This window comes from Aythya ferina (genome assembly GCF_964211825.1).
Source record: "Aythya ferina genome assembly, chromosome: 3".
NCBI classification, from domain to species: domain Eukaryota; kingdom Metazoa; phylum Chordata; class Aves; order Anseriformes; family Anatidae; genus Aythya; species Aythya ferina.
Window position 1 is genome coordinate 26,687,314 of NC_140298.1, and position 461,451 is coordinate 27,148,764.

General features: G+C 38.4%; 1 protein-coding gene and 4 long non-coding RNA genes across 14 annotated transcripts; 2 read left to right on the forward strand and 3 right to left on the reverse strand.

Annotated features, from left to right (window-relative positions):
• Positions 1-50,745: 50,745 nt before the first annotated feature.
• LOC311434835 lies at positions 50,746-91,313 on the reverse strand. Its single transcript, XR_014691760.1, has 3 exons — positions 91,233-91,313; positions 83,329-83,447; positions 50,746-50,844 (listed from the first exon to the last, which is right to left on the reverse strand). It is a non-coding gene; the product is annotated as an uncharacterized lncRNA (long non-coding RNA).
• A 34,309-nt stretch (positions 91,314-125,622) lies between these two features.
• LOC311434834 lies at positions 125,623-139,187 on the reverse strand. The gene is made up of 4 exons (XR_014691759.1): positions 138,725-139,187; positions 133,716-134,355; positions 132,314-132,445; positions 125,623-126,278 (listed from the first exon to the last, which is right to left on the reverse strand). It is a non-coding gene; the product is annotated as an uncharacterized lncRNA (long non-coding RNA).
• A 303-nt stretch (positions 139,188-139,490) lies between these two features.
• CHRM3 (cholinergic receptor muscarinic 3) lies at positions 139,491-418,179 on the forward strand. Of its 9 annotated transcripts, XM_084515896.1 has the most exons (5): positions 139,491-139,756; positions 219,230-219,314; positions 223,392-223,501; positions 287,881-287,983; positions 413,780-418,179. In XM_084515896.1, exons 4-5 carry the CDS (start codon positions 287,886-287,888, stop codon positions 415,599-415,601), a joined length of 1,920 nt encoding a protein of 639 aa, XP_084372022.1. In that variant the 5' UTR covers positions 139,491-139,756; positions 219,230-219,314; positions 223,392-223,501; positions 287,881-287,885; the 3' UTR covers positions 415,602-418,179. The 9 variants fall into 9 exon arrangements, with proteins under 9 accessions (XP_084372022.1, XP_084372021.1, XP_084372028.1 ...); XM_084515895.1 differs by lacking the exon at positions 219,230-219,314; XM_084515902.1 differs by lacking the exons at positions 219,230-219,314; positions 223,392-223,501 and having other exon boundaries at positions 287,881-287,987.
• Positions 417,253-426,525, reverse strand: LOC311435186. Its single transcript, XR_014691981.1, has 2 exons — positions 422,898-426,525; positions 417,253-419,268 (listed from the first exon to the last, which is right to left on the reverse strand). It is a non-coding gene; the product is annotated as an uncharacterized lncRNA (long non-coding RNA).
• Positions 426,526-440,763: 14,238 nt separating this feature from the next.
• Positions 440,764-446,614, forward strand: LOC311433480. Of its 2 annotated transcripts, none has more exons than XR_014690769.1 (3): positions 440,764-440,839; positions 441,955-442,051; positions 446,444-446,614. It is a non-coding gene; the product is annotated as an uncharacterized lncRNA (long non-coding RNA). The 2 variants fall into 2 exon arrangements; XR_014690770.1 differs by lacking the exon at positions 440,764-440,839 and adding an exon at positions 441,040-441,141.
• Positions 446,615-461,451: the final 14,837 nt, after the last annotated feature.

Sequence of the window (461,451 nt, forward strand, 5' to 3'; positions counted from 1 at the left end):
GACAATGTCAACTCACAGGGTTGCAGTGATGCTTTATACAGTAGACTGGAGGAGTATATGAAGTTGCATGTGAAAGTAGGAGTAACCTTGAAACTTTTAAAGCAAAAAATGAGCAGGAGAAAAAGGTCAAGATTTGTTAGAATCATGGAATTATAGAATGGTTTGAGTTGGAAGGGACCTTCCAACTCAAGGGACCTAGGTTGGACCCAATTCCAACCCCCTGCCATGGGCAAGGACACCTCCCACCAGACCAGGTTGCCCAAAGCCCCATCCAACCTGGCCTTGAACACTTCCAGGGATGGGGCATCCATAGCTTATATGGGCCACCTGTTCCAGTGCCTCACCACCCTCTTAGTGAAGGATTTCTTACAAAAGTCTAATCTAAACCTTCCCTTTTTCAGTTTAAAGCCATTGTTCCTTGTCCTATCACTACACTCTCTGATAGAGTCCCTCCTCATCTTTCCTGTAGGCCCCCTTTAAGTACTGGAAGTATGCTATAAGGTCTCCCTGGAGCTTTCTTTTCTTTAAACTGAACAACCCCTACTCTTTCATTTGTGGAAGTACAAGTGCTTCCTTTTAGAAAACAAGACAGTTTTGTTGTTAACAAGGCCATACAGAAAATTCACTTCATCTAACTTTAAGAAACCATTTTAAAAACACTAAATTTATTAGATTTAAGTTCCCAGGCTGATGTAGATTTTTGTTACAACAGCAAACCTCTGAAGTTACAACAGCTTGAGATCTGGTGTTTACATTTTTATTCTGTGTTTTACCACATAAATAGAAATGGATATGACAAGGGCTCTCTTCACAGGACTTTACAGGTAGGGTCACCAATAATAGGAACTCACTGAAATTGTTTGCTATGTTCATTCCCCACCCTCACCCCCCCCCCCAAAAAAAAAAAAAAAAAAAAAAAAAGCCATAATACAGTCCCAAAGATGGCAGAATATGTGCTATCCATGACGCTTGAAGACTACTGAGACAGCTATGTACTGTCCTGACCACCTACTCCTCCTCCCAGGGGGGTCTCCTCTCTCCAGCAGGTACAAAAGCAGTTTGAATGTCCTATAGGAGAGGATCAATCCTAACACTTAGTTTGCGTTCCAAATGTTTGGAAGTAGGTCATGTAATGTAAGAAAGGGACCAAATAATGGTATGTATGTAACTCTGGGCCCAGGAAAGCAGCTGTTCTGACTAAACTTGTTGTTAAAACAATACTGTTGTGGGACTTGAGATCAGCCTAAGAAAACAGATAAAGTGTTAGAAAGTGCTGGAGCTAGAGACACTCAATGATTAGGAGGTCAGGCAGCTGCTGGCTCTGTAAATTACCAACTCAAGGATTCTGTATAAAAACCTTGTCAAGATAAATCTAACAAACAAACAAACAAAAAGGTAAAAAAGGTTAAAAAAAATGCCAAAAGGGAATCAAATGAGGGTAATTCAACAAGACCAAGTCTCAGCCTGCTCAGGGCTGCAGGGGAGGCTCATCCATTCTGACTGACAGCTACTTGCAGAAGTCTTTTGTAAGGCCTGAGGAACATATTAGTGCTTAGTATGGCACTGTGTCGGTCCTGGCCACCTGTTGTTTGTGTTACCCAATAACTTCTGCACTCACTTTGTGCTTGCAAAGTATCTTTACATATGGTAACGGGTGCCTGAACCAAGGTGACTCAAGGGAGAGTAGTGCTATTGGTTTAAAGATGCCTGTTGACTTTACTTCAGTGTTTGCGCTTCACTATAAATATTTTAATTATTGATAAAAGCATGATAAGGAGGGAATGGAAAGGGACAATTAATGGGAAGGGACAAAGAAATGGAGAGGAAGGTAGAAAAGCAGAGCAGAAATATTTCCTCTGAACTTCTCTTGAGGCACAGGTCAGTGATATAATTTTGTACTCAAGCCAGAGAGGACATCCACGCCTGAGCAGAAGGTTGCTGAGTCTTCAGTGGTGCTCTATAGACAGTCCTGCACCCCTACTAATCTGGGCTGCAATTCAGCCCCTTCCTCATGGGGGGTGCGCTGGCTCCTTCAGACTCAGTCTCTTCTGATATGCTTGTCAGGGTTGTGAATGAAGGAAGAAAAACAGGAAAACAGAAGGGTGTGAAGTATGAAGTATCTTTTGTTTCCTAGAAATGTGTCACAGATGAAACATTTAATTATACACTGACATAAATCCCCCATGCAATGAATGTGAGTGCATTTTCTTTTATGCTGAAGAAAATTCTGTGTGCAATATGTCACAAAACAAATCATTCAGTGTCTTCTACTAAAGCCTCCATGGAGCATGGAAAATCTCAGATACCTCTCATTAACTTTTCTGCATGTGTGCCTCTCATTATGAAGTGCTATAATTGATCATTTTTATTTACAAATTAATTTATGACATAGGAAGATTTGATTGAGGAAATGTACAAAGGGAATGTTTTGGTTTGACCTTATAACTTGTTCCAGCTCTTTGGCTGATGTCCATCAGGATCATTAAAATCAATTAAGGAGTTAAGTACAGGACATCCATTGTTCTGTCAGAGAATCAATAGACTCTTTCAAATCTCCTGTAAATTTAGGGATAGCAGCAGACAGTTTAAAGAATTACTCTTTTGTAGAATCATAGGTTCTAATATTGCATACAATGACTTTGCTGAGTTTATTTGCCTCTTTAAAGGCAAACACATATGCTTTTGGGAATTGCAAATTTAGCACGGTCTCTAAGAGAGACATTCCATACACACTCCATGTCCAGTATCATGAATAAGCTGTGTGAAACCTGAGGTATAGCTGATTTCCTTGCTCCAATCAATTTCATTGAAACTGCTAAATATTCAGTCCACTAATATTTGGTCATTTGTAGCTATATGTAGGGAAAAAAAAAGGGGGGGGGGAAGGGGGGGGAGTTATTTGTATCCAGGCAACAAGGAGTTTTCAGGAGTTGGACTTGATCCTTATGGGTCCCTTCCAACTTGGGATATTCTATGATTCTATAACAAAGATATGGCCCATATCATACCTACATGGCTGAGTCAGACAGTGGCAGCCATTGCAGCACCCAAAGCAGGAACTTTGGGGAAGGACAGACTAAGACAATCCTTAGGGCCCAGAAACAACACTGTTGCAATAATAATTTAGAGTCAGAGGTAGGTTTAACCCTTTTGGTGAAATAGTTATTTTACATGAAATAATGATCCATTCAAACACTGTAAACTCAAAACTCAGAGTATGGGCAAAGTTTGTTCATATTTGTATACTACCTCACAAATGGGACTAATAGTGCCTATGGTCATCAGCAGTAATGCTTGGTAAGTATTAAATGATTCTTTTGCTTTTTATAATCTAACCATTATGGCTGAGCTGTGGAGGATCTAGTGCTAAAAATAATCAGTTTCAACCACAGTGAAATATTACAGACCAGATAGTCATGCTGGAAACAAAGGATGACTAGAGAATAATACCTCACAGCTTATTTAAGACCAAATTTATGAAGCAGAAAAGAATGTGGAAAGGAAATTCCTCGAATTCAGTGTCTACAGTTGTGTTCAAATCTAATCTAGGGTCAAGTAGGAAGCATACTTTATATACAGGAAGAAACAAGTATAGTTGAAACTGAAAAAGTTTTAGTCCACATTTAACTCTTGCAGAAGAGTTAGAAATGTCCTACACACACATCTTAGTTGCTAGTCCTTTCCTTTGGGTTGCTTTCCCTATTTCAGTTGTGGGTGGGTGTTATGGTGAGCCATCAACACCTGGAGTCTTTCACTAAGACACACTGTGTTCATATTGATGTGGGGTTGCACCTTACTTGGATTCCATCTTATAAGTTTGCTAAAATATTTCTATACCTTGGTCTTTCTTCATTGGTCTGAAGCTCCATGTCACATCCGTATCAATTATATGGGGTGTTCTTTATATATGTTAGATGCAATTTGTCATGATGTTTAGCTCAACATTAATATGTTTACCTGCAGTGAGAAATAATTACTCATTTTTTCTACTGAAAAGCCAAAATAAATGTGTTTCCATTTCCAGATACAGGTATTTCATGTGACCTGAAATATACTGTCAAAGAAGGTATCTACATTAAAATAACAAGTAAAATATCAGTAATGTAATTTCACTTGTATAAACTAACTTCTAGCTTACTTAAGAGTAAGACTAAACATAAGCATAATGCATTTCATAGTCCATAATGCCATACATATTTATGTATTATGTTATCATTTAATATATAAGGGTAATTGGAAAGCACTTTATTTATTAATTTGGGAAGCGCTAAATTTCTATAATTCTTACCCTTCTTTTCCACTCAAGTTCTTAAGCCCAACCAGGCTGCAGTTATCCCTGTCTGAGCAGCAGCACCCCCACCACTCCCAGCATGCAGAAGCAGGGACAGAGACACTTCGTCCCTTGTGCTGTGCCTCCAGGCCTGACTGCTGGCATGCCCTGTGATAACTTTCCCATCCTTTCCTGATGAGTAGCTTTAATCCTCTTCTTAAATAAGAATGGACCAGGTACATATCTGAAAATAGCATGGGACTGTCAAAATGAGAGGTAGGAGTTGAACACACTGGCACTGCTTGGCTTGTCCTAAAAGATAGCTGCGAAGATTCAAAATCCTGACAGCTGAAAATCCATTAAGAAGATCTTCAACGTCAGCCTTTCTTTACACTATTAACTTGATGCAAGCCCCCAACATCAAGACAAGTAGGGTGACCCTGAAACACAGCTGACTATTGGCCATGCTATCAGGTTTCACTACTGCTGCCTTCTGTCTTAGCAGAGGTATTCCTAATTATGAGTCAAGTATGTCCTGCCTCAGAAGGTAATAATCTGTATCAGTAAAGAAATAAAAAACCTAAACTTAAACTGTTGTCCTGTGCCTTTCTCCCCTAGCTCGGCACCCTACTTGAGGGCTCAGAACCCTACTTTGGGTGACATATGGGCAACTCCTAAATCCATGAAATAGAAGGGAATCAGAAAAAGGAAAAACAGCACTTGCCAAAAGGCTTAAATACTTCAGAGTCATCAGGAACTACAGGGCTCCTCATACAGCCATTCCTTGAAACACTTGAAACCAGAAAGGGCAGGATATGAGAAAACTTTCCTGGGGAGCAGAGGAGCTTTGGCAAGAAAATGCTCTCTTAGTACTCATGAATTAAGAACATTTATGTGTTGTGTGAAATGCAGCACTGCAGAAAAATAAAACGCTGCATGTGTTCCTTTTTGTCTGTGGAACAATTATTAAAAAGGAAGTTTTGCAGTTTGTAATAAACTGCCTGATGTTTTTTCAACTCTAATATTTTGATATTTTAAATTGTTCCATATTTTCTTCATGAAACCCATGGAAAAAACTTTTTCAAGTAGAAGCCCATGTTGAGAGAAGAAACACCACACATGTCTGTTCTATTAATACATTTCTAACAGAACAAAAAGGAAGCTCTTGAACGACAATGACAAGCCCAGGATCCTGGTTTCTTATATTGCAGTTGCCACACCTGAACTACTTATTCTGAAATTTTCACTGGATAACAGTTTGCTGTTTATACCTGGAAGATACAAACTTTTGTAGATGTAAGTGGCCATTGTTTTCAGTGTTACAGAATGGGTATTCTGCTTCCTCGTTATATTCTAAGCTTTAATTTCTTCCAGAACGATCTCTTTTCTTTCTAAATTAGACATATAACATATTATGTTACTATTACAGATCATAAATTTTACTCTTAATTTTATTTTTCAAACAGTTTGCTCTATGTAAATATTGGGTTTTCCTAATTCTACATATATCTTAACACTATCTTAACAGCTGTTTATTGTTTTAATTAACCATCTGCTGGAACAAACATATTCAATTTTATTTTATATTACTTAGATAATCTGGGAAAAAAAAAATCTATCAGGCATTATTATTATTAAGAATTGAACAATATAAATTTAATGTGGTATACATATCTGTCTGTATATTACATGTATTGCAGTTAAAAGGGATAGTATGCAAATTACTTATTTTTCAATTAATATAGCTACATTCATAAGAAAATAATTAAACATACCAGAAATGAAGTAGAAGAGGTCTCCACATTTAACTCCAGTTCCTCTGCTTTTTTTTTTTTTTCCTGAAAAAAATTCTATATAGTTACATAGAAAGAATGGTTCAAATTTCATTTTTTTCTCTTTTATATGCAACTGCCTCCTAAATGAAATCTGGAGATCTGTATATTACAGACTCTCAGCCTGTTTGTTAAGAAAAGGTCCATTGCATATTTAATTCTGTATAAGAAGAAAACCTGCCTTTCAAATGATCTTGAACTGGAACTTTGAATGCAAATTAGCTTCCCACACAAACTGAAAAGAAACAAGCAAACAAAAAGAAACAGCTGTAATTGCTCATTAGCTCAAAGTCAAAAGGATTAAATAATTTTCATTGTTTTTACCCAAAGCCAATATCAACAAAAGATTTGTTGATTTTTATAACCATTTCAAACAAGGCACTCCTTCCTTACCCTGTTTGCCTGATAATGTTCAGTTAAAGCAACAGGCTTTGTTGCTGCATGGAGCAAAGCAGAAGTGCAGCAGGCTTTATGAATAGAAGCAACTCTCTTGGACTTTGTCAGTGTGTTTGTATTTGCAGTTTCTTTTGCATGGGAACAGTTAATTTACATTTTTGCCATCTCCAGTTTTCTTGTTCTACTTTTACATTACTACCGGCTCTGAGTGCAGACAAACCTAGTATATAGCTCAGGCAGTGCAAATGGATGTTTGTGGTTTTTTTTGCATTATACTGTCATCAGTATGATTTATCACAACCACTCCCGAAATAAGACATTAAATTTACTGTATTGTCCCTCAAGGACCAAGTTTTAGACCTTATAGTAGAGAGCAGAGTAGATGAAAGCTGTAAGCATTCCCACAGTCACCAGATTGATTTTTATATCCGTGTGGTGCTCAGCGATGGATTCATAAAATTAGGTTGAAAGGAAGGTTTTCATGAGAACATTTTACAAGCTCTGGTACACAGTGATATGTCCTCCTTTGTAAAACATGAAAATGCCAAATGCCAAGTACTTGCCACCCCAACTACTGGTACCCTGCTGATCCAGTAACACAGGAGCTCTGTTAACTCTTCCTTTCCTTGCCACAACTGCTAATCAACTCAGAGTCAGAATATTACTGTATTACGCTAATGAGGCCAAACAAGGCCAACTACACAAGGAAAGGCTTCTTTTAAATATTTCTGGGTTACCTTTACTTTCTCACGGAAAGCATTGACTTTATCCTCATGTGTAACCAGGTATCTGTCATCTGCCTCGTGAAACTGCAGTCTGCTGAGATATTCCTGCCTGCTAGTGGGAGAAGTAAGTGACTGAGTCAGAAAGAGGCAGCCACCTACATCTACACGTAACAGAGAATTATTTTTATCTGAAGAAAACAACATGAGATTATCCAAGAAACAAAGTGATGGTTCTCGGCCTTTTAACACATGGAGACATGACAGTTCCCTGTGACTCACTTGCAATTTTTTTTTGCTTTGTGTGTTCATTTCATCATACAGGAGTTACATTTACGCTCCCCTCTCCCTCCTCCCCCCTCCTCCCCTTCCAGGAGGTATACAATAAAACTGTGAACTAGAAGAGATGTTTATGCACAAAGCACAACACTACAGAAGCAAGCAGATGAAACACAAAAACACTCAGAAAAATCTACAGTTCTATTCTCTGCTCTTCTTTTGTGTTATCTGTGCCCTTAGCTGAATGCCTTTTCCAGCTGAGAAGTCAAATGATTTACTCTGCTCTGCTTAGATTTTTTATGATACTTTCCATCTAACTACAACCCCAGACCAATGGTCCTACAAGTTAAGTATGTTTTGGAGTTGGATACATCTGACCCAGTGAACCTGCAAACCAAGCCAAACCTCAGAATGTAGTGTATGTTACAGGAATGCAAAAATGCCTTTTTGCTGTGGGTGGGTTTTTCTGACACAATTGGGTTGCTTTGAGTAATGATAGCACCTTATGAATTTAATAAAGAGTAAACTAAAATTTCTTACCATCTTCATTTTAATAAATAAATGTTCTAAGGACAGTAAAATTAAAATGTGAGCAAGTAAATTTGTGAATATTCATGTTTTAGAGATTTGCACTTTAATTTTTGGTTATAAAAAGATTTTATATGCTTTTATATACCTCTTCAGAAGTGTTTTATATATAGACTGGAAAATGTCAAAAGTTACAGAAGAACAAAAGAGATGGATGTGCTGTAGGTTTTGGCAAAGAGGAACCAGTTTAGGAACAGGTGACTAAATTTTGTATTTGTGGCCACAAAAAAAAACTTATAATAAAACTTATAATATAAAACTTGATAATCATAAACTTAGATTCAAAAAAGAAGAAAAATAAATAAAGATAGGAAAGATAAAGACATTGAGCATGAAGTACAATGGTACAAATTAATGAAAAGCGATTTCAGAAAATCAGTAGTTCAGGAAACTCATCTTACAGAGGCATTCATGTAATGCTAGCCCATCCCTATGTTTTCCAGTTTGACATACAAGAAGAACAAACTTTCTGCAGCACTTTATACAAGAGCTTTTAACTCACCGAGTCTATTAGCAACCTTTTAGACGTCAGTGCTGCACAAAGGCAAACACAATGGATTCCTTTCAGTATTGATAAAGATGCATCCTCCTGAAAAGCAGCAGAAGTACTCTATCACCTAACTACAAGTACCAAGGCATGAAGCACAGAGCAAGAAAATTTGGGCTGAAGATCCAATCAGGCAGGAAAAGACTAATCCTGCTCTTAGATAACAGGCCACATTGTTTTGGTTACATCACCTGAACTCAGCATCTCAGTTGCACGTGCCATCTGAGGCAAGGTGTCACCTCTAGTCAGTAGGATGTTGTTTCTTTGCCATCACTCTTGTGTTAGATACCTTCATTTCTGGGTCAGCTTCAACAGGAGGGCATCTGATGCTCCATAGAAAAGCTCCTTTAGGCATGTTTCTGCCATGATGTTAGGGAGTCTAAGCGGAAAACTAGAGAAATGGATGTTCAGAGATCACCAAGAGCAAATAAGAAAAGTGGTAAAATGGGTTTATCTGGTTCTGAGTTGTTTGAAGGGGATATGCAGTCCCTGGAAAACATGTAATGGTGAAGAATTTAAATAATGCAGAAAAATAGCAAACCAACAATTGAAAGGAACTCAGCAAGGAGCCTTTTTTAGGTGTTAAGCCTAAAAAATATCCAGCTTAATGTGTTTTATGCATATGCTCTGTGTGATGTTTCAGGCAATAGCCTGAAAGAGAAAAGTTCATCACACAGTTGGAAGACAAGAGAATACAGCATTGCAAACAGCCCAGATATCCAACATTATGACTGGAGATATGTATAGGTGGATTCAAGATATTTCAAGATTAATTCTATTTATGTGAAAGCTGTCCTGTATTCCTCAACACATAAATAGCAGGCTAATTTCCAAAAATACAGTCAGAATTCTAGAAAGCAGGAATTTCAGAGGAAATTCTTTAAAGTAAGGTCTTTTTAGGTGTTAACCATCTAAATTTGGCCATTCGTCCATAGCAGTCGACACAATAATTTTATCTGCCTTATGAAGTCCTGATTTCTCCCACTACATAGCTGGACAGCCTGCGCTAATTTCAATATTTTTATTAACCAGAAAACTTCTGCTTAAAAAAATAAATAGGCATACATTCTCATGAAAGACTGTATATTTTATAATAGAAATGCCTTTCTGACTCATGTTTGAACTGAATAAGGGAAAGCTTTTCTCTTCCCCATGAGACTGTGTATTAAATCTTGTGTATTACAATATTTGCACTGAATGGTAAGTCAAAATAGAGACCTTTAAACATTTTTTACACATTTTTCAAATTATTTGTTTGTGGTTTTTTTTTTTTTTTTGTACTTCTGCCTTCTTCCAAATCTGTATAATATATGAAAATAATCGTTTTGATACTCTCTAGTTTATTTTGTAATTTCTCATTCACTGTCTTTCATACATCTGGATGCAAAATATTCTTTAATGTGTGTCTTTAACTTGTTTCAGAACATCTTATTTCCCTAAACAATTATGGTGATTAAAATCATATCTAACACTAATGGGGATAAATAATTTTAAAGATAGAATAAAATGAGAGATGACAGAATGGATTCTCCCCTAAGATCTTTTATATCTTGACTTATTAATAATATTGTATAGCTTAACTTATTAATAATATTTGATTTCAAAACTACACATCATGATGAATTAAAAAGAAAGCCAGACACTGCACACATATAACTGCACTGCTAGTCTGAAAAACAAACATAGAAACACATGAAACAGAAATCAGAATCCCGTAAACATTCAAGTCTGTGGTGCTACATACAAAGGAAATATTTACCCTTCAAATGAAACATAAGCAAATTAGTTCCATAGAATGATGCTCAAAAATTCCTCTGCACCTCTACACCTTCAGCCTAACTAGTGGAGGTACTGTATTCTTATAGTATAACTCTATAACTGTTCTTAAGAATACCCTCTAATAGCAGACTGCTCTGAACTATATTTCCCCAACCAAGTGAGAGGACACAAAAATTCATTTTGAAATATTTTCATATCTAAATATTGAGATAATACCCATTTCTCATGGGGCCAAGCTGTTCCTTGTTCAAAACCACTTCTAAAAAAGGTTAATAAATCCAGTAAATGTCATAAATGTCTTGTTGATGTTCTTTGTTTTCATATTTCAAAAGTTTGCGGCATCCAGTTAAGAAATATAAACAGTACCATGTGGCAGTGGAAGCATTCATGTCCTACACCTCACAGATTTTAAATTCTCTATATCACCAATGTGTTTGGACTATTCATTAATACACCCATAAACTGCAAAGTGGTTCTCACACATGGTTTGAGCCTTAAAGGCTTCCTACTCAGCACAGCCTAGTATTACATGTGCAGGCATGGGATTTGCTTACCCAAAGTGGACTGAGGCAAATACTTGCACTCTTTGCCAAATTCAGGTCTTTGTTAGTGTTAATAAATTCATGAGTATGTTAGCTCAGATGAAGGCTGTGTAACTACAAAAGTGGGCAATTGCACGAACACAAGAATGATGAAATTCCTAGATAATGCTCACAGAGTGCTGCCAAAAAAATGTCTTCAAGAAGAATGAAGGAATTAATCAAGATTGCTCTATTAACAACCTACATGTATTCCACTTCCAGTGCTCGGATATTCCTCTTTGGGACTTTCTGTCCCCAAGCTCATCATGCAGCACTCACAAAGAACAACAAAAATGCACTTGCTTCTAGATTTAGCAATTTATGACTTACATAAAGACACACTGATAGATGGATGTCTGGACTCAGTAAATGAACTGGACACCACTTTATAGGAAGTGGCAGCTGGTCTTAAATAGCTGCTTTGAAAAAGATTGCTGTGCCTTTGTTAGCAAGCAGCTCATACATTATTGTAGACAGGAACCATGCTTACATTAACATATTAGGTAAGACACAGTTCTACCAGTAGTTGCCATATTTGTGTTTGCTTATGTTATAATAAATCACTATTTAGATCAGGATAAAAATGAACACCAAAACATCTTTATGAGTCTATCTATTTGAAATTGGCAGGCAACCCTCAAGTAGTTCTACAGTATCTCTACGGAAGGGAACCAGTGATCTGGAAACTCATGAAGAACCTCACATTGGTGTTTTCACAGGGATACTAGCTGAGACAAAACAAGGGACAACTGCTTCTTTGAAAAACAAATATATGGATCATGCAGAGGCAATAATATTTGCAAGTCAGAATTGGGAATAAAATTGAATTTACTTGTCCCTGTTCTATTTTACTCCTGTGCCCTGACAGAGAAGCAACAGAAAATTTCTATCATAGAATCATATAGCTGTAGAATGGTTGGAAGGTCCCTATAGCTTGGAAGGGACCCTAATGACCATCTAATTTCCCATCTCCCCCACCCCCATGATCAGGGACCACTTCCACCAGACCATGTTGCCCAAAGCCCCATCCAGCCTTGAACACTTCCAGGGATGGAGCTTCTCTGGGCAGTCTGTTCCAGTGCCTCACTACACTCATAGTGAAGAATTTCTTCCTTATATCTGATCTAAATCTACGCTTTTTTAGTTTAAAACCATTACCCCTTGTCCTACCACTACCCTGGCAAAAAGTCCCTCCCCAGCTTTCCTAAGACCCCCTTTATATACTAGAAAGATGCTATAAGGGCTCCCTGGAGACTTCTCTTCTCACACAGCCATAACTTTGGAAGAAAAAATTGGAGGAGAGCTGTGAAGAGGCAGCTCTGCCCAGAGTTAATTTACAGACCTTCAATGAGAGACAGAGATAAAATTTGATTACAATGTATAGACAGATCATTAGCATGTTCAGCCAACTTTTATTTTCCTAAATGAATACTAACTTTTAACACTGTAGAAAAATAATAATAATAATAATAATAAAGATTTCACTCTGATTTTAAATTTTACTCAAATTTCCCTGAGAATTTTCAGCAATTGCTCATTTTTACCTGTGAACATTTGATACATGATTATATAATGAATACTTTGGAATATATAGACAACTGACAAGAAACAGCTGTTCTAAAAATATTCCCTGTCTTTCTCCCTGTCCAAGGAACATTTACATACTGTCTGTAAATATTTACAGATAAATATGTAAAACAAAACAAAAACAAATGAAAGCCTGTCACAACAAATTAGGAATGTCATGTCATTTGGACTGAATGTTTCTGCCATGCTATATGCATTCGACACATCAGCACTAGGTGTAAAATAAAAAATCTCACATTTCAATATAGCCTTTTATTTCAAAGTTCCTCAGTTCACACAAATAGACTCCAAGTCATGTTCCTCTTCTGTGACACCCAACAGGCCCTTACAACTATATGAGTATCTCAAACTTTTGTATGTATTTCTAAAGGTTTCTACACAGGAAGAATGTGGAGAATGAAGGCTAATTTGAATGAATTTTAAATCAAACCTAGGGAAAGAATACAAAATATTATACCTACTTTTGTTTGTTTGTTTGTTTGTTTGTTTTTGTTTTTGTTTTAAACCAGAAGTGAGAGCTATGTCACTTTTGGTGAAATCAGACTGCTCAATGCAGATCTCTTGAGCACGGTTTTAGTATTACATACATCTAGCTATATTATAAGGACTAGGCTAAACTGTCTAAACTAAAGGCTAAACTATCTAACTAAGGCTAAACTATCACAGCTACTTCATATACATCCAAGCCACAGACACAGGCATAATAGAACCTTCAAATTAAGAAATTTTAAAAATATAAGAAATAATGTATTCTGTGTATTACTTAGGACAGATTTCAGTGAATGTGTCTTTCCCATCCAGGTGTAAATATCCTCACTTAAGTCACATATCAGCAGGCTCTTCTTAGAAGGAAAAAAAATGAGATGGGTGTAAGCTAAGGATTCATATGAAATAGTAAGTACAAGATCAACATAACTGAGCAGATCTGAGTCAAGAACCAGTCTGGAGCTGAAGGGCATGGTGGCTAAAATCAAAATTATCGTTGACCTCTCTTACAGTGGTGAATAGCAAATAACTGAAGAAGACTTATAGGAACAATTTTTATGCATCACTGCAGTAACAATACGAAGCATTTCTTGAAATTTCCTTTTACTTTTCAGATTGTTGTTTTACCTCAGGTAGCATGAGACTCAATGATTGCTCTCAAAGAGTTTGTTGAAAATAAGCAAAAATGTCATGATAATTTCTGCTTGACAATTTTATAAAGCCACCTTGAGTTCATGAAAATTACAACTTCCATAGCCTGCTGACTCTACATTTTAGGCAGATTCTAGCATTTGTATATATTCCCAAATGATCTCTGACAGGTTGTCATCATTTCCTGAAATGTCTGTTAGCATTATGGTAAATTACACATTTTAATTATAATTTGCTCCTGCCTGCTCTCAAATTTGTTATTAGTGTTTCAGGTAAGATTGTTATCTTGTTTTTGAAAAGGTAAAAATATTTTTTGTAGTTGATTTTAAAGTCATTCTTGCTTGATATCTAAATGGCATATCCACTGATGAGTTCTAAGGATGACATAAAGAATGACATTTCTTAAATAAGATCCATATATGCATCATCAGTTAATCAAATACTTCAATACTAAAAATATTTCTTTCAATATTAATTTTAAGAATGCCAGAAACTGACCACATAAAAAAAGCAGAAAGGTTCTTTATTAAGCTAAAACAGGAACTCTCAGTTATGAATTGTAATATGATTGCCAAGGATTTCCTACAGAAGTAGGAGCTATTCTCTGTTGGGAGGACCTGAAACAGTTTCCCTGAAGACAAATTAATCTCTTACTAAAGGCTGGTTACATTGCTGACACATACCAAAAACTGACCTGGATTACTTTCCTCAGTACTGCGTCTTGTATTTCTAACTCTTCTTACATTTATTGTCAGTAACTGTAGTGCATACAATGATGCTTTGACATACACACAGTGCTGCAAACAGAACTGTAATCAGAAATAAGGTTCCTGTGTGGAAGAACAGCTGGTGCAGATGGTGACCCTGTGGATGGCACTGCAAACAGATCATCCATCTGGGAGCAGAGCTGGATAAATGTAGCATAATGGGAATTCTGAATATTTTTTGTGAAACCTGATGGATTTCACACCAGTGTCATCTAAGGTCCCCCTACTCCTTTGTTCACTGAACATCATAAGTGGAAGATTTTTTCATTATTCATGCAAAAGAACTACAGTTACAATAGTTCAGGTGTAATCCAAAGGAAATAAAAGAGCCTTGATCTACAAACAAATACAGAAATATTTGTTGATCACATAGTATGTTATGAATACAAAATGGTCATTGCAATCAGTAACAGACAATTTACTTGTCTAAGCTGATGGCGTCAGTAGTTCCCCAAATAATTATGAATAGTGCATACACAAGTGTATTTGTGGTTTGAGAAAAGATTATTCATACACAGATATAATAATTATATCTAGTAATTGGATGAAAGTCCAAATTCAGTTCATCCTTAGGTTGGCTTCAATGCCGATGATGGGCTTCGGGACCCAGGGTGCCCTGAGCTGGAGGACCGGGACGGTGGGGATGACAAACTCCCAACTGACCCTGAACGTGTGCGGGATTTGCTACTCCACCTGGATCCCTACAAGTCCATGGGTCCGGATGGGATTCATCCCCGGGTGCTGAAAGAGCTGGCGGATGTCATCGCGGAACCTCTATCAATTATTTTTCAACGATCCTGGGAATTTGGAGAGGTCCCAGTAGACTGGAAGCTGGCAAATGTTGTGCCAATTTTCAAGAAGGGTCAGAAAGAAGACCCTAGCAATTACAGGCCTGTCAGTCTCACGTCAGTGCCTGGTAAAATCATGGAGAAGTTGGTTCTCGGACTTATTGAGGCGCACCTGGGGGACAAAGCAGTCATTGGTCCCAGCCAGCATGGGTTTGTGAAGGGTAGGTCCTGCCTAACTAACCTGATTTCCTTTTATGATAAAATCACCCGTATGGTGGACCAAGGGAAACCAGCTGATGTGATTTTTTTGGACTTCAGCAAGGCTTTTGACACGGTTTCCCATAGGATCCTACTGGACAAAATGTCCACCATACAGCTAAATAAAAACATCATACGATGGGTGAGCAATTGGCTAACGGGCAGGGCCCACAGGGTTATGGTAAATGGAGCTGCGTCAGGCTGGCGGGCGGTCACCAGTGGGGTCCCTCAAGGCTCCATTTCAGGGCCGGTACTTTTTAATATTTTTATAAACGATCTGGATGTAGGAATAGAAGGTATTTTGAGCAAGTTTGCTGATGACACCAAACTTGGAGGAGTTGTGGACTCGAATGAGGGCGTAAAGGCCTTGCAGAGGGATCTGGACAGGTTGGAGAGCTGGGCGATCACCAACCGCATGAAGTTCAATAAGAGCAAGTGCCGGGTCCTGCACCTGGGACGGGGAAACCCTGGCTGCATGTACAGACTGGGCGATGAGACGCTGGAGAGCAGCCTAGAAGAGAGGGATCTGGGGGTCGTGGTAGACAGCAAGTTGAATATGAGCCAGCAGTGTGCCCTGGCAGCCAGGAGTGCCAATCGTATCCTGGGGTCCATCAAGAACGGCATCGCTAGTAGGTCAAGGGAGGTGATTGTCCCACTCTACTCTGCGCTGGTGCGGCCTCACCTCGAGTACTGTGTGCAGTTCTGGGCACCACAGTATAAAAAGGACATGAAACTGTTGGAAAGTGTCCAGAGGAGGGCTACGAAGATGGTGAAAGGCCTGGAGGGGAAGACGTACGAGGAACGGCTGAGGTCACTGGGCCTGTTCAGCCTGGAGAAGAGGAGGCTGAGGGGAGACCTCATCGCAGTCTACAACTTCCTCGTAAGGGGTTGTCAAGAGGCAGGAGACCTTTTCTCCATTAACACTAGTGACAGGACCCGCGGGAACGGGGTTAAGCTGAGGCAGGGGAAATTTAGGCTGGACGTCAGGAGGGGGTTCTTCACAGAGAGGGTGGTTGCACACTGGAACAGGCTCCCCAGGGAAGTGGTCACTGCACCGAGCCTGTCTGAATTTAAGAAGAGATTGGACTGTGAACTTAGGCACATGGTCTGAACTTTTGGGTAGACCTGTGCGGTGTCAAGAGTTGGACTTGATGATCCTTAAGGGTCCCTTCCAACTCAGGATATTCTATGATTCTATGATTCTATCCCTGGCTTTGGAGCCTGTGATCTGTGAAGACCACAACTCCTATGTAGACCTCATAGACATAACCTGTTAGTCAACTGCACAAAAATGCCCAGAGAGGACAGACCTTCAAATAACTTTATTCTCTCTGTTTGCCGGTTACGAGATATCATTAGGCCAACTCACCTTCCAAAATTCAGCAAGGAAATGTCATATATCTTCAGTAACAGTTGATATCTTTTCCCTTGAAAATTATAAACATACAGTGGAAAAGAAAGCCAGTAGGTGGAAAAGTGTTAAAGGAGGGTTGCTACTGGGGCATCATCAAAGTAGAAGGCTGTGTTCTTTGGTGTGTTTATTGTCAAGACTTTCATTCATTATGTTGGACATACAACAATCATATTTATTTGCATATTATTTAAAACAGGAGCAATGTGGAGGACATGACAAATGCAACGTCTTAGACACCATTTTCCTAACGTGTCTATACGCTTCAGCTTTGTTCATACCTGGTTATTATTAATTATTATATAATTATATAATAATTATTATATAATATATAATTATATTTATTAATAATACATAATTATATTATATTAATAATAATTATTATATATTATATATAATATAAATATAAATATATTATATATAAATTATATAAATATATAAATATATTATATAATATATTTATATTATAATATATTATAATATAAATATTTATATTATAATATATTATAATATAAATATATACTTATATATATTTATATATAATTTATATATAAATATATATTTATATGATTGTATTATAATATGTTATAATATATTATATAAATATATATAAATATATTATATATATAAATAATATAAATAATATATATTAATAATAATAATTATTATATGATATATAATTATATAATAATAATAATATTAATTAGCAACACCTTGATGGAAAGGATTTCAATTCAAAATATATTTAGACTACTTTTAATCAGATTTTATTTTGATAGAAATAAATGTAAATTATTACATTTTAGACTAAGGAACTGACTGACTGCAAGCTCTGCAAGTGACTATGCAGATCATAGTGGTTCATAAACTAAGCGTGTATCAAGTGAGGCATGATCTGAAAACAAAACCAAAGCATCTCACTGGAATGTGTAAGTAAGATATGAAATAATCTTCTGGCTTTATTCAATTGTACTTCAAGGGCTATTTTTAACCCCCCCCCTTTTAAAAATTTTTCTGAGCAGCCAGGATTGTATCAAAAGGAAGGCACAAAATGTGGTTAGAAGTTTAGAAAAAAAAAAAAAAAAAAACCTTCAAAGAAGGAAATGCAGCATATCAAACAAAACTCTAGCTATTCTAACAACTAAATCTAACCAATTAAAATCTAATTAAAACTATTTCAACATGTAAAAAAAAAAAAAAAAAAAAAAAGTACCAAGAGGAAGGAAATGAACTCTTTCTGACCAGTCATAAGCAAAGAATTTATAGGCTTGAATTACACCAAGCTGAGGGTGGTCTGGGAAAAACATTCCCAGAAAAACATAGTATTGGTGCTGAAGTCCTAGAATGGAAAGGGAATGCTGTAGAATCTCCTCCTGAGTGAGAAGTTTATAATAACAAATAAATTAAACAAGAATCTGGCAGAAATGATTGGGGCACCATCTGAAAAATAGAATAGATTGGTTCTAACTCAACCTTGTTTCTGTGTTCTTACACTCCTTCTGCTGCAGAAACAAATAAGCCTATTTATTTTATTAATTTAAAAGAAAATAAAATTAAAAAACAACATGATGTTTACCAAAACACATGGAAACATGTATATTTATGATAATGGAGAAACATGATGCCAATAATGTTCTTCAGTACTATTTCTAGGTATATTGACTTTAAGGCAGAACCTGTTTTGACTCATCCTGATGACTGACAGAGTGGAAGTAATTTAAACCTGGTGGAAGCAATTTTACTTTATTGACGTCAGTAGATCCAGATATGTACCTTGGATCTAAAATGGGTACTGAGAACATGAGTGACTTGACTTTCTTAATTAGAAAAAAAAATAAAAATTATTATTATTCATTATCAATTCCATTGGGACAAGCCCACCCATTCATTGTTCTAAGGGTTAACCCACCCATCCATTCTCTTTTCTGATTTCATTTGTTCTATTTTAACATCCTTATCTTCTGTATTTCCTTCTTGGATTTATAATATTTATTTTAAACTATAAAAGCTAATAAGATATGCCAGAAAGTTAAAATTCAAAACTAGAGATTACAGGTGATTATAATGTTATCTGAGTTGTTATCTAATAGTTAGCAGAGTACCTAGCAGAGTAATCATTAGTTAGCAGTTACTCCTAAAAGCTTCCGTGACTGAAATTATTAAGCCAATAGTAAACAAAATCAGTAGGTTTAAAATGAAAACATTAACCATTTTTACAGTAAGAAATGAATTAATATTGATATTTTAATAAGATACAGAATAAAAGTTATTTTTCCATTCTGGAATAACTTTTCTTCATTACATAGAAATAATTTGTTATTTATGTACTTAAGTATTTTTAAATGTAGTAAATACAAAATAAATAAAAACCCTGACATTGTTGATAACTGGGTCATTGCATATTAAAATAATAAAACACTTATTCACTGGATTTCAGTTGCATCAGTGTATTCCGTCTACTGTGGCTTGAAAACTAAGTTGCAACTGAGGTACGCTGACCAAACTGGCTGTATTGTGTTGCTGCACTTATAGTGTGCCATGCCTCTGGTGAGTAAACTATTTTTTTGATATAAGCAAACACATTTTATTCTGTACTTGTAAAGGGCTAACATCATGCATATGGTCAGATTTGATGGCTTATCTAGCAAGTGATATCATGATTGCTTGCAGCTATTCCTTTTATCCTAAGATAAATATTAGGTATATTAGTTTTTACATCACAGGCTGGAGTTGTAGACAATGATAGATTTATGACTAACAGAATTTGATACACACCCACTGAATTGAAAAAAGGGATTTTACTAGTGTAGAACAACAACCAACAAATGCTGAGGTGTGACTGAGGTGGAACTTGTTGCAAAGACAGATCTGAACTTCTTTGTGACACCGTTATTACAGGGGTTGCAACCACTAAAGTCTGACCACAATGCTGCAGAGCCCAACAGACTTCTATTCTCTATGCCTTGGTCAGAGAGCTTGGTCAGCTTCCTCTGGTGACAGTAGTTTGCTATTTTGGACAATAATAAACAATACCAGCATCTTTTAAAGGAAGCATCAGCATGATATCAATAAAGACGACTGTCACTTGAAAACAGATTTTAAAAGAATCCCTATATGTAATGGTGGATGACATCAAGTTTTAAACTTATGTTTGCAAATCTAGCTTTTCTGAAGTCTAAGGTTTCTGTCCTTTGAATCAGCATAAGTAATATTTAGTGCATCACATTTCTTCTTGTTTTCTATATCTCTCATAGTACCTGAGGAACCGTTTACTCTAAATACAGGGAAATGTCATGAACAATGTCCTTTAAGACCAATTAGGAAAATTTGAGATTTCCTAATGGCAAACACTATCCTTTTGTTACTGATGATTAGAGAGTCTAAATATGATCACATGTTGTTATAAAGTGTCATGGTATAGTTATTGAAATTAACATACCAGGTGTGCAAATAAACTCTTAAAGCAATGCCACTAAAATCCATCCATGCCGCATCAGTTTGTCTTGCTCACTTTTTCATTCAAGTGCTATGGTGACACCTCGCACAATGGTGAAGGTTTTAAATAGGAGAGAGATTATTTCACAAAGAATTCCTACTGCTGCTGAGGACTATAAGGCTATTTATTTATTTATTTTATGAAGCATCAGATTAGCAGAGCAGGCTGAGTTTGAAAATGGACGTGTGAATTTTGCGCCCAGATCATAGAATCATAGAATCATAGAATATTCCGGGTTGGAAGGGACCCATAAGGATCATCAAGTCCAACTCCTGGCACCACAACGGTTTGCCCAAAAGTTTAGAAGACCATGTGATTAAGTGTACAGTCCAATAGCTTTTTAAATTCAGACAGGCTTGGTGCAGTGACTACGACCCTGGGGAGCCTGTTCCAGTGTGCCATTTCAGAATTTTTTTTGGAGGAAGCATCTGAAGTGTGTGTGAGAAATTAAATGCTTTCTACCAAACACTCAGGGTTTCTGACACACACTTATGCCACAGGAACTGTAATTTGGAAGGTATGCTCCAATTCATATCTAGTTACCTAGAAAGAAAATAATAAGAAAATAAGAATAATAAGAAAAAGAGACAGAAAGACAGAAAGTCATCTAACTATTTCCAACAGCAAATATTGAGAGAAATTTACTCTGAAGAGAACAACAGCTTTCTAACTGCAAAATTCACTGGGATGTGAAAGAATTAAATTAAAGCCCCTGGTTTGAATTATTAAGTTAGATTTTTCTTATTTCACTATTCTAACTGAAACCTTAGCCTCCTGTTTTGCACAGGAGCTGAGCTTTTGTCAAAAATAATATAGATCTATATAGTCTAATGAAATGCTGTTTTATTTGAACACCCGTAGAAATACAAAGGCTAAAGCTTAACTTTTCTTCTCAAAACTTGTATAACGTTTAAGACCAGAATACAGAGATGTCTTTACCCTTGACTGGCTTGATTGGATATAGAGGTTACTGAGAAGCTTTTAGTTTAATGAATGTTTGTCCACCTTTTCGTTCAAAATTTCTGAGGCTTCTCTTTCAGATTCCATCCCTTGAAAAAGCATTTTCTAATCAGTGCCAGCCTGTCCCACTTTGCTAAAGCTGTTGATTTTCCTGATTCTGTTACAGCAACTTCTGGAACTTTGATGAAGTTTAACTTCTTCCATTTTCTATTTTCTGTCCTTGTAGTGGAATAACTTTTATCTTTTGCTGTCCTGAAATTTTACTGTTCAATCATCTTTGTGCACAGGAAAATTCCAAATGACAAGTATGACTATGCCATCATAGGTTTTTCAATTTTAACAATCGTATTAATTGTGGGACAACTTATTTCATTACATTTACTGTTGGATGGGAATTCCCTGCTCTTTCTGTGTTCTGCACAGCTGTCCATCAAAGCTGCCAACAGATCATGCTAAAAGGGAAAAAGCGTAAGGAAGAGGACTTATTCTCCATTGACAGCAAATCCATTAAGAAACTGGAAAAGCTTCTAGACTGCTTAATAAATACCGAAGTCATGTTCTGGCCCTAAGTACAAAGAAATTGTAGCAGGCTTCCTGAAATGCATTTATTCACTTCAGATTGCCCTAGCTCAAAAAAGGAGATCACAGTCTGTCTTGAAATCTTTGCAATCTGGTCCTGATTGTTTTATTACACAGAAGCTAAAGGGTATGTGAGACATTCATAAGGAATTCTGTTCAGTCTTCTTCAGCAATGATATACACTACTTCTATTCATCTCATGGAAGCACATTTAGAACATCCTGTAACAGAAGAGAATATGTACAGCAGTAAAAATATAAAAATATGAAGCTAGTAAGTGATTGTCCTCTCAGTGGCACTGACTCACCAAGTTGTCATTTCTCAGAAGTGTCCATATCCTATCTCAAAAATGATGGAGGGTCTTGAGAGCCAGGACCTTGTTGCACATTACAACTAAGTCACTTCATACCTTGCTAAAATGCTATTCTGTATGTGTGAGTAGCATATTGCCACCCCTTTCAACCAGTTCATCAAAATGAGTTTATTTGTGTTCCTTCTGTATGAGAGAACTTGATAGTGGGGCCAGGTATTTCTTTGCACACATTCTTTGTAAATAAAAAGGATTACGTCAAAGTCTGATTTCTCTGAATGCAGCAGGAATCAAACAAGAAAGGAAAGTGTTTACTCCCTCCTATTCCAGTATTCTATAATACATACTATTGAAAGACTTTGTCTGAGACTCCTTTCAGGTCACCTTATAATTTCTTTTTTTGACTATCCTCTGCTTTTTGCTGCTTTTTTTGGTTGTTTCTCTCAGACATAAATATGCTGCTGTAATCCAATCAATATCTCATCCCAACTCTGTTAACAGAACCTCAGGATCTCATTATGGTATGTCTTAAGTCTTGCTACATACTATCATACATAATCCAATTATATTGTTTTGTATTCCACAGAAAATATAAATTCCTAATTTCACTAAGTTAGTAGCTGCCAAACCCAGTTTTCATGAGGTTTTCTCATACATTATGTGTGAGTTTTTTTAATGGAGTCAGCGTAAACCTCCTCCCCTAAAAGATACTTAAGACTCTATCTGCCTTTAACATTTAATGAAGAACAGAAGAACAGAATATTGGCTGATTACAAATTACAAATTACAAAAAATTACAAATTACTACACACTTCTCTTTCAAGAAAGTGCTCTGTAACACATCCCATCAGTGATAGCTCAACTTGCTGGTTGACTGAAATTATCTACTTTATCTCCTTGAAAGATTGGCTGTCCATTCACAGCAGAAGGCAGTGAGAGAGATCCCAGCCACACTGAAAGTCTGTTCATTTCTGCTGAAATAAATGAAGAAGTCTGAATATCTGAAAGCCAGAACAGGAGTAAGGTTTTTGTATTTCCCTGACTGGGTGAATGATATTCACCTCCAGAAGTGCTACACATGGTAGGGTTTTCCCTATTGATAACCAAAGTTGTATAAAGAGTGACACAACTACCTCTTCCTGAAACATCTCAGGAATTTATAACTTGAAAAGGACTAAGTTGAGTAAAAAATAGAAACAAAAGATCCATTCACATTCAATGCCAGCAAAACTCAAATCTTAACTAATACGGAAATATATTGACCTTGAAAGAACATATTGCATGACACACTGAGAAAAGATCAGATAAATATGTGATGAAAGTTATACTGACATTTAGACTTAAACTCCATTTAAGCAATTACTTAGAAGTGCTGCTTCTAAATAGGTAATTTATATGTGTCAAATGTATCTGCCTGTCTCTGGCTTAGTATAATCAAAAGTATGATTTTTCAAGCCAGAAGAGAAATAACCGCACAACACATGTGGTAAGAGAATATGAGGACGAGTGGAATTGGAAAATATAGCTTTTATACCTGTTTCTTCTTCATTTTGATTTGGGTTTAGGAAAAGCTAATATTTATTTTCAGATTATTTCCTCGGGAGACTTGAACAAATAAAGACCATATTCTTTTTCTGTGCCTTTCACATGTGCCAAATTAACATCAAAATTAACAGAAATAGTTTATAACAGCAAATAACTTTACCCCAAATAATTTGTTCAAAATCATCTTATGAGTAGTTCACAACGTAGCTTACTCCATAGCAGCAAATTTGCAGTAAGTCAGTAAGTCTTACCCTGCAAATAAGATGACTCCCACAAAAGTAATTCTCTCTTTTTAAAACAATGACCTTTTTCAGACTGTTCCTCATCTTGCTGGCAAGAGATGTATAAATTCCAGCTCATTAACTCTTCCATTGTCCATGTGGATAATTCTGGAATGAATTTATTCTTTCTGTCAAGGGTATAACTTCTATTGTGCCACTCCAGACATAGCACAGTATCCGCCAAACTGGGGATTTGTTCCAATTTTGTGAGAATCCTGCCACTCCCCCTCTAACAGCACCTTTTTAAAACCATAGTTTTAAAAAGTAGTGCTTATGAAAAGATTATGCATTAGTGGCGTTTCCAAGACATGTATGTGGTGGTATTAATAAATCAGGACCAAAGCTTTAATAATGCTTTTTTCATTCCCAGTTATTGAAGTCTCTTCAATTAAATTGAAGTCTCTTCAATTTAAATTTACATTTAAATCTTGCAAAAACTGTTGTTTAAAAAATGAAGTGAGGTAATTCATACTTGAATTCTGTATGAAATAAGTACCCTAAAAACCCATGATGGGAATTGGTATTTCATGTACTTAAGATACATACGCTATGTTAAGCACTGAATGCAGGTTGGTAGCTTGGTGTTAGTCTCATATGGAAGACTGCCAGTGAGACTGAAACTAGCTTTTTGACACATCAAGAATTGCAGTAATCCTCTTAATGAATAATTATTTCTGCAGAATTGTTTACATACAGAAGTTTTAACCAAATCTAGTGCTGGCCTAGTGCAGTTAAGTAGAACAACATTCATCTTAACTTGCTGTTAAAGTGCATATAAATCCTAATTTACCTTTGCTGTGTAACCTAATGCGATCTATTAAGGAAATAGTTCTTTTAATAACAAGACTCCAGGAAACAGAGAGCCCAATCACACATAAAGAGACAATAAGATTACTATTAATACACTTTTAACCTCTTAATAGCTCCCTCTGATTAGCACACAGAGCTGAAGGGTCAGTGTGGGTCCTAAGCACGTACCTCTGAGCAGCTCTAGGGCAGGCAGATCGGAGACACCAAGCACTACAGAGCTCACCTGAGCAGAGGTGTTTGACTTTGCTATAGGGACAGCTGTAGACAGGTTGCATGGTTCAATCCATTTTCAGTAACTCAGTAGCTCCCATAATTCAACACTTCTGCCTGAAATACCATCCCCTAAGACTTCTTCTTTTGCCTTTATCTACACCTGATGTAAAATGAATACATTTCTTCCATGCCCATCCCCCACATCTTTATTAAATGTCTCAATTTTTCTGAGAATATTGACATTCATAAACATTATTTTTCTAATTAGTAGAAACATTTTTGTAAAGAAAAACATGCTATTCCAATGTTTATTCCAATATTTTTCTGTGGTCCAAAACATTAAAAACATCTATTAGTGTAATCAGGTAGGTGCTAAGCAAATATAGATATATAATGTGATGAGGCTATTTTTGAAGTTCTTATTTGGTCTTTTAGTTGAAAAGAGACATTGTACGTAGCTAAGCAAATAATTCCCTCCTAAACTCTGATCTTAAGTTGTTCAGTCCTAAAGAGCTGTAAGAGATTGAAAGTTTACAAACAAAATATTGATTTGCTTTACTAGGCAGGTTTACAATGTGCTACTGGCAAACACAAAACTGTTCAAAGTTTAAATGATGGATCAATATAGGAAAATATTGATAATTTGTAGTGTTGAGACCTCTGGCATGTGTAAATCTCAGGAAGAAACTTCCTGTTAAGACTGACATCATCTTTCTCTTCTGGTCTCGAGTTGAAGTGCCAAACAAGTAATTTCTCTAAGGTCTCCTTCAAAAAGTCTCAGTGACAGTTGAACGTGAAAGCTGCGTGCATTTATTCCCAGCTGCCAGAATGTTTGGTCCAATTTTCATTCTAGAAATGTCCATGGGTAGCAGGAAGCTGTTGTTTTTCAGATGACTTTTTTAGATTCAGATGAAGTACAAGTCAGCTTTCACAGTGCTTCAGTCTTCCTTTTTATTTTGTTTCTTCTATCAAGTAACCTGCTTAAACCACTGGTAGCTCACAGGAAACCCTGAAGTTTGTTTCAGAACAGAAAACAATTTTTTAATCTCTCTCTGATTTATTATCTGTCTGGCTGCTGGCTGCTGAATAGCCAGGAAACACACAGTTTACAATCTCACTAACAAAATACAAACAAAAACATATTTGCCATCTAAGAGAAGCATATACAGTTTTTATTTTTATTTTTATTTTTTTTAATTTTTTTTTTTATTTATTTTTGATGTACCTGCACAACTTGGGTCTTTGAATTTCCTTCCAGGAAAAGGATGCATTTATCAAATGTACTCAGGGACGTCGTGCAGTCACAGACTGAATACTGGAAGGATTGCACTTTGTTCTGGCTTATTGTGTGTTCCTCCAACATATTGCTGAAGGCTTTTGCATTTAGCTAGCTCTGGTTCTACAAGCTACATTTGACTGGTGGTTTCCTCAGTGTGTCTTTTAGGTAATAAAGCTCAAGAAACATTATAGGTTGCAGTTAAATTGAAAAGTAGGACTTAACAGTCAGTTTCTGGCTTCCTGCTATTATAATGACTATCAAGAGGACTGCAGATTTTGAAGTTGCTTATTCAAAATATAGACACCTTTGTAGCTGCATCCTGGGTAGCTGTGCAGGACATGGGGAGCATTTAAGACCATTTCACAGGACTCTCCATGGATTACCTGTGTTGCCAGATGAGGCAATCTGAATAAAGCCTTAGAAGACCTTAAGGAAGCCTGCCATTAGCTAAAATACATTTTTAGGAAGAAGTTTGGGGGAAGGTAACCTTTTTTTAAAAGGATGGACTTGAGCCATTAGTATTGCACCACAGTCTCCAGGAACAGTGCCAGCAAACTCCTGCAACTGATCTTTTCAAGGTGTCATACAGACTCTGGGAGCCTCAGGTTTATGACAAACACGGACTGCCTCTGTATCCACAACAAATGGCAAAAGCCAATCTTGTGCTGTTTGCATGACCAAAATGGATAGATAAGACCAAAAGCACATACAAAAACAACAAAGTAATATTAAGCTTGGGTTAAAAATTAAATAGCTATATATACGTGTTAAAAACATGTGAACAAACATATATATTATATGATAAAATCTCTAGGTAAGCAGAAAAAGCCTAGACTAAAAAAAAAAAAAAAAAAAAATTAAATTTGTCTTACAACAAATTTAACAACTTGCTTCTGTATCACAGTAACAGGTCTCATTACAACTTTCTCCTGGGGTATTATCAAATCAAGTGAAGAGTAGATTAAAAAAATTTTGCAGAAGTATTCATGTTGTAGTGGTCCCATACTCTTCATGTAAGAGAAATGCATAAATATGGTTACCATTACCCAACACCATAAAAATAGCAAATTGCTACAAAATTGTTTCCAGTGATTGTCTACACATTTTGCAAAATGTATTTATTAAACACTAGAACTAAATTGCATTTTGCTCAGTGATACTGCACAAGCAGTAAGCATTTAAGCGAACTGAATATGTAGATTAAATAACCCATTCAGTTTTTCTTCTCAAATATTGGCAGGCAGAGCTCTGAAACAGTGGATTTAGACTTCCTTTCCCCTTCAGTGGACTATTAAAAAAAAAAAAAAAAAAAAAAAAAGCAAGCAAACAAACAAAACAAAGTTTTTAATACCAGAGTATTTGTAGTCCTACGGCATTTCATTCATCAGGCTTGAACATCTATCACACCAGGGAGAATTGATGCTGCTGCTACAGGCTGAGAGTTGTCTGGGTTTTATATATATATATATATTTTACATTTTATGTCTGGAATTGCTGAATTCTCCAATCTGAACGTTTTGTTCAGGAACATACCAGTTTAACTTTGACTCTGCCATGAAATTGCTGACCAATATGGAAGCAATGGATATCAGAATAAAAGTAGGTAGGTGGTTGTTTGGAGACTTGGAATGTGACAAGCTGAGATGTGAATACAGGCTGCAGGTAACTAGACACCTGAAAAGGTTTTTCCTTTGTTCCAAGTGAGTATCCTACCTGATATGCATTTTGTTAGCTGAGGCTGTTTCTGTGTCTAAAAAGGTTCCATGGAAAACTTTAGTTTTATCTCTACATGCAATTTTTGAAGTCTTGAACTTCTGAAAACTTTTGGAGATGCTGAAAATGACAGATGCTCATACTGTTGTCCCGCTCCCGTGCAAAGAACCAAAGTCTGCTTTTTTTACAAAACTGAGCAAAAAAACCTCTCTATCTTTGGAGGTACTCCACAACTTCTAAAAAGTAGTTGCCATTTCATGGCTATTAAAAAAAAAAAAAAAAAAAAAAAAAAAAAGGAAGAAAAGGAAGTTCTTTTTTCTTTCATTCTTTCAAGCTTGGATGAGTAACCCTTGTACTCGTCTCTTTACCATCTGTAGCCTTTCAGGAACCCTTTGTTTATTTCCAGAATGTCCTTCTTTGAAGGATATATTTTCTTTCTTATGTATTCACTGCATACTAAATGTTTGCCATTTAAAGACGCATTTTTTCTTAACAGAGAATACAATCTCAATATATATGGTAATATTGAATAATAAATGTAAAGCTTAAGGATGATAAAATGGTTATAAAAACACTGAAAAGTTTACTTTCTTGTATTTAACTGAAAGGTGCTTTGGAACATTTTGGTTCACTTGTTCTCTTAGTAAAGCTGATTTCATTTCACTTAAGGGAGGAAGACAAATCCTGTTTTCTCCACTTTCAGCTTGGCTTCTCTGGTTTGGGTTAATGTGTTTTGGTTATAGGAGAATATGACGACTGTGCTTGGATGTATTTTCCAATTTATTAAGATGATATACTGAATGTTAGTGTAGTCTTCATTCTTAGTCTATAGACCAGACATAGCAAACAGAAATATGCACATTTTCTGAACTGTGGTTTCTGGCTCAGCTAAACTTCATATGGTCATGATTATCTGGTGTGCTATATAAGCAAGATACCATCAGACAAACCATACCAGAGTAATATAGATAATATAGATTATATACTATATAGCATGGCAAGGACAGAAAGAATACCTCTAGGTGGCATAACCCGATGACTTTTCCTGACATGCAAAGCCAATGTATGTAATCAAAGACATTACCATGCAAAGGAAATTCACAGGATAACACAGAAAAAGTGTAATAAAGTAGTATAGTAGTAAAGTGTAGTAAAGTAGTAAAAAACTCTATATACACCACAGTATGTTAAGTTCATTCCATATCACTAAAAATATTATTTAGTAGGGTGATTATTCATGTTTTCGTTAATGGCTTTTTGCTGAAGCTGGAAGACAGCAATTGGGAACAGATACTATGGTCTATATCAATTAGAAAACTGTCTGTACAAACTGTGAATTCTCTCCCATCCCAGGAATTCATTGTGATGCACCATCAAGGTCTGTGGTTTCTTCCAAGGAAAACAGCCAGGAATTAGATGGATCCTCTGTGCTCAAGTTCTGTGCAGAAAGCAGAATTTCCATGCGCACACTTATAAGATTCCTCATTATATAGTTACTTTCCTGGCCTTCTTTTAAGGTGTTCTATAGTTTTCCCATGCCCCATGTTGGTCTCAAGCCATGGTTTTATTAATATGGTGCTAAGCCAATGTTAACATTCTTTACCACTCCAGCAGGTTTTATTAGATTGGGCCAACCTTAGTTACACAGCTTCCGATTCAAATCCAGCTCACATCTGGGTGGTTTAGAAAGAGGATAAAGTCCCTTCCTAGCTCCCCTCCTGCAAAATTTCATGCAAAATTTCACTGTAGCTTCCATTGAAACACCAGGTAACAATATTTTACTGGCTCTAATGTTACATTTTTTGACTGAAATCAGATAATTGCAATTTGAAAGCAGAAAATTTTCACAATTACTATCATTTTAAGTAAGAGATCAAAACCCTATTTTAGGAATTTTTGAGGCAGAACTAGCTGACTGTTCACAAAAGAGAACTTCCTGCTCAGCATTTCTTTAAGTTGATAATATATAAAAACATCTTCCTTTTTCATAAATAAACAAACAAACAAATAAATAAATAAAGGGAGACAATTCTTGCCTATTTTTCACTCTTTTCTTTTAAATGAGCAAGTTTATATTGTAATTGTAGTGTTTTGTTTTGTTCTATTTATGAATCTATTCTATTGAATTTAACTGAAATATTGAAGATTGTGACATATAGGGGATTACTGATATGAAAATAAAATATCAGCATTAAGAAATAAAATGGACAACAGGTGTTCATCATATAAGAAACAATCTATAAAGCCAATACAGATGGTAAAAAAAATGTTTATGCTTCTGCACACACATCATACTAAAGTCTGACAGTGAGAAACTGGAGATTATCACATAATACCAGTTGTATTAACTATATGCAGTGTCCTGTGAGCCTGTGCAACTGAAAGGAAAATTGCAACTCTTCTGTAGAGCAAGGCTCCTCAGGTATGGTTTACAGTTTAGCTGAGGTTTGTGAAACCATTATATGAAAACTCAGAGGTGACACTTCTGTTATGGCCATCCTTGACAGAACTGGCTCACTGTCAAGTCTCTAGTCTTCAACCCTGTATTTCCCACTGTGTTGAGACACAGATAAACATGTGGCTGTGCCAGGGACAAAGGCTGTGAAACACTGCTTCTGCAAATGCAAAACTACAACCTGCCCCTGGCAACAACACAGATGTGGGCCAGAACAACTAGAGCCTATTATGCAGCTACCAACATCAGGAGCTTCACGGAACAGCACAGTAAATGGGAAAAGCCCTCCACCTTGGGTTCTCATTACTGTTAAAAATAAATAAATAGATAGATAGATAGATAGATAGATAGATAGATAGATAAATAGATAAATAAAATATGATGACATTATATACAGCAGAACTATTTCCTTTAGATTGTTGAAATGTTTCTTCACTTTATAAAGGCAGAATATTTTACTTTCCTAAACACAACAGATGTTGACAGTAGAAAGGAGGGCTGTGTCATTACACACTCCTCACTGCTACACTCCAGGTTCACAATAGCTCACAGAGAAGCAAATCCTCTCCCTTCTCTGATGGTTAGTGTGTATGCACAGGTAAAAGTTCTGGAGCTCAGAGGGGAGCTCACCACAGGGAGAGACAGCATGCAGTGAAATTGTCAGCATAAGGGAAAACTGGGAGAATCCTCAGGGGAGCTGGGGTAGGGGGAGTGCCTGCTAGCAAGGTACAGTCATAACTGTGCCCCCACAGGATGGAGACCAGGGAATCAAGCAGGTTGACCAACCAAGCAGGGGTGTTGTGGTGTTTACACAACTTTGGAAACTAAAGAAAGAGCTTGAGGGAAGGGTCTGCTGTGCAAGAACACAGTGAGAAACTGCAAGGGATTTTTTTTTTTTTTTTTTTATCAGTCACCTCCTTTAACAGCCTCCCTGACAGGGGAGGGGTTTCTCTTCCTTCCAGTTTGTTATTCAGTTCAGTTCAAAACTGTCCTTAAAGACAGGGAACCTCTTAGCATGCTCATCTTAAATGAAATTCTTCTGCCAGTTCAGGATGCTGTCACAAATTGTTGCCCCTTCAATTTTTATTCCAAAAAATACTTTCCTCAACTGAATTCCAGAACTTTTTTGAAGCTATGGAGCCAGTTTCTCAGCATAACAGTTTGGAGCCAGTTACTCAGCATAAACTCCCATTGTCTTTACACACAGGTAAACACTTTGAGTAGTCAAGGTCAGCCTCCTCAGAGCTGGCCCGGCTGCACAGCCTGCAGTGCCTGCCCATGAGTTACGGAGGGAGCTCAGGCCCTTGCTTTGCCAGGGGTGGCCCAGGACAGTGGTGCGACCAGGCCGCACCTGCCAGCTCTCAGGAGAGGCTGACAGGGAGTGAGCGTTCTAGGGCAACGGCGACTGTGCCCATGGCCTCTGCCTAGAAACAGCCTCCAGGAGGGTGACAACACCTCGTTGCCCACCACAAGCAGGGAGGGGCAAACAGTGCATGTACACCACCCACAGCCTGCTGCAGTGGTGGGTGTGGGAGCTCGTGTGGCGTGAAACAAGGATTCTGCCCCTCCGCCCTTTCTAGTCCATCCTACCTACTGAGACCACCTGTGACCACAGTTTTTACCATGATCTCCACCAGGCAGACAGCTTGCCCCAGAAAAACTGTGGTGGTCCAAAGGGAGGGCCTTTCCCGGACTGTGGCTGTACAGGTGTACGTGGCTTCAGGGAGTGCCAGAGCCCGCTGCTGCCGGGGAATGGGGACAGGTATTCCACCTGTGTGAGGTGTGAGCAGGTGGAAGGTCTGGTCAGCACGGCAACAGAGCTGAAAGAGCAGGTTGAGAGACTGAGGGCCATCAGGGATTGTGAGGGGGAGATCAACGGGTGGAGTAGCTCCCCGGCGTGCCAGAGGGAAAGGTGCCAGGGATATACCCCACAGTTGGTGGTGGACCCCCTGCCCTGTCCCTGTAGGGCAGAGGAGGGGGACCTAAGGGATGGGGAGGGTTGGGAGAGGGTCCCTGCTCAGCATTGTGGGTGAACCCCTCCTCTGCTTCCCTTGCATCCCAAGGTCCCACTAAGCATTAGGTATGTAGCATTGGACATTGAAGAGGAGTAAGTGTGGAGGCATGGGAAGGTTCCCCACAGAAGTCACCAAGGAAGAGGCAGCTGACTCCACACATTCAGACTGTCTCTGCCAGGAAAGAAAGAAGGGTGGTTGTGATAGGCGACTCCCTTCTCAGAGGAACAGTGGGCCCCATTTGCAGACCAGACCCAAGCCATAGGGAAGTGTGCTGCCTCCCTGTGGCCCGGGTCAGGGATATAACTAAAAAACTCCAGGAGCTGTTTCACCCCATGTATTATTACCCGTTACTCATAGTTCAAGCGGGAAGTGATAAAATCTCTCAGAGAAGCCTGAAGAAGAGAGATCTCTCTATGAAGAGAGATTTCAGGCGGTTAGGGCAAATAGTTCAAGGAGTGGGAGCACAAGTTGTATTTTGTTCTATTCCTTCTGGGGAGGTGAATGACACGGAACAGGCTAGGAAAACACAGGTAATGAATAACTGGCTGAGGCTGGTGTTGAGACAGGAGCTTCGGGTTCTTTGACCATGGGGCATTTTACTCAAGCCCTGGCCTGTTGTTGATGGATGGAACTCACCTCTCTCAAAGGGGGGAAACAAATCCTAGTGCAGGAGCTAGCAGGACTTGTGGAGAGAGTTTTAAACTAGCTATCATCATAGGTATATGATGAAGGGAAGGGGATGAAATGGGGCTCACCAGAGAAGTGCCTAGGGGAACAAAGCAGAAGCTGGGGGTGAGGCAGATGCCCCATCTGAAGTGCATCTACACCAATGCACGCAGCATGGGCAACAAACAGGAGGAGCTAGAAACGATTGTGAGACAGGCTAACTACATCCCCCTGTACTCTGCTCTGGTGAGGCTGCACCTCAAGTACTGTGTTCAGTTTTGGGCCCCTCACTACAAGAAGGACATCAAGGCCCTGGAGCGTATCCAGAGAAGGGCAACAAAACTGGTGAGGGGTCTGGAACACAAGTCTTATGAGGAGTGGCTGAAGGAACTGGAGTTGTTTAGTCTGGAGAATAGGAGGTTCAGGGGAGACCTCATTGCACTCGACAACTTCCTGAAGGGAGGTTGTGATGAGGAGGGGGTTGGCCTCTTCTCTCAAATAACTAATGATAGGACTCAAGGAAATGGCCACAAGGTGCACCTAGAGAGATTTAGATTAGATATCAGGAAAACTTTTTCTCTCAAAGAGTGGTCAGGTGTTGAAATGGCCTGCCCAGGGGGGTGGTGGAGTCACCATCCCTAGCGGTGTTCAAGTGCCTGGACAAGGTGCTACGAGATATGATTTAGTAGCTTAATGGGTAGTATTGGTGATAGGAGGATGGCTGGACTAGATGATCTTGTAGGTCCTTTCCAACCTCATGTTTCTATGATTCTATGACAAGGTGTTGGCAGCAGGTAGGGAGAGGGCACTGCAGGGGTGGTCTGTGTGAGAAAAGGCAAGGGGTTATCCCAAGCCCTGAGATGGTTCCGACAGACCTACAGGTTTCTTGAAGATTTCATGGGATAGTGACTAAACCACTTCCCTGGGTGCCCTGTTCCAGTGCTGCACAACCCTTTCAGTAAATAAATTTCTCTTAATATGTAACCTAAACCTCCCCTGGTGCAACTTGAGGCCTTTTCCCTTGTCACCTGGTGCTTGGGAAAAGAGTCCAACCCCACCTTTCTTTCCAACCTCCTTTAAGTTAATTGTAAAGTACTATAAAGTCTCCCCTGAGCTTTATTTTACTCAAGCTAAAAAAAACCAGCTCCCTCAGCTGTTCCTCACAAGACTTGTGCTCTGGAACATAAAATGGTTTGGGTTGGAAGGGACTTTAAAGATCACCTGGTTCCAACCCCCTGCCACTTTCCACCAGACCAGGTAGCTCAAAAACTCATCCAACTTAGTCTTGAACATTTCCAGGGATCCACAGTTTCTCTGGGCAGACATATTTGAGAAAGTCTGGAAAAACACTACACAGAAACAGTGAGAGAGAGGACTGGGAAAAAATGTGAGAAACGCAACCCTGCAGACAACGTCAGTGAAGAATGATGGGAAGGAGGTGCTTGAGAGGAGATTCCCTGCACTTGTGGAGAAGACCTGGTGAAGGAGGTTGCCCCCCTGCAGCCCATGGAAAACCCATGCGAGAGCAGGTTGTCTGGTGCGAGCTTCAGCCTGTGAGGGACCCATGATGTCCATTCCTGAAGGACTGCCCCTCACATTATATTCCCACACTGGAGTAGATCTTGAAGAGCTGTTGTCTGTGGGAAGCCCATGTTGGATCACTTTGTGAAGGACAGCATCCCATGGAAGGGACCCTGTGCTGGAGCAGAGGAATAGAATGACTGTGAAGAGTGGCAGAGACAGTTGTGAATTAGCCTGACCACAACGTCCGTTCCCCCTTCCCCTGTGCTGCTCACATGGGAAGGAGGTTAGAAGAGCCAGTAATGAAGCAGTAAATTTGAGCCTGGGAAGATGAGGGGGGGTGTGGGAGAAATTGTTTTAATTTCTTTGTTTCTTGCCATTCCACTCTATTTTTAACAGGTAATTTATTGGCATGTCATCTCCTTGTCTTTATTGTAGCCCACAAGCTTTCCCATTTATTTTCTCCCCCTCTCCTGTTGAGGAGTGGGAGCGAGAGCATCTGGGTATGAATGTGGCAGCCAGCCAAGGTCATACCACAGCAGGTACAAACGACACCTATATTTAACTGATGAAATAGCCTATTAATATGAGAAACTGATGAAGGCCACCCCTGCTACTTAAAAAAAAATAAAAAAATAAATCCAAAAATAATTCCCCAGTTTTGAAATATAACTTTGCCAAATTCAGCCATCAAAAACTCGTAAATCCACCATGGTGACTAACTGCTTTCTTTGGCTCTTAATTTTTCAGCCTTTGAGAATCACTCAAATTCTGGATGAAATGTATTCCTCTTTTAAATTAAATATCTGACTCATTTTATTTCCTTGGGGACTAAGCTGAAGTGATAAAAGCTTCAACAAAAGTCGCATGAGCAATACTATTATTATTTTTGCAGCCATGATGCTAGATTCAAGCAAGTTTTCTTAAATATTATTCTCTATAGCAAATTGCTTATTATGTTTAAAAAAAAAAAAAATCTATTTCTTTGGTCTCAGTATTTGTGTTGCATAAAGATGGAGCAAAACTGAGCTATGTAATATCTGCTCAGAAAATACTATGAAATTCCTTTATGTGTGTTACTAAGGAAGAAGGGAAATTCCACAATCCCATAGCATAAAAATAAATCTTCCATTGGTTGTATACCCAGCTAAGACTAATCATAGAATCATAGAATCATCAGGGTTGGAAAAGACCTCCATGGTCATCTGGTCTAACCATCACCCTACTACCAATGTCACCCACTAAACCATGTCCCTACGCACCAGATCCAACCTCTCCTTGAACACCCCCAAGGATGCTGACTCCACCACCTCCCTGGGCAACCCATCCCAGTGCCTGACTGCTCTTCCTGAGAAGAAATGTCTCCTAATTTCCAAACTAAACCTCCCTTGGAACAACTTGAGGCCATTCCCTCTAGTCCTATCACTAATTATACATATAAATAAATATTTCTGTATACATAAAAGGTTTCAGAATTATTTTTTGTTGTTTATTTTTTCTAACCATGTTCACTACTATGTGGTCTAATGGTTGTAATAAAGTTTAATATCCCACTCAGAACAGAATTAAAGTCCCGCATACTTGTATCCATCTTTCCCATACCTAATGTATTTTCTCATGAGCTACAACGTATACTACAATTTAATGTACTTCATAACTGCATCTACTTAAAAACTGCTTCTGTTGCTTCTGCTTTCCCTGCATGTGCTGTAGAAATTTATATAACTTACCCTAAGGCAGTTAAATATGTATATAGAAGTTAGCCGTGTTGGATTTAGATCACAGTCTTGAAGGTGACTTTAAGTGAAGGAAGAGCTTTGATGGTTCTTTGAAAGCCCAGTTCCTAAGAGTTTTATCATGAAATCTGATCAACATGAGGGTTCCCCTAGTGACTGCAATAAACACCTCTCCATAGACAGTGGTTTAAATATTTCCACTCATTAATTTGTTGTTTCTGTTTTAAAGTGTTATTACTTTTCACCCGTCATCTTTTTTTTTTTTCTCTCTCACATTTTAAGTTCTAATTTTCTAAACTCTAGTTACTTATTAAAGTTTAGTGAATGTTCTAGAGTTAATCATTTCTTGCCCATGATTTCTAGAATCCCCATCTCCTAAATCTGGTTTTGTTCTAAGTCATTTATTTTATCCTTCAGGTACTTAAATTGGTTTGACTTGATTTATTAATTCCTTGACATGTCATGTCTGTTAAATTATCCTTTCCAAATGTATCTGAATGTATTATTATGTTCAACATGTATTCACTTAACATGTATCCACTCAACAAATATCTTAGTGTAGTAATCAGATTTTTTTTTTGGTGTATAATTTCTGCAGCATGTTTTTAGATTTTGTCTTTAATAATGGTGTTTTATTTGTGTTTTTTTTTTTTTTTTTTTTTTTTTTCCAGATAAATTGAAACTTGTGTTACATTAAAAGATTATGTTAAATTAACAAGAGCAGAATTCTCTTTTCTTCAGTCTCATTGAAGTTAAATTCATCCACTTGCAGAGTCTTTGGTTAACTCAAAAGGAAGACATTTTAAACATTCAACAGCTCTAGCTAAGAAACCCCTCAGAATACAGATCATCAGAAAAATTAGCCAAGTTCTGGTCACTTTAGTTTAGTCCAATGCCTCCTAAAGTAATGAAAAATTCCCATTGACCTCAAAAGATCAGGTTCTCTTTGCATGCAGGCTGATGTTATAGCTAATTTACATGTAGAATGGGATGTTGGGGCCAAATCTGACACTGACTGATGCAACTTAATTCTATCTAGTTCTTGAAGACCTACTTACATCCTTACTAACAGATGAACAAGGGCAACATTTTGTGTAGGAGCAGTCTATTTTGATGTGTAAACTCCAACACCCATCAGAGCAGGCAAGGGACATCAAACTAACTTAATTGTGCTGTTTATACCACAGTGAGGTGATGTGTAAAAAGGTATGTAAGTAACATAAGTTAAGTAAGTGTGGGAATGAGCTTAAGCCTAATTAGTATATAGAGATTATTATAAAGATACATATGCATGAATGCCCACAACGGCAACCTGGCATCTTTGTCTTCAAAGTGCTTATTTAGTAGTAGGAAAATGACAGGTGATTTTTCCATCATTAGCAAAGGAATCACGGTGTATTTTTATATATTCAATGGAAATCTAGCAGAAGGGAATGCTAAATATTGAAATTTTTATTCCAAAGACTGAAGTCATTCATCAGTGGAGGAAGACAGTTATATGCAGAGGTGAAGAATCTCCTCTTGGCTAAGTCTTTGGAGGAACCTTTCAGTTTTTAAATCAGTAACCAATCCATCTTGATACTTGAAAACCTTTCAGGTCTGAGTGTTCCCTACAGTGTACAAGATGTAATTGAAACTCTGTTTGTCTGAGATCAAACCTGAGGGAAATTGCCTGAAGTTGAGGGCAGTAGTCAGTTCAATTTAAAATAACCTTCTGAAGACAGCATGGGCTTTGTTTCTTTGCTTGTTTATTTTTTGACCTGGCATCTTCCTACCAATTTTGGGGTAGAATTCTTTAATTAAACGTGGGTGTTATTTTGAATAGACAGATTTGTTTTATGAAGAAACAGAATTTCTAGGAAAGATCTACTGTGATCAGAGTAGAAGGAAGCAGCACATTTGTTTTGTGTCCGTCATATTTTTTCCTTACCAATAAACTAGTGGGGTTTCAAAGCCAGACACTGCAGCTTGAGGAAAGAAATGTCAGCCACATTTTGCATCACAAATGCATGGCAAGTAATTGCAACTGCCTTTCAAAAAAGCCTAACAGGACATCTGCCTATATGTGAAGAGTAGGCGTATATCTAACAGCACGCAGATATACTGCTTGCAACTTTTCAGGACACTCTATGTAACTTTCATGTGTTGCAGAAAGTTAAGAAAAGCATGAAATGATAGTAGGAACAATTCTCTAACATTTACACTACCCAGCACAGGACAAAGGACTCTACAGGCTGGAAATCAGTTGATTCAAGGCCTGCTTATCCAGTAGCAGGAAAAACAATGCCCTTAATGTTTTTTTTTCCTCATGTTTGGGTCACCACAATTCTATCCTAGCTACATTTACTGGCAAACTTACTAAACAAACAAGGCTGTCCAAACTCTCCATCTCATATGGCTGGAAGTGGAAGTTTGATTACACACACCCTTGTTATGGACTGATCATTATCTCTTTGTATATGATTTGTGGGGTGCTATTTTTGTGAGACAAAAAGGGCCAACAGAACTGCATGCAAGTATGGTTTGTAGGTTTTCTGTCCTCTGCCAACTAATTGTTAGCAATCTATCTAGTGGAGAATATATTGCTTCGTTTTAATTGTTGGGAAAACAACGTTTAAGCAATGCGCAACTTTCTATGGAGAAAAGCAAAAGAGCCAGAAGCAGACAACAAAATAGTTCTTCCACTTCTTTTAGCCACTCACAAGAATTATAGATGAAACCATACACAAAAATGCATTGGGGTCAAATTTGCCAAAGCTGAGATGCAGCAATACTGGTTAATATGCCTGCAGTACCCATGCATCTGCTTCTAAGTAGACCACCAAAATGACAGAGAAATCTGAAGAGACCAAGTTAGGCAGAGCTAATGCATTCCAGTTTGGTCACTTATGTCACATAAATGATAATACTTGAACAGAATTTCTCTTTGGAGCAAATAATGAAAATACAGGATATGGAGGGGTGCCTTTCTTGCTCTATAGAACAGCTCTTCAAGTGAATTATTCCACATACTTTACCATAAAGCATATTTTTAAATGAGGATATTAATTTCAGTGATTTTTTATTTTTTTTTACTCTGTGAAAACTTGCCATCATGAAACTACAGATAAGATTGAAGTTAATACTGGAAAAGAATTTGAAAACAGAATTGCTGACTATGATTATGAGTCTGACAAAGAACCATGAAGAACAGCAGCTGCCACAGAGGTCAAAAGTTTCTCAAAAAATTATTTAAGCACTTGAAAAAATTTGTTGGTGCCTTCAGCAAGATTTTAAAATTATATTTTGTATAATTTGTCTGCCTCAGATTTTAGAAGACTTTCACGGTCATTGTAAGTATAGCGTTGATTATTTTTTATACCATAATACTGCACCTTATCCTAATCTGTTTAGTTTCCCAATATATAGTTTCTAGGAGAAAGCTATGGGAAAGCTATCCAGTGAAAGCTATGGGAGACCTCCACATATTTCTTGACGTATATAACTAGGTCAGAAGGAACATATAATCTGAGTAATAGCCTATAGATGGGATTCAAAGCCACTCTAAGGTATTAGAGTAGAACAGTCACAACTGTTCTGCCAAAGCAGCTATATTGTGCCCATATTTAGGGAGAAAATCAAACAGAGCCAAGAACTAGTCACTTACATTTTGCATCTGACAAAACCATTTCATGACAATATGGCCAAAAAGACCATGGCTTTGGGAAAAACTCCTGTTTGAACTCATTCCAGAAAAACAATGTGAGGACCATTTCCCAAGCAGATAATGGCTTAGGGGCATTTCAAACATGGACAAAAATCCACTCTGGAGTGGGAGTACAGCTGAGATTTATATTTGTTTGCCTTTGGGACATGAGCAGATGATTAAGAAACCATGGCAGTATCTTTGTAACCATTGCCATAAATTGGACCAGGAAGGGGAGGCTGAGCATCCTCCCATTTTAGGATCCTGTCTGAGCTGGGTGACATCCCAGCTATGGTCCCCAGACTTCTGTGAACCCAGCAGGCTTTGAGTGTGTTTGGTCAAGATAGACTGTCACCCCAGGGATTTGCTTCTCTCTGATACAGCTTGTTCCCTCAAGCTCCATCATCAAGCTTGTTCCCTCAAGCTCCATCCATTGCTCCCTCCTCTAGGATGTTTACCAATGGTAAAAAAAAAAAAAAAAAAAAAAAAAAAAAAAAAAAAAAAAAAAACAGGAAGATAATTTTATAGATTAGACATCCCAACTTTTATATACTCACGCAGCTCAACTGTTGTTCTCTCCTGAAAAGACCATGATATAACTTTGATTAGAAATAGCAATTTTAATGTTAAAATGACAAGCTTTGCATTTCATCAAGCATAGTCCTAAATGCGAACCTGAAAAAGAAGGCATATGAATAAATAAATAAATAAATAAGGCACTATGAAAGTAAGATGTGAAAGGTATACTTTATTCTACAAATATAGAATAGAAAATATTTAAAAGACAGTTTAATCATAAAGTATATTCAAAAAAAAACAGTGACGTTTTTCACAAAATAGCAATATTGGCTAATGCATGCACTTTCTCTTTTATGTCATAAACTTGTAGAAAACAGAGGGGAAAATATTAAACTTCACACTGAATTATTCTGCTCAACCATGAACTTTTAACTATTTCTGTATAATTTCAGAAGATGTTAAACAATGTAATTCAAACATTGCTGTGTAGAAATAACCAAAAATTCCCTGACTTTGCATAGTTTATGCAAATGGACTTGATGACACTAAACCCTTGGCTGCCACTAGCAAACTGCACAGCCTCTGTCTGTAATTGGTGCAGAGAGACATTGGTGGCAATAGGTACAATAGAATTACTGAAAATTGTTCTAAAATTATTACAAAATAATGGTGATCCCAATGGTTTTAAGGTATTAATATGACTGCTTTTTTGCAACAAAAAGAAAGCAGACACAAGAGGAAAATGTTCACATGTTGGTATATTTTGTATGGTTTCTGTAAAATACCTTTCTAGCCCATCTGCCTGATGGCTGAATAATTTGCCAAGTTGCCTACATCATTTGAAGTGGGAGGGGATGAGGTGTTCAGGAACCTGAACTGGAAAAATCTTCAGCATCTTCCTGGTGTGGATGCTTGGGACATCACCCAAAAGCAGCAGCCCAAAGAGCTGGTGGAGCCTGCAGCATGGCCACTCAGGAGAAGACTGTGCCATATCAGAAAGCGATGACTTTGTTTTTTTCCCAAATAAAGTCCTTTAATAAATTCCCTTTCCACGGAAAATGTAAATGTTGTTAGTCCTCCTTCCCACTGAAAATAAAGGCTTCAAAATATTGGAATCCACCTAGGATGGCAAGTCCAAGCTTTACAAAGCAGGTTCTTTTGTAAGGTGTTTTTGTTTGTTTGTTTGTTTGTTTGTTTTAAATCTCAGCTTTGTTTTGGATTTCTTTTTATACTGTGTAATACAAGCACACAAGCTGGACTGTTTCTTGGGAAGCTTGGCAGAGTGGTTCTGCATAATAATTTCATTATTTATCAGCTGAATTTTCAAAGCATTGGATACTATTAGCTTGACATAGAAGAAACATTCATAACAAGTAAAATATATTTTAAGTGTCTGAGTGTATTCTAAAATATTAACTAGGAAAAAAAATGATGTTGGTTGTTTTGCTTTGTTTTGTTTTGTTTTTAAGTTTATAAGTTTATTTTCTATTTAACAGCTTGTTGTCCGAAGTTTACATTTGCTCATAGTGTTTGATTACACAAAAAGTTAGACTCTTCAGACATCAAGAACAGTACATGTGATGAGACTAGCACGCCTTGTGCACATTCCTTTCCCAAAATGGGTAGCTGTCATCTTAGCACCAGTTAGATCTCTGTCTGACACACAACGGTGTTGGGAAACAAAAAGTAAATACATTTTTGGTTTGCAACTTGCTCTGGCTGCCTCACTGCTCCTATTAATGAAAACAGACATAGTGATGCTGCAGTCACACAGGGGAGTTAGCCCTGCTTGGGCTTTAGCCCTCAACACTAGCCATGGTCTCTTTCCCTTACACAAATATTTCCATCACTACAAAATCTTTGCTGCAAATCAAGAGTGCAGAAACAAAAATGTAAAAGGTTGTTCCATCAGCAAACACCATATCTAGTGCTATGACATTTAAATCTTCATCAAAGCTGCCACGGGCCAAACTGACCTTTTGTTAACAACAGCTTGTCCTTAGTGTTGTTCAAATAAAAATTTGCTTTAACAATTTACTCTTCAAGTGTAAAACACTTCATGTTTGCTTCTTAAAAATTACTTTCTCATTACATTTCAAAGTTATTACTGATAACAAAACCTACAAACCTCAAAGTAAACAAAAGGCAAAGAGAAAGAAAAAAGCATTTCTGAAAAGGCAAATAGCTGTAAGAATTGTTAAAGACTTTTTTGTTGTTGTTTTTGAGTAAGAAGAATTAAATTTGCTTTGCATTCGTAGGCCAATAAAGCATAACACCAAAGGATTTTAAAGGTAGTTTTAAAGCAGGTAACTGTGATATGCTGCATTAAAAGTTTTATGTGCTGCTGGATTTTCCACAGCCCACAGCGGCCATTTTAAGCAGGCAAGAAATCTTTGAACCTCAACATCATGGCTTTCGAGAAAAAGTAAAAATCAGCTATTTTTCCTTTAAATATTGATGTATGTCTATATCCTCAGTCCCAAGGTCTTCTCATCAGCAGAATCCCATTCCAGACATCTGTTGGGCTTCTCCTTCTCCTTTTCTGCTGCTGCTGCTGAGGATTTTCTCAGAGAGCCACAGAGGTGCCCTCACTTATCCCTGCTTTCTGTTGCATGGGGGCTACACAAGGCACATGTCCCCAGGGGTCACGGGGGACATGGGGGAGGGTACCCACAGCCTCTTCTTCATCATCTCATGTAGGAACTTACTCCTCTCTATCCTTTTTTCCTTTACTTAGGTTACAGTTAGATGTCCTGCACTGAGATTGCATATGTGTCAAGTGGATAAGCAGGCATTTGAGTCCAACATGAAACAGCATGTTGGTGACAAGTTTATACTACAGCTATGTGCTTTGTAAATTCTCTATTCTGTCTTTTTATTTTATTTTATTTTATTTTATTTTATTTTATTTTATTTTATTTTATTTTATTTTATTTTATTTATATTTTATTTTATTTTATTTATATTTTATTTTTTAATTTTGCCTTCAAGGCCACTTGAGCACTCAGAGTTTTGTATCAGTCCCCTTCAAGCTGATTAGATTTTCCTCTTTCATTTTCATTCCTGCAGTTTAACCCATTTTTCTTCACTAATAAAATCACTCTGGCAGCCTCATCATGTACTTCCATTTCATTTGTGACAATCCCAGCTGCTGTTTGTTTGTTTGTTCTTAATTCCATTATTAGGTTTAAATAATTCCTTTCAAGGAGTCCGTTGTTCCCTTTAAATGCCCTTTGGTCACTCATGACCTTGGTTTGCATTTTGATACTCTCCTTCCCTCTTTCTCCAAGTTCAGAAGCTAAATTCTCTTTCTTTCCCATTCTTTTGACACAGTCATCTGAGGACCCGTTAGTACACTCTGGATTTCTTTTGGCCAGTCCCTCGTGTGGCTCTTTCAAAATTTCCTTCATAAAAGCCAACTCCTTATCCTTTTCTCATAATTGCCTTCCTAGTTCTCCCTGTAATGTTGCTACACTTCCTTTTGACTTAGAGTTTCACTTGAACACATGGCCCAGCTGCTAAAACAATAGCCTGCAACTGATTGTTGTACTTTAAACCAATAAAGCAGGTAATAGTTGCCAGCACTAGATAAACAGCACATTGAAGTTCATGTTTTGCACAGAACACACTGGATTATTATTATTATTATTTATTCCCACACTTCTTCATAACTGAATCACTGATTTCAAACTTTCTGGTGCATGGTATGCATAGTGGTGTCCTGGGGCACAGTTGCACATACGGTGCAGAGGGGAAGATGCAAGGAAGGAGTCTAGCAAAAAATTTAGGTTATGTTTAGGTTAGCTTTGATATTGTTTGCTCTTTGAGTAGGAGCATGCATCTGATGCTTCCACGCTGAATGGGCAAAGCTGGTTGTTTCAGAGCAGGTATGGAGGCAGCCAGGATGGGGGCATGTCGTGGTTCCGCTCGAGTGGGCAGCCGAGCTCCACCACAGCCGCTCTCTCACTCCCCCTCCTCAAAGAGGAATGGGGAGAAAACGTGTGAAAAGGGCTCAGAGGTTGAGATAAGGATGGGAAGGTCACGCAGTAATTATTGTAATGGGCAAAACAGACTCGGCATAAGGAGATAGTAAGATTTATTGTTTATTACTAACAAGCTAGAGAAGTGAGAAACAAAGGAAAGAAATCAAAAGCACCTTCCCCCCCATCCACCCTCTTCCACCTCCTCCCCCCAAGCGGCACAGGGGAATGGGGGAATGGGGGTTATGGTCAGTCTACAGCGCTTCTCTGCCACTCCTTCTCAGTCACTCATCCCCTGTGCTGTGGAGTCCCACCCACAGGATGCAGTCCTTGATGAACTGATCCGGCGTGGGCTTCCCACAGGCAGCAGCTCTTCAAGAACTGCTCCAGATATGGGTCCATACCATGGGGTCCATCCCTCAGGAGAAAACTGCTCCAACCTGGCTCCCCCACAGGCAGCAGCTCCTGCCATGTCACCTGCTCCTGCGTGGGCTCCTCTCCACGGGCTACAGGTTTGGCCCAGAATCTACTCCAGCAGGGGTCTTCCACAGGCCACAGCCTCCGTCGGTGCAGGGCCACGTGCTCCACTGTGGTCTCCTCCACGGGCTGCAGCGTGGAACCCTGCTCCACCGTGGTACTCCATGGACTGCAGGGGGACATCCTGCTTCACCATGGTCCTCACCACAGGCCGCAGGGGACTTCTGCTCCAGCACCTGGAGCACCTCTCCCCCTCCTTCTTCACTTCTTCACTCCTCTCACTCTCTCAGCTGCTGTGTGGTGCAGCATTTTTTTCCCTGTCTTGAATATGCTCTCACAGAGGTGCAAAACTACATCGCTTATTGGCTTGGCTCTGGTCAGCAGCGGGGCCCTCACCAAACATGGGGCAGCTTCTAGATCCTTCTCACAGAAACCACCCCTATGGCCCCCTGCTACCAAAACCTTGCCACATAAACCCACTACGGCCATATGTACAGCCAGGAGGCATCCCATTCCATACACCGTGCTGAGCGCAAGCCAGGAGGGAAACGCCTCAGTTCTTCCCTTCAAGAGAGAGGTTTATTTTAACCAACACAAGCAGTGAGGGAGGCATGCCACGGTCTTTCTCTCACCAGGGCTGGGCAGGAGCCAGAGTCCATCAGCCAAGGTCCCCAACATGCCCAGTGCCACCTCAGCAGTGCCACAGAAGTACCGCAGCCACCCAAGTGGCTAACTGGGCTGGGCCTATCCGTGTTGAAGGGCCTGGCTTCCACATCAGCTGCCAAAATACTGTTTACAGCTGTTTCTGAGGGTCCCTGTCCTTAAGTATCCACACTCTCAAGAATGTAGTTCTAACAGAATTAAAATCCTTTGGAACATAGCAGACATTTGGAGCCCTAGATGTACACGTATGTCAAAGTGAGGACAAACTCTTCGTTATCCTGGACAGCCAAAAAGACAGGCTTGAGGGGAGAGGATTGTGGGTTTTCTCTCACCTTTCTCTCTTTCTTTCTTTCTTTTTCTTTCTTTCTTTCTTTCTTTCTTTCTTTCTTTCTTTCTTTCTTTCTTTCTTTCTTTCTTTCTTTCTTTCTTTCTTTCTTTCTTTCTTTCTCTCTCTCTCTCTTTCTTTCTTTCTTTCTTTCTTTCTTTCTTTCTTTCTTCTTTCTCTCTTTCTCTCTTTCTCTCTTTCTCTCTCTCTTTCTCTCTTCTCTTTCTCTCTTTCTCTCTTTCTCTCTTTCTTTTTCTTTTCTTTGAGATTTTGGACTTTTCTTTGTGCTTTTCTTTTCTTTTTTCTTTTTTTTTTTTTTTTAAATCTCTATCTCTGAAAAATATTTTCACTCAGAAAAGTACAGCCAATAACACCGACAACAATACACACATAGAAAAATGAAAATAACCAAAGTAAAAAATAATAATAATAATAGTAAAAAAAAAAAAAAAAAACTCTAACCACAAGTATTGAAAATAACCTTAAGCAAGAAAGAAAAAAGATAGTTGAAGATAAGAAAAATATGAAAACTTGTGTCAACACAGTACTTACTACAAATCAGGGATGTCTCTAATACAGTCAGAATAAACCCCTATGGTATTGCAGCAATAAGCCAGTTACTTCTTATATAAATCAAATTATTTGTTAACAACCCCTTGGGGTTTTTCCAAACCAAGTTTGAAAAGAAAAACTCATTTTCAAAAGTAGAAGATATCCAGGATGTGTGTTAACCTCAGGGCTCCTGGCTAGTATTTCAAATTCAGCTGTGTTCATTTTAACGTAATAAAGACACCAATATGGCAAGAGATTGATAATCATGTTGTGGTGCAACATCCAGCGATTTCTTTGAAGTGTGAGCACACGTACCTCCACTCAACACCCAGATCTGTGACAGCTGTCAACAAGCCTCCTCTCTTATTCAAGCATACAGAAAAATAAAGGGGATTAAAAAAAAAGTGTAAACACCAGTAATTGTTGCAATCCATTTTTTCACTGCCTTTTAAAGCCTGGGGGCAGTCCTGATGACAAAGCAGGCAGAGTGCAGGCTGGAGTGGCTGCAGCGGGCATGGGGCCTGGCAGGCCTCACCCCCTCTGGAGAAGCCATATTAAACAATGGCAAACAAGAGAAGAAATGAGAAGAAAATGAGAAGAAAATGAGAAGACAATGAGAAGAAAAACAAGTGTAAGAAAATGAAAGAGAAAGAAGAAAGATGGCTGTCATGCACTGGGGGCTCATGCTCTTGCCATCAGCCCAATGCAGTGCAAGAGTTCTGTTTTGCCATGTGCTCAGAAGAGGACTGCTGCCACCCCTGCCAGTGCTGCTGTGTCCCCTTTGTCCTTTGGCCCAGCCAAACAGAGATGCAGTACCGTCTCAGCAACATGTGCTTAAACAGTGGAGGATTCTCCTTTTAATTATCTCCTGCCCTTCCAGCTAGTGTGAAAGACTCACCATGGCTTTTCAGGATTGTCTGATACCACGAGTAACAAATTGCTCATGGTAAACAAAACCAAAAGCTGACATTTTGTGGAAAGAACATGGTTTAAGGAACTTGGAGTTTAGAAAAATAGCAAATATTGCAAGTTTAATGAAAACTCTGTGAATTTTTTTAGGACTATGTGATGGATGGAGTAGTTAGGTAGTTATCCAAAGATTTTACACACTTGTAATAGAGCATGTTATTGGCTGCTGTCCAAGAACAGCCATCAGTGCTGGCCAGAAGATGGAGGAGGTGGTGGATGAAGCGACTTTTCTCTAGATGTGACAGGAGTTGCTCTCACTGAAAATCATAGTTGCTGTGGGGATAGGGCACATGTGTTGTTTTGTTGTGTGACATAGCTTTCAGTGGATGATAAGCTCTGTCCATCTCCATCCTGTTGGAAGGATCTTTATGAAACCACCTTATAAGCTCTGATATACAGCTTACAGTTCTCACATGATGTTTTTCATATGCCGGTCCACAAGCACTTAAGAGGGCTAGCTTTACAGTTCCTGGGAATCAGCTGAAAGCATTTTTCTTCAGTCCAAAAGGATCAAAATGAAAGCACACAGTGCAAGGATATTTGGCTGCTCTAGTCATTCTCCTTTATTCTGCCCAGGCATTTGCACCAGACTCCTCGCTGTTCTCCACTGTGTTTCTCACTGTGTGCGATATAATTTTTCCATAAAAATTAAAAATGAAAGTATTGAGTAACTTTGATCTATGAAAACACTTTTGTAAAACAGCGTAAACCTTTTGTTTGAAATCTTTTTGACATAGTGTTGGCTGGTGGCAGTAGCCCTTTTTTCTATAAACAGAAAGGGCTTGTTCCAGCAAGCCACGAACAGACCTTGAACATAAGTCCCTCAAAATTTTCTTGATTCTTTGGCACATTGCCTCCTGCCAGCCTCCTCAATTTGCCTTTCACAGGGTGGCCAGGAGCTGAACCCTGCACCTTGTGACTGCAGGTAAGGCTCCACATGGACAGGTGTGGAAAGTCTTACCTACCTGTGCTTCTTGCATAGGAGTGAATGGGAGCAGGGTAGCACAGAGTCAGGTCAGTCTCATCCAATATGAGACTTCAAGGGAGAATTTCTGTTCACAGACCTAGGCTTTTGCTTGCAATAGTGTTACAACAGTGGTGAGAAATTGTCTTTTTAATTCAGTGTCTAAGGTCACAGTCCATAGAGAGTCCACTGAGAGAGTTTTCTGATTTTCTTTAAATGAATATAAATGTCAGTGAGAGAGAACTGACAACGATTTCTTTAAGGTCATATTCATACATGTAAGCAAAAACAGGCTCCCAGAGAAAAAAAAAAAATATATATATATATATATATTTATATATATATATGTACACACACATATAATATCATACCTAATAATATATAATATAATAGTATAATAATATAAATATATAATAATGTGTAATAATGTGATATATTATATTATATATATGTAATATATAGGATACATATATATAATTGCATACTTTTTTCTTTTTCTTTTTCTTTTCACCAAGGATCAGTCTTTTGAAAATTGAAAATGGCACTTTTTTGCACACTTATACCCACATACTAGCATTATTACATTTAGTTAAAAAAATAAAAAATAAGAATAAATAACCTACATATTTCAGAAGCAAAATTCTGACAATATTAAAATTGATTCTGCATTGATTTCCTAATTGAGGAAATAAGTCTAATGTATAGGTAACAAAAGGAGCTAACAGACCATGAGTACAGTTACTTGGAAAAGTGGTGGGTTAGGGAACCTGAAATTCTTGGTGGACATTTGCACAACACATTGACAGTTTCTGTTGCAATAACCTTTAGAAAGTCCCCTGCCCACATACATTTCAAAAACAGCTGATTTCTCTAGTTAGCTTCCTTACTGTTCTCAATGCACTTTCCCATCCTGAGAGAGCCCTCAAGGGAGAGATTTTGTGAGAAGATACATGTCCCTCAGTCTTTTCCAAAGCCCACCCACCTGGCAAGCCCAAGGGTTTTGATTCTTCTTCTGACCCCAACACACGTCCTCAGCATTGTGTTTTATAGACACCCTCCCACTAGATACATGAAGAATTTTTATTTTTTTTTAATGCAATTTATGGTGTAATTATCAGAAGTGACTCTTTTACGAAATACTTGGCTTGGAAGTACCACAATGTGAACAATGAGTCTTCAGATGCCTGGAATGTAGTAAAGAAGGAACACAGCTTTTTGGAATGAAAAACATATAGTAAAATGTTCTCCATAGCAGAAAAAAAAATGTGTTTTTTTTTTTTTCAGCACCTATGGCAATACAGTTAACAATAGTATTTGAAGCCATACCTGGAGACACAGGTTTTTTTTTACCTCTGAAAGAAAACCTATCATAAATAAATAAACATAAAATAATTATCCCAAAATACAGTAATATATTTTGTTTTTCTTCCAAGCCAAAATTGTTTTTTTACAGTTGATTTTGCCCTGTTTCAAAACTGTGCAGTTAATTCCTAGCAAACTGCTATCTAAGGCAATCAAATTGAGGAGATAATATGTATATAAACTATCTTTCTGAAAAGATTGTCTGTGTTTTCAGCTGTAATTAAACGGAATGAACAGGGTGTGTTTCTCCAATATGGTGACAATTTAATTTTTTTTTTCTGTTAAATGTTTTGATTAATTTTATTCTGCTGAGAAATCTATTGTGTTGTTTCTAAAACATGCTATACATTTTCATTACTGCTGTTCTAGAGGAGTTTATAATATTGCAGAAAATGTTATTTCCTTGAAATACAGATGTATTTATTTTTTTTCAGAGGAACCTAGGCCCTGAATGTTTCCATGCCTGACACTTGAGCACAGGAGCCTAGTACAAAGCCAGACTCCTCAGGCTTCCTACAGACTCCTTGGAGTAGGAGCTTCAAAATCAGCTTGCTTAACCATACGCTGAGCTTGAAGCCAAAGAGCTGAGCTGTCCATTTTCTGAATTCAGTCTCAGGTGACGCAATGCTCACATATTTGAGTTCCTGGAAGCACATCCTATGAACCACCTTCGCAGCTTGGCTTTTGCTAAGTTATGTAGCAGAAAGGTCAGCATAGGTGAGAAGCCCTGAACTTCAACCAGGCCAGTGAAGTATCCACAGAGAGCTAGCTCAGCACAGTCACTGGGTGTTCAACCACAGCTGGATGTCTCCGCCTTCGGTCCTTGTCTAGAGAAGGAAGATAGGTATTTTAGTCCTTTATCTTGAAAAACACTGTGTAGTAAAAGACAATAATGATTTAGGTCAGCCTGGGAAAACAGGGAATGCAAGAGATAATTAAGAACTTTTAAATTGTATCTTCTTCCTATTCCTGAAATAAATATAGTTGAACAAAGTTATTTCCTTCCTAAAAAGAGAGTTTTCTTCTATATCTGTATTGTAATTGATTGTGCCTATAATCTAATTCTTACATTTGAGTTTCTTATATTTTAGAGATACTTTCATTGGTGTTTGTTCTCTTATTCTGCTAAATAAGAGAAGTAGAAGCTAGTATCAGGCTGTTAAGAAGCACTCATGGTCTGAAGCTAACTTTTTGCAGGGCAGAATGGATTCCTGGATTTGTTCTTGTGCTCTGTGATCCTAAAACAGAAATGTCATTTTTGTTTGTAAGATGTCTGAAGTGTTGTTGAAGCCTACCAAATTATTGTTTCCAGAGCAGGCACCTGCGGCTTTGTTTTCCATGCCTTGAGGCCTGGCATAAAGTAGGCTCCAAAGCTTTGTCAGAAGTATTGCAGGACCCTAGGAAACCAAACCTAGAGTTCAGCCTTGGGAACACTGGCATTTGGTATCCATCCTTGGGGGGAACTACCTTAAGACTGTCCTTGGAGAGAGCAAACTGATGTGACCTCACAGGAGAAATGGGGAATAAGCTAACATGGAGTTTGGACAAGCAGGGGTCCAATGCAAAAGGTCTCCCCAGCCATCTTTTATTTTGCAGCACAAACACACTGGAGTAATTTGAATGAATAGTTTCATTATAATTATCCATGACAGCCATGAAGTAGACAGCTATGACTGCATTCAGGAGTTTTAGTCGCACTGAGACTTGATACATACAGTAAAAATTTCTCCTCTTGCAAATTCCAAGTACAACACCTATATACATTTTACATCCCAGTCACATTTCATTCTGACATGAATGCAAGCGAGATATACCTTGTATTACAAGGGTAAGTTTTTAGCTCAATAATTAACATAAATTCTAGAGTCAATCTGTATCTTAGGATGGAGAAGTTCTGAGGCTTCTGATAAGAATCTATCTGACAATGGGAAGTATAGAATGAGCTCTTCACCTGACCCTCTCTGCTCCTCATCAACGATGCTAAAAGTTGATGAGTCTTTTTTTTTTTAAAGACTGTTGAGCTTCTTGCTTTTGAAGTCAGAGCTATGACTCCTCACCAGAAGCACAGCTCCTGAGAGTTAACTGAGGTATCTCAAGGAATACCTCTGCTGCAGAATGTTACATGTCACGACGTTAACAGTGGCTAATGGTTTTGCTATTACTTATTTTATTTTGGGATGACAATGATAGATCTTTGTTTTAAATATAGATGTACTCATTCCAGTTAGCTTGTATGTAATGTCTAAACTGCTTGGAAGTATCTCTTTAAACACATATGTAAGGACAAAAGACTCCTGCATAGTGAAGCAGAAAAGTTTATTAAGTGAGAGGAAACAAAAGGCAAAGAAAATATATTTAATGTTATAGAAATGCAAAAGGACTCTGATACTGCAGAAGACCAATATTTTTTCGCTACTGCTCTATAAATCTCTTAATTATCTCTTAAAAGAGGAATGTGATTCTGGATTTTGGATGATGGCACATTCATTCACACATTCACATTTGGTCCTTGGTAGTTGAATCTCAGTCAAAACTCACACCCATATTGCCATCCACAGGTGTCTTTCCAGTCTTTGTCTTTCCCTGAGGTTCAAGGGTGACATTCAGCAGAAAAGGAGTGGGGGGGAAGTCTGGTGCTTTGGAGACCTTACCCTCACCATCCTCTCTGCCCACCTTCCTGCCTTATTTAAATCACCCTGGCTCTGGGTAGTTTCTAAGCCTCTGTCATGGATTGCTTTGTATGGAGTGCTGTCATTTAATCTTGAGGAAAACATTGGTGACTGGGTGCAGAGCAGGTATTCTCAATAACACATGTCGGGCCTCAGCCTGCTTTCTGCTGTTACACAGTTAATTTATATAGGATATGGAGGAAAAGAGTATTTTACAAAACACATTTTTATTGAAATCTCAAGGATAAAGAATTGCCATCAATATGAACAGATGCAGAGTAATCGGGTAGTAAATGTACAACATAATGACTTCCGCTAAAAATGTGGCTTTGAAGGATACTTGCAGATATCTTCTTCTTATATAGAAAATGGTTTGCAGATTATGAATAAATAAAACAGAGAGAATTGAACCTTTAAAAAAAAAGTTCACTAGCATAAAATGTCTTTGAGAACAGGGAGTAACTATATGAATAAAGACCATGATTTAAGATACTTTCTTTTAAGGATTTGTTAAATTATACACCAAATGCATGTTAAATAAAAATATATATAATGCTTAAAGTTAGGGCCATGCTACCATAGGCCCTGCAAGAAGACAGATGAAGGACATTAGACAGAAAATATTTGTGAGATGGTGGAAACCACTGGGGTTGCTTTTCTTTGAGCACACATCAGTCAGCCAACATGCTGACATGACAGCAAGGAGAGTTGTGGGGAGACCCCAGCCTATCTCCCTGCTCTCATGTCTGGTCAGGCACAGGCCAGCTATGGCCCATAAGCTGCAGAGCTGAGATAGGGTGCTGCTGAGCATGGGGTTTGCTCACCCAGGCAGCTGCCCTTCACAACAGACCTGGCTCAAGTTCAAGTAATTTAAAGTACAGAAAAGTTCATGTCTGTCATCTGACATCTGTGCAGAAATGCCTGTGGTGCCCTTCTCTGACTGGTTAGTAAAATCCTTTGACTGCCTTTTTCAGTAGATGTAAATCCACTCCTGTTTCTTTGTATTTTGGAAATGTTGAAAGAAAAAATTGTGGCATGTCCCTCAGAATGTGTTTTTCTGCAGGTTGCAATTATGCACATTGTTTGGGGTCTTTAGATTTTCAGAGATGGAACATCTAACTATAAGGCAAGTCTCCACTATATAACCAGAAAACAGATCATTTAGTGGCATATATTCTTTAGTTGATCCTACTAGTACCAGAATGGCATATATTCTTTAGTTGATCCTACTACTAGCTGCAAGCTTCACCTAGAAGTAACAACAACAATAACAAAAGGCTATATAAAAATGAAAATTCAATTAATGTAAATTCAACACAGACTTTTTTTTTTTTTCCAAAATGATTCATATTTTATTATTTTTTTTGGTTAACAGAATGAATAAATTACTATCACCATTTAAACTGGAATATCACTGCTAATATTTTCATTGCACATAGTGAGATTTTATGTTTAAAAGTTAATATGACATTTACAGTAGTGTTGAAGGAAAAATCCAAATGACCTTTGTTATAGTGCTATACCATGAAGGCCAAAACTGTCCAGTAAAGCTGCTTAGGATTTTATTAAATTATTTATTAATCCAAAACTTCTCCTGGAAAATGTCCAGTTTGGAATTATAAAATAAAAGTAATGAACAAGGCGTGTAGAAAATAGACAAGGAGTAGGCAGTCATGGCAGTCATCAGGACAAAATAAATTCTGGTTCATGTTCTTCCTGTATTCCAAAGCCCAGTTATCAATAAAGTTGTAATAATAATTTCTTAAAAAAAATTGAATAGTAATAAGAAAAAAGAATTTCAAATACTGTCATTGTGTAAGATGGGGAAATTATCTGCTCTTCAGCCTCAGTAGCTACAACCACCTGAAGCACTGATAGTGTAGTCACATAACACACATGTAGATGTGCACACATTTCTTTTTGCTGAATAAATGCAAACATCATGCAGAACAAACCCCGATCGATTAGAGCTTTGTTAATTTTAACTTTATTTCTTTCTAGAGCTGCTTTTCCACAGCAACCAATAACACTGTAGCATATATGGTAGCATATATTCATTTCAAATGCATAACTCCAGATAGAAACATACAGCAACAGCTAAGCAAATTATGTTAGCACAATAGTGACAGAGTGGTTAATGCCACTTTATACACCGTGTCCTTAGAAGATTATATGCAAGAAAAGATGACTTTCATTATTTGTAGCTTCCAAAGGAGTCACAAGATAAATACACAGCTATATCCAAAGTGTTGAATACTTCATTTAGGGTCACATCCCTCTCTAGAAATCAGAAACCTACTATTTACCTAAATGCAATAGCAAATATGCAACAAAAATGTGTCTGATGATTAGATAAAATGATTATCAGCATGGGCACAACTTGTATGATTATATGACTTCAAAAAAAAAAAAAAAAAAATCTAATGGAAATATGCATTTCCAAAGTCTGCACTCATTTGAAAAATAGCACCCTTACCTGTGAGAAGCAGACTTTGCTATAGCAACTCAGATTTATTTATTTATTTTTTTTCCCAGCTTAGATCAGTCCTCAGGATAAATTACTCTAAGCTGTCTGCAGACACCACTGATCACTACCGGGGTACATCTCTGACCACTTCCAACACAGCATAAAAGGGCAAGAACAAAGTGCATGTGTGCTTCAGGGAGCATTGCTCAGAAGAGCCACTTGAGATGTAAATAATTTGGGCAAGAGATATTCCAGAGAACTCATCCTCTCAAGTTGTTAGTGCCAAGAAGCTATGTCCTTAAAAATTCAAAGCTGCTGTTCATTTGCTTCAGCTCAATCATATCAAGGGGCAAGGTAGATGACACAATGTGTCTCAGAAGCTCAGCAAGACAAAAGAAATTTAAAAAGCCTAACACCCTTTTGGTGGCATCATGCAGGATAGAGTATCCCATCACCTGCTGCTGTTGACAAATGAACTGAAGACAGTGCCTGTATTCTATAAGTGCTATGAAAGCATGGATGTTTCACAGAAACAAAAAATATAGAAAATACAGTTGGCAGGAGTGGAAGTGAAACATTATCCCATCTACATGTTGCAGGGAAGTGTAAACTATACCTAAACTATTGCTGGTGGAGAAATATCTATCAAATCAAAGACAAATAGACTGCCCTTCAATGAAGGTCCCACAGACTTAGTGGCCAGCCTGTTTCATGCCCAGTTCAGGGCATACCTACCAGCAGCTGGGGTAGGAAGCTGTTGGCTTTGTCTGTGCCCAGAGACAGGGAGAGGAAGAGAGTTGTTCTGCAAGTCTTTTCTTCTTGGGGCTGAAGGACAAGCAAGGAGAGAAGGACAGAAACAGCTCCTGCTGTGCAGGCAGTGTCCCCTGCCTTTTGTGTCCCCCTCTGGTCTCCTTCATCCCAACCTTTTCTCTTCCTACGGTATCAGGACAAGATTCTGACTCTGTTTTTGGCATTGCTCTCTTGGGCAGCACAAAAGGGGGCATTTGCCAAAGCAGTAAGGGAGAGAATGGAGGACAAGGATGATCACCTCACTTCCAAGGGTGAAAATCATCTACAGCAACTCCTACAGCACTGTAGAACACCCCTGGGTTCCTCTGCCATCAGGTTGCCCCCCAAAACTACCACATAATTATTTTCCCCTTGCAGCCTTCAAGTGAAATCCTTCCTACAGCTGCCCAACTCTCACAAATGTTTGTCTGTCTCACTACAGTGATACCTAGTCCTCACCCAGCAAGGTCTTTTGCCTGACTGTGTCACATATTTGTATCAGCACTCCACACTGATTGCATTTATTTCCCTCTCAGACTTGTACAAAAAGCCCATTAACAAAGACATTTGTCTGCACTTCCATAACACCTTACCTAATGAAGACAATCTTTTCTCTTAATAAAGTGCAAATGACACAGCCATTAATAGTGAAGACTCTACAGCACCACTATTTGTTTTCAGAATGAGTTAAAACTTACTTTTACATTTTCAATGTTTACTCCTCTATCCACTCAAACTTGTGTTTGAGCTTTGGCTGCTCACAGAAAGCAGATCAAATAATCATCTATTTGGACAATAATGGGTAACCTCTCCATAGTTACAGCCCAAATCAGTCTGTCACATTTTACACTTCTATAATTTTGATTCTACAAAATGAGTTTAACATAGAATTTTAATCCAATATTACCTCCATATTCAGAGAGAAGCAATTAAACTGTCTTTAATCTAAATTTAAATAGCACAAAGGAAAAGGCAGTAAAAACCAGTTCAACATTTGCATTTTCCAGTAACATTTCTTTGTCTACCTCGAGCTTCTTAAAAATTCATGCTCAACGTATACTTGGCAGCTGTTTTATAATTATAAAGCTATTAAGCTTTTGTAGGCAAAAGTAAAACTGTTTTTTTTCCTATTAACTAATCACATTTTTTTTTTTCAGGGAAATAGTCTTCTAGAAAACAGTGATGTGAAGACAGAAAGTCTTGAGCAGGAGTATGTTGATTTTAATATACTATCTTACAAAAATCAGTCACATCTCCCCGGTTAATTAAGTCTGTCCTTTGGTAGCAAGTCCACCTCTCTGTCTGGATAACTCACGTTCTTTCTCCCATGGCTTCCTTTATAGATGCTATACAGTGAAGTGCCAGGAAATCAGGCAACTAAAAATGCTCATGGCCTCATCAATTCTGTTTTTAAATGTTGAGAGAAACTTCTGTATCATTATTTCTCAATGACATTTCTGAATCTAGCAGAAAATATTTATGTTTGCAAGATAATTTTTAGAAATTTGGAGAAATTCTTATGAATATAAGCATATATATATATATATGCATATATATAGTCTAATATCATTGTAGCTTGGACTTGTAATGCATTTCCCCAAGCATCAGGTAGGTACTGTCAATATTGGATGTCTATTACAAATACAAGAATGCCAAAACTGAGAACATATTTCCAGCTCTTCATTACAAAAGAGATACTCATACCTGAACTCATAATTACACTGTTATGTTAGAAAGCGCAAAAAATTCATTAACATAGTGATAAAGTAACTTATTACCTAACAATGAACAAATCAGTGGGTATGTTTTCCTCAACATCAACACAAACAAGCCATACTTTCTATTCTCAAAATCCATTTTAAAGACATATAAAGATTTTTCTTAGGTCATTTTACAAATCTAAACAACATGGATATATTCCAGGTGGGTTTTAGACATTATGAGGAAAAAAAGGGGGGTGGGGGGTGAAGGGGCTTAACAAAAAGAACAAAGCAGCTGTATTGGATGCACAGAACAAACAAAAACCCTTCTACACCCATTCAGTCACACATACCCATACACAAATGTATTAGAAGCACCCGAATTTTCTGTCATGAGGAGTTTCTACCTTCTTTTAAAGCTGTAATGAGAATTCTTATTTTAAACTTATGTTTGATACCTGATATCAAGCTGGCTAAAGGCTTCTCCAGCTTTTAGGCTCCAAGCAAAACCCTGGTGAAGACAGAGTCAGCACAACTGCATATCTAAAATGACTTAGAGATCTTATTAGCAATAACTTGAGTGATTCTTGAATACCTGAAGAGCAGTAATAGCTATATTTTTTCACTGATATCTAAGCCCAAAGTATGATATGCAGGGAGAGAAAAGGGACTAAGACGGGAATTTGGTGATGCTCCGGTGGGAATATTTTTATTGGTAAGGAGAGTGAGAAACTAACAAATAGCAAGTGAAAACAGGAGACCTCGTAAGAAAAGATTATTGTCTCTTTCTTCAGTAGGTACAGTACTTTTTCCATCTTTCCCTGTCCACTGAACAGGGGAATAATCCCACTTATTAAGGATTATGGTCCAAGCTGTCTCCACACACAAATTCTTTCCACATGTTCCTGAAATAAAAAGGTACTTCCTTTCCCTTGCTTAGCATCACTAAAAAAAAAAAAAAAAAAAAAAAAAAAAAAAAAAAAAAAGGAGCTGTTTCAAAAAAAGAAAGTGTTTCATTATAGAGGTCCATTGTTCCTCTAGAGGTCCATTGTTCCTCTATCCTAATTATATATTTTCCATTGCTTCTCAGTGGCTTTGTCTGGAGGGTGTGAAAATAACCTGGGTAGTATAGAATGAAAACTGAAATAGAAAATTAGCTATGTGCCCAATTTTAGCACACTGCTCATTTAGTGTCAGACTGAGGGCATTCTTGAGGACCTAAGCTATCAGTAAAGCCTCCCCGTTACTGACATTATGTTTTTTTATGCCCCATTACTACAGCACCAGACCTCCCAGAGATGGACAGGATTTGCAGTCCTAAATTTTTACACCTCTCCAGTTCCCTTTTTGTCACAGGCACCTTGTGTTGTTGAGGTGCTTCATGACACAAGAAGGACACATTCAAAGGGAACAACTATCTTGGATTTTGCAGGGGAACAGTCCTCTGCTTGCTTTACTGTGTGCGAGTGTGGGAGTCGTTTTTGCAGTTAAAGGCATGTCTCATTGAGATGATGATCCACCATAGGCTGGAAGAAAGAAGACTCTTTGGACAGTGTTTCAATACAGAATAGACAGGTAATTTCTCCCCAAAGGAGCTGTGAGTCAGATGGGACTCACAGGGTTGCACAAAGTAAGCCTGTTGCTCAGGAGACTCCTGTTCTAGCAGAGAGTGAACAGCTTTGTACCACCAGCTGTCTTTCTATTTCTTACCGGTTTTCCTACTGCACATTCTTTCTCCAGGCATCTCCTAACAGAGTAGCAAGCAGGTGCACTTCTGCGACCCACATATGCTCACCTACATGTAAGTGCCTCCTGGTATTCCCCTAAATAGCTATTTTTACTCAGGCCTATGAGGACAGGAGTTCAAATCAGAAAGACAAAACAGTACAGAGAATAAAGATGTGTACTTCCAAATGGAAGGAGTAGGAATGGCGGGTTTATCATCATCATCATCATCATAGAATCATAGAATGGCTTAGGTTCAAGGGACTTTAAATATCATCTAGTTCCAACCCACCTGCCATAAGCAGGGATGCCACCCACTAGATCAGGTTGGCCAAGGCCCCATCCGGCCTGGCCATGAACATCTCCAGGGAGGGGGCATCCACAGCTTCTCTGGGCAACCTGTTCCAGTGCCTCACCACCCTTACAGTGAAGAATTTCCTCCTAATGTCTAGTCTAAATCTATCCTCTTTTAGTTTAAGGTCATTCCCCCTTGTACTATCATTATCTACCCGAGTAACAAGTTCTTCTCTATCTTTTTTATAAGACCCCTTTCAGTATTGAAAGCCCACAATGAGGTCTTCCCAGAACCTTCTCTTTAGGCTGAACATCCCCAGCTCTTTCAGCCTTTCTTCATAGGAGAGGTCCTCCAGCCCTTTGATCATCTTTGTAGCTTTCCTCTGGGACTTACTCTAACAGGTCCATGACTTTCCTGTACTGGGGACCCCAAACTGACTCCTGACAGTCCTGAGCTGACTCCTTCAAAACAGATGAGAAATATTTGGGGATGTAGTTCAATCCTTTCAGATCTTCATGGAGAAAAGCATCCAGAAGTTACAAAGAGATGCCCCCAGGTTCAAGTGAAAAAACTCAGCAACTGTGACAAGGAAAAAGCAAGTGCCTAAGGAAAAATAGCCATGGGATGGATAAGGTTATGTCATGTTCTGTCATGTTCATTAGGAAGAGTCTTACTCAGTGAAGGTTGTGAGGGTTATAGGAAATTCCGGTTGGGTGAGTAAATTCAAGATTGTGAGAAGAAGCTTTCTTCAATAATGTTGCAGAAAACTCCTTTTCCTTAGTTAGGAGAAGACAAAACTCAGGAGAACTTACAGATTCCTTTCCTTGGGGAATAATAAGAGAGGAAAAACAGTTCTGCAGGAAAATATTTGTCACTTGTATATCAGTATTGTTCTTATTATAGATTATATAAATAATTTATTATGTTAAAAACTATTTAAACTAAGTGACAATCTTTGTAATTTATTATGAAAACTATGTGTGTAACCATAGATGCACTGACAGTTTGACTCTCATAGAATAATCAAAGCCTGAATTAATAAACAATGGTGAGAGATATTGTTGACTGACATGTCTTCCATTTTAGAGTATAGGGTTAGCCAATATGGCCATAAATAAAAAAGAAATCATTTTCGATATACATATCAGTTCTGTTTTGTTAGCAGATTGTCTAGTTTTGTTTGCAGATCGGCATGAGTTCCTGATGACAGCTGACTCACACATACTGTAAACCAAGAAATATCAAGTAAAATGATGTTTGACAGCAAAGTAACTAAAACATATAACCACTTAAATATTGACACAACTTTTGTCATATGAGCAGCAGCATATATTTATGGGTCTTTTTCTTTTAATGATGAATCTAGAATGCTTAATATCTAGTTGGTGCACAAGATTCTGTCTACTGTAGAAATATCTCTAACATTTTGGATGTCAAAAATGGTGTGGAGGTGACACAGACATTTTTTGACAAACTTGTTGAAAGAAAAGTAGAACAGTCCCTTGCTGTGTGCACAGCAGTGATATTTCTGGGCTTCTTCAAGCTCTGCTAGAGGTTATAGACAGAAGGTGGGCATTTGCTGGAGACTGAAGAGAGTTGTAGGTGCTCTAGAGGTGTGGCATCCCACAATGGCAAACAAGGTGCCAGGTCATTCACTAGAGGTATAAACTGTCTGATTTCTATTCTGACCAAAGCAGCCCAGTATCACAAAGTTGTTAAGGTTTTCTTTTGCTTGCCCATCACTTCTGCTGAGTACCCTGTGATGTACCAGGTTTTCAAAAGCCTGATTGCATAATGGTCACAGCAGCAGCCAAGTTAGTGGGAGTTGAGGGGGGGAATGCAGAAGATTGTACCAGCCACCAAAACAGTGGGATTCTCTAACAGCTGATTCAGTATCACTTCAAAAATGGAACAGATATGCAGAAAGAATAAAGTATAACAAACCTAGTGCTTCATAATTCAATAGGACCTGTTATTTAGATGCAGCTAATGTATTCAAAGCATTGTGGAGAATAAAGACTAGTGGAATCTGTATTCTCATTTATTATGGATAAGGTGTCATTTTTAAAAGGAAAAATGCTCTTAAATATCTATAATAGCTTTCTTCTTTCAGAGATTGTATTTATTATTAAATCTTGCTATTTTACTGGCATTATTACATAGAAATTAATAAAGAGAGTTTTATACAGAGTTTTGTAATTTGGTACAACACTTCAGTTTTCTGAACTAATTATTTTCAGTTCATAAACAGTGAAAGAGGACATAGAGAGATGAAGAGCCAAGCCTTTTAATATGCCTAAGGAATTATTTATCACTTTTATTTCTCACTTGGAACTGTTATAGGCAAATTATTTCAACTAATCTTTTTTTTTTTTTTTTTTTTTTTTTTTTAATGGGAATTAGATTCAGTGGCATGGAAAATTAGTTAAATTATTATTTATTTTAGTTTTACCAGATTATTAATTTTAGCATTTTAATATTTATTTCTGACATTCCAAAAGAGATTTTTTGTCTTACCAAACACAATCTCTTGTTCTGAAGTTTCTTTCAATTTTAATGTAAAGAATTTCAATAAAAATAATGCCCAAATGACAATTAATATTTGTAATTTGTCAAAAAGTTGACTTTTCTGTTTGTTTTTGAGTCTATTAGAGATGAAATGTCATCAGCTAAACAATCAGTCAACCAACTAAAGAAAACAATTAGTTTCACATGCTTAATTTGGAACTGTTGCAGGGAAGACATTTGGTATGTAGCTCAGTGGTATAGTAAAAAATAAATGGTAGTAAGTATAACAAAGTTTAGTCTCTTCTCACATGCTTCAGACATGATTGATTATTCTTCTCTTTTCTGTTACACCACTGCCATGTTCCTCTGTTACAGCAATTATATGGCATAATACACCATTGTAATTGTACTTCAGTTGAGCATCACAAACTTCTCTTCCAAATTTACTTTTTTTTTTTCTTTTTCTTTTTCTTTTTTTTCAGTAAAATGTCATTGTGCCTGTATAAGTCTGCAATCACAACAGACAAAATGATGTCAGATTAAGTTAGTCTTGAATCTAGGAAAGTTGTCTAGAAAGACAGAGACTTTGAAGAAATCTGTTGTTCAGAGCCAGGACTAATGTTGTTTCATTTCCTAAAGGGATTCAGTATTAACTATTCTGATGAAATGGATCTTAAAAATCACAACTTTATTAACGATGGTTCAAAGTGCTTTACTGGATGTGAAGGTCAACCAGGAAAACTTACAGTAAAAAAATGTATTCAACAATTTTCCTAAGTGCTTAAGATTCTAGGCTACTGCATATTTAAGTAAAAAATAATAATAAAAAATAATAATAACAAAAATTCAAGTACACTGTTGACTTTCAGAACCCTAAAATAAAAGTGGGCTTTCTATGCTCTGGTCATTTTTGCTGTTCTTAGTCTGTGTAAGGGCTTTATATAGAAGGATTTTGTTTAAGTTTAAAAATATCAGGCCTTTCTAAAATATTTGTGGGGATATCAAGCTTTTCTGGTTGTCATTAATATTGCCCACAGCAGATTTTCTCACATTTAACAGCTATACAGTGCTTCTGGCCTGTTACAAGAAGCCAACTATACACGTCCTTGAGGAAGATCACTGGTGTGTCTCAAATATGTGCTATTATTCATCTTACTTCCTGTTTATGCTCAGAGATGGAAGATGGCAGTGTCCTGTTGACCAGGCAGTACTGCTCTGCCTGGACTGTGAGCAAGTAGGCCACCAACTGCTGCATGCTGTAGAAGCTTGTGCTTCTACAACTGTGCAGGCTCCTCAGCCTCCATCATCCATACATAACGCAGCCAAGAACGGAAACAGGACCTGGAATAGATTAGAAATCATAACTCCTAATGCATTGTTAAGTTTCCCAGTGTTAAGTTCTTTGGTAAATGCTGCTTTTTAAGAGAGTGCATATGGTGTATATTGTGTGAAATTAAATGAAAGGCAAGGTTTTAGTCATCACTTCTGATATTGTTTCTTGTCCTGTCCGCAAAGGATACTGAACTTTGTTGCAAGTGCTTTCTGCTTTGGTGAAAAACTAACGCAGGTTCATCTTCACATGGCTGGGGAAGATATGATAAGAGATGTAAATAGTAACATTGCTTCCTCTTTCTCTTGCCTATAATGTCAACATGTTGTGTGAGGGAGGGAACTGGGAGGAAATTGAAGTTTTCCCATGAAAGGTTATAAATCTAGTTCTGTTACTCATTAATAAGTCCCAGAGAGCTCCTCATTCTCAGTAAATCTGCTGCTTTAAAAAAGTGTATGGTAGAGAGTTGAGAAGGTAATGGGGGTCAAAGCAATCACAGGTGTGACCAGTGCATTTTCTCCCTTACCTCACTAAAGTACCTGATATCCTCATCGAAAAAGTAGAAAAATTCTGATGGAATGAAATCAGGGTTTATCTTTCTTTGCCCACTTGGTTTGCACCTATTACCAAATTGGTAGCAAAACCAGAAGTATTTTCCATTTAGGACATTTCCTTAGAGGAAGAAAAAAAAAAAAAAAAAAAAAAAAGAAAAGGAAAAAAATAAAACACTTCTTGTCGAGATGTTTGTTGATGAAGCTTGTCACTTCATTGCTGTATCAGCTACTAGATTTGTGAGAGCTGATGCTTGGCCCATGGTCCTTTTTGTGGAAGCTGCTGAAAGAAATCATGATAAAGACAAAGCAGTTTTATACAGATTCACACAACTCAGCCAAAAATAAACTTTTGGGACATAAGTAGCTATTTAAATAAGCTCTATAACATCTACAATTGTAAAGACACAGTATGTCCTGTCACTGGGAATTACAGCCTTGGTGGCTGTGAGAGATCTATGTGGAATAACTAAAATGGAATAGGATGAACTTGCCTGGGATGTAGATGGAGAAACTACAGTTTTGCTTTTTACCATGTGAATCTAACAGAGGTATTACTGATAAGACTTTGGGGAAAAAAAATTAAAAAATCCCAAACATCTAATTTCAGCTAATGGGTACAGGCTGGACCAACTAAAATTTCTAGCTCAAACAAACATGGCCTGCTCTTGAACACAGCCTAGTTAATTAGTTTTCAGGTCAGTACTTTTCTGCAATAGCAATGGCAAGAACTCTTCTGTATCACACCTTGCTTTTGTGCCTGGAACTAGGCAGCAAGGGAGGCAGAATTAGAGGGAAACCCTGTATCCTGTATATCTGATGATAGCTGCAAGGCAGTGGATGATGGGGAGTGTGAAACAGCACTCTATAACATGTGTGCTCCCTGTCTCAGGCAGCAAATGCTATGTGGCAAGTAGGAAGAGGTGAGGCAAATTCATCTAATGTCTTTTCTGGAAAGCAGCAAACTCTGTGCTTTGTTTTAATCAGGGGCCTAACGCTGTGTCACCCAACTACAATTTGAGCACCAAAACCACACATTTTGGATGAACAGAGAGAGACATACAGAAAAGACTAGGCAGTCTAATACTGTGCAGGATCTTGCAACATGGAAACCTGGGGCCTCCCACCCTCCACCGGCTGTGCTGGGACAAGTGAAGTTGGGCTGCAGGAGCCAAATGAGCAGGCTGCCTTGAGGCAACCTTTTTCTTATTTCCTTTTCTTTTGCCCGTGCTCCAAATATTTTGTATTTACCTGATTGTTAAGCCAACCAATGCAGCTGTAGCTGCAGTAGGTCTGTCTGCCTCTTCAGGAGAAAGAATCACATCTGTTTTATTTAAATTAAGGCAATTTAATTGTTTAGTACATGAGCAGGACATACAGGTGTTAAAAAGGAAGTGGACATCTTCAAAGTATGGTTTCTCTCATGTTTGCTTTTCCCCTGCAGTGCAAACATAGCCTTTGATTTCTGCTCTGGCTCAGTTCTGATCATATCTGTTTCATCTGCTCTTTCCCATTCACCACCCTGACTTTTCTTTGTATCCACCATCAGTCTGCAGATGGAAACCTGAAGTATTGTTTCAGTGTTGATTTACAGTTTTAATCTTTGCTTCTGCTTCTTCATTCCTCGACTTTCAGATTTTATGCTTCTTTTTTTTTTTTTTTTTTTTTTTTTTTTTGTGGTTTCTAATTCATCTTAATTTTTCTTCTTCTCTAGTGACCCTTATACTTCTTGGCTTTTATATCCCAACCATTTGTTAGCGATCTTTTTCCTGCTTTTTAGGCTCTTTTCTTAGATCTCTCATCTATTTTAGGGTAGGAGAGGGGGAAGGGGGAAGTAATGAAGGCTGAAGAGAGGAAGATTTATACGTCTCTTTTTTTTTTTTTTTGGCCTCGTTTCACATACAGGTTAATTCTGTGCTGATTTAAGCTGGGTTACAACAGCACATCCACATTTAAAATGCCATTACAAGTTACGAGTCACATTTTTTAGACTGTACATATCGTGCATTTAGTGACCTCAAGTACATTCTTTAATAGAAGTATTTTCTAAACATTTCCAATATCTAGGTCAAGTCTGATGAAATTCATAATCAGCTTGGAAGTATTTTATCTATGCTGAATAATCAAAGGCACAATAACATAAGCCATGTATATGTGAGTGTACTGCTTTCAGACTGGATCATTTTCTTCATAGTGACTAATATGGTGCCATGTTTTGGATTTAAGATGAGAAAAATGCTGATAACATGTTGATGTTTTAGTTGTTGCTGAGCAGTGCCTGCACTAAGTCAAGGACTTTTCAGCTTCTCATGCTGCCCGGCCAGCGAGGAGTCTGGGGGTGGACAGGAAGGTGGGAGGAGACAGAACCAGGACAACTTGGCCCAGACTTGCCAAGGGGATGTCCCATATCATATGTCATCATGTTGAGCAACTAAAGCAGGTGAGTTGGTGTGGTGGTTTTACCCTTCTGAGCAGCTGAACTTTACCACAGCCACTCTCTCACTCAAAAGGAGTTGAGGAGAAGAAATTACGAAGGAAAGAAAAAGGCTCACAGGTTGAGAGAAGGATAATTTCATTAAAAGGAAAAACAAAGAAAAAAAAAAAAAAAAGCCCACATGGAATAAAAGAGGGGGGAGAAAATTATTCTCAACTTCCAATCAAGGAGTAATGTTCTGCCACAGCCTAGGAAGCAGAGCCTCAATACGCGTAGTGATTGTTTGGGAGGATGAATGTCTTCATAACGAGAATCCCCCCTCTCCTTCCACCTTGCCCACCAGTGTGACACTATACTGTATGGAATATCCCTTTGGTCGATTTAGGTCAGTTGTCCTGTTGATGACCCCTCCACACTTCTTGCACACCCCCAGCCTGCTGCCTCAGAGGAGGTTTGGAGACAGTCTGGATGCTGTGCCAGCACTGTTCAACAAAAGACAAAACTTTGGTATGATATCAGGTCTGTTCTAGCTACAAATGCAGAGCACAGCACTATATGGGTTGCTGTCAGGAAGGTTAACTCCATCCCAGCCAGACCCAGTACAGTTGGCTGGGGAGGGAGGCAGTTGCCTCTCAGGAACTAGCTGGGGATTCATCAGTGGGTGGTGAGCAATTGCACTGTGCATCACTTGCTTAGTATATTTCTTTTCTGTTGCTGCTGCTATGATTATTATTTTCCCTTCCTTTTGTGTCCTATTAGACTGTCTCTATCTTAACCCACAAGTTTTACCTTTTTCTGATTCTTTCCCCCACTCTGGGGGGAGTGAGCAAGGGCTATATGGTGCTGAGCAGCTGCCTGCAGGGTGGAACCACAACAGTGAGTTCAGTGAACAATAGTTTACAATCACAACAGTGAACAATAATCTATTGCTCAGGCCCTGGAGATCCTCATAAGATGGTAATATCAAGTTTGTTCAACTGTGGTTGAGTTGTGCACAGGTATGTAATCTATTTTGTTTTCTAGGACTCTGTGCCACTCTTCCTCTTTTCTTTGGGTAGAATTCATTCTAGGCAATTTGATCAACAGCCTGCATTGGACTTCTTTTCTCAAGACTTTTTACTGTGTCGTCTGGGTATTGCAAGTTGAGCAGACATCTTATGGTTTAGTATCAGGAAATGCACAGGGAAAATTTTTGAGCAGTTCGTCAATAAACTCCATGGCTCCACTCATTTTTAGTAGAAAACCATGAGGAAACCCTGGCAAAGGTCACTGGAGCAAGTCTGTAAGTTTTAAGTTTTCAAGTCTAAACATAAATGTTAAAAATATTATTTTTATACGTTCTTAACATAGTCTTCTAATTCTGTTTATGTTTCATTTTTTTTTAAACCTCTTCATCTTCAGCTCCTCCTCTTGCTGACGTCACTGATAAAGATGAGATGTGTTTTTTTACATCTCTTTGTTGAGCTTTACACAAGAATTGAAAAAACGGGATAGAAATCTCGTCCTTTTTAGCTTGTTGAGGGCTAAGATTTTTATTCAGATTGATTTTCAGTTATAATGCATCTACAAGTCAATAATGAAGCCGATAAAATATGGTTTCAACAGAGCAGGATATTAAGAAGTCTGTGTTAGACAGAGAACAATTTGGATCCAAGCATCAGAATGCTCTTTCAAAAACAGAAAGTTGATGTGAGATTCAATATGTTCAAATGATCCAAAGCTTTTGCAGTTTTTACTTTTACTCTTTTAATTACAGTAAAATTCAATAGCAGTGACCAGGTATTTTATCAGCTTGTTTTTCTCATTTAGAAACAAACTTATGAACTCAGCTGTACGTTGTCATTATTTTTTATTCATTTTTATATAAGAAAAAAGCTTTAAACTTTGGCTTTAAAAGTTGCGTGTTCTTTAAAGAAAAATAAAGAAATAAAAATAACAAGTCTTCTAAGCCTTATAAGCAAAAACTCTGCAAAATTTCACTCCAGTAAAATACAAAACACAATAAATGTCTACAAGGCATCTGATTAAATTAGAAAATCAATGCTGGGTTCTGAACAGGCTTCTGGATCATGCAGGGATGAGCATGGCAATTGCTTGCTCTAGAGTTACACATTTCAAATACCTCTGGCAGATGTGAAGCACTTGACCTCGGGTTCCTGTGAGCAGAATCTCCATGCTGCATGCGCCAGCCTGGCAGGCAGGTGGCCCTTCCCACCCCCTTCCATGTCTATGCTGGACACCAGCGATCCTCATATATAATAGCAATGATATTAATAATAACTCTGATCATTTGCCTTAAAATGTAAACATCCATTTTCTCTCACTACTTTTTATAATATATGACCATGCTTTAACTTGATTTACAGACCTTTGACTAGATTTTCTTATTTCCGTGGAAATGCAGACTCTTTCTGTCTTTGTCAGTATATAAACACATAGTATATTCATCAGCCAACCATGCAATTTTCAGAAAAAAAATCTCATAAACTTTGTCTGCAACAGTACAGATCTCTTCCATATACTGCAGTAAAAAAGCCATTGTGCCTGTCTGGATAAGCAAGTCAAATGAAGGACTGAAAGGAACATTAAAAAATAGTCACTTATTAGACTCCATGTTAATGATCCCATGCTATTTGCATGGGATCATTATATTTTTTTCTCTTGTAGCTCAGTTTTCCTAGGTCTTTTTGGCAAAGCCTGATATATCTTTCATTCTAAAGCTTTCTTTTAGAGAGTATTATTTAAATTTGTGGTTACCAAAGAAAAAAATCACAGGTATATGTGTGTGTTTTAAGATTCATCTTAAATTGTCAAACATTGTAAATTAATTTTCCTAGGTTGTGATGCTACTAATTAAAATTTCACCTGCATTAATATCTGAATGTACATGGGAAACCCATTGAGGTGAGGATTAATATATTTTCATTATTATTATTTCAAACTATATTTATATTTTATATATCATATATATTATATATAATATAATATAATAATAATTTATATTTTTTTTTATATTTTGTATATATTTATATATTATGTTTTATATTTTATTATTTGTAACTATTATTATTATTTGAAACATTCTGGCTACTCTGAATATAGAATTAACAAAAGGAAAAGAAGAAAATGCTGGTCATTCTTTAAGCGATGCCTCCTAGAAGCACAAGATCAGGCAATTCCTAAATATCGCAAGTCAGGCAGGCGGGGCAGGAGGCCGGCGTGGCTGACCAGGAACATTCTAATGGAGATTAGGCGGAAACAGAGAGTGTTTCGCTACTGGAAGGAGGGCCAGGTGTCATGGAAAGAATACAGGGATGCTGTTCGTGTTTGTAGGGAGAAAATTCGTGTGGCCAAAGCACACCTAGAGTTGAAGCTGGCTGTGTCTGTGAGAGAAAATAAGAAGGGTTTTTTTAGATATGTGAATGGAAAAAGGAGAACTAAAGAATACATAGGGCCGCTCCTTGATAGGGAAGGTCTCCTCACAGACAATGACATAGGCAAAGCAGAGACGCTTAACGCCTTCTTTGCCTCTGTCTTCAATGCCGATGATGGGCTTCGGGACCCAGAGTGCCCTGAGCTGGAGGACCGGGACGGTGGGGATGACAAACTCCCAACTGACCCTGAACGTGTGCGGGATTTGCTACTCCACCTGGATCCCTACAAGTCCATGGGTCCGGATGGGATTCATCCCCGGGTGCTGAAAGAGCTGGCGGACGTCATCGCGGAACCTCTTTCAATTATTTTTCAATGATCCTGGGAATTTGGAGAGGTCCCGGTAGACTGGAAGCTGGCAAATGTTGTGCCAATTTTCAAGAAGGGTCAGAAAGAAGACCCTAGCAATTACAGGCCTGTCAGTCTCACGTCAGTGCCTGGTAAAATCATGGAGAAGATGGTTCTCGAACTTATTGAGGTGCACCTGGGGGACAAAGCAGTCATTGGTCCCAGCCAGCATGGGTTTGTGAAGGGTAGGTCCTGCCTAACTAACCTGATTTCCTTTTATGATAAGATCACCCGTATGGTGGACCAAGGGAAACCAGCTGATGTGATTTTTTGGACTTCAGCAAGGCTTTTGACACGGTTTCCCATAGGATCCTACTGGACAAAATGTCCACCATACAGCTAAATAAAAACATCATACGATGGGTGAGCAATTGGCTAATGGGCAGGGCCCACAGGGTTATGGTAAATGGGGCTGTGTCAGGCTGGCGGGCGGTCACCAGTGGGGTCCCTCAAGGCTCCATTTCAGGGCCGGTACTTTTCAATATTTTTATAAACGATCTGGATGTAGGAATAGAAGGTATTTTGAGCAAGTTTGCTGATGACACCAAACTTGGAGGAGTTGTGGACTCAAATGAGGGTGTAAAGGCCTTGCAGAGGGATCTGGATAGGTTGGAGAGCTGGGCGATCACCAACCGCATGAAGTTCAATAAGAGCAAGTGCCGGGTCCTGCACCTGGGACGGGGAAACCCTGGCTGCACGTACAGACTGGGCGATGAGACGCTGGAGGGCAGCCTAGAAGAGAGGGATCTGGGGGTCGTGGTAGACAGCAAGTTGACTATGAGCCAGCAGTGTGCCCTGGCAGCCAGGAGGGCCAACCGTGTCCTGGGGTGCATCAAGCACGGCATCGCTAGTAGGTCAAGGGAGGTGATTGTCCCACTCTACTCTGCGCTGGTGCGGCCTCACCTCGAGTACTGTGTGCAGTTCTGGGCACCACAGTATAAAAAGGGCATGAAACTGTTGGAGAGTGTCCAGAGGAGGGCTACGAAGATGGTGAAAGGCCTGGAGGGGAAGACATATGAAGAACGGCTGAGGTCACTGGGCCTGTTCAGCCTGGAGAAGAGGCTGAGGGGAGACCTCATCACAGTCTACAACTTCCTCATAAGGGGGTGTCGAGAGGCAGGAGACCTTTTCTCCATTAACACCAGTGACAGGACCCGCGGGAACGGGGTTAAGCTGAGGCAGGGGAAATTTAGGCTTGACGTCAGGAGGGGGTTCTTCACAGAGAGGGTGGTTGCACACTGGAACAGGCTCCCCAGGGAAGTGGTCACTGCACCGAGCCTGTCTGAATTTAAGAAGAGATTGGACTGTGAACTTAGTCACATGGTCTGAACTTTTGGGTAGACCTGTGCGGTGTCAAGAGTTGGACTTGATGATCCTTAAGGGTCCCTTCCAACTCAGGATATTCTATGATTCTATGATTCTATGAAAAAATAGCAAAACCAAACAAGCAATACAAAGCAAAGTGAAGAAACAAACAAAAATCAACCACAAACCAAAACATTATTGAGGGTGGAATGCTTACCATTTTCCCAGAGATGTAGGCTGCTCAGCATTTCCCAGCAGAAGACCAACAGCAAAGAAACAAGTGCACAGGAATCTCCTGCAGGTGTATCAACCACCACAGAGCCCTTGTGCATAGACCACAATGTTCTTTATCAAATTAAACAATGTTACCTGTACAGTTCTGATGGGAAAACTGAGTCATAAAAAGTTGGGTGACAAAAATTAGTGTCTTATCCAGAGTCATCCAAAACCTATGGGCTAGGCCGAGAAGACATTCAACACAGGTGCTTCATTGGATATGTGCCTACAAGTCTTGTTAATTGTTCAAGTAAATGAGCCTATCTTTATGTTCCAATGGGAAGTGATCTTAATGCACTTCCTGCAGAATTATGCTAATGCCACAGCAGAAAGCTACAAATGCACCTTGTGAGATGAATTGGCAATGGATAGTCTGCAGGGTTTTCTAGGTAAAATAATTCTTGAAATACTGGATAGTGAAGAAAGTGATTAATTCCTAGACATTATCCATATTTGCCATGTAAGTTTTCCTGTGGAAAGACTTAGTTTCACATACTTCATTTGTCTCTGGAAATAAATAAATAAATAGATAAATTAACAAATGTTATCTTTCCTTTTTCTGTATTATTTTTATATTTCCTTCTTCCTCTTCCAATGTTTTCTACTACATGCTGTAGTGCTGAAGGGGCATTCTTTACTTTTTTATTTTCTTATTTTTCAATTAATCAACTGTGCAAATGCTGCAAAATGCCACAGAGAATATAAGGGTGGAAGAGAAAAGCATTTTTTTTCCCATCGTTTGTTTTATTTGGCCTATGTAGATAAAAGTCACTTATGCGTAATACACTTTGTATAGCTATTTCTTCCACCCACATTCCATACACTAATGCATGTGCAGGGGGTTATATAAGGGTTTTAAACAACATTTATAGGGAATTCGTATTTCATGTCTCAAGCTGTGACAACATGTGATTTTTAAAACTAGATATTTTGCATTCAGTCCTGGCATCTAAATTAGAGACGAGTATACTACACATGTATTACATTCATAGATACAAGAAAGTCCAAACTCTCTAGTTGTGTTGAAGTTCAAGTTTAGACCATCAAAATTGAACAAATCTGATGTGATAGTTCTCATTATTGTAAAATATTTGGGAGGGGAGGTTGTGCCGCTTTTTCTTCTTTGTCTAGTAGTAAATTAATTTCATGGTCTGCTGTGTAACTAGACTCTGTGGACTACTATAAAGCATGTAAAAGATTAAATTGTTGATGTCATACAGATATCTACAGAGAAAGAATTTTTTGCGAAAACAACTGTTGCTTTCCAATACCATGAAGATAAATTTATTCCACAAGGTGTAATAGTCCTGAAGTTCCACCTAATTTTTTAACTGTCTTGAAAGAAAAGAATATCTCTCACTTGTCTTGCTGGGGAACCCTCAGATCTACAAATGGGATGCGGTAAGCGTAAACTTTTTTTTTTTTTCTGCAGAATTTTGAGCCTTTTTACTTCAAAATATTTCATGGAAAAAAATATATATATAATATTAAAAAAAAATGCAGTTCTCCTGTTTGTTTTTTTTTTTTTACTGCATGCTTCTGACAGGAGCTGCAATAACATCCAGGGCAAAACTTATCCTTTTCTGTATTTCTTATTGTGTAAAAATAGAGACTTTGAAAACCCCTGTCTCCGCCTAAATAAAAATGCATTTGAATATGCCTTTATGTTTTATTCAGAACTACCCCAGCTCAAAAGACCACTGGAAAATGCAGGTATCTTGCCAAAAAACTTTCATTCAGCTGAAAACTGGTGGCTTTTTTATTCAGTTCTGCCTAGGATTCTTTTTTTGCCAGGTCAGGATCAGGTTCTTTTTAGGAAGTCCAAGCTGGGAGGAGGTGATCATTGTCAATAGTTTCTATTTAACAGGATGGCCTCAGCTAATGTGCATCCTTCATGTTGCCCTTCCAAGTCCAGAAGAACACATGCTGTTATTAGCAACGTTTGAAACATAATAGAGGTGTGTGAAAACAGAAATGGCCTTAAGTCACAGCAGGGAGGTTTAGGTTGGACATTTTAGGTTGGAAAAATTTCTTCACTGAAAAGGTTGTGCCACATTGGAACAGGCTGCCCAGAGAAGTAGTTGAGTCACCATCCCTGGAGGTCTTCAAAAAATGTGTAGATATATAGCTTAGTGAAATGACTTAATGGTAGGCTTGGCAGTACTAGGTTAAAGGTTGGACTAGGTAATCCTGGAGAAAAGGAGGCTCAGAGGTGATCTTATTGCTCTTTACAGATACCTTAAAGGAGGCTGTAGTGAGGTGGGGGTTGGTCTATTCTCCCACATGCCTGGGGACAGGACTAGGGGGAATGGGCTTAAGTTGAGCCAGGGGAGTTTTAGGTTGGATGTTAGGAAGAACTTCTTTACCGAAAGGGTTGTTAGGCATTGGAACAGGCTGCCCAGGGAAGTGGTGGAGTCACCATCCCTGGAAGTCTTTAAAAGACGTTTAGAGGTAGAGCTTAGGAATATGGTTTAGTGGGGACTGTTAGTGTTAGGTCAGAGGTTGGACTCGATGATCTTGAGGTCTCTTCCAACCTAGAAATTCTGTGATTCTGTCTTTTCCAACCTAAATTATTCTATGATTCTATGAATCTATGACATGAAATGAAATGCATCCTAGTTAACTAAACAATAGTAACTGAGAAACCAATTTCAGTAACCAAAATAAATGCTTGCTGGGAAAAAAAAAAAAAAAATATATATATATATATATGTATATATATATTTATTTATATTTATATTTATATTTATATTATATATATATAATTGTTTGCTGGCATGTATTTTTGGTGTTTGCTAAGAAGGTAGGGAACTTTCTGTCTCATTAACTTTGTGCGTAAGAAGATCGTGAATACAATTGCATGAGCTCTGAGTGAACTGGAATGCAAGTTCTCAGTCATATAGATTTCTATCTGAAGTATGAGTCAAAAGATAAAGTTCAGTTTTATTTAATAGAACTCCCTTACCTTTATATACTACTGGTGAAAATGTGGGATTTCTAGCCTGTCTATATTGCAGTGCAAGCTTTCTGAAACTTGAGAGACAGGAGTCTTTCTTCCTAGTTGGGCCTAAGTTGCATCTAGTTGTATTTGGCAGAATAAAAGCCTTGAATAGACAGCAGCTCTAAGGATCCATCTCACATGATCTTTGAATTGAAAAATCAAAAATAAATTATCTAACAATGTACAATAACAGGAAATCTGGATCAATAGCAGATGAACTGGATCCCACCAACTACTATTTCTTATTGTGTTAACTACCAGCATTAGCAGAGGAATTAAGAAACTATTAAAAAAAAAAAAAAAAAAAAAAAAAAAAAAAAAAAAAAGGCTGATGGGTGAAAAACAAACAAGCAAATATTTTTTTTTATGCTTAACAAGAAGAAAGAAGGATAAAATTACCTATTTACGTATATGTATAGAGAGCAATGTTGGCCTTTAGGGTGGGAACAATCCTAAACTGTTTTATAATGTTTAATATCTGATGAACTAAGAGCTAAAAACATCTGGATAGTTGTAGAAAGATTTTATAAATTTTAACTCTTGTAGAGCTGTGGTGTCATTTGATTATATAACTTATGCTGAATTCATAAGTAATTATTGAAATTCTGTATTGCACATATAATGAAATCAATAGTCACACCTGGATACTGCTTAATTACACCACAATATATAGGTTTTAACATCTATGTGCTTTTTATTTCATATTTTTATTTTATTGATTGATTGATTAAATTTCTACTGAGCTCTGGATGAAGCACAGTGAAACTCCAGTACATTGTGTTACATTGTGTTACAGTGTTATATTGGGCATCTTTTCATTGAACCTGTCATGGCTTTTGCAGAGACTACGTTTGATGAAGCAAATATGAGAGAAAACATTTTCTACAGTTAAGCCATTTTAAATTTTATTCACTATCATCATCTCCATAAAAATAAATGAATAAATAATAGATACATAAATAAAATCACCTTTTATGTCTTTGTTATTCCAAAGTAGTAGTTAGCAGTTTAAATCCAACTGCAGCTGTACAGCTAACTTATCTTTAAATATCATGTATGATTTTTGGTTTTCTCCTTGAATGTACAGTGAATTTACTTCTACTCCATGGCGTAATTGAGCACCATGCACTCTGTTGTTTGTGGATCTTTATACACCATCATAAAAAATTACATTCTTTATTATTACTTTATGACAATGCCACAGTATTTCCTTTAAGAGGAGTATTTGTTTCAGTGGCTTTTTGAAAAGTTCCTCTATTCCTGTCAGGGCTCTGAACTTTTTTTTTGCACAAGAATTGACTGCCTCACAACTGTGTGATGAAATTTTCCCTACAACTAAGGCACCAAATAGCTGAATTTTCTAGATACCTAATGATACTTGTGATGGGAGCATATTTTAATTAACACAATATTTACTGCATGTCTAATAATACAAATGATTTAAACTCTGGGCATGTTCTGAATATATATATATTAAACTACGAATTTGAAAACGTGAAGAAAAGCCCTATGATAGAGTAAATCTAACCAGTGCAATCTGAACGTGTTCCCTTCTCTATACAGATCTCACTTATTTATCAAGAAAAGCTAAGTGCGTAGTGATGCTAAATATTATCAGATACAAGCTCTGGTAAAATGCAGATTGATTCTGTAGGTGGCAGAAAGCTTTTCATTTAAAAATACAGAGCCAACAAAAAGAAAATTTTCTGCAAGTATGCATGCATTTATGTGTGTCTACATATATATCAGCATTAGTATAATCAGTTTTTAATCAGATAGATTTCCTGAATTCAGAATGCAGTATCTTCCTCATTTGATACAATGTTTTTTTCCACATCCTCAGAATGAGCATTTGGGCAAAGAACAAAGATTGTGCGATAAACATCATCTTGCGGAGCCTGCTGCCAGCAGTGGTAGTCCTCTCTCCACTTACTGAAAGCTGCCTTTCTCTCTGTCAGGTAAACATTTAACTTTTCACCTACCTCCAGTGTTTTCTGCACAGAAGCTGTTTTTTTTGTTTGTTTGTTTGTTTGTTTTGTTTTTAAATTTTTATTTTTATTCCACTGTGAAATACGAGGAATTCAAATGGTGTTGTGCTCATAGCAATGAATCAACAACATTTTCCATCAAATTTAATAAGACTTTCAACTGGCAGGTTCTCCTTTTCTTGGACATAAATAAACAAGGATAAAAAAAAAAAATAAAAAAGAGAGAGACGTTTCAAAATGTACATATTTCAAATTATCAGGTATAAAAATCTACATTCAAATCACAACACTGACTTCAGAATTATGTACTTTTGTTTGTTTGTTTGTTTTGATATTGACTTTATGGAATTGATTCTCTGAAAACATACAGATAGATATATGATAGATATGAGAAAAAATGTTATAAAGCAAAGACTTACAAACAAATTCTTCCAGCAACTGGGGCTTCACAGGAATCATCAGGTGTTGCTTTTTTTTTTTTTTTTTTTTTTTTTTTTTGGTGAAATTATTAGACTTCATCAATTTCATGGATTCTAAGTGACAGAATTTTGAGAACAAACATAAAATCTTACTTACAGGTTTATTTTGAACACTCATTACTTATGTGTTCACTTAAGGATTTATTGAATACTTTCTGGAACTGAATGAGACAAACTAAAACTATAATATATATATAAACTGAAACAATATGGAGATTAAAAATTATTTACAACTTTCACAAATAAAACAGTCAAGTTTTACACAGATCAGACTTTTAAGAGTAAGATCACCACATTAACTGAGTGACAGGAAGTGTGTCACAGAGTACCTATAAACAATCACCTAAGGTAAAAAACTTTCAGTTGGCAGCAGAGTCATCTCTACAAAAGGTAGGAAAAAACATACAGAAAAAACAGGAGTACTTTAGAGATCCTAAGAAACACAAAGAGTCTCCTAAGAAGATAAAACTCTTGATGTTGGCTTCTTGAAATATTTTTGATGCAAATAAACAATATATGGTAATATTTAATAAAGTACACACCCTTATTAACCATTAATATTTTGGCTAAGCAACAATGAGAACTAAACTAAAGCTATATAATTTACCCTTATAAAAGAGAAGGAAGGAGGAAATACATCTACCTGGGACCAAGTACTGCGCTGCCTCATGTTAATGAAATTGATGTAGATTCCACCAGTATGTAGAACAAAAGAATGAATGTCTGCCTGGTATGAATTTTTATTTTTCCTCAATTTCACTGCTGAACTGAAAAATTAGTTTGCAGGGTTTTGGCCAGCAATATTGTTTTATATTAGCAATAGACATTCTTACTAAAAAGTTAGCCTCACTCTAATAAAATAGCCTGATAACAAGAGCTGATTTGAACACCTTTCTACATCTGTCTGTTAGGCAGTTAAAGGTAATTGCATACTAAGTCCAGAGCCTATAGGAGTTGCACACTATCTTGCTGATATGTTATCCACACCATTCCCTCCAGCTCCTGATGATAAATGATTTCTAAATATATTTATTGAGTGTATTTCTTATTTCAGAATCCAAGCCTAAATTAAATCTCAGGAGGTGAATCTACAACATAATTTGGCACTGGATTTACCTTTTCAGTTCCACATGCCTTTCCAGAAGGTGCGATTTAGTAAAAAACAATTACTGAGCTTGAGCCAGGGGTAGCACATGAAGGTTCTGTGTTCTGTGGTAGACAATCAGAAGAGCTAAGCTAATGGCACCTCTTGGACTTAAAGTCTGTGAAACTATATTTCTGAAAAATGTGTTATGTTTTGAATACACCTGTTGATATTGGGGTGAATCCAGAGTTTTGATAATAATAATCATCATTATAGAATCATAGAAAAATTAAGGTTGGAAAAGACCTTCAAGATCATCTGGTCCAACCATCATCCTGGGGGTGGACATATCAATGTCACCCACTGAACCATGTCCCTACACACCAGGTCCAACCTTTCCTTGAACACCCTCTGGGATAGTGACTTGACCACTTCCCTGGGCAACCCGTTCCAATACTTGACCACTCTTTCTGAGAAGAAATGTCTCCTAATTGTTTTAATCAATGAAGAATAGTGCTCTTTGTTCAATTCTTTTTTTTAATTGTTGAAGAGTAGGGCATGACGTTTCCATTTTTACACTCACCAGGAACATCGCTGAAATGCCAGGACTTTTCAACTATGATGGAGAGGCTTGGCAACTACATCAGTCAGTTTCCTCAGGACCCTGGGATTCATGTCATCAGGTCCCATAGTCCTGTACCTGTTCAGATTCATCAGGTGGTCTCGAACCTGCTCTTCACTTACACTGGGTGGGACTTCTTCCTCACATCACATCTAATCTAAATCTCCCCTCCATTTGTTCAAAGCCATTATTCCTTGTTCCATCGCTACACTCCCTGATAGAATCCCTCTCCAGGTTTCTTTTAGGCCACTTTTATGGATCAGGTTAGGTAATAATAATAATAATATAAACTTTAGAAGGTATTTAGAACAACTTTGGTTTGTACACATATGCAATCCTGCCTCATAAATAAAAATTCTAAAGAGACCTCTTGGCTGGCAAATAACCCCACTTTGTAAGTGAGTTGCTTGGTACATTTGTTTAAATTAAACATGCTCCAAAGTAGCACAGTGGAGCATGGCAAGGCTTGGAAAGAAAGGTAAATGCAGTAATGTTTACATTGCCAGGGCTCCAATTTATTCCTAAATTCAGCAGAGCATTCCATGCAAAAACAAAACTTTGGATGTTGCTAAACATGTAAATAACAGAAAATAATAATCTCTTCCCCTACTGCTTTATAGAAAGTGGTTTGCTACAATGCATATGCATTTTGCAAAGTCATACCCAAAATAACCTTGAGGATCATGGATGTAGGGGCCAGGGAAGAAGTGGGAACCTCTTCTACTTCATGCCTGAAAAATAATTGACACACTATCATGAGAAGTGATTTTCAACAACTATGGCCTGCAAGAATTATAGCCTTAGCAGGCATATGTGTTCTCCAACTGAAACTTTCCACAGTTCTTCACAGTGGCTGAGTAATATTGAAATGTAGACTCAGGGATAAAAGGGAAGCCTCATGTTTTCCTCTGGAGTGACAAAATTATTTCTGTCATGTAGCAGTTCGGGGAGAAGGCTTTCATATTTCTTCTCTTTCCTAAACTAGGATATCCAATGGTCAGGAACTGATGTCTTCCAAGGTTTCAGTTGTTCGAGTGAAAACAAAATCTATTAGTGGACCTGCTTTGTAAAGGAGTATTTTATTGTCTGTTCTGTAGTTGTTCTCAATAAACTACTTTGTATGAACTCAAACTGCTTCAGCTTGATCATCTGTGTAGAAAATTTGTCAAAGATTCTCTACCAGGTGTGAAGAACAGTTATTATTTTGATCTAATGTAGGTAACTATCCAGAACGCATTTATCTATGTAAAGTTAATAAGGGATTTTTGGAACTGATAAATTTCAGTAGAAAAAGAAAAATCACTGTAGAAAATTATGAAAGAATAAGCTCTCTAGCTAAAGCCTGATAAGAACATAATGCAAGAAGACATTCAACTTGTATGTCATAGGAACCAGGTTCATATTATATGTATATTATTTTCATAGTAAATAAACACAAATTTGTAGCCTTTGTTCAGGAAAACCCATCAGCCCCAATCTCTCTGTTAGAATACAGCTTCCCTGTTAAAACAGCAATCAAGAATGTAATAACTATGTAGTCGGAAACATATTAGTAATCACAGTTCAAAATGTAATTTCATATCTTTCCACCTTGCTGTCCCACTTCTCTAGCTCTGAGCAGAGTTAGAATGAAAGGGAGGCAGGAGGGAATTAACTCTGATCAGCTGCTATTGTGCTGTTTTAATGACAAGTTCACTTTCCTTGTTCCTCTGGGAAACAGAGCAAGACAGCAGAGGATCGAGCAAAATAAAGTGATAGTGGAAATGGAAAATAAGTTAGAATAAAATAGATCATGGAAAACAGCAAAAATAGACCAAACGAGTGGAAAGTGGAAGCCTAGAGTAGGAGGGAAAATTGAAAAGTGGACCAGGTAAAACTTAGTGCCTCCTGAGAAAGTTAACAGCAAATTTAAAGGTGCAACAATTTGGATGGGAAAAGCAATCACTAAAAAGGAGAAGTTTCTCAGAGAACAAAAACAAAAAATGAAGCAGCATCTGAGAATATGTAGAAGAAATGTTCAGCAAACAAGTTGGAGGAGAGAATGCAGAAGAAATATAACAACAGGGTGAGAATGAACAAAATGTAAAACAGAAGGTACCAAAGACCTGGAGATGGGAAACAACGTAATATCAAGAAGCAAATGAGAGTACAGGCAATGAAGAAGAAATTTAATAGATAAAAAATAAATAAATAAATAAATAAATAAGTGAAAGATATAAATACATATAGTGAAAAATGACAACAAAAGATGACGACTATGTGCCATGCAAGTATGGCTTAAGTTTGTCCTAAGAAGAGGTAGTAGTTTTCCCACTGCTGATCTTGAATTTGTTGTATAAAAATGTTAACATATTATACTAGGATAAGCATGTTTAATAGTGAAAAAACTGTGTATCCATAATGAAAATGGACTCAATGTCAAAATAGTCTAAGGAGAGAGGCTCAGAGGCTCTGTTTCCTGTGCCTCATGTAAAAATATGACCTATGGCTTGATTCTATCATTCTAATTCATGCTGAGTAGTACCATGACCTGCAAGTGATTTGAGTGAAATCAATAGGACTGCTTACTGAGCAAGGACTCGATGGCTGCTTCGCCCAGGGTCAATAACAGAACTCCCATTGCATACAGTGAAAAAAGATCAGGCAGTAAGATAATAGCTGTTGTGAGAAGGAATGGCAGAATCAGAAGCTATGCATAATAGATAAATACACTGGAAAGATTGCATAATAGGTACATGAACTGGAACAGCAACATACTATGTTATATACTAAAATATAATATGAACAACTCTTAGGAACATTTCCCATTTCCACCACTGGAATATGAAAATTAAGATGAAAAACACTACAAAACAAGAAGCTTCCATCATTTGCAAAACCTGGATCACCAAAAGTTTATACAGGAGGGGCTTTTTTCACCAAATCAGCAAAATATGTTTTATAGATATTTGTAATGTAAGCAATAGCCCATTAACAAACTTTTTATGATTTTGTCACTTCTGAAGTTTGGGTAAATTCTTGTTTTATACAGATAAAAAAAAGAAATTATCTCTGACTTATCACCCTTTAAAATAAAAGTCCAGAATTTTTCTCAGGAATGGTTTCACTACCCTAGACTAAGTGAGAATTTTCATTTGATTCACCTGTAGCTTTTTCTCCACTTGACTCAATAAGTTGAATATCAAGAGCAGAGAGGGGTTTTATTTTATATATATACATATAAAAATATATATATATATATAAAATAATATAATATATATTATATATGTATATATATGTATATATATATTATATGTATATAATATATATATTATATACGTATAATATATATATATTATATATCTATATATATAATATATAGATATATTTGATAACTGCATCTCTTTTTCAATGTGTTGTGTTTAGACATCAGTCTCTTAATATTTCAGAGATTTATTTCAGAGCTCACAAACTCACTAAAGGCTTCAAGTTTTGATAGCAAATTATCAAATTACATTAACACCCAAAATATGTATTTGTTAAAGCTAACTTTCAATGGACATGTCAGGGGAGGGAGATGGGAGGGAGGAAATGCAAGTCATTCAATAACCAAAACAAATAGATACATACCGGTGAAACCAGACAGTTGAAATTGTATAACTAAGCCATTGAAGGAGGCTGTAAAAAGTAGATAAAGACATGTGTAGGCTTAGAAAATCTAGCAGTTTTCTCACTGTTCAAAAGAATTTTATTTCAATATCCACAATATTAAATACTGAAACTTATGCTTTTAGTTAGCATGACTATAAAATTATACGAAAGGGAAAAATTCAGAACAATAAAGCGAGAGGAGGGTAATGAGAACCAGTATCAAGAAGATAAATTTTATTATCACATTACCCATTCCTTTTACAAAATGCCTCAATGTTATTAGAAATCCATTCAAGCCCATTTTTTGCTAACAGCCAAAAAATATAATGCTAGGATCTTATTTCCAGACAGATCTTTGCTAAATGTTTCCCCTATATCTATGAATAATTTTATTATACACTTGTTTTGTTTGCAGTGAGCCAACACACTATGGAGATGTATCCACAAGTGAAAATAACTGCATATATCTTCATATATGACTACAGTCATGCAGAAAATAGCAATCAGTCACAATAAATCTAATAAAAGAAATAATACCAGAAACAAATGCAGTGCTATGAATTTTGTCACACTTTCTGGGTTTGTGATTCAGTAGGATTTAACAAATTAAATAAGCTGGGGCCTAGTATAATAAAGTTGCATGCTTACAGACAGATACATTTACCAGATCCATCATACAGGCATCTCAGGAGCCAGGTCTCAATTCCAGTCGTGCCATCCCAAAGCCATCAAAATCAGGGAGTTATCTAGCTGCCTACAGCTGGTGCTACAGTCTTGTCTTCTCTGTAATCCAACTACTGTCAAAAAATAATAATACTGATTAACAAATAAAATAAAATGCTTCAGACAAGTCTTTATTTCTGAATAAACATTATTGCTTTTTAAAAAGAGATGTACTTGAAGGTGACAGTGTTCACAGCTTATCAGAACAGAACTGCTGTTGCACTGGCTGCAAGAGAGGACAGTTGCACTGGTGATGTCCCCACTTGCCAGGGTACCAGATCCCCAAAGTGCTACTACTGCAGTCCCTAGGGTTTAGCCCCAACACCCCTTTCAGTATCTACCTGGGAAATTGCATTTGGTCTCCCTAAATGGTACAGCAGTAATTAGATAATTCATTCTCAAGGACAACCATCATCTGGGCTGAATATTAGATGCAGTATCCCAGTGCAGAATAGATGCATGAACTACCACAATTGTATTGTGCATGAAACCAAAAGAGATAGTCTTTCATTTGCTCACAAAACTCATTGTACATTTATCTATTGTCCACTTTCATCTGTCTTGAAACTCTTCCAACATCCAGCAATCAAGAAAGCATATAGCTCTTATCTTCTCTCTTACACTCAACTCTTCCTGAAAAGAGAGGCCATGCTTGATTTTCTCCTCTGTAAGAAAATATATTAACTTAAATGGGAACAAACATCTTGAGCAGATGCTTAGTCACTATCTTTTCAAATTTAGAATTTCCAGTGATATATCCTCTATAAAACCATCTGTTTTTGTAGCTCTGTGTTATTTTACATGTGAAAATTTACGCATGAGCTGCATTAATTCTGTAGACTGTTTCTGCATTATAAGTAAAATATTCATGTTGGGATTACAGGAGAAAAGAAATCCCAGTATTTGTCAACACCTCTCCCCCAAGGTCCTTGAAGATATTTAAATATCTAACTCCTGTTAAAAACACACTAAATCTCATGCAAAGCCTAGAAAAGCTACAAGGCAAATATGAAGGTCAAAAAATTAGAGTTTATTTAAGACAGTCATTTTAGGTTGATACATTTGCAGGGTGTTGGCTTAGTGCCCACAGTGGGATGCCACAAAGGACAGAGTACACTGAAGTAGGTTTCTAATAAACTAACTCTCCAAATCCATATGCAGCTCTTCATGTCTCATTCCAGAGCAATGGATTCCAGATATAAAAGGCAAATCTGGTGCTAGTTGTAAACAGGGCCATTACTAATGCAATATCTATATACCTATCAAAGTATTTTCTATTAAATATGCTTTAGCTTAGGAGAAGTTATTCTGAAAAAAAAAAAATATATATATATATATATATATATATCACAGATAAAGATAAACTTCATGAACTAACTTTATAAATCACACCTAAACCTTCACACTGTATTCTATAATTCAAAGCAAAATGTTCAGATCACAATGTTTGTAGCATTATTTGTTTAGCTTCACTGAAGCATTATGCTGCCAGATAGCTGACATACTTCACTTCTAAATATTTAACTTTTAGGACTAAGATGTTTCCAATATTGATATAAATTTATGATTTGACTCCCTGATTTTAATACAGAAGTTGTAGATCTTATTTAGATACTGTAATAAGATGAACTCAGTTTCTCTCCTTGCACAATGCTTTCAGACATTCTATTATATAATTTCACATTTGAAAAGCATTTAAAAAAAAAAAAAAAAAAAAAGGATAGACAAAAAAAAGGAAAAAAAAAAGAAAAAAGAAGAAAGAAAGAAAAAAAGAAAAAAAAGACAAAAAAAGACACACACACACACACACACAACAGCCCTGAAGAACTTGTCTTTAAATATTTCATAATTCGGTAAACAAAAATAATCCAATCAGGGATACAAGCTAAGTGGCAAAGCAGAATTCTTCATAGCTCATTAAAAAAATCTTCCTGTCTTCTTGGAACAATTTCACATGCCTTTAATAGAAAGTCTGGATATATCTGCAGCTTTTCTAACCAGAGGTGACCTTTGCTATTTCAGTCCCCTTAAGAATGGAAATGCATTCATATGTTCCTCTGCATCCCTATAATTTGCTGTGCTCACAAATTAGAAACTTCTGAATGAAATTGTGAAAGGGGAGACACACAGTCTATGTCTAGATGGGAACCTAATAACAAAAACTTGGGTGTATTCCAAGAACAGAACAAGAAAATGAAAATTCACCTTCCAGGCAAATAGTTTGAGTTTTTACAGTTTTGGTGCAGTATCCTCACATCATCAGGGGCATGCAGGTTCTGCATGTGCCTTTTCAAAAAGATAAACCAGTGGTTGCTCCACACCAATTCTGGAGGAAAATGGTTTACTGCAACAGTACAGCAAGTATAGGCAGTGACACGATGAGGTCTTGACCAGTCAGCATCATTGCTGTGTGGGATCAGGGTGCCACACAGTGATACCCTAAAATCCATTTTCCCTGTAGGAATTACTCTGTCTCTTCTCATTTCCCAAGACCTTTTGCAATGGAAGAGGTGCAGCTGACAAGACTTTCAACAAGCCCCTTTGAGAGGGACATCAGGGGGCATGAAGGGAAGGGGAGTTTAGGGAGGCCAGGGCACAGAGCCGTACCAGTGTCCCCAGGAACATTCTTTTTGTTTAAATGTTAAGTGATTTGCCATTAAAATTTAATATCCAATGGCAACAAATTCTTACTTTGGAATAAGATAATATATTCTTCTAAAGAGATAGCCTTTGAACTGAAAACTAACTCATATTCAATTTCCTAAATAGCTTTAGTAGTCAAAAACTGATTTTATTAGAATGGGGAACCATTGCCTGTGTGTACTGCCTGTACAAGTGTCAGATTGCATATGAATTCCAGAGTATTAGGTGGGTATTAGGCCTTTCCTCCCCTCCCACATAGCAACTGGGACACTCTTACTCTCACATTTTGTGTTGTCAGTTCAGGAACTTCATTTAGATGGGATGCTCCTCTTTCATACACAGGTTTTGCCTTTCTTGATAAGAACAGGGAAAATGTCTGAATGGGGTTCCTGTTTACGTTTTCTTTGTCAGCAATGTGAAGCCTTCAGTAGAAGAAATGGTGGCAAATGAACAGGTGTAATTTTAGACCAGTTTCAGTGGGGCATGCCTGTTACAAGAAGTACATAAGTAGTTCAGATTGCAAGCTTGTTCACTACTCAATGGACAGAATGATCCTTTCATGTGATTTAACCCCAAGTGAAATAACTTGAGTTCTGACTGGAGAAAGATTGTAATACTTCCTAAGGTGCTTGATATTCTAATTATAAATGCAATATGTCTTCACCTCTTATAATTAAAAGAATTTCAAATGATCAAAAGTCAAAAAATGTTATGTTCATTCAAAAATAAAATCAAATTAAATAAAATAAAATCAACAAGATCTACAGAGGAAAAAGTCACCAGTGAAAGACAGTTTTATGATGTCTATAAAGATCTGATTTCATATTTTACCTATTAGCTCAACAAGGAGAAGTGCAAGGCTCTGCACCTGGGAAGGAACAGTTCAAGACATCAGTATAGGCTGGGGGCCACACAGCTGCAAAGCAGCTCTGCAGAAAAGGACCTCAGGGTCCTGGTGGACACCACTCTGACCATGAGCCAGCAACATGCCCTTGCTGCAAAGAAGGCCAGTGGTATCCTGGGCTGCATTAGGAGCAGCGTTTTCAGCAGGCTAAGGGAGAGGATCCTTCCTCTCTAGTCTGTATTGGTGATTCCACACCTTACAGTCTGTGTCCAGTCCTGGGCTTCCCAGTACAAGAGAGACACGGACATTCTGGAGAGAGTCCAGCAAAGGGCCACTAAGAAGATTTGGGACTGGAACATCTTTCCTGTGTGGAAAGGCTGAGAGAGCTGGGATTGTTCAGCCTGGAGAAGAGGAGGCTCAGGAGGAATGTTTCTAATGTATATAAATACCTGAAGTGAGGTTGCAAAGAATATGAAACCAGGCTCTTTCAGCAGTGCACAGTGACAGGATGAGACATTGGGCACAAACTGGAACACAGAAGGCTGTCTGAATATCAGGAAGCACTTCTTTGAGGGTGATGGAGCACTGGCTGTGGTGCCTCTCTCCTTAAGATCTTCAAAAGCTTCCTGGACATAGTCCTGGGCAGCCTGCTGGAGTAGGGGTTGGACCACATGATCTTCAGAGGTCCTTTCCAAATTTAACCATTCTGTGATCTAAGTTGTTAGATGTCCTGAAACTTAATAATACCTTAATACCTAAAAGAGGGGGGAGTTTCTTATAAGTAGAAGAACCACTTTGCTTTGTAACATCACTTGGAAAATCAAGTCTCTTTCTAAATATTTTTAGGATAGGAGCTGGAAAGTAGGAACTAAAATGCTGGAAAATTGAGTTTTTAACTTCTGTATCTAAAAGTATCAGAGCAGTGCTTAACTAGTTTTAAATGTAAAGGATTGTCTTACAGTCATTTTGCATGTTAATGGTAGCCATTTAACACTTGATAATTTTGTTACATGACTTACTATATTAAAATATATATAAATATATAATAATAACATATAATAACATAACTGATCATGTTGAAATTTTCATTGAACTTTTCTTCCTTTCCTTTATGCACCTAAATTGCTGTACCTTAGGTTAATGAGGAGATCTTTTTAAAGGTCGTAGTAACATTGTGGATTTTTTCATTCTTGATCCAATCTTTAAGCCAACAAGGACAGCAAAAAATTTTGTAAGATCATTAGCAAGTGGAGAAACAAAAAATAACTGCACTTTCATTTAATTGGCATTCAGTTCTTTCTAGATTAAAAAGTCTATCTTGGAGCCTGAATGTATTACTTACACGTATTTCGTGATTTTATGCTGCTGATTCTAAGAACAAAATAATGATTGCTGTCACTTCCCACAGTGTCTGTGTATGCACTCTGCATCATACATGTGTCCCAGGTGGAAGACAGCATAGTAATAAAAATAAATTTGGTTAAAAACAAAGCTTTCCTCTCCTTTCAACCTTCAATCTAATGTAAGGTCACAGATAACAGTATCTGACAAAGACCTCTCCTTTGTGATCCATCTGAAAACACACAGATTTTTGAAGAACCTTTTAAGATGCAGTTAAATTTTATAAATTTTTAAACCCTAATGTAATTTGAAACAGAGGCCCTGCATTTTCTAACTGAAAATCAAAGACACTGATGGAGGAGGGCAGAAGGAGAGCATGCAGAGTGGAAAGAAAGGAGTGAGTTTTTCAATAAAACAATGTTATTGTCTGAATTCTTCTGTGACTCATTTGTTTGGAGACAAAACAATAAAGGAGGATAGTGGGATGCTGAGATGCTAATCAGGAAGAAAGACTGCTCTCCCCCACAAGCCTGAGTGTCACTGCAGTTCTCATCTCTGAAATTCAGTCCTCAAAACATACATTCATTTGGGTAATATAAAAGAAGTCTTCAATTACAGTCTTTACCATGATAATTGTCTTTTTTTTTCCTTCTTCTTAAGTTTTACACCTTGACACTCTTCTTCTTTCTGTGTACCTGTCAGTGTCTTAGTTCTCTGTGTAACATGGGGAGCAGCATTATCCCCGAACAAGGCAGAATTCAAATGGTCCCAGTTGTCTCAGTCTTTTGTTCATGCCTCTTATTCTCTAACATCATAATATCTCTTTAATCACTGCTGTGCTATGATGGGTGTAACACAGGACTGATCTTTTATCTGTTCTCTTGGAAGTGATGAAGTGATGAGGTAACCAGCATCACATATTCTATATAATGCCTAAAAATGTCCATCTCTTCCTATCCTATCTGAAGTGATTTGGGGACTAGTATCTCTTCTAATGTTTCTTCATTCGTTATTTTTTCCTGTAGTTTTAAGTATTCTGCTCCTAAAACTGCACTGGATTTTGCTTAATTTACCTTTCAATTGTTATTTTATATCACAGATTTTTTTTTCATTATGTGCTTTTACTTACACAGATTCGGGGAACTTAAATAATGAACACACAATGTAGTCAGTTAATGATTGTAACCAGAGCGGCTTGAGTGCTGACTGACGTAAAATAATATGCAGTAAAAGATCAAAGGAAAATAAACATGCAGAACGGATTGAGAAAAAAATTGTTTGTATTTGCACACAAATATTTCCTTATACCAGCTGCCTGCCTGACAAACTTTTGTGCCTGTATATGAGAAAATCAATCTGAGTAAGTGTCAGAAATCCCACAATAGTTTCAAGGGAAAACAGGAAAGTGGTTGTGTCTCTCTGAGGATACCTGCTTGGTGCAAGTCTAGAGGTATTTTCTGCTGAATAGATCTCAGTTAAAATGACTTCAGTAGCCTTGCTCTATCTGAAACTAATGTTTACAGGCCCTGAGCAGCATTAGCTGGTGTGAGACCTTCCTTCCAGTTATGTAGCAGGAGACCCTGTCCAGGAGCTAGGGACTTGACCAGCAGTAAGAATGGGATCTCTCAGCTGAAGTTAGCAATGAAGCTATATGCAGGAGAAATCACTATCCCATTTGAAAATTATCCCATTGAAACCCATATGACTTTTCTAGCTTGGCTTTGACAGATCACAGTTGCCATTTGAAGGAGTAAAACAGTGGGGCAGGAGGAATGCTGCTATTATAACTGCAAAGGACTCCACTTCCTTCATAGCTATATCTTTCCAGTGTGACCAAATGTGCACCATGAGATTCTGCACCTGAGAGTGATGCTACAGCTATATGGTGCATTGCACCAGCAGCTGCAGGAGCCAGGTCTCCTGGTGTTGGCTGAAATAGCATCTCACATTTGTAGTCTGATATTTTTGGCACATCAGAAAATGTTAAGTATTGGGAAGTATTGGGATCTCTCAGGTCAAAAATCACAAACAAAATCTAAAGATGCAATAATATCTATTTCAGCATCCCTAGGATATTTTTTCAGAAGTGTTTTTAACATGTATTAGGAAATCAACCCAGTGGGAGAAGATGCTTCCTGAAGGTGCAGAAAGACACTGAACAGCATTAATTTTCGCACTGTTAATGCAAAGCTTCTTCATTGCTCACATTACAATCTAGCAGCTAACCTAGTGACTGTATAGCAGGAAGCAGGCTGGAAACAATCAATTAACATTGATTCTTATGCAGCATAAGCCTGGCAAAGAATACAATTTGTTTTTTCTGTATTTATATTTGTTTATTACAGAACAAACACTTAATCAAGGCTGTAATAACAATATATTTCAATTATTTATTTTATCTGGCAAAGAAAAAAACATTGAAAAAAATAACAAGTTCTCAAACAGTTCTGGGCATCTGACATTTCACATATAGTCAGTTGAGAGAAAATTTTCATATGAAAGTAGGTTAAAACAGCTACAAATCTGGACTTTGCTACTAAAAATTATGCAGTAAATAATGTTACTATGTTGTCATGTTTCCTGTCAAAATTTTTCTATCAACATTTTTTAACAAAAGTCTTTGACAAAGTGAAATATTTTATGGATTACTTCATAGAAAAATGCGAACATGTCATTAAGAGAGTAAAACTGAATGCATTGGGAAAAAAAAAAAAAAAAAAAAAAAAAAAAAAAAAAAAAAAGGATTTTTTCCAGCTTTCATTTCACTACAAATAAACAACAGGGAAAAGAAAAAGCCTTTCTTTCTGGGCTGGAAGAATTACACTTTCATTACCCTTCTTTCAATTGGGCAAGTAATCTGCCCAAATGTGATCTGGAAATCCCATTTCCAAATGTGTCATAAAAAAATACATTTGTTTTGAAAAGCTGCAGATAACTATTCCTAATTATTTGAAGTTTATATTCAGTAGCAATACAAAATCTTTCTTCCTGTTTCTTCTAACAGAATAGTCACAGCACATAGAAATCCCACCTGCTTTCTCTGAAAATGTCCAGGCAACTTCGGTTCTATCATATTGTAGGAATATTTACATTTCCAGCAAGTAAACTTTTCATTTTGTTTTCCTGTCAATAGGAAGGCAGTAGTTGTAAGTCAGAAGTACAGTCAGTGTTGAAGAAGCTGTCACAAACAAGCTAATGCATAAAGAACGAGAGCTTTGGTGTTTCTAATAAAACAGTTGTCTGACTAATAACTACATATGCTATCCATAGCACTAATTACCCCCTCTTTCAGAAGTAAAATTAAAATGTATCCATGTAATAAATGACTGCAGATGCAGCCTCAGGTGTGAAATTTTAGAACCTCTGTACTTCGTTTAAGACATAATCATGATTTTTAGTTCTGTTTGTCAAAGTTCTGTGCATTTATGTGCAGTTAAGTAGTTTAGCATATAAGTACATGCATAATGATGCTGAGATTATTAGTCCCTTTTTCCTTTGTCCCTGCTTCAAGTTTGCTTGATGAGAGTAACTAAAATGTATTTCAACCCAAATGTTATTTTAATTTTCAGAAGTTGCTAAACTTCTAGAATAAAATGCATTTATCTCTTCAAAAGGAGCAGCACTGCACCAGCAGTGCTCCTAGGATAACACTACATCTGAGAGGGTCATTTATCTTTCAGTGTCATAGTTTGCAGGTTTGATATTTCTTCTGTGCAACTACAGCAGAGCTTTCCCATCTGGTCTGCAAAGCACAAGTATGGAAGATGTCTCTTTTATGAGCTCTTACTGTGGTTACTGAATTACAATTCCAGTGGAATATCTGTTTTTGCTACGCAAAACTTGGACTGCAAAGTTTGCTTCCCTTTAGTTTTGTTTTTCTGTCTCCTTCCTTGCATGGCCCAGTATTTTGGCAGCCCTGCAGAGCCAGTCAGGGCCTAGCCTTGCCCTCCTTGCACTGGGCATAGCCACTCAGTCAAGCTTGCTGCCCCTCTCCTCTGCATCTGTACCCAGCCTCCCTGTTCACAGTCTGATTTTGGCACCTACTCTGGCTTTAAATGCTGCAAAGCTGAGACAAGATAAGCAGCGTTCATGCTTCACAAGGAAAATAAACCTGGATACTGTACAGTGTAATGGGTTTTTACAGTTTCATAGCTGTTGAGGTCCATACACAAAATTAATATTGATCTGAATGTAAAGTACATTGAATATTGGCAAAAGTCCCTGAAGAATCAATGGAATTTCAGTTTTAAACACCAAAGCGTTATACAATCTTCTTTTCAAGACAATATCTGACTAAAAAATTCCTAAGATTAAACATTTTCATTAAAAAAAAAAAAAAAAAAAAAAGGTGAGGAAATCTCTCTTCTGACCAGCTTGAATTTGAACATTAAAGTTGTGAGCAGAGCCAACCTATTTCAATATAATTATCCTACATGTGATATTTGCTATTGATTTCTAATTAAATTGGAATTACTTTAAAACATGAGTCAGAGTGTTCACTGAAGGTTTCTAATAGTAATGCCTGACAGTAGGCTTTCCTTATTTTTCCTGGCTCTGAATGCCTGTATCAGCTGCTTTAAACTTTATGAAATGTAAAATTTATTGAACAGATAGGTGGAAGCACCAAACAGGCAATTTTTGCACCTCAAGAGCTCCAGAATTTTTTTTTAGTTAAATAGTAACTGAGTTATTCTGAAAAAAAAAAAAAAAAAAAAAAAAAAAGGAATAATATTTTGTATGCTGAGTATTCAAAATGGGCTATGGATTCTTTTAAGAATCTTGTTTTTCTGTTCTCTAGAAATTTAACTTGCTCAAATCAAGACCCAAAGAAACACACCAGCCCTTCCTTGGAGAGTGTTCTGGGCTATGTCTTCATTCCTGTTGTCTCTATGTCTTGATTCCTGTTGTCTGTGTTTTCTTTTTTTTTTTAAGCTTTGCTTGACAAATAAAAGAGTAGGATGTTATGACAAAGGAAAGCTACCTGTCAAAAATTAATCCACAAGCTGAACAAGCTGAAGATCTCTTGGAATTATATGTAACAGCAAGACTGGTATAATAATATCACAGTGTTGTCTGTCAAAATACATTTTTTTTTCTTTTTTTAAGATAAGAATATATTGGTCAAATGTTTGCGGGCCATTTTTTTTAAATGTTGAGATGTGAAGTTGATAAAGAGCCATTTCCAGCACTTAACTTCAGTAATACAGCCAGCCTGGTGTCCAATTTTGCCATAAAAAGTGGTCACTGAAATAGACGTATTAAAATACTGATGCAAATTAATATTCACTGGGATATGCTCCATGTTTTCTGACAGTTCTGCACCTTCCTGCTGCTTGCTGGGCTGGCTCAGGCAGCTGGGCTGACAGCACTGGGGTCCAGCCACCCTCCAGCAGGCTTTGCCCCACCTGACATAATGAAGAGGCTGAATTGAAACAGCATCCTTTGAGACACTGAGAGGTGATGAGTTCTGTAGGTAAAATTCAAAATATTGTACGGCAAGGGTTTTTATACAGTGATTTATCTAGTGGCTTCAAGAGTGGACCTGATAATCTCACTGAGCCCAGCTCATCCGCAAAGATGTTGTAAAATGTCTGAATTTTTGCTTTTATCTATAAGTTAAGTCTTAGGATATTAGTGATGGGATAGAATTATTTTTTCATACGATGTTTTGAAGATAAAACACTGAAAAATGTAGTAAATAGGGCATTCATTTTTCAAATACTTAGGCTGCTTATAGACAAATTGGAAGATGAAATACTAAGATTTTTCTTTTAAGTGAAACATTATGCTACTTGTATGTTTCAATGCTAGAAAAGAGAATAAATCTGATGGGAATAAGTCTTCCTTTGACTACTGTTTTCTAAGCTGTTGAAAGTTAGGTTTTTATTTTCAAGTGTCTACTTCTGGTCAGTTGTGGGTCTTAACCACAAACACTTTATAAATTTATGAGTTATGCCTGTAAAATGACTGTGCAAATGGATTTTGTGTAAAATATTCTTTTCATTGGTGACAGATTGCCAAAGGTAATTTTACACTTTCAATTAATTATCTGTTTCTTTAGCAACTGAGTGGCTGTAGTTCATAGCCTGCAATAAACATTTATTGTTTCCTACATCTATTTGACATTTTATTCAATTTTTCCAATGAAAAAAGTTAATGGATATCAAATGAAAAAGCAGCTAATATAAGAGGCAAATATCAATATTATATGTATCTACGCATTCACGTTGTGCATATCCAAACCAAGGACAGATCTCAACGTTGTTCAAATTGTTATGCAACAGATTTTCTAGAATTTGACACCCACATGGTCACACCTGCTGGTGCTACAAGTACAGAGCAGGGCACTGAGGGCTGTCTGCCATGACAGGGACATCGACTGCTGTCACATGAGCCACAGCCAGAGCCTCTGCTCACCCTCCCTTCCTATTCCTGCTATACACATACAGCTGTTCACACTAAAACCTACAGGGTTTGTTTTCTGGGTTGGTTTATAACAACCGTGCAAGGGTTTGTTTATAACAGTCGTGCATGGATTTAGGAAACCTGAATATTACATTATGACATTTTGGAAACTGAACATTCGTTATGCTATGCTTTTCTTGAGGATCTGTTGTATTAAAGTAAGAGGCAGAGAAAGAGTTTTCTTCTATTAGTGACATCTCTCACTTTCTGTAGATGGACACTCACTGTGCAGCATGTGTGTCGATGGAAGATCTTGCTCTACTGTTCCTTCATGGGCAGGAAATACAACTTCTATGCTGTGTGATTTCATCATCATGTGCCACCCTGCAATAAACTGATGCTTTTATTGGGTTATTTATGAGAAGAGACATGCCCTTCCTCCAAGGAACAGAGATAGCAGAAAGATCCAACATACTTATTTCACAGCCCTTAGGGATTCACAGCAGCTAGCTGGATTCATGGGTTTTAGTGCCATCTCTAATTAAAATTAAAAAAGTTAAACCACAGACTTTCATATCCCCTGACATGAATCAATCTAATTCTGTTATGTGATTTTCTAACAGTTTTGAGAAATACTTTAATTTGTACCTTTCCTGTTACTTCTACATACTTATATGAACAAGTCTAAAGTGACTTAGTATTGTGATCTGGGTAAGAATTTTTTTTTCCATGCAGTTTCAGGAACCAGACTGAAAAACACCTACAGAATCAGGCTTTTAAAACTTAAAGGAACAGAAAAAAACACTTGCTGTGCTCTCGTGTCCAATTCCCGTACTATTACAAGCAGTCATAGCCATATTGTGACTTATTTTCCAGTCCCTTCTATCTCCAGAAGCTGAAAATATGGTCTTGCTTGGGTCTGCTAAATGTAGGATAAGGAAAGGGAGAAAAAACATCATGAAGGAGTTATAGTGTTTAATATCTTTTGTGTTCACTTTAATTACATCAGTTTGAAGCCCAACTCCAGAATGACATTTCCCTGCCATATTCCAACACATTACAAGACATAAGACTTTAGAAAGTCTTCAGAAAAGGTCGTTGGGTTTAGCTTCTGTAGCACATAGTTCTGTCTCATTTGAAAGTATTCTTTCAGTGTTACATTAACTGAATTACAGGAAAATAAGCGGATGGAAAAAAAAATAGTAAATATTTTTTAAATGCATTAGGCTGATTTTCCCTCTGGTGTAAATCCATGAGACATAGGCCGGAGACAGAAAAAATGTAGCTACTATTTAGAGATCTTGGAAGGACAGCAGGGTCTTTAAGGCAAACAGAGACCCAGAATGTTATGACAAAGAATCAGGACAGTGTCTGGAGAGACCTGGATGTACTTGGAGCTGAAAGCAAAGAGGATTTTTTTATTTTTTTATTTTTGACACAGAATCATTGAAAAGAAATTTATTGTACTTTTCCTTTTGTGTGGCTTAAAATTCCTGCAAACTTAAACCAGTAACAAGTACTCTTCATTAGTCACTGCATTCATTAAGGACCAACTGTCAAGTGAAAGTGTAGCAGCTCTGGGCGTGTAGCTGAGCTGGGCTCCAGACGGCTGTTGTGTGAGCTGTGATGAAGAGCCTTTACCAAGACTGAAATAAGAGTGTTGTTTTTGTTATACATGTCAGATTGTCCCCGCCTGAGTTATTTCTAGTGAATGTTATAATCCCTTAGTTTAACCCTCAGCTTAAGTCAAAATATATAAATCAGTGAAGGAAAATTTTGTGTCTGTGTTTGAATCTGAATTCCTTCCTAGCCTACTTAACTGCTTGGTAGAGATTTTTTTTCTTATTTACTTTTATATTTGATATAAAGAAGTAAGGGATGTGATATGGACTTGACCTTGAAATCCTCATAGTTTGGAGGGTTGGGGAGGAGATGTCCAGCACTTTCAGTATTTTCCTTTGCTCCAGCCTCTGTAGCACTGTTGGTGAAAGCAGTGGAAAATCTGACTTTACTAGGAAAGGAGAAAGATCAATATTTCAACTTATTTATTTATATAATTACTACCTTGAAATAAATCAAAAGGTAGTTCCAAAAAGCTTCATATTTCTTACTGACAACTGATCAGATACTTGCAGTGAAAGCCATTAGCAAATCCCATGAGCAGTACTCACTATTTGTGTGGTATATTTACAGTTCTTTATAAAACCAGTGGTGGAAGGGTAAATATTTTGTTTTAAGGAGCAATCTGAAAGACCGTTCTTCATTAAATGTAGAGTTACATGAGTTGCTTATAAACGGAAGACAAGTTGGAAAGCAAGTTATCTCTCCAGGGAGAAAGTAACTACTCATATTTTGATTATTATTTTTTTTCCTAAAATATGAACAGGAAAACATCTGCGCCTCAGATGCACCAACTTACGGTTACCATATTAATTGTTTATTGAGTTCATCACAGCCTGGATTTTACAGAGGCATGAACAAGCCTCACACAATGCTTGCACCATAAAATACTGCTAGAGGCTCTGCCAATGATGATCCAAATTCTATCTCAGCTACAGTTAAAATGTTCCCAGTGTCAGAATAAGTGGAATACACAGACAGTGGGAAATGTGTACCACCAAAGTTAAATGCACTTCCTTAACAAGCTGAACTCTACATATCCCCCATCAGCAGAAGATAAATGCAGTGTTATCTGTGTAGAAAAGTGTACTTCTAGATGCTTTTCTTCCTTTTACAGAGTAACCCTTTGGCTTACTCTGAAGAGACAGTAAGTGACATCTTTCATCTAGGAGTGACATCATGAAAAACAGAATGGGTTGGGGTGTCCAAAGTCACATGTAGGGATAATGTGAAGCCAGCTTCTAAATCCTCTTGAAGAGAGATTTAAAGGACATAGCCCCTTTTGGACCACTTAGAGGGGAGAATATTTAGTAAGTAAGAAACAACCTGGAAAAAAAAGCACAGAGAGATGTATAAAGGAAAGAACAAGAGAGTGAAGGATAGTGTCACTGCCATGGCAATATTTATTTTTCAACTTTGTATGGGAATGCAAAGTTTGATTCCTACATGGAGCAATGCATGAAATATTAATGAAGAAAACAGCATCACTACCACCCAGCTCACAGTCTTTGGGCTTGCAAACACAAGAAAAAGAAAATGAAGCATGAGGTATTTGGAATGCTGTGTATGCTCTGGCTTTAAATTAATATAGCAAGGGCGCAGAAGCAGCACACACTCCCTGATGCCAGTTGTCTCCTTGAGAGAGCCCTGCTCCAGGTGGGACACAGGGACAGATCCCCACCATCTGCATCGAGAAGGGATATCTGCATAGGTAGTGAGGAACCACTACCTGTCTGGGCACTGTCTGTCACCCAGGACAAAGCAGAACTGGCTGCAAGCACTGACTGACTTTAGGATACCACTGACATGAGCCTAGATCAACAGATAAAATCTTGATCTGGATACACCGAACTGGCTGAGTGCTGGATTGAAATTTCTCAGAGTACTTTTCCAGAGTGAGTGTTATATATATGTGGATCATTGGAGGACAATAAAGGAGAGGGACTTCTGCAAATAATTCCTCATGTTCCTCATCATTTGAAAATGCTAAGTTTATAATGAAGAACAAACCAGATCTGATCTACTCGGCTTTGCTTGGGATGTGCCCTGTTGTCTTGCTGCGGGTTTCTGGGGAAGGACCTTCTGAAACCCACCTTGAGGCCTCAAAGACTTTGTTTAGCTGATGTTAGCAAATGACTGTCGGGTTATACTACAGAAGTGTCACCCATTTTTTCCCATTCACCACACATTATTAAGTGTTTTGGTAAAACAGTAGAATTTTTTGGAAGAATGTTATTGGCAACTTTTTCCAGTTCCTTTCTCTGACAAGGGGTGGGGCCATCCCCAAAGGACTTTCTCTTTGGTGGAAATTGAAGCACAAAGTGATGTTTTCAGCATGGAAGCCTCCTCCTCCCCCTTTCATGTACTGCACCCCACCACAGTGCCCCCTGCCTCTCCTCACTCTCCTTAAGACCTGTGGCAGCCACAAGCCTTACAAGCACAGCAGCTCTGCTCCTCTGCAGTGAAGAGGGGGCACTGTAACTACATGGAGACAAGGCAGGAACAGGGACCTCCTTGCGTCCCAACCTGTTAGTCAACCCTGGAGAAAGCAGTGGGAGTAGTGGTGAAAAACAGCAGGGCTGGGAAGGGCTAGGTGGGCCAAAAGAGGATGGGACAGAGCACATGCTATGATACCACCATAATATGGTCACAGTAGTATCCTTGTGCATACATTTTGGTACTGCTAGAAATTACATACATTTCACTTGATGGCAGTACTACAGTATCCCTGTGTTACCCAGTACTATTTTGATTGTAGGAGCTCACACTTAAAAATGCAACAAACACTTGTATGATTTCCAAAATTATAGCATTGCCATTCTGCCTTACAGCTTGTGTCTCTTTTGGTATTAAACACTTATGTTACATTAGTTAGGGATCTGTAGTTGCTTTTGGAGTAGGGCCTTGGCTTTAGCAAGACTATGACTGAATTAACATGACAAATTTGTTGCTTTCTCAGTTTATTTTGCTGGAGGGAGGAAACTACAAAATTATTAAGTGCAGAAAGCAAGGCAGTATTTTTGAAAATAATCACACAAGCATCCAAACCTAGATATAAAGTCCTACCTCAATAAATTAAAAATGAGGTCTACCTACTTGCTAACAGCTTAATCAAGAGTCATATTTAAACTCAAACTTATGCTGACTTCTGAAGATGACTTTATTCAGTTCATATGAACAGGCAAATGATGACAGATTTTTTAAATGATTTTTTTTTTTTTTAAAGAGTTTATAAATACTATGATGGCAAAGTAAGTCAAGAGCAAGAACGCATTCTGGTGATGCTGGAAGACTATGTGGATGCATGTGGACTTAGGCTCAAATGTGTTCATTTACATGAAAGAAAAATTGATACAAAAATGTTGGTATTCATCTCTGTGTACAGACTGAAGAGTCAAAAAGAAAATCTTTGATCACTTTTGACATTTCAATACATTTACTATCTGTGTTTTGAGATCTGTGTCTGATTCAGTGAAGCAATGTTCACAATATGATGCAAGAAGAAAATAAAGTGCCTCTTTACTAGTCGGATTAATCCACAGGGATGTCTGATTTAACAGTGAAATTACTGAAGAGGAAAAAGGAGAGAGAGGAAAAAGGAGGAGAGAAAACAAAAAATGTTTTATTTATGAATAAAAGTTAAATAACATAAATATATACAAACTTTATTAATTACTATTTTCACATTTATAATTTTGTTCCTCAAAGGAAGCTATGAAATACTTGGATCACAAGCTTTTCCTGACTCCTGTCCTTTGTTCAGATGCAGTTTAGCTGGAAGAAAGGAACAAGTATGAACTTTTTCTTATAAAAGGCTACAGATCTTAAGAGGAAAGAAAGCAGGAAATGTTTACAACTGGTTTTATTTGACCTTGGGAGGTTTGAGAGGTGGGCCCATGTGAACCTCATGAGATTCAACAAGTTTAGGGTCCTGCGCCTGCACCAGGGCAATCCCAAGCACAAATGGGATGTAGAATGGATTGAGAACAGACTTGAGGAGAAGGCCCTGAACATGTTGACAACTTCAGCACTGAGGCTGAAGCTACAAGCTGGAGGCCTACAGGAAAGCTGGGGAGGGACTCTGTTAGGGAGTTTCATGACAGGACAATAGATAATGGCTTTAAGATAAAAGAGGGTGGATTTAGATTAGATATAAGGAAGATAAGGGCGGTGAGGCACTGGAACAGGCTGCACAGAGAAAATGTGGATGTCCTGGAAGTTTTTCAAAGCCAGGTTGGATGGGACATTGCACAACATGATTTGGTGGGAGGTGTCCCTGCCCATAGCATGGGGGAGGACCTAAATAATTTTTAACGTCCCTTCCAATGCTAAGCATTCTATGATTCTATATTTTCAAAAGAATTTAAAAGAAAATAGGTAGAAAACATTTTAATGAAAATATTTCTGAATTTCTGATACTGTGTTCTACAGATGAATCAGTCTTTAGATTTGTTAGCTGAGTTTATTCATGTTGTAGCTTAACTAAATGTGTTTGCTTTAGTTGCTTAGTTTTTCTTTCCTGCTCATGGTGAGACCAGTTGGCCCTTTATATTATTTGCCCCTCTCTACATTTGCGTTAGAACATATCTTTATAGGGTATCTCATTGTCCTGGTTTCAGTTAGCACAGAATTAATTTTCTTCCTAGTAGCTGGTGGAATACTGTGTTTTGGCTTAGAATGAGAAGAGTGCTGATAACACCCCGATGCTTTAATTGTTGCAGAGCAGTGCTTATACTAAGCCAAGGACATCTCAGCCTTTGCTCTGTCCTGCCAACGGGCAGGCTGGGGGGTGCAGTAAGAGCTGGGAGGGGACAGACCCAGGACAGGTGACCCAAACTAGCCAAAGGGGTATTCCATACCATCTGACGTCATGCTAAACAATATATAGGGGTGGCTAGCCGGGGGGAGGGGGCCGGACTGCTCGGGGTTAGGCTGGGCATCGGTCAGCGGGTGGTGAGCAATTGCATTGTGCATCACTTGTTTGTACATACTATTATTACTTTCGTATTATCACCATTGTATCATCATTATTATTATTGTTATTATTATTTTGTTATTTTTTTTTTTCCTGTCTTATTAAACTGTCTTTATCTCAACTCACGGGCTTCACTTTCCATTTCTCTCCCCCGTCCCAGAGAGGGAGGGGGGAGGGTGAGCGAACGGCTGCGTGGTGTTTAGCTGCCGGTCGGGTTAAACCACGACACTCATCTTACTCATTTTCTTTCTAAATGAAACAATATTTCAATTTCCTTCCATATAGCAGCCATTCTGTAATTCTAATAACACATTTTTTCTGTTTGTGAACCTCTTTTATTGCTGTCATATCCTTTTCTGAGACAGAATGATAAGAAGCGAGCCAAATATTCCAAAGAGCCAATAATTGATCCTTGTAACAACATTATAATATTTTTTGTGCTGTTTTCTAGCTCATTCCTTCCAGCAATGTTTTGGTCTCAGCAATTATTGGAGCAGAAGACATGAAGGGCTCAAATTTCCCTTCCATTGTACAACAGCTTGAAAATTTTCAGTAACTCAATTCACTGACAGATGCATTCCCTTCCTCCAAGCATTCTGACCTGTTTCAAGGTGCTCATAACTTCCTCTAGTTACATTTGCAGCTCAAGTATCCATGCTGAAGTAGCCCATGCCACATCACAAGCATATTTCCTCTTTCCCAACAGCACCCACAAAGTCAGTTTCTTCTCACAACTTTCCTAGAATAATTACAAACTAAAAGTAAGAACAAAAAGAAATAGTGAGGTCTCAGGTTTACTTTCCATTATATCTCTTTGAGGGGCTGCAAATGAGTCAAATTAACTTCTTTCTATTGACATCTTTCTGTTGGTCATCAGGAAGAAATTAAAATGTTCTAAAAGATGTGAAACATTATTTGTGCAAAATAAAAGATTATTTGAAAATAGTTTCGAAAGCAATGGTCCAAACACATGCTCCTTCTGCTTGAGTTGGAAACCGGTACCCAGAGGCTGACAGTAGCTACGCCAAGGGAATACCTATCTGTCTGTCTTCTGCACACCTTCCCACCTCCCACTGACAGGTTTCCTCAGCATCTAAGTCTTCTCATGGGATGTCAGTGCTTATATACCATGATGGTCCTCCTCTCTCTTCTTCTCCTTACACTGTTCTTCACTTTTCCCTTTCAGTATCCCTCAGCTTCTTTTTCCCACCTTGCTCTTCCCATCACAGGTTCACTGCCCTCTCCTGCAACAAGATACACCACCTCCTACCCCCATTTCTCCCCCTGGGGACTACTGAGAACAGTTACACCCTCACCCTGTCCCCTCCATCACTCCTTCTGATTCTGGTCCAGAACTGTGTCCCCATCTTGAAATAAGTTAATTTGCAGATGTCCCCTTTAGTCTTCTATAGCAATTTTATTTCTACAATCTCTTTACCCTCTTGTTCCCTCACATCTTTCTACTTCTGAAAGTGAACAACACACAATTTGAAATGCTTTTCAAAAAAAAAAAAAAAAAAAAGCATTTTGAATTGCCTTTTGCAAATCATTGTATCCACTGCCTTTTCAAAAGTCTTGTGTATAACACCATTCTTCCTTCAGGTATGATTATTATAATTCTCTTAAAAAACAATCAGGATAAATGTATGATGCTTCATGCTTTCAGCTTTAGTATTTTCTCCTTCTACATGGGGGTCTTTTTCTTGCTGTTTTCTTTACAGAGTGGAGTTATTAGATACATAAATATATATTAAATACGCTTGTTATAAAATGTTGCCTACATCTCCTCACATGCTGGTGCACCTCTCAATTAAATGACTCATACAGATCAAGGATTCAAAGGCACTTTATATGCAGATATATTCTATGCTTATCCTGCAGACCACCCACTGCTAGCAAATACAATTATCATTTTATAATTGGAGGAGAGCTGGAGGGATACAGAAGCATGCGTTCATATGTGTGCAGGTGTGTGAGTGTGTATGTCTCACTTGCTATATATACTTGGAGGGATGCATGGATGTGTGGATGGGTGGATGGAAAAATGCACATGTGCATATTTACTTGGGGTGGAAAAAAAAGGATATAAAGTGAAGTAAAATATTCTGGGCAATATGACTGCAGCACATTCAAAATGTAGCATACTGGCACCAAGTGTACTGCAGATGAATGTTAAGGTCTGCATTAAATGCAGTGCTAACAGTATTCCAAGCCTCCTGCCCAGGCTGGCGCTGGCAGAGCATCTGCAGCACAGCAGTCAAGGAAGGGCATGGGTGAGGCTGTGCATTGGCCAACCAGTCTTTTCTCCTCATCCACAAGCACAACTTTCTGTCACTGCATATCTTTTACTCAATTAGGATAATCATGTTTAGGTGATGGAATAATTGAAGAAGATTAAATAATGAGATTGTATTCTATGGTTTTGTTTTTTTTTCTTGGCTTTATATGAAAGGCAATGTAAAAGCAGCAAAACCTGGAAATAATTTTGAAAGAAGATGTTTTACTGTGATGTGATTTGTAGGAGGCTATGATATAGTCACAGTGACTGTTTGTGGTGTTAACAAGTGTTTACTCCCATACAGAGAAAGACAGGAATTTTTCATCAAATCACATTTTGAACTTCTCATGCTGGAATCATTTGAATTCTCAAAATTGATTTTCGTAAAAAATAAATAGATAAATAAATGTTTGCCATATTTTTCTCTCCTTTCTGAAAAGTCATAATAATAATGTATTCTATTAGTCAAAATAGTCATTTTAATTTTGGTATCTTATTTTTTATATTTCTCATTATATTATTTCTCATCATTTATAAGAGCACAATTTTGATATCTTACTGAAAAATAAGATATGTTCCAATGAGATAGCACTTCACTCATATAAATAATAAAATGAACATAGGATATCTCAACAACATTAACATGCAGTGTTGTTATGGTAGTGACTGCCATTTATGACAGCGAAAAACAATGAAATAAAACATGTAACTCTGAAGCTTGGAAACAATTTTGAATTCTTTCAAACAATTTAAAATCCAAATGTCAAGTTTCTGTATAAAAGAATGTTTTTGCAGTGCCAGAGGGAAAAGATATTTGAAGAGAGTGGAAATAAAAACTGCATTGATTAATTTCACTATTTATTTTACATATATTTTTTAGACAGACATTGCACAATGAAGACCGATGCATTGCATACAGTAGGTAATTATGGTTCCCATGAGAGCAGCAGAATGCCCAGGATACTTTTCCAGGCCTTATGGCAGAGCTATCACAGTGAAAACGGATGGATTGCAGGGAGCTGTGAAAACAGAAAGCAGTTTTGACAATCCAGACCTCTCAACAAGTGCCTGGGCAGAGCATAGGGGTAGCCCCGGGCTCTGTCCTTCAGCAGGGAAAGCACAGGGATGATGCAAATTCCTGCACAACCGGCATAGCACCAGGGGCTGAGAAGGGCACTGAAGCGATGAGACTCACTGTGAATGTGCGAGATATGACAGCTCTGACAGTGTAAAACCCAGGGTGTGTATATGTGAGGATGTGCATGCATATCTCTGCCCTTTTCTACAGCAGACTTTCTCAGTGACCTTTCAAAAACTATTATTAAACCAGAGGAATTTCAGTCAACTGCTTGGTACTCTTGACAAACAAGCTTCTTGCGTAGCTGCTAACATGTGTACATCAGGATGTTGCATTTAGACAGCAATATTTTTAATGCACCTGTCTTCTTCAGCAATCTCATTTGATGATTCCAGTGGAAGCAGACAGCCCCTTCCATAGTCCCATGTGGTTTCTAGAGACAGATATTTGGTAAAATAATGTCTTTTGAATTTATTCTCCTATGAGCTTTGGGCAATGAGATGTGTGAGTTTTTAGTTCATGCAGTTCGGATATATATATATATATATATATACACATGTACATATATCTTTTTCTTTTTTTCCAATAACCATTTATTTTTTTAAGTTAGAGGTCTGCTCTGCACTAACACAGTGCTGAGGCTGGGAAGGGACACTGTGAACTGCATGTGCCCACAGCATCACTCACAGCCTGTGCTTTTGTTCCCTTCTCATGGGCCTTTCCATTTTTACCCAGTTGCCCATTTGAATCAAGCTACAAAATAGCCCCATGCACATCGTGTGCTACCAAAAGATCCCCCTAATAAAGAGTTGCTAATAGAGTTAATGCAATGGAGTTTATATGATGGGATTTTGTGGTCAGTTTTCATTAACAGAATTTTCAGCTACTTGAAAGTACTATGCAGAGATCATGACCATGGTTTTGTAACAACAGATCACATTATTTTCAAGAAGATTAAAACGGAAGTGCATGTGGTTTTATATTCCTGAAAGCTACCGACTTAATTCCATGAGTCACAATAACTGTTCTTGTATTACAGCAACCAAGACTGAGATTTTGGACAGATGAGGTTAAAAGAAACTTTCCAAAGTACTTAGGACAGTTTATATTTAAATATTTAGAGGGGGGAAAAAGTTTTTGCAAACACCCTGTTAACTTGGAAGTTCTGCCAACCTCCAATCATGCCATTGTCTTTTTCCTTTTCTAAGTAAAGATGGAACACCTTTCACTCATCTCAGTTATTTATGTCAGCGCCTAGAGAAGCTGAGACACAGCAGTTCCAGTGAAATCTTGTGTGTAGTGTCAAAGCTACTGCCTGCAGCTGCTCATCAACCATAGCATTCATTTCACATCTTACGCATTGTGTGACTGGAAAAGGAAAATATTTTCCCTCTGTCTCCCCCAGTTTATAGTGCCAGTGCATCACTGTATCACTCAGAGTTATGACACAGACTCCTCTCCAAGCAAAGGTAATGAAGTGAGATCACCCACATCATAATTTTCATGAGTTTAAATCTGTATGTCTTAGTAATAAGCTGAGCATGCCGGCTATTTGCCAGTAACTACTTCACATGTTATAAGGGTCTTGCCAGCAGGGTAGTCAAAACATAAATGAGTGTCTTGGACTCAGAGAGGCATCCTACAGATGGGTAATCAATAAAATGACTGTTTATATGTTCATGTTTTTATGAACAGCATAGGTGGCAATGGCAAAAGATTCTCCTCACTATGCTGAATTGGTGTGTTTCAGCCTAAGACTGCATGGATCACCCACAGGGGTGAAAGGAGAGATCATTTTTCGTGCTTGCCTTGCACAGCCTGTGTGTCAGCACAGTTCTTAACTAACATCAGACACTAGAGACAGTTTATTTGGATTGGCATTCCCTCTGATCACCTGCCTCCATCTTTTTAAGCTTTGTCCCATCACACTGAGACAAAACATTGAAAAGTCTAAAAAGTATTTGTTGATGTAGAAAAAGATCTTGACGATGACATATTTAGGAAAATTTATTAATGTTGAAATTTCCAAGCAAAGAACTGATGTTCTCCATTAACACTGATTATTTCTCCATTTCCTCTTCCTTTTGGGAAGTCTGTGCCTTTAAACTTGCTGAAACAAAGCAGAACTGTCACATGTGATGCCTTTTGAAGAGTTTTCGTGCACTCCTGACTAGCTTCACCTAGAATTAAATTGGATACTGCAAGCCAAAGAAGTTACAGCTTATACTTAATGCCTCCTGGACTATCTAGCTCTGTTCAAGAGCTTACTTTACATGCAGTTATTACAACATGGTGGGGAGGAAACATCTCCCCTTCCTACACAACAGCCCACACCATGAGTCTTCCAACAAATTTTATGAATTTCTTCCCTACACACAGAGCCACCTTTCACTTCAGCAAGAGCTACAGAGAGCTTCCCCCAAAACAGTCTGTGGCACAAAAAAGTGGACAGTTGCTGCTTGCTTTGGTGCAAGAAAAGATCATCCAGACTGAGAGTGGGCAGTAAAGCTCATATGGAATGATAACTATGCAGCTCCTTCCCCTTCTTCATTTTTTCTGTCTTAGTTGATCTTCGCTGAGTTGCAGCCCTGAAGCCACATTGTTCACTCCCATCAGCCTTATTTTATGCACTTTTCTCTCTTTCATACCCCTCTTGTCCTAATCAAGATTTCAATGAAGAAATAAGTTAGTTTAAATAGACTTTGTTTTATATCTTTCTCCTTTCTGGCTGTCGTTTTTTGCCACACTCACTAGGTATGGGCAACACTCTACTGGAAAAACAAAAACAAAAGCAACAAACAAACACCAACAAAGAAATTTTTTTTTTTTTTTTTCACTGATTAACCCTTTTTATTTTCTTTAAAAGGATGTAAGAAACTTGCAATTGCTCTGATTTCTCTAGACTACCTGGTCAATCAATGTTTACACATTGTCATCTTCCAGCTTTCCTACTTCTCTGAGAACAACTTCCAGCACACGCTTGGTTGTACCAATTGACTTCCTAGCACTCCCCTAGTCAGACTCATTTGTTACACAGTTCTGTGTTTGACTATACTTTCCTTTGAATTTTCAAATTTAATCCTTCAGTTAACTTTCAGATCAACTGAAGTGTTAGAAAAATTCTCTTTAATTAAAGCATTTGTCCTGCATTCTTTGTAGATAGTAAGTGAAAATAATAATTCAAGTCCACTAATAGAATTCAGATAATGATGGCTATGATTTTCCTAAGTGCTTCTTAAACCAGCCACATTTTAAACTAAAAACACAAAACAAATCTTTTTTTTTTTTTTTTTTTTTTTTTTTTTTTTTTTGTTAAGCAATCTTGAACAGTCCCTAAGATGAAGTGCACTTTTCATTTTGGATGTATAGTTTCTTCCAAAGCATCAAAGCATTAGTGCTTTTGGCTGGCTAACCACTGTATTGCTCCTACCAAATTATTAATTACACAATCTATCAAAGCAAGCCGTCAGATAAATGGCTTGCCCTTCTTGTTGTCTAAAATCATCTTCCCACTCACATGGAAGGATGAATGTCATGGCATGCCCTCCTTCACCCTGAACCTGAAAGAATTCAGGGTTTGTTATCCGTGGGCAAAGACTGGGTGGGAGGAATGAGCTTTTGGGGCAGGTGAGAAGAGCCCTGCAGTCCTGGGCTGACTCTGAAGCTGTTACATGAAAGGCTAATGCAAGCTACAGTGTTGTTATCCACAATCTAAATATCCGAAACCTAAATATTCTGATATGGGGAAAGCCTATAAGGAGTCCCAGAGGGAGGCATGCTTGTTCTTATTTTGTTCTGTGTTGTCATGATAAACGTTTCTCTAATATTTCCATCTCATTTGACCCCACGGAAGTGGTGGAATAAGCCTTTTTATTAATTAAGCTATTAACAATTTAATAAATAAATAAACAACTAGATAAATAAATAAATAAATAAATCTCTTGCTATAATTCAGCAGTAAGAAAGTCATCTTTCTTCTAAAACAAAGGAACCTAGTATCTGGCAATTCATATTTCATACTTCTTGCTTGAGCAGTACAACCTTGGCCTCCAAGATTCTGTAGAACACCTTCCAGCCTCCACCACTAATAACAGCCTTCCAGAATTATTTCTGTGTTAAATTCTTCTGTTATTTGTTGAAAATCATGAAAATCTTACACAACTCAAAGGTAAATTTAAAGTTTTGCCTGCCCCCTTATCTAGAGCTGCCAGCTACCCAATTTAATGAGCTTGCATAGAGGAAATATTAAGTAATTACTAAAATTATCATTATATATATAGTATTGTATATATTATTTTTATAAAATAATTATGTTAATATTATAGTAATTATTAATTTTATTTACTATTCTTATTTTCAGTATTCTCCTTAGAGAACAGTATTTTCTTTGTTGTCTCCAAAAGAACGTCAGAAGATTTCATAATTCCATGATTTCTGCAAAAATTCAGCTTTTAAATGTTCCCTCTGGCATAAAGAATAAGTAATGAGTTTACTCCCACTATACAGCTTCTTTATTAAGAGTGTGTTTTGGAAATTGGAAAATACAGCCTGTCTTGCTTTAAATTCTCTGATCCCACATCAGTCTGGAGTTTTAACTTTGATCTATAAATACTATATTTATATGGTATTATATATACTATATAAAACACTATAAAAATAAAATATTATAAATATACTATATAATATACTTATAATACTAATTAAATATACTATAAAATACTATAATATACTATAAAATACTACAAAAAACACATCTGAATGAGTGAAGAATTTTCCAACGGTCTTCTCTTCTTACACTGGAATGAACCGAGAGTAATTCTTTTACTCCCAGGCTTCACCGCTGTGTCCTGATGTGCCTGAAGCTTAGCCCCTGTAGGGGTGACCACCTCCAGCTATCCAATATATTATATTTCTAATATAATAATATATTTCCAATATAATAATATATTATCCAATATATTATATTTCATCTAATGAATCTGGCCCCTATGTCCTGGCAATAAGACTGGTATAACTGGGTGCCTCATTACTTGCCAGCTCCTCTCCATCAAAGGGATTTGGAATAGGAAAGAACTATTGATGGAAGTGTCTAAGCTAGCCATGTCTCCTTGGCAGGCACCTGGATGCTAACTTCTAGCATTGAGAAACAGTGCTCTGGATTTTTATGTTCCTTTTGCCTTGATTCCCTTCTGGCACATGAGCTGTATCAATATAGCATTGTCACTTCAAATTTGAGAAGTGAGAAAATGAAGCACTTGTTGTCTCTTCAAAAGCTGAAATGAGATGTGATAATGTATTTCTATGTATCAGCTGACAATTTTCCCCTACCTCGATGAAAATTGTGACCAAGTAAGAAATACTCTCTGTAGCTGGCAGATGAAAACTTATCCCAAAATGTTAAAATATAGGCAGATAGGTGTTCACTGTGATCATGCGTTTCTGGATGGAGAGCTCCCAATGTCATTTGTCATTAAAGTAAATATATAAATAAATAAGTAAATAAATAATGATTGGGGGGGCAGGAAGAACATAAAATATGTTAAAATAAATATTAACAGACTATTCAAGGTTTTCATTATGTAACACCTGCTGCCCAGCAAAATTTTGCAAAAGCTTGTTTGTTTGTTTGTTTTGTTTGATTGTTTGTTTTTAATTAGTACAGTTAGATGGATTGCAATGAGCCAACACAGGCAGCTTGTCTGTCACTTGTATACCTTTGCTCTTGGTTAGCCCTGCACTAGGACCACTTTTTTTGTGTGGTGATGATATTGAAGAGAAAAGAGTCAGCAGAATTTAGGATCCCAAGCTTTGAAAAGCTCTCTAAAGCTATCTGTGATTACTACATCCTCCAGAGAAGTAGTATGTCTTATACAGGGCAGTGAATATAATGTCTGCTACCAGACTCATGAAGTGTAGGTGTGATGACTTTTGCTATACATCTATAGATAAGCAGTACTCAAGGTTACACGGCTTTTTCTCAGCTACTTTAAGAGGGTAGGGTTGGTTTTCAGATGGGAAATTTATAGTCCATATGATATCTGCTTTCTCTCTTTGGAGAGAGCATGTATGCACACTGACTCTGAAAAAAAAAAAAAAAAAAACTCACATAAGGATTTTGTCAGGGTAATTTGATCCATTGCAACATGAAAACTCTAATTTCAGTTTAGACTCTATTATTTTGACAGATGTGCTGCATATCTAGTGCAAAAATAATAACTACATTATAGTACCTGCCAGATCAAAATAATGGAAGTGATGAATTCTGAATTTGAAGCTGTTATAACTTTAATTAAAGTTAGGAACTCTGATTCTCTGTCTGGACAAACTACTAAATTCACTGTTGCTCACTATTAAAAGATAAGGACATTGTCATATACATTTATTGCTTTCAAATATGTTGGTGGCAATCAGATGTTGTCTTTAAATATGTAAGATGTTTTAAAGTTGTGTTAATTTAAATAATAATAATAAGAAGAACTACTCACTGTAACTCATTTTTAATATATTCTTGTTATTGCTGGAAGAACTAGTTGTCTTCTTCAGTCAAATATTGACCATAAGAGTACTTGTAATTATAATTACCTAATACTCTTTCTCCAAAATGAATATTAGGGAAAAAAAAATGCAAATCCTAATCCTATTACACAGTTGGTCTAATTTCATGGATTCATCCATAGCCCTTTTTGTTCCTTCTTTGTCACCATGGGAAGATATTGGATAAGGTCTAGTAATAGTATTTTATGTTATTCCTGTGCTATGTCTTTTGATTCAGATGCAGTTCCTACTGCATCTGATACATAGCCCATAAAATGAGTGCTGGAATGGTGTTGAGGGACACCATTAGCTGTGTCCCTCAACGCCATTGTGTCCCTCAACACCACAAGACCACCAGTCTGTGGCCACAGACTTCTGGCAACTAATGACAGCTTGCAGGTCAGAGGGAGATGTTACAATTGTCTCAGTTCTCCATAATATCCCACAGTTCCTGGAAAACTCCAGACAGTTAATCGTAAAACAAAAGTGGACAGAAAGCCAGTCAACAACTATTTTTTCACCCAATCCTCATTTGGTACAATGTAAATATTTTATGGATTTCAATTTCTACAAAAGTTATAAAGGAAACAAGCAGTTCTCTGACCTAGCGGGCAGATAAAGATCTAAGAGATCTTTAGACGTACTCACCAAGTGCCTGTTTCCTGAGAGGCTGAGGTCCTGTGTTCAGGGACTGGGGTCTGAGATGTCAGGGTTTCACAGCAAACCCTGAAACACAAGGCACAAGGAACCTCTCCAAAACCCCAGTGAAACCACCTTTTCAGAGTTCCTGTTTTTTTTAGAAGCAGATCCTATTCCTCTGTTGCAAAGTAGTTTTAATTTCCCTCCTTCATGAGTTTTTGAGATCTGTTCTTGTGCTTACTTCTGTGTGCTTGTTTGTGAAAGGTATTGGCCAACTGGGAAAAATTAAAAGATGGAGTGAAACAAGAGAAAAATTTCTAAATGTATATGTCCTGGTTAACAGATGTCTAAGGAGAGTGGGATGGCAAAGGCATGATGATCTATAAATAAGTGAAGGATGAAGTTAAAAGAGAGCGTTGGGCTAACAAAAGACATCTTTCTTGAAATATCATGATTTTATCGTAAAAGTAAAAATATGTGTTTTAGACTATTAAAAAAATAAAAGTTTAAAAAGAATGGTCTATTTGAAGACCATCTCCTTCTCTTTCTCTTTCTCTTTCTCTTTCTCTTTCTCTTTCTCTTTCTCTTTCTCTTTCTCTTTCTCTTTCTCTTTCTCTCTCTCTCTCTCTCTCTCTCTCTTGTCTATCTCATCTTTGATAATTCCAGAACGTACCAAAAGGAATCGGCCATCCTTTTCTATGGATGATGTAATTACCTGATTAAAAAACATCTGAAAATATTACAGCTAATACCTAGTGAAGCTGCCTTTAAATGAAAAAATTGTCCAGAAAATGAAGTTTATCAAGATTTGAACTAATTTTGAAAGTTCATGATCAGTCATTCTGCCACTCTTGATAATAAGATTTCTGTTGATCTCAAAAGAAAAAAAAAAATATAAAAAATAAAAATAAAAAAGGTACATTTAAGAGAGGATTTTTTTTCAGAGTTGATTGGGTAATGTCTGATTAAACTGCGAGGCAAATCCAAAGAAATTCCTTTTCCATGATAGAATTTAATAAGGATGTTGATTTACCTATTTTAGGTGAAGAAAAAGTCCAAAAGCAACACCATGGATTTACTATGTATTATACAGACCACGCTCTTCAAATGTTAAATTCAATACACAATACTAATCCTAAGAGGAACAGTAACAGCCTATTTTGTTAAGGGAAGATAATCAGATATGCTGTAGATCTACCACATCCTTTTATTTGCTTTTTTTTCTTTTTTTTTTTTCTTTTTTTTTCTGTTTTGCATTTAAATACTTCCAATGCCATACAACTGACCATCATTTTTTATAACCTTATGTCTGCTCAAAATTTGTCTAAAAACTCAGTTGCCAATTCTGTGGAGTTACACATTACTAATGATATCACTTGCATAAAGTTGCAAGTGATATCATTAGTAATGATATCACTATCCCCCTTTTGATAGTCCAGGCGGGCAGTGATAACATCGAAGAGAGAAGCCTCAAGGCTATCAAAAGGGACTTTAGGGGGCTGGGTCGGTTAGTGGATGGAGCGGGAGTGCAGGTGGTGTTTTCGTCCATCCCTATGGTGGCAGGGAGGAGTTCAGAGAGGACACGGAAAGCCCACCTGTTAAACACGTGGCTCCGGGGCTGGTGCCAACGCAGAAATCTTGGGTTTTTTGATCATGGGGCACTTTACTCAGCACCTGGCCTGATGGCCGCAGACGGGTCCCTATCTTTTAGGGGAAAAAGGATCCTGGGCCAGGAACTGGCAGGGCTCATTGAGAGGGCTTTAAACTAGGTAGGAAGGGGGATGGGGCTGAGGCTAGGATTGTTGGGGCTGTGCCAGGGGGAACAATGGCAAGGCCGGAGGATAAGGCAATGGCCCAGCTGAAGTGCATCTACACCAATGCACGCAGCATGGGTAACAAACAGGAGGAGCTGGAAGCCATCGTGCGGCAGGCAGGCTACGACTTGGTTGCCATCACGGAGACGTGGTGGGACCAGTCTCATGACTGGAGTGCTGCAATGCCTGGCTATAAGCTCTATAGAAGGGACAGGCAGCATAGAAGGGGTGGTGGTGTGGCTCTCTATATTAGAGAGTCTTTCGAGGTTGTAGAACTCGAGGTTGGGAATGACAAGGTCGAGTCCCTTTGGGTTAGGATCGGCAGGGACAACAAGGCTAGTGTCCTGGTCGGGGTCTGCTATAGACCGCCGAACCAGGATGAGGAGACGGATGAGGAATTCTACAGGCAGCTGACAGAGGTTGCAAAATCATCAGCTCTTGTACTCGTGGGGGACTTCAACTTCCCTGACATATCCTGGAAGCACAACACAGCCCTGAGAAAGCAGTCTAGGAGGTTTCTGGAGAGCGTGGAAGATAGCTTCCTGATGCAGCTGGTTAGTGAGCCTACCAGGGGAGGTGCCCCGCTAGACCTTCTCTTCACAAACAGAGAAGGACTGGTGGAGGACGTGATCGTCGGGAGCTGTCTAGGGCAGAGTGACCACGCAATGGTGGAGTTCACTATTCTTGGCGAGGCCAGGAAGGGGACCAGTAAAACCGCTGTATTGGACTTTCGGAGGGCTGACTTTGAGCTGCTCAGGACACTGGTTGGTGGAGTCCCTTGGGAGGCGGTTCTGAAGGGCAGAGGGGTCCAGGAAGGCTGGGCGCTCTTCAAGAGGGAAGTCTTAATGGCGCAGGAACGGTCTGTTCCCACGTGCCCAAAGACGAGCTGGCAGGGAAGAAGACCGGCCTGGCTCAACAGAGAATTGTGGCTTGATCTTAGGAGGAAAAAGAGGGTTTATAAGCTTTGGAAAAGTGGGCAGGCCACTAAGGAGGACTTTAAAGAAGTAGCGAGGCTGTGCAGGGACAAAATTAGGAAGGCCAAAGCTCATCTGGAGCTCAATCTGGCTACTGCCGTTAAAGATAACAAAAAACGTTTCTATAAATACATCAACACAAAAAGGAGGACTAAGGAGAATCTCCATCCTTTACTGGATGCGGGGGGAAACTTAGTTACAAGAGATGAGGAAAAGGTGGAGGTGCTCAATGCCTTCTTTGCCTCAGTCTTTAGCGGCAATACCGGATGTTCTCTGGATACCCAGTACCCTGAGCTGGTGGAAGGGGATGGGGAGCAGGATGTGGCCCTCATTATCCATGAAGAACTGGTTGGTGACCTACTACGGCACTTAGATGTGCACAAGTCGATGGGGCCAGATGGGATCCACCCAAGGGTACTGAGGGAACTGGCAGAGGAGCTGGCCAAGCCACTGTCCATCATTTATCAACAGTCCTGGCTATCGGGGGAGGTCCCAATCGACTGGCGGCTAGCAAACGTGACGCCCATCTACAAGAAGGGCCGGAGGGCAGACCCAGGAAACTACAGGCCTGTCAGTTTGACCTCAGTGCCAGGAAAGCTCATGGAGCAGATCCTCCTGAGAGTCATCATGCAGCACTTGAAGGGGAAGCAGGCGATCAGGCCCAGTCAGCATGGCTTTATGAAAGGCAGGTCATGCCTGACGAACCTGATCTCCTTCTATGACAGAGTGACGCGCTGGGTGGATGAGGGAAAGGCTGTGGATGTGGTCTACCTTGACTTCAGCAAGGCTTTTGACACCGTCTCCCACAGCATTCTCCTCAAGAAACTGGCTGCTCTTGGCTTGGACTGGCGCACGCTTCGTTGGGTTAGAAACTGGCTGGATAGCCGGGCCCAAAGAGTCGTGGTGAATGGAGCCAAGTCCAGTTGGAGGCCAGTCACTAGTGGCGTCCCCCAGGGCTCGGTGCTGGGGCCGGTCCTCTTTAATATCTTCATCGATGATCTGGACGAGGGCATCGAGTGCACCCTCAGTAAGTTCGCAGATGACACCAAGTTAGGTGCGTGTGTCGATCTGCTTGAGGGTAGGAAAGCTCTGCAGGAGGATCTGGATAGGCTGCACCGATGGGCTGAGGTCAACTGCATGAAGTTCAACAAGGCCAAGTGCCGGGTCCTGCACCTGGGGCGCAATAACCCCAAGCAGAGCTACAGGCTGGGAGAGGAATGGTTGGAAAGCTGCCAGGCAGAGAAGGACCTGGGAGTGATGGTGGATAGTCGGCTGAATATGAGCCAGCAGTGTGCTCAGGTGGCCAAGAAGGCCAACGGCATCCTGGCTTGTATTAGGAACAGCGTGACCAGCAGGGCTAGGGAGGTGATCGTCCCCCTGTACTCAGCTCTGGTGAGGCCGCACCTCGAGTACTGTGTTCAGTTTTGGGCCCCTCGCTACAAGAAGGACATGGAGGTGCTTGAGCGGGTGCAGAGAAGGGCGACGAAGCTGGTGAGGGGCCTGGAGAACAAGTCCTACGAGGAGCGGCTGAGGGAGCTGGGCTTGTTCAGCCTGGAGAAGAGGAGGCTCAGGGGCGACCTTATCGCTCTTTTTAGGTACCTCAAGGGAGGCTGTAGCGAGGTGGGGGTTGGCCTGTTCTCCCACGTGCCTGGTGACAGGACGAGGGGGAATGGGTTTAAGTTGAGCCAGGGGAGTTTTAGGCTAGATGTTAGGAAGAACTTCTTCACTGAAAGGGTTGTGAGGCACTGGAACAGGCTGCCCAGGGAAGTGGTGGAGTCACCATCCTTGGAAGTCTTCAAAAGACGTTTAGATGTAGAGCTTAGTGATATGGTTTAGTGGAGGGCTGTTAGCGTTAGGTCAGAGGTTGGACTCGATGACCTTGAGGTCTCTTCCAACCTAGAAAATTCTGTGATTCTGTGATTCTGTGATTCTGTGATATCACTTGCATAAAGTTGAAGGTAAGAGCTAAGAAAAAGACCTATGTAGCACAACTTGCAAGTAAAATTCAGATAGATGTGATCAAAATTGCAATCCGAACTAATTTGATATTAATTTAAAAAATGTCTGAATCTTATCTACATCTTGCACATGAAGAAATTAGCTAAGTATCCAACTTCAGTCCCTAGCATCTTGCACTAATGTTTTGTGTTCTGCCATTAAAAAAAAAGAAAAAAAAAAAAAAAAACAAACAGTAATTGCTCTTCCTCCAACAAACCTATTCCAGGTTGCTGCTGCAGGTTTGGAGTCATTGCCCCATCCCTCACGACTGTAGCCCTTGGAGCAGGAGTCCTGTCTGTGGGTGCCTACTGGCATCAGTGCCTCCATGAATCCCTGAGGCTAAGGGGTTCAATGTTCTTTATGGACAACTCCGGGTATTGCCTCACTTACCTGGGGAGAGAATTTTGGCATCCGAGTTTAGCATCACACTGGAAGTGAATGACCTGCTTCGGGAATCAGGTATCTGTACACTGGGCACTACAGCATCCAGCAAATAGAGAAATATATATATGCATGTATATGTATATACACAAAGAATATCTCCTATGAAACAGTGTTTTATTGAACGAGTTATACCTCAAGGATTCAGAAATACACAGGCAGTACTGTCTTAAAAGAAAATTAATTTTCATGATGTTTCTTGCTGACTTACTGGGTATCACTGACTCCTGTCTGCTGGTGGCAGTGCTTAATTGGCTGCTTCTGCCTCTTGTGCCTGACTTCTTTCTCACATACACACATACACTGCAAATCCTGCGCAGTAGCTTTTTGTAGATAGTTTCAATTACTTATTCTTTCAGTCCAGAGCAGGTTAAATTCCTGTATTCACTTATTCACTTACCCATATTTTAGCAGGCTCTTGTATTAAAAACAACAAGAATAAAACAAACAAACAAACAAAAAAGTCACAGAAATTTAAGCACCAAAATTACATTCTTTTACATTCTTGAAATAAACCAGCACAATACACCCAACTTTGCAAAAAATAAATAAAATGAAAACAACTCACCATATGGGATTCTGTCAAGCTCTGTGCCTGTGGGTGTAGGCTAATGATCACAATCCACCTCTTTGTAGATGAATGTTTTATTTTATTTTATTATTACTTTTTTAAATATATAAGAGCAAAATAACAACAACTAAAATAACAACAACAATAATAATAAAAAGGAATATCTCAGTATTTCTCATACTTGATGTTTTCTATGCAACTGATATATATGAACCCAGATTAATATATTCAAGAGTGTGTACAACCTCCTCTTGTCCACCCACATATACAAGGGCAATTATAGCCTAAATGACAAGATGAGTATCTAGGATTATCTTCTGCCAGTATTAGTGTTTTTTATTGCAGAAGGCCATTTAGTCTGCATAACAGGGACAAGAGAAGATCCCTGATAATTTTATACATTCCATTTAAGCTGCACTGTATCTTTTAGACAGACTATGTTTTGGTTAGAATGGTTTAAAGAATGGAGAATTCTGTATTTTCCTAGGTAAATGTTTTGGTACCATGTTTTTTATTCTTGTTACTAAATTGCATATAATTTCTACTCTGAATTTGTCTAAATTCAATTTCCAGGCATTGGATTTCATTATCCTTATTTTACTAAATTAAAGAAGTCATTATAGGAAGTCTTCTCTCCACAGAGGTATTTCGAAGGCCATGATCACATCACATGTTAGACTAATTAACTACCCTGAGTCTCTTAATTCTCTCTAGACCTCAAATCAAGTTTGTAGCTCTTTCCCAAACTTTTCTAATCTTTCAGCATCCTTTTCCAAAGTGCGAATAGATTCAGACACATCTGCCCACTGGAGTCTCCCCATTACAGCATATGACTGTTGTGTCCCTGTCCTTCCTTGGAAATCCTGAGCTCAAACATCCAAGGTCTGTCCATGTTCACCTTTTTTAATTACAACGCTGCAGTGGAAATTTACATGTTTGGCTCCTAGATGCCTGACTTTGTATTTAGATATGTGAAAAGGCATTTCCCTCTGATAAACCTGTATAATTGCTTTGTCCTCAGCAACGTATAGCATTTTACTATTTGTTTTTTTGTGTGCGTGTAATTTAATATTGTGTAATTTAAAACTGATAAAGACTTTGTATGTTCTATAGATCATCTTTAGGGTTACTGAAAACCACCAGCCTGAGGAGATCAATAAATACATTCGCATGAAAGGATTATACTATTTTTTCTGTTATCCAGTTTTAATACATATACTAATCACTCTTTGCTTTGTAAAAGAAAGTATCTTATAGGACACATCAAAGGTTTTGAACATGTTCAACCTTGATACAATATGCTCTTACTAAACAAACTTCCAGGTTTGATTGAGAACAGAATCCAATTTGTTTCACAGGAGTAAGTTCTGCACCCAAACCACTTGGATTTGCAAGAGCTCTTCTCCCACCCATTGGATACCCTGGATGAGCAGCCCTATAGTCGACTGAATATGAGCCAGCAGTGTGCTCAGGTGGCCAAGAAGGCCAACGGCATCCTGGCTTGTATCAGGAACAGCGTGACCAGCAGGGCTAGGGAGGTGATCGTCCCCCTGTACTCAGCTCTGGTGAGGCCGCACCTCGAGTACTGTGTTCAGTTTTGGGCCCCTCGCTACAAGAAGGACATCGAGGTGCTTGAGCGGGTGCAGAGAAGGGTGACGAAGCTGGTGAGGGGCCTGGAGAACAAGTCCTACGAGGAGTGGCTAAGGGAGCTGGGCTTGTTCAGCCTGGAGAAGAGGAGACTCAGGGGCGACCTTATCGCTCTCTATAGGTACCTCAAGGGAGGCTGTAGCGAGGTGGGGGTTGGTCTGTTCTCCCACATGCCTAACTTCTTTACTGAAAGGGTTGTGAGGCATTGGAACAGGCTGCCCAGGGAAGTGGTGGAGTCACCATCCCTGGAAGTCTTCAAAAGACGTTTAGATGTAGAGCTTAGGGATATGGTTTAGTGGGGACTGCTAGCGTTAGGTCAGAGGTTGGACTCGATGATCTTGAGGTCTCTTCCAACCTAGAAATTCTATGTAGTGCATGCACAGCTGAGCCTGCCCCCTGCACCACGCAGGCAGGGCTGAGTCTTGACTAGCCATCTTTATTGACATACATCTATTGCTTTCCTGCAAGTCTTGCAGTGTTTATTTCACTGCTTTCATTCAACCTCCTGTATCTTCAAAATGAGGTAGCCTGCAAAAAGTATTTGGAAGCCTAACTTCTGCACAAACAACAAATGTGAAGCACAAAACGGACCCCACTTTATGTCATTTTTGACTTACTTTTCCAGTCCTAAGCACATTAAATTTCACTCCAAAACTATAACATAAGTAACAACAAAAAGCCATAATTTTAAATTGATTTAGTCTGAAAGTGCCCCTGTAAACTTATTTGCTCTTTGCTTAGGAGAACAAGTGCCCAGAATTGGTCCGTGAAACATCACTTACCTAGCAGGAGAGGGTTTGGGTTCAGTACGGTGTAGAAAAGATGAGAGCAAGAATATCAGAGTCTGGACTGCACCACAGCCGCTGCATCAGGTCTTGCTCTAGGGTCTCATAACAGAAGCTGGAGATGGAGATCAGGAAACCAGCACAAGGCCAGCCTGATATCAGTATTCATCTGGGTGCTGCTGATCAGGAGGTTCAGGATGAAGGTTATTTTCTCCTTGTAAACGCAACACTAATTTTATCTGCAGTTCTCAGAGTGAACATGGTAGTGGAATGCACAACGGCATTTCCACCCTCACTTCTTGGAACACAGCTGCACTTTAAGAGCATGGAAAAGGGTACCTTGACTACTAATTTCAGGATTCAACAGTTACCTCAAGTATAAAGACAATGCATTTGAAAAATACACGTGACAGATTTCCTGTAGATTAATGAATATAATCATGAAGAACAAATTAAATGAAAGAGACTTCCAGAGAGAGTAAATTCACTTAACAATCTGTAGAAAGGGTAATTTATATCTAAATATAGCTCTGTTGAGGATGAGCATCCATGAACCCATAGCTTTTTCTTGTATCTAGGACAGAGTTTTCTACCTTTCTAATTTCTTTGAGTTTTTGCTTTTCCTTCTCAAAATAGCAAACTGATAAAAATATTACAACTGGACTTTTTAAAACTGAAATAGGATGACTTTCCTCCCTCACTATAGCAACCTCATTCACCACCGTCTCAGAAATTACAGTGAACAGGTTTCTGTGGGCAAATGTACAGTTTCCTTATACAACGCAATAAACACTAAATTTGACCCTGGTCTCAGTTAATTAATATTGTATATACTAAGGAAGTAGCTGAATGTTCTGTCAGGGCAAACATTATTTCATTTTATTATTTCATATCAAGAGTGCGTAACTGGAGAAACAATGGGCTCAGATATTAATATGTAAGCACATGTAGCCCAAACTTCAGAAGTGATCTTTGTAGTAGGGAAATGGTATTGCTTGTTGGCTCCTGACAAATTGGAGAACAGGTTGAAAGCTCCCTGTTGCAAAATGTTTTTTTCAAAACAGAAAAAGATTTTTTTCTTTTCAGGTAGAACAGAAATAGTCTTAATATCATTTGAAAATTTTCCAGGCTAGAGACATAGTCTCCTGTCCTAAGTCTTATTCGAAATGTAAGTCATCATTTCCTTTGACCTTAATGAAAGCAGTGTGGCTAAATCCAGGGTAATCATTTTTACGAGACAGAGCTACATCTTTTCAGCATACTTGCATAATAATCAGCTGAAACAAATTTTCAGTAATGTCAGGGTAGCAGAGCTGCAGAACATACCAAAGTCATGGTCTGTACACTCATTTGCCACGTTTATCTAGATAACTAGCTTTTATTCAAGATGTCAGAAACAGAGAAGTCACACTTAAGTTTTAGAAAGCAGTTATTCTGGGAGCTGTTACTCTAAGTACTCTTTGACTAATAATATATCAATGTAATATGATAACTATGGACTTAATTCTGCAACAGTTACCGGGGAAGTGCTTCTTATTTACTCAGCTGTGAAAATAAATTCAGATATTCCCTTAATAATTGTCAGAAATATATGGCTACGCTAATAGTGTGTATTGAGGATGAGTTACAACAAATAAGTTTATTTGGGAATATTTCCAGCAACATATAGAATTTCAGATTTCATAAAATATTTTCTTTGAACAAAATGCACTACTTTTATGAAGCTATCCCCAATCTTGTGCATAATATTTTTATGCACAAAAGAACTATTAATATTTTTAATAGTTCTTTTAGAAAGCCGATAGATCTAATCAAAGCTTGCATAATTTCTATTTATCATTTAAGAATGTTAGCAAGACTCCACTAAAGAAAAACACCTCTTGCATATAGTATACCTTAGCTCATTACTGAAAAATGTGGGCTGGTTCTGCTACACAATTATTAAGAATATTAGTGGTAGCTACAAAGTTATTTGCATCCATAAATGAATATCAAAGCTCTTTAGATTTATATTTATTCAAATTTCATGTTTTTATAGCAATAGTAACAATGCAATTACTAAAGCAATTGATTTATGAAATTTTATTCCTACTAAAACCATAGCCAGTAACTACAGACTAGATTGATGAGTCACAATGGAAAACCAAAATGAAGAGAGTTAAGAAGCAAGGTACAGGACTATTCAACTTCTGGTGGCAGGTGCTGGGGGTTCTTCCTCACACAATCTTTAAACCACAACAGAACCTTACAGGTGTCCAAGTTATAACTAAAAATGCCTCTTCTAAATGATAATGCATCTGAGTGTAGTAAGAACTACAGTGCAAAAGACATTTATTTATTTATTTATAAAGGAAAAAAAAATATTGCAGTGAGGTTGGAGTACTGAAATTCACAAAGCCCAGGACATAACCTCTTTGGTACAGCATTCTGGGACATCACTTATGCTAATATAAGTGCCACCATCAAAAGCACTGCATTTGAAAGTCATTGTGCAATAACTACATGACAAACTAATATTTATCCCTATAATCATGCCCATTGTGAATTCCAGTGAGTTCACAAAAAAATCACACAATGCCTCTGCTCATTAAAATGTAAAATTGGCATCATACCTGTTGATATGTTTCTGACAGGTATATTCAAGACACATTTACATATACTTGGAAAGACGATCCTTCTAAATCCCAAACCCAGATAGCCGGCCCACAGCCTGAAAGCCTGTCTAGGTGATGTGCGTGTCTACACTGGACTTGTATCACTCTCCACCTCAGCTGTGACTTTGCCTGTTGCTTTTGTTTGCTTGCTTTTCCTTGCTTCTCCTTAGTATTTTTTTTTTTCTTTTTAGCAGGCAGATGTGACTCCTGCATTGTTACTAAGGAAAGCTACAACTTATTAAATTGTGTTTTTTTTCACAGGATTTGAAATATTTATTCAGAAGAAGAATAGAAGTGATTTTTTCGTGTTATTTCTATGCTCTACAAAAGGTAAGGAAAGCATTGCCTTTGTGAGTGTGTCAGTTGAAAGGTATCTGCTGGAATCCAGGTATAAATTTCCTAGCTCCTGGGTTTCAGAAAGCACAGTTAGACTGGGACCACCTCCCTATAGCCTTTATCACCTGTGGAGCTGGTAGAAGGCAGTCACAGCACTGGTATACGCTAACTTCATATGTGGTCTGCATATAATGTATATAATGCATGTGTATACATGAGTGCCTGTGCATGTGCACCTGTGTGGAGAATAGCTCCACACCTCATGTAACTGTAGTGCGCTCGCCAGCAAAATCTGCGCAACAAGCATTATCTGCTCGGCCATGCCTGGCTGTGCAACAGACGCTCTGTCTGAGCACAGGCACTCTCTGAGCGTGAATTAGGTTACCCTCTGTATGAAAAGCAATTTATCGATCTAGCCCCTGATAGATTTCCTTTTCACTCAGTTTTTACCTACTCTTAGCAAGCCATAGGGCTGCAAAGGGAAAAATTCAATATCTGCTGTTCCTATTGGGAACTGTATATCTGGAAGACCCAGAGCATTGTGTTTTAAAAGCATCTGAACTTGCAAGAGGGATCCTATTTTGCACCAGGAAGAAATAAAAGAATTAAAACCAAGAAAAATCTGCAGCTTGCTTCTTTTTGGATGTCAGGAGACCTAGATTTAAATCCTTAATTTCTCAGAGCCAAATCAGAGAGATGAATTTAAGCATGTCCTGAGTCTTCACTGTAAACCATTTATCCATTACTTCTTATAAAAAGGATTTGCTTGTCACTGCATAAAACAGACACACACACACACACAAAAAAAAAAAAAAAAAAAAACTTAAATCTCAGTTATATTGCCATCTGTAGTTGTTTGAGATATATACTGCTAATGGGATGTCTTCTAAAGAAGAAATTTTCTTCACTTGAACAATGCTCCAATTTGTTAACAAACCTGTTTATGAAGTTATTGTTACACCAGGAAGATTTCAGCTTTTCTGTTTGCTTTTAAAATGAAGCTAATTCACTTTTGAAAGCTTTTGTGTCATCCTAGTGAGGCGTGCTGGCTGATGTTTGGGATGAGAGTCCCACTTTTTCTGTGCATGACTTCCTTTTTCCTCCTCTCACTCATGCCCAGGTGCAGATTATATCAATTTAGTCTTTTTTTTTTTTTTCTCTATTCTCCCTTGATTTATATTCTAACATAACCATGTCAGACAAGCTGTTGCAAATCCTATCTTTGCCTAACATTTGTGGCATGCTAGACTTAGGCTTTGGTTTTGCCATGGGATCTGACAGCATGCATGTGCCTCTGCAGGGAAGGGCTCTGACCCGGTGGTGCCAGGGTCAAGCTGTTTGCCCTGCCTGTTGCATTACCTGTGAGTAACCACCTGGCCTCCCCCTGTTCAACTTTCTTTGCTTTCATGCCAGCAAAACAAACATTAACAACTTTTTTTCCCTCTTCTTTATTGCCTTATTGTCTTATTGTATTATTGCTGCCTTAGTGATATCAGGTGAGTGATATTGGCAGCATTATATCCATGAATGCCAAAATACTAACTGCTTGCTGCCACAGGACACTATAGTGTTCACATTCCTAGGACTCATTGCTTTCACATCAAATATGAGGAGCTCTGCTATGTTTAATGCAACTTAATAATTAAAAAAATAAAAAAGACTAGCATTAATGATAAATGGCTGCAAGCATACATTAAGCCCTGTATAAACATATGGAGAGAGATGCAGGATTTTGTGACTTCAAATACTCAGATGCACTCAACTTCATATTTACAATGAATTACATTCTTCCACAATAGTAGTAATACAAGGAAGTTTATTTTGTCATGCTCAGATTTCAGAAAATAATGTCTTCAAGTAAAACTTCCCCATCCTCAGTAGAACAAGCAAGCCTTTGTATGTTCCAGTACTGACACAGAATGCAGATTGTGAAGAGCATCTTAAACATGGAAAGAAATAAATGATTGTATGATTTTAATATTTTAATATGATTTAATACAGGATACAGCAAAACATACAAGGCAGCATTTCTTCAGCAAAGTCTGAAAGGCCAGGGAAGAAACTTACTATGAAAATTACACCATAGCCTTTGTCAAATAGTGGAGATAAATTATCTGAGTTAACAGAAGGGAGCAGACTGTGTTTGATGGTTACAGAACGGGAGTTGAAGTTAAAGAACAGCACCAAGACAGAAGGAAAGAATTCAGAGTACTGGGGGTCAAGAACATGTATTTAAAGAGACAGACTATAGGTGGGAGCTTTATTCCCATTTCTGCCTTTTACTTGCAACATGACCTTGAGTTAGTCTCTTGATTTCTCTGATTTCTCTGGTTTGGCAAAATGCCCATTACCATTGCCCATTTCCCTTGCACAAAATGCCCATTAAACAAAAGAAGATTCCACTGATTTTTTTTTCCCATTGGAAACAAAGGAACACTGAACCACCAAGCATTTTAAGTAAAGAAATACTGAAAATTTAAAAAAAATAATAAAATAAAATTCCATATTGAATTCTTTATTTACATTTCCCATCAAGTATGAAATATTTTCAAGGTCTGCAAGCACCTTCTGCAAAAACATTTGTCAAAACACCATTTTGCCATCAAAAACAAATTTTACTAAAAAAAGTGTAGAAAAAACTTGGCCAACCAGCAACATTATAACATGCCTGTCCACCAACATAACATGATACAAGAGTTGTGGGTGCACAACCGGGTGCTGTGGAGGGTGATTGCGAAGTGGCAAGTGAGACCATGCCCTCCCCAGCAAAGGCTGCAGTCCCACAGGAGCCAGACAAGACCAGCAGGCCCTGGGCTGGCAGCCAGGGCCACCACCAGTCTGTGGAACCAGCAGGACCAGGGTGAGGCTGGTGAGGCAAGTGAGCTGGCCTGGATTCACCAGGTGCTCAGGTGGGCACAAGGATAGCTACAGAGCTGCTTGGGCAGGGAGTCAGGGAAAGGTTTGAGCTTAAGTGATAGTGCTGAGCAAGGCTTCTCATGGCTCCTTCTCATGCAGCTCTTACTAGGAGATACCCAGAACTTGAGATGAAGTCCTTTACCATACAGGCCATAAAACTGGCTAAGATATCATAGTCATAGGACGAGCAAGGAGGGGACACTGAAGGCTGATGCATAGAGTTGGCTTTGTTCAACACATGGCTTAGGGAATCTCCAAAGATTCATCCTGAAATGCCTTTCTTACTTCTTCATTTCCTGATGAAGGCAAAGAAATGTTTCTAACTTCTCATTTTCTTTGCAGGCTTGTTTCCCTTTCAAAGTTGAGTCCTTGCTTTATTTTATTTCCAACTTCCATGTGGACTTCTCAGAAGCTGAAAAGAAAAGAAAATAAGCATGAGTTAGTTTAATTTTATGTGGGACTTTTATTATGATGTGGGGCTTTTTTATCCCATCCTTCCTGAGGACAGCTGTAGTTCTCAAACAGCTGGTCCACAGGTTTGACTTTGATTGAGCCAAAATTGCAGTTGCTTTAATAATTTCTCAGTTTAACTGAGTCTTAAGTTGGTTCTTGAGAAAGCTAAGACAGATAAGGTATCCTCCCAGTTCTCACTCTGCTCTTACACCCTTGGTACATAAATAAAACATGGACAGTAGTTTATAACACCTCTAAAGTAATTTCTCTTGCTATCTCATTATGCTAGCTATTGCTTCTACTGGATCCAGCCTAGATAAACTGTTACTCCATGGACACAGCTACACCTTTCCCTTGTAGAGAAAATCCTAGATGACAGCAAACTTGTTTCCTGACCACCTTGTCATGTGCAGTCATGGTCTGGTAAGTGGACAGGAATTGCTGCTCTTCGGATTTAATATTTTGCGCTTGCTTTGGAAAGATATAAACAGAAGAAAATACAAAGCAGAGAAGAAAGATTAAATCATTCAAAGATAAATCTTTAATAGCTGTATGTAAACTCTGTAAATTAACTCATCTAGAGCAATTATACTTACTAGAAATAGCACGTTTTTTTTCTGATAGCTTCTTAAATATTTTTTGTTTGTTTGTTTGTAATCAAATGTTTCCTTTAATTACTGGATTACAAACTTTTAAAGCAATTATTGAAAGGGCACCATGCCAATCAAGCATCTGTGACACCACCAATTATCCCTGCCAAAGATACGTTTTGGTATGTCTTTTACCAAGGCTCCTACTTTAAATATCCTACATGACAAAAAGACCATGAGCTCCTTATTCTGTGATATGCAATCAAAATGGATCTTCCTTCCTTTATCTATCTTCTTTCCCTTCTAGAGATCGATAGTCCCTCAGTTAAATTTTTTCTGCACCATCTTGACTTTTTCAGAACTAGCCATTTCTCTGCACATAGATTAAGTCTTGGCATCATTCAGATAAAAATTTATATTATTATTATTATAGTTATTATATATATAGTATTTATCTTTTAAGTTATCAATTAGATAATTAAAAAAATAGACCTTTTAGAAGAAGGTATTATTTAAAAGAGAAAAGAATGACTTCTGTATATATGCAATTGGACACCCTAATTATTTTATATGATTTGAAAACATAAGAAGTTTTCAGCATGATGAGTCTAGCCTTCAGATGGATGATACTGGGTTTTCAATAGCAACTCTCCATAATGCATGTTAACCTGTTACCAAAACAGAACATTTTAATGCAACTCTCAATGTCTTCTTTATGAGTTTTAAACTGATGTCCACAGAAAGAGTTTGGAGGTTTTTCTTGTATCCTATGTTTGCAGATTGTCAAGTAATGGCTGTCCAAGGATGTTAAATGCTACCATGATATCTCTGAATTTTCTTGGCTGCTTGCTAACCAACAAGCATGCTCCAGCACTGCTTCTCTAGGCCATGTCCAGCATCAGTGGGACCGAGCAACAACATGTGAATACCCAGCCACACCAGTTCTTGTGCTTGTAACAATGCGTTAGTATGTTTCAAAGACATGAAAAACTGTATTTTTTTTTTTTTTTTCAAAACCAAACCCAGGCCTGCCTTTCTTCCTTTCTTCCTTTTTTTCTGATATCTGTCATTCTACCTATCTATCCATTTTGGTACATTACAAAGTTTTTAATTTGAAGGCAAGCACTAAAAACAAACATTTTGAGCTTTTATTTCTGTTCTGAGTGTACAGCTTACTCCTAAAATTCAGTCCATCAATACCAATACTTTTTCATTTCACTGAGAGTCTCTAAAGTAGTGTTACTGAAAAATATGTAAAGTACTACTTTATCATGCAGTCTTTGTCCCTCATTAGACATATACGGACTCATTTTAAAACAATTAACAAGGGCAATATGGCTTTTGCTGGGTCCTGGGATACAAGCCAGGAGCAAAATACGAGAATATTTTCCCAATAAATTAGGAGAAATCTCTTCTTTTATAGTATAGTGTGTAGTGTTGAATGTGAGCTGGACATACGATTTGAAATGACTGTATGACTTAAAAATACAGTAAGTAAACAACATCATAATGGGGAAAGACATGATATAGGCAATTTACAAAATGTGCGAGCATGCAAATCACAGGTAAGAAAGCAAATATGTGTAAAATGTTTTTACATGTAAAGCTGGAATTTTCCTTCAAATAACATAAAATTGTGATCAACATGTAAAGAAAAACAAACAAACAACACCTTACAGAGGTTACATTTCATCGTTTGGGGGGTATGTCTAGATGGGAAACCTCTGTGTGAACATCGTTTCAAGGTGAGTGAAACATCATATAGGAATAAATGTGTTGTTGCTTCTAACATAAAATTAAACTTTTGAGAGTAAAAACAAACAAACAAAAACCCCACCCTGTAACACCCTGTTTTTAATGTATATATAAGGATAAGATCCTTAAACTACCTTTGTGGCTTCTATTCTGGTTCATTTCTTACTTCTGAAACCTTTCATGTTTATTGTTTCCCTACCACATAATTTCCTATACCCATAAGTAAAATGAAGTCAAACACATTGCCTATAGTGGTTTCTCACATTTGCTAAGCTTTTACTTATTTTGTTTTCTCTCTGAAGGATATTTTATACTATTTTTTGTACAACTATATGCCATTTAGCATCTATAGGCTGACTAAATGAATTAACATTAAATGATAGGGCAGTAGCAGCTGTACAGCAGGAACAAATGCTGAAAGTGCAGCCTGCTTTCAGTGCCTGCTCAGGGAGCTCTTGATATAAAAAGGCTGGCCTTCATAGGCTCATCCTTTTGTAGCTGTTTTCTTTATGTTTTCTATGGTATTTGCACCTTGATCTCCATCAGGCTTACAGTTTTTCAGACATACTTCCATAGCCCTATGGAACTGCACAGCGTGCAGCGTGTGACAGTAACCTATTGACTCCTATTGATTTGGGTGTGTGAGCACAGTGTAACTTGCACTCACAGAACCTCTTTGGATGTGCTGTGAAGTCAGAGGTTTTCCAGTCATTTTTCACTCAAGTGAATGCACAATAGTCTTGCTGTGCCAAAAGATAAGACTATATCACACTAAGTGGTAATGTTTGTATTTATACTTAGAGCCATAATACTGCAGTGGCACAGCTAACAGCTGCAAGGTAGGCAGTTCTGGAAAAAAAAATGTTTCTACAAACTGTAAAATTTCATTACTTCTGCTGCTACAAGATCCTGGCTTTGCTTTCCTTAGGGCTTCATCTAATGCATCTGAAAGGGTAAATGTTTTCCCTTTTATAAAAATTTTGAACACAATACATAAGAAAGTTAACCAGAGCAGTTAATCTAACAACCTGTTTTGTCATTTTATATTAGCATCCCATATCTAGCAGTCACTGTCTAACAACATGTGATTTTGTAGTAGTTCATTTCCTACTCTTTAACTGACCCTGATCTCTATAAGACACATGCATGCTTATCAGCATAAATATGTACATTTTAGGCCTTGGCTTCACACAACGACAAGATCAAATATTTACACAATATACACAATAAAATCCTCCATTTATTAGTGTGATTCATGTTTAATACCAGTATGTAACAGATTCATGTCAGTGTCAGCATAGCCATATACTTGAACTTTTCATATGCTCAGAAATTTAAAAAAAAAAAAGAAGGGGGGGGGGGGGCAAAATCTGTATGTCTCAACTCTCTACTCTTGTAGGTGCTTTACCTTGACAATAATTGTTTCTAGAAGAGTCATGCGAACAATTTTGAGAGGCAGTGACCATGAGCAAAATCAAATTGTACAAGATGTTAGGATCAGTCATAATCATAACATGAAGAGTAAACTAAAAGATAAAAATTAAGAGAAAAGACTGGCTTAATTTGTTTTTATAATATAAGCTTTGCCACACCCTTTACTTGAATCTCTTCTGATTTAGTGAAAAAAAAATAAATATATGTGAGTTTCTCAAACAATTATCCTAACTAATTAAAATATAATGTCATCCGCTGGAATGCCTCAGAAGAATATACTGTTTTATGGGCATGACTTCTGCATATGGATATTAATATGAACATAGGAAATGTATGAAAAATCTACTACTCTGAAGCAGATAATTAGCTTCATATTGAAAACTGTTTAAAAAAACTCTTGATCTGTGAACCTTTTGATTGTATAATTCCCATAAAATTAATTATACTGTGAATTCAGAAGAGTGGGACTTCAGCACTTATAAGCTGTTCATGCTGCAATTTTTATTCAAGTCTCTCAAAATAGATCACAAATATTAATTTATTACAACCCAGGAACCCAAGGAGAAAAAAAAAAAAAAATAAAAAATAAAAAAGGTCAACAGAACCAATGCTTCTCCTGGCAGCCCCAGCACAGAAGTGAGCATTTTGCAGGGGCACTGGGAAACAGCTTCAGCCATGCAGACTGAATATATAGATTTTTTCCGATTGAATGTGAGGGTCCTAGGGAAGCAGCCAAATACTTTTCCTACATTGCTGAACTACAATGATTTTGATGTAGAGATGCACCTGAGTACACCTACAGGGACTTCTGTGAGAATTTAAGACTTATGATGATGCAGGCCAACCATTATTGCCTTAATGTTTAAATTTTTTCAAATCTCAGCAGGACTGTACTTTTTGCTTTCTAGTCTGCAGCATGATGTGCTCTATTGAGTGGTACAGCATAGAAATACACTTTTTCCTGTATTGAGTGAATTGGAAAATCATGTGTTTTTAATTAGCTGTAAAAGGACACTAGGACAGCTGGTGTTACAAAGCATATGAAAAGTCTTGCCTGGCTTTGCCTTTGCACTTGCAGAACCAAACAGTTAAGTGCCTGCTTTTCTGCAGTGAGTGATGAATGAGAATTGTGTGGCTTGGGGAAGACGTGGGGTTTTAAACACAGGCTCTTCCCATTTCACTTTGGTGCTGCTGGGTGGCTGCTAATTTACTCCTGCTCTATTGCCTGTTTCTGGATCATTACTGAAACTGTGTTAGTCATAGGCTCCCCAAGATGTTTTACAACATTTCTTGAATCACAAACAGCTGGTGTGCTGTGACAGCATACCATACAGTTCCAGTCCTCCTCAGTCTGTCTTCTGTGTTCCTGGGCAGGACAGGGCAAGCCCAGTAGCCTGCAGGGAGAGAAGAAGGCAGCCCCCCCTAGAGTGGGATGTCTGCCTGCTGCTCGCCTGCAAACTGGGGACTGGGTTGCAAGCTGAGATGGGCAGGAAATCAATGTTAATGGCAAATGAATGTTTTCTGAGTTTTGCCACAGTTTGGCCTCAGCCTTTGGAAGTATATACGAACAACTTTTCCCCTTCCCAACTCATGGGCACGTGGGCTAAAACTGGTTTGAATTTTTCCTATTTTCAGTTTCCCATCCTCACTGTGACTCTCAGATTCTCATCTGTTCAAAACTGGTAGCATTCACAGAAGCTTCTCAGACTTGGACTCCCTTCAGTATCCAACACCAGCACTCACCATTGTCATGGCATGGAAATGGAAGGTGTATACAAGTGCTAAATAGCCAGTATTATTCATTGTTCTTAAAATTATATAGCCTTGAAGATCTGTGCACATCAAGCTTTAGACTCTGGACATGAGTTTCATTTTCATTATACTGAAATAGTTTCATGTACTGTGTTCTGGGTGCTTACATGAAGGGTTTCCATATTTTGGTAACTAATCTGATATTACTACAGAACACTGCAGAAGTGTGGAAATCCAGACTAATATTGCAGCCACCTATCCATATGCTATGCATTGGTACATCTTCAAAATGATTCCTCTAAAGCCTTTTATCCTCCTCCCAATTTCTAAGTCACTACACTTTCAGAACAATTTACTATTTTTTTCTAGTAAAAAGAATGGAAAAATGAATTATTTAATATAGCAAAGATTAGCAAACACATACTCTTTGACAAGTTCCAGGTCAATCATTCGGATATATTACCTGCATCTTAAAGGTGAAGTTTCTCAGGAGTTGGATGAATTGGCAAAGTGCTGAGTTGTCTCTGTTGCAATGTTGCAATCACCTTTTCCAGCTCATTTGATACTCCACTGCAGAATTTCCTCAGTGTGTTCTCTGTAAAAGAACTGGACTCAATCAATTTCCATTAGTGAGAAAGCTATCTCTCAAAAAAGCCATCTTAACTCAACATAGCAGAAACACAATTTAATTTATTTAAATCTTTAAAAAATGAAATTCATGTTGGCTCAAGAAGAACAAGTAACTGAGGCATGGAGTTGTTAAGGATAGGTGGATAGGTATTTTCTCTACTTATACTATTAAAAAAAATTACTTCTGGTCCACCAAAACTTCTAAACTTCATCCTTTCAAGGTGTTTTCCAAAACAACATCAAATAAGGTCTATATGTGCTGGCTTTTCCCCAGATAGTATACAGGCAACACCATAGGTGGCTGTCCACATAGATTTCACAGCAGCACATACAAATTCACCTACAGAGATGCAGTGGGTAGATCTTGGCCAGCCAACTGATGCTTACCCAGCTGCTCTCTCACTCCCCGTCCTCAACAAGACAGGGAAAAATGAAATGAAAAGCTCATGAGATAAGGATGGGGAGATCATTCACCAACTGCCATCATGTGAAAAATAGGCTCAACTTGGGAAAATATAATTTAATGTATTGACAAATAAAATAATTATTTTTATTACTTTTTATAACTAAATTAAAAGATGAGCCTCAAGAACTGAACCTTGCCAACCTAGGTAATCTGAAAGATTTTTGTGAGTTTAAAGTATTTGGTCTTAAATGTAAGAAATTTATGCTGAGCAACATAATCTGCCTCTGATTTCTGCCAAGTACTCTCACAACTTGGACATTACTGTGTCACCATTTACATCTGATTGATAGCCCTTCAGTAATTCAAAGCCAAAGATTAATGATCAAGTTCCCCAGTCTTGGTCACCTGATTCTGAAGGAAGGACTGTGATTTGAATTGTGGAGATTAAAAAAGGAAAATATTTTTCTTGTCTTGCAATGGCTGAAAGGTCATTCTTGAGCACAAGTGGTTTAAATAATTTATCGTGAGCTACTGAGTCATAACAGAGTTACTGATCTGTCTTTAACTACAGTGACATTCTATTTTTTCAACTCTGTATTTTTTTATTCTGCAGAAGGATTAAATAGCTCTCATTCTGTATTAACCAGAAATGTTTAAGTACATTGTAACTGTGTAATAATGCATCAGACCTGTACCTTTTATAGTCTGACTAACAGAGAAGTGCCTTGATGGGACTACTTGCTAAAAAGAAGTGTTCTGCTTGGGAACGCCATGCCTCTATCAGCTTTGAGTGTATCATTTATTTTCTAAGTAGCCTGTGCATACTCACTTTGCAACAGTAGATTATTTGAGATTCCGATGCTGATCTACTTTTTGAACTTCTGTGTTGGTACTGAGAGTCTTCATACCTCGTTAAACTTGTCTTCTTTATTTTGCATGCATCATTGTTTTGTGCAGTCCAGGGGGTTTGATGTATATATATGCCTCATTATGTATTTTAGTAACTCTGAAAAGTTGCCTAGATGTTAAAATAATTCTCACAGCTGCTAGAATTTTGAAGGTTTCGTTATGTCTTCAATAAAAATATCAACTATCAAAATCTTTTTCCCCCTACTAATATTACCACTTTCCTAATTTAAAATACTTATATGTCCTGAAAACATTCTGGATCATATTCCTTGAGAGAATATGAAAAAAGGACCCCTTCAGATGTGCATCTACCACAGTGTTTTTCAGTTTCTGACTGTTTTGAATGCAAAACTTTCCTTCATGATAACTGCAAATGCTTCTAGTTGCTGTGCAAAGCAGCTAGAACATCTTTCCTCTTCCCTCTGCTTTCTCTGCTTGCTTTTTTTTTTTTTTTTTTTTCCCTTTGTTTCTTGACCATGAACAACACTTATGGACAGGAGTTAAGGCCACTGCTGGGATATTGGTCTCATCATGAAGAAAAGGTCATCTCGGCAGAATTTCTGTAGTTCAAGAAAAAAGTCATATAAAACAGTCATATAAAAAGCAAGTGGGGAAAAATAAAACCACATCAGAATGGAAAGGAAACATAGGATCCTGCCATGTGGTGGTTGAGCTCCATGCAGAGCCAGCCCCCACAGTGGTCCTGTGTGGACAGAGCCCATTCCCAGCTGAGGGCACCAACCCTTGTGGGTCCCTCTGAGCAGTCTGGGGGCCCGTGGGCTGCCACGTTTCCACCCTTCCAGCTCTGAAGCTCCATTGCCCCCTCAGGCCTCTGGAGTCTCTTCCCTCGCAGTTTCCCCTTTTCTGTCCCAGTGTGCCCTGCCCAGACACCCTCCCCAGGACACCCTTAGGAGCCTGCTCCCTCATCAGGGCACGAGACAGAAGTTAAAGACAAACAAAAAAGGTGAAAGAAAACAAGCAATCACAATATTGAGAAGAAACAATGGGAAAACTGGTTTTAAAATGGAAGAGCTGCTGCTGCAAAGACTGTAGACTCAATTTGTACTTCTGCTGGGCATTAACAGGCAACAGAGGAGAATGGCTGTGTATTTATGTCTTTGTTGTATTATGTTGGGAAAGACATCTTCACTTCTGTGTGCCTCATTGTTAGATCTGTCATTATTATTACATCCATTTCAAAATTTGGGAATAATGATATTGAGCTTACAAAGGTGTTGAAAGGATTAATTAACTGAAATCAAAACATTACAAAAATCAGATTATTATGTTGTCAAATAATAAGCCTGGAACTAGAATTTCAGTTATGACTAGGCCAGTTTTATGCAGACAAGCCTCCACCTAAACACACTTTTCTACTTGCCCATGTTTTTCTCATATACAAACTGTCAGATGTTATAGTCAATGTTGCTTGAAATGATCTATCACTTTGGAAAATTGTGAACTACTGGCATCCTCATTTGACATTCTCTGAAACCTGGGAAATGTGAATGAAAGTGTATTTTCTAGATGCATTAAACATTAGAAAACTCTACATATTGTGTCTTGTTTCGTTTCACGTGTGCTTAGTGGTTGGCCTTAGTGATGGCCATGGTCATCAGCCAATAACGCAATTTTGGTTTTGCTCACACTATGAGAATCACATGGATTTATGGAGGGGTGTATGGTTTGCACTGATTTATACTGTGGAAAATCAGATAAAATGCAGCACTGGTAGATTGTGCCAGACTGACGATCCCTTTTTTTGGAGAAGATAAATACTTTTCTTGACAAGGATAACTCTGAAGATTTGATTTCTTCGGAGTTCAGTAAAGCTTTTGGCATGATGACACACAGGGAATTGTTCACTAAGCTGAAGAGGATGAGGATTAGTAAAATAATGTCAATACAGTAAGGCATGGGCCAAATGGGGGACAATGAAGTGTGTTGTGCTGACAAACCGTGGGGCTAGATGCATGCTGCTGGTGAAATTCCTCAGAGAGCAGCAGCTGTTCACCCTTGGCCAAAGGGAGGGAAGTGCCAGCTAGGGCTGTCGGTGAGGTGTTGTTCAGAGGCACTGCCGCTGCTGACTGACAAGTGTCTGGTGATCACTTGAAAAAAAATAATAAATAAAGGAGTAACCATAAGGTTATAGTAGGACATAAAGTGGGAAATACAGTAAGGGAAAGTGGTATAATGCCTGCAGGAGCTAAATACAGGAATTTCTGCCATGAGATGGGGGTTATCACCTGGAAACAGACAAAGCAAAAGAAATCCTTGCTGGTACAATTTGGCCAGAGGGTAACTGTTAGCCAGCAATGTGAAAACAGGAAACAAAACAAACCAAAACATCAGCTTACTGTCTAGGGCACTCCCACCTCTTCTGAGCTTTTTCTAACTGGTCATATTTAGTACTTCATCTAACAGAGGTATGTAATTTCACACATACTGAAGGAGGCTCAATTCAAAATAGAGAGGATACACAAAAGGCAGCTTGGATAAATGGAAAAGCGGAGGAACAATGTTAGAAAGCAAAGCTAGGAGAGGACAAGTTTAGCTTTGCAAAAGGAAAAGTACAGAGGGGGCTTTATAAAGATCTTAAGATATCCAAGACTGGTGAGCTAGCTGAAGTCAAGGCCAGTATCGTCACGAAAGACAAATGGGTATAAAGTATTCAGAAATAAATTGAGGCTTAAAATTAGAAGTTCCTAACTATTATAGCAATGAGGTTCTGGTGTCCCTGTGGAGCAAAAGGGAAGCAGGAAAAATTAAAAGACCATGTTAATCATCTGTACTTCTGAATGAAACTAAGCAACCTGATCCAATGTGATGAATGACACTACGGATGAGGAAGTGGTGCTGCCCAAGAAGGTCCTTCAAGGATACCTTCAAGGAGTGCTTAACTAAGATAACTGAGCTGATTTCCTGCTGAGCTTGTTTGGGTCTTAGCTGCAAGTAGACAGCCACAAAGCACCCTGAGGCTGACTGCACAGACTCCATGGACAGCAGTGGTGTGAACATGGGCAAGAAAAGTTCAGGAGAACAAGGAAGCAGAATTGGCATCAGCAAAGACCAGGCTGCAAATTCAGTGGTTCTCATTATGTAACAAGAAGAGCATGTTGAGCATCAGCTTATCTGGCTGTCCACTGTACTTCTCTATCTTCCTTGCAGCACTGCTCTCTTCGAGGGCTGGCATGGTCACGGTGGCTGGGTCTTGATCCCCCAAGGGAGTCCCATATGGCAGTTAAGTCCTACGCTGGCCAGCAAGTGGAGAAATAAACCGAGTAATTAAGAGATGGGCAACTTCTGGTTCAAGATTTGCTTCTTATTCCCATAGACACCTCAAGAAAAACAATTCAGTAATATTTTCAAGGTTAAAGAATATTCTTCTAATTAATCTTGACATCTGTGACTTTTTAAGAATGTTTTGAAGACCCATATTACGCCAGGAGCTGTACTATGAAGGCTTGAATCTCTGGTCTCTACTCAACCAAAGATCTTGTTAAAGTCAATGTATTATTACTACTATTTGCAAAAGGTACTGTTTACCACTGTGAAAGCAAAATTTATTCCCCTACTTTAGGCTTTCCTAAACAGTTCCTTGACTCTCTTGACACTTACTTCTTTATACAAGACATTGTCCAATGAGTGTTTTCTAGGATCATTGATTTTAGTGTGTACATGCTTGCTTTAAAGGCTCATTTTGCATGACTCAAGGTTAAATATATTTATGGTACAGAATTGTACTAGGCAGCTGGGTCTTGATTTATAAAGTATTGATAGGTGTTTAAAAACACAGCAAATTCAAAGACAAGCTGATCTCAGCTTGTGTTAAATCTTAAAAAACAAAACAAACAAACAAAAAAAAACAGTTTTCTAAAATATGTTCTGCATTATATACATAAATGATTTTTTTCCAAAGCCTCAGAAATTAATGAGGTTATGGTAGATACAAAGCTGTGTACTTTTTGACCCTGATGTAATCATACTGTGATTTACCGTTTGGGATCCACCCTCCTTCCCTTCCCCCTCCCTCCCTCCCCCCGTATGGTCTATGTGTTATTATCCACCTCAGCCTGAGATCATCTGAGCTGTATTTTGTGCAGTCCCCACTGGGAAGCCCTTAAACAAATGCAATAGCTAATACAAGAGACAAAGGGGAAAAGATGATCAAATTATCCAAGAATATTTTCAGCTACATCTTCAATGGCATAAAAAGAAACACGCTATTTCTAATACAATCTTGAAAACCCTGGGAGCATCCTGTGAGCTCACAGCAGGGCACTGGGTGCAGAAGCCCCAAGGCCAGCCCTGAGGAGTGGCCCGAGATGGCTCCATCACTGGGCTCTCGACTGCTTCAAACCCCCGCCCAACGTTACAGGGCATGGTGTGATTTCTGACACTGCTTTTAAATGCAGGGTAAAAGGAAAAAGCACAGGAGGACAATAAAGTAAATATATGCAGAGTTTGAGAGCAGAGGGATCTTTTCACCCCCCAAAATTCCTTTGGAATATGAAAATTGAGTACCCCAGACTTTACACACCCTTTTGCAGGTGCTGATGACCAGTCTGTCACTGTGTGTCTGGCAGCAGGTGTCGTATGGCAGTCCTGGTGTCAGGGCACTGGTGTAGTTGCTGGCACAAGGCCTGGCAGCTGGTGCCTGAACGGCGTGCACTGAGGGAAAACCCGGCCTGCTGGCCCAGCCACGTTGTTGTTGCTGCAGGGGAGAGGACCTCTGGCAAGCAGCTAATGCTTGGTCACTGACCATGCGTGGTGCCAGACAGACCCCAAGGCTATGAAATCTCTCTCTGAAGGTAGTGGGTACTTGAAATAACATTTAGGATGAAGTTAACGGGGAATCAGAGCCCTGCAAAGCATCCATCGCTGTGGTACTGGTATTTTCCAGGACACGTTTGTGGACGTATGCCTTACCTGTAGCCGAGAAAGACAGTATGGACGGATAAGACAGGACACAGCAGCTCCTTTGTCACAGCAACTCAATGGTGAGCAACACGGACTGCACAAAACAGCCAACCCTCAACTTTGTGTTGAACGATTGTAATTTAGATTTATTAATATTTATGACAGAAGAAACATAGAAGTGTAGGACAGGGGTTTGGTGTAACACTTCAGCACATGCCTTTAGAAGATGTGTTTAAACGGGGCAGACTTCCTATGTTTCTCTGGTTCAAGATCTTGTAATTGCACATGAGCAGATACTAATACTTCGCCTGTCCTACTGTATGTTGTAGCACGCCCTGACAGGCTGGAAGGGGAGAACGTTTTAAGCAGATCTCTTGGCAGGTACCTAGGAATGAGCCAACTCCATGTCAGCGCATGCTGGAGCTGTATGTGACCGGGCTGATGCCCCACACGAGGCACAGTCCACACACGACGGAGGGTTCCCCCCTTTCCACCCGCCCACCCAGGCGTTGCGAGCTTAGCGCCACAGGGTGCGGTCACAGCAGGGGCGCGGGGACCCCGCCGCACCCCGCTCCCCACCGGCCGCCCCCCGGAGCAGCGCCGCCAGCGGAGCCGGGCCGCGCTCTGGGCCCCGGGGCACCGGGCCGGGCGGGGCGGGGCGGGGCGGGGCCCCGTGATGTCAGCGGCGGGCGGACCAATGAGCGGCGCGGCGCGGCGCGGCGGGCGGCGGAGCCAGGGCGCCCCTCGTGCGGCGGCTGCATGGGGAGGGCGGCGGCGGCGGCGGGGCGAGGGGTCCCGGCGCGCCCCCGCCCACCCGGGGGCCGGGACTGAGCGAGGCGGCGCCGCGCCCCGGCACAGGTGCGGTCGCGCGGTGCTTTGCGGAGCGGAGCGGAGCGGAGCGCCCTCCTCCCGGCGGGGGATGTGCCGGCCGCCGGGGGCGCGCCGCCCGTGGGAAGCGCGCTGCTAACGCCACCTGGGCGCCGCCGGAGCGCCCGGAGCGGAGCGGAGAGGAGAGGAGAGGGCTCGCCGGGAGCGAGGCAGGTAGGGCGCGGAGCGACGGTACCGGAGCCTCGGAGGGGCTGGGGCTGGGTTCCGCTTCGGGTTCGCGTTTGGGCTCTCTCCGTCCTGCGCGGGGGTGTCCAGGGGAAAAGTTGCGGGACCGCCGCCTGCCGCCCCGGGGCTCGGTGCTGCGTTTGGAGCAGCCCCTCACTCCGCTCCTTCGTTCTCTCCTCGCACTGCTTGGGCACAGCCGCGCCCCGGGAGCGGCGAGGCGAGGTGGCGGCCGCCCCTCTGTGCCCGTCCGTGGGGCCGCCGGGCGGGCAGCGCTCCCTTCTGCTCCCGGCTGCTGCTGCCTGCCTGCCCCGGGCCGCCCGCCCCGACGTGCCGCCGGCTGCCCGCAGCGCCCGTCCACCCGGGGCGGCCCTAGGGTGCGCGGCTCCCCCGGCCGGGGCCGCCCCCGCTGCCCGCCGCCATCTCGGCGCGGCGGCCGCTCCGCGCAAGGTCCGCGAACGAGTCTCCCCCCCCCGGGGGGTCTCGGGGGGCAACCGGGAGCAGGGAGCGGGGCCCCAGCCTCTGCTTAACGCCGCCGAGGGTCCGTGCGGGAAAGCCCCGACGTGCCCGGTCGTGCGGGGCCGCGGGTTGTCTCTCCTGGGTTTTGCTGCCCAGCCGGGGGCTTCCCATGACCGGGGGTTACTTCGGGGAAAAAGGCGAATCCCAGCAAATATCTGTGCTGCCCATATATAGAAATAGTCGCGGGCAGGAGGACGGTAACTCGAATATTGCTGACACACGTCGAGAAACTTTAAAAAAAGGCAAACAAAAGCCAGGAGGATTCCTGAGGATGTTTCTGCCGGAGCAATGCATATTCCTGTGTTTACACCCTATGTTAACTGAAACGTTTATACTTTTTTTTTTTTTTTTTTTTTTAGATATTATGCGTCCATACCTCAAAGTCAGTCTATTGATTTTCCTTCGTCTGCTTTGGTGTGTTTAATCTGACAGTGTTTGGTTTGCTTGCTGGTGTTGGACCAGGTCTGTGGGAGATAATGCTGCCTTTTGCAGAAGGGAAGCCTGGTTTGGTGGCTTTCAGCATGGAGGCAAGCTGGTCACTTGTGAGATAGCAGTTCTCCATGGCGTGGAACAAGTATTGCCGGGTTTTCTGGTGTGTGCTCTGAAAAGTTTTCATGGTTCTCTTTTTCTTTATTTTTTTATTCTTTCTTTTCTTTTTAGTCCTTCTGTTTTGACCAGAAGCTTTTACCTGTGTAGCATTGCCCTGTAGAGACATATGAAGACTACACAGTTTCTAGTTCTGAATCTCAAAGTAGTTCAAAGTAATGTGTTTTTAGTTTGGTACTGTGTACCAGTGAACACGGTAACTTCAGCTGTAGGAAAGAAGAATTGGTTGACTTGAGCTGAAACACTGAAAGCCATTCTCTTGGACTATTTCGGATGTTGCCGTTTTGCTGGATCTTAGTAGCAAGGCAATGAAATACTCCAGGGATAATCTAGTATGAAATTAATCTGACTTACTGCCAGCTCTATCAAAACAGGTTGCAAGTTTTCTTCCTTCCTTCTACCTGCTGTGTGTGCTGCCACCAAACCCAGAAATTCAGTTTTGCCTTTTTTCACATCTCATTCAGAAGAAACAGAACCATATTTATTACAGAAGTTGTTGTGAGTTGCACAGTCATGCCATTTTAAAGTAGATGAATGGCATTTTCTGGAGCAGCTGATTACGTACTTCATATCACGTATCTGTATACTCCCAAGTGCAATTTATTTTTATTTCTTTTACTAAAGGAAATTTAAAGTTCATCTTACCATTGGTAATATGTTAATAAATTGTTGGATGCAGGCTATATTCTAGAGCAGTTGTCTCAGAAGTAGATTTCCCTGGTGAAAGCCAACTGTGACCATATGAAAGATCTCAAACACAGTGCTCAACGGTGTATTAAGTTTCACTCCTAAATATTAGTTTTAAGGATTCAGATGTCTTGGTTAATTTGTAAGCTAGTTTAAAAAAAATGTCACACATGCCTCTTTTCATTGTAAAGCTATAGTTTCTGCTTTAAAACCCTTCCTGTCTCGCATTAGTATTTGGATTTCAGACTTGGGACTATAAATGTTTTCAGGAACAAATCTTGAAATATGAAAGAAAAATCTTCTGATGACTAAGGTGGAAATTTCTCCTAAATATTCCAAAATTATAGTTGTTACATTCATACCTTCCTTCTTCCATCAGTCTTGATTTTAGCAGACAGAAAGCTTACATGCCTACTTCTTGTGTTAGCAATTACTGTGCTTACGCAATGCTGTGTGACTGGAAAAGGAAGGGGAAGGAGTGCAAAAGGTGCTTGACACTAGAAGAAAGTTTAAAGTGATCTGGACAATGCTAATTAATTTTGTCCTTTATGAAATAATGGCTGGTTTGTCATTAAGAAGAGGTTGTACTCTGAGCTGATGTGGTGCTCTGAGGATGAGACAAAGTATCTGCGAGGTATTTAAAGGCAATGAGAGCTCTGCTCAATGCGTGCAACTGCATGGTTGCTGTGCTTAGTGTGTAATATGATAGAACAGTTTACTAATATTATTAGTATCCCTTGCTATAGTGACAGTTCCCCCTTTAATAAAGACGTATAATTAGGATTTAAAATAAGGAGCAGTATGGAGCACTATGTGGGGGAGGATATGCAGTAGCACCACTATTGGTATCTTCATCTATTTTTAAGTACCTTAACTTGTGATTGTGTAACAAGTATTTAAATGGTCTGTAAGCCTAGAATGAAAAGAGCGAGCTTGTTAACACCACAAGTAGTTTGTTTGGTAAGTTTGTTCAGCAGTATTGCTGCATCCTCTAGGACTTGGTTTGTTTTTTTTTCTTCGGGAGAGCTGCCTAGGTGCGTGGCCGCTGTACCAGGTGGATCTCAGTCGGTCAGAGGTGCTGGGTAGCCGTGCATCACCTCCACACAAACTTGATGACTCTTGGACCATACGGCATATCATGCTGTAGAGTACACAGTGGACTATGGTCTTCGGGGTGCAAGATAGAATAAAGGAGTTTGTTTCTTATTTGTATAAGCCCTGTGTGCCATATTTAGGTTGGGAGCTCATGCTCCAGGACTTCTCTGCCATCCTCTTGTTTTAAAAGAGAAGTGCATGCTGTGACACTTTCTGCTCCTTGTGCCTTGGTTGATGCCACTGCAACGCAACCTGCATGCAAGCCTGGCCAGGAGCATCACTGAGGTCAGGGGAAAAACTGTTCTCCTGAATACAAATTGTTGAAATTACCGTGTGTAAAATCAGAGAGGATGGAAGATTAATCCCCTCACCTCTTCTGAGTATGTAGTTTCATAGTGGAGGCATCAATTAGTGCAAAGGAAGGTAGGCTTAAGTGAATTTCTTCATTAAATGTTTGCAAACTGAAGGCAAGGTCTTCTCTGTGGTTGCAAGGTTTTTCAGGGAAGAAAAAAAAGCAATTTATATTAGAAATGATAAATATTCAATTATTGAAATGAGAGCTAGAGGCAATCTGATACTTATGTAAATTAATCTTGACGGGGAGAGGTATAGAGAAATGTAGTTCTGCTATCAAACATTATGGATCATGGGAAAATACAGCCAATTGTGTGTCATTACCTTTTCTTCTTTTTTCTGTGTTTTCATTCTAAAGCTGGCATAAACAGAAACTTAACTGTTCAGTTTAGAAAACTTTCATGCACACAAACACAGGGTTTTCCTCGCTTACCCAAGTGCAGTGTGCCAGGGCAGCCACTAAGCTGCAGAGCAGCGGGCAGCCCAAGCATCTGATGGCTCGCCTGGCTCCTGGCATGAGCCTCCTGCCTGCATTGATCGCCAAGAGGTTGGGGCTGTTTAGCTAGTTTATAGCAAGTTCCCATCAGCACAGTGACTGCAATTCAGTATTGTCCACTTAATTTTAGTAATTGACAGGATTACACTTGATAGGCAGTGTTTCAGATTATATTTCATTTATTTTTCTGAATGAGGAGCTGGTGTGGTGACATGTGAGAATAATCTCCTGGTGTGTGTGGTTGATAATCTGACCACCTACGTTCCCAGTATACCTCCATTGGAAAAAATGAATCTTCAGTTGCAAAAGTTTACAATACGAAGAGGTCAGAGGTTTCCCTTTTTCTCCATCCTCTATGAGTTTATAAATAAATGAGGAGTGGTGATGAGTATATATGTACTTAAATATATAAAAAGTTGGTTGGAACTTCTGTGACAACATTCTGGCGTGCCTCACTTTTGGTAAAGAAAATGACTTAATGCCTCTGGTCAGTTACAGCATGTAATGTTGCTTGTCTGTTTCTCAAGCTGTGCTCATGTACACACCATTCTGCCCCTTGCTCCCTTACTTGCAAGCACTGGTGTACTGGAGCCTGGGACTGAGGGCTCTGCGTGGGTCTTAGAGCTCCATGTGAGGTTTAAAGTTATCTCTTTCCTGGACAAATCTGCAGTCTTCACAACACATGTGAAGCAGTGTTCATAACACACTGCAGCCTCCATATTCCTGTTGTACTTCTAAGCTTGAGAAGTCCCCTCCAGCATCCAGGATTTCTGGTTTCCGAGAAATCTTCTAGACATCACTGCATGAAGGTCTGAGTTATCATCTGTAGGAAATAATCCTGACAGTATTGAAGGCAAAAATGCTATATATTATCTACAAGGATTTATAAAATAGCTCCAAGGAGCGATCTGCTGCTAGCCTATGACTCCATCATTCCATTATGAAATAATTGCTGAAGTCAATAAATTTACTTATGTGGGTTTCTAGGAGCAGAAAATACATTATTAAGGCAGTCAAGTCACTCTCAGGAAATCTTAATAAATATGTAGTGAAGAAGCACTTCACTTCTTTAAGCCTTGCATTATAAACAGCTATGCAGAGCCACTCTACTCTTTATAGGTTTGAAATAACAAGTTAAGCCTAAAAACAATAACAAATCTCCCTAAAACCTTAAATACCTCCTAGGAGGTACTGGGCTGCAACAAAAACAAATAATTTGGTGAGATAATAGCAGTCTTAATATAGAATATTAATTGCGACTTTTGGTTTCAAACAACCTGGAAAACATTTATCAGCTTCATGACTATTACTCAGGAATGAGAGAGTGTGCAGGCCGTTATCTTGAAGCAGCACACTTGCATTGACTAAAAACACAAAAGAAAGACCTTGGTAAAACACGGTAAGAACAATGTCATGCACATCCCTGTGTTGCAGTGGATTTCACAGAATCACAGAATTGTCTAGGTTGGAAGAGACCTCAAGATCATCAAGTCCAACCTCTGACCTAACACTAACAAGTCCACCACTAAACCATATTGCTAAGTTTAACATCTAAACGTCTTTTAAAGACCTCCACGGATGGTGACTCCACCACTTCCCTGGGCAGCCTATTCCAATGCCTCACAACCCTTTCGGTAAAGAAGTTCTTCCTAATATCCAACCTAAAACACCCTTGGCGCAACTCTAGCCCATTCCCCCTCATCTTGTCACCAGGCACGTGGGAGAATAGAACCAACCCCCACCTCTCTACAGCCTCTTTTAATGTACTTATAAAGAGCGATAAGGTCACCACTGAGCCTCCTCTTCTCCAGGCTGAATAAGCCCAGCTCCCTCAGCTGCTCCTCATAGGACTTGTTCTCCAGACCCCTCACAAGCTTTGTCGCCCTTCTCTAGACTCGCTTGAGCACCTCGATGTCCTTCTTGTAGCGAGGGGCCCAAAACTGAACACAGTACTTGAGGTGCGGCCTCACCAGAGCCGAGTACAGGGGGACGATCACCTCCCTAGCCCTGCTGGCCACACTGCTTCTTATAGAAGCCAGGATGCCGTTGGCCTTCTTGGCCACCTGAGCACACTGCTGGCTCATATTCAGCCAACTATCAACCAATACTCCCAGGTCCTTCTCCGCCAGGCAGCTTTCCAACCACTCATCTCCCAGTCTGTAGCTCTGCTTGGGGTTATTGCACCCCAGGTGCAGGACCCGGCACTTGGCCTTGTTGAACTTCATACAGTTGACCTCAGCCCATCGATCCAGCCTATCCTATTTTCATTTCCTGAAATGCAGCAGAAGCTGGGTCCACTCTCATTTATTCAGACAGCAACATCCATGCTGCATGTATTAAGTATGAAATATGTGCTGTGTGTATATAGGATTTGGTGACACACAAAGCTTGGTTTTATAGCTGTGCACTTGGTAGTAGTCATAGTAGTCACCTGCTCAAATTCTTACTGTTTGTTTTTTGACCAGAAGCTTTTTAGCCCTCTTCCACGTTTCTCTAGTAAAAATTGGTAATACTAATGGTGATTTTTTATAATTAATTTTTGGATCAACACAAAGTATTGCTATAGAAACAAATCCTTTTGAACTTCACTGCAGACAATAGTAGAATTACTCAATCTCAATATATAACAAGCACAATAATAAGAACTATTTAAAAGGATAAAGAACTTGCTTTCAAAAAGGAGTAATGCAGACACTTAAAGCTGTCACAGAAGAATGGAATTTGAAGATTTTCAGAATTATCTTTTTATTAAGCATCCCCAATTGCTGTACAAAGGTACATTCTTGCTTCTAACAAAATAATAATTACAACACCCGGTCTCCTCAGAGGTGGATTACATCACTCCATGGAATAATCTGCAGATCTCTGTCATTATGATGTTTCACTATATGGTGCTGCATCTTCTCTCAAGGATGGCTCTTCTTCAGTCTTGACAGTGGGTATTTGGGAAAACCATAGTACTAGCAGGACATCAAGCAACCCAAATTTTTAGTTGGAATTCTATAGTGCTTTATCTCTAACTTTTTTTTTCTTTTTTTTTTTTTACCAGCTGAAGCATCTATCTTGCTTCCTTCAAAATGAAGGAGATGTTTATTTGCATTTTACGTTGTGGTCTCTCTTGATGACAGATGAGAAGTTGTGTGTATCCAAACACAAGTCAGGAGGCTGAGGGGTGTGTAAGTGCCAAACACCTGTGGAACAGTGAGGAAGAAAATGGAGCAATCTTGGAGTTTCTTGTGAGTCCACGATTGGCATTATGGTTTGTGACAGATTTTGAGTTAATAAAAGCTTATATGTTTGTTAAAAGTATACCTTTTTAAAGAGTATACCTTTTTACAAAGCTTACGTTGTGAGTAACAAGCAGTAGATGGCACAATGATAAAAATGTAACTGCGTGCAAGACCACAGGTCCGCAGCTTTCTCTCATCAGAACATCTCTTTTTGGAGAGCCTTCCAGGACTTTAGCGTAATGTCAGTCACCATTTTCAAGCAGTATGTCATATCTCTAGATTCTTCCTCTGATTAACATTGAGTTCTGGTTTTGCTACCTGAGAAATCTTTGAGAAAATTCTGTAACAGAAGCTAAAGAAGCATTACAAAAGGTGATAGTGAAGCAATGCTAAGACTGTTTTACTCCCAGAATTCTTGGGAGGGAAAGATCCCCAGAATGTTTATGTATGTAAATATATTTCTAAAATGCCTGTTGCAGAAAATGTCTTCTAATAAAATGAGAGGAAAGTCACTTTGTTAAAATGTCTCTTAAGGAGCACTGAAGGCATGAAGAATTTGAGACGTTCTTTGGGGCTGGAGCCACTAAAGTAATTTCAGAGAGTTTTAAATCTAGTAAGGAGGCTTTGTGGGGTATAGCTATGTTTATTTCAGGTTCCTCTAATTGTATCATTTTTTCTAATGATTTTTTTTTTTTAATTTATCCCATATTTTTTGGGGAAAAAGATGAAGAAGTTCACTCCTAAGGGTAAGGACACTGATCTTCTCTGGAAGACAGAAAATCCAGAATCTGGGTGTTTAAAGTTAATGAAGAAAGACTTCAGAACAAACATTACTGAAAGGGGGGAAAAAAAAGGTCTATGAAGTAGAAAATTGAATGGGCTAACCTCCAAATGTGTAAGAGAAGCTTATAGGAATGTAACTCAAGGGGTAAAGGGTTGAGTCGTAGAAAACAGTGGCTAAAAATAATCCTGTTCAGTGCAAAGGGAACTAATATAAATAGAAAAGCAATAAGAATAATTTGTAGCTCCTTTTCTGGAAAATGTAGTTCAGTAGCTAATGGCTAGTAATGACATGGTGGGCATTAGGTATTGCTTGTCCTTTTCCTTGGTCTTAGTGTGATAAGTGTGTATAAGGACACTTAAAGACCCACAGTGTGATAAGGGAGTATATCAACAGAACTGACAGCATTTGACATTGCACTTGATGGACCATCATAGGTGTATGCCATGCTCAGATTTTTCTTTTTCAGTCATACACGCCATTTTCACTGGAAAACTGTAGTGCCTAGTAAGACTTCTAAATAAAAATAGAAGTGAGTGTTACTCTTCCTCCCCTTCCATGTCTCCATCCAAAACATGCAGTTGTTTTGTGAAAGCGAGTACATGGAAGATGCAGATACTTGAGAAGATGAACTATACTTTTCAGAAGAAGCAGACGGTGTTTATACTGTTCACTTCTGAGTCAGTAATTTTTATTCTCACTCAACTCAATGAAAGCTGTGTTTGTTTGCTAAAGGGAATGCTAAAGAGGCAAAAATGTGCAAGCAAGATTGAAAAAGAGGCTTATAAAAATAGCAGCAGGTTTGTTCATCCATGAAAAGTGGTAAATAAAAAAAAAAAAAAAAAGCAGTGTATTTAATAAATAGAAACCTTTCAATCAGTCTTTAAAGGCTGTCCAGATCATGATCACTTTCTGCGACAGCCTGTCTAGAAATTTCTGGTTTTCTACTGCAACTGTTAGCTTGAGTGCTTCCAGCTTGAGCTAGCCTCTCACGGATTGAAGAGCCAACAGCAAATATTTTCCTAAGTACATTTGGTTCTTCTTCTGGACCTACAATACAACTTAAACCAAGTTACAAATTCATATGAATTTGGACAAAAGCTACTATGATTCTCTTTGTTTGAAGACTGTGTCCAAACACTTTGAGAACTGATGATTTTTTTCAAGGTCTTAAACTCATGTGCAGAAATCAAAGAGATGAGATGCTAATTTTGTAAGTAAAACTTTAATGAAAGTATTTATTCAAATCTAATTTTCATTACTATGATTCTGAAGATTAAATTTTATACAAGCTATATTTCTTGTGAATGCAACCTAAGTTAATCCATTGTTAAAAACACACTCTTAGCTGGGAAGAAAATAGTTTTAAAGGTATTTACTTTTCTAGTTTGGGTAAGAAAAATGCCATTTGTCATATTCATTTCTGCATTGTGTGATTTATTGCCGTCCATGAATGAACTACTGAAGCTGAACAGATAGCATGATTCTTACTAGTGTTTGCTCCTCTGCCTCCTTTTCAAATAACAATGTTAAGTTATAAAACAAAAATTGTGATTCTAGAAAGACTTTCTCATTAGGAATGCTAAGCAAGTAAGGATTTTTATTTATAGATATGTAGCAAACACTATCCTGAATTAAGATGGAAAAAAACACAACTGTTTAGGACTCAAAGCCGCTCATTTCAGAAGGCGTTGTTGTGTCCAATGTCCAGAAGTGTGATTCAGTACACAGGTACTTGTATGCAAAACTTTTGTGAGGAATTACATGCTGAAGCTTTTCAGGGCACTTGTGAGGAAATCTGCTGCTGATGTAAGCTGCCAAGAGCAGCTCTTGAATTATGGTAAAATCCAACTTTTATATGCCTGAAGCAGAAGAATGAGGGTTGTGCTACTCTAGACAACAAGAGCTGAGAGATCCATGAAGGTCCAGGGCATACCTGTAGGTACTGAGGCCTTAAAAAAAAAATAAATAAAAATAAAAATAAAAATAAAAAGCAACACATCTCAACTGAACTTCATGTAAAAGAAAATAATAAGTAAAAAGCATGTCATCTATTTTCTTTCTCAAAGTGTTAGCATATATGCACAATTCTATCTTGTCATATTTGTAAGCTTAAGAAGGTGGATGTGCAAAGATAAATATGATCAGATATATTTTTTTCAGTAAGAAAATTGTAAATTTTGTGAAAAATTTGTAATGTACTGACTGCTTTTTAATGTAGCTAAATGGCCAGCTACTAGAAATTAGACAGCATTAGCATGCAGAGGTCTTATCCTTGTTAGATTAATTTGAAGCTTTCCATGGTACAGTGAGTCATCTGAGAGGCCTGTATCTTTATCTGTGTCAGAACTCATCAACTCATTTCACTTGATACGTTGTTTTGGTCAGTTTTTTTTTGCTTCTAGGAATAATACACTCATTTTACAACAGCCATATAGTTTTGCTCCTGCTTCTCTTAAATTGTGTAGTAGTTACTATTTTTATGGCTGTTATGGAACACAAAGGTTACTTTAGAAAAAAAAAATCAGCCATATTTTTATGAGATGGTACTGTTTTCTTGTTATGGTTTATGTAATGGGATGGGTAAGAATTTATTTGTATTGCATATTTATTTGTAATGACAAGAACAGTTGAATGCTCCAAGCACTTGTGTTGTAGCCTCTTGCGGTTGTGCCATTCCTTCTTCATTCTGTGTTGTGGCTGAAATTGGGTGTTGCAGTGTTGTAAGGGCAAGGTTTCTGAATCTTAGCATTGGACAGACTGAAAAACTAAATTTCAAGGTTGTTCCTTTCAGTTACTCGGAGCCTTCTATTGAATGTGTTTGAAATTCATAGCCTTTTTTCAGTTATTTTCCTTTTTTTTTAAATGAAAATACCTTTGGATAGCCTTTCACTGTGTTTTTCCATTTGGTAATGCTGCTGCTCCAAATGTCAATGTTTAAAAATGAACAAATAAACAACAAAAAAACTAACATAAGGCTTTGTGGATATATTAGAAACTGGGTTGAACCTGCAATACTTAACTGGTATCTGCAGTATGGGGAATGCAGGGTAGTTACCATACGTTTTTTGACAGAAGTGCTGAAAAGAAACACTTCTGTAAGAAATCAGATATCTAGTAGTAAAGGTGGTAAACTATGTGTGGGCCTGAATTTCTAAACTAGAAAATGAGGGTGCTCCCCATCCCTGATGCCAACTGTCCTAGGCTGTTAAGAATTAAGAGCAGTGACTATACGCAGAAAAGCTGCTCTCCGCGTGCTTTGCTAGCTCATTCAGGCTACACCCAAAAGGTAAAACAGTAAAAAGGAGTGTTCATACGTTTGACGGTTGTAGGTATATGCCATCTGTCTGTGTTGCAATCTTTCTGTTTGTTTCTTTGTTTTTATAAACATTCATGGGAATATCCTGAAAGGTGTTGGGTGAAACCTAGCACCACTGAGTTAAAGGAGGTTTCTTTGCTTTGGATTTAGACAAATAGAAGGTTCAGTTCATCCTGGATTTCACTTTACTTCCTTTTTCAAGCTTGGACAACAAAAAGTGTATTTTTTTCTGCACAGTTCTACTTCTATGTTTTCTTCATAACTTCTTTTTTTCCTGGAGCTTTCCAGTAGGAGTGCATCAAAAATTCTTCCCTCTTTTTTTCCCCCTACTGAAACTATTACACTCTCCTAGTTAAAATGGAACAGAAATATGAATTCTAGAAACATGTGGCCAGGCAGCCTCCGTTTGGCAAGTGAGATGTGGAGAGTGTACGTGTACAAAACATACTTCAAGGCATGTCCTAATCAACTTAAGTAAAATAAATTGAAATAAATATCCCCAACTATTTGCAGCAGTTAAATTATATTAATTTAAATCAGATTAAAGCTATAACTTGTGTTGCTATTTTCATGTCAAGATAAGCTTAAGCAATATTCTTCCTCTGATCCTAGTTCAGAGTAACAAGCAAGCCAGAATGCTTAATTTGAGGATTGTTATTACCTTTTTGAATTTGTTTCTTCTTTGTTTCTTCTCCTGGTTGGCTTTAATAATTCTTCCAGATACTCTTGTTTGTCCGTATTTACAAGTTTGCATTTGGGACAATGACCCATACATACATACGTGTATGTGTGTGTATATATATGTAAATACATACACACACCACTTTTCATTGTGAGAATCATGGAACTGGAACAAGTATTTTAGGCAGCTAATTAAACACAAAAGCATAAGAATAGAGGTAGAGCCTGAGGTAGAATTTTTTTTTTTGGTGTATTTGAGAGAGAGAGTGTTAGTAGAATGTAAGTTTAAAAACACGTGAATCAATGGGGAAACTCAAGTGAAATGGCACACAGGGAACAGAGCTGGAGTTCTCCATTTTGTATTGTGCATGTAAAATTAAGAAAGTCATCTACTGAATCGGCCTGCAAGAATGAAAGGTCCTTGTTATAATATTGCTATGGCAAGAGTAGTATTAATTATGGATTGGTTTCTTGGCAGTGTTTTGGCATTTTCTTTTTTCAGCAAAAGTCTGACTTGGAGAATACTGACTGAAAGCCGAGTAATATCAGATGCTCATTTTTCTCCTCTGTATGGCTTCTATCAGTTAACAGTCTTCAGCAGCTTAATCTCGGTGTTTCTGTGAAGTTAATAGATTGCTGCGTTATACGGCAAGGGTAGTATCTTTTCAATCTGGGTTTAAGTGAAATGCTAGATCTAGTTGAGATATTAACATGGATGTTGCAGAGATACCATATAAATATGTGAGTAACTGTCTGTTACGTAGTTCAGGGTGCTATAAACTGGATAAATGACTGTATGTTAAAACTTGTCACAGTCAGCTACATGTGCCAAAACAGACATTGAGTACTTTTTAACCGGTTAAAAAGTTAACTAAAATTTTGGATTTGGGTGAAGAAAAAGATGTTAGAATGTGAAGATTTTTCAGGAGTTCATAATGTCAGAGGAAGATGCAAAGCTGGATATGCACAATCAGTTTGACTGAAAAGCTAGTTTTCCTTTTGTATGCAAGTGCAGATAACTGTGTGCAAACAGCTGTAGAACATGGCAATATTTATGTTGAAGAGCTTAATATAAAGAAATGTGGATACGGATTAGCCAAATTCCATTAGCTGTCCTTACTTATGTCAGTTTCTATTGCTTCTAGGGTCATCCTCAGTTTTGCACAGAGCATCCAGTACATGTGTTCGTGTGTTTGCGTTCTCAGAGTTTAAGGTAGCTGTAGCCTTTATGGCATCTTGGGGATGGGTGGGGACTACGTAGACAGGCTGTACTAACTGCATCAATTTTCTTTAACATACTGTTGGTGCTCTATACTAATGTGTACTTTCTATGTTGTTACTTCTCTTTCCGAGAGAAAAGTTACCACAAGTGTATGCTGAGTGTTGCCATTTTGATGCTGGAGAATAAAGAGCTTATTCAGGTTATTCCCTTGTATTATAATCAATTTCCCATTGCACAAGTATGAGTTGAGAATGTCCGTGTTTCGATTACCAAACCTGTAGTTTCTTCATACTGTTGTAATAATGGTGAGCCTTAAATGCACAAAACTTCTGATGCTACAGAGCAGCCATATTGCGTAATGAGTTCAGCACAGAAACCTGAGAGAACTGACTGGTCTGAGGATTTTGTTTACTTTTCTTACAAAGCCTGTAAAAATTAATTAGTCAACTAGCTACAGCTGAAGGAACTTGACCAATTGCTCAGGCATGACCAGTGGATCCTGGCAGTTCACAACAGCTGTATTTCTACTTCAGGAAATTTAACTCTTTAGCATATGCAGCAAATGGATGCCATACACTCTGATTTTCATTACGTTACTGATTTTCCCCTTTTAATTTACTGAGATTTCCTCTTTGCCGTTCTTCTTATTACTCTCCAGTTAAAATTCAGAGATGGCAGAAGAGGACAGTTAACCAACCACGGAGACAGGCTGGCCGCCCAAAGAGAGTTTGAAGTTCAATAATTCTAGTCATGGGGGAAGGTTGTTTTAGTCAGTCGTGGATTTGAAGCCACAGTGCTTTAAAGCTTCAGCATTGCTGTTGTGCCTTGATAATCTGGATAGATGTTTTCAGTTTCCATGAGAAAGTAGGAGTTGTCTGATATTGAGGCAGCGGGAGCCTGAAGGCAATGGCAGAACTGAGATGAGGCGCAACTGTTGAAATAGTTCACTAGCATTTATTCCCATCCTAAACACATCTAAGCAGTCACACAGGCACCTCTCAATGAGGGATAAATATAAAAATCTGGTTCCTAGCAGTCTCTATATATAATCTTAATGTGATTCCATAATGGTGGGACACAGCTATATCCAAATATGCTTACAAGCTTGTAAACTGATAGTTTTCTAATGAGCCGTTTACACAAAGGGTTTCATTTTTGCCCTCTGAAAAAGTGCTCTGCTAATCTTATTGAATAAATTTATTTTTTTCACTCTCTAAAGAATCAGCTTTATTCTGTGACAGTCAGATGCCTCCTCAGAATTAGGGGGGTTGATATTGGAAGATTATTGATTTTCTTTATATAAAGACATGGTATTTAGACCACACAGCAGATCAGAAGTGAAATGTTTTCTCCTTTACAATGCAGGGATACTGCCTTAGTGGGGAATTTTCTGGCTTCCGTTGATTACAGTGACAGGGCAGTTTTGACGTAGGTAGATTGCCAGTGCTCTCCTGCCCGATAGCTATTGCCGTAATCAGGGTGGAAAGAATTCCTCCATATGCTCACATAAATTGAGTCTTTTTTTTTTTTTTTCTCCTCCACTTAATAGCCTGCCCTTTGCAGAAGGGATTCCTGCGCTGGGCCTCAGTTGCAGACCACTTCTCCACCAGAAGTGCAGCGTTCTGGCAAGCCAGCAGAAAGAGTGAGAATGTGGACAGGAATTGCCAGACCATCACAGTCCATTAATTTTACCTTAATTATACTTTGGCCCATGATTAATACAGGTCATTGCTGCCTGGTCACATTGTAGATCATGCTGAATATTGTACAATGACAAGTACAACTCCTCTGAGTCGTTTTGACTCCTTGGCTTAAACAATCATTGTTTAAACAGGGTAAGGAAACTGTTTATTTTAAAAATGTTTCCAAGAAGTCCTAATCCCCTTTTGGGGTAAATGGAAGTGTTTCTGCTGCGAGATTCCTTTTAACAGTAAAAAGCAGGCAGGTTGAGTACTGAAAAAGAGACAGAAAAGGTAGTTGAAGTGCTGTTTCGTTCCAATTTCTCAGTGAGTCAAGGGACAAAATTTCTTGGCAAAAGGTCATGTTTGCAGGTCAAGAGATGAGCTGATCAGGTTTAAACTGTGTGCATGAGAGGTGTTCTCGGGAGATGATGCTGGATCAGGAGTGCTTAGCAGTCCTGCTCAGTGCCTGCATATTTGCAAAACTATTATCTCTGCCGTAGGAGCATTGCTGGGTAAGAGAAGGGAAATCATTAGCTTAGGATAGATTATTCATTCACCATACAGGCTGCGTGCCTTGTTCTAAGGAGTTTTGAATGTTGTGTTTGTTTCCCTGAAGACTGCTCCAAACACCTTGCTACAGTGCTCACAAGTTGTAGGTACACCTTGTGTGACTAGCTGGCATCCACCTGAGCAAGGGCTTGCCATCACATCCCTTTTGTCCTGAGCAAGCATCCCTCTTTCTGTACTGTTAGAGAAAGAAAACATCTGAATGCTGCGTTTCATACCACACAGTATAGCTTCGATGGGAAGGTTGGGTGCCCGTGTCTCGTGGACTGGGAAGGGCTGTTTGTGAACTGGCTGTCCTGTAGCCATGACCCCGATGTCACCATGCTGACCACTGAGCAGCTGTCCTGCTTTGCCTCCCAGTGTTTTCAGGGAGCTGCTGTGCCTGGAGGTGTGTGACCATAAATCACAGCAGTCCTGGAGAAGCTGGACTGTCTGTGCTGCAAGGGAAAGGGCACAGCTGTGACTGACAGTCACTGTGTGCCTGTTTCTGTTCATCACTCAGAGCCTTTCAAAAAAAGCCCCTCAAGGGAAAGCACAACAGTTTGAGACTTCAGTGTATTCTTGGGAAGTCAGAAATGTATGCCATAGGTTCTGTTTCTCCCCTCACCTTGGAGGGTACTGTTCAGCCTGAGTGATAGTTGTAAGCACTGAGCATGGGCTTTTCTTTCAAACCTAAGTCTCTGTTTTCATGCCTTTTCCTGGTAAGTTGAGTATAACAGATTTGTTTGACAGAAGATTCAGTCTGGTCTGTGTCTTGCCAGGAAAAAAAAAAAAGCAAACAACACATGAACAATAGTGTTTCAGGTTGAACAACAAAAAATCTGTTGGCTTCACAGTTTTATTTAAAAGACAAAAGATTAATACTTCATAGTTTCTTGCCTGTTTATACAAGAAACAATGCAAGAGGACTAAAAGTAGAGTCACTTCAAGACATAAAGCAAGTTAAATTCTTTGACAAAATCACAGCAAAGAAAACCCAAGCATTTAAAAACAAAACCATTTGCATGTAGTCTTTAGTAAACATTATTTTCTTGGGAGCTGTTTGTTTACTGGCACCTTCTTTCCAGAGTAACGAATAAGGCAATAAATGTGTTTGTATGCAAGTACGTTTCTGCCACCCCTACTTCTCACTCCAGGATTGCAAGAGTCTGGCAGGAACTTCCATAGATGGTGACTGATTTTCTTCAGTTTTAAATATATGTGCATAGATATGGTGTGTCTTCAGAAGCTCAAAATTCCTCACTTGTCTTCATGTACTGTTACGTGAGAGGGTTTTTTTTTTTGCTCTTAGGACCTGATGATAGCTTTCCTGCAAAGATGAGCAAGTGGATGTAGGAGGGAAAGAGCTCTTCTCACTGTGAGTCCTACATATTACACGTAAAATGATGGAATGAGTCAAAGCTAGGTTGTCTGGGCATATAAGCATATGTACAGGTTAATGCAGGAACAGAAGCTGCATTTCTTAGATCATTTTTCTTAATCTTTTAATATAAGGCTTCCATCAGCCTTTGCAAGAACATGAAAATAATGTTGGTTTATTTGTCAACAGTTCCTTTCTAATGATAACGAGAATGAACTCTTCCAGCTATGTGTATTCTTTACATAAGTACCTGAATAATTTGACCATAAAGCTGCTCCACTCTCTCATGTACATATATTCTTCATTGCTTCATATCTCGGGAAGTTTTGTTCTTGTGTAGAAGTAAACATGAATGTTCTGTCTTTGCTATTTTAAGCAAGAAGTGGAAACTTTCATAGGTGAAACAGTTGAAATGTAAACTGAAACAGATTTCAAGTTAAAGTTCAATTTTTGGGTTATAAACTGCTTTTGTAAGACTTTACTGTATCTTCATTGCTTCTTTTAGACACAAATATGATTGTAAAACACTGTTAGCATTTCTCTGATGTAACAGGATGGGATGAGTGCTGGTCTGAGGAGACTGAGGAGCTGGAAACTCTTGCTTTTTCATTCGCAGTCTCTGCTGGCTTCTGTGGTGGCAACCAAGTAATGAGAAAAGCATTTTACTAAAAATTGTGACTCCCTATTGTTTTTTCCACCCCTCATCTTTCCTTCACCTGCTGGTTTGTACATCTAGAGTGTAGAAAAACTGTGATCTCACTCAAATCTCTGTTTAGGTGGTCTTATAAACGAAAGGATATATTTATATCATATTTTCAAAATTTTAGAGGATGTTGGCTTCTTACCATCTGTCACTATATAAATTTTAAGTACTGGTATGCCTCTTATCGACTCCTATTTTTGATTTGCCTTTGATTGAGGATAAAGTACCAGCAATCGCATGTCAAGTTTAGTATGCTGCTCTGCCATCAAGATAACAGCCTGCTAGAGATATTAATCATTAGTAGGAGAGCTGTAAAACAATCATACGAAGCTCATAATAATCCCAGCTTGTGACTTTGGATACTGAATACCCTTTCGTGGGATGCCAGTATAGATCTGTGAGGAAATAAGTTGAACATCCTTTTGGTAATCAGGTGCTTAACTCAGGTGAATGAAACTGGAATTGGTTCAAATGTGCCCAGTCCTTTCCCAGCAGCATGCTAGAGAAAAATATCCGTTTAATTCTTCTACAAGAACAAATAGTAGTTAATGAACTCACCTCTCTAGAAACAGAGTTCCATTATTTTTTTTGATGGTATGAAATTTTTCCTTAAACATAATTTCAAATGTTCTGTGGCTTCATCCTTTTCTCTTTAATTCTCTTGTTTCTTCAAGTTCTGTTTTCACTTCGCAAATGGTAACTAATTAAAAGCTGTACAAAGTGAGCTAAAGGCTTATTAACTTATTTTTTTTTTTTAAACAGCAGAATTATTCTGTTGCCTTGCATACCTGGTTTGAATATTTATTTTGATTTATTATTATTATAAACCATTTTGAGTGGGAGCAAGTATGAGGTACTATGTAATCTGATGAATATACTTACTGTACATAATTTCTCAACTAATACTGACGAACATTATATTTTAGTAATCATTAGTAATCTGTATTTTATTTAGCAATCTATTCTTTTAGTAATCAAGCTCTGATACCTGAGAAATCGTTGATACTGGTCTCATTGTAGTGAGGTTTTACTGTGAAACATGACAAAGTTTTACATTTTCATGCATTATTGTAGTTTCTACGCTGGGATAAATTAGACTACAAGCACATTTATGCTGTGTGTTTGCACTGGGGAGAGGAAATGGTGGCATGTAGGAGGAATACTGTTGCTGTAAGCAGACAGGGTATGGCTCAAGCACAAAGATCTCTTCTGCAGGTGAATCTTTAAAGACTACCAGGATCACTTCACTCACTTCTGAAGGCACACAAGTGTAAATTCTTACATTTCCTATGCCATGTGACAGATTATGGTAGGAAATGATGGATATATTGACTTGAACTGCAGGAATGTCTAAAACAAAAATTCTGCTGCTTGCTCAAGGTTAAGGCTCATCCCTAAGAACAACATCAGATATTTGGTTACAAATTAATGCAGAATTGTTCTTAAAAGCCTATGGCAAAGCTTCTACCTGTGTAGTGGTTCCCACCAGCAAGTTTGTGGGGTTTCCATACCGTAGTGATTCCTGTGGCTGACATGGAGATTCCCATGGAGACCCTATTGCCTGTACACTGCTCAAGATAAGAACCAAAGGTAAATCATGTTTTCATGTTGCACAAAGCTTATGTTTTTGAGATCCTGTGAAATTGTTGCACCTTTCTGGATGATGTGAAGTATGTTGCTTATTTTTACTGTACAGTGTTTTGCATAGTTGTGCACCATCAATATATGGATTTATTAAATGCTCTGGGTTGCTATAAGAACCTGTTGTAAACCACTCAAGCTCTCATATCTTAAAAAAAAAAATCTTAAACAGTTCACAGGTGAGATATGAAGTCAGGGAGGTATTTCCATTCGATTTCTGTATGCCATTCTTTTTTTCCTGAGCTTTCCTCCGCTTTCCACTGAGATTGTGGCCAACGTCCAGAGCTACCTCCAAAGGTGCTTGTATCTGAAGATAGTAAATAAGCTTTTCTAGTCTATCTGAAATTGTTGAAATTCAGTGAATTTGAAAGTATCACTTTAAAATGACTTGTGATTTATGAATGACCTTTTAAAAATATAGTTAGGATCTTTTTCATTTATTGGATGGAAAAGAGATATTTGTGGTTTTTGCTTGTTTAGTGCTTCCAGTAGTATTTAGGGTAACTTAAGTCCAGTCAACTTTCTCAGTCTCAAGTACTTTGGATAAATGAAACATTTTCCTGAAATTTGTGGAGAAATAGGAATGCTTCCTCAAAAAGAATTGAAATGAGCAAGGTCAGTTTAGTTGAGATTGACATTTTAATATCTGCCTGAATAATTGTGGTACGTGAGGAGAGTTGCTGCTCTGCCTTCTTTACTGGTTTTTATCTCTCTAGTGCATGCCAGTTGTTAGTTGTATGCTAGTTGTTCTGAACAACCTGGCTTGTTCAGAAATTAAAGCTTACCCAAAGTAAAACATATCTCTACCTTTTTCCAAAACCTGCCTATTTACCAAAAGTGAAGATTGTTTTTTTTTGTTTGTTTGTTTGTTTTGTTTTTTTAAACCTTGCCTAAGTGATGGAGCCTGAAAATGTACCTGACACTAACATTTCTACCACACTAAAGGGAAAAGTGAAACAGCCTGGAGAGGGCTGGATACCCCTAAGTGCTAAGTGGCTTGAGAAGAGAGGGATTTAGATGTGCAGTCTGCAGTGACCAAGTACAGGCTGGAGGGGAAGTAAAAGCATGAGGCAGCTTTGTGCTTGTTGGCCATCCTGCATCACTGGAAGGAGAGTATTTCTCCTCTTGCCTCCTCTCAGGCTTCTCCAGCTGCAGGTGGCCCAGCACCCCTGAGGTATCTGGCTGCCCTGGGGTGGGCACCGAAAGACGGCTGAGATGGGCACTGGGCAGCAGGCCCAAGCTGTGCAGCAGGGCTGGGTCCTGAAGGATGGGCACACGAGGAGAAGCAGTGCAAGGAGTGTGGGGACCATATGGCCACTTGAGGAGGGAAGATGCAAAATCCGTCCTTTTTAACAGCCTGATGTGCTCAGAGTTGCTCCTCTCCTGGGAGTATCTTACCTGTACTGCCTGGGAGGCAGCAGAAGTGGCATGACTTCTGCAGTCCATCGGCCCTCGTTACCAAAGGAGGGAGCAGCACCTCCTCTGTGCCACCAGAGCAGGTGGTGCGCTATTTCTAGTGACTCCTGTTGTCGAGTGCGTAAGCAGTCCCGGAAGCAAGGAGTGGAAGTTGGGAATGTGCTCATCACTTCATTACACTAATTACATTATCAATAAAGTATATCCTAAGCAGATTAAGAACAGGCTGCCTTCTCAAAAGGAGCTGTTCAAAATAAAGCCTGTCCATCTATTCAGAGCTGAAAATCATTTTTGTTAACGGTCTAGAAATAAAGATGAAATCATTGACAATTATGCTGTCTACGCATTTTATCAAACTGGTAAATAAGCGATTCAAAGGACTTGTATAGCTGAAGCAGTCAGTTTCTGAAATCAAGGATGGCAAACCCTGGATGTGGAGCTGGGGACCACAACCTGAAACATGGACTTTGAAAGGGCTAGTGACTTAGCCCAAGTCCCCTAGGTGGTGCTGTAGAAGAAAATGCTAGTGTTATTCCCATAGTTCAATGTATACAAAAAGCTGTTTTTAGGTTGACTCAAGTACTTCAAGTATTTCTGATCACAGACCACTTGTTTTATGATTTATTCTCATGACATAGGATTGAGTCCATGTTATTGAACAATTACCACTATTACCACAAAAGGGTAAAAATATACCCTCTTTTGGAAGACTTAGCTTCAGTTTAAGTCTACATCTTATTTCGCTTTTTTTTGCATCTGACAGTGCTAAAAATCCAAATCCTCCTGAGTGTTTTTTTTTTTTTTTTTTTTTTTCCAGAAAACAGATAACTTTGCATCTTTGTCTCTTCATGGTCTAAGTATTGAAATATTTCTAAAAGGTGATATTACTGATAGCAAGTATATTTTTAAGCCTATGAGTACTGCTCAGTGGAAGGAATTCCTCAGAGTATTTCTTCTAAAGTAATATGTAAGTGAAGCTAATGGAATTGGTTGTTGTGTATATTTGTTTAGTAATGAAGCTCTAATTTCACTCATTTGAACAAAAATCTGGAAAGTGCTGTTTACATTGGGGAAACTTAAAATTAATAAAATACATCTTCCTAAATCTGTGTGCCCCTTTCCCTATGCTTTAACAAATTCTGTAGCTAGAATATCTCTCCATAAAATCTGTTTCCTCATTAAATCGTAAAATACAGGAAGACCTTTTCAGGAGTCTAAACACTTACTGCAACAGTTCAAAGAAGAAATGAAGACGGTATGTTGGCTGCCGTGTGCTACTTGTTTTGGAGAACTCTATGGGAATTGTTCTTGCACAATGAACTAATAATTGGATGATGCTTAGTTTAAAGTTTTCTTCTTGCTTGGGCGTTACGATACAAATTAGTCATAGTTACTTAGGATTCAAAATGTGTGGGGCTTAAATAATCTGCATTCACTTAAGATGCATTCAAGAAAGATCCCCTGTGCTTTCAGACAACAAAAATATTTTTAAAATTTAATGAGATTTAACTTAAAAAGCTGTTTTTTTTTTTCGTGTGCTTCCAATGGTACTCTAGTAGTATACTACTTGTCTAAAGAATTTTTCAGTAGTGTTAGTTAATAGTGTTGTGTTGCTTTTCAATTTCAGTTAAACTTCCCAAATCAAAACACTGCTGCCCTTTCTCCTCATCCTACCAACCTTAAATAGGAGCAGCAGAGCAGAGGTCTCCCTGTCTAGATCTGCATCCAGACGTGATGCATCTTCCAAGTACATGTGCTGCTGGGGACTACTTCTCATTCAACAGTGCACAGCAGAGAATGGTCACTGCCTTACCATTTGTCTGATAGAGGAGATAAAGTTCTTAAAGAAGGGAACCAATGAAGGCAAGCTGGGAAGGCTTCCATTCAGTATCTGTGAGTAGATGGGTGACCTCTGGAAAGCTGGAAAAAAAAACAACACATCAAAATGCCATGTTCTCAGTCAACTTTGTCTCCAGTATATCATTAAATACTTTAACATAGTAAATCATGTTGTTATACGTTACTATACATAAAATACATTAAGTAATTTAACATCAATCAAAAATGATTTCTGGTAACATCAATTCAATAGCTGTTGTGAATGTTAGCACAATAAAAATCCTATTTTGTTAAAAGAAAAGTTTGAGGCAGTTCTCTTTGAAGACTAATCACACAGCTCTGTTGTTAGTACTCTTTTTATTCTTCGACCCTGTGGAAGTCTCGGGAGAAACACAAAAGTATGGCTTATGTGCCTGTATGCACCCTACAATTTGTTTTATGACTGCTATTAATTTCTGCTTTTTTTTTTTTTTTTTGAAGTCCAGGAAAACAGTACTTGCAATATGCAGTAAAATTCACAGCAGACTTTCACAGGATTTAAAAATCTGTTAGTTTTTTTTTTTTCTTTTCTACTTGGCATACATTGCATTTCCTTATATCAGTACACATTCATGGACAAAGTTTATTTTTGCATTATTTTCTGTTTAACAGTTCAGTCTCTTCCTGCTGATTGTTGCCTTGGGTTTTATATGCCTTTTCTGACTGTCTGCACTGTGAACTCAAAGTTCTTGCATGGTGAAATGTTGAGAAGATTCTTGCAATACCATGGATTTGGATGGTGTTAAGGTAGAACATCAAAACCTTGAAACTTTCTCTCAAGCGCTACAGTGCTCCACAGTTTTCACTTGAGTTCTGTGAAAGTGTTTTGAGCTGCATGATGGTCCAGGTTCCCAAACATTTTCTTCTCCCATGAACTTCTTAAAACCCAGCTGATCTGTACTTGACTATCTTTGGAAGCTTAAATATTTGTGGCTTCAAAGTCCTTAGCAGTTGCAGCAGCATCACTGACCTATCAAGAAATATCCCCTGCTATTTTATTATGTATCTGCAGTAGGCCATCTCTGCGCTCGCTTTCACACTTATTCTGTTGTCAGGTCAAGAAAAGGAGAAAATTATTTTTGGCCTGGTTGGCATGTAAAGTGTCACTTACCTACTGTTATATATGTTAATTAAAAAAAAAAAAAAAAGAAAAAAAGGATAAATGGGTGATTCACTCCTTCCCATAAGAGCTTCTAGCTAACAGGCTGGGAGCCAGGAGACTGGGCGCGCTCGTCTCTCTTCTGCAAACTGGGGTTGGTCGCTCTGGGCAGTTCACAGTCCCTGCTGACCCAAGCATCTGGTCTCATTTTTAATGTTGATATAATTAGCATTTTGTATATATTCAGCTGATGCTATACTCAGTCATTGTAATGAATGTTTGAAACAGAGTTCAGATCTCAGCCATTTATCATACTTGGACCTCAAAACTTTTGGCACAAATGTGCCAAATACATGTTCAGTGGTATCTGTTAACTTCTGACTGCCCTAGTAGGCCATGGTTTTGCTTCAGAGACAAGTAAGTAACTCAGGAACCACAATATTGGACCTGTGATGATAAAAGCTCTGTGATGATAAAAGCAATGTTATGATAAGTGGCACAGAAAACACATGGGCAGAAATGAGGTCTTAAAATAAGTAAATAAATAATCCTATATTAGCTGTGAATTTCTTCAGGAGTTCGTGGTGCAGCTGTGTTGCCTGTTCCTCTTGCAGCTTTTCCATAGGGGACAGAGAGAGATGTAAAAGGTTGTGTGTTCAGATCCTCCTGATCCACCATGTGAAAGGCATGGGCATTTATTATGAAAATAGTAATAGCGTACATAGTGTCTATGCATTATGCATTTTTTTATTAGGCCTTTGTGAACATGGTTCCCTTCTCATTATGCTATTTGCTATATTAAACATCTCATAGTAATAGAAGGCTGCTGGATGTTTTAAGAAAAAAAAAAGATTGAAGCTTTAGTTTCACTACTTGATCAGTTAGTGCTTTCTGGCATATGTGAAAGCATGAAGGGAAGTAGAATTACTGAAAGGGAAGACCTGCAGGAAGGGCCCTGTATATATACTTTGTATGTTGTTGTGTCAATGTTCTTTGCTAGCATATGATTAAGGAAAACAAATCAGATATCAGTTTAGTATTGAAATATGAGTAATATAGCACTCAAAACTAAATATTCGTACTATTAGCTTTGTATGAAAGCTCAAAGCTTCTTAATTTTATTTGCAGATTTGTGACTGATGAAAACTAGGATTGCAAAACACGTGGATACGTCTGTGTAGCGATGCCTGAATATGATGGTGTCTGACAACCACAGTCTGAAAAAGGAAAGCCCTGTTTTCATTTAGGAAAAAAATAAGTGTAGATGGAAAACTCTAGACTTCTGACAACCATAACGGATTTCTGACATGATGGGATTATCTAACTTTCAATCCAAAACATGCATAGTCTCTAACCCAAAAAAACAAGCAGAAGCAAGGGAAGGGAAAAAGGCTTCGGAAGAATCTCCAAAATGCAAACAGTTTGCTTGAAAGGAGCAGTGTGAAGCATGGGGCAGAGAGGCATGCGCACTGGCATAAGCAGTATTTTCTCTTTGGACAGAGATACTGGATTTGCAGAATGGTTTTGCTTCTTACAAAACTCAGCAGAAAGAACATAACGTACCTAAAAAAAGAAACAGTATACATATCCTGCAAAATGAAGTGATTTGTTTAATAAACTACTACATCCCCTAGTTGGAATAATTTCCTTGAACATGATGGAACATGGGTGTTGCTTATGTGTTTGACAATGAAACTTGAAGTGTTAGGTAACCAAAGGTGAAGCAGTTGGGGGAAAAATCTAATTGTATGTGAGCATAAGTAGAAGTTAAATGGTGTACCAAAATCTTTTCCATCACATCTGATTCCATATTCAGGGATGTTTTATATAAAAATTAATAAACTAAACCAAAAACAACCAAGGGTATTGCAGATTCTAATAAGTATCACAGAGAAAAATAGAATATAAGCCATGACTGAAGATCACGTTCTTTAAGCCCTCATAGCTAAAAGTGATGAGATGTAGCGGTAAAAAAAAAAAAAAAAAAAAGAGGACCTTTCAAAAGCCAGCAGTCAGACTTTAAGAAGATGCTGGGGGGATTTAAAGGGCAGACAAGCAGAAGAAGTAGTAAATATCTTCAGCTTCACTGAAGAGGTAAATGTGGATGGCGTTCTGATCAGTAAGAGATGCCCGTAAGGTCGCTTTTATGAGGTCTTTCCAGAACTGGTCCCTGCTGTGCTGCTACAGTGGGGCTGTCTGGAGTCTGGGTCCTCCCCAGCTTCAGAAGGACCTTTTCTTTCTCTTCCAAGGTCAGTCTTACCATTGGTCTGTGCACTAGTTTGCCAGCTGCATTGCAGGTGCATCCCAGGGGTCCATCGTGCTGTTGCTCTCTGTCACCACTTTACTAAACTGAGACTTCTGTATATAAAGCACCAAGCTAGGAATACTGCTGTGGAGTCATAAGTGATGTGTGCATGAATTATTCAGTAAACGTTGATGTACAGGTCCATTGGTGTGAAGCACAGAAGCACCAGTTATTTCAGATTGAGATTTTTTTTTCATTCTTCCTGGAGAGCTGGAGGCTTTTCCATATTGGCAGACTTTCACAGGTTTGCATTTATGTTATCTGGGAAAAGGGCAAGGGTCAAACGGCAAGTTCCTTTATGCTGGTAGAGGCAAATATGTCACATATTGGCTATGTCGGAAATGTGCTTGAAGTCAGTGGCAGAGTCAACAGAAGAGTAAGGTATTGATTTCTTTGCTGCTGTTTTACTGAAGCTACACTGTAGCTTATATAGAGTGCGAGGCAGGAAAGATTCACTTTTTTCTGTGAAAGCAATAGTCAGGTCTCATAATGATTGTAGCAGGCAAACAGCACAGGAACAATTAAATAAAATGTTTTGACTTATATTCATGTATAGTAACTATTAGGGTATCTGGGGAGGTTTCTGGCTTTTGTGTGTGTGTGTATGTATGTCTTGCTTTTCAGAGGATCACAAAATCAAATAGTTGCTTGAGAAAAAGAACCTTGATTGTGTGTTTCCGTGTATCTGGTAATCCTTAGCATAGAAACCTGATGTTCAGCTATTGGTGATTGGTAGAGGAATCCAAGCTGCTTTTCTGGGAATAGGGTAGCAAGATCTGTTCGGATGTTTTTTGGGGAAAAAAAAAAAAAAGTCTTGCAGGTTAGAAAACTGCCCTAAAAGTAACATCTTAGTATTGATTTAAAAATAGCTTGAAGGATATGGCTTAATTACTGGTGGTGATTACATCTCTCTAAAACCTTCTAGCCAATAATAATTCATGACTAGAGTGGGGAATGTTTTCTTGTTGGTCTTCAGATCTAGTTGAGCAGATGCAAAGTATCAATGTTGATTAAACAAATAATTTGCTGTTCATAAACCAGGTTTTTCTATACTTCCTTTGCAGGACCCAAATGTTTGGTCTGAGTACTGTGGCTTAATGAGTTACCATAGTTCAGCTGAGCTGTATTTTTCCTTGAATTTGCAAGGAGCAGAAGATGTGAACCTGGTTATGACTGAGTTATGCGATATGCAGCACCCAAGGAAGCCCTAGGAAGGCAAATTTATGTTGGAGGTCCTTAGGAATTACTGGCCTAAGTTATCGCAAATAATATTTTTTCAACTTTGTTACAGGGAGTGTTTCTGCCCGGGAGAGAATGTTGATTCCTTGTGTCACTGATCTTGTTTAATTTAAAAACAAAGCTTTGTCTGCTTCATTTAAAAAGTTTGGACAGCCTATGTCTTCAGGAAATTTGTGTTAAGTTTAAATTTTTACATCTTTTATTTTTTGTATGGCTTAACATGTGCCTTGTTATGTAAAGTAATCTGTAAACTGTATGCAGACAAATGCACACCGGAGTTTTCATAGGTGTAATTCAAATGCTTTTTAATTAATATATTCAGTAAAATGGATTGACAAATCTTAGTCATTTATAGCTTGCAAGCAGTGGTTTGTGGCTGGAAATAGGTGGGTAGTTTTAAGTGTTGTCTTACAAGTGACAATTGAAGCTGTTTGCAACTTCAAATCTTGTAGCTAAAAGAAAAAAAAAATTAAACTGAAACCTTTCCATTGAAGGCAGCAGTTATTGAGAGTAAGACTTGGGTAATCAGGAATAGGTTGTCACTTGATTGAATTCCAGAGTGCTTACATATGGGAGAACGGGAGACCCTGGTACCCATCCTTGCCTGAGGGACCCTAAGGCAGTGCCTAGCGAGTGAGATACTGCCCGAGGGGCAGGTGATAATGTATGAAACTTACTTTTTTGTTTTTAAATTATATACAAGTGCTCATAGGGTAGTAAGGGGGCTTGGTTTGGTATACAGTTTGAAGATCTGTGTGGCGTTAAGACCTGAGACTGTTCCTGCTTTGACATTGCTGAACAACTCAGGCATGTACAGAGTCAGAGTTCAGGTATTTTTCAGGCATTTTGTGAAATCTAAAGCCCATAGGAAAGCCTATAGGCGCTCAGAGGCTAGGTAGGTCATTTGAAGGCTGCACTTTTCTGCCTACATATCTGAATTTCATCCAGTCCATGCATTGATCTGGGCCTAATGACCTCATAGGATCGACTGAAAAGATCTACCCTAAACCATGGGAGAAACAGATGTGTTTTAAGTGCCTTGTTTAAATTGGGTATCCCCTGCAGAAGAGGTCTGATGTAAAGCAGTATATCAAGATGCTTTTATAAGTGTGCTTTGGGGTGAGACACTTGTGCTTTAATTCAGTAAAAAAATAAATCATGATGGGTTGCAGAATTCTGAGGTAATGGCTGTGTATAACTTGTTAAGGACTTCTCAGGCCTGGACTGTCTCTCCTCCTTGCCCCCAGTTCAACTTTGTAACTGTAGATAAAGTTAACCAAGGAAAAGAAATCAAGAGAATTTACTATAGCAGTTTTATTCTTCCAAGGGTTTGTCTCTTCAGCAAATATGTATGAAAACGAGTGCAACAGAGACAAAAATAAAAAAAGCCACAGTATTTAGTCTGAATTCAGGTTACATAACACTTGTAGAACGAATGGAAAACAGAAAAAACGCTAATCCTTTAAACTGGGCAATAGGGCTTAATTCAGCATAAAGTTTTTTTGGATTAATTAATGCCTTACATTTAATGAATTGTTTCTTAAATATAAACAAAATAGAGTTATTTTAAAACCTATTAAAAATAGCTTCAACTGAATATATGGGTACAGACAACTCACAAGAGTCATATCAAGGCAGCAGCATGTAATTGAAAATTACTTTGTTTTTAACACTGAAACTGGATATTAAGTTTTGCATATTCAGATTATAAAAAAAATTTACTCAAAAGTCGGTTTGAAGGACAATAAAATATTTGAGCTTTAAAATAAAGTTTTTAACTATTTCCAAAGTTCCAGAAAAAAATGCCATTTTATGGCATAAAAATTTAAAAATGCTTTTTAATCCAATTGCAAATGAACCCTCACATACACTTCAAAATAAAAAGGTTTAAAATGCCAGCACAGTGAATGTGATTTTTGTGAAGCATTCTGACTTCAAAAAAGCAGCATTCTCTGGTGGATAATTGTTCAGTTGTGTTTTTTTCCAACTAACTCTAGTATAAGGTATATTTATGCACTTTTTATCTGTGCACATTTTATTTTGTATGGCACATTTCCATTTCATCTTGGGAGCTTTATAAAGATTAAGCTTTATGGAGCCCTTTTTTGCAGATATTATCCCCATTACACAGGAAGGTAAGCAAATACAGAGGAAGGTTAATTGAATTGCCCTGCTGCAGCATGTGAGTATTGGAGCTGGAACTACAATTTGGGAATGATCGTTCCCAAGTCAGTACTTTAATCTAATATAGCACAGGAGTCTTTCCTCTAGAATTGCAACCATAGAAAAAAAGAAAGGTAGAAAACACAAACTTAATAAGATCTTAAAATTAAGCTCTAAGGTATTGCTTTTCAACCAGTTAAGACTGTGTTTTCATCTTTATATGTTATTTCCAATAACAGCCTTCGTGCCACAGCATGTAAGATGAATGGGACCAACTGTGACCAGTAGGATCTCGCTGTTCATTTTAGGGACCAGGCTTTTCCTTTGATCATACATCTTGTTTATGCTTTCGTATGTGTTTGAGTAAGTAGTAAGGTACGTGTATTTTTAAGGGCCTTTAGAAACTCAGCCTCCTGTTGAGGACCTCCTTAAAACAGTTTGTGTGACTAACAAAGGAGATTGTCTTGTAGTGACGACTTTTTGGTATTGGCTGTTTAAGCAAAATATTTACTGTCACTATCAAGATAAAAGTAAATCCCTGGCACTCTGAAAAGTCATACCAGTGTTCTGACTCCTGTGAGCGGTTGATTTTTACCAAAGCACTTTAGTTATTTGTTATAACTCTAAGTGCTGTTCTGCATTCTTGTTTCACTTTAAATCAATATTGAAAGCTGAAATCTGGCTGTGAAATACATCACATAACTTCTGATTTCCGGTGTGGTTTTGGACGAATTATTTAGTTAAAACCTCTACTTTCTTTTAAGTTGAGTTTCTGTGAATTGCCAGGTTTGGCAATTCTATTGGACTTGTAACAGAGGGAGAGGTACATAATGCTGGCACAGGGCCCGCTTTATGCCAAATCCCTGAAATACAAGGTGGTGTAAAGAGAGAATGGGAGTATGGCAGGGAGGGGGCTCTGGCTCTCCCTTAGAAGGGATGCTTGTGCCTGCAGTGCAGCAGGACCAGCCGCAGGTACTGTGTTCCCTGTTGCAGAGCTTGCTTAAGGGCAGCCTTAGGGCTTGCAGGGAGAGAGGAGAAAAGCTTCATAATGGTGGAGAAAGGATTTGAGATCTGCTTTCTGCCAGTGTGCTTGGAGCTGTGCAGCCCTCTTCCTGCTGAGGGGAAGGAAGGCTATCGATGATGCCTTGCATCCTGTTAATGCACAGTGTTTCAACTGTGCATTATCCTGAACGTTTAGCACAAATGTGTTTATGGAAAATTTAAGACTTTTATGTGGCAGTAGAGGGGCAACAATCTCTTTCCCTTCAGGAGGGTGTTTTAACAAGCTTTATTTTATTTATTTATTTATTTATTTTTTGTGAAAGCAAATGTCCAACTCCTTTACTCCTTTTCTGGGACTGTTTTTAGGTTAGCCTAGATTGGTTTTAAACTGCATGTCAAAAAATGATTTACCACAGCATCTGTAAATTGTTCCGGGGACTTTGGCAAATGCCTGATAGTATCTCTCCCTGTCCAGATATTGGGTCCTATTCCAAAAATAGTTTTTTGGCAAATGAATAAAAACAATTGGCAGATAAACATGCAAAGAAAAAGGAGAAATCAAGATTATTATTATTATTTTTGAGAAGTGTCATTTTAATAGATTCCTTATCATAGAGTGTTTTGGGTTGAAAAAGATCTTAAAAATCATCTAATTCCAACCCTCCTGCCATGGGCAGGGACACCTTCCACTAGACCAGATTGCTCAAAGCCCACCCTAGCCTTAAACATTTCCAGGGACGGAGCATCCAATATTCTTCTTTTGAAAGATGTTGCCAGAGATCCTGTTTCAGATAAACTTGTCTACTTGTAGATACAGTTTAAATGCAAAATCTGTGCCTCTTTTTTCTTGATAGAACTTTAAAAATTGTAACAAAGCTCGCATATTTTGTTCCTTTTCTTAAAAAAAAAAAAAAAAAAAAGTCTGAATGCAGATTATTGTATGGGTAAGGATAAAGTAGATAAGTAGGCTCTTGTCTGTGAGGGGAAGATGTTAAGGGTTCTTTGCCCTGCCTCCTAGAGGGGAAAAAAAAAAAAAGGAAAACATCCTCCTATACAGCCATGGTGACTGTATGTACTATGGAGTAAGGGAATGTGCTTTGGCATTGCCATGCTGCAAGTTCAATACCTAATTTCCCCTTTGGTATTTGGTAAGGTGTTATATCTGTAATTCCCCTCTAGTCCCAATGTCTCTTGGAAATTTGACGTATGTGTGTGAGGATCTCTAATGCCTGCACCCAGAGCAGTTCACCCACAACAGGGAAACTGGACTCTAAGGTGTTTTTTCTAGTTTTGCATGCCTCTGTGGAAACTGCGCAACACTATTTGAACGTTCGTTGTTAAGCATATGGAAAAAGAAACAAAAGTGTATTGGGATACTATAAAACACTGTGGGAAGTGTTAACTTTTAAAAGCTTATTGCAACTCCACAGATAATTCCTGACATGGTGTTCAACTGTGTTTTGAAGGCTATGGAAGAGCTTGACTCTCATAGGACCACAGCTGTAAGTCCCTTCTGTTGATTTTTGATACTGATAAATTTTTCATCTCTGTAAAAAGCCACCTTATTTTTTGGACTCAGCTAAACTCTGATTTTTAAGAAACTTTAAAGGATGGTTGTAAGTTTCTGGCTCTTCCCTGATCTCCTGCAATATTACTATGTTCCATAATACTAGTTATTACTATGATCCATGCTGAAAGAGGTGGGCAAGCAACCTGCTTGTTCCTTATAAACCATTTCTGAAGGAAAGGCAAGCACCGGTGTTGGATGTCATGAATACATGAGACTGAAGCCGTATCACAGGATCTGCTGTATGTTTATGTCTCCAGAGCAGCTGGTGAACTTTTCTGGTTCAAAGTTTCAGAGAATTTAGAGACTTACATAGTTCTTTGTAACATCAAGGGAGTTAGCCAGGGGAGTTTTAGGTTAGATGTTAGGAAGAACTTCTTTACTGAAAGGGTTGTTAGACATTGGAACAGGCTGCCCAGGGAAGTGGTGGAGTCACCATCCCTGGAAGTCTTCAAAAGACGTTTAGATGTAGAGCTTAGTTTAGTGGGGACTGCTAGCGTTAGGTCAGAGGTTGGACTCGATGATCTTGAGGTCTCTTCCAACCTAGAAATTCTGCAATTCTGTGATTCTGTGATCAAGCTCAATAGCACCTAGCCAGTTTTCACAAAATCCAAGGCCCACATTCACAACAGGTAATTTTTTTTTTTTTTTTTTTTTGCCTCTGCTTTCCCTTTGCAGTGACTCCAGTGACTGGTGTAGCTGACTTCAGAGGGTCATAGAGAGCCATGTTGAAAAACACAGGGACCATTTGGGTCATGGGAAGGTGCCCCAGAAAAACAAACCTATCTGCACTGTACACACCATGAAGAGAAACAGGATTGTTGTTAACATTCATCTTTTGGTCAGCATTTCCCTTACATAATCAAAATTAGGAGAAGTGTATGTTTCCTGTTTATGAGAAAGAGACCTCTACCAACTTGCTATATTTGTCTGATCTTTGACCACAGTTTTGCAACTCTCCCTGAAGAAATATACCAGAAAACTTGAGACCTTGAAAACCCCCAAACCTGTTTGAATTAAAGCATGAGCCATAAAAAACAGACTGTGGGCAATAGCTAGGCATGCATAATTTGCATATTTTCTCTGCTCCAAAGGAGTTATCTACTATTTAGAAAACTGTCATATTTTGAGAGTTAAGTTGCAAAGTAGTTTAGAAACTGTTTTGGCCTGTTGCCCCCCCCATGGTAGCTGGGTGGTGTGCCTGTGGGCATGGAGCCAGGCCTAGCCTGGGCCAGGTTCAGGCAGCAGGCTCAGCATGGGCACTGCTCTGACTCCACTCCTTCATGACACCCACATGCTTTGCCCTTCAGCAGGTGGCCCGGGTCTGGCCCATCCCTGTGAGCTCAATGTTGAGTCCTGGCTGCACCAGACAGCATTTCAGAAAGCAATTTTTCTCCTCCCCATTATTGTCTACAGGTCATCATAGGCCCTGCTGCACTCCCCAGGTGCTGGAGCAGAACCCATGGGCAATGGAGTGACCCTGACCAAGCTCTGCAGCTCTTCTGCTTAAGAGCTGAAGCCTGATATGTATCAGTGATAAATGCTGAGAAGAGTCTTGTGGATTTGAATGGAAAACACCTGGATATCTCTCCTCTCCATGTTATAATCCCTTTGGCTGTGTGCTTTTTCTTTCTTTCACCTTTTTTTTCTCCTCTATTTTTTTTTTTTTGCTTTTCTTTTGCATACTAGTAGCAAAACAACTTATTTTAGTGTTTATATGTGTGTGTGTGTATATATATATTTTATATATATATAATATAAAAATGACTGGTTGCAGATCCCATGCAGGCACATGGGCCAGCAGGGAGCCCTTTGGAGGATCCAGGCACTGCTGGCTTAGGGCTGGCAAGCATGCCATGTACAGTGTGGAGACAAAGCCTGGTGAAGAGGGCGGCCATGACCCAGCCATCCTCAAACCTTGAAGCCCCCTTAGCGTTGGGAGGTGTCTCCTCTGGGTAGGGTCTGGAGGTGAGTAAGGGTTGGGTCATGGCCACCACAGGAGGGAGGTCATGTAAGGGAGGCGAGGCGTGCTACAGCCATCCCTGCTCATGTTCAGCATCAGGAGCAAGCATTTGTGCATCCTCAGGCCTTGTTTTCTGAAGCCATTTTCCTTTTCCTCTGCCTCATTGATTTAATAGGGTGTTTATGTAGATTTGCGATAAAGTATTTCATTTTCAGGGAGGAAAATTTAGAGAACCTAAGCACAAATACCTGCTGATTCTGCAGGTTGTCAGGGTGCTAGGAGGCTGGTCACTATTGTTGACACTGTGCACTGGTTATTATACTAGTTACTCAAATGTTCTGAGTTCTTATAGATAGTCTGCTGTTGTGAAGGTAATCTTCTCTTGCTATTTTTACCTGAGAATTTAACTAGTTTTGCCATCTACCTTTCTTCTGAAGTATCACAAATTGCAGGCTAGTAGGCTTCCTGTGTGGCTCCTCTTGTTGTTCTAATGGTATGGATGAGGATGAGGACCTGAAACACAAACTGATAAATGTCCACATTTTTAGCATTGAAATGCAAAACTATCTTGGTGCTTCTACATGGACTTTAAATAAAGTTTTATTTATTTTACCTGCTATTGAGTTCTGTATATGCCTGCAAATGCAACATGAAATTTTCAGGGACAGAAGATTACCAGGATCATGCTGAACTTTAGAATACCTGACAACTCTGAGCATTACTGTTTTCTACTTTTTGTATGTAAGTATAAATATAGGTTTCACAACCTGTAGAGGTGATAAAATTTCACTGAACTTTCAGACATATGTTTTTAATACTAAGAAGCAAATATTTTTTGGATTACTGATTTTTTTTAATTAATTAAATTGAACAATTACTATAAATAAACTAGATTATTATTTTTAATAACGGAACTAATTCTAATTTTAGTAATTAAAACTGGAAAGTGAAGAGTAAGGAGATAACCAGTATGTTTGAAAAAGATCAGCGTTTCTACTTTGTATTGGATTTTAACACAAGGGTTCTGTTTATTATAAGTTTGTTACCATAGAAGTATAAACTGAAAGGTAGCAATGATGAGTTAGTGTAATATGTTATATTAAATAAACTTGTCCTGTTAGCGCTGCATGCAAGGCTTTGTTTACATTACAGTAAGCTGTTTTCTGCTGCATTTACAATTCTGCTATACAAATAAATTAAGGGATCTCATGACAGTATGATTTACTTTTTCTCTGCAAACTGACAGACAATAACATTTTTAAGCATATTTGCTTGGAAGTGGTTACATCAAAGTTTCTGTTAGGGCACCATCAAACCTACTATCTAAGAAAGAAAGTAGATGAAGTCTTATCTTCTTTTTCCTATGCTAAAAGGATGGGCAAATATTAAATACTGTATTTAGAATTCAGTGCTATTGCAAACAATACTGCATAACCTGTTTAAAATATATTCCTATCCTACAGTAACAGATGAACATCCATGAAATTAAATAAAAGGATCTAATACAATCATACACGAAGCTTTGGCTGTCTGATCTTCTACGTTGTACAAATGTACTCTTTCATAAATCGGTGAGTTTATGCTTCAGCTTTGGTCAAGCTGAACAGGTAAAACTGGGTGGATGATTTGGCCTGTAATAGTGTTGCTATTGGTGATAGATAATCTGCGAGGGAAAAGCTGAGTCTGAATGTCTAGTTCCAGAAAAAATTGCAGGGCTGAAATTGGGGGTGGGGACAGGGAAGAAATCTTTCTGTTTAGATGAATGTGAAAAGGTTGTCTGTACTCCAGATACAAAGGCTATAGAACATCAGTCCAGTCTGTTTTCATGTAGTATTTTCCTTAAGCGGTATACTTCAAACATGATACAGGTATAATGCTTTCCGTGAATATGTTCCTCTTTCTTTAAAAAACAAACAAACAAAAAAAACACACAACCAGAAGATGAAACCTGCAAGTGTAGTTTCATTTCATATAATGATAGAGCTGGAAGAATTTGAAATGCCTTGATTTAAGTATTTGAAGGTAAGTGCTTCCTCTTTCTTCCTTTTGTTTCACTAAAAGCTGTTTGACAAAACACAGGATAGCCTTTAAAAGAAAAAAAGGCAAAACAAAACAAAAACTGTTTGTTCAACCTGATGCAGTTCCTGTGGGTTAGGGACTGTCACAGTAGGTCCTCTGATGTGGCAAGAGGGGTGCTTCTGCTGCACACAACTGACTCCCGTTCAGGGCAGGGCAAAGTCTCCCCTCATTGTGCTATCAGGTGTTCGAAGTCATGAAATTCAACACAAGCTGAAGTTACAAACTTTCTAAAGAAAACATTTGCAGGATTTCTAGCTGTTTCTCTGGTAAATAATAGTAAGTTGCAAGTAATACATCACTTTTTGTCTGCATAAGCTCCCTCACTTAGAGAAGATGGTATGCACAGAGTTTCTTCTACATCATTAAGCATTCATACTTTTTTTTTTCAGTATACGTAGGAGCACAACAGAAATACCAGCTCTGTTCTGCTCAGTGGGTTGTGCTGTGGCACAGGTTACTTTCATGCTTAGCAGTTTCTGTCCTTCTCCACTGGACGTGTTTCTTGGTCACAAGCTTTTATTTTGGATATCTGTAGTGCAATGCCATCAGTTTCAAGGTCCTGTGTGCCATTGGCTTCCTTCTCAAAGCATTTCTACTGTTTCAAGTTTTGTTTAATGTTTGTAGAAGGTATCTAAGTGGGTGCCTCAAATGCCCATGGAAAATAAGTATCATTATCTGGGAAAATCTTGAGATATTACTCAGTCTTGAAGGACAAGGTTGGAGGCCAGACACTACCCTCATGCTGTCTAGCAGATCACTGTGAAAATGTTGTTCTTTATCTGCTTAAATTTTTCCTTCTCCAATTTTTCGTATTTTTTCCTGTTATCTTCCTGGGGTGGTGGGGTACGGCTGGAGAATAAATTCTGTTTTGTAAACTATTTTTTTGAATTGGAAGCTGTGATTCTAAAGACTTATCCCACTTAATACTTAAATACTGACAGTGTGGTGGCTTTTTTCTCCCCATAATAAGCCTCCTATAGTGTGCCAATAGAACAAAAACTTGCAAAGAACACTGGTAAATAAAAATAAGGAAATCTCACAGGAAAAGATATAAATTACTGATCTGATTTAAAAATTTCTAACCTAGCAGATCTGCTTTGTCTGAAAGCATGTTAGAAGATTGTTTTGATTACTGTAGCAATGTTATAGCAGTGTGAAGTGTTTTTCAAGAGAAAAACTTTCTAGTTTATATAAAGGCTCCTATTTAATTAAAAAGGGAATATTTAGCTGTGGTAATACGTTTTCTCATTTGCTGTGTCGCTTTAATGGTAATTGTTAATATTATGCTGAAGATTTTTTGCATGAAACAAATAATGTAAAATTCCTTGGATTAAGTATCAGATAAACAAGCCCTACCCCAAAAACAACAATAAAAATTAAGGCGGTCAACCAGCAACAGAAAAAATAAGCAATGATGTGAAAGTGAGAAATAAGCTACTTTTCTGCTTTCTGAGCTGGGCGCAGCGATGACTTATCTGGTAAATTGCAAGTTACCCAAGTGGTGTTGCTGCTGGTTTGAAGTTTCATTAGAAAATACTATTATTTTTTCATTTCTGATTAAGGTGAGCTGAAATGATTTGTGTATTGTCTGAAGCAGCTCTGTAGGTTGTAATTCAAACACAAATCATTACTATCTGTTGCCTCTTCATAGTTTTTCTGGTAGCAGAAATCCTAACTGAAAACAAAACCTGAAATCTTATTGCTATTTGGCAAGAAGGTGATAATGTTAATGAACCATGTGGGAAGGCCTTCTGTGTTTATCAGGTAGTGCTTACAAAAAGCTCTGAATTTGACAAACACTGTTATGACACAAATGTAATGTGCATTAAATCACAATGTACTCAAATAGACCATGATAAGACAGTTACAGTGCCTTAAAAGCATCGGTGAGGAGGATTTTGGAGTAGAAAACTTATAAAGAGTGATGTAGACAAGTTGGCTTTCTGGTTATAAGTGTGTCTTTCACAGTGTCTATGGACACTTTCAGGGCTGCAGGCAGGCCTGGCCATCCCCAAAAACCTTGGGAAGTGTCTTGCTTCCCTTAGGATATCTCAGGAAACACCAGGTACTTGAAATGGCTTTTAGATGGCCCATATTGATGGTCCTTTAGATGACCTTATTTAGTGGGCAACTAAACCTTGGAGTGGGCATCTCAAAGTAGGCTTTGCCTTAGCAGCTGGAAGTTTTTCATTACAGTGCAAAGCAAAAATATCTTCCTTTTTCTTCTCCTTCAAGACCATTGCACAAGGACAAATTTGTTGTTAGTGTTTCTGAATGAATACGTCTGTGTATATATATATATATATATGTATATTATATATATGTTATATATATATATGTGTGTGTATATATATATATATATATATAACATATATATGTTTTTTCCTTTTTTTTCCCCCGCCATATTATGAAATGAACGTGGATTACGGTTTGTCATCAGTGTGGAAACACTGGGAAACTCTGACTTATGGCATCTGTCTAATTCAGAATTCCCCTTCCTTTCCTTTGATATCTGTACTTTCATTTGACATGAGTTTTGAAAAGGTTCTTCCTCTGTTTAGTTTAGCTTGTGATTTTTTCCTTTTAAAAGAATGAAAAGGGGTAAAAATCATTATTTCATCTCAGTTTATTATCACTATTAAACAATAAGTACTTGGAAAAAAAACACCTCGTATTGGGATGACTTTAGAATATTTTTCTTTACCCAAATTGGGCATATTTCTGTGTGGGTTTCTTTTGCAATCAGAGTAAAATCAGTAAATTCTTCCATCGTCACGCTTATTCTTGTTGCTCTAACTTATCTGCAGTAGTTATACAGTTGCATCCTCAGTCGTGACCAGCTTCAGCCATCCTAGCCTGGGCAGGATCAATATAGATAAGGCCTCCCATTTTTATACTTCATGATGTTTCTGTGTGGCTTAAAATTATACTGCCTGTTCTGTAGTGTTGCATACCATTCATTTCCAATTCATTTCCCCCAGGGCTCTTATTACTGTTGCTTTTCAGCTTCTCCCTGTATACTAAATTATGAGGACCCCCAGGTAAGAGAGGCCTGGTAGTGCTAGAAAACAAAAGATCGGGGAAGCAGTAGTCAGTCCTACCCAGGGACCAAGAAAGGATTGTCTCTCTGGGGAGCTGTTAAAATCTCTAAGACACACTTGCATGGAGAGCAATTTTTTTCTTTTGCTGAAGTTTCTTTCACATAAAAATATATTAATTGAAATATTTTTATTAAAAGTAGTCTATTTCTGTAACATTACCTTTAAGGATTGCAAAAAATCTGCACGTGTAAGTATTCCATTTAACTGATTAACTCTTTATTTCTTTCCTGGAAGAATGCCAAAAACAAATACTAGGAAATCAGATGATTCTGTTGTTGTTTTTGGTAAATATTAGTTAATGGAGTTTTCCAGTCCAAGCAGTACACATAAAAAATGCCATTAGATCCGTGTAACATACTGACATAGTAAATGTATTCTAAGTGTCCGGACAACTACCTATAAAAGATTTATGGAGTCTGTAGATAATGTTAATTTGAAGTGAGATGATAAGGAATTTGCCAGGCCTTCATTTCACTATATGGAGAAAAAATGTGTGGTTGTGTGGGTTTTGGTAGGTTGGTTGCTTGTAATTTTTTGGAAGGGCTTGGGGGGTTTATTATTATTTTAAAGCTTTTCAGAAAGTATACACATTTATTTGAAATATTCTAAGATACAAAGAGATTTAGGTAATTTTCCAAAGGATTGCTCGCTATCTTCATTCTTCTAACTTTTCAGATCTTTTGCTAATGTAATTCTTGTGATTTTATCAATACTAAATTAAAAGGTAGGATGGGTAATCTGTGTAAAGTAATACAGCTGTATATATCAGAATAATCAGAATTACAGAATGGTTTGGGTTGGAAGGGACCTTTATGGATCACCTGGTTTCAACCTCCCTGCCATAGGCAGGGTTTCCTCCCACCAGAGACCAGGTTGCCCAAAGCCCCATCCAGCCTGGCCTTGAGCACCCCCAGGGATGGGGCACCCACAGCTTCTCTGGGCAACCTGTTCCAGTGCCTCACCACCCTCTGAGTGAAGAATTTCCTCCTAATATATAATCTAAATCTCCCCCCTTTTAGTTTAAAAGCATTCCTCCTTGTCCTGTCCTTATCTGATCGAGCAAAAAGTCGCTTTCCATCTTTTTTTTTTTTTTTTTCTCACAATGTCTGTAAAAGTATCCAAGGCAATGCATACCCAGAGATGATTTCAGTTTAATAATGTGCTTTTTTCCTGTGTTTATCCTTTGATTCAATGTTGCACCCAGTGGCAGGATGCTCTGTTGAGTTCTACTTTCTGCTCCTTTTCAGTTAACATTTTAGTTCCAGTTGGAAAATGTCCCTGCATGTGTGTTTATTTCTACAGAGCACTAGAAGCCCAGGATGTTCCTCTCTTGTGCAAAGAGCAGAAGTGAAAGATATAAGGTCTCAGGAAAGAGTGCATGATCTGAAGTGATTATTAGGTGGGGAGAAAGCAAAAATAACAGAAGATATGTTGGTTGAAAAAATTCCTCAATGGATACTGCAGAGGTTTTCAAACTTTATAATTGCTCCTGTGGTAGCAGCTCAGCCATGACAGCTTCTGTGCACATTTGCTGCAGGGGGAGAAGGTGAGGGCAGCACTCTTGCCCTCCTGCTTGATGCTGGTGTCAGGGAAAGTCATTTTGTGAACTGTGTTTGGAGCACACAAAGATACCGGAGGAACAAATTTCCTCTTTGGCTTAAGCAGCCTTTTAGACGCTGTCATCGATCCCTGGCTGGACTGGTGATAAACTCTTGTTTCTCTTAACCCTGGCTTTGTTTGAATTATGCAGTGTATAAAAATACAGCTTGTTTGAAAAATAACAGTGAGTGTTAAAAGTGAACATGCATCCAAGAAACTTTTTAGAGGACTTGTTCCCCAAAGGATAATTTTTACCTATCACTGTGTGTCTGGCCTTACAAGAAACTGTCTTCTTATCACCCAGAAGCTTTGTATATTGCCACTTTCAACATCAGGCTAGACAGTTCACTTTTTTTTTTTTTTTTACTTGTTTTTAAAAGTCACCTTTCCCATTTCCTTCAACTGATCATGCACAACAATTCAGGAAGGTGCAGTGTGTGGGTGCGATCATCCACAAAGCACAAGGGGAATACATGTAACTGTGGGCAGCTGCACTGCTGGCGTCCTGGTCCCGCTGCCCTGGAGGCTGCTGTCCTGCTGTATTGCCTCATACTTTGTGTTATATCAGACTGAGGCATTTATCATAACACTTCTGATCTGACACAGCAACGTAAACTCCTATTATTTTCTTTATATTCTGTTTTCTTGACATTTCCTAGAAAGTGAATGTAAGATTGCATGGAAGAAAGAAAATCCGGTCCTCTTTAATATCTTCATCGATGATCTGGACGAGGGCATCGAGTGCACCCTCAGTAAGTTCGCAGATGACACCAAGTTAGGTGCGTGTGTCGATCTGCTTGAGGGTAGGAAAGCTCTGCAGGAGGATCTGGATAGGCTGCACCGATGGGCTGAGGTCAACTGCATGAAGTTCAACAAGGCCAAGTGCCGGGTCCTGCACCTGGGGTGCAATAACCCCAAGCAGAGCTACAGGCTGGGAGAGGAATGGTTGGAGAGCTGCCAGGCAGAGAAGGACCTGGGAGTGATGGTGGATAGTCGGCTGAATATGAGCCAGCAGTGTGCTCAGGTGGCCAAGAAGGCCAACGGCATCCTGGCTTGTATCAGAAACAGTGTGACCAGCAGGGCTAGGGAGGTGATCATCCCCCTGTACTCAGCTCTGGTGAGGCCGCACCTCGAGTACTGTGTTCAGTTTTGGGCCCCTCGCTACAAGAAGGACATGGAGGTGCTTGAGCGGGTACAGAGAAGGGCAACGAAGCTGGTGAGGGGCCTGGAGAACAAGTCCTACGAGGAGCGGCTGAGGGAGCTGGGCTTGTTCAGCCTGGAGAAGAGGAGGCTCAGGGGCGACCTTATCGCTCTCTATGGGTACCTCAAGGGAGGCTGTAGCGAGGTGGGGGTTGGCCTGTTCTCCCACGTGCCTGGTGACAGGACGAGGGGGAATGGGCTTAAGTTGAGCCAGGGGAGTTTTAGGTTAGATGTTAGGAAGAACTTCTTCACTGAAAGGGTTGTGAGGCACTGGAACAGGCTGCCCAGGGAAGTGGTGGAGTCACCATCCCTGGAAGTCTTCAAAAGACGTTTAGATGTAGAGCTTAGGGAAATGGTTTAGTGGGGACTGTTAGCGTTAGGTCAGAGGTTGGACTCGATGATCTTGAGGTCTCTTCCAACCTAGAAAATTCTGTGTGTGATTCTGTGTGTGAAAGCTCTTCTGGTCCCATGACACATGTAAACAGGTAGCAGATGATAGGCTTTGAGATATGGGTGCAAGTCTAATCTTGCAACAAGAACAGCACCAATCAGCCTTCATCCAATGTTTCAGGCAGGACTGGAAAGCATTGCAGGGAAAAGTGCATTTCAGAGGCACGCGGGCTAGTGTGCAGCAGGGCAGTGCTCAGGAAGAAGTGTCTTCTGTTCATCCTTTTTGTTAAGTTCACTGATGCTTCTATGTAATGAATAACTAAATATGAAAGCTATGTAGTTCGTGTGTGTTTGCTTTTTTAATAAAGCAAAACCATCCAGTTTAGGGGAAGTCAAATTTCAAAATTATTGCTGAAAAAGTGATGTGAAATGACATTCACCTGAGCAGAATATTAAGGGAATTTTGTTGTATAGATAACATATGTTATAAAGGTAGCAAAACAGGGAAACAAGTGTCTGGGTACTGCTTTTGATGATGCACTCAGCTGTTAGCCCAGCGATGAGGTTGGTCACGCTGGATTTAGACTCAGATTCCAGATCCTTTTCTGGCTGAGGACACTTGAATGCACAACTCTCTGCTCTGAAGAAAGCACTCTGTTAAGCAGACTAGAAATAACTTGGAAATAAGGTCTGTTGTCCTGCTCTGTATACAAAATTAAACATTCTGTGGAGCAGGGACTGGAACCAGATGTCTTATTTCCCAAGGGACTAATCTAGCCACCAGGCTGGGGAGTTGCATGTTCTTATTACTCCTCCCTTCCTCCATTTACATACGGTTTATACACGGGAGACAGTTCCAATTGGCCTGAAGCATTAGAAATTATCACACTGGCATATAATTTTCCACAGGGTATAACTGGACAGTGCCTAATTCAAATGCAAGAAGGAATGATTAGTTAGATGTTTTGGTAGGTCAGGCACCAAAACCTGCATGGTTCATGGTACAGACACTGTTATTTTTATTTGCTCTGTCTGAGGAATGTTTGTGCCCTCGGGGTTGCCTCAAGGAGCCAAAAGACATCCAGTTCCAGTCTGAACTTTCCCAAAAAAAAAAAAAAAAAAAAAAAAAGGATGGTCTCCCCCCTGGGCTGCATTAGGAGGCATTGCCAGCAGGTGAAGGGAGGTGATTCTTCCTCTTTGCTTGGTACTGTGCTTCCTAGTACGAGAGAGACATGGATGTACTGGAGCACATATTTCATTTCAGTTTTCACCTAATGACTCTGGTCCTAGAGCACTGCTGAAGTAAGGAGCAGCATGTGCAGGAGTGGTCCTCTCCCAGCACACAATCACTAGGAGATTGAAAATGGTGAAATAAAATTGGGTTTGAAAATGGAAGCCTCTAATGACACTTTATCCTCAATCTACTTGTCTCCCTAGCGCTGGGTGTCATTAGAGCTGCAATTATAAACAGGGTTTCAACAGAGGACAATGTGAATTGGTTTTCATCAATGTAGTCAAGGAAAGAAGGTTTTAATAGGCTGTCTTCAAAAATTTAAGTGTGAATTTGGAGGTATTCATGATCTAAAAAGATCTTACTAAAATTCTGAGCCTGCTTGTCACAGTGTCATGTTGGAAACCCAACTCTGCTTTGGAGGGGCTTTGGTACGTTCAGGTCTCTCTGTTCTGGACTTCTGTGACTAACTTAAAATGTAGCTGGTATTGTTGGAAAGGTCTTTGATTTTGCATGGAAAATTGTACTATATGTGATATATCCACACATTAGCAGAAGTGGCTTGATCCCTCCAGCACTGCAGATGTTGGATCTGTGTTCCTCACCAGGTGGGCTGGTGTGGTGGGCACACTGCAGCTCTGCAAGGTTTGGAGGCTGTTCTATGGCTCATGCCGCTTGTCCCATACATGGTCACCTCAGTTGTGCCGCAGAATGTCTTGCAGGGTTGTGATGGACTGTGATAAGGCCCGGCTGGAGGCTAAGAGCAGGTGTTCTTACAGAGCTGGTTCAGCCTCCACCAGTCCCCTGCCCTGGATCACTGCCTGCCCCCGGGCACCTGAGTTTGAGCAGCCACGGAGCTGGGCTGCTGCCCAGGGGAAAGGCTCCACAGCCTGCCCATGGAAGGAAAGCACTGGGCTTTGTATGGCACAGGGAGTCAAGTAAAGAAATCTTGTATTTCTGAGCACAGTTGGAAAGCTGTGTGTAAATATTAACTCCGTGTGATCAACAACCATATTTTGAAAATATGTCACTTTAGTCATTTGTACAAAATTGGAAATGTCATGCTGTGCAGTCTTTGGTTTTCTGGTACTCTAAAAATGTTCCAGTGCTTTCCTGTGTAACTGCGCACTTATTTTTGCATTTCATGATCATAGTTTCCATTCTTATAGCAAAGATTTCTGATCTTCATGAAATGCAGAACAAGAACAGAGCAAAGTAGGGGTGGGGTCCCAGAACTTCCAAGTTCCTTGTTTTAATACATGTGGAAATGCACAGAGTTTATCAAACTGAATCTGCTGCAATTATTAGGCAAAATAGCAAACGTGAACTTAATGTCAGACCTTGCATATTCTAAAGTCGGTCATAAAGACATAGGAATTTGCAAAGCTGAGCAACCTTGTCATACAGGCTGCATAAGAAAGTATAGGGGGTGGTTGGTTATTAGTTTATTGTGGTAAACAGTGCTTGCAATTTTGACTCAGTCTGTTAGCTAATTGATTGGTAAATGAGAGCACATAGTGAATATCAGAGTGACTAGTTGTCACCTTAATTTTTTTTATCACATTTAATACTAATTTGTGAAAAGTTCAAATACACTACATGCCAAAGAACCAAGAGGTACTGGAAGGGAAGCTGCAGAGTAGGATCAGTGGAGGAAAATAATACAAAACAACAACCTGATGTCTGTAGTATAACTGCGTAATCTTTGTGCTTACAGTTTTTCTTTTTACCTCCTTTCAATTAATTGTTTTTTTCCTCCTTTCTGCTCCTTTGTTTATCTTGACTGAAGTAAAGCAAACGTGTCATTTCAGTAGTCATCAACAAGCAGGCTGGGACAACATCTTTGCTGCTTATTTTCTTAGTGAAATGAAAGCTGCTTAGTACTTTCATTTCAGTCCTTTGTGGTGTGATTTGTTTTTTTTTTTTTTTTTTTTTTTAAATTCATTAATGATCAACCTAATGAAAAGGTTTTTTTTAAAGATTAACTGAGAAAGTGAAAGACTAAGTATTACATTATTGCATTACATAAAGTTCAGGAATGGTTGAAAGACATGCAAGCATATTTTGGAAAGAAAGGAAGCCCAGGTTCCAAGCTAACAAAAGTGTCTATTTTCTTCAGTGAATTTTGGGCTACTACTTAAATACAGAAGCTAGGTACCAAGAGATTCCTAAGCCTTTAAATATCAGAGTAAGCAACTTCAATTTCCAACAAAGATTTTTTTGTCAATCTTTAAAACTTCTATTAAACAAACAATAAAAAGGAGACATACAAGGGTTGGAATATATTAGATAAATTAGTTTGTCTCAATACACATCGTAATTTTACTTTGTAGTACTAGAAAATGGTGGGCAACAGCAGTACAAGCAGCATAAGTCAAGAGCTTCTCTATCCCTATGTGGTCTGTCCCTTTCAAGTTACAATAGATTGAACAAAATAAGTAAAACAGCAAAATCTGAATTACTGAAGTTCCTCTCTGTAGATTAAGGGAATTGAAAGTGATAGCCCTGTTTGACATCAATTTGATGAGTCAATGTTTTTGTTTCCAGCTAATTTCATTTCAGTGGTTGGAAATAGTTTACAATAATTCCATGTTTTTCTTGAGATTTTTTTCCTCTTTTGTTTATTTTCTTGCCTCTATGCTCTTGTAAGCTGTTTAAATATTTCCACTGAAAGAATTCGTGACTAACCATCCAGTTTCTTCACTTATTTTTAATTGATAACTTTCAACTTAGCTGTAAAGTTCAGATGCAAAAATGAAAACTTGTTTCAGGTATGACTAAATCAAGATAGTTTTTAGAATATATTCAAAGAAGGAACTATCTTGCAGTTCAATATAATGTTTGATGGCTTCTTGAGATTCATTTCAACTTCCTTGAAGTGCATTTTCCACAAGAGAATGTAGCTTAATATTTTAGTTAATTTTCGATGACAACTTTGAATGTATTTTTCAATTATGTTTAATAAATGGAAATGGAACATCTTTTTATCAGGACCATCAATGTATATTTATTACTTTAATCAAAAAAGTCAAGTGATTTAGAAGTTTCTAATGTCTTTTTGTCTTAAATTCTTTCAACATGGAGCAACATTAACACGTTACGAAAATATTAATAATGATTTATTCTGTAACCTTGTAAATAGTTGGAATGTCATTGCAAAGCTAATTTCCTTTCTAAAAAACTTATTTTCTGGGTAAGCTGCTTTTAGCATGTTTCTTCGGTGATTTTAATCTTCCCTTAGCCAACTGGTAATACGTTAATTCTCCTTGAAGCTGTTCACACATGTTTTATTGTCCCTGAGGAGAAAAATCTATGCTAGAAATATCTATTGTTAGTAAATCTTGGTTTTGATGTATCCTGAAAAATACAGAAAATTAATGTCTGCAACTAGTTGGCCCTCCCAAGGGAGCGATTCTTGGACTTGCTTAACAAGCTTGCTTTCCAGCTGTTCCTTCTCAAACCTCTGCTGCTGTTTATCTCTCAGCAGGGCTGCTTGGACCGCTGGAAGGTGATGCTGGAAGTGATCGTTGCACTGGTTAGGTTCACTGCTCATCTGAAAACAGGGAAGCCAGGCAGTAAGAAACTTAAATCTCCTTATTTTCTGCAGCAGGGGGCTTGTGGAGCTGCCTGTGGTACAGAGGCCACCCTGAGCCCCCTTAAATGTTTTGCTTCCTTTTCCCCTCCTGAAGTCCCTTTCAGTCTCTCCTTTGGCATTGTCTCTGAGCATCCAGATAATTTTTTAAGTGAGTAATTCTATTGGCTTTGGTAGGATTACTTGAATATGTAAAGCTAGACATACCCGAGTAGTTTATTGAATCAGGGACCAATTTTTTCATAATCTTCTCTTTATTTTTAATCTGAATGAGTGGGTCAGTCTCAGGAACCAGATGTCTTACTCTGAGCTCTGTACTTTGTCAGTTGTGATCAGCACATACTTTTTTCTTTTTTGTTACCAACATGTATTTGATGTTTTTTCCTCCAGTCCTCAGAAAAATAATGAGATTCTTACTGTGTTAACAGCTTTTTTTTAAAAGGTGTAATAAAACAGCCAAATGAACGGTAGTTGTTTATTAGCTGTGTGGTTTTGGGAAGCAGCAAAATAATCTTCAAATTTCCTTTGAGTGAAAGACAGCTGATTCTGAAGCTCTTCATTCTACATGCATCTTGCATAGTGAGGTTATATTACAATAAGAAGGCAAGATGTTTTCCTTGACTTTTCAATGTTGTGCATTGAACTGAGGCGCACTGAGGGCACGCTGTGTTGTGCCCTGAACTCAGGGCATTACTGGGAAATGGCGCTGAGCTGGGTTAATTGTTGTTTAAAGTATTTAAGAAACTCTTGTAAGCTTAGAGAGTAGAAGGTTCTTAGTGTGCAAGTTTGCTTGGTCTACAAGATCTCTAAATTGTAGTTACAAGGAAGAGTCCTCTAAATGATGTTATTTGCAGTTATATGCACATTTTACTTCCTTTCATACTTCAGAAATTTTTAGAAGCTTTAGTATTAGCTTGTTAGCATTCTGAGGAAGTATAAATGCATCCTGAAATAAGCAAATGTTTTCATTCATCTAGCATTACACTTAGCCTGTCCAGTGTTAATAATCAGAATTTAACCAATATTTTAAAATTCGTCTTAATATTTGCAGTTTTTGGTATCGGAAAAGGTTGGTTAGGAACTCTTAAGAATGAAGTAATTGACTAATGCTTACAACACGTGGTTCCAGTAGCACTGCTGTAGGAAGTTTCATAGCCACAATATTTATTTAGAAAATGAAATGCTTCTTTTTTTTTTTCTTCAAGAGACAACAAAAACTTATTAATCTTAAGTGGTAGAATAGCCGGTGGTCCAATTCTAGTCTTTAATATGTTTCTAACAACATTACTAGGATTTGTGATCTCCAAATAGGACTTGAGCTGCAACATGGATTTGAGGTACAGAGGCCATGGCAAAAATTTAAAGATCAATACATTTGAAAAGAACTACTACCACATTTCAATTTTATAACATGTTACTTTTTTTTTCTTATCTTCAGTTGTTAAAACTGATAAAGACCTGGGTTTTATGTCTTAACTTGACAGAGCGAGTTTGAAAAGAAAGAACAAAGAAATGGAAATTTCTGCACACCAGCTAGGACCAGTTGGAGGGTATCAGATGAACAATATTATTGAACTCAAGTTTGTAAGCAATTCAGTAACAGTTGTGATGATTTTTATATTGTTTGTTTCTTAATCAAGATACTGTGTTGTAGCATGTCTCAATAAAACCAAGATTACTCTAGTGATATACTTAACCAAATGTATAGTCTGGCAAAAGTCCCAAAATCTCATATTGAGGAAAAATTAATTACATAAATTGCCATGACCACTTCTGTTTCATTTGGCAATGTTTGTCTATCATTGTCTGGCAGATTCATAACACCTGTAAGTTTTTGTTTACCCATTAACCTTGTTAAAATATTTGTACTGTCGCTTGCTTTCACCCTCCTGGAAATTTTGTTGAATTAGCAGGAAATCTGCATGGTAGAATATTTCTTGGCCAGACCTTGTATAATCTTTGAGAACTAGCAGCCTGAATTTGATGTAAAGTACGTGTAGCTGCTGTTTAACATTCTTTCTATATATGAGCGTACTAAAACCCATATATTAAGTAAATATCACTTTGCTTTAAACTACATATTGGAAACTTCTGCCACTTACCTATTACCACGTGATAAAATACTACTATTTCATTAAAAAAAAGAGTTTTTCTTTCATGTTTTAAGGAGTGCTAGATCACATGTCAGTGAAGGACTGCTGCTTCAGGAAGACGTAGAAACCTGTCATTGGGAAAACTACTTCAATTCTAAATAATTTTTATTAAATTCAGTCCTTTCTAGTAGAAATAGTTTTATTCTTAGAATTGGACTTAAAAATGATTACATCCTCAAAAATATCCGCAAGGTGTATCCTCTTTCACTTCTGCATGAAGGAACTGAGATATTAGATAACTTCACTTTCTAAATTTAATGTAATAATAACTCTGAATAGAAGATTTCAAAAAGTTTCAGGAGCAATATATAATGGACAGTTTTATCCGTGTCTTTTGTTGTCTCAAGCACGCCGGCTTATCTTTCTCTTTTTCCTTAGCTAAGTAAGTTTCCTTCTTAATTCTGTGGATGACTGAAAAATCTATTTTTCATGCAACTTTCTTACATTGATTCCTGCATGAGGCTTCTGATAAAAACAGCCAGATTTTTATCTGTATAACTAGATATCTACATTCCTTTTTAAAAGTATGTTATTCTAAGAGGTAGGCCAACTGCTCAACATAATTTTCCATTTGCTGTTTTTGCAAAGCACCTCTGGGTGTTTCTTGAGCTTCTCTCTGTCCTGCTCTTTTCTGTCATCTCTGCACCCCGTTCAGGGGTTTCGATGGCCCTAATGATATCGATGCATCTTTCCATGTATATCTTCATTTTCATTTGTCAGGTTTGAATGTTGCTCTTTGCTATATCAGTAATCCTTTCTTCATGCTTTCCCTGTAATTTAGTATGTATTTCTCCTAGACTCCTCTTTTCTTTGTCTGTTTTAAGGCACTGTGGGCAATCAATAAATTACATTAAATGTCTTTTACAAAACTCTACCCATTTTGAGTGCCTGCCATTAGTTTACAAACTACTCTAAGATAGCATTGCCTATGTATAAACAATTCTTATTTGTATTTGCAATTCTAATAACCTTATTGTCCTTTTAGTTACCATTTGGGAGTTTTGCTGACATTGTAAATTCATACACTGAATCCCCTGTCCTTAAAATCTGCATTCAGCTCCTTTGTGAGACAGATGTGAAATAGTATTGGCAATCTTACTCCATTTTTTTCCTTGATTTTCTGTGCCATAATAAAGCATAATGCAGGGTAATTGTCCCTTCCTGCTTCAGTTGGTTTGAATGTCAGGGATTCTGCAGGTCAAGGCTGAAGTACTTAAAAGCTTGCTCAGCGCATTGCTGAGCATTAGCACGTTTGAATTGTCTTAATGTATTCTTAAGATCATTGAAAGTAAAAATGAAACATTAGGCTAAACTCTTTTTGTAAGGAGAAAGACTAGCACAAACGTGGGATGATTTGTGCTGGCTTATAAATACCGAGAAGCGCAACAAACACTCCTTTTCTTGACCTTTCCCTGGTTTCCACTACGTATTCATCTTTTTGGCTGGGTCCTTAAACTATAACGTTAAACTTTTATAACTCTTTTTGGACATTATATGGCTGGTTAGTTATTGCATTGTTTTATGCTTGCTTATATTATTCAGGATTTATATAGTATGTATACAATACAGATGCTCTTAAAACATGAAATATAATGCTTAACACATTAATCTACTAAATCTGCTTTGCAATGCAGTAGTCTTGTTTGAATGCCATCGTCTTGGGTAGCTATAAAATGGTTAGTCTGCACTGGTGATTCATTTATCTTTACAGCTTTATTATGCACTTGTATATAATGAACCAGCTAAGCGTGGTTTGTGTTATATGAACTCATAAAGCAAAACAGATCTACCTTTTGTTTGTGGGTGAGTAATCCTGATGCTTTCTCTTTGTTAAACTGTACTTACAATATTATTCTCTAATGGTGTAAAGTATAATTATAGATTTCAGGAAATATTTAAGCCATTTGCAATTGTTAATGATGCAGAAATTGAAGTCCTGGCAGTGTTTATATGACAGAGACAAATATCTGCCAATTTGCAGAGGAAGAAAACAAAAAGCCAAGAGAGTAGATGGCATTTCTGAGAGGTCACTACTGTAAGAGTAGATGACTCCCACTCCCAAATATGCTGGTGAGCAGAGTGCTATAAGGGAGAAAAATCTATAAACAGCCTGATAGTGAGAAGTACACCAGTTGTTTTCCCAGTTAAAATACATGGAGAGGAAATGACACCTGTGCAGAGGACAGAGACTTTTAAAAGTTTTTTTGAAAGCTCCTCTGTTTTATCTCAGGCAGCAGCATCTAATGAAGGAGGTTCCTTCTTGCATGTATGTTCTCTTCAGCTTCCGTGTCCTGCTCTTTTTCACTTCATCCCACCTGGTTTACCCATCTCACTGATCGAGGCAACAGTTCTCTGCTTCTCATGCTGTTCCCCCTTCCTCCCCCCCCCCCCCCAAGCTTTTAAAATATAAATTTGGGATTTGTGGAGAGGGGAGGCTTTTTTTTTTTTTTCCTCTAGTAAATTCCAGAGACTGCCTGTGCATTTCAGAAGTTTCAATACCTGAAAAGTAAATGGCTGCTTTATTTTCTTTTGTGATTTAAATTATCAAAGATTTTTGTTACTGTTAATCCTAAAGTATACTTCTGTTACTCCAAATAGGTGTATTTGTATCACTGAATAGAAATGAAACAGTTTTCTCCACACTGAAGTCTACTCAATGATGAATATCTTCTCTGACAAGGTTCAGGTGTCATCGAATGATCTCAGTGGTTGACTGTAGGTGATTATGAGTGTTATGGTCATTATTAAAGTCTTACTCAAAATGGGCAGCGTTGAATGGCTTTCTGGTCATAAAGTTTATATTCTTGATATTTTCTGTTATCACTAAATGAGATATTTGAAAGCGTCCATGCCATGACTGGCAACCTTAGCCTTTTGTTATCAAGGTTCTCAATGGTTTATTTCCTCACTGATTTTGCTTTTACTCAAAAAGAAAAATATTCATTGTAGTGAGAAGTCAAGTTGGCAGCTACGAATGTTGTTTTAACTTACTGTTTTTAAGAACAAGTTAGGGGGGACCTGTGAATAAGTAACCCTTTTCCTTTATTTATAATAAAAGGAGTTTTACAGTCACAGAAGCATGGGGCATATTTTATGATAGACCTTATTAGAAAACAGCTGACAGACACAGTCCATATTTTAAATGTGTGTTGATTTCTCTGATGTTAAGCAAAGAAGCGAAGCCTGCTGTGTGCTATACAGTCGACCCCTCTCCTCTCCCCACCTGCAGCCGAGCCTGTGTCTCCTTAAGACAACCACTGATATTTCAGAAGGGCGTTTATAAAGCTAATGTGAATAACTGTCTTTTGGTTACAAAAAAAGCAACAGAAAAGGAAGGATGTGTTAAGAAAATTGCCGCAGATGAAGTAATTGTCGTCTTTTTATAAAATAATTCTGTAACTTGGGCTCGGTTCCTTCCTCTGCTTGAAAGGTATTTCCTCCCTGGGACAGCGCAGTGACTGCTGGGCTACAGGGAATTTAGGTGTTTTTAATGGCTGATTGCAGTTGGCAGTCCTCTCCATTTCAGTGGATCCCGCTGTTCCCATTATTTCTTTGCAAAGGGGAGGAAATAAAAAGATTTTCTGAGGGTAGGCAGGCAGGGGGAGCCTGCCCAGAGGCATTGGGGCAAGTGTCTCTCATGTCTCAGGATGGTGAGGAGAGCCAGGATGCTGGCAGGGAGAGTTATTAAATATATTTTATTTTCTTTTCCCCAGTCAAAGGGCTTATTGCTTCTAATTCCAGCCTGGTCTGGGTACCAGTGGGGCTGGCACTGTGCCCCTGCGTCTACCATCAGCTGGGTTTGGTGGTGTTAGGAAACCCCACTCAGTTAGAGGCCCAAGTTGGAAGAAGGAAGAATTTTTGATAGCCTTGTGCGTGGAGCAAGGTGGGGCTGCCTCACACTCCAGTGAGACAGGATAGGTGTCAGCGCAGGGGCTAAATACTTTTTTTTTTTTTTTTTTTTTTGAGAACCAAAGAGTCCGTCTCTACTTATATGCTGTAAGCCACATAGACTAATTCATCTTGTATTCAGAGTTGAGGGAAATCATCCCTTGTTGGGCAGATACTACTACTAATAATAACTATTATTATTAGGGTAGCATTTTAAATAAATGATTACACACTATGAGTTCAAACCTGCAGTTTGAGCGTTGTGGTGGCAACATCAGTGTGGCAGATGATGCCTAGAAACAAAGCACCAAGTGACTAAAGGCAAATTGTCAGAAACTTAAAAAAAAAAATCTCAGGGGGAGGAAAAAAGAAAAGGAAGCATACTATTTAGACTACAATAATAAAAATTTGGACTGCAGCGTGTGGATACATTCCTTCAGACAGCTGGAGCGGACACAATTTTTTTTTGTTCCTAAAGAGGTACCACAGCCAAAAATGAGAATGGTCTCTTATTTTCTCCAGGAAAATAGAAAAACATTTTTTTTTTCTTGGTCATATTATTATTATCATTATTAGCTATCAAAACTATATTTTAACATAGAAACAAAGCCACAGAGCATACAATTTCTATGCACAGTGCCAGGAATGACTGCATCATCGTTAAGAATTACCACCAGTAGGAGGTGCGTGTGATAATCCAGTGTGGATTTACATGTGTGAATCTGTGCCATTCTGTAAGCATCCCTGCTATGTGAAGCCAGGCATAGATATGACAATGCATCTGTCCATTTGTGGGTGATACTGTGCTGCGTAGAAAATATGAAAATGAAGTTGAGTCAGAAGTATTATGGTATTAGTAGAAACTGTCTGTGAGCTTAAGTCTGAATGTAGACACATTAATCATGTACAGTTTGTTACTCTGTGCACATCATATATGAAGAGACTGGGCTTAAAGTCTTTCACCTGCATTGTCTGAAATAATGTAACGTCTTTATCAAGGGACTTGTTCCAGAAAATAGTAATTCTTAAATGTGCTTCTGAAGCTGGTTGCTCCAGAATGGGAGCTGGTTGCTCGTTGTCGTTCTCTGGAAGCACAAAAGGAGCAGGAAGCTGAACATGGTGCTTATTGAGGTGTTGATATACATTTTCCCTCAAAATTTAAAAAATTTAGCTATAGAACATTGAGGTGTTCTTGACTTTTGAGATAGAGTGTCAGTCAAATATAAAAATAACAATTGTTTTTTTTCACCCACAACAATAAACAAATTCAATACTAAGTATTAAAAAATACTTCAGCTCTCAATTAGATTCTTAGCAGCTACTGTAAACATCCTCTTTGACTTCCACATTTTTTTCTTCTCTCATGTGTGAAGTTTCCTTTTTTAGGAAGCCTGATGATGGCTACCCAAGCATCATTCATATGTTTATCCCTCTGAACTTTTTCTACAGTGTTGTGTCTAAAAACGTGTTGAATACAGGCTTGGTTTTGTTTAAAAGAAAAAAAAATGTTCTGGAGGAATCACAGGTGATCTAGAATCCTTCGTTTGAGGGATGTAACAGCACACAGGGAATCTGGTGTCAGGTGGTACCCACGTTTGTATCTGGCTCTACTCTTCTGGACATCCTTAGCAGTGACCTGAGGCTGGTATGTTCCTTGGGCCTGGCACTTCTGCTTTACCAACAACCAGAATCTCCTTGGCAATTGGAATTTTATTCACGAAATGGATGTATGTGTGAGGAGAGATGTGGAGCGGCACATGGTATGCTCTGTAAAACATGTGATGCTCAGTCTTACTATGTATGGCTTCATTTCCAAAGGGTTTATCTTTCAAATATGTTTTAACAGTATTTTTTCCTGAGTCAATTATATTTATTTCCAAACTTGAATAAATAATCCATTTTTTTTCAAATGGTAGTCAACTATGCTTAGGTTTTGCTGTCTTTCTTGTACGATTTACCTTTATTTTCACTTTTCTTTACATGTCAAAAAATGTCTCTGGGTGAGATGGTTTTCAAAGTCAGTTTTGTGCTCTGGCTTCAAATTCTTGCTTAAGGCTCTCTGCTTTTGGTTTAGCATGTTGTCCCTGTTTTGAACAAGCAAGGGCTTGTCATTGCAGTTTGCTATTGCACCCATGTCAGTTGTGAAGTTGTGGACTGTCAGAAAGAAAACTTGTGAGAAGTGACACTATTTGCAGAGGGAGGAGTTGGGTGAGCCTTGTCCCACCCCCACTTCGAGGGGCCACATTCTGCTGCCCTGTTGGTGCCTGTGATAGGCTGGCTGTTGGGGACAGCCTGAGGTCAGCTGCCCTGTGTTGTACTGTGGAGAGGTGGACAGGAGCTTGTGGCCTGGCAGCATTTTCTTCCTTGGTAGTTTCTTTCCAGAGATCAAAGCTTTCTATGCCAGCACCTGCAGAATTTAGTTGCTGGCCCTCTCCTGTGGAGCACAAACATGCAAACGTGAATCCTGAACTAGCACTTCTGCCTCTGCCTATAAGTAGTCTTCTGTGTTTCTAAGTTAAACTTAATAATTTTTTTTTGCTAATCTCTGTATGTCGGTTCACAATGCTGCATGCTTCTGCACGGTAAAGCAGGGACCATCCCTGCCACTGTTATTGCATTCAGAGGATTTCATTTGTATGTGATGCCTGATGAATTTAATGTCCTAGAGAACTTTCTTTTCAAATATGATTTGAAAACACATTTCTTCTTTGCCTTTCATCTTAATACGTCATCTTAATACATCTTCCTTGCTTTGATTAATTATTTAACTATAATTTTATTATTTAACACCTGAGATCATGCTAGACTACAATTTATGAGAAGCCAAGCATATAGACTTGCACACTATTTAAAGCTGGCTATACATTTTCTAAAAGCAGACAAACAGAGAATGTCATTTGAGAGTGGAAATTGGTTGAGCCTAAACATTTTGTTTGAAATACTTGGGCTGAGAGAACAGAGGATTTTGGTGAGAACCCAGCAGCATCAGGAGCTGTGGCTTTCTTCAGACAGACAAAAGCAAAATTTGAGGGGAAAAAGAAAAAATACAAAAAAAGAAAAATACATACATACATACATACATCTATCTATAGGTATAGATACATACATCTATCTATAGATATAGATGGATATTTATGGTATAATTTTGTTATTGAATAGTCCATAATGGAGAGAGAAAGAAATCACCATTGCTAGCACACTGCTCCAGGCTTCTCAGAAATACCGTAAGACCAGTGAGAAATCCAATCACAGTTCTGATTCCACAGAACTGTGTCTTTCACAGGAGATAGCTCAGAGGGCTGGAAAAGTCTAATTTTGTGTATGCAAAGCAACTCGCACATGAAACAGAAGCGCCGAGCAAATGCTGTTAAATAAAGATTAGTAGTTGGCATTGAGCCCATACTCCTCAAAGCGCTATTTGTCTGATCCCTTTGGGACTGATGGCGAGTACCATCCTCAGGCTGTGGCAAAATATTTGTTTAGTCCTTTGATACTCAAGCCACAGCAAGGTCTCTAGTAGGAGTTAGAGCTGAATTTTATTTTTAGGGGGTTCTGTACATTGGTATGTGTTCATTCAGTGGGTCTCTTTCTTCTGGATAGTGCCAGCAAATAAGTGTTTTTATATTTATCAGGGATATCATTTGCTTTTATTTGTCCCCTAAGCATCAAGAGTAAAGAAAAAGAAAAAAAAATAATTGGAAATACCTGCTTAGAATATATTTGTAGGAAGAAAGAGCTGACTTCTTCAATGGCAAGCAATAACAACACCACTACTAGTGGTCCTCATCCCTGAGAGAGAAGTCTTGTGCAGCACTCCTGGTACATCTGTATGCACAGTGTTCTGCTATGAGAAAATAATTGAGTTAACCGTGAATAAGCAGTGTAGCCTTGTCAGATTTGTGCTCTGCTCAGGTTAAATGCCTCTTCTCAGCAGTGCTAATTAGAGTGTTGCACTAATATTAACTAAACTGTCTTCTTCACATTACTGACCTGACACTTTTGATTCAATTTCAGTGAGCTTGGGCCTTGGGCCTGCACAGTTCAGGATAATTTCCAGTTCCATTCTGTGAAAAATAATTCAAGATTAGTAAATACATTCAAAATTATGTTCTGTGTTTTTTTTAAATATAATTAGAAAGTAATTGCATTAACAATTGTATGCCCAAATACATCTGTGGATTTTTGACATTTGCAATAGCATTGTGTGCCTGAAAGTAAAACAAGGAACCAAACAACCCACCGATTAGTAGCTCTAACTTTCCTAGTTTGTGTATGTGCGTTTGCTATCTACTTCAAATCCTGCATCAAAAGGCATCTTTCTGATTTTCTTAACATCAGTCTGAAAGGCAGCTAAGGGGCTGTCAGTCAAATGAGATTTCCTCATCTGAAGGTGGAGAGTTATGATTACCAAGGGAAATTCAATTAAATCTTACAGGCAAAGTGTGAATATATATTTGGCTGGATAAAGCTACTGAACTTTTTATGGTGTTATATGGGATTTTAAATATATTTTATATGCAATATATATTAATAATATAATAATGCTTTTATACAATATATTTATAGAAGGAATTTTCATTGTGTTAATTCTGGATTTGTAATCTAGAACCTGAGCCAAGAGACCAAAGGATAAGCTATCATCCCCAAGAAGATCCACAACCCTGAGAACATAACTTACATTTTATGTGAATTTGAGTCACCTTCCTTAGAAAAGTAGATTAAAAAAGATGAGGTTGTTGTTGTATTTTGAAGTTCTGGGTTCATTGCAATGTGTTAGTAACTTCCTATGGCTGTAAATATTTCTGTATGTATGCAAAGTCCAAAGAATCTTTCAAAATTCTTTTTAATAATTTTGCTTTAATCAGATTTGCCTTCTAGCCATAATTTCAGATAAGGAACCAATGTTCCCTCACAACATTTACATTTCATTTTAGCACTGAACATGTGGAAAAGTCACTAGACAGTTCCAGCTGGCAGGATTTGATGTCATGGTGCAGCTGAAGAAGAGCTCTTATCTACCTGGTAATCTGCTGTTCAGGTGCTAGAAAAGTTTTCTACTCCACGAAGCCCTGTGCAGATGCCTACACACTGTGTGATGGTGCCATACGGTGGCATTTACACGTGGCAGTGAGCAGCATATCACCTAGCTGGACTTTGACAGAAGCAGCATAAGCTGGCTGATAGTTATTCAGCAATATGTTGGCTTGTGCCATCGCTTTCAGGTGCCCCAGTAGCTTTTAAGTGCTGTCAGGCTGTGGGGCCTGAGACGGCTGTCTCTCCCTGCTTTCCACATGCAAAAATTCCTTCTCTCTTTGTGGATGAAGCTGCTCAGGGACAGTTTCTCCAGAGGAACAGAGGAAATCTCCTGATCCTTCATGTTATGGCATTGTGGTGGGTGAAGGAAACCCTCCAATTGTGAAGCAAAGTGTTACTTACGTAAACTGGGGATATTAGGAAAAGATGTTTCAAGTCTTTCCAATGTACTGAGGAGTGAGCAAGAGTTGTGTATTCTAGGTTGACAGCAACTAGAAGAAAAAAAAAAAAAGAGAAAAATAAAATAATCTTCCTAAAAGTAGTTATATTAAACTATATATGTTTGATATTCACACTCTCATACCAAAGAATCTTTCATCCTAAAGATTGTCTTAGCACAGGAGTTATCAATGTTTCTCTAAGTATGGAGTTACCCAATAATACTACTTCGTATTTATCGTCTGGGAAAGTATACAGTGAAGACCCTAATGGCTTAAGCCAGGCCCTGAAAAAGACTGCAGATCGTAAGTCTGTCTTTTCAAATGCTGTATTAAGGGCATGTTAATTTATAGCACATAGCACTATCTAAAGGTTCTGCTCATAAATGCAAGTCTTTATTATGGCTTCAGTAGCTTCATCATTTTAGACACCAGCTTTTGCCTTTCTTTGATGGAGCCAGATAACTTGAATTACACCATTAGCAGGAGAAGATGTTTTTATGCCAAAACCTCCTGCCAATCAACGTCTCATTTATCAACCTTCTACTACTTTACTGCTGTTCTGCATGCCATTTCTGTATGCATTTCTGCTGAGTCCCTTTAGCTTTCTACTTTCATAATGGCTTACCACTTAATTAAACTAGCTGGCTGAGTATAAACAGGACCATTAATGATAGATAGCATCTTTATGTAAAGTAAAAATATCTTTACCATAACTCATTAAAGCAGATACTTAAGTTCATGTTAAGTGTAGGGGGAATTTGGGTGGGAAGGGCTTTGGAAACTGGGCTGGTTTACAGGATGGAAAGAAATTTTTGTTTCTCTTTAAATAAGAGCTGTTCTCCTAAAGATTACCATTTTGGGCAGTTCATGGAATTTTTAAAATGAAGCTCTTCTGGAAAGGGAGAGGAAAATTCTTAAAATATTTCTTTTATTGAAGATGCATATTTATATTATTAAAAGGTCCAAGGCCACCAAAATACCCATCTTAATCAGGACAAAGTGTTTGAAATCAGGGTTGGTATTGCCCAGTGGATGTACCTCAGCAAGTTTCATCTTCCAAAGGTCAGTTCAAGTTAAATTTAGCTTTAGTATTGTCTTTGTTATGTGGAGCTTTCCTTGATCGGTAGTACAATGAGGGCTGGAGCGGTGCGAGAATGCCACTTTGAAATAAAATTCCCTTGGGTACTTGTGAGATGGAAGATTGTTTTTTGCTGTAAACAGTTGACTTAAAAATTATGGTGACACTTATTTCATCTAGCCTTAGGTCGTTACTGATCTGACTTAATTTTAAAACTGAATTTAGTAGATAATACAATAATTTGTAGTTGATCTCTAAAGGTTTCCAATAACAAAAAGAGTTTTCTTTTTATATATATGGCAATTGACATTTATTAAAGGGAAAACTGGCAGAGAACAGTTCTCTTGTGGAATGTTCTTCAGTTACTGAGGTATGGTGGATAGCAGGGTCTGTCCCTGTTATGTGCCCACCCAAGGGAGAAGTCAATTCCCAAGGATCATCAGATGGTAGTGGAATCATTCTAATAAAAAGGAGAAAATATTACTTGCAATGTTTCTATCAATTAGCTCAAAGCAGTACTTTCTTATTCCTACGTAACTACTTCTAAGAGGCTCTTGTGTGTTTAAAATAACATTTATTTTCAAAAGAATGTTAAGTATTAGACTTTGTTAACTCATGGTGTATTTTCCATATCCTTGCTATTGTAAACTACTGTGGTAATACTGCTTAGTGTTTAGTCTTTGTTTGGCTTAATATAACTACTTTGAAAAGCTGGATAATTGAGTCCTTTCTTCCAAATTGTAGTTCAACAAAGATGGATCATAAATCTTAACATGTTCTGAAACAATAGAAGGACTGTAATTGTTCATGTTCTGCGAATAATGTTTTCTGTGAATCATGTATTGACTCAAACCCATTCCCTATGCAATTTAAACCATTAAGTTTCTAGAAGACCTGTACACTGAAAGATGTCAGTCCTTCAGTTATTAGAGGAGACACAAGGTCATTGAATCACAAATATGAAAATTGTAAAGATATACAGAAGAGTGCTTTGCTCTGATGAATAAACTGTCAAGATGAGCACTAATTGTGGTGTTATCAGTTTCATGAAACAGCAATTAGAGCAGGTTGTCAAAGCTAAGAGGACACAAAGTTAGGAAAAAAGCAAGTTCAAAGGATGAGGCAAACTCATCCACACTTGACTTTGATGTTTGATACCTTTCCCCATGGGAGTGCTCAAAACCTTGGGACTGCCTTGCTTGAGCCTCACTCCTTGTCAGCTCTTTTTTTTTTTTTTTTTTTTCCCCCCTCAAGGAACATTTTGGCTCTGCAAGATGAGATGGCTTACAATTATTGCTTATTTTTTAAACTTAGTAACTAGCATTGCTGAGAATCAAGACATCTCTAAGGACCCACGCTATCTTAAAAAATTTTGCTACTTAGTTGGATTGATAAATAGCATCTTCTAGATGCTACTCTTCATTGACAGTAAGTAGATTCCGTGTTTGTAATTCTAAACTGATAAAATCTAGTAACATGTGAAAAGCTAAAAACTGACCCAAACCAGGTTTTGTATTAGTTCCTATTGTTTTCGGTTTGAATAAAATAAAAATTGAATTGTGAAAGACTCTTGGATATCATTTCTGACATTAACTTATCTACTTTTAGTCTCATGCTGTGTGCTGCTCCACGGAAGCAGTCACGTGGCAGGATTTGTGGCATGACATCTTCAGTTTTAGTTCTCAGTTTTCTCAGAGAAATTTCTGTCTTCTCAGAAGGCAATGAACACAGAGCCAGGCATCTAGCTCCTCTTTAAATATAACTAAAAGAAAAAGATTTGATTTTATGTAAATCAGTTTCTTTAAAGAACAAAAGAACATTATTATCTCTTACATGGCTTTAGCATTTGTCTTTTAATGAAAAAATCATTTTGTTATGCTTCAGTATGTCAGTCCTTTTTATCCATCAGAGGCTGTGTATACATGAGTGTTTATTTCTGATCAGTGATGTGGTTTAATGCAAATTCCCTACTGGTCCCTACTTAGTGCCTGCCTAGTGCTTGGTGGTTCAGTACCTGGTTTTGTCAAGCATGAGCTGGCGTCTTCTCAATGGGAAATAAACCGGAATTAAACCCCTTTTTAGGAGTGCACCCATGCAGTTTATCCTGCTCTCTTTCCTACATTAAGGTACTTACATGATTTGGATTATACAATTAAGGCTTGAAATCTTAAATTTGGTTTATCATAATTTTCAAAGTAGGTAAAACAGAAAACACAATGAATTTTGCTTCATAGTTTTCTTTTTCAGCTTTGATAATTTGTTCTTAAATTCATATTTAATTGCTTTTCTCCTGTTAGAGAATCTTATCTCTTAATTCTTACTACATTGTCCTAGCTTTGAGGTTTTTCCTCTACATGGAAAGCAGCTCTAAAGTGAATAAAGCTTTTTTTTTCCTTTTAAATTCACAATGGTGTAGGCAAGTATTTATAAATAAAAATTACACATATAATTATTTTTTTTATATTCTCTTTAGGAAAGTTAAAATTTATTTCTGCCTATGTATATTGAAAATTGGAAAAATGGAATTTGTTTTAAAATTATACTGGTTCCCACGACATACATGTTTAGCTTTTTTTGTGTTTGATTAGCATATGTAATTAGCGTGTGTTTGATTAGCATATGTAACTTGAAAATTAATTGGTAGGCTGATTATACAAGTAAAAGCATAACATGGTCATAAATAAGTCCTTAAGAAGATAGAGCAAGCATCTTTCTTCCTGTTTAATTTATGAAAGTAATTGAAATATGCTGCAGTATTATCCTCAGCACATATTATATCTAATGGACAATTAATTTAAGCTTATTTAAGAAAGTGCAGGGAAGGAGCAGAAGGGATGGGCCACCGTTATGAGAGGATGTGAATGTCAAGTGTGGTGGATCAGAAATGAATCAGCAACTTGCTGTTTCAAGGCGGGAGTGTGATGTGATGTACCGCTTTCAGATGCCTGGAGCTGGCACATGTTAACAACATTGTCAAGGTCTCTTCCTAGTGCTGGTTGAAAACCAAAGAGAGATTGCTTTTAGGAAAGCACTTTCAGAATTGTGGTTTTCTTCCAGTGAAGGAAGAAATGATGTCTTGACAAAGACAAGATGGATGCACTTTTTCCTTCCTCCTCCTCCTCTCCTCTACTGGTGCAGTGCCATGCAACATGCTGTCTTGGCTCCTCAGCTTCACTCAAGCCCTGCCTTGGGCTCTGTGCAGCAGGGCGCTCCATTCCCTTGTTTGTCAACAGACCTTCTGGATCTTTTGGGAACGTTCATCATCCAGATGTGATTATGGGGACATTTTCCAGTGAAGAAGTCTAAAAATTTCCTATTAGCCTTAGCATATTCAGTCTCAATATGCTCCTGTCCAGGTCAGCGTTGCAAATCTGGTTTAGGATGTTGGTGTGTTCATTTGTGGCTTATGTGAGTTAAGGATTTGAGTCTTCAAGTTCCTAACTCTCAAATACCCACATCAGGAACAGTCAATGTCTGTATAAACGTGTTGGGAATTACTAGGTCATGCACTTTTTCTCTTGAATATTGCCTCTTTCTATCCTCTTTTCTGTTCCTTCTGCACTTTGGCTTGGAGGAAGCAGCTGAAAACCTTCCAAAATTATCTGGTCAGTAAAGTGCGTTTTGTGATGATGTTCACATGTAACACAATCAATGAAAAGTAAATTAAAAATAGGGTTTCCAAATAGATTACAACAGTATGCTTGATGGGTGATAATATAAAAATTTACAAGTGGTTTTGGGAGAAGATGGGGAATGTCCGTACTGATCTCCAAGAAAGGATGCCCCAGGTAAGGGTCACTGTGCTGTCAGAGCACCCATATGTTTCAGTGAGTACGTGTGTGCTTCTCTCTGCCCTGCAAGTACTTCAATGCTGGCTTTGCTCATCTTGCTCACGTGTAAGATTGATGTATCCCCCGAGTTGTAGGATCAGCTACATTGGAAAAGATCATCAAGCCCAACCATCAACCTGACCTGCCAAGTCCCATCACTAACCCATGTCCCTTAGTACTGCATCCTTACATCTCTCAGATACCTCCACTGCTTCCCTGGGCAGCCCAGTCGGGTGCTTGGCCACCCTATCTGTGAAGACATTCTTCCTGATGTCCAGCCTAAACCTCCCCCGGAGCAACTTATGACTGTTTCCTTGCATCCTTTCACTTGTCACCTGAATTTCCAATGGAATGCTCTGTTTGTTTCCGTCTGCAACTCGTTGGCTTTGTTTTTCCATCATAGGCTCAGTGCATCCATGTGTTCTGCTAAAGGAGTTTGGTGATGTGGCCTCCCTTCTCTGTGCCACAAGGCTCCATAGGGCTGTTGCCAGAGCAGTCCCTACTGAAGCTTCTTCTCTGCCTTCTTCTGCTCCCCCCAACACACTTCTCCTCAAGTTTTGCAGATTTTCAAAGAAGGCCAGCCGTGGGCCTATGTTAGTAAGGCAGACATAGCCTTTACGCTGTAGGTCCTGGGAGAAGTTTCTGCCTTGTGGATCCACACATTACCCTGGCAGCACCCCCTTGCTTCTTGTACCTCCTCCTCTTCTCCATGAATGCTCAGCCCAAAGCCAAGGACAAAACACCTCAGTGGTCCCTTGCCAGGGCAGCAAGGTCCAGAAAGGCCAAGTGGGACACCAGGGCTGTCTAGCAGCTCACAGGGCTCCTGGGCAGACATGGGCAAGGTCCAGGGGAAGGCAAAGGCAAACACACTCCTCCTTGGTGTTTTTTTTTTTTTTTTTTTTTTTTTTGTTGTTGTTGTTGTTCTGGGTTCCTTGCCTTAGCTAGTAACAGCTACAGTATGAGTTACTTGAATAATCCTTAGGGGCTGCATGATTCTGCGCAGTGTGTTGTCAGAATGCCTTCTGTTCAGTTTTGTGGTTGCCTGTGCCTCAGTAACGTGCTGCAACAAGAAAATGCAGGCAGGGAAGAATTGAAAAGAATATTTTGGTGCAGTCCAGGGGGCTGGCAGCACAGTGAGAAAAAGCTCCCTCCATCCCTGCCTCTGCCACCGCTTGGTAAGGGGACTTCAAGGAAGTTGCTTGGTATCCATCATCCCCTGACCAAGATTCACTCCTGAAGGTTTTCAGGAAGCCCAGTGTAATTTATACGTCTTCTATGAAGGAAAACCCTGCTTTCTGACTTCATCCTGTGACTTCCAGGGAAGAAATCATTCCTGTTGTATGAGATATTGACAGTGGCTCCTTATTAAATGGTTACAGGTTCAAAGAATAAGTTTTGGTGACTGTTCTGTAGCTGGATTTATTGCCTGTCAGTAGAATAACTAGAAAACTTATGATAAATTTAGGTTCTTTTCCTATTACTAATATTCTCGTATTGCAGCATGGAAGCACATCTACTGACATAAATCTATGCAGAAAGAATTATAATGTCTTACAAATAACAGAAAACGAGGGAAAACGATAGGGACAAAAGAAGAAAAGCTTTCTACAATGCAAGATGATTCAAAATAGATATAAAATGCAGCACTAAACTGTAAGAATAGAGAAAACTCTATCTATTATCCTATGTTAGTAAGACTGAATCCTCTGTCTTTTGTATTACCAATAATGGTACATCAAATGTTATTGATGGCTGTAGATGTTTTTGAGAATGGATGAAAACTGATTCACTGAGTTTAACTGTATAGTAAATAAAAATGCTAGGCAGGTAGTGCATCAAGAAATATGGTACCTGGGATTTTTAGCAATTGAGAAACACTCTTAGGTTTTTATTTTCCTCTTATCAAGAGAACCATTTTAAATAATTATTTTAAAAAATAATAATTCCTTATGGGCACATCTGGCATAATTCCAGAGGGGAGTGTATGCATCTTGGAACACCTCTCTGCCCTTGCTGGCAGAGATTCAGACTCACTGTATAAACTTGTTCCCAAATTCAAATAAGTTTTGATTGCAAAATAAATATTTTTGCCTCTCAGTTTTGTTCTGTGAATTCTTAACCGGGACTTCAGCTCCTCTGGCATTGATGTCCATGACTATGTACCTGGAGGCACCGTAAGCTCTTGCACTGGAATGGAACAAAGTTTTATTTCTTGGCTTTCTGTCCCTAGAGCTGCCTCCTCCTTGTGGCTGTGTGACAAAGGCATGGAAAGGTAAAGGTGATTCCTTAAGTGAAGGTTTCCTGTAGCTCCATCAGAGATGTGCATTGCTGAGATGAAGGAGCTGTGTCTTTTCACTACCTTCTGGTGCACACCCTTTTTGGTTCATTTTCTTTAGTTCTTTCTGCTGCCCCAAACCTGGTTTATTCTAGCTGGACATCAAAGTAATAAAGGAGGAATGAGTCATCTATGCTTCTGATGAGATAAAGACATCTTAACACCAAGTTTTATTTTAATTGCCTTTTATGGTGCACAAGGGAATTCTAAATAGCTAAATGAGCTTTCTGTAGACATCTGTGATTAGTAAAACTGTCAGTTCCCAGAAAATGATAAACCATAGAAAAATAGTTTTTTGACAATTGAAAAAATAAAATTATATAAATGATTTTTTTTTTCATGTTGACTATATGCCAAAGCATTGTAAACACATGATCAGAACTGGTCAAGATGCTTACATCAGGAAGCAGTAAAAAATCTCAAAAAAAAAAAAAAAAAAAAAAGTATTTGAAATTTCCACCTTTAATTAAGAAGCCAAAATATCTGTTAAAAAATATAAACCCTTTTAAATGGTAGATTTGATGAATTTGAATTCAGGTGCAACTTGATTAATCCATTTTATTCCTATACCTATATAGCCTGTATATACCTATATAGCCTGTCTTATTCAGAGATAAAGTGGAAAAAAAAGTTCAGGGACTTTGTCAAGCCCTTGCAGGAATGGTACATAGGAGAAAGGAATGGATCATCTTCCTAGTGAAAGTCAGTCAGGTACCATCATCCCAACCATATCTGCTGACATTGCTGTTTTTAAAATAGTGTCAAATCTCTTCCTGACACTATTCTGGGATAATCAGGTGACTCCAAGGGCATAACATGTCCTGATTTAATTTAGGTGGCTCTAGCCAAGCAATGAACTGAAAAATAGGCAAGCTACCTGTGTGACGTTAGCAGATTTAAGACAAAATTGTACAGCAGCAGCTTCCCACCTGGCACAGTTCCTGAGGAAAATTTTGTCATTTAATTTATTTAATTACTCTCAGGGAAAAGTCATTTGTATGTCCTTTAAAATACTTTCTCACATGGTGGCGAAAGTGGCTTTGTATGTCAGTACCTGGTAGGTCCTTTTCACGTCTCGAAGTTTAAAGGACTTTCTGGATGTCTTCGATTCTTTGCCTTCAGGAAATGGAAATGCCCTGGGCAACATTTTTTCTTGCTGTTGATATATGGGTATGCGTGGGAGGTGTCTGTCCAGCCAGAACTGCATAAAGCCCCTTATGATATGCATTGTCCTTTAAATACTTCTGTCTGGGATCCCAGAGCAGTTGTAATAATTGAAGAAGACAAGACATTTTTTCAGTGCTCGCTACAGAACTGCACTTCAGAGAGTATTTATCTTGTAGGGAAGAAAGATTGTAAAAGCTCTGCGGTGGAGATGATGGGCATTGCTCTTTCAAGTCTATGAAAGATGAGCAATGTTTAAGCTGAAAACATGTCTGCAAATCAGTCTATCTTAAGAGGGCATTATTCTTCCTGACTTGAGTTGCATTGTATTTTTTTCTCTGTCCCCTTGCCTTTCCTTTACCCTCTTCCATCCTCAATACCAATGTGCAGCTGCTGCGTTCTTACCACTTCTGCCTTTCCTCCATCTGTGTGCCCTTCGGAGCCAGCGTTTCAGAGAAGAGAAATACACAAACCATTTATTCATTCATTCAGCGCTTTCCTGCCTCTTCCTTGTTTGCAGAGCGAGCAGGAAGCTATTTGTGACTGGTGACTCACCATCAGATTTTACGAGGGGACTGTGCTGAGCACCACTGATTCACACACTTGCGGCTTTGTCAGAGGTCAGTGCCTTGGCAGCACTCCCCTGCAAATACTGGGCTGCCGCTCTCGAGAGCGTTAAGTCATTTCTGCCTTCCATGGTAGCGTGTCTTGCATGGAGCAGCTGCCAGAGGGGGCTGAGGTGACAAATCCTGCCTCTTTATGGGATGGAGCTCTTACCTGGCACCCAGTTGCCATACTGCCTGCAGCCCCCTTCCTGTCGTCATCACCCTGAAGCCTGCACCCAGTTTCACTTTCCTTCATGCAGACTTTCATTTCCTTCATGCTTCCCGCTTGCTTGTATTTCTCTAATGCTTTCTTCTACATGGTTTTGGGCACGTGCGCGTGATGAAACTGTGGTAAGCTGTGTATTCAGTAGTGTATAGGGAGGTCTGAGAGGCAGTCCTGAGAGCAGTAACACAGCTGTCTAATGTTGCTTTCTTCACCCATGTTGATGACATAGTATTTAATTTCTTGCAAATGAGCCACTATGCAGGTTGTGTGCAAGATCTTGAAATTGATGGCTTACCGGTGATGAAAAACAAAGTCGATCCAAGCTTGAAAGTATTTTCTTTGTGTTGTAGTCATTTTTAGATGGGGATGGGAGGAGTCATTTATTTCTGAAATGTATTGAAAACCTTGGAATATTAAGATAGAAAAGCTGAAGGAAGCTTCCCAGACACCAGTACATGTTTCTGCCACGTGGCATGGCCAGTTGCTTCTGCTCCTGGATTCCCCCATCCCTACTCCAGTGGGACGTCTGCTCAGAGCCCTTCAGGAAATGCAGGGCTCCTCTGGTGGACCTCCTTCCCACCCTGCTGTGCAGGTGCTGACTGTCTGTTCAGCCAAGCTCCACCACAGCCAGGTGTGCTTCTGGGTGCCTGCTTTGTCCTGCTGCTGGAGTCTCCCAGGTGGGATGTGTTGAGGGGCACTCCTCAGGTTGCCCACCCCACCCCTTGGTCTGTCCTCTTCCAGTGTCCAATATCCAGCCAATAACATCTCTGTGCATGGGGGAATACCAAACCGGTTGATGACGCTTCTTCCTTCTTCATGACAACAGCGTTGCCTTTATCAATGACATCATTTCTTACTTGTAGGGCAATAGAAACAGAATGTGCTTTATAAGTTCTGGTAGGTAACTCTTGTGCTCATGCAGAAAATTCAAACATTGCTAAAATACTGCTATTACCTTTAGCGGTTTTACAGATTAGTGAGTAAAGCAACATTCTTAATGTAAGAATGTTCAGTTAGACGTGAAATTAAAAAAACATTTTGTTCCATAAGCAGAGAAAATAACAGAACTTTATTTCCCATGTGTTTTTATTTCTGTTCTAAGCCATCTACATCTTCCTATCCCAAACATATCAACTGCTTCTTCTGCCCTTCTGCCTCTGGTCACATCCCTTATCACAGTCTCATGGGAAAATCATCAGTTCTGATACCTCTCCCTATTCCTTCCCAGGGTTTTTCTGATGTTCACTGTTCAATTTTTCTCCTCCTTGGACAGCCAGGATTTGGAGGGGACCTAAGCTGCAGGTGTGCTTGGTGCCAGCAGCTGGAGAGGCTGCAAGGCAAAATGGAGTGGAGTTTCCACTAGAATTTCTCTGAAACTTGTAGAAACCTCACATCTTCGAGACTTTCAGCTGCGTTACAGTTTGGAGTGTTTTCATTTGAAAACTGGGATGGGGGAACCACCTGTGAAGAGGATATTTCTTTGTTTTATATTACTGTGACTTCATTGTAGCTGATGTTACAAAAATTGGTTAACCATGTGTTAAACTTGCTTATTTGAGTGAAAACATTTCATTGGAGAGCAGCTGAGGTTCAAAGTTTGCTGATGACTTTAGCTTATTTGGGATAGAGAGGAAAATTATAAAGAATTGCAGAGGGATTTTAGGAGATGGAGGTAATGCAGTACACAGACACCATGTGAAGCTCAGCAATTTTGTCAAGTGGCTGGAGGCTAAGGAGATGGTGCGTGCCTGGAGATCATTTGTGTTATTGCCTGGGCATTTGCTTTTGGCCACTGCTGGAGATAAGCCTAAGCTCACTGGCCCCTTTCCGAGACAGTGCAGTACTCCTGTGCTCCTACAAGTTTCCGAAAATGTCTTCAGAAATGCAAGAAAAACTGTTTCAAGCATGATAAAGAACTAAGTAAGATTAAAAATAATGATAATAATAATAATCCAAAACCATGTAAATTGTACTTGGGGAAAAATGACTATAATATGGAGAACTTAGATATAGTTCACTAAAAATATATTATTTGAAATAAAATGTGTAAGGCAAAATTTTGTAATAGAAAGCCTTCAGGTATCTCACTTTAGTAGCCAATGCTCTGGTTTCTAAGCGAAAATGCCGAACTATTTGTGAGAATCAAATGTGTTCAGGCCGTTGGGCAGGAAAATCTTTAGTTTGGCTGGATGTTCAAAGCAGACTTAAGCACAGAGTTCTCCAAGATAAGATTAAAATCATACATTTATGATTACTGCCCTAAACTTTTGGAGAAAAAAAATCTATTACAAAACTGGTTTGTTTTACTTGGAAAGAGGCAGTCATTGATGTTTGTTGACTTACCGTGGTCACCATTTCAAGTACACAGTTGCCTGTCACCAGGGAGTCTGAGAAATTGCTTGTTCTCTCTACTTGGAGGGAAAAGTCTTCTTGTTTCAGATATTACCTTGCAAGAATGGCCACATATTGCTGCAATTACGGATGTAGATAGTATTAATCTTTCTTTTCTTGGGTTGTATTGAAACTAAATTCCACTCAGTTAATCAACATTTTTCCCCCTAATTGTCTTACCTGTAGGCAGTTTCAGAGGTAATCCCTAGGGTTCTTGATAATGTTTTAGCGTGTACCTCTCCATTGGCTTTGTTCAGGATTGTTGTATGCCTCATCGTTTTCATCAATTCCTGGGCAGTTTGCTTCAAAACCCAATGTTTCTTGACATGGGAGTGTGCAGTCTTTGGCTTCCGTATCTCTCTGTGTATAATTGATATGTTGTTTGATGAAGTTTTTGATGAAAATAAGATATTTACCATCTCAAAATCTTTTTATTCTAAAGAATCCTTGGTGGTTTTTGTTTTGTTTTAATAGTTACAGCCAATTTTTCCCTTCTGAGGCAGCAGTCATCTTACACAGATTCATCTTATTCTATTTACCTCTCAAGGGGTTGGATTTGGGGTTTAAGGTGCCTTCCCCCAAACTATTCTACGATTGTACGATCCACCTGATTTTGAACTACAGGTTTTAAAACTAAAAAAACTGTCTTGAGATGGTCCTGATCATTACCCACAAAAAGTATTAAACCTACCCTTCGATTTATTTTAGTGTGAGGTAATCTGTTTTTTATCAGTCTCTAGTTTTGTCACATTTAATGTTTAAGCCAGTGGGATGTGGTAAAGAAAAGAGAAGAGCTGAACTCAGTGTTGTAATTTTCTTATAACTAGGCATAGCACATTTTGTTTGAAAGCCTGATAAGCTGAATATGATTTTTCTATAATCTTAAATGTCTGAAATTTACTTCTGTTTTACTGGACTTGACTTTTAATGCTATAGTACTAGTTATTTTACAGGTGCCTGTACAAGGATTTCATATATATCCTTCTAATTATTCAAAGTGGGGAATAGTTAAATTTGATGCCTTTCTTCTATACAGTGATCTTATTTTTGCATTGCTTATGTACTGTCTGAAATGCATTAGTATTTGAAATCTTGATTTCCTGCAGCTTAGGTAATTATACTTTTTTTGATGCAAATAGAGAAAGAAATGGGCACAATGTACAAAGACCCTCTGTGAAGGATTTATTGGAAGATAACAATCTTCCTATTATGAAAAAAGAACAGTGGTAGTGAGATACTAATGAAAATAAAACATATGTATTTGTAGGCATATTTTTTTAATAGATGTTCTGCTTTTTCTTAGAGACTGAAAAAGCAAAACACAAATCTAAAAACAAACAACAGTAAAAAAAAAAAAAAAAAAAACAAAAAAACTCTTTCTCCTCCATCTTCTCTTAGAGCTTACTCTTCTGGAAACAAGCGCACAAACCTGCTTTGCATGTGTTCAAACCCTTACTAGTTTTTCAAAATCCTCTAATACTTAATACTGTTACAAGAATATGGTTAAGCATCTTCTATGTGGAAAGATAGAAGCTGTCTGTTGAGAAAAAAATATATTTTTTTCAAACAGGATGAAAAAAACAGGAATTTGGAGTTCATGCAAAGCTGTAAGTTCACAGGATGCACAGTAAAAGCTCTGTCGATACCTTGTGCTCTGGATGGTGCCTGTATGGAATATAAATCACTTTTTCAATGTAATCTGCTTTTATTGCTGCTATGATTTAAAATAGAATGTATTTGTTAAATGGAAATGAAATAAAAGATTTTCTAGTATTCCACCAGTGTGAAACAACCATAGCTGCTTTTTTTTCCCCCCCTCACCCTTCTGGTATCTATTGCATTGCAGGATCACAGTTTTGTACTTGTAGGATTTGTTAGGAACACAATTATCCTGCTATGTTGTATAAAGCACAGTTATAAAGTTACATAGCTTCGTGGGTAGCATGAGATAACAATCACGAATAATAAAGATAGAGGGATAAAGCTGTGACAGCACAAGAGTATTGTGTTTTAATCAAAGCATCTTTTGTTGCTGATGTTTTATTGAATTATTCTAATTGTTTTACTATGGGCTTTTGAAATAGATATGATGTAGAAAAAGAACAGTAACCCATCCTTTAAACCTTCAACAGCCTTGAAATCCTCCTCCTCTATGAGGACTTGATAGGTAAGGGACAACAGGCACTGGATGCTTGTGCCATTTTCTTTCACCAGTTGCCTGTTTCAGAAGGATGGTGTTAATGAACGCTGGTGATGCTCAGCGGTGTTCACCAGTCAAACACAGTGTTAGGACAGTTTGCTCTGCAAAATTCCTGACCACCGTCTGTGTGTAGGTAGGGAGGTGCTGGCACAGAAGTGAGGCTGCCTGCAGTGCCAGGCACCTGGGCCTTTTCTGGCAGAACCGCTTGTGGTGCTGTGCTGCTGCTGGAGTATTCTGCATTGTTTATCCTGTAAATGTTGTGGTCCTCATTCCATTTTTTTTTTTAATTGTGTAATGCTTATTTTTCCTTCTTACTTGAGTAAGAAAACTTAAAATCACTTTTGTGTGCTTCTGACATGAGACTTTGAGTGAAAACAGACTGTGGTCACTTACTTCAAACCCAAATACAATTCCGAGCAATATTTCAACATTTTTGAAATGTTTCTGTCGGAAAACAGACTGAATTGCGTGTAACAGCCTGGATCTAGGCTTCTTCCAAGACTGCTTGTGCTTTCACAGAGGCTCAGTTGAGATTTTTTCCTGAATTTTGCTCATCCTTTCCTGACCAGATGGCAGAGCCTAGGCTAGAAAGCATAGGAATTGCTCAGCCACACGCCTGCTGTACGGAAGCCCTGAAGGATCACGGGAGCATCTCAGTGGGCCTTGCCTGGAGGTCAGGGCCAGCTCAGCCTCCAGGGACCAGCACAGTAGGGGTGCAGGAGAAACCCTGAAGGCTCCTGTGTTGGGTCTGTCTGAGCTGGAGTCACCTTTTCCCTGCAGCAGCCCACACAGTGCTGTACTCTGCACTCGTAGCTGGAACAGCACTGATATCACTCCAGTGTTGTGTCTATTGCTGCGTAGTGCTGGCACAGCATCAGGACTCCTTCCAAGCCCCCAAGAGCCAGCAGGTTGGGAGTGGGCAAGTGATGGGGAGGGGACATTGCCAGGGCAGCTGACCTAAACCAACCAAAGGGATATTCCATAACACCTGATGTCACACTCAGCAATAAAAGGGGAGGCTCTCGTGGGGGAGGGGGCTGTTCCTCCTGAACAACCACTACGCGTTTGAGGCCCTGCTTCCCAGGACGTGGCCGAACACCGCTCGCTGATGGGAAGTAGAGAATAATTTTTTCTCTCTCTGTGCTTCCGCGCGGACTGATTGCTTCTTTTGTCTCTGTTTTTTCCTCCCCCTTCCCTTTCCTTTTAATTAAACCTTTCTTATCTCAAACCTCGAGTTCTCTGTGTTGTATTTTCTCCCCCTTCCTCTTTGAGGAGAGGGGGGAGTGAGAGAGCGGTTGTGGTGGAGCTTGGCTGCCCACCTGAGTAAAACCACCACAGCTCCCCCAGGGCTTTGCTGGGGAGATGAAGCCCCTTCTGCAGCATGGTGAGCTGCAGGCAGGCAGGGAGGCTGAATGCTAGCCTTGTGCCCGGGAGAACCACCATTTCTGGGCAGTTTGCAGGCCCAGCCAACCTCAGCTGGACATACAGCTCTGTACACATGCCGTGGTGAGTTTCATGCAGAGCCTCCAATACTGGTGTCAGTCCTCAGGGCCTTGGGGCTCTGCTTTGAGCCTCCTGGGCTGCCCTCGGCTTCATGAACTGCCTCTGCCCTCTTTTGCTGGCTGCCTCTGCATTTATTTAAAAACTATGGCAACAACAGCTGCAAATTAAGAAAATAAAAGCCTCCCACCCTCTTCTTCTTCCTGCCATCCTCTGGATGCTGCAGCTGTCTCCCCTCACACCCCCGTTTCCCATCTCTCTGTGTGGGGTGTCAAACAGGCCTCTCCTTGCAGTGAGGTGACCCCATCAGGAGCACGGTGTACAATGGGAGGAAAAATGGCCTTGCTTTCTCTTGCTTTCAGTTGAAGTGTACAGTGCCAAAAAAAAAGCCTAGAAAAGCACGTGAAGGGGAAAAAAAAAAAAAGTTATGTCCATTTTACATCCTGTTGACACTTTTCTGAAAGAAAATGGGAGAAACAGTTCTGTAAATAAGCTAACGCATCCTATCTTATCTATACTGAAAACATGTTTTTAAGTTCTGTACTTTAGCTTTTACTGGGCATTTTATGGAGCAACTGAATGAGGAGTATCCTGATGTCAACCTACGCTGCCACATTTTGAGTCCACAGGATCCTGGGTATTCCCCGAAGTACAAATTTGCCATAGCCATAACATTGTTTCTGAGACTTTGCAAGCAGAAAGCCCATTGACATAGAGACCCGTAGCCCAAATATTTGAACTGGAAAATCAGCCACTGAGAAGAGAGGTTGAGAAGTTGTTTCATTTTAACTGTACAAATATTGCTCTCTCTGGAGCACAAGCATTTGTACCTGTTTCATCTATGAAAAAGGTATTGGGATGAGGAATTTCAAAGGAAGGTATTCCTCTAAAGTCTGTCAAGTACTAAAAACTATGGGTACTCTTTCATTTGTATTTCTAATTCTATTCTAGTATGGTTATTCAGACATCTACCTAAAGTTTATGGTTTGATTATTCCTCCATACATAGCACGTTTGTCCTTGTTTTTTGGAAGCATTTTTAATATTAATAGGTTACTCCTTAGGTCATAGCTTTTATAGTTTTAGCATAAGCCTTTAATCTCACTTTAATGATTTTTGGTTGTAACTTATTCTCATAATTATTACTAATAAATCTACCACATAGCAAAGTACAGTACGTCCTGTAGTATCAGAATTCTTTATCTTATTTGTTTATATCTAATTAGCAGAAAAAATACTGCCCATCTCTTCTTATTTCCAGCAAAAGGACCTTCCTAGACACTGTAATAGCTTTGTGTCTTCCTAGACACGCAGAGGAAGAGTGATGTAGAAGAGGAGCAGTCACATTTGGCTACCAACATCTTGGTCAGGGAAACTGCGTCACTTGTGAGGGAAAGCATTGCTGTTTTTTTTGCTGTCATTGCCTGGGGTTAAGTTACAATAAGGATTATACTAAAACAGAATAGGTTTCAAAAATTGGGTTTTATCACCCCCTATAAAATCAGTAATATAATTTGACTCTCTGGGGTTTGTACAATGTGTACTTATGCCTTAATAACAGAAGACATCTGCTGAACTAATTTGCTCAGCAATTTAGAGAGTTGCGTAGACTGTGAACTGATGGATATTCAGTTAGCTCAGAGCCATTTGAATTTCCTACATTTTATGCATTCTAGCAAAATTACTTGTTCCTTGGCTATTTTGCTATCCTGTATTTTCACAGAAAAATAAATGTGTTAAAACTTACTAACTCTTCTTTGTTCCCATCTCTTGTGACTTCCCTTCTACTTTCAGGAGGCTACTTCCAATGCATTTCTGTTAGTGGTAAGAAGAAAATTTGCTGGCTGTGCCTCTGCCATCTCCACTGTCCTTTGGTCCCTCAGTGAAAATGCTCTGGCAAATGAGCCCATTGGTTCCTTTCCCTAAGAGGCAGAGTCAGTCCTCATCTTAGTTCCTGTATTCTCCACTCTGAGTTTCTGGCCTTCCCTTGTCCCAAGCCTGCAGCTCCGAACAGGTGGCCCCTTAACTGAGAGAGCATTGCTAGCAAGCTTAAGGCGAAAACAACACTTACAGTGTTCGGTAACTCATCCTTGCCAAGTACAAGGTAGGGGAGGTGCAGTACCGCCGCTTTTCAACTTCCTCCCAGCTGGGTTATAAAACATCATTATTTTTTCTCCAGTGCTCTCTGCTGCACCCTTTTAGAAGTGCATGTATGTTTCTGGCTTTAACCTCTAACTGTAAAGTCCCAGAGGGTTTTTGACTGATGCCTGACTGTGCTGTTGTAAGCACGCTGATGCTGGCTGTGTTTCAGCTGGTAGCATGATTTAATAAAAAAGCAGCACCGACTCTGAGTTGAGGGCTCAGTACTGATTTATGGCTAGGCTGCAGAGCAGGACACAAAGTTTTGGGAACATATTTGACTTCCCCATGTGTCTCTGATAGAAAATTACCAGGGAAGTTTCTTACCAGTAATTCTCAAATCTCCATATCTGCAAAATCTTAATGACTTGGCAATAACGGGCTTCTCTGCTCACTGAAGAGTTTTCTTCAGTTTAGAATGTACAGATATGAAGTTCCTTTCCATTCTGAAGTGCTTCTATTTTTTTTTTTAATTTTTCTTACTGTATTTTTGAGGGAGATTCAGCATTTCATACTTGCATCCATCAGTAGAAAACACTGTACAAGATCCGAGGCACCAGACCTTCAGAGCAACTGTGTGCATCATGATGAGGGAAATCATAATGAACATTAGGCAAATGTTACATCAGTAGTTGCCAGGTGAAAACCACTGATGCAACTAGCATGAAGGCCATGAGTGCAACACTTCTATTGATAAGGTTGACACTAACATCAGTGTGTGCACTGCAAATTGGTTAGATATTGTCTGCTTAAATTACCTTTAAATTACTTTATCTTGTAATCTGAAGGCTCTATAGTTGCTCGTTTCCTTCCCCCACCTCTTAAAATTCTGTCTTTGCTCCCAAGAAACCAGGGCCGTTTTCATTAGTTTGTAATCCCAGCTAGGTGTGTGCAGTGGTGTCCAGTGTGCTCTGTACCAGCGGGGAGGAGGAATGACCCTTCTGAGGAAGGTAAAACCAGATGCTGAGCCACCCCCTCACTGTGGAGTTCCAGCCCACATGGCTGCTGTTAGCAAATGTTGAGGACAAGGAGGTGCCACAAAGCTGTTCCAACCTTATTTCTCCCAGGCAGGTTTTATTACGACACACTGTAGGTGATATTTCAAGCTTTATTTTTTTTTCCACAAGTGATGACATGGCTGTCATATTTAGAGGTTTATTGTTAATTATCACCAATTCATTAAGGGATTAGTAACTGTTCTGCGGGCACATGCTGAGCACAACCACATTGCTGCTCTCTCCACATGAGCTGACCAGAGGAGCCGTGTTCTGCTCTCAGACTTCATCTGTGGTCAGTGCTGGGTAAGACTTCATTCCTGGATAAGGAGTCCCTTCAGTCTTGTTTCTTAATGAGCTGTTATTGCTGGCCAATAGAATATCTGTTCAAACCATCAGTTCTGACTTCGCTCCTTACTCTCTTGCTTCAAAGCATTCCTACCTCACACAGACAAAAGGTGAGGAAACAAGAGTATGGAAAATATTGGGTTTGGTTTTAACTATGGCGTAGCACTACAGGCTGCACAGGAGCTTCTGTAGTTCCCCCAAATATTACTTGGTTCACAGAAGACGAAGATACAACTGCTTGATTTGCAAAGCAGTGTCAGGGCTGTTCACAGAATTTCAATGTGCTGAGAAGTGGAGTCCTTGGCAGGTGGCATCTCCTTTATCTCCTTTCTGCTGCTGAGGTATTAAAAATATTCAGGGGGGTGGTGCCAAAATAACCATTTTCTGCCAGGTGGAAAATAAATCTAAAACTGCTCCTTTAGCATAAAAAAATGAAATAGGTAGTTGACAGGGGCAGAATACAGCTGTTCTTGACCTCCATCAGCAAGAGCTTAGTTAGAGGCTGAATACTGCTGTGAAAGTCAGTCTTGCAGCATCTGTAGGTCACAGAGAGGATGTGCACGGCAGCACTGGAGAACGAATGTCACATTTTCATTACATATTTGCTCAGAACAGAGCTCTTTCGCAGGAAATACATTAGCCCTATTTCTTTGCCTGATGTCCTGCTAATGGAAGAGAGCGAGTGACAAGGGAAGTTCATGGGTTGATTTAGGAGGAAAGACTTTTTAAAATCACACAGCTTTTTAAAATGCTACTCATTATAATAAAAGCACAGCTTTTTAAAATGCTACTCATGATAGTAAAAGCATAGTTTATTCCCATGCATGTGCATGTAAGAGATGATATTCAGCATCTGCTGATATGAACTGACATGTTGACTCTGCTGTTCTGTGCCCTTGCAGCAGCTTAACAGGTATTTTTCCCACAAACAGCTTAAAAGCCACACAGGCAAATCCCAGCATAGCATTGTGAGGCTTCACGCAGGTGTGAAGCAAATAACCTAAATGAGATGCAAGCTATGGTTTGAATGGGAAGTTAAGAACAAAATGTCCATCCAAATACTGTAATAAATGCTCCGCAGAAATAGATACCGCTAGTGCCTCTGCTGTACAATCCTGCCTATATTTCAAACCACATTGATTCTGTTCACCGGTAATTCATTCTTATTTAGAAATAAATTAAAATGTTTTATAATGTTATATATGTCATGGTATTGAAGCATTGAGGCAGATAGACTTAAATTCATTGCAGTCACTGAATGAGGATGTGGTAAGGTAGGTGATCACTGTGGAAAAAAAGCAATAAAGGATGTAAGGGAAATGTTAACTTCTGCTTCGCGGTCTCATTTTCTCTGCTACAAACATTGCTTACTGTCCAGAGATCCCAGGTGTGTGGGCCTTCCTTCCTGAGATTGAATCGAAAATCTATTGTTTGAAAAGTTATTATCAACCAAATCTTTGAAAACTGAGATTTTTTGAACAATGCATGCTGCCAGATGCACTTTTAATTAACTGTGCTCCTAGTTACAGCTTAATTACATTTTTGGACATTTATTCTTTTTGGAAAATAGCTTTTTAATGGAAAATCATATTCCTTGGCCTCTGAGGAGCAGATTTGTTGTTGGAAGAGTGAGCTGGATTGGTTACACTTTGAAAATAGGTCAGTGGCTAATAGAGTTTGTATAAGGACTAAAAAGCACTTTATCAGCGCTCATTAGGCATTGTGGTTATAAGGTCTCACTGTTAAAACAAACTTGAGGGTTTCAAGCAATAACAGGCTACTCCACGGATCTAAACCATTGCATATTCATAACATAAAACAAAGTTTGATTAAAACAACAGTTACGAGAGTTGCCAGGGGCCAAAATGTGCAGTCATCTGGATATGATCCAGTTTTGTTCATTATAAGGGGACAAATCCAGTTTCTCTTCCTGCTGTGCACAATTAATATATTGTTAGTCTTCAGCGTCTTATAGTAATCAATTGGCATTTAACATGCCATCAATGCAGATCGTGGCATAACAAAACGCAATGAGAGATTTTCACGCAGATAAGGACAATCATATACATAGCGATCAGTCTGAATATCGTCAGTGATTTAAAATGAGCTATGTGTTGAGTGTTTATCATAAAAGCTTCTTAGCAGTCATACACATTTACACAGTGTGTTCTGCTTAGCACAGCATGGAGCTGACAAGGCTGTTGGGTTTTTGTACTTTCTTTTTGTTAACACTCTACCAGGCAACAACCACGGTTCAATTTAGAAAAGAAAGAAAGGGCATCAACTAGTATGCTTCGACGTAGAGTTACATTTACATAAAATGATCTCCTCTGTGATGCATTCTGATGAGTGAAAATTGATGTATGTTACAGGCAAGTGTGTATTTTGGAGGGATGCATGCTGAGCTCATGAAGCTGCCACAGCATGACAGGCTGCACGGGTGAACTGCTCTTGGAGGTGAGCAGCAAGGGAGCAGGTATGCATGGCCTGGGTGGAAAGAGCAGGAGGGCCTCTGAATGTTATCAGTGTCAGCTGAGCATTTGCAATTAGCTCTTCAAGATTAGTCTTGCAGAGGTTGTGAAATACGCACACTAAACCCGTGGCTTCAGTGCAGGTTGCTTGCTAGAAAAAGGCTTACCCTTAGTGAAATGGCGGCACAGATTTTGATAGAGAAACCTTGCAAACTACTTCTGTCAATAATGATTGTGTCATTCGAAGCAACTTTTCTAATTAATGAAATCAATTGCTAATTCATGTTCCATCTGGATGCTTACATGGCTGCATAAGACAGTGAAGAAATTACCCTTTTCTAGAAGTGTTTTTTCAGAGGCAGCAGCAAGGCATAGGCATGCTGTAAAAGTGGCTCCAAGTGAAACCAAGCTTCAGATCTTTGACCCCAGACTTGGAGACTATCTTTTTGCATTTCTCTGCCCTTAAAACTGGAGCATGCTGCCTGTCCTGTTGGAGGGGCTGGTACCAGCCCCTACTCCAGCCATGGGGCTGACTGCATGGTGCCAGTGTGCAGGGAGTGTGCTCTTCCCCCGTGGCTGCGTGCACCCAGAGCTGCAACCAGGTGCTGTGCGGCTATTGGGGAAGATGCAAGTAGACCCTCGCTGTGCCATCTATGTGCTGGCTGGCAGCAGGCCATGACTGGCTACAGCGACCAGATTTGTAATTGCTGGCATTTTGGACGTTTGGGGGTTTAGTTCCCTTTTTTTCTTAAAAACAAAAAAAAACAACAACAAAACACCTGCGTAAAATATTATTATTGTTGTAAAACTAAGTAAGTTACTGCAGTGAAGTAGTCTCAGAGTTTAGTAACTTTAATGTTTAGTAGCATCTTTAGAAAGCTTCTGTACTGAGAATACTACCTTATTTGTTCATGCGCATCCAAATAATGGTGCTCATCCTTGTAAGGATGAGTATCCTTTCTTTCATATTCTTATGGTATATGAAATCATGAAAGTCCTTTTACGCTATTTAATTTTATGACAGTCAGAATAACAGAGGAATGCCGAAACTTCCATCATTTCAGTTTTGTAAATGTCTTCTTGAAGGATAAAGGCAGTCAGCAGACTGTATAAACACCATTTTTAGCTTTAAGTTGGTCACTAAAGCATCCATAAGAGCAGCTTGTTCATCTAGCCCTGCAAATCTTCCCACCTGCATGACAAAGGCCTCAATAATATGATTAAATGATGCTTAGGGGCCTCTGTTAAAATGTTTTAGTGACTTTGCACTTCATAGCAGTGAGTTAGCTCTGTCATATTTGAGATGCAGGGACTGATCACATGAACATTACTACCGCATCGAAGTACAGCCATGCGCTTACGACAAGTCACAATGGTGTAATTATTAAAGAAGGTGCAATTATTCAGGAAGATAATGGGACTGTCGTTGTCTGGCTGGACCCTGTTCGTTTTGCAGTCTGCTTTCTGTGTCCTACAGCTCCTCACATTGTGAAAACGTGAAGTTTGTGAAAACGGGGGGGGAAGATGCTGCTCTAGTGGAGAGCAGAGCAAAAAAGACTTTTGGAGTTGTTGCATGAATGCTTTATCGTTTAAAGGAAAGAAAAGAGAAAGAGGACAGATGTCTCCTTGCAGTGCTTTTTAAAAAAAAAAAATAAATTATTTTTGTTGTTGTTTGTTTTGGTACTTTAATCACCTGATGTCTAATCCTGTCCAAGAAGGTTGCATTTAAGGGGAACATCTGATTACCCCATTGCTCACCTCTTTGTATTGGCAAGGCCAGGCTGGTGCCCTTTCACAAGTTCAGAGTTGGAAACGGTGAAAAGAAAGACCCCGACTGACTGTGTCAAATGTTCCACGTTTTATTTGAATTTAATTGCCTTTACTTAGCTGTAAAACTTAGAGCTTTCTTCTGTGTAGTACGTTGGCATGTTATAACAAAGCTGTGAACTTGCAACACTGTGTTAAAATACCCTTGTACACATAGAAATGCTGTCTTTGGAGGTGCAATATTTCTCAAAACAAGGGCATGAGCGTGTTTGGGTAGACACAGAGCCAGGCTAAGCCTTTCCTCTATGCCTGCCTGCCCACACACTACCTCTTCCTCACACCAGCGCTGCTGGTTTTGTAGCCAGTGAGGCTACAAAATGGGTGGGGAGGCAGGTCTTGCTCAGGGAATAAAACATTCCCCAATTCCCAGTCCCTTGTGCTGAAAAGACAGCGGGGACACAAGAAGCATGAGCTCTGTAAGTAGCCTGGTGAAGGATCTGCTTAAAGTTGTAGAGAGTCTGTAGAAAGCCCGGCCGTGGTTGAAGATACGGAGTTTTATCCTTTGAAAGAGCCTTAGAAAATGAATGCAGGAAAGTATTTATTTAGAAGAATATGCACATCAACAATGATTGGATGGGACTGTAATGTCTTCCTAAGCGTTCTTGTTTTGATTTTCACAGAAGTCTCCATGGTGATAAAATATTCTCATGTTAATGTCAATTAAAAATTTATTTCCATTTTAAAATAAATCTGGGTAAGAAGACTTGGTTGTAGTAAATCTGTGTGGTGACATTTTCTACCCATTCAATTTTCAAAATTTTCTGTATGGCTTGGAAGAGCCTGTAATTCCAAGTTTCTAAACAGGTTTCAAGAGAAGAAAAGCAGCCCAGAAGGGTGAAGTGTTTGGAGGGGTCATGCAGCTGCCCTCCAGCTATTAACAGAGTTTAGTTGTAGGGGGCAAAAGGAAGATGTAGTTGATGCAGACGAAAACAATCTGTGGAAAATAGTCAGAAAATTACACTCATTTTACTTAAGCTTTTCCCTTTAAAGGTGAAAAGAAAATCAATTTGATAGTTTTAAAGATCTGCACAGTTCCATGGAAAACATAAAACCCCACTTGAAAGAGTTTTTGAAATCTCATTCTGTATCTGATTAAAAGTGTATTTTGGACCCCCTGTTTTCAAAATGTTCTGTGAAAGACCAACCACAGTGTTCTGATCACACACTCACTTTAGCCTTGACTTTATTTTAACCTCAGTTTTGAAATAAAATACAATTGAAATAAAAAGCCTCTTTGGAGAGAAAATCCTGAAATCTGAAAATAATTAAATGGGATGCTTCAAAACGTGAAACCTTTCATGTGTTTTTGACTGTGAGTGAAAAAAATCCCAAATTTGTCAAATTTCTGGGTCACTGTTTCTGCTGCACCTCCTTCAGTGCAGCATGGAAGAAGGGTTCTTTAAAGGTATTTTTCAAGCCACTCTACTAAGGATTTTTTTTTGGAAAAGTGGGATTATGTCGGCATCACATGTTATTCATTGAACCCCATCAGCTATATCTCAGCTGTACAGCCACTTGGCTTAGAGCCCACCTCTCCAGCTTTACAGCACATCAGCTGGACTGAAAAATACAGCTCCAGATCAGATCCTCCAATGAGCTTCACATTGCTCTGGCATTCATGTGTAGTGAAACAGAATTGGGATGAATACAATGTTGCTGTTGATAGAATATGAGTGCTCCTTGCTTGGTGTGTGCTCCTTACCCAAGTTCAGCAGCATGCTGAATGTTAGGCGAAGTGTGGGCATCATCAGTCTCCTGTCAGCACGTGTGCCAGCCCCAGTCAGGCAACTAAGCCGCTGCTCTGCTCTTCCCTACACTTAGTTAATTTGTGTGTGTGCAGTTTGTGCTTTGGCGCAGTTCGGCAATGCAAATTCCTGCTTAAAAACACAAAAAGGAAAATAAAGTAGTTAGCTCTCGCAACCATTGATTTGAGTAAAAATGCATAAAACCATTATCATAAAACAACAATGAATAAATAATCTGAATCTTGAAAAGTCTGAAAGCTGAAAAACCTTCAAAAGTACTGTGGATGAAATATCTGAGCAAAAAATGTTGCAATGATGTCAAGAGAAGCTACTAAGCTACTGCTGGATCATGATGGTGTGCAGCAGACTTTTTCTGTCTTTAAAAGTATGTTTTAAAAAGCAGTGAAATGGATAATTTTATTTTAAATAAGGAACACTGTTTTCACTATTTCATTGTTATGATTTTGTGGTTTTTTTTTTTTTTTTTTTAGATCTTGGTTGTTATGGCAAAATCTTTCAGCAGTGCGTGGTATGATGGGCTACAGGTTGGATGATCTACAGTCATCTGAAACATGATAAATACTTCTCTTCCTTGTCCATGGTGAGTTTTGTTCCAGTATTACATACACCTATTAAATACTTGACATTTACTTCAGAAAAGCTGCACTGGGTGGCACTCACATTGCTTTCACATGGACTAGCCTAGCATTGTTTATTTACAGTATGCATAGAAAGCAGAGCGTTAACTGTTTGAGGATATTTTAAAAAGCTGAACTTTAAAAAAAGAGCCGTACAAAAATGTTTCACTTTTTAGATGATTTTGGAGCTGTGCAAACATCCTTATACGCACCTTGAAATGCTCTCTCTCCCTTCAGCTTGAAAGCGTCTTTATCTCAATGTGTAGTATTTTAGGTCAAATTAGATTCAAGCTGAATTGAATGCTCTTTTTTACTATCAGGCATATCACAATGTATTCTATGTATTAAAAATAAACGAACAAACAAAAAAAAAAACACAACACAACAACACCAAAAACCTTCTCTGTAGCTATGTTACAAATATAGTTCAAAACACAAAAAATAAGTTGGAGAACATATTTTCTCCAGGAGTTTTCAGTTTTATTTTTGAACTGTCTGTATTTTGTGCTTACAATTACTCTGCTTGTAGTATTTATGAGCAATGTTAAGTATTGTATAAACAACAATATTAAAAGCAAGGCTCCTCATAGTATAACTGAACTATCCCTTCTGATTTACACAGTGTCCAGACATGCAATAATGAGATCCAAGGCACTAGTTGTTCATTTGGCTAAACACAAGTTCAACATTGACAAACCAAATTTGGATATCAAAATGTTCCACTGACTGCTCTTTAATACACCAGAAATAGCAGCCCAGTCTCCTGCCCAAGTATCAGGTTAAGCATTTGAGGTTAAAGTTCTATCTGTCTCCCTCTTCTCCCTTTTGAGGGTTTTGACTAGGCTCTTACTGCAAAGTTTGTTTGAGATTGGTACTGAATTTTCAGGAATAGCTGAATAACTTTTCTTAAAATCTGTAAAAGTTTCTTACCCTAAGTCTGTGGCTAGGGTTGAAGTTAAAAGAAAAGATCTGACACTGCCTGCATGAAATGTATCCCTCCTTTTCTACTCCTGTTCTAGATTTCAGAGTCCTTAAAAGTATGCAGAAGTAGGGAGAAAAGCAGAGATGCAAGCTGTGAGAACAGAAGAGGGAAATTAATGGCATTAGTCAAAGCCATTCTTATGATATGCTTAAGTACTGTAATGAAGTGACACAGAGGCAATACAGTTTCCAGAGATGTGTTTACACTTGATAATGGAAAGACATGTTTAAATATCCTGTATAAATGGATAGGGATATTTGCCAACGAAACTGGTTACTGTTATTTTTGGTGGAAGTAAGTTATTTACACAGTGAAATGGCCAGATACATAGCACGCCTTTTTCATCCTTTGGAAGGCATCTTCCGCCTGCCTCTCTTACAGTTTCAGCTGGCTTTGCATTTCAAATGACATGTCTCCCAGGTACTAACCATACCACTCTGACACCGGAGAACCAGATAAATAGAAAGGAAAACATCACCTCACTTGTTCCTACCGGCAAATTATTGGGGGGGGGAGGAAAAGCGGATACTGTTTGATGGGTTATCTAGCACCTGTTGATTCTGAGAAGCAGTTCCCCGGGTATTCATCAAGTTCTGCATTGTTCCCTAACCAGGCTTTTTATTTGTCGAATTAGCTGATTTGCTTCAAAGACTTGACCTTTTCGTTTCTCCTTTTACTTATCAGCAATGTGCCATGCATTTCTGAGTCTGTTTTTGCATCCTGAATGTGCACTGATTCATGATGAAATAAGGGCTTTGTGATAGGTCTGCTGGAAGGACTAAGTTCTTTAAACAGAGAAAAGGATGTCTGTCCTGTATGTGCAAACAGGATTTGGTCTCCTTTTCCAGAGGTCTGCCACACCACATTATATTGCAACTGCTCTCTGTGTCCACCAACATGAGAACAGAATACAGTCTACAGTGTTTCCTTCATGACCAAACAACCAAAAAAAATAAAATAGTGATGCAGTCTTAAGTTCCTGCTTACATTCTTGCTTAAGAAATGTCATTTTACGATTTTTAAAAAAAAAGGGGGGGGGGGGGACACAAACAAAAAATCCCTGCTGCTTGCTTTGGCAGTCTGTTCATCAAGATCACTTCTCTTTGCAGTCATACCCTTCAAGCAAAGAGAGGATGTGTGCGAAGGGTGTCTTGGTCTCCCTCTCACTGTCACGCCCACTAAAGTAGGTTCTCAAAAGCCCAGAAACTTAGCCCAGAGATTCCCTCTAACCAGGTTAAATCTAAGGTAAGCATCAGAAAGTAAACTGAACATCGCCACACGTGACATGAATCCTAGAGGATTTTGTACCACTACTAACTAGAGTAGCTTGAGGAATGTTATTCTGAGATTAAGTAGTCCTTATTTGTTGAATTCAAACCCTACAGGAGAAGAAGGAATATTCAAATTAATAGACATTTAATAGACATTTAGAATCTGTAAAATAACAAAGATAATAATAGTAGTTCCAGTTTGCTCCAGAATCTCATACTCCAGTAGCTAGATCAGGTAAACCTACTGCAGAAAAATACATTAAGCTGATGAAGTCAGGCTTTTAGAGGAGGTGGTGAGATAACAAAAAGTTACTTGAAAATGAAATGGAAAGACTTATAAGTACTGGACATACAAAATTATGCATCAGCATCTAGTTATTGACTGTCCACTATAACTTCATTTTGCATTAGATGAGCTGATAACAATTTTGGCTTTTTTTTTTTTTGTGGCTGAAAAGTACAATTAGCTCTTCTGAGATTAAAAACTAACAAAAAAAATCAAACAATCTCAACTGCCTCCTGTATATTGAGAAGTTTCACATGGTATTTTAATATTTAAAGGTTTTTTTTAATACTGAATATGTGAAGTCAGCACAGGAGGACAAAAAAGCTGTGAAGAACAGATGTCAGGTGCTGTTTAGGAGACATTTGTGATAATTAAAAAGAGAATATATAAAACATTAAAGGTCAGGACATCTACAAACAAGATAAGTAGATCAGACCATATGTTAAGTTGTAAGAATTACCAGGGAATTTTAAGTACATAGTCTCACCAACTTACTTGGAAGGCGCTCTGAAAATAAGCATAGGAAACTCAATAAAAAAAACTGTGTTAGATACCCCGAAGTCCAAAGACCTATAAGCTGTATTTTGGAGTGTTAAATAACATAGACAACAACTCGTAGGGACATCAGCAACTGCTCAGTGGTGTTACAGTTCTATTACCAGACTTAAAAACTACCTCCCCAAAAACAAACAAACAAAACAAAACAAACAAAAAAAAAGAAACAAAACAAACAAACAAACAACAACAACAACAACAACAAAACACAAAATACCAAATACTAAACTGGCAACAACAAAATATGGAAAAGGCCTAGCCCTGGATCTTGATTTCAGATGCAGTTCTCAGCTCAAAACAATTTATGGCAAGAAGCATATTAAAACCTCCTATACCAACACTAAGTAATTGAAAGCTTGGGTTTTGGATATTTCTGCTTCTGAACTCTAGTTTCAGCATCTCTGTGCTGATAGCTCTTTGCAGTTCAAAGTGTTGTAACTGAAGTAACGTGTTCCGTTTCAACTGCAAATCATTAATAGTAAGTATTAAAAACAATCATTTTTTGTTATTTCCATTGCTTTCTTCTTGTGGAAATGCAGTGTTCTGTAGACTGATTTTGGTTGGGGCATTACTCCATCAGTGCTCACAAAGATGTATTCACTGAATCTGGATCTGTCCTCTCTGCCAGACCAAACTTCTAGCTGGGCTTTATGAATGCTTCATGGGCTTCGTTTGGATGCCAGAATAAATGACTTAACTGGTACATGGAAGGAATCAAAATGAAGCATGCATTATTTATTGTAGTAATTACAATCTTACTGAGATACAACCTGAACTGAGATGCCTGCAGCTAATAAACAGAAACAAATGAATAATTGTTAGCATTGACTTGAAAATTTCTGGTTCTGGTGAATATGAACTAGGTTTTTAATGTTGTGCCAATACGTTCAAATAAAGTTAGGATTCCCCTTTATCCTTTTCCTTTCATTTTCCCACACTCTTGTGTACTTCATTACCAAGCTGATACTGTGATCCAGAAGGACTGCCCTATAAAGAGTCTTCTGCCAAAGCAGCTTCAAAAACCACAGAGAAACTAACCTCAAAGTTAGTTATTGGTTAAGGCAGTTCAGTAACCTGGCGATCTGCTGTCTACTAAGGGTTTTCTATTGGTAAGGAATCTCAACTAATGATTCTCTGTCAGTGTGTCCTGACTGATACGCTAGCCAGTGGAGCAGTGCATCATCTTATTTCCTCTTAAATAGGGTCCCAGTCTTAGGAATATGATAAGATTTGGCTTTAAATTTAATGTTGCAACAAATTGCTATATCTGCGTGGAAATAGTGAAATATATTCAATTTCTCTAGGTTTGCATCTGTGTTTAGTTCTCTTCTGAATTAATGCTAGGTAAGTAGCTCCATGCGATTTTTGCATTAAAAAAAAAAGAAAAAAAAGTAAATGAGTGAAGCTGCTTGGAAAGAGAAGAGGCAGCATGGTAATGCTACTGTTGTGTTTAAATTCTATAATGTTTAACTGCACCAGGCTCTTAAAGTGCTTATTTTAAAGTTCCAGCAAACTTGCATGAAAACATATCCAGTGAATTAATAAATATTTTTTAGCCTTTCTACCGTGCTATAAAGGATATTTTAAGAGAGAGAAAATGGCTGCCATTGCATTATTATTCTACAAAAGACCAAGGTCTTGCCAATTTTATTGGGGTAAAAAAGGCATATGTAAAAACTAGCAAAATGATTGTTTTTGTCCTTAGAATGATATTCTAGATTTTCCCCTTAAACAGTGATATAAGAATATTCTACATGTACTGCACAGCTGTTTTTTAATTTTATATATATTTTTATTTATTTTTCTGCTTTGAAGGTAAAGTTTCCAGTGGAAAACCAAGACACAGTACAGAACTATCCAGCCCCCATTGTCAGTTTTCTAGGGAAGGATCCTGGAAAGCTGGAAGTGTTTTAGATGGCGTATGACCTAGGAGAGCAGTATCCATGGGGAACTGCCTTTGGTGCCTTAGCATGGGTTCCTCCCATCCAAGTTAAACCATGCCAAGCTGCAGTGAAGTAGTGCAACAAACTCAGATCTTTTGGAAGGGAGAGATGGCTTTACTTTAATCTCAGATCAAGTTGACTTTACCCATTTGTGTCCTCACACTAGCACGCTCACAATGCTAGAAGGTGTGTCCACATGATCTGACTAGCATCACTTTTGTGTAGGCTTGGATTTTTCTTGATTAGTGCTGACAAACGAGTTTTGGGGAAGGTCTTTTATATGACAGGACCCAGTGGTCACTATATTTTAATCATTTGCCTCAGACTTACTTACTTCAACCTCTGAATTTAAGGCTTCTGTGCTTGTGTTGCCATTTCTCAGGACAGCTGGGCTGGCAGGAGGGGGCACTTGGTGTCACCAAGCGTGGTATCTCCCTTACTGCATGCTTACACTTCTGGCCCACAGCAGCCTGTTCTAGAGCATAACTAATTTCATCTTTGGGAGTTTATGGGGTATTCAATATTTTGGGGTAGTATACCTAGGGCATATACCTTGGGACAGTTTTGGATACCTAGCTTGAGAATAAGTGCTAAGTGTTTACCATGAAAATTTAGAACCTTTAAGTTTCCCAGGATTAAGTACTCAAATATGTATATAGAAAATGGAATTATGTTTCTTCTTAACAGAACCTGGGAATCTGCATAGTCTGGTGGGCATTTTCATTGCACTGGAGTCAGACAGTGCTTCCTGCATCCCTGAGAAGCCCAAGATTGGTAACTTCCAGAGATCCTCACAGAAAGGTTTCAATAAGGACTTCTAGGGAGGGAAGACAAACAAACAAAGGCCAAAGAAGGTTTACTGCTTAGAGCAATGATCTTTTTTTTTTTTTTTTGTTCTTTTGTAGTTGGAAGGCAAAGTTCCTTTCTGCTTATTGTTTGGAGGTTTATATTACATAAATATGTGTGTTGGAACTAGAATTTTATATGAGCATAATTCTGAAATAAACAAGTTAACATTGAGATGTTTAAAAGCTGTGTGGCCTCAACTTTGGGAGAAGAAAGTTGTCCTTTGGATAAATAAGGGAGATAAATAAATAAATTAAAAAGCCTGACAGCAAAAATATATTTCAGGCCATCTAAATAATTGGAATACTCATGAGTAATTAGAGACAGCAGTTGGCTGTCAGGCCCATGGGCAGTCTCCGCCCACCCCAGGTGTGAACATCACCCACCTAGGTGGCTCTGCCCTTTCTATAGGCAGATTCCCATCTCCTCCGCTCCCATCCCCTCTTCCACTTGGCTTTTTCTATGCCACAGACCCCCTCCCTGGTCACTTCTTGAGGAATGTCATCAGGTTTCTGTTGGCTCCAACCTCGGGTGAGTAAGTCTGGCTGGAGGCTCTTCTGCCAGCCACAGCAGCGCTCCAGCGCTCCCCTGACTTAGAAGGTGCAAATAGGCAGCAGACACTGGCACCGAGCAGGTCACTGATGGAGCTGCTGAGCAACACAAGCCACCCTAATTTACCTCTGTAAAGAGATATGGGTTTGTTTTTCACTTTCACTCTATTTCTATTAATATTTGTAACATATTGATGTTACCCTGTACCCAACATACTGTGTTACCCAACAGCAGGGAACTATTATAAGGTCCTGTGCCAGAATTAAACATATAATCATTTTGAGACTCAACCAAAAAGTAGCTTTGCAAAGCACAATTTAGAAAAAAAAAAAATCAGGTAAGAATCACAACAAAAAAAAAATCAGGTAAGAATAATTGCAGCTGTGTGACTTCCCACTGATCAGATGCATATATTTCCTATATCTCCTCTCACTTTAATTATGCTCTTTTAGCTGGCATTAGCAATAGTAGAAATAGGGAAAAGAGAAAACACTGGTTGAAAAGACACAGCTTTTGAAAAGCAATTTACATATTTCAGCTAAGAGAAACAAAATCTAAGGCTTTGAAAGGACTAATGAAGTGCTTGAGAAGGGGAGGAATGAGTTTCATAAGTTTAATTCATGCTGTTGTGGCAGGCATCCACAGTTCAATTCTACATTAATTGCTTTTAGATGAGCTCTGCATTAAATCTGAATAAATTTATTTAGAGATTTATATGATTTTTTTTTAAACTGTTGTCAATAAGAGCATGTAGATATTGTCAACCTATTACCTTGAACAGAAATATCTCATTGAGATCAGAACTGCTGCTAGAAAACTAGATCAGTACAGATTTTTAAAAGTAAAACAGTCATACTTTCTGATAGAATAACTACTGTTCATAGGTAATTTTCCCTTTTACAGACTCCCTGGTTACACTGAAATGTTACTGGATACCCTTCTTTGTCAGAAAATTAACGTAGTAGAAGTAAAGCAGCATAAAATCTTCAAAACCTTAAGGACCTTGTCTTTTGTGGATTTGCTTTTGATAAAAGCAACTTAATCTTTAATATTCTTTTCTGTTAAAGTTTAACTTCTGATTTTCATAAAACTATGTAACACTTCTCTTTATCAGCTTTCCTCTCATTTTATTTCCCTTTATATTATACTGTTTTCTACAGCTTTATGTAATCATGTCTTACGAATGCATTTTCTGTGCATTAAGTGCATTTTAGGGTGGTTTGCAGCAGCTCATTTGGGCTAAATTTTTTGTGGGTAAGCCATTCTTTTGGAGAATTTTAATTTTTGTTCTAAATTATTTGCTGAAATGCTGCTGTGAATAGAATTGATAAAAGTAGTTCTTTGTCATGATGACATATTAAGGAAATAATAATTTAGATACATCAGGATACTGGTTTTGAATAATGGGCACCACTGGCTTAGTGAGACATGATATTTATTCTAAGCATTCTTATATGCTATTAATGTTAATTTGCTGGATGTCATTAACTGATGTCTTTTTTTGGGGAATACACATATATAGATGTGCACTCATAAACAAAAGAAAATAATAAATTATCCAGAAACACTTCAAAAAAGGAGTGGTTCAGGGGAAAAGAAATGATCATCCTCTTTGTGAGAGATGAGCAAACCTGGAAAGTAATTTCTCTCCTTTAAAATAAAACCTGCACCATTTTTTAAATGGCATGCTTTATCTGTGTTCTGAATCCATTACTGTGCATCTCTGATTACGCAGATCTTGACAATAAGAGTTGTATTCATCTGGTGTCTCTCAATTGTCAATAGAGAGAGGCAGGCGACTCCAAGAGGCAGTTCTTCTCTTATATCTGTCTTAGATACTTATCTTAGAAGAGGATATATTACCCTCTGGAGCTGACTGTGTATGCAATATTGTTATTTCCTATTTTAAAAACAGGCCAAGATAAGCATGAAGAGCTCCATGCTTCCTATAGTTCTCTTTATTTTGTTGGAGCTATGGCAATTGCGGCTCTTGAGCTACTGCGCTTGTTCAAATGGCTCTGCATTTTAAGTGCACAAAGGCTCTCTGTGAACGGTAGAATCTTTCTGGCTGGGAGATACAATACTTTAACCACTGTTATTATGTGGCACAATAAAAATGAAAGTCTTCAATTATACCAGCACTTAAACCAAATCAGTGTTGTTCTTCAGATCTTTTGTTTGCCTGATGGTTTGACATTCATAGCAATAACAGGCTTGCAGTGCTGTATTCTACCTGCTTCCCTTCCATATATAAACATAACGTTAAATTTATTAAAAATAGGAGGTTGCAAAAAATAGTGTCTGGAGAAGCAAGACTTTTAGAACCATCTCCTGCTTTTTCTATTTGTTAAGGAAAAATGCAATGTGTATCAATAATATTCATTTAATTAGCTTGTACAATATAATTTCTCTATTTTTTTCTGGTTTGCACAAACTTGCGCTGCTCATCGTCTTTCATGTTAACTATGCTAGCTGAACTCCTTAAAAAAAAAAAAAAAAACAAACAAAAAAACCACCTTTGCCTCTGTTAGGCATCTTTTGCACAGCCAACTTAAACAGGAACAACTGTAAAAATAAAATGGTGCTTCAGTGTAGTGCCACATTAGTCTTGTCTATGTTTATTCGTTGTGGTAGCTTTTTAGCTTTTTTCCAAATATTTGTTAATTCTAGTATCTTCACTCTCCCTCTGGTGAGAGCAATACTAATTTTAATGTGTTCATTCATCTAGTTTTCCATGGATTAGACATTCTTCATTTCCTCTCCTACGTAAAATGAATGTAGTGGTGCTCTGTTAAGTAGTCAGTGTTTCACGACAGCGATGTGGATGTTTTAGTGGTATAGAAATTATTTCCCATTGGAGAATATATAGCTTTTTTCAGGACCTACGGTCTGAGTTTCATCGCCAGCCAAGTGAAGTTAATGGGTTGACTCTGCATTATGCAGGACCTTCTTGTATAGTGCTAATTAATCAGTGCCATGCATTAAAGCTGAAACCTTTTGGATGAGAAGTAACAGCAAGACTTCAACCATTTGTACTAATAAAAGAGAAAGTGCCATTTGGGGTTACCCTGACCAGATTTCAGCTTGTATTACATCCTGCATAATAACCTTCTTACTACATTTCAGTGCCATAGTCTGCTGGTCTTTAATTCTTTCTCTAAGCTATATTGTGGTTTGGCACAGCTGAGCCCCTCCTGTGTTGCCTCCTTCAGGTGGCTTCACTTCAAAAGCCTGGAAAAGATCATTCCACGTAGAAACAGGTAGCACTGCAGTAACATAGGAGAGGTGTTTAAAGTTTGGTCTGCTTTTGCTGCCCGAAAGATTGTTGATATTTTGGCTTTGCTACATGAGTGGTAGGAGAGAACATTTTCCGTTTAAGAAAAGCATGAAATTGCCAAGTTTGACAGTCTATAAAACAGCTATCAAAGAGCAGTTGAAGACTTTCAAAAGAAGATTTGTGGGTGTGATTATGCTCGGGGGAGAGGGAAAAGAAATGAGGGATCTGCTGCAAAGAGGCAAATCCCGTGAGGACTGAGGCATCAGACAAGCTTTCCAACAAGAGCCTGGAGCATTATTGTGTGCAGCAGGTGATGCCAATGAGTCTGAAAAGCTCAGATTAAATGAATGCAGGTGTTGGTGTTAGAAAATCATGTCTCAAAAGAATAGTGCTAGTTACCGTCAAGGGATTGTTCTTGCCAAAAGAAGTTTGGAGGTAATTTAAATTGCAGCGCAACTTGACTTTGTGTTAGCTCCAAGCAAGGTCATAAAAATAGTCATGCATATGATTTAGTTCTGCACGTGAGTCAGCTCTGGAGCAGGAATACTCTTAGATTTCTTTTGTTTGGAAAATTTACATGCTTGAGACATTTCAAGCCCAGGCTCACCATTTTGTTAAAGTTCTAGTACAAATTTTTGAAACCAGGAGGAGAAAATATTCAAAATAGATTTATAACAATCAGTTTCATGACAATCTTGTCGTTTTTCTGTAATGGGCACAATAAGGAAGAACAGCTCTTGAAAATAAAACAATAGATATAAACATGCAGTGTAGGTTGAGGGCACTATAAAATCTTTTTTTTTTTTTCAGTATTTTTCCAGTACATTAACATTTTGTGTAAGTAGAAGGATTATTCTTAAAAAAAAAAAAAAAAAAAAGTGTTCTTGCAGCATTTAGGAATTTTAGTCCATTGCATTTGGGTGTAATCAAGTTGGTGCACAAAAAGGACAAACAGAGAAGCTTTTACAATTTTTAAAAGGATATGGCCTTAGAAGGGAGGGGGATTTCATTTCTGTGTTTAGAAGGGGCCGTGGTAAAGCCACATGGAGTGGCATCATTTGGTGGTCCCAGCCTTTGGTGGGCTTCCTTAGAGAAAGGTGAAGCTTCTGACTCTGATGCTACCCAGTGGAGGGCTGCATGCATCTGCTGCTGTTACATACATCTATAGTCATGAGCCATTTATAAGATACAGGCTAATTCAGCTGTACCTGGAGACTTGTGGTTATTTCAGAGGACAAATAGTCCTGTCATATTATCATCACTTTGCTGAGCAGTATGAGACTGCTAACATTTACTCTCTTTGGTTAATTCAAAGAAAGCTATAAACTTTGCTTGTGAACTGTTTTGAACAGCTGCTTTTAAAACACATTTCTGTGAGCCATATCAATGTTGACAGAACTTCTGATTATGTTTGACTTTTATTTTTGCTCTCAGTATTTTATGTACTTGAATTAATGATTATAAGGTGTCCTATTACTGATAAGATCCTAACTATATGAAGGACAGAAGTAAAGCTCTTTCACTTTTCTCCTGCTTCCCCTCTCGCTTTCCTTAGATATGTCATGTAGGAGAAGAAAGCCAAAGCAAGGCACAAGTATCCATGTGCAAAAAAAAGTCATAATCTGTTTATGCTGGTGCTGAGAATGCTTTATCTTGTTTTAAGTATGTTGATACAGTGCATTCAAAAATCTTCCTGTGCTCAGTCTGTAATTATTATTGCAATAATCTAATTCAAGCATGATGGACTATATAGTTAGAGTATTTTTGTCAAAAATTAATCCTTAAGGTTTTGGTTTCCTGTTGGTGAGAGGTGAAAAATCAATCTAGAAATGTTTTAATGGCTGCGGGACTGGCCACCCCACCCAGGAGCACACGGAGCCACCAGGCTTGAGAAAGAGCCATTCTTCACTGAAGCTGCTCCCCTTTCTCTCCCCACCCATCTCTGAAGCCCAAACAGTGCAGATGTTGCTGACTTCCAGATGTATTTTCCCACTTCCACCAGTTTTTTCTAGCTAGGAGATTGCAGGATGTTTTTGAAAACAGCATTTTTTGCAAGTTTCCCAAAATCTTTAATGTTTTCTAATATCCCAAAATTAAGATTAAATTCTGTTAATCTTTTTTTTTTTTTCCCCACAGTAATTAAATCCATAGGTCTTTTCCAAGAAATTCATTTAAAATTTATGTTGTTTTTCCCAAAGGGAGTTTTCTGCTATGCTAAATAAATAAAAATAAATAAACTAAATAAAAATAAATAAAGCTCTTTGATCACCTTTCCTCCCCCTTTAATATGGGCAGTGTTTCCAGCGTAACCTGTGTTCTGTGCCTATAGCTGGTACAGTGTGGGTCTTCATGTGCCACCCAGTCTGTCAGGGGAATTGTGCTAAGTATAAGAATTGAGAGCCTCAAATTTCCTTGACTGTGGCTGATTCATGCTCCCAAATCAGTGAACATCTGTTGGCTGTATCCTACTGCATTTCTGCAGAGGCGGTGCTGCCCTTGACCATGCTGAGAGGAGGGTGCTTGCTCTGCCCTGGTGCAAACTTGTTAGGAAAAGCCTGTCATTGCTTTGGAGGGCCTGGGGTTGGAGGGAAATGGGAGGTACAGGCTTTGGGAAAGGAAAAGATAATAAACAAGGCTGGCCATCTTGAGACAGTAACTGTATTGTCAAAGCGAACACTGAGGTTTCAGAGAGAAATCTCTTGGCAGTGTCATAAATTATAACTTTTGTATTTGCTGCTGTGCAGATGTGAAATTGTGCAGTTAAGAAAATTATGCACAGGTTAGAGAAACAGACTTTTCCAGTAGGGTGCTTCACTTAGATGATACCTGCAGAAAGTTTGTCAGAGCTCTTTTGCACTCTTAAAGTACTCCAAATCCACGGGATCTGGGGAGAGCACGTATCTCATAGTGTACCGTAACGAGTGATAAACTAGCATTATGTCTGTGTTTTCGGTGTAGTTGTGGGCCTTGTTGTCTACTTATGGAGTATATGGTTAAGTTAAAATTCATAATCTGGCAAAAGAATAGGTTTAAAGTGAGATGCTGGGCAAAAAACAGCAAGAGAGTTTAGGAGACAGCTTATGTGCTCTTGCACATATTTAAGGCAAAAAGAAAATCGAGCTGAAATCGGGAATAATGGAGGGGTATGGGTAGATGCGCATTGTGAAAAGGGTGAAAAATATAAGTAGTTTGAAATGAAATATCCTTTGTGTGGAAGTCAGAAAGTTTCTACTGTCCAAGGCTTTTTGCTGCTTGTTTCTTAGGATGGGAGTGCTCCCACCCTGAAATCTCTCCCTCAGAAAGCAGCTCAAGCGTCTTCTGTCACTGTAGCGGTTTCTTTATGAGGGAAAGGGCAACGTGAAAATAATTTACTAGCAGCGCTTGGGAACTGTAGCCATCTATTCCCTGACTGAATGCAGATGACAGTAAGTGGCATGTTAGGGTACAAGTTGAATTAGCAGCATTAATTAGCTGTCTGAGCTCTGTTTATTGTTTTTCCTTCTGTGAATCTTTTCCAGACACATTTTGTGGGTCACACATGAAATATTATTAAAGCAACTGCCTACTGTGTGTGTGTGTGTTTTTATTTATCTCCATTCTATAATTCTTCGAATCCAGTACGATCTGGGAAAATTACCCTTTTCAGAAGGGTAAGGAGGACAGTTATTAACCTTAGTGGGTTGTTTTGGACTGACTTTGTGAGGTAAAAGTGAGTTTGAAAATGAAGTGTTCTTGCACTGCTTGTGGAAGGGAAGCAGTGGGTAGGGGGAGGTACAGTGAAACATGCCTGTCCTGAAAGGAAGGGTGTCGGTTTCACCATGCATTGCCTGTGATGCATTATCTTTCCCATGTCCTTCCGTGCTTTTTTTTTTTTTTCTTCTAAGTTGTCTGGATAAGCTGTCTGATAATGCACCTGCCTAAAAAGCATCCCAGGCTGCAGCGGCAGCTTCAACCGTGTTACACAGCAGGGGCAGTGGGATGGGGCATGGTGCCTCGAAAGCATGGTTTGTAGCACAGTTTTCCATGGGGGAGTGCCTGGGCTATGTCTCCCAGGCTCTGGCAGGGGTAGTGCAAAGGGGATGTTGTTCGGACTTGGTGCTGCTTTGGTGCCACTCCTGTCCCACGGTTTGCCAACAAATACTTCCCATGTCTCTTGCTCCTCAGCTCATGGAGAGCCCTCACCCACTTCAAGAATTATTGAAGGAGTGCTTGTGCAGTAAGTTCTGATTGAACTTGGGTTTCCTATTTGTATTTCATAATTTGGGGAAATGATGATTCAACTGACCTTCAAAGGAGGTTGACACTGGACTGCAATAAGAATATAATTTTTTTTTATTATTATTATTTTCTTCAAATTGACCTGTACAGCCATCTCTTCAATACTTTGTTACTTCTGTAGGAGGGCATGAATCAGCTGTGATGACTTGGTGAAGTTTGTGCATTATCTGTACCTATGCTTTTATGTGGGCATTTTCAGTCACTATAGCACTTGTTCTTGCTGGTGAAAGAGCCTGTAGGATGTGGTTTTCCCCCCATTTACTGATGGACTTACTTACATATTCAGAAGTGCTTATTGCTTTGTTTGCTGTCACCAGTTGCTTTTCAATCTTGTTTGGCTTTAATTGTGTCACAAAATTTAATTTGTTGGATTTTTGCTGGCCTTCACTATCCTTGAAAGAAAACAATGAAGACCAGCCATCATTAAACCGAAGAATAATTTTCATGCAGGACCAAATGCTATAAACTATGTATTAAATGTAGGCCCAGAGTTGGAAGGAGGCTCTTAGTGATGAGGGCAGTTGGATTCTGCAGCACCTTTGAAATAGAAATGGGGAATTTGATAAATATATTAATAGATCATGTGGCCCTTTGATACTGAGCAGCTGGGTATCTAAAGCTCACCTTGCAAGCTCCATACATATGAAAGCAGCGGCTCACAGAAGCAGGTGGTAGCTTGGAGAAGGGTGATTGCTTCAGTAATTTATGGAGTGATAAGACGTAGTGGCACAGCAATATAACAGGACAGATTCATTATCAGTTAGGTCTTACCAGTTCTAAAGAACAGCCTTGCTTACTTGTGTGGGATCCCTCTTAAACAAGCAAATGCAGAACTTCCTAGCAGCAGCTGGTTTATGGAGCAAGTGCTAGCATCTGGAGAAGCAGAGCAGAGAGTTTGGTACTTTGATCTGAATCTTTTGCTACAAGCGGTCAGTGCTCAGCAATCTGTTAACTGTGTGATAACTGATAAAAATAACCAGCAAAAAAAGGTGTTATAAAGAACATTACTGCAGCACTGTGAAAGGATTGAGATCATCCTTCTGACAGCGTGCATCACAACTGCTGAAGTGTCCGGGAGTGCTTCAGCACCTGAAAGAGACGTTAAAAGAGTCTCTTGTGTACAATGAACAAATCTAGGTGTTAGAAAGTAGCAATTCTACCGTCCCTTTTCTTACAGCTTTCAAGCAGTCTTGCATCTGACTAAAATCCTCCATGGTTTTGACAGGTCCCCCCCTCCTGCTCATGCCTTCCTGTTCTAGTGGAGGTAGCTCCCCTTCTCCTCAGCTAATCCTGCACTTCATCATGAAGCTGCAAGCACTGCCTGGTGAAGTTGTTCTCATTATTTCTTGACTGTGCCCTGTGTTTTAAGTCCTTTCTCATCTCTTCCTCCCATTTATTTTCTTAGACTCTGGAACATTTACGACTCCTTAACCTGAAGTTGCTGGTCTCCCACTGAAGGTTTGTCAGCTTTCTGAATGCTAGCCACTCCTGCAGCCGTGGCAAAAGATAATTCCTCAGTAGCTTGTGTCTGCCAGTTGAACCACGGAGGCAGTTCGTTAGTTCACTCATTAGCTTTTCTCTCAAAATTAGAAGGCGCAGACATGACTCCCTTTGCTTCATCTTGTTATTTCTGATATCTGGAGGCTGTGACTGTGGCTTGGCCTCCAGTGAGGCCACTTAGCAGCCACTCGCCCTCCCCATCATCCCTGCCCTGTCTCCTCTCAGCTGCAGTGCTTCCAGCCCCCCTGTGAAGCCCCATGAGGTCTGTGTGACCGACGGCACATGGCCCTTTCCTTAAGGAAGCTGAGCCCTGAACCACATTTCTCAAGAACTGTTTGCCACCAGACCTCATAAAATAAATGTGGATTTGGCTGGTGGAAAAAGGGAGATTTTGTGTGTGCTAGCATTCATTGAAACAAATGAAAGCTTTTCTAATTAGACTTTCTAAATTTTTAATTAATTTTTCATGTTTTATTACTTTTTTTTTTAAATACTAATTCATTTTTTATGATGGTGTTAAAGAAGCTGTGGCTTTCAGCTACAGTGGTGAAAGCATTACAGATTCATGCACTGCAAAATTGAGAATGGTATGTTTTTGGAAGTCTGTTAGCTTACAGCTCCTATTGCCTGAAGTTTTAAAACACCATTGATACAATGCTTTGCTAAGATATGCTAGCACTGCTTCACAGAGCAGTGACATTTTGTGTTATAAAATATTTCTTGAAGCAAGGGGGTTACTTATTATCTTGTCCCTGTAGGCTGATAACCAGCGCAGAGGTTGTCACTTGAGGTGTAGATTACTGTATGTAACAAAAAAAAATTGAATTGTTTCAGATGCATTTGAGCAACAGATGTATTTATGATCTTGAAATTAAAAGCAGATTTGTTTTCAAATAAAAATGGTACATCATGGTACATTCTCATTTCAGGATATCTGATCATATCAGTAGGATGCAACACTAGTTTATTTTTTTCGTATCTGAAAAGTAAATTAATATTTATGCACACAAGTAAAAGTGGTCTTGATATTTTTTTAATCCTATCCTGGAAGCACAGAGTCTATAAAAATATTCTCTACTCAGCAAATGCAACTTTTTTTTTGTCTGCAGCTTGACACAATGTAATTTTAGTGCTGAGATGTTAATAACATTTTCAGGGGAATAATTCATACAGTTCTATTGCTTATGTCAGTGTCAAAAAGAAAAGAAATTTGCCAGACCTGAGGAACTGTTAAAAGGCAGAGTGAGCTTGTACAACACGTGGAAGGGCACACATCCTCCATGGTGCAGAAGGCTGTCCACTGGACAGCTAAAGGCATCCTTCAGATTTCAGCTTCTGCCTTTCTTTCTGGTTTTGGAGGCAATGGATGATATTCCTGAACTTTCCATTTTCTCATGCTTAATCCACTTAGTAGCATACCTGAGCCATGAGCAGGCTGTGAGAGCTCTCTGACCCTATTAATGTGCTGTAGAACAAGTTGTCTACTAGGATCTATTTACCTGATCCAGTGAAATGATTGTATTAATGTTTTAAATTGCACTTTGCACTTGTTTTTAATGTAGCTTCATGTTTTCAGGGCATAATCTGGCTCTTCCCACACTGTGACTCTCCGAATTTCAGCAGAACTGCTGGCATGTTTCAAATGAGCCGTGTGCTAAGTGCTCTGGTGGACGGGGGCCAGAGCACTCCCCACAGCACAGGGCTGTGCCCTGCCTGCTGCTGCATGAACGTATAGCCACATATAGCCACCTATAGCCTGGGATAAGCTGGGATTCATGCCATAGGAAGCCCAATGGTGCTGCGAGGGTTCAGAAGGCACATTACCCTGCAGGGAGTGGCTCAGGCTCACAGCAAATACAAGCGTGAAGGAAGCAGCACCCACAGCCTCCTGCTTTTGAAGCTGTCATCAAACAAGAGAGGTGCCTTGCTGCAGCTAGGGAAGGGCTCAGCTGATTAATTGGCTCATTGCTGAGCTCAAGCGGGCTCCTGCTCGCCTCTCCTCAGACACTGTTGCAGATGGCATTAACTCAGCCTCCTTTCCCACTATAAGGGCTGGGAATGCCTTTACTTGGACATTGGATAAATGGATAAAAGAAATTATCTATGCATAGGCTCTGTTACCATTGTTACTGTTTGAGAGGAAGCAGCAGGAGGCAGGCAGGAGATCTCTGTTTTGTCTCTGAATCCCATTAGACCACAGAGATGCTCCAGAGCCCTTATCAATAAAGCACTATGTGTGTCTTCTCTGTGGGTAGAAGGGACATGGAGTATCACATAGTTCAGGCAAGTATTTTGGCAAGTATTTGTTTGTAGCTAAGTCTTTAACCTGATTTTATGCAGATTCTAATTTTGTCACTTTTTTTTTTTGGTGGATTTATTTGATAATCGATTTTTTAAATGAGTTTCATTTGAACAAACTTTTAGGTTGTTTTTATTTTTTGTTGTATAAGACAAGACAAGGAAGGTAAAAGGTGTGGTGTTAATTAGTGTAACACTAAACTTACTTTATTAACTACTGAATTCAAGGTGACTGATTCTGTTCCTGGGAGGCATCTCTTGGCTTGGTGACAGAAGATGAAATTGCGGATGTGGGACAAAAATAAAAGAGCGTAAGGAACACTGGCAAAGCTTAGAAATAGAAAAGCCTAATTATATTAAAAAAAAAAAAAAAAAAAAAGCTGGAAGTGGGGCAGACATGGGGTTGGGAGTTGCAGCATGCAACATGGTAGAGGACCACAATAGTTGGAAGGAAGAAATGATGGGAGGAGAAGTTGAGCTTGGGTATGTGAATCATACAGTAGCTTAGCTGGAAAAAAGGCAGCAAATTAAACTTGCATAAAATCTAGTATTGTGCAATCGGCACATGCTTGCTTTATTTCATGTAAAGGCAGCATGGTATAGTACATAGAAACTGGTGTTATTGGAAGTTTTCTGCAGGATGGAGTAAGAACAGATTTTATACAAATATTAAAAAAAAAAAAAAAGTTACAGATCTTAGCTAGTAAGATTCCTGCTTTTTAAGGTTAATTTTAGTACTCTAACTGTGCAGCATGACCCATATCTTCACAAACCAAAATCTTTGGGTACATAAACATACTCAAGTATCTGGGTCCATATGCTTAATTTGCTTGAGCAGAAGCAGCTTACTTTAGAAAAGTAGAGGTTAGTACATACATTGTGTCTGTATGCATGCTGAAGCCACAGCTGAACACTGAGTTGAGGGGGGGTACCACACCCCACCTCACCCCAAATTGAAATAAATTGTGAAATCATACAGTCTCAACTGCAGTGATGGAGGGATACAAATAATATTGAAAATATTCTAGCAATGCAATGTGGTTGCAATAGTTTCTTGTTTAAGACTCACATCTCAATTTTGTTTCTGTGCAGAGGGCTTGTTTTCCCCCTTTTGCAGTTCCCCTTTACTCCTCAAACTCCTTGTCATACAGTCAGACATTTTGGTGTCGTGAGCTTAGCTGGGATGCTGGAGCTGGTGGATTGTCCTGCTGGGCAATACTGCTTCATGCAAGCTGGTGTGAAGTGACTCAACTCTGTTCATTCCCTACCTATTGCAATTGTTCGTTTAAAAGCAAGTTTAATTACATGTTTCTAGTCAAAACATATGCTGACATCTGCTAAGTGCAAAGTGCTTAGGGCGAGTGAAAATAAACAGCATACAGTTGTTCTCTTCAGATATTCTAGGTAGTGAAATAACAGCAGTTAAGCCATTTTAACGCTTTTTTGTGTCTTCTGCAACATTTTGTATTTGCCAATCATACCTATTTCTTCACTGTAATACTAAAGCCCATTACTTGCCTTTTTCTCCCTTTGTTCTTTTTTTTTTTTTTTTTTTTTTTTAGCAGAGATCAAACCTCTTTCTCTCCACAACTCTTTATTTTTTATGTTTCACTGAATTCAAGGAAAAAATGCCAGGAACATGAAGTCTGGTGATCCATTGAAGAAACCTTTCTTATTTTACAGCTCCTGTAAAAATAGAAGATGAAGAAAAATGGTCCAAAACCTAACACAGGACAAAGGTCCAAAAAAGTATTTATTGGACATATGCTTCTTGATGGGTATATGTGACTTCTGTGCTTGCCAGAATCTACAGGTTAGAAGGTAACAGAGAAACATTCCTGCATCTAAGGAGATCTTTCTGTATGCTATTCAGAAAATATTTAAATAGTCCTTAAACAAGAAAAAGTTATACTTAACACTCAGAGTTGGCTTAGAAGTATATAGAGAACAAGAGCTAATACTGTTATGCTGAGACCCTTGAACTTTTCAAGAAGAAAAAGAAGCAAAGGCAAGAAGGATCTCTGGAGGTTTCTGGTTCAATCTCTTCTCAACCAATGCTAACTTCATAGCTTGGCTGGGTTGTGCCCCATGGCCAGGTCGCTCATGTTTTGAAGACCTCCAAGGGCATGGCTTCTTCTGCCTCTGCGGGTTGTGGCATTGCCTCTGCTCAGCCTCCCAGTCCCAGCTGGAGCTGCTGGCTTTGCACCCCTGGCAGACAGGACATGTGCTTTGTGCTGGTCGAGAGCTCCATGAAGTCTGCAAGGTGGAGATGACAGAGCTTTCTAGCAGAGCTACAAGGACCTTGGAGAGAAGAGAACAAAGATGATCCTTTAAGATTTGAAAAACAAATCAGTAGTTGGAATAAGCATGTTTCTTCAATTTCTGATAGCAAGTATTGTTGCTTTGATTAAAATCTATAAGGAGTACACTGCTGCCGTGCTAGAAAGCAAGGCTAGTGTTTTTCAAAGCAGAAACTATGAAGTTTCATCTTCTTTAATTACGGTGCAAATGAAGGGCATGCTAAACAGTAAAATCTTTGCAGACTACCCTAGGTTGTGCTAAATAGTGTCTTTCAAGTTTGCAATAAAATATGATGACACAGAGTATAGCTGTCTTTGTTGGTATCATGTCTCTGCTAAATGGCCTCGCAGTGCTGATGGTCAAAATTGCTGTGTGTCACAAGGGAGTGTAATTCACTGTAGTGCTAAAATACATTTGTTTTCAGGAGAAAATGTTTTTTTTTTTTTTTTATTAAAGTCCATACTTAAAAATCTTGCTGAAACACTGAAACATCAGATAATTCAGAATAGAGCACTACAGTAGTATTTTTACATAATGTAAGGAAATAGGCTTTTCCATCTTGTATTGATGTTTATGATTTGAAAAGTTAATATTACCATTAACGGATATGTTGTTTAGAAAGAGTAAGCTGATGTTTGTGGTATAAGTAATCCTACAAAAGACTGATTAGGAGGATTGTCAATTGCCTTCTTTTTATGGAGTGCAATGACAGGCTTTGGATGTGTTTTCCACTGAGCTCCCTCAGAAGGAGCTCAGCAACCACAGAATAACAATGTCAGAAAGCAGTTTGCCTTTCCACTCGATTAGCTTCTGTAGCTTTTGTCTCTTTCCTGAATTTGCTTTTAAACCCTGCTAAATCCTTCCATTGCTCTGTGCATGCCTCAGCCCCTCTGTCGGATCAGAGGGGATGACACTTATGAAACGTCTTGCTGAATCACTGGTGTCACCTCTGGCTGTGGGATAGCAATGTGCTGAGCGTGGGCAGGACAGGCTGGTCTGTTGGCATGTGGGGGCTGGCCCAGGGGCCAGGGGACATCTTGTCCTGGTGGCCGCCACGCAAAGCCTCTAGTCACATGTGGCCACCTAAAGGCATGCTCATAGCCAGGGTCCCCCTCTGCCTGACCTGGAAAGGTAGCTCAAAGGCTGCTTATGCCTCTGGGTGCTGAAGGAAGGATGTTTATTTCACTCATCCTAGTTGATTGCATCATGAACCCTTTCCTTCCTTTGGCAGATTTAGGTGCCTATTCTGAAATGGTAGGACCAAGGTGTTCCTTTGATAGCCATCCATCCAGGAGCATTAGTAGAATGCAGCTGTAGTAGCCTGACTTTGTAATTAAAGTTACAGAAATTTGTAAGGGGCGGGGGGGGGAGGGTTTCTGTTGCTCTCTATCTTGAGCAGATTGAGCAGGAGTCTGTGTGTGTCCAGCAACGGCTGTAAGCATGCTTCTTTGTCCATATGGTGGTTCCAGGTGATCTACTTGTTTCCAGAAGGAGAAGGCATGCAGGTATATGACAGAACAGAGAAGAGATAAATCTTGTTTAAGATTTGAAGTGATAACAAAGGTATGATTATGAGGAAATACCTTAATGAGGATTGCGAGTCTGACTAAATGCAAATCTCTAACACAGATGTTTCTAACACCAGTGAGAGTCAAACATCTAGAATTAAACTATTGTGTCTGTTGCTAACCAACTTAGCTATAATAGTTCACAAAGTGCCGTTAGCCCAGTTTGTCACTTTCTGCTGCAAAACAGTAAGTGTTGGTGGTGGGTTGAATGCTTATAAGGCCTTCTAATGGCATGCTATCTTTAATAAGAAACGTGCAGTCTGCATCTGGGATCAGGATAATAAATTGCCTGTGACTAAGCAGAATGGAAACTTTCAGACTTGCTTAAGATCAAAGAATTCAAAGCTTCCAACTCTGCATGATAGTCACCTTCGTTGATTACAGACGTATGTACACATTCACGTTACCTAGAGCTGAGTTCATACATCACACTTAAATGAGGTGCTGAGCAGGAACCTGGGTATCCAGCACAAAAATGTCCTAATTTCCTTGGTGAAGGATAACTCAGAAGAGGAGAGCTGGCGTGGCCGTCACCTGGAAGGAGGCATGGCAGGACTCCAGCCTCGCGGCTCAACTTCCTGTTTGTGTTGAGCAATGCAGAAAGTGGCGGCTCTGGTCTCTTACAACTGGGAGAGATGTAGCAGAGGTGCTACACAGGAGACACTTGAGACCTGTTAAGTAATTACAGCAGGACTCCTGCCCTCCCTTCTGGGAAAGGGGAAGTGTCTGCATGCTTACGTGTAAGTGAAGAGGAATGGAAGGAATATTCAGCTGAGTGAGACTCCTACAGATGAAAAGACCCTGTCCATACGTACTTATTTGCATATTTAACAACCCCTTGTAAAAATTTGTTCTCAAAATAAAAGTCCAAAGAACTTAATAGCCAATTTCTACTACAGTGTAAGGGCAACTGCGAGGGAAAAGCAAAATCACTGACCCAAGACAGTGAGGAAACCTGGAAACAAACCCTGGTTTAAATTCTGGCCTTCTCCCCTGAGAAGCACCTGCTTCCCTGCTCCAAGGCTCCTGGGTATTGTTTGGCTCCGGAGCAGCCCTACCCAGCTTCTGGGTGTGATGTGCTGACAGTGTCCAGAAGCGGGCAAGAGAGACAAACAAGGCCAGGCTCAGGGGGAAGCCTGGGGCCAGCTCTTTAAATCCCCATAGCAGAAAACAGTAGCTCCATGGCTGTCACACCTCCCAGAAGTTGGGCTGATGGGAACAAATGGTGTTCTCTCTCATCCTTTTCTCATTCCTCACCTCTGCTGCAGTCCTATTCATCAGTCAGAGGTAGCCTTGAAACCATGCACTTAAAAATCAAAAGCAAAATTTGTCTTTTAACTCCTGTTCAGTCTCCCTGCTCCAGCTTCCTTTTTTTTTTTTTCTATGTGAAAAAAAGAAAGTAAATATTCTTTCCATGCTGCTTTTTCCTTTGCTTTTTGTGTTTGAGTGTGTGTGTTAGTTCACGCCTCGCCCTGATCTTCTGCAGGCTCCCTCTGGAATCCCAGAGATGAAGAAGCGTGTGCCAGGCAGCCAGGCGCCATCTCTCTCCTTTCAGAAACAACTTCCTTTGCACAGGGGCAGTGGCTTTTCTTCTGCAGCTGGAGCGTTGACTAACACCCTTTCCTTCTCGAGGCCCAGCACTTCCCTGTCATTGAGGCCAGTGACTGATTTCTGGTGTCCTTTCTATCAATCCAGGCACCTTGCTTGTGGTGCAGTGCCGCCTGGGCACTTCTCTGCAGGCAGTGACATCCAGGCTGGCTTTCAGGTGGATGCCACCCCTGTCTTTCCTTTTCTTCTCCTGATATGTACAGAGCTGTGCCAAAGAGCATGGATATTTTTATTATAAGTGTAGGAGCACATATCAGTAGAAGAGAACTAGAATAGTCTTCATGACCATTTATTCACACAGGCAGGAACATAGTTCCTGGATTTTTCTTGAAATGATGTCTGAATTAGACAGTTTTTCAAATCAAAATTTAATTTTGTTTTCCCTTTAAAGCACTAGCTATGGTATTATCATTGAGGTTTTTTTTTTTTTTTTTTTTTGTTACATTGTAGGCAGTTAAGCACTCTTGACTTTGTTTCCCATCATACCATATTTTAGTGGGGTTTATTCAGTTCTTACTAATCACATACATGGTTTGATTTGCCAGTGTAACAAGCTTTGAAAGTAGTATTCAAAAAATAATTAGTAAGATTTTCCCTTACAATTGTTCATCTTGTCCCTGTTGATAAATGTTATATAATGCAGCGTCTGCAGTGACAGGGGACACCAGTCAGTGACTCAGGAGGTACTTTCTGATTCTACAAAGTTAATGACTGAAACTCAATAATATTTTCTCTGTTGTGCTGATAATATGTTCCAAGAGTCTTTGAAGGAAAAGAAATGCGTGATGACTTGTCATGTGGCAAAGCTAATCTCAGCAGTACCTAAGCATGCTGGCCTTTCCTCTGAAATTGGTCCCCATCCTCCTAGGCGTGACTGTCATGACAAATAATTCACCAATTTGTTCTCTGTAGGCAACAACAACGAATTACAGCATTGAACTGTTCAAAGTATTAAAACTCCAAGTCCTGAAACGAGTACACGGATGAGTCAATAAAATGCTGGATCATATTAATAATTTATTGTAAGGATAATTATACAGGAAATAAATGGGACAGAGAAGGCCATCAACTGCTAGCGTCATTTCTGAACATTGTGAAATTGTATTGTATGTCTGTCTGATTGTGGCACTTAATGCTGTTTAAGAAACATTGGCCTGTAACTCTGCAAAACACCTTAGAGAACTATTAGCACAGCCCATAAAATAGTGAGAGACTGGTTACTTTCTAAAGGTTTGAACATCAGGGAGAAATAGTGAAGCCTTAAAATTTTTAGTTGGGCTGAACAGTATATTTCTAATTAAAAAAAATATAAAAATAAAACATTCAGTATTAACAGTCAGCCTTATCAATATCCTGCATACTTTTTCTCATGTCTGGGTATGACTTTCAGAGGATCAGAACAGTGAGCATAGAATAAATTCTCTTCTGGAAAGTGGGACAGACTTTATCCTTCTTCCACAGGTCCAGGTTTCTTTCTGGCATCTTTCTGCAGACTGAAAAACAATGAATAAAAGGTGTTATGGTACTTGTAACATATCTGTTTGCATTCTAAGTGATTATAAGAATCATTCATAGATTGAAACCAGGAGGGAACATTGGAATCATATGGATTCTCAGGCTGAAGCAATATCCTCATTTCAGCTGAAGCAGAGGTACTTTCCCCACTGCCACCCCCTACTGGAAAACATTTAAAACAATATAAAATAGGTAGGTGGTAAAACTATATGACTTTCAATGAAGTATCTTATCGGCCAATTCATTTGAAGACAAAACACCTTGCACATTATATCTATGCTAAATGGTATCACCGAGCCTACAGCGGCTCCAGTGGGTTGGTTTTTGTTGGTTTCGGTAAACGTAAACCAACATCCCCTTAATCTTTATATTGAGCCAAACAGCTTGGTCTGACTGTGGAGTGTGAGATGGGATGGCTGACGGTCTAGTTAACTACTTAATTTTAGATACTTGCTCTCTTTGGATTGGCTTTAGAATATTTTGAGAATATTTTTTTAGAGAAATTAGTCAAAGTACTAAAATTAAGCTTATGTTGCAAATCACTCTCTCTTATGTCAGTCTGAAAAAACAGATGGGTTAGGATCACTCACTTCCCTCTTTCATTACATTTCTTGTTTCCCTGTTCTTCATGTTGTATTTGCAATCAGTCACTGGAGGCAATGTGCCCTCATCCCTTCCAGCCTCACTCAAGCCCCGACACTGAACTCATGTTTTTTGTTGCATGGAACTGAACTTGTTACAACGACAGGAGGTAGCGGGCTCTCCAGGGACCTTTCTTGTACCAGATCTCACTGGAGACCTAGTAATGAATTAGTGGGGCAGCTTTCTGTTCTGCAGGCAGAGGAGAGCAAGGATGCGTGACCGATCACCTTTGTCTGCCCCCACCTACCCTTGTTCTCTGTAGGCTTGCTTGCCTTATCCTGCAGGGCAGGGTTTGTACCTAGATTTCCTCTCTTCTGGGACGAAGGTTTTCCATCTTACTCATAGTTTCCCTTATACGATAGGAGAAATTCTGTTAAGTTCCTTGGGCTTCTCTTTTGAAAATTAATGCTTATGGAGTGTTGTTAAATATACGGGGTAGTTTAAATCAAAGCTTTGTTACTTGATTGCATGTCACCCCTAGCCTTTTAATAGGTAGTTTAAACCATTTTCATTTCTTAGTTTTCTTTTATGTGAAGAAAGTTTGTGTCTCCCTGAAGAGATTAGGGAGTTAGGGTTATTGCCTCAAACTTTTAATTTTGGCTTAAAGGAGAACTTCATCCAAAGCAGAGATATGTTAATGCAATAAGCAGACTTTTGACATACGAGGCACAATAGATGTTTAAAATGCAATTAAGATTGTTTACCGTTGTAAAGAGAAGCTGTGTGCAGCCATAGAAGTATGTGTGTATGGGGGGGAATCCTTTGCATTTTTTATAATATACCTAGACCCGAGCTCTTTACGTGCATTTTATAAGAAATAATTGAATTACCACCATGTAGAGCACTAAAAGCGTCCCCTCAGACATTCAATAAAGCATGCTCTTTGAAGAAAGAGAATCAAAGCAGCTGGTTTGAAGCCTAGTGGCCTCTGTACTCATGGAAATATGCGCTGACCTGTGCTTTAGGGCATGGGTGGCATGGCCACCTCCAGCAGGTCAGCATGGCCAGGGGGGAATCCTTCTCCTCTCAAAACTTCCAAAACCCAAACTTTTCTCTTGGATGGGCTTTTCCTCTCTGCCAGCGCTCATGGTGGAGAGCTTTGTTTGTGTGTGCACGGTGCGACCCCAGTCACAGCTGGGGCCTTCTTACCGAAAAAAGGCTCCTTTAGCCCTTGAAATGAGGTATTTTCAAAGAAGCACTCACTCTGAGGAGACTTTATGGGGGCTGCTTTGTGCCTGCGGGCAAAGCCAGCAGCAGCTCACTGAAATGCGAGCAAGGGCTGCTGGGGGAGCAGCTGCTGGGCCACGCATGATGGGGAGCCTCAGGCTTCAGGGGCTGGGGCCATTTTGTGAAGCAGCCTGTCACCACTGGCCCCACCACTCGCGGATGTCGTGTCGGCATAGCCCCTGATTGCTCCCAGGAGGAGGATGCACTCAGTCCCCAGGAGACGAGGCACATTTATGATTTTTTTTGTGTTTTTTTTTTTTTTTTTTTCTCTCTCATGGAAGCTGAAAAGTGTGTGTGAAGCATTTCCTATAAAATGCTGCTGGATGGAAACATAAGCACATCACACGGGACAAGCTTTGAAGAGATGAGAGCTTTCCTAATGTGCTCGGTAGTCAGGGTTAGTTTGAGGGAGTGACAGTGCCCTTTGATGTCCTGGGCTCCAAATATTTAAAGACAGCATGCCGGAAGAGGAACAGCAGGCAGGTAATGTGCTCCTTCCTCTTGAAACCATGAGCTGTGAAAAGAAAATCTCAAAACTGTAGGATTTACGAAAGGGAAACATTCATGCCTCAGGAGAGATATTATCAGTCCTGAGAAGCTGAAAATCAGGTAATTCTGTAGTTTAACTTGTGTTTTGATATGTGTATCATTTTATCTTTTGTGCTAATTCACTTGAGCACATGTGGGTTTTGGGTTGCTGGGAAGGTTTTAATTAGAAATGTGCTGAACAGATTAGCAGTAGTTGGAAATATTTGACAACTATGCTTTTGCAGTGGTTTCTGAAGGAGGCGAGGTGTTTACTGTAGCAGCCTGTCTCCATCTTCCCTTCCCTTTACAACCGGTGTGTTGATGTTGAAAGGCTTGTGGCAGGTGACATTTCAGCTCAGGTTGTGTGTACTTCACCACAGCATGCTGCAGTCCTTAGGAAAGGTTTCAGTAGATAATTTTGTAGTAGACAATTGAGAATGGCTTGTGTTGGACACAGGTGGTAATTTCATCTCAGGTCCTCCTGGTCCTCACTGTACTGCCTGGAAAGGGCAGGAGCCTTACGGTTACTGCCTTGATACCAAAACTGTGGTTATTTTCAAATGATCTATTTCCTTAATGATATCATAGCTCGGTTTGATCACTTTAGCTGATCGGAGGAAGAACTCCAGCTAAAGCACGGTATGATGGGTGAAGTGATGGATACTTCTTTCCTCTCCTTTCTTTAAAAAGCCCTCTTTTGTTTCATGCTGTGACTGGTAATCCTTTCTCGCTTCAGGAAAGGTGATCTGCTATTTTTATTTTATTTTTTTTTCTTTCTCTGTAAGAGGGTGAGGAAAGGGCTTAAAATATTTCAGAAGTGCCAACAGATTTTCCAGGTCTCTGAGTCTGGCAATGCAGAAATACACATTCCTGGTTAAATGTTCTTTTGAACAGTGGGAGCATAAGGCATACAAGGCACAGAGGTCCCATTAAACTACCAAAATGAGTTTTACTAGGGCTTTGGTAGTGTTTGTGCTACCCTTATTGGAAAGAAGGCAGTTTCATCTTAGATCACTCACCAGTAGCTCCAAGAAAGCAATATAGGGTGACAGTGGATATTAAAAATAATCTCCTTCTCTTCTCTGTTTAAGAGAGTCTTATTTCAGTGGAGTTGTACAAGCATAATTCTGGGGTAGTGAAGTGGAGAATCTGTCCCAAGAGCTTTGGTTGTTCTGGAAAAATCTCTTTTTATTCATGTTATTACCAAAAAAAAAAAAAAAAAAAAAAAAAAAAAACAAACAAAAACAAAGGTAGAATACTACCTTAGCATCAACACAGTGAAAGTGCTAGCCAGAGGTTGTACTGGCTCACTTCAGGGCTTCTGTCTAGCACACCACATTTCTGTTTGTCATGCGAAAGACCAAATCTCCGTATGCAGAGGCAGTGTGTTGGTGTACGGAGGGTTTCCTTGCAGCCTGCCCCACTGTTTCCTGCTCTGAGAGGCCATGTGGATCTGTGGGGGTGCAGGAGGTGGAGGGCTCCCCCCTGCCTGCTCAGCATCTTGGGGGGCAGTCCAGAGGGAGGCAGGCACAAAAGGATGCAGCACACCTTGCTGGGTGCTAGCTGTGATCGTCGGGCTGCAGGCTATGCTGAGGTGCCTTCCTCTTGGATTGACTTGTAATTTCATTTGGGGAGCATCTGAGCAAGAACCCTGCTCTGATCCAGCGCCGCCTTCATTCATTGTAATGGTGCCCATGAGATGTAGCTGAGTCACCAGGTCAGGTTATTTTTTCTAACATGCATCTGTGTTTTATTTGATTATAAAGTCCAGATCCTCCTGCTTTCTGTTACAGGCTTTTTATCTTACTCTGGTTGTGTCAAAAACAATTTGTAATTCTGTGATGTAGACGTGAAATTAGTTTTAATATGTTATGTGTTTCCAAGGGTGACTGACATTTAATATTTTGTTCCTAGGGTCTCATTAGTACTGTGTGCCTATAATCTATTGTATGGGTGTAATGCCAGAGGGCAAGTGAGCTATTGAACAGCATCCATCTGTCCACTTAGGAAATGGAAAGAGGGAAAAACAGAATGGACAAGGGAAAAAATAGATTCATAAATGTCAGCATTTCTGTATTTGTAGTTTAGAAGAGCCAAATACAATACTGTAGGTGTTCTGTGAGCTTCAATGATCTGGGCCCTCTGTGACCCGTAAGGTGCTATTTACCAGTAACTCGTACACACCAAGCAATGGGAAAATCATGGTAAAACTTGGAGAGGCAGAATTCCTTTTCAAAAATGAGAGCAATGTCTACACTGTGACAGTAGTTTCTTTGTGCCTCAGCCTCGGTATTCGGGGTAGGGTGCTATAATCTAGTAGCAAACCCCTCCCTTATCCATGCTTTAGTCAAAACGTGTAGCTGCATGCCACTTATGGACATCAGTTGACTTTATTTTTGCTGTCCTGTGATTGACAGCTTGTAAGGACCTGTGTAGTGTTGTATACTCAGTGTCAACTGAAGTTATAGAAGAAAGGTTGTTTTTTCTTTAGGTTTTACTGTGGCCACTGAAATACCTGTACACTCTGTGTCTAGACTTTAATAAGCTTGGTGGAAGGGTGGTAAGAAAAAAAACCAAACCCAAGTCAAGGCAAAAGGACAGCACACAGGAGAAGAAACAAGAGGTAGAAGTGTTCAGGAGAAAAAGGAACACAGTGGGTTTAATGGTGCAGTGTGGCACAAAGGGACATTAGCTGGAAGTAGCATAACTATATACATAATTTTATACATAATACATGTAATATCTACACATTATTTCACTGATGTATTTTGAAAAGATTTGCTTTTCAATGTGGTGACTTGAGATTGTTAGGAGATTTTTCCATAGAAGGCAAGTTGTTTTGCATTAGTCATATCTTTATTAAAAATATATCATATTTGGTCATCTTTTTTCTGTTTCAAAATAAGATATTCTGTTTCAAAAATATTCTCTTTACTAAATATAAGGATTCAGTGGATTAGAAACAATGTTTCATTCTCTCGACATGAATATTCAAAATATTTCTAGATTGTCCCTTTTTATTAATTGTGGTTTCTGATAATTTAGTCTGAGCATAGATGTGTGTATACATGTGTTTGTGTGTGTGTGTGAAATATTGGCGATTATCTAGGTGCAAAAAACATCCTTTATGGATTAAGTCATACAAGTATACTGTCTTGAATTACACACCAGTGGTTGTTTTTGTAGTATATTCACATGAGTTGTAATGTTGCTTTGGTTTACGTGAAAAGTTCATCTGAAGTTCTGTGATGAAACACCCAGTTAACCCCAATTACAGTAATTGCATGGCATTTCTGGTAGAAATACTGTTATGTGATCTTGGCTACTTTAGCACTTCACTGAAAGGATAAATTGGCTAAATTACAAATCTAAAAGAAGCATCTCAGAAGTAGAATGATACGGTGCTACATGTAAGACATGCCACTACTGATTATTGTTAGAATCCTGAGGCTTCTATGTGTTTTTTTGTTGTTGTTGTTGTTTTTGTTTTGTTTTGTTTTGCTTTTCACACAGTCTTATATCCCATTAACTTACTGAGATAGGAGGATGGATAGAGGAAATAGGAGTGAGATTGAGAATTTCAGAACACAAAAAGTCATATTCATCTGTTACATGTCTTCTAAAACTTCTGTCAAGCTAACCTGAAACAATATATTTATGTAGGATATTTTAAGTATCTACAGTATCTTCATTAGTCGTTAGAATTTTTTACAAGAAATGCTGGCTGACAGAGAAGTGTTTCATTTTCAGCTTTGTTTCCTAAATGTCAAAAGAGATTTTTTTTTAATATAGGGAAAACATGGAAAACTGTGTTACCAGAAAAAAAAACAAAAACACTTCAGTCTTCGCTTTTTAGCCAAGGGATAACGAGAAGTTGTCTGTAAAACTAGTGTAAATACTGAAGGAAAAAAAAAGAACAAAGCAATGAAGTGATTCTGAGTTACTAGAAACCTCTGAAAAAAGAAGGTAAAGAGAGTGATGGCATTGTAAAGCAAAGTATTTCAAGCATTTTTGTAGGGAAGAATCCTTGAGATGGAGATTCTTGGAGATTTCAGAATATTCACTCTTACACTGTGACATACGTCATGTCAACTGACTTTGTGCATTTGATTTTCTTTGTTTTAAACAAACAAAAGTGTTTTTGTTTGTTTGTTTGTTTGTTTTCCCTTCTACCCTTTCATTAGATTCCTTTATAAAATCCATTTAGCTCTGAGTGTTGTTCTTCATCCCACTCTGGGTAGGGTTAAGGTGTCTGTTGTGGTTATGCAAGACTGGGATAAGGGAAGAAGGAAGCAGACTGCACTGTCAGATTGCAGAGTTGCTTATGCCAGGGGAAGGACACGCAGGCTATTACCATCCAGAACAACTGCGCTTATCTAGACTTTCTACCATGCTTTTGAAGTTGGGTCTGGTACTTATAGTATCTGTCATCGGTGAGCCTGTGAATTTCAACAGTCCACATGACCTGCTATAATACATTTTCTCATCTAGAGGAATGTTGTTCAGCACTGCAGAGGGTACATATGTTTTCCTTATATTCAGTCTTACTGTGAGTTCTTGCTCTTATTATGTACAGTTGTGTCCTCTTTATAGAAAACTTTTCGGGTGATTTTTGTTCTTTTATCACACTGTGAATTCACATAGAGCTTGTACTTAAAGAGACTGTAAAATTATATTAAAACTCATATCTAGATAGCTATACATTTAGATATTCTAATGAAAATATATTTGGTTAAACAGTAAATGATTAGTAATATTATATGGAATATTTAGCCTCGGCATCTTTTATATTTTTATAGTAATTAACCAGCAGTAGTGAAACAGTATTTGTATCCATATAAATATTAAATTGATTTTTTTTTGACAATTTTTGGGAAGCAGTAGAAACTGCAAGAATTTGCCATAAATACACGTATCTTCCTATTAACTTTCTACAATATGCTTTTAATTTCTAATATATTTGTATTATATGTATATATTGTATACATACATATAGTATATATGTATATTATATGTATATATTATAGTATGAAGTGTTTTTGTATTAGGAGATTATTACAAAGAGAGAGAATGAACAACTAAAAGCATGTATCCTGTTAGTCTGGAACAAGTCAGTAGTACTCTGTTATGTGCCTTCCAAAAAATAGTAAAAAAAAATAAATAAATAAAAAAAAAAAAGACTGATGCTTTTCTTCCTTTTCTCATCTTAAAGAATAGGCTAGACTTTTTGACTAATCTGCTAATTATTTGTTATATCCCACCTGGCTCCTCTCTTTCCTCATATAAGAAAATTGTATCAAGCTAGAAAACTTAGTATTGTATTAGAATTATCTTTCTATATGAGAAGTAGCATCACTGTTTATCATGACCCAGGTAACTGTCAAGCTGGCGTGGTTGTGTACAGGGGTTGGCTGTCCATGTACTTAATACCTCCCATTTGTGTTGATGCCATAAGAAAATAGCAAACAAAACAACAACAACAACAACAACAAAAAGTTGCAATTCTTGATATTCAGGAGTTAAAAAATTCCTTTCCTAATTTATGGGCAGTAAAGTTGTTTTATCAGAAAGTTTATTTCTGAAGACAAGAAATGTCGATGTTGGCATCAGCATGTTTTCCTTATGGATTTTAGACTCGGTGAGAATGGGAGTTATAAATTATTCTCCCTTCTCAGACCCTTTTGAAAAAGACCTGTGAAAGGACAAGAGGCTGAGAAGGAGGGGTCTGTCTCCAAAGCTTGTTTCCCATGCAGAGTAACTAAATGTGTCGGACAGGCCATCAGTTACAAGACAGTGAGCTTCAGCTTTTATGCTTATGACCCCCTTCTGCGCCTGAGCTGATTTTAATAGTTTGGTCACTTATCTCTAGACTTCCTGGCCTGCAGCAAGGCTGCTTGCAGCATTTTAGCCTATCATACCAATTACATCACTGGAGAATTCAGATAAGCTTGTCAAGCTTGTCTGCCTGATTGAAGCAGAAGACAAGGACGGGAAAGAGGAAAACGTGAACAGGAAAAAGAAAAAAAAAAAAAAAAGTGATAACAATCTGAAATCTGTATCTGGCATATTCAACCTGCTTGCCCCTACTCACCGTGTTTAGCAGTGACACCCTGACAGGGTACCAGGTTGTTCTTATTGTTGCCTTCTTTTGGACTGCAGAGATGAAGTCTTTGCTATTGTGAGTTCTGGGAATGTTGCCTCTTCAAAAACTGTATGGCTGCTGGTTTGATATCATCATCTTCAAGAGAAAAATCAAGCAGCACTATACTTGAATCAAAATTAATTTGTAGGGATGAAACACTTAAGTCTGTCTTTTTGTTGTTATTGTTTTTTTTTCCTTCTCCAATAATTTTAGGCCATCAGTATTCTGGCTTCTAAATTCAGTGTTTAGCAACCAATGTCACCATGGCAAAGTGAACGTATACTAAAATTCTCCCTATTTTTAAAAATCTGTCTGGGATAAGAGGCTTTAACAAAGCATAGACAAGGTACGTCAGTTTTTCTCATGCGCTTACCAAAGGTCAAAGAATGCACGCTATTTGGTCAAAGAATGTACTCTAAAGCAAAGGCATAACTTCAGTCTTTTAGCTTAGAATATTTTTTCTATTTTTTTTCTTCATGTTTTGGAAATAAAGACTTTGAACTCACATGTGCTATGTTGCCAAAAATGAAACCCATGTTTCAGTTGAACTGTCATCAGTTGAAGTGGATATCAATAGTCTCATTGTTCTTCAAGTAGCTTTTACTGGGTGAGTTTCTACAAATATAAATGATATTCTTATATTCACATAACAGCAAGCATTTTGACTTTGTAATTCAACAGGGTCAAGAGCAAATACTAAATGTCTCAAACTATATTACCATACGTGTCTAATGTGGCTGTATCTACAGACATCTTGTTTACATTTTCCTTAACACAAGAATAATCCTAGGAGGATGGTGGTTGACGGAAATCAACTGTGCCCTTTCTGGGACTGTTGGAACTGTTTCTTTTGAAGAAAATCTCCTGATTTGCGGTTTTATTTATGTTGCTAAGCCATCCAGGAACATGCAAAGTAGATACCTATGGTGAAACTAAACTGGAAGGGAAATGCAGCATAGAAGCCAAAACTATAAGAAAAGGACTTTAGAGACTCTGTGTATTTCTTGCACTTTAATTCACTGTAACCTCTATCTCAAAATGCTTCCCTTTTGACTTTGAATCTCTCCTCAGAGCAGTGAAATGAAAAACACTTGTTATGGGTCTGCAGTCTTTAATTTCAGCCTTGAAGATAGCCCAGAATGTTTTCAGTATTTCTAGTTGATGATCAACAAGTGAAATATTGAGATGAAATAAAATAAAAGCACATGCACAAAACAAAACAAACAAACAAAACCCTTTGTTATCAATCTAGGTTTATTTACCTAGTCTTATTTAATGTGCTCTACTTGCTAAAAAAAAAAAATGTTTTGTGCTAATGCAACAGAGAGGAGAATGAGTTTTTCTTTGTCTCCAGTTCTTCTACTCTTAGTTGAATGACTTTCAAAATTGATTTTGATATGCAAAACAAAAGGGCTCTTATGTTACTGTTTTTGACTGATGGATTCATTTCATTTTAGTATTAAGAATGTCCCATTATGAAGCCTTTTGTTTCAGGAATATTCTACAGCTAATTTTGAAAATCCTTATGATTCCCAATCTTTATTTCTGGGGCTTCATAGCAGTGTTGTCTGGAAACTAACAACAAAAAAAGACATTTTGAAATTTTAAATACTCTCTTTCTTTTTTTCTTTTACCCATTGTCTTTGGTTTGAAATTTTGGATTTATTCCATCTGGAAACCAATTATGGAAACAATTGTTTCAAGCTTCATTGTAAAAGAAAGAAATAAATTAAAAAAAAAAAAAAAAGTAATCAGTCTTGAAACAGCTATATCTATTTGGAGACAAAACCTCTTATCTAAGTTTTTGATATACGTGGGATTAAAGACTATAAAACCTCTCATCAGCATTTTGATATATATAGGATTAGAAATATAGGTTGCCATGCTCTGTGGCCTGTTTATCAGCATTTGTTGAAGATGCATTGCTGGGATGCAACTCCATACTCTGGGCTGATTTTCAGGCTGCAAATTTAAAATGCAAAAAAGTAAATCCTACAGTATTTAAATATATTAAATGTAAATTGTACGATTTGACAATGCAGGAGAAATTCAGCAAATCATTTCTATGATTGCATTTAAATCAGAAAAAATGCTATGTAGTTGGAAGGGAAATTTAAGATAATGGAAGGATCTATGTTGAAACTATGATATCTTTATTTTCTCTCTTATATGTAGCATACTAAAGAGTATGAGATCACTTGGTGCTTTTTACTTGTCTAAGTCTAGGTTAGGATTGCGTGTATCTCACCACTGAGGACTGACTGGAGCATGTGTCCATGTAAAATGCTGTCTCGGGGCTCCTTGTTTCCCTTGCAGACCAAGGGCAACATTCTTTATCCTGTATATTTATAGAATAACTGTAAGCAGGGGCAGGCAGAATGAATGTGCTTCTGCTCATCAGTTCTGACCTTTCTTGAATTTTAAGGTTGCTGAAATTTCACCAAAAAAACCTTTTTAGGAACTAATTAGATTTCCGAAGGTGACACTGAGATACGATTATGCTAAATGATTGTGTTACCAAATCCTCCTCAATTTACGTTGAAAACCTTTTAATATTTTTGTTTGTGTCTCTGTAGTCAGTGCAGGAAGGTTCTGTAGTGTTGTATCAATAGCTGTGCATTCAGGGGGCTTCCTTGGATTTCAGGCTGGCATGACATTAGCCAGAGCCAGTTTTAGTCTTGAAAAGGACCCAGGCAGGATTCCAAACTCTTCCTTTTGAACTCTTGAAATCATGTAAACTCACTCACTCCATGGAGTTGATAAGAATTTCTATGCTTTCTGACTTCTGAAAGAAGATTTAGTTGTATTCAGGAGTATTAACATGTCATATGGAGGGGTGAGGTGTCAGTATACAATGCATACTGCAGAGCGTTTTGTGTTAACTCATCCTAGTCAGCAGTGGGTGTGACAGTGAAGTGTTAGTAATGTAAATGATATAAAAAGTAAACTGTATTGACTCATGACATTCTTATTTGGCACTGGCGTGGCAGCAGACATGGGGCTGGTTGCACATCTTGGGGCTCCCCATCCGCGAACTGTTCCCCAGCCCCTCTGCACTCCCTTGGCTACCACAGGGGCTGATGCTGGCTCTGCTAGGGGTTGGACTGAGCATGAAACATGGGCTAGCCAACTGGTGTCAGAGCATGCTTTCTGGCACACAGTAGTAAACTAAAGCAAGTAAAAATAGAAGAGAAGAAGGGACAAAGTACATGTAAGTCATTCTGTAAGGGCAGATCTGCTGTTGTTCTCAAGTACTCTATTTCAGAAAAGCAATGCTGATATTAAAGATGACAAGTGGTGACATCTGATTTACACCTAACTTTTGTGTTAGATTTACAGCCTGTGTGTATATATCAAATGAAATATAAAATATATGACTTCTCTGCTCAAGTTCATCTAAAGTTCAGGAAGATAGAAAGAGCTGTCATTTCAAAGGGATGCTTCTTCAGACCAGGAGTATGCCCAGAGCACAGTGCAACCCTCTGTCAGAAGGATAATTCCACATCTATTTTCTGTGTTTCTGAAGTAGTTTCAGATATCCAGTTTACTTTTACAACTGTTCTCCAAACTTACAGCTCTTCTTGTCTGGTCTATTTCTCCTCTTGCATAACCAAAACAGAGCCCTGGGGGGACAGAGAGGGACTGGTGACAACTCAGGGTAATTGAAGTTTTGGGAACTTCCTCGAGGAGTCTGGGGAAGGACATCAACAACAGAGCAGTGTCAAGGTGGGAAGTGACATTTTTGAGTCTTGCTTGCTCTTAGAGCTTGACGTTTTTCTCATTTCTAACAAAATGGAAAATAAGTTCTGGGGAGCACTGTGGATGTCAGTGATACGGGATAATTCTCCTTGGCTGAGTTTTCTTTCAGCAGAGATTTCTGTTGGGGAATTCTTCAGTTCCTGGCGTGTTCTCTCATCCATAGGAATTTGCACATTGTCAGAGACATGTAACCTTGCAGCACAGTTACCCATGAAGAAATATTAGAGCGGCATTAAGAGCTTGAAATTTAACTACATGGGAAGGCAGAGATAACTGTGAAAAATAGAGTTAGTAATATCTTTACATATACAGGAATGTCTTAATGAGGTGTTTTCAAACTCAGCTTTCAGGTTTTCTTAGATATGAGAATTCCTTTGTCAGACAGTCTTTAAGGAGTTATTCGTTGTCACCTCTTGGTCAGAGCACACTATACCCACGTCCTTCTGTCAGCTACTTAGACCTTTGCAAATAGAAACTGGAAACTATGTGATATGCTTTCTTTTTTGTTTTGTTTTCTTACCTTTGAGAGAATTTGTCTCCCATTATCCAGTCTGTTGGCACAGCCAGTATATATAACCATTCCATTGAAGTTTTTTTTTTTTTTTTTAAGGAAAAGGAGTTCAGTTACTTCCTATCCCCCAAATTTTTATCTAAATGATATAAAAATGCAACTTACATTTTAGTAACATAGCTGAATTGAAAGATTTTTGCTAAGCATAGCTGACACATAAATGTTTAATGGACTACATTTTACCTGGTTCATCAGAAATGTGTGTCCTGCTCCAACAAAAGGCTCGCGGAAGTAGTGTCCTTCTCCAACAAAATGCTACCAAGATGCAGTCATATGACTAAATATTATTCTCTATTTACTCTACTGTAATTAGTCCTGAGTCCTTTAATTTCTTGTTTTGAAACTACATTTTGGTGTGCAGACTTGCCAAGGCAGAAGTTGCCACTGATTTAGAATGCCCAGATTTCATTTATTTGAAATGCAATGTAATTGTTAATAATGGCTTTTTGCATTTGAGGAACTTAGCAGATTGTTTTTAGTGATCCATTCTAATTTACTGAATTTGCAATTTAATATGCCTCATTTGGCAATACCCAAAATAAGCCAATAAAATTAATTGAAACCTTGTTAGAGCTTCACGTATGCTCTTTAAAATGCACAGGAAATGAGAAAAAAAATAGTTTTCTCATTATAAAAAATTACTATGATCTGGTATCCTTCTTACATCATTATAAAGTTCACCATTATTTGTGAATTATGTCCATAACATATTTCGCAGTTTTAGCAAAGAAGGGCTCAGATACTCATTGAAATGCAACAATAATTAGTGAAGCATTAAATGTTATTTAGGTTTTTAGATAACATATACTTCAGCTGAAGAAGGGGAACTTACTAAACAAGTTGCAATATTTCATAACTTTTACACGTTATGAAAACAATGCATTTTAAATGCATTCTATTCCTCAGGTAACGCATGCTATTCACTATGCTCTTCTGATACTGCATTATTAAGTACTTGTATGTAGTACAACTTGATAGATTCAAATGACTTTAGCAACTGTGCTGCTAAGGAAAATATTACATAAACAATAGGGCTTATGTTTTTAAAAGCTTAATCCAAAGGCATATATGAGATTTGTTGGAACACTGAGGGGACATACTTAAGTACTTTCCATCCATACTTATGCACAAGAGCAGCCAAGAGCCAGTTCAGCTCTTAGACCAAGCCTCTGATGTGCTCTGATTTATTCTGTCTGATGTAACAGTTCCACTATTTTCAAGCCCAAAGACTAAAATATGAACCAGAAATTTCATAACCAGCCATTAATAGAAATCTTGGGAGATTTCTGCTAAAGGAAGAAGAAAAAAAGGTCTATATTATAACTGCTATAGGAGCTTTGTTATATTTCATTCTTTTTAAAATGATGAAGTGGTCACAAAGAAAATGGCCATGGAATTTCAGGTGATATAAAAATTTTAATGTATTTTTTGATGTGATTCCCATCATTTCTGTAATATTTTTCCATTTGCAAATGATGCATGCAGTCCAATCTCATGGCGGTAAAACCTTTTAACACAACGATCTATCATAAATCTTGGCATGCATAGTAACGTGTAGAATAATTCTGTTAGGTTAGTTTTAAATAGAGTAGGTGGTTTTGTCCCCTCTGGGCTGTCAGACTTATTATCTATTTGAATGAAACTCAAAGAAAAGCCTTTATAAGTCTTCCCAAAAACTTTTTTTTTTTTTTAATTGTGCACATATAAATGCCATTCAATGTTTGAATTGGCTGTGAGAAATCAACAGGGCAAGACTGGCATTCAGCATCCACTAAAGGTTTCTCAAGTGCTCAACCCAATACAAGAAAAAAAAACAGATTCACTAAATTTTCAGAATTAATATTCATTATAGTCTTCAGATACTAACATATTAAATTTCTAAATTACATTGTATCAAAGGCAGTGCTTCACACTTTAGCCCAAAAAATCATTTTGCATTATGGCAGAGGAGTAAAGTTAGGCTGGTGTGATTAAAAGAGGCTTCTTCCTTCTGGTTTGAAATGAATTGTTGGATTTCATTTGATTCATCCAGAAATCATTGTATATGGATTATTTTTGCATTATAAAACTTGCCCATCATGCTTCTCAGAATTCTTTTGGTCAAGCCCACATATGTCAGGTGTTGGGAATCCCATTAAGTTATGTATGTATATTTCAGCTAACACGTAAATCTTTTCCAACTGATGTTTCTTTTAACTCAACCTGGGATTTAGGATTTTTAATTGGATTATTTTCTGCATTGAATCGTAGACAGTAATTAGGCAATTGCTAGTTCCTTACCAGCTAACAATTCCCATCTTCCACTGATATCAACATCAGTTGAACAACATGATCAACAATGTGATCAACATCAGCTGTTAACAGTAGTTAATAACTGTACCAGTAAGTAACTTTACAATAAACAGGATAGTTCTGAGCAAGGAGGTACTGCACTGTTTCCCAATCCTGCGGTCTCCATTTCTGCAGAGACGGATGGTGAGCTTTAAGAACTCTGAATAATTCATTTGTCTCCAGTAACAATGTGTGAAGGCGAGGATACTCCGCGGTTTCAGCAGCAGCAGCGAAATCTTCAAAGCAGTATTAATCTTAGGTTTCACAATACCCATATCCAGCTATGCTGAAGTCTGGTATTCTCTGCCTTCCTATCCTGTCACAAGTTTCTGTTACCACAAGAACTGTTTGTGCAGCTGTGCTGTGAAGCAGATTGGGAAATTGATTCACCTTTTTTTTTTTTTTTTTTTTTTTCTTGAGAGATACATGGAAAAAGAAAGAAAAGAAAACTGCCATCTTTTGAAACAGCTGCAGCCCCGGGGTCCAGGCCATAGCAGGATCCTGTCATGTGGGTAGTTCAGAATTATTGTAGAGTCATGAAGGTTGAGATCATCTGGTCCAACTGTCCCCCTTTCCCAATATCACCCACTAAACCATGTCCCTAAGCACCACGTTCAACCTTTCCTTAAACAACCCAAATGTTCAGAGAGGGAGCAGATAATAATGTCTTCACCTGTTGTTACTGCTGGTATTTTATGTCATAAACTGGAGTTCAGATTTTTCCGTATGCATCTGGAGAGATTGCTTGCTGGTTTTTGCCATTTGACAAAAACAAAAGAGTTAAGGCACCACTCTGAAGTATTTTGCAGCTGGCTCTAAAATAGTATATGTGAAGTTACAGTGCAGTTAAATGCTGCAAGTATGTTACTCCTCGCCTGAATCTGTAACTATAACCTTGGGAGTAACTCTTCTGTTGCCATTTGATAGTAAGGCTGCTGTTAACTCAATCCAACCTAAAACTGGCTTCAGATTTGGAGTAGTAGAAGTGGAAATGAATTATGTCCTTTGAAACTTTGTAGTGCTCATAAAAATGTTAATATCTTAGGTACCAGTAATGATCAGTTTTGTTATTGTTGTTTTGTTTGTTTTTTATAAACAGAAAAGATTTTTAAAATCAAATGCAAATTCTTCAGTTCTTAAATAGGGACATTCTATCTTCACCATCTCAAGCAGTAGTTCCACTGGTCATTAATAATTGATCTGTGCCCTACAGGATCACCCAGAAACAGATATGATATGCATTAAGATTAAGCAAATCATGGTTTGTTTTTGTAGAATAATCATCCCTTGTGATAGAGAGTTTCTACCACCTTTTTCTGTCTGTACATCACAGTACACAGGAACAATACAGCAGACATGTAGGAGCGAGGATAAACATACAGAAGTGCCAGCATGCAGTTAAACACATTAGCCTAAGACATTCTAGTCCAGAAACAAGTATTCCACAATTTGTGGAAGCGGTTGCTTAGCAAAAGTCAACACCAAACAAGTAGCTCTGAGGGAGACGTGCAAGAGTTCTGTATGAAATGTGAAAGCAAGAAAATTAGTTAATGGCCGTTGCAGTGGAGTAAAGTCTGGGTGCTAAGTCAAGCTGTGTCAGCGTGACATATTTCTCAGGTTCATTTCAACACTTGGACTGATCTATCCGGTGTTTGCCTATTGATCCCACTTTGAAAAGCAAGTAGCAGTCATGTTTGTTTTATTTTCCCTGCAAACTTAAATTGAATATGTTTTTCTGTGGACAAAATGCAGGAGCTGTTGCTTGTAGTCATGTTTTCCATTCTGCAGAATTGGAATAAGAGACCAAATGCTGCTCTCCACCAGAATCTGTAACAAAGCAAGCCTTTTACTTTTTGCAGAATCTGGGAAAAGGCAAGGTTGTATTTTCCTAACATACTCTTTGACATGCGTGCAGGGATTTAACGCAAGCTAATCAGGCATAAGAAAAGTAAATCTTTTTCCCCTAAAATGTTCATAATTGCAACTCTTAAAAGGACACCCTTTTTTGAACCCCACACTGGAATACATTAAACTGGAATACATTACATACATTAAACTGCTGTGAAAGCAGTTCATCTGGAGACTTTAAAAAATAAATGCTTTGTCCAAAGTTGAACAAAAGTATTTAAAATAGATTGAAAAGTTGATGCTAGGAATTAAAAATCAATCATTTTCATCAAAATCAGTCATAGCGATATGCAACTGATATTGTCAAGTGATCAATAACACCATATCAATTTTCAGTCAAAATCAGTCATATCACTGGTAACTTCTGGTTAAGTGCTTGAATCTGATTTAAATGCAAAAAATTATCTGATATCAGAAGTGTACTTGTTGATCTCTGAATTTTTTACTTATACTTCATAGGAGTTTTAAGTATCTTATTCATTTTGAAATTTCAGAGTTTGGGTTTTCATTTTCTTCCAAAACTATAATTGGCAGATATATATATGAACAATGTGGATTTTTGCACAGGTTTTGACCTTTGTGTTTACACTAGATATAGTTGGGTTTGTTCGTTTTGCGCTTTTTTTTTTTTTTTTTTTTTCTGCAGATTTATTTGCAGGGAATAGGAAAAAATGCACAAGAGTGCTGATGAGAGTACTGACACTAATCTCGATCAGATGCTGAGAGGTGTTTAGGGACACTGTTGGAAAATTTATCCTGGCTTAACTCTGTTGATGAGTTTTATTTTACAGTAATTAAAACGCAGAACAGATTGCATTTAAGCTACCTGAAGTAATCATCGTCTAACAAGACCTCTTTATGCTGATCAGAGCACGTATATCTTAAGTAAAATATGGTAAAAAATGGATGTAGGTTGTCAGTTACTCTCTAGCCTTTCGTCTGCTTGATAGTTGCCAAAACCCAGCCATTTGATTAATGGTGTAAAGCTCCTCACTGTAATTTGCATATCTCTGTGGAAGTAGTGCTAAAGTTGCACAAACCACAAACAATTATGGTTTTAATCTTCTGTTTACAGGGAAAAAAATCTGTATCTTGACTGTTAATAGTGTTGCCATGTTCCTCCCCACCCCCCCAAAAAAAAAAAAAAAAGTAATAGGTAGAAAACTGAGCAGCTTTAATGTATTATTGCAGTTTTGTGTATGGCCTGGTGCCTTAACTAGCCTGTGGCTGTTAGCAGTTACTAAAGGTTTTGCCTTCTCTGTAAGAGCTGTTCCTGTCAGAAGGCATGCTCTTCAGGAAGGAATGCAAGAAAAAAAAATACACTTCCCTTTGTTTATCTTCTATTCTCCTACCTCTTTAGTAGTGTCAGGCTTCTATCTTACCTTCTCTGAATGTGTTCTTTTTGTGAGCTCATTAAATTGCATTAGCTTAAATTTCCCAGAATTGCCCAACTCAGAATAATTCAGAATAATGAAGTAGGCTGCACAAAATCATGAAACTGGATTTGAAAATGAGAAAACTGAAAGTGGGTTGTCATGTTTTCTTTTTGTGTGTTGGATTGGTGTTTGTCTACAGCTGTGAGGCTTAGATTTATTTTGCTTTAATGTTTGTGGATACAAAAAGAAATACTTTCTTAAGGGCATAACTGCATAAATCTGTAGCTAAAATAAGAGGAGAAATGTCAGAAGACTCTTAAATGTTGTCAGGTAGATGGTTGGTTGGTTCAGAGCTTTCTACTGTTTTCTGATTCTTCAACACAGTTTTTCAGACTCATCTGATTTTTATAATTTCCTTTGGAAAGAAATCTACCCAGGCATTTTAATGATACCTTATAATCCTTTCTGGTCATTGGGGTGTTTTGCACTTGCTGAACAGCCTTTCCTTGCCAAGATTTACTAATTCCTAGTAATTCAATTTTTCTGTGAATTAAACAAAACAAAACAAACTTACAAAGTGAAGTATCTTGTTAACATTTATCATTTTATCATCCAAGGAAGCAGAGATATTCCCTTCAACCCTGATTATAACCTATTATCTTCATAATTAATTTTCCAATTAAGACTGGAAAACAAAACAAAACAAAACAAAAAAACAAAAACAAACAAACAAAAACAAAACAAACAAACAACAAAAAAAAAAAAAACAAAAAACAAAAAACAAGAACTTAAACTTGTGGATTTTCTTTGTTTTCTTTCATTTTATTTTTTTTTTCCCCAACAGGCATATGAAAGCTAATAGCTTATATAGCTTTCTATTGAAGTGTTATAAAATATTTTTCAGTGGCAATAAAGAAAAGAAACAGGGAATGTCAAAGTAGTATGTAGGGAAGGATATAAAAATGGAGAGGGAGATAGTGTGGTGGTGGTGGTGGTTTTTTTTAGAGGCTGAAGGACTCTAGAAGGACCCAGGGAAAGGAAAGGAAGGGAAGGGAAGATGGAGAGAAAGGAGAGAAGGAAAGAAGGAATAAAAGAGAAAAAAATAGATGGAGAATCTGCAAGCTAGAGGAGGAAAAAGGCAGAAGATACAAAGAGAATGAGAGGGGGAATATGAGAGAGGAAAAAAATAGCCCAAGAAAAAACAAGTTGAAAGATTGAATTGTGGTGAGAGAAATGGAATGGAAAGTAAGGCAAAGGGGGAAAGAAGAATGAAAGAAAACAGACTTCCTAATTTCATTTATATTATATATTATAAGCTACTTTCTTTCCTTTGCAAATATAGCATGAAATTTGATATAGTGGGGTTCAAACTGCTTTCTTCTTGAAGCATTCTTTGAATATTATATCTTACTCAATTATGGGAGGGGAAAGGGAGGATTGTTGCAAATAGGTCTCCCCATGAGGATCCACATCACAAATCCAGAAATCAGCTGAGACTCACTTGCTCAGGTTTTGCTGTAAAACAGAAAGAAGACAGAGCTTTACAAAGTTGCAGAGAGAAAATGTTGGATCTGATATCAAAACAGATTTTGTAACAAAGGCTTAAGCAAATTCATAGAACAAGGTGTGTGTGGGGGGGTTTTGTTTGTGCTGGGTACTTTTGAGAGTAGCAGCCGTGTTTTGTCATCTGTGACTTCCACATTCATTCTGACTCACGTGCTGTGTTGACTCTTGTACAACAATTAGAGAACAATTTTTCCCTCCAATACCTCTTAAAATATTTCTTTAGCTGCAGGACCACTTCAATTGCCTCATTAAAAAACATTGCCTTTTTCCATTTCCTTCCCTTGTTTTATGATTTCTTGTCCTGCTAAAGAAAAACAAACAATAACCCTCAAAATTGCATTTAAAAATCTGTCATAAAGGAAAGTGGTCTACGTTTCAGACTGCTATAACTCATTAGCCTGACTAGTCAAAGTATCCTTTCAGTTTATCTTGCAAAAGCTGGAATAAGATTTGATAAATATATAGAGGCAGTCTTTAAGCTGCAAGAGTTTAATGACTATCTCAGGGATGCTTGGATCAGGAAAGATTCCAACGCAGTCATCACCCTTGGTAGGAAAATGCTTTGTAAAGAATCACGTAGGCTACTTTTTACTAGATTAAGTGTAAAGTTGTAAAACTGCTTTGGATCCAAAAACTTTATTGTTTGAAGGCAAAACTTTCACAGGGAAAGTTGTCTGACTGTTATAGAAATGATGAGTACAATATTGATGGGAGTGCTGGTTCAAAGGTCAGAGCATGGGTCAGAGCATGACTGTCTCTTCTTTTGAGTCCAGGTATATCTCTAATGAGACCAATTACCAAAGGCAAGGTGTGCTCAGGCTGCTTTCCTTTCTGCCCGAAAGGAGTTTCTCCATTCATCTCCTCAAGTTTTTGAGGTAACAACACTCCTTCTGCCTGTATCTACTGGAGCTAATACACATTGGGTGAGGGATAAAAGTATCTAAGAGGATACTTCTCTAGTGATGCTCCTAGGGTAGCAAATGCACTGTGTTTAGCTTATCTTCCCTTCCTGATGGTATTCAGAGCAATTACAGAGTAACAATTAAAGCATTATGGAGATTACAGCTAGAACAGTGTTAAGATACACACTTTCTGTTGAAACAGTGACAGAAACTACCGAACAATCTCTTATCGATGTTTAATTTGGTTTAATTTGTCCAGATTAGAAATTTGGAAAGGAAAAACACAAAACAAAAAATTCCATACAGGATTTGCTCATTACTTTATGGGCTATTTTCTTACTCTAACCTTTTGGTTTTTATAATAGATACTCCTCTCAGGAACATGAGCAAATGAAGTTCTTGTATAGTTAATGAATTTAAAGTAATTTTATGCTAACCTGGTCATTTCGGATCTATGAGCTGTAGAGAAGTAGCTCCCTAGAAACAGATATTTTTATTAGGTTTCATTAAATCTTAGGAAAGTTCAAGGAAAAAAAAAAAAGTTGGGGGCAGTGTAGTTAAAGAGGTGTCTCTTAAAATATCCATACCTTTATGGGTATTATTTCTTATAGCTGAATAATAAACCGTCTTGAGTTTTCAAAATATTTTGTTGGTCTGTCAGTTTGACTATCCATTTAAGTTTATTACCTGCTTGTAAAACATGTAGGAGATTTTCTGAACAGTCCATATGTGTATCTGCAGGCACAAGTGAAAGAAAACAAAAATCTTGTGGCAACAAGCAAGTTACGTTAAAGTTACTGTAAAACTATTTAATTAAGGGAAAGATTAAATAATACAAATAAATAAACCTCTGCTTTCCTTGCTAAAATGTTTAGGTTTTGTTAGCAAGCATTACTACTGTCCATCATTAGTTACCTGTTAATATTTATTTCTTACTTCAAATGGTCTTGTAAATCATTTGATCGGGATACAGCTCTGCAGGGACTGCCATCTATTCTGTCACATCAGAGAGCTCCTGCACTCTTTTTGCTTCTTGGATGACAATCACAGGACGAAAATGGCAAGTTCCTGCAAGATATTTTCTAACATCTGGTTCTTTACGAGTTCCTCAAGCAGTTGGGCTAAAATGCAGGGAGAACTTTAGAGCTACTCGCATAATGAGGTGGCTTCCTGCTGTCTTAAATGCAGTGTTCAAGTGTCCCTCGGGTGTGATTTGCACATTGCATCTTGCTACTGAGTCCAAAGCTGTAGGCACCCTGAAGAGAATGTTTTCCTATCCGTACAAGCAAAGCACATTATTTTGTCAGAGTTTCAGCTTCAGGTAAATGTGATGCTTAATATTTAGGATTGCAAAAAGTGTACCAGCCTAGGATGTTAACAATGCTAACAGGAAACTCAAAAATATATTTTTTGATTTATTTTTTTTTGTTTTTTGCCAAATACCTGACTTCTGGTTTTTGTCAATGATTGTCTTAGTTAAGATTATTGTGATAACTATTTGCTGGAAAACAAACAATCAAAAGATAAAGTTTGATGAATTTTTTGTATCACATTAAAATCCATTGAAAAAAATATGAGGATGACCATAAAAACACATCCCACTTGAACAAGTACTTCTTAACATACTTCCTCCCCCCCCGCAAGTTTTCTGCATATGTCAATACCTGATTATAGCTAAAACTCTTAAAAATATATATATATATATATCAATTTGAATAAGCATGCAAAACTGGAATATTTTTGATGGGGTTCTACATAAAGAAATAACCTGGAATGATAAGACTACATCTGGCTAGACTCTTATCAGTTCCTTCAGCAATAAAACAAACTTCAAGTAATCTTTAAAATGTTAGATTTAACAGTACGTTGATTTAAACAAAAACAATGCCTTCTTGTAAAGAGGAACCGTTGTTTCTTATTGATGTGAGAATGACAAAATAGAGAAGTTACAAGTAATGAATTAGGAGAAACTAGATCGTGTTCTGTCTTTTTCTTTCCCCCTGCTGAAATGTTAGTATTTGAAGATACGCCAACCTGAGGTAAGAATTTGGTGTTTTCTCATTTCTGTGCTAGTAAAATGACTTCCATATAGTAGCAAATAAGGTTTTTCATTAGAAAAATTCTTATAAGATTTCAGTTAGAATTGTTTCTCATCAGGTGGAAAGACAATTCTCCGGCATCATTTGAGGTATAAGCAATTCGTAATCAGAGTCTCAGGTCTGTAATTTTGCTATATTACCACAGCTCTTTTGTAATTGTGGAATTACAAAATCTCAAGTAATTGTGAAATTACTTAACAGTGACCAGAAGGCTGAGTCCTTTTTTACTTTTTTCTTCATAATTTCCAAGGTTAGGATGGAGAGCAGGTGGCACATTTCTGTTCTTTTGCGGACCTTAAAGAAACTGATCTTTACAATTGTTGTCCTTTGCCCAGGAACAGGCATGATTAATTTTAGTTTTTAAACCATTTTTATTTGTTTTTTTTTTTTTGTTTGAGCAATGAAATGATTTCAGAAACATCAGTATTCCTAGCATTCCCCTCTGACTTCATTTGAAAACTTGGACAAATTATTGTATTACTTCTTTGTGCCTGTTTTCAGTCTGCAAAAAAGATAATATTATGGGTCTTGCTCCTATCTGTATTATATTACTTTAGTGAGTACTTTAGGAGTATTTTTTTTAAACACCATCTTTTTCTATAGTTCTTTTGCCGTATAACTGATAAGTATGTTGTAGAGTTTAAATTTCCTTTTTTTTTTTTTTCTTTTTACTTGATCAGTATCTATATTTTACTCTTAATATTATATATTTTCTAAAAGGTTTTTTGGATCTTTTTATCTTTTGACTTAAATTCTTACAGATACAGAGTTCCAAAGTAGCTGATCTTCTGATCCTGAGGTAGGAAAATTAAAGTTAGTAGATACAATTAATCTGGACTCAGTTCCTTGCCAGGAGAAAAATGTAATTTCCTTTGGTGAATGAGCTACAGCCTAACATATCCTTCTGATATGACTTAGGAGCACAGTGTTCTGGAATGTGCCACCCCAGGGCATGCATTTAGCAGTCTTCCCATGTTATAGGATTTTCTTCAAGTAGGTTGGAGAATGTATAATTCTCATTTTTGGGGAAAAAAAAAAAAAAAAAAAAAAAAAAAGTGTGTGACTGGATATTTAGCTTTAAGGCTTTATAGTGGGTGGAACACCTGCGGTTCCTCTGTTACCCTGGGACTAATCCTGACTCACTGGCCAGGGGAACAGCTGAACAGCTGTGCTGTACTTAATGGGCTTGTACTGCAGCTTGTGGGGTGCTTGGTGAAGGAGCTGTATTTCCATAAAGCCTCCAAACTCCTTCCAATAGTATAATTCAAACTCAGGATCACCCTAAACTCTTTGCTGCTGGCAATATTTTTTTGTTTGTTTGTTTGCTTCCCCTAAAAGTTTTAGCATTTGTACTCCATCTTAGATGCTACGCGTAACTTAACTGCAAAATTACACCATATTTTAAGAAACAAGAATCTTCAATCTTCGTCTTGAGTGAGCTACATTCAAAAATGAAGGAAAGCAACTTTTTTCCATGTACCTCTTCCCTCTGAGGTGAGCTTTGGGTTGAGTAGTTGAGTTGGAGCAGCTTTAGTTAATAACTGGGATTTCTGGCAGGTGAGGATACAAGCAATAACCTATCACTCTAGAGCAAAAGAGTACGTTGATGAAGAGCTGTTTTTTCTGGTAACCTCACAGTAAAGTTAAAGGCTTTTTAAGTTAAAGGCTTTTGGGGTTGGTCTGTTCTCCCACGTGCCTGGTGACAGGACGAGGGGGAATGGGCTAGAGTTGCGCCAGGGGAGTTTTAGGTTGGATATTAGGAAGAACTTCTTTACTGAAAGGGTTGTTAGACATTGGAACAGGCTGCCCAGGGAAGTGGTGGAGTCACCATCCCTGGAAGTCTTTAAAAGACGTTTAGATGTAGAGCTTAGGGATATGGTTTAGTGGGGACTGTTAGTGTTAGGTCAGAGGTTGGACTCGATGATCTTGAGATTTCTTTCAACCTAGAAATTCTGTGATTCTGTGATTAATGATCTCAGTGTAGAATTTACCAAATCTGACCTATCATTTAGTAAGTAGATACAGTTGCACCTTTACAAGGACTAGGAACAAACTGTGAAAGATTTATTCAGAATGGGAGCTTCCATTCACCTGCCAGAGTGTACCTTGGTACTTGCTTCTTCATTAGAGTATAGAATCCTCAGGTATAAAATCTAAAAGAAAAGGTCTTGTCTAAAATAAACCACCACAGATTCATTGCAGATTGATTTATTGGAGAGAGCACTGTGAGTTTACCGAGTCATTTGACAATATACAATTGTGAAAAGGTAGGCTTATTTTAATTAAAAGCAATTTTGAAAGACACATTGGTATAAAATTCTGTTCTCTGTAGCAGAGCAAATCTCTTTGTTAACACCACTTTGAAATGCATCTCAATTAAATTTGCAAGAGCCACTCTCTCTACCTGAAATAACATGATTCCACCTGGACGAAGGCTTATCCTCCTGGGAGTTTGCATCCCTAGACCCTTATTCTGCCCATAGTGTACTACACCCATTGTGTATCCCCTTACTCTACTTTCTTTTCTTTTAAAAACACAGTGGGATTCTTTTAAATAGATGACATTATCTCATCTAATGCATCTATAATATTTTTTGAGGCATCAACACTGAATTTTTGTAATTTCACACCACTTTTTGGATTTACAGACTTATTAAAATGTTCCCAGTTGTTCCTTTTGTTCATTGGGCTGAGAAAGCTGTTTTTATATTCTGTAACCATACATGTATGGGCTTGGAAATTTCACTTGCTGGAAGATACATAGTAGGGAAGAAAGTTTGCTGATCGAATTTAACTGCTGAAAGGTTAGGAAGACTGAAAGCTTTCAGAATCACTATCTATTAAAATATAACGAGCCTCTTGTTTGAAATGATATTCCCATTAAATCAGCTTCATTATAAATATACTAAACGGAATATAAGAAATCAGAAACAGCTTTATTAGTGCTTTGCCAGCTGTCTTCCAGAATAGGACCAATATTGGGCAATTAGGAATACTTGCTTCTTTATCTTTTTTTTTTCACTTCATGGGGGTTGAATTTGAATTTTTTTTCATTGACTTAATATATATCAAGATTATGACTTGATTATTAAACCATAAAAAAGCACATACAATTTATTTTTTTTTTAATAGATGAATAACTATATGAAAAAGATAACAATCCGAGTTGAAGCAGCTTGTCTTTTGTCTGTAAGCAGCATTTTTACTTGGCTGGCAGCACTCTTTAAAAAACAGAAAGGCAAGAATTATTGCCTTAGTGCCTGTGGGAGCTGAACTGTGCTGTACCAAGATTTACAGAGGAGGAAAAGATGTCTGCAGGGCCTCTAAGACCCCTGTGCTTATGGACAGGTGGCATGGATGGTGCTGAATGGGTGGTATTATAGCTTTGTGTTCTTACAATAGGATGGTCAATGCAAGCAATGCAAGGACAGACACTTTCCTATGGATGAGATCAAGGGATGATTACTTTTGGAACAAGGAAGGAATTTGGAGCAGATGTGCAGAGCTACACTTTCCTAACCACACTGCTTCAGGGTTCAGTTTGACAGCATACTGTCCTTAGTAGTTTTGCTGGCAAAGCCAAAGTTTACTTATGAATCATGAAACTATTTCCCCAATTAGCATATGTTTATAAAGATTGGGAGGGGTATTATAGAAAACCATAAAATTCCTATATGTGACATCAAAATTGTTTTGCCATTGCACATCCGTAATGCTTAGATTTTCTTTCAGAAATATCAAGCTAAAAATAGTGAGACACATCAGGTAGAAATACAGAAATTATGGAGTTAGCTGTGCTGCTCTGGCAGGCTTTATGTAAGCATTAGAAGTTGAGTTTAGCAGTCAACAGGTTTCAGACCATTTTCAGATGACTGTGAAGAGGGTGGCATTTTCTGGCTTGGAAATTCTTCAGATCTTGACCATAACACTGCTCAATGGAAGGAAAAGGCAGGATTTTATTCTGTCTCTTGACATAGTTTTGGGTGCAATCCAGCTTGCCTAAAGTTTATCTGTCAAGATGTTGAATGTTTAATCTAAGTTAGCTGTTGGGCTTTTTCCTGTGGTTATGGAGGCTGCTGCAAGGGCTGATTCACCTAAGACTAAAATAAATAGTTGTTATGTAGTAGCAGTAACTTTGTAAAGGGCATTTCTGAGGTCTCAGGGAAATTGAGCCATAGGGAAAATGCTGAAGGAAAAGATGTACTTGTTTTTAAGAACTGATGTAGTTATCCTTTGTGTAGCACTGGAGGGGTGTCATTCTTCCTGAAGTGAGTTCACTCATAAGTTACCCTTATTGGCCCATTTTCTGCCAGAAGAGAAAACAAAACAAAATAAACAAAATAATAATAATAAAATAAAAAGAAAAACACGAGAAGTTCTGTTGGGTATTCTGCACTGACATTTCATTATACTAATGCAAGACTTATTTGGGCTCAGCTTTTGGGGTTTTAACTCCAGCTTTGACATTATGTTTTGTATTGCATTTAGAAAATAGCTGCACTTCATGTCTCATTTTCTGTAATGTCAGCAAGATACATAATTTCTGTAATATCACTTGTAATAAATCAGGACTCGCTCATCTTGTGAACTTGTGAAGATGATCACAGAATTTTTCTATGTTAAGTCTTTATTAAGTAATTTAAATCTTATCCCAGTGACAACCCTTGGTTGGGCTGCTTGTATGCTAATATTGTGTTGCCTTCCACAGGCAGCAACCATCACAAGGCAGTGCTGCTAAAGATCTTAATTGTCTCAATACATCTTGGTGTGCTTTAAGGCTGCTAAATTAATTATGCAATTTAATACTGTTATTAAGTCTGGAATTGCATTGCTTCAGCAGAAACATAAAGCTAATGTGATTGTGTGCCATAGGGATGGAAGCACCTGTGTTTTTAAAGGCTTGTTCTCCAATACTGCAATTTTTTAGTAAATGTCTAGTTCAGAAGGTTGACAAAACATTTTGCTCATGTGCTTCTGGGGGCCACTGAAGATGTTACATGTAACTTACAGTGAAAGGTCGAAAGGCACAATTACAAGATGTCTTCGGAAGAGAATATAAGAAACGAAAGCCATTGCCAATAGGTTGAGCACCTATAGAAGCAAAAAATATGTTAATAAATCATAGTTGTAGGTAATGTATTATATCCCACATTCCAGGGAAAGGCATTAATAAACAAAATTAAAACCAATAATCCTTGCCAATCTGTCCTGGAGATTTTGCTTCTTAACTTTAAATTTGGCTATCGGCTTAAAGACATTTTTTATTCTTTTTGTACAAAGCTTAAAAGCTAGGTACTTGAAAATTATAGTATTGCTGCCAGCATTGTTCACATCACTTTGAGATTGGCCTAATATGGCTAAGCTTTCATCAAAGAGGAAGATGGGCTCTCAGGATACTTTCACCTCTGCCTATAAAGGGAAAGAGAGCAGTTGTGAATCCTCTCCCACTTTCTGAGGAATCCTATTTTTCTTGAATACTTAAAAATCTAAATCACCTCCACTTACACCATCTACCAAACAAAACAAACAATCAAAAACAAACAAATCATTTCCTTTGCTTCCCAAAGCATCACTGTGAAAAGTGCACGCACAGGAGAAACAGAATCATTATGCTTTAAGGCACATCACTTTTACTGTGAGTGTTGCATATGAATGTATAGAAAAAATATTACCAATCTTTGATTTGAATTGAAATCAAGAAAGAAATGCATATACCCAAAAAGTATCATTATCCAAGCTAGAAAATGCTGATGGGGTTACTATCAGTTCTCAAAGGAAATGTGTACTTTTACATTTTGTCTGGATGACAGCACTTCCATTACTATAATGACATGTAAAATCATGGAATAGTGAAGCAGTACTGCAACACAGGACTGATTGTAGCAAATCAACCAGAAGTGCCTGTTCTTATGATATTGCTGGTAGAGGTCAAAGCCTACATCCAGTGCACGTGGCTTCTGGTCCTACCCTATTAGGTTCTCTTCCATAGTTATTGTGTGTATAGATCTCATCGGAGCTTAATCTCATATATCAGCAACTGAATTTGTGTACTTCTGGAGTTACTTACAGTATTTTACGGTATTATTTCAACTGAGTAAACGTATATCACAACAAATTTTACTTCCCTCAGCAGTAATCAGTTACTCGCTTTTTCACAGAATCACAGAATTGTCTAGGTTGGAAGAGACCTCAAGATCATCGAGTCCAACCTCTGACCTAACACTAAGAAGTCCTCCACTAAACCATATCGCTAAGTGTAACATCTAAACGTCTTTTAAAGACCTCCAGGGATGGTGACTCCACCACTTCCCTGGGCAGCCTGTTCCAATGTCTAACAACCCTTTCGGTAAAGAAGTTCTTCCTAATATCCAACCTAAAACTCCCCTGGCGCAACTTAAGCCCATTCCCCCTTGTCCTGTCACCAGGCACATGGGAGAATATACCAACCCCCACCTCTCTACAGCCTCCATTAATGTACTTATAAAGAGCAATAAGGTCGCCCCTGAGCCTCTTCTTCTCCAGGCTGAACAAACCCAGCCGCTCCTCATAAGACTTATTCTCTAGACCCCTCACCAGCTTTGTTGCCCTTCTCTGAACTCTTTTGAGCACCTCAATGTCCTTCTCGTAGTGAGGGGCCCAAAACTGAACACAGTACTCGAGGTGCTTCCTCACCAGAGCCGAGTACAGGGGGACAATCACTTCCCTAGCACTGCTGGCCACAGTGCTTCTTATACAAGCCAGGATGCCGTTGGCCTTCTTGGCCGCCTGAGTACACTGCTGGCTCATATTCAGCCAACTATCCACCAATACTCCCAGGTCCTTCTCCGCCAGGCAGCTTTCCAACCACTCATCTCCCAGTCTGTAGCTCTGCTTGGGGTTATTGCGCCCCAGGTGCAGGACCCGGCACTTGGCCTTGTTGAACTTCATGCAGTTGACCTCAGCCCATTGGTGCAGCCTATCCAGATCCTCCTGCAGAGCCTTCCTACCCTTGAGCAGATCGACACACACACCTAACTTGGTGTCATCTGCAAACTTACTGAGGGTGCACTCGATCCCCTCATCCAGATCATTGATAAAGATATTAAAGAGGACCGGCCCCAGTATCAAACCCTGAGGAACACCACTAGTGACCGGCCTCCAACTGTATTTGACTCCATTCATCACAACTCTTTGGGCCCAGCTATCCAGCTAGTTTCTAACCCAACGAAGCATACGCCAGTCCAAGCCAAGAGCAGCCAGTTTCTTGAGGAGAATGCTGTGGGAAACGGTGTCAAAAGCCTTGTTGAAGTCAAGGTAGACCACATCCACAGCCTTTCCCTCATCCACCAAGCGCATCACTTTGTCATAGAAGGAGGTCAGGTTCATCAAGCAGGACCTTCCTTTCATAAACCCATGCTGACTGGGCCTGATCACCTGCTTGCCCTGTAAGTGCCGCTTCATGACACTCAGGATAATCTACTCCATGAGTTTCCCTGGCACGGAGGTCAAACTGACAGGCCTATAGTTTCCCCACTATAGGTCTATAGTTTTTGCATCATTCAGAACTAACAAAAAAATCCCATGCAAAACCAAACCTGTATTACCTGAGCAAAAGAATTAAAACACGATAGGAAGACCATTGGCTTATTTCCCTTAGTCTGTCTGTCTAGTCTTAGCATAGTATTGGCATTGGGATGACATAGTATACTTCGTAATTTTGCGAATGTGGTTTGTTGATTAAATTGTGAGTTTGATGATGAAACATAGCACCACACAAGGGTTTGAAATTAGTGTTGTTGTCATTGTAAAATGTCAGTATATCTTATAAAATGTCAGTATATCATTTTATATGTTATAAAATGTCAGTATATCTTAAGTCAGTGTATTCAATATATAGAACCCCATTCAGCTGGTACATTATACAGGGCTGGTATGTGTGTACAGCTATGTTTTCTTTCTGACTGGCTTAATTTAAATTTTGATTTATTTTTTTTTTTACTCTTGGTTTTCCAAAAATGAAGAAAGAATCCTAACTTATCAGTTTAAATAAATATAATTCTTACTGACAATACTATTTTCAGATTGTCAGAGATGAACGCTGCTACTTCTTTACAACTAAAAGCAAAGCAAGGCAGTGTTCTTCCTGGAGAGCAAACTATGAGTAGATGATACGTGCCCCCTAGAGGTCCACAGATATCAAAACATTCCTTGTTTTACCTCCACCATCACACTTGCATACATGGTGAAGCCTAGACATCTCTAGTGCAAAAGGATATTGTCAGCAGAGAGTTCATATTTTTGTTTCTGTATCTACCACACAGTATGCTGTCCTTGAGCCTGACAGCCACGTCATGTCCGTATTCTGCTACAGTTTTTTTTTTTTCAAGCGTGTCTCATTCATTTGCCTGTGCATTTCAGAAGCAGAGCAAGCTGTTAACTTACTTAATTTACACACCTGCATTAACTCTAATTGTTACTTATGTTGGCTGCATTATCCACTAGTGATTTTGCAGCTGTCATTTTCTGAAAGGCACTTTGTAAAATATAGTGGAGATAGGTAGGTATTATTATTATTATTATTGTTAATTTTGTAAGATGACTGGTTATTTTAAATGGCAGTTCTTAATTTAACTCTGGGGGGACAGTATTTATTTTTAGGAAGTTTTGGTAATCAATAACTCTTTACATTTTTCTTCCTACATACCATTTCTTTCTTTTTGTCTTCCTCCTCCCCTCTTCTTCCTTCATTTATGTATACATTCAAACATATTTCAAGATGTTAATAGGGGAAATAAATTGCTGAGCTGTTTTTTCCAAAAATGATTTTCTGGATGCTAATTGAATCCCAAATTAAACATAGAACTTTAGCTTCAGTTGCACAGAAAGCCACGCTACAAGTGATTTGCAACAGAGAGGCTGGCAGGTTTTCAGACAGCTGTAAAGGTGTGTTATAGTACTAAGGCACACTGATGATCTGCCCCAGCCAGGGCCAGGAGCGTATCCTTGCAATGAGTGCTTCTCTCTGTTTGTGCTCATCAGCCCAGCTGTCTGCGTAGTTTTTCACAGTAACACAGAAAGATCAGTAGTAGCAGTAAGCTGCATTTTTAGCCATGAGAAATTTCAGTTAAAAGTCAAAATCAGCAGCTTCATCTATGCTGTTGTTCATTATGTTAGATGTTGCTGTAATCTGTAGCAGGTATGTAGCTGTCTGTGTTCTGTCCTAGTGCTTATGTACAGGTAGGCATTACACAGAGAGCTGTCGGTCTCCATGTAGCGCGCCAAGACCCTAAACCAGCAACCTGTACCTTTAGATGCTGGCATCAAAGAGCTGCAGCTGTCAAATCAAACAAAGAGCTTTTCTTGGATATCAGGAGCATAACGATAAACCTTGTTTGTGTTAAACACCAATTAATTGTGTGTTTTATACCAAATGGAGCCATAGCACGTGGGAGCAAATTTTGAGCCTCAGCCACCCAAAGAGCAACCATCCTGGGCTGCAGCTAGTGGGGGCTCTGTCCAGTCCACAGCAGCTCCTCACTGCCAACCTGTCCTCCTCATACTCCAGCACGGGCTCTCCATAGGACATGGTTCATCAAGAAATGTCCACCTGCTCTGGACAGTACTGCCGTCCAGGGTTTTGCCCTTTCTTAATTACATTTCCTCAGGGGCACCGCCATCTTGTCTCACAGAGGTCCTGCAGCCCCCTGCCAGCACCCTGACACCGACATCAGGTGCAGAAGTAAATTCAAGATACATTAGCTGCTTTTTTAGCCCCCCAGATGGATTTAGTGAATCTGAAAGAGGTTTAATTCGAGCAGATGCACTTACAGCTGGTGTGTCTATGGCTCTTCAGTGTGGAAGGAGTTGGACATTTAATGTTTCACAATCTATTTTTTTGTTTGTTTTATGTGTTTGAATATAAAGGCTGCATTGCAGCCAGCGTCTGGGTTCACTTAGAGGATTATTTAAGGTTTACATACACATACCATTAACTGTCTTTTGATGTTTAAGAGTGAATTTTGATAGGTAAGCATGGGAAGTGATTACACCTCTTGCCAACAGCTAATCTCTTTTCTGTGCTTATAAACAGTTTCTTTAACCCAATCACTTCTCATCAGAAGTTTCATTATATATATGTATACATTATATATATACATGTATACATGTAGTGGGGCCTAATCTGAATCAAAATAGCAGGATAGATGAGAATATTTATAGACTAATGCGTGGATGAAAGGGACTTATAAAATAGTTCTCATGGGCATCAATTTATGATTGCATAAAGTGAGCGCTGAGGTTGGGACTCACCAAACCAGATTTAGATGTGCTGTGTAATGGGTGGAGGATGTTAGGTACTCCCAGAGCTTACTTCATCTCATTCTAAGGCCAACAACTAAAATACAGAAGCTCTGTTGAAGGGTCCTTTGATGGGCCAGTTTTCTTGCATTAACTGCACAGAGGTTGTTCAGCTCAGAGGTGGATGCCTGTAACTGTAAAGGTAAGTGGAACCACATCCTAAAGTATTAATGCTCCTGTGTACAAACTGCTGTTTCCTGGTTTGACCTGTTTAGCTGTGATTATCTGGTAGTGCATATGAAATTATTCATTAAATTTAAGAAAAGTTTGTTTTTTTTTAAAAATCTTTGTTTTCTTAAAAAAAAAAACAAAAACAAAGGTGCTAGAAGTCAGTCATCAGTAAGCACCCAAAGGAATCAAAGTCTAAGAGTTTCTAAACACTTCTCAGATTTTAAAAAGCTTTCACAATTATGTCAGCTACATAGAAAATTCAAGTAACAAAGAACAGTTAAACTGAAGTACTTTCCTTAGTAGTATTGTTTCCTGCTGTTTTTTTTTTGTGTGTGTGTATTTTTTTTTTTTTTTTTTTTGTTTTTCCCTAACTGCTTGTTCAGCTATTTATTTTCAGACACTGTAGTGCACTTGCTAGATGTTTGTATGTGAAGTAAAATGGATTGAACGCTTTCAGGCTGAGCAGATCTAACAATAACTGCAAAATAGCTATTCAAATTTGCCAATAAAATGCTGAACTCACTATTCTGCAGTAAAATGAATGTGATATCTCTAGACAATCCTTTTTGAGCTATGAGGCTACCAAATTAAAATTATACCTGAAATGTCTGGATTTTGTTTAACTTCTAAAAACCTCGAAATGAAACAAAACTTTTTGACGTAATTATTCAGCAACAGAAACACATTTGACTGAGTCAGTGCTATGAATTAACATCTTTTCAGTGAGAAAGTTGTCTACATTTGGGAAAGTGGTCTAAATTTGGTACACTAATCATCAGTTTTTTCTCTCAGTTAAACTAGATTAAAGGAGCATAAAATTATTGTTTTCAGTCATCCTCAAAAAATAAAAAGTTGAGCAAGTTGAATGGACTGTTGTGTGACATTAAATTCTCCTCTTATTTTGACCTTATGGGATTTTTGCCACAACCTCAGAAATACAGAAGTTGGTTTGGTTAAGTGGGCTGACTTAGATGAAATGTGTACAATATAGGAAGAGCTTATCTTCATAATTAGTGTTTAGAACAGATACAAGACGTTAATTTGTCTTTCAAGTCAAAGTTGGTAGAAAGAGTCCATGACACCTTCTTCCCACCAATTTATCAGATATTGTAGAGCTGCACTTCCTTCATGTAACCTTTCAAAGCAATTCAACATGACATATAGTATTAACATTTATTGGGCTAGGGCTAGACAGAGATGGTCCTTTTATTTTGAAATTCAAACAAGAAGACCATTGGTAGTCACTGAGATCCCTGAACATATCAAGTGATTCATCATTTTATAGATCAATTGCAAACATGGAGACAAAATTAATAATCTTGTACATCTTTTAAAGTCCATTTTGGCAGGTCTAGTCTCCAAAATTCAAGCAATGAGTTCAGATCAAAGACATTGTCAAAATTTTTGAACAAATTATGAACATTTCTGAAAATTTCTCTCTAGCATATTGTCAGATATATGTAAACAGTTTTATTTCACTTTTGATCTCTGAAGTTATGTTTTCTTTTTTTTTAATGCAGTTTAATGACTTTCCCATATTATCTTCTGAATTTATGACCCATGTTTACTATATTGAGAGTGGGGGTCATTATTGTGTTATCTAATTAGAAAGCTGTGTGTTTCTGTAGTACCTCAAGTTTCACAAATCCTTACAGATTTCAGGCATGTACTGTCTGGGAGTCAAGTAGGTAGCTTGCACTTGAAAACAGGTTTTATTTGTTAAGTAGACAGTGCAAGAAAATTATCTTTTTGTAAATGGATTTTTTTTTCCTGGAGGTAAAAGAGAAATTCTAAAAATGTGGAAAAAAAAAAAATTTATATGTTCCCAACAGGAAATTCTGTCCTGAACTAGGTGTAGCATCTTTTTCTCCCATATCAGTACAGAGGTATTTTTCAAGCTTATAAACATTGCAGTTGCAATCTCTCACCATACAGCTTTAATCTTGTCCAGACTGATTCTAACCTATTTCTAATTAGATCCAGTGGAAGAAGTGCCAGGCAGAGATACCTCTTTCAGTTTGAAGACTTTTCTATACCTTCAGCTCAAGACTCTAGAAGATTTTCTGCCTTTTAAAGTCCACTGAAAACAAAAGCTGCAGGGTAGCTGTTGTATTATGCCTTTTGCTGATTTTGTAAAGTCATCAGTATTATATCCATAAAACTACTGAAGTGCCTTGTACCTGTTTAGATATACCCATAGACAGCTGTAGGCATTTTTGAGTATGATAAATGTGATGTGTAGCAGTGTTTTTTTCTTAATAGATTATTTAGGCAATAAAATGCAAATATGTAACTAAATCTCTCAGAGTTTTGAGACCTTCATTTCTTTTCCTCACAGCAAGACTAAAATTGCCCAAAGTTCAGTAAATAAAATAATAAATAAATAAATAAAGACCCAGGAGATCTCCTTTATTTGTTGATAAACTCATGTGAAATTCATACCTTATTATGTACAGGTTTTACCAGTCTGTGAAATTTGTTTCTGGCAGTGAGAAACCTGCTTCGTGATACTCTTCTATATAAACATAGGAATTCAATTTCACACTGCAGAGTCAATGTATGTCAACTCATTTTATCAAGTAAACAAAGCAGAAATTACTGTATCCATAGTTCTACTTCCCACAGTAGTTCTTTACTTAAAAGTCTTACTGACACTTGTCTCTAGTGAGATTTGATCAAAATTAAATTAAAAACAAAAGACCTCACACAGGTGCGCTTTGTGTTTTAGATCAGGTTTCTCATGAATATGGGAAATGAATCCTAAAAGTCATAAAATGCAATCTTCAGTTCTGGAGCTGGAATACAGAAGGCTGCCTGTCCAGATAGCAACATCTTTTAAGGCATTATAATCACAGATGTATTACTAATAGCAGAAAGCTCAAATGCTTCTCCATAATGTGCACCCATGCTTGCACCCTAACTCAGGTTCATCAGCCATGCTGCCTCTCAAATCATGTCTAAGGACTGGTCTGGCAGTTTATGGCAGAAATCAAGGACCAAAGCCTAGAAGCATCCCTCAAATTGAATTTTCTAGCACATTGTTGTCAGAGTGGCTACTGTTGGCTTTGATAGGTCCAGGATTCATGCTGAAAACTGGGTTTGGATTTATGGGGGGTTGTTTTTATTTTCTTTTGGACAAGTCTTCCAGAAAGGTTAACAGAGGACCAATGAACTGTACCAGCATAGAAGAATGGTTCAAACAAAAAGTGGCATCACTCACTTCCAGATGTAAAATACAGATCAGCCATCTTCCCTGATTTTATCTTGAGTGTTTTGAACCAAGGTAGAAAGATGTGTGGGAATAAATCTTTTACATGGTTGCTTCAAATGAACTTTGATGTTCTTCAAAAGCTGAATGGTCAACTAGTCTTGATCGTTTTTCATAGTGAGTAGAGTTGTTACTTATATTGCTGGATTTGCAAACAGTACAAGCTTTTTTGAGGAATCTTAGTCTACTGTAAATTGGGGCAGTGAACTCCAAAGCCCTTTTTCGCTATCTGCATGGTTAGAGGAGTAAAACTGGATTCTGGGTAGCAATAGCAAAAAATTAAAATGTAGTCAAAAATGACTGGGAAGAAATTTCTTTATTCAGAATAACTTCAGAAGTTAATTTAATAATGAAATAGTTTATTGCTAATTAAAAACATAATAATTTAATGAGAAGGAAAGTATTAAGCATTATTAAAATTTGAGTTATAATTGTTAGAAACCATCATTCCTCAGCTAACCTAGGAGGCTTCCATTTTAAATTGTTTTTCAGTCTTAAAAGTGATCTAAAAGTGACTTAAAACTGGCTTTGGTCATAAAGCAGGTTGTTTTATTTTGTTTTGGTTTTGCAGTCATAGTGTGAATAAAAAATATTTCTCATCCTTTATATTTCATCTATATAAATTGGTTGATTTTTTTTTTTTTCTTTAAGTGTTGAATTTTTATTGTTGATTCTTGGGTAAGGGCATGTAAGAGTTTCACTGGGGACCTTCAGACCTTGGTAACAAGCAAATGCTATGGAAGCTGTAGTTTTAACTGATGAGAAGCTTGCTGTGACATGGAGACACTGCTGGATCACTGGAGTGGACTGAAACCAGAACTTGTGTTCTTAAAGGCGTGGAATTACCCTTCCTGGGCTAAAATGTCAAGTCCTTCTACCAAACCCCTGGCAAAATCATTATGATGCTTATCCATAACTTTGCAGAGGCAAAGCCCTTTCCAGGAAGGAGGTAGTCAAAGGAAGAGTGTGAGCTCCCCGGCTTCTCCTTGCCTGTGTCTGAGTGTTTTGCTTTCTTTGCTCAGTGACCTTAGGTACAGACGTGTTTCCTTGTGCTGCACTTCCTTTGCCTGGTCTGCTGGGAGTAGTGGCACGAACAGAGCATTTGAGTAGCCGCTTGAAGATAAACTCCTGGTTGTTTCAGGAGGCGGATCTGGAATTACCTTCCATCAGCCAAATGTTGACCTGGACGAAGAGGGTATCAAAGCATGCTCTTGCAGAGGGGTTTGCCATGCTGATGTGTCCAGGCTCCTTCCAGTTAAGGATTCCATGGCACCGTTTGTAAGACAGTTAATGCATATTCCTTCTTTCCTGGCTGCATTTCATCGGGTCTGCTTCTTTTCCATTCGTTGCTGCAAATACAGCATCTGTTGTTTTCATGTGGCATAAGGGCGTGTGCAGATTCGATTCCCTCCTGATGCATTTCACTGCTGGCCTGTGTGGAGTTAGCAGAGGGAACGGCTCTCCTCCAGAGAGTGTTGTACTAGAGGAGGGAGATACCTTTGTAACTAGTGGTATATCAGAGCTGTGGTAAAGGGCTGTTTTGGTGTGCAACAGTGTACGTGGGTAGCCAGTTGCTGTCTCCTTCCCTTCTGAAGATGAATTGGAGTGTCATCCCAGCCTTGTTTGCTCATAGCCTGTCTCGTTCTTGCTCTTTTTGGTTCTGTTGTTGTTATTTACCGAAAAACTAAGCATCCAGTAGAGCCAGTGCACTCTCTCTGGTCTGCTGCCTCCTTTTTGTAACACCTGGGAGTGAAACCTCTTGGCACGCTGATAAAGGCTGAAACACTGAGAGAGCACATGGAGCATCTGTTGATTCAGAATCACTCTTCTGTGTTTAAGTTATTCAAAGGGGCTTAGAAGCCTCAGGCTGCAATGGCATGTAATAAATGGGATAATAACGGCACATGGTTCCACTTGGCATTAATTAGAACTAATGAAATGGAACATAGTAGTCAGTGGCTAATCCTCCTACACTTCTGACTCCAGGAATTTACAACCTTTGCAGAGGAAAATGTGTTGCATAGGTTTTAATTATTGTTGTTCTTGCTTCCTCTATGTGTCAACTTTTAAGAGCAGCAGTATGTTAAATGAAGCTGAAACTATAATATATTGGATGTATTAGGGGGTTCTTTTTCTTCCTTTTTCTTTTTTTTTTTTTTTTTTCCATTTTTATTTTTTTGGAGTGAAAATTAGTATTCCAAACCAGCTTTTTAAATTGCTTAGTTCAAAAGACAGCATTTGGGGAAGAAAAAGGAGAGTTGAGTTCTGATTTCTACCCTTGCATTGAGCTGCTCCCAGGGTCTGAGCGGGCTCAGCAGTCCCTATCCCTGTGCATCCAGAGGTGCCAGCTTCCAAGAACAAGCCAGATAGGCTCCCTTGCTGACTCAGCTGCAGACTTTGTATTATCTTAAGCAAATGGTTTTCCACAATTTGGTCACTGGGTTTGAAAAATCATTTGAAATCATTGAGACTGTACGTAGCCCCTGGGGGTAGGTGGGAGCAACCCAAATGCTTCTCAGTGCCATCGTATTACCAGTGTTCCAGATCTGTGCAGTACATGGAGACTTGAGTTGTTCTTACAATTTTCAGCTTAGGGTTTTGTTGTTGTTGTTGTTGTTCCTTTTTAAGAAAAAAAAGGCTTGTTTTCTCTTGATCCAGAGGTTACTTTGGGCTTACATGTCTGTGTCTCTGCAATCTGTTCTAATAGTTTCTCCTCTCTCTTTTGTTGTGTTCACAGCCTACATGCTGACATACTACCAGTTTTGTTTCCAAAAGAGGAGTTCACAGAGCTACACAGTGCCTGATCCAAGCAGCTGCGTTGATGTTCTTTACTGGACCATGTAGGTAAAATTCAAAAATATATTTATTCACAGTATGCCTTTCCAAGTATTGAGTATATCAGGAAACAGTTGATTTTTGGTAACAGTGCTCACTTTGGTAAGTCAGGTTCTTTTGGAATTTATTGACTACAAAATCATTGAATAAGGCCCTCCAACTTTGTGATGTGTTTTATTCTGAACAGACATGCAGCTGTAGACCATCATACGGAAGTGTTTAGGCTACTTGCCACATCTACTTTCAGATGCTGTGAACGCTAGGAACACTTTGATGCCTGTCATTCTGTAGGTATACCTGAGCTAACTTAACAGTAGGAATAGTAACATTAGTGGCTGCAGTGGTTCAAATTTTGGCTTAGGCACAAAACCCAGCAGAAAAATTGAATAAATTCTCCAGAAGTTGGCAAACCTTGAGCTTCTTGTTATTACAACTGCATAATTAGCAGAATAAGAACTGGACTGAGCAGGTTTACATGAATGAAACTCTGTGCCTGTTTTAAGTGTACAACAGTATCATGGTTTGGGTAAGTGAAAGAAAGATAATTTCAGGTTATTCCTGCTATCTTGAGCTTCTGCACAAACCATCATGTCTTCTGTGATTTTCAGACAAAACAGAAAATGTAGCCCATATTTCACCTCCAGGACAATTACCTGCAGAATAATTCAGTCTTGCTGTAGTAAAGATGATAATCCAACAAGGAAAATGCAATTTCCAGAAAACTCTGTTTTCCCTTCCGGTTTTAGTATGGTAGTTGAGTTTATTTTCAGCAAGTCATTTCTCCCTGTGAAAGGAAATCTAGGCAAAGAACTAAATTGTTCCAGATAAATTGCTAGCATTCATTATCACTTGTCTGCTTTCTCCCTTGTATGTTACACTGTTTTATGACTCAGTTGTAGTGGCATTTAAAATGATTTACATGAATTGAGGATTGGTATGCTACAGCATTAGCATTGTATTTGGTGTTTCTTTCACATTTCTTACATGGTTTTGTAAAACTTCCACCCTGATTTGTATTTCTGATTTTGTGGAAATGAACCATAAACATGGGTAAGTAGCAGTGCCTTAGATGATCTGTATTTACACATATAGCCACACTCCTTACACAGAAGACTGCTCTCCTCACATACTTGCTTTAGGGACTGTGGCACTGACAGTTTATTGTGATTGTTTCTGGAGTGTGTTGGGACTTCAGTCACTCAGTTCTATCTGTATTGAGAAATCTTCTAACCAAGACATCTTAGAAAAGGATTTGCATAGCATGCTAGCTGGATCTTTATAGCAACAAGTTGTTCAGATGACTCCTGAAGCAAGGCTTATCCTGCTTTCATATTGTGAAATTAGGACATAACATCTTGCATGCTGTTACACAGCTCGCCATATTCGGTTACAGTTGTTTTTACCTTTCATGTTGTGTTGGCCATATTCCAGCTTTACTTAGAAGTTTTTTCATGTGTTATGTATCTGGTAAAGATTTTCAGTTTTTTTTTTTTTTTCAGGTTCTGTGAATAAAATACTGAAAACACATACATTTCATGTATGAGATTCATGTTCCTTGGTGTGAGTATCCAAAATCTTCCTCAGCTTGTAACTAAGGGGCAGGGAAGCAATCCCAGAACACATTCGTTATGCTGGATACTGAGTCTGAGGAGAATGTTTTCTCTGTAGGTTTCAGAAGCACAACTATCATCTAACAGGAATTTTTAAATTGATTCTGAAATTCAGAATATCCCAAAGGAACTAGAATTCAACTGTGTTCAGTTTCAGCCTAAAAAGAAAGTAACAAAGAAAATGCTTGGATTCATATAATTCATTTCTACAAAATTTGTTACAGGCCACATCTCTCTCCTTTTGTAAGGTTGTTTTTATGACTTAGACTGTAATATGATGGTGTGGAAACACTGAGCATAAAGTAATGAGTTAAAACACCAAACCATATACTCCAGTCTAGAAAAAAAATATTAGTATAGGTTTCAGAAAGCCAGAAATGACTGTCTTTTTGTTGTTGTTGTTGTTTATTTGTTTTTCTGATACTAAATTAACAATAACAAAGCCACTCATATAAATATATGTGATGGATTGTGTTCTGTTTACACTGTTGTGCTACCTCTTAAGGGATTATATGTATGAAGAAATAATACAATAATGTGCTTTACCACCCACAAAGGGGCATTGCATTAAACAGAATTTGTCAGCTCATCTGAACACATTACATTAGTTAAGAGGAGCAGCATCATTTTGCTTAGCAAAGGTACATTAGCTCTGCTGTTTGAGCTGTCAGAATCAAAAAATCTTTCCTGAACGCAATGGTAGTGGTCACTATGACAAGCATTTGTCATTTAACACAAGTGCTCCAGTAGCTTTTAGCAAAGTATAGATGTCTGCAAAGTTTGTAGTAAAGATCAGCTTTCTAATATGAAGTGCAAAGCCCAAGACACTTGAGGTAACTTTCGAGTCTGTTCTAGATAATGGCTGATCTAAAAGGAGATAGACGAAATGTCTTTTCTTAGAAAGTTTGTACAGCAACATATCCATGTTGGTTATTTTTTAAAATAGTGTTAAAATTCATTCATATTTATTTTGCTTGTTTTGCATTAATAAACATGATACAAATTCTTTCTGCACATTTAAATATCTTCTTTAAACTCTATTAAATCAACAAAATCTACTCCTTTGAAGGGAGTTTGTGCATTAATGCAGTCAAACTCTAGAGCATCAATGTTTGGCATGGAAATACTTGCTGTTCTTCATTATCCCATGAAACATCATTCAAACTCTAAACCCAAACCTAATGAGAACTTGTATTTTTATTTAATTATTCATTTAGTTTTAGAATTAGTAGTAGGTTAGAGGAAAAGATCAGGCTTGACAAAAAAAGAATAACCAATTCAAACCGTATGTAGTTTGTGAATACAGTTGTCATGAGTTCATAACATAAGCTGCCAGATCTTACATTGCTTACTTAATTTGTTCCTGTTTAAACAACCCCCCTTTGAAGTGATTTGGCTTGACATTATTTCAGGGAAGCATCACAGTTTAGACCATTGTATATTTATGGCTAGTGTGTTAGTTAATGATTCGTCCATGAGGTGTTAGGTGCTATTATGGTTTAAAAAAGTGATTAATGGCTGAAATCAATTTTATACAGGTAAAAATAGGCTTTTTTTCACAGCTATTTTTTTTTACAGCTTTTTGGCTGTAGTTATTTAACTGAGTCCAAGCAGTGGCTATTGATGGTGAGGGGAGCACATAGATTGGGGTTCAGTTTGTGCATTCATATTCACTTACTTACTCATAAATGAAATACTTGAATTACTTGTAGTAAAAAAGGTAACACAAATCATTTGTAACATGAATCTTGAGAGAAAGTGTATACTTTATCCTAGAAAGCAATTTGTTACTTAAATGAAGGATGGAAACATTTACGTATTTAAATTTCAGTATATAAAATATAATTGTTTTCAGATATAATTCCCGCTAGAGTATAGTGTAAACAATTATTTCATTACATGCATTAAAAATGGAAGTGGACTGGTTATGTCTGAATTCCATTGCTTCTAAAACCCCTAACTTTCGCCAGTGAAGATCTTTCTTTTTTTTTTTTTTTTTTTTTTTTGAGGGGAGACTATTAGTTTTTGGAATTGCAGAATTCTATTTCTTCTGGCATTGAAAAAAAACCTTGGGTTTTCTTGTCACGTACTTCACCAGACTGATCATGTTTAACTTGCGAGGAGTGACTAGTTTGCAGCTGTAGGTGGTATGTGAGATACAGACCTCAGGAAGAGCATGATTTCCATAACCACTTCAAAGGAAATACATTATAAATAAAATACATTTCTCTGGGGGCTTACAGAGCCATTCTGTTTATAATTTAAATTACATTAAGCTAAGTAAAATAGTACAGTAAAACCCTCAAGGGAATTAAGTTTGAACATTACATTACTTCCATTAATTGGAAGTATTTTACTCTCTCTCTAATAGTTTATTTTTCATTGAATATATATATAATTAAAAGTGTTGTCATTATAACAGTACTCATTCTTTCCTATTCTGTGTTCCAAGCACTTCTGTTCAGTTTATTCCAATAGTTTTGTTTGCCTACCATTCTTCATTTCTCACTGCTTTATTTCTGGTGACAATCCCTCCAAGCATCAGTGTACAACAGAAGATGACCGTTGCCATTTGGCTGATGTTCTGCTTAAGCAAACTCATACTGAAACTGAGACTCCTGACCAGCCTGAAGTTCTGCATTATGCCTGGGGAGCGTAAGGCTTTCTTTTGTTAGAGTATTTTAGAGTCTGCTCTTCCAAACCGCACAGCTTGCTTCTTCCAGGTTATTTGCAGAGGTAACTGTTACGTGGGGGCTGTAGGATGTGAGAATCCACTCGTCTCCCTGCTTTATAAATTTTACTTTTTACTTATAAAACTCAGAGAAAGAGAGAAGATTCTGTACAAAAGGACGTACGTGCATATGTGTGTGTGTGCATTTTGCATATCTGTAGATATAATGTCATACACATTTGTGTATGCGTCTGTGTGCAGAAATCGTATGATTTGGTATACATACAGTTTCCTTTCTTTTCTTGCTAGAAATTTATGCCTACTCAGTTTCATATGGAATCCTAATATCATATTCTACTTTAAACCATTTGAAGATAATATGACTTCCAGAAGAGGGTGACAGGATTTGCACTAGGAAAATTTTGGAATACCTTAGAGAGATACCTAATTCTTAGAGTGATTTATTCTTCTTTCCTTTTTCACCCTATAGCAAGAGACCATCCAGCTTGAACTAAATCAGGTTATCATTCTGAACAGCAAGGAAGGCAGTAAATCTGTAGTGCCAGGCTCCTCTAATATTTGCAGCTTTTCAATATGGTTATCTGTAGAAATGATCTAAGCACATATAAGCTTACAGAAGCTGAAGCAGCTTGTATAAGCGGGGCAGTCCCATATGGGATACTTACTCCCATTTTAGAGTCAGCTTTAAAACAGCTGCTAACTTCAAATTAATTCTCATGTAAAGTTTAAAGCAATCTCTTTGCTTCGTATCAATTAATCTCAAGTGATTCTTTTTTTTTTCCCTCATGGGAAAATAAATCTTTATAGCTAAATAGTAACAATATTGAAAAATAAAAAAGAAAGAAGCCGTGCACAAATTTTCCCCTAATTTACGAAATGTTTGCATTTTAAAGACCACAATCAGAGGGCAATAATATTTAAGGTAATGCTGGATTTAATAAACACTTTATTTACTTGAGAGTTTCATGTTAAACTAAGCAAACCTTGGAGGGGGAGAAGGTGGTACAATATATAAAAGCTTAAACGTGTTTTCTATTGACTCAGAACCATAAAGTGTTATGAAACATATAAGAAGACTTACTTGCAAAAATCTAAAGAAATTACTACTTCAGGCAATTGATTTGGAAAGGAAAATCATTTAGTTCCAAAATGTCCAAAAGTTCTAGTGCACTTTTTTTCTCTCTTCTGTGCATAAGATAACAACTTGCCTGGTCTGTTTTTCTTGTTACACTGTTCCTAACAATCATCTTGCCACTAATTTGTACCTTTCATGTTGTCTCTCTTGATTCTATAGTGCTGTCTTGATATCTGTTTTTATTTTATTTTCACCACCGTGGTGAGTAAAAGAAATATTACAATACTAAAATCAGGTGTATTTCAAGATACGTTAAATTACTTAAACATAGAAAAATGTTTTTAGCACACAGAAGTAAATGTTTTACAGCATCACACTGTATTACAGTAACTATAATAAAACATACTGCATTGATACAGATGTAAGCCATCTCTTTCTTGTTTTCTTATTTAGCCTATGCATTTTCTGGGGAATTTATTGTGACTGATGTGTTGGTGGCTGCTATCAAAATACAAATAATAAAAGATATAATAGTGGAGGTCTTGGTTCAGCTGCAGTAGGTAAGCGATGTTGCTTTGAATCCGAGAATGTAGGAAGAAAGGAAATGGTCTAAACACAGAAGCTGCATTTGTACTTTTTTTTTCTGGGATTTTTCTGCCTTTTTCATTTTAGACTTCAGATGAATAAGCGATTAAAAACACAGCTTTATCTTCAGTTCTTGGGCACAGTGTATCACTTGTGCATGAAAGCTGGAGGGTTTGCAGTCAGCTCTAGCAAGATGGTCACTGCTGATTTGCCCGGTGCTGGGCGAATTACAAAGGTTATGCTTTCATGACAGTGCATGACTTCTGAGAAATGCCTGCATTTTATTGCGATGCTATTGCAGAGACGATTCTACCAAGTAAATTGCCAAGGGCTGATGCCTTAAGGTACAGCGACTCTTCGAACCCCACAGCCTCAAAGTCGGCCCTGGTATTGACATAGATGTAACTTAATGCAGCAGTTTGTGTGTGAGGAAAAAAGGAATCCTTGGTGCTCAAAGCATTTTAAAATCTCTGCTTCTTTGGTGAGGATTTGAAGTGTCTTTGTCTGAAGCTTGTTGTTTCAGGACAGATTCAGCAGGTTTGCAGAATATGTGGATACCCTGTATGAGTTAGGGTCACCTTCATTGCAGTCTGGAATTAAAGTGTTGGGGAGTTCTTAAAGCTTATTGTGGGCATTAATAGAGAAGAAGAAATTAATAGTGTGCCTGCAGGTTTTTCTATGCAAGATACTTCATCCTTTATGAGTATTGCTATTTTATACTATTAACAGAGGGACTGCACTGACAGACTGAGGAATGGAGCTGTAAAATAAATGATTCTCTATGATTCTTCAATTTCAAACTTCTCTCAAATTAATTAAAGGATTAATTTAATTAGTTAAAAGGATTGCTGTCGTTGCTTTGATTTTCTTAAAGTGAAATGAAAAGTATTTTGAACAGCAACACGACAGCAGTTTATAGATCTCTGGTTGGAAAGTAAACCAGAGATGAAAAAAACTCATCAATAAATTTGTAGATATTACTGATCAAAAACCTGAAGAAATAGCCCAGAAAACAAACAAACAAACAAACAAACAAACCCACCATCTTTTATGGAATCTTTGTGATTAATGAGTTGTTCATGGCCAATTTGTTTAAAAGCAAATTTTGTTGTTGATTTAAAAATCACACACACGGAAAAAAATATATATATAAATAATAATAATAAAAAAAAACACACAGCAAGTAGAGGTTAACAAACTGTTGCTTGAACAAGCTTTAGCTTAAGCAGCATTTTGCTTTGCTATGCCAAAGATCGGTGCTGGCCCCTGATATGTTCAGAAGCTCAGACGTGTGGAGAGAGCATGGCATTTTTTGGTGTCGGCTCGTTGGGGCAGGTTGATGGGGGTGAGGAGGCAGCATTAACAGCAGTCTGGGGTCAGCTCATTTCCCCAGGATCCGGTGTGACTGTGGTTTTGAACAGCTGGAGGCTCCATTGGTCTGAAAAGCACATATTGGGCTGCTCATCAGCTGGCATTTCCCTGCTTGGCTGACTTGCAGCAGAAGGCTTGAGAGGCAATGTTTTGACATGTAGTTTGTTAGTGACATTATATTATGTGGATACTTTGTCTGTCTTCAGAAGTTCTGAGTCTTCAGGATATGTAACTCTGAATATTTTTTAAAATATTTCTTCCCTTCTGAAACTTTAGTGGATATTGCATGGTTAATAAAAATAAGTTTAGTTAAAGCAAGTGTCATCATGAACTTGAACACATGAAATTGTAGTCTGTGAAAACAGCATGCAAAAAGGAAAACCAAGATGCTGTGTAAACATATCTAAATAAATGTTAGTGAAATAGAAATCTGTAAAATTATGCTGAAAAAAATGACTTTTCAGGTATCTTTTGAAGCGTGGGTATTATGTGTTTTATGCCAAGGTATTACCTTCTCTAAATGATTATTATTGTCCATTATCTTTATGCATCTGTCTTTTTGGGACTATTTGGATTATATGCCTAAAACCCAGCTGACATTAAGAAAGATTTAAACTATTGACAAATCCTTTTTCTTATTATTATTCTTATTATCTAGGGGAAACTCAGAAACCTCAGGACTACCAATCTATACAACCCCTTTTCTTTCTAGCCTTAAAATTTTATATTTTGAGGTTCTGTTAGCAATTTTGTGGCTATCTGTAATGGCTGAAGACAACTGGGACAGTTCTTCCTGAAGACAATTTGGAACAAACTGTCCCAAATGTCTACAAAGAGTATAAAGGGTTATATCATCAGATGACATTGTATGCTTAAAGTAGATCCACAGTCCACACACATGCCACCCTGACTATTTGTCATATGTATCAGCAGTTTGAGCTCTACAAATTCAAGCTCAAACTCAGTAGTTACATTGTTATTAGTTTGCTCAGAACATTTTCCAGTACAGATAAAGATTTGTTGGAAAGGGTCAATAATTAGTGGGGTATTTGCTTAGGTTTCTTCCTCTTTTTTTAAAAAAATAGTGTTAAATTGTAATAGTTCCAATGAGGCTTTTTAGCTATGGCAATTTAAAGAAAAGAGCAAAGCTTGAAAAACTGTCTGTATTTGTCTGGGCTCTGATTTCTGGTGATGCTGCCTGTGGAGTAGTACAATACTTACAGCAGTGTCTGTCATTTATGCTAAAGTTGAAAATCGAGGGAATAAAGCTTCAAAACCTCCAAGACAAAGAAGGTGGAGAGCTGCCTTGAAAAAGAGAAATATCCTCAGGGGAAAAAAAATAAAGTTGCTAGGACTTATTTTTAAGAAAATAAATGAAAAAGAGAAAAGATATTATATTTAACAACACTTAAAGAAGATAGGACTTCATGTTTTAAAAGTCCTGTGGAGGACTATATGTTATTAAAGAAGATAGGACTTCATCTTTTAAAAGTCCTGTGGAGGACTATATGTTAAGCTACAGAGAATTTAATCTGCCTCTGAAAGATGAAAGGATGAGGTGAGCCTACCAGAATTCAAGCCTGTGCTTCCAAGGGAGTCTAGGTTTTTCTACCTTAGTGATTACATCTCAAAGCTATTTTCTGTGGCTATAAATCCCTCTACATTATTGCTTTAAAGAATTGTGTACAAACTGACTGTATCTCTGTGGGGTAGTGAGGAGTATCCATTATTTCAGCACGGGAACCAAGAGGATTGTAAGTCAGGTATTGAAGAAAAATACAAACAATTTCTGGTTGGCTCCTTTAAGACCAGTCCTTTTTCATTCAGGATACTTGCAGCAGAAATACTCACACAGCTTTGAATTTCTAGTTCAGTTTTGAGTGTAAAGATCCCAAAATTTAGGATTATTTATTTCCAAAGTATTTGATTTAGAAAGTTCCCCGCAAGTTAAGACAAAAGCACCCTTTTCCTTGTCAGTAATATTTATGTATGTATGTATTTATTTGTTTCTACATTTTCCCTCATGACTACAAGTTTAAAATGAACGGAATTCTATTGTTCCACTTTTGTGGGGCTTACTAAGCAATGGTAATAGCAATTCAGAAGAACAGGTGACTGCCCTTTGTTTCCTGTTAACTCACTGGACAGAAAGACTGCAGTGTGTATTCAGACTTCTGTATAAGTTTTCTTGAAAACAATAGTGTATCCTATTTATATAAATTAAGACTTTTTTTTTAATTTGTGGTGAAATGTAATAACACACTTTCATTATAGTCAGTCTAAACATTGTCATCATAAACTGACTTTTAAAGTTAACCATGATTAGATACTTCACACATTTTTGCATCAAAAATTGTTCTTGAAAATTGATGCTTCATTTTTTTAACTGACTCAGAGGTTTTCACACTAACATAATATAAATAACTTAACCAGATAGTGACATGATGAATCTAGGAATGAATTGTTCCTGTGAGCTATCTAGATAAATCTATTTTCAGAAGAGTATCAGAAATTTTCCCACATAAAAGCAGATAGCATCATAATGTTTTGGCTTCAGTACTGCTCCTTTTTCATCTCTTTTCAGTGCTCTGGCTAATAGTTAACTATACATGTAGATTTTCATCCATTCAGTCATCATGTGATTGTTGTCATGGATGGAAAGAACGTGCCAAATAATAGCCAGATGTTTACTTTTCATTAATTAAATATAAATGTTTATATAAGAAAATAAAGGAGGGTACAAGTTGATTAATATCTTGTTTTTATAAGACAGATGTAATAGCAGTGTCTTCATGAAGCAGATTTGGGGGAGTGAAATTGGGTGCTGGGTTTCTGGAGATGTCTAAGGCAGATTAAACTTTCAACATGATGTTTTAGATAATTTTTAAAATAGAATGATGTTTCTGAGAGTTTCCTCTCCCAGAATAGCAAACTTAGAAGATGTCGGTAATGGCTGCGCACTAAGTAAGTGAGGAAGGGGCCAGGGAGGGGAATGATGTGATTTACTGGGTGCTCCCAAGGGCACCTGTGTACAGCGGCACTGCCCTAGGAGAGGATGGGGGAGATGCTACATCCTTCTCTTTGGAGGATGCAGAAAAAGTTATTTTTCTGAGTCGAAGCAGGGACAGTTTGACGAGCTTTGTGCCAGTGGAAGGAGCATGAACCTGAGATTTTTCTGCCCCATTTACAGGCAACTGAGTAGCAGCAGCAGTTATTGCCCTGGGAAAAGCTGTTCCTTCATTTCTCACCTTTGTGAAGATGTATGAAAACCAGGATGTTCTGGATAGTCCTCCTCATCTATTTTTCATCAGAAACAAACAAACACAATCAGTCCTTTTATTTGGGCCAACACATCCCTTAGAAAACCACGGACATCTGGCTGACAGAGACTGAATGGGTTTATACGTGTGTTTCAAAAAATGCAACAGACTGAATGAAGCAGAACATCTGTATGACACTGTTAATCTCAGAATAATACAGGTGACATTTATCTGCAACTTCTGATAATAATGGATAGGAAGCATGGATAAACTGTGGGAGATTGCTAGCTCAGATTAGATCTCAGCAGGCAAGGACATGAGAGCAGAGCTCTCTGAAGGCAAGCACGGCTCTGTCATCTGTGGGTGCCGGTATCAGGGCATCTTGTTGCTGTGCTTGGCCCTCCACAGAGGTACCTAACAAGTGAACTGGAGCAGATATGATCTAAGTTTCAGTATGATTTTAAAGTAGTTCAACTAGTTGCCATAGATGAGTATTTCAAGGAAGAAATGCTACAAAATCAACATGATGGAAATGTGATCTGTGCAAAGCATGACTCCTTACAACAGACTATTAAGTTAGCAGTGCAAGCTGGGAGGTAGTAAAAGGGGTAATGTTGCTGAAGCAAAAAAATTGCATAACATGAAATTACAGCTGTTTAATACCGATATCATTTCATTGTTCCATTTTACTAGCTGTAAAGTAAATTCTAGTTTAGTGAAAAAAAAATATCTTTAGAAACAAAATCTTTAGTTGTAATGCTATGCTCAGAGTCCTTCCTGATCTCTACAGTAAGGATCAATCATTCTAAATGTATAGTGCTTTTTAGTAAACTATTTCCTGCTATGAGTGCTGAAACAGGAAAACAGTAGAGCATATGGTGAAACTCTTAATCAGGGTTTATTTAGGGACTTTTCTAAATTTGTATCATAATACACACTCTTATCTAGTAATCAATAGTGTTTGCAAACACAAAGCACTTCTTGTTTTATGGTGGCAATGTTGATTGCTTGCCAGATGCCATTCTTAATAACTTTTAACTCTGTCCTTCCCATAGAGATATTGCAACATCTTTTGGATATTAGTTGATTGCTTATCACATATACAAAGAAACATTTCCAATATTGTTCTGTTTCCATACTTCTAAAGAAGGATAAGAAATTCTGTGGCAAGGTTGTGCTTGCTCTTTGTTTCTGTGGGAATCCATTTCTCAGTTTCTAGCTAATTTCTAGGAAGTCTTACTCTACTTCCCATGTAATCAGTATCCACAAAAAAATTTCTATTGTGCCAAAGAAGTAAAGTCGTATGTTTGTAAAAAGACCAAGTCCCTAGAGGACAACTTGAAATACCACTCCCAGATGGGTCAGCCTGAACAATACATTGCCAAAATATAATCATGTTTAGGGAACTGCCCATTAAGTGATACTTCCATTAGTTCTTAGGACATTTTTCTTGTTAAGCTGAAAATATCATGCAGTGTTCTTTTCTATTCCCTATTGCATGCCATGTAATGCTGAAGTCCCCACTTTTGTTCTGCATGAAATTTCCTCTGTAAATTGCTTTCCTTCAAAAAACAATGCTTCTGTCTGTCCACTCCTAGACAACTCAGGGGAATTTTTCAGATTGGAGGTAGTCAAAGAGCTTTAGGAAACTAATGAGCAAACATTAACTCTCACAGGGCTCATCTACTGCTCATGAACTTGCAGGAGGAGATACTGTGAATGAAGGACAAAATTGGTTGCTTTTTTGCATTGAGAGGCATCAGAAACCTCCACCCTACTCAAGATTTCTTAGATAGCAAAGCAAAATCTCTGACATATTACAAATGCTGCTGTAATCTTACTGCCATTCATGTACCCAACTATCAGGTTAAAATCTATTGGAGAAAGACTTCCTTTGAAAAGGTGGAGAAGAAATAAAATATTTGTCAAAGCAAAGAATTACGCAAGGGATATTTTAAATTTGTCAGTTTTATCTCCTGTTGCTGATTCTGTTGGAGCGAAGTCACCTGTTAAGTAAACAAAATGCTAACTCTGGTTTCCAATTCCCTAGAATGAAATAATATCCTAAAAAAGGATCTTCAAAAAAGTTGTATCAACATGATATCATAAAGATTCTTCTGAATCTTCAAAACATACTTGTTCAGTCTTCAGGCCAAAAGACTCTGTTGCTAGCTGTTAGTCTTCAAATTTTGGGGATTCAGATAGTCAAATAAAGCTTCTTCCACCTGTCATCTTTCATGCTTTATCACCTGTAGTTGAGGGTCTTTGAACTTGCTGTCAGTCCATTACTTTCTATTCATTGCTGCCTTATGATATCTCCAATTATACTTTTTTTTTTTCCTACAAGTGCTACCAAAGAAAAACTTACTGTAATGTATTTCAGAGATAGCTGAGGCTGCATAACTTTAAATACTAGGAATATTTTATGAAAGTTCAGAATCTTATTCAGCCTCAGCATGTATACAGAGGATATAAGGAGGAAATTAAATGATTTTAGTTAAATTTAGGCAGTGTAGTTAAGAATAAAGTTGGTGAGTGCATGGCACTATTGTCTGTATGTGAAAATAGGAACAACCTGGTTTCAATTAAATTTGCTTTGAGGAGGGAAGCCCAGGTACTGAAAGCACCAACAGGAGTAATGAAAGGTCAGTCAGTCTCAGAAAAAAAAGCAGTTGCTTTTTTCTCACTCACAGTGGGTGTAGGAGACAGTCTTTGGTTTATATCAGTCAAGAAGGTTTGATTTCATACCTCTGTATTCTCCATTAAAAGCTCCAGACCTTGTATTAGTAGATAGTTTTGTAAAGATAAGTCTGTGTATCCTATTTGTATTTTTGAAAATTATATTCTCTCTTCTGTCCTAGAGAAAAAAAGAAAAATATAGCAGCCATGAACTCTCAAATGTGTTGGGATGTGCAAGGAGGTTTTCCAGTAAGATCTACCTGGGTATGCGCTTGAGTTATTAAAGGTGGTCTCAGTACAGCAAATAACATTTCACTTCCTTTTCCCATGTTTCAGATTGAAAGAGTGAACACAGTGACATCTTCATATAAATGCTCAGAAAGCTCCAGAGAATGTAGAGTCACTTCTTTACCACATTTGTCGTATTGCTCTATTTCTGGTTAAGAAATGTGTTGCTAGATCTGTACAATGATTACATTGCATCCCATGTTATCTTTTGAGACAATCACTATAATTACCAGTCTACTCTACCCCTAGTCAAAAGTAATTTTGTAGACCCTTTGCAAGGGTTTGATATGGTATATTCCTGTTGCACCATTTGTGTATGAGCCATTCTCAGACTTCCCTTACAGACCAAGGATGTTGCACTTGCATAATGTAGCAAACCCTTCTAATCTGCCAGAAGTTTAGGATCAAGCTCTTCGGCTTCCCCAGAAATTTTCAGAGATGGGCTTAAGGTAAGCCTGTACTCTTATGCCTGTTCAAAACACCTCTCTGCCTGTTACACAAAGGAAAATCACTGGCTGCATTTCAAAGTTAAAACATATCTTAGCATTTCATTGGTTTGCTATTCCTGTTTCTACTTTTCTTATTCATCATTTTAATGTAGATATGCTAGATGGATTAATGTCTGCGCACTACAAATGAACACACTATCAAAAGGTATGTTTTTGTCTGGCTTGACGGACACTAGACTTTACGTCTGTGGACTTCTGTGAGGAATCTTATTGTCATGCTGCAACCCATGTTCTTGTTTTTATTTGCTCTGTTTTTCCATTCTGTAAGCTACAGAAATGACGGGGAAATACAGTAAATATGATCCATGCCATCTTATTCCCAAGTCAATGCCCTTTTTAAATTATTCTTTAGTGTAATATACAGTAACCTATTCTAACTTGAATATTCTTTGTGAGAAAAGGGAAAAAAAATGCAAATAATAGATGGGTTTAAAAAATAAAAGGGTGATTGGGAGAAAAATTTGCTTTTTTGTTTGTTTGTTTGTTTTTGTTTTCATTTATAGAGATAGCTGTATTTTTAAATGTCATTTTCATAATGTCCCTATCCCTGGGACTGTGAAGATTTTTTCCTCTGACTCTTTTTTCTGAGCAGAGCTATTTGAAAGCTGTTGTCAGGTTGTGTCATTGTGTGCTTGCAGAGAGATTTTAGGAGCAAGAGGACAGGTCCCAAAAGAAAACATCTATCTTCAACTAGAGCTAAGGCAAGTCACACCAGTGATTAGATTAGCTTGTTTACAGGTTAATTTCCTCCATAATTTTCAGTTGTTTTAGTTGAACATTTAAATTATAATGTTCATTGTTATAATTTAAATGACTTTCTGATCCATTATGATTATTTTTTTTCCTAAAAAAATATATTATGCCAACACCTAGACAAAGAAGCTGAGCCAACAAATGATCTGAAGGCAGACTGACTTCAGAGGAGTAGGGACAAAAGTGGGTAACTCTTCATTTTCTTCTGGCTTACCTTAAGCATGGTTTGAAAGATTCAAAGGTCAGATACTCCAGGCAGCACCACCTGTTCTAGACTGCAGAAATTAAGAAGACTCAATCATAAATTATATATTTGATCCAGGTTTTATTCCAGATCAAACCAGAACCCCAGACTTTAACACCCCCAGAGAGATTTAGATTCCTCATCATACATGGTCTCTGCTATATCTTCCCAATTGCTTTTTTGCCCTCTTATCAGTGTGTGAATGGCTGTGGTGAATGGAGTTAAATCCAGATGGAGGCCAGTCACTAGTGCTGTTCCCCAGGGCTCACTACTGCGGCCAGTTCTCTTCAGTATCTTTATCAAATGATTTGAATGAGCGGATTGAGGGCACCCTCAGTAAGTTTGCAGATGACAACAAGTTGGGCAGGAGTTGGGTAGGAAGGCTCTGCAGAGGGATCTGGATAGGCTGGACCAATTGTGCCAAGGCCAACTTTATGAAGTTCAAAACGGCCAAGTGCTGGGCCTTGCACTTGAGGCACAACAACCCCATACAGTGCTACAGGCTGTGGGGAGCGTGGCTGGAAAGCTGCCCAGCAGAAGGAGACCTGGGGGTATTAGTCAACAGCCAGCTGAATACAAGCCAGCAGTGTGCTCAAGTGGCCAAGAAGGCCAACAACATCTTGACTTGTATCAGGAATAGGGTGGCCAGCAGCACCAGGGAAGCGATTGTCCCCCTGTACTCGGCTCTGGTGAGGCCGCAGCTCAAGTACTGTGTTCAGTTTTGGACCCCTCACCACAAGAAGGACATCAAGGCCCTGGAGCATGTCCAAAGAAGGGCAACAAAGCTGGTGAAGGCTCTATAGAACATGCTGCTTATGAGGAGTGGCTGAGGGAAATGAGATTGTTTAGTCTAGAGAAAAGGAAGCTCAGGGGAGACCTTATCACGCTGTGCAATTACCTCAAAGGAGGTTGTTGCATTGTGGGGATCAGTCTCTGCTCCCAAGCAACAAGCAATAGGACAAGAGGAAACAGCCTCAAATTGCTCCAGGGAAGGTTTAGGATATTAGGAAAAAATTCTTCACAGAAAGGATGGTAGAGCATTGGAACAGGCTGCCCAGGGAAGTGATTGAGTCACCATCCCTGGAGGTATTAGAAAGACATGTAGATGTGGTGCTTAGGGACAGGGTTTAGTGGTAGCCTTGGCAGTGCTAGGTTAATGGTTGGACTTGACAATCTTAGAGGTCTTTTCCAACCTAAATGATTCAGTGATTCTGTGTACATTTCCATTTTCTCTTGGCCCTCAGCAGCATGACTAGCTTGGGTTCTCATTACTGTCTCTTGCTTCCTCAGGAATTAGCTACTTTAATACATGTGAGGGTCTGTACTGAAATATGTGAAGTGGGAAAAACTGTAGTAGGAAACAGGTCTCTGTGTGGCACAGCAAGTGGGACAGTTAGGATAAATGTATGAGTCTAAATATGTCCATGATTTTAAATGGCAGTGACCTATGTTATCAGAAAAAAAAATCTACTTCTCTGTTATATCCATTAGATGTCCTGGATTATTCCTTTGTTTTGCTGCCAGTCATTATGTAATGTTATTTGTCCTTCTACTTATCAGCGTAAGGTTAATATGTACCATATGTCTGTATTCCACTGCTTTTTTAAAAAAAAAAATTTTACTAATGAATGGCATTTCTAAATTTGCTGTTATAACCAGAAATGGGATAGAATGGAAAGAAATAACTGTAAATGAGACGGTATAACTACCTGTAGGTAGGAGGAGTAATTTATCATATATGGCAGTGGTTACAAAAAAGACTTTGTACACTGTAAGAGACATACAAGATTTGTTATAAAAAATGTTTGAGGTTATATTTGTCGCCACATTGATTTACTACTCTCAGTGGAAACTCACATAGTTCTCTCTCTTCTAGTTGCCACATCAAGTTCTAAGAGGACACTGCATTTTAAAAGTATAGACGTATCTGTCTTTGGTGGAGCTTAAACAGATTTGCAGTGTTTGCATTACTTTTCCTAATTTATTCTACTTAGCGCTTTTATGCCATTCACAGTTCTATTTCATGACAGAAATGGATCCTCAGGAGCATCTTGGATGGATTTTTTTTTTTTTAATAATTTGCATCTTTGATAGAGCAAAACATTGAAAAATAAACCATAAACTAGGTAGGAATTTGTTCACCATGGAAGCAGCTGTCTACAATTTGCTGCTTTAGTTAACAAGAGATTTCACCTTAATCTGATGCATTAGCCACTGATTATGGCTGTAACCATTTTAGTAGTATAGCCACAACTCTGTAGTGGTAGTATTTTGTTGTTCATATGCTGTATGTTTTGAAAACTCTTTTCAGGCATTTGCCAAATTCCAGAACACAGCTCAGTTTCCAAGGTTTCTCAGCAGGATTTCAGATCAAAGTATAATTGCTTTGGCTATGTCCATTGTGAGATTTTGGAGTAATTGTAGCTTGTATATGAAACTCAAAAGATATCTTAACCTCTAAAACTCTACAAAACTAAGGAGAAATCTAAATGACACCTTGCTACAAACTGAAATAGTTTCAGTTTACAGAGATCTAGCATTTTTCATCAACGTAAAAAATATTCAATGATGCTTAGTAGCCTATTATACCACTGCACATTGTTTTCCTTCTGAATAGTTATCATGCAGGTGACTGTAATTTCCTGCAGTAAAGTTTGTACTGCTGTTGTTATTATTAACTTATATAGGCAAAATATGGTTATAAAATTTTGTCTGGTTTGTTTGCTTAAATCCACACTTTAAGTAAAAATTAGAATAATCTTCTAATCTTCTATAAAATTTCTTAAGAGTAAACTAGGAATTTCTACCTGTAAATAAATTGTCAAAACTTGTTAGAAGTTGCTGTTGTCATTTTAATGCTGTTGCAGTGCAGTTTTGTCTCTGGACGTTTTTTTGACAGATCTTTCATTGTTTCAATAGAAGGAGAGTAACTTACCCATTCTACCACGTATGAACTTCTTATGAGGGACATAAAGTTCTGCAACACTGTGAGGTCTGAAAGTAGGACAGTGAGGGGCAGAATCTGCTGATACTGCAGGTAAATGAAGAACTATGAAGTGCCTAAAGGCAGCTTGCATTGTCAAGGGGCTATTGGTGCCCTTGGTACTTAGTCATGTTTTTAGCCTTGCTTGCTTGTAGATTTCATTGAATCAATACTTCCCTGCTTGCACTCTTTGTGTGAAGCACCTTGCAGGAGTGAAAGCCACCCAAGAGACCAATGTGAGAGCCTCAGTGGTAGCACTGAGAACAGCGATCTCCTTGGAGCTGCTGTCCTCTTAGTATGCAGTAACTGTTATTTTTAATAATTATAGTCAGCATTGTTCCTGCTTAGGTGATGATATGTTTAGGTCTCATCTTTAGAGATAAATTGGTTCTATTTTGCCAAGCATCTTAGTTGATAGCATTGACATTTAAAGTAAAAAGAACTAGGGCACTGATTAAAAATATATATGTATATGCATAGTTCATCTCAAAGATCAATTTAAAATTTGTGAGTTACTCATTTTCCCTTCTTAGCTTTCAATTAGCAAGGTGAAAAGAGTGTGGTGGAATCATGAAAAGGCCTGTAAAACAGCTGTTGCTCTGTTTTCAGAATAGGATGTGGAGTTTTTATCTACCAGACTATGATAAATTGGTAGCTGTATCTGCATTGTAATCATTCAAGACAATGTGCCTCATATAAACATCTCACAGCTGGGTTAGATTTACTGAGTATGGGACAATCAGAGAGTTCAGTTCAAGTTATTAGCCTACATATCTACTCCATACCTCAGACAAGCTATATAGCTAGTATGTTAACTACCGCTGAATTTTGTGTTACTGCAGCTGTCATTAGCCTCCAATATCATCAGCCTAGTCTCTTTGCTAATGTAACTATTACAGCTTCTAGAGTGTTAGTTGAACAGGGAATACCAAATGGACTGCTAGCGCTATTCTTGCATTGATTTCATGGGGCCTGTGCACTCACCGTTTCAACGAGTTTTCAGCCAAATGGAATCAGACAGCTATTGCTCAGCTTAAGCATTGGAACAGAAAACAATAATAAAATACTTTTTGCGTATCTTGGTTAATCTCAATATTCTGTAGATACACTTAAAGGTAGGTGTGAGATAAGCATACCTTAAGAGTCTTCAGTGTGATAATACACTGGGTTCCTTTTAATTTAGAGTAACGTGCTCTACAAGCAATACGGATATTGGCCATATTGGATTTTAAATTACGCCAAGTACTCTGCAGTGCCTTAATCCATGAAAATATTTGCAGGCTTCTCTTAGGCTTTCTTTGTCTCTAAAAAGTCCAGTCCAGGGAATATACAGCAAGTCCTGATGTTTGTCTTTCATATAATACATCTAAAATGTCAAAGCAATTTTGAACACAGCCAGAATACATTTTTAATTAGTCTGCAACCTCAAACTATAAAATTTGAACCACGATGGCATCTCTGAGACATCTCAGAGAATATGTCTGAGCTATTCCACTGGGAAGCTTACACCTAGGCCAAGTAGAAGATGGCTCTTCTGGAGTTCTCAAGCTTCAGAGGCTTGATTTTACCAGCTAATAAACTAAGCAGCAATGACAGAAACAGTGTGCCAGCTAACACAGCTCAGTATTACACTGTGCCAGGAAGTTGCTCTGTGTTGTTATGCACCTCCAGAGGCATTTATTTTCCTGCTTTTTGCTCTGTATGAGCTTGCTGGATGCTTTACTCTCTGTCTGCTCTGGGCTGCAGTTTGGTACACAGTTTACACAGTCGATATGTACAAGCCTTGCATCTTCACTACTCCTGCTCAGTTCCCTTTAAAAGAAGGTGTCTTTAAGTGATATATATGCAGTCAAATAAATGAATATTTCTATGTGAGCTCCCCTCCTAATTGTGTGCTGTGCTATTGTGAAGCAGAATTTAATAATAAACTGGGTGCTTCAACATAAGGTGGAATTTGTGTATGGCCCCTTTCAAATTAGAACAGCATCTATGTTTGATTTTGTTGGTCTTTCATGTTTTGTTTAGTTTTTGGAGGTTTGGGGTTATTTTTTAAATGTTCTTGAAAACACTTAACTCTTCGAGATCCATGTTTAGTATTTGTGTCATCAAGATGGCCTATTTGTCCACTGCTTCTGTTGATACAACAGCTGTTGATACCAAATAACCTTTCACTTTACAAATTCAGTTTCTGATGAACATATTTACCCCTTTCACTCTCATTAAATGGGAGTAAAACAGTTGTATATTTCTCCCTGGATGAAAATAAGTGGAAACTGTGGTCTTAAAACAAAATTGATACATAAAATAATCATCTCTCTACTGATCTTTCCTGCTCTCCCATCTCAAATTACAAATTAAAAATTCAATAACCAAGATGTATTTATATGACATTACAACATTTTTAAACTTAAGAAAACAAAAGCTAAACCACTGTTTTGCTGGACTTTGATGAATGATAAACTTGACCTTTGGGGTGTTTCTGTTGTGTTTTTTTTTGGGTGGTTGTCTGGTTTTGTTTGTTAGGACTTATTTAGTACTGATATTATGTAAACACATCTGCATTACGACATTATTTCATTTGTAACTGGAGATAAGCTGAAGCAGGAGGCAAAAAATACCTCTGGGATGAGAACTGTTACCGGGAAGACTCAGGCGTCTGTAGCAGGTGTCAGCAGGACACTGGGCATGAGCATGAGGTTCAAAATCATGCTCCTGCAGGGCAGGGCTGGTACATCGTGATGATGCTGATTCCCCACTTCTGCAAGAATCTGGCATGTTTCAGACCCTTAAATATTGCTCAGAATACCCTGCTGTGGATTAAAAACAGAAATACATAAAGTAAAAGTAGACTTTACAAACTTGTGTGGTCTGCCTGCAGAGCTCACAGTCAGAAAGTGTTTCAAGGTACAAAGGAAAGTTATATTTTTCCTGGATCTTGTATATTGCAGACAATATGTTGACACCACTTCATAATACAGTCAGTATCATTTACAGTAGGTTCTAATAATAAACCTTTTTTTTTTTTTTTTTAATCAGTGCAGTGCTTAAAATTGGTGTAACCACCTACATCTCTTACTTTTGTTTATGTTAATTAATTCTGTATTACTATTGCCTATCTTATTATTTAAAATAGAAAGAAAACAGAGAGGGCAAAACAATAACATTATAATCAACAACCATAAATTTCCTATTTCTATGGTCATACCTAGTACAGCAAATTCATTTCTCTTTCTGCCTGGAAAATTTAGGATATGATTAAAGTGAGTATATGCAATAAAAATACTAACCTATGGTAGATTTCTCAAGTAATACTTATTGTTATAAGAAGAGCTTACTGCAGTGACACTGAACAGGTATTGCTTTATATGGACAAAGATAAAGATAAAACTTAACTCATTGCATTATATGCTGTCCACAATAAGAAAGGTTTAAGAGTTCAGAATCTTAGGATTTATCAAATTATATTTAATGTATTCCAGATGCTACAATTAGTCTTCCCAAAGACCTGAAAGAGTTCCATATTTTCAAAATCCATCTATTGGTTTGCCTTCAGTTTCTGCTGAACCACTTTGGGTCCTTGTATATATTTTCTGTTTTGTATCTTTTAAGATAACTTATTCATGGGTTATTCAGAGTTAATTCCACCTTTTCATCAGTCACTAGGAGAAAAGCTGTGTAATTATCAGGACCAAATTATTGTCAGACCAACTATTTTATAATCAGTTGGTAGTTTTAAAGGGCATAATATACAAATAATGTTATATTTTGTACTACTGCACCAAATAAAATAAATCTAATATATGTATATAAAATATTTCCTCCCTCAAAGTGATTACAATTCAATAAAATTGCACCTCTGAAATCATGATTCCAGGGCAGGGTGTCAGAGAAAACCAAAGAATTGGGTCTGTGATATACTGCCTCTGTTAACAGGTTTGGGGTTCTTTCTTTGTCGTCATTTTATTTGATGTTTTTCCTTCTTTAAGGCATATTTTTGCACTAAGAAGCACCTAATCAAACAAACAACTGAATTATTTCTAAAGGTAGAGGTAAATTTCCCTTACACAGGACATACCACAGAGCACAGATGTATGCTGGTGTGGCATCTCTGTTCCTGTTAAATCTCATGCGCTGCAGTTGAGTGAACAAATGAAACTCTGGACTGAACGCAGACCTGGGCTTTCATAGAGGGCTGTTAGCATTATTGCTGCATAAATTCCAGAGGCAAACATCAGTTTACACTTGAATGCAGAGTAAAAGTGATGGTACCTACATTGCATGTGACTATGTCACTTGATTCAAAGTATTTATATGTTTCTGGGAAAGTGTTTTATTCTTCAGTCTCTTGGGTTTGGTTTGGAGCCTGACTTGTATATATAAAATCTGTGGGAAAATTTAAATCATCTTCATTTTCTATTTAAAAGAAGACTTAGAGCCAAAATAGTATTTCATCATCACTTTTTTTTTTCTTCCTTTTTTTTTGGTTGATGAATATCTGCAGAACTTATAACACTGCATGTTATGAGATTGCTAATACTAAATAGTAAAGATTATAAAAAAAGATTCTGCACTGACTGACTATTGTTTGGGTTTCCCAGCAGAAACCCTGGGATTATTTTTCTTCTTCATTTTGTGTCTCTGCCAAGGAAGTGATGCAAATCATCTTTTTGCCACTGAGAACTCAACGTTGCATGTGGTTGCTTTATCATCACAAGAAGTGTGCATGCGCGTGTGTATGGCTCCTGCCACATTGTGCCATTGGCCAGCAAAGCTTTTTGAGCTGTACATCAGTTTAGTCTTTGATGCATAATAAAAGCAGTACTACCTATGTTGGATGCATGTGACTGAGAACTGAGCTAGGTGTTTATCCTAGTTGGTTTTCCAGTTGTATTGAGGTTGGTGGAAAGAAGTTCAATCTTTCATGACCTCCCAGCTGTTCCAGAAAGAGCCTACTTAATGAAACACTTTATCATGATATTTGTTGTGTTCTGAATTTATTCCTTATACTTAGCAGAGAGATTGGTTCTTAAAAAAAGGGTAAATGTTATCTATTTATCCATCACCACTGTTTAGCACTGCTATGAGTAGTAATAAAGAACAACCATAGAACTGTTTCTGTATATACATCAGTGCTGGAATAACCTTAATTTTACTGTTGTACCTTAGCAGTTGTCATAAGGATTCAACTTGTCTCCATGTAGGCAAAATGGCTGATGACTTAGATGTATTGTAGTATATGATATTTATCTGCTAAATTTTATTTCTCAGAATGACAGAATATTTACTCTATTCTTGTTCATGTTATATTTCCACAAGTGTTGGCACTCAAATCCTTTGATCCTAAATCAAAAAGCTTTATTTTATTTTTGTGAAATACTGGTCATTATAACAACTCTCCCTCTCCCTCTCCCTCTCCCTTTTAATCCTGTGGCTACTTTTTCCTGATTCTAAGGTAATGCATTTAATATAATGTGATAAATAACCACCACCTCACCACTGCTGATTCCTGGGGCAGGCTATGAAAGTAATACCAGCTATCATTTTTTTTTCCCAATGCAATATTAATTTTATTTTTAATATTCATTGATAATTTTAATATTATAATGCAAACCTTTCCCCAGAAAATAGCCATCGCAAAATGTTTCAGCTCCAAAAGGGAAGCTGTTCAAAAGGTCAAAATAGGCACATCTCCATCCAGAAGCAGAAACCTCATGGCTTTTCAGGAAGGTGCAGGCGACAGAACTGGTTGCTTTATCTGATAATATACATACTTCTGGCAAAACAAAACTCGAAGTTTTGATGAATCCCTCTGCTGTTTATCCAGAAGTTTTGCTTGCTCTCCAGGAGGCACAAATGGGCACGGCTGGAATTGTTTGCGGGAGGTCATGATTTCAGTCTTCTGAGAAATCTCAATGTCCAAATCCCCAATATTGATTGGAGATTTCTGTGCTTTCCTCTGATCTATAGGCATTGATGGAAGTGTTTCTTCGCATCTTTTTTTTATGGACTGTATTTTCATGAAATTCACTAATTCAGTACTGAATATTCAGTAAATTTAAGAAGCTGGGGGTGGGGGGTGGGGGCGGATGGCAAATGGGGTAGTTTTCACACTGAGAACTGTAGTGTCCATTTGGGAGATTTCTCACATGAGGGAGAGTGGGAGAGTTTGGGAACTTATGCCAATCCTATAATAATTTGAATTAGATTTGCACAAAATTAGACATTTACCTTTTTTTTTTTTCAAAGCAGAACTCTGGAAGTTTTAAATTTCAGAGTACTCATCTCATTTAGTATGGCACAGAAAAAAATAGTGTTACATTTCTTATGCTAAGTAGAAATAATAGGTGTAATGCTTTAAGTTCATGGCTTGTTCCTCCTGTTGTGCTTCTGGTCCTGTAATATTTGCCATTTCTCTACCACGTAGCTATCTGTACATGGTCCCTAGATTAGATCTGAAGTAAGCTGATCTTTATCAAGCCACACCAGGTAATTCCTACCACTTCATCTGACAATTTTAATACTGAACCGTGGCAGCTGACCTCAGTGGTTTGGGGATTGCTGTATCACTGGCATACCAAAAAACGTCTTTCAGAATTCCTTCAGCATGCACCTGTTCAGGGGAAGAGAGGGAAACACTTGCTGTCTGTATATTAAAAATGTAGTAAATGTTATATGCAATTACAGGATGAACAGCCACGTGGGCCTGTTGTGACATCATGTTGGTTTTGTGTAGAAAAATTGGCATTGCACTGTACATCTTAGATCCAGAAGGAAGCCTGTGACAGGTTCTTCCTGAAATCTGTTATATTACAGTAAAAGTAATATTTTAGTGGGGCAGAACTATGAATTCCCCATATGAAGATTTTTTTTCTGTGCAAGATGTTCAGCAGCAGCAGTGCTCAGTGTATTCTCAGTGCTTTTATTTCAGCTCAAAGACCAGCAGTTTCTCTTTGTGTGCTGAAACAAGGCAGTAAGTGGTTTTTTTTATTATCATATTTAGTATTGCATGAGAAGTAGATAATCCCCTATTCAAGGAGATAAGCCTGAAAGGGATTTCAGCTGATTGTCTTTAAAAAAAATAAGTAAGTAAATAAATAAATAAAAATAAAAATAAATATTTTCTCCACCTACTTTCTTTGTTGCTGTTGTTTTGTAGGAGGGGGGCATTCTTTCATTTGTATAGTTTATTGTATCTGTACAACAGGAGGATATATTTTCTTCATCATGGTAGATATTCTGGATGGCTGATCTTGCAGTTTGGTGTAAAATACAGCAAGAAAAATTATAAATTCTGATCAAGGCAAAGTCAATCCATTTATTTGTCATAGTTTTCTTCAAAACTACAATGGTTTTGTATTTTCTTTGTTTGACATATGCTACTTGCAAAATTCTAGAACTCTCCTTATTGCTGAGATTTTAAAATGTTGAACACCTTGAGTTTTTGCTGCTCTTCAGAGTACCAGAGGATCAGATTAATTTAAAAATACATGGAGTGAGCCGTTTAAATGAAATTACAGAAACGATTAAAGCCTTGGTAATGCACAAAACATTGTGATGTTGTCCAAGCGAAACTGAATGAGCCTGTCTACTGATGCTGGTGTGTAAACCTTTAAAATATTCATTGATATATTTCAAATGCATGCGTCTATATTCACACATGTAAACATAATATTTGATGAAACTCACAGTGGTATAACATAGTTTACATCTATATATGTATTTGTTATAAAAACGTGCGTATGTCCTTTGGAACTGTTTTTCTAAATAATAGGATATTATTATAAAATATAACTTTAGCTATATGAATTCTGATATTTTAGCTATTTTGTAAACCTAAATTCAAATCTTTACATTACTGAATTCATACAAGTAACCAAGCAGAGTAAAACTGTCATGGTTTACCTAAGAGAGGAAAAATGTGTTTGAAGTTTAAAAAAAAAAAAAAACAAAAAACTATTACCATTTTGCTGAGTACATTATACACCTGCTTTCCATAGAGCACAGTGGTGTATCAAGCAGAAGAAAGTGTCCATTAATAGAGCAGCAAACTGTTGTTTGGTGCTGTGGATGACAATTACTTTAAAAAAAGCACAAAAAGCACAAGATAAAACCTCAAACCTGTCTGAAAAGGAAACCCCTGGCATAGTTTTGGTACAGGTGGAGTCATTCCACTCATTTCAGCTGAACTCTGATTTGCAGCATCACACACAAACAGGCTTATCTATATGCATATTACAGTGAATTTTCATGGATATTTTAGCAGTAGGAAAAAACATCTAACTGTATTTTGTTTCACATCCATTCTTAGGATAACAACATTGACTAGCTACCACTGTTTAATTCAGAGCTTTTTGTTAAATGCCATACAGTAACGTAGTAAGTACAGTATTAAAGTCTGCACGGAGAGGTCCACCTGAACCAACATTTCAGCAAAGCCAAGTACAGTTCAAGCACAGCAATAAAGCTTCTTCAGTGGCATTTGATATGACTATTAACCATTCTCATCCTGTGAAAAAATAACATCCTCTGTAGGAAGCATCATTTCATAAACAAAACCAGATTGTAAAAAACTACTCTGACACAAATGTATAGGCATTGCATCATCCAGGATATTTACAGAGACAATCCTTTCTGGTCAAAGACTGAGGTAGTCAGGTAATCAGATGGCTTCTGCATTAGACACCTGCTTATCACATGCCTTTCCAAATACTTAAATTAAGAATAGGTTTCAAAACCTGGCATATAATTTGCATAAATGATTGTTCTTGTGATGTTCCCCCATCAGGAAAAAAGGCACTAGATTCTATAGGACTGAGAACACTTTCTTTTCCAGCTTGTAGTTTCCCATCAGCTCTGTAGTCTGGGAAATGCCGAACATGTTGTGAGTACTTTGGAGTGTTCAGAATAGCCCTTGTATTTCATTCTGAAGCCATTAGAGCTTTTAGTTCTTGGACTTTTCTCAGTAGCCTTCTCAAAGGGTAGTCTGGAGAATGAGAAGTTTTCTTTTACTTGAGAGTTGTTTGCTATGCAGTTGAGCAAGGTAGCTGGTGCTGAAGTTTCCAGCTCATTACCCCGGAACATATCAGTGATCATCCTAAGTGCCTGATGGTCTTGGTAACAACTGCTGACAGGCTTTGGGTCTGTTCTAAAAGTTTTATTTCAGCATAAATATTCGTAGGTACTTGCTTTTTGAAAATACATCTTCACTTTTCCATGTTATGAAGGTATGCTACGTTAAGCTGTTGTAAAGATTTTCAGACACCAAATTTTCCTTTCATTTACCTGTGTTACTGCATAGACGGAAATCTCTGGTGAATGCAGACTAAAACAGGCCTTAACAGCAGAAGAATTACAAGGAACGATGCATAGTGCCATTTGTGCCAGTATAATTTTGTTAGATGAGTAATACTGAGGAGAGATAAAGCCAAATTCACATTGAGCCAGAAATACTAATACTTAAGGGAATTGTTCTATGCACTGCATATCAAAAGAATAAATGATTTTGCATATGAAGAGCACTGCACAATTTTAGTTTTTAGAACTCCCACTTATCTGAGTAGTGTTTTTCCAATCATCCAACAGAAAGACTTAATGTTTCAAGTACTGGTATCAGAGAGAAGATGAATAAAGATAGTTCTACAAGGTATTTCATTTGAGGAAGGTAAAAAGGAAGCAATAATACTGGTTTGTTTGTTTTCCTCATTAGATGTATGCCAATGAAATTGCATTACTGGAATAATCTGTTTTAAAAACAAAGCATTAAGTGCAATTCCTTTACCACCCTATCCACCAGGAGATTGATCTGTTTTTGTCCTCCACAAATTGAGCGAGATACCTGCTGTCAGGATTAAATCAGCTGAATGGTAGGCGAGTCCAACCACTCTGCTCCGAAAACAGCACCCACCCTCCACCTGGATGCATATGCTCATGCAATAAGCTGGTCAGGAAATGCAAATTTTAATCAATCCTCCCTCCCTTCCCCCCAAATGATTTATGGTGTGCATTCTTTAATATTAAAAAGAATGGTAATGGTGAAGCACAACTCAGAGGCTCTTTATCATATTGCTTTTGATTTATAATATTACCATCCAAAATTATGGCCTTAGGATTTCTTGCAAAGATCTGATCCTTTTCAGCAAAAGAATTTGTAGTTGTGCCAATAGCCTGCCCACCCTGTTCACCAGAACCTCTAGATGTTTCTATGTCTGAGCCAAGATTTCAAAGGAAGATGAAACAGGGAAGGAATAGAATTGCTGTCTCTGTAGAATATGGCTAAAAAGGGTCTTCCAGATCATATAATGCTATTAAAATACATAGAAAATAAAATTTCCTATTACTCCTGAGCTCTTGGGCTGTGGGCGTGGTGCAGTACCACAACATTGAGGTACTGCAGCTCCACTCGTTTGTTCTTATACTTGCAAGGAAGCCTGGGGTTGTGGAGTTTTACAGAAGCTGCTTTTACTAAATATCCCCCTGACTTGCACTAGAAAACAATTCCTCTTCAATGGTACTGAATTTTGCTCTGCACTGTTTTTCTCATCCCTCTCTGAAGTTTCTCTCACTGATTACTTCTCACAGCTTAATATTCCTGCTAATTAGGTGACAATTTAATAATTGATTTCTAGGTGTTTGCTAATTAAATAAAGTTAATCATGAATGTGCACTTGTAATTTTATCTGATTTCAAAGATTGTTATCGGAGCCCATGAAAACAGAGCAGGAAGGAATGATTCAATGTACGTGCATAATTTTCTTGAAAACCATGTATAAAAGCTTTTCAGATTTCTTGACACGCTGTAGATTTATCTACTTGTGCTAAAAATGCAGCCAGGAACTGAGCAGAGAGAAGCTCCTATTTAATCTAATGAAAATTCTACCTGTATTGCTAAAAGCTAAGGACTGGGGATCCTCAGACCTAAATTGCTTTCCAGGCTTTTTTCTGAGTGGCCTTGGCCAAATTTCCAGGAGTATCAAGCACTTTCAAGCTCTGACATAAGTGCAACAACACATCAGCAGTAGGGTAAAACTACCTTGTCTCCCATCAGTCTAATCCCAGCACATTCCCCATTAGTGGGTGAATAATCCAACGCTTGGTGAATCCTGTCCTACAACGGAAGTAAGAGACGACATTGAAGGATCAAAAAGCAATGTCACTATAAACCCTTGGCATAGGTCAGATCTGGGCTGTGCAAAATCTGTCAGCATCTGCCTTCGTGCTTAAATTTCTCTATATGTATTTATTCTTAATTCTCAGTTTATCTTGTAGGTGTAAACCATTGGAGAGTTTTAGTCAAATGTTATCTGATGAGAAGTCAGTGAACAGAACCAAGATGGATGTCTTTGTTGTCCATGTGCCATTGAATTTGAACTCTGTTTATGTGGGATCTAGACTGTCATATTTGCACCTAATTCTTATGTGTGTTATTCCTGATACAATTACAGGTGAGGCTTGATTAACACTTTCTTTATGGCTTTTAATCTCTCCCAGACTTTTGAATTCAGTTGAGAACAGGCATTAAATAGGTTTGGAAGTGGAAAATAAAAATCATCTTAGTGTAAAGAAATGTGGGTATTGCAGTTCCACTGTGGATGTGGCTGTGAACAGCAGTGAAGAGGTGGAGAGCTGTGAAGGGAAGGAGGGGTGAGCTCGTGAAAGTGCAGCTGGGGAGGTCACCTTGTTATCTCACAACCTGCATAAAATGGGAAGCCACTGCTTTAAGGAAAATAAACGGGTAAGGAAGTTCATTTTTACTTCTCGCTTCTAAAACAGTCTGGCAGCCAGTCAGACATGAGTGTAGCCTGGGAAGACGCTTGCATGCAACTGAGCAGCTGCAAATCAGTTTCTCGTGTGTAAAGAGGGCCTGAACTATATTTATCACCTTTGGTACACTCCCACCACCTTTGCTGCATGTCCTGTTTTCCTCACCCCTGACCGCATAGTGCCTAAGTGCCTTTCTTACCAGCCAGGAATAGTCGTGAAGTGTTGGTAAGAGGTGTTTCATTTGGAGCTGGAGTGTGCGAAAGTGCTTCAGAGAGCTCAGCTTTAGTGACGGCAGTGTGTTTTGCTGAGAAGTATTGTACAAGTTCATAGGCCTGTTTGCTTTCTAGAGTGTTTTTTTTGTTGGTTGTTGTTGTTCATTATAGCTCTTAGTAACCTATCACTAGGTTTGCTCATCTGTTTGCACAGCTTACATGCTCTGGTCCCAGCCCTGCCCTGACACTGCAGGACCACAGCCAGGAGCTCTTGCAGGACTGAAGTCAGGGTTAGTGATCGTCTCAGGCTTGCACTAGCTTTTGTGTTGTGGAGGTGCTTTGGCTTCATAGGTGAGTAACGGTATAGTTCATGGGATAGTAATGGTATATAGGCTGTATGTATAGAGCAAGTCAAAGGAGCAGGAGGGCAACTAGTGAGCGTAAGCCCACAAAATGGCCATGGGTAGCTGCAGCGCTGCCTGTAGCTAAACTGTTGTAAACTGCCTGACCTGCTACTCCAGCAGGTTTGTTCAGATGTCTACCTCCAGTAAATTTTCACAAAATACATCTAAACTATGGTTCAAAGAGCAGAGAGGACAGAGAGGTGAAGGATAGAAAGAGGTTTTCCAAATTAATTGGTGCTGCATTTCTGTGATGAGTTGCTCTGTGCCATATTGGTGATGCAAAACAGCCATAAAGCTGGTTTAACAACATGGTTTTGCTGGATTTACTGCTTCACTATAAGCAGTACAAAAACAACTGGAGCTTACTGATTAGTCAGTCTTGTTTATTTAATTGTGCTTTGCTTACTTGAACTTTACTGTCTACAGCAACATTATTAATGATTAAAACTTGAGAAACATTCATCTTTGTTCATAGAAGAAGCCAAAATAATTTGGGAAAAAGATGTTTTCCTTTGATCTTCATCAACTTTTTCAATTAAACTGCATTTGAATTTTAAATCTCCTGGGAGTCAGTCCTCATTATTTTTTTCTCAGGATTGTGTGTCTGTGTCATCTCCCCAGGGCTAAGAGTCACTTTACATGTTCTTTAAATATGAGACAATAAAGAACAAATGCATTCAACAAATAGGAAGAACATGCAGTAAAAGTAAAGTAATGGCAATGTGCAGTTATAATTACTTCATTATCCTCCTTTATATCTCTGCTTTGCCTCAGCTATCCTCTAGCATACTTTTTCATGCATACCTTGTGCTTAACTGTAACTTAAATACATATTGGGCTAGTTCTTCAGCAAACAGACTCTACTGATGACGGAGAAATTGGAGGTTAATAGTGTGTGTCTGTTGTGAGACCTGACAAATACTTTTTTTTAGTGTGTGTCTGTTGTGAGACTGACAAAAACTGTTTCCCATTGAGCTCAAAGATGGTTTTAGCCATTTAAATTGCAGGAATGAAATTTTAGTGTGATAAAAATTATCCGCTGGATTTCTTAGCAGCACCTTAGAAAGTGTAAACTTTCTCTTGGGCTGAAGAGTTTGGAGTTTGGCGTTTTATTTTTTTTTCCTTCCTTTTTTTTTTTTTGTTTTTTGTTTTTTTTTTTGTTTTTTGTTTTTTTGCATTTATTGCTCCACTGCTTCTTATAGTGACATGTGAGTGACAGGTAAATCTAGAATCTCTCTTTTTTATTGCATTTGATTAGAAGTTTGCTAAGGGAGTAGCTTTACAAGCTAGAAGTTGAAAAATAGGCTCTGCATTTTTGTGTTCAAATGGAAAGACTTTCTGCCACCTGACAGCTTAAGGATTTAATGTGTATTCATCTTGTCAACCAGCTCTAAAGGAAATACTTCTAAACACCTAAAACTGAAATGCAATGAAGTTGTATAAAATAGAATTTCTCTTATTAGGTCAAGTATTTTTCCCCTACAGGTGGCTTCACCATCCTGATGAAATTCAAGTAAGGGTCTATATTTTCCATTTCTCTCACAAGTTCCAGCCAGAGCCAGTCTCCCTTTATTGTAACAAAAGGTTCCACAGAGATTATCCTGTAGTGTTATGAATCATTTTTCCATCCACCAAAGAGAACTCAACATACATCTATCTCTCAAGGTCTGCCTGTAAAACATAGCTACTGGATAAAGGGGCTCTTGTATGGTGGATGCTTCACTCTAACCTATCATGCTCCACACTACATAGAATGATTGATACACAGTGTTCGCAGGGGAAGCAAAGTAGAAGTCACATAGATCAATAAAGCCATATATTCTCCATCAGAAATCACATCACACTGATTTTTTTTCAAAACTACTAAATAAAGTTATGCACTGTTTATTTACCTGCGGATTTTTCAAATGTGATTTTAAGTGAAATACGGCTTATTCACATTGAAAATATATTGAATTTAAGCAGAAATTTTGATTTCATGGCTTTTGATGTCTGTGGTTATCCACTTAGTTATTAAGAGCAAATTCTAATGGGAAATAAGCCCCTTATTACATTCTGACACTGAAAACAATAATTCTGTTCCTTCATTAAGCAGGTACCAATAAGTTCTATTTCCCATCTGAAATATTTTTCCTAAGTCATATTGTTGCAAACATCTGAAATAGATCCTGATTTATTTTAAACTTCTAGCAAATAAAGACATCTGAAGAAACTTACCTTGCCACTCTTTTTTTAATCATGTTCTACTTAGAATGCTATTAAATTTAGTGTTGAAGAACGTCATTATTATCCATTAGAAGAAAGGCACCATCTATGAATTTAGAAGAATTCATGCAAATTTTAGAATGTGTGTGTATATATAGCTATCTTGCAATTCCATGTCATCATCTGCAAAGGCAGTGGTAGTCATTTTGTAGTAGAGTATATCAGTATGTACTTATGGACACAAAAGCATTTCCATGTAGTACAAAAGGTCATCTCAGTTTAGTTTTCTTTATAAGCAACAGGATTCTCATTTGCTTAAAGAAAAGTAAGGATGCTTTATAGCTATCCAGAATGGTTTTTGCCATTTATTTATTTGAAGCCAGAGTGACACCTTTTTGCTTTTCTATTATCCCTTGGTGAACCTGCCCTGCCTTTGGATTCCCAGCATGAACTTTCTCCCTTGTGTGCATCCCCAGGGACAGCTGGGCTGCGGCTTTGCTCCAACAGTGCTACTCCTGCTCCCAGCTCTGCCCCCACAAGACCTCAGCTCGTGCCTTTCGGTGGCTGTCACCGGCATGTTTGGGGGAACGCTGTGTGCACACCAGCCAGTGAGTCTGCTGCACTACCACAGACATCTGGCAGGGAAAGACAGGTCTCATGACTCCTTCCAGGGCTGGCTTGGTGGAACCGGCTTTTAAACAAAGTGCTCTAGCCAGAGGACTGCTGACACAAAACCTTCCAGATTTGCTTTAGGGCCAGCTTTGACTGTGAGGTGGAGTTTTTAAGCACATTTGTTTGATAAGGTTGCAGTGAGTAGGTGCATTAAGTGCCTGCTCATTAACAGGTCCTGCTTCCTTTTACTTCAAATCAGCTGGCTTGCTCGGCAGACTCATGCTGGTGCGTGGCTACAGAGGCACCTGCCTCCTCCAGTGCTTTCACCTGGGCTGTCAAAACACGTTGCATTCTGGTGTGCACTCAGCAGCTCTTGGACACATGCTGAATTGGCACAAAGCTGTTCTGTTGTTTCCCTTCTCCGTGTGAGGTAAAGCACCCCGTGCTGCAAAGTCAAATCCAAGCTCCTTACTCATGAAGGGAGCTCTTCTGATCTGCTGAGGCACTACACAGAGCTCATTGGTTCTTACTGAGCAGAGATGCTAAGGGAGCAGCAGCTTGTTTCTTTTGTTTTTATTTTATTTGCAATTCCCCAGGAGCCTGCTACAAAACCTGATGAAAACCCTTGGAGACTCCAGGGGCTTAGGCTGAAATAAAATAGGCAGTATCTTGTTTTCAGTTCTGGGGGAACTAGTGCCAAAATATACCTTTCAAAAGGATAACTTGGAGTTGAAAAGTTGCCTTACTTCTCGTGTATGACCCTTTAAACTTTGTCTGTTACTATAAAGTGTGTACAGTTACTTAGGTAAATCTGAAGAGATTTTTTTTTTCTTTAATGTTTATTATAGGGCTTATACTGTAAAATGTAAAGAGGTTTAAGAGGTTTTGGTAGTTACTTCAGTCTGTGGCTCTGCACTGACAGATTCGTAATCATTTTATTTCTTACATGGAGTTGCAGTAGTAGCAGGTGTTACCAGACTTAAGGTCTCTAAAAGCACAGAAGCAGTAGTGAATATACATGCAGCTCCATACATTACATAAATAGAGTTGAAACAATCTTATAAAATGAATGTGTGCTATTTTCTGTGAAAATGTGCTTCCTTAAAAAAAAAAAAAATAATAAATCCTTGATATGAGTTTTATTGAAGAGTTCGAGTCCAAGAACAGTCTTTGAACACAGCTATAATTGCGTATGAATATTCTGATTATGAGGAAGGCAGTGGTAAATCATCTTCACAGAGAAAGAGTACAGATGTGTGATGAAGACTGTGGGTGGGTAATCAGGACTGTTGAAGCTGAAATACTCTGTTTTGCCATTGACTTTCTTTCTGACTTCCATCATTCTTTAGCACTTTTCTTGCTTCAATTCTTCCGAACAAGTTGATAACAGAAACAGCCAGCTTAGAGGTATACTTGATATTTGCAAAATGCTTTTAAGCTCTTAGCAGAAAAATGCAAAGATAAAACAAAATTAATTTATTAACTTGCTAATTATTATTTTTCTTAATTTTCTTGTGATTTTCTAAAATGAAAAGGAAAAAAAAACAATAGGTTCTTAGTGTAAAATTATTAAAAATAAAGACATTTGAATGGTCTTTGAATGCAGATGCTGACACAACAAAAAGTAATTGAGCTTTTTATTATTATTATTAAGTTCTGGAATCTTTCTTCTAATACCCCATTTTGATTATAATTAAACTAAAAGTCAGCTTAGTTCAATTATCCATTGCCTTCAACCAAGTGTTCAATAACATCTAATTCAGAACAGCAGAAATTTATTGGCTTTCAGCAAATTATTCAAAAAGGATAAATCCTCTGTAACTAAAGGAATTTTATTTTCAGTCTTTGGCAATAGCCTCTTTGCTTCCCTCAATTAATATGATTGGATGTATCTTTTTTTTTTTTTTCAGTAGTATATTTTCAGCTGGATTTTGCAGTTCTTTTAATTATTTATGAAGTTTCAAATGGAAATGCAGAACCTAGGTAGTGTTGAGAAGATTAAAAAAACATACATAATATCCACATTATACACATTACAATTACATAGAAGTCTGGTGGACCTTGAAATGCAGGTGGGAAATACATCTTTTTTTTTTTTTTTTTTCATTTTTTACTTAGGTATGATAGTCACTAGTTCATGAGAGGAATGACCAAACAGCACTAACTGCTGATTGTACCACTTGGTTGGGAATATTCTGACCCAAAAGACATGGGAAGGCAGCTGAGCCCTGCACTGTTAACACAGCTCTGTGGTGGTGACCCCAGTGCAGGACCTGAATTCCTGGCTCCAAGGAAGTTGAAGCTTTTGAAAATTGTTTTCTTCATTTCTTTCCATCTTCTTTTTATAATTTATAATTCTCTTTATAATTGCTAGATTGATACAATCAGTATTTCCTTGATAAATTTACTAAGACAGGTTTTTAGGTAATGCCACACAGATTAATTCAGGAGCTTCCAGTCCTGAAACTATTCTGTGTTAAAATAAGGAGCTTGTTTGGTGTTCATAAGAGTACAAGGTGGCATTTGTACCAGGTACTTTTCTTTGGTTTACATAGCCTGTGAGAGAAACATGCCTTATGTTTTGTTTTCTAGTGAAATTATTGTTTCTGATTAGCTACTGGGTGCTTTGTGTAGGTTAGCTCCTTTTAAATGCTTCTTGCCTGAATTTCACTTTTAGTGCCTTAAGTGAATTGTTTGTCCACTGATGTGTGACTTTATCTCGTGTTTTATCAAACACCCTGCAAAAACCTGATGAGGTAATTGCAGGTGAAGCAGTGCAAATACTCTCTGAAAATGTTGGCTGAATTTTTAAAAGCAATGCTTAAATGACAGTTTAGTCCTTAAGAGTAATTGAGTACTTAGGACAAGATCCACGGTATACTTCCTACACTGAAGTAATTTTAAAACATCCTCCTTAAATACCTGTGACATTTTGAAAAAGGAGTGTGTCTTCAGATCAAGTGTTACAGATAATAGCAGTTATGGTAAGCCATGCAATGTCATTTACAGCTCCTAAAGTAAAATACTCCAGATACCTTTGCCTGGGAGAGGAAGAAAAAAAAAATCATTAATCATATAGGAGCTCCGTTCTGATACAGACGTAAATTGCATTACAAGAGTGAAATAGATGTCAATTAACCACATTCACTGTATTTTTATGATGGATTGTTACTGACTGAATTGCACTGGAGTAGTAATAAAACATGAAAATGGTGAGATAGATTCCAAGCTCCTTTATTATGTGCTTCTTTGGTAAAAGCCATGTGGTTCAGCTGACATCTGTTTGGTACCATGGACTGCTGCTTTCCTTGTACCCAAAGATGTTTGTTGTTAATTAACGAAATAATGAAACTATTAGTATATTTATTTTATGTCAGTGATTTGAGATGAACATGTTTAATGATTTGAAATAAGCATAATGAAGGAGCTTCAGATTTTCTTTCAAAATTTAATACACAACTTTTTATGTGCAATATCACAAATGGATAATATTTAATACATTTTTAGTTATTGTTATCATAAGTGAGAATTGTTAACATCAAATGGTCCCAAGAAAGACTCTTTTCCTGCACCTTATTCCCACTTCAGTTCCTGTTTTTTTTCCTCACAAGCACATAAGTGTAGGTCACAAGTAGACACTGACTCTGAGTAAGGTTATGCTACTGGTGCATCTGTATGGCAGTCAAGCATAAGGTATGTTAGTCAGCTTCCGTATGATGTATACATACAGAATGCATGTATACACTTCTTTCAATATTTTGCTAAGATAAAAAATGCTGTTTCTATTAAAGCTCTGGATCTGGAAATGATGTTTGTAGGAAAATTTACATTTTCTTTTGTTTCACTGGTGTACACTTAGAGAGATTTCATTCTGCTGAGACTACTAAAGCACAACAAAATCACTGGTTTCCACGTTTAAAAAACTGTATTAAAAATGTTTTGAATTTTCTCCTACGGGACAATGTGAATGACTGACTGTTTTGAAGAACATTTTTTGGAAATAAGTTCCACATAAACTTATTTTGAGTGATTGAATTAACAACAAAAACAAATTTAGATTTCAGCAGAAAAATAGAAACCATGGAAACAACAAACAATCCTGGTACTGTCACCCTAATCATTCCAGACCAAAAAAAAAAAAAAAAAAAGTGCTTTAAGGAGAACTTTTGAATTTCATGCTAACATAATGCATATCTAATTTCCCTCATTTTATGTGAAGAAAATCAGAGGAATTGATGTTATCTGTAAATCCAAATTTAAAACCAAATGTGTATAATGAATACAGACAAATTATTAGTTGGAGTAAATGTGCATCTCTCTAAAAAGGGTATGAATAAACCCAGCACACAACCTTTTATACATAGCCAATATTATGTTGAAACTATCCCCTGCAGTCTGTTACACAGCTAAATACATCACCAATTTGTCATTTCTCATATGTCAGGAGTTCATGGGTTTTAGCTCTATCAAATCAAACACAAAACTGTAGATACCTCCTAGCTTTTCTGGAATCTCGTGCAGAGGAATTGCTTGTCAGACTATCTAGTGAGACACCCTGATGATGTTCAGCATGTGTGAAAATGAGGGAAATTGAAGTGAGCAGTAGAGAAATGGCAGGTATAGCAACTGATCTCTGGTTTCAGTATAGATAAATGAGGAGCTGTTCAAGCAAACCTTCATAACCACACAATGTTTTCCTGATGCTGGGCAAAACTGCTAAGGAAATAGAAGTAAACACCTATATAGTCAAATGAAATTGCAGCTGTTCAGGAGCCTTCTTAACTCGCCTGAATTTGTGCTTCCAAATCCTAATTTTCACAAAGACAGAAGTAACGTAGGCAGGAAATTAAATGCATTTTAAGCACCTCTTGTTCTCTCTGATGTATTCTTCTTATCTCTGTAACAGATACAGACCATTACTAGCTGAAGCCTATACCTGTGACCCAGTTTTGCCACTTGCAGCAGAAAGCAGAGTGCTCCTTGAACCACCGACTAGATGTAAAGTTCAACAGCAAAGTAGCCACAGGTTGTGTGCCGAGTCCCTGCTGAAGCCTGGCTTAGGGGGTGCTCCTTCCAAGAGCTCACCGGTTAGGCAGAAAACGAGTATCTTCTAACCAGAAGATAAGTGCATGCTGCACATAGCATGCTTTTTCCACCATATAAAAAATATAAGGGATTATTGTAGGAGGAAGGAGATTTTATGTGATGTAACACCAGAGCGGAATATTAGACATATGGGAATGGAACACTATTATGGTAGGAGGAACTGGAGAGAGAAGAAGGAGGGAGAAAAGAGGCGATCATGCCTCTCTCTGCTGTCTTCGGAAAGCTTGTCCTGTGTCCTCAATCCTGAAGAGGATATTTGTGTAGTGGCAGTTCCTCCAGCCCTTCGCTGTTGATATAGTAAAGTTAAGCCTCTCTGAAGTATTGATTTTGAAGGTAAACATTACAGAAATATAATACCTGTAAGTGGTGACGTTGATAACCATTCATGTGTGGCCAGCCTGAGGCATTGCTTAAGCCTACACAAACATGCACCACAAGCACATTGGGATGTGCATATGTTCAGGACACCCTGGTAGTGTTCTCTGCATGCCCCCTTTTTGGGAGGTTTCCAAGAAAACAGGAACAGTGTCTCTCTGTTCAGGATTTAGGAACTTACTTTTTGGATTTCTGGAGGCTGAAATTGTGCCTAATACCCCATGCCCACAAGCAGCCAGTATGGGTTTATGAAAAGCAGGTCCTGCATGAGTAACCTCATCTCCTTCTATGACAAGGTCACCTGTTTAGTAGATTAGGAAAAGGCTGTGGATGTTGTTTAACCTGGATTTTAGTAAAGCATTTGACGTAATTTCCCACAGTATTCTCCTGGACAAACTGGCTGTTCATGACTTGGACAGATTTACAGCTGACTATGTGAAGAACTGGCTGGATGGCTGGGCTTAAAGAGTCCCAGTAAATGAAGTTCAATCCAGTTCGCAGCTGTCACCAGTGGTGCTCCTCAGGGCTCGGTGCTGGGGCCAGTTTTGTTTAACATTTTTATGATCTGGATGAGAGGATCGGGTGCACCCTCATTAAATTTGCAGATGATATCAAGCTGGGTAGGATTGTTGATCCACTGTAGGGTAGGAAGGCTCTGCAGAGGGATCTGGATAGGCCGGACCCATGGGCTGAGGCCAGTTGCATGACATTTGGCAAGGCTCAGTGCCAGGTCCTGCGCCTGGGTCATAACAACCCCATGCAGTGGTACAGGCCTGGGGAAGAGTAAATGGAAAGTTGCCCATTTGAAAAGGGTCTGGGGGTGCTTGTCAACAGCCAGCTGAACATGAGCCAGCAGTGTGCCCAGGTGGCCAAGACGGCCATCAGTATCCTGGCTTGTATCAGGAATAGCGTGGTCAGAAGGACTGGGGAAGTGATGGTCCCCCTGTACTTGGCACTGGTGAGGCTGCAGCTCGAGTACTGCATTCAGTTTTGGGACCCTCACTAAAAGAAGGGTGCTGACTTGCTTGAGTGTGTGCAGAGAAGAGCAACAAAGCCGGTGAAGGGTCTAGAAAACAAGCGTTAAGAGGAGTGACTGAGAGAACAGATTTTATTTAGTCTGGAAAACAGAAGGCTGAGGGGAGGCCTCATGGTGCTCTACGGCTGTCTGAAAGGAGGTTGCAGTGAGGAAGGGGTCAGTCTCTTCTCAGTTGACAAGTGATAGGACACAAAGAAAGGGTCTCAGTTTGCACGAGAGACTTAGGTTGGACATTAGGAAGCATTTCTTCATGGAGAGAGTGGTCAAGCACTGAAATGGGCTGCCCAGGGAAGTAGTGGAGGTTTTTGAGAGATGTATGGACATGACTCTAAGGGACATGGTTTAGTGACAGGATTCGTGTAAGTCATGTTGAGTGATCTTAAAGGTTGTTTCCAACCTAGATGATTCTGTGATTCCCAGAAAGATGCCTCTGGAGCATTCTTTAGAAATTAAACCGTCTTTCTTCACCTCTCTCTGGAGAGTTTAGTGATAGGGTTGCCCAGAGAGGAGAGCCTTTAACCATGTGTTTTCTCTTCACGTTCTTTGTATGGAGTGATCCTGTTTTCACTACAGGCATTTTCATTCTGAAATACTATGATCAGCAAGTTGATCACACTCTGAAAAGTATTATCACTTATTCACTGATTACGAATTATTCATAATTCATTACTTATTACTTAACCTTCAAAAGCAAGCAGCTCGCAGCTTACATGGCAATAGGACAATATGCAAGTGACTTATTTACAAAAGCTGTTAAGTAAAAAACATACAAGTTCCCCCAAATTTTGTTAGCTGCAAGAAAAGATTTCCCCTGTTTTCAGGCTCTCTGTTTTATACCTGATCAAGATGACAGCTTTTGCTGTCATTCCCCTGGAAGCCTTGAACTATTTACTCTGCTTCTGGCTCCTCCAATTTTTAGTTTCCCCAAGCTCCAAAAGAAAAAGAAAGAAAGTATTCACTCATCTCTCTGTCCTTTGCCTTAGTGGTTATGTCATGGACTAGAGTAGTTCCTGTGTGGCTGTCAGACTGGTATTTATTATTTGCTTGGGTGCTCCTAAGTAACTTCCTTTCTTTACTTTCTGCATCTGAAAACCTATAGGATTTAATTCCATAGCAATTTGCTGTGATTGTAAACAAATGAAGGTCAGCACCATAGAAAAAATACAGAAGAAAATACATAGTATGTATTCGTAACCATGCAGTGTTTCCTTGTTCAGCTAGGCATTGTAGTCTGCCTGAGGAGAAATTAAATTTGAATGTCCACAAAGGTATTGTTAACAAAATAAATAAACACTCCAGCAATCTAGATAAGAGGAATGTCTTCTACCAAAACAGTCAAGTGAACGGCAGCAAGAGAAGACTCCTCATCTCCAGCAGTAGTTTGCTGATGTTGTTAAATAGCTGTGTGCCAGTCATGTTGGAAAAATCTGTTTTAAAGAAGATTTTAAAAGATCAAAAGATCAATAAATGGGGGAACTGAAATGGAATGTCAGGGGAAAGCTGAGAAGCAAGGAGATTGCTGCAAGTAGCTGGGGTGCTCTTTGTCAGTCTCAAAGAGGAAAAAAATCAAACTTTTCTCAGCTGTGAGAGAAGTTAAACAGATGTATGTCTATATCATTTTGTTTGTTTGTACATTCCTCATTTAACCTACAGAGATTGTTAAATTTCACCAAGTTATTCTTGTATTGATCTGAAACACTTTAAATTAAGGATCAAGTGCCTATCTAAATGATGCATAAGACATCAAGTGATAAAGCATCTGTTGCTTCTTTCAGTGGTTTTCCTAGTGTATGACTATACTCTGTGACAATGTGTGCCTTTTTGCTTGTTTCCAGACACATTTCAGCTTCAGGCCACTAATTCCTGTGCTCTTATTTGACAGAAGTAGCACATATGCACTAAATAAATCATGGGGCAGTTTTCTTTTAAGGGAAGTAGATTAAATCGTTTGGTGAGGAAAAAAAAAAAAAAAAAAGCTTTCTATTCTGCAGCTACCCTTAATCGTCAATTTCTCTTACAACTTTTCTACCAGAATTGGATGCATTTGTTTATTGTAAGTTCCCCCAAATTTAATTGCATAGATAAAATTGCTTCCTTGCTATACATGTATATATATACCCTTGCTTGTATGATTCATTAGTCTTATTACACCTTTATGGAAGAATTGTTCTGGGAGCATCTGTTAGTCCACTTGAACCACACGTCTTCATGTTCACTGCTTTCCAGGGTAAGTACCAGCCCGATAAATAAAGACCACCTTTAAAATAATTTGTCATGCACATCCTGAAACTACAACACTCTGGACTGAACACTCCCCCTGAGGAGTTCGGAGTTCCGCAGACATCTGAGATTTTCTCTTGGGTCAGAGATTTCCCTTTCTGCAGCTGCGTACTCCAGGAAACTGTGTCATTGTGCCCATTTCTGTTACTTTGCATGCAATCTACCATATTCTCTTTTAACTTCTCTACTGTAAAACTCATCTGCTGACTTAGAGTGTCAGCAGACACTCTAAAAAAAAAAAAAAAAAAGCACCACTACTGACAACATTTTTGTTAATTTTGCATTGTCATTTGTAGGTGATTGCTAAGAAAATGTTACATGCAGCCTGATTTTCACTGCCTCCTAGCTCTGTGCTTAAGGCAAAGAAAATATGTCATTACATTTTTGAACAGCAAAGCTGTATTGTGACTGACAATTAACCTAATTCTTTGAGATACAGTGGTATCAGTAAAGTAATGTCTGTTCAAGAGAGAAGTTCACTTTATTTTGATTGCAGAGCTGATTTGGTTAAATCAAAGAGTGATGGCTGCTATCATTTTTAAGGCATGTGTCATATCTATTTTACTTTTGAGTTCCATGGTCCAAAATTTCAGATAACTAATTTTCTGTGGTATGGTCATATCTGAAGATAACGATGTAGAAGCATGAACACAAGGACAGATCACTGGGTCATCCACCTCAGATGCATCCAGCAGGATCTGTTCCCAAATGCCTCTTGCAGAGGAAGTTGCCAGGGTAACTCTGTGGGCAAATACTGGATCCAGAGGCTCCAGCCAGCCATTTTAGCAGCCTAGCTGTGGTCTTCCACTATTTCTGCAGTTTTGGCAGGCTTGTCCCTGCCCTCTGCTGAGTCTGCTCTCAATATCTACCACCACCCTTCTAAACGTTATTTCACATCTCTCCCAAGTACTCCTGTCCTGGTCATCTCTCCCACATTTTTTTTCTCTCTGTCTTGTCTCTTCCATTTGAGCTGTCCCTTTCTTATTCCCCTTTCTCCCTCCTTGTCCCTTCTCAGCCTCTTGTTCTCTCTTTCCACTGAAAAAATTATCATTTATTGTTATCATGTTGTTCACACTTTTTTTTTTTTTTTGGTACCACTTTCCTCTCCAGTGCCTGTATTGTTTATTTAGTCTATAAGCTCTTCAGGATAGATATAGTCTTATACTGTATATCTCTGGATACTGCATAATCCCACAAGGCTCGTCTTTTGTGTGGTTTTAGGCACTACTGTACTAAACATGATTAATAATACTAACAGCTATCATAATGTGCTGAGTTTATAACTATACTATAAAGGAAAATGACTTCTATACCCAGCTACTGCTTGTTATTTGTATTTTATCTACTCTAACTATAGATATATGTCTTCTTCTATAAAATAGTTTAATATCCTAAACTTTTCTAGACTGTACTTGTAACACTGATATATTTCATTGGTTTTTAAAGCCAGGAAAGTCCAGCTAGTCTGATCTCATTGATGTTTATCAGATTGCCTCTGAATCAAGTAGAATCACTTGACTGATCATAGGAATGTTATTTAATTATTAGTATTACCATAGTGCCCAGGAGCTTTTTTGCACAAGGTGCAATAAAAATACTAAATAAAGAAAGAAGAAATAAAAAGCTAAACTGTCCCACTTGCTTACAAGAGAGCACAGGGAAACAATGAAAAACTATGCACTATGCCCACACCAGATGCACAATACATTGTGCATCTATACATACATGTATAATACATTCTATACATTGTTTGGTTATTTTGTATGTCATTGTAACAGAGGAAAACTTCAAGGAGGGATTTGGATAGGCAGGGGCATTTTATTTTTTTTATATACTGCTCCAGGTGTTGAAGAGAATTCATTTTCCAGGGTGCCAGGCTGGCTCCAGAAACCTTAAAAAATTTAATGTTGTCTAGAAAAAAATGTTTCCCATTCCTTCCCAGAACTGTGGGTTCACACAGACCCAGTATCTAGAGCATCTTTATGCTCTAAATTACCCTGAAATTGGGTCTGGCATAAACCCAACCCAAAACTGAAACCCAACCCAAAACTGAAGGATCTAGTTTGGCTTGCTTTGAAGATGCTTCAGCAGCTGCATTTACAATTTGTTGTGGGGGGGGAAAAAAAAAAAAAAAAAAAGCAAGATCCATGCATTAATATTTTCACTGACATTTTAACTGTTTTACCCATGTTTCTGTACCTCTGTGAATGTGACAGAACTGAATGGGTTTTGGTGACCTATTTTTACATGCTCTGTTAACAATTCTTGTTGTGTCTGTTCCCAACATGAATATTCCTCTCATCATGGTAGTCTCAGTCATTCATCATTCATTAGTTGCACTTCTGGTCTTTTGTTGTTGTGAAAGTAACACAGTTGTGGTTTTCTGGGGCAAGCCTTTACAGAATTTATATGTTACTTTAATCTCCTTTTAGAAGACTAGCAAAAAGTTTGAGCTTAATGTTGCCATAATGAAATCACTGAAATGAATATTTACCAAAATCCTATCTTTAGACCATTGCATAACAAAGCAAAAGATAGGCAGTACCTTACAAGTGTTTGCTAGTATTAAAAACTCCAAAAGCTTGAGAAAAGTCTGTGCAGAATACTATATATACAGGTGTATATAATGTTTACACTATCCATACAATACTACTCAGAATACTAGTACTAAGGATTGTTTATGGGGTTGATTAGGTCCCATTAAAATCATATCTTCTCAAAGAGAAATACTGATTCTAATCTAAAAGGAGATTTCTCTACAACAGCAATGTAATTTCAACAGAAGCTTGAGAATTACTGAAATAAAAATCTGGTTTTCCTTCTGATTATCAGCTGGCCAACCAGACTGGTTGCAAAACCATTAGTGCTGCACAGCTGTGAAACACCGGTGTGCTTGTCCAAACTTAACTTAAAATCTAGACTATTGAAGTTCTTGTGTAAATGATAAAAACAAGACTACATGGTGGTTTTCAGACTGACAACACAAAGTGCAGAGTATGCAGGTAATTACTGATGAACGCCTGGCACACTAGCTGAAATAGATTATATTTGAATAATTAACTAGTAAAGAAACAAGCCCATGCAGTCCTTATACTTTTGTAAACCTGTTGTAAACTCTCGTTTCTTTCCAAATTCCTTTTCATTCCCAAATACTTATTTTTTGCTATTTAGTAGGGTTCTCATCTTTGAAATGAATTGATACTTTAAAACTTATAGTTCATAACTTCTCTGTTATTATTGAATTATTTATTCTATTCTATTCTATTCTATTCTATTCTATTCTATTCTATTATTTATTTATTAAAATAATAGGGAAAGAAGTTACAGTTTTGTTCCAAAACTACATGAAAGCAATGTTATTCATAAAATGTCATTTTTAAGTCCCTTGGTCTGACCTGGGGACTTCAGTTGTCATCTATGGCTAATACGTTTCAGCAGATAAATGTAGGCAGCCAAATGAATAATAGGTATACCCAAGTTACTGGCATCATGATTCTTCCAACACACCTTCAGTCAGGAATTGGAGTTCCCAGAGTTATCCGGTGTCAAAGTTAGGCCATCTTGTCTTGTCTAGTGGACATCCTATGGAGAGGAGAGAGGTGCTTCAGGAATGGGTGGTTCATCCAGCAGTGAGTGGTGCTTGAGGCAGGGGAGGTGAATAATTCTCCAGATGAAGTTTTTTTCTGTGAGGCATTTGCTTCTGAGGCTGAAGGCCAGATATTAGCAATGTCACTGGTTTCCGGTTAATGAATATATATATATGTTCTAGTCTAGTTGTATTTGCTTAAATACATTCTGTCCACAATTTCAGCTAGGAAGAATTATCTTGCCACTCTGAAGCTATGGTGTTGGTGTTGCATTGTGCAGTTAAACTACCATAACATTATTTATTAACTTCTGGGGATTTAGCTGTTTTCTTCCGGTTTGCAAAGCTGAAGAGCCTGGTTCTAATTTCAGAGGTAAGGTACCTGAAATGTAGATGCAAAGACTTTCTCCAAATAATGCAGGTGGTTACTGTCTAATAAAAAGCAACCTGTGGATCTTCAGTCTTGGTCTGGTGCTTTAATCATTGGGGAAACAATATGCTTTATAATGTTAATTAGCTTAAACCCCTCATCCTGTAAGTATGTAAATATTTCCCATGCTTAACTTTCAGAAGTTTACAGCTTCACAACCTGTTGTTGTACACAGTAGATTTAAATGTTGCGAATATTTGAAGTATTCTTTTATTGGTTTTGACAATGCTGATTACCATTATTAACTGCCAAGACATATTAAGGATAAAAATCAGGTTCTGTTCTAACCTCTGAAATAGAAGCAGTGTGAAACACCTGTGAAAAGATACAAACATTGCTGCTGTGGATTACTTTAACAGCAGGGAATAATGTCCATATTGTCCTGAAAATAAACCCCGAGAATGTCAAAAAATAAGTAATACTGGGAGAAGACCAGGGAAATAGATAGTTTTATTGAATCCTTTAATCAAGGTGGCCAGCACTTTGTTCTCAGAAGTGTGGTGGGACTGAGATGGAGAAAACCCTCAGAGTTGTTTTCCATTACATGAATTCAGGAAAAATTGTTTGCTATCTTATGGAAATGTTCAAAAAATGAAAAATGTTGTGAGCTGTAATGTGAGACGTTCACATCCTCTCATTCCTGCCTTTTGCTATCATTAAAGTCTCTTTGAGTCTAACACTTGCAAAGTTATCTTCAATCACACCAAATGTCAGCTGTGGGAGAAGGAGATTATGGAGAGTCACAGACGCAGCTGCAGTGCTCATGGAGCTTAACTGATCACACCCATGACGAAGGCATTGTTTCTTGTAGCATTTGCTGGATTAGAATTGTTTAGGCCATCATTGATAATGCTAATTGTCATGTAGAGATAACGAGATCTCTGATTATTCAGTAGTTTTGGGGTGACATTCATTGTTAAAGAAAGGATAAAATGAACATGAAAGAGTTCATAAGCACTGTACAATTACCTTAAGAAAGCCAGAGTGGTCAGGATAGGCATCCTTCCCCTTATGTAAAAAACGTCCTTTGGCAGCTCAGCTTTTATAATGCATAGACCATCATATTCTTTTATAGTTGACGTGCTTGATACTACATTTTGTGTGTTTTCTCAAGAGAGTAAAAGTACCTTTCTGCCAGATGGCCATATTAGCAGGTCAGTTTTGAACTAAATATGCCTTCCTTTAATGAAAGTGTCATAGCTGTCTCGCTGATTAGACCACTGATCCATTATTTGATAGCCTTTTTTTGCTGCAGCTGTTTTATACTCTGTAGGAAGACAATATTCTCTTACCCCAGTAGTTGTGTCATAAAAATATGTCTCTGGCACATTACTAACTTCCACCTGTCCAGGTACACTGATAGTAAGGGCTCCTGAAAAAAGATTTGCTGGTAATGCTCTTGTGACCCTTTGACTAACTGTGTAAGGAATTGCTTTAGGAGTCTCTTTTGCTTCTCTCAGCAGCAGTATTGTGGTTACAAAAAGTGTTCTGAACGTCTGCAAGTGTTAGCAGAAAGGCATTTCAGCAAAATGAAAAAAATGTATTCTGTTCAAAGCCATAACTTGTCTGTGCACTTTCTGAAGGGTGACTGATTTGCCTTTATTGATGGAAGAGGAATGCAAAATCACACCTAGACTGCAAAATTAAAGTGAAATATTGACATGCTGGAAGAAATCACTGCCACCAACGCTTAAGAACTTGCATTCTATTTAGCTTGGTTTAGACCTGGAAACCATTCTCCCTGGTAGACATTAAGCAGTGTTTCAGTATGCCATGCTATCTGAAATGACAGCTCAATTAACATTTACTTTCTAATGTGTGTTTTCTGAAAGACCTTTAGGACCAAATTCTGTCCCACACACGGTTTCTGATTTAAGGGATCATTAGAATTTTCCTGAACACCTCCTTCTTCTGTTATTCTCTTTGCTGGGAAAAGGTTAAGAGGCATTTGTTGGCTCCTTGAGGCAGATGACTCATAACGTCTGGATATAAGAGGGGGAAGTGACTGCCTGAAAAGATAGAATCTAGGGTGTGGGCTCAGAAGTCCCAAAGTAGTAGTCGTAGCAACAGCCTCAATAAAATGAAACAGCATCAATAGAAGTTTCAAGCTGAAGTTTATCTTATTTTTTTTTGTTGTTAATAAAGCCAAATCCCTAAAAGGGACTGGAATAGGATTTTATGTAATGTGTGGACTCTTTGGAGAGCAAGTGACTAAGGCATCTATTCACGGGAGCACCAAAGATGTATGCCAGGTAGCAGAGCAAGAACTGAACACTGAACTACATTATTCAACCAGTAAACTTGCATAACCTGGCTTATACCTTTCTCTTAAATGTTTTGTTTATAAATTGCACAAACGCTTTATTGAAATTTCTTTTTTATTCTGTATTAACTAATACCTGTGTTCTCTGCCTTGGCCACACTGAAGCAGGTACTTAGCACGTAGCATGCATAGAAACAGAAACAGACCTTTTGTATATTTTCTGTGTGGGCTATGAAAGAAATTAATTCAAAGTGAACACACAAGAAAAATAAGAGAAAAGTAAACTGAAATCATTTAGCTGAGTTTTTCCTCTGCCATTCTGATTTCCCACATGGAAAAATGTCTTCATGTATATCATAAAAATAATCTCTTATATGATTATCTCCATACCTCTACTAAATTCAATTTACCCTTCTTTAAAGGCATCTAGCTGCTGAGCAGATTTTTCTTTGTTTCTGAATTCAAATCGTCTCTTCTGTCTGCAGTCCACTTCAGTTGATTTTTTTTTGTGTGTGTTCCATCATAACACTTCTGATGAGATTCTGATTCTCATTATCTTCAGAGGACCAAGCCTAACAGTATGCCTCCTTTTATAAAGTTCATATGTTCCTGCAATCTCATTTTCTCAAGAGACGCTGGCTTCTGTTATGTTCAAATTATTATGTTTTCCTGACCACAGTTGAAATGCATGTCTGTGTTTAGGGACTGCCGTCTTTGCTATAGATGTATTTTTATTTTATTAACAACCTTGGAATCCATAGGAATTGCTTCTAATCCATTGTATTTTTAGTGCATTGCTTCAGATGGTTGCTTTGAAATTAAGGCACGTGTAAATCTTCTGCATAATATTCAGTGAAGTATAAATTGATGTTATAACCCAAGTATTAAAGGTTAAGTAGAGTGCAAGAAACTACAAGGGGGAGGACAAAGCTGTCACTGAGCTTACGTTGTGCAATTTTGGGGACAGAAGCAAAAGGAGATCGTTTTGCAAGCTCTTCCACTTTGTAGCAGTTCCTGCCCAAAAGAGTATGGATGCAGGATCTCTGGGCTCTGTATCAGTTTAAATGTTAGTGAGCAGATAACAATAGTGGATATGTAGCCAGAGTTTATTGTATTCTACTATTGCCTATTTGTCTCATCATTTACAGAATATTGAAATTGGAATTTATTCTAAAGAACTAGGAATTAAGATGTATTGAGTGAGAGAAAACATGGCTTGAATTCAGCTGAAGTTTACCAAAAGACTTATGGTACTTTCATTTGATATACACATCATCCCAGTTATTAGTCCTTCTGCTTTTATACCCCCTGTAAACTATTTGTTTCACTAAACACTCTAAGCCCATCTCCTCGGGTAACCATGCCCAGTCAATGTTCATTTATATCTGAATATGTCAATGGAGTTTCTGCAACCTGTTCTCACTTTTAATTCAATGAGATTTTACATTAAACCTTGCAATGTTGTAACTTGTGATGTCTTCAGAGTTTACATTCACAGCTTCAATCTGATACACTAACCCAACATTGCCATTCTTTAGTCCCTTTTTTTCAGAATTAATACCTTTTTCTTCTTCAAGAAATAACTCAAACTGCCCTCAGCTGAGTAGTTCTAATTACAAAATAAGAACTACATTTTATATAACCTTCTCTTTGCCCCAGAAATGATGGAAATTTACGCCTAAGCAATCAGTTCATTGCATAATTCTGGCGGCTAGCAAATGTGACGCCCATCTACAAGAAGGGCCGGAGAGCAGACCCGGGAAACTACAGGCCTGTCAGTTTGACCTCAGTGCCAGGGAAGCTCATGGAGCAGATCCTCCTGAGAGTCATCACGCAGCATTTGCAGGGCAAGCAGGCGATCAGGCCCAGTCAGCATGGGTTTATGAAAGGCAGGTCCTGCTTGACGAACCTGATCTCCCTCTATGACAAAGTGACGTGCTGGGTGGATGAGGGAAAGGCTGTGGATGTGGTCTACCTTGACTTCAGCAAGGCTTTTGACACCGTCTCCCACAGCATTCTCCTCAAGAAACTGGCTGCTCTTGGCTTGGACTGGCGCACACTTCGTTGGGTTAGAAACTAGCTGGATAGCCGGGCCCAAAGAGTCGTGGTGAATGGAGCCAAGTCCAGTTGGAGGCCAGTCACTAGTGGCGTCCCCCAGGGCTCGGTGCTGGGGCCAGTCCTCTTTAATATCTTCATCGATGATCTGGACGAGGGCATCGAGTGCACCCTCAGTAAGTTTGCAGATGACACCAAGTTAGGTGCGTGTGTCGATCTGCTTGAGGGTAGGAAAGCTCTGCAGGAGGATCTGGATAGGCTGCACCGATGGGCTGAGGTCAACTGCATGAAGTTCAACAAGGCCAAGTGCCGGGTCCTGCACCTGGGGTGCAATAACCCCAAGCAGAGCTATAGGCTGGGAGAGGAATGGTTGGAGAGCTGCCAGGCAGAGAAGGACCTGGGAGTGATGGTGGATAGTTGGCTGAATATGAGCCAGCAGTGTGCTCAGGTGGCCAAGAAGGCCAACGGCATCCTGGCTTGTATCAGGAACAGTGTGACCAGCAGGGCTAGGGAGGTGATCGTCCCCCTGTACTCAGCTCTGGTGAGGCCGCACCTCAAGTACTGTGTTCAGTTTTGGGCCCCTCGCTACAAGAAGGACATCGAGGTGCTTGAGCAGGTGCAGAGAAGGGCGACAAAGCTGGTGAGGGGCCTGGAGAACAAGTCCTACGAGGAGCGGCTGAGGGAGCTGGGTTTGTTCAGCCTGGAGAAGAGGAGGCTCAGGGGCGACCTTATCGCTCTCTATAGGTACCTCAAGGGAGGCTGTAGCGAGGTGGGGGTTGGTCTGTTCTCCCACATGCCTGGTGACAGGACGAGGGGGAATGGGCTTAAGTTGAGACAGGGGAGTTTTAGGTTAGATGTTAGGAAGAACTTCTTTACTGAAAGGGTTGTTAGGCATTGGAACAGGCTGCCCAGGGAAGTGGTGGAGTCACCATCCCTGGAAGTTTTCAAAAGACGTTTAGATGTAGAGCTTAGGGATATGGTTTAGTTGGGGGCCTTGTTAGTGTTAGGTCAGAGGTTGGACTCGATGATCTTGAGGTCTCTTCCAACCTAGAAATTCTGTGATTCTGTGATAATTCCCGCTTAATGTTCCCCTTGTAAGTATCACAAATCTGTGGCGAACAGGTGCAGTTGCTAAAAAGTCAGGCTCATACAAGTGATCTTTATTGAACACAGAATTGTTTTCTAACAGTTTCTGCATGCTTGAAAGTCCTAGGGTTGAAGTCAGAAGATGCCCATTAGTTCTGTAAAGACTGAACTTCCTAAGTTCCAGAGTCCTCTCTTAGTTGGGCTCCTTTCATTAATGTGAAACAAAGTAACGTAAGTTGTCTTTGATATATACTAGAATGGGAATGAAATCTATGATTCAGTATGCTCTTAAGTAGAGAATTGGATATTTCAATGCTATTTTTTGCTGTCATCTCTACATACTTAATGCTATGGTATTTCCATAGCATGTTAATGCCACGTGTAACTATGTAAACATGGGATATCTTTATTACATGCATTTACCACATTTTAGGTCCTCAGGTAAATCCTTTTTTGTCTTACCTCTGCCCTCTACACTGTATTCAGTTAAAAGCACAGGAAAAATACTCTAACCATTTCCTGCAACTGGGCTGGATAGGAGTTTCTTCCCTGGAAACAGTTAGTTCATTCCATGAAAAAATTGTTATGTCTGCTAAACTTTTTTGCCTCTAAACTTCCTTGTCCAATCCCTTGCCTCTTATGCACTATACTTTTCCTACACAAAGACTAACTACATACCGATCCTGTATATCTGGTACAAAACCTCCTGCCAGGGCATCTTTCTCTTGCTGTCCACGTTACATAGTACTGAGAAGAGATATTCAGCACCATGTATCTTCCATTTCGCTCCACTGTGAACATCCTGAGGACTTGCGGAGGTACATCCTCCCACAAAGAGTTATGTCTCTCTCTAATCACTGCCACAGCCCACTCAGCAGCTCGGCCATGCCTATACACCATTAATTACAACTCTACCATGCAGCTCGCATGGTTGGCTTGCTTGCAGATAATCTATCTGCATCAGTCTGCCTGATGTCTACTTGGGAGGGAAAGCTGAATGAACAGTAAGTTGTGAGTGCTAAAAGGTCAGGCAGCCTTCATCTTTGATGAATAACATATCACATTTTTTTCTTATGTATCCCAAATAAAGGATTTTGTAAGAGATAGTGAGCATATAGAGAACTGTAGTTGTCCTTCTGGTTTGCATTTGAGACAATAACAGTTGAGTAGCTGATAATGTCTGTAACCAGTAAACTTCTTAGCTCTTGGACAGGCAATAGTAATGGAATGGAAGTTCTAATCATTGGATTATTTTAATTGTGATATAGCAAACACATCCAGAAAGAAATAACAGATTAAAATGTGCTCCACATTATTAACTATCCATTAAACAGTGGCACAAGAACTTTCAACATCTAAGAGATGAAACAATACATGAAGTTGTCTATCTCCCCTTATTTCACTGTCTCCTTCAGGCTTCAACTCTGCCCACCACAACTATCATTTAACCCTGTTGGCAATGAACAAAGTTGCTTACTGATGCCTGTTGCCATTGCTTTGTGACTGTTTTTATCACAGATACCTCTGGAAGGACACATCTTTCCTTGGTTCCAGTGCTTGGTATGTGCTGACAAGTGGATAGCGTTAAGCTACTTGGACTCTCACATCATCTCACGTGCTCACATCTCCCACAGGTTCGGAGTCATTCTTAACAAGTCACTCCACTTTCTCTAGCAAATGATCTCTGTTCAGATACTTCATATTGAGATGAACTGTAGAGACTTTGCAGGTTCCTTTTAAAATTCAGGTCACCTAGGTCCAGAAAGAATTCAGACTATAGAGGGAAATCGTGGCCTTACACATTAACCTTATCCAGTCTTTGCACATATGAGAGGGGGAGAAAATGACTTTCATCTGCATGTTAATAGCACCACAGCTCTCTGGATCCTATAGGTATCTAGGCTTAGACGTAAAGAGAGGGTCAGAGAACTATTACCTCTGGAGCATTTATTTAGCAGTTTACTATTCTCTGAATATACTTGTCACTATTACAGAAAGTGTCAGTGGGATGCTTCGCAAAAACTGAGTGAGTTGAGTTTCCAGATGCTGAGAACATTCAGCATGTAAGAAGAGTCATGCTGTTATTTCCAGGTGTGCATGAAAGTAGGCATTAATATCTGCCAGCCATCAAGACAAGTGGTATGTATCTTCTAGGTGATTTATCTGTGAAAATACTGGGTGAAGTGACACCAAAATTTAGTGTCTTTGCTGTGCTTCTTTCCATCAGATGCCAAATTTCAATGTGTATTTTGGAGCAATTTGTAGTTGTAGGTAGAACTGATAAGTGTTTTTGTTTGTTTGTTTGTTTTAAATAAGGATTACAAATATTAATTGCAGTAGAGCTAGCGCTCCATATATTATTTTATAAGTTATGCTGAAAAAGTTACATGAGTTTTCCCTACCTGAGTTCTGTCACTGTGGTTCAGCATTGGGAAAATACCCATGGAAAAGCAGTGGTTCAGACGTAGGCGGGCACTGAGCTAACCCAAGTGAATTCTTGGAGATCTTAGGAGAGAGACTTGGCAGGCATAAGACTTTGAGGTGGGGCAGCTTTTACACCCATTAGAGCCAAGGGCTGTGTTGCATTACATTTCAGAGTGCGATTTTTGTGTGTGTGTTTGTTTTTTTTCCAACACAACCTATTTTAACTTGTTCGTTATAATGAAAGTAAACAGAATAAAACATTTATTATGTAAATGTTATAAATAATATTATTTATATAATAAGACATCAAAGAAGGAAACTTGCTGGCTAAAAGAATGTTGCTGAGTGAGACTGCATAGTCAGTCTTTAAGGAAAAACAAATACTGTCACAATAGTTTCCTGGAAAATATGAGCCTTTAAGTTGCTGCAGACAGTCATTCACTAAAGAAGTAGTGGAAAAGTGCATAATTATTGTTATCCAGGCCACAAATAATCTTTGGGGTCTGTGTATCCCTTTTTGTCCCATCATCTCAGCAGTCTGGCTATTGCTACCAAAGTGCTACTGTTGCTGACGAAGGAGTTTAAAACTACGCAGTGGAAATAGTCTGCTCTTGCCAGAGATGTGCTTGCACAGGTTTTCCTAATCAATTATCATTATGATGTTTCCTCAGTCGATAGGAACTGAACTCCTCTAAGAGCTCTAATGAGATTGGCTAAAGATGCAATGAAAATAACACCCAGAGGGACTGCAAGGGATAACAATTGCTGTTACACAAGGGACTATTTCTGCTTTTAAGCAACACAGGGATGAATCAATTCAGTGAAACGTGAAAAAAAAAAAACCCACAGCTTCAGGCTCACATCTAGTGCTTTTCCTGTCTGTGCACTACAGAAAAGTGTCATCCCAAGACACAGCCTTGCACAGTCATGTGCAGCCTGCAAGAGCATCCAAGTCCAGCATGCCAGGTGTTGTAGATTTACTGCAGCACAGCCTAAGCACACCAAAACTAGGGGCAGTGCACAAGAGCTGTCCTCACTTTGGTTATTTTAGTGAAACCTTATTCATTTGGTAAGCATACACAGCAGACTGTAGTTCAAAGTGCAGAAGTCGTCCTTCATGTCCTGTGAAGAAGTCCTTTTGACATGGAATGCAGAGGGGTTTAAGGCTGCAGGTAGTGCAATATCTGTTAAGAAGTCACTCCTTGCTTCTGCACTTAAATGGAGTTGAGGGCTACAGTCATTGAAATGTTCCAAGCAGTCTTGGCAACAGCAATAACATCAAAAAACAGTGCCTCACTGTTCCTTATTTGTGGTTGCCACAGGTTGTCTTGCTTCAATGCAATAACTTGGAATACTCTGGATGTTTTATGCCCCTCATGCACGTGAATCAGGACATGTACGCTCATGGAAAGAATGCGCTCGAGATTGCAGTTATGATTGTGCCACAACTCTGCATAGAGCTGTTAAAGTCAAACCTTTCTTAATGGCTGATTTTCCACTTGTGTGATGTCAGTGGTGTTGCTGTGAGTGCCTATTTTGGTAAACAGCACAGTAAGAGAGCTCCTGACTCCTCTCAAGGTTTTACAGTTCAATTCTGCACAGGATTCCGTGCTGAAGGGAAAGCAGCAAACAAGTCAAACAGGATGCAGACATGCTGAGGAGAGTACATGCAGTGTGCTCAGCGTGCTCATTTCTATCCATATTTCAGTAATATTTTCCTTACAGTGATTTAAAAGCAGATTAAAGTGGAATATCATAGTCTTGTCTCAGCCAACCAGGGCAGTTAGAGGGAGGCTGGAAGCACTGATTGGCAGGGGAAGCAACACTACCGTTATTTGCCATGGCTCACTTGAGGGGTTCTGCCAGAGCTGTGGGCACGGCCCCACAGCCCTTCTCCACCCATCGCTCACTATCACAATGCAAAGGTCGGGCAGAACAGTTCAGGAAAAAGGCAGTCCAAACATCACGAATGGTGCCATAGTCTTTGCTCTTGCTCTGTTTCTAATAGTGAGGCTTTCATTTTGTCCTAATATTTTCTGCATTCACAATTAGCATTTTTTCTTTCCTTCGCTCCCCATGGGACAATTACACGAGGAAACTTACTTGAATAAAAACAACAACAAAATATCTTTTGGAACCACACTGAGAATTAGGTGAAAATAATTTACACTGATTTGCATCTAAGAAAGGGGCATGACCCTGACATTAAGACTCCAACAAGGTAGAGTGGCCATCAGTGAAGTTTTATTTTAATTTTCCTGAAAAGTTAACTCTCCATACAGTAAAAATGATGAGGGATCTGTCCAAGAGGATCAAAAATACCATGTATAATGTCATAAAAATATTGTGTTTAAAAAATGCATTTTTTAGACCACACTTAAGTAGTCAAATGCAATGAGTTGCATTTTTATACAGTTCACCCTCAGGATCTCTGCTCAGTACATTGTAGACACAGACATTGATCTGAGCCCTCTACAGTCCACCCAGAACTTGTATTTCAGAGGACTTTGGACTGAGGCTGAATGGCTGAGGACTGGGACCATTACACTGTACCAATAGGATAAAATAGGATAAAAACATTCCAGTCAGGAACCGTTTTTGGCTACCTTAAGCTTATCACTTATGCTCCATTTGACAAAGGGGGTGGTGAGTCTTACTAGTTGGTTTACACATCAGTGAACCTTAATGACAGTGTCAGTTGTAGCTGTTGTGTTCCTGTGGGGATAGCTCCATGCACTCATTGCTTCATATACTCCATACACTCAGGCAAGCTGGCCATGACATGGACATCCCAAACAAAGGAGCTGAGGCCAAGGTGGGAACAGCACTGATTTGGGGGCCAAGTAAGAGGGCCATACATTGCACGAGATTTAGCCAAGTAAAATAATCACATACTAAAAGCTCAATTGTGGTTTTACAGAAAGTCACAAGGAAAGAGCAGTGCTGTTACTCTGCAAGCAGACAAAGAAATTGTGCTTGTATGAGCCATGCGAGGCATGTATGTGCAATAGGAAGAAGAATTATTTTGCTGGCCCGAAGTAATTTCACATCTCAGTCCTGCATGTTTCATGTAGCAGAGGCTAGAATCAGAGGCGTCATATGGACTGCACCTCGTTTTCCCCTAACAGAGCTCCTTGTTGGTAAAGTCCTTCTGAAGTAGGCCTTGGGTGGGTCAGTAGGATGTTTGGTGAGCTGAATCTGTGCATGAACCACTGTGAAGTATTAGCACTGACAAATACATGCACAGTAAGTATAGATACATTATTGTTAAGGCTGTTTCTTAACCTAAAGAATGATAACTTAAAGTAGGTAATAGCAGAAGCAGCATTGTGCACTGTGGTAGGCTTTCAAAATATAAGATGCTGTAAATCTGCCAACCACTTTACTGTAAAAAATACAGTGTGAACAATGGAGAGGAAAGCTTACTGAACGCCGATTCAACAACTAATGGCCTATTTTAAAGACGCAGTTCATACCTATACTTTCCCAGAGGAGACACAAAGTATCACTCAGGATACTTGAGATGTTTGAGTAGATATAACAAGCATTCACTGGTTGAGTTAAGACAACAAAAATGACAGAGCCAAGGATTCTTGCAATAATTTGAAGGGATTTTCTCTATTCTCTAATGTAAATGATATTCAGAACACATAACTACCTTTGTTCTGTTTTAGGATCCTCTTTGTATTGTTTTGGTTTTCCATATAGTATTTCCATGCCCTACGTTCAAAATATTTGTTGAAATTTAGCATCTATGTACAATTCTAGCTAGATTGATGGCTCGGTATTAAAAATGAGTTCCTTTCCTTTGAACTCAGACTGAGTTTAATTTGCATTCATTCCATGAATGTGTTGGCTTAGTGTGTAGTGAGGTAAAACAAGAAGGCTCAAAGCAAAGCTCTTTCTAAGAGAACCCTGGAGAGATGATAATATGCTAGGAAAGAAGAGGAAAGGATACAGAAAAAAAGCAATTTAAAGAACCAACGCCATTTTAAAGGAAAGCTCCCCCAGTCAACGGACTGGTTAATACTCCAGTAAGTGTGATAGGGAAATATACCCCTACAGAAAGTCTGTCTTGGCTATGTGGAAAACTGCTATGCCAGCATCGTGCTTCAGAGCCTTGCCTAACAGAGGGATATTGCAAAACTTCACCTCACAGTGGACAAGAACTAAAGATGTGTTTGGCCCTTTTGCAATTTTAAAGTGCTCTGTGATGAAAGACATGCTCATTTTTACTTCGGGTGAATAAACATATCAATGTCATGATTAATTCAATACAAAGTTTAGTTGGTCGCTTTTGTAATAGTGGGATGATGGTCATATTTTAGAAAACAGTAAAATTCACAGGAAATTGTTTTTCCCTGGAAATTATGAATGTTCAGGACTAGAAAAACAAGTGTAATATTACATTAATTGTTATGCATCTTAGGCAAATGAAGGTTAGTGAAATAAAAAATCTGTTACATTAGCAGAAGAATATATCAAACTTACAACATCTTTTTATTAATGAAAAACAATTACAATCCAATAATTAGATTTTTGGAGTGTGTTTGATATTTCCCAGTAAAAAACTACATTAATATTTCCTTAGAGAGATGAAGAAATGGGAACATCTCATTTAATCACAAAGCCACAGGAATTTGACCAATCAGAAATTGACCATTTCCTCATCATTTTAAAACCTTAGCCATAAGTTTAATGCATAAAGAATATTCTATTCTTAGAGAGCAAAATTTCATTAAAAGTATGCCTATAAAGTCAGTGAATTCCCGTATTTTATCTTTAAATATTTGTATCTTGCTCACATTTTTCCAGAGAAGACACAAGTTATGTAGCACATTTTATTTTTTTAATTTGCTATCTGGTCTGTTTTGCACATTCCAGATTTTCAGCAGTATATTAATTTACACTAGGAAAAAAAAAAAAAAAAGAATCATGTAGACAGAGGAGAGAGGAAGTGATTCATTGCCCTAGAAAAGGTCTGCTGTAAACAATGGTAGATTTTTTTTCTGTATTATTATAACAGCTTTGAAATGTGTCACATTATAGAATTACTTAATGATTGTTTTCATCTTTATCAGTACTAAGCTTTTAGTGTGCTTGACTTCAGTAAAACCTCTGATTATTGTTTTATGAAAAAAAAAAATTAAGCTGTACAGTCAAAAAATACCTAGAACATAGGTACACAGTCCAACAAAAACAACTTTTAAGAAAAGGAGACTTATCCTCTCTGTGAAATGCCCAGTTTGGTTTCATGGAGGAAGCTGTGAGGATGTGGAGTTTTTCGTATTGCTGAGGAGGTACTCCAAATGTGACAGCTGAGTAATGAGCAAGAATTGCAAATGGGAACTGCTCCTATTAACTTCAAAAGGAGTTTAGTAAAATTGAAGCTCATATTATTTTTATTACATATTTACAAAGAAAGTAGCTTACTGCCCGCAGCACACTGCTGTTCTAGCTATTAGTTTCACTTTTGTCATGTTTGAACTATCTTAAAAACATTTTTGCTACCCACAGCACCCTCTGAATGGAATGGGAAGCAGGACAGCATTCTTGTAACAGTGTTTTAATTCTTTTTTTGTTTTTAATTTAAATTTAAATTTAAAAAAAATGATTAAAAATGCAGTAAATTCATTTTTGTTTCCTCCATGCTGAGACTATGAGCTAGCATGTGGATGATGATGTGGAAGAGTCCTTCTGGAGAGCTGGCTATACAGCAGGAGCTGCTGCAGAAGGGGGCTGCGCATCTCCAGGGTGCTGAGACTGGAGCAGAAGACCATTTATAGCCAGCACATGTAAAAGGCTTTAGTGTAGGATTCCTTTTGGGGAAGTTAAGTGGGTTTGGGTATTAATATATGTATGAATTACGCGATCTGATTTCTTAATGTTGCCTTCGTGATCCAAAAGATGCATTCTAGTTCTGTGCCCCAACATAACGCTGCATCTTATCCAGAAATTATAACAACTTTAATGGGGAAATACTGTAGTTAGAAAGAGTAAATGTACTTTAAAAGCCCAAGTAAGAATCTTTATAGCCACTTCCTACCCCTTCACGTTTCCTTCTATGTCCTTTAGAGAGGTCACTGAAATTTAAGAGTGAAGGTTACATTCAGTATATTAGCAATTCTTAATTTCTCTCCTAATCTGTAGAAATCCCATATATCAAATCAAGAAGCTAATTGCTAATTAAAGACACGATTCCAATTACAATGAGTTTTTGTGGGGAAAGTGACTCAAAAATTGCATAATGAGACTCCACTATCTCTCAGGGGGTTCAGAACAAAAGTAGCTAGTCTATCAGGAAAAGATAAACTTCCTCCTGTGAAGTACAGCTCTGCAGAACAGGTCTGGGATATAAAAAAGAAGCTTTAAAGCTTGTACGTACATTTGTTTTTTGCAGAATGACACAGCAAGCAGCTCAGTTCCCCAGGTTACATCATGTCAACTTGAGCAGCAAGATAATGAGTCAGGTCTTTCCTGCCAGTCTCAATAATAAACCTCAGGGGTTTATTACCCTCATAGGTGCTTCTCTGTGAGCATGTGCAGAGCTGGATCAGGTAGCCTGTTGCCTCCACACCACTACAGGGTGCTTTGACCTTATATCACAGGGTCACTGTCAGATCAGGTCAGCACTGGTTATGTGGCCCTTCTCCAACAAGGCACGTCCCTCTATGCCTTAAGACAGCCATGGTTATAGAGATAAGAAAAAAACACTCATGCAACTAATGCATGATTTCTAGCTGTTTGGGCAGGATTCATTTTGAGATTAAGACATAGATTTAGGTGTCTGTATGTGGTTGTCTTAATGTGGGTGAAGCATCAGATCTTTTATTATGGTCAGTGGTGATCTTGTCAATATTGAGTCTAATGTAAGATTTGATTTAGCTGTTTTGTTTACATAGTCAGGTAAACCACCTGAGCTGTCACACAAAATGTATGCTCCCTTCAAATGAAGGTTTGATATTTTGCAAATTTGTATTTTCATGTATACAAGGAATATTCAAGTCCATATTAGACATCAATATTGCATTTTAGTTCCTGCCCTAAAGTTCAGGTTTGCAGGTGGCTTAGGATTCACAGGTACAGCTGGTTAGTGAGCCTACCAGGGGAGGTGCCCCGCTAGACCTTCTCTTCACAAACAGAGAAGGACTGGTGGAGGACGTGATCGTCGGGAGCTGTCTCGGGCAGAGTGACCACGCAATGGTGGAGTTCACTATTCTTGGCGAGGCCAGGAAGGGGACCAGTAAAACCGCTGTATTGGACTTTCAGAGGGCTGACTTTGAACTGCTCAGGACACTGGTTGGTGGAGTCCCTTGGGAGGCGGTTCTGAAGGGCAGAGGGGTCCAGGAAGGCTGGGCGATCTTCAAGAGGGAAGTCTTCATGGCGCAGGAACGGTCTGTACCCACGTGCCCAAAGACGAGCTGGCGGGGAAGAAGACCGGCCTGGCTCAACAGAGAATTGTGGCTTGATCTTAGGAGGAAAAAGAGGGTTTATAAGCTTTGGAAAAGTGGGCAGGCCACTAAGGAGGACTTTAAAGAAGTAGCGAGGCTGTGCAGGGACAAAATTAGGAAGGCCAAAGCTCATCTGGAGCTCAATCTGGCTACTGCCGTTAAAGATAACAAAAAATGTTTCTATAAATACATCAACACAAAAAGGAGGACTAAGGAGAATCTCCATCCTTTACTGGGTGCGGGGGGAAACTTAGTTACAAGAGATGAGGAAAAGGCGGAGGTGCTCAATGCCTTCTTTGCCTCAGTCTTTAGCGGCAATACCGGATGTTCTCTGGATACCCAGTACCCTGAGCTGGTGGAAGGGGATGGGGAACAGGATGTGGCCCTCATTATCCATGAAGAACTGGTTGGTGACCTGCTACGGCACTTAGATGTGCACAAGTCGATGGGGCCGGATGGGATCCACCCAAGGGTACTGAGGGAACTGGCAGAGGAGCTGGCCAAGCCACTGTCCATCATTTATCAGCAGTCCTGGCTATCGGGGGAGGTCCCAATCGACTGGCGGCTAGCAAACGTGACGCCCATCTACAAGAAGGGCCGGAGGGCAGACCCGGGAAACTACAGGCCTGTCAGTTTGACCTCAGTGCCAGGAAAGCTCATGGAGCAGATCCTCCTGAGAGTCATCATGCAGCACTTGAAGGGGAAGCAGGCGATCAGGCCCAGTCAGCATGGGTTTATGAAAGGCAGGTCATGCCTGACGAACCTGATCTCCTTCTATGACAGAGTGACGCGCTGGGTGGATGAGGGAAAGGCTGTGGATGTGGTCTACCTTGACTTCAGCAAGGCTTTTGACACTGTTTCCCACAGCATTCTCCTCAAGAAACTGGCTGCTCTTGGCTTGGACTGGCGCACGCTTCGTTGGGTTAGAAACTAGCTGGATAGCCGGGCCCAAAGAGTCGTGGTGAATGGAGCCAAGTCCAGTTGGAGGCCAGTCACTAGTGGCGTCCCCCAGGGCTCGGTGCTGGGGCCGGTCCTCTTTAATATCTTCATCGATGATCTGGACGAGGGCATCGAGTGCACCCTCAGTAAGTTCGCAGATGACACCAAGTTAGGTGCGTGTGTCGATCTGCTTGAGGGTAGGAAAGCTCTGCAGGAGGATCTGGATAGGCTGCACCGATGGGCTGAGGTCAACTGCATGAAGTTTAACAAGGCCAAGTGCCGGGTCCTGCACCTGGGGCGCAATAACCCCAAGCAGAGCTACAGACTGGGAGAGGAATGGTTGGAAAGCTGCCAGGCAGAGAAGGACCTGGGAGTGATGGTTGATAGTCGGCTGAATATGAGCCAGCAGTGTGCTCAGGTGGCCAAGAAGGCCAACGGCATCCTGGCTTGTATTAGGAACAGCGTGACCAGCAGGGCTAGGGAGGTGATCGTCCCCCTGTACTCAGCTCTGGTGAGGCCGCACCTCGGGTACTGTGTTCAGTTTTGGGCCCCTCGCTACAAGAAGGACATCGAGGTGCTTGAGCGGGTGCAGAGAAGGGCGACGAAGCTGGTGAGGGGCCTGGAGAACAAGTCCTACGAGGAGCAGCTGAGGGAGCTGGGCTTGTTCAGCCTGGAGAAGAGGAGGCTCAGGGGTGACCTTATCGCTCTTTTTAGGTACCTCAAGGGAGGCTGTAGCGAGGTGGGGGTTGGCCTGTTCTCCCACGTGCCTGGTGACAGGACGAGGGGGAATGGGTTTAAGTTGAGCCAGGGGAGTTTTAGGTTAGATGTTAGGAAGAACTTCTTCACTGAAAGGGTTGTGAGGCACTGGAACAGGCTGCCCAGGGAAGTGGTGGAGTCACCATCCCTGGAAGTCTTCAAAAGACGTTTAGATGTAGAGCTTAGGGATATGCTTTAGTGGAGGGCTGTTAGCGTTAGGTTGGAGGTTGGACTCGATGACCTTGAGGTCTCTTCCAACCTAGGAAATTCTGTGATTCTGTAATATGTACTCTGCTTACCTTCAGTAGTACTTTACGCAACACCCCTTATTGATATGTGCATGTAATTATCCAGACTTACTAATCTTCTCCTGTTTGTTTCAAAATAAGTTGTGCTTTCTCGTAGTCTTTATTGGTATTTTACATCACAAATAAACTTGCAGTAGGTTGGAGCTACTGGGAACATTTCACTCAGTAATGGCTACGTCCAGTGCATTTTACTTCATATTAGTATTGATTCCATTCTTCGCGCAAGGTTAGTAATATGAAATTAATTAGTTTTCCTGTCAGCACTCACTAATCCAGTTCTGGTATTGATGGATTTCTGTGTGTCTGCTCTATGACTTATTTGACTAATTTTTGCTATTAGGAATAGAAATACAGCATGTGTGGTGGGGGTGAATTGGCTGGATACTAGGCAGAGGTTAGCGAGTAGCTGGATATCTGTAGCAGAGTCCAGGTGGGAAGAAGGGAAGCAGGTGGGGCTCCTCCTTGAGTGGCTCTCACCTGAGGGCTTTTTCCCCTTTCCCCCTTAAGCTGCAGCTCCCCCCATTATCTGGTATGCAGACAGGTAGAAAATTAATCTCATTTCAAACAACGTTACCCTTTCCTTAAAGGCTATACAAGGTGAATTAAATTCTTTTGTTTATCACAGGGCCTAAAAAATAATATATGATTAGTGAAAATTAAAAATGGTTATTTTATTTGTTCTTGTTATTTACAAAATTAGGTTAGACACTGAGTGGTTTTAAGTACTTTTAGCACTGAACAACTTTGAAAATCCCACTTAAATTCCCTTTTTGTTTTGATGATTTGTACCTTGTCCCTCATTTCTTTCCACTCATGTTCTTTCCTCATACTCTTTATCATTCGCCACTTGGTTTCCTCTCCTGTTTCAGTTCTTTTTTTTGAATAGTCATTTCAGAATCATTTCTGTCTGATAAGGCAGTTCATATTTAAATATACTTAAACACTAAAAGTCTTCTGGTGATTGACTGCCCACCCAATGTCAACATCAGTTTAAATGCTGCTGAATGAAAGGCAGAAAAATGTGTTTCTGACGAATTCTGAGGACTTTGAAATATTTCATTTTAGATCAGAATTAACTCTAAATTCTTAAAAAAAAATCCAGTTAAAACTAAACTCTGCTTTAAAATGATTCAGCAAAATCATCTTGACTTTTTGATGGACTCTCTGATGTTTGGAAATACATAATGAAAGCATCAAAACCAGATATAATGCCACATTGAAGAGCACTGCATTTCCTTCAGGATATGTTATAAACCAGTATTTCGATACAGGTGTTTTTTTCTGTGGTATCCTTTGTCTCCTAAATTAAATGTGGTAAAATTGAAATGGATACATAATGATTTTTTTTTTCATTTATTTGACAGTTCATTTAGTAAGTTTTATAGATTTCTATTACAGAGAATTCAATACAATTTTTCGTTTGATGAAAATAGTTTCTGTGGCATTTTGGACTGTTCCTTTTGCTCTAAATTTTGGGACCTTCATATCTTCATTTACAGTGCCACGTGGCCGTATTTACTCTGTACACAACACACAGCTTTGATATTAGTCAGTTTATACCCAGGACCCTTACTTTTCTTGCTGTGCTTAACTAGATGTCAGTCTGTGTCTAAAACTAGTGAGGTTTTGTTTCACACACAGAGCACCTGAACTATACACAAGGTTTTGACAGAAAATCTGAAATTTTAGGAGGTGCAATGAGGGAACAAATGTTTTCATTTCCTCACGGGGGCGCTCTTACCAGGGACAGTTTTGGTTCTGTAAAATGTAAATTCATATGTTTATTTTATTGTGGTGTCTTTCAGAAGAGCTGTACTCTAAAGTACTCACTAAGTTTGATGACTGGAACAGGGAAATTTGAGTGTTGGGACTTGTCCTTGGCAATATCTTTTTTATACTCTATATAAAAGAGTGAAGGCTGTCACTCTTTATTAAAAACAGTGCTCAAGTATCATTGCCTGCTGAAGAATACCACAGTAAGAAGAGACACCAAGCCAGGAGGGCTGTTTGCATATGGGCAGCAACGGGGGAAATGCTTCACCCGTTGGGTTAAGAAGGGAGGAGGGTTCTCAATGTCAGGTTGGGATGCAGGAGCCGTCCCAGGGGCTAGCTGCAGTGGCACAGCTGTCAGGAACCACAGGATCAGAGGAAAATGCTTCCTGAAGCCTGCATACTCAAAGGCAACTCAGATGTTTCTCCTGTGCCCTTTCTGCTTCACACCTGTGGGGAGCTCAGCAAAGCAGGCAACATGTCAGCCCTGACATTAAAATGAGCTATGTGTGAGCAGCCAGAGGGGATGGATTTGATTCAAAACCAGCTACAGCATAATGTACTTTAGCCAGTATAAAATCTGGTAATGCTATACTTAGGCCCACAACTAAAGGAGAATTGAGGGTCTATTAACTTTGACTTTCTTGTCCAGCTTTCTTTTTGGCAGATTGCAGACAGCAGCTAGAACCATATATGGCCTTAGAAATAAAAATTAGGTCACAAATGGTCTTCTGTCCAAACCCTTTATTTTTGTACTTACGAAACTTTAAAATGCAACTAATAATCAGCTTATGATACATAATTGTATATATTATGGAGTTGCATAATGATATGTACATATTAATACATTTTGATCATTTTCTGCGTGTTCTTCATTGATGGTATATTGAAAGAGCCAATAGAATCCTTCTGATTTCTTTCTCAAGTCAATTTCTAAGTGTTAGGATCCTTGCCAATGTGTGTATGTTTTACTGACCTTTCCTTAATTGGCCTGGCATTTCCATTACATCATCTGAAAATTGCCATTAGTTTATTTGCTGAGTTGCCAACACTTGTATTATGTTTGCCACCTACAGAGAACTGCAGTATTACTTGCTGATAATATCACACGTTATTCTTGGCTGTACTTTAGCTGAAAGAGCAGAGGGGGGCTGTGTGTCTTTTCCCTAGCTTCACTGTTCTGTTTTTTTCTTGATAAAATCATTTCACTGGGATACAGTATCCCTTTCCATCCAGCAGTCCAGTTGGAAAGACTCATCTTTGAACTTAAAAGATTTTTCAGTTCAGAATACAGTAATAGCAACTCTGAATACCATACATGTAAACTGATAGATGCTGCACTGCATGAATAAAAAAAAAAAAATAATCTGAAACATTTTCACTGATTATTTTCATGATATTTGTGGATTTTAAAAATATCTCAAGCATTATGTTAGTTGAACTGTCACACGGTAAAGTAATGCAAAACTATTAAATAAGCGGTTGGCTGAAAACCTGTTTGCTGACTTGGAAAAAATGTATTTTTCAAAAATTAAAATTCTTCTTAAAATTGAAATTTCCATAACACCAGGAAAATGTTGAAGTCTAATTAAATATGATGGTAGAATAGAGCTTTTTGGGTGAAGATGACAGATCCATTCTCATTGTGACCATATTCAGATCGTTTTTCCTCAGCTGTATACACTTACATTTTTAAGAAATTTAGATATTACATTTATACGTGTGTTTTTTTTTTTTCCTCTTACTATATATATATTTGCTTTAAATTTCAAATTATTTGCTATCTATTTGCACTTCTGTTTTGTATCTGCATTTTGTGAAATGGTGGTGTACTAAATCATGTTTTATACCATCCAGAGTGGGTTTTTGCAAAGTTTCTGGAAGACTTTAGTAATCAAAACCACAGAAACTCAGGACTACTGACCTGTGGTATTTAGCTCCAATTTAAATATTTGTTTAAATAGAGTCACTGAAATACTTTCTGGCTTGCAGCTACCAAGTTGATAGTTTTTTTATTTTCTGTCCATGTCCATCAGGCATGCATAATGGGTGGAGAGTACTGATAATCATTGACTAAGGGCTTTCTAGCCTTTATCAAATCGTTTTGTAATACCAGTTCCACCACCTTACTCTTTCATTTACATATTCTTTTTTTTTTTTTTTTTCCTTTTTTTTCATTGGTACCTTCCAGTCAGGATCTTTCTTTTCATATGATACCCTTTCTAAAATTAAAGATACGAAGTCTATGTAAAATTTGAAATTAAAGGCATGATATGTATATTTACAATCAGGGAAGTTAATACATTATGCTTTTGTTGCAAGGATACAGCAATAATGTGGCATGTCAATTGCTCCTTTGGAAGAGATGATGCTAGTTGCCTAGTCCTTGAAATTGCCCTAAAAACATCCAAAAAGGTCACACTGGGTCACACTGAATGGGCCTCAAACACTTAAGGGCCTCAAACATATATATATATATATAAAAAAAAAAAAAAAAAAAGATATATGCATTGATATGGGAAAAACTGAAAGCTGACATTTCACTATGGAGCTGTTGGAGGCAAGCATGACTGAATGGAGATGGTTTTGAGCACAGATTATGTTTTTCTATTTCTGTATGACTTAGGACCTTTTTCTAGTTATGCACGTGGACCTATTTGCCCTACCTGGTTTACAAAATACGGAACGAAAGAAAGGTGCTTGTTCCAAATTTGGGAATTAACAGTGAAACAAATAAAAAAAAAGCAAAGCTGATGTGAGTTTGCAAAGATGTGATATGACTTATTTGTATGCCGACTTTGGATGTTACAGAAGTACTGGTGAGTCTACACCTAAAACTTGGCTCTGAATGGTTGGGTACTCCAAATGCTGGCAACACAGGTATTCAGCAGTTGTGGGATGTAAGAACAAAAAGGCAAAAGAATTAATTTAAATACTCCAAATGGATGTGGCTACATGTGGTGAGATAGTTGAAAAGGATTTGAATTTGACAGGGAAAGGAACTTTGGTAGCTATGAGATCTCTAAGCTGTTTAATAGTCCACTTACGCAAATATTAGGAACTTTATCAAAAAACTTTTAAATCAAAGTAAAAATATGTGTTAGAAGAACAATTTTATATAAACAGAGTAGACATTAGATGATTGTCAGGTAATTTTACATCCTCAATTAACTGCTAAGTAATCAGAATATAATTTTCCTTACGAGAGCTCCTGACCTGTGTCTAGAGGTGCTAAGACAGACCATTTAGTCCTGATGAGTGAAAATATAGGAGATTTAATTCCAAGTCATGAGAAGGGTCCAGAGCCCAGCTCTCCCTATGCTTGATGCAGCACAAAAACACTGTTCAAAAGCAAGCTGCACCACTGTTATCTTGGCACGCCTGATAAAACCTGATAAAACCGTGGTGTTTTAGGAAAGATACAGGCACTCATTTATCCATATAAATGCATTGTTGGGTCTTCATAACTGTCTGGATGTAACATCCAAGAAAGCTTTCATCTCAAAGAGGGCATTTACAGGTATTTTTAAGATTGGGCAAAAAGAGAGCTGACTCACTAATAACCTCTTGTTCACTGTCCAGACTTACAACATTTTAATTTTCTTGTGACTGTTATATTCAATCTTCACTTATTCTGATACAAGCTAATGGAGAGTTAGACTGTTTTCTTTTACTGAAAAAAGAAAAAAAAAAGGGATAAAGAGCAATATAGTCATTACAGGTGCCATTGTTCCTTAGAAGTAGACACTTAGTGCTAATATATTTAATATAGCACCTGAAGGAATACTCTTATAATGACTCTCTGTACTTGTTTTCATTGCCAAGGCAAGTTTTCCTAGTTCATGTTAAACAAGGGAGACAGCTTTTCCACTTGAGCAGATTTTTTATTTTTTTCTCTGTTCTTTGTACATAAACTTATACTGACAGCTCCACATTTGATCCATCACACTCAGTAACTGTTCTCAAGCTGCTAAGCATTTTTTTATATTTATGTCCCTCTGATTTTAAAATAAAGATTTTTAAAGACTTTGGGTTTACTAATGTTTTCAGATCACTTTTCAAAAAATCTCTGTACACTGAAATACAGTAGATCCAAAGCAAAGTATTATACTTGACTACTGTTTTCTTCCCTGAAGTTATGTCTGTACCTCAGCATAATACCAAGTAATACAAAAATAAAATGAGCCCTGCTATCATACATGAGTCCGATTTTAAATTACTGTGAAATATGAATTGATGCTAAATGCTGGCTAGGATAGGATAGGACAGGACAGGACAGGATAAGATAGTTCATTTGGAAGGGATGTCCAGAGATCATATAGTGCCCTATTAAATGAGGACATCATCCAAATACCTCTTGAAACACTGATATTATCATATATACTGATTATATATTATATATACTGATTATGCATTACAATATATACTTCTGTCACGATACATTTAACTCTGCAGTGATGATACAATAATGTTGGCATCACTTAGTGCCTATAGTTTCTCAAGGTACTTAGTCTGGCCTCAGTAATGAACAGGTAGGCCAGTCACTTGCAGTTAAGTACTAGGTTTGTTTTTCTTTTGTCTCTTCAATGGTTTTTCTTAGCATATTGGAAAACCTTTAAGGACAGAACGGAATTTGCAAGTACCCAGGGCAACTAAAAATTGTTTGGTGTTAGTGGAATTTCTAGTTTTGCTTTGTACATAGATATGGCGTAGGTATTAAACTGTATCTACACATATGTATATGTGTATGCAGTTTTGTGTCCTCCTCTTCCAAGCCTTTGAAACTTCTGCCCAATTCAGTTCAAGTTTGATAGAGAAAAGACCTCAAAAGTACGAAGCTCCTACAGGTTCATGAAAATTAGTGTCTGGATAAAAGAGAGACCAGCTAAACACCATAAAACACCAGCTATGTTGGTGTAGAGGGAAAATACTACCCTAAATTTTGATAACTTATTAAAAGCAAGAGAATCTCATCCAAAGACACAGATCAATCCCGTAAAAGCTTAATTCATTTCACTTGTTATATATATAAATATATATGTTTTCCTTATCCTGCTAATACAATATACTGCATGTTGTTCATTTGGGTAGGGTATAACTACAAAAAGAAGGGGGAGCAGAGTGAGAGGTTCCAGTCTCTTCTCCCTAGTCACCAGTGACAGGATGTGCAGGAATGGCACAAAGCTGTGTCAAGGGAGGTTTAGACTGGATGTTTGGAATAATTTCTTTACTATGAGGGTGGTCAAACACCAGAACAGGCTTCTTAGACAGGTGGCTAATGCCCTATGCCTATCAGTGTTCACGAGGCATTTGGATAATGCCCTCAATAATATGCCTTAACTTTTGCTGAGTCCTGAAGAAGTCAGGCAGTTGGACTCGATGATCTTTGAAGTTGGAAGGGACCTTCAAGAAAGACCTCTTACTCTATTCTATTCTATACTATTCTAAATATTCTATGCAAAATATTCTATAATATTCTATAATAGTCAGCCTAGGCATAACTAGAAAACAAATCCAAGGACCTTATTTTTTCTGAAATTATTTTCCATCCCAGAGTGTTGGTTGCACTTATTAAGTGTGAAATCCAGAAATTAGAAGAATTATAGAAATGATGTGATGCTTCAGTTTGTCTCAATTAAAGCACTGTCACTCAGGCTTTGGTCTCAGGCCTCCATCTTTGCTTAGTGTGGTATAGCTGCAATGTAGAGCAGTGGTGCAATAAGCCAATTTCCTTACCCTCAATGCAAGGGCCCTTATGTCCATTGGACATCTGTTATTAGTTCAGCTAAATCAGCTGGTCCTGATTTCCATTTATATTCTTTATAGGCCATCCATCCACATGTCTCTGCCACAATGCAGATGAAGGCTGGTGGTGAGGTCCCCTCTAAAGACAAATCTTCCACTGTCTGTATCCAGTCATTCCTAAAACAAAAATGTGGGCTCCAGAAGCAGGCAATTTTGCATCTCAATCCTAATCAAAACGTGCTTCTTTTATGGTCCAGCTTTCTCAATATAGTGTCACCTTTTTCTATCTCAAAAGCTCTTAGCTTATATAATTGAGGCATTAATTTGAGCATTTAAGTTCTGTTTGTTCTGATAAGTCCTATGCAAAAATGCAAAATGAAATTCAATATTTTGAATTAAAAATGAAATTGAAAGCCTAATGATTTACATTGAAGACTCAGCAGTAATTGGCAGAAGGGATTTTAGTATTGACAAACATGTAGAAAGCAAAAAGTACTCTGTTCCAGAAAGTCATTGAGAAGTCCTGTGTTAGTTTACCTTGCAGTGTTAAGTCAGTTAGAGACACAGGCAGCAGTAACTCTGACTTCTTCCAGGAGAGACTTCACCTGGAAAGGTTTCTTTTTGTTTACTTTACCTGGGCTTGAGAACAGGGATCATCAAATTGTACCTCAGAAACTCTTTCTGCCCCACTGGTGCTCCACTTCTTATGTAGTTCCAGTTATTTGGAGAGCAGGGGTGAGAGATGCACACTATCCACTGGCCAAGAGCAATTGAGGGCTGACAGGGCATGAGGTTCACCTGTAACACCTCATAGACTTCAGATCTCATCCTAACAATGTGTCCTACCCACCTCTTTCCTTCTTTTAGTATCCATTAGAAAGCCAAGCTCTCATGTGGTAACAGAGACAGCAACTAACACTTGGACTCACTTTTGAATATAGAGATCAAATGTCCTACCTATTCTGTCTTGTATTCCCAGAAGAATTTGTGGGCAAATGTTACTAGGTACTATGAGAAATTCTAGTATTAAGATTTTTGGCTTTCATACAAGAAGGACGTATAAATAAAAACTGGAATTTAATTATTTTATGGCCTGGAAGAAGTGTATTCTAATTGTAGCATAGACTTTCAGTAAGTAATAAAATATATAGAACATACAGAAATGAAGTATAGATACACCATAGCATGCATACATTATAACATATCATATGCATTATTTCATCTGAATGAGAGTTTGATTAAAATGAAATACTGTATGTTGGAAACAAATAGTTTTGGAATGTTTTCAATGATGTAATCAAAGAATTATGTTCCAGCAAAACATTGCAAGTCTGATACAACATTTTTTAATGAAAAAGACTTCCATTAATTATTTTTTTCTCTAACCAGCTCTGGCTATTAAGCCTTGTTACTTGTAGGGGTAACATTTGTTTCACATATTTCATATTGACTTCCAGGAGATCCAATACAGAGAGATAACTTCAATTAACGTGTGACGCCTCCACTGTGATCTGGATACTGTAATGTTTGTCTCTGCCTTGCGGGTATTGCACTTGAAAAAAAAAAAAAAAAGGTGTACTTGAAAAAAAAAAGGGGGGGGGGCAATGTAGAAGCTCTTTAGCTAATTCAGAAAGGACATGGTGGTAGAAAGTCCTCTGAAAAAGAGTAGCAATTTTTTCTCTTGTGTGCCAAACCCAAGCTTAGGTCACCAGGTGTATTTCTCATTTTTTTATTTTTTTTATTATGACAAGGGTAGGATTGGGGGGGGGGGATGTCCACAATAAAATTGTAATTTTACATATTGATTATTCAGATTCACTCATGAAATTATTTTGTGTGCAAGGTAACAGTATTACTGGCTTCATTTTGAAAGCAATTCTTTACTGTCTGTATTTTAATTTAATATTAGTTGATATGTGTTGAATTAGCAGAGGTAGGGTGAAGGTTAGGCTCACCCAACGGATTTTTAGCTATTTCCCTTGCCAATTTCTAGCAAAGACTAGCAGGCATTTTTGATACTTCACAGCAATGAAAATATTTTCCAGTTCTAATTTTCAGAAAGAAACGCTCTTTAAACAAGCCGCAGCATTTATAAAAGGGCTGTCCCAGGAGCTATTGATTATTCATCTAAAAAAAAGAGATGGCCTTTTCTCAACTCTTTTTCTTTACCATATTATAGTTTAGTGTCAGTATTTGCAACATTTTTTTGCATTTCTGTGATAACTGTCATGAAAAGATCTTGAAAAGCATCCCAGGCTGTTGCATTTCTCACTTTGTCTGTGAGCTTGTACACACACACCAAAATTTGCTCTGTGACTGGTATCCTGCCCTAATGTTGTGTGCCAGATGCTGCACTGAGAGGGAATGATAGACCTTATTCCTCCAGAGTGAAGCCACAGGTCTCTTCAGTCTTTTTGATTTTTCTGCAATTCTACTTTTGTTTAGGCTATGTCATCCCTGACTAGAAATTCTCCAATGTCTCAAATGGTTAAATGCCATTAAAAGGATTTACAGCTTTAAACAACACTCTTACCATGTGACTAGGAACTAATTCAGTTCCAAGCTACTGAGGTTTCAAAACATTTTTCAAGTGTGACATGGGAAGACTTTGAATATCATAAGACCTTTCTCATTTCCCAAGATGGTCCCATTTTACAAATGGTTAGATTCATCTTGTTTTACTTTGAGAGGAAAAGGTCCTAGCTGCAGCTTTATTTTAATGCAGTTTCACAGACCTTTTGTAAGGCTGAAATTCTGGAGATTAAGATGACTCTAAGGAAGGAAGGGTTCAGAACATAATTTACAATAGATATTTAATTTGTTGTCTCCCAAGGAAAATACTCAGCTAGCCAAGTGCCATAGGTAGTAGAAATATTCCCATATTTTGTGTTTCCATTATAACCTCTGTATGTTTCCGTGTGAATTCATACATGTTTAACCATGTTTTGCTTTAGAAGCTGCAGTACTGTACCTGCAGAATAGTATAAAAGGTATGGCTTATTGTCCTCTTCGTACTTCACAAGACAGATGTCTGCAGGAAAACCCCTAAGAGAAAGGTTAAGCACAGTATCATATTCCTGTCTGCTCTTTAACCTGTGCTGTTACAGAGTGTTGCTGCGTGCAGTTAAGCAGTTGCTGTTTTCCCCAGAAACAGAATGGAAATTGCTGAATGGAAATCAGTCACAATAACAGAGACCATGTTGAGGTAAGAGTGCATGGCTGCAGCGGCATCTGTGCTGTGCGTGGAAAGTGTTTGCCCATATGCTTACATGCTGTGGACATGACTGCATGTACAAGCATCACGAGACAAAAACTTGGCGAAATATCAGGTCATTTTCCTATTGTAATGACAGGACTTCCTGGGAACTAAAATCCTATTTATATTCTCCTACACTGTTATAGTATTTGTAAACACAACAGTAATTTTAAGGGCTGGTGCAGCTGGTTTTTTGCTATCAGCTCTAAAGCATTTCATGCATTTCTGAATCTTTAAAAGAGCACAACATTGCACAGATTCACGGCAGGCAGTTGACACTTCTTCACTCTGAAGAAGTTACGACTCTTTTAACTAAGAATATAAATCCAGTGTAATGCACATTGAGAGACTCAAGTGAAATGTACTGTGCAGAAAGGGTAACAACATATTAAATCAAGTCCAATTTTCCATCTGTCTTGGGATGTTTAATGGAGAGTGGATTTAAAGTACATTTCGACATTTTTAGTCTTATATTCAAATACTACTATAACTCCCTTTCAATTTGTTTTTATATCACTGTATTGTGCATCTGCTTTTGTTCATTCCTGTTTTGTGGAGGCAGGGGGGAGTGTGTTGTCTGTCACTATGTTTATGGGCAGAATTAATGCTCCTCAGCCTCCAGCCTGCCTCCACTCCTGGGAAGGTTTTACTCATAGGTCACCCCTGCTCCTGTTGTAGTCTGTGGTTCCTTCTCCTTGAACATTAGAGGCCAGAGCTGCACAAGGTACTCCAGACCATCTCTGCAGGTGAAAATTTGTTGCAGAGTAGTATAGCAGTAGTAGTTCTGTAGTATAAGTACAACCGTACTTCAGTTTTGAGTATGTTTGCTGTCTTTAATATCACATATTTCCTCAATCATGCCCTTGGTTTCTTGGCCCTTTTATTTCTACCTCAAATATTATATTTTGCCATTTGACTTTTTTTTTTTTCCATTCCCTGGCGCACAGTGTGCTTTTCTCAGCTTCCAGATGTCACATAGCTGCAGCGTGCTTTCATTTCCCTTTCTTCCCAGTCATACTGCACTTCAGCAACTCTGCCAATAACGGTGTCTTCAGGCAAAATGTCACCCTGTACAACATCAAACTGCAACTCTTCAGTCTAGTTTTTCCTGAAGAAAAAGTTTTACAGGTGTAAAATTCTGGTTTGCATGTCATCTTATAGAAGAAAATGAATGAACTAGTAATTAACAATGTTTAAGGTAGACTTACAAAGAGAACAGCTATGTTCTTTTTAAATTAAAAAAAAAAAAAAAAGAAAATCTAGAAATCCAATGCTATCAACAGGAGAGTGAATAATAGACCCTTTATAGTCAACTATCCATACACCATGTGATGGTAGAGAAAGGACAGCCAAGCTCTCTGGAAGTAGGAATGTGCCGGGGAAGGAGAAGGGGAATGTGCCAGGGAAGGGAAGGGGAAGTGGAAGGGGAAGGGCCCAAATACATAACTCCCATCGTATTTTAAAGGTGACTGTATAACCATCAGCAAACAGTTTAATCTATGAGTTCCTTCTTTTCCTAACTGGGAGCTTTAGCACTTCTCCATCTCACAAAACACTGCAACTGGAAGAGGTTCAGAAGCCATGGTCATAGACCCCATGTAAATGTGTAGGAAAGAGAGATTGCTGTCTGAAAATATATTTTATTGAAGTGCTAGAGAAATATGTTGATTCTAGGCCCTGAAATAAAGATACATAAATTTACCTGGCTTCCTAATTCTAGTAATCAAATACTAAACTCATAAACTTTCTCTGAAGTTCTCTGGTGGTTTAATGCTTTGGATATCTAGCATTTCATTCTTGGCTTTCTCCATAGGGTCTTTGAAAAGGATGAAGTGGCTTTCCCTATATATTTACTGTTACTCTTCAGGAATCATTTGGATGGTTACAGATTAGTCAGCTAGATCACTGTCATGTTTCCTAATTTAGATCCTAACAGGCCTAAATTGTAAAATTCTAAAAATAATTGTTCAATTAAACTTGTCACCTACATGGGGTGAGAGAAGATGTTATCAAATACCTATAGTTCTTAGAGAAGTCAGCTGTGTTTTAAGGTATTTTTAAAGCAGGCTGTAAGTTTGACTGACTGATAAATGTTGTTGTTCCATTTTGTCCAGCTGAGCAGCTGTTAAAGCTAAATGAAAAATGTGACTTCATCACAAGACTGGCCTATGACTCAGCAAGTATGTCCATGCAGAGGAATAAGGGTGCATCGTTTACATTATGTTACATTTATCGTCCCTAGTCAGAAAAACAGAGGATGTCTTCCAGGGCTATCTGGGGCGTTAGATCTGCTTCCACCGTGCTAGATACATGCTGCCCTGTGCTGCTTCTTGCCCCTGCCTCAGAGAAACCACAGGTGATGCTGTAACGATGGGATTTTCCTGTCAGCTCATGCGACAGCTCCTCTGTGCCTTGCAGGAGACTAAAAATAAAGCTGAGATTCAACCCCGGATTGTAGAATTCGTTAATAAATAAGAACATAAAAAATAAATGAGCAGTCATAAAGGCACATATGTATGGAATGCAAACTAGTGGCTTTGTAGCACAGTCTGTATTTCTTTTGTCTATTGACAGAATCAATGTAGCATAAGGAAATTCACATTTTTCTCTCTCTGAGTGGTTGTGACACTTCTTGTTGCAAATGTGCTTATAAAAGAATCGTTATTTAGTGTTAGTGTCAACACAACCAGCCTGTCAGCATCTCTGGAATGCCCCTAAACCCCTTAGAAATAAGGCTTAAAATCATTCAAACTTGATCTGTTTTTTCCAAGTGAAGCATGGAGCAATCAGACTTGTATAAATCAGACTTATATAGTCCCAGACAACAACTATTCCACTAATAATACAGTCATATGTAAGAAATAATGCTGTATTTATCAAACCTGTCTGTAAACTTTAATTTTAAAAAGACCCCTCAAATTTTCTGTTTGCATGTTTTCCAAAGAAGTGAAAATATTGTCAACCACTATAGAGGCAATTTATAACATCTCCCAAAATCAGAAGAGGAGTTTTTCAGTGCGTGCTGCTTCTTGAGCAGGTGCAGAACACAGCCAGCATTCTGCTCAGGGATGGAGTCAGCCGAGGGATTTCTTCTAACAATAAGGTTTTATGTTGAACTAAATTTTTCAGAGGGAATTTCATTCTGCTCTGTTAATATTTTGAATTTAAAATCAAATACGGAAATTTTAATTTATAAACTAATATATTTCACAATTCATTGAGTTTTTACAAATGTTTATAAGATATAGAGCTCTTCTTAAATGTTGGCTGTCTCACAGTTTTCTTTACCTTAATTCTGGAAATAGTACTTACAGCACTGTTTTTTAACTATCAGAAGCTGGGCAGCAGTCAGAAGCTGTGGAAATCTAGTTTCTGAATGCCTTCCAGCTTTTGCCACCTAGAATCACAGTAATAACAAAGAACAAGAATTTAAAAAAAAAAAAAAAAAAGATTTTATTCACACACACAAAAGAATTAGAATCATTACAAGAAGAATCTATTAAAGTCAACTTTGAAGAAAATTCATAGACTCAAACTCCTACACAGTTTCTTTTAAACTACTCTAATTCTAGAATTTTAAACAATTTCCTTTCGACATCAGTCCAAGCTGCTGTTAGGACTAGATAATTGCTTAATGCAATGGTCTTTATTTGAGGAATTGCAATTACCGCAGAGAAGTCCATGGCAGAAGTTCTGGCAGATTTGTGCTGAAATAAAATCCCTTCAAGGGTCTGGAGAGAGCACACACAGGAGAGGCAGCTGCAGTGTCCTTTGCAAAGATGATCTTTTCTTCTCCATCTGTTCCACTCCCAGCCAACTCCACTTGGCCAGGTCCCTATCCTCACTGGGCGTTGAGCACAGATGGCAACCTGTGGATTTTCTCCAAATTAGCTGGAGCTAGGGTGCTCAGATTTCCTGGGACAGGATATATTTTTCCACATATTTTTGAGTCTTTCATGTTTTTTCCTACCTTTTCTTTTAACTGAAAGATGTGGAAGCTTCCACATGAAGCTGTTAATAATTCAATGGCTTCAGAATTTTATTTTCCCCTTTTTGACTGAACACTTTTCCCCTGCTTTAATGCTAGAAACAGTCTTGTACTGGAGATATCTGAGAGTGATGCTGATAATGCACTAGAGAATAAGAAATTCCTGCCACTAGTGTTTTCAGGTGACATCCAAAAGAAAACTCAGTAAAAATTGTACAATCCTCCCCTTGTAGTTCATAACACTTTATTTACTAATACAAATCATCCCAGAGGATGTACAGCCTGTGCAGTAACCAGCGGTGAACCGAGCTGACCAGAGCAGCTGGAAAGCCTTCAGGTCCCTCTCAGACAGCCTGGTTGCAGGCAGCTGGGGCTGGCGCTGGGGCTGGGGCTGTATGTGGAGTGCTGAGAAAATGCCTTCTCTCTCTGCATGGGAACATGGGGTCAGCTGGGCCCACTTTGGTATCTGGATAGCCAGGCTTTTATTAGGAGTTTTGCTCAAACAGTTCCTACTGTTTGGTTGGATTCTAAATCTAAGCAATGTTCCTTTCTCTGCAGCCCCAGCAGCACAGTTTGTGTTTGCTCTCATCTCAGTGCAGGAGGGTGGGCTTCCACGTAAGTTCAGCTGTGCATGTTGGAAAACCCCTGCTAACATTCGTGCCTGCCGTAGGGTAAGGCCCTGGAGGTTCTGTATGGAGGTAAAAGAACTGATGTGTCTTCAGGGAAATTTTTCGGCGCATGTAGAGAGGAATGGAGGAAGGAGAAACGAGACCAATATGTAAAGTGCCATGAAGAATTTCATCATATAGACAATGACAGTTTTATAGCCTTTTGGAAAACCAGAAAATGGATTTCTTGCAAAATCAATAAGCCTCCTAGAGGATGGTTCCAGGAGGATAGAGCAGCACATATCAAAGTAATCAAAAAGCTGAAATAGAGGACTATTTAAGCTACTGGATACATGGGAACATCCTGTTAAAAATCAAATGATCTCAGCTGAGTTTTCTATATTACTCTACTTTATGAATCTATCCTATTTAATTTTCATCATTTGAGAGGCTGACCATTTCAGATGGGAAATGTGAGGCGAAAAAAAAGATTTCTGTAATGCTTACTCATCACTATTTTGAAAAAATGTTTTAATTAGATAGGTGAATAGGCAATTAATAAAGCCCTGAGTAACCTGAGTACCAATCAAAGTGGTTTCTTGGAGGATTTTCTTAGCTTGTCCTATGGTTAATTTGTCATCTTTGATTCTTGTGTTATCAGAATTTATAATCAGAATATCCTTAATAAGGAAGACTTGGAATATATTTGGTTGCAGAATGGTGTTTCGCATGCAGTGAGCTGTAACCCCTCCTGAGGATCACAAAGGCTTTGAGAGTGACAGAAAAGCTTTAGGAATAGCTTAAGAAATACTTTCTTCTAAGACACCTCAGGCTTTTTACAGGAGGAATGCAGACAAATGAACCAAAAAAAAAAAAAAAGAGTCGGCTTTTCAAAAAGTTAGAGAAACACGAGAAACACTTCTACAGATTGTACTGTATTTTAAGATTGTTCCCTGAGGTTTGTTTGAAAACAAACAAACAAAAAAAAATCCAAGCAAATAGATTGTGATTCAGTAGCTCTGTGATTAACATGTAGGCCTGTGTTTTGAAGAGAAATGTATCCCAGCACACTTCTGACCTGGTAATCCCATAGCTTCTGATGTCCAGGGGCTGCATGTTCCAGCAGCCCCTGCTTCTGCCTGCAGCGGTGTTAGTGGTCAGTTAGACGGGGGTGAAGATTTGTTCCAATATGCTTTCTGAAGTACTTTCTTATTGTTCTGATATTTTCTCATTGTTTTGATATACTTTCAGAGGTTTATGATTACATGAGGAGTGAATCATTTTCTCACTGTCATTATTATAAGGAAAATTATAGCAGTGGGCATGTTTAGATGGATAATGCCCATATGAAAACATGGAGTGAATGTGGTAGGAAGAATGAGCAGATAGAAGCCCTCCAAAGAGCTGAGTACATGCCTTAGAGGAGCTGGTACGGAGAAACAGCTGGAAGAAGAGAAGAATAATAAGCCTTAGGCTTCTCTTTCCCTACCAAACATTTAGTAATATACCTAAATGGTTGCAGCTGGTGCTTAGTGACCGAATATCAAGGACATCTCAGCTGCAGATCATGTGAGATGCATGCAGGTGAGGGGGTAGAGGAGCTTGTTCTGGAGCTGTAAACTGAGGGTGGGCTGGCAGCCAGCTATCTGACAGCGAGCTTCCTCCCCCATGCAGGACATGTCCTTGTGTCAGGGCAACTTCCTGCAGCCTCAGCACGCAGCCTGTGCTCTGCAGTCCCACGCCAGGCCCCTGTTCACATAGTGAACATCCATGCCTGCACAACAGCGGTATACCTCGTGTTTTCATGCAGGCTCAGCCCAGTATACCTGGGTAGCTACATTTACTGGCTGCTACAAGAAGCAGACAAGTTTATCAAATTTGGCCCAGGCAGTAATTCTGGAAGAGAAAAAAATTAAAAAGCTTTTTTCCAGGTTTTATCGTAAATCTAATAGATCAAAACAGGGGGAAAAAAAAAAAAAAAAAAAAAAAAAAAAAAGTTGCATCTCTTCCAGCTCTGGGAGTTGCAGTGAGACTTAAGCAACTTTTTTAAGCACCACAAGATGCCAGTCAGCATTTGACAACATTTCAGACCCACTTCTGTGCCTCTCTGCTATTGATTTATTTTAGCTCTGACTGTGAAGACTTGTTCTTTCAAGTGCCTCGTGTCCCACATTGCCTCCTCAGAGTTCAGGAAATTAGCAACACATGGTCATCTCTGAGCAATGCCACAAGGCACAGCTTCATATGATTATGAATGAGACAGGAATTCTTGACTGGTTTTACCTTCATGTGTTGAAGTTTGACCCAACATTAATTACAGAGGTTTCAGTGTTCAACTTCAAGAAGGATTAAAATTTAAGTGTACCACTGAAGCTTTTAAAGCACTAACTTCCCAAACACACACACAAAAAATTGAGATGAGGTTGCAAGTGAGTGAATCAAACAGCCATGCTGTCATTAACTTAAACCCGAGGATAATAAGTGTGCAAAAGTTCCAAGACCAGGACAAATGTAAAAAGGCCAAACATGTTAAAATACAGATAATAGCAGCTAGATCTTCCAGGAACTTTTATTCTGCTAATTAATGACACAGTGCCAGAAGAGGAAAATGGTAATGGTCATGAAGGAATTTACCAAGTCTGTAAATATCCCAATAGCTTAATCATTAGTAGCATCCTTTATTATGATCTCAGGCAAAGTTTATATTTGATATTTTAAAAGTTAGCTTTTATTTTTTATTCTTATGTTTGTCATGCTTGCAATATTGAACAAAAAAGTATTGTTTACCTCAATAATGATACTACCTGGTATAATCCAAGAGAATGACCCTGGCTATATTTTATGGATAGCATTTGGCAAAAGTGTTTTTTAGTTTTTTGAATGATCTTTTTTTATATAACTTCAATACCTAGGAATACAAAGCAACAAAGCATGCACACCAGAGACTGAAATGAGTCCTTCTGAATGAAAACATGCCCACTGCTGTCCTACCTGTTATCTTAGGTGAGGCATCCTTACAAAGAGATGACTGTAGTCATCCAGGTTTGGGGTGATTATATGAGGGAAATCAATTTGCAAAGGGAAGAGCATCCAAAGCCTCCTTTTGCCTTTGGTATGTGGTGGGGCTCAGAGAATGGATCTGCTATGTCACTGCTCTGGAGGCACTGGGTACTCCCCAGACCAGTTTGTTGCTAGAGGCAGAGACTGTAAGAGACTGGCCCAGAAGCAAGTGGTGTTGAAGTGACACTGGGAGGTTGAATATGTCACATGGGATATTGTCTCAAGATTGATGTCAAACAGAGTTCGATACAGTATAAGATAAGCACCTATAGTGCAAACCTCACTGCAGAATCAAGAAATGATAAAAGAACATACAGGAATGTCCCAAAGTAAAATCTATCAGTTTGACTCATCTCTCTTCCTTGAATAACCCCTTTCTTACTAGGCTAATAGCTTTCAAATACACTTCATTCTGGTTCTCTTTCCTGCTTCCAGCCTTTCAGTTCTCATTTTCTCTAGGACACCTAGGACATAATCCTTCCAGATAACTGCCTGGCATTTTATTGTACTGACACTCATCCTTGTTTTCTGTTTGTTCAATCCCCTTTCTACTGTGTGTTTGCTTCTAATGTCACTTCTAAATTATGACTGTCCACCCTTCTGAGCAGCAGCTCTATCTTTATTTGTTACTGTGTGGCCATTTATTGAGATTTAACTGATACAAAGCTCCCACTAAAGGCAGAATGATAGTTGTCTGCATAAAATCACATTAATTCACATTCATAGAATCAGTGAAGTCTCAGATAAAAGGTCTGAATTTAAAGTAATTCACCTGTTCTTTGTCTCCTTTTGTAATGAACTTGCAATACAAATCACATTAAGTATGTTCTTTGATATCCTTTTATTTATTTCTAAACAAATACATTTTGAGAGGCAGTTTCCTCCTGCAGATGGATGTGTTTGCTTTACCATTTCCTGTTTATTTTCCCACATTTCTCTTCCTTGTAAATCTGAAGTTTACAGTTTGTGGTATGAGATGAGAATTCATATAATTCTTAAAAAACACAGTAAAAATAGCTGAAAGCCAAAATGTAGTGACAGCAGATCCCCTTAGAAAATCATTGATACTTTATGAAAGACCATTTCAAAATAGTCCTCATTATACATGACACAATGTTTTAAATTTTCCTGCTTTTTTTTTTTTTTCTGTGATGCCTGTGATAATAACATCTTTGGTTTTCAATACAACCCTAAGTTTGCTGTTCCAAACAAACAAAAAAAAATCACTAAACAAGTTTCTGAGAAGATAATAATGATAACATTAATAATGCAATATTTTGCACTAATATTCTGTTAACATATAAATCTGTTATTTTCAGTGGATCGGTTTATTGTTTTGAAATATGTAGCATTTCAGATGTATTTTAGCTGAGTACGGGTATGTGCCTTTTCTATAAAAATTCAGAGGCTCCTCAGAGCTTTTCATGGATGATGACAGAATCTAACCAGGTGTTATGTTCTGCGTGGTGAGTGATCCAACATTATTCTTCTGACTTTCACTGGAAGATAGGTGAGTAGGGTGCAATTATTTCAAAACAGGACAGTCGGTGAATCTGAATACTTCCCAGAGCTAGAAGGAAATAATTCTAGGAAGAGGCATTCAGTGGAAATTTTGTTGAAATGTTCAGTCAAAATTCATGTCTTATTTATATTTATCCTTTATTTAAATTAGCAATAAAAGAAAATGACAAGAGGGGAGTGAAATATGGCAGTATAATTTGTAGTGTAAGAAAACAAACATGATTTCACAGCAAAATAAGCAAAACACATTCTAATGAGCAAATTTGATTATGAAAATTGCCTGTTATGTACTGCTTACAAGTCTATCTGTCACATCAAAGGAATTTATGCACAATTTTAGCATTGATTTTTAAGGTAGAGGCTGATCTCTTTCACTCTATTTGGAAAATATTTTAGAACTTTTTTCATTTTCAGGTATTTTTAAGATGTTCTAAATTATAACCTTGTGTGTCATTAATTGTGTGATAGTTTCAGTAGTAAAAATACAATGTTTAATGCAACTTACGCTATGTTGAGCGCTGCCTACATAGGTTTACTGAGGTTTTACAAAGAAAAGCCATAGCAGGAGACTACTGTACAATGCAACCCACACAGGTTATACTTTCTGAATCTCTGTGGGTACAGTCACAAGAACTCCAAGTGTCTTCAGCTCTACACCATCCTTAACATGGTTTCTTAGCTGGCTACATCATTATTCTTCCTTTAAAAAACGTAATTTTCAGACATCAATTCATAAAACAAGTTCTTTACTTTCAAGGCCCCTCATCCCTGGGATTTCTGGCAGAAGACCCACTGACATCACACCTGGTGCAAGCAATCTGGTGTATGAGGGTTTCCAAATCATTCCCAAGATCTTATCTAAGATCATTTATAGATTGTATCCAAGATAACCTATAACAAGAATATTGACAGTGTACTCGAAAACCTGTTTCTATTTAGTCTTTCCTTATCTTTCTCTGTTTGCAGTCTCTATGTCATTTAATACATGGAACGGTGGGACTAATGTGTCTATTCCAACCCAGACAATTTAACTGTTTTCCTTTATGAAGTTCCCAGCTTATGAATAACTATAAGCTAGAAAACAAAATTTAGCCAACAGTGTGTGAATTGGAAGAGGAATGTATTGGAATAAAAATGAAACATACGATAAATCTAGGAGATCAGAATTTTGAGGTAATAGAGCATTGGGGCTCAAAAAGTTTCAATATTTGCTTGTATCATAGAATCACAGAATTTCTAGGTTGGAAGAGACCTCAAGATCGTCGAGTCCAACCTCTGACCTAACACTAACAAGTCCTCCACTAAACCATATCCCTAAGCTCTACATCTAAATGTCTTTTAAAGACTTCCTACCCTCGAGGAGATCGACACACACACCTAACTTGGTGTCATTTGCGAACTTACTCAATGCCCTCATCCAGATCATTGATGAAGATATTAAAGAGGACCGGCCCCAGCACCGAGCCCTGGGGAACGCCACTAGTGACCGGCCTCCAACTGGATTTGACTCCATTCACAATGTAGTTAGTACATGACATCTTTCAAGCTCTAGAGTCTGTCTACAGTTTCAATTTTTGTTTTACACGCAGAAGGATGTAAGTTGTTTGGCATACATTATTTGCTGTGAATAATGACTCCTTTATTTAAAGGGTTCTTTTGAGGTAAATAGAAACAAAACCAGCTGTAAGATAATTATAACCCAAAAGGAAACCATGCTGTACTGGGGTTCTAGGGTGCTAAATGAGTATAGAGAGGCTGGAAGGAGGTAGACTGGTGCTGCATGGCAGAAATACTGCAAAAGGAGCCCAGGGTATTCCCATGAGGTGTCCTGGGAACTCAGAAAAGGTACGTTCCCATTCTGCTGCTGCATAAAATACCAACTCCATCAGCCCTCTGCTGGCAGAGGAGCCTAATCCTGAGTAGCCCAGGGACACCAGTTGGCAGGTAAGGAAGCGATGTCTCTCAGAAGTCACTGGAGGAAGAACTGAGATCAGTGTGCTGTGGGTGGTCCAGCAACATGGAGTAACTCAAGAGTTTCTGAATCAACAGTTCTGATTTATGTGTTCATACATACAGGTGCATGAGTTTCAATATCTAGATTTGGAATTTTTGGAGCACAGCAGCAGCTCTGGTATGATATGTACATAAGCAGAGGTTTACATTTCTGTTTTTCTGAAGTGACTGCTGTGAATTTGTAGGACTGGCTTACATTGAACAGTAGGGTAATGATCAAGGTTAAGAAAAAAAAGAGCAAACTTAGGTAAATAGGAACGAAGTAGATGAATTAAACTGGAAAAGAAGCAGTAATTAATATGTGTTGGGAAAATGACTAAGGTGATCTACAGAGAGCAACAGTCTTGAAGAGGTATTGTAATTATGTAAAGTAGTCAGCAAATCCAGGAAATGCTCATGTGTTTTATCAAACTGGCTAATTTGCTCTGTCATTTTTCTTGACATGTTCTTCATCATACATGGTCAATACATACTTGCAATAATGCGCATTTCCTTCATTTGGTGAAGACGTTTTCCTGTGTATTTACAGCAACCTTTATAATCCACCTGCTCCATTGTCAAAAGACTGATGATAATTTAGAAATAATTACCAGCTTATACAAGAAACATTCATCCTCCTGTTCATTTTCTGGAAAAGATAAAAATCATGTTGAAGATTTTCATCCTCTTTTTGATTAGCACTGCCTGTTGCAGCAAGATTTTGTACAATCAGTTCAGTACAATCAATATGCAACTTTCATCCAAATGTCAGACTGAGAGATGTTTTAATGCCATTACTGTTAATCAGGAATCAGTATTTGTAGCATTGGTTTCTTGCAGGCTTTTCAATTCCTGGATACCTTGACTTCCACTATTAATTTAGTTATTTATTGTCAATTAAGCTTGTTATTATGTCTACGGTAAATTAAAATCACTATATATGGCTATCTTTTATCAAGTAAAAATGGAAAATAGATCAATATCCTCAGGCCATGAACAGGTGGAAAATAGGGCACATAAATGTAAATGTATTTTTATATGGGCAAATCGAGAAAGTATCTGTACTGAAAGAGATTTCCTGAAAACAACTCAAGCTTCAGATCTTTGAAGAGCTAGAAATCAGAATTACATGCTACACTCTGTGTAAAAAGGTTCATTATTAGTGTTCCAAGATCAAAAGCTCAGGAAAAAAAAAAAAAAAAAAAAAAGAAAAAAAAAAAAGGAAATGTCAAAATTAAGGTGACTTGTGCCTGCTGATATATAGCCTTGATCCATGACAACCTCACTGCAAAGAGTATCTCAGGGAGGGATGACAAGAATCTTTCCTTTGAAATTTTACATTGTTTTTTTACTTCCTGTGCTCTCATTCCCTTTCTTCCTCTGTAAGGCTCATCATCCAGTGTGCCTTCTCTCCATCGCTTCTTGTTCTGCTTTAATTTTTCAATTTGTTTGGAAAGAAAAGAAAAATTTACTGTCAGAATAAAGTTTAAAGAGCTGGAAGAGTAGTCAGATGGACTGGCTGCACTCCTGCAAGTACACGAGGCAGTCAACCAGGGTCAAGGTGTAATGCAGTCACTCCCAAACTGCAGTATCACGTCATTTTCCTTACAGTGCTCCAGCTGAACAGAGATCACAACTCACTCATCTTTCATATTCTCCTTCTCCTTGATCCTGTTTAAAAGGACAATTCAGAAAATAAGCATTATTTTTTTCTGGGAGTTTTGCAACAACTGCATGTGAAACACATGATCTAAGCATTGAAGCAACACCGGCACTGTGTGGATTTAAAGTTTTGTTTTGTTTTGTTTTAATCTGGCTCCTATTTAGGTATTTCTAAAACAGCTGAACTCTTTCCAAGCATAGTATTTTATTTTGATAGTGTGTCGACCATTAAAGCCTGGCAACATGCTTAAAACTGACATCGATGTGTCAGAGGGAGCAGATGCTAATTTAATTACAGAGGCACCAGATAGGTCCTGCACTATCACAAACTTTGGTTTTATTTCCTGTCGTGCACATGAAGGACTGCAGTGCTGCCGGGGTACTCTTAAACTTCCCAACCCCTTTGCCTGGAGGCCTGGGGGAGAGGAGGGCAAGAAAAGAAGTGAGGCAGTAGCAGAAGAGGTGCCCGCAAACCCATCGTCTCATCTCCTCCACACTGTGGGATACTTGGCCCACAGGCATGGGGCACCTGAACTCTGCTCTAGGGGCTGCCAACCCTGCCAGGGACATCACTGAGAAAAATTTTTCGGAAAAATCACTCAGTATAATTTTTCACAGAGCAACGGTCTTATGGACCAGCAAGTGAGCAGATCACACCAACATGGCCAGGCTCCCAGGAAGGCTTACTGGGGTGTTGGTTACTTTGGTATGGAGGTGGATACTGTGCTATATAGAGATCACTGATCCAAGGAAAATGTATTGCAGTTTTAGGTACCACAATATAAGAAGGATGTAAAAACTAAATGAAACATTAAAACTGAAAAATTAGAGAGTGTCCAAAGGAGGGCTGTGAAGATGGTGAAGGGTCTCGAGGGGAAGATGTTTGAGGAATGGCTGAGGTCCTTGTCTTGTCCTGCCCAGAGCAGAGCAGGCTGAGGGGAGGCCTCATGGCAGCCTGCAGCTTCCTCATGAGGGGAGCGGAGGGGCAGGCACCAAGCCTGCTGGAGTTCAAGAAGCATTTGGACAATGCTCTCAGACACATGGTCTAGTTTTTGGGTGGTCCTGTGTGGAGCCAAGAGGTGGGCTTGATGATCCTTCCAACTCAGAATATTCTATGGTTCTGTGATTCTGTGATTCTATTTACATGTCTGTTGGCGAGCGACAAACTAGCCTACAAGTGGGAATACGCAGACATTATATCAGGAGTCTGATAAATGAGGGCAAGGAGTCAGGGATCTTTGCAATAAATGACTCTCCAAGTCATCCACAGCATCATTTCAAATGTTTTGTTTTTTTTTTTTTTTTTTTTTTTTTTCCTGAAGCACAAAAAATATATTTGCACTAAAAAATGAGTGTCTCTTGTTTCCAGAACAATATTTGTACCAAACAATTCAATGGTAGTGCCAGAAGAAACTAGACTTCTATGTGTCATGCCAGAAAACATTTTGCAATTTAACAGCCATTAATATATATCAATACGACTTTTAAATATGTTGTCTTTTTTTTTTTTTCTTTTCCTTTTTTTGACCAGAAATGCTATTGCCTAGGGTCTGAATGAGATTAGTAATCTCTGTGTGACAGACTCTTTTGTGAAGCTATTTCGTTTAATGAAAGGCAATTACATAAAAGTCTGGGCTGTCACTCTCGATTTTGTACATGACCTTTATGGAAATAAGGAAAAAATATCATTTTTTCTATTTGTGATCCCCAGGAGAACTTGTGACTAGAAGTGAAAAAAAAACCTTCTTGAAATAAACCATAAGACCCTTCTTTATTTTAACAACACTCAGCCAAGTTTCTTTACAAACTTCAGTTACAGTTGCTATATTCTATCTTGTTTGCTTTGCCAACCTGTAGAAATAGCTGTCATACTTTATGAATGCTACGCTATGATAGAAGGTCTGTGTATCTATAAAAATATCCAGCATACACTTCCTATTTCTTTTTGCAATTGTCTCTCAGACAACTGCAATTCTCTCTGTTGTACCTTAATGAATTGCTGGTGAATAATACTGATAGTGGGAAAAAAAAGAAAAGAAAAAAAAAAAAATAAAAAAGCTAAAGATTTATTTTTATTTTCAGAATGACAGTAAAATCTAGTTTATACTTGGTGGTGCAGAAAAAGCTTGACATTGATGGAAATGAATTTGGAATTGCAGGAGCAATGTTTTGAACTATTCAAAATAAATCAGAGCTAGTGCAAGCTGCAAAACTCATAAGTGAGATACAAACAGGCACCTTATGACCCAATGTGAACATCAACCCAGGTCATGCTAGGCAGATTTACAATCTTTTAGCTGCATCTTCCAAAGCCCCATGAATATATCTACAGCTATATGTATACTCATATGTCCTTAGTTGTGATTATTCATGCTCGTCTTGAGAGTTCAAGGGCTGATCATCTTAGGAGGGTGATTATGCTTCTGCTCTCAGTACTTACCTTCTGAATGGTCCCTAGGCAGAACAGAAAATTAATGACAGCTCCTTTTCTTTTAAAAATTACATGTTTGCAGAGACTTATAGAAATATAATCCTCTAGATAATTTATTTAATTTCCTTTAGCTATTGCTGTTTTTTAAAGGACAAATTAAGGAAAAGAGAGATGAACGGACTATATTCTACCCTAGTTCACATCAGCATAAGTTTGGAGTTCTTCCCAACTTCCTAGTGAGGTTGCTTTAAGTTTACACTGATAGAAATGAGAAGATAAATTGATCTGCAGTATTTATAACAATTTCTAATTTCTAATTTAATTTCTAAAAGTTTTTAACAATTACTTTAAAAATCCAATGCTTTCCTCCACGTTACCCTGAAATTTAAAACACAATTCAAAGGAACTAATGTAAATGTTACAATAGTTGCTTCCACGCTTTCCTTGCAGGTGATTTAATCTCAGTTTAGAAATGAAATATGTTTTGTTTAATTTTGTTTTGCTAGTCTGGTTTTCAAATTGCAGTTTCCGCACATATTATTACAATTTCAGAGATTGGATACTAAGAAATACTGCCTCTCAGATTGCAGTGACCACCTTACAGCAAACTAAACAAAGGTTCTGTGAGTTTAATTTCTGAGTTTCTCTGAATGCATGCAGTCAGTTCAACTGAAAATAGTAAAAAAACATGAAATATTTCATTTTGGTGGGTTTTGACCATCAAGCACAAGTATGAGAGCTGATATATGCCATTTACGTTGGAACCACAGTGTTCATTGCATCGTTCTTAGAGGTTTAGAGAAGATAGAAACATCGTTTTTTCATATACATACAACTTGCTTCTTCCTTTAGGGAAAAAAAAAAATGTGTTTGAGAGAGTTATTTTCATAGTGGCAGTTGAAGTTAGGTGATGTGTTACAGGATCTGTTTGTATTTGCAAAGAAAGATTTGACATTTATCAACAATTAAGTAACTTCTGGATTATTTAGGGCTTCCTTCTAATAACCAGATGAAGACTAATGAAAGCAAAATTTGGGCCTCCTACTTCTGATTCGGAACAGGACATAAATGCAGTGGCAGTTAATAATTATAATCAAAGGAAAATGAAGCCAGCACATAAATATTAAAAAAGTTTGTCTGAAAGTTAGTTGCTTTTTTTTTTATGTTCTGTTGCTTTTATAGAGGCACAGGAATCTCTTAGGGAAGAGAAGAGGGAGGGAGGATGTGGGTGGCAAAAGGTGAAATATGTGTTTCTCACAAGGTTAAACAGATTAATCAGTTTTAATCATAGCTCAGGGGACTTGTCTTTCCACATCTGAAACTTGAACTCAGAAATGTGTAGCTATGCTTTTTCTGCACTTCAGACAAAAGCAGAGATGACAGGTTTGACTACCTTCCGTCATGGAGAAGCACCAGGAGGATTCAGGAAGGTTTTTTTTTCTTTGGCTAGAAATGTTAGGTCAGTTGTATGTTGCAGGCGCGGCTGTGCCTGGGGTTATTGCAGACATTAGTCATAGGGTGACCCTTGTCACTGTCAGAACACAGAAGGAAAGGGAGGTTTCTCACCACAACCTAGTTTACAGTTGGAGTATCTAATGTAACAGCACTACCACAATTGTTCCTTCTGTTTTGTATTTATTTTACAGCAATTTAGCTGTGTACATGTAAGATAATATTTCTCAGATCTTCGTTGCAAAATTTTGCAGAAATTTTATGTAAATAAATAAAATACTATGGAAGACCTCAGACCAGTCAAGTGAAATGAATTTGTGACTTTCCAAGTGAGTCTGACTGGATATGAAACAAACTAATCTTCTAGATTAAGAGGAAACCATAACTACATGAACTGCTATTCAGAGCTTGTTGTGGACACAGTTCTATAGTAATCTAAATTAATTATGACTCATAATTCATTTAAGTTACTACAGAAATTTATGCTCCTAACAATAGTGAAAAAAGTCATCTTTTTAGCTATCGTAATTCTGATTTCCCTTCTCTCCCCTTCCCTTCCCTTCATTTCCCTTATCAATCTTTATTATAGTAAGATCAAATATTTGAAAGCTAAGCAGGATTTGGTGATATTTTGTTTTATTTTTATCTTTTACAATATGAGAATTGTACATGGTTTGAATATAATTGGGAAATAATAAGAAACTACATTTGTATTATGTCACCTCCTACCTGTAACAGCCCCAATTGTGATCTCATCTGCACCTTTTAACCTTAGAAACTCAGTATGCTTTGCAGACATAAATAAGCTACTTACATAGAGTCTAAGATGAAGGGTCTTTATAAGACTAGAATGCATTATTGTAAGAGCCAACAATTTCTGGTACTTTTTAAAATTAACTGCATTTGCATTAACACATAGTTGTGCAATAATGGATGCGGAAGCATATCCTCCTTATCTTCTCAAATACCCTACATTTCACAACCTCCCCTTCTTTGCAGGTTGGGTGCCACCTGCACACCGCCTGTGGGAGCAGTTCCTGGTAGATCCCTAGTATAGTGCTTGGGATTTATGTCACAAGGCAGGGGAAAAATGAAGGCAGTCCATACCTTGTGGTTAAGATGCCGTCACTATAGAGTAAAATCCATAGGAAAAAGATCTCTGGATCCCTAGTGTACTGGGTCTGGCTGGAATGTTAACTTTCCCGGCAGCAGCCCATACAGTGCCGTACTCTGTACTTGTAGCTGGAACAGCAGTGTTATCACACCAGTGTTGTGTCTACTGCTGAGCAGCAGTGGCACAGCACTGGGCCTTTCTCTAACCCTCCTAGGGGGTGGGCAAAAAGTGAGGAGAGAAACATCACTAGGGCAGCTGACCTAAACCAATCAAAGGGATATTCCATACCATGTGGTGTCACACTCAGCAATAAAAGGTGGAAACAGGAAGAAGAGGGGAGGGGTGGGCTCTCATTGAGAAGACGTCGGTCCTCCTCTCGAACACTGGCTGCGTGCGTTGAGGCCTTGCTTCAAGGACATGGTCAATCATCGCTCATTTGTGGGAAGTAGAGAGTAATTTCTTTCCTCTGCACTTCCATATAGCTTTCATTTATTTTGTTTGTTTGTTTTCCTCCCTCTTTCCCCTTTCCCTTTTATTTCCCCTTAGTTAAATTGTTTAGTTCATGGTAGTCTTTATTTAATTATTATAATTATTTCCCTTTAATTAAATTATCCTTATCTCAACCCGTGAGTTGTTCTTTGCTTTACTTCTCCCCCTCCTCATCTAAAGGAGGGGGAGTGAGAGAGCGGTTGTGGGGTTTAGCTGCCCAGCACGGTAAAACCACCACACTAGCGAGATCAAATTAGTTTTAGGGGAGAAAGGCAGAGGAAGGAAGAAAATTCTGCCCTGAAGTCTTGCTCAACACATAAAAATTTAACTATCCTCTGGCCCTCCTCCCCAGGAGGGCTTCTTCATAACTTCATTTTCCTTGCACTACTGAAAAGTCTTTAATCCAGTTCTGTGTACAGCTCTCAACCAGAAAATCTAGCAAGCCAAGCTAAGTAACATGCTCCCATCAGTTATACAACCAAATAGCCGGAAAACAGATTATATGTTTGGATTCAAGTCCCTTTCAGGAAAACGTATACAAAAGCACTTCATACCAGGCCAAATCCATCTGGATCTCAAAAATGAAAAACTGCTAGTTTTATCTATTATAAAGAATACGGTTTATGGTGTCCTTTACAGAGGACCTATCAGTAGTAAGGCGGAGGATTGTGTCCATTATGGGAGTTTACTGAATATATTTAGCAACCACCTAACTCCTATTTCGTTGGTATAAGAAGAGACATTTCACGTGGTTTGCTTTCACTCAGAAATCTCTCTCATAGTTTATCAGATTTCTTCTTTTCCAGGAAAGTCCGTCAAAACCTGGTAAGATGTATGTATATCGAAATCTTACAGTTTTCATTTAATTCTGCCATGGAATTCTTCAATTCATCACTTCTTGTTCATTTGCCAGCTTTGGCAGAGAAGATGCCAATTACACCTGAAAGTGGCATATCTCTTGCGCTGTGTTCTGGCACTGGGGATGTGTATGTATGTATATGCTGTGGGCCAATATGAATCTGTGCCCAATATGCGTATCTGAGACTGGCTGGAGACTCTATGAATGGCCACAAGTTCTGCTGTTGATTAAAGCAGCATCTGTCTTCTTTAATTTCCACTGCTATTGGGTAGGCACAATGTAGAGCTGGGCCTGGATGCGAGGATGATTGCTGCGATATCAACACCATTCACAGATGGAAAATTACCACTTGCTCTATGCAGTGTGTTAAAATCTGTGCAGATGCCACATGCACTCAAAAACAAATCGAGTGTCTGTTGGACAGATGAATTTGTGTTATTCTGAGGTGCTGTGGACTTCTAAAATACAATATCCAGCCTGGGTTCACAAAAGAGACTATGCATAGGGAGGGCAATTAGGCCTCAAGAGAAAAACAGCTTTCTGTGGATGTTTTTAGCTGATATCCTTCATAGCTTTTCCACATAATAAATGGATTGTTGTATAATGAGGACGGCAGGACAAAACATGGAAAAAAATGTTTGTGAATGTTCAAAGCTGTAAAAGTCATACAACATATTCATGTGAGATGATAAGATGCTGTGAAGTAGACCCTACATCTTAGGTTGTGAGCTGTTTTCTAAAGCATTTTCTAAAGCATTTTCTAAATACTTTGTTATTCTAAAGACCTCTTCATGCATTTCTGATGCCTAGCTGTGAAGAGTTGCCCACTTAGAAATTCATAATAATGCTTCAGCAAAAAGTAGCATTTTGCTAAACGTAGTTTACCTTTCATTGCCAAGGAATCTAGTCATAGTTTGCAGAATAGTCATAGGGAACAGAGTTACCGGTTGTGAAGCATCAAAGGATTACAGCTTTTCTTTCTGAAGATCCAGTGAGGTAGCTGTACTTTGGGATGTATTGCAGATCAAGATCTTACGTATTGCATTTGAACTCAGAAGTAATCAACAGCTGCCCTTAGATAGAGGCCAATGTTCACACTGAGATTACATCACATTTCATCTCACTGAAAATGTCATCTACACGGTCTACTCGTTATAAATTTTTCCATTACAAGTTGGGTTACTGTGTGACAAAGTTAGTTGATAGCTTAAGAGAAATTCAGTCTTTTTTTTTTTTTTTTTTTTTTTAATATTGCTGTCTTTGAAAAGAAATTCTGTACACTAGCCTGCATAAAGTTTAACAGTTGACACTGTTGGTTGTGAATAAATACATTCCTTCTCCAGTGTTTCACAAAGAAAGATTAAGATAATATAAAATAAAATACAAACATAAAATAAAATAAATTCAGGTAGTCTGGTTTAACAGAAAAGGTTGAATATTTTCTTATAACTGTTTTCCACAAGCAAATTCCCCTGTTCTACCATCATCAGTATTTAGTATTTGCAATAGGGTCTTTCATTTTTTTTGTTTGTTTTGTTTTCCCAGTTTATGAATCATTTGCACTCGTAATTGTTTCCTGCAGGGACTTTGTATCTCAAACTTTCTTTTTAAAGGATATTTCCAATTAGGCTAGCAGCTTGTTTATACACTAGGATAGAAGAAGCCTGTCATTTTCAGTAGTATAAATCCATTTTTACTTGGTGAACAAAATGTGTAAAGGAAGACTAAGATGAAAGTGTTTAACAGAACTGACAATAAAAATCATCACAAATGAAAAATGTCTTTCTGCAGAGAACGGAATCTTTGTTAAGGATTTGGCTATAAATGTAAAGCCCTCAAAATGCAACCTCCAAAGTAGAAAGATATTTTTGTGATTTTTGGTTTGTATATACTGAGAAGAAATACAATGTGAAAACTACGAATGTTTTTTTTTTTTTTTTTATAAGTATTGTTTTACTATGAAGAACCACAGTTAAACAAACAATATAATGGCATACTTTAATGAGGGGAAACACAGATAGAAGTGTGAGAGTAACGAAACTTACATGACGCTGAAGATTTTTTGGATATGCTAACACAGGAAATAACTTGTTCACAGCATTTTTTTAAGGATTAAAATATTTCAAAAATGCGTCATTACAGCAGTTATCTATTTCTAGCATGTATATTTTTCATGTAGAAGACACAATAGAGACTTTACCGTGACACACAACACATTTCCTTCTTACTTTCCAAATTTAGCTCTGTAGTATTTATAAGCAAGTGCCTTATGAGCAATTAGAGATAATCTCTGTAAGTAGACTGTTTTCTTTGTTTTAATCAGTATGAACTCAGAAAAAAAAAATTGTCTTGCTGTAGCTCATAATATTTGTATTCAAATGCTTTTTACAACAGAAAAGCACAGTTGATCCAGTTCTCATTAATGCAGTAGTTTTACTAATACAGGTACATTTCAGTAGTTCCCTTCAATATTGCTTTTACTGTAGTTGTAAAGATGAGCTGTATGAAACAAGACTGATACATTGGGAGTTTCAATATTTCCTTGTAGTTACTTTTATTGATTATTCTTTACTTGATAGAAGCATTTCTCTCTTCACTGAATTTGTACAGTCATTTGAATAACTGTTCTAAAACAAAAAACGATTAAAAAAAAAAAACACACACACTTACGGAACTAGTAATTAAAATGTATTTGTTGTCTAAATCTTTGTCTTGACAAAATGAAGTGTAACCCAAGGTAAGAACACTTGCCCAGGATGTGTATGCTCCACATTTGACTGAACTGATGGAAAAGCAGAGTTTTCACCCATTCCCAACCTCCTGCCAACCAGACAGTGGATGTGTGCCCAAAAAGGCAAGAGCGAGATGAGCCACCCCCTGCAGTGGTGTGACTCTTCAGTTCACGCTCTTTCACTTCATCTGAGACAGATGAACAGCATCTCTGTCTTACTGAGCTAACATCTTCACCTCCCACTCTCCCTTGGTTATCAAGCTGTAGCAGAGACATGTTTTCAGTAAATTCCCACTTCCACCAGTCAAATAGTGTTTTGTTTTGTTTTTTTTTTTCTGATTCCTTTCCTGAGTTTTGGCACAGCAACTTCATTGTTCTGCCCCAGGTAAGAGAAAAGGACAAGCTTAGAATAAAAAACTGGGGGGAGCATGAGATTAAGAGTTCATTAAGCACAGATCTTCATCAGTAGACATAGTTGAAAATAATAGCACGTAAACAACCTTACTCCTGGTACGGAGGTCCTTCAGCTCTCATCATGGTCATTGTTGAGCTCTTATTTCAGAAGAGCTGCATGTTTCCACCTGGTCATCCCACTGCACAAGCTGCATCTGTAGCTTTCTAAGCAACATGAATTTTTATGCTGGATGGAGTCCAGGAGTGATAAGTCACCATTCATGGGAACAATTACTCAAATTACTGTTATTAGTACTTTCTGCATGAATGCAAGCAAACTATAAAGCAAACTAAAAACTGTACAGAAAAATAAAGGAAAAACAAAAGTACTTTTCAGTCATTGAACACTGACAAGATCCTGGAAGCACAAAGGGCGCAAAAAATGCAATTCATATGTCAAAAGAGGTTGTAAAACTTTTTATTTTTATTGTAGATGAGACATTCAAAAGACAAAACCTTAAAACCTATAATCACATTTTTATTGAGTTGCAGTTGTGAACATTGTGAAGTGAGCTTTTTCCATTTCAGTTGTTCCTGATACACATAACATTTGATCTGGAAAGGTAAATATGTTCTCTTACTCTTCAGTAGCACTGAACAACAGTATTTCATTCCTCTAGTACTGATTTCTTCCGTCATGAAATATTTAGAGGCCAAATAAACTTCTCTCAGATTAAATTAAAATCCTATACATTTTCACAGACTAGTAAAAGCTATAGACAATTAAAACTTGTGGGACACTCTAGCCCATCTCCTTGCTAATAGGAGTTTCTCTTTACAGTACTTTCCTTTCCATTGGCAGTTTAGTCTTCAGGATTTTAAGAATTTCCTTCAGATATTCAAACATGTCCTACAGGCTGGTAGTTCATAGTGACAGGAAATCTTCCCTCATCCTCATACAAAATTATGTACCCTTTTTACAACATTACATATAGTCCTCCCTTCCTTGAAGCTACACTGTGGGTTTTTTTGCTCACACTGTCAGCCTATGCATTATTCCTGAGACCCTTCTACTCAGTTCCTGGGAATAATTTCACTGAAGCCCATGTGAGTAATAATATCTTATGGATTCTAATAAGATTTCCAAAATTACTTGGTGTCCCTGAGTATATTGTTTTTCCTTCATTTGTCACTTCACTTAAACAGTAGTTTTTTTCTCACTCTCATAACGCAAGGACTCCTATTCCTCATACTTTTCTATTTTTCTTCTTTGATCTTAAGTCAGTTTGTATGTATCTCGTGCAGATCAGGTTCACTGGAACAAAACTTTCTATTGCACTGTGGTACTGTATTGAACTGTGATTTTTCAGCCTTCAGTCTTTTTCAGAAAAATATGAAGTACCACAGAAATGTGCATAAGGCTGTATGTCATGAGGTAAACTGAAATTTATTTATAATACTCAAAATCAGTTGCATAGATGAATTTTGCATAGACAGTTGCACAAGTCATTGCATAGGAAATTTTTCATATCAGCACCAATGGGTTTTTCAAAAGGTGCTCCTGGGAAGCAGTTCTGTAATGTGCAGGGACTAACTGTTGTTCCTGCATAAGCGTGGTAAAGGAGAGCAGCCAATGCAGTGTTCCTTGGGAATGATTTAACAACCATTTTCTTTCCATTATTTTAGCTTTTGCCCACAATTCCCTTGCAGTCTGGCCTTGAGGATTCTGGTTCATTAAAAATTGGGAAAAAAGAACCTTAATAAAAAAAAAAAAAAAAAAAGGAAAAAAAGAACCAGATTTTATGCATGTATTATGTTTGCATTTTATGTATAAAATATGCAAAACTACATGTTCAGATCCAAGAGTTTTCTAATTCAAATACTTAATATCTGGGTTTGTAGTCTGGCTAGTTGGGTATTTAGAAGATGATTATTTTCTCTGAAAAAAAAATAAGGAAGAAGTAGAAATATTTTTCATTTTCTGCAGGGGTCTTCTCTTGGCAAAAAATCAGTATGAATTTTTAAGGCAGATTTTACTACATGAGCCAATTTTATTTTTACTTGGGCTAGGTGTGTCCTTGAAATTTCTTAGCTGAGAATATTGAGACATCTCTAGCATAGCCAGAAATTAAATCAGAACTTAAAGAGATAGTGCATGACTTAATACTGTATTATATAGATGCAAAGCACTCTAAGTCATTGCAGCACAGGTTTAAAGGTGGGCCAAAATTAAATATTAGAATGTGAGAAGTTCACGCAGGAAAGGAGAGTTCGCATTTCACTTAGCTCTGGTTTCTTGCTGTTTACATGTAATTGCCATTGTTTGTTACAAGTACAATTTCCAGGCAAAGTTGAATCGTATGTATTACTGTGATAGAAATATAAGTTATATGTTGATCAAATGTTATCCTAGAATTTCATGGAATATCAGTAAACGTTTTTACTCTCAGAACAACCATTGCACTTACCTGTACATTGCAGTCTGAGAATTGTGTCTGTAAGCTTCCAAAGTATGACTGGTTTCTTTTTGTGTCAGGGAATCCTTTGTGCAAACCTGCATGGTTACAAAAAAAGATGAGAGGAGCTTTAGGGATTCTGTTGAAGAGCCCTTGGGGATCTCAGATGGAGATACAGGGGCAGAGGAAAGAGGAAGAGAGACATTGGCAGCAAACTAAGAGGAGTGTTCAAGTGAAGGGGGCAGGCCACCCTCAGCACTTCTGCTTTTGCTTGTTTTGTTTGTTTGTTTTCCACAACCATCCTTGGCAGTTGGCACTCTATAAAAGGAATGGGAAGCTTTTAGGTTTTGTATATAGCATTTCCATTACCATCTAGAAAATGCACATATCATGCTAAATCAGTTGCTGTGAAAGAAGATAGTGCAAAATATCCTACAGCCCAGCTCCTGAGTTTATTCAAAGTATATATGGGATTTGCAGGTTTTGCTTCGTGTTGTACAGCTGGTGCAATTAAATTATTTTCCTCAGGCAACTGCAAGCATATATGTGAAAGAGAAATTTGGGGATGTAAATTGCTTCTTCCTCAGCGTTGCTAAAATCATATATAAGATTAGCTTGTTACTAACCAGGTGCTCAAGGCAGGAAGGACTGAAACTACAAAAAACTGCTGCCTCCTTACTTGTGCAGAGATGTGGTTCCAGCTGCTGCTTACCCTTTGTCAGATGTGAGGGATATCAGTGCTGAGAGTGGTACCCATTCCTTGAAAAGTAACAACGTGAGAAATGCCAGTTATTTCCCAAAACCAAACACACTTCTTGTGCCTGGGGAGGGGGAGTACTCTGGAACTATTTCTCAGGGTGCAAGTAAGGAATCTCTCTGCAGCTGGTGTCCTCATGAGGGGGGAGGGCTAACTGCGTGGTATAGGAGAGCACTGGTATTGCTTTAAATTAGAGGAATTTAGAATTCTAATTTTAAAGCACATAAAACTAATACATGCTGTAGTAGAAACTTAATGGTATATATATTGCATTGCTTACATAATAGTTGTAGTTGGATGACTACATGTAGTTTGATGTCATTGATTACTTTTCCTAATTATTTCCCATTCCACTCATACATTATAAAAATGGCTGTCAAAAATGTATAAAAATCTGGTGTGTATAAATGGTGCAAGAAAATGATGCCAGACATAAAAAAATGTGATAACTTTCATGTTTTAGTTTTAGGAATATTCCATAATCATTCAAAAGACATTTAACAAGAGCTGTAAGTGTATGCATGTATGTATACACATACTGTCACATGCATGTCTTCACTCCTAACTGATACGCCTAGCCTCGAGTAACTTGTCCCTGACAATAAACCACCTTTAGCAGGAGTTAAAGATGTGTCCTGAGAAAAAAGAGGCTCTCTTCCCAGCAGTCCCCATAGATGTACATACACGTGGATGTGTAGGATTGGTACTAATACCACCCATAATTAATATATTAAACTTTTCTCTCTTGACTCCTGTTATGATGCACTTTTAACTTTCCCAAACCTAATTGTTTAATCAAGTAAGATTGCATGCATTTATTTGTATAAATGGTAAATGGACAATATATTGATCCCTGGCAAGGGTCAAGCTTGTGATCTGTTTTGTACATATCTACTGCCAAACAAGAAAAGGGAAAAAGGAAGTTTGGCAGAAGAATAAGTTTTACTGAGGAATGATGTCTTCTTTCATTGCTTAGGAAGAAGTTGGTATATGCTTAACCAAGTTTTTGTTAAAAAATGATGTACTGATAATGCATCAAATTATGTTTCACTAAGTCCATGAACTAAGGCAGTGGGTGTAGTGAGGGGTGTTAATACTAAATCTGACATTCCTGAAGATGTTCTTGCACTTTTTAAAATGTTAGCGTGTAAGATCAGGCCTCAAAATAAATTGCTAGATGTGTGCTTCATACTCAAATTTTCAAAGGTGTTTTGTAGTTTTATTCCTATTAATGTAAGCTTAGAAACCAAACTTAAAACAAAGAATTAATGAAAAAAGTGGTATGTGTCTACATAACTGACAAAACTGACTCTTCTCTGGCAAACTTCTATTGCCATTGGAACTGGACCCAAATCCTACATGAGTATGAGGCTGCCTGAATGGGGTGCTTTCCCTCTGGGTGATGGAAGCTGGCAAGAGTGCAGTCATGCTTCTCCTCCTTGCGCTGCTTCCTACGCATGAGAAGTCTCATGTCTCTTTGCCACTGGCATTTGCAGAGGTCCATGATATGTTCCAAAACTTCCTGGAGTTCATCCTTTGTGCAAAGATGTTCCAGTATCAGATCAAGTCCCCATTTCTGTGACTCATTGTCCACAAGGGATCAGCTTTGGGCTCTCTACCTGCCACCAGCAGAGATGGCTGGATGCCAGTGTAGTGTTGCCTTGCAGAAATGTGGCAATCTGCGGAAAATACTTCTTTCTGGTTATAAAACACAGCTCCAACACAATGATCTGCCAAGCTGGCAAGGTTGCTAAATATGGGTGAGCAGGAATTTCAAGGACCTGAGCAGTTGCCTACAGTAGGAAACATGTTCTGTCAAAAAAATAAATAAATCAATTAAAAATTGCCACAATATTTGTAGCATTATCTTTCTTCAAAAGGTTAGCCATGTTACTCCTTTCTTCATTGCAAAAGGTTATCCATGACTTCTATTGTGGTGCTTGTTAAAACTCTGCTGGATTTTAAAATAAGGTTTTAAATCATTATGAAAGTATTTTTGATGTTTGCTTGGAAAGAGTAGTTTGAAGTGTTTGTAGAAAATAAAAAAAAATAAAAAATGAAAGCAATTAAAAACTCGTTGAGAGATCAGGAAATGAAAAATTAATTACAGTCTTCCATGTTCACTGGAACAGGCTCTGCAGGGAAGTAGTCACTGCAGCAAGCCTGTCGGAGTTTAAGAAGCTTTTGGACTGTGCACTTAGTCACATGGTCTAAAATTTTGGGTAGACCTGTGTTGTGCCAGGTGTTGGACTCCATGATCCTTATGGGTCCCTTCCAACTTGGGATATTCTATGATTCTGTGATTCATGCACTTGTAAATAATTAGTGACAATTCAAAATAATCTTGCCAATTAAAAAAAAAAAAAAATCAACTCAGTTGATAGATTTGTTGATAGAACTGAGGTACAAAACAGTTAAAAGCCAGGATCTTAAAACAACACTTATGAGAGTCTATAGTTTGATGTTCACCTTGAGACATCTTTGGTCTTGATGTTCTGAAATTATAAGCACTTTTTGTATACAACAGACAATAGCTCAGGGTGAAAACCAGCCTTAAAACTTTGAAAATTATATCATGAGGAACTTTGTTGCGAAGTCATATAATCATTGTCAGAACTAGAGAAAAAGACAAACAAACAAACAACAACAACAACAACAACAAACAGTTTGACTGCTAGTGTAGAACCCCCAGAAACCTGGGGCTTTAGAAAAACTTCAGATCCAGATAGTTATCTAAGGTTAGAAAGCTTTAGTTTTAATTATAATCCAAGTGAGAATTATGTGAATGAATTTGATTTATAGTTGTAGGACTCTACTTGAATTCCATACACCACATGTTCACAGTTTCTAATAACATATGTTATAATCAGCATACCCTTATAACTGATTCCGACACTGGCCAGCATTGTTAACTCCTGTATATCATATCAGAGATTTGTTTAATATCTTTGAACCATTGATGTTTTAATTCCTTTGACAATGGTTCTTCTAATTTCTTCAGATGGATCAAAAATGAGTGCTGTTGAACCAATCCTTCAGTTTGGGCAGGTGTATTATTTAGAGGACCAAAAGACACCCAGTGTCCTTTCATAGTTCAGCTTGCTCTCCTGAGCCTCCTTCACAGCCCTTTAGGTCAGTACTGCAGTAGTGATTGATAGAAAAATGCCTGATGCTTGGTACAATGTCTTTCAAAAAAGTGACTGAGAGAAATTCTACTTTGAACATACTAATGAGACTGTGTCTGCACCTCAGCAGAATAGCAAATAACTTCACATCTATAAGCCTTATAAGCGGAGCTGATCAGAAAGCTTCTGGTACAGTTATTTCCACTGCTAAATATGTTTTTCATGAAATAGAAGTGTTCCTTTGGAATATGGCAATTCTACTGAAATGTTAGATATGAGAAAGATGTCAAAATGCATTATGTACACTACTAATTAACTGATGACTATTTAAATATTTAAAACACTGTATGAAATTATCAAAGTAAAATGTTTTGACACTGCCTTATTTTTTCTGTGTTGTCAAAATGAAAGCCTTCTTGGATTCCAAAGCAAAACACACACACAAAAAAAAATAAGAATAAAATTTTAATTTGAACTATAGGCTTTTTATTCTAACCCCCAAAAAATAACAATTCTGAAAAAAAAAAAAAAAAAAAAAGGAGGAGGGGTTGGGAGGAGAAAGAGTCACATGCTCAGTTTTCTGTACTGAGCTGACACTACCATTCTATCAAATGATAGTTCTTCAAAGCTTTCTGTGCTCAAAGTCATGCTATTTCTACTTTTTTTTTTTTTTTTTTTTTTTTTTTTTTTTTTTTTAACGCTGATAAGTCCATATTTTGTTTTTGCAGTTTCGTGAAAGGTACTGGAAAACAACACCATAACTGGGAAAGTTGTTTGTCAGACTAATTTTAGAACTCTGGGTGCATTTTATCCTCACTTTGCCTGTAAGACACTCATTTATTATGGCCTCAGGGATACCTGGAAACCACACTTAACATTCACTGACATAGAAAATGACAACAGTCTTTAGTTGTAGTCAGTATTTTTTCCATGGGTTATACATCACCATTTTGAAGCTCTACCATCATCTGCAAAGTTATATGTAAATCAAATTGTAGGTGAAGCATCAAATAGCTGTGGTGCAAATCAACGATACTGATAGTCAGAGAGAAAACATTTTCCACTGAATGGCCAAGGTGGAGAAAGTGCTGGGGTCTGGAAGCAGCTGGGGTTCCTATAAGTTCAGGGGGTTTATTTCATTGGAGACATTAATTACATTGGAGGCCAATACCTTTCAGAAAACCTACTAAAATTGTGTGGGAGAGGTTTTTGAGGTGTTCGGGAGAACAATAGTTGACTTGGTATGATCTATTGAGTTCTTTGTTCAGTAGATCTTGTCTTGTCGTCCTGTGATCATGCAACAGCTAAGATGATTGGAGGACCCCCACCAAGATTCATGCAGTGGTGATGTAAGAACCAGCTGTATTTGGTTCCCCAGATCTGCATCCATTTGCTGTTTTGATGAAACTACTGTCAAATAGTCAGAAGAGGATGTGGCACTGAAGAATGGCTTCTTAGCATGCACATGTTGGCCAGCAGAGCCAGCCACTCACAGGAGCTGGTGCTGAAAGGGCAAAGCGATTGAAACGTAGTATGCGTTGTCAGGGCTAGTAAATGGTCACTGTTTGGTCATCAGGAAAAAGGAGTAACTTCTTCAGTTATTTTTTCAACAGATACCTTTTCCTCTAGTATTCTTTTCCAGCCTGTACTGAACTAGAGGAGAGGATCTGCAGGAGAGGTTAAGAAAATATAAAAACAAACCCCAAAAACTAGAGCAAGGTTAGTGCAGTAGACTGGTAGAAATATCATAGAATCATAGATGGTTTGTGTTGGAAGGGAACTTAAAGGTCTTCCAGTTCCACCCCCACCACCATGGACACTAGCCACCAAACCAGGTTGCCCAAAGCCCTTAATTACTTCCAGGGATGGGGCATCCATGACTTTTCTGACAACCTGTTCCAGTGCCTCACCACCCTCATAGTAAAGAATTTATTCCTCATGTCTAATATGCATCTACCCTCTTTAAGTTCAAAGCCATTACCCTTTGTCCTAGCACCATACTCCCTGACTAAGAGTTCCTCCCCAGCTTTCCTGTAGGTCCCCTTTAGGTACTGGAAGGCTGCTGTAAGGTCTCCCCGGAGCCTTCTCTTCTCCAGACTGAACAACCCCACCTCCCTCAGCCTGTCTTTGTAGGAGAGGTGCTCCAGCCCTTTGATCATCCTCATGGCCCTCCTCTGGACTCCAACAGGTCCCTGTCCTTCTTGTGCTGGGGGCCCCAGAGATAAACGCAGTGGTGCATATTCTCTACAAACATAGCAGTTTTAACTGAATTTAACAACATGAGTGTATGATGAATGTACTTAAATACTTTTCTGAATGAAGACCATATTTTAATTAGGACTACAAGTGTGAGGGTCACATCATGGGTGATCTCACCCACACTCCTATTTCCGCCAGACAATCCTCTTCAGAAATGGATTGTGCTTAACCTTGAAATTTTAAGGTTTTTATGGTTTTGTCCCCACAGCTCTGATCTGGATGGTGGTTTGGTTTGAATAACAATACAGTAGAACTGACCTATTGTCAATAACTGTTTTCTAAAATTGTTGCCAAAGGAAGACATATCAAAGTCTTGGAAGATATCTGTCAAACATGACTATGGGTATAAAAGTATGTGGGAATCCTGCATACAGTCGAAAACCTGTGGAAAACAACCATTGAGCAATATAACCATAAATTATTTTTTGACAATACTTGAAATATTCTTAGAGTGGCAGGTCTGTACAAGACAGCAAACACAACCTGTGTTATATATATGTATATGCATATATATACACACCTATATATCGCACAGTACAGCTGCACAACAAGCCTGCATGCAAACTTCTGCTTGCAAATGATTTATGCATTCTATATAAACAAGAGTGTAACTGTAAATTGTAAACTTGACAGACCAAGCAAGATCCTTGTGACCTGCAGAGGTTGTACGGACGGCAACAATGGTGCAACTCACTTTGTCCACAGGCCAGAGCAGAGGACATAGGTAGGGCTGGGCTGCGGAGCACTCAGCTGAATGTTTTCCAGTGCTCGGGATGGTTCACAGTTCCCTGCACTCAGGCTGGCTGTCATTCATCCATTCCCTGGCTGCTGCACATAGTTCAGAATTAAACCATTGCTATTTGTCCAGTGGTGAATTGCAACGTCGTCAGTTGTCCTCATCATTCCCTGGTTCCAGGAAAGCTAGTGGATATATATTACCAGTTCTTTTTCTTTCTTTCTTTCTTTCTTTTTTTTAAGAGGAAAAAAAAAAAAAAAAAAAAAAAAGGTAGTTTGTTATGTATATCCCTCGTTTACTTTATGTTGGCTTGCACAGAAGGGCAAATCTCACCCAAGCGTATAGAAAGTAACAACCCTGCAGATCATTTTTTCCTGCTGGGTGGCTAAAACATAGAATACATAGCAAACACTTGTGGTGCATTATATCTTGCATGCAGTTTTGATGCAGTTTATTAATTAATTTTTTTCAGAATCCATTTTGTAAGCTACAACTCTAAACTTCATAGGGAAAAAACAACAGATATACCATAAACAGTATAGGAAAACAAAACAAAACAAAACAAAACAAAAAACAACCATAGGCAGTATAAGCAAGCATATTTGGAAATGTTTGTTTCCTGTTGATTGGATTTTCAAAGACATAAATGTCATCCTTCATTTACTATAAGCCAGACTTAATACTGTTTTTGCAGGAAACAAACAAACAAAATATAATCCTTCTTTGCTAATTTACAAGTTATAACTTCTTTGCATTTGTGAGTTATAAGAATAAATCACAGTTAAGAATAATAGGCTTTTACATCCATTTTGCATGGATGGAAATGAATACACAAGCCAAAAGATAAAATGAGAGGGCAATGGAAATTTGCAGAAAAGTCATATTAACACAGATATGAGGAACTTCCCAAGTTTATGTGTATTTAGAAGGCAATAGGATGAAGATCTTATGGCAAATAAAAATTTGATTAAAAAAGAAAACAGTTTGTTACTTAAAAGGCTGAATCCAAATCTATTAAGAGCGTGATAGTGCACAGCAGCCTGGAGGTGGAGAACTCCAGTTCTCCAGCAGAAGTCATGAGGACAGAGAGACAAGGAAGCCTCTGGACACCCAGGACTGTCTGCACTCGGTGGAGTTTCTCATGGAAAAACTTTTCTAGGTTACATTTCAGGCATTATTAGTTAATAGGAGGCAGATAGAGATTTTGCAAAGTCCAATAAAATAGAGCTAATAAGTACCAATTCTTAATGCAGATGACGGCAACATTCATGTCACAGTCCTCAGTGATCTTAATTTCTCCACTAAGTTTACTTGCACTATTCATGTCTGTGCTACTGAACTGAGCACAGGGAATAGAATCAGGGTCCTATTGATTCTCGGACTGACTAGCAAGATTGCAATAGCATCACTGGGGAGCTGTGAAGGTACTGCTATTCCATTTGCATTTCTCAAATAAATTTTATCTAGATAGGCAAACTAAGGTTTGATATTTACCTGGCATTAAAAAATTAAAATTAAAATTAAAATTAAAATTAAAATTAAAATTAAATAGGTACTATCTATTTCCTATTAGCTTCTTCTGAAGGTGCAAATGTGTCTTAAGGAGTATTTCAGTTGGGATTTGGTTATTGCTATTAGAAAAATTGATTTTATACCTGTTAATAAAAATAAGAGACTGAAGTGCCTTCCAGAATGACTGCCATTAGAAACAGAGACCAATGTAACCTACAGACGTCTTCAACCTTGCAGCACTGCTTCTGTGTGTGTACACGCACATACATGAGACTCTGCCTTAGCATATACAGTGAAAGATGTTTGAGTAGGTCTTTTTTTGGCATGTGAACAGTTTTTAATAATTTCAGGGGAAGCACAGTGATTAGTTGATTTATTTGGAAATTTCTTCATATTTTAGATGAAAAGAAGTAGCTGCCTAATTCTAAAAGAGAGAAGAACCTCATTCCCGTCCAATTCTAATATGCACTTACTAAACCATAAAGTGATCTGAATTTGCTTGCATTTCACTTCTGTCAATTAAAGTTAAGTGGACATTATATTGAAAATTGCTTAATGGAAAAAATCTGCCTTTAAGTAACCTTCTAATAGGGAAATTATTTTTATAGATTCACCAGATTTGCAATGAAGACATTCCTATTTTATATCAATGCAGATTTTTTGTAATAACAGTTACAAGTGAAGATCATGATATAAATATTAATCAGACTGGGTGATGGTTGAGTACTTGATGCAGCCAAGAAGACGAATATATGCAGTAAAGGGAAATCCACACAGGTTCTCCAGTTACTGCTAAAATGAGGCATCCCAGAGGCCAACCCTGTGTGCGTGCTTATCACTTATCCCCATCTGGTTTTTTAGCAGTGCTGATTTTCTCTCTGCCAGTATCTTGAGATTATGTCTGGTGCTTGCTGCCTCTGACTAGAGGCAAGGCACTCTGAGAAGTGCAATCAGCAGAGATTCAGTCACCCAGACTCATGGCTTCCAGGTTTAATCTCCTGGTTTTCTGGTTGGCTTGATTTCTGCCAATAAGCTTCAATGAATGAATGAAGAACTCTATCAAATATCACTGATACTCTCAAGTGAACTCTGACCTGCAATGTTGTGAGGGCCATTGCTAGGAAGATAATGTGGCATTTTCTGCACAGCATCCCAAGCCAGCAGTGTACCTGGATGCATTGCAGCCAGCTGAAAGCACAGCGGAGTCTGAGTTTGGGAGCTTCTTTTTGCTTTACAGAGTAAGAGGAGTGAGAGCCTTTGAAACTGTATTAAATTACTTAATTGGGAAAAAAAATAATTAGAAGTTGCAAAGTGTATTGAAATAAACTCAATGTGAGATCTTGAACAATAGAATAACGGGTAATAACTCCAATTAAGTCAGTATTTCTTGTTTCCCAACTCTCACTTTTTTATAGGTAGAGCACATGTTTTGATTTTTAGTTCTCAGATTTTATTTTTTTTTATATTTAAAAAAGTAAAAACAAGGATTGGTGGGTATAGAGATTCTGGAGAAAAATTAATTCATCTAGGTCCTATACTTTGAAAATTATTTCAAATAGCAAAAAGCCATGTGGCTTATTACTCCTTGTGAATAAGGTCATGGGTATGGAACAGCAATGGGACAACAGAAACTTATTTCTGCTGACACTGCATTTCAGAAATTGTTTCCTATACTACACTGATGAACTTCTTCTTTATTTTTTCCCTTGTCTGATACAATTTATATCTACCTTGGCAGCAAGTCATTTCCTCCTATTAGTAAATGAGTGCTAGAGCGATAAAGGACAGATGAAAGGGCAGAAATGCACAAGTGCCATCAAATCCCTCAACTTTGCATTTTAATATTCTACAGCTGCAGATAAGGAATGTTTCCCTTGCAGTTGAAAGCACAGCCAGTGTGGGAGTATTAGTAGGTTTGCATGAATCCTAAAGGCTTGCAGTTTATTTGTATTCTCTAATGAACCAGAGCTTGGAGGATACCGACTGTATGGATACATTTTCAGCCGAAAACATTCTCAGTCAGGAATAAAGATAATGGAGAGGGATTGATGGGGAAGCAGAGACACTTGGAAAAGCAAGCTCAGATCAGAACAGGCCACAGTGACATTTATGTGCTCTTCTCCGTTTCAAAAGCTAAGGTAAATATTAATACATAGCAGAGTGACTGTCATTCAGAACTGTCCCTCGTGGATACATTTTGCCTCTTGAAAGTCTTGCCAGCTCTCTGGCAACAATTAATACCATTAAGTGTCAATACCTAGGTTAACATTACCTTCTTCAAGATTAGGCTTTGAATTTCCTATATGAATTCATAATTTATCTCTAGTCTCAGTAGAAACCTATCTAAACCAGGATGGATTTGATGACCAGGGATCAGATTTTTGGAAAAACAAACAAACAAACAAACAAACAAAAGAACCACTACAGATTCTGGATCCTAAATGCCTATTCAAAGTCAGTAGGTACTTTTCAGTGACGGATAGGTACCCCAGTGCTTTATTTTTCAGTAATGATTAAATTAGAAAATTTATTTTTGGCACACATTATTGAAAGTGACATGGAAACCCAGCACCATTTTGATAATGAATTCACAATAAGGCAAAAAATATAGAAAAGCCTGCTGTGTGCTATACTCATGATAGGGTGATTGAGTACAATCCTTCATACTCAGTGGTGTAGGTGCAAAGTAAATAATAAGTGTCCTCAGATGCCATTATACCTGAGCTAATGCACCTAAGATTTTCCCCCACTGTGTGCATTTCCAACCTGATATAATGGAGTTTGTCACTACTGGCTTTCCTATGCACAAGGTAGCTAGTTCTGACCTGATGTAGGCCAAACGTAATTTTAAATGATGAAATAATGCATATTTTAATGATGATAAATAATGTATATTACTGTTTTAAAACAGTTATATTGAGAGACCAGACAAATATTGATCCTTATCTCACCTCTCAGAATTGCTAATATTGGTTTGATAAAAAATTCTAAATGTATATTTCTCCCCAAAACATTGTTTTGGCTTTGCAGTCCTAAGGAGCAGAAGTCCATTTGGCATAAGTAGTTTGCCTCTGAAAAGAGACAGCAACCAATGATTATGGATTCAGTTTAGAGCAGGATGGGGATGCTGAGCTGCCTCATCTCTGATAACCCCTTAAACATTGCTTCCAGCTGTTTTACTGTTGCATCAGCATGTCATTGTTCAGCCCCTCTGGTAAGAGTATGTTTCAGTGACAAGGGTTCTGTATTTTTATTCACAGCTGTCGTTCAATTTACTGTTACAAATTCAAATTAGTCTTCTTGTGCCACAAGGGAAACAATTATCCTCCTGTTATTTGTGAACTTATCCTAATATGTCTTCTTTGAAAGCTCATACTATTGAAACAATTTGGACAGAGTTAATGTGGGAATATAACCAATACTGGAGAAAAGGCAAGCCTTTAAGGCGGAGGCAGGTGGACACCCAGTTTATACTTTTTTTTTTTTTTAATTTATTTTGCTTGGAGGTTCTTGTATTTTGTGCTCTTGAAAGTCTATTTATCATTTTTTAGAAAGAAATGTCAAGAGTTCTACAATGCTAAAAACTGCTTCCTTCCAGAGGGAGTGGGGGTACACTATGTTTTAACTGACCATTGATGGGATAGTTCTCATTGTCTGTAAAATCTTGAGAGATTTATGGTATAGAAAGCTTTGATGGATACATGAAGACTATATGTCGATCAGATGGCCATTCTGTTTCATACCTGTTTTCTGGGTGATAACCCAGGTACGTCTTCTGTGTGCTTGAAAACCAAGCAACTTTGAGCTTTGCTGTACTACCAAAGGATGCAAAATAGGGAATGTTTTGTGTGTTTTGTTTGTTTGTATGTTTGCAAACAATGCACTGAAGTGCACTCAGGACACAGGATCCATATAGCTACAAGTATTACCAAAAATATCCTACTCTGCTATCATTAGAAACACTGCGCATGAATATAAGAACTTATGCACATTCGTGCACGGTTCAGTCTCATCTGTCTAAGTCATATATGCTGGCAAGAATCATACAATGTAAGTATGTGTGACCTCATGAAGACCAAGGCCTTTCAACTGTTAACACCATACTCACATGGTCACTTTCATAGTAACGTGGTTATGTGGCTTGCACGTCACTTCTGTACTGAGCCATGAAAATGACTAATTGTCACTAACATATGAATGTCATTTAAAGCGAAAAGATAAAGAAGCCAGTCAGGATGTAGACTCCAGTCTCTTATCATGCTACAGCACAGATCTGCTAGAGAACAAACCACCACCAGTTTCCTTCCACCTACCATTTCCCCTCTATTTCATGCCTATGCAGATAAATCCAAGCAGTACATCTTCCTTGCATGCAGAGGTTTATTAAAATATCATGCACTCGCTCCCTTTCAGTGACCACAGCCTCCCAAGCAACTCTCAGCATGGCCAGCACCAGAGCGGATCGGTTCACCACCAGCGGCTTGTATCGCCAGAAGAATCATTGTATCAGATATGCCACTGCTTATCTGTGCCAGTCTTCTGCGATGGCAATTCACTGATGTGAAGATAGGCCTGGGAACAAGTTGCTTTCCTTTTTCTCGTCTGTCATTTTTAATGTCTTCTTGTTTTATTTAGTTTCCCCGCCCCGCTCTCTCTCTGAATTGCAGAGATCCCATGCAATGACTGTTTCAGGAGCTGGCATGGTGGATTTGCTCGGACACTTGTCCTGGTGGAGGTGTGTGCTGCTGCAGCTGAGTCACAGGAAGAAGGACTTGACCTAGAGGCGTGAGCATTTCTCTGTTGTCACCTGGCCTTGGGTCACCAAGCTGAGTACCTGGCTTTTTCCATTCCTCCTGATCTTTTGGGAAACCTGGTTCTCCTTTTAGTTCTGTTCTTCATGCTGCCGTACCAAGCATCTGCCACCAGATCTCAGTCTCAGCTGAAATGGTGTATATCTGAAGCAAATGGGTGAGGGAATTATTTGCTTATTTATTTATTTTATACAAGGTGTGGCTTTCCTGAAAGTCAGGGAGTCAGTGTGGCTTTTTCCTTCTCTTCATTGAGGTCATCACTGGCACTTGTTGTCACACATGAAAATGAGACGTTGATTTGTTTATTAGATATGCTGAAGCAATTCTGTGCACTCATCTCACTGTAAATATCTAGTATTATTAACATTACGTTTGTCTATCCTTTCCTACTCTTTGAACTTTGTGCAATGACAAGCTAAAATCTTGTTACTGTAGGATAGAGGCTTTTTTTTTTTTTTTTTTTTTTTTTTTCCCTGAGAAGTGCTTAGAAAATGTTAGTTTCACCTGCAAACTATTTAAGGATCCAGAATTTTATCCTGCTACTGACAGATCTATCTGGGAAAAGAAAGATTTGGAATTTGTAGCTGAAAATTACAATGCTCACATTCAAATGCTGAGGAATCAATGTGAGCATCATGAAAGCAGTAATAGTAATGTAGCACTCAGTAGAGCAAGTGCCAAAGGAAGATTTTATAGACTTACTCTCAGGCATGCAATTGTCACATGCCACATTCACTGCTATACATAGACTTTGGTAAAATGGGAAAAGGCTACTTAGTGACTCAGTATGTTTTGACATTTTAATCTTGATAAAAATAATTATTTGTTCATGATCATGCATTTTGTGTCAGATATATATGGGAAGGAAAGTTCAATGGTTTCAAATCTGCTCTGTGAACAAGCAGCTCTCAGCAATTCTTTTTCTTGGTCCATTTTGAATAATTCATCATCAAAGTTGCTTATTTCTCTAGAAGGGGGCAACAAGTCCCAGGTGTTCTTGACATCTTTACTCCAGTACACCTGGACTCCTCTCCTAACTATAGCTGTGGTTGCTAATAACCTTGCTTGCTTACAGAGCAAGCCATGAGGGCTAACATAGGAAGAGAGAAGACTAATGACAGAGAATTCCGGCTCTGTTCCAGAACAAGTGGAAATGTCCTTTTACCTCAAGTGATTTTGTTGCTATGTTTAGATACAAGAATCCATGTCCCAAGAGGGATAGTGGCCTGCATGCTCTCCCTGCTTTCCATGCTGACTTCAGGTTCCCATAAGGACTTACCAGATTGCATCTGTCATCTTTTTACCATGGTCTACCTGTTCAATTCACTCCTTTCTTTAATTCCTTTCATTCATTTTCATTCCTTTCTTTCATTCCTTCCACTGTATTTAAAAATCTGTGTTTGTCTCATTCAGTTTGTTTTATCCAGTTTCTTTTATCCAGTTTACTCTTGTTTGTACAGGGAAATTTCATGTAGGTCTTCAAGAGCTTTTAGCACACAAGCATTCACAAGCACATGCACCCATTACCCTGGCCCTGGGGTACAAACCCTAGACACACCTCATCCTCTTCAAAGGATGTCCCTTGGCCCACAAGGCAGGTTTTTAGGACAGTACATTGACACTACAATACAAGGTTCTCTGTGAACACAGGGAACCAGCTCACAGGTTCTGCAAACAGGGAATAATGAATTTAAGATCTCTCCAAGAGCTGTTGCTGAGGTCACTCATGAACAAGAGCCATACAATGGCCCTTCTACATTAAGCCTTTTGACCTGCAAGAAATATCAGTACCAAGAGGAGCAAGTGAGGTTTCCATTCCTCCTTTGCTCTGATGTCCACCAGCAGAAATCTGCAGTCTGTGTACTCATCTAGAGTCTGTCCACAGATTGCAGTAGGTACCTACCTAATTAAGATTTCTCAGTCCTAGGAGTTTTTACCCAAATGTATCACTGTAGTACTGCCAAGATTAAAAAAAGAAAAAAAAAAAGTAATAACAAACAAAATATCCTCCTGAATAGCAGACAAATAAGAAATTCTCATCATAAAAAAAAATAATAATAAATAAAATAAAAAATAATTAAACAAATTAGTCAGATAGGCCCACAACAATCTGGAAATACCAGCTTGTTGGCAAACTAAAGCATCAATATCGAGCAGCTGGATGATAAAAGGCAGATGAATGGAAGGAAATACTTAATACTCAATGAAGCTTTAATACTTCTTTTTATTAGTCAATGGGACTCAGTGAAACCACATGCAGCAATCATCCCTGTTCTAGGTTTAAACATTAAAATGCCTCTGACCTTTCAGGCTAGGAGAGAAATTGTCTAGGTGCAGATTTTCTTTTTACTGGCATTTCACTTCCTTCCTGAAAGTTGCATATTCCACCTGCCATCTCAGCAACCTTACCAAAGCTGGGAGAAATATCTTCTTTCTATGTAAGCTAGGAGTCCTGTTTTTCAGCATGGATTGTTGTTTTCTAATTATCCTAGACTTTAACGAGTTTGCAAAACACAGGTTCTTTAGGTTTGAAAGACCAAATACAGATAATCACTAGTCCAATTTAGCTTCTTATTTTAGAAGCAAAACTCTGTTACTTAGATAGCAACCTTTTCACCAAATATAATTACATCTCCATGCATCTTTCTATTTTCAATGTCAAAATGCATGAAACCTCAGAAACAGAAATGAGGAGAAAGTACAGTGTACCATGAGAATATTACCTAAATACCGAGTACAAAGCTTGTAGTGTAGTAGATGAGTACATCATTGCTAAATTTAAAAATGGTCTTTTTTAGTCGATAGAATGAATTTTAACAGTTTAGAAACATGTAGATGCAAACCTGCAAAGATAATATTTCAAGATCATTCATTTTGCAAAATTGCCTGTACAAAAGTTGAGGAATACTTGTGCACTACTAAGTTCAACTTTGCAGTATCCCTTTAAGGTAAGGTTTATCCTTTTAAAAATCTGTGTAAGTCACTCCTCCTGTATTGTGTAGAAACCCTATGACAGGAATGAACTTGAGTTCTGCATTTAACTTACCTTAATTATTAGTCCTTCCTTTCTCCTCCTCAGCTTTGTGCCTCCTTTACTACATACCTCCTACAACAATAAGGCAAGAAAGTCCTAAAGAAACCTGAGCTCTGCTGTGCAACTGTGATTAATTGCTGGGGCACATCCATTCTGCACACTGAGTAAAACCACAGCTTTTTGCATGCCTGTTCTTTATACTAAAACTGATTTTGCAAGACTAGTTCAAAGACTTTAATCTCTCAGTATATATATATAACGTAGGAAGAAAAGGCAGATATTAAACCAACAAATATATAGCGACCTAATGAAATTCTGGTAGGAGAGGGCTCTGCTACAAGGGTTACCATCAGACATTTATGTAGAGTAACTCAAGATACATTTCTCATTAGCATCTTCTCCCTCTCTGTCAGGACTATTTTCTTTGGGCATGTCTCCATTTATCTTGCTTTGTAACTGGAAAAAAAACAAACCACCAAAAAAACTGCACACAAACTGTAAAAAAGATTATAGCATTGATAACATTATTTAATTACTTGTCTGTTTATGAATAAGGAATAATTGTTTGCATTCATTGAAATCCACAGTGACTGCTACTGTTGGTTTCCCAGAGCCTAAAAATTCCTCACAGCGTGCATACACGGAGTTGGAGTTTGGAATAGGCCATTTATTAAATTACAGAATTCCACCAGGACTTTCAGATCTGTCTACTCTAGTGGAGAGAAAAAAAAAAAAAAAGTTAATAAATACAATACAAAATGAAGTTCTTGGTAATTTGGTCACTGCTTTGGTTCAGACCAATTGGATTATATGCTGTCCCTATAGGTGCTGATAGGTTGCTGACCTTATCAAGGAGTAGATATAATTTGATTAGTTATTATTTCCACATATAAGACATATAGGTTTGATGAGATGCCAGTTAAGATTTTGTTGTGAAGTGCTGACTTTTGCTTTTGAATAACTGTTGTGCCACCTAGTGGGTATTAAACTATACTTTCAAATAAATGGAAAGATGAACTTAACAAATACCAGTGAAAAATGAAACAAAGTCGGTATTTATGCAAATATTTGTACAGATTTCATTAGATAATAGATAGTAGATGTTTCTTAGCATTTTTTTCCTCTATCTGTAGTTTGTTGTTTATTTGTTTTGTTTTCTTTTCTTTTCTTTCAGCTTTTTAAGGAAACCATCTGTCCAATGTGGGAGTGTTGGTTTTGCTGTGGTAGATAGCAACAATATTTCAATCACCAAAGTGAATAACAATGAATTTCCCTTAATAAAGTGTTTCCTAGCATGGTTCAAGTCACTTTATTGGACCTAATATAAAATTGCCAAACCGTCCATCATCAAGTTATATTAGGTGGTGAGCATTTTTACCACCGGGGTGCAGTGCCATAGCTATAGTTTTTGAAAAGGCAAAAAATCAAAACTGTAGTTTGAGCTTTTATTTGTGTGTTTTCTTGTAGTTATTGTTTTTGTTTAGTTTGGTGTATTTATTTTCCCTCCTTGGAAAGTATTTCCAGAAAAAATATATATATTTTTCAGTTTCCTGGTTTCAAACCTTGTCATTGTTCTGTCATTTCATTTCCTTCTTTCAGACAAATGCAATTGAGAGGTGTGTGTCAGGTGCCTTCTTTAAAGCTTGGTGTCAAGCTCTCTATCTTCTTTGATCCTTATTATAAAAAAAAAAAAAATAAAAAAAAAAAGATAAATTGTTCTATTTTCCAGCTTTCTGTGATGGTATGTCGTGTCAGTGAGCAAACCATAAAAGCAAAAATTTATTTGTTTTTCTTACATTATCATTTGACTACATTGTTTTAAAACACTTTCCTTTAAGATAGCAGAGATCCTCTGATGAGGTCTGTTATTCTTTATAAATTTTTTAAACGCTGTGTAAATATTCTTATTCACATTCAATATGGATTTTAAATGCATAAAAGAATTACTAAAAGTAGGGTTGGATTACAAATGCATTACTGTTTTTACTTGTTTCATTTAACATGTGATTTGTAACAAGTTCTATCTTCTTGATATTAATTTGCTCAAACATGATTATTGTTTTAGAGAAGAATGGTGTTTAGTAAAAGAAGAAAAATTCACTCAGAAGTCTTGAATTTTTTTCTCTCTGTGTAGGCACATCTTTTTCCTTCCTTAATTCAAGGTATTCTAGCCTTTAACACCGTTTAGGAAAAATATATTAAGGGTAAGAATTCCTACTACTTTATCTCACGCAATTAACATTTTAGTACGTGATACTTAAATATATTGTTGGGAGAGTTACTGGGGAAAACATATATAGCCGTTCGTAAAGAGATAGCCAAGTAACCTATCTATACATCCTGCACAGTGAAATTTGAGATCATGACTTGGATTCAACATAACAGTAAGTAACAAAGTATTAAAATATACTACATTAAAACATATATATGTAATAAATTATTGAAATGAAATGGATAGGTTTTTACTCAGAGGAAAAATATGCACCCCTAATGCATAAACAAGATAACTGATTAGCTGGTTTTCTTCTTTAATCTCAATCTAATTTCATGTTTAAATTCAACATAGTATGCAACCCTTCAGCCAAACCTTCCTGTCCCCAGATACCTGCAATGCATAGCATTAAAGCCAGTAGGTTGTTCAAGTGAGTTAAACTCTCAGTATTTGATTATAATTCTGACTAGGTTTCAGACCATATGCCTATTTCCTCCAATATCAATTAGACAGATGGGGTGTAACTTTAATAAAACTCTCCGAAAGGGAAACTCACTGGAATTTAAATAATGTCCTCTCTTCATACGAATGCACCTTGTAGTTTTAGCCATTATAGCTGACAGTCAATATTTACTGTAATCTTAATTAAGCAAGATTTAATATGCTTTGGTTTTTAGTAAATCAAAAATTGTAGGCACATCCAAGCTCTGGCTTTTGAAGGTTTCACTTTCTTATGTAGGAGTTGTTCAGACAATAACCACAAAGTGCATGCGCTTTAGAATGAAAAGTGTCATTCCTTGAGCAAATCTGCTGCTATTATCCGTGGTAAACCAGACATTACATCTCAGCCATATCAGAACTGAGACTAGGAGCCCTAGTGAGTGAAATGGTTGCCCCTGAAATCATTTCAGAGGATTTCAAGATAGGGTTATTTTGAGACTAAAAGTCATGGAGTGAGCAAGTGTTAAGTCATTGAAGCTAGCAAACAAATAAATAACGAATAGCACAGATACACTTATCCAATAAATGTGGCTATCTGTTACAATCACTGTCCTCTTAACTATGCAGACCAGAATTTATGTTTGTTATATACAACATATACATATATATGTTATATACAACATATTTGGAAAAAAAAAAAAAGTAGGAGAATTATACAGTTCATGTAACAAATCCAGTTGTTTGGAAGTGGAAGTCCTAAATACAAGGAATCAGAAATACATATCTGGCATATATGTACGTGTACATATGTACATTTATGTACAATACATAAATGGCAACAGATGCAATGTATGAGATTTTTTTTCTTTTCTGGTCCTAGTTGTAAAACATGACTTATTCTTTCTTTTATAGCTCTGTAAATAATCAGATGTTTCCATTCTAATCAGTAGCCATTAAGACATATTCAAAGTTACATTTCTACTGTAATATAAAAGCCCTCAGTGAGATGTTCATGTTACATTAAGTAGGGTGTTGGGAAGACCACATATTGCATAAGCAAAAGCAGTGTAAGCAGCCAAGGCCCACAGTGACTGGGATACCACATCCCTGGGAATGTTTCCTCATAGAGAATGAGTCTAGCTTGCTCATTGCTAGGCTTCACACACTAACAGCAGCAACATAATAAGCAAATAATAAGTAAATCGAATTCAAGAATCACAAAAGTGATTTTAAAGCCGTGACTTATTAAATCTAGCTAATTTTAGTAGGACTAGGCAAAACATCTTTATGGATGGAAAATGGAAAAGATTGAGGTTGCAGTGTTTGTAACGATCACCTTAGAGTAATATGTTTGAATGAGCTTTATTTATATCAAGTTGACAGCTAATTTATGAAAGATTTAATTTTTCCATATAACAGTATTTGGAAAACCAACAAAAGTGTTTGTGTATGTATCTGCAGATGTATGTGTATATATATATAAACACACACATTAAAACTGCAGTTATATATACACACATACTCTTGTCACATTTTATATGTGATATATTTGTATATATATAGTCTTATGTACTTATTTACATATGCATAAAAGTGTAAGAGTATACCTGTTACTTGTCTGCATCAACTATGAATATGTAAGACAACTGGCCATGATATTTGGTAATGGGATCAGTTTCTATGGCTCTGTATTCTCATTTTTCAAAGATGTGAAACTCTATTGAGAATGAAATAACTTAATCATCAACATAGATAAGTCATTGTAAATCTGAGGTCCTGTTCTCTGGTAATTGCACTGTGCCTCCTGTTATCACTTGCACATTCTTAAGGAATCTTGTACCATGCACTACATTAGTTGCAATGATGTGACATCACAAATGTAAAATGATAAACAGCATTATAAATACTTGCATCTTCATTTTGTTTAGATTTTTAAAATTCTTGATTGTGTTTGTTGTTACTGTTTTTTAAGTTTGATTTGAAAAATAGTTATATGTAATCTTGGGAGTAATTTCAGGAAAACTTTGAAATGCATATGTATTTTTTATTTTAGCAAACTGTAGTTTTGGAACAAACCTTATGTGCTAGGTTAGATAACTGCATTAAGCATTCTAAAGGCTTGGCTTCTTTATTGTAGGAAACAGTTTTGTAACTCACTGCATGGAGTTTCCTTTGTTACTCATCAACTTGAATCACAGAACCACAAAATCATAGAACAGTTCAGGTTGGAAGGGACCTTAAAGACCATCTCGTTCCAACTCCCTGCTGTGAGCAGGGATGCCACCCACTAGATCAGGTTGCCCAGGGCCTTGTCCAACCTGGTCTTGAACACTTCCAGGGATGGGACATCCACAGCTTATCTGGGCAACTTGTGTCAGTGCCTCACCACCCTCCAAGAGAAAAATTTCCTCCTAACCTTTAATCTACATTTTCCCTCTTTCAATTTAAAACCATTCCCCCTTGTCCGATCATTATCTGCCCGAACAAAAAGTTGCTCTCCATCTTTGTTATAAGTCCCCTTTAAGTATTCAAAAGCTGAAGCTTAACTTAGGGTCCCTTTAATGCCTGAGAGATTTAAAAGGCCTAGTTACAGGTTGCAGGATTGCACTCGGCAGTAGAGAGCTCTGGGGTTGGTGGCAATAGGCACCTCCTCTTCTTCAGTTACTGGGCTACTAAGGGCTGCTCAGGCATTCGTTGAAACAGTGACTTAGACAAATTACTTTGCAGCCTGGTGATAGGAGAGCTGACCTGAGAAGCAAAGCTTTGGTTCCAGTATATGCTCAGCATCAGAAAGATGCAGATGAAATAAGGTTTTCCCAGATTTCCTCCTGATGACTCTTTCAAGGCATGGCATTTCTGAAAGGTTTTATTGGCTAATTTATGTTGAAACTACATCTCAGTGTCTACAATTAATCAGAATTCTCAGTTGTTCTGGTGGCCTTGGTGATAGATAATGCATTTACACATTAATTTTTGCAAGGTTATTTGTATCTTTTATGCGATAGCTCTTTTGGACTTCCAAGGCTAACACTTAAGTATTGAATATGTGAAGTGCTACTGAATTGTCAACTATTTTTATTATTACTTTGTTAATTCTACCATGGCTTCTAAGGGACACTGGTTTTTATTTTTTGCTCTTTAATGAAAGTTTCATCTCCTTTATCTCTTTGACAGCATCTTCTCCCTGGTCCTTTCTCATCTATGAGAAGATACTAGCTTGCCTTTGCTATGAAAAAGCAGTGTAACAATATCATCATCTAAACTTACCTTTCAGACTTCTCAGTCAATACTTGAATATGTTGCATGTTCCTTGTAACATTTTTAGAAGTGTTTGTGTGTGAAGGAGATGCTTTGTGGCCTTCATCTTCTGCTGTCTGTCCCTCAAGTCAGTAAAGGAAGATCTGCGCCCTATAAAATTAATCATTTCTGGCTTATATTTGACAAATATCATAATTCATCTCTCTCTCATGCTGTTCTAGTTGTGACTTCATCCTATTTGACAGCTGTAGAAAAGATGCCTGCTTCCTAAGTAAAACATTGCAAGAAGGATTCTTTTCACCGATCCTGTTTTAGGCAAAGATTTCTTTCTCACTGTGCCTAACAACTCTGGCCCATAAACAATTGGTGAGAACATTGTCAATGCTTGCTTAAGTGTTTGCTGGCAAGTGAACTGTGTTTTTGTTTCACCCATGCATTTGGAAGCAGTTAGTTGAACTTTAATAGTGCTTCTCCGTCTCTTTCAGAGGATAATGTTATTGTACACTGGGTTTCCACATGCCTTCATTTATGCTTTCAGAGTATGTGTGATCTCCATTTTTCTAGACATTCTACATGTAAATTAATGTCATTTTTGATTAAGACAAAGGGGTGAACAGGTGTGAGTGTGCCGGAGGTGGTGTGAATGAAAATCAAGCGTGTGCTTCTCATCCAGACCTCTGCCTGCCTTTTTGCAAATGGCTTTCTGTAGACTTTCATTAGTGTAAGTGGGATGAGTCTGACACTGTGCAGATTTGACTTCTGCAGCTTCTTTGAGGCAGTATGGTAAGGATCAGTGAGGACATGATACACTGTGTTTGGTGGCCTGAACTACATCAGCTCTACTATGGTCAGTAGTGTGTTATGAGAAAGCAAAGAAAAAAGTATGTTGTGTCCCACAGCTTCTCTAATAGATGACAAGCACATATTGAAATTGTTTCAGAAAAGTTCTTGTAGGTCTTCTCGGGAAAAGCAGCCTGACAAGGATGAAGAAAAAAGATGACTGTTTAGATATCACATAACAGTAGAGATGGAAGATGCCTCAGAAAATGGTTAATGTTCTGTAGTGTACTTTTTATCCAATAGCATTTTTCTGTGCCTTGCCTTTAGAGCTTGCCTACAGATAGTCCTTGAAAATGCATATAACGTTGTTCGTTGTTCTTTGTTTTAGAAACCTGTTGTCTAATTGCATGTTCTTATTCATTTTTTAAACCTATAAATCCATCTTCATGATTTCACCTTTATATTAGCTGTATATCTAAAGATGCTGAAACCTATGGTAGTAAATATTTGCTTTATGAACTAAACTTTGTTCATAAACGATGAATAAAATAGTCACCCGTTGTGCAATATAATGGAAATCCTCCTGGCTTGACTTTAAAACTGATAGCCATTTCACTCTGCGTCATCATGGAAAACTAGAGTTCCTGCAAAGAGAGGTGTTTAGTATTTGACCAAAGTCATCATGCACTGTGCACTACTTATTCCAATAGCATTTGTATTTTGGTAGTTCCACAGGTTCAAAGCTCAGGTTTTCACTGGTTCCAAGACATAATCATTCTCATGGATTTCAGCAGAGAGTAAAATTTCTGCAGAAAAAAAAAATGTAGATTAATGTAAAACGTAATAACTCTTTAGTATGCAGTAAATAGATGTGTTTGCTGATACCATCTTTTAATTTATAGGGAGCAGATTCCCACGCAAGTGACAAAGACTTTTTTATAGCTTCTTTGGCAAATGTCTTCCTTGTGCCTTCTTTTCCCTTGTCCTGTTTCATCACTCACGTTTACAAGCATCTTGTATGGACCACTCTTCCTCACCTACCATGTCCTAAATCCTTTGGAAGACTCCTACATGAATTATGTGTTAGGTATAAATTACACATTTTTATGCAGCAGATACAAATTCGAGACCAATCTTCATTGTGTAGAATGATCTCTGCTACGGAATTGTATATCTTATGTTAAGCTGATAGGAGTCGTTATTCTGATTGTTTCAAATCCTGTAATAAAAATGCCCATAAAGTCTGAATCAATTGGGCAGAACAAGCATGTGATAGCCATAAAAACCAGCCAAATGCATATCTAGATAGTCACCTATAATGTAACGTTTAACATGGGCAGTTACAGACTCCTTATTCGTATCTAGGTTTAGGTTCATATCTCATTTTCTATGAGAAAATCAGAGCTGAAAATGGGGGAAATTCTAATTAGTTTTACACATTTTGCAGAAAGATTAACATTTTTTTATAATATATATAATCATCATATTATATGATATCTATGTAATCTTTGTGATTAGTTAAAAAGTTGTGCATTTGTTCTAACTTTCTGCTTTTTTTAAACCGGTTCTTAAATTATACAGGTAGCCTGTTGCTAATTATATTGCATAGTTGATTCCCTATTTCATTTTCACTGTTTCCTTCCTATGGAACCACTTCAGCTCCTCACAGTCTTCCTTTTCCCAAGCAACAAACAACTAGTGGAAAAATGTAATTTTACTCTAAAAAAAAAATAAATAAAGTTTTAATTTTTAAATGCATGTTAGGTTATTGTATATAAAATACTCCACAATATTTCAATGTCAAAAAGAAATTCTGAAAAGTGTTTCAAAACCAAATCCTGATTTAATTTTCATTTAATTTATTTTATATTGTTTGTACAGTATTGTACGAACAATATAAATTGTTAAACATTTCATCTCCTTTGCTAGATCAAAGTGACTACTGTTCATTCTGTATTGAAGCAGATTGGCACTTTGGTCTAGAAAATACAATTAACATTTATAATAACAATTAAAGAAGTAGCTTTTTTCAAAATGCTTGTTTTATCTGGAAACCTATTCCTAGAAAAAACATTTTACAATCATTTTCTGTGATCATATGGCTCAACATGTCAGTACTACTGATAGTTAGGGAACAATTAAAATGGCAAAAAATACTGACCATATTAGAGGAACAGCTTGACAGATTTTGAGAATGTCTTTTTGCCTGAATTTTCATACAAATGTGCACATTTTCTTTATGTGATCTTTGCAAAGAGAATAAAATTTGGAATGTTAAAGTTTTTGGTAAAAGATAATTTTAGTTTCAATCTATGATTTATTTTTTTTAAATGTTGTGTTACAGATTATAAAATTCTCACCTCCTTGTTTTGTTGTAATAAAGCTAGACTTGCTCCAAATTTTCAATATTGGAGATTCTATCAGGAGAAGAGTTAAGTTTAACCCTGTGGTTTCCCATAGCAATATTTACTGGTATTATGTTGTTATTATGTTCACATCCTGTGTGATATGATGATGAGTACATTAAAAGTGGGTCAAATTAGATTAGGCGGCATCATTAAACCTTGCCTTTTTATTATTAAAAGAGAAATATATCTTTTCTAATATCTCATTAATACTAGGTACCAAAATATAATGTTTTTTTGTACTAGTTATTGTGCATGAATTAAAGAACAAATGGTTGATCCATTTACAGCATATGTCAAAGGAACTGTACCATTTAAAATCGTATATTGTCTTATGGTTTGCTAACAAAACCAAGTATGGTTCAACAGAAGACAAAATTATAAATTAAAGAACCAAAACCAAAACATCTCTTCTTGGTTAAATATTTTGTGTAACACCAGTGCATTAAGCTATGCCTTTATATCTCATGCTTTAATATGTTGACTCTGGAATGGTTCTCTGTGAGAAAACAAACATTTGTCTTTGAAAGCGTATTTTGTTCAACAGTTACCATCAGCGCTGGACTTTCTCATCAAAATTCTTGCTGCTTGGTGATATAATTGATTTATTACAATGAATCTAGTTAGTTGACCACAGAAGTTAATGAAATAAGGGAAATCTAAATCCCTATTCTGATCGTGTCTTCATTTTACATAAATACTTGGGGAAAAGGATTAAAGTTTAATTATGAATCCCTTTCATGCCTTTTTTCATCTTTTCCTAAAGTGTTTAATAATTGCTTTGACATACATCTGCCAAGCATTTTTCCCCAGCTCTAGAGACCGTACTTTCAAAAGAAATTTTAACATGTGTTGCCCCAAAGACATTTTGAAGTCATTAGATGTACAAAATCCTTACTCCAAGTGTAAAAATGTGCATGCAGAATGAATAGTGGCATGTGCAAAAAGTGCTAATGAGAACTTCTAGTACCTTTATCAAACAGCTGAAATGTAGATGAAGAGATCTTTACATTTTAGAGTAATATAGGGGTATAGTAAGTAGCTTGACACACAGTGAAATGATGCTGACCTTGTATCTCTGTAGTTTAAGGACACAGAACAATATTTTGTTTATCATTAGCTGTAGCTGGAGGCAGCAGAGTCTTTCTTTTCTGTGTTCTGCTCATGCTACAAGAACTCTGGAGACCAGCATTGACTCAGTCTCAGAGGATTTGCATCTGCATGTGTCTGGCATTTAGTTTTTGAAGGCTCCAGGATAGCCAGCTGTTGAGATGTAGAGTTTGGTGCAGATCCATTAGGGAGCATTTTAATTAAGAGTTAGGGCATTTTAATACTATTGCAGGTTGAAATGCTCCTGAGAGTTTGGTTCTTCTGTGACTGAATGTTTTTAAGGAAAAGTTGTGCTATTACTACAAAAAGCTTAGATTAATCACAGCTGTACGCCAAGTACTATCTTGCATGTGCTTGACTTGGACTGTGTCACAGACTGCTGTGCTTTTAAAGACATCTTTCAAAGCACTAACGGGATTTTATGAGTACGTGGACTTTTTTTATTTACCATATTCACTCATTCACTTGTTTTTTGTTTGCTTTTCTCCCCACTGCAGACTATGTCAGAGAGTCACAATGATCATGCACAACACCAGTTCAGCCTCGTCCCTGTTTGGAAATGTGAGCTCCTTCTGGAAGAGAGATTCCCATGGACCAGGACTACTTGATGAAGCAGCATCGCTCATTGGCAGCTATGATTTCCCTCAGACCACAGAGAGTTTTCCCTTCTCCACCCTGGAATCAGTAAACACATCCCTAAATGCCACGAGTAAAGACCCTCTGGGTGGACATACAGTCTGGCAAGTCGTTTTGATTGCTTTCCTCACTGGGATCCTTGCACTGGTGACCATCATAGGAAACATCCTAGTGATAGTTGCATTTAAGGTTAACAAACAACTGAAAACGGTCAACAACTACTTCTTGTTGAGTCTTGCTTGTGCGGATTTGATCATTGGTATTATTTCCATGAATCTTTTCACCACATACATCATCATGGACCACTGGGCTTTGGGAAACTTAGCCTGCGATCTTTGGCTCTCCATTGACTATGTCGCCAGTAATGCCTCTGTCATGAATCTCCTTGTCATAAGTTTTGACAGGTATTTTTCCATCACTAGGCCACTTACGTACAGAGCCAAACGAACAACTAAAAGGGCTGGAGTGATGATTGGTTTAGCATGGGTCATATCTTTTGTTCTTTGGGCCCCTGCCATATTGTTCTGGCAGTATTTTGTTGGGGAGAGGACTGTGCCTCCTGATGAATGTTTTATTCAGTTTCTAAGTGAACCTATCATCACTTTTGGCACTGCCATAGCTGCCTTTTACTTGCCAGTCACCATTATGAGTATTTTATATTGGCGGATCTACAAGGAGACTGAGAAACGCACCAAAGAGTTAGCAGGGCTACAGGCTTCAGGCAGCGAAGCAGAGGCAGCACGCTTTGTGCACCAGACAGGCAGTTCCCGGAGCTGCAGCAGCTATGAGCTGCAACGGCAGAGCATGAAACGCTCAACCCGAAGGAAATACAGACGCTGCCACTTCTGGCTCACAATGAAGAGCTGGGAACCCAACACGGACCAGGGGGACCAAGAGCACAGCAGCAGTGACAGCTGGAACAACAATGATGCTGCTGCCTCCCTTGAAAATTCAGCCTCCTCTGATGAAGAAGACATTGCTGCAGAGACCAGAGCCATCTATTCGATTGTGCTGAAGCTTCCTGGTCACAGTGCCATCCTTAATTCCACAAAACTGCCATCCTCAGAAGATTTGAATGAGTCAGGGGATGAACTGCAGAAATCCGACACAGAGTCACAGGAAAAGAAATCTAAAAAATTGCACCCTTCCAAAAGCATTCAGGATGGTGGAAGTTTCCAGAAGAGCTTTTCAAAGCTTCCAATTCAGCCAGGGTCAGCAGAGACAGCTACAGCTTCTGATGGAATCTCATCGGTGACCAAGACATCTGCAGCCCTGCCCTTGTCCTTCAAGGAGGCAACCCTGGCAAAAAAGTTTGCCTTGAAAACCAGAAGTCAGATCACAAAACGAAAACGAATGTCACTTATCAAAGAAAAGAAAGCGGCACAGACACTCAGTGCCATTTTGTTTGCCTTCATCATTACCTGGACCCCATATAACATCATGGTTCTGGTGAACACCTTTTGCAGCTGTATCCCCAAAACTGTCTGGAACCTGGGGTACTGGCTTTGCTACATCAATAGCACGGTGAACCCTGTTTGCTATGCACTGTGTAACAAAACATTCAGAAACACTTTCAAGATGTTACTGCTGTGCCAGTGTGACAAACGAAAACGACGCAAACAGCAGTATCAGCAAAGGCAGTCTGTCATTTTTCATAAGCGGATCCCTAGGGAAGCTTCATAGAATAGTATTTTTTAAACACCTTAAAAATAATGGAGGATGGGACTGGATGGGATGAGATGGAATGGGAAGGGACAGGACAAGATGGGATGGGTTGGGATGGGTCGGGATGGGATGGGACAGGACGGGAGGGGACAGGATTGGGATGGGGTGGGAGGGTGGTTCCAGGGTGCTGATTCAAACATTTAAACATCAAGACATGAAAGCAGCTGCCAGGCTTCTGTATCCTTTTAATAAATCCACTTTAATATAAAAATCAAGTCTGCATTCAGCAAAAACTAAAAAACTTCAGCGTTTTTACTAAGGAACGAAAGACTTAATAAAGTTTTCCTACAAATTTGCAAGAAGCTGTATAGCAATTATAAACCCATTACTGATCTGCCCAGCTCTTTGATTGTAATCAACTCTGGGATCTCAGGTAAGCACATCTAGCTAGCCCAACTCTTCTGTTTCCAAGGAATCCAACAACTGTCAATTCCAGTCACACACAGATGTAGCAAGCTAGCAAAACAGGATTATGAAATCATTTGAGACACTGTATAGGTTGCAAAACTGCTTCTTGTTGTCCAGGTAGAGCTTCCTGTCTACTTCTCTTTTGGTGTATTGTTAATTGTACCCCTGATTGCCAAGTATCTACATGTGCAGCTCATGTTATATATATGTGTGTGTGAGTGTGCATGTATGCAAAACATACATTCACACCTCTACAATACGCACATACCAGGAAAGAGGTGATCTATTGGTCTAGGTTTTACAGGGCCCCACATCACTGTTGCACGTAATCAAAATTTTAAAAAAACAATATCAGAAAGTCTTATAAATATTTATCTCATTGTTCACCACCTGAAATTCAGGTTTGGTTTGCAACTAAAACGCACTGTCCACATTTCAAATCGAGAGAACCAAAGCGTAGCCTGTGTGTCTGACAGTCTACTGAGTTATATATCAGAGCATATGCCCAGTACAACCTTTGTCTTCAGCACAGTATCTCTCCCCAGAGTGATCATGCTTCTTTAAAGGATATGAAGGTGAAAGGAGTTGAAGATTGCCTTGAGAGCTCTGCCCTCAACGTAGTGTGTGGGATGGCAAGAGCTCCTGGGCCACCGATCGTCAAAGGTTCAGGAGCCAGAAGGATGTGGCCATGAGCAGCAGCTCCATTTCTTGCTCATCCCCAGATGATCTTCAGACGCAAAAGATGTGTGTAAAATAAATCCTTTATTTTTGTACATGAAGGACACTCACTATAAAGTGTTTCTTTTCCAGAATCTGTTTGAAAAATCATCAGTAGAAGTGTACCTAAATCTGTTTATTGCCAGGTTATTTGGTGTTTCAGAAAATGTGAGTATTGCCAATTTGTAACCTGGTAATTTTTAATAGAGAAATTTTAAAAAGGGCTTTCATATTTATAGCTTAGACATGACCAGTATTTCCTGGTATTTGTGATGTGGTCTGCACCAAACATAGTGTGATTTATAAAAGTCAGAGATCCCCCAGGGAAAGGATTGTACTTTAAACTATTGTTCTAAATCTGATTTACTTACATGTTGAAAGATAATTTTGTATTCTTCTTTGAACTGACCAAAACTTTTTTTATTGCTTAAACTCTTGTTTTGCTAAAAATAAAACAAAACAAATTTCTTCTTTTACAAAGGGGCATCAGTGTTGTGAACACAGAACTGATGTAAAAGCTGCTTTTGTATTCAGTGTGAGATGGTGTTTACAGATGATTTTGACAACAGTGGAAATATATTAAATGGTGTCTGTGTATCTGAACTATTTAATTTTGTGTTATGTTCATATGGAGAAATATTTATACATACTTCACCAAATGTTTTATTTAATGTTGATAAATATTGCTCTTCAGTCTTCAGCTGTAGTGTCCTTTTAAAGTGATTCATAAAGGTCTGCTTGAGAAATGAATAGAGTATACCTAGCTTTCTTGTCACTAAAACAAATGTTCTTGACATACAAATCTTTCTTTTGTATGAATTGTTTAAAGTGTCTACCTAAAAGTAAGCTTGTAAATGATATTGTAAATCTACTTCAAGTACAAGTTCAGTATACAATAAGAAAAAAAAAAAAAGAAAAAAAAAAAAAAAAAGTTAAAGCTTCATCTATATGTCATGAGTGCATTTTGAGCTAAAGATGCCCAGATTTGGTTTACCAGTTTGGTAGACACACAGCCAAAGACTTGCAAGGCACCCACATTGCAAAGAAAATGAAAGACCTTTTTTTATAGAAAGAAGTATATATTTGAAATATATTCATTACTCAAGTTGACCTAACTAATCTTTTAACATTTAAATATATACCTATATCTATATATATTGCCATATTATTATCTTCTGATATTTAGAGTAGTGCTGTGCCCCTAATACACAAAATGTGAGAGCATGTAAGGAAGCCAGAGTTCATCAGGGGGATTTATGGTATATTAGTATTGATTTTACAATGGGAAACTATTAATTTTTAATGAAGCAAAGCTTCTTTGAAAGCGTCTGTCACCACTGTTTACATAATAGGAAGAGTTAAACCCTTGGACTGTTATAAGAGAGAAATAAACAACCTGTCTTTTGATGTTTGAACAGGCTTTAAAATGTTATTGCAGGCATCATAAATTGTGTATGTATACACATTGTAGCACAGATCAATTTTGTTATTATTTATTTAATGGAATATGCACTATAAAATATTAAGAATTTGGCTGTTGCAAGTACAGTGGGGATCAAATTAATTTGTATCCTATATGTCTACGTGTTTGCATTAAACCCATGCACACACACAAATTGTAAGTATAGGCACAAGAGGATGTATTATTTATGAACATAGGCACACGCACATGGTAGGTTTCAGAAGAAGAACAATGCAAGACCCAAAGATGCAATCTGACACAGGATTACTTTTAAAAGGTAGAAATTACGTAAAATTGCATCTGTTTACAGGAAAATTAATCAGAAACATGATAGAAAGCGTCAATCTGAGGGCAAACAGCTCAGTCCCATAACCATTCCTCACATGAAAAGCTGTCTTTCAGAGACCAGGCATCATCCCCATTAGCTGCAATAATAAATGATTAGATTCCATATGAAGAGGATCAAAGAATCAGAGGAGATAGCCAGACAGGCATCACTGGATTGTCTGCAGCAAGCTTTGTAGAATAGACCCCAGTTTGGTCAAGCACCAAATAGCTCTAAGACAACAAAATCCATTGTTATATGGATGCAAAATTGTGTGACAGTTTATTGCTTCCATACCAGTAGAGGCCGAGATCTCTGTCTGATCCAGAGATCCAAGGACAGGTGTCGTGGTGCACTAAGTGCTTTATCCTACTACAGCACAACATGCTTCCTAGAATTTAATCTGCAGAGGCTGCTGTTCTAAAGTTAAACAAGTACAGAAAGGCCTGAGCAGTTCCCCAGGTTTGAACACTTGGATCTATATAGACTGAACAATAAGTGACCTGCAGAAATGTATAGTTTTGTGAGGATACCCATGCCAATGTTGTGAGGCAGCTGATGACCTTCCTCAATTATGTACAATTTCATATTTGGTTGTCTTGAGTTTTATATTTCCTTACTTCTTCTGTAAGAATATCCTGAAACATCTTGGCTCAGTCTCAACCTTGTGTATATAAGAAGTGAATTGAACTCTTCCAGTACGTTCAGTTTGCCTGTATGGAATAGAAACATCAAAAGAAAAATGATTTTTTTTGTCTTTTTTTTTTTCTTTCCGATCATCAGCATCAGTAATTTTGAATCTATAGACATCATCATGCTACTACATATACAGTAGGGATAGTCATGGAGCATCATGCTAAGCCACTTATAAACTGCATTTCACTTGCCCCCTTGATTATCTGATTACCTAGGCACCCCCATTCAAATGTGTGGTTGAGATTCCTAAATCTCATTCTCCCCAAAATGTTTTCTGGATTCTTTTCATAAAATGTTTTTCAAGCCTGTCTTGGTATCAGACTTTATTCCTTTCAAAAAATCTCCATGCCAAATTAAACTGCTCCAAGGGCATATTACTAGTGTTGAGGTCTAGTACTTTCTTTTTCGGAGGCTTACCAAGAGGAATTGGAGCAGGATCCTTTATATATAAACATATATATATATGTATATATATTCATTTTGTCTCTTAGGTGTTTACCCATACTTTCTTCTGGGAGCAAGTCGAAATGGTATATATTTGTAGATTGCTTTCTGTTAACCCAGAGGTTATGTACAAATGTCTGCTGGAGTTGCAGTGTTTGATGATGGCTGTCTTCTCTGTCCCTGAAGTGGACTCCCAGGATACCCAAGCACTTCTATTGGGAAGCTTAGCTAGATCATATATGACATTCAGGTTTTCAGAGAATTAAAAGTTTTATTTAACTAGGATTCTCTTCCTTGTACCAGGCATAAATCATTTGTTGATTCTGCACTTCGCTATTTCTGTAGACAAATGGTGGGAAAATACTAACTTTTGAAGTGTGTTATTTGGGCATTTTTGTATTCCAGCTTTTAGGATGAGCACACATAGGGTAGCTAATTTGATAGTGTTGTTTGTTGGAAAGAAGTTTATAAGAATAGGAGTGTTTGGATCTGTTATTTTCCACACTGTTTATTCCATTTCATACCCCGTGGCACCACAATTGACTGAGCTTGATCATCATAGTATTTGATGTCACTGATAGGTCTTCACAGTCCTAACTGGCAAACTTATTTACTGTGCCACTGTGGTATTCAGGACTTTGTTTACTTTTCACCACTCCCATGGCATCTTAAATACATATATTAAAACACAGATTGTCTTTTTTTTTTTTTATCTTCAAGAAAGATTGTTGTGGTTATTTACATATACACTCTTAGATGTGCTTGAAGACTTTTTGATTAATTTTAAATACTTAAATGACCAGAGAAAATATAGTTAACCTTGACAGAGATCATTTTCACTTATCCATCTCTATGCATTTTGCATATCTCAGAAGGATAACATATGTATGACACAGTACTATATATGTGCATACAGAGAGAGGCACACATATCTACAGTGATGTTTATGGAAGTATATAAAAAGTTATGCTGACATTGTCAGCCATAGTGAACATTGTCTTTGATGCCTGATCAATTGTAACTGGACAGTTTAGGTCTGCTCTGCTTAGCTACAAGAAAAGTTTTCACATCTTTCCTTAGTGCTTATTTTTCAAAATGCCTTGTCCTTATTTATGAACATGCTGTTCTTAGTGTATTGTGCTGGCTCTTTGGACACTACCCAAAATTTAGAAATGCATGACACACACTGAGCTTTTGCACCAATACTGTACTAGGTTCAACTCCATTAGGTTAACCAAAACCACTCTGGCTTCACCAAATGTGAAGATGGCTTCGGGTTCTAAGGATGGATTCTGTCTAAGTTTACCAAAAAGAAATAGGGGTCCCAAACTCCTGAAATCATGCAAACATCACAGTCAGTTTCTCAGTTTGGTTACATGAATGCAGGCACTATTAAAACAGTTTGAGGTGGAAAAGTATCATCCTTCCCCACTCCGTGCTATAGCTCTGCCCTTTCTGTTATATGGAATAGTACTTTTCATTTGCCAGTCCCACAGGTGGAATTGTGCAATTAAAAAAAAATAATAAATAGATGTATATATATATACACATATATATTTATATATATATATGCTTGTTTGTGTGGTAGAACTGAGAAATACACAGTGTAGGTATATCTAGGTCACTCCTCCTTTTCTGTTTTTGTAAATAATAAATCCTTGACTGAGTTTAACTGGCATGTATGATGCTGACCTCAGGGAAGGTCTTATGAAAATGGTGATAAAATAGCTGATCTCTGGTGAGAAGAGCTAGCTTGTTTCCAAGCTAGTGAAGCTATACTATGTATTTAACTTGGCAGTAAGCTTGGAAAAAGAACAAGGCATTTAAAGTTTTTATAGATGTGCACATCCTCTCTGCACAGGGGTGAATAAACACATGCAAACACTTCCCAGAAAAGTTCAGTGTGTGAATGACTCTGGGATCCAAAAGTACGCATTACCAACAGCCACACTTCTGGCATGGCAGCCTCATACCCCACTCAAACATCTATGAAACCTTATTATAGGGCTAAATAATTGGGCATTCATAGGGAAGTATGGTTTATCTGTCTGTGTGTTTGTGCATGCACATATATGCATTCTCCATGAATTTTACAGGAAATTCTTACTCTCTCAAGGCCAAAAATTTAGTGCTGTATCTGGAATGAAAGAATGCCTGAAGTGCTCCAATGGTTAATACTTGGTCATAGCTAATAATTAGATAAGCACATGACAGTGTACAGAGAGAACTTTTAAATTTTCTTTTTCAAATCTTCATAGTAGCATAGTTAATTTCCTTAAAATATCCAAAAGAACTGAAAAGTTTTACACTGTCATGGAAATAAAGTCTCTGGATAAGAAACTGATTTCTTGAATTTTCTTCAAATTATCCAGTCCTCTTGAGAATATTTTTCTTCTGGATTGAAATCTCTGGGTTAACAAAGCAACCATAGTCACTCCTCAAATGTGATCTAGCCTAGAGGTGTCAAAGTGATGAGGAGATGGCCTTCATTATTTTGTGGTTAACAAGGCTACTTTAAGAATAGTTATCGTTGTGGCACAGACCAGCACCACAGCATGATTTAAGATAAAAGTCAATTTACTATGAATCCTGTATTGTGTGGATATATCACAAGAAATAGACCTATGTGGTATTTCCTGATGCTCCGTAATTTTTCTCCAATCATTATTTTCACTTTTCATAGTGATTCAATCCCCTCCAGCTGTACATACCTATTTAACACTCTCTTCCATCAATGTAGAAGTATACCATTTTTAGCACCTACAAAATCATATTTATTTCCCTTCTTCCCTTCCCTTCCCTTCCCTTCCCTTCCCTTCCCTTCCCTTCCCTTCCCTTCCCTTCCCTTCCCTTCCCTTCCCTTCCCTTCCCTTCCCTTCCCTTCCCTTCCCTTCCCTTCCCTTCCCTTCTGTTTGAAGGGAAATATTGAGTAGGATTACATATTCACTGCTGCTCTCAGAAGCAAGATGCTTAGGGAAAGATCATTGACAGCAGTACACTCAATGCGTGAAAGTGCCTATTCAGAAGTTAAAGGTTAAAAAAGCATGAATTCTATTGCTCATTGCTTTCTGAAAGAACTAAGAAAATACTAAATACAATGTGATGTTTTGCAGTTGTAGGCTGTAGAATCTGTAAGTGTTCAATGAAGAAGATAGTTTTTTTCACATTAATTGTCCCTGAGTTTCCAGAGGAGTCCTCTTACCCAGTTTGCTCCTGCCCCAGTCATGCCTGTGTCACTTTAGTTCCCAGGATTTGTGCCCTTCTTCCCTTCCAAAGACCAAAAAAAGTCACCGGGCTTTTGTCTAGTATGAAGCTGGAAATGAGCTCCTGGTACTTGCACCCTGCTGGGGGAAGGGTGTGGGCCACGGAAGTCAAGACAAGTTGTTACAAAAATGAGTCGTAAGCTTCCTGCTTCGACTTGGAGATACGGAGTATTTTTGTGATAGAAGTAGAGATAACATTACAGGAATCTGATGAACATACTCTGTGTTTCCTGATGTGCCTTTCTGTTCCTATTAATTGAAAGGTTTCTGTGCTGTTCTTCTGATTTAGGATCAAAACTAGTTCTAGAGACATTATCTGAATATATATATATATATTTAAAGCTTTAATATTTAAAATAAATGTATATTGTTCTCATTCTTTCTGAATTTGAAATACGGGGCAAATTACACGCAGTAAATGAGCACCTAAGAAGCCTCTTTCATAAAAAGGGATGTGTAATTTTGCCCCTTATCAGACCCTGCTTTTCTTCAGCCAAAAGTAGTAGAGATGAACTTACTGGAAACAGATGAAATGACCAGAAAGCAGTAAAAGTGAGAGCCTCACCTTCTGCTACATAAACAGGCAGTGCTTGCACTCAAAGTCTTGTATCTACTGAGCTAGTAGTAGCCATCCATTCAGATAGATACTATCCAAACACAAATATTTATTAATATTAAAAATATTAAATTATTGGCCAGGTTGCTCTGGTTCTGCAAACAGGTTCTGTACTGCATGGCAATTCACCTGCTGACTTTTAAGTAAAGTTCTGTGTCTAGGGAAACTGTTAGAAACAATAATTGGTCCTAAGTCATACTGATGGCATTTTGCAAAACACTAGTACATTAATGGGGAAAGTAGAGGTGGATAATGATGGAGAGATATTGTTTGCAATTGTTTTCCTCAGTAGCAACATTTTGGAGTATCCTTTCCTCTTTCAATTAAATAAAGACAAAGTTAAAAGAAAATACCCAGAGACTGACTTAAATACTGTTGTAGGCATTCTCCCCTCTGGAATCACTGCCAGCACTGCAGTCCGTAGGACAGAGGGTGGGTGGCTGTGTGGTGGTAGACAAATGAATGCATCAGCCCCAGTTGAGCATCTAATGAACTCTCACATTCCTCCTTTAACCACACGGGTATTAGCCCAAAGTGTGCTGTACAAACTTGGCGCCCACTGAACTCCCACTGTGGAACATTGTGTTCTTAAGGGATTTTTTCATTCTTTTTTTTATTTATTTATTTTTTATTTTTTATCCCTTCATATAAAGCTAATCAGGTGGCACCTTCCCATGTGGAACTTTCCTTACAAATGTATTATTATTGTAATCTACAAATGCCTTTTACCCTGTATGCTCCTGATAACAGTTGCATTAGTATAAGCTGATAAAGTCATTTCTTTAGTTGCCGCTCATGGAGAGGCTTGCTAGTTAAGATAAAAAGTAAATGATGTGATATAAGAGTCATATCTGATTGTACAGTGCATTGTCTGCCAAGCAGTTGGTGATGTAAGGTTTACATAACCACTAGATGTTGGTTGAACTTTTGAAATATATTTCCGTGTTCTTTTTTTCCTCTCTGAATCCAATAGAGAGGCAGAATACCGAGCAAGCAATCAAGAAAAATGTAACCTTAAAGTAATTTGAGATTACTACAAGAACAGTAAATGATCTAGAAACAGTGCTTTGGGAGTCTTCATCAAGTACATCCTTTCCTTTGGTGAAACTGTTACTCCCCTCAGTCTGGGAGGCCTCTGTGCAGACGTAGGTTTGTAGTAGGGAATGTGGACTCCATCCATGCATGCTGGTGTTTTCCAGCTGCTATCAGTTTTCTTGATGTCACAGGTTGCTGCTTGCTGAAACCGCTCCATGCTCAGGTAGCAGCCATGGCCACCGGCCTTCGCTGGGGTCTGACCCAAGCCCAGTGCCAGCTCACAGCCAGGCCCCTACTGTGCTCCCAAGGCCCTTTCTGCCCCGTGTCACACTTTGCAGCCACCTACACACACTCCAGGCCTCTTCCCAGTCCTCCTGTGCCCTGCTCTGAGCCAGACAGCAGCCTGCAGCCAAATTCCCTGGGAGGACTTGAGCAAGACCCAGCAAGGCCTCAGCAGCCCCAGGCCTGTCACCGGCCCCTTTCCTCCAGCCTGCTGCCGGGCTGCGCGCTCCCACAGCACAGACCATGGCTTCTGAAACCATTTCCAGCTCCATTGTGAGCCGCATCACCTGTTACTGCCAGCATTAGAGAAAAATGGAAATGAGGAATTGCTTATCTCTGGCCCATTTTTTATTCTTTTTTTTTCCTTTCAGATGATGTATGTATAATGCCTATTTGTTTGGGGGAAAGACCGCAAGCTACAGATGCAGCATTTTGGTAGATATTTTAACATATTCAGAGAAGGGAAAATTCAGTCACGCAAATAGGTATCTTGGATTTTTTTCCTCATTTACTGAATTCGTCACAGAAAATTTAACTCACCTCTGGCTACACAAGTGTCTTCTTGCACTTTAGATAGTTGAGCAATTTTCCCACGTGCCAGTTTGTTCAGATTTCTTCCTTCATCTGTATCCTCATTAACGGTTTCTTGAGTTAGTGAGTTTTTGCCCTTTTGATGGTGCATGGATCTGTTTGCACCAGCTTTGTGTTAACTTCAGTATCATAGCTATCAGGAGCAATCTATCTGTGGTATGAAGCTCCTCTACCTTATTTTATGGCTCTCAGCATTCTGAATTATCACACACTCACAGACAAGGGGATTTGTCCAGTGTTTTTAATCTACATAAAATTTACTGAAATAATCAAGTACATATAATTGAGCTGTTCAAAATACCAATCCAAAATCCACCCTATTATTTTAAAGTACCATATCAAAATACTTTTATATTTCTCATGGAAGCAAATATCTCAGTGCGTAGCCAAGACTAGCTATGTAGCCTGTAATGAGATATAATACAAAACAGATATCCTTCAAATATTTCATTAAATAATGTGACCTAATTCATCCTGGCTGAACAGACTTAGTTTAGCTCAATCCTGCTGTTAATCTTTCTTCAAAATTCTCATTAGCATCAATGGAAATTTTAGCAAGAGGAGATAAATCAGTCTTTTTTAATAGGGCAGATAAATAATGCTTTGGTTTTGTATTTCTTGATAATAAACGTAATCAAATTACATAAAATATAAACACTCAAAGCCTGTTCTGTGCCCTCAGGGAACCCCTTTCACTATCCCAGTGCAGTAAAGCTGCATATAGCAGGAGATATTCCACTAAGACAGTTAAAAATAAATGGGTGTATAAGACTAAACAGCTTAAAAAATCATACTGTAAATGATGTGATTGAGTGAAATTGTATGTATATTTTTCAAGTCTTCAGAATAGTTGAAGTTTTAACTTATTTCAAATTTTTAAGTTGAAATCTATTCATATTTGGAAATTTTGTACAACCTTGTAAAGTTAAATACTATGTCACTGTAATTTATTTTTGTTGTCATATATTGACATATGCTCATTTATATATGAAGTGTACTGTTTATCAATTGCTTCTAAGGCAGCAATAAAAACATGAAAGTTGTTCTCATTCTCTTGTCACTGCTGTCATTTATCTCATGTATATTTTTTAACTTTACATCAATACATTCCATTTATTCATCAGAAAAAAAAAGGAAATGGTGTATTGTTTTTAACTGTCTTCCATGCCCAGTCAACACACAGACAAATCTTGCCTGTGCAGCTGAAAGTGTTGAGGGAATACACTGTAAAGAAGCCCCTGAGAAGAGATTGCCACTTCAGTGCATCACCCCAAGAGGGCCTCAGGATGTGAATGGGAACAAATAGTCCCAGATGTGTCTCTTTTCCTATCAAATCTGCTTTTACTTTTCAATTGAAAAGTTTCCACATCATTCCACAGAGTTTTAGGCTCTGTAAAGCTCTGGACATTCAGACCTCTTATGAAAATGAGCTTGGGTAGAAGAAACAGAGGGCCATACAAAATCAGTCCCAGCATTGAGACTTGGTTCAGTACCATAGCTCTTCTCCAGTTTCACTTCATCTTGGAGGAAATGCTTTAAGATGTGCTCTTCCTTCCTCCCTCACACATAGTGTGATGCTCTGGTCAGCTGCCAGCCAGGTGGGGCAGTTGCACCACCCAGCTCTCCAGGAGCACTTGCATCAGCCCTGCTTGCCTTGACCTCCCAGAGCCTGGCTAGGTAGCAGAGGGCACACGTACTTTCCATATATCATGGAGCTCTTGTTGCTAAGACAGTTGTTTGCTTTCTATAGCTGCTACACAGGTAGACTCTTTTCTTGCTGGGTGTCATTTAGTCTCTGCTTGTGACATGGGCCTTTCTTTTTGATCACTACCCAACTGCACTTGTCCAGGATGGACAAGTCATACTGTCACCTTTCAGGAAGGGATGCAAGCTGGGAATTGCAGAACAACTCCTACTGCTGCAGCACAGCTGGATGTGCACAGGTCTCCACTCCCCCAGCCCTGCTCAGCTGATGTTCAGGTGCTCTGTGGTGATCTGCTTGTGCACAGGCCCCAGGCTGAGGAGGATGATGATAGGCATAAGCAGCTAATTACTGCTGGTCACCTGAAAGCACTTCCCATCTTGATTAGGAACACTTTCTTGGTGTTCCTAATGAACAAATGAACCTAGCCCATATTTCACTGGAAGACGGCTCAAAGAAAAGCTGATGTAGCTAATAGAAGTATCAGCTGAGAGACAGAAGCTGCTGCTATCTTTGGGAAGTCTGAAACCCTGTTACAGTGGTTTGCATGGCTGAGATGGACTAGGAAGTTTGCTTGGCCTGGATGTGTAGTGTCACCCGAGCCAAGGTCTGGTCACTGGGATCCCAGCAATAGAAGCCCTGTATATTGGAAACTCTTAAGAATTATTAGTGTGGCATTCAAACATTATTTTCTTCAGGTATGATGATGGTACTAATAGCTATAGACTACAATCCTGGAACAGGGTTTTAAAGATGCTTTGAAGTAACTTTTGGACTGGAACTAAAGCAAATTCATGGGGCAGACACCTCTGAATAGTATAATTTAGTTCCAGCCCAGAAGGCCAAATGTAACTTCTCAATCATTAGTCATTCCTAATTCTCTGAACACCCTTAACCTTCCCCTTTAATGCAAAATCCTCTGTGCTGTGCTCCTTATAAATATAATTCAACCTGTTTTATTAAATAAAACAATATGTCATCACAATAACTTGTAAACAGAATAAAGTTTATCACTTTGACAGTGAAGTACATCTGCATGATACAAGAACAAAATGTAAAAGCACAAATCCTTTTCTTCAGCTAGCAAGGGGTTTCCTGATGATGCTTTCAAAACTGGGAACTTGATTCTGCTTTATTGTGTAAGTATTGCTATATGCTGCGTTTTTCAGCATTTCTGTCAGCCAACTGATACAGCCCTTCATAGCTCTTTGGGTGTGCTACATAGTCACCTACGATGCCATGAAATAGTAAGGCAGTGGGAAAGCATGGGAAATTGCTCGCTTATTGAAAACGTTTCTTAGCAATCTTTATTTGTGTCAAAGAGAGTAAGAATGCTCCTAACGCTGCTCAAACAAAACTCAGTCTATTCCTCCCTCAAAGTTTTCATCCACTTCATTGCAGTTACTTTAGCAGGGGTTTGCACTGTTGCTTAACTAAGCAGACCTGTGGCTCTGGAATATGATAGATGATTATCTTTTTGTAGCTATAAAGTATAGTTATTTGACAGATTTTTTTTTTTTTTTAATGGCTTAAATTACAGTATGCTTATCTCAGAGAATGGAAAAAACTGTTCTTTTCTGCAAAATGTCCATCAGGGGTACTGAGCAAGGGCGGTATTGAAGTCTCTAATTAATATGGCACAATCAAAAGCTCATCTTTACTTTCAGGTGCTTCTAGCAGTTTTAAGGCTTTATCATCCAAATTGTTGCCAGTGTGAAAGATAATTACCTTAAAGTATTGTCTGGCTATTCACATACAAAACAAACCAGAAGCAATCTTGTAGATAATGAATGGTGCTTATCTTCAGGTTACTTTAACAATGGGTATGAGAACAGTTGCAAAAGTTCCTTGGATGTATTAATTATGTTATCAACTTAGAGAAGATGGCAGATCTTAGAAAAGAAATGGAGAGATGCTTGTCTTTCCTCTCCCGTCTTTAACAATGAAGTACTAGACACTGTAGAAACACTTTTTTTTTTTTTTTTTTTCAGTACAAGTAGATGCTAGTCTGCAAAGCTTATGAAGGTCTTTGCCAAATACATTTTTCTCTTGACATATGTGGTGGCTCAGGGCAAGGCAGAAGCCCCTGGACATAAATCCAGCCTGAACGGGCCAAAACTTTGCCCTGGCTTTGACCAGGGCAGTGTTCCCTGGGAAAATTGAACAGTGGAAAGAGGAGAGAAAACGAGATGTGGATATTACTGTTAATGAGAGAGATCTGCTGACCACAGACAAAATGGAGAAGGATGGTGTGAAGCAATTATGCTTTCATGAGTAATTACAATTTTATTATGGATATTCATGATTACTGTATGCCATACATAAATGTGGCTGAGCACACTGCCTCTCTTTTGTTTTGTTTTTGTTTTGTTTTGAAGCTATGCACTTCTTGCCAATATCTTCCCCTCTGAGGATAAGCATCAGCACTTTGTTGGGAAGGGTAGAGCAGAGAAAGGACCATGAATGGAAGAAAACAACCTTCATCTTGTCATCAGTTCTTGGAATTCTCTCAATTTCCACTCTGGATGGCTTGACTTCTGTCAACACAGGGTGGTATAAAAATGCCCCAGAAAGGTTATTGTTAACCTTGTTGTGAGTGCCTTTTCCATAGTAAGCCAACTGTTTTCCCCCACAGAGAACAGGCCTTCCTTCTTAGGCCAACTTCCTAGCTGCCACTGAGCACTGTCTGGAAAACCGGCCAGGCTCAGCAGGCAAATATAATGGTTAATGGCTGTTACTGTCAGGAGAATTGGTCAGAGTTATCTGGCTGCCAGATCTAATCTTCCTATGATCACTGTCTCAAAGAATTCCTTCTTATTCCAGCTGTTGAAGGCCTGGCTTCTGGCTGTTGTCGCATTACCTAGTAGCCCAATACATGACTCTGCTGGCCATAGAATGTCTAAACCAAAGGATTAGACAAATTCTGGGGAAGTCATATTTGCTATCATCATTATTTATCTTGGTGAAGTCACAGGAACAAGGAGAGAAGTCTTTTATAAACACAGAATCTTATATGCTGACTGAGCCAAAGGGGAAAAGCATTAAACTTCACTGAAATTGATTAATCCAGAGAAGTTTTGATTTCTTTCTCACTTTATGAACAAGCTTGGGAAGACTCTCCATGGAATACAAAGCTGTTTTCCAGCTAGAACAGTGGCTCCAAGCAGCAAGGTGATATTACTGCCCAAACCCCAGAAGGAATGATGCTTTGGTGCACTGAGACATGTCAGCTGGCACATAGTGCACAAAGAACAGATGCCAATGATTTCATGTTATATCTACATATTCCTATATGTCAATCTGCACCTCACTACATATTAAAGCTACATGTTCCTACTACTTACCTCAGACATTTTTATTTTTTATTATTTTTTACAAAGAAATCTGGGGGAGAGCAGAAGCTACAAATTTGCCCATACATTTAAAGCAACTGATTCTCCTGTTAATGAAAGTGGTAAATGCTGTTTAAAGGTATGTGTGGTCATAAGTACTGCTGCAAAAAAAGGACTAACAATTGCCATCTTTTCTTCCACCTTGGTAGAAGAGCAGCTTCTCTGGCACTGTTGGATTCTTCTTTTCCAAGCTCCTGACTCTTCTGTCTTTGACCCTCATCCCGAGAGTGGCAAAACTCAGACTGTTATTCTGTTTTAAGGCACAATACTTGCACACATTTACGAGGCATGATATTACTTTTGCTACTCCTGGTAATAGAGCACACCATGTTAGCACCCCCTCACTCAGTGTAGCATAGAGGTTGCAATTTTTCTTGCATGCTCAATGAGGTTCATCACTGGTAAATAACTTGTTGCTTGTGGTTTAAGTTTGGGGGGAGAGGGTATAATGCCAAAATCAAGAACTATCTAAAGAGAGGAGGTAGGTAATAAACAATGTAAGATTATGTTCAGGATTGCAGGAAGGATTTTAGAGCTTTAACAGGTGTTGGAGAGAGTGCCAGTAGCCATGGGTGACAGAAGCATTGGTTCCTTCTGTTAACAATGAGTAAAGCTTAAAGATCACTGGATCAAACAGCTTAGCTGGTTACAGAAGGTGCTGTCTGGGTCTGTGATATAGTCATTGCATGCAAGTCAGCTGCAACTAAGATCCCCAAGGATGTTTTAAGCACTGAGTATGAGATGTGATATTTGGTGATGCAATATGCATCTGCTGATAAAAGGGGAAGTTGTTTTGTATTTTAGGTGAGCTTCATCAGCCTCTTGCAGAATGACTCATCTAATGCTGACATCTAATAGAGGCCAGACAATTCCCTCATGAAAGAGGCTATTTGTCTCAATTGACTAAAGAGGCAGCTCTACAACTAGCTCAGATTAATATCTTTACTGCAGATATTTCAAGTTAAAAGTCAGGATTCATCTCACCATCTGCTGTTGGGGGGAGGAATTCACCACCTGCATAAAATGAGAACATGTTGCTATCAGTTTGTGTTCTTTGATTGCAGTTGCCAATAGAGCATGGACACAGTAAACCAGGCACACTGCAGAGCAGTGGTGACTTGTGCTCTGTTCCAGGTAAGCTCTAGTTTGAAAGCTAGGTGGCTTCATTAATGTCTCAGTGTGCTCAAGCAAATCCATAAACCTTGTTGATGACATAGCTACTTTCAGTTCAGACCTTGCTAATATCTATCCAGCTCACTGAGTTAAGGTGAGTGTAGGTCATGCAGCAGTGGTGCACCCTACTTGCTCTGTTTACCCAGCAAAGGATGGGGCAGTGGTGGTTCTGAGCATGGTAACCTGCTAGGGAGTGGACTACTAAAAGACTACAGGTGAACAGGCATGATGCTGTTACACAAGTGAATGAGAAATGTCAGTTCATTCATGAAATTCCTTGGTAAGAACTACTTAATGCACTCCGTAAACGCCTTGGTCTATACTTGGAAATTCCTTTGCTTCCAGGTGCTCTCAATTCTAATTTACCTGTAGATACTTATAACAGTGCTCTTAGTATAATCTGGCTTATTTTATTCCACAAAATTACTGGATTCATGTAGTTCTGAACTCCTATGACTAATTATTTTTTATTTTTTTTTTTTTTTTAAAAAAAGAAAACTTATGTTCAAGCTTAAATCACCAGGTTTTGGCATTTCATGAATATGCACGTAGAACATCCAGAGTTGTATGAGTTTATAAACTGTTTTCAGTTACACAAGTGGGATGTGAATCTGCCCATTTTCAAAGTTCAATCTAGAATAAGCTCTGGGGATTTGTTGTGAGACTAATTATAAGACAAGGATAAGGCTAATTGTAACAGGGTAAACTGACCTAGTAAGAGAAGCCAGATCCTTTAATCCCATAAACACACAGATCAGTTAATTGCTGAAGCAGTAATTCTCAAGCAGGAGCTGACAGAGTTACATGGCCGCAAACACTGCTCCAGCTCAGTAGGTGCCATCTCACAGAAGAGAGGTAGCTCACCCAGGGGCTTGGATTGTGAGAGTGGTTGCAGCCCCAGATGCCAGCTCAGGGGGAATCCAGTAAGCATCTGCATCTCTATGGCATTTGTTCCCCAGGCATCTGGGCAGGGGATAAAAGAAAGATGCTGGACCTCACTGGGGGCAAATAAAGGAGGGTTTCCTGGTAATAAATATACTTACATACTGTGGGGAAGGAGCTGGGGATTGGGAACAGAAAGAAATAGGAAATCAAAGGATATATTTGTGGAGAAATACAGAGCTGAGTAATTGTGCCACTGTAAAAGGCAATGCTCTGCATCCTAGGAGTCTGGGCTTGAAGCAAAGTGTTCTCCCACCAACAACTTCAGCCTGCAGAAGTGCATGACAAAATTGTTGGTGCTGTAACCCAGTAGGGGAAAAGATAGCAAGGGAAAATGCATATTGATTTTTTTTTTTTTTTCAAGGAATGTGAAAGACTGCTTTTAAAATTGATCTTGTTCTTGGACTGTTGCTTATGCCACAAGGCAATAGCTTCTCATTTGCCTGGAAGAAACAAAAATCATGAACTGTTTGGAATCACTTCTGATGTCAACACTACAGGCATGGCTACTGGGCAAATGAGCACAGCCTCCCCCCAAGCTTATACATCTCTTTTAACATTTCTGTCCTCTCTGTTTATTTTGAGCTTTATAATGTTCAGTTATAATGTGTACTTTGTCCTTAGGTTTTGTGATATCACCACAACAGTAGCAGAGCTGGTTTTTTTTCTTTCTGTGTTTTTTTTTTTTTTTTTTTTTTTCCTCTGATTAAGAGCTGCAAAGTAAAAATTAAAAGGAAAGTCCTGTATTTCAGTCTTAATATTTTTCAAATGTGATTATTGTGTATAACTGAGTGTTTTTTTTTTCTTTTTTTTTTTTTGTGCAGGTGATTCAGAAGACCTTTAGTGCATATTTGTGCCTATTAAGTCTGGGCACTTCCACTCACAAGGCGTTATCCGCCTCATTACATATGCATTATCAGAACAGGTTTTGGTAACAAGCAACATCACATGCCTTCCTTGATAAATGGTGTGGGTACCTTGGGAAAAGTTGTGTCAGATGTGGGAAATACATGACAGATGTCTGGGAGTTGCCCAGTGGGCAGCCTGGTGGCACTGATTAAAAACCCCATTGAATTGCATTAGCAAGCATGTTTGCTGCTGCCAAAAAAGAGATGAAATCTCTTTTGGGGAGTCGGACACTTAGGACAATACCCAGAGCAGCAGTGTTTATATGTGAGCTGGGCAGAAGAGCCATTACACTTCCAAAATGAAGGTATCCATGCAACTGCCATGGAAGCCAAGGTATGACCTTATAGGAACAGTGCCAAATGGTAATTTAAGCAGGTTTCCTCTGAGCACTTCAGAGAAAAATGATGGTGAGTGAAAGCAACCTGTGCAAATCACTCACCCAACCTGCAGCTACACCTGTACACTGCAGTGAAGGTATTTCTTTGTGTCAGCCTAATTGAGACATGAGTTGGGCTTTGGGAGTTGCATGAAGACTTCTGCAGGCAGCCCCATGGGAGGGGCAGCAGGACAAGGAGAGCACACTGAGCCTGCACCATGCAAAACCTTCTGGCTTTTATCACTGCCAGCCTTGCGTGATAAGGCATGATGACTAATGTAAGCTCAAATAAAATTAATGTTCTTGTCCATTTATGGCTATGTACTAACCTCCCTGAGCTCAGTAGTGAGGGAACATCGGCCCTGTCTATTACAAGCTTATGGTAAATTACTTTACAAACTCAGAGTTGAAAATAACACTCCCTTGTGTTGTCACTAATGCGGTTGCATGGTTAATTAATAGATCCTGAGAAGAATGTTTAAATAGAAATACATTTTAATACATTTTGTTATCAATACTTCAAACTGCACAACTTTTAGAGCTCCACTGACAAGGATTACACCACAAATCTGTTAAAATCTGGGCAGGTTAGGACGAGTTCTCTCGATGCTTTGAATTTTCACTGTTTTGGTGTCTTTCCTGAGTTGTACAAAAGGAGGATTCTAAAACACTTCTGTAAATGCACCTGGGAGTTAGCTTAGTGTGAATTTTAATCTGATGTGGAAGACCTCAAGTTTCACCATGTTTTTGTAAATCCTTTTGTCCTATTTTTTTTTTTATTTGTCTTTCATTACATAATTGTGAGTGACATGACTTTAATTTTTCTGTTGTTAAAGTGAATCTAAAGGGAGAAAGAAAGATATAGTTGAAAAACCTTGAAATATCCCCCAAAGCTTGGAAATGCTGACTAACATAATTATTCCAAGGTCAAATTCAGAAACCTGTCACTTGAATTGTATTCCTGCACCTGGATATCTCCACATTTGATAGAGTTACACCATACCCTCTGTTCTCACTGCTCCTGTGTCTTGAAATATTTGATCTTCGCAACTCATCCCTGTCTGCATAACAAGCTACCAAACTTTTGGGGGAGATTTCCCATTACAGGGAAGCAAGGAGATCCTCTGCTTCATGACACACCTCAAAGTTTTAGTGCTGCTTATGGCACCAGCAGCATCCAGACATGAGCTAGGTGGTTGCCAGTACCTGAAGAGACTTGATGTATTACAGCTGAAAAGCTGGGGGACAACTATTTTTAAAATATCACTTTCAACACAAAGTAACAATGTGATTGGCTCTGCAGAAATCTCTATGTGAAGAACAGCAGGCAGGGAGGTCTGGGCTCTCTGCCCCTGGCCAGCTGCCGATGGACATGGCTCCCTGTCCTTCCTAGCTGACATGCAAGACTGAACTCAAAGGCCCTCCCGTTCCCCCACCAACTTCAGAAGGGGTTTTTCCCTTGTCTTCATTGCTCCTGACCCTGGTCTGTAAGTCCTTTACACCCAGAATAACAATGCAGGACCCATCCTAATGTCTAGCAGGTTTCCTAATTCAGCTCTGGGTATCCACATGTGTAAGCAATACACAAAATGAGGAGTGAAACTTTGTATTCACAACAAAATCCAGATACTGTTGCAATGCTGTGCTGGGTCTCGCCCAGGAGATAATTCCTTGGCTGATTTGAATGCAAAAACACACTGAAGGCCCACAGTGTGTGTCAGTGTGCTTGTGCCTGGTCCATCCATCCTACAGAGCTGTACAGTCTTCATCTTTCTCCTTCAAGAAAGCTTACAAGCAGATCTGTCAAGAACATATCCAAAAAGTAAGTCTGACATTGAGACTGGATTTTGGTTTGTGTTCAAAATGTAGGTATGACCTTAAAATGCATTTATTTTTAATGGATACAGCCCTGTAATTAATATAGGACAGAAACTTCAGCCTGTAAAACTTTGGTAAATGTGCTTGGCAGTCATTCCCCTGTGCCCACGCATGCAATCTGTAGAAGAAATTTCAGGATCCCCTGTTCCTCCTGCAGGTAGCACTTTAACTTCAGCACAGAATAAATGTAGCCAGGCACAAACCTCATGATGCATGCTGTGTTCCAGAGAAGATGAACGTCTTCTTGCAGGACTTGTGTGGCCTCTCTGCATACTGTACCACATTGCGCTTTTTCAGCGATGTTGTTTTCCCTGTCTTATCTTGTTTCAAAGATGTTCAGAGTGCTGAAGGACCCTCAGGGAAAAGGCAACTAGCTGAGACAGTCATCGGAGCCTGAATTAAAGAGCAAGTCTCTAAGGTACTCTACAGATGGAAAAATGTGTAATTTTCACAATATTTCAGTAAACCGAGTCTCTGCGTTATGTGTTTATGGACTGCAGAAGTCAGATATTTCTCATTTTTTTCAAGACCACACCTTGCAGTGATTGTAGGGACGATTTTTTTTTCAGTCTAATATTTTGTCCAAACATTTTCTACTGCAAGTAAGCTACAAAATGTCAGAATTATATAACCATCAATTTTGATGTTTTAGAAAGGAAATAAACTTTAAGAAAGGTAGACTTGCTTAAATGTAGGAAATTTACAAGGTTCTAGGCACACATAAATCAATGTACAGCAGTTTTTCTATTTACAAACCAACAGTGCCATCCTCTGACTTCTGTGTTTTCATGCAGATACCCTTCAAGATGTTCTAAAACCATATGTGATTCTAAAAGCATTTTTGTGGATGCCTGTATGTTGCTTAAGCAAACAGAATCCTTTTAAACAAGACAACACATTAAAAAGCAATAGTAATAAAATAGTCTATTTCATAGTCTGTTGGGGTTTTTCATGGATTTGATCTTTGCATATGTAGAGGGCTTCTCTGCTTTTAGAGGAAGCTGGCATCTGTAATAGCTGGGCACACACACACACTGAATGTAAAATGTTTTGATCCAGGATATAAAATCATTTTCTACACTACAAATGGAAAGGTCATGCATTAGTGCTCACACAATTAATACTGTTTATTTACTTTTTCTAAAGGAAGCTGGGTGATAGGAGGAGTTATTTAATTAATACTTCTTATCTTTTAAGTTTTAATGTTTGTGGTTTCAAATTGTGTTCTGTCGCTATAAGTGCTAGAAGCATGTTTATTTTTGTTTGGTTTGGCATCGCTTTTATTATGTGAAGGCACATATTACCACATATGTACCTGAGATATGGATCTAAGGAAAGAGAAAACTTCTCATACAACAGTGAGAAGCCACACTAATTTTAAGAATGAAAGAAAGCTGCTCAAGCTACTTGTGGGGTTACATTATACCTACAGTTAGATGGAGGCTAAACATTGTGCTATTTTTCTGCAGTGCAGGTAGGGCCTTAAGTGCATGCGTCTATTAACTGCAGGAGCGGCTCCATTGACTTTTGCTGTGTTACTGCCAAAGGCCCTTATGTGCATGCTTATTGCTCTTAGAGGCTTATATTTGCCTGGGGCTGCAATGCAAACTACATCTTGTTCTTGTTTTCATATGACATTGTCATGGGAAGAGAGGAATTTTTCTCCAATTAATTACATTTGTAATAACTGCTGTTCTCAAGGATCCCTTCTTCATGGCCTGTTAGAAGTCTGGTAACTTTGTATGGTGTTCAGATGATGTTTTGTATGTCATAGCTATAAATCAGAGTATGTCATAGTAATAAATCAGAGATATCTACATTTGAAATAAAAGAGAGAATTTCGAAATATTCTATAAACAAATGAATGTTGGAATGGGGGGGGGGGGGAAGGGTTGGGTAGACAAACCAAACAAAACACTTCTCTAATAAATAACATATTAGAGAAGTAGTTGGTTTTGCTTCCTTTTTTTTTTTGTTTTGTTTTGTTTTGTTTTGTTTTTTATTTATTTATTTATTTTCCCTGCAAAAACTCGCAGCAACAAGTAGGTGGCACTGCGGGATCATCCGAGAGACGAAGCAGATGGGGATTTGCGCTCACTCGCACCGCCGCTGCAGGAGGAGCAAGAGCTGTCTGGTGCTGGCGGCAGAGGCAGGCTGGCTATAAATAATGTTGCGAGGTAGTACAAAAACTCATCAAAATAGTTGGTATTTCAATTTTTTCAAAATTCAGGGTACATTAACAGATTAAGTATGCTTCCCTGTTTAAATTTAAATTTAGTTTTCTACTATGAACTACATTTAATATATAGCCAGCTGAGTATCTGTGCCTATAGATCTATACCTGTCTACATCATGTAGCCTACCCAGCTAAAATACAAGTGTAAGTGATCTTAAATAGTATTTATTCCTAAATTCTGCTTTTTGAGCAAGCACAACACAGAAAGTAACTCTTCAGTGAAAGAGGCCTTGATTGTGATTCTTGGATCATGGTTCTTGATGTGCAACTGATTATTAATGTAATAAGGGAAAAGGAGACCTACATGTATAACAAAGCTGCACATATGGTGGTTCATCCAGGGTTTTCTACAAAGGCAGAACAGGAGGGGTCAGCATCATCACAGTTTTTTCCACCCTTAGTAAAAGTGTGCATCCTATTACATCCTCCTACACTACACAGGAAACTCTCCAGGCTCCCATGCAGGAAATATTTAAAGTATGCATCTGAGCAGGGCAATGTCTGAATCCCTGCTGCACAATGTGCCTCCTGGTCCAAAGCCTGTAACACTGTGTGCACAAACACCCCTGGAAGTACAGCCAGGAGGGTGAGCATGGCCAGAGCCAGCGGTAGCTGTGTGTGCTGGCTTCTCTCCTGTGTGTCTGTCTGGCCTGCATCCCCGCTCACTGGTGCTGGAGACTGGGAGTTGGGCTTTCACCAGGTGTCCTGCATCTTTAACCGCCTTCTGCTGTGCAGAGGTGGGCAGCAAGAGCACCCCTCACCTGCTTCTGCAAAAGGGCAAGCCCTCCTTAGAAAGCTGCCCTCTGGGTAGAGGATGTGATGCTCTGAATCCTAAGTACACCTATCTCAGAAACTGTCTGGGTACTCTTTCAGGCTGGGGGGTTCTTCTTGTTGCATGGAGATGGGTTTTGCTCTGTGTTGAAGAACAAGGAGTTACCATAAGCCTTTATCTCTCCATGGGTTCTGAAAGTACACTGGACTCCCTGAAGCATGCTGCTGGGACTGGCTCACTAGGCCTTTGCAGAATTATGTGGCCTGCTGACCTCAAGGAAGATCCTCCCTCTCCCCTTCCCCCCCCCTAGTGCAATACTTTCAAAAATATTTATTTTAATACACATCTGTCCTTCAGGTTCTGCTTATATAAAAACTAATAAATTCTAACCTATTCAATCCATTTCTTTCTTCCCTGGCAGTAAAGGATCATCATTTCTTTCACAATCTTCTTCCCCTGTCAAACCCAAATGACAGATGAAAACACTAATTTCTCAGCAGTACCACCATCACATCTTGTCTGGTTTGTTCATGTCCAGGTATGATTTTTTTTCTTATCCTTTTAACAGGGAAAATCAAATAAATAAATATAAACCTTTTAAAAGTAAGAGCAAGAGCCAAGAAGTGGAAGAACGCATAACTGGGGATTGGGGAAATAGAGTAGTTTCAAGGTGTACAGAAAGAGAAATCAAAAAAGGAGACTAGGAAGGGAAAACATGGGAACAAGAAGAGACATATGGTGATTTTAAAAGCTGTAGCACTGACATCTTGTGTGGGTTTAGTGTTACACTGTGAAGTTTGCCTTAATGCTCTACTTTCTGGAGCTGGAGTGTTATATGGATGGTTATATGAAGTTTCATATTTGCATGGTTTAGGAGAGAAAAAATTTGGTTCAAAATCTGGTATGTATTAATACAGTATATCAGATATGGTATTTTTGAATAATAAAAAACAAATGTTCTCCCATAAATTATAGTAACCATTCTAAAGAAACTGCCAAATTATACATTTATTTATATGCAGAAGAAAAGAATATGACACTGAACAGTAAATCAGGCCTGTATACATGTGTGATTGTTTGTAAGCACCATTCTGGTGACATCACTGGAAGTACTAATGGAGAGATTGATTCCCAATTTCAGCATTAGATTTTTAATTTTGTATGTAAGCATAGCTCTACCTAACTGGTTTGCTCTATCAGTAAACATTATTGAAAACCCATGCCTGGGGACTATTTATTTTCCTGAGATGCTATTTTGCTAATCAAACTCTGCAGAAAAGCCTAATAAGTAAGTGTGAAAATTAAACAAAACAAAGTATTTATTTTATGAACAAAACCACACAAACCTTCACAAAGTCTTCCACAATTTAATTATGACTACCTCTTTATAAAAGTGTATCTGAAAAAGTCATGACAGAAGTACCTAACCCAGAGCTTTTTTCTGCTCAACCAACCATCTGCATGCTTGCTGTTGTACATATGTTTAAACAATATTTGATTAAAAGATAAGCCTAGGAGCTGACGTACAGTCTCACGCTGGGGCCATCACCTTTATTTTTATGGATGACTTGAAAAGCTTGTAATTTTCTCTGTTCACTGATAGGAAAACAGAATTCATGCACTGGGGAAAAGCCTGCCACGTGTGTGTTCATGATATTGCTCTGCGGGACAAAACACTGAAATGATCAGATTTGTGGTAGAGTACAATGTTTGAAAAGATGAATTGAGGAATAACTGGGCATTTTGTGGTGTTGCAGTTGTTTGAAATAAAGTATTAGTCAGTGCCTAAATAGAAAGGTTTACTCTCAATTAACACTCTAATTAGCATGCAGTGTCACAGGTGCCTGCTGCTTTCATGACGTGGCCTGCACCCAGCTCCTCCTGATGCTGCTGGCCCTGCCCAGGGCACAGCAAGCAGCAGGTGTGGATCTGCATCCTATGAGCTGCTTTCGGCCTGTGGAGCCAGGCCAGCATGAGGTATGGTGATCTGAAAACCTTCATGTACTTGGGAAAACTTACGTTATTTGCCAGTGTTAACACAGGAAGACTTAGGATTGTGCAGCTCTCAGGCTAGCTGCCTCACCAGCCAGCAGTGCGCAGCTGTGGCCCACAGAGCTGTGTTACATCTGCTCTGCCTAAATACTGCTCCAGAAGTGGGTGCCGGTCCTCGTGGCTTTATGTGCCACCATGCTGCAGAAACCTGCTGTTAGCAAGGCAAGAAACTTGCTGCCTGGCCAGCATAGCTGCCAGTCTCACAGGAAGGCTTTGGTAGCCTGAAAGTAAGTGTGATGGCTCCCTCCACAGCCCCTCACATCGATGGTGGCCGGGCCTCTCCTTGGCCAGGATGGGCCCTGAGCCCCCACAGCCACATCTGGGCCAGGCCAGGAGAGAAGACTACCAATGCCCAAGGGGGCATCTGCTCACTTAAGGTTACAAGGAGGGATTAACCCAGTGTTTGAGCACTGTGGCAACTGTTGTATTCTCCTAGTAAGCCACTGGCCATGAGAACATAGGCTTATCGTGGAGCTGAGCCTTATAGCAGCCTGGAGAGAAGAAGCTGTGCCTGCCCTTGGGCAGCAGGCCTCGCAGGCCTGCCACAGTGCTCCTATCCATCGTGGCAGAGGAGGGGTAGGACTGGCTTGCAGCCCTTGGAGGAGACAAATACCTGGGCAGAGCATTTTAAATCTGAAACTTTTTCTTCTGAGTTCTTCATGCTGAAACCCATAGGGTATGATAAGTGTGTCCCTCTATATTTGGAATTGCACTTTTTAAAGGAAAAGCTAAATAGTATAACTTCTTATTTCTCTGATATTCACCAGTCAGTTCCTAATCCTTATCTGCTTGACAGTGTTGTCTGGTACCCACAAAGCTCTGGAAAGAAAAAGAAAAATCTTCCTTTTTCCCCTTGTAAAGAAGTATTATACAAATGCTTCTTGGCAGCTGATGATAAGAGCACAGCCTGTAATACATTTCTCCAATTAATTTCAGGCAAAAAGCCAGATGTTACTGCTATTCAGTTTGCCAAGCCTATAGGAGTGCTTAGACTTTTTTTTTCTCTCTCTTTTTTTTTTTTTTTTTTATAATCACTACAGGGGTGGAGGGAGTCAGCATTAAACCAAGTCTTGCAAAGCATTTGATCAGGTACAAGGTAAAATTGAAACAACAGCCTCCTCACCAATTCTTCTGAAGGTAAGTCTTCTGCCATTTTAGTAAATTCCTCAGATTTGTAATGGGCTAGCATGTAGTCTTAAGAAATGTATCTTTACATTTTCATTTAAATCTGAAGTGTTCAATTTATTTGTTTGTTTATTTTATGAGCTACTCTAACTTGTAACAGGGATAATGCTGGCTAAAACTTATATTTATGCCGCAAAGAGCTCTCCCAAGAAGCATTCTGCAAACAGAAGCAGTTGTTCTTTTAACCATGTTTGTACAGCTAATGTTTTCCATCTTCAGGGCAGGAACCTTTAAACTGGAAGCAAAATGTAACTTGCTTTATTTCAAACTAAAATACATGGAGACTATTGAGTTCAGGAATAGGAACGTTTATGGAAACAGTTCATTTGTGTGTATATCAAATCATTATATCATAAGTTGCTGAGGAGGGAGGAAGATGTTCTTAAAAACAAACTTTGGTGGGTTGTCTTTTGTTTGTTTGTTTGCTTTCTCTTAATAAGAAACTGAATACTGACTGAATAAAAACATCTGAATAGACAAGGATTGGCATGCAAGCATAAAAACTGTACATCAAAATGACATGCATTTATAGGTAGTAAACTTTGAGGGTGGCTGGTTGGTTTGAAAGTTAACGTAAGGAAACCTGCAATGGTACCCATAGCTCCAGATAGGCAGGATATGATTTGGTAACAAAACGTTAACAACTATATCTCTGTGGCCACCTGCCTGGGGAGTCTTATTTCCCTCTCTTACACAAGGAACAATTAGAAGGAGATAATTGTACCTCCAGGAGATAATTCTACCTACTGTTGTTTACTTGTCCTTAAGCAGATATACCATTCTGTGCAACTTGTGCTACTGAGCAGTTAGAGGTTTAGGCTTTCCTGAGATATGAAGTACAGCCTGAGGATCAGCTGGGGACCCCAAAACAGATATGGTTGTGGCACAAGTAGCAGATTTCTTCTCAGGACAGTGGTCATCAATGACTTGGGCACAGGACACGGGCTGGAGGCAGTTCTATTTCCGTAATGGCTGGGCAGATTCTGGCCAGGTCCTCCTTCTACCCACACACCTGCCTTTGTAAAAGGGACACAAGTGACATCCACAAGATTTCTGCTGTTGTTGCTGGGCCCATCCCAACTCATACATTTGCTGAATATGCAAAGTACTGCTTACAAGTTCAGCTATGTGAATCACCAAGGATCTGCTCAGAAATTACGACATGCTCAAATCCATTTTCAACTTAAACTGTGAAAGTTTCCTAATCCTTGCAATTGTTAGGAGACCTGTGAGTTGTTTTCTGCAAAGTCTGCAACATTGTTTTCTCAATGATGGTTGTATCTTTCATCTTCTCTTTATCTTCTCACTATCTTTCATTACACAAACTACCTTAGAGGCTGCATGAGGGACCCGGTAGGGAGATTATTAAGGGCTGGATTCTGTTCACTGAGCTTCTCTTCACTTCTGAGGTATTTAGTTATGTACCTCAAAAACTGGCATTATGATTCTCCTCAGGCATATATATGTAGAAAAGCCACGGGAAGTTCTGCATGCTGCTTTTTCCTGCAGCTGACAGCAGTTAGAGCAGCAGTGAAGCTGCTGTTTCAGGCTAATACCAAGGACAAGATTTGCATGCTTTCTCAGTAGTATAGAGTTACGGTAGACATAATTCTTACTATTTCTGTTTGTTCCTGCTATTTATGTTTTTTTTTAAATTTTATCTTTTGAGTAACCACATACCCTTTCAATAATGGTCCTGTCTGTCCCAAAACCTGTAGAATTCTGGGAATTCAGCTTCATCCTTTAATACAGAGTATGATGTAGAGGCCAAGTTGATACTCTAATTGCTTTATGACTCTTTCTGTCTCCATACAGTGTGTGCTATCTCTGTACAGGATATCATAAAATTTAATAACATCCATTCAGTGTTCTGAGGATGCTTTATGTCATATGAAAAAACCTGACTTGTACAAAATATCTATCTTAACTTACTCTATGCAGCATTCTGCAGGACCCCTGATGAAGAAGTATGTTCAGCAATACTTCAGAAAGTGAGTTTGAAATAATAATCTGAAGGTAAAATAAAGGCTAAAAACTGAAGAAAAAAAAAGTCATTTATTTTCCCATGGGTTTCTGTGCCAGATAGATTAACTCATCTTGCAAAATGCACACACACACACACACATATACACACACACAAAGAACGTTATGAGATTTTCTTTTTTGTCTCCCTTTCTGCATAAGTGGTAAGATACACTTCTGAGCAGCAATAATGGAAGTGCAGGCCTTCTTGTTGCTCCATAATTTGGCTGTTGTCCATTTACTTTGAATGCCTCCACTGAATTATGATCAACATATACAAAAATTAAACATTTTAAACTATGCAAGAAGTTCAGTGTCTGAATCATCACAAATACTGGCACATCTGGCACATAACACATCTAGAAGAAGTGAGAAATCAGATCAAATACTGCATCACGGGATTTGAAAGCAGGGAACAGCTTGCTATATGCTGAACTTTCAAACAAACTAAATTGTATGACTGTATTTCCTTATATTCAATCTGTTCTGTTTGCTGCTTTGTAATCCTGAATCAGTGATGTGCTACAAATTATGGTTCTTATATCTCATGTTGTGTGGTTTTCTGTCCTCAAATCCCTTTTTGGCAATAGGAGTAGGATTAGCACTTGGCTGGCAGTTAACGTTTCCTTCAAATTCAAATTAACTTTTCGTTTTCACTACAAGTAATTAGCTGTAACAATCACCTTGTCTGAGATTTTCTTAAAGAAAGCAAAGTTCTGACTCCTTAACATCAAGAAACTCAGCAAGGTTCTTCTTCACAAAAGCTGTTGTACTTCATGATTTGCTTCCTAAGAAATAAAATTTCTAGCTTGCCTTCAACAGTTAGTGGGGGAAAAAGGCAAAAGGCCTTATTCTCATCTCATCTCTTTGAAATGAGATTCTACTTTGTAAGGGGGAATGGGGTGTGTATCTTACTTCTGTTCCCTATCATGACTTTTGGCAGAGCAAAATGTCCTCTGGCTTCAGATGTTGATTGTTACCATTTCCTAGATAGTGCTACTAAATGTCATGACTTCACTACATTTTTTTTTTCTCTGACAGGTAGAGACAACAAATTAAAATCCACTTTCCTCTCTTGACTTACTAGAATTTGCAGAGACACTTTTGTAGCAAAACACCTCAGTAAGGGAGGCTTTCTTTGTAGGGTATCAATTTTGATCAACCATGTTTTAACATTAATACAGAATGATTTGATAATTGGAGGAATACTGGTTCAGGAGCACTTACTCTGACTTGCAGCTGCAGTTAAATAAGCTCCTGTACTGCCAACAGGACAAATTCTAGTCACGTGTGTGCCTCAGTAAATGATCGGTAAATAGACCTCATTTGAGCACTGAAACCTGCACCATAAGTTCAGGGCAACCATTACCGTCTGGTAGCTGCAGTGGAGAAAGATCTGTAGGCTGGTGAGCTGGAGCATGTTTAATCTCTAAGTTACTGGTATGACTGTTCTGCAGCCAAAATGAAGTCAAATGGAAATTTCTCCCTTCAGTGCTTTAAAGCTTTCTTGCAGGTTCTTTTGTTATTATTATTTATTTTAAATAATGTTTCTGGCTTTAATATACTGCAGCTTCTTATCTCGTTTGTTTGCACTGTCTTCCTTCTTCTAAATACCTTTGTATCATTTATTATTTGATAAAATGATATCATGAAATAATCTCAAATGGTGTCTTCATGATAATCCTGTTAACCATTTCAGATCTTCAGCTTGTTTTCTTGAGGTCATTGTCAGCCTATCTAAACTTTTGAATTTACTGAGATTTCCTCTTCCATGAAAAAAAATCATCAGCTTTTTTGTAAATAGTATATGGTATGTTTGTGTATTTTTCTAATTTACCTGAATAAATCACCCTCTTCTTCTGGACTGTGGAGTTTTTAGAGGGTTATAATGCTCCTGAATTAGCTACTGTCTAATTCAGTAGCTTAAAGATGATGAGGTCAACATGGTGGAGGACAAAATGATGAGCTACCTTATGCGTGTTCCTTTAAGAGTAGTTTGGAGAAGAAATCTCATGAAGGATGACTAGGATGTTCCTATGGCTGAGTTTGAAGGCTGCTGGAATTCTTCCTTCTGGATTTAAGGAATTTCACAGCTGTTGCCTGAAATTATTTTATACATTTTATTCTATATATTATATATATTTAGAGGAACTCTACATTGTTTAACTGTATTCTAGACTGAAAAATATGACAACAAAACAGTAGTATCTTCTCATACTTTCAAACCACATGAAGCTCACTTCCTCGTTCTATGTACGTTTTGGGATGTGTATACAGACTTATGGTGGGTTTAATTTTGCCCAAACATTACACATCTTTCAGGAGAATGTTCTGAGGAAATTATGAAATTACAACTCTCTCAAGCATCAGACAGACCTACCAGTGTGGATGCTACACCACGTGGACAGGAGCTCTTACTGAAACTCTGCTGCATATCCTTGCACCTGTGCAGAACATGAGCATTGTAGCTTTGTAGCTCATGTTCATTCACTCTTAAGGTTATTGTGTCTGAAACAAATAAAAAGCGAAGTTTCATGACATAGATTCACCTTTGAGGAATTTGATCACTAAATTAGATTGTTATTAGTTTCTGAATGACAACAACAAAATTCAGCTAGGAGTATCCCTTAGTAAATGGCTTTGCTTCTTTCCTTTGACTGTCCACACATACAAAACCAATCTATTTCTGACAAATGTTGAATGGATTTAATGTGCAAATATGATAGGTGCAATCTGCCCAAAAGTTGGATGCCTGACATTCACAAAATGTAAACAGACTTCACTTGCAAAGCATGCATTAGACAGCAGATGTTTACTAGCTGCGTTAGAATGACTGCTTTGCACCATGCACACCTATCAATTTTTGTCATTTCCAGTGTATTGCACACAAACTTGGCTTGCTATCATTTGGTCATCTCTTCAGCTGAAGGTGCAAGTGCTGTAGGAATCATGCTAATGAGGAAAGAGTAAAGAGCTATGGCTTCCTTTTATTGTCTGCTTCCCCTTGGGGGAAAAACAAACCAAAAACTACAATATGCCTCTCCTAGAATAGTGCAAAGGTTATAAAAATATATTGTTCCTGTATTGCTCTAATTCACCTAAGTGTAACTGCATTTGAGTTATTTCTTTTCCTCTCACTGGTCTCAAGAGGTAGGTGATTTAGACAAATCTGAACACTATTGGTAGGCTTCACAAGGTCTTGTGTGTTTGTTGTTCACTTTACAAGCATGTAGAAAGAAATCAAGTCAGGTGGGAGGAAGGGTTAAAATAACCCATGTGACTTCAGTCTAGAGAAGTATTAGAGTCTGTCAGATGCTTGGAGCCCATTACTTCTTATCCTGTAATACAATGATTCGAGGGCATAGCTATTCCCCTTGAGGTCACCTTCTGAAAAGGAGATGTCTGAGAACGATATGAGAAATTGGGAAATTGGGAGGGGGGGGGGGAAGAGAGAGAGCTAAACTCTGTGTCTCTATTACCATAGTCCTGTGAAATGTTGTTGTCTTTTACCTGATGGAGACCTCCTTCAAAATCTAAGACAATAATCCAGGGTTAGAATTCAACCAATTTAATTTGTCAAATTCTAACATCCATTTAACATCAAAAAGTCAGATTCCTCCATGATTTGCACACAAGTCCTACTTCAGTGAACTTGCAAAGACATGAAAGTCAGGACAGAACTGTATTTGGTTTGCTCCTTAATGTACTATACAGCTATGTATCATGTTACCATCAACACTTGCATTATGCTACTGTTCTCACAGATAACATGCATACCATATTTTCAGTAACTTTTGTGATAAGCTTTTTAAGCACTGAAATTTCTCAAGGCTTGATTTTTTTTATTTTTTTTTTTAAATAACATTCCTGCAAATGTCAGTGGCTGTTAACATCTGAATCAAGCTGTTCCCAGTTCATGTGACTGGAAATGGTGCCCAGAGCAAAAAAGCCAGACACTGACTCTCATATAAGTGTAGTCTGTTTGGAAAAGTTACTACTGAACACAAGTAGAAGTCACTGAATCCACATCAGAATACCTTTTGGGAGGAAATAAGGTAAGGTTGCATTATGAACTTTTATTATTATTATTTTCACTAGAGGTATGTTTTAGAAAAAAACAGAAAAACATGATGAGCTGCTAAATCAGAGTTCTGGCTGGACACAAGGCTATCTGGCTCACACACTACTGGCAGTATCTGAAACTCTTCTGGGATTATGTTGGAATTGTCTCATAGGAAAGAAGGCAGAATTGGGGGTTTTAGCTTGTAGCCACCCCATGGAGCAGTTCTGAATGCACTTATGTTCTTAAGAGGTTTTTCACTCTCAAAGGAGAAGGAATGCCATGCAGTAACCAGCTGTGTGTAAGAGCAAAGGGCATTTATAGCAATGAAGAATGAAAGAGAGGAATTAAACTCTGTGCACATGTGAATGAGACTGATTTGTTGTCTTGTAAGGGTGGCATCAAAGACTGAAAATGTACCAGTCAGATATGGCTGGACTAGGAGCAGCTGCAGACATACGTATGCGTTTTACCTCCAAGAGTGTTAGTGTAGTTAAATATATTTCATACATAACGCATTGACATATGCACATACTTTCAGAAAAATTGAAAGGTCTAAAAACAGCAGCAAATATGTAACTGAGTAGGAGCTCATGAAACTCCTAGTCCAGAGCAGAAAAGCTTTTTTTGTTGTAAAAAAGTTGATCATGCTTACAGGCTCATATGGGTAATCTAAGCTTCATCTGTCATTTAGGAATAAATCTTTTTCTAAACTAAACCCTGGAGAGCCTGTGCCAGGTAGTTAGGGTGCATATGGTGTTAAGATGCTCCTTTACTGAAGAAGCAGCGCTAGGAACAGTAGCTCCCCTGCCCTAACCTCCAGCTACCTTCCCTTGTTCAGCAAAGTCACCCAATGCTGTTTGCATGCCCTGGGCTATGTGGAAACAAACATGGCTGCTTAGCTGTCTCTCTCTCCACAGAGCCCTAATGCTATGGGGAAATCTGTCAAATCTGTCAAAGCAGTGGCTACAGAATACGACAACTGCAGTCCTTTGCACTCTCTCTTTTCTTCCCTACCTTGCTTGCTGTGTGTGCTTCTGTAGGAGAGAAGAACAGCACAGAAAAGTAGCTATGCTGTACCTCCACTGCAGTCACAGGAGGTTTGCTGCTTTATTAGCACATCTGTGTTCTTAATGAAGTACTGGGCAGGGGCATCAGGCTGACCGTGTAGCCATACTTGATTTATATTCATACAACCCAGGCTACCTGCTTGAATGGATGTGGTTTTTTGTTGTTGTTACTCTTTTTTTTCCCTTTCTTTCATCACAAAAGTTTTTTTTTGTTTTTCTTTTTTTTTGTTTTGTTTTAAATTTTCTTTCCTGCATGCTTTTAGTGGGAGTGCTGATAGAAAAATACACGCTCAATTCATATGACAAAGGATGCTTATATCATGTTTCCAAAATAGGCTTGGTATAGTGTCAAGCAATTCATACTCACCCTAGCTATGCTGGATGTGGATTTCGATTTAAACACAAGTCCTCCAAGAAAAACATGATGAGTGTGTTAAATAAATAAATAACAGATAACGAGGTGTTACAGCAGTTCTTGTTCAATCTTCCAAGATCTACAACTGATCTCCCTCAGATGGATTCTTATCATTTCTAACTGATACAGATGTATGAGTTGTCTACAGATGTCAGTGGGGGTGAGCTTAGAAAGTCAAGAAGCTATACCCTTAGCATTTAAAAATAACCGGCCAAGTAGGTGGCTTAGTACATCAGACCCATTTTATCTGGTTTGAGATGATAAATGAGGTAACAATATAAACCCAGTTTCTGTGGATACTTCAAGCAGCAGAAACAGTATAAAGTATGTACAAAAGCCACAAACTGTTGAGATAGCTAATACCACATAGTCAGGTTACATGTGTGCTTGTAGAAACCACCACTTGTGCTCAAGAATACAGAATTTAGGAGTATCTTCTGTTCAAGGTTTTACTTAAAAAAAAAAAAAAAAAAAAAAAAAAAAAAAAATTTTAAAAGAAGAAAGTGAAGTTCAAAGCACTTTCATGTAGCCATTAGAAAAATGCTTCTATAAAACAGAAATTGAGATGTGCTAGGCAAAAAAAATACATTTAAATAGTGAGATAACATCTTAGATGGCTCTGAAATAGTCTTTTAATCAATTCCAGTTATTGAAGTTGTATGTATCTCAGTCTTAGCCATCAAATGACAACTCAACAATACCCTTAAATTCAGCAGTTTTCAAAGTACCTCCTACTGAACTGAGACCCCCACCAATGATTTTTGCAGACTTTGCATATATACACCCCTCTGACCTGGATCAAACATATTTTTGCATTTTGAAGCATAGTAAGAATAGAATTTTTTGTTCTCTCTAAAGTCAACAAATGTTTATATGCTCAAAATTTTTAATTCTTACTGAGATTCTCTATGATGATGACTTCACATCTGAACATAACATAGCACAGTTTCATTGTGTTGAATCAGTTTCTCTGATTCACATTAATTATTACATTCTGAACTGGGTATTTCTCTGTTTCATGCAACAGCCTGGGCTGCTTCTATCTTTTCCATTGTAGCTTTACTTCTTCAATGTTCTACTCTGTTGTACGGCAGTTTTACATGCAGGCTAGTATTTAATGGGAAGTTTAAAATGATGTTCTCTAAAGCTGCCTTTACACAAACACATTATAAATATTTCAAGGCACTCTTTCCTTTGCACTTATTTTCATAATAGAAGAGAGTGTGAAATGAAACAACCAACAATGAGTATGAATAGCTCACAGCATATGCTATAATTAAAGGAATTTTAAAGTAACTTGACATTCTATCTCTTTGAAATATAAGATATGTTACATGTTAATATTTGCATTAAGAATTTTCTAGGTCAGGAACAAGATACTTCTGCCTTTTCTCTGTATGCCTCCCTTTGAAATCAGCAGGCATGGTCTTTTCATTTCAAGCTATACCAACTAGGGTATCAAGGGTTCTAGGACACAGCTGGAGCAGACCCTCACTGAAGAAACAAGGTAGCTGTGCCAAGATACATGTATATTTATATACAAAGAAGGCTTGTCTGTGGGTTTTGCCTTAAGACTTCTCTGAAATCTTCCATGCATTTCAGGCTTTAGTTGGCAACAAAAGCAGCATCATTAATAAATGATTTGGGCTTATGTCAATTTAAGGAACTGTAAGTGCTGATGATTATAGGAGTTGAATTAAAAATATATGTTGAAATACATCTACATGGAAAGCTCAATCATTCGTCTTCTATTTATTATAGAAAACCTGCATACTTCTAAACATATGTTTACTTAAAGCTATTTCCAGTTCCTGCTTGTGTTGCCAACCTTGAGAACTATGGTTGAGAGCAATGCCATCCCATTTCCTCTATACGACACAGCTGAACTCAGAGGGGGAAATACTAGGCTGCCAATAATGCAAGTTTCACACAAATGTTGGGCTGCTTTAAACCCTATTGTGTTATTTGAGATATTTTGGATTAGTATTGAGTTAGGAGGGACAGAAGATTTCTAGATTTCTAATCAGATGTTGACAATAATACTGGAAGAAGAATAATAGCATTACAAGTAGTCCATAATGGGAGCGAATAACAGTAAACTCAGTGAAGTAGAACAGATAAGAGCAGGATGTATTGTCTGCATACATTTGGTCAAACTTTTTCCTCATTGCTTCTTAGCCCGATGTAAGATACTTACCTGACACGATGTAAATGAGTGTATTTGCTAATATTCCTCAACACTGCTCATCTGCAGTTCTTACTCTACGCCCTAGGTTTAAAAAAAAAAAAAAAAAAAAAAGGCAAACAAAAAATCCTTGTCTTCTGCTATCCTTACAAAGTGCTTAGTGCACAGTGAGTCCTTGATCCAGATTCAGACTTATCATCAGTATAGATCCTGTGACCAGAGTTGCCTTCAGATTTGAATATGGCTAAAGGCTCTTGCCACAAAAGCAGCAACAGTAAGGGTTGAAAATAAAGCTTAGTACTTCAACACAAATATGTTCCTGCAATAGAATAGGAAAAGAAAAAGAAAAACACAGCAGTTTGGTATCCACAAGGCAGCAAAGGTGTCATGCTCTTTCCTCTATAGTCATTGAGGCTTGATGCATTTCGAAAGAAGGAAGGTGTGAGGCTAACATCTAGGCCCATGGTCAAGTCACCCAGGAACTAGGGAGTCAAGGCAATGATGATGTATTACGGAAAACACTGATCTGCTATTTGACTTCAGTTTTCCTTCTCTAATTCTTCCTTTACCTTCCTTCACTTCCTTACAATACTGTGGTGTGAATGAGCTTTTTTTTTTGTATTTATACCACATGCGTGATATGCATGTCCTATATTCTATCCAGAGCTTTCCTTTCTGAACCTTCTTGCCTTTTGCTTTGAAATTGCTGCCAGATTTATTGTTCTTTCTCTTCCCACCTTTACACTTCCTAGTGTCATACTGTATATATGAAGTACGAATATGAACCACTGAATTTTACTAAACTAGGCTGTCTGTCTTTTCTGTGTAAAGAATATTGCCTGAGCTCATCATTTCTAGAAGTAATGATTACTGATGTTTGTACATGGAATGTCTTTTCACTGTACTGTCATGCAAAAATCAAAAGCAGTGAAAGGCAAGGGGAAGTTACCAAATGTAATTGAGTTAATGAGGTTATCCACGTGAGTCTACTTAGACTGTAAGCTTTCTGTGGTAGGAATAGTGCCCTTATAATAGTCCCCTTTAGCCAGGGGAGTTTTAGGTTAGATGTTAGGAAGAACTTCTTTACAGAAAGGGTTGTGAGGCATTGGAACAGGCTGCCCAGGGAAGTGGTGGAGTCACCATCCCTGGAAGTCTTCAAAAGACGCTTAGATGTACAGCTTAGGGATATGGTTTAGTGGAGGGCTGTTAGCGTTAGGTTGGAGGTTGGACTCGATGACCTTGAGGTCTCTTCCAACCTAGAAAATTCTGTGATTCTGTGATTCTTATAGCATTTTGCTCAACGTTTGGTACAACTGGTCCCAGCTTTGACGGATGTGCCTATGAGGGCAAAATGCAGCTAATATGATAGTGAGAACACCCTGAATTACAGCACAGGATTGTTTAGTGGTGTAAAAATCAATCAATCAAACAAACAGAACCTCATGTCTCAGGGCATACATTAATCTGGATGACGGACTTCAGGAATAAACATTCCCATTTCTTACCTCCATGGTGTTTCTTGCACCTTTGTCTGTACTGATTGCAGTTCAACACCATGCCTTTAACTGCACATAGGACCAATCCAGATTCTAACCCTACCCCCCATTTTATTTGAAAAAGATGAAACATCTTGAAGTATTTCAGTAGCTGTGAATATTGGAAGATTTCTGACATGGAAGCAAATAAATAAAGCATCACATGTCAATGAATAACACATTTCAAAGTCATGAGTCTCCTTTTTACTGTAGGCTACACTAAATTAGCCTAACACTACTTTAATAAAGCTAAAACTTCCTGTAATAATGCCCCAGGAAATATTACACTGTCTCAGAAAAGACCATAAGAATTTTGTTAATTGAACATTTGATCTTTTTTCCCCCAGGTGGTGTATTTTCGTTACTGCTTACATTATGTACATTATGTTACTGAGTACATTATGTATAAAATAGAAAAATATAAATAAATAAAGCCCTGTAAAGACATAATTTGACTTTTTTTTTTTTTTAATGAACATGTATAAAGAAGATAAACTGCCATTTTGACCTCTTTAGGCTAAATTTAGGACTTCTGCTGAGCATTCCAATTGTGCTTACTTGATCTTCTCTGAACATAAATGAAATAGTAATTACATATCTCATGTTATTTGAGTGAGGCTGACCAGATTCAATGTTGGGAAGGACTTTCTCAATTTTCTAAATAATTTTATGTAAGCTCTTAATATGACGACATTGGCAAGGGTGGGGACAGAGCATAATAAAACATTAGCTGTAAAGTTTGCTTGCCAACTGTTGCATAAATCAACGCTTTGGTATTACTTAAGGCTCCAGAACAAATTTTCTTAAGTGTTCTATACTGTGACATTTTAAACTCAAATGTTTTAAGAGAAATTAAGACCATGAGACGTGATGCAAACACTGCCTGAATTATAACTCTCCAAACTGTTTGCCATCTTTTCTCAGAATTGAAGATTGCAGTAGTTAAATGTAATTGATTTTAATTTCTTTTCTGTATGTTTTTCCAGTGAAAATTATCTATAAAAAGATAGGGAGGGAAATATTTAATTCTTTCTTTATGTTTTTCATAGCATTATAGAACAGCTGAGGTTGGAAGGAACCTCCAAAGATCATCAGGTCCAACCTTTCATGTGAAAAAAGAGCATAGATGAGATTATCTAGTATCCTGTCCAAACAGATCTTGAAAACCTCACATGCTGGGGATTCTACCACATCCCTGGGAGGCTTTTCCAGTGATTGATTGTTCTTACTATAAGTCAAGAAGAAACCTCCCCCAGTGCAAATTGTACAAACTGCCCCTTGTCTTTTCCACGTGGCTACATGTGAAGAGAGAGCCCCTGTCCAGTGCCATTTAAGCACTGGGCTACTGTGGTTAGGTCCCCTCAAGCCAGTTCTTCTGGCTCCAACCTAACTCCTTTAACTCCTTCAGTATTTCCTTATAGGGCTGGTTCTCAGCCCTTTGATTATCATTGTGGCCCTTATTTGGACCTTCTCCAGTCTTTCTGCATCTTTTCTGAATTGTGGTGACCAGAACTGGACAGGTGTAAGCACTGAGTAGGGTGGGAAGTTCACATCTCTGTCTCTGCCAGTAATTCCCATGCGGATGCAGCCCAGGATCCAGTTTGCCTTTGCTGCTATGGAAGTCCCCTGCTGACTTATGTTCAGCTTGTTGTCCACCAGGACCTCCAGGTTGCTTTAGGCAAGGCTGCTCCCTAACGACACAGATCTTAGAGTGTACTGGGAAATTTGGCTATGTCATTCCAGTTGCAGGACCTTTGTACTTCGTTTGTTAAAATTCATACAGTTCTTGCTTGCCTGTCCTGTCTTCCAGCCTATCATGTAAAATGGTTCTCCCTTCTGATGTGCCCACCTCACCATCCAGTTTACTGTCATGAGAAAACTTGGTGAGGGTGCTTCCAATCCTATTATCCAGAACACTTATGAAGACTTTGAACATCTTGGGGCCCAGTATTGATCCCTGAAGGACCTCATATGTGGCAGGCTGCTGAGATAAAACCATTTTTGACCAGATCTGTTTGGATTGTGACACAGAAGAATGGAACCCAACTGAGGGTTCCCACAAAGGTGAAATGAATCTGCTGCTACAGGAAGTTTTCTAAGAATTGCAGATAAAATAAATGGTGAGTATAGAATGTCTTTTAGATGGTTATTCATGTCTTGCCAATACTTGAGAGACATGGGCATTAATGATTAAATAGTGTTAACTGAGAGTCAGGACACAGGAAGAAAAAGGAAAAGTGATAACATCCAAGCTGCAGACCTATGAGATAATTTCAATGTACTCCTTACCCACAGTAAAGTGATGTTTAGCACTGTGTGCTTCCACTCATTAGCAGCTATCTCTTAAGAGATGGAAGTTCCTCCTTCCACGATAGCCAAAGATGTGAATTTTGGTACAGTGAAGGTCTTGGATTAAAAGATAAAGAGAGAGTTATGTGATGATACACCATTTAAAGGCAGAAAAATAACACACACAGGGTATGAGAACATGTCCTGGTTTCAATTAGGACAGAGTTAATTTTCTTCCTAGTAGCTGGTAGAATGTTACGTTTTGGCTTAGGATGAGAAGAGTGCTGATAACACCCTGATGTTTTAATTGTTGCAGAGCAGTGCTTACACCAAGCCAAGGATGTTTCAGCTTCTCACTCTGTCCTGCCAACGGGCAGGCTGGGGGTGCAGCAAGAGCTGGGAGGGGACAGATCCAGAACAGCTGACCCAAACTAGCCAAAGGGGTATTCCATACCATCTGACGTCATGCTAAACAATATATAGGGGTGGCTAGCCGGGGGGATGAGGGTCGGACTGCTCAGGGTTAGGCTGGGCATCGGTCAGCGGGTGGTGAGCAATTGCACTGTGCATCATTTGTTTCGTAGACATTATTAATAGTAGTACTATTATCATCATTATTGTTATTATTATTGTTGTTATTGTTATTTTCCTGTCTTAATAAACTGTCTTTATCTCAACTCACAGGCTTCACTTTCCCATTTCTCTCCCCCATCCCAGAGAGGGAGGGGGGAGGGTGAGCGAATGGCTGTGTGGTGTTTAGCTGCTGCCCGGGTTAAACCACAACAGTACTCAGAAGGAAGAAATGGCACTGAAGAGGAAGCTGAATTAGAAAGTGGCAAACTAATATAGGTCTTTGAAATTATCAACAATTTCAGAGGAAGAAATGAATTAAGATAAACTACAGGAGAAGGAAAGGGATTCTGTTTTGTAGCCAGAAGCAAGTCACCTGACATTTTAAAAACATTCTTGGTCCTCATATGACTTCAGAGAAATCATGCAACAAGATGAGTATCACACCAAAAAATCTTGGATACAGTGGTGGAGATTAATGCAAAGGAGAGTTGTTCAGAACAAGAAGTTCAGCAGGACGGTTGTTATTAGCAGATTAGATACTAGGTACAATGCAGATATTGAATTGAGTAAGAAAGGTATAAGGATACGAGAGATTGGGAGTAGGTATAGTGAGCAGGTACAGTAAACTGGCAAAATTTTAACTTCTATTGCTCATGGGAGAGACTTTTCTTTCCTAACTGGATCACACTATTTGCTGTAGGTAACTAGCCATATAAAAGTCGTAGTTCAATGGTGGCCTCTATGTGTGGCATAACTCTTTTGACACAAAAACATCATCATCCTAATTGTACTTCCTGACTTTATCTGGGCATCTGGATTATTCAGCAGCACCATTATTCTTTTGTCTTACTCTAGTCAAATAGATCGCCAGCTGTTCATCTGTAGTGTATTTGCTTTACAGAAACAATCAGCATCAGAACTCGGCTTATTATAATAACTGTTCAGCTGACAATAGGAAAGCTGTGTTAACTACAAAAACAGTAGGAATTCACTGTGCTAATTAGGCTTTGGGTCCCTAGTGATAAGCATTAACCAAGCATATAAAACCTAAGCTTTGAATTCAGTTTTGTGTGCACACCGCAGCTGTACTTGTGTTAGGGTAGACAAGTCCCACCTGAACTAGTTCAGTCCAGTCAGGACTGAACCATGCTAGTTGCTTTACTATGTTGCAGTCAATAGAACAGGCAAATGACAAAATACTTGAATACAAATAATTGGACCACTGAGAAAATCCAGTTGTGGGGTACTTTAAGGGATAACCATAATGCTTATCTGTCTGTGTCTTCTGTATGGGAACTTGGTGGAGAGAGCTAGTCTTCTGTAGAAATGATTCAATTAGGTGTGCAAAATAGTTCCACAGCTAGTCTTTTTTAGTCTTTTTTTTTTTTTTTTTTTTTCTACATAGGATGCCCAGAAAGAATATCTCTCAAGGCCTTGAATCAGGATTCATAAATTCCTCTCATGTCCCTGGTCTCTCACCTATTATGAAAGTATATAAGGCCCTAAGACAAAAGTAGTGGGCCAACTAAGGCTATGCATGCGTGTACAAGGCAAGCTGAGGAGAGGCCACTACTCAACCAACCAATCCTTAAACCGGAGAACACCATCCCCTGTGCAAAAGCAACACTTATGCCAGACACTGCGTTTATCCTGATTATTCTCTGCAGTATCTTCCCCTGACCTCTGTTTAAGGGATGAACTTGTGTTATTATAACTGCTACAGCAACTTCACTTTAAGCTATACTATGTACAGCTTTTGTAAAGATACAAAAAAGGCAGAAATTTGAAAGCAGCAATCACAAATCCCTGAATGGGTGACTCTTGCTGATCATCATGTGACAACAAAGGATCACAGTAAAACCATGTGATATGTATGTGGTACATGCTACTTCAGCTTTCCTTTGGTCTTCTCAGAGCTCTTTTCACTTTTGGCTACTTAGTGTTTATTTTTTTGCAGTGTTGGATACTGGCTGACAATTTTAATTTCAGTATGCTTCAGTCATTCCAGCTGCAAAGGCTGTCGTCCTATAAACTCTTAAACAGATGGAGACATTCACAATTGTACTATTCACCTATTCTATAATGAAGTAAGCCAAGGCCTAAGAAAGGGACATTTTGCTGTATCATACCAGGTTGGATACATTTAATGCCAAATCTGATTATGGAAAGACTATGTAATTGCTAAGTGTATTTGAAACATTGCCACAAATCTGTACAAAACTGTTGCCTCAACCTCAAAATTGTCCCATTCTGTAAGCTACTGCAGGTGGTTTAAAAAGTAAACTCGCCCCAGGTTTTTTTCTTTCTCGGGAGAATGTATTTATTGCAATTGAGAGCAGGATGGTTGCTGTTATGAAAAGAATGGAAAGGTGATCTATAAAAGGTGGTCCTTTTTTATTGGACCCAAACTCTGCACATGTACGTATGTATGCATATGTCTGGAACAGAACAGGAGCTGACATCTAAAAGAAATTGGTGAAAAACTGATGAAGTAGTATCTCTGCATAACTGAAAAAGAAAGGAAAAAAAAAAAAAAAAAAAAGAAAAAAGAAAAAAGAAAAGGCACTGGCTGATATCTTTAAAAACAGAGAGAAGAACCCTAGGACAAACTTCATCTTTGTCAACTTTTCCTTTAGACTAGTAAATACTTTTTATAGTGGAAAAGATAAAATTGGAGCCCTAAGTATTTAACTTAATCCCTTACCTCCTGCAGAAACAGAACAGGCTCAAAATTTGCCATTGTTTCATGGCATTTTAGGCTTTCTGTAGGCAAAAATGTCTACTGATATGATCAAAGTCCACATTTTTCAACCCTGTCATTAAGTACTCTGGGCACAGTCCAACAAAACCAAAAAGACAATGCATAATTTTCTGCTTGATTTAACAGAATATGTTCTTCTCTAAGGAATGAAAATGAAGAGGCCCAGTTTCCTACAGATTTATATTCTTTGTTCCTTTCTCTGTGCTCTAGGGCAATAAATCCCTTCTCCTCTGCTCTCATCTTTCTCTATGAAATCCTTGCTTGTGGTAGGTAATCTTAAAACTATGTGAATTCTGTTTGATCAACTGACAGTCAGTCTTGCTTAGCTTTCTCTCCTTCTACCTAAATGCTGAATCTGGGTGTGAATTTTGTAGGAATTTAATGATCTTCATTTTAAAAACCTGGTTGAAGTTTCCTACTGTGTTCAAAAGCTATTAAGAGGTCTGAAGAAACACACTTATTGCATAAATTTAACTCTTGTAAAATAAAATTTATAACTTTGACTTTTGACTGTATTTTACAGTTGTTTAAATAGTAGAGACTTATACGCAAAGCAAATTAAATGCAACAGTGTAGGCTATATCATGAAAAAAATAAAAAGGATCAGCTGACTAGGCGAGCAGATAAGCACAGATATGAGCAAACAACTGCTAGGTATCTGCATTTGATATAAAATTTGACTGAAATGAACTTTGTGCAAGGAAGAGTGGGGGCTGTGCCACCAGATATCTCTATTTTCAGACTACGATATATATTGGGGAACAAAATAGACCTTCACACTCCTCTGCCGCTTGGCTTTGGTTGCAATATTAGTGTAGTGTTTTGTGCTCCAAATACAGGAGTCCCTGGCTGCACTATCTGCAAAATCCTGGATTTTCAGAGACTGCTTCTGTGACCTGACCCTGACCTGCAACGCATACATTGCTGAAATGCTGGCAGGGTTTTGTGCGCAGCTGTTCAGCCAATCCTTCCTCTCTAAGTAGATGTAGAAGGTTCTGTATAGCTCATATGCTGAAAAGTATATTTTACAATAAAACAGCAGTAAGGATACTGAAATGTTAGGGGAAAACAATAAAAAAAAACTTTTTCAAATGTGCATGCTTTTTGCTGTGTCAAGCTGATCATATCCTCAAACAACAACAAAAATCTGTTTCACTATGCACAAATACTTTATTGTATTTAGGTGAGAAATCCAGGAGGTTCAATGCTTCACAAAAATTTTGGCTCCTAAGCAGTGTGCAAACTGCAGCACAGTATTTGGCAAGCATTACATAGCTGGAGATCCTGTCTTTTCAGATATGTTAATTTGAAATGTTAGTTCTTGCTACCTAGAAATTATGCAGGAGAAAGTTGAGCACGTTGTAGCAGGCATTTGAAAAACATACTCAACATTTTCTCATGCACTTAATAAAAGCTTCTAGGCAGGACAAACACTTCCATTTGATCTCTGCTTATTCAATTCAAGCTCCTTATAAAAGGAACCTTTCCATAGGTAAAGCAGATTTCTCATCAGCTGGATGGCCTCTGCTTAATATAAATGCAATGCATGAGGCCTGCTTTCATACTGCTCAGATGTATATTAAAAGAAATAAAGAAAAAGGAAAAAACAGAACCTTATATCCACTGAATGAGGCAATGGCAGGACCAACTTAATCCCTAGCCACTGTGGTCTCATAACCCATATTAGATTTCCTCATCTCCTGACTCGGTCTTCAGCACTTGCCAGTAGGAGAGGAGAAGTAAGCCTGCTCAAGTCTGTCAAGTCATAAAAGGCAATTCTGGCTACAGCTGAAGGAGGTGGTGGCAGGGGGAGCAGGAAATGATTTTCAACCCTACTAGCACAGAACGCTACTTCGGCAGTACAAGGGAGCATGTAATGGTAATTAATGCCTCCTGGGAAGATAACCTTTCCCGAATAAGGGGAGGGGAGGCTGGAGGCACCACAATGCCAGTGGCACGGAGCCTACCTCCTTGCTTGCTGGCGTGCTAGACATGCTGAAGCCCCACCATGGGGCCTGGGCCCTGCAGTACTGTGCTGAGACTCTCATCATGGCCACCTTCTTCTCAGCCTGCTACTTCCGTCCTTTTCTGGTCAGAGGCAAGGCAGAGGGTCTGCCAGTAGCAGCCCAGGCCTTGCCTGTGGCCTCGGGAAGGGGATGGAGCTGCCTTCAGCAGGTCTTTGCCCAGGCCACCAAGCTGTGGCTTACTCCTATCAGAGCACCTGCACTGGGCTGCAGTGGCCTCCCCCTGCCCCATCTGCTGAGTCTTCCAGAGGGCTTGGCCGGTGGTTTCCTTCTCCTGGGATCACACCTGTGAAGCCTGACACTGTCCCAAAGGAAGGACCACAGCAGTGCTGTTTTTAGATCAACAGCAGTAGCAGGGTGTTTACCTTTCATTTATTGGAGAGTAATTAAATATACTAGTTTAACAACTACAACAATA

Bases quoted from the DNA above. Each gene is read 5' to 3' on its own strand.
- CHRM3 (XM_084515896.1), top strand. From the start codon at position 287,886: ATGCTGACATACTACCAGTTTTGTTTCCAAAAGAGGAGTTCACAGAGC. The intron at 287,984-413,779 runs GTAGGTAAAATT...TCCCCACTGCAG, and splicing joins GATGTTCTTTACTGGACCAT to ACTATGTCAGAGAGTCACAA.